Source organism: Sus scrofa, chromosome 4 (assembly GCF_054392235.1).
Source record: "Sus scrofa isolate SSC_HxYL_T2T_F1_AM1 chromosome 4, Sscrofa_HxYL_maternal_Yorkshire_Landrace_v2.0, whole genome shotgun sequence".
Lineage (NCBI taxonomy): Eukaryota > Metazoa > Chordata > Mammalia > Artiodactyla > Suidae > Sus > Sus scrofa.
Window position 1 is genome coordinate 15,007,493 of NC_139386.1, and position 503,024 is coordinate 15,510,516.

General features: G+C 44.4%; 6 protein-coding genes and 7 long non-coding RNA genes across 45 annotated transcripts; 8 read left to right on the forward strand and 5 right to left on the reverse strand.

Moving 5' to 3' along the window:
• The first annotated feature begins 10,668 nt into the window (after positions 1-10,668).
• MTSS1 (MTSS I-BAR domain containing 1) lies at positions 10,669-180,559 on the forward strand. Of its 17 annotated transcripts, none has more exons than XM_021088943.2 (16): positions 10,669-11,234; positions 33,539-33,600; positions 37,555-37,628; positions 142,703-142,787; positions 144,699-144,790; positions 146,575-146,649; positions 151,672-151,683; positions 161,952-162,109; positions 163,554-163,661; positions 165,460-165,557; positions 169,531-169,750; positions 173,025-173,144; positions 174,227-174,421; positions 175,702-175,875; positions 176,216-176,378; positions 177,597-180,559. In XM_021088943.2, exons 1-16 carry the CDS (start codon positions 11,163-11,165, stop codon positions 178,295-178,297), a joined length of 2,409 nt encoding a protein of 802 aa, XP_020944602.1. In that variant the 5' UTR covers positions 10,669-11,162; the 3' UTR covers positions 178,298-180,559. The 17 variants fall into 17 exon arrangements, with proteins under 17 accessions (XP_020944602.1, XP_020944603.1, XP_020944607.1 ...); XM_021088944.2 differs by having other exon boundaries at positions 169,534-169,750; XM_021088948.2 differs by lacking the exon at positions 174,227-174,421.
• LOC146403686 (uncharacterized) lies at positions 50,524-56,045 on the forward strand. Its single transcript, XR_014843383.1, has 2 exons — positions 50,524-54,651; positions 55,701-56,045. It is a non-coding gene; the product is annotated as an uncharacterized LOC146403686 (long non-coding RNA).
• LOC146403687 (uncharacterized) lies at positions 98,715-103,490 on the forward strand. Its single transcript, XR_014843381.1, has 2 exons — positions 98,715-100,060; positions 100,317-103,490. It is a non-coding gene; the product is annotated as an uncharacterized LOC146403687 (long non-coding RNA).
• Positions 101,347-111,592, reverse strand: LOC146403688 (uncharacterized). The gene is made up of 3 exons (XR_014843375.1): positions 111,320-111,592; positions 104,090-104,240; positions 101,347-101,552 (listed from the first exon to the last, which is right to left on the reverse strand). It is a non-coding gene; the product is annotated as an uncharacterized LOC146403688 (long non-coding RNA).
• LOC146403689 (uncharacterized) lies at positions 119,945-127,592 on the reverse strand. The gene is made up of 2 exons (XR_014843384.1): positions 123,345-127,592; positions 119,945-120,185 (listed from the first exon to the last, which is right to left on the reverse strand). It is a non-coding gene; the product is annotated as an uncharacterized LOC146403689 (long non-coding RNA).
• Positions 180,560-182,592: 2,033 nt separating the features above from the next.
• On the reverse strand, positions 182,593-190,575 carry NDUFB9 (NADH:ubiquinone oxidoreductase subunit B9). Of its 2 annotated transcripts, none has more exons than XM_013996497.2 (4): positions 190,413-190,575; positions 187,395-187,587; positions 186,163-186,276; positions 182,593-182,808 (listed from the first exon to the last, which is right to left on the reverse strand). In XM_013996497.2, exons 1-4 carry the CDS (start codon positions 190,511-190,513, stop codon positions 182,677-182,679), a joined length of 540 nt encoding a protein of 179 aa, XP_013851951.1. In that variant the 5' UTR covers positions 190,514-190,575; the 3' UTR covers positions 182,593-182,676. The 2 variants fall into 2 exon arrangements, with proteins under 2 accessions (XP_013851951.1, XP_084877837.1); XM_085021711.1 differs by having other exon boundaries at positions 187,395-188,820; positions 189,053-190,575.
• On the forward strand, positions 190,512-236,830 carry TATDN1 (TatD DNase domain containing 1). Of its 12 annotated transcripts, none has more exons than XR_014842840.1 (13): positions 190,512-190,659; positions 203,491-203,556; positions 204,426-204,475; positions 208,658-208,721; positions 210,771-210,914; positions 211,016-211,058; positions 220,807-220,940; positions 223,943-224,120; positions 224,210-224,250; positions 226,795-226,871; positions 231,086-231,156; positions 232,660-232,786; positions 236,643-236,830. XR_014842840.1 is itself a non-coding variant. In XM_005662855.4 (13 exons), the coding sequence occupies exons 2-13, from the start codon at positions 201,022-201,024 to the stop codon at positions 236,743-236,745; spliced, it is 885 nt and encodes a 294-aa protein (XP_005662912.1). In that variant the 5' UTR covers positions 190,600-190,659; positions 200,988-201,021; the 3' UTR covers positions 236,746-236,830.
• On the forward strand, positions 211,379-214,370 carry LOC146403690 (uncharacterized). The gene is made up of 2 exons (XR_014843377.1): positions 211,379-212,049; positions 214,087-214,370. It is a non-coding gene; the product is annotated as an uncharacterized LOC146403690 (long non-coding RNA).
• A 416-nt stretch (positions 236,831-237,246) lies between the features above and the next one.
• RNF139 (ring finger protein 139) lies at positions 237,247-259,659 on the reverse strand. Its single transcript, NM_001445037.1, is given in 2 exon segments — positions 237,247-239,496; positions 259,262-259,659. Coding segments are annotated over 2 exon segments (1,998 nt in total). The 5' UTR covers positions 259,443-259,659; the 3' UTR covers positions 237,247-237,679.
• Positions 259,660-272,010: 12,351 nt separating this feature from the next.
• Positions 272,011-274,479, reverse strand: TYW2 (tRNA wybutosine-synthesizing protein 2). The gene is given in 1 exon segment (NM_001445038.1): positions 272,011-274,479. A coding segment is annotated over 1 exon segment (1,320 nt). The 5' UTR covers positions 274,162-274,479; the 3' UTR covers positions 272,011-272,841.
• A 65,994-nt stretch (positions 274,480-340,473) lies between these two features.
• TMEM65 (transmembrane protein 65) lies at positions 340,474-387,981 on the forward strand. Of its 4 annotated transcripts, XM_085021710.1 has the most exons (9): positions 340,965-341,303; positions 355,218-355,298; positions 364,039-364,131; positions 365,862-365,906; positions 369,582-369,649; positions 377,374-377,428; positions 378,556-378,598; positions 380,923-381,028; positions 385,314-387,981. In XM_085021710.1, the coding sequence occupies exons 1-9, from the start codon at positions 341,015-341,017 to the stop codon at positions 385,413-385,415; spliced, it is 882 nt and encodes a 293-aa protein (XP_084877836.1). In that variant the 5' UTR covers positions 340,965-341,014; the 3' UTR covers positions 385,416-387,981. The 4 variants fall into 4 exon arrangements, 3 of the variants coding, with proteins under 3 accessions (XP_020944610.1, XP_020944611.1, XP_084877836.1); XM_021088951.2 differs by lacking the exon at positions 364,039-364,131 and having other exon boundaries at positions 340,474-341,303; XM_021088952.2 differs by lacking the exons at positions 355,218-355,298; positions 364,039-364,131 and having other exon boundaries at positions 340,474-341,303.
• A 38,895-nt stretch (positions 387,982-426,876) lies between these two features.
• Positions 426,877-486,997, forward strand: LOC146403691 (uncharacterized). Of its 2 annotated transcripts, XR_014843372.1 has the most exons (8): positions 427,678-429,133; positions 449,417-449,569; positions 452,695-452,804; positions 453,498-453,727; positions 454,779-454,921; positions 460,775-461,068; positions 462,133-462,261; positions 485,873-486,997. It is a non-coding gene; the product is annotated as an uncharacterized LOC146403691 (long non-coding RNA). The 2 variants fall into 2 exon arrangements; XR_014843373.1 differs by lacking the exons at positions 449,417-449,569; positions 452,695-452,804; positions 453,498-453,727; positions 454,779-454,921 and adding exons at positions 434,480-434,811; positions 435,921-436,093 and having other exon boundaries at positions 426,877-429,133; positions 485,873-486,640.
• On the forward strand, positions 473,079-473,955 carry LOC106509974 (uncharacterized). Its single transcript, XR_001308031.3, has 3 exons — positions 473,079-473,215; positions 473,420-473,530; positions 473,743-473,955. It is a non-coding gene; the product is annotated as an uncharacterized LOC106509974 (long non-coding RNA).
• Positions 486,998-503,024: the final 16,027 nt, after the last annotated feature.

Below are 503,024 nucleotides of genomic sequence, written 5' to 3' on the forward strand. Positions count from 1 at the left end.
TTCTTGGGCCGCTCCCCCCACATATGGAGGTCGAATCGGAGCTATAGCCCCTGGCCTACGCCAGAGCCACAGCAACATGGGATCCAAGCTGCGTCTGCAACCCACCCCACAGCTCACAGCAATGCCTGGATTCTTAACCCACTGAGCAAGGCCAGGGATTGAACCCGCAACCCCATGGTTTCTAGTCAAATTCGTTAACCACTGAGCCATGACGGGAGCTCCAATGGACATTTACATATATGTAAAGCAGACATGGAATCCTGAGAGCCAGATTCGGCCCTGGGCTCACATGGAGGATGTATTTAACATCCCCTGGAAAGGACCCAACTCTCTCCTTTTACAAATGCGGGCAGTGAGGCCTAGAGAGAACCTTTCTTCTGCCTCTATCTCCTGATGGAAATCGCTGGGGAGGTTACAACCCAGTGTCACTCCTGCCTTGGGGACAGGCGGCCGTGGGGGGTTGCACTTCCGGTTGGATAATGCTTGCCTCCAGCTTTGAAGTTGCTGGATAGGATCACGGGTAAATAACATTACTCTCTGCAAATGAAATGGTACCCTGCACAACCTGTTTTCACTTGTTGCCTGTGGCCACTGGCCACTTGTGGCTGCAAAGATTACTGCTAACTTCCAGCTCCATTTGCTCACGAACTTCAGCAAATAGGAGGGTTGGGTCTGGTTCTTCTTATTAAAAGCAAACAAACCCATTATTAAAAGTAAACAAGGCAGAACTGCTTTGTAATAATTGATTAAATGTCTCCTGGCTCAGAGGTTGAAATGCACCCCTGTTTTCCCAAGCAAAGCCTCTCTTTGTTTTTGTTTTTGTTTTGTTTTGTTTTTATCTTTTCTATGGCCACACCCGCGGCATAAGGAGGTTCCCAGGCTAGGGGTCCAATCAGAGCTATAGCTGCTGGCCTACGCCAGAGCCACAACAACACAGGAGCCAAGCTGCACCTGCGACCTACACCACAGCTCATGGCAACACCAGATCCTTAACCCACTGAGCAAGACCAAGGATCAAACCCACAACCTCATGGTTCCTAGTTGGATTCGTTAACCACTGAGCCACAACGGGAACTCCAAGCAAAGCCTCTCTTACTGAACATCTCAAGGGGGAATGCCAGCAGGGTCTTGTTAAGGAGAGCCCCCCACCCCACCTCCTTCTGAGTGCCTATTACAGGTTAGGCTCAAGAACCACATTCTCTCTAATCCTTAAGACTTAGAAGTGGGTGTTCGAGTTTGCACTCTGCCAGTTATGGCATAGGCAGGTCAGGCAATTTGTTCATGGACACAGCAGAAATACAAAGCCATGAGGATCTGAACTTGAATCCCTGTGACCCCCAAACCCAGGGAGCTGATCCTATGGATGGTACCAACAAGTTCCCTTATATGAGTGATCAAATCATTAAAAAAAAAAAATAAAAATAAAATAAAAAATAAATAAAATAAATCATTTATTGTCCAAATAGAAACACTTTGGAGAAAGAACAATGGCGATGAAGAACTCTCTTGGGCAAAGCAGGGGGCCTGGTTCTGTTGGGGTTTGGTCCCTGCAGGGCATGTTGACTGCATCACTCTGCTGAGGGCCCCTGCCCCGCAGGGCTCTCCATGCAGCTGCCTCTGTGTTCCAGGCTCCACCCTCTCGTTGCCTTTCAGTCCCAGGATTGGCAATGGCATCTGGCCTTGGCCCCCAGAACCGCAGGATCCCACCGGTTTCCTTAAACCCTGCCCATGTCTCTGTCTTCAACTTCCTCCATTTTCAGTTGCAGCAGGCCATCTGTTTCCTGCCAGTACCCAACTGATAGAAAATGCCAGATAACAGCCTGAGAGTGAACTCTGACAAGACAAAGTCAGCACAGTGACACAGCAAGATCCCTTCCAAAGAGCCCTTGTATCAACGCTCCTTGGTTGCTGCAGATGTTTGTTAATCCTGATAGTAAGTTCTGATAATAAGAGATTTTACTCCATGCTCCAGCATCAAGGATGTTCCAGTAAATACAATTTTATTTTGTATTATTATTGTAAGAGTTCTTTTTTTTTTTTTTTACCACGTTCAAGGAAATGGGTGTATAACACAAATTATAATTTTCAGTATGAGAATTCAGTTGGAACTTGGGTTTATCTTGTTCAAAATGTGCTGTGTTCCCTAAATCTAGGGATGTATTTCATCAGCTCTGGAAAACTCTCAGCCAGTATCTCGTGGAGTATCTGCTCCCCCTCCCCCCTTCCTCTAACAATAAGCTTTATTCTCTTTACGTCCTTCTTGTCACCTAACCTCTTTTTTCTGTTTTCTACTTGGTTATCCTTCGGATCTTTCTGATCAAAAATTCTCTTTTCTGCTCTGGGTCTATTTGGCTCCCTAACCTGTCCATACAAAGTTCAAATATACATGGTAATCTCAGTGACTGTATTTTTCACTTCGAGGTGGTCTATTTAATGCTTTTTTCCACAGTCCTTTCCCTCTTTTCGTTGTGTGTTGTGTTTTTCTTTCCCTCTATTTTTATTTGTATTTGTTTATTTATTTATTTGTCCTTTTAGGGCTGCACTGGTGGCATACGGAGGTTCCCAGTCTAGGGGTGGAATTGGAGCTGCAGCTGCCGGCCTGCACCAGAGCCACAGCAATGCCAGATCCGAGCTACATCTGCGACCTACACCACAGCTCACGGCAATGCCAGATCCTTAACCCACTGAGCAAGGCCAGGGACCGAACCCACAACCTCATGGTTCCTAGTCGGATTCATTTCCGCTGCGCCACGACAGGAACTCCCTCTATTTTTAAATATGCTTATCTCCATCAGACTGTTGGATTATCTTTAACTCCCGTGAGTTAAATCTTGATATTAGTTGTGTCTGCTGATTCCTGATCATGATGGGTAGACTATTTCTTTGCAGAAATGATTATTTTGAACTGTGAACTCATTGCAGGACCTTTAAGTGTGGAAATCCTATGAGAACTTGATTGAAAGTGGGTCCCCTCAGAGTCATTTCTCTTTTGCTTCTGCGGGGTAACCTAGGCCGGTAACAAGTTTTCATGTTAATTCTCATCTTGGGCATTTGGGGTCTATTCAAAGCAAAGCAAATTCAGACTCCAAACACAGCTGTGATGTAGGCCTCTGGTTAGAAATTCTCAGGCAAGCTCTTAACCCGCTTCCCAAAGCCGGGACCAAGGCTCTCCTGCTTTCCAGCAACTACCAGTCCTGGTGGGCAGATTGCTTCCTGGTCCACCTGTTGGTGAATCTGTGTAATCATGATGGAGGGAGGGGCTGACTCTGCAGGGGCTCCGAGAGCCTGTATATCTCCTTACTTGGGCTCAGGGCGTCTTTTTCTGGTCCCCCTTCTTTTTCTGGTCCAGACCCCTGGATTACTGAAACCAAGGACTCCTTCCAGGGCAGTGGAGGCATCAGCTTTCACATTTTCTCTGCCGAATGTCAGCTTCCTCTTTGTTTCTGGCCCCTGAGGATTCCCCTTCTTCCTTGTTAGCTCAGCCATGTATTTAAAAGGATTCCGATTACATTTTACCTAGTGCATCTTCATGGCTGTAGCAGGAGGGATTGCAGGTGATAGAATCTGCCTCTTTATGAAAACTGGAAGTCCCTGTTTCATACTGTGTATATCACAAAATGTTGGGGTTTGTGGGCTGTGTCATATTTTCCATTTCTAAGTCCACTCAGATGCCTCTGATCAATTAGAAATAACTAAATGTTTTTCAGTTGCTTCACAGTGTATGTTAAAGGTGGGCTTTTCTCAAATGATATGCTTTTCACCTTCTTTTATTGCTACTCTAATGAGCACTCATATCTTGCATGCAAAATGTTCCTTTTTCTCATCATACTTGTGTTGAACAGAAAAAGTTGAGCTTCAGAAGAGGAAGAGATCAGGCCCTGGATGGTCTTTTTGTCTTTTTAGGGCCACACACAAGGCTTATGGAGGTTCCCAGGCTAGGGGTCCAGCCACAGGGCAACACCATAGCCACAGCAACGCCAGATCTGAGCCGTGTCTGTGACCTACACCACAGCTCAATGGCAATGCCGGATCCTTAACCTACTGAGTGAGGCCAGGGATTGAACCCACATCCTCATGCATACTAGTTGGGTTCGTTAACCACTGAGCCACGAAAGGAACTCCCAGACCCTGGAAAATCTTGTTTTATACTTGGTGATATGGCTATCTGCACCCCTGGGGGGCCCTATTCTCAATATCAAGGTAACTCAGAAGCCAGGTCACCTTGTCACAGGCAGTTTGGGAGAATATAAGGACAAAGCCGTTGCAGGCTCCTGGAGGGATAAGTGTGGCTTGGCCCAAAGTATATACTTGATTCTCATGATCTGAAGTTGCAAACTTGTCTCCAGAGGAGTTTCTTTTTTTTTTTTTTAATGATTTTAATTTTTTCCATTATAGTTGGCTTACAGTGTTCTTTCAATTTTCTCCTGTACAGCAAAGTGACCCAGTCACACACACACATATACATTCTTTTTCTCATATTATCCTCCATCATGCTCCATCATAAGTGACTAGCAGAGAAGTTTCAAAAAACTGGGACATTTTAAAGTATTTTGAGGAGTTCCCATTGTGGCGCAGTGGAAACGAATCCAACTAGGAACCACGAGGTTGCGGGTTCCATCCCTGGCCTCACTTAGTGGGTTGAGGATCCAGTGTTGCTGTGAGCTGTGGTGGAGGTTGCAGATGTGGCTCGCATCTGGTTTTGCTGTGACTGTGGTGTAGGCTGGCAGCTGTGACTCTGATTGGACCCCTAGCCTGGGAACTTCCATATGCCAAGGGTGTGGCCCTAAAAAAGACCAAAAAATTAAAAAAAAAAAAAAACATTTCGATTTGGGGAGTTTCTGTTGTGGCTCCATAGTAACAAACCCAGCTAGTATCTATGAAGACACAGATTCAATCCCTGGCTCTGCTCAGTGGGTTAAGGATTTGGTGTTACTGCAAGCAAAAAAAAATTTTTTTTTTTATTTGGAAAAACTTTGCATCAAGATCCAAGGTTTCCGCCCCTCTAGAAGGATTTGTACTTGGGGCAGTGAAGGGCCCACATTCCCATTCAGCCTCAGACTGGGGAGCAGCTGGCCCTTGGAGGGAGAACTTGCTTTTCAGAGCTCTGCAATCTCTCTGCCCCTGTGAATGTCCACCTGGCCCGCTTCACACAGGCATGCTGCCTGACCCATGGGCATGGGCTTGCCACCCAGCTGTTCCGGGTTTTCTTTGGCCTGGCAACCAGCCAGCTCCTGACGTGATAACTTCATTAGTTTCCTGCCCCCAGTGACACATTCTGCCCACTGAGGTTATACCCGAGTGTCTCCCAAGCCACCATGGACAAACACATCCAAAACATCTCAAGGTGAGTCATCGAGACAGATATGAGGTGTTGCTTCTTACTAGTTTCATTTTCCAAACAGCTCTGTCTCTAAATTTGAGCCACTTTTTTATGCACTGACACTTCCCCAACTGGGGTTTAGTGGCTCTCGGCTCACAAGGAATTCTGCTTAGAGGTCAGGAGAATGAGCTTAAACCAATTTTATCAGGTAAATGAACCAACGTCATGATCAATACTTATTAATAGCTAACGTTTATTGAGTACTTACTTTGTGCCAAGTGCTAGACTAAATAATCTGCTTCAGGCTTCACTCAGCCTTAAGATTTGTATTTCCAGGATCTAGTTTACAGATGAAGAAACGGAAGTCCAGAAAGCTGGGACGAGCATGCGTCAGGATTCAAACCCGAGCAGCCTAACTCTGAGCTTACCTGTTCAACCACCTCGCTCAGCTGCCTCTAATACAAAGACCCCTCGGGAAGGTCAAGAGTTTCATCAATATTACCTGAAATGTCACAGCAATCTGGTTGTACACTACAATCAGCTGAGAAGCCTTTAAACCACACCTGGGGAGTTCCCTTGTGGCACAGCGGGTTAAGGATTCAGTGTTGTCGCTGTGGCTCTGGTTACAGCTGTGGTGGGGGTTTGATTCCTGGCCAGGGATCTTCTGTCAGCCAAGGTTGCAGGCAGGAAAAAAAAAAAAAAGAAGAAGAAGAAAGAAGAAGAAAAACAAACAAGAAAAACAGCTAAACCACAGCCAGGCATGGAGCAAACACCATCATAAGGGGTTAATATTTGGGGGCTCTAAAGAAGGGTAATGAAAAATCTCTGTACTCATCTGCAGTGTGTCTGTGCATCTGAAATTTCATCACAATTAAAAAAAAAAAGTTAAAGGAAGTAAAGAACGTATTGGGGCAATATTAGTTGACCTGGAGGGATTTCTCCAGGAATTGTTGATAGCAAGAGATATTAATCAAAGTGTTAATAACAAGATCCAGAAATGTGGGTGTGATGTGATCCCAGTTGGGGAAAGCAAATAGTGACCAAACGCTCTCACACACACACGCCTATAAATCCTTATACGAAGATGGAATGAAATATGCATGATACATTAAAAAAAATCCTGGACCCCAGTCCCCAGAGATGCTACTTTAGTGGTTTAAGAAGTAGGGCTTGGGCGTGGTTATCATCTTTTCAATTTCCTGAGATCTTAAACTTGCTGCAATTAGACTCTTCTGGGAGTCTTTAAAAAGTCTTGATGCCCAGGCCACAGACCAATTAAATCAGGCTCTGTGGGAGAGGAGCCCAGGCGTGGGTGTTTTAAAACTCCCCCAGGGCATGTCAATTGCCAGGTTGGAGAAGCAGGCAGGGTCCTCCCATGCAGCCGGGCTGAGAATCTTTTCTGGGAGGGAAGGGAACTCAGGTGAGCAGCTTTACTGCGTGGAAGGCATTTGATGTCCATTTCAGTCCTGGGAACAGCCCACGGGTTAGGAAGCCCTGCGAGGCTGGCTCCAGAGACCAAATAGCCTCCCCGAGGTCACAGAGCCAGGTGGTGGTGGTGGGCATCCTGGCTCACTGTCCCCAAGGAGGGTGATGGACACTGCCCTGGAAGCTTCATTGCCTCCCAAACTCTCCTTCCCAAGATCACAGGAGTTGAAATTCCTCTAGCAGAGATTCATTACTTGGGGTTCCTCCTCCTAAGAGCTATTAAAAAACAAAAAGCAAATAGTCCTGGGAAGAATGGCACGTTAATTGAATCTTGAGGTTTGCCCAGTGAGTGTTCGGTGTTTCGAAGGGAGGAAAAAGTTAGAGGGATGCTCAAACTTGGGGCGAGAATGTCATGGAGGGCGGAATAAATCTGACCTTGTCAAAACCCTTCCATTCGCCAGACTCACCTCATCAAAGGCCAAGTGTCATCATCCCACCTCTGGGCCTTTCCTGCCTCGTGGAACATTCCCAACGCTCCCAGACACCCTCTCCAGGTGGTTTCCAATGCTTGACTTACCCTTGGAAGAGAAGGGCCTGCTTCTTAGGCCAGAGGCCAGTCCAGACCCAGAGAGTAAGGAGGTCAGAGAGGCATGCTTTGGCAAACACTGCTAGAGCGGAGGGTTCAGGCATCTAGATGCAGGTGTGTGGCAGGAAGACAGGACGCAGGGTCCTCGGGCTCAGGCATGGGACCCCATTCCCGGAGGGTTGGAGGCTGGGTAGAAGGGATACCTTAAGCGTGGGAGTCCGAAAACCAGAGTTGGAGTTCTGCCTGCCACTTTTCAACAGTAAAATGAGGGCTAGGCTGACAACCTTCTCAAGGCTGTGGTAAGGATTAGACATAATACATGCAAAATTCCTAGACTGTATACAGTAGGCCCTCAGCAATGCAGTGGAATAGCACGCCAACATTATGGCTTGCAGCATGAACTTTGGGACCAGAGCTAGAATGAACTTTGACCTGGTCCCCACTTCTTTTTTATTTTTTAATTTCATTTATTATTATTATTTTTTTTTAGGGGTACATGTGGCTTATAGAAGTTCCCAGGCTAGGGGTCAATCGGAGCTGCAGCTGCCAGCCTACACCACAGCTTGAGGCAATGCTGGATCCTTAACCCACTGAGCAAGGCCAGGGATCGAACCCCACATCCTTATGGAACCTATGTCAGGTTCTTGTTTTGTTTTGTCTTTTTAGGGCTGATCCTGCGGCTCATGGAGGTTCCCAGGCTAGGGGTCCAAAGAGAGCTGTAGCTGCCGGCCTACATCACAGCCAAAGCAATGTGGGATCCCAGCCACATCTTCGACCTACACCACAGCCCATGGCAATGCCAGATCTTTAACCCACTGAGCAAGGCCAGGGATCAAATCTGAGTCCTCATGGATACTAGTCGGGTTCGTTAACCACTGAGTCACGTTGGGAACTCCTATGTCAGGTTCTTAACCCACTGAGCCACAATGGGAACTCCTCTTTTTAAACTTTCATTGTGGTAAGAACATCTAAGATTTGGTCTACCCTTTGGACAAATTTTAAAGTATACAATATGGTATTGTTAATTACAAGCACAATGTTGTACAGCAGGTCTCTAGAACTTGCTTGTCCTGTGTTATTGAAACTTCACAACCATTGCTTAGAAACTCCTTGCTCCCCACCTCCCCCAATCCCTGGTGGCCACCATTCTACTCTTTGAGCTTGACCATTTTAAATACCTCAGGTATGTGGAATGCAGTATGTGTCCTGTGGCTGGCTCATTTCACTTAGCATAATGTCCTTAAGGTTCATTCATGTTGTTGCATACTGCAGGATTGTTTCTTTTTTCAAGGCTGAGTAATATTTCATTTGTATGCATAGAACACATTTTCTTTATCTAAAAGAACATAGACATTTATATGCCCACATCTTGGCTGTTGTGAATAGTGCTGCGATGGGTCCACTTGTGTGGATGAGATTGAGTGCTTGTTTACTGTAGGCCAGGTACTAGTAGAAGTGTTATATGTTAGTGCAGGTAAAACTCAGAACAGCCCGATGAGGTATATGCTATCTTTATCCCCATTTATAGATGAAGAAACTGAGGCCCACCTACTATGGCCAAAGACCATACCAATAGATTTATTTATTTTTAAATTTTATATTTTTATTTTGTCTTTTTAGGTCTACACCCATGGCATATGAAGGTTCCCAGGCTAGGGGCTGAATAGGAGCTACAGCTGCTGCCCTACGCCACAGGCACAACAACTCAGGATCTGAGCTGAATCTTCAACCTACACCACAGCTCACAGCAATGCTGGATCTTTAACCTACTGAGCAAGGCCAGGAATCAAACCCGCATCCTCATGGATACGAGTAGGGTTTGTTAACCACTGAGCCATGACGGGAACTCCCCAATAGTGGGTATTAAACTGGGGTTTGAACCCAGGAAATCTGGCTCTACAAGCAGCGATCCTGATTAGTATAATACCGTTAGCATTAAAATCATAATAATGAATATGATTAAGAGTCAACTATCTGTCAAGCACTGTTATTGACAAAGTGAAGATGAAACCTTATGCATCCAAATGACCTTGGAGACAGAAGCCAGTAGGTTGCCCAAGAGATCAGAATTCCAGAAGTAACACCCCTCATGATTTGGGGAAGAGGGGTGGAGAGGGGGGTTGTGGTTAAGAGTGGGGCAGAGTGGCCCAGGGGAAAATGATTTTCTGCAGCTGATCTGCAGCTCCATGCATTTCTTTGGCTCAAGCCGTTTTCAAAGCCAGCTTTTTCCTATTTCTGAGTCTGATATAAGTCTCTCCAGCATTTTGCACGTGGTTCCTCATTACCTTCCTTCCCACACACCTATTTTCTTTTTGTCCTGCTTTGTGCTTCAAACCCAGCTCAAAGCTCAAGGGTCAAGGGAACAGCCCAGACTCGGGGGCTTACGCTTGAAGGTCTTTCAAAAGCTTTTTATTTGATTCCCCTCCTCCTTGCCTAGTTGATATTGATCTAAATGAGGGATCTCTGTGCAGTTAGGCGGTGGAATTGGGTAAATGAACCACCAACCCCCAAATCAACCTGGGCCCACTTGTGCTTTTTCCAGGTTAAACCTCTCCACCAGGCTCATTGCAGTGACGCCAACACCCGATGTCTTCAGTGCGCCTGGAAAACAACGGTCCAAGGCACGAGCAGTCAGCAATCTCTATAAAGTAATGAAAATAGCACATGGAAGTTCTAACGCTATTTATTTTGCAATGTCAAATCAATCCACTTTCCCAGCGTCCGGCAACTTGATTGAACTGGGCATCCCGCTGCAGGATACGCCTCCGAACTCTCCTTAATTACATATTCGGCTGTTTGCAATCAAGACTTGGCGTAGCAGTTCTGATAACACAGAACGAACGGGCCTCTTCTCGGAAGCCTGCAGTAGCAGCGGCGGCAGCAGCAACGGCAGTTTTCCCGCCCTATCGAGCGCTCCCTAGATGCGAGGTACTGCGCTAAGCGTGCCAGCGTGCTTGTCCCCGAGGTCGGCGGCTGCACCCTCCGTGCCGGGCGCTTGCAGCCATTGTCGGGTGGGCGCCTAACCGCGTGCCGACACGCCCTCTCGGCTCCGCAACCAGCCGCCTAGGAGAAAGGGGGCTGCTCGGCGCAGGAGGCTCCCACAGGGGCGGAATCCTTCTCGCACCGCTAGCACGCTCACCCGCCAGCCGGCTCCTCTCCGAGGCCGGCGCCCCACGCGCCTCCCGGGCACGCGCTCCCAGCCCCGCCCGCGTGCGGCGGACGCACGGCCCCGAGAGCGCGCCCTCCCCGCGCCGGACGCACGGCCGCGAGCGCGCGTGCGCCCCTGCGAACGTCCCCGGGAGCCCAGCTGGAGCGAGCGCCCGGGCCCGGCGCGCAGGACTGAAAAGGAGGCGGCGGCCGTGGCTGCGAGCAACAGATCCCGGCGTCTCGAGCAGACCCGTTCTTGCAGCTGGGCGATTTTTTTTTTTTTTTTAATTTCAAGAACGTTTGTTAAATTAGAAAATCTTGCATTTTTAAATGGCGCTGGCCCCGGGTCAGCGGGCGGTTTTCTCTTTTTCAAGATGGGCTTTGCTGTTTCTGCCGTGGGCACCAGTGGTGGCCTGATTGTCAGTCTTGTCCGGGCATTTTTAAGGCCAGGAGCAGAGCACTGCCTGTAGGCGCCCTACAGAGCGGTTTGGCTTTTTAAATTATTTTATTATTTTGGGCAGAGAACAGTCGATCTCGGGCATTTCGTCCTCTTTGCACAAGAGGCTGCGAGTTGGAGGTGGGTCGCTCGGAGGGTGAAATTACTCCCGGGGTGAGCGATCCCCAGCTCCGCACACAGTCCAGGCGGCCCCGAGTGTGTGTCCTGTCCCTGCTGGCGCTGGGAAAATGGAGGCTGTGATTGAGAAGGAATGCAGCGCGCTCGGAGGCCTCTTCCAGACTATCATCAGCGACATGAAGGTAGGACGCCGGGGGCGCGGCTGCGGCGGCGGCGGCCGCCGTACAGTGACCTCGCTACCAGGCTTCGCCTCCGCCCCGGGCCAGCCGCCGGGCCCTTGCCTGCGCGGTGGCCGCCGGCCACCTGCGGGAGCGCTCCGGCCCGGATGTCACCTGCTCACCCGGGGCGCCGCTCCGGGCTAAGCTGGGTCACCTGGCGGGCGGCTTCTCTGGGGGTATCTGATGCCCTCTGCCCTGTCCCCCGCTCATTGTCCCAGGGGGCGGCACCATCTCGTTTCCCTGGGGGCCAAGGGCCCCGGCTCCAAGTTTTCTATTGTCTGTCGCTGGACGGAGTGTCTGCGACCCGCAGAGGCTAGATGCCTGGGCGGACACCTGATTCCCTGGGGTTCGGGGTGGAGGCGCCTGGCGTGGTAGTGGGGAGAGCGTGGGAGCTCTGCCCAGCGGTGGGAAGGAGCTCCCCGGCCCATGAGACTGAGAGGGCTCCCACGTTGGCTTTCAGATTCACCTGGAGGTGATCGGAGCAAATTAGGTATTAATTAGGCTCTTCCAAACCTGGTGAAGGTGTGCATACCTCCCCTCAGCCCTCCCCGGGGCGCGGAGCAGAAGTTCCGAAGCAGTCTTGCGGTGGGGGAGCTGAATGGGGGCTCTTCCTCTGGATGAGGATCCCAGCCTGAAGGCAAGACTAGGTCGCCTTAAACAACTGTATCCCCCACCCACCAAGAGACATAGACTCCAGGTTTTCGCTTGGAAGGATTGTGAGCACTGTGTGTGTGTGTGTGTGTGTGTGTGCGCGCGTGTGTGTGCTTGCGCGCACGGGCGCGCGTGTGTGTTGGGGGCGGGGAACAACACCCTGGCTTTTTCCTGCAAAGGGTGGGACTGGGGATGACCAGCTCCTTGGAGGTGGATTTTTCTGTGCATAGAGATGGACCAGGGCCCTGTGTTACTAATCCAAAGGAAATATAACCAGCCGTGAGAGCTGGCTGGAGGTGGGAATTGGGGGCGGTGGGGAGATTTTTTTTTTTTTTTTTAATGTGTATTTAGGGAGCTTCTCTGGCTCCAGCCCAGCCCCAGTTTGCCTCAACAGATCCGGGGAGGTGGTGTTTAATTAAAAGCTCGGCTTCCAAAACGAGTGGGTAGGTTTGGAAAGCTGTGCAGCGAGTGGGTGTGGACAGCCCCTCTCCAGCCGCTGCCTGGGCGCCTGGAGGAGCTTTTGTCTGTTGAAGTGTAAGGTTTGGAGAGGGTTGGGCCTCTGAGATGGACTTCGGGAAGGAATGCTCAGCTGTCATGGCCTGCGTTGCCCTCTTAGAACCAACTGCCACCTCACACAGGGTGAACTTTTCCAAGGTGCCTGCATCCTGTCTTGTCCATTTTGAAATCCTTCTGCAGAGCCTATGCCTTTTGTCAGAAATTGATATTCGTGTTGCGTTATCTTCAGCGAGACCCTGCTTGCCCAGGAATGCCTCTAATCCAGCCCCTTGGAATTAGATGGATTATTCCCTGTTCAAAGACAGCCCCTTTCATTCCTTTGCCCCTGATCCCCATGGAATAATTGGAGTGCTCTTTTGAGACAAAGCTTGGTGTTCCCTCTGTGGACTCTGGGATATTTCTTGTTAACTGAAATTTGGCCGGCCTTAATGATCAAACGAGATTTGGTTTGAGGCACACGTGTGTATTCTCATCACCAGGGGAAGAATTTGAGATGGATTGAGGGGTGGGGAGAGCTGCTGGTGTGTTTTGGAGGAGAGAAATGGATGTTTCCAGTTTCTCTGTAATAACAAGGACCCAGGGACCTAACCCATCTGCCCACTGCAGTCCCAGGGTGTTCACCTCCGGAGTTTTTTCCTCGCTCTTTGTTCCTTAATCTAGAATCCAGGCTCAGTTCTTGCCATTTATGGGTTTGAACCCAAAGCCCTTCAGAAAGTAACCCATCTTGGGGTAGGCCCTTCTGCTTTCCACCTGCCATCCTGGGGCTGCTCTGCTTCTCCCTCTGCAAGATTCCAGTTAAACATAAAGACTTATTTAAGGGCCTTTTAGGGCTGGATCTATAGTTTGTGGTTCCTGTGTTCCCCTCCCTTTGAACTGAGTCAGGTTTGTTCAACATCCTGTGGGAAAGGCCTTTATTTTAAAGTCCTTTTTGTTTGTTTGTTTGTTTTGGCAGTCAAAGATTTTAAAAGTGAATTGGGGGGGTGGGAGGGCAGGCGGGGGGATGAAAACATGCCTTGGAGTCTGCAGAATTTCAGACTTTTGGGGAATAGAGAGATAAGGAGAAGGGGGGGGTGTCTGGTTTACAAGATTGTTTATGCCTAGGACAGTTGCTGAAGGTTTTCCTGGAGTTTTCAAAAGACTTCTTCATAGATCAGATGGCCGTTGCACTTTCAAAGGGATTTTTAAAATTTGGACCTCGTTGCCAGCCACAACATCACTTTTTTAATACCCCAAATCAGCGATCTTGCTGCTGCTTCTCCTTTTCTTTTCTTTGAACTCTCATGACAGGTTTAGGTCACCTTTGGTCCCCTTTCTGCTTGCTTTGAAGGACACATGTAAATATTGGCACCCCATCTGGAATGCCGTCCTGAGAACATTTTTAGGTTATTTTCTCAGAAGTGAGGTTGAGGGGCGGGTGAGGAATGGGTAAGGAAAAAAATTTTTTTTTTTTTTAAGTGGCATTTGATTCTCCAAAATGTACAGCCGTGCAGGAAGGGAGTCAGTTTCCTCTTTAAAGAAAAGAAAGAAAGAAAGAAAGAAAGAAAGAAACAACAAAAAAAAGGAGTAATTGAGAGACCTTGCACCATCCATCTTTCCAAACCAAAGAACCTCCAGACGCAGAAAAGCTGCCGAGGATTCTTTCTGCTTTTTTCTGATGACCCTTCATCTGGCTCGGTCCTGGGCTTTCGGGGTGTGTCTTTTATCCTTTTCAGGGGGAATGGGTGCAGTGAGGAAACCCTCACTTTTCTTCCACTGGGATCCAGCAGCAGCTGTTAAATAACTTATTGATTCCCTGACGAGAGGAAACGTTGTGTTTCTTTTTCCACCCTGCTGTGGTGGTCACTAATGAACGGTGGTGTGCAAAATCGCTTACTGGCTGCCTTTCCGCCGTCCACATAAATCAAGTTGTCTGGTGTGAGCTAGTCCCCAAAAAGAAGGGGAGACGAGATTCATGGGGCTACAGGCGAGGTTTGTCTAGGGGGACAGTAGCTTGGAAGTGACTGTGTGTGGAAGCCCAGATCACTAACTGCTGATGTTTAAACACTTGACGGCATTAAGGAGATCCTGGAATCTTTCTGGAATTTCTCTCCAAGCCCCCGGAAAGACAGCCTAATGCTGCAAACAGCAGATCTGTGCCATTCCTTTTTTTTTTTTTTTTTTCTTTTTAATTGAGCTGTAGGTGACATATATTAGTTTCAGATGTGCACCATCCTGATTCGATACTCATATCTTTTGATTTTTTTTAGTTAGGTCATGGAACCAGCATATAGAATTTGTGATGTTTATTGAGCTTTTAAGACAGGGACACCCTGGTCCAACCTGAGGGCAGCTTACCCTGTAGAGGTCTGCCGTCTTTTAATAATTAACTCAGTTTAAAAAAAGAAAAGAGAGTCGGATGCAAAAATCGAATGTTTTCCTCTGCCTTGTTGCTCAAGAATCAGCATGTCAGGAGCTGTGCGGGGCCTGATGGAGGGAGAACTTTGTACTAGGTTGGAGAGTGTGTGTTCGGGGTTATTATATAGCACGACTGGGGGTGGAGAAAAAAAAAACCACCCAACCACGCCTCAAATTCCCCACCCCACGTCTCACTTTAGACAGGGGTGTCCTGTTACCAGCACCTGTGCCCCGCAGAATAGCGGCCTTGTTCGGTTTTCCTCCACTGCCCCCACTGCACTTTGCCACCGGTATCCTCTCTCCTAAGTTCTGCCTAAAATTAGACCGGCTAAAGGGACGTCTTGAATTCCATGGAAATCTTTTGTGCATCGGAGACACGTCATGATATTTCCCCTGACTTATCACAAGATCAAGAGTGTGGGTGGTGGGTTCAGGGCTGGATCATGACCTCAGGGTTTTTTTGGTTGGTGGGTTGGTTGGTTGTCTTCCCCTTACTGTTTTGCTTTGCCTTTGGGGTTCCTGTTGGACAGAGTTCAGTTCCTCAGTGTTTCTTGAGGACCTGCTGTGTGGAAGGCCTTTTGCTGGGCCATGAGGAGCCAGAGACAAAAAGGCTGCCCTTGGAGAGCTGCTTGAACAGCTGCATTCAATATGGCGGCCCTGCAGGAAGGGCTGCTGTCCAGCCTGGGGAAGGGCCTTGGTCAGCCCCTGCAGGCCTTCGTTTTCCTCGAGGAAGATACTGAAAACCCAGCCCAGGCCTTCACCCGTGGCCAGGTGCTCCGAGGGAGGCGGGCTGCTCTGTAAATGGTGACACACAAAGGCAGACAAGCAAAGCCCTCGTAAAGCACAAATGGGCCCCATGTTGGCTTTTCTCTTGGCAAACGGCTGTGTTTGTCCAGGCTTTTACGGCTTCCTCAGTTCGGGCCTGTGGGAGAAGAAGGAGAAGTGAAGATGCCATAAAACCAGCAGCAGGGAACTGCCCGAATGGGGCCTGTTCGGAGATTGAGGGCCTCTTCTCTGTAGCTCAACATCTGGGGGTTTTCAGGTGCAAATCTGCTTTGTCCGGGTGTGGGAAGAAGTCATTTTTTTGGGTCTTGGCTTGAGTGTTTCTGTGGGGAACATCCCTTATATGTCCTATTTAACCAAATTGTTTAGAACTTGTTGTCGCTTGACACTGGGAACCTTTATGCTCTGAGATTCTAGTGGGTAATGGGCCACATGGAGAGAGAGGGTCATTCCTCGTCCCGTTTTGTCTGGGAGGTAGACTGAGTTTGGATTTTGCCCGGTTCAGCCATCACTTCGTTGTTAGGATAACGTGTGCTTCTTGTCCTACAGTATTGACTGAACATCCGTGATGTTGCAAGCACAGAGCTTGATGCTGTGATTTCAGTAAGTAATGGTACCGCATTCCCAGCGCAAGTGGAATTTCAGAGGAAACGGTGGACAAGTTTTTAGGATACGTATGTCCCATGCATTCCATGTCTTCTCAGCCCCTGACCTCTTGGCCTTTGACCCCCTTTGCATCTTGGAGGTAGGGGAGAGAAAACAGCCAAAATGATGCCTGTCAATTTGGCCAGCTCACTTGAGGTTGTTAAAATGCTTAGAGGGTGAAAAGGTTGAAACTATTGATCCATTAGGCACTTTATCTGTAATTTTCATCCAGGCTTTTTCCATTTTCCCAGGGATGGGCGAGAGCGGGCCAAATTCTTTGTGTAGCAAGACCTTCAAATCGGGGATGGAAAAATGAGATCATTTTGGGTTTGCCATTACTTCTCGGAACTGCCTTCAGGACACTTTCCCCTAAACCCCACACCTTTGCAAAAACAAAGAAATACCTCTCCCTGAACCAGACAAAAGCCAAAGGACAGATTCGGCTGCCTATGACAGCAGACTGGACGCATTCAGGACTCCTTAAAGGGAACTGACTGATGCCCGAAGCAGTTTAACTCAGATTCTCAGATTGCACTGCCGATATGGCCTTATTAAGTAGCAAACTGGAGAAACAAATGCAATAAATTAATTGGATGAGCACTGAGGAAGCCTCATGTATTTGATTGCCAAGGTTATCCCTCGAGTGGGCTGGAGACTGCAGGAGGTTTCATCCGAGCATGGGACAGACACACATACACGCTCAAAAGCAAATGCAAAACCCACCCAGTGTAGATCCAGAGCAGCTTACCCATCATCAGTGTTTCTCACCTCTTGGCCCAGGGAAGACCTTGGCATGGGACTGTGTCATCTGCTGCTTCCCAATTGAAGATCTCGGGGGTGCTGCCTGGTATATAGAGGTCCCCCGTGTTCATTGCATGTAGAGAACAGGGGGCAGAAGGGGGCTTGATGAAAATCTATGCGCCAGGATTTCCTGGCATCTCACACCATGCCCATTTTACAGATGAGAAAACTGAGGCTTGGAAAGAGTTGATACTTTGTTTAATGCCCTGGTGAGGTGGACTGACATTCAGACTTTGGCCTATTTGACCTTCAGGCTGGACCTCTTAGGGGCATGCCTAAGGTAGAGAGCTGGGGGTGTGGATTTATTTCTGGAAGGCAGCATTTCGCTGGCCTGAGAGTCCTACAGGCAAGGAAGTAATTAGGGTCACATCTCTGGGCCAGCCTGGAGGTGTGAGCTTGAGCCAAGGACCCTGGTGGCGTGGCCGGCTCCCATCTGACTGTCAACTTTTTGTGGAAAAGGTTTGTTTATGATATATTGACACACTGTGGCTTTTTCCTTCTCCCACTGAACCCATCTTTTGGCAGACAAGCTGCCATTCCCCTCTCTCCTCCTTCCTCAGGTGTACAGAGGGGAACGTCATTTCCGACCTTGGCTTCTGTCCTTGTCCCCATCCAAGTACTTGCAGTCTTCTCTGTGACTGGCCAGAAGGCCACCTTCATATGTCTGGGATCCCATCAGCCCCTGAGGTTGGGTGACTCTGCCCATCAGTCCCCCTAATTATATGAATTAAATAAGTTCACCCAAAGTTCAATGACATCTGAAGAACTCCTTGCCTTGAACTCATTTAGTGTCCAGCCCTGGAACTCTCCTGTGGAAGGGCTTTCTGTGTTTAATTATTTCCTGGTAGCCCTCTAGTTGGGTTGAGTCAGGCGAGCCACTGCCAGTCTGTGTTTGGGGAAGCTGCTGGAATCGCCTAAACCGCTCCTTTCTGTATCTTGGTGTATCTGACCTTGGTCCTAGTTTCTAAGTGCTTTTTCTTCTCCTGTCTAGTTTAAGTGGGTGAAAAAAAAAAAAAATCAATGGCGTGCTTTTGAGCTGTATGTCTTTTTATTTGCTTTCTTTCCCTCGAAGAATTTGGACAGTCGTGAGACTATTGGCTTGCTCAGCATCAGCCACCTCCTGAGTCCTGGAGATGGATGGTGGATTTGCCTGGGACGCCCTTCCCTGCCACCGCCCACGGCAGGGGTCTCTAGGGGGTGGAGGAAGAAGAGAGAGGCTGAGGAGGTGTGTCCCTTTTGGTAGAATGGGCATGGCTATGAGAACAGGTGCATTGGATTCCCTGGGAGCAATAAGACACTGATGCCTGGACCCTGTTCCCCAGAGGGTCTCATTCATTGCTTTTGGAGTACATTTCAGGCCTTGGGATTTTTTTTTTTTTTTTTTTTTTGGCTTTTCAAGGCTGCACTTGCAGCCTATGGAGGTTCCCAGTCTAGCGGTCTAATTGGAGCCATAGCCACCGGCCACAGCCACAGCCTCGCCAGATCTGAGCTACGTCTGCAACCTGTGCTGCAGCTTGCAGCAACACCGGACCCTTGAAGCCACTGAGCAAGGCCAGGGATCACACCCGCATCCTCATGGATACTAGTTGGGTCCTTAACCTGCTGAGCCACAGTGGGAACTCCAGCATTAGGATTTTTAAAAGCACCCGCAGCTACACACAGATCCAGCAGCCTCGGTGTGTTTTTGCAGCCTTTCCCAAGTCTGAGTAAGGGGCATCTTTACATGGTGGCTCCACAATGTGAATATATTTGCTATTACTGAACCACAGGCTTCAGGACGGTGAATTTTATGTTGTGTGTATTTACTACAGTTAATAAAAGTAATTTTACAGCGAAATAATGTCACAGTGAATAAGTTGAAGGATGAAAATAACAACAGAAGAAACCTTTTTAGACTCCTTGGCTGTTTTTCATTGCTCTGTAATAGTCCTGTCTGGTATGGTTTTCTACAATCATGGAATTTATCAGCTACGTTAGCCACTAGCCGCACGTGAGTTTTGAGCCCTTGCAGTGTGGCGAATGCTACTGAGGAACTGATTTTGATATTTCATTTGCTTGCAACTTGTTTAAATTTCAGTAGCCATCTATGGCCAGCGGCTATCGTCTTGGACAGTGTGGACCTGTAACCTACCATCTAAGTAAAGACACCGCTTGCTTGGCAACCCTCCTTCCTGTCCACATTCCTCTTCTGGCCCCATCACTGCCCCTGTCACAGTTCTGGAGCTGCTGCTGCTCCTGAGCTTGGCGGCAGTGAGATCTGGTTTTCAGTCCTGTAAGCAAATGTCTTCATCTCTCTCTCTCGGAGCTTTCTTTTCCTCTTCTGTAAAATGAGTCTCATAAAGTACCCGTCTCAGAGGGTGGTTGGGATTCTGAAATGAGATTGTATTTGTACAGGGCCTGACCCAGGGCCTCGGGCGCCCTGCGCTCAGAGGGTAGCTGCTGTTACCTCTCGGTCTTGCAGATTTGGGAGCCAAGTATTCTAAAGTCTTGAAATCCGTCATTGTCTCTGCCACTTCTAAGGGCAAACACGACCACACCCTCTACTGAGCTGTATTTATAGCTTGCCGTGAAGCTGCAGGAAATGGAGAAGTTGAGGGGTTTTTTCTTGCTAAGTAAATCACTCTTGAGTTCATTATAACCTCATCAGGCTCCACAGGGCCTGTTGGCCTTTCTCTATTTGCAAACCTTCTGTCTGTTTATAAAAGGAGGGACGGGCTGGGTGCCTGGAGGAGGCCCTCCGGGGCCTTTAATTTAATGCTTTAAAAAAAAAAAAAAAAAAAAAGCCTTTTAGAGATGTTTACACCAGGGTAAGGGGAGACGCGCACGGCATTGTCAGGGCCTGCTTTTTCTCTCTACCTTGTTCAGGTCCTCTTCTTTTTCTGGGGTGACTACTGGGAGAAGTGGCTTCATTTGCCTCTAGGCTGCCTTTTAGCAGCACCTTTGTACTGGCTTCTATTCCTTCCCAAGACTCGGATGTGTCTGGGTTCCTCCTGCCTTCAGGGGCCCCTGTGCTTTGGCCCTGGTGGAGTGACCTGCTCTGCTCCCCGAGTCCACCAACCTGGACTCCATGGCTTCTTTGAACACAGCCGGTGGCCCTCATTCTTGCTCTGTGTCCCACTTGGAGGACCTTCTCTGCCATTTTTGGATTATTGACATCTTTCTGATCCTCCTCCAAAGCCTCACCAGAAAGTTACCTCATTTCTGGACCCTCTGGTTTCCACCAAGTCAGATATCCTTGGGTGTTTTTCCACATTCGGTGTTGACTCTGCCCAGTGCTTGATTCCAGTGGTTGCCCTTGGCTGTGAAGCCTGGCTCTGCCCCTCTCAGCTCTCTTACTCTGGCCAAGTTACTCTGGTCTCCTGAGCCTTGATTTTCTTATCTGTAAAATAGGATTAGAAGAGAAAGCGTATGTAAAGGGCTTAGCGTGAAATGAATGCTAAGTTAAATGCTCTTGTGGGATTCCTGCTGTGGCGCAGTGGGATCCGTGGCCACTTGCAGCATCAGGATGCAGGTTCCTTCCCCGGCCTGGCACCATGGGTTAAAGGATCAGGCATTGCCACAGCTGCAGCGTTAGGTCTCAGCCGTGGCTCGGATCCGATTCCTGGCCAGGAACTCCATGTGCCGTGGGGTGGCCAAAAATGGGGGAGAAAACCCGCTTTTGTGTATCTATCTGAGCCATCCTGATAATTTCCACCCAAGTCCCCCCGCCAACAGCAGCACTCAGAAATTTCAGAAAATATAAGAAACCTGTACCTTCGCCTTGTTAATGCAGTAGAGACAAAAGTGAAATGCTCCAATTTTGAGCCTGTAAATCATTTGAGAGAACGCAGTACACATTTTCAACAAAAGATGACGGTGTCCTCTCCTGCTGGGAGGGTGGAGGTACACCTGTGACCTTGCCCGAAAGTCGTTTAGTCTAGAGGAGGGAACAGACAAGTCACCGGAAAGCAGCATGGTCAGCGCCATGATAGATGTCAGGCCCAGGTTTTGAGGGTGGCCCCTGGGGAAGGCCTCTGATTCTCATTTGGAATAGAAAGGCAGAATTGGGGGAGGCTTTTGGTACAGGTGACCCCCGCAAGCGGAGAGCTGTGTTTTATTTTGCTTATTGAACAAGCACTTATGTGGTACAACCAGGCATTGCTCCAGTGCTTTACAAAAAAAGACTCTTAATCCGCCCAACAACCCAGGAGGTAGTTACTGTGTATGTACCAGGGAGGGAGTTACTGCTCGATTTCCCATGTGACAGATGGGGAAACTGAGGTGCAGAGAGGTGAAGCCATTTGCCCGCATCATGCAACGAAGAGCTAACAGCTGGGATTTGAGCCCAGGCAGCCTGGCTGCAGAGTCTGTGCCCTTAATCCTCGGTGCTGGGCTGTCTCTCCCAGCTTTTGAGAACATCTGTTTCGGATGCCGTAGTGGATGCTGTTTATCCATCACTTTGATGATGGTTCCATCTACGCCTTTAGGATGTGGGATGAACCAGATAAAGCATCCAAATCGAGGCCTCTTCTCTGAGCTGCTTCAAGGAGCCCAGGGGGCCTCCCTCTATTTCAAGAGGACTTGGGCCATGGACACTCCTGGGCAGGAGCTTGCTTACTTGTCAGCAGAGGGAAGTGCAGGGGGTGTGGTTCCCAAGGGTCCGACCGGTTGTCCGAGGTGGCAGCCACACACCATGTGTTTGTTGCGCTGGAGAAACCCCCTCTGTCACGGTCGCCCCAGTAACGAACCCACACCCTCGCCCAGCAGGAAGAGGGGCTGTGTGCAGTAGGAGGCTGGAAATGCTTTGTGATTAGTTCCCAGGGAGACCTCAGTCTCCCTTCTGAGGCCTGGCTTGCTCCAGCCCGTCCCGGCAGCTCCAGCAGCTGAGCACGAGGCCATTAAGGAAGTCTTTGAGTTTGGTTTAATGGTCCCTCTTTGTTTTGAAGTGATTGTTTACTGAACCTTCAAAGCCAGCTCTCCAGCAGGATGTGATCTGGGGCCTGGCTAATTGGATGAAGCACCCCAATAGGAAGCAAGTAGCGGGGAGCGGGGCCAGGAGGAGGTAGCTGACGGCCAAGGCCTTGGCCTCCGGGTCCTGGGAGGCGCTGAGCTGCTGGTGGGGGATGGGGTCATCTTGCAACCAGAAGCCGACCCGGAGCCGGGGGTCCCCTGGAACCTGGCCTCTTTGATGTTGTGCTGGCCTTAATTAGGGACACCCTAATTAAATCAAGGAGGAAGCGTTCGCCTGCATTTAGCAGAAAGCATTAGCAAATGTTCGGAGAGCATTACACGAGGGAGTTCATCTCCAGGATTATGCAAGTCATGGAAAGTTAATGGAAGAAAAACCCAGACATCAAGTACGTAAAAAATAAAAGTCACCCACAACCACTTGACACACATTTGAGATGAAGGCTCTTGCGGCCTGTGCCCTGCCAGAAATTTCTTTTTTCCCTTAGCTTTTCACTTGTGCTTTCTGTGCCTGTAATTAGAAGCCGGGTCAGTTTCATGGGCTGGGTGGTGGCCCATTGTTTTGTTTGTTTGTAGTCAATTCATTTAGGCCACACAGATCTGAGGCCCTGCTGTGTGCCAGGTTGTGTGTTAAGTGCTGGGGAGGCAGCAGTAAATAACAGGGAACCTGATCTCTGCCCTCTTGGAATGTACGTTCTAGCGGAGAAGAGGGTAGGGGTCTCGGGCAGACAAACTGAGTAAGCCACTTGTGTCGTTTATTAGGAGTCCGTGCAATGGGGAAAAAGAAAGCAGGGTTTGTTAGGAGTAGGTGCAACTGGGAAAAAGAAAGCAGGCCTCGTGTGGCTGTTTTTAAATAGGACGGGTAGGTAGAGAAGGCCTCACAGAGAAGGTGACATTTGAACCACAGCTTATGAAGTATGTGGATATCAGGGAATGGATGTTCCAGGCCAGAGAAGAGAATGTGCAAAGGCCCTGAGGTGGGCTGGTTCCTTGCGAATTTGTGATTAGGCTGTGTTCAATTTAAGCGGCAGTGCAATGAATACATCCTTGTAGCTACATGTTGATTTAAACTGATGGCTTCTCCAGAAGGATTTATCCCAGGTCAAAGGTACCTACTTTCAAGGCTTTTGAACCCCATCGAGGAATGCCTTTGTGACAACGTGCGTCAGTTCACATTCCCATGTGCGGGTGCTTATCCCCAGGGATTACTTGTGAAGGAGCAGGGCTTAGACATCAGGACTGAGACGTTGCTGAGGCCGCACATGCAGGGCCTCAGAGCCATGTGGCATCTTATCTAGAGGGATGATTCTCAAATCTGTGTGTGACTCTAGTGAGCAGAGCATGAGCGTTCCCTGGGAAATGTGGTCAGTGCAGATCCCAGGGCCCCATCCCCAGAGATTCTGATTGTGTAGGTCTCTGTAGGTTTAGCCAGCATTCCCCGGTGGTGAGTCTTAGGGAGGTCTTGCTCGGAGGGTACCGTGAGTAGGAGAGGAGTTCGGGTCGTGGCTCAGCGGTAACAAACCCCACCAGGATCCACGAGCACGTGGGTTTGGTCCCTGGCCTCGCTCAGTGGGTTAAGGATCCCAGTTACCATGAGCTGTGGTGTAGGTCGCAGATGCGGCTTGGATCTGTTGTGGCTGTGGCTGGCAGTTGCAACTCCGATTCAGCCCCTAGCCTGGGAACTTCCATATGCTGTGGGTGTGGCCCTAAAAAGACAAGGAAAAAAAAAAAAAAAAAGGAAAAGGAGCGCCTCCTCTGCAGCTCACAAAGTGAGCAGGCAGGATCGCCCTGCTTTTCCCCCCGCTCCCTACCTGCTCCCCCGCCCCCCAAAATCACACCTCCCTGGGCTGTGTTCCAGGTGAACAAAATGACTCTCGTGTCCAGATGTAGCTTGTTCTTCTGTACTCCCTGTCCTCTGCTAATTCTCTTTCTTTTGCAAGGAATGAATGCTTCCTCCCTCGATTCCTTCTTTCCCTCGTCTTTGCCCAGGAAATTCCCTTTTGTCCTTTAAGAGCTCCTCGGAGCATCACCCCCACCCCCCGGAAATTTGCAGCCACCCCACCTTCCTGGACTTAATGTCCATCGAGTGTGGTGCTTCAAAGGCTTTGGCATTCCTCTGCTGTGCCGTCTCTTTTAAGCCCCACCCACTGCCTGTGCATGGGAGGTGCCCATTAAATCTCCCGGTCAGGGTGGCTGGCCTTGTACTTTGAGCTGATGAAAATAGCAGTTGTCGGCATTTCCAGAGTTCTAAGGGCTAGTCACCCTTGTGTGCCCTGTACTCTTTCACTTACTCTCCTTACCATCCTTTGAGGTGGAGACCATCAACCCAAGCATCATTTACAGATGAAGAGAGGGTGGCACCCGGTGACTGAATAACTTGTGTCCCTACTGGGGAGATCTGAAGTTGGGCGGCATATGGAGGTTCCCAGGCTCGGGGTCCAGTCGGAGCTACAGCTGCCAGCCTACACCACAGCCACAGCAACGCCAGATCTGAGCCACGTCTGCCACCCACACCACAGCAACGCCGGATCCTTAACCCACTGAGCAAGGCCAGGGATCAAACCCACGACCTCAAGGTTCCTAGTCGGATTAGTTTCCACTGTGCCACGACGGGAACTTCCTGATCCTTTTTAAAAAAAATTTTTTTTTCTTTTTACAGCCATACCTATGGCATACACATGGACGTTCCCAGGCTAGGGGTCGAGTTAGAGCTGCAGCTGCCAGCCTACACCACAGCCTCAGCAATGCTGGATCTGAGCTGCATCTGCAGTCCATGCCACAGCTTAGGGCAACGCTAGATCCTTAACCCACTGAGCCAGGCCAGGGACCGAACCCACATCCTCACGGACACTATGTCAGGTTCTTCCACAATGATCCTTTTAGGCATAGGGTATGTCTTCCCCTAGGGGCCTCTATCCAGGCAAAGAGGAGGATATTCGGTGGAAAGACTGAAAAAGGGCAGTGAGTGTAGTAGTAACAAACAGCCCCTTTTTGGCAGTGCCCACCTGGGTATCATTCCTAGCAGCCCGGGTGGGACTTGGAGGTTGTGGAGTTTGTTGGAAGGGGAAAGCTGTTTGGTGGAAAGTGGCAATGCACGCCAAGTGTACACAGAGCTGTGAAGTCCTTTTCACAGGCATATTTATTGCTGGTGAGCGTGGGTGAGTGGGTGAGGGTGGGCGTGCAAGGAGGCAACCGTTGATTATCTGCAAGGCTGTCATCCACTTGATGGACAGGTGTAATTAGTGGATCAGGCAAGCCCCAATCGGGAAATAAAAGCCCAGGAATGGTTTTTATGATGGGTAGACTTACACAGCGCCTTTTGTCTGAGGCTAATGGGAGCCCTTCATCTTACAGGATGGGTTGGGAAAGGGCGGTTTTGGGGACAGAGCCGTGACAGGCTCCCAGTTTGAGAAGAGAAGCGGCAGGTTCCTGCCTTGCTCCCTCAAGAAGCTAGGAGTCCATGGAGTTCCCGTCGTGGCTCAGTGGTTAATGAATCCGACTAGGAACCATGAGGTTGCGGGTTCGATCCCTGGCCTCGTTCAGTGGGTTAAGGATCCGGCATTGCTGTGAGCTGTGGTGTAGGTTGCAGATGTGGCTTGGATCCCGAGTTGCTGTGGCTCTGGTGTAGGCTGGCGGCTACAGCTCCGATTAGACCCCTAGCCTGGGAACCTCCATGTGCCGCAGGAGCGGCCCAAGAAAATGGCAAAAAGACAAAAAAAAAAAAAAAAAAAGAAGAAGCAGCAGCAGCTAGGAGTCCAGAGGCGTTCCTGCTGTGGTGAGGAACTTCCTCTTGAAGCCTTTTCATTTCCCTGAAGCCTGATCTCACTGAGGGTGTGCCCCAAAGAAGGGGAGGGATGCTGTGGGGCTGTGCCCCTCACACCCACCCTAAGGAGGGACCTGGTGGCAGAGGTGGTGGCAGCAGCAGCCTGCAGAGGTGCTCCAGACAGGCTCTCTGATCTCCTGATAGAAGCAGATCAGTTCCAACATCCACAGGGAACCTGAAGACATGACAGAATTATCCATAATCACACACTAATGGCAGTGACTGTAGGCATTTCCGGTGTGTTTCTCTTTGACCTTTTCTGCTCAAAGGGCTTTTTTCCTTGTTTTGTGTTTTCTTTTTCACATGGCTGAGGATGCTGACCCTTTCTAGGGCCACGTTACAGCTCCCCCAGGGCATTTGTGGTTATGTCATCGGGGGTTGTGTGTTTGGGGAAATTCCTGCTCCCCACTCTCCTTTGGGCTCCTCCAGAATCCTGAGATAAAGCAGGACCCAGCCTGCCTATTGAGCGGCTTTCTGCAGCCCTGGGGCCGGACCCGGAGGCTGGCTCTGTGCATCTTGCTGCTTGCACTTCCCAGAATCAAGGCAGCACTTGAGCCATGGAGTCAGGCAGATCTGGGATCAAAGGGATCGAATTTCAGCCTAGGCTGCTACGATGGAACCTCTCTGGTCCTTGGTTTCTTCAGCTCTGAGATAATAGCAGCACCTGCCTCATCGGGTTTTTGTGACCATGTAGTAAGAGTGTGTGTTAAGCTGCGCTCCTCCAAGTGTGGTCCATGGACCTGCAGCCTCAGCACCACTCAGATGAAACATGTGTCATCCAGGCCCCACCAAGGGCTAAGGGAATCAGAACCTGCATTTTTGCAAGATCCCCAGGTGATGGATATGTAAGCCACACTCGAGAAATTCCGGTCTGTACATCTGGCACCTAGCACCTGTTTAGACACGGTGATGCTTAATGATGGTGGTGGTGACAGGGATTCTTGTCAAGGTGAAAAGAGGGGCCTGGGAGGTGACCTTAGTTGTGTCCCCAAGACTTAGGTTCTCATCAGCCACGATCACTGGTGAACCAGCCTCTCTCTGGACCCTTTGAGCTGGAACCTGATTCCTTATGGTCTGTTGCCTCTGGTCCCTGTTTCATTCTCAGCTGAGCTGAATTCTTCCTCCTCTTGAGAGTCCCTTCCCATCTCTGGCTCCTCTCAAATTGCCCCTTCTCTGACCACGGCTCCTTGGTGTCTGATTCCCTCAGCTGTCCCCTGAGGTCCCGCTGTCACAGCAGCGGCCGGGGCTGGGAGAGGCAGTTGCGGCATTATTTACGGGGCACCGTTAACCATCCATGCCAATGAGTTACACGCAGTTTATCCTAATGTGCCGTGTGTGGGATGCCAGCCCAGGACTCTGTTGAATACGAAACAAAGCAAAACAGAACCCCAAGCCGGGATGACCCCTGGCTGAGCCCTGCACTTGGGTTAGGCAAGTGGCCTGCCCGGCTGTCTGGCTGTGGGAAAATTGGAGGAAGAGGACAGGAACTTGGGGGTGTCCCCGGGGCTCAACCTTGAGGCAGGCAGGGCAGCCCCTTGTGTATTTGCTTAGTGGCCACCAAACTCTTGGGGTGCTGACGAAGATCAGATGGGCCTTTTTCCTCAGAGGTAAGGAAATGACCTCATTCCCCCCGCTTCCCAAGGCACCAGGCTGCTGTCAGGTGTGTGACCCTGTCGCCAGGTTCTCCTGTCACCTCGCTGCTTGGGGGTTTGTGCCTCTCGCCATCTGAGTGAAGGCTGCCTGGTCTTACTCTGCTGTCCTACTCGTGGTGCAGGACCTTGCCCTGAAAGTCTGCTCACGGTCCATCCTTCCATCTCCTGCTTCCCCTAGCGTGCACGTGCCACTCCAGTGTCCCTTGGAGGAGCCCGCTCGTCCCTCTTCCTGGAAATGCTTTTCTTCCCTGCCTCCCTTCACTCCTCTGTCCCTGAGCCCACAGTGTCGTGGGGGAGACTCAGACTCAGGGATGGTGAACTGCATGATGGGAGAGAAGCAGGTGGGTCCCAGAAGGCTCTGAAAGAGGTGACATTTGAGTTGGATGGTGATGGCTGAGTAGGAGTTTTCCAGATTGTGGAATCCCTCTGGAGGGTAGAAGAAAGAGCATCCCTCAAGGAGGCAGTGTGGTGGGCACCTCGTGGCTGCAGAGTTAGAGCCTGTCTTCAGGGAGGTCCTGCCTCTCTCCCTGTAGAGAGTGGGGACAGTCATGCAGCGTGATGCTTGTAGGCATACCAGCTTTCTGCAGTAGGGGACTCTTCCTTTTCCTTAGAACCCGCTGTGATCCGAGTTCTATTCTCAACAAACACCTAAGGCTTCAAAAACTCCCTGCCCCCCGCCAAGAAAGTCAAGGGGTTCCGGTGGGAGGAGCATCTCCTTTCCTTTTGCCCTTGACTTTGGACTTGGCAGAACTGAGGCACTCGGCTGGAGTCTTATTTTCTTTGATTTTAGTCTGGAAAGCTGTGAAAGCTTTCTGTGTCATCTAGACCCCAAAGTGGGATCTGTGTTGAGACCTCCCCGTAGCTCTGGGGATGCCTTCATTCCTGGAGGTCTCCTGAACCAGGAATAGAGCCCCAGCAGACACATCGCTTTGGGAGACAGCTTTCAGGGGCATCTTGGTGGGTGGTGCAGATTAGAAAATTAAGGACCATATTGGACTTGCTTTCTAAAAAGGTTCTCCATCCATACAGCGTCTTGATTTGCAAATGTCTTTTGAAATTGGAGCCTGTTCTCCTTTACCCAGAGCAACCTAGGGCTTTTTCTCTCAATTACTTTTTCATCTTCCTCCTCCTTCCTTTCCTCAAGCTTTTGAATTTTTGTAGTAAAACTGCTTTTCGGTGGGTAGAAACTTTTTTTTTTTCCTTGAAAGAAACTTAAAAAAAAAAAAAAATCTGGAACAACCCAACATCGTTTGCCTTTAAATTTTAATAACATTTACACACTTAAAAAAAATCCTCAACAAGGAGGTTTTTGTCTTCTGTTCTTAGAAGTTCATTTTTTTTTTTTTTTTTTTTTTTTTAGAATCCATTAAATTATATATTGCCTAAAACGGGTGGGCCTGACACTCTTTGATAGACTGTCAAATACTGTGAAATCGGGAGAGAGCTGCTGCTGGCAGCCTTCTTCTGGCTGAGTGGGTGTTTGTAGGCAGAGAGCTGGGGGCTGTACCCCCTGACTGGAGAGGGGACCCTCCTTTGGTTGCTAATTTAGTATAAGACTGCAGTGAGGCTCCAAGTGGGGGCAGGTAAGTCATTTCTGAAGTGGTTCGAGCAGGTGTTTTCAGGCACATTCACCTGGGTTTGACGACTCCACCTGCCACGTGCAGAGACATTGACTGTCACCGTGAGCCCTGCTGCCCAGCTCCGTGTCTGCTTTAATCACGGTCGACTCATAGATGCACAGTGGGGGCTGTAGTTAGGACTAAGAATGAGGGGTTCCAGCCTGGGTGGACCGTCTGACCGAGCCAGTTTTTTCTTTTTTTAGGGCCACTCGTGCATATGGAAGTTCCCAGGCTAGGGGTCAGATCAGAGCTGCAGCTGAGGTCTACAGCACAGATCTGAGTCGCGTCTGCAACCTACACCACAGCTCAGGGCAATGCCAGATCCTTAACCCACTGAGCAAGGCCAGGGATGGAACCTGTGTCCTCATGGATGCTAGTTGGGTGCTTGACCTGCTGGGCCACAATGGGAACTCTGGGAGTTTTTTCGTGTTTCTTTTTAAATTATAGTTGATCTACAATGCTGTGTGACCTAGAAAATTGTAAACATCTCTCCTGCCATCCCAAGGGAGTTTCCTGGGAGCCTGCAGACGCTTATCAGAACTTTCAAAGGTTCTCGAACACTCAGTGGTGTGCCCAGCACTGCTCGGAGCCCTTTGGATAGCTCAGCACCTTTCTTCCTCGCACCAGCCCCGGGGAGTGGTGACTTACACATGCAGAGGTCAGACAGCTTGCCCAATGTCATATGGCAGACAGGAGAGCTAAGATTCTGTCCCAGAGAGTGGCCTCCCGAGTTTGTGTCCCTTAGTCTGTCCCTGCATTCTTTCAGTGTCCCATGATGTCAGCATATCGAAACACTGACAGTAACGGTGATGGCATTAGGTGTTTTTCTTCTTGATCATTATAAAGAACTGGCCTGAGAGGTCAAGTGACGTTCCCCTGGTCAAGTGACTGCCAGGGCTGTGGCTAGAACTCAGGAGTCGGGGCCTCCTGCCCAGGCCTTTGGCCATTCTAGTGTGTTCTTAGTGAACGTGCTTCAGCTTTTTCTTTAGAAACATTACACATCATCTCAGTGACCTTCTCCAGGGGTTCTGTGGTTGGTGCTGGGCAGAAGAGGACCTAGCTCTCGTGTCCTCGGTGTAGATGAAAGGTGATGGTTCCTTGGGCCAGAAGTTGATGGTCAGTGTCTCTGCCCCTCTTCTGGCTTCTCATACTGTCGCAGGGACCAGATGGGGGGGTCATTGGTTCGTGGAACACGTGTGCTCTTAAGGATGCTAACCCATGTCCCTCTGGATGGAGAGCTCCAGTGACCAGCGCAAAGGCTCTGATCTTGGCCCGAATGTCTAATTAATGGCTTGTAGCTGTAAAAGGGGTGCTCCTCCTGTCTTGCTAAGAAAATGCTAAATATCTGCTTTACTTGGGATTCGCCACAATGTCCTGTGGGGCCTGAAACGGTAGCCTGAGGCCTCACAGGATTTCCTTCAACACAAAGTTATGCTCTTGGTTGAAGGAACCTGCCAGGGCATAAAGATGGGTTGGAGGCTGAGAGGTTTAGCAGATGCTGACAGTACCTGTGCCTGGGTGTTGGTGTCAAGATGGTGTCAGATGGAGCTGCCAGGGACGTCTGCCAGGAGTCAGTGCGACAGGATCTCTGGCCTGATGCAGCTCGGCATCCCCTGCCTGGGAGCACATTGCCGCTCGGAGGAATAAATCCAGAGCCTGCGGTCAGGCCGCCCAGGTCCCAAACGCACAAATGCAGACGTGATGGATGCGATCTAGCATTGCATATGAGACAGACTTTAGGGTTTGGGTGGATTGGAAATTCACGGTGCTCTTGTTGCTGAAACTGCTAATTTGATTTAAATTTTGGTTTTTTGGCCATGCCCGCAGCATGCGGAAGTTCCTGGGACAGGGATCAAACCCTTGCCACAGCAGTAATCAGAGCCACAGCACTGACAACAACAGATTCTTAACCTGTGGCATCCTCAGGAGATTCCTTAATTTTTTTTTAATGTAATGACTTCGCTGTTTGTATAAAAATGGTATGTGACCCTTATTTAAAAAAAACAAAAAAACAAAAAAACAAAAAACTATCACCACAGGGAAAGTACAAGCAAGAAAACAACACATTCACCCAAATCTTATCTCCCAGCAACAGCCCATTTTAATACTTGGTAGACAGTTTCCCAGATGAGTCTATGTACATTTTCAGACAGCCCTGTTACATTGGAGAAATATACAAATGGGCAGTTTTATAACAGATGTTCTATGCACGGTATTTTCTTTTTTGTTTTTTTGGGGCTGCACCTGAGGCATGTGGAAATTCCCAAGCTAGGGGTTGAATCAGAGCTACAGCTGCTGGCCTACACCACAGCCACAGCAACTTGGTTTCTGAGCCATGTCTGTGACCTACATCACAGCTCATGGCAGCACGGATCCTTAACCCACTGAGCGAGGTCAGGGATCGAACCTGCATCCTCATAGATCCTAGTCAGGTTCATTAACCAATGAGCCATGAAGGGAACTCACAGTATTTTCAAAATAAAAAAGGATTTAGTTTTACTTTCATTTAACAGAACAATTGAAACTGAAGTAATCTTGAAGAAATCGCTCAACTTCAGATATCTGTTTCTTCACCGAAAGATACAGCTCCTCAGACCCCCCTTTAAAGCACTGGTTCTCCCTGTAGGTGACATTTGGCCGTGTCTAGAGACATTTTGTCACATCAGTGGCATCTGTGAATGTTGCTGACATCTAGTGAATAGAGGTCAGGGATGCTGCTAAATATCCTGCAATGCACAGCACCGCCCTCCCTTCTCTGCCTCTGGCAGAGAAAAAAAAATTATCTGGCCTTGAATGTCAGTGGCGTGGTTGAGAAACTGTGCTCTTAAGGGTAAGAAGTAAGGATTATTAAAACCATTAGGAAGAAGTTCCCTGGTGGCTTAGCGGTTAAGGATTCAGCCTTATCACTGCCGTGCCTTGGGTTTGATCCCAAGCCGGGAACTTCTGCATGCTGTGGACGTGGCTAGAACAAAACAACAAAGAGAGTGCATTAGGAAGGTGACGTCATTGTGTTTCAGGTCAATTTCAGTTTTGGATTATTTTGATAGGTTTTCTGCGTTGAAAGATGAGAGGATACACTTCATTATCGTTCCTCCATCTTCTCCTTAATGACAGCATTAAGAGATGTCCTGTGTTGTTTTTACCTTGTCAGGATTCCTCACTTTTACATCCTCTCCTGCGACTGTAACCCACCAGGTGTTTACTCTTATTCAATGTTTGAATGATTCAGTGCCCAACACTGCTTCTCTCACCATGGTGTCCTCTTCTCTGGGTTTATTTTTCATTGACTCTGAATTTGTTGACAACGTGATCTTAATATATATTTATTTTTATTAAAGTATTATTGACTTACACTCTTGTGCCAGTTTCTGCTGCACAGCATAGTGACCGAGTCAGACACACACATGCATTTCTTTTACTCATACCATCTTCCGTCATGTTCTGACTCAGGAGACTGGATATAGTTCCCTGTGCTGTACAGTAGGACCTCGCTGCTTATCCATTCTAAATTTAATAGAAATTAATGTATGTGAATTTAATGTGTTACGTCAGATCCCACTCCGGTTTGCGCCAGTCCGAATTGCACCTGCAGTTTTGAGTTTGTGTCTGAGCATCATACTCGGGAGAAGAGGAGAGAGGTGTGATGGAGTGTCCCCAGGAGCCTGTGAGGATGTGGGCCAGGGTCCCGTGCATTGCATTTGGGAGCTGAAGGAAGGCAGGCTGCGGGTGAATGTGCTGGTTACCCTCAGTTCTTTGAAAAGAGTTGCATGTGGAAGCAGGTTTGGTCTTAACTCTGGGGACCCCCGGAAAGTTGGAACTAGGGCCTGGTGGACATCCGGGACAGCGTGGCTGATTTGGTTGCGCTGCCATGGAGGTCGGTGAGTTCCCTGTGAGCTGCAATGCGCCAGGGAACCACCTGTGACCTGTTGTATGTAGATGGTAGGTTCAAGCCATCAGCAGAGCCACCCAACCTTGAGATTCTACTCGTCGAATGATGCTTCCCAATAGCCTCCTGTCTTGGAGAGGAGCCCGGGTCACTCTGGTTCCCTCCTCCCTGTCCTCTGGGCTAAGGGCGAGAACAGCCAGAGCTGGGATCAGAAGGTTCGGGGTAGAGCCTTGAATAGTCTGTGTATCTCAAATTTGGACCCACCACTTGGTGACTCAGAAAGTGACGCATCCAGGTATGGGATGGAGTCTGGAGAACTTGTTCCACTTGGTTTCTGTAGTATTTACAGGATCACTGGGACTGAGCACCTTCTTAGCTCATTTTTGAGCTGATATGCTTACATATAACCTGGGCAACGTATCATAGATTGCGAAGGAAGAGGGCATATACGGATGCTTTCCTGTGTATTTGGCATTGGGTGTGCTGTCAGTGTCTTAATCAGATGTCTGTTACAGCCTGACTTACTGATGGACGGCTTTGTTTTATTGTAGGGGAGCTATCCGGTTTGGGAAGATTTCATAAACAAAGCCGGAAAGCTACAGTCCCAGCTTCGGTAAGTAAAAGCATGTTATCCCCGGCATCCTTGGACAGAGGGTGGAGTAGGATGCACCCCAGAGGCAAATTCGGACTAGTTGTGGGAGTGGTGCGGATAGAGAACCATGTAGTGGCATTGTCACTTATTAGCCGCCTGTCCTGGCCCCTGATTCCCACATGTAAAATTAAACTCTTCTGCCTCCTTCCACTGGAATTTTGAGAGTCAAATGAGGTATTATATATAAGGTAATAACAAGCAGTATTTAGGTAGCATCTAAATCTTGGGCCTTTGCCTGTTGACACCAAGGGTCACTGCCAAGAACTTCAGCCACAGGACTGGACGTTCCACGGCTCTCCTGTAGGAGAGAAGAACCAGGAGAGATGGAACTTCCTTCCCCTTCCATTCCTTTGGCCTCCTGGCATTTCCAGAGCCATGAGTGGGCATCTAAATGGACCATGGGCTCTAGAATGTGACCCATTTGCCACTTGTCAAGTCCTTGACCATTTCTTTGCTGAAGAAGAATGGTCAGGTCAATGGTCTGATCTGACCTTGCACCAGATCAGATCTGACCTCCTCTGCTCAGAAAGTGAGGCCTTCTCCCCAGCTCTGCCGCTGTCATCATTTATTGCAAATAGGTTGGTCTTCATCCTGTAGGAGGTGTCCTCCTGGAAGCCATTGAAGTACAACTCCCCTCCTCCCACCACACACACACACACACACTCACTCACACTCACACACACTCTCTCACACACACACACACTCACACACACACACACACACACACTCACACACACACTTTTTCTTATCTGGCTCCTTTTAATTGTCTGGCAGCCTTTCAGGGTTGACCACGGAAAAGATGTTTTTCCCCTTTATCCAGTGAGGAAGCTAAAGCTTAATATAATTAACTGATGAGTTGTCTTAAACATACAGAGTAAGACAAAGCAATCTTATCCCCCCCGGTACAAAGTACATCATAGAAACCTATGTACATATGTGTGTGTGTACACGTGTATTTATATATATGTATATGTGTACATAATTATAAAAACCAATATGTGGGCTAAGGGAAGGGACCATTTCTTTATTTTGTCAAACTTCTAGTAGCTGGTCGCGAGCACCCTAAGAGCCTCACGCACATGGTTGAACTTTCTGTCTTAGAAAAAGGGTAAGGGCGAGACTGTAGAAGAGACGAATAGCCTTGGAGAGTTCCCGTTGTGGCTCAGTGGAAATGAATCTGACTAGCATTCATGAGGACGCAGGTTCGATCCTTGATTAAGGATCCAGTGTTGCCTTGAGCTGTGGTGTAGGCTGGCAGCTGTAGCTCTGATTGGACCCCTCACCTGGGAACTTCCATAGGTCACGGGTGTGGCCCTAAAAAGCAAAAAAAAAAAAAAAGTCTTAGAGAAGTGATAAGGCTTAAACACTCTCTCCTGCTGGTGGGCGCATGTTTGCTCTGCCCAGTCAGAGAGGGCTAAGGTGCAACAAAAGCAGTTGGCGAAATAGGGCTCATTGGAAGGCGGTATTTAAAATCTCTTAATTCCTCACACTTGACCTTGATCCTCAGGTTCATGGGAACCCTGGGGATTTCGTTATACTCAGGGCACCTCGACAGCTGGCTCGTTGAATTTGGAAGATGGGCTGTGACTTGACTGAACATACATCCAGTTGTGTCAGTTATTAATTGTAAATTAGAATGAACTGTTTGTAAGTCCCAGGGCGTTTGAAAAAGCTAACTTTTCTACGGTTTGCCGTTGATGCTGGCTCTTGAAGAAACAGGCTTCGAAATGGTGTGTGTGTATTTTGTTTTGTGTAGTGCATGTGTCATTATGTCTTTTTTTAAATTTGAGCAGCGTGTTTTCTTGCTCTACTGGAGAACATCAGGCCTCATTTTGAAGTGTGATTCTGAGAGCCTTTTGCCTACATTTCCCAGCACCTTCCAGAAGCCTGTTGTTTCATAGCCACTGTTGCTTATATCCAAAGGTCTTTTTTTTTTTTTTTTTTTTTTTGTCATTGTGAATTCCTTCCTTTCTAGTCCTTCTTCTCATCTTCTTCCTTCACCAACTTTACATTGTTAGGACTGCTCAGTAAGGACTAGATTCCTCTGTGAAATACTTGGGAATTAGCATCAGGCTCTACGTACCATCTTAGAGTTCTTGGGAGCGAGCCTGGGGCTGGCTGGCTTGCCCTGGGGCTTCTCAGCCCTGGCATGCAGTGGTGCTCACTCGTCAATGAATGACAGACTGGGACGCCAGGAACCACAGAGTGCTGAAGGCCTTGTCCTCTGCTCAAGGGGATGCAAAGGATTTAAAATGACCTCTAGGGAGTTCCTGTCGTGGCGCAGTGGTTAACGAATCTGACTAGGAACCATGAGGTTGCGGGTTCGATCCCTGCCCTTGCTCAGTGGGTTAACGATCCGGCGTTGCCGTGAGCTGTGGTGTAGGTTGCAGACGTGGCTCGGATCCCGCGTTGCTGTGGTTCTGGCGTAGGCCGGTGGCTGCAGCTCCGATTGGACCCCTAGCCTGGGAACCTCCATATGCCGCGGGAGCGGCCCAACAAATGGCAAAAGACAAAAAATAAATAAATAAAAAATAAATTTTAAAAAAATGACCTCTAGGACAGCAAATGAGTATAGTAACTCCTCATTCTCTGCTTTTAGGAATTCCAAAGATGCTGTTAAGATGACATTCTAATGTTGAAAAAAATAGTCTCTCAGTTTCACTAGAATTATGATTTAGGGGGAAAAATCAGATAGCCAGGCTCTTATAGTGGCTTCCTAGGCTGCTAGTTTCAGCTCCGGTATGAACTAGGGATCTTGGAAATCACTTGAGAGTTGGGGTGTGTTGTCCCATCTCTAAATTGAATTGTTTGACCCTAGATCATCTTCCTCCAAGATTCCCTCTCCCAATCCATGTAGATAGATTGTTTTCCTGGTCCAAAATTACTTTCACCTGGAGTTCCCGTCGTGGCTCAGTGGTTAACGAATCTGACTAGGAACGATGAGGTTGCGGGTTTGATCCCTGGCCTTGCTCAATGGGTTAAGGATCCAGCGTTGCCGTGAGCTGTGGTGTAGGCTGGCGGCTACAGCTCTGATTCGACTCCTAGCCTGGGAACCTCCATATACAGTGGAAATGGCAAAAAGAAAAAAAATTACTTTCACCTATACCACTTAGATGTATATTATTTATTTATTTTTCAATTATATGGCCATACCCGCAGAGTATGGAAGTTCCCAGGCCAGGGATTGTAACAGTGATTTTTTTTTGGGGGGGGTGCTTTTTAGGGCCACACTTGTGACCTATGGAAGTTCCCAGGCCAGGGGTCGAATCAAAGCTGTAGCTGCCGGCCTATGCCATAGCCGCAGCAACGCCAGATCGTTAACCCATTGAGCAAGGCCAGGGATTGAACCCACATCCTCATGGATCTCATCAGGTTCATTACCGCTAAGGCACTGACAGGAACTCCAGGGCCAGGGATTGAATCTGAGCCGTAGCTGTGACTTGAACTGCAGCTGTAGCAATGCTGGATCCTTTAACCCATTGTGCCAGGCCGGGACTTGAACCTGTAGTCAGGTTCTAAACCCACTGTGCCACAGTGGGAGCTCCTCATTTATATTTTTTAATGTTTTTTTTTTCTTTTTTTTTTTTTTAGTTAGAAACACCTCTCTTTTAACTCCTTTGTGAAGTTTTACCTGGTCGTAATTTTATGCCGTCAGGTAAAACGGGGTAGGAAAAATGGCTAGTGTTTATTGCCTAGCACCGCAGGTGCCAGACATTTTTGGGGAAGAGTGCTAACACGACCAGAAGAAAGTCTTCTTAAGAAAATAGCCGGTGCACAAAGCCCGTGGCTGTCCCACCTCCAGTCGGATTGTCTTTCCCGGAGGGTTGCTTTCTGTCCTCGGCAGAGGCTGCAGCATGTCATGCATCTGCTCGTGGGAGACATTCCTGATGCTTTTGTTATCTGTTTGCATTTTAGGACAACCGTAGTAGCAGCAGCTGCCTTCTTGGATGCCTTTCAGAAAGTGGCGGACATGGCCACCAACACACGTGGTAAGCAGACGGGGGCTGGCTTCCGCAGTGACGCCAGTTGGCGGCGTGTGCGCTCCTGCCCTTGGCTGGCTGCACAAGAAGGTGGCGTTTAAGTTATCAGCACCTAGCTGACTCGTGTTTAAAAGCATTTCTTTCTACTCCGTGGGATTCCACATAGGAGAAGTCGCAGATCATTCTCTAGAGAGTAAACGAAAGGAGCCATTGTCTATGCCTGAGATGGCTGGACATGTTTTTGGGATCCCCTTGAATGATGTGCTGGTTGCAGCCTCTGGAGCTACAGGGATTTTTTTTTTTTTTTTTTTTTGGTTGTAATTTGTTTTTCCCTCCTCAAGTAGGAAAAACGTGCTCTTTGTTCCTTTGTGGAATGAGAAGCAAAGAGAGTGATTGGTTCATCCATTTTTTTTTTCCTGGGTTCCCCTGAAATGAGGAAACCTATTACAAGTGGCGTCCTGTTGTGATGTATCTGTTTACCCGTCTTCCACACTTGACTGTGCTATGACTTGGGCATGTCTGAACCCTTCCCCGACACAGTACTTGGAACATAGTGTTTCAAGTATGTTGATCAAATCGGTGAACAAAGGGGAATCTTTTGAAAGTTTGTAATGGTTTCAGTGACTCTTGAGTTGTAGCAAAGAAAATTCGTAACATGTGAAAGTAGAGAAGAGAGTTACTACCTCTGTACCCAGCTCTGTCGTTAAAAATAGGACATTCCCCAGAACCTAGAGACCCGCATTCAAAGTGGGGGTGCTTCCCTTTTCATTCCCAGCCAAGGAATCTCTCCCGCCTCTTTCTTGCCCTCTTCCTGGGTAGCTAGTGCACAGACGGCTACGTACCTATTGTTGTCACTGTCATGGTGACATTGGACAATGAGGGCGTTGGGGGCCAGTGGGATTGCTCCCAGTCACACAAGAATTAAGTGTCTCTGAAGCCCATGATGGGTACGTACCTCCACTGGGTTTCAGCAGTGACTCAGTCCCCAGAGGTGCTTAATTAACTATTCAGATGAATTTGCAGTGAGGACGTTTCTCATTCAAAAAACTTGAGAACTGCTGATATTTCAGGCACTGTCATGGGACCACAAGAATCAATATATTCCTCTCTGTCCTGGGGGAGCTTGCAGTTGCGGTGGGGAGGATGCTATGTGCAAATAAAGAATTTGAGTGCAGAAATACTGCGCTCGGTAACAGTGGTGGGACAGAGTGCTGGGGCTGGGGGTACAGAAACATGAGCAATTATCTTAGGGAGTGAAGGATGTTCTCCCAGGAGAGTTAATACTTATCCAAGATGCCAGTGGTGTTTCAGAAGGCTCCCCAGGGAGTTCCTTGGTGGTCTGGTGGGTTAGGGATCTGGCATTGTCACTGCCGTGGCCTGGGTTCAATCCCTGGCCCGGAAATTTCTGTGTGATGAGGGTATGGCCAAAAAAAAAAAAAAAAAAAGATCCCTAGGAGAATGCAGTTGGAGACATGAGAGCACTGATTTCTTCATCTGGTTTGTCAGCTTGGCATGGGTCTTAACCAGTATCTTTTTAAAGCCCTTTAAAAAATTTTTTACATAGCTTGTATATGTCTGTTGTGGAATCTTTAGGACGTGCCAGTATAAAGAGGAGTAAGAGCATTCATGCCAGTGTCCACCACTGTTAGTGTTACTGAGTCTGTCTTATCTTATTTTCTTTGGCCGCAGCAGGGTCTGGAACTGGGCTTGTCAGTCATATTGATGTCTTTCTAGAATAGCCATCAGAGTGCGTCTTCCTTGAACGAGTTGCTCTGTTTTAAACAACTCGTGTATCTGGTGTTGCCTTTTTGACACTCTGTGATTCATAAGTTTATATTTTAATGTTTAATTACCGAATGGGAAACAACCTAAATGTCCATGGACAGATGAATGGATTGAGAAGATACGGTATATATATATATATATACACACACACACACAGCAGAATACTCAAAGCCATAAAAAAGAACAAAATCGTGCCATTTGCTGCAACATGGATGGAACTAGAGAGTCTCATAATGAGTGAAGTAAGTCAGAAGGAGAAAGACAAATGCCATATGACATCACTTATATGTGAAATTTAAAATATGGTACAAATGAGCCTATCTACAGAATAGAAAATAAACTCACGAACGTAGAGAACAGACTTGTAGTTGCCGACAGGGAGGGAGTGGGATGGACTGAGAGTTTGGGGTTAGTGCTAAGAGGCAAACTTTTGCATTTGGAGTGGATAAGCAAGGAGGTCCTGCTGTATAGCACAGAGAACTAGATCCAGTCACTTGTGATGGTACGTGATGGGAGATATTATGAGAAAAAGAATGTGTGTATATATGTGTGTAAACTGGGTGACTTTGCTGTACAGCGGAAATTGACACAACATTATACATCAACTATAATAAAAAATTAAAAAACAAAACAAAATTATTGAATGGGCCCTAAAGGATGGATGGAAAGGTATACCCCTGACTGTCCATTTCCTGCAGTGAGAACTTGAGTTTTTGCCGAAGCTGCTCCCCAGAGTAGTTCTTGGTGGGAAACTGGAAGGCCTGCAAGTGCTCATGGTTGAATGGAGGAAAAACAATTATTTGTGGGGAAAGAAACCAGATCGGCCTCTCCGTGGTGCTGATGGAGGTAGAGGTGTCCGAAGGTGCTGTCTTTAACAAAGGACAAACAATGCCACAATGAATAAGATTCCTGTTTCATGTGTTTTTAAGCCATTTGATTACAGGTCCTTTTTAGCAAAATCAGACTCTGAAACGACTCTGAAAGATCCTTACATCTCAAGATGTCTAGAATCCATATGCACTGGGGGGAAATAACTTTTCTTTTCTTTTTTTTTTTTTTGAAATAACTTTCCGTTGAGTGTGCCAGTGTGAAAACTCTCACATGACCTAAAAAATGTATGGGTTGACACAAAGGTATATTTTATGGAGTTGATACAGAACTTGACTGTAGGTTCATTTTAGCACCAGAAATGCTTTTTATTAATTTTTACTTAACAATTAAAATGTAAAACATGCTCTTTAGTTTAAAAACATCACGTCAAAGTATATAAAAGTAAAATCTACCTTCCTAGTACCCCTTGCAGGGATTGGGTTTAGTGTCATTTATAGACTTTTTTTGCATATTTTAACACATCTGGGAGAAAAACGAATCCCAGAACAATATATAAAATGATATATGGAATAAAATACGTTTGTAAGATCTTTGTCAAAAGGTAGCCCATAAGAAACATTATTTCTGGAGTTCCCGTTGTGGCACAGCAGGAACGAATCCAACCAGGAGCCATGAGGTTGTGGGTTCGATCCCTGGCCTCGCTCAGTGGGTTAAAGATCTGGTGTTGCCAGGAGCTGTGGTGTAGGTTGCAGACGTGGCTCAGATCTGGCGTTGCTGTGGCTTCGGTATAGGCCGGAGGCTACAGCTCCTATTAGACTCCTAGCCTGGGAGCCTCCATATGCCGCAGGTACGGCCCTAAAAAAAAAAAAAAGACAAGAAACATTATTCCTGTGCTTTTACTCCACAACGTATTATAGTTATCTTTCCATGTCAGTACCTAGAGATCTGCCTTCTTTCTTGCAGCCAAATGGAAATTCACTGTCTGGATGTAGCACGACTTAATCATTGTTCTTTTGGGGAATATTTAGATCATCTCCATTTCTTTACTCTTACAAGCTATACTGCAGTTAATGCCCATGTGTATAGCCTTTTGGAGATCTATGGTAATCTCTCTCTCTTTCCCTTTTTTTTTTTTAAAACGCCGCACCCACAGCACATGGAAGTTCCTGGGCCAGGTATTGAATCCAAGCTGCAGTTACAGTCTATACAGCGGCTGTGGCAATGCTGTATCTTTTCTGTTTTTTTTTTTTGTCTTTGTCTTTTTAGGGCTTCACCCACTGCATGTGGAGGTTTCCACACTAGGGGTTAAATCGAAGTTAAAGCTGCCAGCCTATGCCACAGCTATAGCAACGCTAGATCCAAGTTGTGTCTGTGACCTACACCACAGCTCATGGTAATGCCAGATCTTTAACCCACTGAGCGAGTCCAGGGATCAAACCTGCAACCTCATGGTTCCTAGTCAGGTTTGTTTCGGCTGCGCCACAATGGGAACTCCAATGCTGTATCCTTTTTACCCACTGTGTTGGGCCAGGAATTGAACCTGTGCCTCTGCAGCAGCCTGAGTGGCTGCAGCCAGATTCTTCACCCACTGTGCCACAGCAGGAACTCCTATGGTAATCTTTCTCTCTTTTTTTTTTTAATTTTATTTTTTCCATTATAGCTGATTTGGTAATCTCTTTTTAATGGTGTATGCATCTCCAAGGAAATGATGAATCTTTAAAAAAAAATGCTTCAAGCTATTTTGGTCAGCAGCAAATATATTTGGGCTATGGTCATTACAGCCTGGAACTCTAATACAGTTTGATATCTACCCTCTGTGGAAAGTCTAGTCTCTTGCTTAGAGACTAGATGTAATGTTTTTTTGAGTCTTTCTTGCTGGAGGTAAGAATAACTGCTATTCCCTTCTCTTAAGTGCATCTCCTTGGGGCAAGCATCCAGAATCTGAAGCTGGAAGATATTAGCATTCCATATTGTTTCCCAAAGGAAATGACTCTGAAGGTTCTTGTCCTTTGTAGCAAATATTTTGCACTAGCTGTTGATAGAATTTATTTAGGAAAATCTTTTAAAGTTAGTCATTGTAAGAGCAAAATATAGTCATATAACTGTTGAGTAGAATGTGAAAATCTGTTTTCATTTTAAAAATTATTATTTTTTTTAATTGTGTTGTATTTTTGGCTGCACCTGCAGCATGCAGAAGTTCCCAGGCCAGGGATCGAACCCATGCCACTGCAGTGTCTTGAGCCTCAGTAGTGACAACATCAGATCCATGACCCGCTAAGCCACCAGGGAACTCCTCGTTCATTTTTTTTTTTTTTTAAATGAAAGAGTCTAACTCACTATTATAATGTGTCTTTTTAAGTTAATAATTAAACTGTAATGGAGTTTGAGTTAGTCAGCTCCATAATACATGCAGTTTCACATTTTATTGATTTTGCACTCCAGAATAAATATACAACTTGTGTTCGATATGAAAGTTCACCCGTTTCTGTGTTACCACAAAAGATTAGTGTCTAAGCATTTGGAGTATGTAGGAAGCCTGACTTTGTGAGGCCGGGTGCCTATTTTCTGTATGTCCGTAATGGACCAGCACTCGGAGTGGTTTGAAAGCGATGGATGTGCAGTTGTCTGGGTTTACTTAAAAAAAGAAAAAAGAAGAGCAAAGGTAGGGAGAGGCTTCTTGGGCTTCAGCGGCCTGTGTTGGGAAGTAGCGTTGCTGCACCTGTAAGCACACAGCCTGGGCCTGGGGCTGATGAAATCCTCCTGCCTGAGTCAGCACTGGCCCTTCGTGGCCACTGCACCATTTGCTTGTGTCAGCAAGGGCCTTTGAAGAGTGCAGTGCTGTGTGTGACTTTCACTTTTGGCCGCCTCTGTGTGCCCCTGTCATGATGTCATGGCTTGGAGGACGCATCCCTGGGATGTTTAGAGGATGATACACCCAAGGCAAAGTGAGGGGTTTCAAGATTCTCGGAAGGAAAGGGATCCCCAGCCGACTAGATCACTTCTGTCACCTTCATTGACTGCGTCAGAGGCTGGGCTCTGTCCTAAGTGCTTTACATAGATTCTTTTTCTTCTCACAGTAGCCCTATGAGGTGGGTGCTCGTGATTGCTTCTTTTTTTTTTTCTTTTTGCTTTTTCAGGGCTACGCATGCGGCATATGGAAGTTCCCCGGCTAGGGGTCGAATCAGATCCATAGCCATGCCAGATCCCAAGTCAGCTCTGCAACCTACACTGCCGCTCACGGCAATGCCAGATCCTTCACCCACTGAGCGGGGCCAGGGATCGAACCCTCATCCTCATGGATCCTAGTCGGGTTTGTTACTGCTGAGCCACAATGGGCGCTCCTGATGCTCGTGGTTTCCATTCTAGATGGTGAGGTCTGGACTGAGCACTAACCTACACCGACCAAGGTCACACGGCTGTGACGGTGGGGAAACTGGAGGCTGGCCTAGAGTTTAACCATGATATTATGATTCCTCACATAAGGACCTCATGGATTTAGTAGAAACTTAAATTTGCTTTTAATTACTTGATCCTGAATTCGTTAAAAAAAAAAAAAAGGACAAAAAAACAATCTATGTAGCATCTTAGAGTAAAGACTAGATTGGAAGCTAGGATGCATGGGTTTGTCTTCTGCTTTGCCAGCTCTGTGACCCGAGTAATTTTGTTTCACTTCTCCAGGCTTTAATTCCCCACTTGTTAAGGGGTTTTCCCAGGACCCAGGGGTCTAGATGGTCACAAGTAATCCTTTGCAGCTCGAATATTCTATGATGTAAAATCTCCTTTGGCCCTACTAAATTGTTCAATACAGATGAAGTCGGGCAGTCTAATTTTTCTTTTCTATATTAGAGCGTTTCCAGTTTTTGCCCTGGGGATAAAGAAGTGGAAGGAAGCAGAGCGCAAGTAGAGGCTAAAGGAAGGAGAAGGTTAGGAGAAAAATACGTTTAGAAGAAACCCTCAGTGTATGTGTGAGAAGGGCAGATAGAGGCTGGAACTTCTAGAACAGCCATCAAGGTCCAGACAGTCAGCGGAGTACTTTAATCATGAGCCTGGATTGCGGAGGTTCTGTGCTCTGGTGAAGAAAATCTCTACGGTTTACGCCGAAGAAGATAGTCTTGGTTCTTAAAAGCAGGTTTTTAGGATAGAGTTTGTGAGATGCTGTGCTCTTCTGATCTGGCTGCATGGATCCTAATCACTCAGGAAGCTTGTCTGAAAGGACAGATTTCAGAGCCCTGCCTCATGCCTTTGGGATCCAAATAATTGGGCAGAGCTTGGGAATCTCAGATTTTTTAAGGCTTCCCGGGGAAGGCAGCCTCTCGCTGTCTTGCCGTCGCCCCCCTGTCTGATGACATCTCCGCCCCTGGCCGGCAGTTCCACCCACAAAAAAATGCTCTCTGCTCCCTGAATCCCTTAAAACCTCTGATCCCTTTCCTCTTGCACAAGTGCATTCCAGACCTGGAGTGCCCTTCCAGCTCACGCCCTCTCCGCCCCCTTTAGATGCTGGAGGATCATCAGCTTGTCTTTCTGGAGTCAGTGTAAAGGTCACAGCACCCGTGGACCTTCTGCTTCCTGCCCCTCACTGTGAAATCGGGTCTCGGGTCTGAAGCCTCAGCACCAACCGCATCCTCCTGCTCGATTGATGGCCTCCCTCCTCCCTCCTCGTCCATCTTCCCCACTAGACTCAAACACGTCCAGGACAGGGCCTGCTGCTGCTCTGCTCCAGGGAACCTAGGTCCCCCAATGCCGAGTAGCGGGCATTTAGTGGGGTGCATCGATGTTTGCACATAGTCCTTGGTGATCTGGGTGAGGACAGCTGTCGTCTTGGGACAGAGGCTGGTGGGAGGGGGTCGGCCAGATTACACTTGGGAGTTCAGAATCTTGTGACCACTCCCCCTACTCGGAGGCCGAGCCTCTGGATAGGGCGTTTTGTTGTAGAGGGCCCAGCCATGACCAGGTCACAGGAAGGCCCACGTGGGTGAAAGGCAGCTACTTGCTCTTGGCTGGGGTTGGGGAAGAGGTGCCAGGACACTGTTTCAAGGAGGCAGTCAGACTGGTTGCATTCGCCCCTCACGTTTTAATTTAACCAGGTTGTTTAATTGACACTTCTGGATTGACTTGGAGTGTTTGAGTCTTGTGCTCTTTTTCATGGAATTAGTCTTATGATTCCTTTTTCTTTTTTTTTCTTTTTTTTTTTTTTTTTGCCTTTCTCTAAGGCCACACCCGCAGCATATGGAGGTTCCCAGGCTCGGGGTCTAATGGGAGCTGTAGCCGCCAGCCTACGCCAGAGCCCAGCAATGCCAGATCCGAGCCGAGTCTGCAACCTACACCACAGCTCACGTCGACGCCGGATCCTTAACCCGCTGAGCGAGGCCAGGGATCGAACCTGCAACCTTATGCTTCCTAGGCGGATTCCTTAACCACTGAGCCATGACGGGAACTCCCATAGAGTCTTATGATTTCTACCTGGGAAACTACTTAACCACAAACCAAGGGGGAAAATTATTTACAAAAGGTCATGAAATACTCTTCTTGGAAGGCCTGGAGCTGCATAGTGTTCTTTGAAAATGACCTTAAAGAACCACGGATACTTTCATTCATTTAATTAAAATAAAAGGCGGGAGTTCCCGTTGTGGCGCAATGGTTAACGAATCTGACTAGGAACCATGAGGTTTCGGGTTCGGTCCCTGCCCTTGCTCAGTGGGTTAACGATCCGGCGTTGCCGTGAGCTGTGGTGTAGGTCGCAGATGCGGCTCGGATTCTGCGTTGCTGTGGCTCTGGCGTAGGCTGGCAGCTACAGCTCTGATTTGACCCCTAGCCTGGGAACCTCCATATGCCGCGGGAGCGGCCCAAGAAAAGGCAAAAAAAAGACAAAAAATAAATAATAAAAATAAAAAGGCATAAAAGTACAATCTATAGATGTGGCTGTAGATCAGTAAACTGGTTTTGTACTCAGGCCAGTTCAGGTTCCTTAGTTATTTTTGGTTATTGTCCTCAGGATTCTTACAGGACAAAAACTTGGAAGTATTTGAGAAACAGCTCTGTTGTAATTTTTCTTATAAGAGCCAAGCATATTGTTTTGATTCAAGGATAGTGTATTTATTTTTCTGATGATCTTATTCTAGCTGAGGCTTTATAGGTAGTAGGGGGCAAGATGAATCTAGCAGAAAGCTTCTGGAGCCTCGAAGTTTTATAGGAAAGTGGCTGTTAATTTTACATAGTGCTTGTGTATGGTTGTCAAAGGAGTACCTTGACTCTGATATCCTGGGGCCTTGGCACGTTATGGATGCCCAGGAAACAGTTGCTAATTCATTAAATGAAAATTGATAAAGTGAAGCACTTGATCGTTTGCAGAGTGGATGGACCCAGCAGCTGGATTCTGTAATATTATTTTTAAACATGAATCTAGGCAGGCTCTATTGGCAGTGACCTAGAAAAACGCTATCGCCTTTCATTTTCGGGGTTTTGAACTTGACCTCTTGATTCTGATTCACATGAATTATTCTGAGGAAGCCCAAAGCACATTTTGCCCTGCTGGTAGTTGAATTTTGCAAATTCTCATTGCTGTATTGTAGGTTGGTGTGGGGAGTAAGTAAGAACAAAGCTATGAAAAATTAGAGTGCTTTGAGCTGATTAACGTGGAAAATTGGCAGGGCCAAGACAAAGCTTCCTTTTCTCCTCTATTTCTTGTTTGCTTGTCCCTGCGTTGCTTTATGCCAGGACTTGACAGGTCCTGGGTGTGCTGTGGTGAGCGACCCCAGTGCCGTCCTGGCTTCATGGAGCTTGTAGGCTGGGCCAGGGCCATCCTGTGTGATGGACGTTTCTGTAATGGAAATGTTGTGTTTTCACTGTCCAGCATGGTAGCCACCCGCGACATGGGATTACGGAGCGCTTGAAACAGGGCTAGTGGAACTGAAGAACTGAATTTCCAATCTTTACATTTTAATGAACTTTAATTAAATATATACCTAGTGGCTGCTGCATGACACAGCATGGATTATCAGGAGTGTAACCATTCCTACAAAGAAAGGTTTGTTCTGCTTTTAACAGTAAATGCAATATTTTATGAGTCATCTGATTTATTCTCTTCTATATCAGAAAGCTTTATTGAGGGTTTTCTCGGTACCTAGGGTGCTGGGAATGCAAAACAGGTGTTGTTTCTCAGGCGTTGGGCGAGTGGGCGCTCCAGGATTTAAGCAGAGGCGTGTGGTTGTGGGGGTGTTAGGTGGAGAGGTACATGTAAACAAAAATAATTCCAGCCATAAATGCTTCCTCCTCCTCTTTATAGCATGTCCGTCTTGTGCATTCTCAGTGGACAAGTTATCGTTCCAAAGGGGATGAGAATTGGTTCCTGGGGAGGAAAGGGGATCTTACTCTTGTATATGGTTGTCATAGGGGTACCCTGGCTAGATCATTGGCTAGAATAAGATCCTCAGAAAAATGAATACACTATCCTTGAATAATAAATAATAAATGAAAGTAATTTAATGATAAAATAATTTATGAATACACTATCCTTGAAAATAAATAGTAAATAAAAATAATGTATTTTTATTTGTTTGGCCGCACCTGTGGCATGTGACAATCCCCAGGCCAGGGATTCGAACCTGCGCCACAACAGTAACCAGAGCCACAGCAGTGACATCAGCTCCTTTACCTGCTGAGCCACCAGGGGACTCCCTTACTCTCTATATCAGGTACAGATATACATACAATACAAATATCTATGGCATTAATATTTTATGAAGGGGGGGTGTGGTCAGGGAAAAAAAAGTGTCTAAAAAGGCTCCTAATGGGAGCAGTAACAGGGACAAGCTTGAGAAGACGGTTTTGCGGTGGAGCCTAGCTCTTGAGACAGGTCAGCTTTTGCTTGCTGTCCCCTTCCAGATGCCTTTAAGGAATTTTCATGAACTTGAGGAGCGTGATTGCTGTCGGTATACCTCCTTTATGTGAGGTGACTGGGCAAAATGAATCTGTATTACCCAGTTGTGTAGACGTGTCAAAAAGTCACCTAGCGTTGAACAATTGGTGGGTTCAGAGGCATCCGAGACGGGCCTGCCTCCTCCCCATCATGGATTCACCATTTGTAAATATTCTTAACTATGACGAATGCGAAGAATGACTTTAATGCTAGGCTGTGTCAAATAGCCCTTTATTGATTGGGCTTTATAGCTATAATCCTTTTAATGAGGATTTTACACACACACACACACTCACATCTCTATAACCAGGGTCTATAACAATCTGGGTGCATATAACATAATATGTGTGTATGCACGTATATGTATTGTTAGCTGGGAAAACTAAAGCATCGGACTTAGCAGATTCTTGCCTAAATGACAGGAGACAGATCCTGCGTCCCAGGATGACTGATTTCTATGCAGAGCTCATCTTTGATTTGCTTACAGCTTTGCCAAGGGCCGTGGTGAGACCAAAACCCAGAATAGATGTAGTGTAGCCTTATTAACTTCCTTCAGCCCCCTCAAACCACTCCAAATTTGAATAAGTGTATGTATGAGTATGTACACCTGTTTTTATGTTGAATACTGATGTAGCCTCAATCTTATATGAAGTGCAAAAAAAAACCTTGTAAATTATTTCTAATAATTAACACATTTCTAATAATACATAACCTAGCTAAAAACTGTATGGCTGTTATGTAAATATTATGTAAATACAGTTTCAAGATATAAAGTCTCCACCTCCTCTGAGATTTCGGAGTTATCATTGACCTACTAAGGGATGATATAAAAAATATAATGCCTTTTTAAATGAGGCTGTAAATGTGTATTCTGCTTTGGGATTCCTTATTTTGATGTTTTTCTGCGCTGATAGACCTTGAGTCATTTGAACTCATTAGCAGAGTACATTTCATCCTACCTATTTGAATGCTTAGGAGAAAACCAGTTTTTAAAAATGGCCCTGTGAATGCAAAGTTTGTCTTACCATTTTCCATTTTTTAAAAAGGTGATTATTGTTTGGTTTGCTTTATAGTGAAACTCAGACCTGGTGTTGAGTCTAGCACAGTAAGGTGGCCTGTGTATTTTAAACTTGAGTTTTTTTGTTTTGTTTTGTTTTGTTTTTGGCAAATCACACTAAGGACTAGAAATAACAAAAGAATTCATGTTTATTGAGTATCTTTAATAAATTTCTAAATCTTCTTTTCTTTTCTTTTTTTCCCGCCTCCTTTTTGGGGTTGAAGGAATTAGGAGGCAGGGGCTTACTTATTCGATTAATTTGATGGGTAAATTTGTTGGTCCCAGGAGTTTTGGAGTCATGAACCGAGCATCCCTGGTGCTGAAATGAACATCCCTCTTTTCCAATCCCATTGACCTTGACGTTAAAGGTGATCCCTGACAGTAACACCATTCCTCACCCGACCAGCAGCTTGCTACTATTGACCTTTGGTTGGTGGCCACAGTTAACCAGACTTGGGCTGTTTTCCTTGTGGCTTTTTGTGTCCTCCATGTGTGGTGGTTGGCTTTTCACTGCCTCTCCCCGAAATGCACTTGAACGGTTACCGTGAGTTACACCCACCCTGCATCCCAGTTTTATGGAGGCGCATCCTGGGTGTCCAGAGCAGGGTCACCAGAATCCTCAAATCCTACAGGAAGAGCTAGGGACATAAGAATCCCACACGCCAGCCTGTGTGTCCCTGGAAGGCTTGTCCCCCCTCCCCTAACCAACAGGAGCATCTGCTCCTGCTCAAGTCAGTAGTGTTTTCCCCTTTTGCCTTATTTTCCCTGGTGGTGATGCTTGAATTATGATGCATGCTGTTCCCTTTAACCCGGGCAGCCTTAATAAATGCCGGTGAATTATGCCGCAGAGGTGGTGGCGGTAGCCGTGGGGTAGAAGGGCCAGGGGAGGAGGGGGAGGCATGTCTTTATGGGTGACCGGGTTGATCTGTGTGCAAGCATGGTTATTGGTGTCGTTAGGCATTTGACAAAATGAAGTGGTTTACTCAGCAGCTCCATCCTTCCAGCTGCTTGCAGGGCTTGTCTGCATGAGGGACAGTGAGCCGTGGGGACTCTTCTCCCCCACCCCCCATCCTGGCTCTTTCCCTTTGCCTTTCACTTTGGCTTAAAATAACTAATACCCTCCACTGCCACACACAGAAGCACACCGCAGTCACGTTTGGTAAAATACAAATTTGCGTTCATGAACAAATGCAGTTATTTGAATTCGTGCAGATGAGTCAATTTTTATTTTATTTTTTACTGTGCTTGCTTGTGGACGATCCTTTGCCATAGAGTTGTGAACTTGGTTTGTTCTGCCCGCCTCGATAAAAATAACTGTTTGGAGGGTATATGTGAACTTGAAGACACTTGAAGTTGTCCAACTAGTATTTTTCTAGGCCGAATCTATTCTGCCTGGTTGCCTAGCTGCCTCCTCTCTGCTCTGATAAAGCCCTGGCCTGAAAACATGCAGGAAAGGTGAAAACTCCGGTGGACTAAAATTTTCACCTTAGCTGTCCGCATGTGCTCTGCTGGAGGAAAACCATGCTATTGGAAAATTGCTCTCAGAAGAAATGCAACGAAGAATATTCCAAAGGTCTTCCATCACCAAGACTCTGGCAGTGAATTCTGGTACATTTTAAGGAAATTTCATTTTTATACACTACTTTTGGAAAGGAATCCATGGCCTTACGTGAAAATTACCTGGAGGTTTGTTGCTTTGTCTTGTTTAACATAATGCATAATGCTCTGATCTTTCTTTTTTTCTTGGTTTTAGGGTCACACCCATGGCATGTGGAGGTTCCCAGGCTAGGGGTCGAATCGAAGCTACAGCTGCTGGCCTCCACCACAGCCACAACAACGTACACCACAGCTCACGGCAACACCAGATCCTTAACCCACAGAGGGACTGAACCCACATCCTCGTGGATACTGGTCAGATTCATTTTCCCTGCGCCACAACAGGAACTCCCGCTCTGATCTTTCAGGATAGAGGGTTTCTTTTATAGACCATCTACTATCTAGTGCAGTTTTACAGAATAAATTGGGTCTCAACGAGGTGAAGTCACTTGCCTCGGGTGGCGAGGCCACTCAGCTCACAGGGGTGACAGTGGGAATCTCATTTTAGGGCAGGGCTCTCTGTCCTGTGCTTTCCCCTGAAAGCCACCTGGCCAGTAGCTTGTTCACATCGCCTTTTGCTTTCATGGTGAGAGACTATTCAAGGAGGAAAGAACATGAGCTGTGGGAAATAAAGCTCTGTTCTGGGCTCAGTTATTGTTAAGATTTTTGTTGGCTTGTTTGTTTATGCAGAAGCCTTGATTGTCTGGTTTTCCAAAGCAGTTTTCCACTTCCGCTGCAGTCCTTTCTTGTTCTATGGAAGATGTTTTCATTTTCTGTTAGCTGTGTGTGTGTGTGTGTGTATGAGTGTGTGTGTATGAAAGAGAGGGAAAGGCTGTTTTGCTTATATTTTAATCATTTGTTCTGTTCGACGTGTAGGAATATCTAGGCTTCTTTCATTTACATTGTCTCAGTTTTGTGAATATATATCTGCATGCATGCGCACACCTACACACGCGCACACACGGAATGTGTTTTTTGATTCCCAAATGCTCAAAATTGCCCTGGGACATCTTATGTCTAGTAAAAAGATAGTGCTGTGGAAATCTGCAGCATCTCCTGCTGTGAGAGCCAGGGCCCAGGGACCCTGGTTACCATGGAAACCAATATGGAGCTGCTGGGTGGTGCCTTTCCTTTAGAGCTGCATTCGAGTGCATTTCACCATCACTACAATGCTGCTGCTTCCCCCCCACCCCCTTTGAAATTAGGAGGCGGGGGGGGGGGTGAGCTGAGTGATTACAACTAAAAAGAAAATCCTCTTTCAATCAAGGCAGAAAGAGATCTTGAAAATGCGCCCTTTAAATGTGATTGTCAGTAGTGGGCAATACAGTTCCCTGAAGACAGCCAGAGGTACCTGACAAAATACAAAGGAATCTGGAGGAGATGGCGAAGATGGAACCTTCTTCCTGTGCCGCTGACCTGCAGGCTTCTGTTCAGGAATGACGTGCGAGGCTGACACGGGCTGTGTTCCCGCTGACTCTGATTGAGCCTGTTTAGTTCCTCCGGAGCGCTTGACGGTAGACAAAAGACCTTCAGCTCCGGGCATGTGCCCCCAGCCCCCGCTTCCTGACCCCTCTCTCTCTCAGAGCCCACCCAGAGAACCAGGTCTGCGAGCCTGGAGAGCTTGCCTGAATTTTAGCCCTCGAATTGCCATTTAAGTGCGTGAGTGCCATCTGTGCTTGTTGACGCGCGATGCTTCATTTGGATAATACGATTTAAAGCCCGGCGCAAGACAGGGCTTGTCCTGGAACTGGAGGAAATAATGAGCCGTGGAACCACACCCCCTGACCTCCCAGGGGTGGTGGTGGTCCCGCTGGTTGGTCCCTGGCCACAGGTGGGAATCGCTGCAGTCCCCAGCACCAGTCAGGCTCCCACTGCCCGGGGACAGACTCCGGTTTCATGGGGTTGAAGGATGATAAAATTGTCTCCAACCTTGTTAGATGGATGCCTTTGTTCTCTAGGTGTTTGTTTTTCCAAATGTGTTTGTGGAAAGCAAATGCCAGGAGTGTGTGTTTTTTGGAAACGGTGAAGTACCTTGGAGCCCTTGGCCTTGAGTATCTGCCGAGGGCCCTCTATCCGCTGAAGCATCTGCTGGCCCTTCAGTTGCTTAGTCTCCTTGAGGAGGGTGGTAGGAACCTCGTTTTGCCAACAAGGGAAACTGGCGGGTGACCTGAACTGCCTTTGTTTAAATGTCACACGACTTTGAAGCAGCAGAGCTTGGGGTGTGTGTATCTGCTCCGAGGGACCCATGAGTGCCACCTCCTTTCCACTGCAGAGATCAGTTGTATACACAGAGTCACCTGGGAATTTAGAATCTCAGTCTTGTCACGGTAGACACCTTGGGCTGGATTCTTATTTGCCGTGAGGGGCTGTGCTGTGTATAGAACACTGTTCAGCAGCATCCCTGGTCTCTGTCCTCCAGTCGTGAGAACCGGACATGTTTCCAGCCGTGGCTGAATATCCCCTGGGGTGGGGGCCGGGGGCAAACTGGCTCCAGTTGAGAATCACTGAGCTGGCCCTTCTAGGTGTTTTTAGTATTTGGCAGTTTATTGGACCTGTGACTCTGCCTTTTCTTGAGGCAGCTGAGGATAGCTTGGTTCATTTAAGCGAAGCTTTCCATTATTCATAACTAAGTCAGGATTTTAAAATTTGATGGTTCCTGCATTGCCTGAGCCGAGAAATGGCCACCGTGCTGGGTTGTGCATAAAAATTTGGGAGGAGTCCATATCTTACCAAAAAGGACGGCTTCCTTTTTGCTGGAAGGTCATTTCCCATGGTGAAAATGCGCAGTTGTTGTTTATTTCCAAAGATTAACTAGAATAAGAATAGTGCTGGAGCTCAGCAGAGAGAGTGTTGGGAGTTTTCATTTGAGCTCAGCTGCCCTCCTCTGAGGGGCTGAGCCTGTGTTGGGAGGCCGGCTGCAGGCCGTGCTGCCCGGTCACACCTGTGTGGCCTTGGAGGGTCAGTCTGAGTAGACACACTTCAGTTTTGTCATCTATGAGCTGACAGTCGGGTCTGCTGTACCTGCTTGTCAGGGTGACCGTGGAGCTCAAATGAGATCGTGACTGAAAACCCCAAATACCTGTGACACAAAATTACCTGTTCCTCTGTCCCTTCTGGGGCCTCTGTGCGGGTCAGATGCGGTGGGTCCCTGGTCACTTCCAGACCTCAGCACTCTCTCCTGATTCCACTTTGATTTGCCTGCCTGTCTCCTCTACCTCTCTGTCCCCAGCTTCTGTCCCTGCTCTTGATCCATTGAGGTTCCTGCTTTTCTTCCCCAAAGACTTCTTTTGACATTTTAGAAATTCCCCTGGCACTGTTTTGTTTATTCCTATTATAGTCTGTTATTTCTAATTATTATAAACATTTACATGGTATACATATTACATATAATCATTACTGCTTATTAGATTTGGGGCATTATCATGGGAACATGAATGAATTTTGATTTTAATAATGTCTTATTTAAAAGTTTTCCCCACTTTATTGAAGTCTGATGGACAAATGAAAGTTACGTAGTTTTGGTTGTACAATGAGATTTTCTTTTTTAAGTTGTAGTGTGACAACTTACTGCAAGTATTATACAATGTGAAATGAGGTCCACAGCCAAGTTTCTTAACAGGATCCATCGGCTGAGACAGTTCCTAGCTTGGGAGATGATTGTGGAGTGTTGTAGTTGTCTCCCCGACGCCTGGGGACACAGAACCTGTCGCCTGCCCTGTGGTGGAACGTTCCTCTCCCTTCTCTGCCCTTATCACTCTGGTTGGTCCCTTACGGTTTCTCTCAGGCCGTCTGTCCTCTGGGAACCCTTTTCTCAGTCCTCAAATGGGTTTGAAGCAGCCTCCCCCTTTGTGTGCGTGTGTTTTAAGGGCCTTGGCATATGGAAGTTCCCAGGCTAGGGGTCTCATCAGCGCTGCATCTGCCGGCCTACACCACAGCCACAGCAACGCGGGACCCGAGTTACATCTGTGACCTACACCACAGCTCATTGCACTGCTGGATCCTTAACCCACTGAGTGAAGCCAGGGATCGAACCTGCATCCTCATGGATCCTAGTCTGGTTTGTTACCCCTGAGCCACAACAGGAACTCCTAGAGCAGCCGCATTTTGCTCCAAGCCTAGAACCTGGGCTCCTCCTATCCCCATCCCCTTACCAACCCGTGAGCTTCCTCAAGGTGAGGACTCGTTCATCTATTAACAAGTGGTGTTCTTTTTTTTTTCCCCCTAAAATTGAGGTGAAATTCACATCACCCCAAATCGACCTCATTTGAAAATGAATGATTCATTGGCATTTGTACATTCATGGGGTTGTGCAACCTCCATCCTTGTCTGCTTGCAAAGCACTTTCATCATGCCAGACTAAACCCTGGACCCAAGGTGATGAAAGAGTTCTGAAGATGGGTAGGGGCGTGGGGCTGGTTGCACAACAGTGCGCATGGAGGTGAATGCCACCGAACTGTACACGTCAAAGTGGTTATAAAGCACAGAGGACTTTTAGGGCCGTGAAAATACTCTGTGATACCAGGTAGTGGACGGGTGTCCCTAAACATTTGTTCAAACCCATAGACTGTACAGCACCGAGAATGAACCTGAATACAAGCCATGGACTTGGGCTGATAATGATGTATCTGTGTAAGAATGCATCCGTTGTAACAAATGAATCCATTTCTTGGTGGATGTTGATAATTAGGGAAACTCTGGGGAGTTCCCGTCGTGTGGCGCAGTGGTTAACGAATCCGACTGGAACCATGAGGTTGTGGGTTTGATCCCTGGCCTTGCACAGTGGGTTAAGGATTTGGCGTTGCTGTGAGTTGTGATGTAGGTCACAGACACGGCTTGGATCCCGAGTTGCTGTGGCCCTGGTGTAGGCTGGCAGCTGTAGCTCCAATGAGACCCCTAGCCTAGGAACCTCCATATGCCGCTGGAGCAGCCCTAGAAAAGGCAAAAAGAAAAAAAAAAAAATTAGGGAAACTCTTCATGTATGGGACAGGGTATATCTGAGAAATCTCTGTACTTTCCTCCTAGTTTTGTCATGGACCTTAAACTGCTCTTAAAAATTTAATTAAAAAATGGTTATAATGGTCAATTTTATATTTGGTATATTTTACCACAAAAAAACCTGAAAACTATGCCCATTAAGTATTTACTCCCCACCCCTCTTCCCCTCCTCTGGCAACCACAGTATTTTGTGCTTTATATTTCCTTAGCCCCTAACCAAATTGTGACTAAATAAACCTTTGTTGAATGAATGAAATGAGCTTTTTCTTTAACCCTGTTTTGTCTTTATGTATCTTTTCAACAGCTCTACAATGGAAGATGTTATCTTTAAGGAAATTTCCTTATTTAAGGGTTGATGACTTTTCTGCTCATATTTCCATAGAAATGCCTCTTAAGCCAAAGCTAGTTTTGTTGTTTATCGCCCCTCTTGGTTATTTTTAGTTGACCTTTTGGCTGATAATGCTGGTGCTCGTTCTGTAGCTGGTGGCGTGTGTCTGGTACACTCAGGAACAAAGAAGTATTGCATCTTTCAAATACACGCGGTGACAGCCCATCTTAGGACATTAAAGTTGTTGATTACTCTTTCTTCTGGAGGAGAAAGAAAATGTAGCCATCCTTTCAGAAATCAACATTTTCACCCCGATTTCGTCCTTGAAACATGGCTGTCTTGTTAATCCTTTTCTTTATGCTGCCAAGTCGCAAAATCTTGTTCTTCTCGTTGCTCTATAATTTATAAAATTATATCGCAGTCGGCTTGGGTAGAATTTACTTAAGCATAGTTGAGCCTCTAGATTTTCTTTCTGGCATAGACAAAAGCATCATTAATTATGGATATGAATTCCTTTTGCAAAATGACAAGATTGAACATTTCCTCCTGCCAGTATCCCAGCTGTCTCATTCTGATGCTCAACAAAGACTTTTTAGAGATTGTTTGTAATGGCCATGGTATCAGATACTTAAAAAAAAAAAATAAACTGCTGAAAAGAATGTCAAGTAGCTTACAGTTCATTTGTCTAGGAAAAGAAAACATAACGAAAGATTTGTGTTTGAATGGGGCTGTTTCTCCTCGTGTGATGCATTTGAGGTCTCAAAGGTTTTGGCCATCGCCACACACCAAAGGATCGTTGCTGTTCCCTGAAGCATCCTGCTGATGACTGAGGCAAAATTCCGTTTGTTCAGATGATCAGTGCTTGCGAAACCCGAGGCTCAGGTCACCTGGTCGCCCTCTGAGGAGCTGAGGCTCAGCCCTGGTTTGGTGATGGAGATGATGGCAGTGGTATCGCTCGCTCGTCCTCGCTGTGTGCCCTTGCTCATTTGTCAGGGCCTCTCCACATCCTCGGGGTGGCTTCTGTTATTCGCACCCCAGGAGGTGACCTGGGATCTGCTTCCAGAGCCTTCAGGCTTTTCAGCACCACGTTTCTATTGCCTCAGTCCTGAGTGCGTCTGCCCAGCCAGTCATTGCCATCTCAGTGAGATGGTTTCCAATGTATTCTGGATTGGCTGCCAGAGACGTTGACCCAGATGCGGTCCTTTGTATTAGAACCTGGGAGGAGGTGGTCTCACCTCTGGCCTCTAGCTGGGGTTTTCTAGACCAGAGATGGGCATGTGTTGTTGCATTCCTTTCCAGGCTGGCAAAGAAGATGGCGCTCTCGAAAATTCCCTCCCAAGTTTTGAGCTCAGGGCTTAGCGATTGTGTGTGTGTGTATGCACGTGTATGTGCTAATATTTGATAAAAGGTCACAGCCTGTTGAAAGACGTGTTTCTGCTCACAGTTCCTTGAATGAGGATGTTCTGAGTCACTGTCCCCTTTCCGTTTTAAAATTCAATTTTCTGTGTTTGAATTTTGAACACTTGCTTTTGAACCAAAGGCATTTGTGTATAAGAAACTGGACTGCTCTCCTTTTTTTTTTTTTTTGGCTTCCTTTAAATGGAGGTGCTGTAACATTAAACATGAATGCGCCAGGCTGAGGTCCCATGGAAATAAAATGGGCCAGAAAGTTCAGCGTACGGTTGATTGACTCCTTTAGGAATTATCAGGAGAGGGTCCCGGGTGGCCTGATGCTGTCAGAAGCTGAGGAGGGAAGGGTCAGGTTTTTTTTGTTTTTTTTTTTTTTTTTGTCTTTTTGCCATTTCTCGGGCCGCTCCCGCGGCATATGGAGGTTCCCAGGCTAGGGGTCTAATCGGAGCTGTAGCCACTGGCCTACACCAGAGCCACAGCAACACAGGATCCGAGCCGAGTCTGCAACCTACACCACAGCTCACGGCAACGCCGGATCGTTAACCCACTGAGCAAGGGCAGGGACCGAACCCGCAACCTCATGGTTCCTAGTCGGATTCGTTAACCACTGCGCCACGACAGGAACTCCCCGGAAGGGTCAGTTTTTAAAAAGTAAGACAAATGGTTAAGCCATATTTCTAAGCTCATCCCTTTCCCCCCATCTTTCTGTATTTTCTCTTTTGAAGAATAATTACAATATTTTTAAGTTACAGGTTTTCCATATAGTGATACACAATTTTTAAAGGTTGCACTCCATTTATAGTTGTTAGAAACTACTGGTTGTAATCCTTGTAGCTTATTTTATCCCTAATAGTCTGTACCTTTTACTCCTCTACCTGTGTATAGCTCCTCCCCCTTCCTTCCCACACCTGTAACTACTAGTTCATTCTGTACATCTGAGAGTCTGCTTCTTGTTTGTTATATTCACTAGTTTGTTGTATTTTTTTTAGATTCCACATATACGTAATATCATACAATATTTACCTTTCTAATTTATTTCACTTAGCATAATGCCCTCCAAGTCCATCCATGTGGCCCCACATGGCAAAATTGTGTTTTTTTATGGATGAATAGTATTCCAGTGTGTGTGTGTGTGTGTGTGTATAATACCACATATTTGTTATCCATCCATGGATGCTTTAGGTTGCTTCTATATCTTGGCTGCTCTAAGTAAAGCTTAAGCCATTTTTGTTTTCTTCAGGATGTGATTTAAGCTTCAGACACTCTCGTTTTGTTTGATTGTGTTCCATATAAATTTGGCATGAAATGCTGTCTGTGTCTAGTCACGGGGGCGGGGGGGTGTTTGTGCACATTCACCGGAGGAAGATGTCCTGGTCCTCGCCCCTCCCCACTCTTGCCCCCTCCTCTGAAACAGAGCTTGGCGGGCAGCTGCTTAGCTGGCCTTGCACTTAGCCCTTGGCCCAGGCAGCCCACTTCACCCTGTGCACTGTGTCTGGCCTCCTCCTTCCTGACTGCAGGCTTCATGCTGCCTCACAGGGGCCAAGACTGGCTGCTCCAGCCTCCTCTCTATGTTCTTACCCCATAAGAATGGAGGCTACAGGGAGAGGCTTGCAGCCAGCAGGGCTGAGCCCAGCACGAGGGAGGGAGGCTGCTGAAGACGGCGGTGGCACACACGGTAATAAGTGGCTTCCCCATCCTGCTTTCGCTCTGCATACACATAACCACAAAAATCAGTGCAGCATGAAATGGAAAAGTTCTTCTGGTGCAAACGTGCCTTTGTTGTTAGAGTTAAGAAATTGCAGAGCTTGCTGGTGAAGAACCTTTGATTTGGATTGAATGACAGCCTGTGCCTTTTGTTTTGTTTTTGTTTTTGTTTTTGTTTTGTGGTGTGACCTTTGGCAAGTTGCTTTCATCTCTGTGTACCTCAGTTTCCTCATCTGTGAAGTGGACTTGATTATGGCACCTATGTAGGGTTGCGGGGAAGAGCCTTTGAGAATAGGTGTGAAGGGCCTGGCCCCTCGTAGCCTGCAAGTGCTAAACTATTAGAGTGAAGAAAAAGCTCTTGTTTATCAGTGTGCACGAATGTGCCAGGCACTGTGCTGCAACATGCTTGATATAGAGTAGATCAATGAATCCTTATACAAGAGTTGTTCTGAGAGAGAGAGAGGGTGTTGATTTAAACTGAACAGTGGTCAGGCTGCCATTATCATTGAGATAATATGAAATATGTGTAGGATGGGTATATTTTCATTGTGGATGTTTTAAATACTTACACACACACACACACACACACACACACACGCCAGCAATAACAACTGGGACTGGTGCAGAAGAGTCCCTTTCACGGGGAAATAGTTTCTCCGATGTGACCACCGCAGGAGTCCCGGGGTTGGCCCTTGTCTCTGCTGAAGAGGGGGGTGATGCCGAGTGGACACTTAGTGACTTGAGTTTATCATTTGCTCTTTCTTTAAAAGAACGCCCCGGCTCCCTGTGTTGTTTGAACACCACCGTTTGTGTAACGATTCCAAAGTCTAGCTTTTCACTTGGGAGGAGGCGGAACACAACGATCCTCTTCTCTAACACTGACCTTGGGCCTTTACCGCAGTGGGGGTGGGGGTGGTGAGGGGGGCCGGGGGTTCCTTTCTGCTCCGGCTCTGCCCCTTCCTCCCCAGGTAGCCTGGAATAAGATCGCTGACTTGTGTCCATGCGATTAGGCAGCTCCCTTCCTGCGGTCTAAAGAAACCACCCCTGTGGCCCAGAGGGTCTCTGTGGGCTGGCTTAGCTTTCCTCTTGGAGGACGGAGCGCTGGGGTTCGAATAGATGCAGAGCAGCCGCTGTCTAAGAGGCGGCTGGAGTGGCTGTGAGAGCACCTGCTTTGCTCGAGGGGCGTGCCCTTCATTCATACAGTAGAAGCCCTGAACCCGGCCCCGGGAACGTTCCCTGACACCTGCAGCGGGTTATTGAGTTTCTCTATTAAGAGCCCCTTGGTGATCAGGTCCCGGGTGATCTTTCAAAGAGATTCTATGATAGAAGTATTGTAATAATATACTATTAGTGTAATAGGTATTTTATAAACGACTAATACAATAGGCATGTTATATAGTGCACCCTGGAAGCCAAGTGCCATGGTCGTGACATACAAATAGCCTTTTTTTTCTGTCTTTTTTTTTTTTTTTTTTTTTTTTGCCGTTTTTAGGGCCGCTTCCCACAGCATATGGAGGTTCCCAGGCTAGGGGTCTAATCGGAGCTGTAGCCACCGGCCTACACCAGAGCCACAGCAACGCAGGATCCGAGTCGCATCTGCAACCTACACCACAGCTCATGGCCACACCGGATCCTTAACCCACTGAGTGAGGCCAGGAATCGAACCTGCAACCTCATCATTCCTAGTCGGATTTGTTAACCTCTGAGCCACGATGGGAACTCCCCTTTTTTTCCCTTACAGCCCTCCTCCTTGCTTTTACCTGGGAGTGACGCTGCTCTGCCTGTGTGCTCTCACCTTGCTAGGGGCTTCCTTCTTTGTCACTTTGAACTGAGATCAGAGGCCACAGCTGGCTGGCCCTGGCCCCTGCAGGCTGGATGTCTGGAGGGATGGGGGCCTTTTGGAGGAGATGCCGTCTCACCCCTGGCCCTGGGCTGCCTGCTGCTGGGCCTTGCCTGGGATTCTGAGCTGGGGATTGAGTTGTTGGAGAAGCCCTGTGCCGTAGGTGTGGTGGTCCCAGCCAGAAAAGAAGTTGCTATTAAGAAAATCTCTCCTGGAGGGACCCGTCTGTCTCTCACGCTTTATATACCGAAACCTGAAACTCCCCATGGAACTCCGTGTTTTCTCTGTGTGTTTCCCAGGGCTTAGGGTATAAATAGCAATCAGGAGAACCTGACTTACTGTTTTGCTAACCCTAAATCCCTAAAAAGAAAGGTTCTGGTGAAGATAATAAAAGACTAAATTTAAAGAATGTCTTGGCAGTGGTTAGAGGAGATCTTAATTAAATCTTAAACTAGTGGATTGTGAGATTCATTCCCTTTTTGAGGGTGACTGTTGAGTTTCGTCCTGGTTAAATCTCGTACAGTGTTGTATGAATTTTCTCCCATTCAAAAGTCACACAGCTTGGAGTTCCCATCATGGCTCAGTGAGAATGAACCTGACTAGTATCCGTGAGGATGTGGGTTTGATCCCTGGCCTTGCTCAGTGGGTTAAGGATCCAGCATTGCCGTGAGCTGTGGTGTAGGTCACAGATGTGGGTCGGATCCCGTGTGGCTGTGGCTATTGCTGTGGTGTAGGCCAGCAGCTGCAGCTCTGATTTGACCCCTAGCCTGGGAACTTGCGTATGCCACAGGTGTGTCCCTAAAAAGACACCCCCCCCCCAAAAAAGGATTGTTACACAGCTTACCAAGCTCTTTCTCCTAAGACCTTGGGTCAGATGTGTGGGTAATTTTGAGATGCTCACAGTCTACAAATCTCCTATTTGTGTTCTCTGAAGCTCATTTTCAGCCCGGATACAGAGGAGTTAGGAGTTGACTGATCTTGTGGGTTTTTCCAGTGCATCCAGGTTTTCCACTGTGACCACACAGCCTTTGGTTCCTTGATTCGGCCAATATTGTCTGAGCTCGTTCCACTATCAGAGAACTGGGCCAGCTTCTGGAAAGAGCTTCTCAAAGGGGAAATGCACTCTTTCTATGGATTCTTGAAGCTTCGTTGCTAGGCAGGGGCTGGTCGGTGAACCTGATGTTTCAAAGCCCAGGGAACCATGCAGGACAAGTACACGTTCATCATGCGGAGATTGACTCCAAAAGCCACAGGTCATTGGTCAGGTGGACTGTGTTGGCCTCTTGGTTAACCCACTGCAGCAACAACAGAGAGGGGGGTGGAGGGAGGGAGGGAGAAAGGAAACCCACAACCATTGCAGTTAGGCTTCAGGGGGTAAAAGAATCTGTCTAATCAAGCCCTCGGGCAAGTTTTACTTTGCGTGTGTAATGTCTGGGCAGGGTTTGCACGTGGCATCTAAGGTCCTGTAAATGAATGAGCAGAGTCGGGCTGCCAATAAGAAAGCACGTGCTATGTCTAGAGCAGGCAGATGACCCTCTGGCTGGTGTTGAATCGTTGGAATGTGGGCCTAGATTCTTGGATTTTTATCAACAACATTGGCCAGGAGAATGTTCCGTGATGGTGCGTGTGTCTCACTGTCTCACATCCACGTTATCCAGTAAGGTGGCCACATGTGGCTCTTGAGCCTGTGAAATGTGGCCAGTATGACCGAGGAATCAGATTCCTAATTTTATTTCAGTCGAATGAATTTAAATGGCCAACATGTGGCTCAGGCTACCATGTTGGGCAGCACACTTGTAGATGCAGCTAGAATCTGGGCATTAGATGGTTAGGATTCGGCACTTTCACTGCTGTGGCTCGGCTTTGGTCCCTGGTCTGGCAGCTGAGATCTCATATCAAGCTGCTGCGTGCCATGGCCAAAAAAAAAAAAAAAAAAAAATAGTTTGCAGGCCAAATTTGGTTCATGAACTGTCACCTTCCAACCTCTACCCAAAGATTCAGAGGTGCCTTTATTTTTAGTTTTTTCTTTTTATAGCTGCACCTGTGGCATGGAGACATTCCTGGGATAAGGGTTGAATTGGAGCTGCAGCTGCTGGCCTATACCACAGCAACTCAGGATCCGAGCTGTGTCTGCAACCTACGCTGAAGCTTGTGGCCAGATCCTTAACCCACTGAGTGAGGTCAGGGATTGAACCCGCATCCTCACAGACACTTTGTCGGGTTCTTAACCTCCTGAGCCACAACGGGAACTCCTGCAGGAGCCGTTAAAAGGTCCTAATGCTTGCACCTTGCTCGAAGGTGGTCTTATCTAACTTGTCTGAAGTTGGGCCTGGGCATCAGTATTTTTTAAAGCTCCCAGATTGATGCCAAGTGCAGCAGGGTCAGGAGCCACTGCCTGGCCCTGAGCATTTGATGGTGGACAACATGAGGTTCTTGTGGATTTTTAATGCTAAAAAGCCTCTATAGGAGTTCCCATTGTGGGTCCGTGGTAACAAACCCAACTAGTATCTGTGAGGTGTGGGTTCGGTCCCTGGCTCAGATCTGGCACGGCTGTGGCCGTGGTGTAGGCTGGCAGCTGTAGCTCCGATTTAACCCCTAGCCTGGGCATCTCCACATGCCGTTCAGCCCTAAAAAACATGGAAAGCCTGTAGCGTGGGCAGTTACTTTCAGATTCTACACGTGGTCAATGGGGATGGTTATACCTGCCTCTTAGAGCTGTCACGAGGATTCAATAAAACCACTTGTTAAGTGAAAAGAACAAACTTGAGTTGAGCTGTGGGGCTAGGCTGGGCTTGCCCACTAGCCAAACTTGCCCTCACAAACCAACCCTGCCTCAGTGGAGGAGGGAAAACCTCTTTTTCTACAACCTTCCTAGGTTCTCCGGGTAGAGCTCTGTAGATTGGACTGAGATGAGTAAGAGAGAGGCTTACTATTTAAGTTTTATGTGACAGGAGAGCCTTCGTAAGGAAATGAAAACCCTGAGAAACAGTTAAACCTGAATGTTTTTTATAGCAAGTTGCATGAAGAGTGGAAAGTCCCGGGAAAATGTGGTGGCATGAAAGGGCGTGAGCTAAGTGTGGTTCCTGGGGAAACGCAGCGAGGCCTGTTCCTTTGGCCTCCTCTCAGCATCTCCTGAGGTCAGAGTCCTTCCTGCACCTGCTATTCCTCAAATCCCCTCAATTTTAAATATTTCTTAAAGCGGCGTCTTTAGGGGCAGCATATCCTGATCCCGAGCTGGAATTCAAAGCCTCCCCGAAACCATAATTTGGCACTTGCCATGGACTATAGAATTTCTTAAGAATTGGAGTGTTTTCTTTCTTTCTTTTTCTTTTTCCTTTATTCTTTTTATGGCCTCACTTGAGGCATATGGAAGTTCCTGGGCTAGGGGTTGAATTGGAGCTGCCACTCCGGCTTACACCGCAGTCACGGCAATGCCAGGTCCAAGCCATGCAGGTTACCGCAACGCCAGATCCTTGACCCAGGGAGCAAGGCCAGGGATCAGACTCATATCCTCATGGACACTATGTCACGTTCTTAACCTGTTGAGCCGCAATGGGACCTCCAGACTAGGCGTGTTGAAATCACGGAATGCAGTCTTCTCCTGACCTCACCCCTGAGAACAAAAATGACAGGTACTTGACTTTATGTGTGGATGTAGGACTGGAAGATTCCAGGGCTGGTGTCAGTCTCAGATTTATAGATCAAAGTGGAATTAAAATTTAGAGAAAGTGAGAAAGATAGGCATTTTAGAGTTTAAGGAGCCTTTTAGGCATGCATGTTTGTTTAATAATTAATAAAAAAAAAATCCAACCATCTCCCATTGGTGTTTAAGTTCCACAGTGGGGGAGACTGGGGCTGCTTTGTTTATTGTGTTCCTGGGGCCTGTGCAAGGTGGGGGCCCATTGAACCTTTGTTGAACGAGAAGATGAATCAGTGCCTACCAGGCATTGTGCTGGGGTGTCGGGGTCATTTGAGTAACTTGTTTTTATGTCTGCTCTTCTAGGATAGAGGATTTGGAGAGTTGAATTAGCTTTCCCAGAGCCAAGGAGCCGAATCAGTATTTTCAAGTCTGGAAGCTACAGGACCATGCTAACTTGATTGCTATAAAGATGTACACTACTAACCCCTAGCTAAAATCACCTCTAAAATGTGTGGCATTCCCGTCGTGGCTCAGTGGTGAGCAAACCCGACTAACATCCATGAGGATGTGGGTTTGATCCCTGGCCTCGCTCAGTGGGTCAAGGATCCGGCATTGCTGTGAGCTGTGGTGTAGGTTGGTGGAATCCAGTGTTGCTGTGGCTGTAGCGTAGGCCAGTAGCTACCGTTTCAATTGGACCCCTAGCCTGGGAACCTCCATGTGCGGCCCCAAAAGACAAAAAGACCCAAAAATAAATAAATAAAAATAAAACGTGTGAAGTGGGTCAAAAGAGGATCAGCCGGGATCATGCTTTGGGAGGTTTCAGCCTCAGTCTGTCACCTCCATACTGAGGCTCTACCCTTGAGAGCTCTTGGGGATCAAAGACCTTTGGGGAAAAAGATGTATTTTGGCGTTGTTTACAGCCAGCAGCGTGACCAGTGCTGGAACGCACAGCGGCATCTAGTTGGTACCTCCCGACCTGATTCAGAAAATATAAATAATGTCTCTTACGTTCCTCTTTCAAAGAGAAGGAGACATTTAACTTTTAACTTTGAGAAGTAAGCAGGCGCATTTTAACACTTACGGTCCTCTGCCAAGAGGTGAGTAAAAGAATTTTCAAGCTGTCTTGGGATTTATGGAACGTAAAGGGATGTGCTTGCTTTCTGAAATACGTGGTTGTTACACTGTCCTTGCCTGGTTCTGTTCTGCTTTCTGCAACTCTCTAATAAAGGAAGGAAAAAGCAAGAGAAAACCCTATATACTGCACCCCTAAAAAGCTAGCATCAGTCATTTAAAGGGTTGGCACATGAGAACCCATGGGCCAAATGCAGCCTGCTGCTGACCCGCCAACTAGGAATGTTTGTTTTCAAGAGTTGGGAAAAAAATGAAAAGAGTAATATTTTCTGACATGTGAAAGTTAATACAAAATTCAAATTTAAAAGTCCATCCAGAAAGGTTTATTGGAACACAGCCAGCCCCCCCCCCTTTTTTTTGCTTTTTAGGACTGCACCCGAAGCATATGGAGGTTCCCAGACTAGGGGTCTTCTAATTGGAGCTACAGCTGCTGCCTGCGCCAGAGCCACAGCATCGCAGGATCCAAGCCACATCTACGACCTACACCACAGCTCGTGGCAGTGCTGGATCCTTAACCCCCTGGTGAGGCCAGGGATCGAACCCGTAACCTCGTGGTTCCTAGTCGGATTCGTTTCCACTGCGCCACAATAGGAACTCCCCATTCTCTTTATTTTTTTTAAATGTATTTATTTATTAAATTTGATTGGAGTATGGTTGGCTTACAGTGTTGTTAGTTTCAGGTGTACAGGAAAGTGAATCAATTAGGCATATACATATATCCGTTCTTTCCCCGTATAAGTTACTACAGGGTATTGAGTAGGTGTCCCTGTGCCGTACAGTAGGTCCTTGTTAGTTGGCTCTTTTATATACAGTAGTATGCATATGCTAATCCCGAACTCATAATTCATCCCTTCCCTCCACGTCTCCCCTTCGGTAACCATAAGTTTGGTTTCAAAATCTTTGAGTCTATTTCTGTTTTGTAAATAAGTTCTTTAGTATCTTTTGTGTTTTCGTTTTTTATTGTTTGATGGACGTGTGCTTGATTTAAAATATTGTGAGCGCCCTCCTCTCTTCGCCAGCGTGCGCTAGTGCCTGCGGCGGACAGGGGAGGTTGCATTTTGCCCTTGCAAGGAGCCTCTTGTGATGAGGTTCACTTAACCCTGCATCGGAAGCCCCAAATGGTGGAGGAACAGAGAATTCAAGGGAACTGAGCCTTGTTTCTCGACACCTTAAGCCTCCTAATACCAAGAAGGGATTGGGTCTCTTTGTCTTAATGAGGACTGGACTCTGAAGCCAAGCAGTGACCACGTTAAGGAGGATAGTAGTGACCTGGTCATTTGCCAGAGTTGAGGTCTGAGCACATCGTTCCTGCATTTGGCCACACGTGGGCCAGTGCTGCGAGGGCCTGGGAGGGTCCCGCACGTCCGCAGTGGCCCACGGGTTGCCTGCTTTGCTTAGCATTTCGAAATGGAAGTCTCTGGACAGTGGTGAAAACGGGAAGGACTGGTCGTTCCGAAGCCCTGAAGTAGATGGCGAGGAAGAGCTGAACCAAGGATGAGCCTTTGTTCCCTCCCGAGTCTCACAGACTTTTTAAAGTATGTAATCTTTACCTTTTACTGTAGAATCTTTGAAGTGTTTAACCTTTTTTACAGCCATTATGTTTCCCACACGTTAAGAATGAGTGTCCAGTTTTGTGAAAGTCCTGTTACACATCCTTGGGTTGAGATGAATTTTGAAAAATCAGATCATCAATAAACACCTTTTCCTTCCTTGCTTCACGAAGTCTTTGTGTGTCTGACCTGGGCTTGGAAATCCTTTGCCATTTTTCCTTAATTGAAGGGTAATTGATTTACAAGGTTGTGTTCATTTTAGGTGTACAGCAAAGTGCTTTAGTGATACATGTATATGTGTATTCTTTTTCAGATTCTTTTCCATTATAAGTTATAAGATTTTTTTTTTCTCTTTTGCTTTTTAGGGCCACACTCGTGGCATATGGAAGTTCCCAAGCTAGGGGTCAAATCAGAGCTACAGTTGCCAGCCTTTGCCACAGCCACATGGGATCTGAGCCTCATCTGTGACCTACACCATAGCTCACGGCAACACTGGATCCTTAACCCACTGAGCGAGGCCAGGGATTGAACCCACATCCTCATGGATCCTAGTTGGGTTCATTAACTGCTGATCCATGAAGGGAACTCTGGTTATAAGATGTTGAGTATAGTTCTCTATGCATTACAGCAGGACCTTGGATCGAACTCACAGCCTCATGATTCCTAGTCGGATTTGTCTTCACTGTGCCACAACAGGAATGCCTGTTGATGGCCATTAAGGTTGCTCCCGAGTCTTGGCTATTGTAAATAGCACTGCCGTGGACATAAGGGTGCATGTGTCTTTTCAAATTAAGAGTTTTCCTCTTTTCCGACTGTATGCCTAGGAGTCATTTTTCTTGATGAAAAAAAGAAAGAGGCAGGGGGAGGGACTTGAGTGTGATAAATTAATGAAGGCCGTGCACCTCAAATATTTATTAACATGACTGAGGTCTGCCTTACAAACTTGTCGGTAGCAAATGTAGAAGCACTTTAGGAGCTAACCTGCTACGTGAGTGTTCGAGCAGCACTATTCACAACACCCAGAAAGTGGAAACAGCCCTGCTGCCCATCACGGATAAACGGATAAACAAGTGTGGTATATCCACACAATGGAATATTACCCAACTACAAAAAAGAATGAATACTGGTATTTACTACAACTTGGATGAACCTTGAAAACATTTATATGCTACCTCATTGTCAGGCTCAAAAGGTCTTATTCTGTGATTCCATTTATGTGACATGTTCAGAGTAGGTAAATCCACAGAGACGAAAGGCAGATGTGTGATGTGGGGTGGAGACTGACTGCCATATGGGCACGGTTGCTTATTTTGCGGTGATGAAAATATTTTGGAAGTAGATAAAGAGGTGGTCATCGCACAGCATTGTTGAATGTGCTAAATGTCACTGAATTGTTCACTTTAAAATGGTTAATTGGGAGTTCCCTGGTGGTGCAGTAGGCTAAGGATCTGGTATTGTCACTGCTGTGGCTTGGGTCACTGCTGTGGCTCAGGTTTGATCCCTGGCCCAGGAACTTCTCCATGCCATGGATATGCCCCCCCCCATAAATAAAATGGTTAATTTTATGTGATGTCCGTCTCACTTCAGTTTCATTGAAAAAGTGTGTGCGCGTATGGACACACACACACAACCTGAGTCAGTGCTGCCACATATGGTGTGCCTGCCCAATTGCCAGGAGCTGTCAGTCCCTGGTGTTTTTGGTCTCTAGTCTGTAATAGAGGGAGAACTAAATACACCTTCACACATGGGGAGCCCAAGGCTCCGTGGTGATGGAACTTGCTCAAGGTCACGTCCTTAGCAGGTGGCAGCTGCAGGACTGGCTCCTGGGTTTTCCTGTGCATCTTCACTATTCCCATATGATAATGGCTGGCAGGGCGACAAAAGCTGACAAACTGGATAGACTCGTGAAAGATCAGGACTCCTCTTGAGGCTTGAGTCTGCCTCCCTCTGTAAAAGAATTTCTTGGCAGTCCCTCCGCAGAGCAGATGGGTTAGTCACCTGCGCCATATGGAGGTGTCCAGGCTAGAGGTTGAATCGGAGCTGTAGCTGCTGGCCTACACCACAGCCACAGCAACACTGTGGGATCTGAGTGGTGTCTGTGACCTACACCACAGCTCACGGCAACTCTGGATCCTTAACTCCCTAGGCAAGGACAGGGATGGAACCTGCATCCTCATGGAAACCAGTCAGGTTCATTGCCACCGAGCCGCAACACGGGACCTCCTTCCCCCACCTCTTTGAGCTGGTTCTCTTTCCTTTAAAATAGGAATAATTTTCTAAGAATTATGACAGGATCATCAGGAGTTCTTAATAAGGTGTACAGCGCCAGGGAGAGGGATGACAGTTGTAACCTATGAATATACCTGCCCTTTCTATAGTCTCGTTCCTTGCGTTTTTTGGCAAGCGTCAAGAAAAAAAATCCTTGTGCCTTGAGAGGTATATTTGGGTAATGAGATATTTCTCGGGAGCCCCGTTCTGCCTTTAAGCCGCAGTTTACCTTGAATCCTTGGCAGTTTCCCTTCTGCCCTCTGATGTGGAGGAGCCTCCGTGTCGAGAGGGGTCGGGGCTGCTCTCACAGTTGGGTGCATCTTCAAAACCAAAAAAGCTGGCTGCTTTACCAGCAGTTCACCTCATGTCATTTTTCAGGTGGATCTGGTTTCTGGTTCCATGAACCATGGCAGTGTTTGTGCAGTGCTATTAAGCTTTCAAAAAAGAGAGAGAAATACAGAAAGAAAGCAAAGCAACAGTGCTTTCAGCTGTCTAACACGTCCTGGTTCCAGCATCATGACGCCCTAACAGGAGGCAGGAGAAAGATGCTGCTTTGAATCTGGGTCTCCTTATCTTCCCGTAGTACCAGGAGTTGATGTGGCCCATCTGCCGCTTCAGAACAAACAAGAGTGAAGTCATGGTGCTTAAAATAGCGCAGGATGGAAGAGCTGGAGGCCAGCCCTTCGCTCTCTAATCTCCCTTGGGGACTTTCATGCAGGAGTTTGGCATCCCGGCCCGTGTTGGGCTCACTCAGCCAGCCACATCTGGGTCATGTATGTGCTCGTGACCTGTGTGGCTTCACGGGCAGCCCCCCTAGGAGTGATTTTCTCCGAGAGGAGGAACACGTGTGGTCCCCTCTCTGGCTTCGTGTTGCATTTTGTGCGGCCTGCCCTGCTTCACCTCTGTGGAACCGTCATTCGATGTTGAGAACCGCTTTAAAAGCACAGCTCGCCTTACTAACACAACACACTGTCCAGTGTGGACCATACAGTGACTTCATTTTTGAGTGGGGAGGAACCTAGAAGGAGACCCTGATGACTTCGTTTCAGAGCCAAGTGCATGGATTGGATTCTTGAGGCTGAACTTGAGAGGAAAGGAAGCAGACGTCGGCTTGACTCCCTTTCCCGGGCAGTGAAGGAAAGGCCATATTTCTCCACCATGCCCTTCTTGCTGCGCTGTCGTTTTCAGTGAACGAAAATACGATGAGTGGTTGAAGACCGCCCTGGGGATCCTTACAGTTCGGGAGAGTCTTGTTGCTCCACACATGCTGAACGGAAAAAAAAAAAGTGCATCTTAATTATCATTCCCCGAGATGATTATGAAGCATGTGTTCCAGTTGACAACCCTAAAGACAGAGTGTGGATTTAGCTGCTCGGTTTCCCTTGAAACATGGGCAGGATGGCATTTACTGGGGTGGAGGCATGTAGTTTGTGTTGCGTTGGTTGGGAATTTTCCTGTAAAATCACTGAGTATAACAGAAATGGAACTTTGGTTTGTCTTATCTTTTTTTTTTTTTTTTTTTGCCACTTCTTGGGCCGCTCCCGCAGCATATGGAGGTTCCCAGGCTAGGGGTCGAATCAGAACTGCAGCCACCCGCCTACGCCAGAGCCACAGCAACGCCAGATCCGAGCTGTGTCTGCAACCTACACCACAGCTCACAGCAACGCCGGATCCTTAACCCACTGAGCAAGGCCAGGGATCAAGCCCGCCGCCTCATGGTTCCTAGTCGGATTCGTTAACCACTGTGCTGCGATGGGAACTCCTGGTTTGTCTTATCTTATACACATAGTCTTGATCCTGATGTGTTTGTGACTGGAGGCTCTCAATTTCTTTTTCCTAAGATATGTTTACCAAGGAAATGGATGTTGATGGTGGCAGGTATTTCTTGGGGAAGAAGTGGCTAAGGAGGGCTGGATGCTGGATGGACCTGGAAAGGAGCCCAGTTTAGAAAGACAGTGGTGGGAGCAACTCGGGCCTGATGAGCTTAGCAGCAGCAGTGATGCAATGGCACTCCAGGACAAAATGACCATACAAAGCCCCCTGAAGGCAAGTGTTCCAGAAGGTCTCAACGGAAGTGATCAACATGGAAAATTAAGGATGCTGGTGCCTTATATTTTAATATGGCATGTGTGTGGTTTGTTCTGTTTATTTATTTTAAAGGGACTTTGTGGATGTAGTTAGGGGGTGGCCTTTTTTATTTTTATTTGTTGTCTTTTCAGGGCCATACCCGCGGCATATGCAAGTTTCCAGGCTAGGGGTCGAACGGGGCACAGCAACACGGGATCCGAGCCCTATTGTGACCTCCACCACAGCTCGCAGCAACGCTGGATCCTTAACTCACTGAGCGAGGCCAGGGATTGAACCCTCGTCCTCATGGATATTAGTCGGGTTTGTTACCCATGAGCCACGACAGGAACTCCTTGTTCTATTGTTTTGATGCCCAGGCCCTATGGACGCATGGGTCTATACCTGATGCCATGTGAAAGAGGTGGTTTGAAGTCTTTAGTGGGAGAAGGGGCTGAAGCCACCAGTTTCTGCCTAAAGTCTCTGGAGTTAGAGATGGGATGAATGGTTTCTAGTAATTAAGAGCTAGGAGTTCTTTTTACTGCTTGTCCTTAACCTCTGATGCTCCCTGCCTCTGATAAACCATCCAGATGAGATGCCGTGAATGCTGTTGATGGGCCCTAGGGTGCTATACAAATGGTGTTTATCATAAGCCCACTTCCTTATTTTTATCCTCTCAACCGATCAATTCTAAGTGTATTGTGTTTGCTGAACACATCCGTACATTTGTATTTAAAGGAATAGCTCCTCCGTGATTTCTGAGATTCCTTTGCAGGTAACACAGAGGTTTCTAACCACAGCTTTGTAGATTAGCTTTGTAGAATTTGCTGCATGGGGAGTCCCCTTCCTGACCTCTAACCCTCCCCCATCAGTTGTCCCCCACCCCCCCCAGTTTGTTCTCCATCATGTGGGCATAATTTTTTTCTTCCCAGGATCATTCTTGCAGGTCCCTCTGCCTGGAACGTTCTTCCCCAGGCTTAATATGGTTTCAGCTCAGATGTAACCTTGGAAGGACCTTCTGACCACCCCAGAGGAAATACCCCACCCTCCTTCCTCTTCTCGCTCCTTCCCCCCCTCACCCTCTCCCTCGGCTGTGCTTTATGGCACTTAGCATCATGTGAGATTTTAATTTGTTTGCATGATCTCTTTTATCTCTTTCCTTGGGCAGAATTTTATGTACCACAGTACCTGGCGCTCAGTAAAGATGTATTGAATGAATGAATGAATAAGAACTTTAAGTGAATGACTTTAAAAATAGCTGTGCTCGCAGACACCTCCTTCTGTGGAGATGATATTTGGATACTATTAGTGGAGCAGGAGTGAGACGCTTGTACCATCTGTGCTTATCTAGTTGAGGGGAGACTCCAGTGCTCTAACTTTCCATTTTCTTTCTTTCTTTTTTTTTTTTTGGCCATACCCACGGCATGTGGAAATTCCTGGGCCAGGGATCGAACCCGAGCCACAGCGTTGACAATGCCAATTCCTTAACCCGCTGTGCCACAAGGGAACTCCACTTCCCATTTTGTTTTCCTGGGACTAAAACAAGAAGAGCAAATATTAACTTTGCTTAGTCAAGTGGAACGAACCGATGTTAGCACATGAGCTATAAAGGTCATCGCCTTGCCTGGTATCCCTGAGTTTGTGTAGACAGACGCTGAACATTAGTTAAAAAAAAAAAAAAACCAATCAAAAAATGTGATTCACTCTCTTGGACGCCTTTCTAGGCGGGAACCTTTGCCAGTACTTAGCGTCCTATAAAACAAACACAAAAAAACCTGCCTTGAATGTTTTCCCTAGCCAGCGCCTCCCCCACTCCCCCTGCCCCCAAGTCCAAGAAACCTAGGCTGTTCCTAAAAGGATCGTTTTCCACTTAGGATGTCTAACATTAAAAGTGTGTATTTCAAGTTCGGAGCCAGCTGTGTTTTAAAAAAACCAGGCTGGATGGGTCATCGCAGCTTGTGCAAACATTAGGAGCCAAACACGTTTTATTCACCCCGGGGCTAGCATCATTTGTCACCCTATCTCGGAGTAAGATGGTGACACCTACGCAGTTTCTCAGGCTGTGCTTTCTACTAATTGTTTGTTTAATTAGAAAATGAGTAAGTATTTGTAGGGAAAATAGGATCTAAAACTGTGGGGACAAAACCTTCTCTAATTGTACCATGTTATCATGATCTCTAAGGATGGCACTTTTGGAGGGTGTGGGCGGTGGGGGTCTTATTTTGTGGCTGAGTCTGCGGAGAGATTCTGCCGAGCATCTCAAGTGGAGCAAAATGAAATCCAGGGGCAGTAAGCCCCACTCTGCAACAAGAGTTTAAAAGCCAGATCCAGGGAGGTCCCATGGTGCCTCAGTGGGTTATAAACCCAACAGTCTCCATGAGGATGCAGGTTTGATCCCTGGCCTGGAGTTAAGGATCTGTTGTTGCCACAGGCTGCAGCGTAGGTTGAGGATGCAGCTTGGATCTGGTGTGGCTGTGGCTGTGGTGTAAGCCTCAGCTGCAGCCCCGATTCCACCCCTATCCTGGGAATGTCCATATGCCGCAGGTGCAGCTGTAAAAAGGAAAAAAAAAAAACGCCCGGTACAGAAAAAAGGTCTGTCTAAACCACCAGCCTTATGTTCCTTCAGCGCGTTGACTGGGAAACCTGATACATTCAAGACGTCCTCAAAAGCCCCCAGCTGTGTGGGAAAGGGCCCAGGTGTACCGAAAGGTGTTTCTTTTATGTCACAGGAACGAAATGGGTCAAACCTGGATGGATTAGCTTTGTAGAATTGGCTGGATAGAAGCTTGGATCAGGTGAGATCTGTAGACATAGCTCAGGATGGAGTTGGGGTTCTGGGTCTAGGGGTTGTTTTCACGGGGGGGGGGGGGCGTCAGTTTTGACTGGTTGACTGAGATCTTGATTTCAATTTAACTGCTTTAGGCATCGTTACCTTTTTTTGGCTTTCTGGTCCCATTCAGAGGTATTGATTTTTTTTTTTTTTTTCCCCTTTTCTCTCCCTTGTCACGGCATCTGGCATGCCGTTGAAGGGTGTCAGGGTGTATGCGAAGTTGACCTTGTGGGTCTTGTTGCCATCCTGAAACGAAAGTGCTGGAGGGAGGTTTTTAGTCGGCCGTGGTCACATGGAGTGAGGAATCCTTTTGCAGACCCCGTCGGGGTAGAAGAGAGAAGGGGGAGGGTGGGGGCTGAGAATGGAGAAGAGGTGGGTTGAATTCCCTCTGCAGTTGGGAATTGAGGTGTGGCAAGCCAGCTTTGGGTCTTTTTGGATCAGGCAGGTCTGGTGACACCTCCTATCTATCGCGTCCTTCTCCATGAAGACACTTGTAGGTTTAGGGCCAGGATGAAACAAGATGTGGCATGTGGAACTGATTGTGCTTGTAAGAAAGCAGAATTGGAGAGAGATACCATCACACAGCCCTCCTCCAGCCCACTGAGTGGCATCGTGGGAACTCAGGTGGCTGGTGCCCTGCGCTGTCTGAGATGCTGCCACCATCTTGATGTAGAGGCAGCCAGTGCAGGTGAAAGCCTGGGAGCCTTTGTGGTTTTGTTTTGGGTTTTTTTTTTTTTTTTTTTTTTTTTTTTTGTCTTTTTGTCTTTTCTAGAGCTGCACCTATGGCATTTGGAGGTTCCTAGGCTAGGAGTTTAATCGGAGCTATAGCTGCTGGCCTACGCCAGAGCCAGAGCAATGCGGGATCCAAGGCACGTCTGCAACCTATACCATAGCTCACGGCAACGCCAGATCCTTAACCCACTGAGCGAGGCCAGGGATCGAACCTGCAACCTCATGGTTCCTAATCGGATTCATTAACCACTGAGAACTCCTACAGAACCTTTTAAAGCCTCAGTTTTCTCACTTGTTTGAAACGAGGGTTCAGGCAGGGTTATTCTTTTTTATTGAAGTAAAATATGTGTAACATAAAATTTACCATTTTTAAGTGTAGAGTTTGGTGGCATCAAGAATGGATGTTGTTGGAGTTCCCATCGTGGGTCAGTGGTAACAAACCTGACTAGTATCCATGAGGACATGGGTTCGATCCCTGGCCTCCTCAGTGGGTTAAGGACCTGGTGTTGCCGTGAGCTGTGGTGTAGGTCTCAGACACGGCTCGAATCTGGCGTTGCTATGGCTGTGTCATAGGCCAGTTGCTGAAGCTCTGATTCGACCCCAAGGCTGGCAACCCCCGTCCTAAAAAGACCCAAAAAAGGGGATATTTTTGTCTATTCATTCCCAGGACTTTTTTATCTTCCCAAATTGACACCCTGTACCCATTAAACAGTAACTCCCCATTCTCCCTGCTAAAAGACCTGAGATTTGAACCCAGGATTTTTGGCTCCATGGGTCTAAGTGTTCTTTTTCTCACGTCACACCTCAAGAGCGTTTGCCGTCTTAAGTGTTTGCCACCTCCTGAGCATCTGTTAGTGTTAATTGGTACCATCTACAAAAATGTGCTTTCTGACGAATCATAGACCCTATTCCCGACCTCTCACTAAGGATGGATTGAGATTCTGGACTAAGGAGGCTTGCTGCTCAATTCACCACGACGGTGACACTCCAGATTCCCCGGAAGACAGGCCCACACCTCGAACTCACAGTCTGCAAATCAGTTTCTAAGAGGGGAGGAAATGGAGGCATTGCTCCCCTCCCTGCACTGGAACCCCAGCTCCTCGCCTTGTCCTGTCCTTCTTATGGAGTCTGCAAGCCTGGACGTATGTCCACGGTTTCCTTGCTCCTGAAATGGGAACCTTGCTCTCTTATTCTCAGCCTCTTTTTGCATCTCTCTGGTTCTCCACTGGCTGTCTCTTCCTCTTCCTCCTTTCCTGGTTGGCCCCCATGCTGCCGATGGGTTTTCTTTCCTGCAGTTCAAATGCCATCACCCCACTTCCCTATTTGAAAACCTTCCGTGGCTCCTCATGGCTGTGTCGTAAAGCCCCCACTGGCATTCTTACCCTCTGCCAGCTGGGCTCTTTCCAGGATGTGTGACCCCTTTTATTCACCCTCTGCTTTCCTCGTCCCCTAATCAGGAAACAGGACCCTATAGGAAGCTTGAAGTAAGGAGAGGAGAGAGAAATAGTCAGGAGGCAATCCCTGAAGGCTTCCGGGAGGAGGGTGCAAGGTAAAGACTAAGCAAAGGCCCAAAGGTGAGGCTGAGTGAGTTGAGTGAACTTTCTGGATGAAGTTTTATGAACGGAGATCTGCAGAGCTAGGCTAGGGGAGGGGAGGCGGTGTTCAGTAATAGATTGAGGGGAAAATAGAATTAGCCACTGAACAGATTGTGGAATTGAGCAAAGGATTCTTTAAAGAATCCCAGAGAGAGAAATGTCTTAGACCCCTGCAGGACTAATTTTGGTTTTCAGTGTTGCAAGGCAGCACTGCTTCTTGGATACACACACGTTCAAATGACTTACATGCTGAAAGGCACCCAGCAGGTCCCCTGGCACAAACCTCTGCATTAGGGCAAATTATTTACCCTCTCCCTGCTCAGTGCCCCGCTCAGGAAGAGCAGGATAAAAATAGATACTTCCTCAAACCCAGGATAACCGTCAGTTTAGCTGCAACTTAAAATTTTCATACTACTGAGGAAAAAATCCTACCATTGAAACTCTGACATCCTCTTCAGAGATGTTACAATGTGGGGTGAAAAAGGATTGGCCACAGAATTGAGTCTAGGGTTGGTCCTAGCATCGGTGCAATCCGGTAGTTACTGTGGACAGTGCTGGATCTGCTGTGATCACTCAGACCGGGGTGGTGACAGTGGTGGCGGTATTTACACAGAGAAGGAGGCAGCCTGCAGGCTGCAGGGATCGATGACTTGATGGGAGCAAAAGCCATCAGGGACGGAGTTCCTGCCGCAGCTCTGTGGTTAACGAATCTGACTAGTATCCATGAGGATGCAGGTTCGATCCCTGGCCTCGCTCAGTGGATTATGGATCCAGTGTTGCCGTGAGCTGTGGTATAGGTCACAGACGCGGCTCAGATCCTGCATTGCTGTGTGCTGTGGTGTAGTCAGCTACAGCTCTGATTCGACCCCTAGCCTGGGAACCTTCATATGCCGTGGGTGCGGCCCTAAAAAGACCAAAAAAAAAAAAAAAAAAAAAAAAAAAAAGTCCATCAGGGAAGTGGTCTTTTTGCAGATTTTGCAGATTCCAGATGGGCCGGGTCTCCGGGTAGGCGAGAGCCCTTGTTGCCGATAATCGCAGGTTACCGCGGGCTGTGAGCCTGTATGCGCTTAGTGGTCATCCGCCTTTTCAAGACCCCAGGGGAGCAAAGGGCTCAATTGCAGGGCATGGCCTGTAATCTCGCCTTAGCCCTGCACTCTGATCTCCACACTCCCAGCCATTAGAGAGACGTTTTGCAACCCTAAATGGCCGGGTGCGGGCTGGCATGCCTGGGTGCCACCAAATTAAAGGCCAACAGGCGGTGGCATGGAGAACGCAGCCTCTGGCCCTGGTGGTCAGGGAGCCTTTATGGAGCGACGGGGCCGTGTTGGGAGGAAGTGGCCACGCCTGTGTCTCGGGCGACTTTAATTAGGGCCATAGACTCCGTTGCCCCACGATGACAGGTTGCACAAAGGTCTGTGGTTCTATGTCATGAAACCACTCCTGGGAAAAGCCTAGCAAACCCGTGGGTGGCACCCTGGGGCCTTGAGAGAGGGTGGCCCCGCAGGGCCGGCCCCTGCCTGCCGCCCTCCACCTGCACTGCTCCTGCTGGTCACTCTGGGGGGGTCTAGTTTTTTCTCACAGACCCGGGCACAGGGCTCCTCCTGTGCTTGGCTCACAACCTCTGTCTGGAAACATCACTCAGACGTTACCAACTGGTCCTTGGTTTTCAGACTCAAGCTGGGCGCTGCCCTCAGAAAGCCTTCCGTGGGCCTCACGTAGCCCTGTGCTCCCTGGATATCCTGGTTTATCGCTTTTGTTGTGTTTTTCTTTGCTTTTTCGGGCCACCCCTGTGGCATATGAAAGTTCCCAGGCTAGGGCTCGAATTGGAGCTGCAGCTGCTGGCCTACACCACAGCCACCACAACACAGGATCCGAGCCACAATGCAACCTACACTGCAACTTGCAGCAATGCTGAATCCTTAAGCCACTGAGTGAGGCTAGGGATCAAACCCGCATCCTCACGGACGCTGTGGGGGTTTCTTAACCCACTGAGTCCCAACGGAATTTCCATTGTCATGATTTTCTGCTCTCTGCCTCTTTGCCCTCCTTAAAAAAGAGGACTGCGTCTTATTTATCTTTGCATCTGCTGTGTCGTATGCACATAGTAGGCCGTTTACAAAAGGGTGCTGGAATGGACAAAGCAAAAATAGCATAGGTGATGCTCTGGGGGTCCTTGGAGGAGGAGGGAGAGGAAGGCAACCTTTGAAGGTGGATGAGTAATGGGCCACATGGACAGGGGAGCCGAGAAAGAAAGAATTCACAAAGTCTGCTTCATTAACATAGGAACAATGGAGGTGGGAACAGCCCTGCTTTTTTTTTTTTTTTTTTTTTTTTTTTTTTGGCGCCACACTTGCTGCATGTGAAAATTCCCAGGCCAGGGATTGAACCTGCACCACAGCAGCAACCCAAGCTGCTACAGTGACAATGCTGGATCCTTAACCCACTGCCACAAGGGAACTCCAAGACAGCCCTACTCTTGACCTTGATGGGAGCGTGGCTCCAGCAGGTGGGTGGTTCAGAGCAAATCATGCCCATGGGACCCCAGGTTTCCTACCAGCATCCTGAGTGCCCATGCTGCTCTCAGAGGCTTCGAGAAGCAGAGGCTGTGGCCCCTCCCATGAGCCCTGGATCCTGGGGATTTTTTACATGCCAGGGCCAGTGTCCTTGGATGCACTGCAGTCCTCTGCCAAGCCCTCTAGAAGCAGAGGGCACCTGAGGTTATGGCTTTCTCAACAAGTGTGCCTTGTTCACATAGCGTGAGGTTTTAGCAGATGGCCTAAGGAGAACTCCACACACAAAGTGCTGCTGATTCCCAGAAGGAAGTTTGGGGTGCAGGTGCTCCCTGCTCCCTGAAGAGACGTGCTCACAGACCTCAGAGTGCAGGTCACCTTTCTGTCCTGGGGCCATGTAGGTGGCTCCTGGCACAACAGCCCTGACATCCAATGTCATCCTCTGGCTAAAGAGGGCAGCTGGCCCTTGGGTCCAAAATGCCTCAGGGTCCCATCTCCATCCCTTGGATCCTTAGGGAGTTGCCCTTGATCTCTGCCAGTGTAGTCTTAGGGCAAAGCAGTGTAGGAGAGCTAAGGGCAGGAAGGGGGTGTTGGTGCTTACAAATAAAAAAAAACCTACCAGCTTCGCTTCTCGCCTCATGCCTGCCCAGCCGGATTGGTGAATGCAGCCATAGTTCGATTTTATTCTTCGGAGCAGCGGTTCTCGACTATGTGTCAGAATCACTTGTGTAGCTCTTTGGAAAGCACACGTGGATTTCCCATTGTCGCTCTGGTCCTTGTGGATTTTTAATGCTAAAAATCCTCTGTAGGAGTTCCCACTGTGGCTCAGGAACCTGACTAGTATCCATGCGGATCTGGGTTCAATCCATGACCTCGCTCAGTGGGTTAAGGATCTGGTGTTGCCGTGAGCTGTGGTGTAGGTCACAGATGCAGCTCAGATCCCACGTTGCTGTGGCTGTTGTGTAGGTCATCAGCTATAGCTCCAATTCGACCCCTAGCCTGGGGACTTCCATATGCTGCAGGTGCAGCCCTAAAAAGACAAAAAGTACACATGCCAGACCCTGCTTCAGAGGTAGTTCCGGAGGTCTGGGCAGAGTGTGGCTCCTGTGGGTTTTGCAAAGGCTCGCCAATCCACGTTATTGTGATGGGTGCCTAGCTCAAGGACCACTGCCTTAGAGGGGAAAGCTTCTTAGTGACAGAGAGTGCGTCCTGTGTTCTTGGAGTCCCCTGCTCTCCCTGGCATGTAGTACCTTTTATCATTCACTCCAAAGAGCCAATTCAACACCTGCCGTGGGCCAGGTTCTGGAATAGAGCTGAGCACCTCTGTTGTTGCTACTCCTGTAGCCCCCGCCGGGGGTGTCCCCAGTTTGTATTAGATGCCAGATGTGAAACCGGCATCTCTTCATTCTTGAGCATCACTGGATCCTGGTCTTTCCAGTTGCCGTTGCAGAGGTACCCAGTGTCAACAGCACTGAGGTCACCCCCTTTCCCGTAGTGAACCTGGAACCAGAAGGGACCTGGAATTTTGTCAGTATTATTAGCAAACAGGATAAATAGATCTGAAATGCCCCCTCCCCCCGACTTCTGCATTGAGCCTGCAGAACAGCGCCTACAAACAGGACTGGGATGGATCCTGCCCGCTTCTGTTTAATATAAAGGGAAACCGAAGTTGGCCACCTCTTTGATTTATAAGGCTTGCCTCTTCCAGTCACTCTTTGTACTCCTGGGTTAGTCCATTTACGTGGCAGACATTTCTTAAACACCGACTAGGCTGAGGACCTGAAGATGCATGAAGAGCAGCGCTAAACCTTAGGGATGGCTTAGTCTAAGCAGGGAGGCAGATGTGCAAACAGCCACGTGCAGAAAAAAACCAAAGTAACAAGTTCGGAATGTGTGCTGGGCAGACGGTGAACAGGCTTGCTGCCGAAGCACCTTTGGTGGTTTCCATGAAGAGGGGAATCCTTTATGGGGCTGTCCTGACCCCCAGCTACCCCCAGCCCCATCTCCAAGGGCGAGGCCCGTCCAGGAGGGAGGGTTTGCACTCCTCACCTGGGCTGGGGAGGCTCTGGTTCCTGTTCTTTCGCCGTGGTGTCTGCCCCTGTGGCTTTGTTGGGGTCGAACTACCTGGCCATTTGGCTGGTTTTCCTGTGGGATGGTCACATGCATATTTCCAACTGCAGGGTTCTTTTTGCATTGGCCTGAGACAATTGCAGCTTCTGTTTCTAAGGGTGAGGGCTTCGGGGGGAACTGGGGATCATGAAGCTGGCTCTTTGTCCAGATACTGTAATAATCAGCTTGTGCCAGGGTGGACTGTTTGCAAAGCTATTTACAGGACCAGAAGAACCCCCAAAACAACAAAAAAAGGGAGGAAATAAAGTGACATATATAATTGTGGAGTTGTTTCTGAGTGGTGGGTTTTAATGGGTGATGGTTTCCCAGCCTTTTTACTCGTTCCTGTTCTGCTTTGGTTTTGGAAAAAGTTACCCACTTTATTTTTAAACAGAGACGTGTTCGTGCATTTTTCTTACTGAGACCCTCTCTTCAGAGGGCAAAGGTTCTGGCTGATAGACTTGCCAAGGACCAAACCTCCTCCTCCCGTCCTCTGGCATCTTGCTTGGTGTCAGGGTCTGGTTTTTCCTGCTCACCAGGTGATTGGTGCCTCCTGGTCTCCATTTGTCTCTGTAGATTGAAAATGGCCTCAGGGCTGAGAGGTGATACCTTTCGGAGCATTGAGTGTGATCCAAATTAATTGTGTGTGTGTACATGTGTGTGCCTGAGTTGAGGGGTACCTTTGGGGTGCTGATCTCCATCCTTTTACCCTGCAGCAGTGGGGCGGGGGGCAGCCCTGAAAGAAGAGGCGTGGAAGAATTGGGGGCTTCTGGTGCTGCACTAGCTCAGAATTTCAGAACAATTGGTATCCCATGCCCTGAGAACACGCTTCATGGAAGTGCTATGACCACTTGGATTCCCCCCGGAAGCCACAGCATCATTTTTGGTGCACACAGGAGGCATCTCAGTCCAGCCCCGTGGGAGGGAGTTAAGCGCTAACCCAGGAAATGCCTTTCTGTTGGAGGAGTGGAATTGTGGTCTGTGCTATTGTGGGGGAGGCCTTGGTGATTTATTGCCTTGATCTTGCCTCTCCTGTTTGAGGGCGTGTGTGTGTGTGTGTGTGTGTGTGTGTACACTGCTTTCTAAATACCAAAATATAACTTCTAATTATAGACTTGTGTCCCTGGTTCCCTCTGCTGTTGACTTTCTTTGGGTTCAAGTGCTGCTCTGTTCTAGGGCTCGTGTTACCGTGGCGCAGCCTGCTCTAAATCGCTCAAATGATTGTGCCCTTTTTTTTTTTTTTAAGGCCACACCCCCAGCATGTGGACGTTCCCAGGCTAGGGGTCGAATCGGAGCTACAGCTGCCAGCCACAGCCATAGCAACGTGGGCTGTCACAGCTCATGGCAATGCTGGATCCTGAGCGGGGGGCCAGGGATTGAACCTGCATCCTCATGGTTACTTGTTGGGTTCGTAAGCACTGAGCCACAACAGAAACTCCCTGTTTGTGCTTTTTTGAAACCTAAGTCGGGACTGCTGGGCACCTTTTCATCTCCCGCAGTTCAGCCCAAGTCCAGAACAGGGCTTTTCACAGTTTGTTTCTGAAATGTCCAGGTGTGGACTGTCCCGAAGTCCAAGGGTGTCGTTGGGACAGTTGCATGTTTTTGAGATCTACCTGGTTCAAATGGCCATCTTGCCTGCCATGGGGTAGGGGACAGAGCCTGTGAATCTGAGAAAATAGAGACTGTTTCTAATTCTCCTTGGCTTTTGTTGTTCAGGTTTCCTTGGGACCGAGATCACAAGGTCTGGTTTTAACAGAGACAGGGCAGGAGGCGGGGTTATTCCTTCCAGTGGTGCTTACCTGGATTGATTTTGGCATATGGTGTGAGTCTGTTGGACTCAGATTTAATTCCATGCCCAAGACAGCTCTTATTGCCTGACGTTGACTTGGTCATTCCTCATATAAATATCCATTCCTTTCTTTAATATCTTCAAAGCATTTTAGTACATTCTGTTTCTTCTGTGTATTTCATTAATTTTTTAAGATATAGCTTCTTGACTCATCCATTCACCCACCCACCTCGCATGTATTCAGCAGGCATTTGCGTGCCAGCTGTGTGCCAGCCACTGTGATTTGAAGATGGGTGAGTCCCAGTCCTTACCTTTAGGGTTTTGATCTAGATGGATGTTTCCCTGGGAAACCAGCCTCAGGGAGAGTGGGACCCAGGGGCTGGGAGGGAGGGGCCTCTGTAAGAGGGCAAGGAGGGCACCCAGGTGGGAGTGGAGTGGCCCAGGTGTTGTCCCATCAGTGTGCTGAGGCGGAAGATCCAGACAAGGACCAGGTACTCCTCTGTGGTCTCCTTTGATGCTACGGCAATTGTACCTTGTCTGTTTCCTCCCAAGGATTTCTGTGGATTTTGTACTTTAACCAATGGGAACAATACGTTTTAAGTGTATTGGCTGTTTGCTTCTGAAGTCAAAGCATAAATCTCAGCCTTAATCTCCTGGGAAATGAGCTGAGTCGCTCCATGTGATTTTTAGGTAGCTTTTCTGGAATAAGCCTAGAGGGGCTCGATCCATGTGTTATGATCCAGTGCTTTGCTTTATTTAAAAGGAAACTTCCCTGATATAGACATGCCATATGTGTGGTCATTCCCGAGATGCAAGTTACTGCAGTGGGTTGAGTGATGGGGAAAATTTAATAAACAGTAAATCTCAGCGACCCAGAATCTGAGCTCTTAAATCCAAGTGGTAATTAATACCATTTGGCTATTGTTTAAAGTTGCCCTCATGTCAGAAGAAACTGTTCTGAACTGTCCGTCTCTGATTGTTCACAATTCTGGTTATATCAGGTCCTTAACCTGTGTTACCTTCTTGTGAAGGACTTAGTTATCCGAGTTAAATTGGTAGGTAATTAGCATCATCTATAACAAAGTCCAAAATCCCTGGACTGTGTTCAGAGTCATTTGAAATAGTGCAAAGATTATGTCTTATTCAGTTCAGGCTCCTGTAGCAAAAGTTATCGTAGACTGGGCGGCTTAACCAACAGAAATGTATTTCTCATATTATGGAGGCTGGGAAGTCCAAGATCAAAGTGCCAGCCAGCTCAGTTCCTTGTGAGGGCTTTCTTCCTGATTTGCAGATGGCCGCCTTCTTGCTAGGTCCTCATGTGGTGGAAAAGGAGCATGTCTCGTGTCTTTTCTCATAAGGGCACTAATCCCATTTGCTTTTTTCCTGTCGGATCCGCTTTTCTGAGTTTCACTCTTCTGCTCACATCTGCCTAGTGCCTGTGACCCATCCAGGCATCCAGATAGAGACACACCCATGTGTCTGGGCATAGACCCGAATGTGTTTTGGTTTTAAACCAGTCACTTCCTTCTGGAACCTGCCCCCAAATGGACACGTAACTTGGAATACAGGTGGTGCAGGTGAGGCAGAGAATTCACCGTAGACAAGCCATGGTGTGAGGGAGATTGCAGAGATTAACCCACTGCAGGTATCTTACATGAGGCCAGAACTTCAGGGTGTTTCGGTGGTTAGTCACTAAAGCAGAACAAATGGGATCAGTATTTGGAAGCACCGGGGTTTTCTTTTGTTGGTTTGTTTTGGTTTTGCTTTTTTAGGGCCGCACCTGCCGCATATGGAGGTTCCCAGGCTGGGGGTCCAATCAGAGCTGCAACCGCCGGCCTACGCCACAGCCACAGCCAGGCAGACCCCGAGCCACATCTTCTGCGACCTACACTACATCTCCTGGCAACGCTGGATCCTTAACCCACTGAGCAAGGCCGGGGATCGAACCTGCATCCTCATGGATTCTAGTTGAGTTGGTTACCACTGAGCCACAATGGGAGTCCCTAGAAGCACTTTTGAGAGCAGTGATTACAGGTTCCTATCCATTTTGGGAAGATGCAGAGGCTGACTGTGTTGGTGTGTCCATTGGAGGCAGAAGAGGCGGTGGATGTGTTGGAAAGGCCTCTGGACTAGAGAAATCCTGCTTATTTTGTATGTGATTATCGCCCCTCATTTTTTTATTTGTGCTTCTCCTCACATCCCCATTAAGGATGGAAAGAGAAACGTTAGACTGAATTGCTGAGACTCTTGAATTTCCCACATCTCAGAAATGTAGGGCTTATTTGGAGGAAGCAGAGTGTTGTTCTGCCTTCTAAAACAGATTTGATCTGAAATCGTGTGAAGTTACAGGCAGTGGTGACCACATAGGTATATGCCTGTGTGATATTTATATGCGTGTGTGATATTTAATATTTGAAGAACCCTTGGCTGGATGTCTAGATTTTAACCTTCCAACAGCTGTTATCTGTGTGACCTCATCTTCTTCCCATACATTTTCTTAGTGTCCTCATGTGTCAAGTCGAACAATGAAACCTCTCAAGTCCCTTCCTGTTGGAGTGAATTAACAGGGAAACGCCGGGCCTCCTGCATATGTCCGGTGTTTCCCAGGCTCGGGAACTGATTTACCAACATGCTGTCTTTGTAGGAAGGAACTGTTGTTCTTATACATTGTTTGAAAGAACAGACTCTTTGCACAGACCGTGGTAGAGACGCACACTGTCACCATGGGCCACGTGTGGCTGTTGAGCACTTGAAATCGGTTGGTTGGTTGGTTTTGTCTTTTTAGGGCTGCACCTGTGGCATATGGAAGTTCCCAGGCTAGGGGTCGAATCGGAGCTATAGCTGCCAGCCTACACCACAGCCACAGCAAGGTTGGATCCGAGCTGCATCTGTGACCTGCACCACAGCTCATGGCAATGCTGGATCCTTAACCCACTGAATGAGGCCAGGGATCAAATCTGTGTCCTCATGGATGCTACTCAGATTCGTTTCTGCTGAGCCAGGACAGCCGCTCCTTGAAAATGGTCTTGACTGAGCTGTAATTTCTGGTGGAAATCACATCTTAGATTCCAAAGACTTAGTGTGTGTGTGGGGGGAAGAGAATTAAAATATCTCTTTAATAATCTGTATCTTGGTTTCACATGGCAACGGCAATGTTGTAGATACATGGGGTTACATAAACTATATTAGTAAAAGGATTTTCTCCTATCTCTTTTTATGTTAATGGGGTCACTGGAAATTTAAAATTACTCGTGCGGCTTGCCTGATGTTTCTCTTGGACTTTGCTAATGTATAGAGACATTCCTGTTCTGGGGAGGAAGTTGGAATGGATGTTCTCTGGGTTTCATCGAATTGTGAAAGAGTTTATGATTCTGAGTGGACAGGGAGAGGGAGCTTGAGGAAAAGGGACCCCCAGTGACCCTAAGGGTTCCACCGCCTTGCTAGGGTGGAACTAGCAAGACAGGGCACCAGAGGCAGGTGGCCTTTGAACTGAGTTTTGAGTTGGGAAGTGAGCATCCTTTAGGGAAAATGAATCTGACAGAATGGGACTCTCTCTGAGCTGTATACAAGGCCTGACCCACTCCCACCCATGCCCCCTTGGAGGAATGGGGGCCTGGGAAGTGACCGCAAAAGGAGCTCGCCCCTGTCCAGTGGCATGTGTGGCAGTTCTGAGACTGGAAAGGGTGAAGCCCAGCAGCAGATGGAAGGCCCTGGGGCTCCTTTTCCTCTTCCTCCGCCCTGTCCATTCAGGCTCAGTGCATTTTCCTGTCACTGAGCCCATGGGGTGATTTAGCAAGTTCTTCCTGGGCGAGGGCTTTTTCTGCTGGGTAACCTGGCGGAGACATGTGCCCCAGAATGGCTAAATAACTGCTTTTTTTGTGAAGGCTTTCACGTTGTTCTTTTTCTTTCTTTTTTTTTTTTTTTTTTGTCTTTTTGCCTTTTCTAGGGTCAAGGTCGCTCCTGCGGCATATGGAGGTTCCCTGGCTAGGGGTCCAATTGGAGCTGTAGCCGGCCTACACCACAGCCACAGCCACACCCGATCCAAGCCACGTCTTTGACCTACACCACAGCTCACGGCAACACCGGATCCATAACCCACTGAGCAGGGCCAGGGATTGAACCCGCAACGTCATGGTTCCTAGTCAGATTTGTTAACCACTGCGCCACGAAGGGTACTCCCTCACGTTGTTCTTTATCTGGCCTGTGGGTTCAGGGATGGCCCTCCTGCAGTCAGAAATCATCGGTGGCCTTTATTTCGGGGCCAGCACTCTAGAAAGATGTTTTTAATGTGACCTGTTCTCAACTGTCGTCATCTCTGGCAAAAAATGGCACAAGGACTGTGCTTGGTAGCTCCAAGCAGGTAGAGCCATTCAGTATGATTTTTTTTGTTGTTGTTGTCTTTTTAGGGCCACACCTGTGGCATAAGGGAGGTCTTAGTCTAGGGGTCAAATCGGAGCTCTAGCTGCCAGCCTATGCCAGAGCCACAGCAACGCAGGATCCAAGCCGCATCTGCAACCTACACCACAGCTCACAGCAACGCAGGATCCAATTCTTAACCTACTGAGCGAGACCAGGGATTGAACCCAAGTCCTCATGGATACTAGTCAGGTTCGTTACCACTGAGCCATGGCGGGAACACCCAGTATGATTTCTGTGCACGTGTTACAGACGTGCTCTTTGAGGGGGGCGTGTCACACTCTAGTTCTCCTGACCGATGGGTGCTCTCAGCCTCCTTTGTGGCCTATTATCAGGTGAAGCCACATATCCTTTGGAAAAAGCCTCTTGTCACCTCGTGCTTTAATACTGACAACATAGGTGGCTTTTCTTAGATCATAATTTACATGATCGCTGTATGCTTGTTTGGGGAATGACTGTGAATGAGAAGACAAAAGTGGTCCAAAGATTTGGGTTTAAGTCAGGTAGTTTTTTTTTTGGTCTTTTTAGGGCCACACTCATGGCACATGGAGGTTTCCAGGCTAGGGGTCCAACTGGAGCTGTAGCCACCAGCCTATGCCACAGCCACAGCAACTCAGGATCCAAGCTGTGTCCGTGACCTACACCACAGCTCACGGCAACACTGGATCCTCAACCCACTGCGGGAGGCCAGGGATCGAACCTGCAACCTCATGGTTCCTAGTCGGATTTTTTATGCTGTGCTATGGCGGGAACTCCTAAGTCAGGTAGATTTGATATTCAGCAGATACCTATGGCCAGCACTTAATAGACACATACTTGGTGGCAAGCACTGTCTGGGGCTTCTTTATGTATTAACTGACTGAGCTGTCGCAAGGACCCTGTGTGCTCGGTGACTGTTAATTCTGTTTCACAGAGGAATGAACTTGGGCAAAAAGAGGTAAACCGACCTCCTCGAGGTCCATGCCTAGTAGATGAAAGAGTTGCAGTTTGAATCTGGGCCTTACATAATGAACTGGGTACCTTACTAACTAATCGGGACTTGCTGGGCCTGGGATGGATGGTGGGTAAGTCTGATAGCTGTGATTTCCCTGCCAGGCCATACCGACTTTCTGAGCCTCAGTTTCCCCAACTCTAAAACTGACACCCAAATCCTGCCCTGCCCAGCTCATGAAGTCTCGTTTTTAGAATCGGTTGTCCCACCGCAAGGCAATGTCATGTTCATGCATGGGGGAAGTCTGGGGTGGTTGAAGGCTGTGCGAGTGCCTGGCTTTGGTTTGCATGTATCGGAGAAGATGGGCTGGAGATGGGAGGGCAGAAGGAGAGACGAGGAGATGTGTCTGCTCCGGCCTGAGATGTCGTCGTGATGTGGTCGCGTTGGGCACCTGCCTGGCACCACATTCTGACGATCTGGTTCCCTGTCATCACCGTGTGCTCTGGCTGGAGTCATGCCTCCTCTCAGCAGGAAGCAACAGGAGTGTGATGTCTTAGCCCTTTAAAACCTCTTGTCACCTCCTAGGTTGTCAGTATTAAAGCACGAGGCGACACTTGTCCTCGCAGCCGGCCCGAGGTATGGTTTGGTCGTGGCGCGGGGACACCCCGTTGCACTCCCTGCCTGTTGATAAGGTTACACACACAGTGTTTGATGCCAGGCTCTGGTGGCTGGCTAAAGCTCTGGATCTTTTTCTGCCTCCAGGAGGTGGTTTTACCTTTAATATTGAAGGATTCTACCCTGAGACAGTTCATAGTGCTTTTTCCCCAGGCATGAGACCCTAAAATCCTGAGCCTTTAACTTTCTATGACTCAGCCAAGCGCATCGCACCCTATCTTCAGAGTCGGTGATCCTTTCAAGATCGTGGCGAGGGGCCTCAATGATGAAAAGTAGTGGGAATCTCAGTGATACGCATTTAGTGCTAAATTCTTATTCAGGGAGCCCTGCGGGCCCTTAGCATGGATGCAGCGCCTTGAAGAACCAGGCCTGGTTCTTGGGGCTTTTTATGTACGCCTGCCCGTCTGATCCTCACGACAGCCTTGTAAAGCCACTGTCAAGCCCCGAATTGTATGGCTAGAGGAGCAGATGCCTGCCGGGGTCGTGGGGTGGTTATGAAAGCTGGTAAGAAGCAGGGCCCCCCTCCCATCTCTGAGCCCCTGGGCCCTCTGTCCACACCAGAGCATTGTTTAGGGAAGGGCTGCTTCCTGCTGATAATGGTATGTACGTCTACAGAGGTTTAATTGCTTTGTACCATTTGGAGGAAACTTTCTGTAAAAGCCACAGAGTAAACGTTTTAGACATGAAGAGCCATAGTGTCTCTGTCCCAACTGCTCAACTCTGCCATTGTGGAGTGGAAAGCCGCTGAAGCAAACAGGTGAATGGATGGCCCACTGTGTTTCAATAAAACTTTATTTTTCACTGTGTTTCAATAAAACTTTATTGACAAAAACAAAGCATGGGCCAGATTTGGTCTGCAGGGTGTGGCTTGCCAACTGCTGATTTAGGGTTTAGTCTGAGCAGAAATGGCTGTTGTTATTAGGACTATTATTTTCTGAAACTTTTGGAGGAAGGATGGCTGGTAGCTCACAAAAGATAGGAAGGGTAACTGTTTTGGAGGAGATGAACTCATAATCCATTCTTGCCTGGGGGGCTTCTCATAGAGGTTGGATATTGCAGAAGCTGAGTGAGGGCTCTCTGTACTTGTGAATGCAGATGCGGACCTCATGGAGGCTGGATAAAGGAGGCCTTTTTCATCATGCTGTGGTCCCAGCCTCGTGACAAGAGCCTGCAGCCTCAGAGTTTCACGTTATCTCACTTACTCTGCATTGAAATATCTCCTAGTCTGGGGAGTGGCTGCAGTTGGAGGGGAAGGTGGCTTTTGCTTCCCGGCCTCCACTGGCGGCTGTGGGGCTTCCTTGAGAAATACCACTGAGCTTCCCAGCAGCTTTGGCGCAAAGGCCCCAAACCCTTCCAAGTTAACGGACTTTGTGTAAATGGGGTGCACACCTACGGGTGAATGCTGGTCTTGTCACTTTGTTGAGGAGCTGCGATGAGCTTTTTTGAGGGCCTGAGGACTTAGGGGAGGAGGGTAAGGGGAGCTTCCAGTGAGACTGTTCATTTCCTGTTGATCTGGTGCTGCCTGGAATCTATCAGGTTTTCTTAAGCCGCTCCTCTTCGTGTGACCCAACTCTTACAGTGGCAGCGAGCCACTGTCAAGGTTGACCTAAAGGGCCCAGGAGTGTGGTGCGTTGAATTACGTAAAGACATACCCTCCCCGTCCCCAACGTAAACAACAGCAACAACAAAACCCTTCACCTGGACCCTCCTCTGCCGGCAAACATCAGCCCACCCTCTCAGAAGCAGCTCTGGAAACTCCTCCGTGTTCTTTTGCCCTCAGTTTCCCCCTTTTTTTGTGAAAGGCTTTGAAATGCTAGGGCGGGGTGAGCCTTGCTCCCTCCTGGTTTCAGACATGGATAAAAAACTTGATGATTCCTGCTCCCACCTTCAGTAGGAATCTAGCCCCCAAAGAGGGAACTCTGCTTCGGTCCTGCGCCCACTTGGCCACCTTCCTGTTCCTGAGACGTGAGGTTGGTTGAAGAGGATGGATTATCTTCAAGATCGAGATCTCTGAAGTCATGTCCCATCATTTGGGACAGATTGGGTCATACCGGAGACCTGTAAGTGACTCTGGAAGCTCTCATTTATCCTCTGGTTTGAGGGAGAGGAGTTCTGGATTTCGATGTATATGACCTTATGCCATGATCCTGTGTTCTCTCATCAAAGATACGTCTATATAGTCTTTCTGTCTTGTCTGTCTTTCCTTCCTTGCTTCCTTTTTTTTTTTAGGGCTGCACCCACGGCATATGGAGGTTCTCAGGCTATGGGTTGAATTGGAGCTGCAACGGCCGGCCTACACCACAGCTCACAGCAACACCAGATCCTTAGCCCACTGAGCAAGGCCAGGGATCGAACCCGTATCCTTATGGGTCCTAGTCGGGTTTGTTACCACAGAGCCACGACGGGAACTCCCTATATAGTCACATTTCAAACTATCCTTTCTACCATTGGCCAGCTAGAACCCCATGAAGAAGTGAGAAGTTACTTATTTCTGAGTACTCTTGAAATTAGCTAAAACATGATAATGGGAGTAGAAGGAATGGTAACATTTCAACAGAAACACACCCGCACCTGTTTTTGTTTATGAGAACTTGCTTTATCAAGGATACAAAACTGGTAAACGTGGAAACGTTGATATCTCATAAAGGCCAAATACTAATTGTTCCACACAAGACCCTAAATCTGGCTGTCTCCAAGCATGAATTGCGTAACACGTACATAAAGCATAAATAGCATGAATTTGTAGTTTGAAGTAATTCTTGAAAATGTAGATGCATTCCTTGTATTTTAAAAAAGGTAGGTGAAATGCAGCAGCTTATGTTTAACCGTGTAGAAAACAGCTATTAGGTATCATCCAGTAGGCTATATAACATGTTTATATAGTGAAAACAGGTGAAATTTTCCTTCAAGGTACTGAGTAATAGCTTTCTAATGGCTCTGCTGAGTATGAAAGGCTTAAATCTCAGGGACATTTAGCTTTTTAAAGCACTTGAGAAACGTTTCTATCATATCTAAATATTGCCTACTGTTTTCTTGGTAGTGGTTTACATTTTGAAGGATCTTGCCATTTGAGTGATTTCTTGGAAATTGTCTAAATCGTGAAGCTATGCATTTAACTTTTTTTTTTTTTTAATTTTTTTGCCTTTTAGGGCCGAACTCGAGGCATATGGAGGTTCCCAGGCTAGGGGTCAAATCGAAGCTACAGCTGCCAGCCTACACCACAGCCACAGCAACACAGGATCTGAGTTGTGTCTGTGACCTACATTGCAGCTCACGGCAATGCTAGATCCTTAACCCACTGAGTGAGGCCAGGGATCAAACCTGCGTCCTCATGAATACCAGTCGGGTTTGTTTCTGCTGTGCCACAGTGGGAACTCCTGGATTTAACTTGCTTTTAAAAATCAGTGGTCATGTCAGAAATACCTTATCTAATTTGAGAAACTCCAGGACTCAGTTATTCTTTGTGATCCAGAAAAATATGTTTAGAAGCTTAAAAAAAAAATTAGCATCTGATTATTTATTCCATTTGTTTACAAAGATATGCTGATTCGATGTCAGCTGTATTTATTAGTACACATTTTCCAGATCATAAATTTTCACATGTACTTAACTAAAGATGAGATGGCCCAGCCATTAGGTTAAAGGGTTTTAAAGCTTATGAGTCCAGCCTTGATACTCTTACCTTTGGAAGAAAACACAAACGGAATTGATTCCTGGTTTCCTGAAGGATCCTAAACAAGCTTTGGTTTCAGCGTGGTCCAGACTACCTTTAAAATATGAACTAAGTACAATCTTTGAAAATCTCTACTGCCTATTATGTGTATTTTAAGTACTTTACCATTTTTCCTAAATGGATATGTTGACAGTGGAGCGAAGGGGAGAGATCTAACCGGAGCAAGTGGAATTCGTTTGCAATAGCAGCTCCACAGCATCTCTGGAATCCGGTTGAGAGTCAGTGACCTTTCTGCCCCGAGAGAGCAAAGGTCATCATGTTACCACCTGGGCTGAAGGTGAAGGAGGCTGGGTTTTGGCTGTTTGGGAACATGGACCACTGTTACCATCAAGAACTTAGAAGTGCTCAGAACAGTTAAATGGGCTTTGTCGTTACTGCTTTCTGGGCACTCACGATAAAGGGTTGAAGTCAAAGGTTTGGGCTTAAAATTAGAACTCATGCTGAGCGCTAACAGAGAAAATGAGATTTGGGGAGGATAGGTGGGACTTTTTTTTGGTAAATGGGTGTGCTTTAAGCTTGTGATTCCATCATGGACTCACTTTGATGTAGCTGCTCTCAGGTCAGTGTTATTGGGGTTCTTGTGGGACCTCCCACAAGAACCTTTCCTCTAGCCTCCCTGCGTGCGTGGGAGCCCCTGTTTTGTTCTGTACAGGGAAAGCTGTATCTTGACCAGTCTTGGGAGGTCTCTGGGTCAGGTGACCTTTTTTTTTTTTTTTTAAACCTTTGGGCCCCGAAGACCTGTAACAACACCAAGCTAACAGTCGGCTCCAGGGAGAGGTTTATGGTTACTTGAGTCTGTGCATGGCATGCCTAACTTGATCCAGTCTATCTACCCAGACACATCCTTGGAATAATGACTTAAGGGGCAGACGCAGCTCCATAAAATGTTTGAAGTCCCCTTACAGTTACCAGATCATAATTGGCTGACTTGAAGTTTCCCCATCCCCTCTCTGAATTTATCTCCTGGTTTCTCCATAATTTTTTGCCTGTAGTGTTCAGATGTCAAAGCCTTACTCATGGCCCCTGGCAGGTTTTTTTTTGTTTTGTTTTTTTTGTTTTTCCCGCCTTTTTGATGTTCCTCTGTTAAAATGAGGTCTGGAAACCCCCCCACCTGCTGCTTAAGGCATCCAAGGTGGAAATAGCAGGTAAATGTTTAGACATTGGCATGGTTAGCAAAGTTGGAGACTTAAACGTAACTTCCTTTTTCCTTCCCCTTAGTGAAAAAGATTAATTATGTTTATGCGATGCTAAAATTAAATTTCGGTCGTGTATGAAAATCAGACAGTTTGGAACTCAACTGGCAAATATAGCAAGATTCTGCTCTTTAAAGTCCATTATGTTATGAACACATGTACCCGTCGTGAACAAATTTGTTAATTAGAACTTCTTTTTTGGCGACTGAGCAGGACTTGGCCACTCTGCCAGGGTCGGCCACTCTGGGGCTGGCAGTGGCTCTCAGGGACATGGAGGACCAAGATGATTCCATCTGTGGGTGAGGTCAAAGACGACAGAGATAAGGTTGCCAAGGAAACCAAAATGCTACAGAATCATGCGCTGCTCAAGCAATTTCAACTTGGTTTGTGGTTTGGGAGTCTCCCCCCGCAATACACACACAGATATATGTGGAAATGGGCAATGCCCATGTGCCCAGGTCTTCAAGAAAATGACCCCAGGCTTAAAGTAGCTCAAACTGTGGGCTTAAGGGTATCATATCCGGTTCCTTCTTTGTGTTCAAGCATCAGCTGCTGATGGTGTGCTTTCAATTGATTTTCATGAAAATACGCTGTGGGACATCTCTGTCGGGTACTTTCCATCCCACTTGCACACACACTTCACAAACCTTTTTTTTTTTTTTTTAAGATTGTACTCCATTTATAGTTATTATAAAATATTGGCTATATCCCCCATGTTGTATAGTATATCTTTGTAGCTTGTTTTATACCTAATAATTTATGCCTCTTAATCCTCTACCCCTGTGTCGCTCCTCTCCTCTTCCGCAAACTTTTAATAACTTTTTCAGATTTTTTAAATAAATGCTTTGTGCAGAGTTTCAAAGACACGGAGCATAAGCAATGAGATCCTGCTGTGTAGCACTGGGAACTATATCTAGTCACTTATGATGGAGCCTGATAATGTGAGAAAAAAGAATCTATACATGTATGTGTAACTAGGTCACCATGCTGTACAGGAGAAAATTGACAGAACACGGTAAACCAGCTATAATGAAAAAAATAAAAATCATTATATGTATTAAAAAAACACGGAACAACTATCCTCTTACGTATGGAAATAACCTGTAATTTCACCATCTGGAAATACCTAATGTAATATTTTGCTGTACTTCTAAAATTTTCCCACAAATATGTATATCCATGATATACATGCATATGTATATAATTTAACTGTGCAAATGCACAATATTTTAATATATATATATATTTACCTATAAAGTCTCCAAGTTTGGCTTTTAGATTTGAATTTTTAAGTTATACTATAACAGTTTTTCACGGCTGCAGAAACATTACCTTAGAGGAACATACAACTGTTTATTTAGCCACTTCTCCTCTGTTGGTTGTGTCTTCGTTTCTAGCCTTTCAGTATGATAAGTTAAGCCATGGCAAGCATTTCCGTGCATCTTTTTGTATCTTATTTCCCTAGGTTAGAGTCCTAAGGTGCAGTTACTGAGTCAAGGCACAAGCATTTGGTTTTTTTTGTTTGTTTTTTGTTTGTTTGTTTGTTTGGCTGTGCCCACAGCATGCAAAAATTCCCAGGCCAGGGATCAAACCTGTGCCACAGCAGCAGCCTAAGCCAGGGATGACAATGCTGGATCCTTAGCCTCTTTAGCCACCAGGGAACTCAAGGCACAAGCATTTTTAAAAGACTTCTGCTCTGTATTGACAGAAGCTTCTTTTGGAAGGATTTGGCCAGTTATGCTTTCACTGGCTGGTGAGTTGTCTCTTGAATCCTAGGTGTTATCATTTTTTTCACTCCGACAATTTTATTCATCAAAGATCCTTACTTTTGGGTTCTTTTTGTTTGTCTGTTTTTTGGTTTTTGGTTTTTTTCGCATTAATAGAGCAGAATGATAGCAGCTGGGAAAGGACTGAGGCGTTATCATACAGGGTGCACTGAGTTTGTCATGTACCTTTATTTCTCACAACAGCTGTCTGAAAGAGGTTCCACTATCCCTATTTCACAGAGGAAGGAACTGAGGCTTAGAGAAACAGAGGCCAATGACTGTTTTCATATTTTCTTTAAGGAAGACAGAAGAAAAGCGAGGCTACCGTAATAAGAGACTCATATTTCCAAATTGGGTGGGTTAGTGCGCATATGAGTAGCTGAGGAAATAGCTGGAGACCTGATAGTTTTAAAACTTCAGGGCCATGCCACATCCCCCACCCCTGGCTGAACACAGGTTGCTGGGAGGAAGATGGGAATTAGCTGAAACTGCCAGAGAAGGGTAAGCTGACTTCGGCTTCCAATGAACATTGAGATATTCTTTTTCCAGAAAACAGTGTCTCCTCCCAAGGTGTTTTGGGTGTGTCCTCTTAGCACTTTGAGCTTTCGTTTATAATTAAAAAAAAAAAAAAATCTGCAGAGTGAGTGAAAGCTTTATCTGCTATGATTTGATTCATTAAAAAAAAAAAAATCTGGAATTCCTATCGTGGTGCAGTGGTTAACGAATCCAACTAGGAACTATGAGGTTGTGGGTTCGGTCCCTGCCTTTGCTCAGTGGGTTAACGATCCGGCGTTGCCGTGAGCTGTGGTGCAGGTAGCAGATACGGCTCGGATCCCGCGTTGCTGTGGCTCTGGCGTAGGCTGGCAGCTACAGCTCCGATTCGACCCCTAGCCTGGGAACCTCCATATGCCGCAGGAGCGGCCCAAGCAATGGCAAAAAAAAAAAAGACACAAAGAAACAAAAAAAAATATCTTAAGTTGCACTGAGCTGAGGGCCTTGCATTCTGCCTGCATTTTCATTCAGATCCCTTCCACCACTGAAAGCGTGGATCCTACACCTGCTTCATTTCAGAGGTTAAACATCTTCCCACTTAACGCTGCGTTTTATGAAATGTTGTACACTAGAAACCAAGCCACATGGTTGTCCTTCTCAAACTCTGTTCCTTTTAATTTTTTTCAGCCTTGCTGTTTATTGAAAACTAAAGGTCCATAATTAAGCTTTTCGCTGGATTTCGTTGTCTGTACATGTCTCTGCCCCTTGGAAAAAAAAAAATCACACTCATTCTAATGTATCTTCGTTCTCAGTTACTATAATTGGAAGGAGGAAGGGGAGGAGGGAGATCTAGCCACCAGCGAGCCAGTTCTTCTTTTAACAACTGGGACTGATCCTTGTTTGTGTGTTTTTTTTTTCCTTTGCTTTTGAGGGCTGAACCTGTGGCACATGGATGTTCCCAGGCTAGGGGTTGAATTGGAGCTGCAGCTGCCGGCATACACGACAGCCACAGCAACGCCAGATCCTTAACTTACTGAGTATGGCCAGGGATTGAACCCGCATCTTCATGGATACTAGTCGGATTCATTTCTGCTGCACCACGACGGGAACTCCGACTCATCTTCTGTAATTCTCTTCTCCTTGCCTCTCTCCCTTTTATCCCTGTGCTGTTCTCTCTGTTGTGATAGAATTAGACTCCTTTCATCTTCCGGTGGGGATAGCTCTGTGTCAGGATACAGCTTCTTGATTCATTTGCTTGAGCCACCTGAGCCAAGGAAATGACTGAACTGAGGGGTTCTTAAACTTCTGCCATCACCGCAGTTATCCACCTGGCTGTCCATATGTCCATCCATCCATCTTCAGGGCTTTTGACTTCGAAGCAAGTTGCTAGGCCCTGGGGGAGAAAGATACACAGGCAGAGAAGAAGCCCGTGTTTATTGAGTAGTTGTGTGTTCCAAGGCTGGGGCTGGGTGCTTTCTGTATATTATTATTTAATATTATTATTTAATTTTTGCCGCCCGCAGCTGCACGAGGAACACTGTTTTAACTACTCATTACTGTGATTGACGCTCAGAGAGACCCTGGGACTTGCTGAGGTCATGGTCATTTGGACTCATGTTTGTTGGGTCTCACTTTTTCTCCTGCTCTAGTGCTGCTTTGCTTTCTGATGGAAGCACCCAGTGTTTGCCCCGAGGTACTTCCAGGCATGTGTGACACAGTCTCTTAACTGGCTGGATGATAAGCCTGCTGGCCCGGGATGCTACCCTCTGTCCCCGTGGTCCACAGTGGGGGTGTGATTGCTTCCTTGTCTGTCCCTGACTGCATCTGCTCCCTCCAGATGAGTGTTCTGCTTGCTGCTTAGTTGTGTTTTTCCCCTGGGGTTGTTTTTACCACTAGTGCTTGCTTTTTGTAATTATGCAATTAAATGAAGTATATAAACAGATGAAATCTGAGTGTGAAGAAAGTTGTTTTTCTGAAGATTACATTGTGGGTTCTGGAAAGACTTGCAAAACAACTTATTAAAAAATTCTGTTGTTTTAAATGTGGTTGAACAGATCGGAATAAATAAAGACGGGGGATGGTTGGTGGTTAAAATCTCTAGACGGATTCTTCTTGGGGTTCCCCTTGTGGCTCAGCAGTAACAAACCCAACTAGTATCCATGAGGCTGCAGGTTCAATCCCTGGCCTCTCTTAGTGGGTTAAGGATCTGGTGTTGCCGTGAGTTGTGGTATAAGTTGTAGACATGGCTCGGATCTGGTGATACTGTGGCTATGGTGTAGGCCGGCAGCTGTAGCTCCAATTCAACCCCTAGCCTGGAAACTTCCATATGCCAAGGGTTCGGCCCTAAAAAAACAAACAAACAAAAACTAGAAAGATTCTTCTCTTCGCAAGTAGTGAAACTCCTTAAAGGAACCTGAAAGGGGACATTGCAGGCTGTGGTTTTTGCCAGAAAGACCACAGATCTGTGTTTAGTAGATCCATACTCAACAGAAATAGGCTTTGGCCCTTTATCACAAGATTGAGAATGAATGTTTTAAGGTAAAGTAAATTGGGAGTTCCCTGGTGGTCTAATGGTTAGGATTTTGTGCTTTTACTGCTGCAGCCTGGGTTCCATCCCTGGTCTGGGAACTGAGATCCTACATCAAGCTGTTGCACATTGTGTCCAAGAAAAAAAAAAATTGTTTAGGGGTTATATATATTATTTTTGGGTCCTTTCCTGCTCCAACTTCTTAAAATAATCAAACAACAATCACATCAGGCAGAATAGTTTTTCTACTGACTCAGAGTGACTATGGCTATATTTCTGAGCATCGCCTCTGGTCGCTTGGTGGGAAATAGGCTCAAGAGGATGAAAGAGCAGTGAGTCGGCCTGGGAGTCCAGAGAACTGGGTTCTTAGCCCAGCCTGACCAGTTGTAAGGCCTGAGGGAAACCGCTCAGTTTCCTCATCTGTAAAATGGAATGAATAGCTCTTGTCCAGCACTGGATTTGAGGAGTGTCCAGCACTGGATTTGAGGAGGGTCCAGCTAGTAAGTACGACATGTGAGAGCACCTTTCACCCAGTAGGTGCTCATTAAACGTCAGCTTAATATGATTGACTTGTTATATTGGTCTGTCTTTATAATGTGTCTCTGATTCACTGTTACAATCTTTCGTTTGGGGGGCAAGAAGCTTAGCAGAAATCTAATTCGGTTCGGCTTCCCAAATCCCAAGTTTCTGAACATTTGGACAACAACGGTCTTAATGCTGCATAGACAAGAAAGCTATGAGGCGAGTTAACACTGTCAGAAGGATTATCTATTCAATAGCATCTGTTCTTACAACCACTTTTAGAGGAGCGGGTTCACACAGTTTTGTTGTGAGAATTTTACGTCTTCATCAAAGCAGGTGTTCTGGGATTTCTTCTTTCCAACACCTTTATTTTAATTTTTTTTTTTTTTTTTTGCTTTTTATGGCTGCACCCATGGCATATAGAGGTTCCCAGGCTAAGGGTAGAATCAGAGCTGAAGCTGCCAGCCTACGCCACAGCCACAACCACGCCAGATCCGAGCAGCATTTGTGACCTCCACCACAGCTCACAGTCGACTCTGGATCCTTAACCCACTCAGCGAAGCCAAGGAACAAACCTGCGTCCTCATGGATGTCAGATTCGTTTCCGCTGAGTCATGATGGGACCTCCAAGCCACTACCTTTAAAACTTAGCTTGGAGTTCCCGTCGTGGCGCAGTGGTTAACGAATCTGACTAGGAACCATGAGGTTGCGGGTTCGGTCCCTGCCCTTGCTCAGTGGGTTAACGATCCGGCGTTGCCATGAGCTGTGGTGTAGGTCTCAGACGCGGCTCGGATCCCACGTTGCTGTGGCTCTGGTGTAGGCCGGTGGCTGCAGCTCCGACTCAACCCCTAGCCTGGGAACCTCCGTATGCCACGGGAGCGGCCCAAGAAATAGCTAAAAAAAAGACCAAAAAAAAAAAAAACTTAGCTCATGCTACACATACATGCATCTGAAAAATAGAAGTCCTTTTTTGTTGTGAAAAGGTATCGTTCATACAGCTGTTGGTCTTGCCAGTTCAGCCTTTTGGTGAATCGAGTGGCCTTCCCAGTTAATTAAAATTCTTTACCAAGTGGGGGCTGCTTCTGTATTTCTGAAATGATATTTATCCTTTGTTTGCTTGTATCGTTAAAGCAATAATTACGAGTGATTAAGAAAAAGTGTCCTCTTCTGCTGCTTGTTCTTTTGTGGCCTTGGGGTCCTTATCACCCTCCTGTGTCCTGATGGACGTGGCAGGAAACATATCTGCAGTGGGTGTTCATCTAAACACTCCTGGGTTATTATAAGGGAAGCATTTGGGGGCGATTTCAGTTCCAGGCTTGAATGGTGGTGACGAGCTCTGTGGCCCTTTCTTGTCTCTTGGCACTCCAGTGAAAAGCGAGCTGCACTGGGAATGTGGGGACAGCAGGTGTCTGCTTAACCCATCACGGACCCTTCAGTTTCCTGACCATGTTCCAGAGGCCACCGATCTCCGCCGGGGAAGGAACTTTGGAAATGGAATGTCCGAGCAGGATCCCTTTTCCTGTTTCTGATGGGATTCTTCTCTTTCCAAGCTTATTTTTGGATGGTTGGGCCTTCCTTGGAAGCGCCATTCGGTAGCATCACTGAATTCTAAGGTGGGGCCCGTTGGAGGTCGTGGATTGGATCACAAACACTTGCGTGTACTTTCTTACCTATGTGTCCCCCACTGATCAAAGGGACACATAGGTAAGAATACAGAATACAGAATTAACGAACTGTATTAGACTTACTGTCAAAATCTACATTCTCAGACGTAAAGGATAATACTGTAAAGAAGGTGGCGTTTTCTGCCCTAAAAAGATAAGAGGAATCAGGAGTTCCCCTTGTGGCTCAGTGGTTAACGAATCTGACTAGAAACCATGAGGATGCGGGTTCGATCCCTGGCCGTGCTACGTGGGTTAAAGATCTGATGTTGCCGTGAGCTGTAGTGTAGATTGCAGATGTGGCTCAGATCTCGAGTTGTGGTGGCTGTGGTGTAGGCCTAAAAAGGACAAAAGAGAAAAAAAAAAGGAATCACAGAATTTCACAAGAAGGAAGAGACCACACAGGGAAGGTTTCTCAGGTGGTTTTTCTCATGTCCAGTTCGGCTTGGGAAGTGCTGTCCTACTCCCAGTGGAAATTACTTTACCTCGTCTCTAAACTCCCAAACCTATTCCCCCTCCTTCATTTATCGCACTGCGCCTGAGTTTTTTCGGAGGGCAGACTTTCTCTGAGGGCAAGTTCAGACCGATTTGGTTTCACGGTCCCAAAGCCACTTTCACACCTGGGTTCGGTCAGAGCTCATGGGACGTGAAGGCGGGAGCGAGTGCAGGCATCCAAAGCGTGGCTGTGGGAACCAGCCCCTCTAACCCTTAGCAGCAAGTCACCCCTTCACTTAAAGGCTCATCCAGACCACGCTGCTTTGGATGATGGATCTGAGGCCCAAATGTGACCCAGAAATTCCATTCCTGCCAGGATGCAAATGGCAATGACCGCCTGTTTCCTGCAGGCCCCCGACATGAAACAGCAGCTGGGCCAAGGCCAAGGGATGCAGATGGTATAACCCCTTTCCCACTGCATTTCTGCAGGTGCTTCATGCTTATCTTGTAGAGCCAAGCCCCCCACCAGCCCATCCACAGCAGAGCCCTGCACTCTACTTCCTGCATGGAAGAAGGGCCTCCTAGGGCTTGCTCCCCCAACCACGGCCCACTCGGGCGTCTCACCCCCATGCATCCCTCATTCGGGCCTGGCCGTGAGTGACAAATCCTTTACTGTCAGCATCCCGAACCTCCCTCGATTCTATTTGCTTCTCTCATAACCACTCCATTTCCCTGTTCTCTTTCACAGAATAGATCTTTGGGAGGGATTAGATTAATTCACTTTAAAATCTAGCCACTTAAACTTTGTTTTGAGGGACAAGAATGGCTCTTTAGAAAAGCAGGAACGGGAATTCTCATTGTGGCTCAGTGGGTTAAGAACCCTACTAGTGTCTGTGAGGATGCGGGGACATCCCTGGCCTTGATCCCTGGCCTCAGTCAGTGGGTTTAGGTTCTGGCATTGCTGTGAGCTGCAGTGTAGATCACAGATGAGGCTCGGATCCCGTGTTGCCGTGGCTGTGGTGTAGGCTGGCAGCTGCAGCTCTGATTCAACCCCTAGCCTGGGAACTTCCATATGGCCCCAGGTATGCCCCTAAAGAAAATGAAAAGCATGAACAAGTGTACTTGCTTTAGCGTGTATAGTCCCGGAGCCTGGTGCTTAATTCTAGCCCATAGCAGGGCCACAGTTTCCTAGTCTTTGGGGTTATGTCTGAGCCTTTGGGTTGTTGTGATATTAGAGCAGGAGGACCGTGTAAGGTACAGGGCACGTCCCGCAGGAGATTGGAAGATCATTCCTTTCTTGGCCATTTCCATGGACGCCAGAGGAGAGTCTCATCTTAGTTCTGAGTTCTAGACCTTTGAATTTTCAGATGGTGTAAACCAGTCTTGAAAGATCAAGTCAGTGGAGTCGTTTGCCATTGGCTCTCTGCCCACTGAACATGCTGAGGGTTGGTTCCTCTAACGAGGCTCCAAGGCCATGGCACAGGGTCCCGGGGCCCTTATGCCAAGACATGAAGCAGCCCCTCTCCAGGGCACCCTCCCCAGTGGTGATGGTGCTCACTGTCCAGGAATTCTCGGAGACTTTCTGCGAGCTCCGAGGCTCTGGGCGACAGGTGGGTGTGCATTTCCTCAGCAGGGATCATGAGGCCTCAGTGATCACAGCTAAGTGAACAGGGAAGGCTCTCGGGCAAATAAAGCTTCACTTGTCACAGCTGTCAACATGATTGTGTCACACTGGCTGCCCTTTGGAAAATTTTTTTGGAGGTAAGCTCCCCGAGTTCATAACCTTTGTTTCATTTTTCCTTGCCTTCAGAGTTTCAAAACGTGTTTAATAAAAAAAGAAAGCAAGAAAGCTGCCAGAACTTTGAATAAGCCCAGGGACCTGTGTCCGAGGCTGCTTTGGACTTTTGTGTCGCAGCCCGAGGAGTCTGGAAAACCAACGCACTTACCTTTGTGTCTTCCGAGAGCTGGTGTTCAGGAGCTTCCTCAGAGACCCGTTTGATCCCTGGTGTATGTACTGGGCATTTAATTTGGCCTCAGTGAGAGGACAGGTGCAATACAGGCGATAACAGCTCGGGACACCCACGCCCCTGTCTCCTGGGTCTCGCGCTTGTGGAGGGTGTCAGGATGAATAAGCCTATTGCCCCAGATGCGAGCAGCCTAGCGTGGCAGAAGGGAGATCACCCACAGTGGGTGACGGTCGTCAGGATTTGCCTGCACCCTGGCTAGAAGGACGAGGGGTGGGGGTGGGGGGATTGTATAGGAACAGAGGTGTTAGGACCTTTGGCTGGGTTATGTCAGGCCTCACACATGTCTCTGTTTACATGTAAATTTTCAGCTGAGCTTTGTAGCAAAGAAATCCCATGTCTTCTGAAACTTTGGGGACCACAGCCATGTTTTAGGACCTGCTAGCTAAGGGAAGGCACGGCCAGCACCCTCTCACCTTACTGAGGTGTGTTCACTTGGATCTTGTTGTCCAGGCAAACCAGAGCAGCTCTGTCCTGTGGCTGGTTCTCCGTGTTTGTCTGTTTCCTCCTCTCAAGGGCTGCTCCTTAGTCTTCTCTTCTCACTTTGTCATCCCCAAGTGAGGTTGACTTATAGAAAGAAAGCGAGAGGAGGGAAGTGAGAGTTGGAGGGTTACGAAGTGGGTGTTTAATGGAACGTCTCTTGTGTTCCAAGGCTCCGAGCTAGAGAGGTGTTCGGCATTAACAAAAAAATCCAGGGAGGTAGTGCCGTGTTGAGAATGGGCGGTGTTTGTTCCCTTTTAGTAAATGAGGAAACAGGGGCCAGTTCCGCTGTTTTGTAAAGAAGCAAACAGTTGAGGGTTTGTTATTTTGTACAAACAGAAGTCATTAGGGCTTTTTAAAATCATTTGCTGTCTTTTAAAGTTGTTGCGTAGAACAGTGTTTGTCAAGCACTAATATATGTCAGGCAACCCTTGGAATCTGGTAAGACGCAGGTTCTGATTCAGCCAGTTTGGGGTGGGGCTGGGAATGCTCCATTCCAGGGACCAGTGTTGAATACCAAGGGCATGGACTGTATACCTTCCAACAGCTGGGGAGAAAAGGGATTTATTTATTTTCTTTTTCAACACATGAAAAAAAAAAACCTTTTGAAATTAAAGTGTAATTGATTTACAGTGTTGTGCCAGTATCTGTTGTCCAGCAAAGTCACCAGTCATACATCTATATACATTCCCTTTCTTACATCATCTTCCATCATGGTCTATCCCACGAGCCTGGACAGAGTTCCCTGTGCTTATCCATTCTAAATGGAATAGTTTGCATCTGCTACCCAGAGTCCCAGTCCATCCCACTCCCTTCCCCGTCTCCCCTGGCAACCACAAGTCCGTGCTCTACGACCATGAGTCTGTCTCTGTTTCGTAGAGTGGTTCATTTGTGCCCCATTTGAGACTCCACATGCAAGGGGGGATCATATGGTTATTTTTCGTCCTCTTTCTGACTGACTTAGTATGAGAATCTCTAATGGCATCTGAGAAGAGGCATTTAGGTCAAGGAAATTTGAAGGCTCTAGTCAGCTGAGCACAAAAGTCAGACTTGGTGCCTTTTATTTTTCCAGGTGTCATAACTCCTTCGGTAAGAGGTATGTCCTCAGTGATGGAGAGCTCTTCACGTTTGTAAATATTTCTGCAGAGTGGTTTGAGAGGATGATGAAGGGAAAGTACAAAGAGACAGAAGGGATTGGGACTTTTTATGTCTCTTATCTAAGGACTGGCGTGTACAGTAACCTTCTTACTGGTCTCAGTGGGAGTGACCTAGAGAAGGTCATGGCCATCTCGTCCTTTTGAGGAAGGTCTGCTTTCATACATAAATTCGGATGGATCACAGCTTCAAGTGTGAGAGTAGTAATTGCATTAATTACTCTTGGAAGTTAATTTCACTTTGCTCCATTATTGTGGCCATGGCTCCGCTCTTCTGGGGAAACCCTTTCTAGAACCACCATCAGAACTCGGCACAGACATCAAATTAGAATCAATAAATTATTTTAAAAACCATTCATTGTGGTCAGTTTTTCCCCACCCTAAGAGTGGGCCTCAGTTTTCCTTTGAAGAAATAGGAGTTGGAGGAGTTCCTGTCGTCGTGCAGTGGTTAACGAATCCGACTAGGAACGATGAGGTTTCAGGTTCGATCCCTGGCCTTACTCAGTGGGTTAAGGATCTGGCGTTGCCGTGAGCTGTGGTGTAGGTCGCAGATTCAGCTTGGACCTGTGTGGCTGTGGCTGTGGTGTAGGCCGGCGGCTACAGCTCCAATTGGACCCCTAGCCTGGGAACCTCCATATGCCGTGGGAGCGGCCCTAGAAAAGGCAAAAAAAAAAAAAAAAGACAGGGTTGGTGACAAAGCTTCTTGGCACTGTGGTCAGAATGTGCAGGTGACTGTGAAGTAGTCCCAGAAAGGGCTTTTCCTCAGTGACTTATAAACCTAATTCTGAACACTGTTCTTAAATATACATTCCCGAAAGGTTTTGACCAACAGCAGGTGTGTTAAAGTGTTGGCTCCTAAAACAACAGGCGTCCTTTGGTTGGAGGAATTTTCCAGTTTGTAGCAAGGTCCAGCTTATTTTCTGCTGACGTTGGTTTGTGGTAAGTGTGTGCCTATGAAAGGCAGGGGGGAGAGTCACGCTTCTTAGCTTTTTGCCCTGTTCCACGTGCTTTCTGTTAAAACCAAACCAGACAGACAACCGCCCCCAGCAGCCAGCTCCCGATCTGTTATCTCGGAGTCTCTGCTGGAAGACGGGGAGCCGGGGGGGATGGGCAGTGTTGGGAGTCTTGGCTTTTGCTGCCTTTGGCTTTTGGAGAACCCTAGGTTTGGTTCTGTAAGCAGTAGGCCTGGCGAGGCAGGGGCCTGTTGTAGGAGGTTGAGCAGGATGGGACGGGCTCTGTGGGGAGACAGAAGCCGGTAGACCCGGGGGCTCTGGGGGTGAAGTGCCCAGTATGGGCCAGAGACACCATAGGACAGAGACAGTGAGCCTTGGGAACAGTGAGGGACAGGCAGGAGCCGAGCGGGATTCGAGGCCGAGTACGTGCTGAGGCTTAGAGGAAAAGCAGGGTTATCCGTGGGGTCGTGGCCGGCCGGCTGGGACAGGCCCTGGCCTGTGCAGAGGTGTCGGGACTCTTGTGTAGACACAGCCTTTGCTTTGTACGTGCCTTTGGTGTCTGGAAGGGCTCACCTATTGTGAAATCAGTGTGTTGTGTTTGCTGGCTCTGGAAGGAAAGGACATTTTGTGTCATTGCGGAGATGCTAAGGTCAAGGTTGGCCTGTGCTGTCCTCAGGGCCTTCAGCTGTGCAACTTCCGAGTCCAGAAAGGCCCGCCTGTCCTATCCCCTGGCTTCTTTGCCTCCGCTAGTCATTATATTTTCCTTTCCTTACACAAGTGGATCTTTGGCTCCAAGTGTGCCTGGCAGCTTTATCTGGGTGGCGGTGCTAAATTAAATTGCGTATTTATGAACCCCCTGGTGGGGAGCAGAATATTGCAACCTACCAGGCAGGTTCTGGAGAGCCATGGCCAGAAGTTTCCAGAAGGATGGAGAGGTGGGATCTGGTGACCTGGGTTCTACTTTTAAATGTCGACAATGGCAGAGCCCACGGCTGTTTTGGGGGGGGTGCAGGGATGGTTTTGTGCTAAGGGCTTTGTGTGCATTATTTTGTCTGCTTCTTACAACTGCCTCATAAATAAGTACTGCTTTGTAGATGAGAGCGTTCAGGCCTTTCGGACTACACAGCTCGCTCCAGGCCACGTGGCAAGTGAATAGTGTTGTTAGTACCGGAACCCAGATTCTTCTGACCCCCAAGTCTGTGCACTGGCCCAGCACGTCTCAAACTCAAAAGTGCCTACAAGTCACAGGGGGTCTTACTGGGATGCAGGCTGTGATGTGAGAGATCTGGAGGGGGGGCTCCCAGGTCTTGCTGCTGGGCCGGGCACCCCACTGTATAGCAAGTGTCTACACCACCTGGTGTGTGGCTGAATTTCTTAGACTCTCGCTTCTCCTATTTTAAACCCGTCAATTCTTATTCACCCCCTCCTTCCTTAGAATTGCAGTGAGAAATTAGATTGTAAAAGTGACATCTTTGAAAATCAAAACGGTGAAAAAAGTCAGTGGCCCCTCCCAGTCCTTCTCCTCCTCTCCTGCCAGGTCTCACACTCCATCCCCGAGCACCCCCCCGCCCCCGGTCCCCCATGATGCCAGCTGTCTGTGTACCCAGGGCCTGCTTGGCTCTCCATGGCTTTGTTGGCGGATGGCATGATGTGTTTTTAAAAAGCTCACAGTTAAAACAAAGATGAAAACTTGCAGAGGGAATTTTAATTGTTCAGATGATTCACTCAGGAAGACTCCCTCATTCTTCTGGGGAGCGGGGGAGGCCTTGCCGTGCGCTATCTGGGAAGCGGGACCCTGTCTTCAGGCAGCTCTCTGTGGTTGGGATGGAAACAATACCCGCCCTGCCCTCCTCCCCGTAACCTGTGCCAGGACAGGAGGCCGCGTACATGAGCTGGTCTGTCTAGCAACTGGGAATGTAGGCGCTTGTGCTTGGGGTCTGTTTTAGGGAGGGGCTTACATGAAACCCAGGTGTAGTGTAGCTCAGGGGTCAGGTCTTGGGTGTCAGAGTCAGGTACCCTTAGAGCTAAGCAAGCAGCTCAGACATCTCTTAGCCAGGTAACTTTAAGTGACCTATTTGCCCTGAGTCTCTGTTTCCTCATCTATGAAATGGGTATGATGATAATACTTACTCACAGGATTGCTGGAAGAACTAACATGAATTAACATGTGTATAAAGCTTAAGACCTGACCGGCTCATGAGTGCTCAGTGTATGTCTGCTGTCACTGCCCTCTCTGCCCTGTGCACCCTCTCAGTGGATAAAAGTTTCCTGTAGATAGTCTCAATTTGCATGAAATATCTGTGCCATCCTTCCAGAGTGGGCCACGGTGTAATGGGATATGGAATACCGACTTTGGATCTAGACACTCTCTGGATTTGAATCCTAGATCGACCCGCCTACAGCAAATTTCTCTTAGCCTCAGTTTCTCCATCTTTAAAATGGGGGTGGGCGGGTGATGTAACACTCGCCCCAGAGAGTTGCTGTGAGGATAAAATGAAAGTACATCAAGTGCTCCTTGCACTTTCTGGCCCATCGTGGGTACCCAGTCGTAGGAGTCTATAAGTAAGCTGACAAGATGTTTGTAACTTGGCTGTTGTGTAAATTGCCTTGGTCAGCAGGGAAAGGATGCTTTTTGGAAGTTGGTTTGCCATCCCGAAAGCCTCTTCATACAGCACAGCGGACATGAAAGTGAGCAAGCCCTGTCTTCTCCAGGCTCTGCCCTCCATTGCTTCTCGCCCTTTTCTGGAGCCCACACGGGGGCCGGGTGCTGCATGGAAGGAGGCAGGGGGTCCCACTGGGCTCACCTGGGGTCCCAAGTTCCCCGGGAGAGCTGTAGGGAGTAGGAGATGTAGGCTTCCTGCTAATCAGGGTCATAAATGCCAGCCCAGGGCTGGGTAAGCATCCTGCTGCTGGTTTGTGTCATTGGAGTTAGTATCCTGTGGCGGTGGTTTAATTGGAAGAGATAATTGGCGCTGAGTGAGAAGGCCAGGGCGGCTGGGCTGACGGAGCTCAGACGTGCTGGCTGATGGGCAGCACCCCTCCCCGCCTGCCAAGCTGGTACCTCTGCTCCTTTCATGACCTGCTCTCCACCTTGCCTTGCAGCTAGTATTCTCTCCATAGGGTGGTTCTCTATGGAGGAAATGGATGTTTCCTCCATTCCTTCTGAAGTGCAGCTTGTTCCCCGGGTCCCGTAGAAGAACAGACACCTCAAGCTGGCACCTTGGGTCTGTCACTTTCCTGCTCGACCTTCAGCAGTCCCTAGGGGACTCTGCTCCCATCCTACCCCCTCCATGACTTCCTCCTGACACCTTCCTATCTTCCTGGTCCCATGTCCCCTCTCCTCCTTGGCTGCATTTCTGTGTTACAGAGGAGGAGTCAAGAATGGGATTTGGGGATCTGACGGCTCCAGTTTGGATCCTTGCCTCAACGCATTCTCATCCTGTGACCTTGGATGGGTGACAACCGCTGTGAGCTTCAGTGTCCTCCTTAATCAGTAGAACTGCCTGCCTGTGGGCTTGTGGAGAAGGGGGGCACGTCGTGTGCCCAGTGCATGCAGTGGTGCTTAGAAGTGTTAGCTAATGCAGTGATTGGGCTCCAGTTTCTCCCTGATCGCCAGCCCTCATCCTTGGAGCACTCACTACAATTACTTCATGGGAGTTGCTGTTGTGGCTCAGCAGGTTAAGAATCTGACTAGTATTCATGAGGATGCAGATTCAATCCCTGGCCTTGCTCAGTGGGTTAAGGATCTGGTGTTGCCTTGAGCTGTGGTGTAGGTTGCAGACCTGGCTCGGATTTGGTCTTGCTGTGGCTGTGCCATAGGCCAGCAGCTGCAGCTCCTATTCGAGCCCTAGCCTGGGAACCTCCATATGCCTCTGTTGCTGCCCTAAAAAAAAAAAGGGAAGGAAAAAACAAGGAAGGCTCTCGGTTTTCAGACAGCTCAAAGGCACTATAAAAACACCATCAGAGGTGCAGGGGAGCAGAATAAGATGAGCACAGTCTTAGTTTCTCGTTGAGAATTGGGTTGGCTACCTCTTAAGGCCGTGGAAGCTTTTCTCTGCGTGAACTTTGACCTGGGCCCTGCAGCTGCTTCCAGGTAAACAGGAATATGGGTAGGTTGCTAGGAGTGGAGCAGTAGCCTGTGACAGGCTCACTTCTGACGCCTGTGTGCAGGCTGGGCAGGGGCTGGGAGCCCATGGCCGGCTTATCTGCTCCAGTGACCAAGAGATGCTTTGGGAGACCTTTCTTAGTGCCAGGGCCGTGTACACCAGCCCCTTCGATGGTCGCCATGGAGATGCCATCCCTGTTTCCTTTCTCAACTGTCTGCTGGAGCAGAGGCTGGGGCCACCCCCAGAGGAGGGAACGGGAAACCAGATATCCCAGACAGAACTTGGAGGACCCTCTGATCTGTCCTCACTAAGCTCGAGTCATTTCTAGCCAGCTTATCCTGTGATCAGGTAGATCTCATCACCTCTTTTCTGACGGCAGGCGGGGTGTCTCCCAGCAAACCCTGCCTTATGGAATAGAACCATACTAGCGGATTGCCACCCCCACCTATGAGCCCCTGCTCTGTGGCTGAGGTTGCTCACTTCTGCATTTCATGCTTCTCAAGATCCTTTTTTAAAAAATACATATTTTTCTTTTTAGGGCCACACCTGCGACATATGGAGGCTCCCAGGCTAGCCATCAAATTGGAGCCACAGCCACCAGCCTACCCCACAGCCACAGCAATGCCCGACCTGAGCTGCATCTACGACCTATGCTGGATTCTTAGCCCACTGAATGAGGCCAGGGATCGAACCCGCATCCTCATGGACATAAGTCACATTCTTAACCTGCTGAGCCACAACAGGAATGCCTCAGGATCCTTTTGACTGGGGCTACCTGGACCATGGGAGCATTATCTAGCTCAAGCATCCTGGCAGCAAAAGGAGCTGAAAAGCTGTCCCTGGGCTGGACCAGCCCAGCACTGTGCATGAAAAATGTTTCTACGAAAAGAACCAATGAAACATGAGCATGGCTCTGTGTAGAGAAAAATTATTCTCCTGGAAGATCTACATACCCCAGCTTCCTCTCCCAGAGCCTTTCGGATGGGCTGTGGTCTCTCTTCTGTCTGGTCCTTTCACTCACCCTCATCCTCTTCATCCTTGTCAGCACGGTGTCATGCTGAAGACGTGTGGCCCCGGAGTCTTGTTTAGGTTTCCCTTCACGTCCTCATCTGGCTCTGCGTAGTGCTCTGCACATAGCAGGTACTCGTTTTGTTTATGGAATATTGACTGCGAAGCCCACTGAGAAGTGCAGGCAGGCAACGGGGACATTGCCTGGATGCCATCCTGTCATCTGGATTTCTTGGATGGACACACTGCTGTGTGTGAGGATTTGTGCATGAAAAGGGATGTGTAGCCTTTCTGTTCTGCAGCAGCGCCTGGGAGTCTGTTCATCAAGAAATTGAAGAAAACTAGATGTGTTTAAAGAAGATAGTGTGGCTGCACTTGCAGCTGGAGCATTGAAGCACCTTTCACAATGGGTCTCAGAGCTGCATTGTTTGTGTGTGTGTGAGTGTGTGTGTGTGTTGGGGGTGGGGAGCTGTTCCTTAACTGGCCTTCTCTCTCAGAGCCAAGATCAGGCAGCCTTTGCGGATAGAATTGCCTCCCAAGCAGATGGTCTGTACCAGCTGAACTTGGCCGTGAAAGCCTCCTGTGTTGGGGAGCTGAAAGTCTGTGTCTAAAAGTGCTGGTCTGTCTCAAGTTTCAGGTTTTGTTAATATCCCTAAGTTCCCCACCACTTGCTCCTTTTGCTGGACTGGACTCGTGCCTATAAGAATGAGTTGGAGGAGTTCCTGTCGTGGCTCAGTGGTTAACGAACCCAACTAGTATCCATGAGGATGCAGGTTTGATCCCTGGCCTCTCTCAGTGGGTTAAGAATATGGTGTTGCCATGAGCTGTGGTGTGGGTTGCTGACACTGCTCGGATCTGGCATTGCTGTGGCTCTGGCGTAGGCAGGCGGCTACAGCTCCAATTGGACCCCTAGCCTGGGAGCCTCCATGTGCCTCAGGTAAGGCCCTGAAAAAACAAAAACAAAAAAACAAAAATAAAAACAAACCAAAAAAAAAATGAGTTGGAATGATTGTGATAGCTTCAGTACAAAGATTAGAAGGATTTTGCCTCTTGCCAAGAACCCCCTTGCCCTAATGGAGCTCTTTGCATTTTGGAGTGTATTCTCCAATGATTTAACTCATATGTTCCTTAACCAGAATCTTGAAAGGCCAGGAGAAAGTCCCACTTTGCAGATGAGCAAACTGAGGCTCAGAAGAACCTTTCCTTTTGCTAGTTAGGGTCAGGTAACTAGCGGGAGGCAGAGCCAGGACATGCATCAGATACTACCCAACAAAGAGGACAACCATTTGTGACTTCTCTTTCTGGCTCCCAAGCCCCAAGTCCTGTCCAGAAAACCATTTCCCTGAAAAGGGATGATTTGCATATTTGGATCTGAAATCCACACACCCAGGCCCGGACAGATTGGGGACCTCATGCTATTCCAGCTGCTGAGGTCTGTGGGCAGGGAAATGCAGCCACGTTGTTTATAGCATTTATCTATGAAACAAATAGAGTGAGCTGAATGTCAGGAAGTTTCCAGGTTTGCCAGACATCTGCCATTTGTCATGTGGAGGGTGACAGCTTTGTGTGGGGGCCTCCTTCATTCTCAGGCCCACACCTCCCTGCTCTGGGCAAATCCATCCCTTTGGGGTCAGCCTCCAGGCTTCTGCCATCTGCTGGTCGGTCTCCTTTCATCTGGACGGACATTTATTTCAGCGCCATCCACACACCTGGCACAGTCCAGGGGTATTTGGTCCAGCCAGTGGCACCTGAGACTCTGCCAAACCAAACGGCCACCTCTTGGTATCCGTGTCTGTTCATGGAGCTCCCAGATGAGGTTGCCTGGACCTCAGATGTCAGACACAGTTTCGGTTCCCAGTCCTGCCTCGCTCATCACTCTCGTGCTCTCCAGGTGGGCAGGTACTGGTCCCTGCAGTCCTCCCATACATACCCCTCCCCTCCTTTTCTCTCCCTCTGTCACATCACAACCCCTTCGCCCCCCTCCCCATGTCTAGACTGCATTTGGTCACCTCCTTTCTGAACTCTAGTCCATGCCTCTCACCAGCCCTCCTCCTCCCGCAAACCTGGGCAGAGAATCCTCCATCACAGCCCTGCCCTGCTCAGAAAGATGGTGCTCCCGTGCCATCTGAACACAGCCTTTGGAGCTCATGTGAGGCTCACGTTAAATAGTGTGGGCTTGCCCCTGTCCTTGGGAGCAGGGCTGTCTTGTTCTTCCTTTGTCCTTACAGGTAGGTCTTTGCAAACCCACGCGCCTTCTCCAATTTGGGCATGCGTGCTGACTAGCACAGGTAAATCTCCCCTTTGTTTTAAGCCAGTTTAACCAGCACGTATCAATTCACTTGGGGAAGCGATGGTTGACGGCTTTGATGAGCTGACAGGAAGAGAGGAGGGAATTTTCCTACCTTCTCAGGGAAGGGCTAGATGGCAGCGTGTTTTAGAAGGGGTTTCCGTATTTTCTTTTATTTATTTATTTGTCTTTTTGCCTTTTTCTAGGGCTGCTCACGCGGCATATGGAGGTTCCCAGGCTAAGGGTCTAATCGGAGCTGTTGCTGCCTGCCCTCGCCAGAACCACAGCAACGCAGGATCCAAACCACATCTGCGACCTACAACACAGCTCGCACAACCCACTGAGGGAGGCCAGGGATCGAACCCGAAACCTCATGGTTCCTAGTCAGATTCGTTAACCACTGAGCCACGACAGGAACTCCGGTTTCTGCATTTTAGATGCTCTTCACTTTTTTTAAATTTATTTCCCTCTAAGCCGAATGCTTAAACTGCATGGTTGATATTATAAATTTCACTCTTTTTGGCTGATTTGTTGATTCAACCGAATTTCACTGTGCAGGTGAGTGGTTTGGGGGCGGGGGTAGGAGGGATCCTCCGAGCACCAAACTATTTTGGACCCTGGATTTATTTATGTTGGATAAAAAGGAAATGTGGTTTTCACAGAGCTTAACCATGTTTTCTAATAATTGTAGCCTTTTAGTATTTATCACCTAGGAAGGTGATGGATCAGTACCTGCATGGAAATTATTTGGGGAAAGATGACAAGCTTGATACACACGTACGGACAAGAACATATGCAGTTTAGTCCCCTGTGTTCTTTGTAAGAAGGATAATATTTGTGTGAGTTCAGATGATGCCAAATGAAGTTAAAGAGATGAAGTTAAACATTTTCAATGGAAAATGACTAATTTAGCCTGGAATGGCTAAACTGAGTAGTTTGGGGAATCTTTTGTTACTGGAGCCCTTTAGGTGAAACGGTTCTTTCTGGATTATTTCCCTTGAATGTTTCCTCTAATCCCCAAGACTTCAGCTCCTGAATGGCCAGGAGCAGATAAAGGCAGGTAGGCTGGGTGGTTCTTATTCATGTCTAGGGATGGGGTTTTATATGGGGGTTGTATATGTATTCTTGTATATGGGGTCAACTCTGATCTCGCCCTAGGCCCCCTCCTATTTTCTTTTGACTCAGTCTGGGAGGGTCTTTTTCTTCTTTTCTCTCTCCCTCTCTTTTTTTTTTTTTTTTTTTTTGCTTTAGGGCTATACCCACAGCATATGGAAGTTTCTGGGCTGGGGGTTGAATCAGAGCTATAGCTAAGGCCGACGCCACAGCAATACCAGATCTGAGCCCTATCTGTGACATATGCTGCAGCTTGCAACAACGCCACCAGATCCTTAACCGCCGAGCAAGGTCAGGGATCAAACCCACATCCTCATGGATTATCAGTCAGATTCATAACCCACTGAGCCACAACGGAACTCCAAGGAGGGTCTTTTTGGCCTGAGAGTAAAAGCAGCTCATAGTAGCATCTGAGAAACAAAACCCAGCTAAATCCTGAACCCCATAGTTAACCCCTTTGATAATCCTTGTGTCTTTCCAAGGGTTCATGAGGCTTTCTGTGCGAAGAGCAATAGGGAATAAATAGTCCCCCCACCCCCACCCCCAGAGGTCACAGTCTCTGCCTCTGTGACCTAAAAGGTGATGCCCCAGGGCTGGCCCTGTCCCCGTCCCTGAGCCTGCTTCCCAGCTCTGGAGGAGGGGAGCTCCTCCGCTGAGCCCCTCCCCGTTCCGGGCCCGCCCCCTCCTTCCCTCCGGAGACCACGCCCAGCCAGTGGCAGTGCCCGGAGCAAAACCTAAGGCCATGAAATATTTAATTGAATTGTTTCACCATGGGGATATTGTGACTCACGTTGAAAACGAATCACCTGCCTGGTTATCGGGCCCATTAAAAAAAAAAAAATAGATCCCTGGTTAAAGATTTAAAGGTCAGAGTCGTGGTGGTGGAGGCTCGTTGTTTTCTTTCCTGTGGGTTTGGGTCGGGAGTAGGAAGATCGGCCTGGGGGAAAGATGCTGGTGTGTCAGAAGCTGCCTAGGTGGGTGAAGGGATTCCAGGTGGTCCGATGGCTGGCTGTGCTTTTCTTTTTTTCCTTTCTCTTGTCTTGCTTCCCCAGAGCAAGGCGGGGAAGGGGCTGGAATGTGGGCGAGGCCGGCCTTTGAACTAGACAGCTATGCTCAATAGAGAAAACCTCACTCCCGTCCAGGCATTCAAGATAGTGTTTCCCCGTGTGCCGTCTCTCTGAGCTTGGCGAAGCATCAAAATCCCGTCGTTCTGCTTTTTAATTTAATTTGCACACAGGCAGAAGAAAAGATGTTTGAAAATCCTTGGCGTGTTATTGCTATTATGCACAAGGCAGCCCCTTCGTGCACAGTGGTCTGGCCCTGGTGTTATTGCTCTACTGAAAAATCAGTTGGCTTAATTAACTTTTTAGGTGACTCCTAAAAAGCCCTATGCCTTGTCCCACCTGCTGGGAATTTCAGGGGAAGGATTTGGGGGCCTCAAAAGGAAAGGCGTGTGGTTGACGTTGGGTTTCTGTTGGTGAAAGACCAGCTCTGACATATTTTGAGCACCTGCTGCAGCCCAAGACCTTGCTAGGCTCCCTGGGGAGTTCAAGTTGGTCCAACGCCCTCCCCGAGTCCCTTGTCTAGAAGGGACGAGTAAGAGCTTTTCCTTTCAGAAGACTGTTCTGAACCATTCTCCTAATCACAGGCGTGCCCAGCTTTGGGGAGGAAGCCCTCACTCCTCAGTTTCTTTGTATCTGTTGGAGATGATGGGCAAGGGAGAAAATTGAAGGCATGGAAAGAAAAGAATTCTGCTGTAATTTGTGTAGCGTTATTCTCTGGCAGAAAAACAGGCCTGCGGTTTATGGTTCTTTGGGGGAAAAACATCCGCCAGGGTAACAGAGCATCAGTGGTGTGTTTGGGAGCGAAGCAGACACGTGTTTCCTGCATTGTGCAGATGCTGGGCCACGCGCCCCAGGGTCCTTTTCAATTCTATGAGTCTAGACTCTGTGGTACTTAATATCTAATCAGCTAAAGGCTTCAAAAAATCCTTTAGGAAAAAAGAAGTCTGAAAAGATAAGCCAAATCTGGGAGTTCCCGTCGTGGCTCAGTGGTTAATGAATCCAACTAGGAACCATGAGGGTTGTGGGTTTGATCCCTGGCCCTGCTCAGTGGGTTAAGGATCCGGCATTGCCGTGAGCTGTCGTGTAGGTTGCAGACGTGGCTCGGATCCCGAATTGCTGTGTCTCTGGCGTAGGCCGGTGGCTACAGCTCCGATTTGACCCCTAGCCTGGGAACCTCCATATGCCGTGGGAGCAGCCCTCGAAAAGGCAAAAAGACAAAAAATAATAATAATAATAAGCCAAATCTATTTTGTATGGATTTGTTTGCATCCCCCTTGGCTTTTTTATAGCTTTTTTTTTTTTTTTTTTTTGTCTTTTTGCTATTTCTTGGGCCGCTCCCGCAGCATATGGAGGTTCCAAGGCTAGGGGTTTAATCGGAGCCATAGCCACAGGCCTACGCCAGAGCCACAGCAACGCGGGATCCGAGCCGCGTCTGCAACCTACACCACAGCTCACGGCAACGCCAGATCGTTAACCCACTGAGCAAGGGCAGGGACCGAACCCACAACCTCGTGGTTCCTAGTCGGATTCCTTAACCACTGCGCCACGACAGGAACTCCCCCCTTGGCTTTAATGACTCCCCCGCCCCATTTCTCTGTGATTTCTTCCTTCCCAGCTGCCCAATTTCCATCATTCAGCAAATATCTTTGGAGCAGCATTGCCTGTGCCGGCTACTGTGCAAGGGATGGAATCCCGCCTGCAGGAGGCTTCGTCTCGATGGAGGAGACAGTGAAGGGGCCGTGGCAGGACAGTGTGTGTGATGGACTGTGATGGGTGCAGAGATCAAGCAGAGAGGGAGCCTCTTACAGGCAGAGTGCCGGGAGTGCTGCTCAGTCTGGGCGACAACCAGGCACAGTCACGCAGGGGCATAGATGACCGCAAGAAGGACAGGGTCCTGGTGGAGGGAACCGTGTGAAATTCGAGAGGCCATCAGAGGCTGAGAGACGGGGGGGGGGGGGGGGGGGGAGAAAAACACTATGGGGTATTTGGGAGCTACGGGGAGGGTGTCTAGAGTGAGTGCATTGATAGTTTGTGCTAATTGTTTTCTGCGAAGCCCCTCAGGTGCCAGTTTAAAAGAACATTCAGGAAGAATTCCTGTTGTGGCTCAGTGGGCTAAGAACTAGACCAGTGTCCATGAGGATGCGGGTTTGATCCCTGGCCTCACTCAGTGGGTTAAGGATCCAGCATTGTCACAGATGCGGCTTGGATCCAGTGTTGCTGTGGTGTAGGCCGGTGGCTGCAGCTCCGATTCAGCCCCTAGCCTGGGAACTTCCCTATGCCTCGGGTGCAGCAGTAAAAAGAAAAATAAATAAAGACCATTCAAGGAAAAAAAAAAAAAGAAAAAGAGAAAGTGTAAAAGAACATTCTCAGCTCCCTTTTGTCTGTTGACTCCACTAGACGTCACCTGTATGAAATCCTCCTCCCGTGAATACTAACTACCTCCCGTTAACCGGGTACAGGGGAATTTGCGAGAAACCAGCTTAGCAAACATCTGTCCAAATCCTTTGGCGCAAAGCCCTTCATCTTTACATTTTCTGGCCATCCCACCTCCAAATGTCATAAATCTGTTGTTGGGAAGTGACTTTTAGGGTATGCAGAGGTCATGGTTAAGCCCCAGCTGCATCGCATCTGTTCCCCTTTCCGTTGCTCCTTAGAACCGTGTGTCAGCACGCCTGCTCCGGGTCGATGTTTTTCCTTTCCTTTCCCCTGTGTCTGGGGAAGGCTCTTCTTGCCCCATGTGCGTGGCAGGGACCTGCTGGATGCCGGTGTTGTCTCAGAGCCCAGTTGGGGAAGGCTGTACAGGAAACCCTGTTTTGGCTGTCCCCTTGGAGTGAAAGGAGTGACCTCGAGCGCCTGCCTCTCTTTGCTGTGCTTCTGCCTGGTCACAACGCGGACGAAACAGGTGTGGTTTCAGCAGGGTCACCACGTCTGCTTTGCCAGTTGCCCACGCGTTTGTTTTGTCAACTGCAGCTCAAATGTGCAAAACTTGGCTCTCGGTCTGCCCCGCTGACATCATCTCAGGAAGCCTGTCTGTGATAATGTGGACCAGCGTTATTTATTCTCTGCGGGAACAAATGCCAGAAACGTCGTAAAGCAGAAGAGTGTGTTTTGGGTTCTTGTCTGTTGGCTTGTGAAAAACAGGGATAGGGAGGGTGGTAGCTGATTCTCTTGAGCTTCCCGGGAGGCCTGGGCACCAGCCTGAGGGATTTCAGTTAGAGAAGCCGTGGGGGTCTGGTGGGAGGTTCACGGGCTCTGAAGGCACAGGACCTGCTCTGCAGGCCAGCTCCCTTTCATGTCCGCTGTGTGACCGGAGGCTGGATACTTACCCTTTCTGTGCACAGGCTGCTTGAGAATGTTTTAGAGGAAGTGTCAAGACAGTGGTCCATCTGGAAGCAGTGCTTTCTCCATAATACTTTATCCAAGACTGAGAAACCACACATATAAGTACGTGCAAAGAACCCTCCTTCCAAAAAATCGAGTTGGGGCGGGGTGAGGGGTAAAGCACCAGGCCACCTCTTGGAATCACTGTCGTCTCCATGCCTTGTTTTCCTCGTCCACGATGGGGCTATTCACGCCCACCACATAGAGGGACATGGGTATTAGAAATACAGTATATACACTGCTTAGCACAAGACTGCTGCCCCAGGCAAGTGTGAACTGGACACTGGCACTTGCCAGCTGCCTCTCCATGGATTGAATCGTGAGCCACTGCAGCTGCCGGCCCTCAACACCCCCTGAAAGGAGCTCGGGGTGGGGATCAGGAGTGAGGCCCTCTGTGTGCTGGGGAAACTGGCAGAACAGGTCTTCAGATAGTTAGGTATTTTCAGGAGATTTTACGAGCCCAATTCTTGCATCTCCTCCTATCTAGAAAAGCAGTCCAATCCTTCCTGGTGACGTCGGCTTCTCATGACTCATAGTAACCTTCATGAGACTAGCAGCAACCTTCTCTAAAATACATGCAAAATTGCACGAACCACCCCCTTAACCAAAATCCCATATATGCTGACTTTCCCCTGCCTCTTTGGAGCGGTATTTCAGAGCCATCTGAAATGCTGCCGCCTGGGCTCTAGTCCTCATTTTGCCTCATGTTGCCCCTAACTCTCAAATTTGTTTTTTTTTTTTTTTTTTTTTTTGGCTTGGTTAGGGCTGCACCTGTGGCACATGGAGGTTCCCAGGCTAGGGGTCTAATTGGAGCTACAACTGCCCATCTATGCCACAGCAACACCAGATCAGAGCCATGTCTGCGACCTACACCACAGTTTACAGAAACATCGGATCCTTAACCCAAGGAGCGAGGCCAGGGATCGAACCCGCAACCTCATGGTTCCTAGTCAGATTCGTTAACCACTGAACCACGACGGGAACTCCAACTCTCATCTTATAAGTTGTGCATATTTTGTAAGTCAACACAAGGATTGTAACATGTGCTGATAAATTTTGCCAGCTTCCCTTTGCTGATCTCGAGGGCTCTGCAGTTCAGGCAGGCTCTGGTTCTGAGTGGCACTGTCAGGAAGGTGAGCTTTCAGAGGGTGCGTGGGGCCTTAACGGTGGGGAGAGCGGTATCTGTAAAGACCCACTTGCGTGTCCCCACCCCCTCCTCCACCCAGAGCCAGGCCTCTTTTCCCTGTCAAACACCTCCAATCAGAATCGCGTTTTGCTGCTTATAAAATTCTTCTTTTGCAAAGCTCAGGTTTAGGCAAAGATCCCTTTTGAAGTACCAGATGATTTTTTGGTTTGGTTTGGTTTTTGCTGCACCCACAGCATGCAGAAGTTTCTGGGCCAGGGATTGAATCTGAGCCACAGCAGTGACAACACCAGATCCTTAACCGCTAGGCCACCAGGGAACTGTGATTTTTCAAGGGCCCTCCCAGTGCCCCTGCTTCTCTTATTCATAAGGAGTAGGTGAACTGAATTTTAGATCTTTCGCCATTGATGGGCCTGGAAAACAAAGTAAATGGCTTAAAGAGGTTAATGGCATTTGGGTTCAAAATCTGCTCCCGCCCGACCTGAATGGGGCCGCCCTGGTGCAAACTTGTTCTCCTACAAATGGAAGAGAGAGGCTTGGGGGCCCGTGCCTCCTGGCAGCCGAGCTAGTCTCCTGATGACTTTGGGCCACGTTGCGGCCACATCACCACTTCTTATAGCAAGGAGGAAGCCCTCACTGGCTGCCCAGGCTGCCTGCAAAGCCTCTTTTTGCCACTAGTGTTCTGGGAAGGACTCCTGGGGAGAACATTAGGCACGGACTTTTAAGTCCAACCCACTCTGTGCAGGAGGGGGCACCAGCGCCGTTCCAGCTGCGGGTCTCCTACTTACATAATCCTGATTGGAAAAACAGTAGGACTTGCTGCAGGCCGAGGGCTGATGAAATGTTAGTCCTTAGGTGTGGATTTCTGGGAGCTAATTTGATTGTTGGCTAATCAATCCCCCCTTTTCCTCAAGGAGCTCGAATTCTGAAATGAAAAAGCAATCAAGATTTCAGCCGCTAAATGCCTTATTGCTCAAGGGGTGAATTGAGAAGAGTTTAATTCTCGCCCGGATATTAGCAGCAGCAGCAATCACTTCAGACTCAGAAAGGGAATGTGTTAGAGGATTGGGGGGGGGGGAGGTGGATGGGGGGGAACGCTCGCCAGATCTGTTATTCTATTGCCTTCCTTTCACACCCCTCTACTCCATCATAATACCTGTGACAAGCAGGTGCCCATTTACTTATGGATGTAACCCTCTCCTGAGACCACAGCCCTTGGCAGCATGGATGGTCTTATCTGTCTTGGTGCTGCCAGTGTCCAGCCCTGGCCTGTGGGGAGTTGAGTCGCATCATCTTGCTATGGGCAGGATGTCAGAACGTACAGAGGCATGTGGGCCAAGCTCACCAAACAAAGCAACACTGATGAGGTTGTAGCCAAGCTGGACCCTCTGGGGCTTTCTTGGGACAAGTCCCTCCCCCATGTCCCCTGCTTTCACTCCCCTCTGGGGCCATTTCCTGAGTTGTTTTAAAAATGTGAAAACCCCTCACCAAAAGAGGATGTTAACTACTTGATGCCCCTGAGCCCATATCTCCCAGGCCTCCTGGAGTCTAAAGACTGATAAAGTGACTCCACCCTATTATCTCACCGTCAGCCCATCAGAGAACTGTGCACCCTCTGATCCCAAACCTTGTCATTCCCCTACCTCACCAGATTTTTAAAAATGCTTTGCTTGTGAGTTCCCTGGTGGCTCATTGAGCTAAGGACCTGGCATTGTCACACTGCTGTGGCTCGAGTCGCTGCTGTGGCTTAGGTTTGACCCCTAGCCTGGGAACTTCTGCATGCCATGGGCATGGCCAAAATTTTTTTAAAAATAAAAAATGAAAATGTTTTGCCGAAAACCCTTAGAAGAGTTTAGGGTTGGCAGGGGGCACAGGAGCCACTTGTCTTCTTGCGTGGCCCTGCAATAAACCTTTCTCTGCTCCAAACTCCAACATTTTGGTTTGTTTGGCCCCACTGTACCTCAGGCACATGAACTTGAACTCACAAAATGTTTTACTGCCTGAAATCCAAGCACATTTGAAAAAGTGGCAGCAGCAACAGCACAGACAGACCGAGAAGGTGCCGGAGCGTGTGTTCTTAACCTCCGCCAGCTTCCCTGTCAACCCCAGTGCACACGAACGTGGCTGTGTGTGCAGTGCATTTTGTACGGGCATCACGTGTGGCAGACGCAAGCCTAGGACAGTGCAGAGCCTTCTGACGTGGTCACACAGAGCGTTTGCATGCTCCTGTGTACACTGAGGGTCTTCATACCTGGTCTGGTTGATCTGTGCTCTGCCTTTGTAAACAGGAAATTGAATTCCTGTTTCAGGTGGAGGCAGATGTGGCCCAGAGCCACGAGGACCTGACGTTATCACCTCTAACAGCGGCAAAGTGGTCCTGAGGAGAGACAGGGGACGTGCAGGTTCAAAGGCCCGGGGGCCTGGGCTGGTTCACCCTGTGATTCTGAATGACTCGTTCAAGGACCACCAGGCTGGTCTGGTCGGAGAAGATGTCACATGCCTGTGCTTATCTCACTTTCTCCTCCAGAACGATCCCCCGAGCAGAAACTGAGGCTGAGATGAGATTGTTGAGATCCTTTGAGATTTTTCATTTTCATTTTTAATAGTGGGGAACATACATATACTATAAAGATTTCCATCTTTATATTTTAAAAGTGCCATTTTCAGTTTATAGTTCCATCATAGTGTTACGTGTATCATATTGTGGTGCAGCATCCAGAACTTCCCTTCTTTTTTTTTTTTTTTTTTTTTGGTGTTTTTGCCTTTTCTAGGGCTGCTCTCGTGGCACATGGAGGTTCCCAGGCTAGGGGTCGAATCGGAGCTCTAGCTGCCGGCCTACACCACAGCTACAGCAATACAGGATCCAAGCCACATTTGTGACCCACACCACAGCTCACTGCCACACCGGATCCTGAACCCACTGAGCGAGGCCAGGGATCAAACCCAGAACCTCATGGTTCCTAGTCGGATTCGTTAACCACTGAGCCACGACGGGAACTCCAGAGCTTCCTATTTTGCAAAACTGAAACCCATTAGACGACAGCTCCCCTCTTTTCCTCTTACTCCAGCCCCTGGCTCTTCCACATTCCTTTGCCATGAATTGGATTGTTCTAGACACCTCCTCTAAGTAGAATCAGACAGCATTTGTCTGTCTGTGACTGGCTTATTTCCTTCGGCAAAACATCCTCAGGGCTCAGCCATGCCATAGCCTGTGTCAGGATTTCTCTCCTCCTTGAGGTCTGATGATATTCTATCATAGAGCTCCTGGCAGTATGTATTTGTTCTGCTGAGAAGTGACCGATGGTTAGGTACCCTTTAGCTCATCCAGACTCTATTGTCCATTTTTTCTGAGGGCCATGTGGGCCACTTCTGCTTTTAAGAAGTGTTATGATTAAGGCGAACCAAGTATGTGACTGTTGCATTTGTTGAAAGGTTTTGCCAGTGCTTCACTTGGGCCTGGCAGCAGCCCCACCCCACCTCTGTCACCACCCAGCTGCCATTCTGTTGAGGTGTTCCGACTGGGCATCACCGTTAAGAAATATTTATTTTTCGAGGTTCCCGTCGTGGCGCAGTGGTTAGTGAATCCAACTAGGAACCATGAGGTTGAGGGTTCGATCCCTGGCCTTGCTCAGTGAGTTAAGGATCCAGCGTTGCCCTGAGCTGTGGTGTAGGTTGCAGATGCAGCTAGGATCCCGAGTTGCTATGGCTCTGGAGTAGGCTGGTGGCTACAGCTCCGATTCGACCCCTAGCCTGGGAACCTACATATGCCGCGGGAGCAGCTCAAGAAAGGCAAAAAGACAAAAAAAAAAAAAAAAAATTTCTATCTTGCACAGAGTACAGTGTAAGAGACCCCCACAGGGAACAGCGGCATTTAGCACTTACTGTGTGCTTGGCCTTGGGTCTCTCAAAGGCACTGTCTCGCTGAATCCTCTCAACAACCTGCTACTGTTACCCCTCATTTTAGAGCTGAGGACACTGAGGCTTAGGAAGGTGAGGCCCAGTAGAGACGGGGGAAGCTGGGATTTGAACCCAGGTCTGCCTCTGGTGCTTGTGCCCTTGTGTTCTTCAGAGGCACTCGACTAGGCCTGGGCTTTCCAATAGGAACACAGGCAAGAGATGAGACAGATTGCAAACTCAGTGCACAGAGGGATTGGGGGCGGGGGGGTGTCAGAGACGACCCTGGAGATAAGTCGTTTGTGGCAGGCCCTTCCTGTAGGAGCATCTCTCTCACTCATCTTTCACCTGCCAATGCCAGCGGACCCCCGTTTCCTGAGAAACGGTCCCTGCTGTTGAAGAGCTTACAGTGGATTTGAGAGACTATTATGTTTCTTTTGAAAAAAGAAAAACCCGTAGCCAAGGACTGGCCATTTCACCTGGGACCTCTGCCACTCACCCCTGATTTTTAAATTAATTGATTAATCAGTCTCCACCTTAGCCGTTTAAAGTATACATTTCAGTAGTGTTAAATATCTCTAAGTTGTTCTGCAGTAGATCTGCAGAACATTTTCATCCTGCAAATTGGAACTCTATACCCATCAAATAATTCTCCATTTCACCCTGCCTCCAGCCCCTGATAACCACCATTCTGCTTTCTTCTCTAGGAACTTGGCTATATTAGATACCGCATATATGTGGAATCATGTAGTAGTTGTCTTTTTGTGTCTGGCTTACTTTACTTGGTGTAACCCATGTTTGTAGCATGCGACAGGATTTCCTTCCTTTTTAGGTTGAATTATAGTCCATTGTCTGTATATACCACATCTTGTTTACCCATCATCCATGGGGGGACATGGGTTGCTTCCGCCTCTTGGCCACGCCTCCTCTTTAAAACCTTTCTGTGGCCCCCCGTTTGCCATGGGTTGAAGTTACCCCCCCCCCAAAGCCTGACCTTATTACTGAGGCCATTTCAAAACCTGGTGTCTTCTTGCCTCTCTCCCAGCCTCATCCTTTGAGCCACCCTCTATGTCTGTCTGTCTGCCTCTCTGTCTGCCTATCTATCTGTCTGTCTTTCAATGTCTATGTCTCTGGCCACTTCGGGACTCTTTAGAGGCCCCCAGACCCACTCTGCTCCCTCTTGCTGACTGGCCATTGCACATACTCTTCTCTCTGTCTGGATTGCTATATCTTCCTAACCTTTGGGACCCTCTAATATCCTGTCTTGGTCTGTCTCAACCTAGACAAACTCCTCTTGACTCCCCAAATCTGTAACCTTATCACACTGTACCATCCATTCCTGTTTAGCTGTCATTTTGTACCATGGACCTGTGAGCTTTTTTTAGAGCAAGGGCAGTTTTATTGATTCATCTTTGCATCTGTGTGTGGCAGGTGTAGAATATTTATTAAGCCCACAAAGAGCATCCTCCTTTCAAATGCAGGAGTCACTTCCTTTCCTCCCTCTGCCCTTTTCTCTTTGTCACTAAAACCCACGTTCCAAATTGAAATCAAATACTTTTTTTTCTATAGAAACACTGTGACAGGACATGGTCAGGTTCAGTAGTACCTGGTTTAGACATGTAATGGGTTCAGCTTGTCGGTGACCCTGAGAACTTAATTACCATTTATGACCTTGCTTCTTTAGGGGGGGCGGGGGAGGAAATCATGTCTGTTTCCGAAACGGTTGAAATATAAACAGATTTCTGGAATGTGCACCTCTTTGGTAAGTTGAGGTCTGCTGGTGGGTCTGCTCTTGGTTCAAAAATCAGAGATGATTTTCCGTCTCCATAGTGGGGGGCAAAGATGGTCCTCTCGACAACGGGGAAAAATCTGCCCATCCACTCAGAAAGGATAGAAAAGGGTGTTACAACTTCATTCTCAGTTGAGTAATGGCTGAGAATTTAATGTCTGACTTTTTGTTTGTTTACATACATGGTGGGCCACCAGTACTAGTCTCTATTTTTTAAAACATTTTTCTTAAAGTAGAAAATCGATAGAACACTGTAAACCAGGTATGATGGAGAAAATAAAAATCATTTTTAAAATTTTATTAAAATATAGTTGATTTATAATGTTCTGTCAACTTCTCTGCTGTACAGGAAAGTGACCTCGTCATTCATGTATATACATACATACATACATACACACACACACACACACACACACACATTCTTTTTCTCTTATTATTTTCCATCATATTCTATCACAAGTGATTGCATGTGGTTCTCTGTGCTATACCGTAGGACCTCATTGCTTACCCATTCTAAAGTTCTAGCCTCTATTTAAACATGGTTTCAGTAGTAGAGAGTTACCCCATTCTGTTCTCCAGCTCTTTGGGGTGGGAGCTATCCCTTTGCTGAGAGTGAATTAGTCTATTTTAAAGTTTGCCAAAAGAAGGAATGAAAGAAGAGGGCAGGGGGTAGCAGGGCTGGCAGTACCAAGACTCAAACTCCATTCAAACATCATTCCATATTTGGGATAAAACCAGATTAGGGTGCCCACAATTCATTGTGGGAATGGTGGCTCTAGAGTTGTGCAGTGCACAACCTGTGCAGCTGTACAGCAGCCCCAAGAAGCTTGAAGGTCCTTACTGTGGCCATTTTTGAAGGCAGTAACCTCCTCTTCTTAATTGGTCATTACACACATTTCAACTGCAGGTGAGGTATTAAACAGAAACCTCAAATTCATCTGGGAATGAGGTGGGATGTCAATCCAAAACCAGACTTAGTTGAGAGAATGAATCTTGTGTGAAGCTGTACACACAAAGGCAGCAAAGAAGTCTGTAATTGGAGAACTATAAATTTTGAATGTCAGTAGCAAGTTATCTGTCGAGTACTCATTCTGCACAGGGCCTGGTGCTTGGCATCCTATTTGGACTGTCTCACTCAGTCCTTCCTCAGTGGGTCTGTAAAGGAGGTACTGAGGAGAAAACTGCAGTTCAGAGTGGATATCACCCAAGGTTACACCCTTGGTTGAAGGGAGAGCTGGAACAGTGAGGAGACATAAACCTAGTTCTAAACATTTGTGGCGGAGTTCCCGTCATGGCGCAGTGGTTAATGAATCCGACTAGGAACCATGAGGTTGTGAGTTTGATCCCTGGCCTTGCTCAGTGGGTTAACAATCCGGCTTTGCCGTGAGCTGTGGTGTGGGTCACAGATGCGGCTCGGATCCCGTGTTGCTGTGGCTTTAGTGTAGGCTGGCGGCTACAGCTCTGATTAGACCCCTAGCCTAGGAACCTCCATATGCTGTGGGAGCAGCCCAAGAAATGGCAAGAAGACCAAAAAAAAAACACAAAACCATTGGTGGCCACCGCTGCTCGGCTGGCTTGCCTGAGCTGAGAGGTACCTGGGGGCCTGGCTCTAGATCCCTCATGAGCTGGGCCTGCTACTGTCCATCACTGATAGGCCATCTTTCCAGGGCTGGCCAAAACATCCCTAAGGCTTCCTTCTCCCTTCTCAGACTGGCACCGAGCCCTGTTTTCTGATGATTGAAAGTAGAGGCGTAGCCTGCTTTTGGAATTTGGTTGCTCCTCTGGTGGGGCACTCATAGCCGAATGATGTGTGTCCTGGGCTTATTCATCAGCTTGATGGGTCTCAGTCTTTTGACCTTAAAAAATGAGAAAATCAGGTTTCTCTAGTCTCATTTTTAACAATTATTAATCTGCTTGGGAATACTTGTTTGTGGGCTGGATACAATTCAGTGTTAATCCAGGGGTGTAGTATTGTCAGGCTAAGACCCGTCCCTACCCTTGGATTCACTTGTGTCTATATATAGTCTCTCTCTCTCTCACACACACACTCAGATGCACACACTCTTTAAACTTGAAGTCATTCACATGTCATTGCTTTTCCCATTTTGTTGCTTGAGATGAGAAGATCCCTATTGCCAAGACTTCTACCTGAGAGGTCGGTTTCAGCTCTGTAATAACTGGGTAATTGTCTTTGAAGGTAGGAGTTCCCGTCGTGGCTCAGTGGTTAACGAATCTGACTAGGAACCGTGAGGTTGCAGGTTCAGTCCCTGACCCTGCTCAGTGGGTTAAGGATCTGGCGTTGCCGTGAGCTGTGGTGTAGGTTGCAGATTCGGCTCGGATCCCACATTGCTGTGGCTGTGGTGTAGGCCAGCGGCTACAGCTCTGATTTGACCCCTAGCCTGGGAACCTCCATATGCCGCAGGTGCGGCCCTAGAAAAAGACAAAAATAAATAAATAAATAAAGCAGCTTCTCCAGGACTGGGAGCTGGTCTTTTCAGCTTTCTGGACACAGAGCCCTTCTTGCCTAGCGGACGCTGTGCCATCTCCTGCGGCCCTACGTGCTGATCCAGAAACAGCCAATAGGCCCTCAGCAGGGGAGGGCCAGCTCTTTTTCTGGAATGGGAAGCAGCCTGCTCCTGACAGTCCCTCCACCTTTGTCCTCTGCCTTCCAGTGGGAGCCGTCCTGTGCCTTGGTCTTACCCCGGTTGTCCCTGCTGGTTTGCAGTGGTGTAATGTCATCTCTGCAGGATGCTCATCAAATCGACACTAAATCTCCTCAGAGCCAATTCCAGCCTCGGACTTTAACGTTTGCTGATGAAGTTCTTTCCCCAATGGAGTTCCAGGGTCCTTATTGGGAACACGGGTGGGAAAGCCTCAGGGGCTGCATGGCAGCCTTTTGGGGAGACCCCTGCTCACTGGTGCTGTCTTGAGATCAGATCTGTGCTTGTTTGGATGTTTGGTGTCAAGGAGAATACTGTAGGTCCTGCCAATCCCTTTCACTTTTTCAGATTCTTCGTTGGGGACGGTATGGATTCTTTATAAGCCCCTGAGTACACTGCAGTTTAAAAACAGATTCTTTCCTTTACACTTTTCTCGCTCTTGCTCACGTGAAGTGAGCCATAACCTTGCTTCAGGATGGTGGTCCCAGGGGTCCCAGGTAGCGCCGCAGTGACCCAGAGTGACTGTAGACAGATGCAGGTGGTGTCTGAAGCATCTAGGAAGTGGAGATGCAGGGCAGGGTGAATTGAAGGAAGCGGGGGTTCTGGGCCATTCCATCCCAGATGGGGTGGAAATAAACACCCCCGAGAACTCCCCAGGCACCTGCTGTCTCGGAGCCTCACAGTGATCGGGTGGTATTATGAGACTGGTGGAGGTCGCCGGCTGGATCGCCCTTCCGCCGGCCATGCTGTCTCTTCTAGCAGCACGCATGGGACAGGTGTGGGGTTCCCCTTCTGCAAGGCTTGCACCCACTATTATGATAGAAACGACTTAGCAGCAATCACCCCAGCTCACCCCGTCCTCTTCTCCCAATCCTGGTCTGCATAAATGTGTCCCCCTGGGAGTTACCTAAGAATCCAGGTACATTCATCTCAAAAAATAACCAGGCCCTTCGGGGAAGCCGTCTTTGGTGATGCGCCACAAGGGGGGACTGAAGAGGCACCTCCCGGTGGGTTTGTGTGTATGTGCGCACACACGCGTGCACCACGTACCCAGCAAGTGGACGCAAGGCATGTGGCTATGTTTTTGCCATGCGCAGCCCCTCAAGTGGCTCATGGAATACCACCAGGGTCCTCGGTGCTCTTTCTCTTTAGATGACAATTATGAATTTCCAGGTAGCATTTAATGGCACGATTAGAAACCAGCTCTGAACTGAAGACCTGGGAGGAGTGACTTTCCACGGATCTTCTTGTTTTGCTCAGCCTCGTTGAGCTCACGGCAGGCATTGCCAAGGAGGCTTGAATGCTTTTTACCCAAGCCTTCTGCTTGGGAAGGGAAAGTTTTTTCAAATAACTCCCTCTCTTCCCAACCCTGTGCTCCACTCACTCCAAGGCTTATGGGGGAAAGCTTCCTGCCCTCTTGCTCTAGGTCAGGTGAGGTCTCTGGCCCCTAGAGATGTTTCAGCTGAGTCTAGGCAAGGATAAGAACGGAGAAGCTGCAATGACATGCTAAAACTGGGTTACTCCTGAGGTCTCATTCAGCTTGTCAATTCTGTTACCCTGAGATGCTGAAGGTCCTTTAGAAAGTGGCTTTAAGAAATCACAGGGCTGATTGGGGAGAATACCATTTGGTAGGTCCCTGGTCCTCTTTTATAGCAGCCAAGTGATGGTTGTCATGGCAACAGAGCTGCTCCTGCAAAGGCTTTTCTAACAGCATATATGAGGATCTGATGCTTCCTGAGATCGTTAGTAATTATCTTCTGAAAAAAAAAATACGTTCTGAAATGTTGTGAACATTTTAATGGGCTCTCTTCCATCCTAATGGGGACTTTTGAGGTCCATTATCAGCCCCAGATCTTTAAAGCAAAAAGACCTGATTCTTTATTTTCCCTTCATTATTTTTCTTTTGTGCATGTTCTTACGTGGAAGAAGAATTGCTATCTTGTTGTTACTTATTGCCTTGCACATTGTAGGTGCTCAAAGATTCCATTGGAGGGGCTGAATAACCAAACATTGATCTAAATATTCTTGATCAGTTCCCCTGTGGCACCGTACGTTAAGGATCTGGCATTGCCGCAGCTGTAGTGCAGGTTGCAACCGAGGGGTGGGTTCGATTCCTGGCCAGGGCATTTCCACATGCTGCAGGTGCAGCCATAACAAAGCCAAATAAGTAAATTAAATATTCTTTATCAAATTAGCATTTAGACATGCTCTTTTCCTGGGTGATATCGAACCTGGAACCAGGCAGGCCTCCCAGAGCTCACAGTTTTTGGGTTGAGAAGTCCTTTTCCCTTTTGTTTTCATATCATGAAGCAGAGTGGATCCACGGGTGAGTCTAAGACCCATAAAGAACCTCTTCTCACTGTCTCCTGGGAGTTCAGACTTAGCTCAGCTCTTCAGAATAGGATATATATCATCCAATTATTAAACTTTTGTTTTCTTCTTTGGTTTCCTTTATCAGCAAAATATCTGTTGAGTCCTTCTTGATCCCTGAATGCCCTACCAGGAAATGTGTCAGAGGTGGGTCAGGCATCTTGCCAGACATTAGGAATTCAGGGGTGGCTCAGACATTGTCACTGACCACCAGGAGGTCACCTGTCCATGAAGGACAGAGGCCCAAGAAGTAATAAGCCCAGGACAGTGCCACAAATGCGGCAACACGTGTTCATGCCTGGGAGCGGGGAGGTGACGGCCTGGTGCCCTCCTTGTCACCTTCTCTCCTTTCCTCGGTGACCCCATCCCTCTGAGCTGCTAGTTCTCCACAAGGCAGAGGGGAAAGACTGCTCCATGCTCACCTTGCTGCACAGAGAGCTTCTTAATGTCCCAGACGTGGGGGGAGGTCGAGGCCAGTGGGAACCAGGAGCCACTTTGTGACCCACCCTCAGCTTCCGTTGAGCCACTTTGCCCTCAAACATCTTCGGAGGCTCCCAAGCCTTCTCTTTCCTCTGGACCGAGAGTTGCCATTTCACTGCTGGCAGGAGGCCATCTGGCCAGGGGTGTGGAAGCGTTATCAGCAGGCACCTGTCCCAGCAGAAGCCTCTCCCCCCATTGTCCTATGGGGGTGCAACAGGAGGAGCAGTTACGTCTCTCCAAGTCCAGGACACCTGGTCGTCTTGGGTTTCACCTGCCAAGACCTGTGTGGAGAAGGGAACGGTTTTTGGATCTACATTATTGCTCTTGACCTTGAGACTCAACGGGGGAACCAGTTGGCACCCTGCATGGAGGGCAGGAGGATAGGGCTGGCCTGGCTGGTAGGGTCCCAAGGACACTTTGGTTGGTCACTGGGCTGCTTTTCTACCTGCTGGAGCCTTAGATCTACTTTCTCTGTAAGAGCCAGCCTGCTGTTGGCTGGGCCAGGGTTGGAGTTTCAATTACCCTTTGATCAGAAACCATCCAGGAGTTATTGCTGTGGCACAAGAAGACCAGTGATGTCTCTGCAGCAGTAAGGACAGGGGTTCGATCCCTGGCCCGGCACAGTGGATTAAGGAGCTGGCATTGCCACATCTATGCTATAGGTCACCACTGCAGCTCAGATTCAATTTCTGGCCTAGGAACTCCACATGCCATGGGGTGGCCAAAAAAGAAAAACAAAAAACACATCCAGACATCGATGCAGAACCCCTTGAGATAGAAATAGAAAGAAATAAGATGGTAAGAAGTCTGTTTACATGACCTGAGATGAGTTTGGCGAGGCAGTTAGCTACCAGATGGAACTCTGGCTGTGTTTCCAAGGCCACTGGTGGGGTCACCATCTACATGTGACCAGTTCCCCCTTAGAATCTTACATCTTAGCTTCTCCTGATCAGTTCCTTATTGCAGTGATAGGTAGGGTGAGGGGTAGGGATGGGAAAAAGAGTGAGGAAGAGGAAGATGTCCTAAGAGAACTGGGAAAAGCCAGTGTTCTAAGCCTAGAACTCGAAGCTTGGCGTGTCTCCCAGGTCCCACTTAGGTTTGTTGAGCACCTACTATGTCCAGAGATGTGCACATGTCCCATGATGTGCTGTTTTAGGAGACGACAGTGTTTGTAGAAAACCAGGGGGTGCCGAGTTAAGCTGAAGAGGGGATGGCCATTTCTGGTAATAGTGGTCCCTCCCAGGTCGGGTCAGTAGCTGGAAGGGTGATTTGGGGAAGGATTCTCCTGGCAACTAGGGAAGTGTCCTCTGCATGAATAAAGAGTATCCTGGTGCCACAGGAAGTTGGCAGGAAGTGACGCATGCAGAGACAGTTCACGTCCCACCTGATCCCAGGCCCTTGCCTGCAGACCAGCCAGGCCACACACAGTCCAGCAAGGAAGTGGCAGCAGTGTGGTTTGAGTCTGGCTGATCACACGGATGTTTGGGTAACCGAATTTTTTTTTTCTGCTTCTATAAAGCAGAAATTGGCACAACATTGTAAATCAAACTATACTTTAATCATAATAAAAAAAAAAAGTCCTAACATTGGGCTCAGCTGTGGATGCAAATCCTGGGTTCTCCTGTGCAACCTTGGACAGATGACGTCTTTGAGCCCCCTTGCCCTCATCTGTAGAATGAAGCTAATAATCCTGCCTTATAATGATGCCTGTATGGGGAGTATAATGAGATTTTTAAAATTGAATACAATGTGCTTGCAAGAGCCTGTTAGCTTACCAGCACTCAGTAAGTGGTGGCTAGTCTTAATAACTTGGAAAGTAGCAAGATTGCTTCCTGGGAGATGGTAAAGTCAGCACATTCTGGCATAGTTCAGGGAGGTACAGAAGCCCCTTATAGAGTCGTTGCTAGGCCAGCAACACACAGGGCAACCGGATTCTAGACCCCGGAGGTTTTAAGGATAAACTGTTGGTCACATGGTTAGTCTGGTCACCAGCAGAGGCAGAGTGAGAGGGCAGCTAAAGAGGCAGCCTCAGGGGCTCACAGTGGGGTCTCATCCCTTTGGGGGAGATGGGGCTTCAGGCCCTTACTCTAATCCCTAAGACAAGCGCCGCCCTCTTCGGTTTCCTGGTCATCAGGCTGCCTTCTGATTTATCTGGCCTGCCCTGAAAGCTGCCTGGGAGATAATGCGCAGACCAGCAGCCGTGAGCATCTTATCTGCCCGACAGTTCAGGTTCACAAGCTAAGAAACTGACATGTGGTTTTGCACATCAGCCCCCCTCTGCTTTGCTGCTGTGACCTGGCGCCCCCAAGTTGCTCCAGCCTGGCTCCAGTGGGAGCACCTTTCTGCGCCCGTGCATGGAACAGAGGCAGACCCTGCACAGCAGGAGTGCACGGTGGCAGGGAGCCAGCAGCATTTCCCCGGTGACCCCCCGCAGCGCCTTTTCAACCAGGCACCATACTCTCGGTAATGAAGGCAGGGAGAGTCCCCCACCAGAATGCCTTTGCTCCTACGACGGATTTTCCTAGAACTGTGTGCATGTCCGTGTTTTTGTGTTTCCATATTACCATTCTCGCTTGGCTTTTAAAACAGCAACAAAGAAAGAGGAATATCAGTCTCTGTGGCTGCCAGTCCGGTGCACACCAGAATCTCGTGCTTGCTGGTCTGAAGCCACCAGATGGTGGTAGGACTGTGTGGGGGGTGTTTTTTTTTGTTTTTTTGGTTTTTTTCTTTCTTTCTTGTTTTTTCTGCTTTGCAAAAAGTCGTGAAGTGGGAGAAGCGGGGGCATGTGAGATTGGCTGGAAGATTGTCGGCCAACAACAGTTTGCAGTACCTTCCACCTTGCGTGGGCATAAGGACATCTTCCCCGAAACGTGTCGCCGACCTTCCCCAGCGTTTGCTGACCGCGCAGGATCAGCCATCCCGTGAACATGAGCTGGACTGTCCCTTACTACAGCTTCTGCACAGGAAACTCTGCATGTTTTTCTCTTCCTTGAGGATGGAAACATGTCAGGCTCGCCATTGTGGCAGAAGGGAAGTTATGCTTCCTTTGTCCTGGGGAGCTTTCAGGGTTTATTTTTGAAAATCTTTTTAAGTTTTTTCCCCTTTTGTACTAAGCTACCTTTAGGGGACAGATCCTTCCAGTGCTGAAACTACTACTCACGTTTCTCATTGGTTCGTTTCCTTGAAATCAGATGATATCTTTGTTGCAAGACTCTTTTGGTGATTTAAAAGAGCACAGATAGAAATGTTTGGATAGTTTTGAAGCTCTGCTCAGGACTAACGTAGGGTATTTGGACATTGGTCAGCGATTTATGGATGATGAGTGTCTCCTGAATGGAGCTCACTTCCCTGGCTGGTATCAATGGCAGGCGGTCTGTATGGCAACTCGTAATGCCAGGTACTGGTTATTTCTCCCTGTCTCATCCTTGCCTGTGGTTAAACAAATGTAGGGCATCAAATAATACCAACTCTCCCAGCTGTCTGCTTCTCCGTGCCCAAGGATAAGAATAGAACGCGGATGAAGCCAGAAGAAGCAGTTTGTTAGTTTGATGTTCTTAATACCCTGAGTGCCTTCTTTGACCCTTAATGAAAACGACGGTGTCCCCGACAGGAATCGGCCGTCTCCCCAATGCGCATTGAAGAACTTGGATGTGTTTTCCTGAGCAACAGAAATGGCAGTGAGTGCAGGACCCCTGAGGGGGCATCAGGCTTCTCAGCTCATTAGGGCAAGTGTGGGATGATGCCGAGCAGCAAGAAACTGCTGGTTTGTTGCTTCATGACCTTTCAGCTCCGTGGTCACTACAAAAATCTATGGCTTCTGAGTTTAGATGAGCCATGCATCCCAAGAGGGCAGGGGCTGCCTCCTCAGCTCACGACACGGGAGTCAGATGCCAGTAGCCTCAGTGTCTGTAGAGCATAGCAACAACCCGTGTCTCTCCTCCAGCATCTTGGCAGCCATAGGAGCATCTCTCTCTCTCTCTCTATTATTTATTTATTTATTTGTCTTTTTAGAGCTGCGCCCTCAGCATATGGAGGTTCCCAGGACAGGGGTCAAATTGGAGCTATAGCCGCTGGCCTGTGCCACAGCCGCAGCAACTCAGGATCCGAGCTGCCTCTGTGGCATACACACAGCTCACAGCAATGCCAGATCCTTAACCCACTAAGCAAGGCCGAGGATTGAACCTGCATCCTCATGGATGCTAGTCTGATTCATTTCTGCTGTGCCACGACGGGAACTCCCATAGGAGCATATCTCTTAAATGGGGGATGGGCTCACCTAGTCCAGCCTGGACCAGGTCACCCAGAAGTTCCGTGTCCTAGAACTCAAGTGGGTTTGCCCATCTCCAGCTGAGGTCCCACTGGTTCCCTGCCTGGGGTTCCCAAGGGCTCCCTGCTGACCTTTTGTGGGTCTCGCCATAGGGGTCCGCCTGATGGCCTTTTGGGCTTGGTCCCTTGACCGAACATCTGGGTAAAGCTTGGTCCTTAGTAGCTGGGACATCAGACTTGAGCTCCCTTCTTAGAATTCAGACTCACACCCAGGTGTCACGTTGAGGCTCACTCTCCCTTTCAAAAGGCCGTGTAACAGCTTAAACTTTTTTTGTTTCTTTTTTTAGGGCCACACCCGTGGCATATGGCATTTCCCCAGGCTAGGGGTTAAATTGGAGCTGTAGTCACTGGTCTACACCACAGCTCACAGCAACACCGGATCCTTAACCCACTGAGTGAGACAAGGGATCGAACCTGCATGCTCACGGGTACTAGTCAGATTCGTTTTCACTGAGCTAGGACAGGAACTCCGTAGCAGCTTAAACTTGAAATAAAAGCATCCCGAACATGGCAACCAGATTGCAGGAGGGTGCCGGCTTTACTGTCAGGCATGATGCTGGTGTGTGCAGAGCTGCGGGTGCCGTGCCAAGCGCCGGGCATCCCCCAGGGCGGCAGATGGTGTGATGCACGGCAGCCCTCCAGCCGGCCATCAAGATGAAAAGACACCTGATGTGGCAGGTTCTGGGCTCTGAGAGCCGGGGCTTGAGAGGAAGGTGAAAGAGAGACGTTCCTCCCTTGCATGCTGAGCCCCCACAGCATTGTGTAAGTGGTCCCGGATTCCGCAGGAACTTTCCATGCTTTGTTAGCAGGAGGCTGGTGACATAACTGTCTTGAGCTTTGTGACATGAAAATAAACAACAAAGAGAGATTGAGGGCTGGGGACACCTTTAGAAGCTGGTTATCCAGGGCAGCTTACCAGAACCACCAAGAGATGGACTCCGTGCAGCCAGTTGACCTTGAACCTCTCACTGCTACAGCTTCAGGTTGCCTCCAATGACCACTTGGTTGGTGCACACCTGTTGATAATGAGGAGTTCCTTCCAGGGCCCCCTCGGGATGCTCCTTCTCAGCTGAGATGTTAGGAAGAAGGGACTATCAGGGCAGAATTGCTCCCCACCCCTCTTACGTGCTCAGAGTTGGACTAATAAGAAAATTGACACAAGACAGATTTGCTGGAGAAAAAGAAACACATTTTAAATTCTTGTGCACGGAGGTCTCATAGAACTGGGACCAATGAAGTGCCCAAAGCAGGCAACTTTTAGACTTTTTAGACAATAAATTTATGAGAAATTGATGGGACAAAGAAACTTAGATTTGGGGTGCCCTATTAGGATAGAACCTAAGCAGAGTTTGGGCTTGGGGAAGTCAATTAAAGAAGTAACTAGGTTTGGGAGGAGTTCCCGTTATGGCTCAGGGGTAACAAACCCAACTAGTATCCCTGAGGATTCGGGTTCAATCTCTGGCCCCACTCAGGGGGTTAAGGATCCAGTATTGCTCTGAGCAGTGGTGTACATTGCAGACATGGCTCAGATCTGCTATGGCTGTGGCTGTAGCTGTGGCATAGGCTAGTGGCTGCAGCTCTGATTCAGCCCTTGGCCTGAGAACTTCCATGTGCTGTAGGTTCTGGCCTTAAAAAAAAAAAAAAAAAGTAACCAGGTTTGTTTGTACAGGCTTCTCAGCCTGGGGTCCCTGTCTCTGGCAATAGGGTGTCCCTCTGCCTCTGGATTCAGGGAGGGCAGCGTTCACAAGAGAGATGTATTTCCTGCTTTCAGGGAGACAGAGGAGGGCCAGTGTGTCTGCTTTGCATTGGTCGTTTCTTAAGTAAGTTTAATTCAAAATAAGCACATTTTGGGGCGGTCCACCGAGCCCCAACAGAGCCATTCTGGCTTTCCAAAGAAAGAAGCCATCTTTTGTACCGTTAATTGCCTTCCACGCACCCATTAGCCAGGAGAAGGGCGATCTTACATGTGGGAGAAGTGAGGGCTGCCATGTGGTGGCTGGTCCATCCATGTGGATGGATGCTCCGGCCAGGCCTGAGTGAGTTACTCCGGCCTCTGCCTTCTTGTGGGACTTGGCTGGTGATGGCTACATCTGATGGCTGCATCAGAACCCACTGATATAACCAGGGCTTTTTTGTTTTCTCTCTAAAATACGCCAACCCTTGCCTGCAGTAAGCTTGAAGCTAAATGGGCTTCTCTCGCTCTCTCTGTGTCTACACATTCCTTCTACCCGAGTCATAGGTTTAACCAAGGGCCGGTCGTGCGTGTTCCCAGCCCTGTGTGTGCCAGGCGTATGTCATTGTGCTATTTAATTATAACGGATATAAATCTTTCGGATATGATTGTTTCTGCAAAATAAGTGTTTAGAAAGATAAGAACAAAGCGAGTGGCTTTCACAAATATGTATGTTGCAATCAAGTAAAATAACACTTTAAAAAAGGAAAAAATAAAAAAGATAAGGAAATGTGTGAATTTGCAGAACAGGAGAACCAGGTCCAAGAGAGCAGGCTCCGAGTGTGTTAATTTGGCTCACCCAGGTCATTGGAGACTCTGGTTTCTTCTGTGTTCTGTCCACAGGCTGGGCTGCATCCTGAGGCAGGGGTTCCCACGCCCATAAAGCTGGCTGACCGCAGCCACTGGGCAGCCTGCTTCCTGTTCACACTCTGTGGGGGTCCCTTTGGTGTGTTGATCTTAAGATCCAGGAACATTTTCACCAAAGGCCTCCCCAACAACCGTCTCACCATTTTTGTCTTCTCCCCAAACCAGCCACTGCCAAAGGGGATGGAGTCAGATCATTGCCCCAGATTAGGTATCTGGGGATGAATGAATGGACTCTGGGGAGGTGACCCCCGTGCTCCATGCACTCTCCAGATTAACAATTCCTACTCCTCTTTGGTCAGCAGAATAATGGCCCCCCGCCACTGCCACCCCGACATCCATGTCCTCATCCCCAGAACCCGTGACTATCTTATTGTACACGACAGAAGGGGCTTTGCAGATAGGATTCGGCTAAGGATCTTGAGAGTATCTTGGATGATTAAAGTGGGTCCCTACAGCTCAAGAGTTCCAAGGAGGGAGTTCCCGGCGTGGCTCAGGGGGTTAAGAACCCGACATAGTGTCTGTGAGGATGTAAGTTCCATCCTTGGCTTCTTTGCTCAGTGGGTTAAGGATCCAGTGTTGCTGCAGCTATGGCGTAGGTCGCAGCTGTGGCTTGGATTCAGTCCTGGGCCCTTTTCCATATGCCACAGGTAGAGCCAAAACAAGAAAAAAAATTAATAAATAAACAAAAGACAAACCCAGCCCCTTATCCTGCCTCCTGGTATAGCCCGAACTGTTACCATTTCTCTCTGCAAAGGGACATTCAGTACGGGTGCTGGATACAGGAAAAACTGAAACAAGGAGAATCTCATCCTCACTCACAAGCTGCTAAGTACGTCTCAGTCATTTGATTCCATAAATATTCTCACGGTCAACTCGGGGCTCTTCCAGCTGTCTGCCCTGGCTTGGTCACTCCAGCTGGCTTCCTCGGAAACTTTTTCAGACCTGCTGTTTTTGTTTTTTTGTTTGTTTGTTTGTTTGCTTTTTAAAGTATTAGCAGGGGTCAGGAAGAGCAGAAGACACAGTGAAGCACACCCACAGATAGAGCTATTTTTAGGGGGGCCCCCAGTGGCCGAGATCAGCAGTAATTCCAGTGGGTTGGGTGGGCCCTGAGGTCTGTGGAGGATGTCGGCTGGCTGTCTCCTGTCCTCGTGCCACTTGGATGCAGACACAGCTGTTGGGAGGTTTTCTCCTCCTGTCGCCGGAAGGCCTGTGCTGCAGCGGCCCCGTGATGGAGCGCACGCAGCATGTGCCCCAACTGCTTGTTATCACTGTTCAGCTGTTTCTGGGAAGCCCTGGGCTTTCCTGGGGATGACAGATGACCAGGGGCAACCTAGGAAAGCATCTGGGAAGCCAGCAGAAATCATGGAGCAGAGAAATGGGGTCAGGGAGCCAGGCTGAGGGGATCTCCAGCGGTAGTTCTGTTTTGGGGAACCTGAGGCGTGGCTCACCATCTAAGCAGCTCTCCATCAGGCAGCTCTCTGTAGCCACCTAGCAAGGATCGGAGCCAATTCGATCATTCGAGGCTTAGGAGCCCAAACTGGTGAGCTGGACTGTGAAGCCCTAACACCTGTAAGGGTGTGTGGCTACGTTAACAGAGTGTCTGGGCTTTTGGCTCTGCCCTGTCCCACCTCGCTTTGTCTGTAGTGTCCCACGCTGAGTGGCTACACGCATGGGCTCTGGAGGTTCAGCCTGGGCTGGATTCCCGTTCACTAGCCGCGTGACCGTAGTCACATTACCGAGGGCGCTTTTCCTGTCGGTAAAATGGGGATGATGATAACACCGACGCGCTTGGGCGTGTCGTGCAGCTCAAATGGGTTCACGTGTGTAAAGCACGCATCCCAGGGCCCAGCACATGCTCCCCTGCACACAAACCACTCACTTCCTGGGACCCAGAACATCACTCTCCAGCGCTTTAGGTGACTGCGTGTGCTCTGCCATGGTGTGGCCGTGTCCTAGGCTTTATCACCCCCCCCCCCGCGCCCCCCCCCCAGAACAGGATGTTGTTTCCAGCTTTTTCCGCCGTAAACAGCATTTCTGTGACTGTCCTCATAGGTGTGAGGATTTGCTCTCACCCTTGATTGTTTCCTCCAGTAAAATTTCTAGGAGTCGAATTGCTGGGTCAAAGAGAGGGCTTGTTTTTAAAGGCATTTCTTAATAGAGGCTGCAAAATTTTCCTCCCGGAAAGTACTAGCTTATAGTCCTCCCACCCGTGAATAGTTTCCTTGCTTGCATGGCCAGGCGATTAACTTTTAATCAAATGAAGGCCCAGGACAAACGGGAGCTATTTCCCTGGGGATAAAGTGTTCCTGGTCCTTGCTTATAAGCAATAAACGCTTCACAACCTGAAGTGAGCCCAGAAGGCACGTTGCTGGTGTGAAAACAGCGCCCTCTACTGGTTTTCCCGGTGGAGCAGCGTGAGCTGCAGTAAAGAGATGGCCAGGTTCAGGTGGTCGCTACCTCCTGGCAGGTGCCAGGAGCCATGGGGCAACATTTTACCCTTCTGGCCATTTAGAAAGTCAGCTTCAGGTGGCTTTTGATTCTTGCTCAGGTTCTTCACAGCAGGCTTCATTGGAGGGCGTTTTGCTCCCCAGGGACCCCCGGGTACTGTGTGGAGACATGGATGTCACAGGCTCTCGGGAGGCTGAGGCCAGGGGTGCTGCCTATAACATGCAGGGCAGCCCCCAACAGAGAGCCATCCGCCTCTATGTGTCAGTAGTGTTTAGATTGAGAAACCCTGTTTAGAGGAATGGAAGGTTTGCTTCAGAAGGCTTCTTTTCAGACTAAAAGAAACGATAGACATATTCAGCATCTATTACTATTATTACTGATTTTTTTTGGTTCTGGAAACCTGATCGTTTTGCAGAATAAAATGGAAAATTGGTGGCACTAAAACAGCACATTGGCATTTCTAGAAGAGAAGGCACAATGGAAAATACAACCCATAATAATGTCACGTGTATGAATAAGGGAGGGAATTTTTTCCTATTAACTTGACTTGGTTAAACCCGCCATAAATTCCTACGGCTTCCCCCTTGAAGGCCTTCTCGGTTAAAAATAGTGCTTTTTTTTTGACACTTGTCCCTCTGGTCTCACGAGCCCTGGTGATTTCATAACGTTTATAATTGCGCTTTCCAGTGGTCAGTGCAGAATTGCCATCTGTAGTTATGCTTTGCGTCCCCCTCCCCCACACCCAAGTTAATGCTGATTTAAGTGTTGCTTCTAACAGGGGGAAGGAAGGGGACTTCAAAAATAATCTTAGAAAAGGGTGTGCCTGAAGGGAAAAGTATGACAAGAATTTTGGGGAAACCAATCTGTATTTCAACTTTCTTCAACATTTGCATGCATTTGAAGATGTCTTTTTACTGGTGTTACCCAAACCCATGGGGGAAAAAAAAGATGCTTTCATTTTACTCTAGCCCTGCTCTTCTCTAAATTCCTTACATTCTAGAATGTGTGCCTTGACACAGCTAGTTGGTGTGGCTTTATTAGTTATGAATAATGTGGAGAGGATCCTTTGGCCAGAAGTGGAAAATAACCAAACAACACTGCAGCTTTTCCCTAAACATTGGATGCTATTTTGATCATCTTCCCCCGGAGAAGTATGTTTCAAAGCCATCCGTGGGTTGTAAAATCAATTTCTGGGTCACACTTGGCATCTTAAAAAAAAAAAAAAAAAAAAACCTAGGTGGACTAGAAACAATTGGAGCGTATCATATGAAGGTAGCTTTCCTTTGGTGATGATATAGAAAGATGTGGCGGAATTCCCGTCGTGGCGCAGTGGTTAATGAATTCAACTAGGAACCATGAGGTTGCGGGTTCGGTGCCTGCCCTTGCTCAGTGGGTTAATGATCCGGCATTGCCGAGAGCTGTGGTGTAGGTTGCAGACGCAGCTCGGATCCTGCGTTGCTGTGGCTCTGGCGTAGGCCGGTAGCTACAGCTCTGATTAGACCCCTAGCCTGGGAACCTCCATATGCCGCAGAAGCGGCCCAAAGAAATAGCAAAAAGACAAAAAAAAAAAAAAAAAAAAAAGAAAGAAAGATGTGGCCGTTTCAATACATTTCCATCTCTGCACATGCCTGGTGAGAAGGCTGAAGGACAGTGGCTTGAGTTTTAGAACGTGGCAACATCTGGCTAGTCTTTAAACCCGTTCATTTTCTCATTAAGGCTCACAGGGATTCCTGCTGGTCTCTGGTCCCTCAAGTTCACCTCTTGTTTTTTCAGGTGGTACCAGGGAGATCGGCTCCGCCCTGACCAGGATGTGTATGAGACACCGGAGCATAGAAGCCAAGCTGAGGCAGTTCTCCAGGTGAGGACCAGGTGACCTCAGGATCTCAGATGCCCTCGCTGATTTCAGCTTAAGGAAGCAGGGACGTGTGGCCCCACTCGCCTCCAGCAGCACCCGTGTCCCTGTAACGCGAAACCCCCACAGCCCATCGCGCTGCTCACTCACTGAACAAGTACTTGGCTGGGCACCTGCTATGTGCTAGGTGCCGGGTCTGGGCACTGGGACCACCGTGGAGAATCGGATGGTATAGGTGGAGCCTGCGCCCCCCTCAGGCTCTTCTCTGTGTGTCTCCCTTCACCCTCCAGTGTGAGGAGCGGGGCGTCACCCCTGAGACCCCCCACAGGAGCCTCTTAGGAAGACAAGCTGGAGTGTGAGGTGTGGGCTGCCATCCTGTTCCCGGGCCACCGAGGAGGGCATTGGTAGCTCCTGGAACCTTCCACATACCAGCCTCTTGTCTGTTTCCCAAGCATCCAGGATGGGGAGGCTGGCTTGGGGATGTGGAATCTCCAGTGTTCCAGGGAGACTAAGATGTTCTTCCACACACATCAGCATAAAGTTGGGCAGTTGGACACTGTTCTGCCTTATGGGTTGCAGGTTGCAGGAGAGGCTCCCCGGGCAGACGCCCTCTGACTCTCTCGTATGGCCGCTGGGAGAGGCTATAGAATGTGGTGGGACGTGTCTGGTCCTATAGAGGCAGCCAGGCCTGGGTTTGCGTCCTGGGCTGGCTGCTGACAGGCCATGATCTCGGGCAGGAATCCCAGACCCTGTCCCATGGGTGTCAGAACCTCCGGAGGGTTCTCAGTGCACTGGTATGCAACGTTCCCACGGCAGAAGCGCCCACTGGAGCGGGTGCTGAAATTCTTCAATAGCACCCACAGCGCTTCCTCCCTTATTCTTGGGCCAGTCCTGCGACAGCTCACCCTGTGTTAGCCATGACGAGATGGCCAATTCAGCAACCATGAGCAGGACCATGTCCTGCCCTCACGGAGCTTATGCTCCGGACACTATATAAACTGGCTGCAATGTCAAGTGGTGATAAGTGACTCGAGGAGAAACACGGGGGATGGGGAGGGGGTCGGGGATGGGTGGCGGCTGTTGCACACAGGCTGATTAGGGAGCGTCTCTGTTCCTAAGGAAGATTTGGACAGAGACCTGGAGGAAGTGGGGGCTGGAGGAGGCTTCTGCAGGGGTAGGGCTTAACTGTTAATAAGAAAAGGAGGAGGTAATACCCAGAATTTGGAGATTTTCAGGAAGGCCCAAAATCAAATAGCAATTTTCAGAACACTTTTTTTTTTTTTTTGGTAGTTCTCACCAGTTCAATTCAGACAATTGATGGGCATTTTCTAGTTTTTCAGGAGCATCTCTATAATGTAGGAACGCACTGATTTTTCCCTTCATTGCACAAAAACCCCTTAGGTCCCCCGAGGTACATGACTGCTCTCTCTGGGGAGCTACCTTTCCACTCCCTGTGGTCTGTTGGGGAGACTGCACGAAATGAAGGGTTGTATCTGGACGCCCCCGTGCCTTCTCCGGGCTGCCCACAAGTAGTCTCCAGGCACGACTGAGTATCCTGGATGCAGATCAGACTCATGGGGGTCTTTAAAAAGGGATGCTGGGGCCCCACCCTCCAAGTTTCTATCAGGTATCAGGTGAGGGCCTTGGCGCCAGAGGGGCAACCCCACTCATCTGCAGCCTTGCGTCTTAATACCAGTATTGGGCTGGAAACGGGCAATGAGAAGTCACGTGGTACAGCTTCTTAACCGTCATTGAAAAGCACACACACAGTTGTGATGAAACTAGGGGGTTTGGATGTGACCTTGGGCTTAGTGTGACCCCTTGTCTTGCTTCAGGTAACTGTGATGTTTGGACCTCAAGTGTAAACTTAGACAACAGATTGTCTGATTTCTCCTTCCCTTTCTCTTTTGGTTCAAGTGCTTTAATCGATTGTCTGATTAACCCACTTCAAGAGCAGATGGAAGAGTGGAAGAAAGTAGCCAACCAGCTGGATAAAGACCACGCGAAAGGTACGGGGAGAGGCATCTGCCGCATGTTAGTCTCCAGTGGTGTGTCACCAGCTGCTGCCTGTGCATGCTGGGTTCCTTGATGTCACCCTAAGGACCCACTCTTTCCCCACTTCTCCCTGGGATGTTTCAGGGTTGGTGGATAAGGGACTCAGTGCTGGCTTTGGGGCATGAAATATCACTCAGTGGCATTGATCGTGATCAGCTGAGTTAAAAGCATTTATGAGTTAGTTCCCTGGTGGTCTAGTGGTTAGGATTCAGAGCTTTTACTACTATGGCCCCATGTCCAATCCCTGGTCTGAAAACTGAGATTCCACGTTAAGCTGCTGCATGCTACGACTCCCCCAAAAAGGTGAATTGTAACAGCAGGCTTCAATCCCAGAGACTTACACTTAAAACATCTCAGCACATTTTGAAAACCAAATTTTTCTTTCCTTTTCTTTCTTTCTTTCTTTCTTTTTTTTTTTTTTTAAACGGCTGCACCTGCAGCATATGGAAGTTCCCAGGCCAGGGGTCGGATTGGAGATGCTGCTGCCGGCCTACACCACTGGCTCCAAGCTGCATCTGCTACCTATATTGCAGCTTATAGCAATGCCGGATCTTTAACCCATTGATCGAAGCCAGGGATCAAACCTGCATCCTCATGGAGACTATGTCAAGTTCTTAACTCACTGAACCACAGTGGGACCTCCACTTTTTTTTTTTTTTTTTTTTAAGCCAGACTTTTAATGATGTAAGCTAACCTGGGTCTCCTGCCCAGAACTGGCCAGCTTCTGTGTATACCTTCAGCCAGTGGTTCTCAGTCCCTCATGTGCCAGCTCTGGGGACAGAGTGGTCCAGGCAGGTACCACCCCCCGTGGGTCTTCCTAGAGCCAAAGGGTGAGGGCGCTGGCAGTGCGAAGGCCAAGGAGGCCTTGCTCCGCCGTCATACGACCTGCAGTAAGTGTGGTGAGGGCCAGCATGTGGGCAGCTCTGAGGGATGCAACTGGAGAGGGTTGACTAAGGGGTGATGCCAAAGAGCATGTAACAGCTCTGTTAGACGTAGGGCCGGTCGGAGGGAAAGGTCAGGGATGGCTTTGTGACAAAGGGCCGAGTTGGCAATTAGTTGAATATGAAGGCAGCACAGGAGAGAAGTGTCAGAGGCAACTGTCATTTCAGATGTCTCTGCCTGGGTGACGAAGATGCCAGCATCAGAAATGGGAAGGGGTGGGGGTGGGGGGAGAGGAGGTGGCTGGTGGGGAACGTGGATCCTGTGGCTGCCCCTCCTCCGTGTCGCAGTGTCCGGCCTGGGCATTAAAGTGCAGTGAGGCAGCGGGGCCTTTCCCAGGTTTTCCCCACGTGGTCTGGTTTCTCCTGCTGTAGCCTGAGGTGCTTGCTCTTTTCTGATTTGTGACATCCGGCCAGCATCTCAGCAACGTGAGTTCTCTTTGGAGTGAAGCACTGTGCATTTGGGCCTTGGGGAAGTAGATAGTAGAGAAAATAGGTCCTGAGACCTGAGCTGAGCAATCGTGAATGTTTCATTTTTATTGAAATATTGCCAAGTGCTGTCTGTCTTCAAAGCTGGTATGAGTAAACACTATATGGAAAGACCCCCGTGCATGTTCCTGGCTTTCGGGTTCCCAGCCCCGGGGTTTTAAATGTCCTCATGAGATTTTTATCCTACTCCAGGAAAGCTATTTTATCACATGTCAGGGTTTATGCTTGCAATGCTGAAAGTGATGGCTGTTCTTAAAATGTTTTCTGTTGAGCAAAGTGGTAAAATTACTCAATATTCTCCTTTCTCTTAGAATATAAAAAAGCTCGCCAAGAGATAAAAAAGAAGTCCTCAGATACACTGAAACTGCAGAAGAAAGCCAAAAAAGGTAACTCTACAAATTCTGCCCTTCATGTGTTGCTTTGGGCAAGTGAGCATGTGGCTTGATTTTTTTGGGGAAGCAGAAAAGTCTTCAGTCAGACTTGTTGCGTGTGATAGCCCTGTGAACGGCAAGGAGCTGATAGACTCTATCTGAATTAAAGTCCCCGAGTGCAGAATAGCTCTTAATTTGCTACCTTTGCAAAGTAGCACTTGACTCGTTCCCTCCCCCTCCCGTCCCCAGAATGTGACAGTTTCCATGCTTATTGTGCGTTGTGATGAAACCTAAATTTCTTGGAAGCCTTGGGAGAAGGCATAAAAGCCTCTGTGCACGTGTTCTGTAGTAATTATTGCAGAAATGATGTCATTTTCTCCTCCATCCTTCACAGCCTATAATCTCCGAAACCCTTTATTAGGTCTTGTGAGCATGTTAGAAATGGCTGCAGTGGGAGCCGGGAATCCTTGCTGTATAAGGGAGATTTTTCATGGTGTTCATGAGAGCTGGAGCTGGATAAGGGAAACGAGGCTGCCGGTGAAGGACCCCCCCACCCTCCCTACCCCCTGCCAGCTGATCATCCTTTACAGACCAGTTCATGACCCGATCCTTGACCCAGCTTTGTTCTTCCAGCTTGGACCAGGAGTTTGAAGAGAACAGTCTTGCTCAAACATCTACTTTGCAAGCATTCATAACATTTTGCCAAGACCTATAAGATGTAGGGACTCTCTCTTGAACTTGAGAAGGTGACAGTCCCTCCAGGCTCATCTCCACAGGATGGTTTTGAATTTGTTGCACCACAACTGTTAAAGTGGGCTTTTTTGGGGGCCACATCAGTATTCTCTGTGGGTGGGTAGTGTTTAGTGTGTGTTTGAGACAACTTTTTAAGGTAGAAACTCCCAAAACCAAATTTCCTCATCTACCTGAGGAATGAAAAGAAAATACATCTAGAGGAGTTCCCTGGTGGTCCAGCAGTTAAGGATCCGGCATTGCCACCCCTGTAGCTCAGGCTCCATCCCTGGCCTGGGAACTTACACAGGTGCAGCGCCCCCCCCCCCCCCCATTTTTTTTTTTTTTTTTTTGAAAATACCTTTGGAGGGAGAGGATAGTTGGGTGGAAGGGGCGAGGACAGGACAAAGTTTGCAAGCTTTGGCATTTCTAAAAAATGTCCCCCCCAGTTCTTATAAAAACCATCAGGCCGTTCAAGTTAAAGGCAGCAGAATTTTCATCCACGGTCAGTTTTTCTGTTAGTATTGGACCCTGTTGTCTCTCGTGGATGTGTTTTCCTGGTCTTGGTGCTTCTGCAATTTACATTCTGTCCAGCTGGAGCACCTGGGAGCTACTATTTGACAAGTAATAGGGTTTGTGGCCAGTAACCTTTGAGTGAGTCTGAGGTCAATGTCAATACAACTGCCACCATATTCCACTGAATCTGAGGTCCCCTGTTAGAACAGGCTGGTAAAAATTTGGAGCTTAACTCAATTGAGAACATGGCAGGTTGAGATAGAAAAGATTGGTGGGTTTGGAGAGAGGGCCTCAGAAAGGTCTATGGCTTGGAAAAGGTTGGAGAGTTTGGTGAAAAGGATGAAGTAGGAAAAAGGAGCTCTTTTTCTTTCCCCTCTTCCAGAGTTTTCTTTTCAGAGGCCTTTAAGGTCTTGGCTGCAGTGACAATCCTTTTATCTGAACTCTGCATGGAGGCTGAAACAGGCTTCGTCTGTCACTCAAAGTGCAGGATTTGGACCTGCAGGGGACACCTGATAGGCTGATTGCAGTGCAACACAAAAGGAAGTTTCTGGCGATTAGACATGCCCAGCCTTGGGAGGGCTGCCTCTTGAGGATAACGAGCTTCCCATCAAGGCGCCAGATAGAAAGGGTTCAGGATACACAGGTGCCAGACACAGAGCCCAAGGAGGTGCTTCTGGTCCAGGACTTGGGAACCATTGTCATTCACTCATGAGGTTTCTGGGGCCATGTGAGCCTGAAGGCTGAGAGCGTGGAGGTTGTGAACAGGGCTTTTCTGAAGTGTCTGTCTTCTCAGCCCCAACCATGTTTCTGATGGTCTTGGGCACCGTATCCTTTCCAGATGAGGGACCAGTGATGCCGTTCTTCCACCTACCAGTCACGTTAGATCAGTAGCTAAGAAGGTTCCAGATGATTTTGTAGTAACTCCCAGGGTACAGCCAGGAAACAGGTTTTCTTTCTTTCCTTTATAAAACACTCTTTTTCTAAAAATATATAAGCACTTTTTTTTTTCCCCGCTTTTTTTAGAACCATACCCATGGTATATGGAAGTTCCCAGGATAGGGGTTGAGTTGGAGCTGCGTCTGCCGGCCTACGCCTCAGCCACAGCAATGCTGGATCGGAGCCGAATCCACGGCCTACACCACAGGTCATGGCAACGCCAGATCCTTAACCCACTGAGTGAGGCCAGGGATGTGAACCCCCATCCTCATGGATACTAGCGGGGTTCATTACCGCTGAGCCACAATGGGAACTCCTATAAGCGCTTTTTAAAAACTCACATTTGTATATTTCTGGGGTGACTGGGACTTTCTGGAAGGTACCAGAGTCATCATTCTGTGTGAATGTTTGTTATAAAGGGCTTTCCTAGAAAGTGTATGGCCTGAGAATGGACTAGAAGTCTGCAAGTTAAGGGCTAGGTGAAATCTGGTTATTTGAGGCTTCCAGTTATTTGGGGGCCTGGTTAGCCGAAGTTTCCCTTTTTGCTCAAACACCTTCCCATCTATTTCATCTCCTTCACCTGGGAGCTTCCTAGACTCTTGGCTTATAAGGTAGTTCCTTCTGAGACTTATACCATGTATTAGGATGGACAAATGCTTTGGATGCATTTTTTTTTTTTGTCCTAATAGAACTGAAATTTTTTCGTCCCGATAGAACTGATTTTATATGGCCCAATAATCACTTCCTTTTAAATATGTTTTCAGGAGATTATCAGGCAGCTTTCTGCCAAAACTGATCTTTGATCTAAAAATTCTTTTGACTCTCCTTTTCAAAAGTAAGATGAGTGGCACTTCCCTTTGATATAGGCTGACACATATGGGATGTAATTTTGGTGCGTGACTAATCTGCCTTGACTTTCACTCTGCATCTATGTCACCTTTTGCCACATTCTGTATTTCACTCTTTTTAACTATCCTATAGGGAGTGGTAATTTGTACTCTAAAAGAATTTAAATATTACTGTCAAGAAACTAATGTTTTGGGGGACTGTGATTCGTTAGAGTTTACCTTAAAGTCATTTTATTTTTTTGCTTTTTAGGGCCGCACCCTCGATGTATGGAAGTGCCCAAGCTAGGGGTCGAACCTGAGCTACAGCTGCCGGCCTACATCACAGCCTCAGCCACAGCCACTCCAGATCTGAGCCTCGTCTGTGACCTACACCACAGCTCACGGCAACACCAGATCCCTGACCCACTGAGCTTGGCCAGGGATCAAACCTGCGTCCTCATGGATCCTAGTTGGGTTCATTTCCATGGAGCCATGATGGGAACTCCTTAAAGTCATTTTTTAAAAAATGTGCTCCAGCTGTGGGTGAACATAGCTATTTTTGCAGAAGGCAGGCTTGCTGAACACCTGCTGGGCGCAAACACGAGGCAGGGATTTGGGGCTGGAAGGGCGGTCTCTGCCCTCTGAGAAGTTCCAGGCTAGTGCCCGGGCTTAGTGCATGGGGCTGAGCCAGCCTTGCCGACAGGAGAGGAAACAATACGCAGGCTGCAGGCAGGTGGGGACGTGGTGTGGAGCTGACCCAGAAGCCCCAGGCTGGTTGGCTTCTCTTTTTTTTTTTTTTTTTTTTTTTTTTTTTTTTTTTTGAGAGGATCATATAATTTGTTTTTTTTGTTTGTTTTTCATTTTTTTTATTACTCAAATGAATTTATCACATCTGTAGTTGTATAATGATCATAACAATCTGATTTCACAGGATTTCCATCCCACAGCCCAGGCACATCCCCCCACCCCCCTGGCTTCTCTTAAACCTTCCTCAAGCCCTGCTGTTTGATGTCAGCTCATGACACTTGTGGTCCTAGAGTTGGTCCTAGAATTCCCCCAGCTGGTGTGGGGGGGTGGGGGGAGTCAGAGAGGATTTCGAGTGGGAAACATCTGATGCTCTCTGCCCACTTTTGTGTACAACCTCAGTAGCCTTATTTCTCACTTAGCTCCCATATAATTATTAATTTTTAATGTAGACGTGAATTATGGTAAAGCCTTCTGTTTCCATCCGTAACTACTAAAAGGTGATCAGAGACTTTGAGGGAGGGAACTGGAGCATTGTACCAGGTGAAGCCTTGAGGCTGACATTATGATTGATAAATGTGTCACTTTTCAGCAGAGGCTATAAAGCTAATATTATAAACCTGATAAAGAGACTCACAGAGTCCCGTGTTAGCATAGTCTTTGCTATTGTATGAAAATTTTAAGTTCTTTAATTTTTTTTTTTCCATTTTCACCCCAGCTTGAACTTTAGATCCCGGTTTCCCTGGTTACCTCTCAAGATACAATAAATTACACCGGGAAGCTTTTCTTGTTCAAGCATCTTAATTGGCTTCTTATGGAAATATAGTCTTCATCGCTCTTTTTAAGAGAGAACCTGACTGCAGTTTCCTGGGGGGTCTAATGGGTGAAGGATCCGATGCCATCCCTGCTGTGGCTCGGATTTGATCCCTGGCCTGGGAGCGAACGCATGCCACAGGCGTGGCTGAACAAAAAGAAAGAAAAAAGGAGAAAAAAAAAACAAAACACTGGCTGCATTCTCTGGGAGCAATGATTACTAACTAGGAAGATTTCTGTTGAGATGGGAAGGAGAGCCTCTTAGCAAGTCAGAGGCGGAAACTTGGATTTGCAGCTCTTAGTGGATACGGGTGTACTCGCCCTGGTGTAAAATTCGGTGGCTAAGCCATGGACTGTTTTAACACATGAAAGGGAGGTAGGACTGCTGCTCGAATACCAGTTTGACTTTATTATTTTCCTTTTTGTGTCAATTGTGTATCCTGCACTTTCTCACCGTGTGCCCCCCTGCCAGTGGACGCCCTCGGTAAGTCTGTCATCCTGAATCTCTGGTGGCTGGTCACGGTGTGGTCCTTGCTGTGGGCTTTCCGTGGTTGTCCAGACCTATGCTAGTTGCCCCAGTTTTCCTTCCAGTTCAGAACAATCAATCGTGCCTTCCTAATCTCCCATCACTTTAAGAAAATCTGTGTGTGCCTGTGTTTCAATTAATCATTTTCTTTCTTCGAAGTCTGTCCCTTTAATGGGTTCGCTCAACATTCTAAGAGCCTTTGCATCCTCGTAATTCAGTGCTAGACTCATGGAAAAAAGAAATACAGAGTGACTCAAACCTTCCTTTCCACAGGAAATAAATGTATGTATACATACATATATATCTCAGTGTATATGTGTGTATTTATATTGCAAACAAAACAATGTAGAGCTACACTAAAAAGCTCCTCAGAAGAAATCCCAGATCAGATTTGGTTGTATTAAGCTTGCCAATTATCTTTACCTTTGTGTCCCCCCCCCCCCAAGGATCCTATAGTTTTTTCAAAACCAATCATTTATTTTTTAAAAAAATCGGAAGTATTTCTTATTTCAGCAGAGTTTGTGAAACGTTTCATTTCAAAGGTATCTGCTCTTCGAATCCAATAATCAAAATGATTCTTCTTGACTGAATGTTGATCCTCGTTCTGTGGGTGGCATCGCTACTAAAACTTCAAGTGGCTTTCGGAGTGTCGTGGCTGTCCCTCTGTCTTGGAAAGGTCTGTCCGTGAGCTGTCTGTGTGGTTTATCTTGCCTTGGTGTGCCTGAGTGTTCGCTGAGCCTTTTCGCTGAACAGCTCCAAGGAGGTTTTTGCATTGGATTCTGTCCTCCGCAATGAACCCAAACCACCCAGGGCCCCTCTGATGGGGCCGGGGAGGGGGGCAGGATGACCGGCGGTCACGGGGGACGCAGCTCTGCCTCCTTCCCGTCACCACGATGACGTTGGGGTGGTGTCCTCACCTTTTGAAAGTGATAATCCTTTCCGATTCTCAGTATTGTGGTCATGAAACAGCTTGAACAGTTGGTAGTGTACCTTTGGAAGGAAGGTAAGACCCAGCCACTCTTTGGCTTATTTTGATAACATTCATGTAACATAAAATGCATACGTTAAAGCATACGTTTCAGTGGCTTTTAGTGTGTGCCCAGTGTTGTGCAGCCGTCTCTGCTAATTTCAGAACGTTTTCATCACTTCAAAGAGACAGACCCTGCCTTTTGAAGCGGTCATGCCTCATCCTCCCTCCCCAGCCCCCAGCAACCATTCATCTGCTTTCTGTCTCTATGGATATGCCCATTCCAGACGTTTCTTATAAAGGGAATCATGCAGGGAATTCCCTGGTGGCCTAGCAGTTATCTGGCATTGTCACTGCTGTGGCGTAGGTCACTGCTGTGGCACAGGTCCGATCCCAGGTCTGGGAGCTTCCAAGGGCTATGGGCGTGGCCAAAAAAGGGGGGAAGGAATCATATAATAGGTAGCTTTTTGAGGACATAGAGTTTTATTAGGATCTTTGCTTGAAGGCCTGGCGTGAGTCAGTGCATGGAAAAAATGGGGCAACTATTTGTTTTAAATGATGGGTATATGAGTAGGAACCACTCAGCCTCTTCGTTTGTGGCTTAGATTCAGCTCCTCTCAGGAGAATCTCTGCAGCCCGTGCTCCCAGTTCTCGCTCGTGCAGAGGTGGATTCCCAGGTCTAAGCCTCAGTGACGTATAGTCACAGTGAACGTGGGCATGAGGATGTGAGAAAGCCGAATGGCTTGAAGTCCTCCCAAGTTTTATTTTACACGTTTGTTTGCTGCACCCACAGCATGCAGAAGTTCCTGGGCCAGGGATCCAACCTGTGCCACTGCAGTGACCGCACCAGATCCTGAGCCACAGGGAACTCCCGCATTTTACAAGTTTTAAATCATTTTTGAACCTGGAAATCTATATTTTAACCAAGTTTCATGGTAGTTAAAATGTTCTGGTTTAACAAAAGAAAAAAATGCATATATATGGAACGTTCCTGTGGCTTAGAAATATTTACCTTGGATCCCAGGTCCCTGCATAAGCAATAACAGGGGGCCTCCAAAGGGATGAAATTTATAACTCAGTAAAATCTATTGAGCCGGGAATACACTGCTCCCTGAGTTGAGACTCCAGTGGAAGAAAACCAGTTATAGTCATGCCTCGGGATCTGAGGGCGCGTGGTTCTGGGATGGGCCGCCGACCACGAGATGCCCGAGGCCCATCATCAGCCCTCCGTATTTGCAGCTCCACATTCGCAGATCCGCCCCAAGGTCGTAAACATAGTTCCAAGATGCAGAATGTGGATTCAGAAGCTGACTCCATATTTTTTGAAAAAAAAATCCATATGTAAGTGGACCTGTGTTCCAACAACCCATGTTATTCAAGGGTCACCTGTAGTTTAATCTGTTGTGCCTGGTGCCATGATGAGTAGAAAGAAGAGAGCCAGCAATGGAGTGAGGCTGGAGGAACCCACTGACGCTGGGCATGGGCAGGGGACGAGGAGGACAAGAAGGGATTGGCTGGTGGAGAATGCAGCAAGGGCTGCGCCAGGTGGAGGGGACAGCGTGTGCCACGGTGTGGCCGTCACCGCTTAGACGGGAGCATCAGGACCTCAGGGAAAGATGACCGTGCTGTGGCGAGGGGCCCAAAGGGAATCTTGTGATACCCCAAGCCAGCTTTTTGGGGGCTGAGAACCACAGTGACCCCCACCCACGGCTCAGCCTCAACAACTTGCTTCCGGATGGTTCTACCACTCGCCCCATTTCTGATCAGACCCCAAACTAGACTAAATTCCCCTCCCCCATCACCCTTCTTTTCTCACAAGCAGAGAAAGCGAAAAGCCTGTGCTTTGCTGAATCCTTTCCTCTGGCTCAGTGGTTTCTGCAGCCCCTGGCTGTATGGGGGATGCTTGCATCTCCCCGCCTGTTTCTGATGAAGCTGGCAGAAACCACTCTCTAGATGCCCCAGAAACCTGCAGCCAATGAGCGGATCAGAATCATTGTCCCTGCCTCAGTGGTAAAAACGGAGTGTGTCTCAGCCCCCTCCAATCCCCCCTCCCCCCCCTTTTTTTTTCTTCGAAGAGAAGTGGCTCTGGGGGCCCTCTTCCCCTGAGGGAACTCCCACCTACAGGTCTGAAGCCCCAGTTACCTGCTGCTGGGACCCCTGGCTTTCTTGCTGGGCACAGTGCAGAGGCTTCTTTGCTCTGTTCCTTGCTTGTGACTCTGGCTGCAAACGACTGGTTGCAGGAGTGGAAACAAAGGCCCTGGCATGTCCCTCGTAAATGATGAGACAGTGTCAAGGTGTGGAGAGCCGCATCTAGAAGCCGGGAAGATGTGTTTAGAGTCGGGGGCGGGAGCAGGGAGAGCGCACCACCGGGAGCCCAGGGCTTTTCTCAGCGTTAATTTCACCCAAAGACAAAAAGGACAGTGTGCTTCCCATATCGATTCCTTGCACAATGTGGTTTTGATTTACTCCTAGAACACTGAGCGGGGCGTGCAGTGCAGGACTGGATGGCAGGGTAGGGGCATCAATTCTCTGGATGGCAGGGTAGGGGCGTCTACAGGTTGCATCAGTTCAGATACTAAGTTCCTGGAGCGAGTGTAGACCCCACAGGCTAAAGACTCAGTCCCACAAGGCCTCTCCACGTCCATCACCATCTGCAAGCATGGGCAACCCATTCTTCTGCCAGCCCGCCTCACATTCAGAGTTCCCCATGAACCCTCTCAGGTTTGATGATGTGTTTGAGTAACTCACAGAACTCAGGCAAGTGCTGTGCTCGTGACCACTGGTTTATTATAAAGGATACAGAGTACACCAAGGCAAAGAGCTCCAGAGGATGGGGGGCTTGGGGGGTGGGTGCAGAGCCCCTCCTCCCTTGCCAGGCATATCCACACGGTCACCAACCAGGAAGTCCCCTGAGGCTCGCTGCTCCAGAGTTTTTATCGCCTGTCATTGCCCCAGAGGCATGCTGTCCCCTGCCGAGGTGCCCAGGGTTAGAAGGAGGACTTCAAAGATGCCGAATGAGTGCCCGTGGCCTCCGACACATTGCGAGAACCCCCCCAGGTGCTGGGTGTTGGGCTGACCACTTTCTGGGAATGAATGCATTTGGTTTCACAGCAATCGTGTGAGCTCAGAGCTGTGTTTTACATCTAACAGATGAGTAGAAACTGAGGCACAGCCTCAGAAAACAGAAAGAATAACAGAAATTGAATTGTTTCAAAATGTTTTAAGTTCCAAAGCGTCAAGTCTTATCTGATGAAACGTCTCTTTCTTTTGATTTCTGTTTGGTTTTGCTTTGGGAATCAATCAAAAACTGCTGCAGGGTGTTAGGGAAGCTGATGTACGAAGGGGTGATAAGGAGAGCCTCCTTTGGTGGAAAAGGGGGATTTTTTAATTCCAAGTTCTAGTCTCCAGCATCAGCTTGCATTTCTATAATTATAGCCCATTTTTCAGTATTCATATCCCATATGTTGTTGACTCAGATGCCATCAGTTGTAAGATGCACTATTGTTTTCTGGACCATGAAAAAAGAAAAATCCCCATTAAACTGATGCCCCACTGACTGTAAGACGTCTTAATTTGTAAGATATAAAAATGTGAAAAAGCAGGCATCTTCAGATGAAGTACGGTATTTGCATGCATGTGTCAGGAGCAGATGGGAGTCGTTTTGTGGGATTCTGATGGCTTCTCCATGCATCTGTCTGGGCAAAAAGAGATGGCTTTGGGTTCTTTTCTGATGGCCCAGCGTGTCTCCAGTTGGTTCTTTCCCGTTTGAAAGCCCTTTGCCTGAGAACCGCATCTGGCTTGGTTTAGCCACAAGGCTCCGCTGTGGGCTGCAGTGTGTGCAAGAAGAGGCTGGGGGCTTCCAGATGATGCTTGTCACACTTGACTGGCTTTTTGATTGGGCTGTTACTACGCAGGGCGTTTCACCCCCTGTGTTCCCAGGGCTTATGTTTGCCCTGCAAGGGAAGCTTCAAAGACTGTGGACTCCTGAATGAGAAAGACGGGAGGGGTGGCGTCTGTGCCCACACCCAGCTCAGGGGTCCTGTGCAAGGCCCCTCCCACCTCCCCCCAGCCTGCCCCCCCCCCATCAAAAGGGGCATTAATTCCCACCCTGAACATTTACGTCAAGATGAAGGAAAATTGAAATGTAAATGTCGGGGAAATACAGGATCTTGATTTCATTCCAAAAAGCTTTGTGAACTCTACCTACTTAAAAAAAAAAAATCAGATCAAATCCTTTCTCCTTTAGGGGTGCTGCTTTGGCCCATAACTTGGTGCCTGTTAATAATGCTTTGCCCCAGGAGTATTTTTTTTGTAAAGAGAAGAATCATATGATTTCCCCTGTGGGGGGGGGAATGAGGGGCTGTTGGCGGCTGTTCAGCAGAATTCTCCAGCATGCATCCAGCTACCGCCTGGAAACTGGCAGGGGGGAAGAAAAATCTCAAGACTGAGATGGCTTAGATTTTACAGAAAAGGTCACAAGCAAGGCTTTGCTCAGGAATTTTGTCTGGAAAGGCCGTTTCAGGCACCACCCGCCACCCCACCCCCCCGCCCCGCTTTTGGCTGATGAGCTGTCCTGGAATTTGCTCATTTTCCAGTGTTAGGCCATTTAAGGGCACAGTGGTTGAGCCAGTGAGCAAACTCAGATCAAATTATTATATCAGGGCCTCAATTATTTGCTTTTTTTTTTTTTGCTTTTTAGGACCGCATTTGTGGCACATGGAAATTCCTTGGCTAGAGGTTGAATCGGAGCTACAGCCACAGACACACGGAATCCAAGCCACGTCTGCGACCTACACTGCAATGCCAGATCCGTAACCCACCAGGCGAGACCAGGGATTGGACCCGTGTCCTCATGGATACTGGTCAGGTTCATTACCACTAAGCCACAAGGGGAACTCCCCATTCGCAAATATTTGAGTACCTGCCTTGCAGGTAGGTGAGCTGAGGGAGAAGACGCAGTACTGTCTTCTTATAGTTTCTGGGGAGTTCCTGTTGTGGCTCAGTGGTTAACAAATCCGCCTAGGAACAATGAGGTTGCTGGTTCGATCCCTGGCCTTGCTCATTGGGTTAAGGATCTGGCATTGCCATGAGCTGTGATGTAGGTTGTAGACATGGCTTGGATCCCGAATTGATGTGGCTTTGGCATAGGCCAGTGGCTAAAGCTCCGATTAGACCCCTAGCCTGGGAACCTTCATGTGCTGTGGGTGCGGCCATGGAAAAGACAAAAAAAAAAAATTTAGTTTCTGTCCTCATGGGTGGTCAGTAGGGGAGACTGCCATCCATCAAAGAACTGAAGAAATACAGATGAATTTAGGGCTGGGAGGAGTGTCATGAAAGATACATATAAGGAACTTCCGAGAAGAGAACCCTAGTCTGGTGAGAGGGTTCAAGGAGGACTTTCGTGAAGGACCATGACCTGCTGGATGAACAGGTGTTGGACTGGTGGGAGGGGCATGAGCGGACGTGCAGGTGTGATGGAGCCAGACCCTGGAGAAGCGCCTGCCTGGAAAGTGGAGGGAGGAGGGCAGGAAGGAGGGCAGAGGGTGGTCCAAGAAGCTGAAGGCGCAAGTGGACAGACTGATCCACGGGTGCCTTGCAGGACAGGCCAGGTTAAGGTCATGGGACGGTGAAAAGTGGCAATTTGTGTTTTGAAAGTCACATGGGGCTGCTCTGGGCACAGCTGGACCACGTGCAGTCGGGGCGACATGTTAGGGGCTGGTGGAGCCGTCCAGGTGAGAGGTCAGGATGGCACGGTGGAGATGGCAGTCGCAGAGGTGAAGCAGGGGACAGAGTCAAGTCCATTTGGGAGCTAGAATCGCCAGGACCTGTGCTGGGGTCATGGGCAGTGGCTGTCCTCCCGACGCTACTGCTGGGAAAGAAGTAAACAGGCTTGTGTACATGAAGTCAGCGCCGAGACAACTCTGCGCTTGTGGACCTGAGAAGATGACTGTGTCTTAAAACCAGTACATCCAGTGGGGACATGGAGTAATTCCTCCCACAGTTATTTTTTTTAATAAATATAATTACATGTTGTGTTAGTGAATTTAAGAAGTAAACATTGTGTTTTTAGGCTATGGTCTATCCCAAAGTGAAATGTACTCACTAGGACTGTAATCATAGCCATCTTTACAGATTATACTTATTTTCAAATACTGCAATTTGAAAGTCCTTTAATTATAATACATATTGAAAATAACTTGACTAATCATAGAATGATTTAAATTTATATTTACCAGATGAGGTAACGCTTGGTTCTAGTCACTTTGCTTTCCTATGCCAGGGTATTTGTAAAAGTCAGTGTTATTAATTACAGATAGACGTGTGCCTTATAACTTGTGAAAGGAAGTAAAGATACCTGTTTTCCCAGTTTCTTAGAATTCTAGGCTGAGATTAAAAGAAACTGCTCTCGTCATCAAAGCTTCCTCCTCTGGAGTGAAGAACACGCCGATTGGTCCCCAGCCCTCCCTGGGTCCCTAGTTGGAGCATCCTAGGAGAGAGGGAGAGGTTGACCAGGAGGCCACTGGACCGGCTGCGACCACGTGACCTCACCCCACAGGCCCTGGGAATTGGGTAGAATAACAGAGAGTTTCGTTATTGGAGGGCTTGTATCATGTACACATTTGGGGTATGTGGATTCGGCCACACAAGCTAGTCCTAGGTCTTTTTAGGGCTGCACATGTGTGTGGCATAGGGAGGTTCCCAGGCTAGGGATCGAATTGGAGCTGCAGCGGCCGGCCTACGCCACAGCAATGCAGGATCCGAACCATGTCTGCAACCTACACAGCTCACAGCAACACTGGATCCTTAAACCTACTGAGTGAGGCCAGGGACCGAACCCGAGTCCTCATGCATACTCATTGGGTTCATGACTGCTGAGCCACAATGGAAACTCTGTAGGCCAGCATGTTTAAATAGAGAAAACTCCCATTCTCATGGGTGGGGGGGTGCCCCCTCCTCCGTGAGGCCTGTGTCCACGGGTGGGGGGTTCCCTCAAGAGGGAACCCTTGCCCCCCTCCCCTCAACAAGTCCCCCTGGGAGACTAGGATGATAATTTGACAAGTTTCCTGTCCACTAAAAACTTGTAAAACGTATGACTCAGGGTCCAGGAACAGCGTGAGGGTGGCTCCCCGGGCATCCTGGTGGGAAATGGGAGCAGTGGTGAGAATTAATCGTGGGGGGTGGGGGGAGATGCTGTCTAAGTGGAGGAATGGGTGGGTGGGTCCCCTTGAAAATGCATCCGGGAGTTCCCATCATGGCTCAGTGCTTAATGAATTGGCTAGGAACCGTGAGGTTGCAGGTTCGATCCCTGGCCTTGCTCAGTGGGTTAAGGATCCGGCGTTGCCGTGATCTGTGGTGTAGGTCGCAGATGTGGCTCGGATCCCACACTGCTGTGGCTGTGGCGTAGGCCAGTGGCTACTGCTCCAATTTGACTCCTAGCCTGGGAACCTCCATATGCTGGGGGTGCAGCCCTAGAAAAAACGAAAAAAAGACAAAAAAAAGAAAATACCTCCCAACTCCTTAGAGCCAATTTGCACATGATGCCATTGTTGGATAAAACCCCTCCGGCATGGAATCCAACACTGCCCGTGTGCATGCAGGGCACAGGTGCACTCACCTGACTCCAGGTACAGGCCATTGACTGTACTCGAATTGCCGTCTAAGGTGTTTTCGAGGGTGACTTTTGATTGCCTGTGATTTTTCTCTTTTGTGCTTACAACGTGATCCCTGCCCCAAATCCAATGACTGTTTCTAGGCAAACATTCTTGAAGCCTCTTGCTCCAAAAGAAGCTTTCTCATCTGCTTGTGAGGAAATACAGACGATATTCCTAGAGGCAAGGCAGTTTCCCTGACCCTTCACTTCCTCAAACGAATAACACATTGCATTTGGTGTTCTGTACATCATTCTAGGAGGGCTGAGTGGTGACTGGTCAGGCCCCTTCCTAGGAGGGGAGGGAATACATGCACCAGGCTTGAGGCAGCGGGTAGAGGTGGCGGAGTCCAGCATTGAGGGCCAGGCGGGGTGGCCTCTGTCCTGATGTGCCTGTCCCTCCCTGCACGGCCTGGGACAAGGCTCTCACCTTCTCTAGGCTTCCTCCTCCACTGAACTGGGGGCAGCTTGGATAACCCCTAGCCCCCGCCATCTCTAACATTCTGTTTAAAACGATTAAGCGTTCATGGAGCACTCGTGGGATACGCAGATGGCAGTTTACTGGGGGCTGGGCTGGGAGAGTCCAAGCCTCCATCCTGAAGGAGTTTAGAAATTCTTCCTCTGGTTCAGGCAGTAGGTGAGCATGGCGAGTCCAGGGTGGACACTCATGAGCTGGCCTCCTGGGAGGTCACCCTCTTGTCCCCACCTGCAGATCAGATTTCTAGTAGCCACACCCTCGGAACCAGCGCGTTTGTTGATATTTATCTGTGTTTTACAGGCTTTTCCCTCTAGCAGGTCAGGTTGTAAATATTCTCAGTCTAGGGGCCAGTCTGTGAGACACAGCTTTAGCTGGCAGGTGTGGTGACGGCAGGCAGAGACAACCTGAAATGAATGGACATGGCTGTGTTCAAATAAAACTTTATTCATAAAGACAGGTTGCTCACCAGGTTCTAGAGTTATTGAAATGTTGCCTTTGCACAGCTGGGGTCTGTGGATGGAGCCAGATGATATCTGAGCGTGAGCCAGGCTCAGCACCCATCCCACCGCCTTAGTCCTGCCCCAGTAAGAGATCTGACTGCAGGTCTTTTTTGCTGCTTGCCTTGTTTTACAGGAAAGGCATTCAGAACTCTCCACTGGGGAATTCAAATAACTGCCAAAGAGTCCCAGGGGTCCCCCAGAGCCAGGCGAGCTGATGTTTGCCAGCGTTGTATTCTGGGACAGAAACTTCTGTCCCAACAGAGGCTCTTTCATTGAGAATGACCCAACAAAGCCAGCTCGTGCCCATTTTTGGAAACGTCCATAGGCACTCACCTCGTTTATCCCTTTAGAACGTTCTAGAAGGCAAGGCATGAGGAGCTAGGCCAGGAAATTTTACCTGTCACAGATAAACTGGGGGAGATGTACCCTGTGGGCCTTGGAAATTGGAAATGTCTAGTCCTAGAAAAGCAGCTTCTTTAAATCCATTCTGGGTATAAATAAATACTTTTTTTTTTTTTTAATGTCCTGGAAAATTGTGGTTTCCACTCCAGCAAGGACAGAGGGACGAGGGTACTGGTTCCAGGAGCTGGTATTTCAGCAAGCCACGCTTGGGGCTTTTTGTTTTGTTTGCAGGGCGAGGCGACATCCAGCCCCAGTTGGACAGCGCGCTCCAAGACGTCAACGATAAGTATCTCCTGTTGGAAGAAACAGAGAAGCAGGCTGTCCGGAAGGCTTTGATCGAAGAACGGGGCCGGTTCTGCACCTTCATCTCTATGCTGCGGCCTGTGATTGTGAGTTGGTGGAAAGTTCCAGAAGGCTGAAACTGCCAGTTTGGAGAAGACCCTCCTTGATTTGTCCACCCACTCTAGAGGCCTTGAGAAGCTGCGATGCGTCAGGCATCATGATGGAGTCATTTCTGGGGACCAGTAGTTATCTCAACTTGCTGATGGCCACGCAGCCCCAGCATCTGTGTTCTTAGCCCCAGGGGTTCCACTTACTTTTTCTCCCCAAGGCCAGAAGGCCCTCAGAGTGGTTCTCAGAGTGTGGGCCCCAGGGCGGCAGCAGCACCTGGGAACGGGTTAGGAATGCACATTGTCAGGCCCAACCCAGAGCTGTTGAATATCCAGCTCTGAGGGTGGGGACCGATGCATCTTGGTTTTAAATAAATCAGTCCTCCAGATGATACTGAGACCCACCGGCCAAGCCGAATGCCAGCAAGCGGCTGTGAAGGTAATAATGGAAAAGCCTCGAGGAATCAGGGCAGAGCTAAGTTTTAAGTAAATCGGCTGCGTGCCTTGAGAACTTCGGTCGTAGGCTTTCTTGACCCCCCAGGCGCCAGCTCCCTCCCCTCGGCCCTGTAGAAAAATGCCCACGTGTGAGCTGTTCCGCTTTTCCATGACTCGTTCTTACCTGGGCCCACAGCCCCGGCTTGGCGCTTTGGGACAGTGCATGACTGTTTCTTCCATGTCCCCCGTTCCTGCCTCACCTGCCACGGATTAAGCTGGTGGAAAAAACAAGAAAGAAGGGGGCACTTAATCTCCAGGAAACACAGTGGGCTGTCGCAGCGCAGCCAGATCCGGACCAAAATATCTCCAAATGATGTCATCCACTGAAGCGGGGGAGGCGGCCCTTGGCCCATGGGGCGGGGGCAGTGCCGAGGCTCCTGTGAGAGTGCACGGCAGACCTTCAGGCAGGCCTGCCAGCCCCCAGACACTAGGGGCAAGGCCCACGTGTTTGCTGTGGCTTGTTCCTCCCTGTGCAGGATCTCTCCATGATTATGGCTGATTACTTTTTCATCTCCGTGACCCCAAAGAAAGGGCTCGTAATGGCTTAAGCAAAGATGAATCTGGGAGTTCCCGTTGTGGCTCAGTGGTAATGAACCCAACTAGTATCCATGAGGATGCGGGTTCGATCCCTGGCCTTATTCAGTGGGTTAAGGGTCCGGCGTTGCCATGGGCTGCGGTGTAGGTCACAGACGCGGCTTGGATCCTGCGTGGCTGTGGCTGTGGTGTAGGCTGGCAGCTGCAGCTCTGATTCGACCCCCCGCCTGGGAACTTCCCTGTGCCGCGCATATGTGCGGCCCTAAAACAAACAAACAAACAAAAAAACCTTACCAGCCCCTGGATGCCTTTTTCTGAAAAGCTGAAAGCGTTACATACTGTCCCTAATAAAAACAGTGGGATCAAGATGATAGATGTGAATCGCTGGTGACGACAGGTTGTGAATTACTTTCAGGAAGAAGAAATCTCGATGCTCGGGGAAATAACGCACCTTCAGACCATATCGGAAGATCTGAAAAGCCTGACCATGGACCCTCACAAGCTGCCCTCCTCAAGTGAACAGGCAGGTTTTGTGGGCTAGGGCCTCGGGAGAGCAAACCACAGAGGTCAAAGTTCAAGGTCCTGAGGGTTCCCTGCGGCAATATCTCACTTAAAATAATACCCGTGTCGGAGTTCCCTTTGTGGTCCAGTGCATTAAGAACCCAACATAGGAGTTCCCGTCATGGCTCAGTGGCTAACGAATCCGACTAGGAACCATGAGGTGGTGGGTTCGATCCCTGGCCTCACTCAGTGGGTTAAGGATCCAGCGTTGCCACAAGCTGCGGCGTAGGTTTGCAGATGCAGCTTGGATCCAGCTTTGCCGTGGCTGTGATGTAGGCCGGCGGCTGCAGCTCTGATTCGATTCAACTCCTAGCCTGGGACCCTCCGTATGCTGCGGCTATGGCCTAAAAAAGAGAAAAATAACACCTGTGTTTTACATTGTCCCTGGTCATTATAGAGCGCTTACTGTCTCTCAGGCACTGCTCTAAGCTCCTCGCATAGACTTGCTCTGCTAGACTTCACTCTTATCCCCACTTTCCAGAGAACCTTGAAGGCACTGAGAGAGAAAATCACTCAACCAGGTTCACCTAGCTAGTTACTGGTAAAACTGGGATTTAAACCAAGCTATCAGTGTCCAGAGCCCATATGCTCTAAGCCACCGTGTTCACTGACCGTCTAGAAATAAAAGCTCATAGGAACATGTCAGTGGTGTGTCTTAGTTATCGTTATAAGTCATTCTCACTGAACTTCTCCCATTCTAAGTTAAGTCATGTACGAGGGTTTCGCTTATGAAAACGGCGATTTTTTTTTTTTTAATGTTGATTCATGTGGTTCAGTTGACATTAGCATAGATCCAGTGGGAAGAGGCCTATTTGGGGAAACAGCTGATAAATCCCTTGCTGGCTTCAGCCCTTTGTAAAATTCTCACCACCTCCCTGGGAGCCAACACAGAAGACGAATTTGAGAGCTTATGTTTTCCATCCTAGGAAATGGCTTTTATTAGACCGCAGTATGCAGGCCTTCACCCAGTGAGTAGACATTAATTGAGCACCTGCCATATAACGGAAGGTGAATCTTACACTCAAACAGCCTGGTGCCAAGTAAGGGAGACACATGTGGAAGCAATTGTAAGAGAATTGGCTTGGTTGTGATTCCACCAGGTTTTAATGGTCAAATGGGACACAAGTGACCATTGACTGTCAAGAGGCTAAGACGTAAGATCATCACAACTTGAAACTGTGATTGTCTGTGTGGTGCCAGAAGACAAAAATCCTATATATTCTAACCTTGGGTGTAAATGGCTCTTATAAAATTGTTAATGTGTAACTAAATCTTCCTTTTTTGTTGTTGTCACGTTGTTAGTGGTCCCCCCTCCCCTGCACCCCAGTAATTATATTTTTGCTTGTCTCAGAATAAGGAATATAGTTTTAATGGATTGGTACTATGATTCTTTAATTTTTTTTTTTTTGGTCTTTTTAGGGCCGCACCTGAGGCATATGGAAATTCTCAGGCTAAGTACCAAATCGGAGCTGTAGCTGCCAACCTACACCACAGCCATAGCAACACCGGATCCTTAACCCACTGAACAAGGCCAGGGATTGAACCCATGGCCTCATGGATACAAGTCGGGTTCGTTAACCTCTGAGCCATGACAGGAACTCCATGATTCTTTAATTTTTAAAACAATTCTTAACATTTTTTTCTTTGATCGCCACTCCTCAATGATGGCAAAATTTCAGTGTTACAATGGGTATAAAGATTTGATGGATAACATTTCCCTTCTCGGCACATTGCTCACCCTCCTGGCTCTGTCCCCATAGGTGATTTTGGACTTGAAAGGTTCTGATTACAGTTGGTCGTACCAGACACCACCCTCCTCCCCCAGCACCACCATGTCCCGCAAATCCAGTGTCTGCAGGTAAGTGAAGGCGGGCTGGGCTGCTGCTTTAGGGACCAGGCATTTTTCTTGACGCACATGTGAGTGCTGAGCTCCAGAATGGCTCATTTTAACAGGAGATGTTGATATGATCGGGTGAGAGGATCTCATCTTGATTTGGGGCTCTCTCTTGAGTCTCCAGTTTAGTCAGAAGGAAGAAATCCCACGAGGCTTTAGACGAGCGGACACAGCTTTCTCAGTGTGCACTGTATGGGTTTTCCCATTTCATGAATTTTCCTATTGGGCCCAGTAAAAACCACATGGGCTGCAAAAGGGCAAAGAGGTTGGTTCTTGTGCGGGCTCATCTCATCATTGCCAGAACAAATGAAGGCAGTAACAGTGGCTCAGGCCCTCATTTCCCCCCAAATTTAGGCTCAGGGCTTCGTAGAGTGAATAGAATTCTCAATCTGTTCACCAGCAGCAGCAGCAGCAGCCTGTTATTAGTGTTACCTACCGACTCACAGTGAGAATCCATTGGAATAGTTTGCCATTTGCAAGGCTGGTTTTTGGCAGTTTTCTGTCCAAGACCATTCTTGGCTTGCTGACTGCCAAGTTTATTCTCTTCTGGAAGGGTAGAAACATCTTCATGCCTCACTTTTCTTGGTCTACCACACCTGCTCATCTTTTTCTTTGACTTTTCAAAGCCAAATGAATTTCCACGTCCTGTAAATTAGCACTAAGAGGAAAGAGCAGGATGGATTTGCAGAATCCATGTATGGCAACATGTGCGTGTGTGTGTGTGTGTGTGTGTGTGTGTGTGTGTGTGTAGTCTTTTCTTTTTGAGCTCGTGTACTGTACACGGAGCGGGAAGTTTCAGATTTAGGATGCTCCATCCTGACTTCTGCAACCTGCAAATGTTGGCTGCCTTCTTCTTGTCGTCTTTTTATTATTTGTTTTTTATTTTTTTTTTGTCTTTTTAGGCATATGGAGGTTCCCAGGCTAGGGGTCAAATCAGAGCTGTAGCTGCCGGCCTACACCATAGCCACAGCAATGCGAGATCCGAGCCGCATCTGCAATCTACACCACAGCTCTCGGCAACGCCAGATCCTTAACCCACTGAGCAAGGCTAGGGATCAAACCCACATCCTCATGGATGCTAGTCAGATTTGTTTCCTCTGAGCCACAGCAGGAACTCCGTGTCATCTTTTGTGGCCTGTGTGAGTGTGACACATGTATTTAGGTTTTTTTATTGAGGGGTTTCTTTTCTTTAGTGGCCAAGAAAACTGTCTTCTCAGTCTAAAAGAAAGCTACAGGAGTATCTTTTCTTTCTTATAGTTTCAGTTTCAATAGAAAATCATGCTGCGTGGACACCATCAGCTCTGAGCTTGCTGCAGCGGACTTGCAATGAGCTTTGCTGTCAGTCTCCAAATGCCCTTTTCTGGCTGACGGGACAGGAAAAGCCACAGTCATGATAACTATCCCCCGTAGCAGTGACTTCCCCCAGAAGAGTCCCCTGTATCTGTAGGAATATTCACACAAGTAATTCTAGTGTGGAACAGTCACACGGCCCTTGACTGCCTTGTTAGCTGTCAGAGTTTGTGAAATTTGACATGTGTCTCTTGCGCAGTTAGCAGCAGAAACCACAAACTTTCTAATCCCAGGCTGGGTTATTTATTTCACACCTTTTTTTCTTTTTTTGGTCTTTTTTTTTTTTTTTTTGCCTTTTCTAGGGCCACTCCCATGGCACATGGAGGTTACCAGGCTAGGAGTCGAATCGGAGCTGTAGCCGCCGGCCTACGCCAGAGCCACAGCAACTAGGGGTCCAAACCACATCTGCAACCTACACCACAGCTCACGGCAACGCCGGATCCTTAACCCACTGAGCAAGGCCAGGGATCGAACCCGTAACCTCATGGTACCTAGTCGGGTTCGTTAACCACTGTGGCATGACCAGAACTCCTATTTCACACCTTCTGATGCTTCTACCAGCTGCCCCATCTGTGTCAGCTCTGCTTGTTTGGACCACGCGGCTTTGTGTAGTTTTCTGGGTTTCATCATGTGAGTGATCAGACAGAGTGTACAACGTATTGCTTAGGATTGGAAGCAGGATGCAGACAGAGCACCAGCGGGCACGTGTCACTTTCCAGCATCCTGTTTACTGTCCCTCCTCGGAAGCAAACAGCGTAGATTGATGGCCTTTAGTCTTGCCAGGTGTTTTCTGATGCCAGGCCTATAGGTATTTTAATAGAGAAACACCTGTGGCCAAGCCATTTAGTAAAGCACCAACTTTGTTAATAAAATCTGAAACACATGAATGCAAACACAGGGTTGCTTTGCTGGTGTTCTGTGCGGGGTTCTTGTGCAAGGCTTCCTTAGGATTAAATCACCTCAAGGAGTCTCTTGGTGCAAAGTGATGGTTGGCTGCGGTGACCTTGGTCTCCTGGGCCCGGGTGGTCCATCTAAGGGAGATACTTGCGTGTTCCAGCTGGGTCATGCTGCAGCCTTTGTGGTTTCGGCTTCAGGGCCGTGGTTTTGGTGAGCAGATGAGATGAGCCCTAATTCTTTTCATGCCACAGACAGTGGGGTCCTCTGGCTTGGCGATAGGTGACACAGCAGAATTGGGCATCACTGAACTCTTTTATTTTTTTTTAAGACATCTGCTTCCTGGAGTTCCCGTCATGGCTCAGTGGTTAACGAATCCAACTAGGAACCATGGGGTTGCTGATTCAATCCCTGGCCTTGCTCAGTGGGTTAAGGATCTGGCATTGCTGTGGTGTGGGTCGCAGACGCGGCTCGGATCCTGCGTTGCTGTGGCTGTGGCGTAGGCCGGCAGCTACAGCTCTGATTTGACCCCTAGCCTAGGAACTTCCATATGCCACCAGAGCAGCCCTAGAAATGGTAAAAAGACCAAAAAAAAAAAAAAAGAGAGAGAGACATCTGCTTCCTATTTTTTATTAGAGTATAGTTGATTTACAGTGTTGTGTCAATTTCTGCTGTACAGCAAAGTGACCCAGACACATACACCCCCACACACACCCCTTTATTATCTTCCACCATGGTCTGTCCCAAGAGACTGGATATAGTTCCCTGTGCTCTACAGTAGAATCTTGTTGTTTATTCATTCTAGAGGTAATAGTTTGCATCTACTAACCCCAAACTCCCAGTCCATCCTACTCTCTCTCGCCACCTCTCCATGTCTGTGAGTCTGGTTCTGTTTTGTAGATAGGTTCCTTTGTGCCATGTTTTAGATTCCACATGTAAGTGATAGCATATGGTTTTCTTCTTTTTCGTTCTGACTTAGTTCGCTTAGTATGCGAATCTCTAATAGCATCCATGTTGCTACAAATGGCACTATTTCATTCTCTTTAATAGCTGAATAATACTGCATGGAATATGTGTACCATATTTTCTTAATGCATTCATCTGTTGGTGGACATTTAGGTTGCTTCCATAGCTTGGCTATTGAGAATCGTGCTGCTATGAACACACCCATGCATGGATCTTTTTGTAGTTTTGTCTGGTTATATGCCCAAGAGTGGGATTGCTGGATCATGTGGTAGTTCTATTTTTAGTTTTTTGAGGACCCTCCATACTGTTCTCCATCGTGTTTGTACCAATTTACATTCCCACAAACAGTGTAGGAGGGTTCTCTTTTCTCCACACCCTCTCCAGCATTTGTCATTTGTAGACTTAATAATCGTAGCCACTCTGACCCGTGTGAGGTGGTCCTTCATTGTAGTTTTGATGTGCATTTCTCTAATAATTATCGATGTTGAACATTTTTCCATAAGCACTGGACTCTTAAGAATCACAGGCCTGCGTCCTAAGGCCGCCTCATTGCACCGTTGACTGGGTCTCCCCCGCTTAACTCACGAGAAAAAACTTTTATTTATCAGCTTGATAGTTGGGTCTTTTAAAAACACCTCTCACCATTTGCGCAGCTCCTTGGGGCTGATGGCATCATGTTGTGCTTCCCCCGTCTGTCCCCTGTGGTCTGTCCCCTTCCCCCCCATAGCAGCCTGAACAGTGTCAACAGCAGCGACTCGAGGTCCAGCGGCTCCCACGGCTCCCACTCGCACTCGCCCAGCTCCCACTACCGCTACCGCGGCTCCAGCCTGGCCCAGCAGGCACCTGTGCGGCTGTCCAGCGTGTCCTCTCACGACTCAGGATTCATCTCCCAGGACGCTTTCCAGTCCAAGTCGCCATCCCCCATGCCGCCAGAGGCCCCCAACCAGGTAAGGGTGCTCTGGGTGCCAGGAGCAGCCATCACAAAACCTGGGTCCTGACCACCCTCAGTGGCTGGAATCAGAGGGGGACCTGGGGAGTTCCCATCGTGGCTCAGTGCTTAACGAATCCGACTAGGAACCATGAAGTTGTGGGTTCGATCTCTGGCCTTGCTCAGTGGGTTAAGGATCTGGCGTTGCCATGAGCTATGATGTAGGTTGCAGATGCGGCTCGGATCCCGCGTTGCTGTGGCTCTGGTGTAGGCCGGCTGCTTCAGCTCTGATTAGACCCCTATCCTGGGAACATCCATATGCCGCGGGAATGGCCCTAGAAAAGGCAAAAAAGACCAAAAAAAAAAAAAAAAAAAAAAAGAAAACAGAGGGGGACCTGGGTTGGGACAGAACCCCCGTCTTCTGACTCAGGAACCCTCTGGTTTAATTTCTCATCTTTAAATGTATTGTCCCCCTAAAGGGAGAGAGACTTCAGTGGGGGTTGAAGCTTATGGTCATCATGCTGCTGATGGCTGAGTTACCACGTTGATCTGGAGGGTTTTCCCAAGTACGTAGACAGACTCAAAGTGGTTAGCCACCCTCCGGCATCCTTGTAAGTGCCCGGCTTAGCACAATTAGTAATTCCTGGGCATTTGCACACGGAGGCAGAGACTCTGTTGTTGAACAGTGCCTCCCTCACAGCCCTTCCTTGGTGCTCTCAGCTTCCTTTTATCAATGTGTGTTGAGAATGAGAATGAGAAAGCATCTTCTGTTAGCACCTTGCTTCTGGGAGAAGGGACGGTGTTGAATCCCTTTGACCCCAGTCAGGTTAGGTGGTGCTAGATGCCCAGCAGGTCCAGCTGAAGCAGAAGGCAGGAGCCGGGCAGGGCATTAAGTTTTGATGTGCTTGTCCTAGCTGGGGTGCTTTGGCTTAGTCTCTAAGGTGTCACCCACGTGTCCCCCGTCTCTGCCCTCATCTGTCCCCAGTACGTATGGCACTAAACCACACCTGCATGTCTTGTGAGCAGAGAGTGAGAATGGTCGGAGGGAGAGCAGGAATTTGCAAGCCCTCAAAGGCCTTTCTAATGAGCAGCGTCATTCTGTGTGGGTTTTTAATCAACTAACAAATTAACACAGTATTGTGTGCTGACACCCTTTTCTGGGGGAAAAAAAAAAAAAAGCCGTGCACTTCAGCCTTGCCATGTGCGTGGATCAGGCTGAATGAAGCAGTGTTTCTGCCTCCGTAAAGTCAAGGGAAGCGGAAGGCGGCTTGTTGGGATTTAAATCTGAAAGCCGATGCCCAGGAAATGCTTGGCTTGCAACTCTAGGATAGTTCAGTAAACTCAGGGATGCTGCAAAATTTAATTGAGAATTCTGGGTTCGTTTTGTTTTTGTTTTTGTTTTTTAAGCCATTACGGCTGCTTATAAGATAGAGGGGAAATTTAAGGAAATTTGACACATGGCACAGTCCAGAAGGTACAGTCTCTTGGAGGGCAGTGGGGGTTACCTTTATTCGTGTGGATGCAGAGAGCACATCCGTAAGGGGGAGGTCCCTTCATTTCCCGACTCAGGTGCACAGGTGGAAATGAATGCCGTGGGGCAGGATGTGTTCAGAATTCTCCCATCATCCTCCACTCTGCTCTTTTCAAATTGTGCCACATTGGCCCAGGAGTGGTGGGGCCATGATTGCAGCTCAGGCCTAGAGCCATTCACTCCATCAAGACAGGGGGTTCTTCAGAAAAAAAATGAGCATAAGTCAAAAGAACTATGGACCTGCAGTCCTAGGGTGATTTACTGGTTCTTTTTTCAAATTGAACATCCTTGAAGTAGAGGAACCAAAATAAATAGTCCTGATAAATTATAATGATAATTGATTTTTATTTACAGTTGATTAAGCACTACACACACACGTACACACACACACCTGTGATCTCTTTTAATCATCATCTTATAGCTATTATTGACCCCTATTTTAAAGATGAAAAACAGAGGTTTAGAGAGATTGAGCCCATGGTTCCTTGACTGGGACGTGGCAGAGAAAAGCCTTCAACCCAGACTTCGAGACTTGAGATCCTGGGCTGCTAACCAGGCACAGAGCTGGGGAAGCAGCCAGGACGTCCACCGTGCTGCCCGGCCCTGCTTTGGCCACGTGCATCATGGAGTGCCTTTTCGGTTCCTTGCTCTTGCAGGCTGGGAGGCTAAAGATCTGCCCTTTTGTAGGAACGTTTCTTTGGCGGGTGAAACGGGTGGACAGAAACACAGATCTGGCCTCCTTGCCAATGAATATAAGAACACTTCCAGGGAAGCGGTAGAGGAGGCTCAGACTTGCTTGAACAAGTGGGAGGAGATGGCAGTTAACAGTACGGAACGCAAAGCAAATGCCTGGGAGGACGCAAAGCACTATCCCAGTGTGTGCTGGGGACTCAGTTACAGGGACGAGATGGTCATGGTCCATCATCCAGTCCACACTGTTAGGCACCTGCCACGTGGCCAGGACAGGACCGGAATATTGCAGTGTGATGGGCAACTGACAGGCAGTCTCTGCCTCACAGCTGAAGTTTAGGAAACTGACTGGGTTGGGAGCAGGTGCCCTGGCCAGCAGCGGGGTGACTGGCAGAGACTGCAGGTTTGAGAAAATCAGCCTGAAGAGGTCTTTTCCCAGCCCGACACCCCTCCTGTAACATCCCAGCTCCTGCCAGGAAGCTTCATCCCTCCCCACGACGGCCACCGGGAACACTGCCCTGACCACTGGGCTTCACTGCCCCAAAGTTCAAAGTCACTCGCCAGGCAGAGACCTAAAATAAATGGTGTCTTATGAGGAGGCAGCTCTGTAGCCAGAAACCACCCCCTAGAGACTCAGAGGCTGCATGTGATGAAGGCGGATATGGAACAAAAGCCCAAGCAATCCGTAATGCCTCGGCCCCTGAGAGGTATCGGAGGCGAGCGTCCCTCGGTCCCTGGGCCTGCGGCACTGGCAGGAACGCCCAGGAGCACACAGGGATCCCTGGTGCCAGGCACAGGAGCTGTGCGCCACGCTCAGATGTGGGGGTCTGGGGAGCTTAGGGTCCATTGGGTCTGGAGCTCGCTGGGTCTCACGCTTCCTGTCCAGGGCCTGGTAGCTTCTACGTGGGCGCAGCTTTGGGAATAATGACCCTAACCCTGTGCTTCTCTCATCCTTCCCTCTTCCGTGTACGTGTCTGTATCTCTCGTGCGTGCCCTTCCCCACCCCTGCCCCCACCTTTTCTTTTTTATGACTCTTCTTTCTTGGTGGCGTGTGGTCCCTCCTTGGCTGCAGAACTCATCCAGCTCGGCCTCCTCCGAAGCCTCGGAAACCTGCCAGTCAGTGAGCGAGTGCAGCTCGCCCACCTCGGTCAGTTCAGGCTCCACCATGGGCGCCTGGGCGTCCACGGAGAAGGTGACCATCTGGGGTCCCAGCCTCCCCCCGCCCCCAGCCCGTTCCCTGGCCAGCTGCTCCTAGGAACTCAAAGTCTCCACCAAGAGCGGCCCCTCTTGGGGACAGAGGGAGGGCCAGAGCCGAGGGCTTTTTCCAGAATGGGTACCTGGCTCCTGAGCAGTGACCTTGTGGTCGTCCAGAGGGAGAGCAAGGGGTATGGGGAACTCGGAGGTGTGAAGGCTTCTCTCCAGAACGTGGATGGACATCCTCTTACCCCCTCCCCTCCCCTCCCCTGTACCCCGCCTGCCATGGCCTCCTGTCACCATGCTGTTGGATGTGACGTTTCACTGCAGCAGAAGCTGTGTGCTTTTCCGCCTTGTGGTTTGCAGCATCCCCCTCCTCACCCCGATTTGGAAGCTGCTCCTGCTTTGTGGGATGATTTTGGAAACCTGGAATGAACAGCTTCAGCGGATGCTTTCCGGTTTTAAAATTTGCATAATGAGTTCCCGTCGTGGCACAGCGGAAATCTGACTAGTAACCATGAGGTTGCGAGTTTGATCCCTGGCCTCGTTCAGTGGGTTAAGGATCTGGCATTGCTGTGAGCTGTGGTGTAGGTCGCAGACGTGGCTTGGATCTGGCATGGCTGTGGCTGTGGCGTAGGCCGACAGCTGTAGCTCCTATTAGACCCCTAGCCTGGGAACCTCCATGTGCTGCAGACATGGCCCTAAAAAAATAAGACAAAAAGAAAATTTGCATAATGAGATGAGCAAATTGCCATCACCCTGAAATTATTAATGATCGAAACCCATCGAGAGCACCGCACTTGAGGGATACTGATGATAATTCCCAGACTCTTCTAAGATGTAGTTAAACTGTTTCCCCGACCGAATGCTCCCTTGATGCCATCCTTTGCAATGTGGCGCTTTTCTCTCACATCATGGATGCTCCACAGGCAGCAGAGCCCCGATGTTTGTTTTATCTGTAAATATGCAAGTCTCGTCCCCTACCCCTTGAATGTCAATGCCATCTTGTATCGCCACAGTCATCCTGTTATATTAATTTTTTTTTTCCTTCTTCCCTCCCCCTTTTTTGTTTGTTTCCAGTTGTCTAACGGGTTTTCTCACTATAGTTTACCAAGTGAGTCCCAGGTGGGGCCCGTGGGGGCAAGCCTTTCCCCTCATTGCCTGCCTGCCTCCCGCCTGCTCCCTCGGGTCACCTCTGTCCACCTTCCAGACTACGCTCATTATCACACCATTGGGCCCGGCATGTTCCCGTCATCTCAGATCCCTAGCTGGAAGGTTTGTGTCTCTCTCCACCCTCCTCTCGCCCCCTCTCCCCCCCTCCATCGCCTCTGTGCTCACCCCTCTTCTCACCCCAGCCCCCTCCCCCTGTTCCTTTCACACTCTGCCTTCTTCCCCATGACTCCTCCTCCCGCAGTCAGTTCCCATGGGGGCGGGGGGGACCCAGAAGCCAGCAGGCAGCTCCGAGATAGCATCTGTTCCCACACAGAGCTGAGACAGGAGGTGGCTCCCTTCAGGAAACACCAGTCAACCCCAGTTAGACCCAGATGTGGCATTGCAGGGACGTTGGTTCCAGGTTGTAAGGCCCAGTTCTGCCCTGCGGGGGGCTTCCTAAGGGTGTCGCTGTTTTCAGGGGCTGGGAGGGACTGTCCTCCTCGGCCACGGTCCCCAGACTGTTCCCCTGAGTCCCTTATTGGGCCACGGTAACAGAACCATACCCCCTAAATGTGTCTTCACTTACGATGGTTTATCTTCAAAGTACACGCAGACATTATTTTTAGTCTCAATTGTTTATATTAAAACATGTGGGCTTAAATATAAAAACCAAAGTTTTTATATTATTTCCTAGCAAGTCCAGTTGATGCCAAAAGGGTATTCTACTTTATTTTGAGAGAAGGTCCCTAATTTGAGTAGTTGACCCCTAGGTGGCCTGCATTTTGAGCAGGTCTTGAGTTCATCCCTCACAAGGGGTACGGACCCCTCAGACTCCTCAAAATCTGGCCCAGGGGGCTTCCGTTCCTATGGGAGGACCTCAGAGGGCCCATCCAGAAGTCCCCTTTGGAGCTGTTTCCCAGAGGGGGAGGTTCGGCCTCAGGGAGAGTGGCTGAGGTTCCTCTAGTGCCCCCTGGTGGCCACTCTACACAAGTGAGGGCATTGGGGCTGTTAGGCCAGTGGGAGTTCCTCAGACGTCAGAAGGGTGGGCCTGGTCCCTGGGGATGTGCTCTCCACTGACTGGTGCCTTCAGACACCTCAGGCCGGGGGTCAGCTCTATCGGTGGCTGTAACTGAGAGTCTTCCATAGGCTACCTGCCCAGTTGCTGAAGGTTTTCAGTCTTGGGCAGAGGAGGAAAGGGGAGGTACCTAGGGGGTCCCCAAAGGACTTTCTGCCCCCTTGTCTAGAGCCGGGTGGGGGCAGAGAAGGGGCTGCTGGCCTGTCCCAGCCTGAACTTCCCCCATGGGGACCAGCTGCCTCCTGTGGGTGGGCAGCTGTCTGGTGGGTTCTGTAGCCTCCCGATGGAGGCAGAGGCCCTGGCGCCTGACCACGCTTGTTCCACTTAGGACTGGGCCAAGCCAGGACCTTACGATCAGCCTCTGGTGAACACTCTTCAGCGCCGCAAAGAGAAGCGGGAGCCAGACTCCAGCGGGGGAGGCCCCACTGCTGCCGGAGGTGCGCCCGCCGCTGCCGAGGAGGCTCAGAGACCACGGAGCATGACTGTGTCGGCCGCCACCAGGGTGACGCTCTTTGTTCTGCATAGCTGGCCGGGCCCCTGGGGACCTGGTGGGGGGCCATCTACTGGCCAGAAACTGGAGGCCACTTTCCCCTACTTCCCACCCTGCAGCATTTAGAAGGCCCCCGGGAAAGGCCTGATATGAGAATCAAACTCTAGAACTTTCTAGAGCCTGCATAGGGCCCAAGCAATTTGACAGCCAGCGGGGCCCACAGAGTGGTGGTCACTGGAGAACAGGAGTCCTGTGGGGGCCCCCCTTTGAAGGGGGGTGTGGAAGGGCTCTGGGGATATCGGACAAGTGGCTCACGGCCCTGGTGGGTCTGTCTCTTCCCTCCCCCCTGCAGCCTGGAGAGGAGATGGAGGCTTGTGAGGAACTGGCACTGGCCCTGTCTCGGGGCCTCCAGCTGGACACCCAGAGGAGCAGCCGGGACTCGCTTCAGTGCTCCAGCGGCTATAGCACCCAGACCACCACCCCCTGCTGCTCTGAGGACACCATCCCCTCCCAAGGTAGGAGGCAGCCTGGGCTGTCCAGCCGGGCTTCCTCGGCGGTGCCAGCTGAGGAGGGGGCCCTCCCTGCTGGAGGAGGCAGACGTCTGGCCACAGCAGAGCAGCTCGGAATGCTCTGGAGGGCCCGTCTGTCACTGTCGGGTAGCTGCCATCCAAGGCAGTGACTGGGCTTTCACAGCTTTGCTTGTGTTTGGCGATCAGGGTACAGGGCAGTTCCCAAGTTGAATCAGACAGATGCTGTTGATGATAATGACATTATGTATGTTGGGCACTTGGTGTGCTAAGCCCTCGATTTTCCTGTTTACCCTTTACAATGGCTTATGTACTATGTGTTTTTGTACCCATTGTACATATGTAGAGACTGAGGCTTAGAAACTTGCCCAAGTGCACTCAACTAATAAGAAGCAGCGTGAGTCATTTGAATCTAAGGTCTGTCAGAGTCTGAAGTCCAGACTCAACCTATCCCAGCCAAATTCTCTGTGAACCTGCCCCTTCACCCCCTGCCCACTGACAAGCCTCTTGGCAGTCCGTTGGTGCGAGTCTCAATCTAGGGGACATTCGGCAATGCTGGCAGACATTTTTGGTTGTGGCACTGGAGGGGGTGCTCCTAGCATCTAGATGTCCAAGGATGCTGCTCAACACCCTCTAATACACAGCACAGCACTGACCTGGCCCAGATGGCAGAGTGCTGCTGTTCAGCAACGTGCTCTGAGATGCCCCCGCCACATGACCCCATATTTGGAGAGGACATGAGCACACCTCACTGGTGGGACCTATCTTTGTGCTTGTTTCCGGAGACTCATTGCCAGTGGCTCCATTGTTTTTCTAGCCTCAAGCGTTGATTTCGAGGCAGGTAGTGAGCTCTGTGATGGTCCGTGTGGAGGTCGCCTCTTGTGTCAAATTCCAGGTTATTTCCTTGTTCCACCCCCTTGACTCCTCCCAGGGAGGCTCAGAGGCGGCCTCACTGCAGCCCGGCAGGTTTGTGTTCTTCACCACCCAGCCCTCAGAGGGCCGGCCTGCTGTGTCCGCTGAACAAAACGACCATCCCTGTCGAGGGTTTTTAGATGCTGGGGACTTCAAAGGATGGCCACGAACCCGGGGAAGCTGGGGATGAGTTTGTGGGTGAAGTTCCTGGCCTCTGGTGCCTCTTGCCCTCCCCGAAAGAATCCAGAAGCCCTGCTGCTGCCTTGGAGACTTCTAATCAGATCCCATGATCAGTTTCAGATTACGATTATTTCTCTGTAAGCGGTGACCAGGAGGCCGATCAGCAGGAGTTTGACAAATCCTCCACCATCCCAAGAAACAGTGACATCAGCCAGTCCTACCGACGGATGTTCCAAGCCAAGCGTCCGGCCTCGACGGCTGGCCTCCCCACCACCCTTGGACCCGCCATGGTCACCCCAGGGGTTGCAACCATCCGACGGACCCCTTCCACCAAGCCTTCTGTCCGCCGGGGGACCATAGGAGCCGGTCCCATCCCCATCAAGACCCCGGTGATCCCTGTCAAGACCCCCACGGTCCCAGATCTCCCTGGGGTGCTGCCGGCCCCTCCCGATGGGCCCGAGGAGCGGGGTGAGCACAGCCCCGAGTCGCCGTCCGCGGGCGAGGGCCCCCAGGGTGTCACCGGCATGCCCTCCTCCACGTGGAGCGGCCAAGCCTCCGTCAACCCTCCTCTTCCAGGCCCCAAGCCAAGCATCCCCGAGGAGCACAGACAGGCGATTCCAGAAAGCGAGGCCGAAGACCAGGAAAGGGATCCCCCAAGTGCCACTGCCTCCCCAGGCCAGACTGCAGAGAGTGACCCTGCAGACCTGAGCCCGAGGGAGGCCCCGCAGGGTGAAGACATGCTCAACGCCATCCGCAGGGGCGTGAAGCTGAAGAAGACCACCACCAACGACCGCTCGGCCCCCCGCTTCTCTTAGGCTCCCGAGCAGTGCTGCCAGTGGGGCCTGAACTGGCTGATTAACAAAACCTAATTGGTCTTGATCCATTCCAGTCTAGAATCAGATGAAAGATTTTGTAGGCAACTAGAACACAGCTCTTTTGAAAATACCCGACACCTTTAGATAAGTATTCAAAGCAACACATGTAACTGACATAACCCTGATCTTTTAATTTGTAAATACTGACCGTTTTCTTTCTGCGCATTTTAATCTTAGTTTCCCTTTTGATTTTTCTGAAGGTGCCAAATTCCATTTAACTTTTTTACAAGTCTTTGTAAAATTTTAAATGCATAAGGGGTCGGGGGGAGGTCGGGCAGGGGAACCACGAAGTAGTTAATTTCAGAAAAAAGGGTAACTATACTTAGCCTTTTCGTTTTTGTTTTGTTTTGTTTTTTTTCTTGCAGGCTTTTGTAGATGCATTGTAGTAGTCTGGCTTAGAAGCAAATTCAAGTTATTTTAATGTACAAACAAAATGGAAAAAGGGGTAAAAGTTCTTATTCAAATGTACCAAGTTCTGGATGAGGAAAGCAGGGGTCACGATTAATGAGCAATATTCGGAGGGAAGTCAGCTGGAGATGGTAGATGGGGTTGGGGTTGGGGGGGAGGGTCGTGGGAGGGGCACACCGTCAGCATAGCCAATCCTGTTACATTTAAGAGTAGCCTTGTAGGTTGAATTTCTAGTAGCTTCACGGTAAATGCATCCAAATAAGCCATACCGGATTGCAGTGTTTGTCTCCGTAGGGCGCGTAAGGACTTCCTTTCTCCCACGATTCCTCTTGACTGCACCCAGCACCCACCTCCCGTCCCGTGCATGCTGCTGCCACTGGGTAGACGTAGAATCCCCCACTTCCGTTACTCGTCTGTTATACCCACTTTCACTGAATCCAAATACATCCAAAAGGGTAAGGCAGTTTTTGAAATGTGAAGACATTTTAAAATGATAGCAGGGAATTCTTAGATATAGCAAATGCCTTCTACTTAACTGTGCCCAGCAGGCTGGGCCGTTGAAAAGCCCAAATATTTTGAAAAAACTCAAACGGATTTAACAAGGGTAACCAGCCTGGAGTCCAGCAACTTGCCAATGTGTTTACCAGTCTGGGGGCTTGTTTTTCTTATCTTCTTTTAAATAAATGGCAGTTAATTGGCTTCATACGGAAACATCGATGAGAGGAGGATTGAGTTCGTGTCACTGGGAATCTGACCACTATACTGTCCCTTTTTTTTTTTTTTTTTTTTTTGGTATTCTAGGTAACGTTTTTTGGAATGGACTTATTATGTCTTTTGTTTTTTAGGTGAAAGTTAAATTTGTTGTAATGCTCATTCCCTAAAGCCAACAGAGGTTTGTAGATTTAAAGGGGTCACATTTAGAGAATGCAGTGGTGTTTAAAAAGGAAAGCCAGCCCTGAGTTGTCAGGTCAGTTGAATGTGCTTGTCTGGGGTCCCGACCTCTCAAGGGAAAGGAGCCTGGTGGGCCCCACAGACCCTGCAGATCTGTTGGCTCTAATCCTCAATTACATAATCTTATGCTTTAATACGTAACTGCATTGGATGTGACAAACGTACCTGTATAGTCACTGTTCTATATATTAACCTTTAACACTGCTGTGATTGCTCAAGAACACTTTATGTTATGGCTTTCAAGCAAAGGCATGATTATTAGAAACTATTTAAGCTTTTTTTCTTTGAAAAACAAGCTCCTTTTACAGAATATAAGCAACAGTAGTGCCTGTGGTTTAGCCCACCAATCTTGATGACTAAAAGTAGCTGATGCATTGTGCATATGATGCTTGAGATGGTTTTTGCAAAAGCAGAAATCACTGCAAGGTAATTACAATAGATAAAAGTGGTATTTTAAACCTTTGAAATAAATGGATGTAACTGTACCGCGGTACAGCTTTTCACTTGTTTAGTTTTTAAACGTTAGTATAATCTGAATAAATTTAATATAAAATGTTGCCAAATTCAATGTAGAAAGAATGTGACAAAACACTTTGGGTAGTTCTGTTTGTGTTTTTGCATATTGTAAAAGCAGTGTCACAGCTAAAAATAAAGAAATCGTTTCTAAAGGTAAATTATTGTGCTTTAGTTGCTAGTTTGTACCGAGAGTTGACCTCTCCCTGTGCAGTTTTTTGTTCTAAACTTGTATAAATAACAATTGTGTAATGTGTCTCCCTTCTACCTTGTAATAGTTGCTTCAGCCTACATTATAAATAAAGAACCACTAGAAAAAAAAAAAAAAAAGCCCTGCATTTCAAGTCTTATTAAAATTCAGGTGGAGGTCTTCCTCAAATGTTAGAAGATGGACCGAGACTCAGATTGAGTTTAGTTACAAAATGACAAAACATAATTTGGGGGATTGTTATGTACCCTAAGGGCACAACTTGCCTGACCTAATAGCTCCAATGAGTTACTAAAAACGATAACTAGCTGGGTTTGGTTGAGTTTTAAAAGTGGCTTTATCTTTGGGGGTGGGGGAGACATTATTAATAGAGTTCTGTTACCTTTTTCTTTCCCCCTCTTTTTAGGGCCACACTTGTGGCATATGGAAGTTCCCAGGCTCTGGGTCGAATCGGAAGTGCAGCTGCCAGCCCATACCATAGCCAACAGCTACATCTGTGAACCTCACCACAGGTCCCAGCGACGCCAGATCCTTAACCTACCGAGTAAGGCCAGGGATCAAACCCACATCCTCATGGATACTAGTCGGGTTGTTACAGCTGAGCCACAACGGGAACTCCTACCTGTACCTTTGTGTCTTAAGACAGTCCAAGCTACGGTAGAGGAAGCAAAGCTGGAAAACTGCCTTCAGAATAAGCAGAGAGTGTCCTCTTGTTTGGATCCTTTAACCCCAGCCATCAAACTCCACTCCTGAGAATCCCAGCGTTCCCTTGTGGCACAGTGGGTTAGGGATCTGGCTGTTGTCACTGCAGCAGCTTGGGTTGCTGCTCTGGTGAGGATTCGGTCCCTGGCCTGGGAACTTCCACATGCCACAGACTCGGCCAAAAAAAAGATTACTGTGAGAGAATCTTATTAAATCCATGTTTATTTGTTGAATGTGTGCTTCTTAGAGTGGTCCTTCGGTCAAAGCTAACATTCCACTAGTGAACTTTTTAGAAAACTGAAGAAATACATCCTCAGTATGGGCAAACTGTCACTCTCAGCTTTTAATGCCTTCCAGTCACTACAGTTAATCTTTCAACTCGAGTTTATTCCAGTAAATCTTTTTTTTTTTTTTTTTTTTGTCTTTTTGCTATTTCTCTGGGCTGCTCCTGCGGCACATGGAGGTTCCCAGGCTAGGGGTCAAATCGGAGCTGTAGCCGCCGGCCTACGCCAGAGCCACAGCAACGTGGGATCCAAGCCGCGTCTGCAACCTACACCACAGCTCACGGCAACACTGGATCGTTAACCCACTGAGCAAGGGCAGGGACCGAACCCACTACCTCATGGTTCCTAGTCGGATTCGTTAACCACTGCGCCACGACGGGAACTCCATGTTCCAGTAAATCTTGCGGTCAAATCGGAGCTGTAGCCGCCGGCCTACGCCAGAGCCACAGCAACGTGGGATCCAAGCCGCGTCTGCAACCTACACCACAGCTCACGGCAACACTGGATCGTTAACCCACTGAGCAAGGGCAGGGACCGAACCCACTACCTCATGGTTCCTAGTCGGATTCGTTAACCACTGCGCCACGACGGGAACTCCATGTTCCAGTAAATCTTGCATCTGGCTCTCCAGCAGTTTTTTTTTTTTTTAAAAACAGCTGCACCTGTGGCTTATGGAAGTTCCCAGGCCGCTGAGCTGGGGGTAGAACTTGCACCTCTGCAGTGACCCCAGCTGCTGTGCCACAGGGGAACTCCTGCAGTTGTCCCCTTAACAGCACATGTTGCCTATAAGACTTAATGGGGAAGAAAAGAACATACTTCAGGAGTTCCCGTCTTGGTGCAGCGGAAACAAATCCAACTAGGAAACATGAGGTTGCGGGGTTTGATCCCTGGCCTTGCTCAGTGGGTTAAGGATCTGGTGTTGTGGTGAGCTGAGATGCAGATTGCAGACGCGACTCGGATCTGGCGTTGCTATGGCTCTGGTGTAGGCCAGCAGCTACGGTTCTGATTGGACCCCAAGCCTGGGAACCTCCATATGCCGCGGGTGCGGCCCTAAAAGGACAAAAGACAAAAGAAAAAAAGAAAACATACTTTACGTGCACAGCTAGTAAGAAAACGACAGTGGCCCAGTCACCCAGCATCCTGTGCCCCTCAGAAGAACACACTGGCCATACCATATTGAGTTACTTTATTAGGGCAAGCGTATGTCCTATAATTTATTTCACTTGCACGTGGGACTGGTGAGGCATCTTCCCCTACATGGGCCGTTCTCGGGGCCTGGTCACAATATGCCACCACAGTGGGGGCAAATCGCCTTCCTTTCGGGCTGGAGGCAAAGCTTCAGTTCTGGGACCGCCAGGTGGGGTTTCCTCCTGCAGCTGCTTAACCTACAGGAGGGTAAGGAACAACAGAAAAGGAGGTGAACTGACGGTCCAGTCTCTGCCCCAGAGAAGTGTCAGCAGTGCTTCTGCGGTGTCACATGACACACTGATCCTCACTACTGAAGCGCATTGTTTTTATGTCCACATTTTAACTCAAACACCAAAGCTGTTCTCCTTTAAGGTGTTCCCAATCTTAAGACAGCAGAGCTGAGAAGAAACCCTCCGGCCCCGCCTCTTACTCATTAAGCAAAACCCCGACAACTGACCATTCCAATTCCCCCTCGTTTGGATCCCCCCACCTGTTGAAATGTTTATTCTTATGTTTCAGCTAAGCAGTCTCCAAAAGCACCCTTAAGAAACCTCAATTTGAATATACTAGGAGTATTGAAAGCCCCACGAATAGCAACCAAAACAGAACATGAGATCACATACGCAAATATGCTCAGTTCTGTCCCCTGCTGCCCAGCCATCTCCAAGACCATCACGTCACAAAAGAGGAGACCCGAGACACCCACTTTCCAGATCCATGATTTTCTGAAGCTTCCTCCAGAAAAACCAATTCCAGATTGTGGCTAACCCAAGCCTCAAGCACATGTGCCATTTAATAATGTTGACAGAATAAGTAAAGGAGAAACTGTTTGTTTTGGTTTTTTGTTTGTTTGTTTGTCTCAGCCACGGCCTCAGCGTTCAGAAATTCCCAGGCCAGGAACTGAACCCACGCCACAGCAGCAACCCAAGCCACTGCAGTGACAATGCTGAATCCTTAACCTGCTGGGCCACACGAGAACTCCGAGGAGGATCGATTTTGCAGAGGAGGTTATCATATTATCACCTGCAGAATGAACCTGCTGCTCTCCATAAATAAATATACCCTAAGTTCCCAAATGCTGAGACCCTTCATAGAAAACACTGCCCTCCTTGATCACAAGTCATGAATTCAAGTAGTGAATCCAACCAGTGTCCCCCTTGCAGCTCATTTGCTTAAATGTCCCCTTGAAAATCTTGAAACTCCCAGCAGCTGCCAGTTCATAGGTCCTCACACCCAAGTCGCCCTTCTCTGCATCAGCCCCCATCTACTTCCCTCCTTAATCCAGCAAGACAACCACTCCCTCTTGAATAACCTCAAGTGCCCCATCGCTCTCAATGGCAGACAACCATGTGTCTACCTTCAAGCCTGCGCGCCTATACAGCTCAGTATTGCTAAAGTCACAATGCAGATGTTCCCAACTTCAGATGGGCCTTCACTACCGCGTGCCAACCTTGCTGCTATTCTCCAGCAAGCTCATCTTCTCCCCACGATTTTCACATCTTTTCCAGTTTCTCCAAACACACAGCACTCCCTTCCGGGCTTTTCCTCTTATTTCACTTGAAATAGAGAAGCTCTGACATTGAAGTCTGTCACTTCCCTATCATCAAAACTTCTGGCCCAAAGATAATTATATACATCACTGTCTGATTAGAATGGAGTTAGAATCTCTCCTCCTTTCAGGACCCCATCTCTCCTCAAAATCTTGCCTTTTGTACCTCTTCCATCTCTCTGCAACACTCTGTTTCTTGATCACTGCAAATCTAGTCAGCATACACAGATTATTATATAGCTTAAAAGAAAATCGTCTCTTAGCCTCCAGTTACTGGCCATTTCTCTGTTCTCCGCACAGGTCCAAGGACTGTCCTCCCTCCCTTCAGTTTTCTCTCCCTCGCCCTCCGACCACCTTTTCTGTGTGATTAGGAAAGGACTGAACCGAGGCCAGCAATGCCCTTAACTGTAGCCCCAATCTGTGGATGTTATTTCCGGCACTCAATCTATTCCACTAAGGCAAGGAAGGCTAAGCCCTGCCCACTCCCGAAACACTTTTTCTTGGGCCTGTCACACCCTCCTGGCTCAGTCTCTGGGGTCCTGACCCCTCCAAGTGGGAGGGCGCAAGACTTGTCTCTCTACTCTCTCAATCGCATCCATTTCTGTTGCTTCCTTCCATCTTTATCCAGTTCCTTTACACAGGGAAGGGCACCCACAAGAGGCCATTCACTCCAAATCCCATGGCTTTTAAAACAACTGGTAATTCAAAAACTTCTATTCTGAGCTAAAATCTCTCGAATTCCAGATTCTTACATCCAAAAAATCACCCACTTCTGACACTTGATGTCTCACAGGGATTCCCAAATTTAACTATTTTTTTCTTTTTTATTGGCTGTACCTATGACACATGGAAGTTCCCGAGCTAGGGGTCAAGTCGGAGCTGCAAATGAAGCCTACATCACAGCCACGGCAACAGTGGATTGGAGCCACATTTGCAACCTACATCTGCAGCTTGTGGCAACGCCAGATCCTAAACCCACTGAGCAAAGCCAGGGATGGAACCTGTCGGTTCAAGGAGACAATGACAGGTTCTTCACCTGCTGAGTCATTGCGTGAACTCCAAATTTAACATCCTTAAACATAAATTTAAAACTGAACACTTGGAGTTTCCATTGTGGCGCAGTGGAAACGAATCTTGACTAGGAACCATGAGGTTGTGGGTTCGATCCCTGGCCTCAATCAGTGGGTTAAGGATCCGGCGCTGCCGTGAGCTGTGGTGTAGGTCACAGACTCGGCTCAGATCTGGTGTTGCTGTGGCATAGGCCCGCAGCTGTAATTCCGATTCAACCCCTAGCCTGGGAACCTCCATAGGCCGAGGTGCAGCCCTAAAAAAAACAAAAAAATAAAAATAAAACTGAACACTTGATTGTCCTTCTGACATCTGTTTTCCCCCCTCTCTTCCCTATCTCAGTAACACCACCACCAAACTCCAGATGTTGAAGCTTAAAACCTGGAACTCATTCTTGATTCTTCCTTGTCCTTCATCCCTAATAACCAATCATGCTTCCTATCTCTCCAAACAACATCCTGAATCTCCTTCCAATTCCACCGCATCCACTCTAGTGCTGGCTGCCATGATCTCTGAACTAAAACTACTGCAATAACCCCTTACCCTCTCCACTATATTCTTCAAACTACAGCAAGATCGAGCTTTTTAAAATATAAATCAGACATCATGAGTTGAAAAAAAAAATGCCCATAGCACTAGTGGCGAAAGTTAAGGGAATGTTGAGTAGAGCAAGGTAAGGAGGCCAAGGACTAGGGAGGGGAAGTGGGGGAGGCAAAATTAGAGAACAGAAAAGCCAAAAGACCAGGGAACACATTTTAATCTATTTTTAAGACAGGTGCAGATGTTCCATTTAACACACTTGAAAGTGAAAGTATATCTGAGAGGCAAGGGGCCAAAGTAACTGTCAGAGCTGGAACCTGGACCTCTGCACATGGGGAACAGAACCTCAGCTCCTTCTGGGTGTTGACCAAAGAAAAACATAGGCAAGACTCACCTCTCGCTCCCAGCTTTCTCTCCGAAGTCTCTTCCACTGCTCTCTCTTGGCAAAGTAATCAGGATACATGGCTTTCTCAGAAGGATGCCAGTCATCTAAGCACCACTCAGGAACCTGTCGGGAGAGGAAATCACAGCGTCATTCTACGGGACATTTACATGGCATGGGAAGGGTCTGCTCGTGAGATAGAAAACAAAAATCAAGGAGATTTTTTTTTTTTTTTTTGTCTTTTTGCCATTTCTTGGGCCACTCCCATGGCATATGGAGGTTCTCAGGCTAGGGGTCCAATCGGAGCTGTAGCCGCCGGCCTGTGCCAGAGCCACAGCAACACCAGATCTGACTGGGTCTGCAATCTACACCACAGCTCACGGCAACGCCGGATCCTTAACCCACTGAGCAAGGCCAGGGACCAAACCCTCAACCTCATGGTTCCTAGTTGGATTCCTTAACCACTGAGCCACGACAGGAACTCCCCCAAGGAGCATTTTTTAATTGGACTCTTTTGAACACTACGCAATGGTTAGCAGAGGACCGAGATAAAGGAGTATGCCTTAGAGTAAAACAGCCTAGGGTTGAAAACATACAGCAAGTCAGTCCAAAGAGAACCGGCACCATTCCCCCATCTGCGTTGTCCAGATATCCAGAGTGCTTTATGTTACTTGGACACCACTTAGAATTTCTTAGAAACACTGAGCACCAAATGAAACTGGTTAACTCTGAAGTCTGAAAAAGAATTATTTTCCAAGTCCTTTAGCCCTCTGCCAAAAAAGTATACTGCAAGACCTTGGAACTAAATTTGGAGAGAAAATTCTTTCTTTCTTTTTTTTTTTTTTTGGTCTTTTGTCTTTTTAGGGCCGCACCTGCGGCATAATGGAGGTTCCCAGGCTAGGGGTCAAATCGGAGCTGTAGCCGCCAGCCTACACCACAGCCACGCCAGATCCGAGTCGCGTCTGTGACCCACACCACAGTTCACGGCAATGCCGGATCCTCAACCCACTGAGTGAAGCCAGGGATTGAACCCGAAACCTCATGGTTCCCAGTCAGATTCGTTTCCGCTGCGCCAGGGCGGGAACTCCTGGAAAGAAAAGTCTTGATAGCACCTGGGAGAGAGCAAACTAACACATGAGAAAAAGGCTAACTGTCAGGAAAGGAATCTCCTAGCTGCCCCTAAAAGGGCAAGTGGTTTCCGCGGCTGAGGTTTGGGGCTCGAGACCCCTGTGGTGCTCACCCACCTTGTAACACTCGTATCTCTCGTAGGAGGTGCCCCCAGGAGACTCGGGGAAGATGTATGGCTGAGGGTGCTGACCGTACCAGAATTCCTCCTCGGCCTGCCTCAGCAGCTGGGTGGCCTTCACCATATCCTTTTCATTCTTGTGTTCATCAAATCGGGCTCTCATCAAACAAGCAAAGTACCGGTATTTGTCCCTTCAACCAGAATGATTGAGAGATTAGAAATGTTTTATCTACTCAATTGGGCAGTATTACCATCTGACAAGGGGCGGTACTTCCGCTAACGCCTTCCAGGTGAGTAGGGGAACTTCCCAGGCCCTGCCTATGGAGCAGCTGCATCATCACGACAGCTTCCTTGGCAGAGTCCCGAACACCAGCAGCAAAAGCTACTGTACTGTTGTCCTCTTAATGAATTTCCTCCTACCTTGTGCTGGGTGCTAAATTCTGGAGATACAAAGATGTCGAAGGCAGGGTAGAAACAATACTGCTGTAACAGACAAACCTGGGTTTGAATTCTGACCGACACCTTAGGCAAGTGTCAGTTTCTAGAAGAAACCACGGGCAGAGATCATTTCTGGGGTTTTGATAGTATTCCAGGCCTCAGATGACAACGGCCTAAAGCAGGCAATAGTGATGGATGGTGACAGGAGAGAAGCACTTAGACTACAAAGCTATTAGAGTGGGCTATCAGGTCAGATTGCTTAGGGCTAAATCTTAGCTCAGCAGTTACTTGCTGTGTAATCTAGGGTAAATTAAAGTAATTAGGCCATGGGTTCCTCCTCCTCCATGACCTTATCGATACCTTAGGGTTGCCCTAAAGACTTGAGAAGGTAAAACATATAAACACACTTCAGACAGTGCTTGGTACACCCCAGGGCCCAGTGTCAGCTACTAATATTATTATATTGGGAAGAGAATTTACAAAAACCACATCCAATTGTACGTGGCAAACAAGTATGTATGTCGTTGGCATAGTGGTTTAGTAGGGAGTTCTTGAAAATAATGCTAAGACTTAAAGCTGAATGATCACTAGGAATACCATTAGCTGAGCCAGGGAATTTGGGAGAAGAACCAAAATGAGGTAGTGAAAAGAGAACAGGTTCCGTTTCAGAGAACTGTAGGTAATTTAACAGCTGGAAATACAGCTCTAGCGACAAATGAGGCTAGGTGTAACAAAGTCCCAGTGTTAGATGGGTTACCCAAACTTTACATAGCAATAACCAAGGGACTAGGACGGACCCATGCAGAACAAACAGCACTTTGAGGGCAAATGGAAGAAAAAAAAAATCAATCAAGTACTGGAGAAAAGATTTTAATGAGACTTAAAGAAATGCTAAATTAGTTTTATCATAGTTACTACTTTATCCTTTCTTCTTAAGACTGAACTTTTTCTAAGATGTAGAAATTTTTTTTTTTTAAGGGCCACACCTGTGGCATGTGGAAGTTCCCAGGCTAGGGGTTGGATGGGAACTGGGACTGTCGGCCTATGCCACAGCCGCAGGAACGCTGAACCCTTTAACCCACTGAGAGAGGCCAGGGATCAAACCTGCATCCTCTTGGATACTAGTCGGGTTGGTAACCCACTGAGCCACAACAGGAACTCCCTCAGATTAAAATTCTTTTTTTTTTTTTTTTGTCTTTTTGCCATTTCTTGGGCCACCCCCGTGGCATATGGAGGTTCTCTGGCTAGGGGTCGAATTGGAGCTGTAGCCACTGGCATACTCCAGAGCCACAGCAAAGCAGGATCCAAGCCGAGTCTGTAACCTACACCACAGCTCACAGCAATGCTGGATCCTTAACCCACTGAGCAAGGCCAGGGATCGAACCCACAACTTCATGGTTCCTAGTCGGATTCGTTAACCACCGAGCCACGATGGGAACTCTATATGTAGAATTCTTGACGGCTCAACTTCCTTCCTTTTTATATAACTGATAATTCTCCATGTTATCTATTTGTTTATAGGTCCATCTTCCCCATTTATCCACTAGTTGCTACAGATGAGAAAGAAGCCTTATAGGCTTATTTATGCATCAGTCAGCATACACCTGGAATGCAAATTCTGTCAGATGAATGAATAAGGAGAAATTAGGGAAGTAATTAATCTTACAACCTTGAACCTGGCCATCTTCCTACTTAGCAAAGAGAAGTAGGTCAATGACTTTACAATAAGCCCATATATGCAATCAAGGATCCTTTCCACAACTCTTCCAGATGTACTCAGTTTCTCATTGTTTAGAGGTTTTTCTCAAAGGCCCTTCTTTGTGGGACAAGGTTTTAGGATTTGGCTAAGGGAGTGGAGGTCTGGCATTCACACATTTTGGGTTGTCACCCCACCATGCATTGCGTGTAGGTCACAAAAATCTGTATGTTTTATGAATATGTTCTATGACTAATCTTAGATGAAGAGAGAGAGATGATGAGAATTCATGCAATGTGAAGATAATAAAAAGGAATGGATGAAGCTAAAACAAGAAAAGCTGATGGGAAGGATAATGATGCTTTGTGGTTAAGACACCTGAGTTTTAATCCTGGCTGGCCACTTACCAGATTCAGGGCCTTGAACAAATTACTCTCTAGCTTCTCTCTCCTCATCTATAAAATAAGGCCAAATAATCCCTAACTCCCAGAGTTGTGAGGACAAGAGAAAATATGCATAGATTATTACTGCTAATATTAGGAACGAGAAGGTCATGAAGAAAACTATTACTTAGTGAACGCCGGAGGCACTTTCTTAATCGACATGCCACCCTCGACACTGGGTCCTGTGTCCATTTTCCTGATCAGAAAAGTGAGGCCTGGGCCAAATAAGCAATTCTTCAAGGTCTCGCGCACCTGCGGGCGACGAAGTCTGCATTCGAACCCGGGTCTACGCGGGGGCTCTGTGGGTCGAGACGTCGCCTTCCACCCCGTTCCCGAAGTCCTTGACACCTCTCTCCCCTCCCCCCGGGTCACTAGGGCCTTTCGGCCTCCGTGGAGGCCTCCGCCTCACCTCCCCGCGCCGTGGGTCCCCCTCTCTCACCTGTGGACGCACCACGACTCCAGGTGGCGCAGCGCCCGCTTATAAAGCCGCAGCACCTTCTGCTGGTGGGTCAGGTAGGCCGCCGGCGCCGAGAAAGCCATGACGGCCCGCTCACCTTCAGCGGCCGCGGGCGCTGCCGGAAAACGAGGGGTGGGGCTTCCCCGGAAGGGCGGGGCGAGCGGCGGCCACTTCCGCTTCCGCCGGGGAGGAGCCAGGGCTGCAGTCATGAGCCGGTTCAAGTTCGTGGGTAAGACTTTTCCTGGATCTTTGGCCTTGCAATCCTCAGGCGTCGCCCACCGCCGCCGGAGGGCCCAGGATGTGAGCTCTCCGGCTCTTTGCGGGTTGAAAGTGCACCCTATGGAAGAGGGCGCGGGGAGGTTTCTGGGTGCTAATAATGTTCAGGATCGCGGTTTGGGTGCTGGCTTCACGGGTGTGCTTATTTGTGGAAATTCACGAGCTGCATTATGATTTATGCTTTTCCCAGCATGCGTTGTATTGAATAAAAAGATAAAAGGAGGCAGAGCTACCAAAAAAACCCCAGAAGGCCAGTCCCTAGCTGACCCTCCATCCCTTCTGCACCTCCCGCCTTTTCCCGTCTCCGCGGTGGAGAGGAGGATAGCTTCGAGGCACCCGTTTATTCGCTAATTCGTGCGTTCATATCGCAGTTACTGAACGACCCTGGTTCGACCCTGGTTTGCCCGGCACCGGCCTAGGAATACAGGCCAGGTCCCTGCTCTGCTGTCATCCCCATCTGGTGGGGAAACTGACGGCATAAATAGCGGGAAGAGAAACAAGTTCTATTACCTGACAAGTACGGTAATCCATTCAGCATGGGTAGAACAAGAGAGGGAAAATGCGACAGAAACTAAAGGAATAAGCATACTTGTATCAGGCATTTACAAGTATGGGACAGTGTGAGAGCTAGGATTGGAAGGGTAACTTGGGACTCGAATGTCTTGATGAGGTTAATTTTACTGTGTATAGAGTAGAGCCTCGCTGAAGACTTTTCACCAGGAGCATTCATTAAGTAAATCATTGAGGGCCAGTACATATTGGGGGCCCTGGGCTATGGGATACAGCAGTGGGTAAAGCTGGGCATGATCCTTGTTTTTGTGAAGTTTCCAGCTACTTGAAGGTGGAAAATGACAGTGATCACATCTCTGCTTTAGTACAGTAATCCTGACAGCTGTTAGGTTTGGTGGGGCGTAGGGAGAGGCAGAGAAGCATTTCAGAGCTTGAACTACGACACCGGAAACGGGAGAGACAAAGAGAAGAGAGATACGTATGCAGCGTTTAGCAGCTGAGTGTTTATGTCAGATAAAGGAGAGAACAGAGATGATTCAGGGTTGGGATAAATAACCTAAATGTGAAATGGAAACGTAATGGGAGTGGCTGGGTGCTACAGCAAGATCCGTTTGGATTCGGTTAAGTTTCAGACTCTTATAGGACCTTTTGGGTAGAGATATTTACTGAGCAATTGGAAATGTCTGGCACTCAGGAGAGTGGTTAAGATTATAAATTTAGATCTGAGAGTTAATTTAAGTGACATTTTTTACAAAGACATTGTACTAAGTATGTGGAATTGTAAAAAGAATCTGGGGAGTTCTGCTGTGCTGCAGTGAGCTAAGAATCCAACTGTAGCAGCTCAGGTCGCTGCTGAGGCCAGGTTAGGCCCCCAGCCAGGTGCAGTGAGTTAAAGGATGCGGTTTTGCCGCAGCTGCAGCGTAGGTTGCAGCTGCAGCTTGAATTCAATCTCTTGCATATGCTGTGGGCGTGGCCACTTAAAAAAACAAAGAATCTCATGGTATAGTTAGTTTTCACACAGGAGGGTCTGTACAGTCAAAAGCAAGGGCAGGGAGAATGTGTTAAGTGCCACAAAAGAGTTTTTTTTTTTTTTTTGGTCTTTTTGCGTTTTCTAAGGCTGCTTCCCACTGCATATGGAGGTTCCCAGGCTAGGGGTCAAATCGGAGCTGTAGCTGCCGGCCTATGCCACAGCCACAGCAACGCAGGATCCGACCCGAGTCTGCAACCTCCACCACAGCTCACGGCAACGCCAGATCCTTAACCCACTGAGCAAGGCCAGGGATCGAACCTGCAACCTCATGGTTCCTAGTCGGATTCATTAACCACTGAGCCACGACGGGAACTCCACAAAAGACATTTTTTTAAAAGGCTGAGGGAGAGCCTTGGGTGGGGTTGAGGGGCAGGTAGATCCTCACAAACTCTAAACTTTCCAGATATCTCAGCCTCTTTACTCCAATCTCTGATAAACTGATGGGGGAGATGGAGTAAGAGCCATGAAACACTTACCAAAGAAAAGACTTTTTTTTTTTCAAGGTTTGTGTTTATAATAAAAAAAATTAACCCCCTGTCTCAAGTTTTGTCTCCTTAAATTCATCCTCTGTGTAGCCTCCACAGTATAAAAAAACATATCAGCTACATTTTTCTTCTCCTTCAAATATTTCAGTCACCATCCTTGGGCCAGCTGAAATGTCTTAACATGGCACACAGAATGCCTTTCTGTGGCCCGGTCCTGCCGCCTTTTCCAGGCTCACTCTTTTTATGCCCTATGAGCCCTTTGGAGGTGCTGTTTCTTGTCTCCGACAAGGTTTTAGAGTGGTAGTTTAGGGCCACTGGGCCCTACCTCTAATATCCTACTGACTACTCTCTTGCCTAGTTGATTTTTCACTTGTTCCTTAAGACTTTATAACTCTACCCTATGTCACATTAGTTTTTAATTAAATATGTATCTGTCTTTCCCACTAGATGCACTCTTTTCAGGCAGATAATCGGTGGTATTTACCTTTGTTTCCTAGGGCTGGTACGGTGACTATTCAGTGGAAGTATGAATGAGTAGGTCAAAGAATGTGTAATTTTAGTACCAAGATGGCAAGAAAATTGATAAAGGAATCTAAACCAGATAAGCTAGAAAAAACTTCTTTAAGAAGATGAATTTCATTGGAATAACTTTTTTTCTGCATAATCCCCTGAGGTAACTGGTGTTTAAATTATATCCATCCCTAATTTTTAAATAAATTTATACAGGATCATAAAAATACACAAATAGATGTTTTGGTCTTATAACAAAAATGGGATCATACTACACATTCTGTCTTTGTTGTTCTGACTTACTGATAGTTAATATTTATTCCATGCTGTTTAAAAAGTTCTGCTTATGACCTGCTGCATGAATGTCTGCCTGAGCAGGAGTTCCCACTGTGGTGCAGTGGGTTAATGATCTGGCTTGTCTCTGTGGCAGCACCAGTTCAGTCTCCAGCCTGGCCCTGTGGGTTAAGGATCCGGCATGGCCACAGCTGAGGCTCAGATTTGATCCCTGGCCTAGGAACTTCCACATACAGTGGGGTGCTGCCAGAAAAGAAAAAAGTCATGAGCCGTACTTTGAAAAACACCATATCAGACCCAGGGACAATTGGTCCATGAACAAGCTGTACATGAAACACGTGCATGAGAAACTAAACCAGAGTTTAAAGACAGCCTTAGCTTTTGATTTAGAACAGCTTCTACATCTTTCCCTTCTCAAATTGCGTGACTACTGGCTGCCCAACACAACTACTTCGGTGTTTCTAACATGGGGGTGGAGGGCAGGAAGCAGAAGTATGTATTTTGTGTTTTATCAGAAACATTGCTGTCTCCTAGAGGACCCTTCAAGATTGTGTCCTAGGTTATGCTTGAGACTAATTTCTGTGACATTGAGTTTCATACCACAGGTGATTATATCCTCAAGCTGCGTAGTAATACGAATCTATGCTTAATTATTGCAAGGTGATAGAACTTGGGACATAGTGGAATGTCCCTTTTCAGTGCTGGCCCATCTGTGCTGGGGAACTTGCCCGCCAAAGTTCACTTAAGGGCATGGAGTGGATTATATATCCCAGGGTGGTAGGGGTGGTAGCAATGATGTGTAAATCTTGATGTATTTACAAAATTTCCTTGGATATTTTGTGTTACCTCTGAAATAACATGGTGTCCTTTTAAAATTAAAAGAATCTGGAGTTCCCTTCATGGCTCAGCGGTTAATGAACCCCACTAGAATCCATGAGGATGCGAGTTCAGTCCCTGGCCTGGCTCAGTGAGTTCAGGATCCGGCATTGTGGTGAGCTGTGGTGTAGGTCGCAGACTCAACTTGGATCCTGCTTTGCTGTGGCTGTGGTGTAGGCTGGCAGCTGTAGCTCCAATTCAACCTCTAGCCTGGGAAACTCCATATGCCGAGAGTGCAGGCCTAAAAAGCACAATAAATGAATAAATAAAATAAAAAGAATCTTCCAAAGTAAAGTTGATACTCCAGGGAATCTCAAGAGTGACAGTGTCCTCTGAAACACCCCTAGTTTATGAAGCACGGGTTAGATGATGCCTATCCTAGTAGCCTCTGCTCCCACTCCCACCAAATGAGCCAGTGAGAAAGGAGCTGGCAGTAATTAGTAACATAACTACATCTTGGGACCAACTAGCTGGGGCCTCTTAGGTATCTAAGGTTTATCTATAGCTGTGTTCTTTTAACAGGGTTCTGATCCTGCCCTTTGTCCCTAGAAGCAGGCCGGTTGGGGTTGCTGGCTGTCTCTTCTGAATCTCATTTCGATAGGGACTGCGCCTTATCGTCTGTTCTTTGTCCTGAATTCCCCTGGGCAACCTGGTCCTCATTCATTCATTAACTCTGCAAATACTTCACTGAATCTCCACTGTGTGCCACACAGTGTGCTGAATGCTGGGACTCCGTGGGTAGGTCAGGGTCTGGTGGTGGAGACAAACAGCCCCTTAAGTGCCACGATGACTTTTTACCACAAGAGGGCACTGAAGAAAAGGAACATGGGTCTCTGGGCATTTGATGAGGAACAAAACTTAAGACTGGAAGGTCTGAAAAGGCTTCCTTGAGGAAGCTCACTTGGGCTGCGTTCCGAATGATTGAGCGTGAGGCAGAAGGAAGGTCCCGAACAGAACAGCCTGTGCAAACATCCTGTGGCAGGAAGGTGCATCGCACTTATGAGCAAGCGAAAGAAGACCAGTGGGTCTGAAGGGGTTGAGGGAGGAGGGAGAATGATATGGAATGCATTGGAGATTTGCAGAGCTGTGATTATTTGTGTTAATGATGTGAGTATCAAGAGTGACAGTGCAGAGTCCCGTGAATGAAAAGAAACCTTCATCAAATGCAGAACAGAATGAATGGGGGCCGAAGTGGATCCAGGCTGGCTTTGGCTGAGAGTGTTGTAGTAGTGGAGGCGGCAGAGTACACAGATTCGAGAGATGAGAGAAAACCCACCTATTTGGTGTATACAGATTGAGAGAGAAGGTGACATACAAGATTGCCTTAGTCTGTTTGGACTGTGGTAACAAAACACCACAGTCTGGGGAGCTTATAAACAATAACTTTGGAGTTTCTGTCGTGGCTCAGCGGTAACAAACCCAACTAGCATCCATGAGGACACAGGTTTGATTCCTGCCCTCGCTCAGTGGGTTAAGGGTCCGGTGTTGCCATGAGCTGTGGTGTAGGTCTCAGATGCAGCTTTGAACTCGAATTGCTGTGGCTGTGGTATAGGCCAGCAGCTGCAGTTCCAGTTCATCCCCTAGCCTGGGAACCTCCATATGCCGCAGGTTTGGCCCTAAAAAGATAAAAGAAATACATTTTTTTTTTTTTTTGTCTTTTTGCTATTTCTTGGGCCACTCCCGAGGCATATGGAGGTTCCCAGGCTAGGGGTTGAGTCGGAGCTGTAGCCACCGGCCTACGCCAGAGCCACAGCAACGCGGGATCTGAGCCACGTCTGCAACCTACACCACAGCTCACGGCAACGCCAGATCGTTAACCCACTGAGCAAGGGCAGGGACCGAACCTGCAACCTCATGGTTCCTAGTCGGATTCGTTAACCACTGCGCCACGACGGGAACTCCAAGAAATACATTTTTAAAAATAGGTTTATTTCTCACAGTTTTGAAGGCTGGGAAATCCTAGATGAGGTGCCAGCATGGTTACGTTCTGGTGGGGACCCTCTTCCTGGCCTGCAGTGGGTGCCTTCTCACTCTGTCCTTACATGGTGGAAGGGGCACGGGATCTCTCTGAAGGAGCCTCTTTTCTAAAGTGGTCTTGTGCAAGACAGCATCCAGTCCAGGGCCCTGCATTTGCGCGTCCTTTAAATTCTTGAATCTAGTGGAGAGATTGGCCAACTTTTCCTCGAAGGGTCATAGATATTTTTTTGTTTGGCAGGCCGTATGCAACTACTCAGCTCTGACTTTGTCACTCAAAAGCAATTGTGGATACTCTGTAAACAAAGGGTTATGTGTTCCAATAAAACTTTTTTGGATACTGAAACTTGAGTTTCTTATAATTTTTACGTCACAAAATATATGCTTCTTCTGACTTTTTTCTTCCAACTGTTTGTAAAACTAGGAAACAAATTCGACTAGGAACCATGAGGTTGTGGGTTCGATCCATGGCCTCACTTGGTGGGTTAAGGATCCGGTGTTGCCATGAGCTGTGGTGAGGTGGCAGATGCAGCTCGGAACTGGTGTTTCTATGGCAGTGGTGTAGGCCGGCAGCTATAGCTCTGATTAGACCCCTAGCCTGGGAACCTCCATATGCTGCTGGTGCAGCCCTTAAAAAGACAAAATAAATAAATGTAAAACTATCTTTAGCTCAGGAACAAACAAAAATAGGCAATGGCACACAGGCCATAGCTTGCCCTCCGCTTGATCGAGCGAATTTCTTCATGGCAGTGTCTTGCACAAGCCATTTGGCTGGTTGTCCCACAAAAGACTTGTCTCCTGGATATGTCTGTTTGCCAGGTGGTGATGTTTATAGCTTGTTCTCCAGTCACCTTTATTTCCTGTTAGCTTGAAGTTATATCTAAAGGCTAAGTCAATCTGAAACCATCTCTATCAAATGCTCTGTTGGCTGACCCTTTGTATCCCTAAGTCATGGCAACAGCAGGATAGACCAGACAGGGAGGCGTCGGCTTGGAGATGTGGTTTTCTTCTGTTTTGAAAAAATAAATCTCCTTTGATACTGGAGACAGCTCTTAGCAGTAATGCAGATACAGCTTTTAAAGGCAGCTAATAAAAGAAGAAAATTAATGGAAAAGAAACATTACTTCTCCTTATAAGGTGACGTGCCACTAAATGATGAATCCCTCAGTATTCCCCCCAGCCAGGGGTAGTGATTGTCCACTTTGCTTCCTTATCTTCCTGTTGGGCTCTCTCGCCCTTATCTCTCGTATACTTAGTTTTTCAAGCTAAAAATTGATGTTTGTACTGGATTTAATTTTTTTAGTTTATTCTCAATAGGCATACTTTTTTTTTTTTTTTGGTCTTTTTTGTCTTTTTAGGGCCACACCTGCAGCATATGGAGGTTCCCAGGCTAGGGGTCTAATCAGAGCTGTAGCCTTCGGCCTATGCCAGAGCCACAGCAACGCAGGATCTGAGCGGTGTCTGCAACCTACACCACAGCTCACGGCAACACCGGATCCTTAACCCACTGAGCGAGGCCAGGGATAGAACCTGCAACCTCATGATTCCTAGTCTGATTCGTTTCTGCTGCGCCACAACAGGAACTCCATCAGGAGGCATACTTCTGATAGGATAGGAATTTTTCAAGTGAGAAGATACTGTTCCATATGTGCCAGAACATTTTGAACAAGTTAAACAGGATTTTGGCTTATTTTCATGGTTGCATCCTGAATCTAAAATATAAACAAACTGACTTACATTTGGCTATTATTTATTTATTTAGTTTTTAGGGCCACACCTGCAGTATATGCAGGTTCCCAGGCTAGGGGGTCGAATCAGATCTGCACCTGTCAGCCTACCCTACAGCTCACAGCAACGCGGGACCCTTAACCCCCTGATTGAACCTGCATCCTCATGGATACTAGTCGGGTTCCTTACCGCTGAGCCACAGCAGGAACATCCACATTTGGCTATTTAGTAATGATGTTGAGGGGGTTCCCATGTGGTACAGAAGGTGAAAGATCTGGTGTTGCCACAGCTGTGGTGCAGGCTGCAGCTGCAACGCAGGTTTGATCCCTGGCCCGGGAACTTGTACATGCCATAGTTTCGGGAAAACAAAAGTGATGTCTTGATTAGGAGCATCAACCACTTAAGGTAGTCTGACACTACAGCTAATGCCGACTAAAATTCCATTTGTTATGGGCATGGTACAGAATTTATACTGTGCTCAATAATAATAGTGGAATAATTACATTTTATAAGGCTTTTAATTTGCAAGATACTTTCACATTCATTTTCCAGTTCGAGCCACAGTTCTTTCCTAGAAGGAGAAATTTTATGCCCACCCGACTAGTGAGGAAACCGAAGCTCGAAGCTCGGAAGGCCTACTGATTGGCCTAGAATCGTTCAGCTAATTAATTGTATTTCTGAGAATTCTGACTCCAAAGCACATTCTGTTTCCATAACTGCTTTAATTGTATTTCTTGGAATTTGCTTACAGATTGAATACCTTCTGGTGATCAGTTTGACCTTTTCATTGACCTCTCCATGTTAATTTGTTAATTATTTTAATCACTCTGCTGTGTTTTCTGGGGAGTGGGTGGGTGGGGAATCGGCAGCCCAGAGGCAGACCAGTGTAGGAGGGAGGAGGACGTCTCATAGGAAACAGAAGCGAATCAGAGTGTCCAGAAAAAGGAGATACTTCTTCACTAGAGGAGGAAAAATTTCCTCCTGCTCTCTTAGTTTCTGTGGCTGGGCCTAAGAATAAAACTGACATAAGGCAGATTGACAAGAGGAAAGCATACAGTTGTTTTTTTTGTTTTTTTGTTTTGTTTTGTTTTCTCTCATGTACATGAGTGTTTTCAAAAGGAAAATGAATATCCAAAGACCCAAAAGCTTACCAAAAGCCCAAGCGGGAAAGTGCTAAGACAAAGGGGCTTAAATTATGTAAATTGTGGGACAGGGACTAGGAAAAAAATGGGGAAACTAATGGGAAATAAGAGCTATTTGGGGTTTGGTTGTACAGATCCGTTTTGACTTTGATTCCCAGTCTCTGGTGATAAGAGTGTTCTTCTCTTCCTGGTACAGAGAGAGCACCTTTCTCATGGGAAATATTATTCTATTTTTAGGTAGAAAGGGGAGATCAGAGAGCCTTTCCTGCATCTGCTGTTTCTAGGCACCTTCAGCTCAGAATAACCAATATGCCAAAGTGGCGTATTTTGGGGTGGCATCCAGAACCCCTTCACCAAACTTGACTAAGGTGAAGCAGCTTTTTTGATTTCAGAGAGAGAGCAGTGAGTGATGGCTTGAAGCGAGATCTTGATTCTTTGCTCAGGAATTGAACCTGGGCAGCCTGGATGAAAACCTGGAATCCTAGCCGCTAGACTAACTAGGGGTTAGAAGTAGAATTGCCCTGATTCTTGCCCCCTGTTGAAGGCAAGACTGTTTCAAGGAGGCAAAGACTGTAAAAACAGGTATACAGTTGTTAGAAACACAGTACAACATGTGGGAGAGCACAGAAATACAGAGAATTCGTCTATTTATCTAAAGCAGACACAAAGCAATAATACACACCCAAAGGAGTTGAGGGTGCTGGTGTCCCCCTCCATGAGAAGCATGCCAGGGAAGTGACTTAAACAACTTATATGGGGCAATTCCTCTGGGTCTTTGTCTTCCTTTGGCCAGTTGTCTTGTTGTGTCTTTTACACCTGACCAGACCCAGGGCCCTCCCCCAGTCTGTGTGTGCGTCTTTTGGCCAAGATGGATTCCAAAGCAAAGCATGGCGGGAAGGTTACCAGACTTATTGTGGCCTGGCACCCCCTCCCTTTCTGACCTAAAGGACGCATGCGTAGTTGAGATCTCCCTGACCCTGAAGATGGGGAGTACGTGACCTCTTTGTCCTTCTGTCCAAGCAAGGCTCAGCCCCTCTTTTGATCCTGTCATTACCACTGTTTAGCAAGTTCACAGAAGACAAGTACCAGTTATTTGCCTTGTGCCTGTGTTATTTCATTCTTGAAGTATAAATACGTGGCTGCTTGTAAATGTTTGTCCTGGAGCCCATTTATCTCCTGCCTCAGGAAGTGTAAATAAGAGGCTGGTTGCAAAGGTCTATCCTGGGGCCCATCTAACTCCTGCCTCATAGTCATCAAAGGACAGAAAGCAGCTTTAATAACTGGCTGAGGAATACTCTTCAGGCAAACTGAATATCAGGAAGAAAAAAAAAAGGGGGGCCAAGAGCCACAAGTCACAAGAGATTCTTACAGAAAGGGGACGAAATTGGTGGCGGGGCCAGTGCAGGATACCGTAAAGCCTAAGGCTTACCTGGGTCCAAAACCGATTACAGATCTTTGAAGTACACTATGACTTGGAGCCTGAAGGACTGACCCACCTCAGGAAGAGGCAGGTTCTAAGAGGAAGTGGCATCACCTGGAATTGGCCTCAGGCTGAGCGTGGAAGAATGATTTATCATCCATTCCCCTTAGGGCTGAGACAAGAACATGCCAAAACGTCATGAATTGAGCCTCCAAGTTAATCTTCAGTTTGCTTCTAAAATTAGTATCGTAAAGATCACTGGTTAAATTTGCTTGATGTTCTACTTCATTTCTTTTTCACTTTGTTTTCCAGTAAAAGACTGCTTTGGAAAAATTCTCATCTGTTGATGGCGGAAAGGGGTAAATGGGCCGGAGGAGATGCGGGCGGTTTCTGTGCTCCTAGCGGTCACCCATGGTGGGTGACTCCAGACCAACCCTGGGGAGGATTATTCCAGGCGGAAAGCCCTCTGCTCTCTTCCCTGCATTTCCTTTCTCAGTCTGCCCCTTCCCTTTCCTTATTTGAGAAGAAAGTAGATGCCGATTTCTTGTGATTTGGGCCATTGCATGGAGCCGCTATATTGTATTTTAGCGTTCGATAACATTTGTGTGTCAACAGCCCTTTAAAAGGTTTCAGTTGTGAACTCCTCTCCTGCCCTCTATTGGCAGACATGCTGCTGCCCAAATATCTTTGACGTTTTCTGCATCCTGCCTTTGCCTTGCTGTCACAAAGGGCTAGAATACTCTTCCCCACCATCTCTTGGATCATCTAAATGCCCATTCGTCCTACAGGGTCTGTCTTAACACTGAAGCAGCACATCTCCTTGAAGCCCAGCTTGGTAGAAATCGGGAGTGCAAATACACCAAGAGGAAGCTGGAACTCAGCAGCAATAATTTCAACATCTATAATGAGGCCACTGCCCTCCCCAGCCATGAACTTGGGAGATTCTCCTAGTGCTAAAAGCTAGAGTGTGTAATTTAAATAAGGAAGGTATTTTTTATTGCCTGTGGTCATCACAAGCTGACACCACATCTTATTTATTCCTCATGTTCCCTTATACTCTACAGCAGGATTTATTAAGAACAGCTCTTGGTTTGGGGGGGTGGATGAGAGGAGTCAGAGAGTTTGTTGGAAGAGGCTATCCTGGGACTTGAAGGATATTTAGCAGTATCCATGGCCTCAAACCTGGATGCGAGGAGCACTCCTCTCAGTGTGACAGCCAGAAGTGAATGCAGACATTGCTGGAGTTCCTGTCATGGCTCAGTGGTTAACGAATCCGACTAGGAACCATGAGGTTGCGGGTTCGATCCCTGGCCTTGCTCAGTGGGTTAAGGATCCAGCGCTGCCATGAGCTGTGGTGTAGGTTGCAGATGCTGCTCGGATCCTGCATTGCTGTGGCTCTGGCATAGGCCGGAGGCTACAGCTCTGATTCGACCCCTAGCCTGGGAACCTCCATATACCATGGAGTTGCCCTAGAAAAGGCAAAAAGACAAAAAAAAAAAGTGAATACAGACATTGCTGAATGTTGGGAGTGGGGACAGAGGGGAAGGGTCAGAAGACGAGGACTGCAAAATTGAGCTCCAGTGAGAACTCTGCTCTCCAGGCACAACGCTTTCTTCCCATCTTCTAGATACAATAGGTATCTATGCACACTGTATGTAGACTGTATGTCAGCTTCTGAGCTTTAGCTTTCTTCAAGATCTAGCTCTTCTGTGAAGTTTTTTCATCATCTTTCCCAAAGGTGTTATTGATGTTTCTTGGTGCTCTCAAACACAAAACTGGAAAATAATGATTTACAGACTTAAAGTGTACAGAGCTTCTACTATATACCAACCATTATGCTAGGTTTGAGGGATACAGCACCGAAGAAGATAGACCCCTCTTGCCTCCTGTGGCTTACAGTGCAGCTTATTATATGACAAATCATATTTGCAGTTTCCACAGAAACTGTAAATTCCTGGAAGGCAGGGACCAAGGGTGGGGTCTTGTTCATTTCTGAATCCCTTAACCCCTTATGTAGTGTTTGCCCAGAATTGGTCTTCATACGTATTTGATGAGTAAAGGAAATAATTTATTTCTCTCTGCATTTCTTGCATGACCCTAATTCAGGGTCTCTTCATTGCAGACGTGAGCTCCTCCCTGTTTACAAATGAGGTATCTCGCCTCCATTTGCCCTCTTGAGATCCCACCTTCCACAAAGGCACCTGAATGAGATAGATGTCCAGAATTCAAACCTTAGAAGCCATCGGTGCTTCTTGTTGCATCTGGTATTTTAAAGACAAGTGTCTGTAACACAGCTGAGTCTGTCCTTTTCAAGCCAATCTTCCCTCCCCTTCTCTCTAGCAGCCAGATTGGCCTATAGCTCTTCATGATCACTGTGCTGTTTCAAACCCCAGATGCTCTACTTCTGCTGCTGCTTCTTACATATGATTTCCAGCCTTCTCCTGGGTAACTGTAACTCATCCTTTATAATTCAGTTCAAGGATCCCTTCTTTCATGAAGCCTCTTCTGGGCTAATTACCAGTCGAAGTTGGGTGGTCCTCCTCTGTGTCCCACACGCCAGTATCGACCTGTAACTTCCATATTGTCTGTTGCTGAGTCTGACTTCCCAATTCTGCAGTGAGTTTCCTGAGAGCAGGACGTACATCTTTCATCTTTGTATCCCAGGTGTCTAACAAGTGACTGACAAGCAGTAGGCACTTAGATTTTGTTTGAGTGAATGAATGTGTGAATGAAAAAGTTAGTAACAGTCTTTTATTTAAAATAAAAATGTGAAACAGAGGTTCTTAATGAAGTGTTTTATTTTTGCTTTCCACAGATATTGGTATCAACTTGACAGATCCTATGTTCAGAGGAATTTATAGGGGAGTTCAGAAGCATCAAGGTAAATATTTCTTTTATTAAGGTAAATAGTCAGTCTGTGAAGACACATTTTCTGCCTCAAGGGAGATCATAAAATGCCTGATCCACTCTTATAATTGGAATATTAAAGGGTTTATTATGCATCTTGGATAAAACTATAAACAAAGTGAAACATATATAAGCCATATTGGTAAACCATGATCATGAGCATTTCTTTTTTTTTGTCTTTTTGTCTTTTTGTCTTTTCTAGGGCTGCTCCCTCAGCATATGGAGGTTCCCAGGCTAGGGGTCCAATCAGAGCTGCAGCCGCCGGCCTATGCCAGAGCCACAGCAACACGGGATCCGAGCTGCGTCTGCAACCTACATCACAGCTCAGGGCGATGCCGGATCCTTAACCCACTGAGCAAGGCCAGGGATTGAACCTGCAACCTCATGGTTCCTCATGGTTCCTCGTGGTTCATTAACCACTGCACCATGACGGGAACTCCAATCATGAGCATTTCTAAAACACCTATTATAACAAAGCATAATCAATCCCTCTTTATCTATAGATGTTTATAACTTTGAATATAGAACTTTAGATAACGACATGCATAAAAACCAAATCATATAGCCAAACAAATTTTTCCCCCTTTTGGTCAGCAGAATAAAAATACAGTTGAATAGATAACTACTCATCTATTTTGCTTTATATGGTTTTCTCTTTTTTTATGTATCACTGGGTCTGTTCTTATTATGTGATAAGCACTCATCAAATAGTACTGACTTGACTTTGATTTAGTAAATTTGATTATTTCTGTGTATTTTTCTCTCAATAAAATTATAATTAAATTATGGGTAAGTGAATTTTTATTTACCGGGTTTTCTTAATATTGGGTTCATCTTTTGCAGATGACCTGCAGGATGTAATAGAGAGAGCTGTTCAGATTGGTGTTAAAAAGGTAACATTTTGCTTTTGTTACACTTGTAATTTTTTTTTTAATTGAATTTTGGTTAAAATACTGCAGAATAGAAGAGAATGAGCCAATGCCACACTTAGCATTTTGGGTTTTGTATTATCAACGTATAATATTATTAGCAAGTTAATGAAATACAGTATCAAAATATTCTGTTTGGAGTTCCTGTCGTGGTGCAGTGGTTAACGAATCCGACTAGGAACCATGAGGTTGCAGGTTCGATCCCTGCCCTTGCTCAGTGGGTTAAGGATCTGGCGTTGCCGTGAGCTGTGGTGTATGTTGCAGACGCTGCTCGGATCCTGCATTGCTGTGGCTCTGGCGTAGGCCGGTGGCTACAGCTCTGATTCAGCTCCTAGCCTGGGAACCTCCATATGCCATGGGTGCGACCCTAGAAAAGACAAAAGAAAAAGAAAAAAAAAATTCTGTTTGCAGCCATTTAAGTAACACAGGCTCTGGGGGTGGTTCTTCCATGTAATCAGAAGTGTAGCAAATGGAAACGTCTCCTTGAAAACATTTTTAAAACCTGTTTGAATTACCAGATTTCTTAAGAGACCCCTTTTAATACATTTTGTAACATAATTTAGCAGTTGTTGGAAGAAAGCAATCATCAAAAAGACCTATCACCAAGTTTAGCTTTTTTTTTTTTTTTTTGGTCTTTTTGCCTTTTCTAGGGCTGCTTCCTGTGGCATATGGAGGTTCCCAGGCCGGGAGTCTAATTGGAGCTGTAGCCACTGGCCTACGCCAGAGCCACAGCAACGTGGGATCCGAGCCGCGTCTGCAACCTACACCACAGCTCACGGAAACGCCGGATCCTTAACCCACTGAGCAAGGGCAGGGACCGAACCTGCAACCTCATGGTTCCTAGCCAGATTCGTTAACCACTGCGCCACAACGGGAACTCCAGCTACTGCTTCTAAGTTAAATAACCTCAATTTTTAAAAGCGGTACTGCTGACTGAATGAGCTCTGTATAATCCTCAAACTCCAAAATTGTGTTAGTTATTATTCACAAGTAATAAGACAGGATACAACAACAACAAAAAGACAAAAGACAAAAAAAAAAAAAAAAAAAAAAAAAAAAGTGTTGCAACTCATATTCAGCAGCGACAACAACAAAAAGACAAAAGACAAAAAAAAAAAGTGTTGCAACTCATATTCAGCAACAACAACAACAAAAAGACAAAAGACAAAAAAAAAAAAAAGACAGGATAAAAATTGCAACATTAATTTCTCATGATGTTGTCATTATTTGCTTAGTAAATCACTTTATAAAATGCTTTTCTGTAAACTCTGAAATACCAAGCTCCTAAATGCTGTCAACTGAAAAAAAGTGCTAAATTCATTAACATCTCACGTTAATGAATTTAGCACTTTTCTCTGTACGGGAAGATGTAAGAGTCTTAGTTCATTGAAATCGTTCTTTTGCTGTGCACCTTACCTATCCAGGGCCAGTATCTCATTTTTCTCCATCATAAATCTCTGCCAGATGCCCAGTCAGGGCAGCATGATGGCTGTGACAAGCTTGGTTTACTGATACAGCAGGAGACAGTTTTTGTCTGCAGTTTTCATGTGTCATCTGTGCATAGTTTAATGTTAACATTTATAAACATACACACAGAGATTTAGGAATGACAGAGCTGAAATTGAAATTTACTTGGACATGGTTCCAAATTGAAATTTAATTCAGTAGCTTGCAGTTTTATGGTAGTTACCGCATCTGCCGTGGGTGCAGCCCTAAAAAGCAAAAAAAAAAAATTGTTCATATCTTATGTTTTATGGGCAGTCGAGGAGTTAATGACTGTGCCGTCCCTGAATACTCAACATTTATCATATTAGAAGTTTAAGTCACTCTATGAAAATGTGTATCAGTTGCACTCTCTCCTGTGTTTTCTGTTTTCTCTTTATGTACCTGGTAGGAATTCTTCATTTTAGCTCAGTGAGCTGCTTGACATATGCTTTGAAAAATATACCTCAGTGTGTAAATCACTTCTTCAGGAGACTGCATTTCAGCAGCACTGTCTCACCATGAGCCCAGAACTCTTGAGTGGCATTTCCCCTTAACCAGGTCAGCAAAGACAGTGTTCTAACTGCGGTGCCCTGACAGCTCCCTCTGTAGACGTGCTTCTTTAGCAAGAGCTATACATTTCCCTACAAAGAATTTATCAAAATACATTGGGAGTTCCCGTCGTGGCGCCGTGGTTAATGAATCCGACTAGGAACCACGAGGTTGCAGGTTCGATCCCTGGCCTTGCTCAGTGGGTTAAGGATCTGGTGTTGCTGTGAGCTGTGGTGTAGGTGGCAGACGCGGCTCGGATTCCGAGTTGCTGTGGCTCTGCTGTAGGCTGGTGGCTACGGCTCCGATTAGACCCCTAACCTGGGAATCTCCATATGCCGCGGAAGTGGCCCAAGAAATAGCAAAAAAAAAAAAAAAAGACCAAAAAAAAAAAAAAATACATTGAATCCAGCAATTGACAACTTTTTGGCTTCAGAATACCTTCATATTCTTTCATCTTATTGAGGAACCCCAAGGAGCTTTTATCTATTGATATACACTGTACTAGAAATTAAAACAGAGAAATTTTAAATGTAGTTGATCTTTGAATAACGCAAGACACAGATTTTTTTCTTAAGTACATACTAGAGTATTATATAATCCAAGGTTGGTTGAATCTATGAATGCAGACCCCCGGATATGGCGGGACCCCAGATACTGAGGGATGACTCTTGAGTTATACATGGATTTTCAGTGGCACCTCCAACCTCCACGTTGTTCAAGGGTCAACTGTATCTATTTATTAATTCATATAAAAATAATAACAGACCGTGATATAATGTAAAGAGCATACTTTCATGATAAGTGTATTTTAAACCCAAAACATGTAGTGACACGACTGTAATTTGTACTTTTTAAAATATCTCTTTAAAGTCTGGCTTAATAGGGAGTTCCTGTCACGGCTCAACAGTAACAAACCTAACTAGGATCTATGAGGATTCGGGTTCAATCCCTGGCCCTGCTCAGTGGGTTAATGATCTGGCGTTGCCATGAGCTGTGGTGTACGTCGCAGATGTGGCTCGGATCTGGCATTGCTGTCACTGTGGCATAGGCTGGCAGCTACAGCTCTGATTTGGCCCGTAGGCTGGGACCGTCCATGTGCCGCAGGTGTGGCCCTAAAAAGCAAATAAGTAAATAAGTAAAGTCTGGCCTAATAGGAAACTGCTGAGTTTTCATACCTGTTTCTGCAGTCAGTCTGTTGTGTTACACATCATGTAACTTCTGGAATACCTCACTGCACACATGTGACAGGTGAGAGTGAAAAAGGCAAATAGCATCTTAGTATTATTATGATACTAGTTTTGACCTTACATATCCCCTGGGGGTTCCAGGACCACATCTGGAGAACTGTGTAATCAACACTATTGAATCTCTAATTTGGATCAACAGAATTCTAAATCAAAGGTCTTTAGTTTTTCATTCTTTCCTAAGGTGATTTCTGTCCTCAAACTTATGGCCTAAGAAGAAAGACAGACATGTGAATACATTTTAAAAGGAAGAGTACCAAATTCTGTGCATGTGTGCTTGTGTACACGTGTATGGAAGCAGGTAGTTGCATGTGTGCTTGTGTACATGTGTATGGAAGCAGGTAGTCAGGATCCACTCTGCATAGGAGGTCATCTTTCAGCTCAGTTTTCTTTTTGCCTTTTTTGGCTACACCAAAGGCATATGGAAATTCCCGGGCCAGGGATCAAATCCAAGCTGCAGCTTCAGCCTACCCCACAGCTGTGACAATGCTGAATCCTTCTTGTTTATTTATTTATTTGGCCACACCCACCACACGTGGAAGTTGCAGGGCCGGGGATCCCACTAGAGCCACTGCAGCGACAGTGCCATGTAGCTATGCTCTAGGCCACAGGGGAAGTCCAGTGCTGGATCCTTCTTAACCTACTGCACTGGACTGGGGATCGAACTGGCACCACCACAGAGACAACACCAGATCATTAACCCACTGTGCCACAGCGGGAACGCCTCAGCTGAATTTTAAAAGCAGAGTTGGTGTGTGACAGCCAAAGAGAGAAAAGCATTTGGAAAAAAGCAGCAGGAAGGCTGGTTTGGGAAACCGTTGTTGACACCCTGTTAAAGTGGGCTTTTTTCCTTTCTTTTCTCTTTCAGTTTATGATTACAGGTGGAAATCTACAAGACAGTAAAGATGCACTGCATTTGGCACAAACAAATGGTATCCTCATATTACTTTTACCCCCCAAAATCTGAATTAAGTTGTTCTGAAGAAGTCTTTCTGAGAACTGCCTCAGGTACACATTCAGTGGATCATGACTGGAGAAACAACAGGAAGATAGACTGAGTCCAGTGGGACCTGATTAAGATGAGAAAGTTCAAAGTATCCATTGTTATATCAGATGCTTGATTAACCCTCTGGTATTGAATAAGGATTCTTTTAAGATTTCAGTTAATGAGAATTAAATTCACTAAGCACGGAATTCAACCTCACATATTCCCGATGTAGAAGTGTTGTGTGTATGTTGTGTTTAAGACGTATGTTTTTTATTTGCTCTTTGTTTTTAACTTAAGCTGTGAATGATTATTACTAAATATTCATCATACAGACCAGAGACACTGTGCAAGGCCATAGGGATGCAAATGATAATATATAATCTTTCGTATGTTCACTTTATGTTCATACATTTGCGCTTATCTAAAATCTATAGAGTTTTATGGTAGATTCCTGCAAGTATCCATGTTACATAAAACACCAGCTTTATCTGGTATCCATTTACGTAACCTTTTGTTTGTTTTTACCGGGGAGAGGTGCGGGGCACGTTTCATGTGCTAGACATGAAGAATTAGGCATTCCACATTATTTTTCCAAATACTGATTTTCTCAGGAAAAGCTGTTTGGTTTTTTTTTTTTTTTTTTTTTAATCTTTCTAAAATGCATACTTCTCTTCAGGATCCCCTGACAATTTTTCTTAGTGATTAAACTCATAATCATCTTTCCAGGAGCTTTTGATGTATATTCCATCCTTGTTTTCCCCAAACAGATATGTTTTTTAAAGTTCCGGGGTCTCCATGGTCAGCCCTCTACCACTCCTTTCCATGCACCTGCTACCTCACTGCTTTAAAAGCTCTGCTTCCTTTTACATATGAATGTCTGTGTGGGAGCCAGAGGAAGGTGCCACACCTCTCCCATGGGATCAGATGCAAGAGCTTTAAGCCTCTCAGAAGCCCTTTTCAACTTCACATGTGTTCCATATAATTAAAAATGTCGGAGTTCCCATCGTGGTGCAGCGGAAGCAATCTAGCATCCGTGAGGATGCAGGTTCTATCTGTCCCTGGCCTCAGTGGGTTAAGGATCTGGCCTTCCCGTGAGCTGTGGTGTAGGTCACAGATGCAGTTCTGATCCTGCATTGCTGTGGCTGTGGTGTAGGCTGGCAGCTGTAGCTCTGATTTGACCCCTAGCCTGGGAACCTCCACATGCCACAGGTGCAGCCTTAAAAAGACAAAAAAAAGAAAAAAAAAAAAAAAAAAGAAAAAGTCAAAATGCAGCCTCCAAATAAGTGAGTTTTATTTTTTACTAGAAAAACCACTCCTCCTTCTACCTCTGTGACCCTTTTTAAGGAAATGTGTTTTAACTCTTTTTTTTTTTTGCCTTTTTAGGGCCGCATTTGCGGCATGTGGAAGTTCCCAAGCTAGGGGTCTAATTGGAGCCATAGCTGCTAACCTACACCACAGCCACAGCAATGCCAGATCGGAGCTTCGTCAGCAATCTACACCATAGCTCATGGCAACACCGGATCCTTAACCCGAAGAGTGAGGCCAGGGATCGAACCTGCAACCTCGTGGTTCCCAGTTGGATTCATTTCCACTGCACCACGACGGGAACTCCTGTTTTAACTCTCAATACATGAAACGTGACAGTCACATTAACAGTGACTATTACAGATAAAACTAGGTAATGATACTTCATTCTATGAGAAATTGCTTCATTTTCCATTCAAAAGGCTCAGTAAATACCAAGCTTTGGAAAGAATTGAATTAATTATTTTTACCAATATGTTAAGGCTATTTTCATATTCATGTCCTATTTGTTAAAGTATTCCAGAAATTCTTATGTGATTAACCCAGTGCAGTTCTAGTAGTTTGAATGGTTCATGCATATTGTTAAAAAGTGACCAGTTGAAATTATTTTCTATTCCGTCATTTTTGTATATTAAATATAGATATGGAAAAATATTTTAAAAATCCTCCTGACGTTATTTTGTGCTAGATATGTTTTTCAGTACAGTTGGCTGTCATCCTACAAGATGTGGGGAATTTGAAAAGAATAACCCCGATCTGTACTTAACGGAGTTGCTAAATCTGGCTGAAAACAACAAGGGGAAAGTTGTAGCAATAGGGGAATGTGGACTTGGTAAGTGCCAGCCTATCCGGTTGGAGTGACTTTGTTTGAAAACAATTGATTTGTTTGCACAAGTCATGAGTACTTACTGATTCTTTTTTTGTCTTTTAAAGATTTTGACCGACTACAGTTTTGTCCCAAAGATACTCAACTCAAGTAAGAAAATGTGTTGTCTTTAAAAATTATTGTCCAATCTTAAGAGCAATTTTTAAATAGCTTCTTTAGCGTGTCGTTAGATTAAGCATCAGGATTTTTGTTCTTCCTCTTGGACATTGAAAGTTAAGTGAAACCAATTCATGAATACTTGTATGGAATTTATCAGGGAGGAAGCATATAGTTCCCTCATTATTTAACCATCTAATTTGATTTTAATGGTAGGAGCAGGGACGCATTTTATTGACATGATAGAATTTTGATCTTTGTTTTCTGGTTTTGTTGTTGTTGTTGTTGTTTTTGTTTTTTTTTTGTCTTTTTAGGGCCGCACCTGTGGCATACGGAGGTTCCCAGCTAGGGGTCTAATTGGAGCTGTTGCCCCAGCCTACACCACAGCCACAGCAATGCCAGATCCAAGCCACGTCTGCAACCTATACTGCACCTTATGGCAACGCTGGATCCTCAACCCACTGAGTGAGGCCAGGGATCGAACCTGCAACCTCTTGATTCCTAGTCGTTTCCACTGCGCCACGACAGGAACTCCTGTTTTCTGTTTGTTTAGTAAGAAGTATATTCATAATACGAATCATTTCAGTAAAATGAATCAAATCCAGTTGTGGAGCATATGATTTAAGAGTAAAAAATATTGTCGTTCTCCTTTGGCACAGCAGAAGTATTCGGCACTGTCACTGCAGTGGCTTGGGTCGCTGCTGTGGCACGGGTCCAGTCCCTGGCCCACGAGCTCCCATGTGCTGCAGACAGCCAAGGGAAAAAGAAAAAAGCGTAAAAGATATTAAAAAGAGATTATAGGATCAATCACCAAAGCTAGAAAAGCCTATTCTATTCTTCCCGGGCACTGCATATTGTCATTTTGAAACCTGAGAATCCTTTCATAGGAGCCATGCTGAGAGTGTTGGCTTCTGAGAAAACCTCAAAGCACACAAGTCTCAGAGACTTCTTCTTCTTCTTTTTTTTTTTTTTTGTCATTTCTAGGGCCAATCCCATGGCATATGGAGGTTCCCAGGCTAGGGGTCAAATCGGAGCTGTAGCCACCAGCCTACGCCAGAGCCACGGCAACTCGGGATCCGAGCCGTGTCTGCAACCTATACGACAGCTCATGGCAATGCCAGATCCTTAACCCACTGAGCAAGGCCAGGGATGGAACCCGCAACCTCATGGTTCCTAGTCAGATTCATTAACCACTGAGCCACCAGGGGAACTCCACAAGCCTCAGAGACTTCTTACAACGCATTGCCTAAAGCTGTTACTTGGAGCTCCTATCATCATTATGGGTGGGTAGTGTTGAAGGCTGAAATGAAAACTTATGTTATAGGCTTAATTTAAGACACAAGGTTTTTTTTGTTTTTGTTTTGTTTTGTTTTGTTTGCTTTATAGGGCCTCACCTGTGGGATATGGAGGTTCCCAGGCTAGGGGTCAAATCGGAGCTGTAGCCACCAACCTACACCACAGCTCACAGCAACGCCAGGTCCTTAAACCCACTGAGCAAGGCCAGGGATCACACCAGTGTCTTCATGGATACTAGTCGGATTCATTTCCACTGCACCATAACAGGAGCTCCAAGACACAGCATTTTGTTAAATTTCAAAAACGATGTGTTAATTATTAAGACGGTAGAGGATTAGAATGAGCTTCTATAGGAGGCTGATTTTGTTATTCATCCATTCAGCACATATTCAGGGAGTAACGTGCGCCAGAAACTGCTGGAAACTCAGTATACAAAACTATGAAGGAGGTATAATATCTACTCCTAGAGCTATTTAAGAATAAACGCCCCTTCACCCTGCTTAGTCTTTCCATGCATAATGGAGGAATCTAGGTCAGATTCTCTCAGGATACCATCTAGCTCCCTCATGATATTTAATTAGCCTTTTTTTTTTTATATGATTTTGACTAAGCCAGTGCTTAATGGCCTGAAGGCATTTTTAAAATGATTTATGCTCAAAGTGTACTGCCTCCTCCCCCTCCCCCCAAACACAGTTCTGCTCTGCTCAGTCCAGTTCTAAGCGCCTACAGTGAGGAGCAGACTGGCCAGTGCATCTGTCATACCCTGGAATCAGGGTCCACAATTCCTAAAGGACCATAATCAGGTGACCCGGGGTGGGGGGGGGCGGTTAGACTATGTTCTATGGCCTCTTCTTTTGGGCCTCTCACTCTGTAGAACTTTTCATAGCTATTCAGCTAGTGGCCGTGATTTGCTGTTGTTTTTCAGGGGCATTCACATGGTGGCTGGCAGGATTACTCAATCTGCTTCTCTCTTGAACATCATGTAGGTCAGCTCACTTTACCTTAAAAGTTCACATGTTCACATTTAAATAGAATAACAGTTGTCTGTGATAGTTTCTTAGGTTAAGCCGACAGATCCTAATTCTATGCTCCACTTTCATGTCTGTTTTTGGCAAGATGAGCCTCCTGGTCTGACCATCAAGGGCGGCAGCAGAGTCCCTCAAGAGTTCTTGCCCACATGACTTTTCATCCTGATTCTGAAGTGTAACCTAAATTCTTTAAACCCGATTTTTTGGTGTGCGTTAAATGAAAACGATAGGATCAGTTCTCTTTTTCGACGAGCCTCATGGTCTGACCATCAAGGGCGGCGGCAGAGTCCCTCAAAAGTTCTTGCCCACATGACTTTTCATCCTGATTCTGAAGTGTAACCTAAATTCTTTAAACCCGATTTTTTGGTGTGCGTTAAATGAAAATGATAGGATCAGTTCTCTTTTTCTGCTGAGTATGTTTCATCATCATCTTAAGATCAAAACTTAAAACAGGAGTTCCCGTCGTGGCGCAGTGGTTAACGAATCCGACTAGGAACCATGAGGTCGCGGGTTCGGTCCCTGCCCTTGCTCAGTGGGTTAACGATCCGGCGTTGCCGTGAGCTGTGGTGTAGGTCGCAGACTCGGCTCGGATCCCGTCGTTGCCGTGAGCTGTGGTGTAGGTCGCAGACTCGGCTCGGATCCCGCGTTGCTGTCGCTCTGGCGTAGGCCGGTGGCTACAGCTCCGATTCAACCCCTAGCCTGGGAACCTCCATATGCCGCGGAAGCGGCCCAAGAGATAGCAACAACAACAACAACAAACAACAACAACAAAAGACAAAAAGACAAAAAAAAAAAAAAAAAAAAAAAAAAAACTTAAAACAATGTGTATAGAGCAGGATGTAGTTTAGGCCTCAACACCTGCCAGTGGTGCACGTGTTGATCTGTAACAGAGCTGAAGCCCATTTGCTAAGTAAATGATTACCACGCGCCTCTGAAGTCTGTCTTAGGCCTCTAGAGACAAGAGAGGACATAAATAATAAAATAAGTTGGAAAGTGCTATCTAAAAGGTGTGTGGGAGTTCCCACTATGGCACAACGGGATTGGCAGTGTCTCTGCAGCACCAGGACGCGGGTTCTATCCCTGGCCTGGCACAGTGGGTGAAAGGATTAGGCTTTACCCCAGCTACGGCATAGGTTACAACTGCGCTCAAATCTGATCCCTGGCCTGGAAACTCCATATGCCACAGCGCAGCCAAAAAAAAAAAAAAATGGTGTGTGACCAGCAGAGGGAATGACTAAATTTCTGGGGGCATCAGGATTTGCTAAGGTGCCAGGATGTGAGCTAGGCGTCTTCCAGAGCAGATAAAACTAAGGACAAACTGAAGTACAGTAGCAATTTTGAGATTTCGTTTTATCATAAAACATCAAATGACTTAGTAAAAACATGACAAACCAGGAATAATTGCATTTGGATTGTTATGGAAACAAGTACCTATGCTTTCTCCCTTTGCTCGCAACCTTCCCCTAGCATGTTGTTCTCTGCCACGGCACTATGCTTGTTTCAGCATTTCTCACACTGTCATGAAAACGTGTTTGTGTTACCCCTTCCGCCCCCACAGCAAACTGGTGTCTCCGTGTTTTTCAAAGGCACAGATCAAGTCTTACTCATGTTGTCGTGGCTATAGCACCTAGCACAGTGCCCTTGGCACATGGTGGATGGTCACTGAATTTTTAACAACGAAGGAAGTGTCTTTGAGTTCTAGAGCATCATGGTGAAAAAAGCCTGTAATTCAGCTTTTACTCTTGGGTCTCTTGGAAGCATTTAGATTTTGGTCTGTGCTAATATGTGCCAATTATCTGGTACAGTTAACTAGTGAGCAATTTGTCATTTTTTTTGTTTTTTAAGTAAAAATGTAGTAGGAAAAAAAAGATGTATGAGAAGAGAAAAATAGAAAATAAATATGTGTAATGGATTAGGAGGCAAGACCAAAAAATAACACTACTGTGCAGGAGACAAAGTGTCTGAGAAATAATGGCAGTAAGGCTGTAGTTAACACAGTGCTAAAGGGAAGATCTTTTGATTCAACAGATCTTTAGGTTGAAATCATAACTAACTTTTGGAGGCTATATGTCCCTTTGTAAATCTCAATTTCCACTTTTAAAATGGGGATATATTGCCTGCCTTTTTTTTTTTTTTTTTTTTTTTTTTTGCTTTTTAGGGCTGCACCCACGGCATATGGAGGTTCCCAAGCTAGAGGTTGAATAGGAGCTACAGCTGCCGACCACAGCCACAGCCACAGCAACTCAGGAAGCCGTGTCTGCGACCTACACCACAGCTCATGGCAACGCCAGATCCTTAACCCACTGAGTGAGGCCAGGGATCGAACCTGCAACATTATGGTTCCTAGTTGGATTCTTTTCTGCTGCACCACGACGGGAAGTCCTTGCCTGCCTTTCTTAACATGGGGTATGTAAAGTCCATTGCATCACGCCCAGCACAGGGTCAGTGCTCAATAAATTGTGGCCACTGTACTATTCTTAGAAATATTGCCATCCTAAAGGAAGATTCTGGCTATAGGATTTGAGGGTTTTAAAGTATTTTTTAAAGAGCATAAAGCAAAGAAAAGCAGAGTTCCCATTGTGGATCAGCAGTAACGAACCCAGCTAGTATCCATGAGGATGCAGGTTTGATCCCTGGCCTTAATCAGTGGATGAAGGATCTGGCATTGCCGTGACCTGTGGTGTAGGTCGCAGATGAAACTCAGATTCAGCGTGGCCATGGCCAGCAGCTGCAGTTCCAATTCAACCTCTAGCCTGGGAACTTCTATGTGCCGAGGGTGCGGCCCTAAAAAGCAAAAAAAAAGGCAGGAAAACAAGGAAAAAGCCTGATTTTGTTAGCCTTTAAGCATACCCTGTGTATTCAGTTTCTCTGCTGGTGTTTTCCATGTTGCAAGTTAGCGCTGTGTTCACTTGAGCAAGAGGAATTTGCTTTGGGCATTTTTCTCAGAGGTTGAGAATGTTAATACTGTGCAGGTTTTTTTTTTTTTTTTTTTTAATCAGACATGAGACAAAATTTCAAAATAATCATTTGGGAATTTTTTTTTTTTTGGTTTTGTCTTTTTGCCATTTTCTTGGGCCGCTCCTGTGGCACATGGAGGTTCCAGGCTAGGGATCGAATCGGAGCTGTAGCCGCCAGCCTACACCACAGCCACAGCAACATGGCATCCTAACCGCATCTGCAACCTACACCACAGCTCACGGCAACACCGGATCCCTAACCCACTGAGCAAGGCCAGAGATCAAACCCGCCACCTCATGGTTCCTAGTCGGATTTGTTAACCACTGAGCCATGACGGGAACTCCTCATTTGGGAATTTAAGGAACCTCAGAGATGCAAGATCGAGGCCACTCCTAGCTTAGAGGAAGGATAACACTCTGTGTTAAGGTAAACTGTGGAACACTTGGGGTTTTTGGATTTGCCTCAATCCAAATTATAGGCATCCCTCTGAGATATTGTAGGTTCAGTGCCAGACACCACAATAAAGCAAGTCACAGAAATGTTTTGGTTACCCAGTGCATATAAAAGTTGTGTTTACATCATACTGTAGTGTGTTAAGTGTGTGATAATATTATGTCTAAAAAAATGTACAGACTTTAATTGAAAAATATTTTATTGGGGAGTTCCCATTGTGGCTCAGTGGTTAACGAATCTGACTAGGAACCATGAGGTTGCGGGTTTGATCCCTGGACTTGCTCAGTGGGTTAAGGATCTGGCGTTGCCGTGAGCTGTGGTGTAGGTCGCAGATGCGGCTCGGATCCCGCATTGCTGTGGCTCTGGCATAGGCCCAAGGCTACAGCTCCAATTAGACCCCTAGCCTGGGAACCTCCATATGCCGCGGGAGTGGCCCAAGAAATGGCAAAAAGAAAAATACTTTATTGCTAAAAAAGAAGCTAACCATCATTTGAGACTTCAGTGAGTCGTATTCTTTTTTTTTTTTTTTTTTTTTTTTCCTTTTTAGGGCCGCATCTGCGGCATATGGAGGTTCCCAGGCTAGGGGTTGAATCAGAGCTACAGCCGCTGGCCTACACCAGAGCCACAGCAACTCAGGATCTGAGCCTTGTCTGCAACTACACCCCAGCTCACGGCAACGCTGGATCCTTAACCCACTGAGCAAGGCCAGGGATCGAACCTGCAACCTCATGATTCCTAGTCAGATTCACTTCTGCTGTGCCACGACGGGAACTCCAGTAAGTCGTATTCTTTTTGCTGGTGGAAGGTCTTCCCTCAGTGTTTTTGGGTGTTGAATGATGAGGGTGATGATTGCTAAAGGCTGGGGTGGCTGCGGCAATTAAAAAAAATTTTTTTTAATTAAAGTATAGTTGATTTACAATATTCTGTCAATTTCTGCTATATAACAAAGTGACCCAGTCACATATATATATATATATGTAATGATACACACACACATTCTTTTTCTCATGTTATCTTCTATCATGCTCTATCACAAGTGGTTGGATATAGTTCCCTGTGCTGTACAGCAAGACCTCATTGCTTATCCATTCTAAATGTAATAGTGTGCATCTACTAATCCCAAACTCCCAGTCCATATGGAAATTCCCTGGCTAGTGTCCAATCAGCTAGTGGTCTGCGACCTATACCACAGCTTGTAGCAACACCAGATCCTTAACTCACTGAGTGAGGCCAGGGATCAGACCTGCATCCTCATGGTTACTTGTTAGGTTCGTAACCCACTGAGCTACAACAGGAATTGCTGTGCCATATTTTAGATTCCACATATAAGTGATATCATATGGTATTTGTCTTTTCTTTCTGACTTACTTCACTTAGAATGAGAATCTCCAATAGCATCCATGTTGCTGCAAATGGCATTATTTCATTCTTTTTCATGGCTGAATAGTATTCCATTGTGTATAAGTACATCTTCTTAATCCATTCAGCTGTTTCCTTGTCTTGGCTATTGTGAATAGTGCTGCTGTGATGTACAGGTGCATATATCTTTTTGAATTGTAGTTTTGTCTGGATATATGCCCAGGAGTGAGATTGCTGGATTGTATAATAGTTCTATATTTAGTTTTCTGAAGAACCTCCATACTGTTTTCCCTAGTGTTGTACCGATATACATTCCCACATACAGTGTAGGAAGATTCCCTTTTCTCCACACCCTCTCCAGCATTTGTTATTTGTAGACTTGTTAATAATGATGACCACAACACAGAGTACGAACCACTGTATGCTTATGTTCTGCAATTTCTTAAAATAAGACAACAATGATATTGGCTGCATCAGTTGACTTCTTTCACCAGCAGTTTCTCTGTAGCATACATGACTGTTTGACAGCATTTTTACGCACAGTAGAACTTCTTTCGAAAAATTGTAGTTAGTCCTCTCAAACCTTGTCACTGCTTTATTGGCTATGTTTATGTCATACTCTAAATCCTTTGCTGTCATTTCAACAATCTTCACAGCATCTTCAAAGGAGTAAATTACATCTCAGGAAACCATTTCTTTTGTTCATCCGTAAGAAGCAACTCCTCATCCATTAAAGTTATATCATGAGATTGCAGCAATTCAGTCACATCTTCAGGCTCCACTTTTTTTTTTTTTTTTTTAATTTCTTTAGGGCTGCACATGAGACATATGGAGGTTTCCAGGCTAGGCGTTGAATTGGAGCTGTAGCTGCTGACCTATGCAGCTTCTAATTCTAGTTCTAATTCCACTTCTAATTCTAGTTCTCCTGATATTTCGACCCATCTGCAGTTTCTTCCTCCACTCCAGAGGTTCCTCCACTCTTGAACCTCGCAGAGTCATCCATGAGGGTTGAAATCTTCCAAACTCCAGTTCATGTTGATATTTTGATCCCTTCCCACAAATCATGAATGTTCTTAATGGCATCTAGAATGGTGAACCCAGAGTTCCTGTTGTGGCTCAGCGGTAACGAACCTGACTGGTATCCATGAGGATGCTTGTTTGATCCTTGGCCCTGCTCTGTGGGTTAAGGATCCAGTGTTGCCATGAGCTATGGTGTAGTTCACAGATGTGGCTTGGATCTGGCATTGCTGTGGCTGTGGTGTAGGCTGGCAGCTGTAGCTCCGATCTAACCCCTAGCCTGGGAACTTCCACATGACACAGGCGCAGCCCTATTAAAAAAAAAAAAAAAGAAGAAGAAGAAGAAGGAAAAAGAAAGAAAATGGTGAATCCTTTCCAAGTTTTCTAGTTTACTTTGCCCAGAACCATCAGAGGAATCACTATCTGTGGCAGCTGTAGCCTTTTGTTAAATAATAAGACTAAGACAAAATTATTCCTTGATCCATGGGCTGCAGAATGGATGTTGTGTTAACAGGCATGAAAACAACATGAATTTCATGGTACAGCTCCATCAAAGCTCTTGGGTGGATGGGTGCATTGTCAGTGAACAGTAGTATTTTATTTTTTATTTATTGCTTTTTAGGGCCGCACCCATGGCATATGGAGGTTCCCAGGCTAGGGGTCGAATCGGAGCTACAGCTGCCGGCCTACACCACAGCCACAGCAGCATTAGATCCGAGCTGTGTCTGTGACCTACACCACAGCTCAATGCAACGCCGGATCCTTAACCCACTGAGGGAGGCCAGGGATCAAACCCGCAACCTCATGGTTCCTAGTCAGATTCGTTTCTGCTGTGCCACAATGGGAACTCATCAACAGTAGTATTTTAAAAGGAATCTTTTTTTTCCTGAGCATTGTCTCAACAATAGGCTTAAGACAGTAAACCGCATGGTAAATAGATGTGCTGTTATCCAAGCTTTGTTGTTCCAATTTACAGAGCATGGTGTAGATTTAGCATAAGTCTTTTTCTTTCTTTCTTTCTTTTTAGGGCCACACCATGGAAGTTCCCAGGCTAGGGGTCCAATCGTAGCTGTAGCTGCTGGTCTACACCACAGCCACAGTCACACAGCATTTGAGCTGTGTCTGCAACGTACACCACAGCTCATGGCAACACTGGATCCGTAACCCACTGAGCAAGGCCAGGGATTGAACTTGCATCCTTGTGAATACTAGTCGGATTCATTTCCACTGAGCCATGATGGGAATGCCCAGATTTAGCATAATTCTTAAGGGCCCTGGGATTTTTACAGTAAGTAAGCATTGGCTTCAGCTTAAAGTCACCGCTGGCAGTAGGTCCCAACGAGGGAGTAAGCCTGTCCTTTGAAGCTTTGAAGCCAGGCATTGATGGCTCCTCTCTAGCAATGAAAGTTCTAGATGGTATCTTTTTTCAGCATAAGGCTGTTTCGTCTACATTGAAAATCCATCGTTTAGTGTAGCCGCCTAGATTCATTATCTTCCCCAGATCTGAGTAACTTGCTGCAGCTTCTTCATCAGCACTTGCTGCTTCATCTTGCACTTTATGTTACGGAGGTGGCTTCTTTCCTTAAACCTCATGGACCAACCCCTGCTAGCTTCAAAATTTTCTTCTACAGCTTCCTCACCTCTCTCAGCCTTCATAGAATTAAAGTGAATTAGAGCCTTTCTGTGGATCAGGCTTTGGCTTAAGGGAAGGTTGTGGCTGGCCTGAACTGATGTCTGGACCACTGAAACATCCTCCATATCAGCAGTAAGTTTGTTTTGCTTTCTTACCATTTTTGTGTTTAGGGGAGTAGCATTTTTAATTTCCTTCAAGAACTTTTTCTTTGCCTTCACAACTTGGCTAACTGGCTCCAGAGGCCTGGCTTGGCTTTAAACATGCCTTTCTCACTAAGCTGAAGCATTTCTGGCTTGTGATTTAAACTGAGACATGAAACTCTTCCTTTGACTTGAACACTTAGAGGCTGTTCATTGAGGGTTATTAGTTGGCCTAATTTCAATGCTGTTGTGTCTCAGGGAACAGGGAAGCCCAAGGAGAGGAAGTGAGATGCAGGAACAGCTGGTAGGTGGAGCGGTCAGAACACACACAATACTTACTTCTTTGTTTGCTTTTTAGGGCCATACCCACGGCACATGGAGGGTCCCAGGCTAGAGGTTGAATCGGAGCTGTAGCTGCCGGCCTACACCACAGCCACACCAGGTCCCAGCCACGTCTGTGACCTACACCACAGCTCACGGCAACGCTGGATCCTTAACCTGAGTGAGGCCAGGGATCGAACCTGTGTCCTGATGGTTACGAGTCAGGTTCGTTTCCATTGAGCCATGACGGGACTCCACACACAATATTTATTGATTAAATTCTCTGTCATGGGCAAGGTTTGTGGTGCCCCCCCCACAACAATTACTATAGTAACATTAAAGACCACTGATCACAGATCATCACAACAAATACAATAATGAAAAAGTCTTTTAAGTAGAGTTTTGTCCGGATAGATGCCCAAGAGTGGGATTGCAGGGTCATATGGAAGTTCTATGTATAGATTTCTAAGGTATCTCCAAACTGTTCTCCATAGTGGCTGTACCAGTTTACATTCCCACCAGCAGTGCAGGAGGGTTCCCTTTTCTCCACAGCCCCTCCAGCACTTGTTATTTGTGGATTTATTAATGATGGCCATTCTGACTGGTGTGAGGTGGTATCTCATGGTAGTTTTGATTTGCATTTCTCTTATAACCAGCTATGTTGAGCATTTTTTCATGTGTTTGTTGGCCATCTGTATATCTTCTTTGGAGAAATGTCTATTCAGGTCTTTTGCCCATTTTTCCATTGATTGATTGGCTTTTTTTCTGTTGAGTTGTATAAGTTGCTTATATATTCTAGAGATTAAGCCCTTGTCAGTTGCATCATTTGAAACTGTTTTCTCCCATTCTGTAAGTTGTCTTTTTGTTTTCTTTTGGGTTTCCTTTGCTGTGCAAAAGCTTTTCAGTTTGATGAGGTCCCATGGGTTTATTTTTGCTCTAATTTCTATTGCTTTGGGAGACTGACCTGAGAAAATATTCATGATGTTGACGTCAGAGAGTGTTTTGCCTGTGTTTTCTTCTAGGAGTTTGATGGTGTCCTGTCGTATATTTAAGTCTTTCAGCCATTTGGAGTTTATTTTTGTGCATGGTGTGAGGGTGTGTTCTAGTTTCATTGCTTTGCATGCAGCTGTCCAGGTTTCCCAGCAATGCTTGCTGAATAGACTTTCCTTTTCCCATTTGATGTTCTTGCCTCCCTTGTCAAAGATTAATTGACCATAGGTGTCAGGGTTTATTTCCGGATTCTCTATTCTGTTCCATTGGTCTGTCTGTCTGTTTTGGTACCAATACCACACTATTTTGATGACTGTGGCTTTGTAGTATTTCTTGAAGTCTGGGAGAGTTATGCCTCCTGCTTGGTTTTTGTTTCTCAGGATTGCTTTGGCGATTCTGGGTCTTTTGTTGTTCCATATAAATGTTTGGATTGTTTGTTCTAGTTCTGTGAAAAATGTCATGGGTAATTTGATAGGGATTGCATTGAATCTGTAGATTGCTTTGGGTAGTATGGCCATTTTTTTCAAAACTCTACTTAAAAGAGATACATGCACCCGCATGTTCATTGCAGCACTATTCACAATAGCCAGGACATGGAAACAATCCAAATGTCCATCGACAGATGATTGGATTCGGAAGATGTGGTATATATACACAATGGAATACTACTCAGCCATAAAAAAGGATGACATAATGCCATTTGCAGCAACATGGATGGAACTAGAGAATCTCATACTGAGTGAAATGAGCCAGAAAGACAAAGACAAATACCATATGATATCACTTATAACTGGAATCTAATATCCAGCACAAATGAACATCTCCTCAGAAAAGAAAATCATGGACTTGGAGAAGAGACTTGTGGTTGCCTGATGGGAGGGGGAGGGAGTAGGAGGGATGGGGAGCTTGGGCTTATCAGACACAACTTAGAATAGATTTACAAAGAGATCCTGCTGAACAGCATTGAGAACTATGTCTAGATACTCATGTTGCAACAGAAGAAAGGGTGGGGAAAAAACTGTAATTGTAATGTATACATGTAAGGATAACCTGACCCCCTTGCTGTACAGTGGGAAAAAAAAAAAAAAGTCTGAAGTATTTTGAGAATGACCAAAATGTGACACAGAGACACAGAGTGAGCAAATGCTGTTAGAAAAATAGCACCAATAGACTTGCTTCACATAGGGTTGCCACAATTTTTTTTTCAATTTGTAAAAAAAAAAACAAAACAAAACCAAAAAACAGTATCTGAGAAGCTCAATAGTTCTTATAATTATGTTACTTTATATAAGTATATATATATATATAATGTATATTTTTTTACATATATTATTGTTGACCCTAAAATATAAGAAGCAGTAGTAATATGATAGAAAACAAATTTCCTCTTGGCTAAAATGAGCAAATCTAACCCAAGTAAAAAACAACCCTCATTTACGAATATTTAAAAACCCTAAATAGGGAGTTCTCGTTGTAGTTCAGGGGGTTAAGAACTCTACTAGTACCCATGAGGATGCAGGTTCAATCCCTGTCCTTGCTTACTGGGTTAAAGATCTGGTGTTGCCGTGAGCTGTGGTGTAGGTCGCACACGTGGCTTGGATCGCGTGTTGCTGTGGCTGTGGTGTAGGCCAGCAGCTGTAGTTCCGATTTGACCCCTAGCCTGGGAACTTCCGTGTGTTGCAGGTGCAGCCCTAAAAAGAAAAAAAAATTGACGTAATTATTCTTCTCATGCTGAAATAAAATTCATTATGGGGAAATTTTTTTGGATCATGCAGATATTTTGAAAAACAGTTTGAACTGTCAGAACAAACAAAATTACCAATGTTTCTTCACTGTCGGAACTCACATGCTGAATTTTTGGGTGAGTTAAGCTAACAATCTCATTTAAAATTTAAGAATTTGCAGGCATCAAGCTATTTGCTAAAAGTTGTTTCTGTTTCTAACTCACAGACATAATGAGAAGAAATAGAGATCGGTGTGTAGGCGGAGTGGTAAGTATAAAATTGCTTTTAATAAATGAGGCACAAAAGCACCTCGGTTATTAAGGTCGCCCTCTATAAAGTAATTCAGATGTCAGCAATAAAGTTATTAAAATTCTGGGAGTTCCCGTTGTGGCTCAGTGGTTAACGAATCCAACTAGGAACCATGAGGTTTCAGGTTCGATCCCTGGCCTTGCTCAGTGGGTTAAGGATCCGGCGTTGCTGTGAGTTATGGTACAAACATAAACCCCACTATTTAGTTACATTTACTTTGTTCAAGTACAAGAATGAGATCAAGATTGTTCCCAAGAAAACCCTGTGAATTTAGTCCTGCACATTGTAAATATCTGCATGATCTTTCTCTGCCTCTTCCATCAGCCATTCTTTAATGTTCTTCAGTTTTAATTCTGAGCAAATATAAACTTCATAATTTAAAATATTTTAGCATTTATTTCAGGTTTGCCTCCTTAATTTCTTGTCAACTGCATTTATTTAGTATTATCACTGATTAGAGACACATTCTCATTTCTATAGTTTTTTTTTTTTTTTTAAAGGGCCACACCCACAGCTTATGGAGGTTCCCAGGCTAGGGGTCTAATCAGAGCTGTAGTTGCCAGTCTACTCCACAGCCACAGCAACACCAGATCCAAGCCGCATCTGCGACCTACACCACAGCTCATGGCAACACTGGATCCTTAACCCACTGAACAAGGCCAGGGATCGAACCCACGTCCTCATGGATACTAGTTGGGCTCAATACCACTGAGCCAAGATGAGTACTCCTGTAGTTTGCTTCTTCTTTGTGGCCATTTCAATCATTAGTCTTAGGACAGTTCCATAAATATTATCTTCCTATCACTTAGCTCAGGTATCCATAGCAGTGATTTTTAATTTCTTTTGTATCATGGACTTTGAAAATCTGCCTCAGAAAAATGCTCAGATGAACACTTCTCATGTGTAATTGTAGCACTCACTGGCCTCTAGCAAAAAGGGTGTTATCCAGGTGTACAAAATCCCATCATTGCGCTGTACCAGCCGAGGAAGAGAGATGGCACGGGGCACTTGCTATGTGCATGCCCATGTTGCATTGTTTTGATAGTTTCGTTTATGTTGTCTCCAGTTTTTAGCCTCCGCTTCCTGGTTTGTACTACTACCCAGAAGCGTGTTTTCCGCGTTGCTGTGATGTTAATATCACTACACATCTTCATCGGTACTTTACCGACCCTGTAATTCCGTCCTCGGGAATTGAGAGGCTTTCAGCAATGCCCTTAGGATTACTGGTGGCACTTACAACCTTTAGGCTCGTCCTCTCAGCCTATTTTCTTTTGGATGATTTCATAATACAGTTGACCTTTGAACAACATGGGGGTTAGGGACACCAGCCCTCTTTGCAGTGAAAGATCTGAGGGTAACTTAGAGTCAGCCCTCCATATGCACGCTTCCTCCACAGTTCTTTATGTGCAGATTTAATAAAGCAAGGACCACGTTGTACTGTACATATACGGTGGAAAAAAATCTGCATGTAAGTGGGCCTTCCCAGTTCAGACCTGTGTTGTTCAAGGGTCAGCTGTAGTTGGGTTTTTTAAGTAACAGCAACAAATCCAACCTAAATGTTTGACTTTTATCAAAAAAAGATTGCCAAATAAAGAGGAGTTCCCGTCGTGGCTCAGTGGTTAACGAGTCCAACTAGGAACCATGAGGTTTCAGGTTTGATCCCTGGCCTTGCTCAGTGGGTTAAAGATCTGGCGTTGCTGTGAACTGTGGTGTAGGTCACAGACACGGCTCAGATCCCATGTTGCTGTGTCTCCAGCGTAGACTGGTAGCTACAGCTCCGATTCGACCCCTAGCCTGGGAACCTCCATATGCTGTAAGAGCAGCCCTAGAAAAGGCAAAAAGACCAAAAAAAAAAAAAATATATATATATATATATATATATATATATGGGAGTTCTCAATGTGGCTCAGAGGGTTAAGAACCTGACTAGTATCCATGAGGATGTGGGTTCAGTCCCTGGCTTTGCACTGTGGGTTGATGACCTGGCATTGCTGCAAGCTGTGGTATAGTTCGCAGACATGGTTCGAAGACATCGAGCCAGACATCCCACATTGCTGTGGCCGTGGGATCTGACCTCTGGCCTTGGAACTTCCATTTGCTGCAGGCGTGGCCCTATAAAGAAAAAATACATATATATTTTACATATATATGTGATATATATATATTTCCTAAATAGTTCTGTAACATATCTAACTTTTCATCATGCTTTTGCCTGAGAATATGGCTTCCCCCCTCCAGCCTCCTTTCCAGGGGGTTCAGCAGTAATGCTGGCACACAGAGAAATTCTAGGCAGCCATCTCCTTCTTGCCTTACTGCATTGAGATGATAATAGGTTATAAAGTTTGATTTAAAAAAAAAAAATTGTTGGAGCTACATTTGAAACCTTTTGTTCCAAAAACCTCTACTGCATCTATATTTTTGCTTAGAAAGTCCTATTAATGTTATTTAGAATTTTAAAGAAAAAACACTTTTTATAATAAAATTATGCCTTCATGTCCTTAGGTGCATTCATTTGATGGTACCAAGGAAGCAGCAGCTGCTCTGATGGACTTGGGTCTCTATATAGGATTTAATGGTTGGTAGGTCCTTGAGGGTTTTTTGTTTGTTTGTTTTAAGTTTTATATTAAGCGGATTCCTTAAATTGTTTTATAGTAAATCGCTGGTAAAGGCTTAAATTTGTTTTTTATTAAAATTTGTGTGTGCTTTGCATTGATCTTGGTCTGTGAATTTTAGTAATAAATGTCAGAAATTACATAGTATATTACAAGTTAAGGCTCAAAAGTTATAAATTGCTATTCTGTATTCCAGTAATAGAAGACAGTTTTGAGATCAGCAGCTAGATTTCTCTAGCAATGCAATTTATTCTCTGGTCATTTTATCCCTCTAAAACATATATGTTCACATCTATATACGCACATATAGAAGTAAGTGTACATACACACACGTGTGATGTCCAACTATGGGGGAAAGGTCATAGTATCATGTAATTGTCTCATATATCTCTGTAGGCCAAGAAACCGAGGCTCAGAGAAGTTAAGAAACAGGTAGAGGAGTTCCTGCCGTAGATTGGCCACGTCTCTGCAGTGCCAGGACGTAGGTTCTATCCCCAGCCTAGTTCAGTAGGTTAAAAGATGCAGCATTGCCTCAGTTGTGGTGTAGGTCTCAACTGCAGCTTGGATCTGACCCCTGGCCCAGGAACTCCTATGCTGCGGGGCAGCCAAAGTAGAAGAGAAGCAGGTGTAAAGTCACTCAAGGTGTAAGAACCTGTGTCCTCTTGCTCACTCAGTGAACGTCCCACTATTTGACACACTAAGCCTCATGCACCCAGGGCAGTCAGCCAGCACATCTGGGTCCCCGGGGCCATTTTCTTCCAAATAATTTTGTGAGCTTCTATCAGTGTCTCTTCCCAGGGTGTCAATGAAGCTCATTAAATAAATTGCCGAATAGTATGACTTGCTGTCCCTCTTCAGTGTTTCATTTCCTTAAAATGACTACTTTCTCAAGTACATTATTTTTTACTAAATTCCCCCTTTGGAAAATAGAATCAAATATTTACCATGGAGTCAGACTTCTTCCATATTCAAGATGCTTCTTCCATATTCTAAATTAATGACTTAATTCATTTGTATTGATATGGAGAGAATACATTCATAAAGTAGTAGTTCTGAAAGACTTACAGCCTCCCAGCATGCCCTCCACCCCGTTAACTTTTCCAGACAACCACTTTGTTGCCTTACAAATATTTATATGCCTAAATATTATGTACATGGCGTTATCTTTTAATTCATTCCCTTTGTCTGCTTCCATTAAGGTTTACAGGTATTTAGTTCTCATATCCAGAACCAACCCCCCCACCTCCATTACTTCCTCTATAGCCCTCTCAGTGTAGTTGAGAAATTTGGTGATATGCATATTTTGTGTTTTCATTATTATGTCTGTTTAAATACTGGTGACTGCTGAACCACGTGATATACCACTTTTATTATCCTGGAGTATCTTTCCTCATACTTTTGCTTGGCTTTCTTCAAAGCTTGGAAACCTTCACACTTTCTAATAGTTCTGTAAAATTTTTTTGTTTTTCCACACGAGGAAACCTGTCTGGCTAATCAGATAATTCCATTCGTTCCTGACACTTCCTTTCAGCTACAGTTTGGATGAGTGCCTTTTCTGTGATAGATTTTTATTTTCTATTTTTAGATCCCACATTTTCCATTTTGCTTTGATGGAACACATTCAAAAATGAATTAATTCTACTCTTCCTCTTTAAAGATTGGGTAGTCAGTGAAAGAAAAAAAACAAACAATGTCTTTTCTAGGTGTAAAATTCTAGATTAGAAATCATTTTCACTGAGAATTTACAACATTCCTGTTCTAGGTTCCAGCTGCTATTGTGTTTGCCAGTATGTTACCTGTGACATACATTTTTCCTGTGTGGAATACTTTAGTTCTTTATCTATGGTATTATCAAAATGTGCAGAGGTGTTTTGCTGGGTTTTTGTCATTCTCTGCTGGCCCCTTCCAGCAAGAGGCTTTGGCAGTCCTGAGAATTTTCTTGTTTTTTTTTTTTTTTTTGGCTTTTTGCTATTTCTTGGGCCGCTCCCGTGGCATTGGAGGTTCCCAGGCTAGGGGTCTAATCGGAGCTGTAGCCACCGGCCTACACCAGAGCCACAGCAATGCGGGATCAGAGCCGTGTCTGCAACCTACACCACAGCTCACGGCAACGCCGGATCTTTAACCCACTGAGCAAGGGCAGGGACCGAACCTGCAACCTCATCGTTCCTAGTCGGATTCGTTAACCACTGCGCTACGACGGGAACTCGATTTTTTTTTTCCCCTTTCTTTGGACCTCCCTAATACTCTGATCTCATTTTTTTATGCTACAATTTGTAACTTTTTTCCTCCTTTCAAAAAAATATTTTTCAACCTTTTTAATACAACTTACTTGAGCTTTTGTCTCTGAAAGTTCTTTTTTTATTTGGCAGATGCAGCATCGTCCCATCTCTTTAAAGAGACAAATTATATATTTTTCAGTTATTTTGCTTGCCATTTAATACTTTTATTTCCTCTGAGTTTCTTTCCCTTTTTGTTTTGGTCTCTATCATGACTGGAGGCTTTCTTCAAATGTCAGGCAGTTATTTGCTGTACATTTTTAAAGTGAAGGGGAAAAAAAGCGGTTTGGAAGTTCTGGAGGAGATAGCCCATCAACTGCAGGTCCAGATGGCCAAGTGACTTTGTCCCTGGGGCCTCCTAAATATCAGCTTGTCAGGCTCTTCCTGTGGGTTGGTCCACTTTCTCCAGAGAGGGCGCCTCTGATCCCTGCTGGGAAATGGCATGGGGGGTTATAATGTACCTGTGTTCTGGAGCGGGGTGACGCTGAAGAGACGGTGCCTCTGTCCAGTAAGCAGTCTCCATTTCCAGTCCTTGCCTCACCCTGCTCTCCTCTGTGCTGCTTGACCTCCAGTCCAGAGACTGTCTGGAAATGAAAATTAATCTAGGAAAAGATGTATGAAAGAAACAAGGCCGCATATGCACACCGAGGTATATGCAATGACTGGCCAACAGGGACCCACTGTATAACACAGAGAACTCTATCCAATATTTTGTGATCATCTATGTGGGAAAAGAACATGGGAGAAAATGGATAGGTGTGGATGTGTGTACTTTGTTGTACAGAAGAAATGATCACAAATGGGCGCTCCCATTGTGGCTGAGCAGGTTACGAACCTGATTAGTATCCATGAGGATGCGGGTTCGCTCCCTGGCTTTGCTCAGTGGGTTAAGGATCCACTGTTGCCTTGAGCTGTGGTGTAGGTTGCAGACATGGCTCAGATCTTGTGTGGCTGAGATGTAGGCCAGTAGCTGCAGCTCTGATTTGACCTCTAGCCTAGGAACCTCCATATGCTTCAGGTGTAGCCCTAAAAAAAGGAAAAAAAGAAATTATCACAACCTTGCAAATTAACACTTCAATAAAACTTTTTTTAAAAAAAAAGAAACAAAGCCTAGCAGACCAATCCTAATGAAAGACCCTGAAAGAAGAGATAAAATGAGAGAAAAACTCATTTTTCCATGTTTTCCTAGAGTTGGGGGTGGGGAAGAGTCTAAACGGGAAGGTGCCAACTGCTTGAATGGATGAAAAAAAGTTTTATGCCCAGACACATTATCAAGTTTCAGAAATGTCAAGAGTAAGGGAAGATCCTAGGTCCTCGTATTTTGGAGGGGGGTGGGAGGGTTGATCTAAATAGGAATGAGAATAAAACTGGTATCTCCTAACCAGCTTTCTAGTTTCATACCATTTCTAACAGTGATTGAGATATTCATCCTTTGTGGAGATTCTTTTTCTGATTAGTGAAATGTGAACTTTGAGTATCTGATTCCTTCATACCAGTGAATCCCTGGGTATATGGTCCATAAAGAAATTGGCCTTACCTTCAAATTCAGAAAAGGTCCCATCAGGACCTTCTGAGTTATGCAAATAATCCAGAGAAGTAAATTCATAAAAAAAAAATTGTTGAACATAGACTGTTAATGGAAAGTTATTGGACAGTCAACTGATAAGCACAAAAAAACTACAACCCCTACAAGGCAGGATCTAGGTGGAATAGATCAATCTGGAGTCTGTAAGGATAGGAATGTGCAAATACTTTCTAAAGCATACAGCCATTGTAGCCAACCAAAGTGTTGTTTCAGAATTTGGGGTTAGTTTTGTAGTTTGTTTAGGCAAATCTATAATATGAAAAAGTTGTTACTCATTAAATGCATCTTTTAATTTCATATGTGAATAACATTTTTTAAAGCTCACTGAAAACTGAGGCTAATCTGGAAGTGCTGAAGTCAATACCTAGTGAAAAATTAATGATTGAGACTGGTAAGTCTTCTTTTAGAACATTTTCATATTAAACCATACCCAAAAAGAGCTAGAAAAAGTGAACAAATATTTTTAAAAGCATGCTCAACCTCAATAATGATACTTTTCAGAAAGTCTTTGGGAGTTGTAATGGAAAAATACTTATGCAAGCAGTTTTTTCAACTTTAGAAGTTTGACTAAGCCTAAGCACTTAAAAATGGAATGTCAGGGAGTTCCTGTCGTGGCGCAGTGGTTAACGAATCCGACTAGGAACCATGAGGTTGCGGGTTCGATCCCTGCCCTTGCTCAGTGGGTTAACGATCCGGCGTTGCCGTGAGCTGTGGTGTAGGTTGCAGACGCGGCTCGGATCCTGCGTTGCTGTGGCTCTGGCGTAGGCCGGTGGCTACAGCTCCGATTCGACCCCTAGCCTGGGAACCTCCATATGCCGCGGAAGCGGCCCAAGAAATAGCAACAATAACAACAAAAAAAGACAAAAGACAAAAAAAAAAAAAAAATGGAATGTCAGAATATGTGGTAACTAAGAAGGTTGTTTTATTAAACAAGGAATCTTAACTAAACGTCAGGGTTTCAAAAACCATTCAAAATTTTTTCTATACAATGTCCTCTTTGTAATGGCTTAATAGTACAATACTTTTTCAGTAAAGTACAAACATTTAAATCAAACTGGGTTTAAGAATTTTAGAAACTAATCTGCTGCCTCTTAAGACAAAGTTGGAAGATAAAAATTTTTTTATCTACACTCTGAACTCAAGGCTCTATACACATGGACTTTTTCAGTAAAGTCAAGACTGAGCCATTCTGGAAAAATCACGTATATTTCCTTGGAGAGTCATGAAAATTAAATCATCTTATTAAAAATACAAAGGTTGTAAAATGTGAATTCTTTATTAAAGAATTAGGTAAGTAAATAATCCCAGTATTCAAAGCCATAAACAGAAGCAAACAGTAGTTTAACTCAGAAGTCTTCATGTTATAATTGTATTTCTTTTAGCTTGAGGTCTTTTCTGTAAAAGAGGAATAAAAGTCATAAAGCATTTAAGAATTTGTACAATTCAAGATTTTATCTTGTACTTTGCTTGGAGATGTTTTCTGTTGCCTTTTACCATTTTTTAACCTGAATTATGGCTTATATTTTAAAGGATATATAAGTTTGGTAATATTCATTAAAAAACAATTTTAAGGAGTTCCCGTCATGGCTCAGTGGTTAACGAATCCGACTAGGAACCATGAGGTTGCGGATTCGATCCCTGACCTTGCTCAGTGGGCTAAGGATCCGGTGTTGCCGTGAGCTGTGGTGTAGGTTGCAGACAAAGCTCAGATCCCACGTTGCTGTGGCTCTGGCGCAGACTGGTGGCTGCAGCTTCGATTAGATCCCTAGCCTGGGAACCTCCATATGCTGCGGGAGCAGCCCTAGAAAAGACAAACAGACAAAAAGACGAAAAGAAAAATAACAATTTTAAAAGGCAACCTCTTTAAGAGACTTGTTTCTCTGCTTAACTTGAGATGCACCATGGTGTGGAGTCAAAAGTACACATGCTGGATCAAAATATATAAAAACTTCATTTCCTACCAAGAAGAAATGGGAAAACGGGCACTGTTTGAAAGACAGAAATGAACCCTGCCATATAATGTAAGTATTTTGCTTTCATGGTCTTCAAAACATTAAAGTCAACCAGCAAAATACATTTACCAAATCAACTCAAGGGACAGAATTAATTTGGGTGAAATCCTTATCAAGTTACCAAAGACCATTTTAGTGCAGTGATTTGGAAGAATGTGTACCAATGTGCTTTATATCAGCTCCTCTTTTCATATCCTCTCAATCTGAAGTGATTTTGGTCATTTGAATTTTGTAGGACGGAAAAAGATCTTAAAGCTGTCCATACAATCAATCACCGTACCTGGCCTAAGTTCTCTTATCTTGCAGGTTTCGTGCTGATCGTTATAAAAGCACAGTCTTAAGCAGGAGAGCTTTTTAATGGTATTTGTATTTTACAGCGATTTGACAGCCTGAATTAACCTAAGAAATAACCTGGGTATTTAAGCCTCTGAACAAAAGAACAAATTATAGAAAGGATTTCCTGCTTCCAACCAAAAAAAGGGGGGGCAGAACTTTATAGAATTGTATTTCCCTAGGAAAAAACCCCAGTAATTCAAAATCACTTTTTAATACTATATAGCACATGTGAAAAGAAGGGCTGTTACCCATCTGTCAAGGAGCTAGCTGTAGGGCATGTTATAATTTACAGGAAATGTTTCTTTTAATGGGCCTGTCATCCAATTTCTTTTGTTGCACAAGCAGATAATTTAGACTGTATCAGTGTAGTGTGGCTTACCAATTCAGGCAACCGGATGTATTTATCACACATTCATAAAAATTAATATTGAATTACTGCTCTTGTGTGTGGGGTGGGGTTATTGCTCTGTTGTGGATATTCTGGGGCCAGGGATGAAACCTCCGCCACAGCAGTGAACCAAGCTGCATCAGTGACAGTGCTGAATCCTTATCCACTAAGCCACCAGGGAAGTCCTGGACTGCTGCTTTTAGATTGTGCTAATTCCTTTAATATGCACCATCATTTTTTAGTAGCTTAACAGGTAAGGGTATTAGGTGAGCCAGCTCTAACATTCAGCAGGCAGAAAATTGAAGGAACCCTTGTGGAGTTCTCACTGTGGCACAGTTGGTTAAGAATCCAACTGCAAACTGCTCCAGTCACCATGGAGGCTCGGGTTTGATCCCCAGCCCTGTGCAGTGGGTTGAAGGGTCCTGTGTTGCCCCAGCTGCAGCTTGGGTTGCAGCTGTGGTCACATTCAATTCCTGCCCTGGAACTTTCATATGCCATGGGTGTGGCCATTAAAAAAAGAAAGAAAAGGAATACTTGTAATTTTCAATGTAATGTTAAATACCTGCAAATTTGGTCAGCAGAGAGCATCTAGGAATAATTCTTTGGAGATTTGACACAAAAGATAAGAAACTGGTGTTTTTCCAGCAGCCAGCTTAATGGAGGCAGTTGCCAACAGTGTATCCCAGTTGGTTTTCTATACTGCCTTAATTTTAAGTATAGCTTTTTATTTTAGCTACACAGATACAAAACAAAATTTTAAGGTGTTTCTAAATGCAGTCTATTAAGAACCAAGAAGGCTCTTTGAGTATCAACTGCAATCATGAATACCAGTAGCTTGGAAAAATCAACATTTGCAAACTAATTTTAAACCACATTTCAGAAATACACAATTTCAGTTACAAAGTCATTTTTATAAACTCCAACAGTTTTAATTATTTGTATAGAGATCTTCCCCCCTTTTAGATTATAATTAGAAATACATTTTAGAATTCTTGCCTTGTATCAGGAAAGGTACAAATTACTGAGGCTACACAGAAGAATCAAGACCATCCCCAGCCTCATCCCTCCACCAGATGAGTAGGTACCCTGTGCCAGGTACTTTGGATAAGGCATGAAATAAGTCAGACAGGGATCCTCCTGGAGCAAACAAGCAGGTAAAAAGTGTAATCCAGGGAGTTCCCGTAGTGGCTCAGTGGTTAATGAATCCGACTAGGAACCATGAGGTTGTGGGTTCGGTCCCTGCCCTTGCTCAGTGGGTTAAGGATCCAGCATTGCCATGAGCTGTGGTGTAGGTTGCAGACGCAGCTTGGACCCCGAGTTGCTGTGGCTCTGGCATAGGCCGGCAGCTACAGCTCCAACTCGACCCCTAGCCTGGGAACCTCCATATGCCACGGGGGTGGCCCTAGAAAAGGCAAAAAGACAAAAAAAAAAAAGTGTAATCCAGGATGGTAGTGCTGTTACAGAGGTACGAACCCATAACTAGGACTACAGGACAGAGCAGCTGCCTCCCCTGAGGGAAAAGAGGACGCTTAACTACTGTGGCATTTCAACTGTATACTGAGTTGAACTGCGAGTTAGGTAAGAGCCAGACAAACACGTGGAGCAATGGCTTTCTGGGGAAGGGCTCGGACAATGACTTCAGTGTGGCAGAAAGTAGGATGCACAATAGGGAAGGTACAGTGAGGCCAGAGGGTGGGGACTCTCAAATGATACCTTTAGGAAGTTTAAATTTTATCAAGACCCAAAGGGTTTTAAGCTGTTAACTGGTATCAGTGTGGAGAAAGGACTGGAAGGGAGGTTGGTAGCGGGAATCATATTGATTTCTCAGTATTATCTATTTCTAATTCCAAGTAATTAATAGAGGAAAAATCTGCAATATACTAAGAAAATTGGGTCTTTAGCCTGTTAACAGATTTGTTTTTAGCATATTTTAACTGTAAGATAAAAATGTTGTATAGTCAGTTAATACATCTATTAAACAAGGCTTCTGTTACTATAAGAGAATTTAAAAGTTCCAGTTAAATCTCTGTCCCTAATTCCTTTAGGTGTTCATATTTAAGAAACCCATAGGAGTTCCCACCATGGCTCAAAAGTAACAAACCCGACTAGGATCCATGAGGATATGGGTTCAATCCCTGGCCTCGATCAGTGCGTTAAAGAACCAGCATTGCTGTGAGCTGTGGTGTAGGCCAGCAGCTGTAGCTCCAATTGGACCCCTAGCCTGGGAGCTTCCCTATGCCGAGGGTGTGGCCCTAAAAAGCAAAAAACAAACAAAAAACCAAAAAACCAGAATGGGAACAAAAAGCTTAAGACAAAGAATATCAGAACATTTAATTTTGATTTTGACCTAATTCAAGTATAACAAATATTCTGTCTACATACAATATAAAACACTACTGATAACTATCGTTATTCTAGGCAAAGAAACCTTGGGGGGGGGGGGAATACAGGAAGAGAAAGTGCCTTTCCTCCTCCCCACTTGCTAATCACCATACATTGTTCCAAGTAAATGTAAACAACGTCTAACTTCCTTTGCTGTCACTGTGCTGGTGATGACGCAGCAATTTCGGTTGTCCTTTATGACCAGTGCTCTTAGCTGTGGCTTTCAAACTTTGTTATCCCCACAATACCACGCTGTGACTCAGTACACACAAGCATATATAAAAATAAAACCCAAACTAAAATGAAACAGCACTTCCCTTACAGTGTGCTTTTCCTTTTATTTTTTTAAAAGCGCATCATGACCCACGAACACGTAATGACCCACAGTTTAAAAGGACTCCTCGTTTCCACTGGTTAATTCCATAATTATGGTACACATATGAGCTGGTTTTAGAATTCATTTCATCCTGGTTCCTGGCTCTAGTTTATATGCAAGACTCTCAAATTTGTCTCTGATTGCTCTGTTTTAAATATCCTAGCAGTTTAAAAAGTTTTCAGCATCATCAATGGATGGGAGTGTAAATTGGTACAGCCACGATGGAAAACAGTATGAGGTTTCTCAAAAAGCATATGATAATACCTGTAAGTAAGTTAAAGGTCTAAGACAGTATCTTCCTCTATGTGGAAAAAGAGAATTAAATGTCTTTAAAACAGAACATGTGCTTAGAAATTTAACCATCCATTTTTGCTTTCTTTTAGTCAAATACTGGAGATAATGTCAGCAGTAAGGGATGAAGATCCGCTGGAACTAGCCAATACCCTATATAACAACACCATTAAAATCTTTTTTCCTGATATATAATTGGCATGTCTCCCCCAGTTTTCCATCACGTATGTAAAATTTCTTGGTAAAACTTAAAATGTTTCAATAAAGGAGTTCTCTGGAAGCTGTCTAAAGAGGTGCTGTATCACTGCATACCACCATGAAGTCTGATCAGAATTTTTTAGTCACTTAATGTCTTAGTTTAAAACAATGAAAACCCCCAAGAATTTCATTTTGTAATCTCTTCAGAAGTTTGAAAGGACAATTAAAATGTCAATGCTGCAAACACAGAATGGCTAACAGATCTATAACGGTTTTTACATCAAAATTAAAACACATTCTGGCTTCTACCAAAGTTTAGTTGATATAAGCCTATTTTTCAATAAGCCTGTTTTTCAACTCTCACACAATCTCTGAATCATGACTTTCAAACCCAGCTCAACTTTCAAACCGACTCTCAAACTTCAAAAAAGTGTCTAAATCACTTCTGGCAGCCTATTTTTTTCCCTTAATTTTGAAATACTCTACATACAGCATTTGTCCTCTGGTCCAAATTATTTTATTTCCTTGATTACCTCCAATTTCCATTTTCATTCTCTTCCACCCATTTTAAAGAAAAACTAGGGTTCAGAATTAGATACATTATATCTTTCATTGAGGAATCTTTGGCACAGTTGACGCACCATATTCATTACATCTATTAAAAAGCTATTTGTTCAAATTTGTCATAAAAACGTGAAAACATTTTATTCTATGTACAATAATGTACACAAATTTAAATAGGTCACCAAAGAGACCAGAAGTAATTAAAGAGGTATATTTACAGTAGCACATCACAGTAAACGGAAAACCATTCACAGATTCAACATTGATACTGTTTTTGTGCTTAGTTACACACTGAAGTGAAGCATATTACTCCATTTTGGATGAACTGAATTTTAAACAAATACCTCAATGATTAGTAAATGCTATTTTAATCAGTATCATCATTAATCAGTTCTTCAGTCGCTGTGCCTGTGTGCTGAATCACGCCATTTCTTTCTCTCTGAGCATCATCGTCACAATCCGTACTGTCATCTTCGTTCAATTCCCTGTCAGGTTCAGCAGCAGCTTCTCCTACAGCTTCCTCTGGATTTTCATTGGGTGCAATAAATCCATTGTTATTAGATATATTTGAATTATCCTTGACATCATCTTCGATGTACACTTTTTGATGGCACATTGGACAAGTATCTTGAATGTACAACCATTTCCGAAGGCAAAGTGCATGGAAGTAATGATTACAGGGTGTGATGCGAGCAGATGTGGTAAACTCATGATAGCAGATTGCACAAACATCATCTATTTCTTGTAGGCGGCTCCCTTTTAGTTCAGGAAGTGAATTGATTTTCTTTACAGCAGTTCTCCGATTCATGAATGTCTTCCAGCCATTTTTTGCTTGTAAGTAGATATTAAAATATGCATGTAAGCACATCATACAAGCCCGAATCTTACTTCCTGATTCAAACATCATAGTATAAGCCCCATTTCCAAACATTACTACTCCGAATATAAATTCAATAATATTGCCTGTTGAACGAACGTAGTAGACATAATCATCCAGCTTTTCCCAGAGGACATTATAGTAGCCATCAATCATGAATAACGTATAAACAGTGAGGGAAACAATTACTTTTAAGCAGAGTTCCACACAAAAGGCTGTAACTGCAAACAACCATGTATTTAGTGCATAGTGATGCCAAAGAACATAACTGAGTAAAACAGGCAGAATAAACAGGCAAGCAGAAACAAAGAGCACAGGAAAATGTCTACGAAAAGATGACACATGAGAGGCACTGAGAGACATTAATACAGGGTCTGTCATTCCATGGATGAAATGCAGGACTGCAGTTAATAAAAGGCACATGTTTCTACTTAAGCGAATAAGTCTCTCTTCCGGTCTTAGCCCACTTAAACCAGTCTGAAGAGCCAAAATAAAAAATAAAACAGGTGCCACAAAGCCAAGCCGCCTGTCATCTTCTTCAGTTGAGCCAATAAAGGCCAATATTCCAAGGCCCAAATAATGGGCTATTGAGGAAATTACAGCACTCATGCCCAGTACAGTGAGTGTAGAATCACATCCACTAATTATAAGATTGCAAATGAGGTCCCAGAAATCATCCCAAGAAATAAAGAAGGACTCAGTTTCATTTGCCATCCTTAAAATGTACATTAATACTGTCGCCTGAGCTGTAATTCTGGTTAGCCAAAAGACTCGCAGGACATCTGGGAAGCGAATCCTCTTCCACGTGTCCTCCATTAGTAACTGTAATCCATAAATTCGGTACATGTGCCTCACTAAGAGATAAACGTATCTTGTGGAATAATAAAACCACTTAAGTTTCACAGCCAAGACAAGCACTGTATTTAATGTGAGAATCAAGGAAGAAGTAAAAACTAAAGTCTCTCGGATATGTAATGGTAGCTCTGTGATTAAGCCTATTACAGGAACCAAGAGATCCAGAATAATTAACTGTGAATAGACGGAATGAATTTGGAGTAGTGTAATGTATCCGATTCCAAATGTTAGCTGTAGAACGATGAGTGCCATCCATAGTGAGGGTCCTTTTCGAGGCAGCAGCTCAATTCCAAAAGCTGACGTGTTGTAGGCACCATAGAAGTCAATGTGCAAAGCAGCATAATAATTTACCAACACTGAAGTCGCAGCTAATAGAAAGGCTGAGCTGTACATGTAAAATTTGAAAAGTGATCGCTGTGACAAGATCAGAACAATACTGGATACAAGTATACCTAAAAAAAGAAAGAAAAGTCATTCAAATAAAACACTGTTAAAGAATGTTTTTCTACTAACATGATATTCCTTTCATTAGGAAATATAAACATTTTCAAACTAATGAACAGAAAGCCTCAAGACAAGCTAGGCCTCGGAGTTCCTGTCGTGGCTCAGTGGTTAACAAATCCGACTAGGAACCATGAGGTTGCGGGTTCGATCCCTGGCCTTGCTCAGTGAGTTAATGATCCGGCGTTGCTGTGAGCTGTGGTGTAGGTCACAGACGTAGCCCGGATCCCGAGTTGCTGTGGCTGTGGTGTAGACCGGCAGCTACAGCTCCCATTAGACCCTTAGCCTGGGAACCTCCATATGCCATGGGAGCGGCTCAAGAAATGGCAAAAAGACCAAAAAAAAAAAAAAAGACAAGTTAGGCCTAAAAGCCAATAAAGGTTTTGTAAAGTCCAAGCTGAACAGGAGAAACCAAACTTACTAGCCTTAAAAATCTTGCCTCTATTTTCTAACTTCCAAAATAATTCAAGCAGTCTGTATATCCATACACACCAAATCACTTAACTATCTTCAAGGTGAGTTTGTCATGATACATACAGTTTAACAAGTTTTTTGTTTGTTTCAATGGTCACACCTACGACATATGGGAGTTCCCAGGCTAGGAGTCGAATCAGAGATATAGCTGCCAGCCTACACCACAGCCACAGCCACATCAGATTCAAGCCATATCTGTGACCTATGCTGATGCTTATGGCAATGCCAGATCCTTAACAAGTTCTAAACTTGAAAGAACAAGAATTCCCATCATGGCACAGTGGTTAATGAATCTGACTAGGAACCATGAGGCTGTGGGTTTGATCCCTGGCCTTGCTCAGTGGGTTGAGGATCCGAGGTTGCCATGAGCTGTGGTGTAGGTCACAGATCCCACATTGCTGTGGCTCTGGCGTAGGCCAGTAGCTACAGCTCCGATTAGACCCCTCACCTGGGAACCTCCGTATGCCTCAGAAACGGCCCTAAAAAAGGCAAAAAGACAAAAAAAAAAAAAAAAAAAAAAAAAAAAAAGAACAAGTACTTTATAATTTCATAATCATTAAAAATATTTAAGGTAATTCCATTTTAAAAAACAAGAGTTGAAAGTAACCAAAATGAGGAGCTCCCATTGTGGCTCAATGGGTTAAGAACCCAACATAGTCTCCATGAGGATGTGGGTTCAATCCCTGGCCTCACTCAGTGGATTAAAGATCCAGCATTGCCGCAAGCTCCAGCAGAGGTCACAGATGCAGCTCGAATCTAGCACTGCTGTGGTTGTGGCATAGGCCTCAGCCACAACTCCTATTCAACTCCTAGCCCAGGAACTTCCTTCCATATGCTGCAGGTATGGGTGTAAAAAGAAAAAAACAAAACAAAACAAAACAAAACCCAAAAAAAACCAGAATGGAAAACATTTGTTCCTATTAAATCTGAGATTGCTGATGGGATTAAGATGGCAGAGTAGAAGTACTAGAGCTTACCTTCTCCAAAACAACAAAATTACAATCAACTGCTGAACAACCTTCAACAAAACAGCGTGCAAACTATCAAAAAAGATATTCTACTCCAAAAGACAAAAGAGGAGGCAACATCAGACAGGAGGGGTGATTACGTGATACAAGCAACCCCACACCGGCTGGGTGGGGAGCCCACAGACTAGAAAGTAATTATCGGAGTTCCCGTCATCATTGCGCAGTGGAAATGAATCCAACTAGGAACCATGAGGCTGTGGGTTCAATCCCTGGCCTCGCTCAGTGGATTAAGGATCCGGTGTTGCTGTGAGCTGTGGTGTAGGTGGCAGATGTGGCTCAGATCTGGCCTGGCTGTGGCGTAGGCCAATGGCTGCAGCTCAGATTAGACCCCTAGCCTGGGAACCTCCATATGCTGTGGATGCAGCCCTAAAAAGAAAAAAAGAAAAAAAAAAGAAAAAAAAAAAAAAGAAAGTAATTATCACAGAGGCTCGCTCACCCATGGAAGTGAGAGTTCTGAGCCCCACATGAGGTTCCCACACCTGAGGCTCTGGCATTGTGAGGAGGAGCCCCAGGACCATCTGGCATTGAGGGCCAGTGGAGCTTGTGCACAGGAGCTCCACAGTACTGGGGGAAACAGAAAATCCACTCTGGAAAGGCCCACACAAGCTTTCATGTGCATTGGGCCCTAGAGCAAAGCAGAGACTTCACAGGAGAGAATTATGACTCAGATAAGGGAACAAGAAAAAAAAAAAAAAAACAGAAAAATAGCTAAGTGATCTGGAGATTACCAACCTCCATGAGAAAGACTTAAGACTAATGACAGTAAAGATGAGTCAAGATCTTGGAAATAAACTGGAGGCAAAGATTGATAAATTTACAAGAAAAACTGAGCAAAGAAATGGAAACGTTAAGAATTAAGCAAGCAGAAATGCAAAATACAATAACCGAAATAAAAAATTCACTAGAAGCAACTAACAGCAGAATATAGGAGGCAAAAGAATGAATAAGTGAGGTGGAAGACAGACTAGTGGAAATCACGACATGGAACAGAAAAGAGAAAAAAGACTGAAAAGAAATGAAGACAGTCTAAGAGAACTCTGGGACAATGTTAAACACACCAACATCCATATTGTAGGGGTGCCAGAATGAGGAGAGAAAGAGAGGGCCAGAGAAAATATTTGCAGAGATAATAGACGAAAACTTCTCTAACATAGGAATCACTCACTCAAATCCAGAAAGCACAATGACTACCATATAAAATAAACCCAAGGAGAAGCACCCCAAGACGCATATTAATCAAAATGACCAAAATTAAAGACAATGAGAAAATACTGAAAGCATCTAGAGAAAAGAAACAAATAACATTCAAGGGAACCCTGATAAGGTTCATTAGCTGATTTTTCAGCAGAAACTCTGCAGGCCAGAAGAGAGTGGCATGATATACTTACAGTGATTAAAGGGAGGAAAAAAAAAAAAAAAAAAAAAAAACAACCACCAAGATTACTCTACCCAGCAAAGCTCTCATTTAGATTTGAAGGAGAAATCAAAAGCTTTACAGACAAGCAAAAGCTAAGAGAATTCAGCACCACTAAACCAGCTTTACAACAAATAATAAAGGAGGCAAGCTTAGGTGGAAAAGAAAAGGCCGCAACTAGAAACAAAAATATTACAAATGACAAGGCTCACCAGTAAAGGCATACATATAGTAAAGGTAGGAAATCATACACACTCAAACATGCTACCAAAACTAGAAATCATAAGAGGAGGGTACAAATTCAGGATACTGGAGATGCACTTAAAACAATCATGTATATATAGATTCCTATAACAAAACTTCATTATAATCACAAACCAAAAGCCTGAAATAGATACATACACAAATAAGAAAAAGCAATCCAAACACACTAAAGATGTCATCAAACCACAAAACAAGCAAACAAGAAAAAAGACCAACAAAAACAAATCCAAAACAGTTAATAAAATGGCACTAAGAACATACATATCAATAATTACCTTAAATGTAAATGGACTAAATGCTCCAACCAAGACATAGACTGGCTGAATGGATACAAAAACAAGACCCATATACATGCTGTCTTCAAGAGACCCACTTCAGTTCTAGGGACACATACAAATTGAAAATGAGAGATGGAAGAAAATATTCCATGCAAGTGAAATCAAAAGGAAACTGGAATAGCAATACTTGTATGAGACAAAAATAGACCTTAAAGGAAAGAATATTATGAGAGACAAGGACATTACATAATGATCAAAGCATCAATCCAAGAAGAAGATATAACAATTATAAATATATATGCACCCAACACAGGATGACCTCAATATATAAGGCAACTGCTAACAACCTTAAAAGGAGAAACTGACAATAACACAATAATACCAGGGTACTTTACCACTTACAGCAATGGACAGATCATCCAAACAGAAAATCAACAAGGAAACACAGGCCTTAAATGATACATTAGGCCTGATGGACTTAACAGATATTTTTCGAAAATTTCATCCCCAAACAGCAGAATACACATTCTTCTCAAGTGAACATGGAACATTCTGTTGGATAGATCACATTCTGGGCCACAAATTAAGTCTCAGTAAACTTAAGAAAAGTGAAATCATACCAAGCATCTTTACTGACCACAACACTATACGACTGGAAATCAACAAGGAAAAAAAAAAAAAAAAAAAAAAAAAAGACCTGCAAAAAAACACAAACATGTGGAGACAAAACAACATGCTCTTAAATAACCAATGGATCACTGAAGAGAAATTTAAAAAAAAAGAGGAAATTAAAAAAATACCTAAACAGAGATGACAACAAAGACACAATAATCCAAAACCTGCTATGGTATGCAGCGTTCTAAGAGGGACATTTACAGCAATACAAACCTTCCTCAGGAAACAAGAAAAATCTCAAATAACTTAACTTTACACCTAAAACAACTAGAGAGAGAAGAGACAAAGCCCAAAGGTAGCAGAAGGAAAGAAATCATAAACATCAGAGCTGAAATAAATGAAATAGAAACAAAGAAAACCACAGCAAAGATCAATGAAACTAAAAACTGGTTCTTTGAAAAGATCAACAAAATTGATAAATTCTTAGCCAGACTCATCAAGAAAAAAAGAGGACTCAAATCAATAAAATTAGAAATAAAAAAGAAGTTAAACAGACATCACAGAAATACAAAGGATCATAAAAGACCACAAGCAACTATATGCCAATAAAATGGACAACCTAGGAAAGTACAATCTTCCAAGACTAAACCAAGACAAAATAGAAAAGACAAGCGGGCCTATCACAAATACTGAAATTGAAACTTGTGATTAAACTTGTGATTAAAAAACTTCCAACAAGCAAAAAAGTCCAGGACCAGATAGCATCACAGGTGAATTCCATCAAAAACTTAGAGAAGAGTTAACACCTATTCTTCTGAAACTATTCCGAAAAACTGCAGAGGAAGGAACACTCCCAAACTTATTCTCTGAGACCACCATCACCCTGATATCAAAACCAGACAAAGACACCACAAAAAGAGAAGAGAAAAGAAAAGAAAAAAACTGGCCAATATCACTGATGAACATACATGCAAAAATCCTCAACAAAATAGTAGCAAACCAAATCCAGCAATATATTAAAAGGGTCTTATACCATGATCAAGTGGGATTTATCCCAGGGATGCAAAGATTATTCAATATGCGCAAATCAATTAGTGTGACACACCACATTAACAAACTGAAGAATAAGAAACAAGTGATCCTCTCAATAGATACAAAAAAGCTTTTTTACAAAATCCAACACCCATTTCTGACTTAAAAAAAAAAAAAAAAAAAAAGAAAAACCAAAAAAACCCTCCAGAAAGTGGGCACAGAGGGAACCTAACTCAACATAATAAAGGCCATATATGACAAACCCACAGCTAACATTCTCAATGGTGAAAAGCTGCAAGAATTCCCACTGACATCAGGAACAAGACAAGGATGTCCACTCTTACCACCACTATTCAACATAGTTTTGGAAGTCCTAGCCACAGCAATCAGAGGAGAAAGGAAATAAAAGGAATTCAAATTGGAAAATAAAAAGTAAAACTATCACTATTTGCAGATGACATGATACTATACCTAGAAAACCCTAAAGATGCTTCCAGAAAACTGTTAGAGCTTATCAATGAATTTGGTAAAGCTGCAGGATACAAAATTAATACACAGAAATTGACTGCACTTCTATATACTAACAATGAGAGATCTGAAAGAGTAAATTAGGGAAACAATCCCATTTGCCACCACATCAAAAAGAATGAAATAACTAGGAATAAACCTACCTAAAGAGACAAAAGATCTGTACTCTGAAAACTATAAGATGCTGATGAAAGAAATAAAAGATAACACAAACAGATGTAAAGATACACCATGCTCTTGGATTGCAAGAATCAACATTGTCAAAATGACTATACTATCCAAGGCAATCTACAGATTCAATGCAATCCCTATAAAATTACCAATGGCATTTTCCACAGGACTAGAACAAAATATTTTAAAGTTAATTTGGAAGCACAAAGACCCAGACTAGCCAAAACCATCCTAAGAAAAATGGAGCTGGAAGAATCAGGCTCCCTGACCTCTGATTATACTACAAAGCTACAGTCATCAAAACAGTATGGTATTGGCACAAAAACAGAAATATACATTAGTGGAACAGCACAGAAAGCCCAGAATTAAACCCACACACCTACAGTCAACTAATCTATGACAAAGGAGGCAAGAATATACAACAGAGAAAAGATAGTCCCTTCAATAAGTGGTTCTTGGAAAACTGGACAGCCACATGGAAAAGAATGAAATTAGAACACTTTCTAACATAACACCATACACAAAAATAAACTCAAAATAGATTAAAGACCTAAATATAAGACCGGACACTATAAAACTCTTAGAGGAAAACATAGACTGAACATTGTCTGAGATAAATCTACAGCAATTATCTTCTCAGATCCACCTCCTAGAGTAATGACAATAAAAATAAAAGTAAACAAAGAGGACCTAATTAAACTTAAAAGTTTCTGCACAGCAAAGGAAACCCTAGAAAAAACAAAAAGACAAGCCACAGAATAGGAGAAAATATTTGCAAATGAAGCAACTGACGAGATTAATTTCCAAAATACCTAAATACCTCCTGCAGCCCAACACACACACACAAACAAAAAACCCAATCCCATCAAAAAATGGCCAAACATCTAAACAGACAATTCTCCAAAGAAGACATATAAATGGCCAAAAAACATATTAAAAATGCTCAATATCACTAATTATTAGAGAAATGCAAATTAAAACTACTATGAGGTATCACTGTACACCAGCCAGAATGGCCATCATCAAAAAGTCTACAAACAACGCTGGAGAGGGTGTGGACAAAAGGGAACCCTATTACACTGTTGGTGGGAATTTAAATTGGTGCAACTACTATGGAAGTTAGTACAGAGATTCCTCAAAAAACTAAAAAGAGAATTACCATATGATCCAGCAATGCCACTCCTGGGCACCTATCCAGAGAAAACCATGATTCAAAAAGATACATGTACCCCAATTCATTACAGCACTATACGCAATAGCCAAGACATGGTAGCAGCCTAAATGTCCATTGACAGAGGAGTGGATAAAGATGTGGTACATATACACAACAGAATATTACTCAGCCATAAAAAGGAATGAAATAATGGCATTTTTAGCAACATGGATGGACCTAGAAATTATCATCTAAGTGAAATAAGACAGTGAGACACAAACATTATATGCTATCACTTATATGTGAAGTCTAAAAAAAAGGATACAATGAATTTCTTTGCAGAACAGAAACTGACTCAGACTTTGAAAAACTTACGGTCTTTGATGGAGGACAGGTTGCAGAGGGATGGGCTGGGGGTTTGGGAGAGAAATGTAAAACTGGGTTGTGATGATGGTTGTATACCTAAAATATAATGAAATCCATTTAGTTAAAAAAAAAATCTGAGATTTAAGTGCTGCACCTGTGGCATATGGAGGTTTCCAGGCTAGGGGTCGAATCAGAGCTGTAGCTGCCAGCCTATACCACAGCAACATAGGATCCAAGCCACATCTGCAACCTACACCACAGCTCGTGGCAATGCAGGATGCCCAACCCTCTGAGCAAGGCCAGGGATTGAACCTGCATCCTTGTGGATACTGATCGGGTTCATTTCTGCTGAGCCACAACGAGAACTTTCTGAGATTTCTTTTTCTTAAAGGTATTCTTTAGGAAATCAAGTTTAAGTTTTACACTTACCCCCTAAATCCTCCTTTTACTCAGTGAACTCCTGCAGGCTCTTATTTTTCCTGCTCCTTAAATTTGAGTATTCTCCCATGGGTCCAAATTCACTTTTTTTCTCTACATACTTTCCTACAGATAGATATCAGACATGTCCTCCTCCAAGTTTCCCTTTTCCTATATGTGTGAATCTTTTTCTTCAAATAGTCAATCCTTTTTCTTGTTCTTCAAATTACAAAAGCAACATTCAGGAAACCAAAACATGTTTTAATAAATCTTCCCCCTCCCCACCCCTTAAGTAACCAGTGTATAGTCTGATGGACATCCAGCACCATCTTTCTGTGTGGTCTGATAAGGTTTCAACTATGGAAACCACATCCAAATATTCACCTATTTTCACTTCTACGTTACAATTTCAACACTCAAAATTTTTAAAACCTAACTTGCCTCAAACCGCTGTTCCTTGGGATTTCCAATTTCAGATGGAGGTATCATTCTTAATTCTCTTAACAGTACCTCTAGGCCAGCATTCTCAAACTCTGATAATTAGTGGCAAGTTCTACTAACACCTATACCTCCCTTTTTTCAGTGACACCAACTTTAATACTCTGTCTCTAAAAACTCATCTTGTTCAAATCCATCTACAAGCCATCACAAACTGTCTTTTTTCATGTCTCTGCTCAAAATACTGCAGCAGCCCTAAAATTACTACCAATTAAAACTACACTTTGTCCTAACATTCAAGAACCCAATTTGCTTTAAAGTAATACTCCTCTTAGCACACACACCAACGCTCCAGGATTTCTTTCCCTAGCATACCCCTTCTTCTCTGCCATAACTGCAGCTGTGTTTACATTTTTTTCTCTTTGCTTGGCAGGACGGCTCCATCAACTTCCCAAATCCCTGAATGTGCAAATCCTGCCCATCTTACAGACCCACTTTTTCTGATAGTGACTGTTCCTTTAGCATATCTACAGAACTTGTGGAAATAACCTAATACTCATATACTACCTGATATTGCAGTTTTTAGTTATCTGAGTAGATATCATCTACCCTATTATTTGTCCTGATACAAGCGAGGATCCTACCTTTTCCATCTATGGATCCAGAAATATTTTATAGAAAATAAATGCAATTAGTATTCATTGGGAAAATAAACATTTCTATAGAATTCTGAGTTATATTTTTTACAGCAAAACTACAACCCCCTTAGAAAATAAAATCTATGAAAAAAGATACAGCTGAGAAATCAGACCTTGGAATATAGAAAAAGTGATAAACTCCAAATTAAACATTCTTCTAGCCACCTGATTTCAGCATATAATCAAAACTAACACTGTGTATTACTATAGAGGCATTTCACAATCCATTGCACTTAAAAGGGCTAAGTTCTTCTAAGTGACGACTTTGCCCATAAAGTTAAATTTTATCCTGTGCCAACGTGTCAGGTCATTTTGAAAAGAAAAGGAAATAATCGCCCAGAAGATACATCAACCTCTGCACAAGAACCACTTGACTACCTGAGCAAGTGGGCCACTAATAATCTCCCTAAGACCTAACAGCTGGGAATGGGTCATTTCAGTAGAAAATGGGTTTTGGAGCAGGATTATAAACACTTCTGTTGAAGGTAACAGGAAATGGAATTAACTCATGCCATGTGCAATATTACTTTCTCTATAAAGGAAAACAAAAGTATTTTTTTCCTGAGGCAAACTTTAAACTGATCTCATAAAATGAGCCAAACAAACCAAAATAACTTTTTACTGCCACTTCTTTTCCCCCCCAGGGCTGCACCTACAGCATATGGAGGTTCCCAGGCTGGGGGTCAAACTGGAGCCACAGCTGCTGGTCTATACCACAGCTACGGCAACCTGGGATCCAAGCTACATCTGTGACCTACACCGCAGCTCTCAGCAAAGCTGAATCCTTAACCCACTGTGTGAAGCCAGGGATCGAACCCATATCCTCATGGATGCTAGTTGGGTTCTTAACTGGCTGAGCCACAATGGGAACTCCTGTGCCACTTTTAATAGGGGAGAAACTCAACCAGTGATTGTAATTTTTTTTTTTTTTGTCTTTTTGTTGTTGTTGTTGCTCTTTCTTGGGCCGCTCCTGCGGCATATGGAGGTTCCCAGGCTAGGGGTCGAATCGGAGCTGTAGCCACCGGCCTATGCCAGAGCCACAGCAACGCGGGATCCGAGCCGCGTCTGCAACCTACACCACAGCTCACGGCAACGCCGGATCGTTAGCCCACTGAGCAAGGGCAGGGACCGAACCCGCAACCTCATGGTTCCTAGTCGGATTCGTTAACCACTGCGCCACGACGGGAACTCCTGTAATTATTTTTAACTTGCTAGTCACAAAGTGGTAAATTAATCATTACCTGTGAATATTCATGAACTTTGCTGTAATTTATAACCAGATATTTTTATTCTAATACTTTTTTCCCCTTGGAGCTTATTATTTTTCTTTTTCTTTTTTTTTTTTAGGGCCGCACCCAAAGCACATGGAGGTTCTTAGGCTGGGGTCTAATCAGAGATACAGCTGCTGGCCTACGCCACAACCACAGCCATGCCAGATCTGAGCTACATCTGCAACCTACACCACAGCTCACCGCAAAGCCAGATCCATAACCCACTGAGCAAGGCCACGGATCAAATCTGCGACCTCATGGTTCCTAGTCAGATTCGTTTTTGCTGCACCACGATGGGAACTTCTGAAGCTTATTTTTAAGATTAAGTAATAATTTGGATTTTAGAAATACTTCTGTGAAAAAAGTGCCACTGTTTGTGTAAATGTAAAATGTACTAAAAGAAAAAAGAATGCGACAAATAATGCAGTGAGACTATAATCTCAAAGTTTGAGATGTCTCCTAAAAAGTAATAATCCAATACTACTCTTCTTTCCTTTTTTTTTTTTGGTTGCATCCACAGCATGTGGATGTTCCCAGGCCAGGGATCGAACCTGCACCACAGCAGCAACAAGAGCTACCATAGTGACAACACCGGATACTTAACCTGCTGAGCCACAAGGGAATTCCATAATACTACTCTTTTTTGATTAAAATTATGCCCCAAGATTCAAAAATGACCAAACATTTCAAGAATAGTATTAAAATATTTTAATTCCTACACAAAGTTTGCACATATATGAGGTTCTTACATTTTTCTTTTATACTCATGTTCCTGTGAGTGGAATGTAGAAATAGCTCTTGTTTCACAGGGAAAAAAGTCAACCTTCCAAGTAACAAGTCTCGAAAAATAATATTATCTCATGGGAGGTGCTATCAATAACATCAACGTTTCATTGCATTTTCACAACTTTTTTTTTTTTTTTTTTTTTTTTTGTCTTTTTGCTATTTCTTTGGGCCGCTCCCGCGGCATATGGAGGTTTCCAGGCTAGGGGTTGAATTGGAGCTGTAGCCACCGGCCTACGCCAGAGCCACAGCAACGCGGGATCCGAGCCGCGTCCGCAACCTACACCACAGCTCACGGCAATGCCGGATCGTTAACCCACTGAGCAGGGTCAGGGATCGAACCCGAAACCTCATGGTTCCTAGTTGGATTTGTTAACCACTGCGCCACGACGGGAACTCCCATTTTCACAACTTTGGACATGAAACTCTTGTTATTAACCTGTAGGCCTAAGAAAATTAAGCCCACGGATAGTGTTTCTCAGGATTTAAGAGTGACCGCCAATCTAAATGCTGCTTTATGTAAGAAAAATCACCTTGGGACACTGGCAAATAGAATTAACTGAAATCACAATTCAGGGATCCAATTCTCCAGTGATTAGAGAGTTTCACTAAAGTTCTCAAGGTAGGAAAAGAAGCAGGTATCAAAATCAATTTAGGAGTTTTGAAGATGTCTATGGACTCATTAAAGAGTTCAGAGCCTCTTTTTTTTTTTTCCTTTGGCTTTTTAGGGCCACACCTGTGACACACGGAGGGTCCCAGACTAGGGGTTGAATTGGAGCTGCAGCTGCCAGCCTATAGCACAGCCACAGCAATGTGGGATCCGAGCCATGTCGGCGACCTATATCACAGCTCACGGCCAATGCCAGATCCTTAACCCACTGAGCGAGGCCGAGAATCGAACCCGAATCTTCAAGGATCCTAGTCAGGTATGTGAACCGCTGAGCCATGAAGGGAACTCCCAGAGAATTCTCAATTTGGATTACCAAAAATGAGCAAGCAAAAACAAAAAACACCATGCATTTTACACAAGTGTTTAATTCTTTCATGTGTAAAGTCCAGTCACACCCTTAGCCTTTTCTGAAAGTTTGGTGCTAAAAATCAGAAGGAAATAAGGCATAACACAACACCCAGTTACCTTAAATACTTTAAAAATATAAACTAAAGCAAGATGTGGAAAAACACTTCAATGTCTGACAAATTAAAGATTTAACAGCACAGAAATAAATGCTCTATCCTACCCCGGAGGGAATCCTATGCAATGAAATGTAGGAAAAGTAAATAAAATATCTTGAAACATTAATTCGTTAAGGGTACTTGACAAACTACAGCATAAAAATTTTTCTATCAAACTCTTACTTTGGGCTAAAAAGGAAAAGGGTATTCTAGGTTTTTTATTAATAAGATAAAACTCAAAGTTTGCTTTTGGAGTTCCCGTCGTGGCGCAGTGGTTAACGAATCCGACTAGGAACCATGAGGTTGCGGGTTCGATCCCTGGCCCCGCTCAGTGAGTTAAGGATCTGGCATTGCCATGAGCTGTGGTGTAGGCTGCAGATGCGGCTTGGATCCCGCGTTGCTGAGGCTGTGGCATAGGCTGGTGGCTACAGCTCAGGTTAGACCCCTAGCCTGGGAACCTCCATATGCTTCAGGAACAGGCCTAGAAAAGGCAAAAGAGAAAGACAAAAACAAGAACAAAAAACTCAAAGTTTGCTTTTAAACTAAACAGCAACAAGTTTGTTTTTATTAGAAAGAAATACACGAACTTTGTTTTTAAGTCTAACTCTATAGGTATTAAATAAAGAACAACCAAGTTCTGCATAAAAAGACACACATTCATAGATATTCTTTTTTTCCTTCTTACTCAAAAGGGAACGCATACAAAACTGGAGGGTTTTAGGGGAGTTCCTGTCGTGGCGCAGTGGTTAACAACTCTGACTAGAAACCATGAGGTTGCAGGTTCAATCCTAGCTTGGGAACCTCCATATGCCATGGGAGCGGCCCTAGAAAAGGCAAAAAGATAAAAAACAAAAACCTGGATGGAGGGTTTTGGTTTTTTGTTTTTTATATATAATGATTTTTTTTCATTATAGTTGGTAAAACTGGAGTTTTGTTAATCTTTTCAAAAATTTTCATTTTTGATTTTTCATCAAAGGCAGCTTCTGATTTATTGATCATTCATCTTTCTTCCTCTGTTGCTCATTTACTTATGGAGTTGTTTTTCTTGTTGCACTGTAGCCATTTAAATAATATTCTGACAACAGAGTCTTTGTAGTTACCTGTAATACTAGTATCTTCTCCAGATATGTGGCTGCTTTTTTTTTTATTTTGTCTTTTGTCTTTTGTTGTTGTTGTTGTTGTTGCTGCTATTTCTTGGACCGCTCCCGCGGCATATGGAGGTTCCCAGGCTAGGGGTTGAATCGGAGCTGTAGCCACCTGCCTACACCAGAGCCACAGCAACGCGGGATCCGAGCCGCGTCTGCAACCTACACCACAGCTCACGGCAACAATGGATCGTTAACCCACTGAGCAAGGGCAGGGACCGAACCCGCAACTTCATGGTTCCTAGTCGGATTCGTTAACCACTGCGCCACGATGGGAACTCCACTTTTTTTTTTTTTTTTTAATGGCCACACCCACAGCATATGGAAGGCCAGGGATTGAACCCGCAACTCTGCAGCAAAACTAAACTGTCACAGTTGGACTTTTAACCCACTGCGCCATGGTGGGGAACTCTTTTCACTTTTTTGATGCTGCCTTTTAACAGAAGTGTTTAATTTTTTTTTTTTTTTTTTTTTTCCCTTTTTAGGACCAGACCCTTGGCACATGGAAGTTCCCAGGCTAGGGGTCAAATTAGAGCTACAGCTGCCGGCCTACACCACAGCCACGTGTGATCTGAGCCGTGTCTGTGACCTATATCACAGTTCACAGCAACATCAGATCCCCAACGCACTGATGGAGGCCAGGGATTGAACTTACATCCTTGTTGATACTAGTCGGATTTGTTTCGGCTGTACCACAACAGGAACTCCCCAGAAGTGTTCAATTTTAATATTGTTGAACTTCAATACTTTATATTTTGCTTTTATATATTTTTAAGGAATTCTTCCTTTAAGGGAAATGCTTTTCATATTTAGATATTAATCCACTTAGAACTATTCGTATATACGATGTCAGGTAGGGATCCAGTATAATTTTTCCCATATGAATAACTAAATAACCACTAATTGAAGTACCCTTACTTCAATTCTATCTGTGAAATACATCGTTTCTCTATATGGGTGGTCTGTTTCTGGGCTTTCCATTCTGTGCTATTTACCGTTCTATTTGTCCATCTCAGTAGTTCTCAATCGGAAGAGGATTTTGCACACCCTATCCCACACCCTAGTCATTTGGCAATATCTAGAGACATTTCTGGTAGTCACAACTAGGGAAAGGGGAGTGCTTCTGTATCTAATGGGTATAAACAGGAATACTACTAAAAGTTGTACAATTCACGTAACAGCCACAATCATCCTCGCTCAAGAATTATCCCATCCAAAGTGTTAAAGGTATCTCTGCTGAGAATCCCTAGGTTATCCCAATGCAGTCTTAGTTAATTACTTCACAGGTTTTTTGAGTTCTTTCTACAGCACCAAAACACTGTCTTATTCAACAACTTCACTGCATGGCTGAAACATACAATAAACAGATTCCCCTATTTATAAACATTTAATTAACAATTTGTTTTTATCACCAACGATGCTGCAATGAATATCCCTGCCTACAGTTTTTGCACAACTATATCTTTAAGCCAAATTCTTAGACCTGGAATTATGAGTCAAAAGGTATAATGATGAATTATATAATGACTTTACATAGAGGAGCCCACCAAAACTGCCGAATTTCATCTATTACCCCATACCTTTGCCAAACTGGTTTTTATTCAAACTTTTAACTCTTCACCAATCACATAAGTGAAATTCTGTTTTACCTGCATTTCTTTAATTATAAACAAGACTAATTTTTGTCTTGGTTACTGACCACATGCATTTTATTTACGGTGAAATTTTTTCCTGCAGTATACATTTTTCTTACTAACAGAGTAAAACATATACTAGGACTTCAACCTCAAATGATGCAAATATTTTCCCTTGTGTGTGTCATTTTTAGGAATCTTTTAAAAACAGTTTTGTCATAAAGGAGTTTTTCATTTTTATGTAAATTTATCAAAATTTCCCTGTAACTTCTAAATTTTCTTTTATGTTTAGAAAGGCCTTTTCACTTCAGTGAATTATTATATGGAGCAATACTATTAAAACAAACTCCTACGCTTGCATTTTCCGCCTTGGATTTAAATTTGCTAATCAGCATTATGCTGCACTGGGTTGCATTTCATTTGACATTTAACACCTCCTAAGAATAACTTAATATTCTTAAATATATATATTGTGATATGGGTGGTTTTTTTTTGGCTTTTTAGGGCTACACCTGAGGCATATGGAGGTTCCCAAGCTAGGGGTCTAATCGGAGCTGTAGTCGCAGGCCTTTGCAAGAGTCACAGCAACACCACATCCAAGCCACGTCTGCAACCTACACCACAGCTGAGGGCAACGCCAGATCCTTCCCGCACTGAAGCGGCCAGGGATCAAACCGGCAACCTCATGGTTCCTAGTCAGATTTGTTAACCACTGTGCCACAAAGGGAACTCCTGTGACGTGGATCTTAATGCGATCTCCAAATTGAGATGCTTTGCATTCTGATCTGCTAAAAATCTCATATTACTCCAATACCAAATAAAAGCATAGTGATAGTTTTTTTGTAGGGACAGAATAAATTCTTCAGACACTATAGAAAATTGGATGAAGAGATTTTCATTTTTACAATTCTGTTTTAATGAAAAAGATGAGACTGACAAATTTTGAGATTTATAGATTTATAAACAGAAGTACAGAGAGGTTTACAATTTTTTTTTTTTTTTTTTTTTTTGCCTTTCTTGAGCCACCCCCATGGCACATGGAGGTTCCCAGGCTAGGGGTGGAATCGGAGCTGTAGCCACCGGCCTACGCCAGAGCCACGGCAACGAGGGATCCGAGCCGCGTCTGCGACCCACACCACAGCTCACGGCAACACCGGATCATTAACCCACTGAGCAAGGGCAGGGACCGAACCCGCAACCTCATGGTTCCTAGTCGGATTCATTAACCACTGTGCCGTTGCCCTGAGCTGTGGTGTGGGTCGCAGACACGGCTCGGATCCCACGTTGCCGTGGCTCTGGCGTAGGCCGGTGGCTACAGCTCCGATTCCACCCCTAGCCTGGGAACCTCCATGTGCCATGGGGGTGGCTCAAGAAAGGCAAAAAAAAAAATAAATAAAAATAAAAAAATTAAAAAAAAAACCACCTATACAGAACAACTGATTTCAACCAAACTTTAGTATCTTTTTTTTTTTTTAATGGCTGCATATGGAAGTTTCTGGGTCAGGGACTGAATGAGACACAGCTGTGACCTATGATGAAGCTGGGGGAACGCCAGACCCTTTAGCCCACTGAGCCATAGCAGGAACTCCCCTTCAGCATCTTTTACACACAAATCCTGTCACTTTCAGTAACAAAAAAAAAATGCTTCACTGAATGGTCCTTAAATATTTAATACATTTGTTTTTATTCAGGGTGAAATTTTTAGCACCAAAACAAGTTTTTAACTATTTTATCATTCTTACAAAATGTGAAAAATTAGCACTGATTACACTGATATAATGTGAAGAGCAGTCAAGTGATAGATTTGGGGAAAGGTTTATTTCACATAAAGTCTAACCCAGAGACTGCTCTGGGATCAAAATTTTCAAATAAATAGCACCAACATTTATTTTGCTGATGACTTCCAAAATCCAAAATATCTATGACACCGCATGGTTTTAACTGAGGTATTAAAAATTTTTTTTTTTTTTTGGTCTTTTTGCCATTTCTTGGGCCACTCCCGTGGCACATGGAGGTTCCCAGGCTAGAGGTCGAATTGGAGCTGTAGCCCCCGGCCTACGCCAGAGCCACGGCAACGTGGGATCCGAGCTGCGTCTGCGACCTACACCACAGCTCACGGCAGCGCCGGATCGTTAACCCACTGAGCAAGGGCAGGGATCGAACCCGCAACCTCATGGTTCTTAGTTGGATTCGTTAACCACTGCGCCACGATGGGAACTCCTAAAATATTTTTTTAAAAGCCACCGTATTTACTAATAGCTAACAATTAAATGACCTTTACTGGATTCAGGTACTGTTTGTACCAAGAGCATACATCCTGTTTATTGCCCTTAACACCCTAAAAGAGAGATACATCGTTATGGTCCATCTTTAAAAAGGTAAAGATAAGAAAAGGGACACAGAGGTGTTTCCACTGTGGTACAGTGGGTTAAGAATCTGACTGCGGTGGATTGGGTCACTGAAGAGGCCTGGGTTCAATCCACTCCCCCATCTTCCATATGCCACAGGTGTGGTCATTTAAAAAAAAAGAAAAAAGGGAGGCACAGAGCAGGTAAGTAACTTGCCTGAGGTCACATTCTTTAACCTATCAAATAAACTTCTATGATTTACTACAAAAATAAGCGTGGATATAGTACAAGGAAAATACCAGATTACTTTATTCACTCTAGAGTAAAAAAGATTTAAATATTCCTTTAAAGCTCCCTAGCCTGAAGCTTAACTCTGAGAGCACTGCATTAAAGCACCTGGGCCCAAGGGGGCTCTCAGAGGTTCTGCAGTTACATGCCATAAGCACATGAAAGGCAGGGCTACACTCCTGGCAAAGTAATAACCCAGCCTCAAACCCCCACTCCCCAACTCTACTACTCCACCATGGCCTCCTCCCTCTTCTCAAAGCAGAAATGGGGGATGCTCCTTCTCCCACCCTTAAGTCCATGTTACTTTTGGCTTTAGTGCCCCCAAACAACACTTGGTTATCCTAAATTTCATAAAGTTTCCTAGAAGTCTTTTAGCTTCCAATGTCTTACTAGCAAGCTTTCTCCTGATGTGGGGTTGAGGAACAGAAACAACCATCTTCTCCACTTTTCTGTCTCCCCATCCCAGAAATCAGCACAGGTCCTGACTGCAATGTCCTCCAATTAATGTGGATAGATGTGGGGGGAGGGGCTGGCAAGGCTATCTGGGCTGGCTCAGCTGGGACCACCTTTCTATAATGAGATAAGTAACTGCCTGTTAATTTATGATCGTGATGAGTGACTTCTGGCGGGAATAAAATGCCTTCCCAACAGGTCCCCATTCTTATTAATTTCATTGTTAACGTTATTTAACTAACCTTACTTTTGCCCAGAATTAAGCAAAATACATAAAACGTGTGAAGTACCAACATTAAAGCTAATGCTTTCTATCTGACGTATAATTGACACACAGCATTAGTCTCAGGTGTACAACACAATGACTCACTATTTGTATACACTGGAAATCACAAAGCTTCATTTCTGCCACACATAATGAGGGCATTACACTTTTTCAGCCTTAAGTAGGAATGGCTGGGATTAAGTACCCGGTAGGGTACCGACAACTCCCGTGCTAAGGAACATCATGTCCATCCACATCTGCTAATATACGATCAGCATATGATCATTACGATACCATTCTGTATCTGGACTGCAGCTGTGCTGAAGAGGAAAATGAATGAGGCCTGATGTCAGAAGACTTAAAGCTAGGCTCTGGCAACCAATTACTTACAGTGTATCAAACGCAAAACACAACCTCTAGGACCCTAAGTTTCCTCATTTGTAAACCACCACCACCCACCCTTCTTTGAGGGATTTTTGTAGTTTGGGTTAGATAACACTAGTGAAAACGCACTGCAAAAGTACCAAACAAAGGCAAAGTGCTGCTATTTACTAAAAGCAAAGCTCACCATTACCACACTTTCTTTTAAAAGGAGGAAAAAACCTGCAACAGATGGCTCCCCATTCAGAAAGGCCTGGTAAGGATCTCACCAGCAGCTCATCCTAGCAACACTTCAAAAGCACTACCCCACTAAAAGCTGACACAAGAATTACCTCATCAACAAAATTCGCCAAGTTTCAATTACTTAAAAAATTCTAAGCATAAACGTTTCTCACTCTGGGAGTGCAAGTGAAGATAGGGAGGGAAGTATAAGATGTTTTTAACATTCCATTCGTACACGACGAAGACAATGATTTTCAGAAGTGTCATCACTTCCTAGCCACGTTTTTATAACCGTTCTCAGTATCTTCCCTATTCGCGGGAAATTTTAGGACTCATTATAAGTACTGCCTGCTTCACGAGGATTTTTGGTAATGGTTTCAAGGTCTGACATTCGAAACCTTGTCTCCTCCGTTTGGATGTCATTTAAATGGCAACATAAGAGTACTCTGCATTTTGGAAACCGGGAAACTGAGGCCCAGGCTTTGGCTCCACGAGCCCAAGGTCACGCACTGCGAGACGGGGCAAAAACAGTTGCTGTTTTTCCAAAGCTGTCGCATAGGACGCGGTAAACCAGTACTCATTTCCCAAGAGAAACAGCAGGCTCAAAGCCGCACGCTCACACATTGATGTTTTCTCCCAGCCCTTAGAGGCAAAAATGAACAGGAGGCTGAGTCGCTGGGAGGACTGCTCCGCTGTCAAGTCTGAGACAAGTGTCATCTCCTCCCCTGGCTTGCAAAGACGCCCCCGGGGGGGGCTGGTGTGTGTACATACACACATACACACACACACACCCTGCGCGCGGCCGCCCGCCCGCTCCCTGCAGCACGTCTCGGCCCAGCGGGCAGTCTCCGGACGCAGGCTACCCAGTCCCCCTTACCAAAGAGCCGGAGGAAGACCTGGAGCCCGAAGCAAAACCGGCTTTGGCTGGAATCGTAGTAGGAGTTGAAGATGGCGTCGATGATGTAAAGGCAGGGCACCCGGAGCGCCACTTCGAGCGCCGCCCAGACCTGCTGATGGGCCATCCGCACCTGCTGCTGCGGGGGCCCCACCGCCGCCATGAGCCGCTGCCACACCGGGGCTGGGCGGGCCCGGCAGGGCCGCGTGGGGCAGGGCCCGGGACGCCGGCTGGGGGCGGAGGCGGGCGACTCCGCCCCCGCCCTCCCTCCTCTCGAGTCTTTCTCACGGCCCGCCCCGCCGCCCGCTCGCGTCTCTCGAGCTGGAGCAGGCGGCGGAGGCGGCGGCTGAGGCTGCGGCGGCGGCTTCCGGGAGGCCTCTGGGTGTCGGTGTTTCCGGCCGGCTATCGCCTGGCTCCTCCCCCCTCCACCGCCTCCCCCGCCCGCGGAGCCACCATCTTGACCTCGCCCGCCTGCCTCTGCCGTTGTTGCTGTTGCCAGGCCGGGAGGCTGCGCTCGCGGTTACGCGAGACCGCGGAGCCCGCGCGCCGACGTCGCGTCATAATCCGGCGCTTGGAACGCTCCCCATTCGGTCATCACGCTCGTCGTACCAGACGTCCCTGAGCGTTGCCGCGGTTCCCGCCCACCTCCGCGGCTGCGCCGTCGTCACGGCTTTGGGCGCCACCTGTTGGCGCAGACGCTCTTCCGCAGCCGCGCCCTCTGGCCTCAGAGTGGCCGCGTCACCCACGGCGGTGAAGGCTCAGTGAGGGATTGGGCCGCGGGAGGGAATTATTAGTCGCTCTACTAGAGACCATTAAACGTCCCGTAAACATGATATAGAGCTGCTAGGAAGGAGGAAAGACAAAGGGCGCCGAACGTCAGACCTACCCCACCCCACCCAAAGGCGGGATCCGAGCTGCTGACTCTTCGGGGAAGATGCTGCAAGGCCGTTTGGGGACCTGTTGGAGGCATCGCCGCATGCGCAGTGCTGAGTGGCTGCTGTTTTGGGTTGGGCTGGGTGCGGTAGGCATTACCAAGGAAAGTAGCCCTCGCATCCCTCTGCGCATCAACTTTCCTGTTTCCTACCCGATTGGTTACAACTGCGGACACTTGCTGGCCACATTTTACTAATATCAAGGGCCACTGTAACTTAAGGGCAAGAATTCTGGCCTCTTCGTTTCTAACCTTTGAGGTATGCACGCCCAGGCAGTCCGTTCTTTCTCAGGGCAGAAGAAGCCATTCTTTTTTGTAGGGAATCAGAACATGCCACCCCAAAGTATGCCACTTTGACATGATTATGTTTGAGTTGAAGACAGTTGAGAAACAGAAACAAAAAACTCTCCACCTCAGCACTTAACCGTCCTCCCATTTGCCTAAAAAGCGAACATAAGTTTCCATTTTGTAAAGGTGACTCCCTCTCCTTTACCAAAAGGAAACTTGTAGACTCAGTCACAAGTCTTACCAATCCTTATCTTTATTAGTTTCCCCCACATACTTACCTTACACAAGTTTGCCACCCCTAAAAGCCTAAACTCCTTTTCCTTTGTCTTATCACTTCTCTACAATGCACTGTTCTTTGTTAAGAAGCTTTATAAGCCCCAAATTGTAGCCACCTGAGTTGTCGATCACTTAGTTTCTCCAAGCCTGTATACACCGGAGAAACTTGTTATTCTCCTGTTAATCTCTTTTGTTGGTTTAGTTTTAGGGTCCCAGCAACAAACCTAGGAAGGAAAAGATCTAAATTTGTTGCCTATACATGTAATTAATATAACCTGGCTATCCTTTCTGTTCCTTAACCAGCAGGAGTGTAAGTTAGGTCAGAGTCTTAATTATAAACCAAGACAGATTAAGGGGGATAGGAGTACCCGTCCTGGCACAGCGGAGAAGAAACTGACTAGGAACCATGAGGTTATGGGTTTGATCCCTGGCCTCGCTCAGTGGGTTAAGGATGAGTGGGTTGCCATGAGCTGTGGTTGTAGGTTGCAGAGGCTGCTTGTATCTGGTGTTGCTGTGGCTGTGGTGTAAGCCAGCAGCTACAGCTCTGATTGGACCCTAACCTGGGAACCTCCATATGCAGCAGGTGTGGCCCTCAAAAACCCAAAAAAAAAAAAAAAAAAAGGGAAAGAAAGAAAGAAAAAAGATTAAGGGGGATAAAATAGTTAAAACCTGGCTCACTTGGGCTCCTAGCCCATACTGCACTGGCAGTCCAGCTTATACCAAGGCTTTATATGGGTGATTATCCTGTCAATTAAGAACCCTCCAGAGGGGAGGATTATAAAACTCCAACAACACCCCTTTTCTCTTGGTAGAGGTATGTGTGATAGAATGGCTGATCTCATACCCCAACTTCTTACTCATTTCCTGTGTTTAACCTTGTGCTGTTATCCCCCACTAATAATGGCTGCCACGTGTAGTGAGTGCTTAATGTGTACTAGGCTACTGTGTACTATGCTAGGGGTTTTACATTTTACTGAAATCTGTCATCAGCCTCATTTTAGTAGGTGGTATTATCTGTTTTAGAGGAGGAAACTGAGGCTTAAATAAGTTATCGGGGTCACGAAGTAAGTGGTGGGTGGCAGCCAGTATGGCCATAGATAGTAAGACTTGAACCCAGGTACCACTTGAAGCTTAAAACTTCACCCACAATCTACAACCAAATCTTATCTATCCTTTCTTAGCCGTCTCTTGTGCCCCCCTCCTATTGTCACTGTCACTATCCCAACCCAAGATCCTACTGTAGCTTGCCTGATTTACTGCGTCATGATCACTTTTTCTATTCTGGCTTAATTCTGTTGGCTTACTTTTCCTAAACAGCACATCTGGGGAATAACCTAAAATTCCCAAAGGAAAGCAAACTTGGTAAAATGAAAAGACTATGAAGACTTACAAAGAGAACCTCAGAGATGTAAATGAGCTTCTCACCCCACCTACTAGCAATTTAAAGCAAAATGAGCAACACTACTATGGAGAAAAGTTTCCACAAAGACTAATCCCAAACAGGAGTGTGGAAGAGGAGACGGAAAGTAAGGACAATTATAATATGATCATGCAAAATGGAGAGTAAAAGAGTTCATGGGCTTTCCTACAATTTTTATTTTAAAAGTTAAATGTAGTAAACAAATAAAAAGCTTTTTACAATGAACAAATGCTCCAGTCCTTACTGTTTTAATGGTTTTTGACCTTAATTTGATGTGCAAATTTTATTAGTACAAGAATTTTTTTTTTTTTTTTTGCCTTTTGCCTTTTGCCATTTCTGGGGCCATTCCCGGCATATGGAGGTTCCCAGGCTAGGGGTCTAATTGGAGCTGTAGCCGACAGCCTGCGCCAAAGCCACAGCAACTCGGGATCCAGCCGTGTGTGCGACCTATACCACAGCTCACGGCAACACCAGATCCTTAACCGGCTGAGCAAGGTCAGGGATCGAACCCACAACCTCATGGTTCCCGGTCAGATTCGTTAACCACTGAGCCACGACAGGAACTCCCCACCCCGCAAGTATAAGAATTTCTAATTAGGAGCTCCCATCGTGGCACAGCGGAAAGGAACCATGAGGTTTTGGGTTCGATCCCTGGTCTTGCTCAGTGGGTTAAAGATCCGGTGTTGCCGTGAGCTAAGGTGCAGGTCTCAGACACGGCTCGGATCTGGTGATGCTGTGGCGTAGGCTGGCAACTGTAGCTCCAATTAGACCCCTAGACTGGGAACCTCCATATACCACAGGTGCAGCCCTAAAATGCAAAAAAAAAAAAAAAAAAAAAAGGAATTTCTAATTAAAACTAAATTCTATATTGGGCCCAGAACTTTCAGTGGTGGCACAGTCATTCTTATCTTCCTCACATACAACTTCAAGCAAGTCTCTTAAACTCACTAGCTCTCACTTCCCCCATCTATAAAATGAAGGTTTGAATAACATCCTAGCAAGTATTTTTAAATGCTACCTTAAAACTATATTAATGAGGTACATTTTAAAATGCTTGTAGGAATTTTTAGATAAAAGATAGCTTTCAAAGAAATAGCTGCAATTCACTGAATCTCATCTCTTTGGCTTCTGCATTGACTTGAATGTTGCACAATTCAGGTATATATTGAACTGAGTCTACCCAGAAGAGTATGTGGGGTATGTGGGTATTCATAAATTACCCATGTTCAAAAATAACAATTGGTTCATTTGGCTTTAATGGTTCAAAAGTCTTTTAGTAGCTAAAAAGCCTTTAGGTGTAGAATGTGTGAAAACTAGCCAAATCTTTGTTACACATCAACTTACAGGAACTGATTCTGGGCCATCTTAAGCAAAAGGGAATTTATTAGAAGATTATTTTAATTATGCATCAAGATTGCAAGTTCCCGGAGTGACCATGTAATTGGTCAAGCTTACTGGACCATGTGTCTGTATCCAAGCTGTATCAGAGGGCAGGTGCAAGCAGCTTCCTTAGTGGGAGGAAGCAGAAGGAAACAAGCTCTTAGAATTACCTTCCCCCTTCTTCCTACCAATGTATTACATATTCCCATCAAATGGAAGATGGGATGCCAGTAGGATGGTAGGGTTTGACAGACCTCAAAAGGATGAATACACACCATAACTTTATCTTGGGAATTACTTAAAAATATCTCTGATCCTAAATTACCTTATAGCTTTAAAGTAAATTTCAGGTATGATCATCAAAATCCAGCTATTTGAATTTTATACTTTCATAAATGCCAAATGAATATAAAGATTCCACTGTTGTTTACTTAACAAAGGAAACATCGAGAATATAACGACAAAAGTCAACGCTGAGAACATTCATTCATTCAACATTTATCGAGCACTTTCTATATGCTTGGCAGTGTGCTTGCCCACTTCTGCATTCTTTGGCTCGTGGTCCCTTCCTTATATCACCCCATCCTCCGGCTTCAGTCATCACATCTCCTACGACCTGCTCCCGCCTCTCAAAGGATCACTGAGATTATATTGGGCCCACCCGGATCATCTAAGTTTTGCTTGCTCCTCATCAGGAGACCCTTAACTTAATCAGAGCTACCAAGTCCCTCCCACCATGTAAGATAACATGTTCACAGGTTCTGGGCATCAGGACATGAATTATGGGGGGGGGGGGAAAGGACATTATTTAGCCCACTGAAAGGGGAATTCTATTTTTTCCCCCTAGGGCCTCACCTGCAGCATATGGAAGTTCTCAGCTAGGGGTGGAATCCGAGCTAGAGCTGCTGACCTACACCACAGCAATATCACATCCAAGCTGCATCTGCCACCTACACCACAGCTCACGATAACACTGGATCCTGAACCCACTGAGCAAGGCAAGGGATCGAACCCGCATCCTCATGGATACGAGGTGGCTTCCTAACCTGTTGAGCCATGACAGAAACTCCAATTCTCCTATTCTTACCCTTTCATTCCTAGACTTGCATTTTCTATCTATACTGGACCTGGCACTATATAATGAGTGATTTAGAGTGTAGACTGAGTTGCGGTGGAGAGCAGCCCATCTTCACAGGTTACTCTCTCCAAGCTTTTCCTTCAGTTTCAAAAGGTTTTTCCACCACTCCATCCAGCCAGCATTTTCTAGGTTCTGTTATTATGTGATAAGACCAGTGAATTCCATGAGCATGTGCCCACTGAAACACCTCCTTTGCTGTAAAGTGGGTCCCTAGGTCAAAGGCAGTGTTACACAGGATACATGTTGATAGATCAAACCCTTGTGAACCCTTGGTTAAATAACTTGGCCAACATCCTGTGGGCAGGAAAGGCAAACTCGTATCTGGAGATGTGAAGATTCTAGTGAAGGTGAATCTCTGTCCTTTCAGGAATGGAGTCCAGTGTAGTCAACTTGCTACTAAGTAGCTGCTTGGTTTCCTTAAGGGATGATGTGTATCAAGGGCTCAGTGTTGAATGTGAGGGAGTGGCCACTTGGTCAGCGGAAGCCACGATGTTGGCCTCTTGCAACCTGCATCCCTGCAAAATGACTGCGAATGTGAGCCCATTATGCCAGCACTGGGATAGCTGATGACTGCAGCTGCGGAAGATAACTGGCCGAGTCTTTTTGTTTATTTGGCTGAGTGCCTCTTCCGTGGTGGACTGCCCCCGGCAGGCATTGTTATATGACCCAAAGTTCTTTACTCACGTGCCCAATCCTACAGATTTCTCCACCGCTCCTTCTCCAGGCTTCCTTGGGCCTGATCATCTCATCTTTCTCATTCCAGGTCCAAGAAGATACAGTCTTACTTCAGGTCACTTCTTCCACAAAAAGTGGATGACTAGGAATACTGCCCTCAATTCTGCCTTTTTTGGAGAATTCCTGTCTCTTAGCACCACTCCTGAGTAGGGCTGTAGGGCAGCAAGTTTTGCACTTCTTTTGTTTTGAACCCATATTCCAAGAAAACCCATCAGCGAACTTACCTGGGGCTTTTTTGTCCTCCATCAGTTAGATGTAAGAGCCTCTCATGCAGCCATAATTGTGAGTTGAAGGAGGGACTTTGGTGCAAGAGTTCTAAGTATGACATGGGAGTCTGGGTCACCTGCCTGTGCACCTACTCACTTCCTCTGGCCCTACCTGCCACTGATCCCAGATGTACCACTTCCACCTTATGATGGAGTAACTTGGTGTCTGACAAAACCTAGCTCACGACGGGCTACAGGGTCACCTGATGTCCCATGAGATGCTCGGTTCTTACCAAGGCATACAAGAAACCATTTCTGAATGACATGTGGTTCTCTACCTTGTGATTCTCCAACTGGAGCTTGCCATAAACCCCCATGGCTGCTTTGTTTATCACAGATACTCTTGACTCATAGAACCTCCAGGACTAAACGGCCCAGGCAATAGGCTAGTTATACTGCAGCCTGTACCTGCTAGATCCTTTATGTGCTCTGGATCCAACTGAAAACTGTTACCCAATACACGAGTCAGAGCAGAATTCCCAAGTTCTAATTCCCACAAAGAAACCTGGAGCTTGATGTGCTTCCTTGGTGGCAGAATAATATTGATAAGGAGTTCCCATCGGGAGGGCAGTGGAAACAAATCCGACTAGGAACCATGAGGTTTCGGGTTCAATTCCTGGCCTTGCTCAGTGGGTTAAGGATCTGGCGTTGCCATGAGCTGTGGTGTAGGTGGCAGCCGTGGCTCGGATCTGATGTTGCTGTGCCTGTTGTGTAGGCAGACAGCTGTAGATTCAGTTCAGCCTCTAGCCTGGGAACTACCATATGCCGCAAGTGCAGCCCTAAAAAGGGGAAAAAAAAAAAAAAAGAAAGAAAAAAAAGGAAAAAAAATACATAAATAAAATAAAAAAAGAAACTAAGACAGTCTATATCTAACTACCTACCTAATATGTGGGTTATACCAGAATTCAGTTTTAGCTTCGTATTTAATATTTTCTACTTTGACCTTTAAAAATCCAAAGAGACAGATACCCACTCTCTGTCTCTTCTGGGCTCTCTAAAATTGTGTGGTCAAGAAATCTTGCAGGTTAGGAGTTCTGTGATTCAGTGGGTTAAGGATCAAGTGTTGTCACTACAGCAGCTTGGGTTGCTGCTGTGGGATGAGTTCGATCTCTGGCCTGGGAACTTCAACATGCCATGGATGCAGCCAAAAAAGAAACAGTCTTTCAGATTATTACCATCTAATCAGAAAGATACCACTGTATTTATTGCTACTATTTTAACATTCACTTTATAATATAGGTAAGCCTTTTTCAAAATAATTATAGCAAGAAATTCTTAGGTGCTTTAGATATTGAAACATTGTGTTAACTGAAGTACAGTATGTGTATTTATAATTGCGAAAGTGAATTTCCCCAATAAAGACTGTGAATGCTACTGTATTTATGTACAATTATTATAAACTTCTAAATAGTTTAAAAAAATAGAAAACATTTATGAAACAATGGCCCACAAAGCATTGGACATAGGCCATGAAGGGCAATGGTCCATGAAAGATGGAAAACAAACACAGTGAGTAATACGATTACTCCAACTTACAGCACAGAGCTTTCCAGGCTGTGGCCTAGCAGATTCCAAGGTGAGGAGATGCCACTGGGAGTCCTGGGAGCCCAAGTAACGAGCTCACAGAGAGATGCCAGAGAGGAGAGAGCCACACACAGAGGGAACTCCAGAGATGCTAACCGTTCCCTTACTCAGGTGAGTAATGATCAGCACTGGTGACAGGAAACTAGCCTAAGGCCAAGAAATGAACCACCTGAAAGGACTACAGGAAACCACACTCAGCGCTCACACAATGAGTGAATAATTCCTGTCCCTACCAGCCAGAGTAGAAAATCACAGAACGCAAACGGCATGGGTTAGAGAATTCAAAAGGAATGATTAGGGAGTTCCCTTCGTGGCTCAGCAGTTAATGATCTATGAGGATGTGGGTTCGATCCCTGGCCTCGCTCAGTAGATTATGGATCCAGAGCTGCTGTGAGCTGTGGTGTAGTCCACAGAGGCGGCTCAGATCTGGCGTGGCTGTGGTATAGGCCGGCAGCTTTAGCTCCAATTAGACCCCCAGCCTGGGAACTTCCATATGCTGCAGGTACAGCCCTAAAAAGGCCCCCCCCCAAAAAAAAGGCATATTTGAAAGGTCTTGCTTCAATAATGGAAAACAATCCTAGACTAAACGCTGCTCTAACAAACGTTTAAAAGCAAGATTCCAGAGTTCCCGCTGTGGCACAGTAGGATAAGGGTACATCATTGCCTCTACTGTGCTCAGGTCACTGCTGAGGCTCAGGTTTGATCCCTGGCCCAGGGAATTCCATATGCCACAGGTGCGGCCAAAAAAAAAAGCAAGACAAAAGGATCAAACTGTTCCCAAGCAACTTAACTATATTCCAGAACAAAGCTCAAAAGTGTTATTAGAGACAAGAAAACAGTTTTAACCACTTAAAATAATAGTTTAGTTTTATGGCTTGCTCAATGCAAAGTGGCTGCACTCTGAGGCTATTCAGAACAACTCATATTGTGTTTTTTCTTGCACGTGTGCCCAGGGTGGGAAAAACTGAATTTAAAATGCTTTTTCTACTTATTTGTTTCTCATTATTTTAAGTTTCCATATTTCTATATTTTAAATGTATACTTGTATTCATGTGTTAATACATGCATATCATTGATTAAAACTATACAGCTAATGAAGACAACACCTCACAGTTGAGGGAGTTTTATAAAATCATTATTCTTGTTTCTTAATCACAACTTCTCCATCAAGTGAGTACATTAATCAGCAACTAATACCGATGCTTGCAAAGGAAACCTTTAGAGCTTTTACCAAGTTCTGGATTGAGGCAACAAGGATTCTGAGCCTCCTGACCCCTTCTGTCTTTTTGCCTTAGCTCCATTAGATGGCTCTTCTGGATCAGGCCAATCCACCAAGTGCTCGGAGAAAACTATAACGTACATGGATATACTCAGTGGAGAAAAAGCCTCCAGGGCCCTCATTTTCTTTCATTCACACACAACTCCTGCTCACGCTAAAACTCCCAGCTGGAGTTCCCGTCGTGGCACAGTGGTTAACGAATCTGACTAGGAACCATGAAGTTGCAGGTTCGGTCCCTGCCCTTGCTCAGTGGGTTAATGATCCGGCGTTGCCGTGAGCTGGGGTGTAGGTTGCAGACGCGGCTCGGATCCCGCGTTGCTGTGGCTCTGGCGTAGGCCGGAGACTACAGCTCCAATTGGACCCCTAGCCTGGGAACCTCCATGTGCCGTGGGAGCGGCCCAAAGAAATAGCAAAAAGCCAAAAAAAAAAAAAAAAACAAAAAAAAAAACCTCCCAGCTTAGGCAAGAAACCCTGCTCCCACCTTCCTAGTCACCCTCCTCACCTCCCACAACACAGAATCCCAAATGTGGGTGGCTGCCCCCCCTATGTGTGCCTGTAAAAGCCCCTGTGCTCCTACATGTGCACCACGTACACAGGATTGCGTTGTTTCCTCTGTGTTCATGTCACCAGACGGTGACTCCACTGTTGGCAGGACTCAGCTTTACTCACCTCTACGTCCCTGGCCTTCGGCAGAGCCTGATGGCGAGAGTGCCCAGAAGATCCTAATTCGCCAGTGAATGGCTTTTCAAAATAAGGACATTCTGCTGTTAGTGAAGCGAATGGACAGCAGTCCCTCACAGGCAAGCTGGGAAATGGTAGTTCATCTCCTCCAAAGGCTGACTGACGGGGAATTCACGATAACCATCACGACATGTCACTGTGATAACAGTTCATGCATGTTAACTCATGTGGACCCAACAACCACCTTTAGGAAAAGCTCAGTTGTTCACTCTAACGAGAGATTCATGACTTGCCTCAGGTTACACTCAAAGTAGAGGAACCAGGAGTTGAATGAGTGGAACCTAAATTCCATGAAGACAGAGCCCATGACAATCTTCCTCCACTACTAACACTCAGGGCCTGTTCAAGCTTTCCTTTCTCTTTCTTTTTCTTTTTCTTTTTTTTTTTTTTTTCTTTTTTTGGCCACCCCACGGCATATGGAGTTCCTGGGCCAGGGATTGAATCTGAATCAGAGTTGCACCCTATGCCACAGCTGTGGCAACATCAGATCCTTAACCCACTGTGCCAGGCCAGGGATCGAACCCGTGTCCCTGCTGTCATAGAGACACTGTGGGTCCTGTTGCGCCAAAGCAAGAACTCCTCAGGGCCTGTTTTATATACTAGGTCAAATGAAGTCATTCAGGTGCACCTCTCCTTGGCTTGTGGCAGGAAGGGAACTCCTCAGCTCCTGGACAGTGGCTCCCTGACTCATCTTCCTCATTGTTTCTCCCCTGCCCTCCTCCCTTTATTGGCTCAAGCCCCAGCTCAGCATCTTTAATTTGCAAGAAAGCCAAAGGCACACATGTGAGAAGAAACTCAATATGTAGAAAAAGAAAAGATGAAGACAAACACAGGAGGGCTGTTCTGTGGGATGGGAATGGAAATGAGCAGGCACCCTCTGCGGGATCGCATAATAGCCAACATTCCCGGGGGGCGGGGGGGGGGGCGCTACAGTGCACAGGACCCTGTTCTTTGATCCCGACAATAAGCCCCACCTTCCACACATCTCTCACCACTTCTTCTGTCCCAAAGTGACCTAATGGCAATGCTCCAAAGTGTTCAAACTTCGGCACCTGTATTCTCTTCAAACCGCACCAGCTTCTGCCCTGACTCCACTTATCAAAACTTTACCTTTTTTTTTTTTTGGCCATACCTGTGGCTTGCAGAAGTTTCTGGGCCAGGGATCAAACTGGAGCCATAGCTGTAACCAGAGTCACAGCAGTGACAACATTAGATCCTTAACACACCAAGTCACTAGGGAACTCCCAAAACCTTAGCCAATTTTTAAGAGCCAATACAAATAATACCTCTCTGAAAACCTTCCCATTCAATTCTCGAAGCTTTTCTTCCCCACCTGTTTACTCCTACAACTCAATGTCACTCCTATGGAACTTACTGTGCTCCGAATCTTTCAGCAATTGTGTTATTTTTGCTGCAAGCTTGGGAGCTCCTCAGAGACAGTATCTAATGTCTCCCCCCATTTCCTTGGCACACGTACAGAGTAGACACTTTTTTTTTTTTTTTTTTTTGGTCTTTTTGCCATTTCTTGGGCCACTCCCCACGGCATATGGAGGTTCTCAGGCTAGGCGTCCAAATCTGAGCTGTAGCCACCGGCCTACACCAGAGCCACAGCAACACGGGATCCGAGCCAAGTCTGCAACCTACACCATAGCTCACGGCAACGCCAGATCCTTAACCCACTGAGCAAGGCCAGGGATGGAACCTGAAACCTCATGGTTCCTAGTTGGATTCACTAACCACTGAGCCACGACGGGAACTCCCCAGAGTAGACACTTAATATTTGCAGAATAACACAAACAGCACCAATCCTGTCCTTATCACTACAGTTGCAAGAGAAAAACAAGCAGCCCAGCCCAACTCCAGCCAGCCAAATGCCAGGTACAATCATAAGGCTGATAGAGCCACATTTTTTTAATGGCCACAACTGCAGCCTATGGAAATCCCCAGGCCAGGGACTGAATCCAAGCTGCAGATCCATATGCCAGATGCTTCAACCCACTGCACAGGGCCCAAGGACTGAACCCATGCCTCCGAAGTGATCCAAGCCTCTGCAGTCAGATTCACAACCCACTGCAGCACAGTGGGAACTCCAAGCCACACTTAGCTACATTTCCTTCATCAGGCAAACAAGCCCAGATGGCTTCCAAGTGTACCAAAACAAAGCTCTGACGAGTGATTCTCAACAATCAGTCATCCCAAAGATAAACTATGATTCCCACAGTAAACAGTGGCACTGGCAGACAGCCATAAATTAAGGTGAGACTTGGAAACCAAGAATATCTTACATTCCTTATAACTCCTCACGTGAGCCCTGATGTTGTCGGCCAGGGAAGGAAGATGAAAAGGCACCTGAGGCTTAAAAATAGAAGACCTTAATTCGAACTTTAAAAATGTGAATTAACAATCGGCAGCTGCTGCACAAGCCTAAGGCTGAAAATCTAGTTTCCCTATCATCTGGCTCAGGGGTAACAAGCCCGACTAGTATCTGTGAGGACTTGGGTTCAATCCCTGACCTTGCTCAGTGGGTTAAGGATCCAGCATTGCCACGAACTGTGGTGTAGGTCACAGACTCGGCTCGGATCTGGTGTTGCTATGGTTGTGTCGTTGGCCAGCAGCTGTAGCTCCCAATTGACCCCTAGCCTGGGAACCTCCATATGTCACCAATGTGGCCCTGAGACAAAAACAAAAACAAAAACAAAAAAAACCCAGAAATTTATTTGAAAAAATAAATACATAAAAGTCGTTCTTAATTTTTTTTCTATGACAATAAACCTAACATAGGACACCCCCCCCCCCAACACACACACAATCAATCAGGAATGCTAAAGTAGGGGATGAAGTTAATTCACTGGAATAATTTTTGTCCTCTTCCCTCCCTAACTTAGTCAAAATAACAAAGCAACACCACTTTAATGTCTTGATTCTGGACTCCGCTGTTTAAGTCCCTCGATTTTATTTCTCAAATCCATCCACCTTCCACTGCCACCACCCCAGTCCAAGCCACCATCATCTCAGGCCTGAACACCCACAGAGGCCTCCTAGCTGCTCTCCCTGCTTTCTTCCTGGTACTGCTCCAGATGATTTTCTGTACTGTAGCTGTAGTGATTTGGAGAATAGCACTGTCTTTCACTCTAAAATAACCAATGTCCTATGTACAACTGCTTATTAGGTAATAGCCATGTGAGACCATGCAAAGATACTCTCATTCTGCAAATGAAAAAATCCATGGTCAAAAGAATACTGGAACCTTGTAGCCCAAGTCAAAAAGAGCTGAGGTCAGAATTCATGACTGTACGGACAGGCCTTATTTCAAGGAGCCATACTGCTTCTCCCAGATAGGTAGCTCCTTCTTAGTGTGTTAATGGAAGACAAACGAAATGACATGTATTAGTTTAGAGCCTGCCTTCTGGGCCACAAACTATTAAAGCAGATTACCAGGAGACAGGAGGGGTGAGACCCCAGCCTGAGCTGATGCTTTAAGGATCACTCACATGTAGATCCTCCTGGCTCAGGATCCAACTTCTCTAGCCAACCAGAGGACAGGGGCGGCATTCCAGATCCAGGACTATGTGATCCACGTGGGGAGCATAGGATTTCACTAGCTGGATGTGCAGGATTTGTGTTTTCCATGGCTTCCCGTGCACCTGCCAAAGAAGTGTGGCAAGGCGAGTTTCTGCAGCTTCCGCCCACCTTTGCCACTCTGGCTTGATGGCCGCTGATTGCATTTCTCTCCTAGAATCACTAGCAGCTCCATTTTTCAACTGGTTGGTGATAATTTGCTGAAGAGAAGGCCGATACTCCTTTTCCGTTTCACTGCTTCCAGTAGGCTGCAGCTTCTTCCCCGGGAAAGACTCCACATTTTGGTGAATATGCAAAATGCCTCCAGCATCCTGTCTTAGCACTTGGCAGGCAATAGGCCAGCCTTCTTCAGAGCTGGGAATCAGCCCCAGGTTCACCCTGTCTGCGATGTTTGAGAGCCTCAGTTTTCTGTTATCCCCAAAGTGTATTTGGCACCGATCTGCTACTCCATTGAGCTCAAGGTTATTTCTCAGCGCAACTACAGCATGGGGGTTCCACTCACAGGCATGGACGAAGGCAGCACCAGCATGAACTAGGAAAGGCAAGGTAAAATAACCAATCCCCGCATAGAGATCCACCAGCACCTCTCCAGCACAGGGCAGCGATGCCACACGAAGCTTCTCGGTGATGTTTCCGAAGGAGAACATGCATTGGGTTACGTCAAACTTATACCGGATCCCATTATCCACATGCTCTACCCAGCCATGGTCGCCCAGCAGCAGACTCACAGCTGGAGTTCTAGTGCCATCGGGTGATATCCGCCCTCGTTTGGCCAAACGCCGGACTCCAAGTGCCGAGGCAATAGTCTCCCAGAGTTCTGGTTCCAGATTTCTCCATTGCTTGGCTTGGAAACAGCCCTCACTCAGCAACAAGAGGTCACCGTGTCGCTGCCAAGATCGGGGCAGATCAGCCTCCAACTCCGCTGACCACGTAACTCCGCGGCTCTCTGCCCAGCGACTCACCTCAAGACACAACCTTTGGGCAGGTGAACAACCCTGGGTTTTCTTTGAAGGAACCGGATGCAGGAGCTGCGTTAGCACACAGGTGCTGCCTGGAGCCACACGATCCCTCAGCTCTCGCAGGTGCTGCTCAGAGAGGGCCTCTCCCAGCACCGGTAGCGCCACGGTACCATCAGGCATCTTTTCCACACGGTGCTGTCTATCCAGGAGTTTTTGCTTCTCGAGATACTCCCTGTACCGCTGGGTAAACCGAGGTTCAGTCACAACTGCGACAACAGACGCGGGCTTCCCTCCTTCCTTTTCCATGCTGCCTGCCCCACATTCTTTCGGATTCCTTCCACCAGACTCTCTAATCAGAGTCCACACACCTACGGCAGTACATTCACACGCCTAGGGGCGCATAGGGCCTGCCGGGGCCGGAAGTGAGGTCAAAAGGGCAGGCCGGAACTAAGTGATACTTCGCGCTCGTTGACGAACGGCGCCGCTTTGGCGGTGTGAAGCCGCTGCCGCCATCTTTGTTGTGGCTGGCCATTAGTAGCCGGTGCCTAAGCGAAAATTAATGACACAAAGGGGTTCGATCCCCGGCCTGGGAACTTTCTCATGCGTGGGCGCTGCCAAACGAAGAAAAGACAAAAAAAAAAAAAAAAAAAAAAAAAAGGAAGGAATTCTGTTTCAAAACTTCAAATTATTTGGTATTCCTCCATAACCTTCATGCACTCTCTTCAGTGCTTCTCACAGACCCAAAGAGAGACATGCCCCGGGAACGATGGGTTCAATTTCGAGAAAGCCTTCTCCTAGTTTCTTGTTTCTCCCAGATCAGCGTCAGGTGCCAATATTGGTTGAGAGTGAAGAACCAGAGGTAGCTTCATCATTCCTTTTCCGAAGCAAGGATGGTCACTACCACCTCCCTATCCCGTGGTTTATGACACAAATGGTTGGAAATCAAAAGGATCTGAGTTCAGGTAAATCATACCACCTCTCAGACATAATCTTTACCTATAAAAAGAGAATTATGTTAATTTCCTCAGAGGATTGCTACAGTGATTAGAGATATTATGTATAAAATGCTTTGAACAGTGACTAATAAAGAGTAGATACTCAGGGGATGCAAGCTGGCCTGGGTCACCCAGGAAATCAGTGGTAGAGGGCACCTCCCAAAAAGGCGACTGCCCCAGCATCACAGAGGTGTAAAGCCTAGAAGTTACATCTTGATACCACAAGAATGTAAGGTCACACTGAGGCCGAGAAGGAGCCTAGTTTAAAGAGGATTTCCCTGAAGAGCTACACCAGCCCTGGACTTCTACATTAAAATAGATATACCTCCCCACCCACCGCAGAGCTGCTGTTTTGGACTTTCCATTACTTGCTGCCAAATACACTTACACATCCGGATTAACTATGTCACTAAGGGATTTCTAATAGAGATTGATGGAAAAAGTCCCAGTGGGAAAGAGTAGGGTCCCCGAGAGCCCTGAAAATCCAAACCATCTGAAACCCAAGAATTCAGAGGCTTCCGCTACTTTGGTGCTGGTTCTTGCTGTCATCTAGTGGCAGTATTTTGGAACTAAAATTCTTTCTAGGAAATGCAAATCAAAACAACAATGGGATACCATCTCCAAGCCTGTCAGAATGGCTGTCATCAAAAAGACAAGAGGAGGAGTTCCTGTCGTGGTTCGGTGGTTAGTGAATCTGACTGGGAACCATGAGGTCACAGGTTCGATCCCTGGCCTTGCTCAGTGGGTTAAGGATCTGGCATTGCCGTGAGCTGTGGTGTGGGTCGAAGATGCGGCTCGGATCCCTCATTGCTGTGGCTCTGGCAGCTACAGCTCCGATTCAACCTCTAGCCTGGGAACCTCCATGTGCTGCAGGTGCGGCCCTAAAAAGACAAAACGACAAGAGGAGGGAGTTCCCACTGTGGCTCAGCACAAACCTGACCAGTATCCATGAGGATGCTCAGTGGGTTGAGGATCCAGCATTGCCACAAGCTGCGGTATAGGTCGCAGATGTGGCTCAGATCTGGCATTGCTGTGGCTGTGGCATGGGCCAGCAGCTGTAGCTCTGATTCAACCTCTAGCCCAGGAACTTCCATAGGCTGAGGATGTGGCCCTAAACAAACAAACAAACAAACAAACAAACAAAACAGGCAAGAAACAAGAGTGTTGGTTGACAAGGATGTGAGGAAAAGGGAACTCTCATTATACACTGTTGGTGGGAATGTAAATTGGTACAGCTACAATGGAAAACAGTATGGAGGGTCCTCAAAAACTTAACAAGAGAACTACCACAGTGAGTCAGGGATTCCACTTCTGCGTATTTATCTGAAGAAAACAAAAACACTAATTTGAAAAGATCTATGCGCCCCTGTATTCACTGCAGCACTACTTATAACAGCCACAACCTAAGTGGCCAGCCATAGATGAATGGATAAAGAAGATATGATAAATATATATACAGCATAGAATATTACTCATCCATAGAAAAAACTGCCATTTACAGCAGAAGGTATGCACCCAAAGGGGATTGTGCTGAGTGAAATAATCAGAAAGAGAAAAACATGGATACCCTATGAGATCACTTAGATGTGGAATCTAAAAAACAAAATAGGAGTTCCCTCCGTGGCTCAGTGGTTAACAAACTGGACTAGGATCCATGAGGACGTGGGTTCGATCCCTGTTCTCGCTCAGTGGGTTAAGGATCCAGCATTGCTGTGAGCTGTGGTGTAGGTCGAAGACAAGGCTCGGATCCCGCATTCCTGTGGCTGTGGCATACATAGCCCAGCGGCCACAGCTCCGATTCGACCCCTAGCCTGGGAACTTCCATATGCTGTAGTTACGGCCCTAAAAAAGCAAAAAAGTAAAGTAAAATAAATAAAAATAAAAAGCACAACAAATGAACAAACACAAAACAGAAACAGATTCAGAGATACAGAGAACAAACTGGCAGTTGCCAGAGTGGGACAGGGACAGACAAAATAGATGAAGGGGCATAAAAGGTACAGACTTCCAGCTGCAAGATAAATAAGTCACGGGGATGTAAGGTACATATACAGAACATAGTCAATAATAGTGTAACAACTTTTTGGCGTTCCCACTGTGGCTCAGTGGATCAAGAACCCAACACAGTGTCTGTGAAGGTGCACGTTTGATCCCTGGTCTCGCTTAGTGGGTTAAGAATCCGGCATTGCCGCAAGCTGTGGAGTAGGTTGCAGATGTGGCTCAGATCTGGCATGGCTGTGGCTGTGGCATAGGTTGGCAGCAGCAGCTCTGATTCCACCCCTAACCTGGGAACTTCCATATGCTGCAGGTGCGGCCCTGAAAAAGAAAGAAAAAGAAAGAAAGAAAGAAAGAAAGAAAGAAAGAAAGAAAGAAAGAAAGAAAGAAAGAAAGAAAGAAAGAAAGAAAGAAAGAGGGAGGGAGGGAGGGAGGAAGAAAGAAAGAAAAAATTAATATTGTAACAACTTTTCTATGGTGATGGGTAACTGGTCCCCCACCACATGCCCCCACCCTCCTGGCCACAACCCTCACTGCTGACCTCTGGGATTAAGATATTAAGGAGACAAGATATTAAGTCCATCCTTCATAGGATGGACTTGCCCTACACAAATTTGGGAAGCAGAAGGTCCCTTAGCTTGGCCCAGACACTGAGGAGATGAAGAAGCCCATGTAGCCTCATTCTTGTCCCCATCCACTGCCAAGCACAACGATACAATCCTCTGAAACACGTGTTAGCCTTATCCCTGCCCCCAGTACATGTCCAGCCACTCCTGGGAGAGAAACTCTCCACCTACAAGAGCCCCAGCTCTGCAGTGTGCCCCTTGGTCCTGTGGGTGAGGCAGGGGGTAACCGACCCCTTCCCTGGCCCCTGCCCTTGCTGCTCTGCTTTTGGAGAGTGCTAAATTATGGAAAACCCTTGGGGCCACCCCTACCATCCTCCAGGACCTCTATTTTAAAATGTCTCTGTTTAAAAAATAAATAAACCAACTAAAATGGAAAAAATAGAAATCATTTTTTAAAAAATAGGGAGTTTCCGTTGTGGCTCAGCCAGTTGAGGACCCAACATTGTCTCTGTGAGGATGTGGGTTCAATTCCTGGCCTGGTTCTTTGGGTTAAGTATCAGTGTTGCCACAAGCTGCAGTGCAGGTAGAAGATGTGGCTCTGATCTGGTGTTGCAGTGGCTGTGGCCTAGGCCACAGCTGCAGCTCCGATGGACCCCTAGCTCTGCAACTTCCATATGCTCCAGGTGCAGCCATAAAAGGAGAGGAGAAGAGAGGCAAATAGAATACTCAGGAGATATTTTATAATGTAATAATTTGAATTGATTACATGGCAGATATTAAATATCTGTGAAAGTATCTTGATATAGTTCATAAGGATAAGGGGGAAATTCCCCTACAGATAAATTCAAATAATTGAAAATAAGATTTGTAAAAAAAGCCCTGTCCTTTCTACTTACCTCCCACTATTCTGTGGATTAAAATATTGAGACTGGAGAAGTTACCATTCATCAGATCCCTCATTCACATAAGGTTATGACTAAAATACTTTGTTTCCTGACACCTATTTGGTATCAATCAGAGTTGTTGTTTTCAGTCTTATCTTAGATTCCATGCAGAAAACACCCAGCAGGGGCAGAGTAGAAGACCCTCTTGGTGCCCCCATATATCCTTGGGACTCACCATTCTTGTTTATGCCAACCGAATGGCTTCCAACTGCAAACACTTAGGAGTCTCGCCTGATGGCTTTCTCTGCTCACCAGAACAGGCTTAGCCCAATTCCAGGGCACTAATGGGAATCAATACCCATCCATCCCTCTCTGGGGAGCATGCTTCAACCAGTGCCTAGTGGAAGATAGTGAATAAATTTTCCAGCTTCCACACGCCTAGCTTGGAATATCTCTGAGAGATGTTCGGTACTATCTCCCAGAATTCTCTCAGGACTTCAGGACTGTTTTTCGGTTTTGCTTTTCAGCAATCCTCTCTATGTCCTGCACTTGCAGTTTTTCTCTTTTCTCTTTTTCCTGTTTTATTCCCATCAGTATTCAAGCACGCCACCCCTTGCCTACTTTAACAACCTCTCTCTTCACTCTTCCATTCCCCAAGCTCATATTTCCTACCATTCTGTATCTGCCACTTCCAACTCCACTACTCTTTGTGTCTTCGATATCTCAACTTGGTGTCTAACAGGCAGCTCATACTTAATATGCCTAAAACAGATTTCTTTTTGCCACTGCCACCACATATATAATGGTACCATATGTTCCAGCACCCACACTTGCTCAAGCACACAATTTAGAAAGTATCTTCAATCACCTCCTCCACTTCCATTTCCTTAACTTCCTATAACCATTTGATAGTTGGCTGCCATGTGCTTATATAGTCCATATACTCCAAAGTACATTCCAAAATAGTTTACCTCTCTTGAGAATCTCCCTAGGAACCTTCTGGCAGGTGGATTTCTGTAGCCACTTTCCCTACCTGTTTGAACTCTTGCCTTCTTTTCTATTCTCCAATACCAACCAGGATGAGAATTTTCAAGACATATTTTCTGATCCTATCCCTCCCTGCTGAAATATAGTTCCTGCCAACCCACTGTTCAAAGGACAAGCTCCTTGCCCTGGCCCACCAGACTATGAATAATCTGGCATTGAAAGCTCAGCCTGAGATGGAACTCTTCCCAAGGCTAGACATACTCTAGGGACACCTCTCTCCATTCACTTTCTAAAATAGGCCAAACCCTTTTTTGTGCTCTTTCCTTTGTATTTGCTGTTCCCTTTGTCTGAAATGCCCTTCCACTAGAAGATGCAATGGCTGGGGATTTGTCTGGGGCCTTCATTAAACACTCTCAAAAGTGTCACTCACTTCCTTCCACATCATGTCTATTTAACAGTGTTGGGAATTCCCGCTGTGGCTCGGCGGGTTAAGAACCCAACTGGTATCCATGAGAATGCAGGTTCAATCCCTGGCCTTGCTCAGTGGGTTAAGGATCCGGTGTTGCTGCAAGCTGTGGTGAAGGTTGCTGATGGGGCTTGAATTTGGTGTTGCTGTGGCTGTGGTGCAGGCTGGCAGATATGGCTCAGATTCTACCCTTAGCCTGGGAACCTCCATATGCCAAAAGTGTGGCCCTAAAAAAAAAAGACAAACCCCCAAACAAACAAAAAAACCTCAACACTGCTGATTTCTTCTTTAGCCCTCTCTTGTTATTTATCTGTTTACACTTATAAGCCTCTCTTCCCCCAAGAGTTCCTATTGTGGCTCATCGGGTTAAGAAGCTGACTAGTATCCATGAGGATGCAGGTTCGGTCTCTGGCCTCACTCACTGGGTTAAAGGATCTGGCATGGCCACAAGCTGCCCTGTAAGTCAGCAGCTATGGCTCAGATTTGACCTGTAGCCTGGGAACCTCCATATGCTTCGAATGCACCCCTTAAAAGATTTAAAAAAAAAAAGGAGTTCCCGTTGTGGTACAGTGGTTAATGAACCCGACTAGGAACCATGAGTTTGTGGGTTCGATCCCTGGCCTTGCTTAGTGGGTTGAGGATCTGGCGTTGCTCTGAGCTGTGGTGTAGGTTGCAGACTCGGCTCAGATCCCACGTTGCTGTGGCTCTGGCGTAGGCCAGTGGCTACAGCTCCAATTAGACCCCTAGCCTGGGAATCTCCATATGCCGCGGGAGCGGCCCTAGAAGAGGCAAAAAGACAAAAAAAAAAAAAAAAAAAAAAAAAAAGGCCTCTCTTCCCCAGTAACAAATAATCTTCTAATGGATAGGGGGTATTCTCTTTCTGTTTACAGCTATGGCCCCAGAATCTTTTACACTTCCTGGCTATGAGTAATGGTTTGGCAAATACTATAATTATTAAGAGAATGACTGTTCTGAGCTCCCAGAGAATTGAACACGTTCATACTTATTTAACTATTAGTTCATTCCACGAATGTAGAAATGATCAAAAATTCAAAAAAAAATTTGATACATTGAATGATCCTTGTATTAAACCTACAGATGAAAGGTTAAATGAGTTATGGAACATCTTTTAGATGGAAATATATAAATATGATGATGATGAGCATAAGAAATTTTAATGACAAGGAATGTTACTCTTAATGCAAGCCACGAAATCTGTAATTATGCCTTACACTATGGCATATCATTTATTTTTGTACATAAGTAAGTTTATTAGGGGATGCTCTAATATGTGAAAATTGACTCACTGAAATTCCTTGTATGCGATGCAGTTATAGATAAGCCTATTTTCTTTTATACACTTTGTCCCATTATAAATTGTATATTATGAACAAATGTTATTTCTATTTATTAGAAAAATCTTTAGGAGTTCCTGTCATGGCTCAGTGGTTAACGAACCCGACTAGCATCCATGAGGATGCGGGTCCGATCCCTGGCCTCGCTCAGTGGGTTAAGGATCCAGCGTTGCCGAGAACTGTGGTGTAGGTCGAAGACACAGCTCAGATTGTGCGTTGCTGTGGCTCTGGCATAGGCCTGTGGCCACAGCTCCAATTCGACCCCTGGCATGGGAACCTCCATATGCCATGTGTGCTGTCCTAAAGAGACAAGAAGACAAAAAAAATAAATAAATACGTAAATAAAATAAAAAGAAAGAAAAATCTTTACAAAATCTATGCTGCAGTAAGGAAAATTTTTTTTCTGGGTCCCATACAAATGGAAACTCCCTTTATTTTATTTTAGTTATTTATTTTTAGGGCTACAAGTGTGGCATATGGAAGTTCCCAGGCTAGGGGTCAAATTGGAGCTTCAGCTGCCAGCCTATACCACAGCCGCAGCAACACCAGATCTGAGTTAGATCTGCAGGCCTACACCACAGCAATGCCAGATCCTTAACCCAATGAGTGAGGCGAGGGATTGAACCTGTGTCCTCATGGATACTAGTTGGGTTCGTTACTGCTGAGCCACAATAGGAACTCCTGGAAACTCCCTTTAGTTTATTATTTATAGCAGGGGATGGGAGAAGTCAAATCTTAACGAAGAAGTGTTCTTTCTCTAGACTTCCTTCTGTTCTAAACTTGGTCTGGCATCTTGCAACAATAATTAAAGTAAGGTCACGCAGACTTTGAGCCAGACTACACCTTACTTTTAACCTGAGATAAACAAAATATTGGGGGATATGAGTTGAAATCTAACTTAATGTTTGGGAGTTGGAAATGGTCTTTTTAAAACTGCAAATTTTGGAGTTCCCGCTGTGGCACAACAGGATTGGCAGCGTCTTGGGAGACCTGGGTCACAGGTTCGATCCTCAGCCGGGTACAGTGGGTTAAGGATCTGGCATTGCTGCAGCTGCAGCTGAGGTCATGACCTCGGCTTGGATCTGATCCCTGGCCGGGTAACTCCATATGCTGCAGGGTAATCAAAAGTGAAAAAAAAAAAAAAAAAAGGTGCAGATTTACAAATAAGCCATGCTTGTAGACAGCCACCTTAATCCCTGTCACTCAAGCACATGACTTAACTTTCCCCACCAGTTCCATCACTTGACCTCATTAAAGTCAGAACAAAGCAAAAGCAAACAACAATGACAATAGAAAACAAGCTTGTAGATAACCCACGAGTTCATGTACAGAAAAGAATAGTTACTTAATAAAAGAGAAGTAGGTTGGGGAGATTAGCTGGAGAGGAGAGGGGGAGGTTGGGCAGCCTTTTCCACAGATTGCCTCTCCTAGAGTGGCCAGAAAGATTTAATTCCACCTTAGTCTCCATCACAGAGACCCCAGCGGCAGATGAGTTTGTGTAACCATCTCTTCTTGATGAGATGCCAGCACAATGAAGTCCAAGAGACCACATACCTCACAAGAGAGGCTGCATTCAATCCTTCAAGGGCTCTCCCTCCTGTAAACTGTCAGCTTTCACATAGGAAGGCGGTTCTGAACTGTGTTGGGCTGGCTATATTCCTCCATGGCTTGAAAGATCCTGGAGCCTGGACATTAAAAGGAATAATTGCTTCCCTTTAATTATTTTTCTCGCCAACACTTCTTCACTCTGCTGGCTATACCTGGAATGCCTTTCCCTTCCACGAGGTCCATCTTCTTTTGTTCATTTATTTTAGCATAACGTCTGCATTTTTTAAAGTTTTTTATTTTTTGCTTTTTAGGGCTGCACTCGTGGCATGTAGAGGTTCCCAGGCCAGGGGTCCAATCAGAGCTACAGCTGCCAGCCTATGCCACAGCCACAGCCACAGCAACGCAGGATCCGAGCTGTGTCTGGGACCTACCCCACAGCTCACAGCAATGCCAGATCCTTAACCCACTGAGTGAGGCCAGGGATCGAACCCGCAACCTCATGGTTCCCAGCTGGATTCGTTTCCAATGCGCCACGATGGGAACACCACTTCTGCATTTTTGAACACTATTTGCTTACCTCACCAGTGCTAAGCTCATGAAAGCACAGAGAATGAATAAGATGCAGTTCTTGCCTTCAGGCAACTCAATTCTGTGTTGCTGGTACACTCACAACTAACGTTAATACCTTGGGTTAAGTGCTACTGGAATTTCAGTTTCAGGTGCTTTGTGAGCACGGAGAAGAGATCAAGCCACCTGTCTCCTGCCTTTTGAAGAACACATTCTGTTGCTTTTCCTCCTACCTCATTGAACGTTGCTTCTTATGGGTAGAACTGTCTACCATTTCCTCCCTGTATGACGTCTCCTGGGCACCTCAATCTCGACACTTCCAAAACGTACTCGGTGTTCTCCCAACTCCATTTTTAGCTCGTGACACTTCATGCCTCTGCCAGTCTCCTGGACACTCACATAAGAAACCTGGGACGTTTCTTTTACTTATGTCTCACTCTTTCCCTCAATGTTCACAGTGAAGCCACCTCCATTTTTGGTGGCCTTGACCTGCTACACAGTTCCAGGAGGAACCTCTGTCTCTCCAACCCCAGTGACATGGCCCTAGACCTCACAGGTTCCTGAGCTGACGCCTGCCTTTGTTTATTTCACTGACAACACATGAAAATTTACTCCCTCTATGTTATGTCACTGTATTTGAATTACCACCAAGAGAGTAAAGAATTTTTTGAGGACTTAAAAAAATTTTAATTGAGTTAAAATTAACATAAAATATTACATTAGATTCAGGTGTACAATATAATGATTTGATATTTTTTATACATTAGGAAATGACTATTGCAATAAGACCAGTTACCACATCGCCATAGAAAAGTTGTTACAATATTAATTTTTTCTTTCTTTTTTTTTTTTTTTTCAGGGCTGCACCTGCAGCATATGGAAGTTCCCAGGTTAGGGGTGGAATCAGAGCTGCTGCTGCCAACCTATGTCACAGCCACGCCAGATCTGAGCCACATCTGCAACCTACTCCACAGCTTACGGCAATGCTGGATTCTTAACCCACTAAGCGAGACCAGGGATCAAACGTGCACCTTCACAGACACTGTGTTGGGCTCTTGATCCACTGAGCCACAGTGGGAACTCCAAAAAGTTGTTACACTATTATTGACTATGTTCTGTATATGTACCTTACATCCCCGTGACTTATTTATCTTGCAGCTGGAAGTCTGTACCTTTTATGCCCTTTCATCTATTTTGTCTGTCCCTGTCCCACTCTGGCAACTGCCAGTTTGCTCTCTGTATCTATGAATCTGTTTCTGTTTTGTGTTTGTTCATTTGTTGTGCTTTTTATTTTTATTTATTTTACTTTACTTTTTTGCTTTTTTAGGGCCGCAACTACAGCATATGGAAGTTCCCAGGCTAGGGGTCGAATCGGAGCTGTGGCCGCTGGGCTATGTATGCCACAGCCACAGGAATGCGGGATCCGAGCCTCGTCTTCGACCTACACCACAGCTCACAGCAACGCCGGATCCTTAACCCACTGAGCGAGAACAGGGATCGAACCCACGTCCTCATGGATCCTAGTCCAGTTTGTTAACCACTGAGCCACGGAGGGAACTCCTGTTTTGTTTTTTAGATTCCACATCTAAGTGATCTCATAGGGTATCCGTGTTTTTCTCTTTCTGATTATTTCACTCAGCACAATCCCCTTTGGGTGCATACCTTCTGCTGTAAATGGCAATTTTTCCTATGGATGAGTAATATTCTATGCTGTATATATATTTATCATATCTTCTTTATCCATTCATCTATGGCTGGCCACTTAGGTTGTGGCTGTTGTAAGTAGTGCTGCAGTGAATACAGGGGCGCATAGATCTTTTCAAATTAGTGTTTTTGTTTTCTTCAGATAAATACGCAGAAGTGGAATCCCTGACTCACTGTGGTAGTTCTCTTTTTAAGTTTTTGAGGACCCTCCATACTGTTTTCCATTGTAGCTGTACCAATTTACATTCCCACCAACAGTGTATAATGAGAGTTCCCTTTTCCTCACATCCTTGTCAACCAACACTCTTGTTTCTTGCCTGTTTTGTTTGTTTGTTTGTTTGTTTGTTTAGGGCCACATCCTCAGCCTATGGAAGTTCCTGGGCTAGAGGTTGAATCAGAGCTACAGCTGCTGGCCCATGCCACAGCCACAGCAATGCCAGATCTGAGCCACATCTGCGACCTATACCGCAGCTTGTGGCAATGCTGGATCCTCAACCCACTGAGCATCCTCATGGATACTGGTCAGGTTTGTGCTGAGCCACAGTGAGAACTCCTTCCTCTTGTTGTGTTTTTTGTTTTTTTTTTTCCTTTTTTTTTTTTGGTCTTTTTGTCTTCTTAGGGCCGCGCCTGCAGCACATGGAGGTTCCCAGGCTAGGGGTCGAATCGGAGCTGTAGCTGCCAGAGCCACAGCAATGAGGGACCCAAGCCGCATCTGCGACCCACACCACAGCTCTCGGCAATTCGGGATCCTTAACCCACCGAGCAAGGCCAGGGATCGAACCTGTGACCTCATGGTTCCCAGTCAGATTCGCTAACCACCGAACCACCACAGGAACTCCTCCTCTTGTCTTTTTGATGACAGCCATTCTGACAGGCTTGGAGATGGTATCCCATTGTTGTTTTGATTTGCATTTCCTAGAAAGAATTTTAGTTCCAAAATACTGCCACTAGATGACAGCAAGAACCAGCACCAAAGTAGCGGAAGCCTCTGAATTCTTGGGTTTCAGATGGTTTGGATTTTCAGGGCTCTCGGGGACCCTACTCTTTCCCACTGGGACTTTTTCCATCAATCTCTATTAGAAATCCCTTAGTGACATAGTTAATCCGGATGTGTCAGTGTATTTGGCAGCAAGTAATGGAAAGTCCAAAACAGCAGCTCCGCGGTGGGTGGGGAGGTATATCTATTTTAATGTAGAAGTCCAGGGCTGGTGTAGCTCTTCAGGGAAATCCTCTTTAAACTAGGCTCCTTCTCGGCCTCAGTGTGACCTTACATTCTTGTGGTTTCAAGATGTAACTTCTAGGCTCTGTGAGTGCCCTGAGGCAGGAGAAACAGGGCAGAAGAAGAAAAAACAAGGCATGTCCGCTCCACAGGCTTCCACCTCCCCTTGGGGACAGAAAGGGGTCCCATGGCCACCCTGACTGCTGGGGAAGCTGGGAAGTGGGTTGGTTTTGCTTTCTGATCGTGGAAATAATGGAGGACACACAGGCAGAACAAGGAAAAGTCAGGCATTAAGTGACATTTCTCTAGGCAGTTGGCAAAAAAGCCCCTGGAAACAACAGGGAGGTTCCAGAGAAGGCTTTAGATGAACAAAAGAAAGGCTACATAAGAGCCAAGAACAGCATCTCTGGGAAAAGTGTTAACAAAATGCATAGTTTACCCAAGAAAAGGCTGAACTGGCGTTCCCGTCATGGTTCAGCAGCAATGAACCCGACCAGTATACATGAGGACATAGGTTTGATCCCTGGCCTTGCTTACTGGTTAAGGATCTGGAGTTGCCATAGCTGTGGCATAGCTTGGATCTCACATTGCTGTGGCTGTGGTGTATTGTAGGCCAGCAGCTGTAGCTCCAATTCAACCCCTAGCCTGGGAACCTCCATATGCTGCAGGTGTGGCTCTAAAAAGCAAAAAAAAAAAAAAAAAAAAAAAAAAAAGAGAGAGAGAGAGAAAGAGAAAATAAACTCACTCCCAGGAATCTTTCCATTGAGGATCAGGCCATGGTTTTGGAGACTCTCCTGATACCTAGAATTTTTGCCGTGCTTTCAGGATTATGATGAAGCCAAACTATGGTATAACATGGGTTCTGGTCATGTTACATGTGGCTACGGTTGTCGGCATCTGCATGGCCTCTGGGGGTTCCCCAACACACTTGGGTAGATGAGGGGACATTAGGGGAGCCTCCCTATCTTGTCATTTGCCCAGACAAACCCATTTTGTGGTGGGGGGCCAGCTCCCCTCATCCAGGACCTATAATATAGAGCCATTCTCCTCTTTCATTTCCCCCATCCCAAATTTTTGCAGAATTTCCCTTTTAAAATTTTGTCCTCAGGCTTCTTGTTGATGGAAGAAAATTTCACATACTGAGGTATGAGGACATCATTCTGGCTTAGACAATATTTAACTTGAACTTGAACATGCTAACTAGAACAGCCTCTTTGTGGCTTACCGGACTTCCATCGTAATCTGCTTTAATCGGTAAAGAAGAGGGTGCATCGGCCAGAAGTAAAGAATGTTGGTTTTAAAGATAAAGGCTAAATGCTTCTTTTCCTGGGAGGTCACTGCTAGTGCTCCTTCAATGATAAGCCTCCCTCCTCCGGTGCTAAGGCCTTAGGGACTCACTGGGTACGTGCTGACTTGTCCTTCTTGAAACTTTGAAGGAATGTACCCCTGTCATGTCTGATGTTCTTTGACCGATAAGATGTAAGAATATGCTGAAAATCATGCTTTTTTGGAACAGTTCCTCAGGGCTGAGAGGCTGGCTCCTGGCCTATAGTCCTTAGTTTAGTTCAAATAAAACTTTTCTATTCCTTTTATAGGTTGATATTGATTATTTCCATTGGCATTGTCAAGTTTGTATCCAGGGTTCCTCTCTGGTCCCGGGGAATTGAGCATTTGGGGAAAATTTCAGGAAGATAGCCAGGCTATTTCTTCTTTCTCCTCTTGCATCCTTTCTGAAAGGAGCAAGAAGTGAGCCTTGCACATGTGAATGGAAACAAAGAAAAAAGGGATGATGGGGGAAAACAAAACCAAGTAAAGGAATACTTTAAAATATAGCCGAACGCATACATTTATTCTGAGTGTTTTCGTCAGGACTGTGGAAATCCTACCCACTATTTCACATAATCTGCATGACAGTCTGTGAGCTGAGCTTTATACCTTCTCTATTGATGATGAAACTGAGGCCTGGAGGGACTTGGTAACTTGGGCAAGATGACAGGGCTCGTGCGTGGGTCTGAACACAGGATGACAGGATGTGTGGGTCTGAACGCAGCCTGAGTGTCCTCGTGTGGCTGTGGCCACTGATGGTGTCAATTGGCAGGGTTGTGGCTATGGTTGTGGATTCGAGGGTGAGTCTGGCGTCAGGGAAAGACCGAGCTGGGCCTGTGGATGTACCAGCTCCACCAGTTAACAACTGTGTTATCCTGGCCGCATCACTTGAAGGATCTGGGCCTCAGCGTCTGCATCAGTCCATTAACAATGCAGAGCTGGATTCTCTGGACCTGTTTCCTCATAAGAAAATGAATAATGCAGAGCCGGGCAGCTTCAAATGCTTTTTCTAGTCCGGGCATTTTCTGGCTCCAAATCATCTTTTAAATTCCAGTCACCACAGTGGTTTCTCTTAAAGTGATCCTTCATGCCCCCTGGGACGGACACCCTCCCCCCGCCCCCCACCGACACACACACCATCAGAATTACCCGGGGGAGCATGTTTAAAAATCAAATTCATACAATTAACACTGAGCACCTACACTACAGCAGGTGCTGTCTGAATCGGTCAGGACACAGGTAAATCAGACAGACATGGATTTAGGGTTTTAAGGAAATTCTTGTGGGGAAGGGTCCATTCCTAGCTCATCACCTTCTACTCTGTTGCCTGAGGCAAGTCACTTAACCTTTCTGTGCTTTAGTTTCCTCTTCACAGGGGTGACAATAATTGCACTTCTTCCAGAGTTGTTGAAGAGTTCAAGAAGATTATATATATGAAGCCCTCAACATAGTGCCTGGCACATAGTGAGTAATTAACATTTCTGGCTGGTACGGCTTCATCACCATCATCACCCAAGTCATGGGAGATGCTCAGATATGTGTTTTCAATAAATGCACAAAGAAATGCATTATTCTTATAAAGTGGGACAACCACTATGGAAAACAGTATGGAGGTTCCTTTAAAAACTAAAAATAGGAGTTCCCATTGTGGCCCAGTGGTTAACGAATCCGACTAGGAACCATGAGGTTGCAGGTTCGGTCCCTGCCCTTGCTCAGTGGGTTAACGATCTGGCGTTGCCATGAGCTGTGGTGTAGGTTGCAGACGTGGCTCGGATCCCGCGTTGCTGTGGCTCTGGCGTAGGCCGATGGCTACAGCTCCGATCAACCCCTAGCCTGGGAACCTCCATATGCCGAGGGAGCGGCCCAAGAAATAGCAACAACAACGACAAAAGACCAAAAAAAAAAAAAAAAAAAAAAAAGACAGAAAAAAAAAAGAAACAAAACAAAACAAAACAAAAAAAACCTAAAAATACAACTGCCATGTGATCCAGCAATCCTGATCCTGGACAGATATCTGGAAAAGACAAAAACTCTAATTTGAAAACATACACGCACCCAATGTTCACAGCAGCACTGTTTACAGTAGCCAAGACATGGAAGCAACCTAAATGTCCATCAACAGATGAATGGATAAAGAAGATGTGGTGTATATATATGTGTGTGTATATATATATATATATATATATATATATATAATGGAATATCACTCAGCCATAAAAAAGAACAAAACAATGCCATTTGCAGCAACACGGATGGACCTAGAGATCATCATAGTAAGTGAAGTAAGTCAGAGAAAGATAAATATTATATTATTCCACTTGCATATGGAATCTAAAAATAATACATGAACTTATTTATAAAACTGAAACAAACAGACATAGAAAACCTACCAGAGGGAAAAGAGAGGGGAAGGAATAAATTAGGAGGATGGGATTAAGCCACTATATATAAAATAGATAAACAATAAGGTTTACTTTATAGCAGTATAGCATAGGGAACTATATTCAATATCTTTTTTTTTTGTTTGTTTTTTTGTCTTTTTAGGGCCACACCTGCAGCATATGAAGGTTCCCAGGCTAGGGGTCTGATCGGAGCTGTTGCTACCAGCCTATGCCAGGGCCACAGCAATGCCAGATCCGAGCCACATCTGTAACCTACGCCATAGCTCACAGCAATGCTGGATCCTTAACCCACTGAGCGAGGCCAGGGATCAAACCCGAAACCTCATGGTTCCTAGTTGGATTCGTTTCTGCTGTGTCACAACGGGAACTCCATTTTTTTTGTCAATATCTTATAATAAAATAATGAAACAAATCTGAAAAAGTATATATATATATATACATATATATATGTATATATATATGTATATATATATATGAATCACTTTGCTGTACACCTGATACTAACACAATGTTGTAAATCAACTACAGTTCAATTATAAAAATAAATAAATACATTATTCTCCATGGTATTAAAAAAAGAATTAAAGAAAAAGAAAATAATGAAATCCATGCTAGTACCTTGTGGGTGTCACTTATTTTCTGACTCTGTTTTCTGACTGGGGAATTAGGTGTAACAGAACCCACTTGATAGAGTTGTTGGGAGAACTGCAGGAGAGGATGAGGCCAAGTTGGCCACAGGTGCTTAATATCCACAAGAGGAGGAAAGCACACCTGCGGAGAGGCAGTCTCAGTCCCACCTCATCAGTTCAGAGGACAATGCCATGGGGAGATCCCGGGGGCAGGCACCCCCACCCCAGTTTTCTCCATCCCAGGAAATGGCACTGCTGCCTGCCCAGCTTTTCAAGACAAGCTGTGGGAGTTGTTTGTACATCTTCCTTTTCTGAATCTTTACTATGGTCTTTCCGTAAATTGTATTTGTTTTAGACCCAAAACATCTCTTGTGTCCTCAACTCTCCACCCCCGCTGTCTTCCGCCTGGTTCAAGGCACCAGTACCTCCTGCCCAGGTTCTTCTGACTTTAAACTGGAATCCCCATTTGTACCTAGAATTTATTCTCTATGCAACAACCACAGCTCTTGCTCTTTCTTTTTCTTTTTCTTTCTTTTCTTTTTACGCCCCACCTGGGGCATATGGAAGTTCCCAGTCTAGGAGTCAAGTTGGAGCTGTAGCTGCCAGCCTACACCACAGCAACAGCAATGTGGGATCCGAGCCACATCTGCAACCTACACCACAGCTCAGAGCAATGCCAGATCCTTAACCCACTGAGCGACGCCAGTATCTTCCTGGATGCTAGTGGGGTTCTTAATCCAGTGAGTCACGACAGAAACTCCCCGCAGCTCTTGCTTTAAAACAAAATCTAATCATGTCTCCTCCCCAACTTAAAGCCCTCCAAAGTCTTCTCACTGCTTTTAAGATAAAACCTAACTTACATGCCCTACAAGGCCCAGCATGATCTGACTCCTGCCCAGCTACACAAATGGTCCAGCCCCTGCTGTCTGTGAGCATTTATGTCAGCTGCTTCTTTGGAGGATGCTGTTCCTCAGGTGTGCACTTGGCTCCCCTCCCTCCTTTTCATCCTTGAGTCTCAGCTCAAATACCACTTCCTCATTCAGAAAATCCTTACTTGCCCACCTTGTGTGCCCTTTTCCAAGCTGCTTTTTCTCAATATCCTGCTAATTTCCTTAGTGTGCTCTCATAACCTGTTATCTTCTTCCTTTGTTCATTACTTTTATATTTGCATTTCCATTTCTTTCCACCAGGTCTGAGGCTTTATCTGTTTTGTTCATCACTGGATGTCCCATCACTTACTGTATGCTTACCACAGGGACCAGCACATAATACATATTCAATAAAGGCTTCCCAAATGCATACACAAATAAATGAATGAATGCTTAGATAAATGATCTTTTTTCATGCTAACTTCCCATTGTCCTAAATCCAGCCCTGGACAGGAATCTCTTGCTCTGTTCTGCTAGCTGGTGTATTTTGGGATAGGATGGCCCACTGGGAGGCTCAGCTCATGAACGGGGACACTCAGAAGGAATCCAAGGACACAAACTGAAAGCACCAGAGACTTACCTTAGAATACTTCCTGAAGGGTCTACTGAGGTCAGGCAGGTGTGCACTCCAGACAATGAGGGGCACTGGCAATGCTGGAGCTCCATACAAATAAATCCACAAGTTGCAGGGTTGGGTGATGGAAGGGTTGCGCTGTCTCATACCTGCATCTGGAGAACATTCAGGTGTTTTGATGGTGCTGGTTTCCTGGGCCAGCCTGGGGAAATCAGTGAAGAGTGGCAAGGGGCAGCCCAGGACAGTGTGGTTGCCCACAGAAACACTCTACTTGGTAGCTCAGTACTTCTAATGGAAAGGCTTTCCAACTCTACTTCTTATGTAAATGAAACCGTAGCCAAGGAGAGACCAGAGAAACTAGCCCAGCACCTTCAGGACAGGAAAAGGTCTACAGGTCCCCTGGTTTACTATCAAATGAGTGTTAAGACAGAATTCTCCTTAATACCTAACCAACACTCCTTCTTTTACAGGGAACACATTAATAAAACCTTAAATACACACATATATGGTCAACAAATTTTCAACAGTGATGCCAAGAATACACAATAGGAAAAAGATACTCTCTTCAATAAATGGTGTTGGGAAATCTGGATAACCACATGCAAAAGAATAAAACTGGATGCTTATCTTACTTCATATACAAAAATCAACCCAACATGGATTAAAGGCTTAAATGTATGACCTGAAACCATACAATTCCTAGAAGAAAACTCCTTGACACTGGTCTTGGTAATGATTTCTTTGGATATGACATTAAAAGCACAAGCAAAAAAAGCAAAATTTAAAAATTGATACTACAGGAGTTCCCATTGTTGCGCGGTGGTTAACGAATCTGACTAGGAACCATGAGGTTGTGGGTTCGATCCCTGGCCTTGCTCAGTGGGTTAAGGATCTAGCATTGCCCTGAGCTGTGGTGTAGGTTGCAGACGTGGCTTGGATCACACGTTGCTGTGGCTCTGGTATAGGCTGGTGGCTACAGCTCCGATACGACCCCTAGCGTGGGAACATTCATATGCTGCGGGAGCAGCCCAAGAAATGGCAAAACAAACAAACAAAAAATGAGAAGGACTAGCTACCCAGAGATTTATGACTCAGATCATGTTCCAATCACAAATGAGACACGACAGCTACTTAGAACCATGTGATGAAGACAATCATCTCTGAAAACAGAAGGTCACCTCTTCCCCAGCATGCACCTCTTCCCTCTTTCCCATATATAATCTCTGAACAAAACTTGGGAGTTGGGAGAATCAGTTATTTGGGACATGAGTCCATCTTCTCCCCGGGATTGCCAGCTTCCTCACTAAAGCCCTCTTTCGTTTTACTCAACATTTGTCTCTTAGTGTTGGATTCTTAAGTAATGAGCAGCTGAATCTGAGGTCTGTAACAAAACTACAAATCTTCTGCACACCAAAGAAAACCATCAACAAAGTGAAAAGGCAATCTGTGGAAAGAGAGAAAGTATTTGTAAACCATCTATCTGATAAGAGGTTAATACCCCAAAATATATAAGAATTCTTATAACTCAATGGAAAAATAAAACAAAACAAAAACCAAACATCCCAATTAAAAAATGGGAAAGGAACTGAAGAAACATTTTACCAAAGAGGACATCCAAATGGCCAATGGGTATAGGCAAAGGTGTTCAACATCGCAAATCATCAGAGAAATGCAAATCGAAAGCACAATGAGATATATCACCTCAGACCTGTTAGGAGGTCTATTATCAAAAAGACAAGGGATAACAACTACTGGCCAAGACGTGGAGAAAAGGGAAAACTTGTACACTGCTGGTGGGACTGTAACTGGTTCAGCCACTATGGACAACAGTATGGAGGTTCCTCAAGAAATTTAAAATAGTCTTTGCAGAACAGATGCTGACTCACAGACATTGAAAAACTTATGGTCTCCGGAGGAGACAGTTTGGAGGGTGGGGGGATGTGCCTGGGCTGTGGGATGGAAATCCTGTGAAATCAGATTGTTATGATCATTATACAACTACAGATGTGATAAATTCATTTGAGCAACAACAAAAAAAAATGGAAAAAAAGAAGACACAAACCAGGCCTTCAAAGAGCTTACAATTCTAATTCAAATATTTGTAAAACTCACTACTACAGATAGAATAGATGGGTAACAGGGACCTACTGCATAGCACAGGGAAATTTACTCAGTATTGTGTGGTAACTTCTATGTGGAAAAAAAAAATCTGAAAAGGAATGGATATATGTATATAAAGTATGGTTTACCTCGCTGTGTGCCTGAAATTAGCACAGCTTTGTTAAGTCAACTATATTCCAAGAAAATTTTTTTAAAAGATGATGGATGTTTACTGAACTTACTGTGATAATCACTTCATGATATATATAAATCAAACCACTATGCTGTACACTTTAAAAAAAAAAAAAGAAATTTAAAATAGAATTACCAAGAGTTCCTGTCATGGCTCAGCAGAAATGAATCTGACTAGTATCCATGAGGATGCAGGTTTGATTCCTGGCCTCACTCAGTGGGTTAAGGATCTGGTGTTGCTGTGAGCTGTAGTGTAGGTTGCAGACCTGGCTGGGATCCTGAGTTGCTATGGCTGTGGTGTAAGCCAGTGGCTATAGCTCTGATTTGACCCCTAGCCTGGAAATCTCCACATGCTGTGAGTGCAGCCCTAAAAAGCCAAAAAAAAAAAAAAAAAAAAAAAAAGAATTACGAATTACCACGTGATCCAGCAATCCCACTTTTAGTATATATTCAAAGGAAATGAAATCACTACCTGGAAGAGATATCTGCACCCCATGTTCACTGCAGCATTATTCACAATAGCCAAGATATGGAGACAACCTCACTGTGCACTAATGAATGAATGAATGAATGAAGTCACACCAACACACACACACACACACACAATATTCAGCCATAAAAAAAGAAGGAAATCTTGCTGTTTTTAAGCTGGAGGGCATTATGCAAAGTGAAATAAGACAGACACAGAAGATCAAACACTGTATGATCTCACATACATGCGGAACATAAACAAAGTTGTTCTCATAGAAACAGAATAGAACAGTGGTTGCCAGGGGCTAGGAGGTGGGGGGAACAGGGAGATGTTGGTCAAGAGGTATAACTTTTGGTTATGAGATGAGTAAGTTCTGAGCATCTAATGTACAGTGTGGGGACTATAGTTTAATAGTACTGTATTGTAGGAGTTCCCTGGTGACCCAGTGGTTAAGGACTCAGTGCTGTGGCTCAGATTACTGTTGTGCTCTGCTTCTGGTTGGATCCCTGGCCCAGGCAGGAACTTTTGCATTTCCCAGGCTCAGCCAAAAAAGAAGGAGACGAAGACGGAGAAGGAGAAGAAGAAGAAAATAGTATTGTTGTACACTTGAAATTAGCTAAAAGAGAAGATATGTGTTCTCCCCCCCAAAAAAAAACTTCATAAAGTGATGTTTTAATTAGCTTGATCTCAGACTCCTTTCATAATGTACACACATAGCAATCATCATATTGTACATTTTAAACACATTACAATTTTATTCATCATTTTTTTATACCTCGATAAACCTGGGTGGGGGGGAGAAATATTTAATATGCTATGCTTATGTAATAGTTTAAACAATTAATGAACAATGGTTCATCAAGGAACTGCCAAATGTCAACAGTTTATTGTAATGAAACCCCTAAGGGGCCCTTCTCAGATCCTTATCTGCTTAATACAGGCAAAGTGATACATTGTTCCCAATCCTTAATAAACAATTTATGTAAACTGCTGAGCCCCAAAGGCTTCTAAACACCTAGATTTTTCCCCTAGTCTCTCCAGGGAGGAGGGGAACTGCATAGGAAACTCTAGCCAGTTAGGTCCCAGCCATTTACATACGTAGACTTGGCAGAAAATTTAGCAGTATCCTAGGGTTTCCTTTTGCTTTCCTTATGAAAAAAGAGACATTTTCTGATTTTTTTTTTTTTTTTTTGCAGATCACATTTGCAGGATGCTTCAACCATAATTAATATTGGTTACATGACCACTTCATTTTTTTTTTTTTTTTAGTTCTCCAGATTATACTTAATGTATATTTGTTATACATGCCTCTACAGTAAGGTGCATGGCTTTATGTATCCTTGGATGTTCCCATGGCAATTAAGTTACAATTCACATGAACTGTGAAACATTTATCAGCAAATAACATTCTTGCCACATTCTGAGGAATGTCCTTTAACAAGTGGAGGGGCTTGAGTAGCGCCCTCCCCTCATTCAGGTGTGGACTGAAGTTTGGCCCTTGCCATCAGCCTCCACATTAAATTAAATTATAAACCACTGCAGTGGATTAAATTATAAACCACTGCAGCTGCTGACCTGCAGCACGCCCTGGGCAGAGCCCAGGGTGGAAATCAGGAGTGGAGCACTCTGTGCTCTGGGAAAGCTGGAAAAACTGGTCTTCTACAGTCGGATACTTTTTGGAGGATATTTTATGTGCCCAATTCTTGCAGCTCCTCGTATTTAGAAAAAATACTGAAATCCTTCTTGGTGATGTCTGCTCCCGGTGACTAGCAGAAACCTTCAGGAGATGAGCAACAAACTTTTGTAAAACGTGTGTATGGCTGCATGCACCTCCCCCTTCACCTTCATCATACCCTGATAGCCCCCTTCCCTCTGAGGGTGGTATTTCAGAGCTATCTGGGATACCACTGCCCCAGCTGTAGTGAAGGATAAAACAAAGAATGTCACAGTAATCTTCTAATGCAGTCACCTCCAAGGGGAAAGCCCCTCATCCTGCAGGCTGTGAAAACTCAGGATACTGGCCCTGATAGTGGAGGTGCATATCAAAGGAATGATTTCAGTGAGCCCAGGCCTCTTTTGTTCCTGCTACCTGCCCTTGGTTGCAAAAACTCCTATATATCCTAGTTTCTCCTTGGCCTCCTTGGAGTGGTTTCTCAGGTACCTGAGCTGCTGTCTCCTGAGCTTAAGTCCTAATTTTGCCCCAAATAAAACTCAACTCTCAACTTTCAGGTTGTGCTTTTTTTTTTTTTTTTTGGTCTTTTTGCCTTTTCTAGGGCACTCCCCTGGCATATGGGGGTTCCCAGGCTAGGGGTCGAATCGGAGCTGTAGCCGCTGGCCTATGCCACAACCACAGCAATGCAGGATCCAAACTGCTGTCTGCAACCTACACCACAGCTCACGGCCACGCCCAATCCTTAACCCACTGAGCAAGGCCAGGGATTGAACCCGCAACCTCATGGTTCCTAGTCAGATTCGTTAACCACTGAGCCACGACAGGAACTCCTGTGCTTTTTTTTTTTTTTTTAAGTTGACAACATCCACTTGGAATTTGGGGATGTAACCTTATTCAGAAGCAGGGTCTTAGCAGATGTAATTAGTTAACATGAGGTCACACGGCATTAGGGTGGGTGCTAAACCCAATGACTGCTGTCCTTGTAAGAAGAGAGGAGGTCGCACAAAGATACCTGCAGAGGAAAGAAGGCCGTGTGATGACAGAGTTAGAGACTGAAGTGAAGCAGCTACAAGCCAAGAAACCCCAAAGATTGCTGGAGCCCCAGAAGCTAGGAGGAGGCAAGACAGGTCCCACCTTGGAGGCTTCAAAGGAAGCAGGCCCTCCTGACCCCTTGTTTTTGGACTTCTAGCCTCCAGCACTATGAGAGAATAAACTTCTGTTGTTTTAAGCCACCATGTTTGTGGTCATTTGTTATGGGAGCCTGGGAATCTCATGTAGACAGTCTTCTGTAAAGTAGAAACTACCTTCAGCATCGCTCATTCATTCCTTTGTGCATCTACTCCACTGTCATTTTTGGGTGCCAGCGTGTAGGGGGCACTGGCCTAGGGGAACATGTGGACTATATAGATGAGTTTCTGTCCTCAGTGTCCTCAGGAGACCTACCCTAGGGTCAAGGGTCAGTCTTATGGATGTGCAGCCTGTGCAGATGCACATGCCAGGGGCTTCTGTTGCTTTCTTGAGATTATTAATAATTTTGCAACAAGGGACCCTTCGTTTTTCATTTTGCACTGAAGCCTGCAAATTATGTAGCCAGTCTTTACTAGAATAGATACAGAGTCACTAATGTTACAAAGAGGCTACAGAGGAGGCTATGGATCCCTCCATAATCTGAAGGGATCTTTCTTTCTTTCTTTCTTTCTCTCTCTTTCCTTCCTTCCTTCCTTTTCTCTCCCTCTCTTCCTTCCTTTCTTTTTTTTCCTCTTTAGGGCCTATATCTGTAGCATATGGAGGTTCCCAGGCTAGGGGTCAAACTGGAGCTGCAGCTGATGGCCTACGCCACAGCCACAGCAATGCCAGATCTGAGCTGCATCTGCAAACTACATGGCAACGTTGGATCCTTAACCCACAAAGCAAGGACAGGGATCGAACCAGATCCTCATGGTTATTCGCCGGCTTCTAAACCCGCTGAGCCACAACAGGAACTCCTGAATAGATGTTTCATTAAGGAAGTGAGGTAGGATGAATTCCTTAGAGGAGGATTTTGTAGACAAAGTTCATATGCCAGAAGGTCTTTAGGGCAGAGGGATTCGTGTGATTTGAGAGGATAACTAAATGAACTTTGCTGTGCTAGCACCCAAAGTACCACTAGGGGGTGCTCAGGGAGAGGATGACAGAGAGATGTGGGTCAGAGCCTGAATGGCCTGGGGGCAGTGCACAAGACCTTGGACTTGGTCCAGAAGGTGATGGGACCATGGAAGATATCGACTCTCTGTCCAGGTCTGCATCTATTGATTCATTTAATCCGTAGAGCAACCCTATAAAGGTAGCCAGTAGTGTAAACTGTATTATTATTTTCACCATTTTAATAGATGAGGAAATGAAGGCTCAGGAAAGTTAAAGGATGGACCCAAGATCACACAGCTTAGGATCTGGAATTCTGTAACTTTTGCTTTTCGCCATTGCACTACCCTGCCTAGCTAGTTAACAGACAAACTAAGATGTATGCTACCGTTTGAATTCTGGGTTCTATTTTAAAGGATGTTCAGTTTTGCAGTTACCATCGTGGCTCAGCAGAAACGAATCTGACTAGGAACCATGAGGACACAGGTTTAACCCCCGGCCTCGCTCAGTGGGTTAAGGATCTGGCGTTGCTGTGAGCTGTGGCATAGGTCACAGATGTGGCTTGGATCTGGCATTGCTGTGAGCTATGGTGAAGGCTGGCGGCTACAGCTCAGATTAGACCCCTGGCCTGGGAACCTCCATATGCCGAGGGTGCAGCTCTAAAAAGACAAAAAATAAATTAATTAATTAAATTAAATAAAGTATGTTCAGTTTAGAGATAATTTCTCTACTTGTGGCCTCACTTTCAGTGAACACACATCTATGTGATAAACAAACATGGATCTGCATGTGCTCTGGGCAGACAGAATAATTACTCAGGATCCCTATCCTTCAAACTTTTTTTTTTTTTTTTTTTTTGGCCATGCCCATGGCATGTGGAAGTTACTAGGCCAGGGATGGGACCCAGGCCACAGCAGTGACCTGAGCTGTGGCAGTGACAACAGCAGATTCTTAATTCACTGCACTGCAAGGTAACTCCCAAACTGTTTTTAATGTTTGTTTTTTATAACTGGTTTTGATTCTAAATTTCCTCTGCATGGACTAATACAATCAGTGTCCTATAACAGACTAGAAATTTGGGCTTATTTTTCATTGTCTTCAACATTAGTTATCGTCTGCATTTAAAGCACACAGTGACGGTCCCTTGTCACATTTTTTTTTCTATATAGAGTCATGTAAAAACTAGCCTTGAGAAATAAATGAATGGAAAGAAGTGGATAGATTATTTATATTCAATTACTTTTATATTGATTTCTTGGATTCAAAAGGAGGCCCCAAGGAGCAGAGTGGCCCAGGGAAGGAAAGTCAGAAAATGCATAGAGTTCCATAGGAAGTCAGCTTTATTTCGGGTGTCAATTTCAGAGGAAATATAAAGAAATTAGAATGGTCCTATTAGGGGGTGAAGTTCCTGACTAAGTTTCCAATGCCAAATACTTTATAGAAATGACCATAAACAACACCAAATTTGATCAAAGTACATTTTCCAACATGCATGTCTAGTCAATGCATTTTTCTGCTTAGTATCCTTTAATGACTGCCCATTTGTTTTAGAATAAAGATAGAATTCCTTGGCATTGCGCTTGAGGCTTTTAAAGCGATGGGCCTTCTCTGCCTCTTACGGGATGTCTGGTCTCTCTCTTGAGGCACACTGTGCTCCGGCCCCGGACATGACCTCACCCGCTTTCCTGCTTCCACACACCGCACACACAGCCATGTTTTACACCGTGTTTTAAAAGGTGGCTGCAGGGCCAGCACCTCCTCTCAGATGTCTGCCTTGGCTGCCTCCCCTTCGCCCCGGCTCAGCTCAGCTCAAGTCAATTTCAGAACATGCTCCTTTAGGGTCCATGCAGCATGTCCATACCCTCATGGTGCTCTCCCCGTGGTCATGAGTTGGTTCCTGGTCTGTCTTTCCAATGAAGCTGAACCCCGTGAGGGCCATGACTTTGTTCATTTCATCTGAGCCCCCTGCCCCTTTGGCAGATGTGGGTACTCTCAACCTGCTGTTTGGTCCAGTTCTTCTCAACTCCTCCTTTTTAACACTGAAAGTACAAAAGAATGGATTCTGCATTTAAACAGGTATTTCATTGAAGACCAGAGACAAGTGCTATTGGTGCTATGCTGCATGGGTGGTTTAAAAGATTTCCGAAGTTAATTTATGTCTATACCTGAGCGTTATGAGCACACTAGTGCCTGACTCCTGCATAAGATAAAACCCCACTATAATTATTTTTCATTTGCTATCTACACCTTACAAAACTTTTCAGTTTAAGAAGTCTTTTATAAAATTTTTATTTTGTTATAGTTAAAAAAATTTTTTTATTTATGTATTTATTTATTTTGTTTTTTAGGGCTGCACTTGTGGCATATGGAAGTTCCCAGACTAGGGGCTGAATTGGAGCTACAGCTGCCAGCCTACACCACAGCAACAGGATCTGAGCCGCATCTGTGACCTACACCACAGCCACAGCCAGATCCAAGCCGCGTCTGTGACCTACAACTCAGCTCACGGCGACGCCGGATCCATAACCCACTAAGTGAGGCCAGGCATTGAACCTGCATCCTCATGGATACTAGTCGGATTTGTTTCCACTGCACTACAATGGGAACTCCTGTTGAAGTATAGTAGACTTACAATGTCGTGTTAGTTTATGGTACACAGCAAGATGATTCACTCACACATATATGTATATATTCTTTTTCATATTCTTTTCCAATATAGTTTATTACAGGATTTTGAATATAGTTCCCTGGCCATACAGTAGGACCTTGTTGTTTATTCATTCTATTCAGCTTAAGGACTCTAATGCTATACCTCAATAAAGTTCAACTTTAAAAATTCATTATAAAGCTTTCTATTTTATAAAGAAAAGGAACAATAACATAAGTATCTTTTTTGGAAGAAGAGACTATTATTTATTGGATTTGTTTAGCAAGGGATTTGTCATGGTTAAAAATTAGAACTGGGGTTAATGGCTGTAAAAGAGGTACCCTCAGGAAGAAATAAATTAGAATGTTTTTTGCACTGACATTGACAATTAAAATCATTTATTTATTTAGACAGAGGTGGCATCCATTTATTATATTTAGTGTTGCCGCTTGGAAAGGAAACTGCTGAGCTGCACTTAGGCAAATCGAATATGTATTATATTTCTTGGGCCAACCAAGTCAGTATTATACAGGGCAACGATTCTCAGGAAGAAAATGCTCTCCTTTAAGCTCCTCAACAGGATTTCACAATCAAGCTAAATGAGGATTAAGGTGACAAATCTGCTAAAAGTGATTTCTAGTTTTTCTGTCATTTCTTTTTTCTCTGTGATGTCTCGTAAGTTAGAAAATATAGGGACGGTATTGGTGGATCAAAACATACAGTCTGAACAATCATTTGGAAGCTTTTATGTGCTGATGGCAATTTATAACATGACTTGCTCTACTCAGGTTTGTGATGCTTCTCTCCCTTCCTCCCCAGCTGTCACTAAATTTCCTATTTTCTGGGGCCAAAGCAAAGTTTCTCCAGGATGATCTTTGCTTATGGCCTGAGAATCACTTGGAGATCATGTTAAAGATACAGGTTCCTGGGCCCTACCCCAAGCCTACTGAATCCAAAACCTTGGTCATAAAGGTACCTCCCCCCATATTGGTCAACCAAATGGGCTTTTATTTTTCTCAGAGCAAGACTTCTGGAGATGTCTGGAGGTAGGTAAACTAGGGTAGTAGGTGTGGTCTCATGGTACCTTGAGAGACCAGAGTCCTTCTGGCTTTTTCACGTATCTTCATCTTCATGCTCTCAAAATGACTGCTCCATCTGCGAGAGTGAGTTGCACTGCAGGAAGGAGGAAAGGGGAAGGCAAGGGAAGTCCAAAGGCCCGTGGCACTGATACGTGTCCTTAGAAGCGCCATCACTGAATGCCTCTTATTTCTCACAGACCCTCTCTTCATGAGCTTCTTAAATCATATTTTCTGATTTAACCTAAATTTATCTACGATCCTATATGGTGCTCAGTGTCTGTAAAGCAAATACTTAGGACAATTATATTAAAATCAGGGGGGAATAAAGAGACCTAAATGTGAGTTCCCCTTGTGGCGCAGCAGAAATGAATCTGACTAGTGTCCATGAGGATGTCGGTTCAATTCCTGGCCTCGATCAGTGGGTTGGGGATCTGGTGTTGCCATGAGCTGTGGTGTAGGTCACAGATGCATCTCAGATCCCACGTTGCTGTGATTGTGGTGTAGGCCGGCAGCTGTAGCTCTGATTTGACCCCTAGCCTGGGAACTTCCATATACTGAGGGTGCAGCCCTAAAAAGAAAAAAAAAAAAAAAAGAGAGAGAGAGAGAGAGAGAGAGACCTACACGGCTTCTGAATTTATTTTATTTTTGTCTTTTTAGGGCCACACTAGAGGCATATGGAGGCTCCCATGCTAGGGGCCAAATCAGAGCTGTAGCCACTGGCCTACACTTCAGCCACAGCAATGCCAGATCCAAGCCACGTCTGCGATCTACACCACAGCTCATGGCAACACCAGATTCTTAACCCACTGAACGAGGCCAGGGATCGAACCTGCGTCCTTGTGGATACTAATGAGATTAGTTTCCACTGAGCCACAATAGGAACTCCTGGACTCTGAATTTAAAAAACATTTTATCATTACAGCAGAAACATAAAATAATTTAAGATACATCTAATGGAACATGTATAAGAGCTTTACACCAAAAACTACAAAATTTTGTCAAGAGAAGTTAAAAAACCTAGACAGGTGGAGAGATGTTCAAGAATTAGAAGGAGCATTAGTGTTGTCAGTTCCCAAATCTTTCCTTAGGTTCTATGCCATCCCAACCAAAATCCCAGCAGGCTTTTTGGTAGAAATGGACAGACTGGTTCTAAAATTTACATGTAAATGCAAGGCACTTAGAATAGCCAAAGAAATTTCGGACATAGTTTGAAGACTGACTATAAAGCTACAGTACTAAAGACAGCTTGCGATTGGTATAAGGATAGAAGAAAGAACTAAGAAATTGAATTATGAGTCCAGAAACATACAGGCACTTATATAGCTAATGCATTTTTTTTTTTATAAAGGAACCAAGGATATTCAGTGGGCAAAGAGAAGACTTTTCAATAAATAATGCAAAAATAACGGTTATTTTACTTTTTCAAATAGAAAAAGTAAAACTTAGCCCCTCCCTCACATATATAGAAAAAAATAATTGAAGATGGATCATCAACCTAAACCTAAAAGCTTAAACTATAAAGTTTCCAGAAGAAAACACAGGAGATTATCTTTGCAACATGGTGTAGACAAAGATGTCTCAGACAACACAAAAAACTACTAACCATAAAAAAAAATTGATAAGTTGCACTTCATGAAAATTAAAAATTTCTGCTTATCAAAAAATAATGAATAGACAAGTCACAGATGGGGAGAAAATATTCACAATGCTATATAAAGTTCTCTAGAAAATCAATAACAAAAAGACAAAACACCCTGCTGGCAAAAAAAATTAGTAAAAGATCTAATTACATATTACACACATGCAAAAGATTTATAAACAGCCAATAAACACATACAAAATTGCTCAATATAATTTTCATCAGAAAATACAAATTTAAACCATAGTGAGACACCAATACACACCTACTAGAATAGCAAAAATGAAAAATACAAACACCACCAAATGTTGGCAAGAATATGTATCAAACAAAATCTTCATACATTATTGGTGCAAATGCAAAATGGTACGACCCTTCTGGAAAACCGTTTTAGCATTTTCTTATCAAGTTAAACATACTGGAGTTCCCGTCGTGACGCAGTGGTTAATGAATCCGACTAGGAACCCTGAGGTTGCGGGTTCGGTCCCTGCCCTTGCTCAGTGGGTTAACAATCCGGCATTGCCGTGAGCTGTGGTGTAGGTTGCAGACGTGGCTCAGATCCAGCGTTGCTGTGGCTCTGGTGTAGGCCGGTGGCTGCAGCTCCGATTAGACCCTGAGCCTGGGAACCTCCATATGCTGCGGGAGCGGCCCAAGGAATAGCTAAAAAGACAAAAAAAAAAAAAAAAAAAAAGTTAAACATACTTCTATCCTATGCTCCACAAAGCTACTTTTATGTATTTCTGCAAGAAAAATGAAAACCTATGTCCACCAAAAAAAAAAAAAATAGTACAAGAGTGTTTATAACTGCTTTATTTATAATTTCCAAAATCTGGAAATAAGACAAATGTCCATCAACAGGAGAATGGATAAAGTGTGATGTATTCATACAATGGCCTACTGCTCAACAATGAAAAGAATGGACTACCTTCACCTACACAACGATATGGACAAATACCAAAGAACAATATGTTAAGTTCTTGTAACTAATAATATGTTAAGAAACAGACAAGAAAATAGTATATATTCACAATTCCACTTATAAGTTCTAAAACTGGCAAACATAAGTTATGGTGGCAGAAATCAGAACACTGATTGACGGGGGTGGGGCAGAAATTGACTATGGGGGGACAGATAATGACTATGCGGGAGGGATGGGGGAACTTCTTTGGGTGGTAGAAATGTTCTGTACTCTACAGGGCATGGGTAACTTGGGTGGTTCGCCTTCATGAAATCTCACGGAACTTACACGGGGGCACAGTGCATTTTATTGCTGGCAAATCATGCTTAAAGACCACCCTGAACCCTAAGGGCTCTGCCTTAAAGCAGAAAAATACATTGATAGCCTAATGATCCCCTGCCTTTTCTAGCAATTGTGTTATGGAAGTCTATGATTCAGTCACTGTGGCCATTATTAAGGCAAAGCTTGCAGCCATTCTAAACATCATCTAGGAATGGTTAAAAATGGCTAAAGTGATGGATTTGCCATCAAATGAATTTTAGATGTGGGAAGCAGGTTGTCTGCAACTATTGAAGACTACATTGTGAAGCCTGTATCTCAGGCAGAAGTCATGTTATAGGACTTGGTGAAAAATCATGAGTCACATGGTCATAAGATAATGCTTGGTTAGACTTTCTTTAATGGGTCATCATTTCCCCACTCACACACCTCGTGTGAGAAACTGCCCTGTGCACCCAAGGACAACCAGTCTACCAGTGCTTTATGCACTGCAGCTGGGACATGTCTTTGATCCTCATGAACTGTGGCTGATAGCCACCCATTAGGTGCAGGTGGCTGCTATCAAGGGTCTGGGCTTTTTTGCCACATGCCCTGGTTATCTTTAGTGTTTGCTTTAAATCCCAGATGCCAAATTTTTCATTATGATGCTGGGTACTTGTCAAACCATCAGATGATGACTGACTGCAGAATGGAACTAATTCTTTCTTCATTGTGTAAACCCATGATTCGCTTTCCTCCATTGGCTGGTGCTTTTTCTATGATGCTCCTTTATTCAGGAACCACACCTTGGATTTTCAATGCCCCAAACCCTCATTCCTGGACATAAAACCCTACTACTTAGGCCCATCTTATCTATCCAGCCTTACTTCCCAACTACTCTCTAACACAGCAACACAGAGGAGCAGAAAACTCCTAAGTCCAGGACCCAAGAGAGCTCAGTCTAGCTCTGAGCTTCCTGTGTGGATGGACATACCCCTGCTCCTGTCACAGGAAGAGTTTGGATTCAAAGGGCCCCCTTCCTGCTTTTACTCCCCGAGTTTTAATCAGATAAATATCACTACTGTCTCCAGTATTTGTCTAAATATTCACTCAACTGCATCTTTGCTTCATGAAAGTATTGCTCATCTCTTTTGGTGCAGCCAAAGCTGTCTTTCCTCTGGCTTTTCCCCAAGTCCATCCTCTTTAACCACGTAGGCAGTGAACAGTACCATACATTGGTCACATATTCTGTTTTCATCCTCATGTGTCTGCCATAAATGTTATATAAAAGGAACATGTTTATGGAGCCCTTACTGCGTACACTGTGATAATTACTGTGATAGGGCCAGATCCATAAAACAGCACTTATAGCATTTTTTTGTTTGTTTGTTTTTTGTTTTTGGCTATTTCTTTGGGCCGCTCCCACGGCATATGGAGGTTCCCAGGCTAGGGGTCGAATTGGAGCTGTAGCCCCTGGCCTACGCCAGAGCCACAGCAACGCAGGATCCGAGCCGCGTCTGCAACCTACACCACAGCTCACGGCAACGCCAGATCGTTAACCCACTGAGCAAGGGCAGGGACCAAACCCGCAACCTCATGGCTCCTAGTCAGATTCGTTAACCACTGTGCCACGATGGGAACTCCCAGCGTTTTTAACTTATCCTAACTTCTACAATCCCTGCGCCCCAGCAAGGGTATGAGCTCCCCGAGGGAGTGACCATGTCTTCTAGGGGCGTTTCTTTGTGTCCCTTAGATAAAAACTGTAGCTTTGCCATTTTCCAGGTCTCCCTCATTCCTTAGATTCCACTTGATCGTCCCCTTCTCTCTCTCCCTCTCTCTCTCTCTCTCACAATATTACCCTGTGGGAATTCCCTCCACCTTATTCCTCTCCCCCAAGTCCTCTGCTCACCAGCCAACTGTCCTGCTCACTGCTCCTGTGCATTTTGACTCTCGATTGCCCCGGCAGCTGGTGGATGGACTTTGGGAGGCCGCTGCTTATTACCCATGGCTTCCGATTGGGGAAGGGTCCTGAGGTACCAATGCTTACCCTATCCCCCTCAGCACGTGGTTACGAGGTGGGGGAATGAGATGGGGCTCTTGGGCTCTTAACTTGAGTCACAGAGCCCTTTGAGAATGGTCCTCTCCAGAAGAATGTACATATAATCTAGCCTCTGCCTACTCCAGAATTCTTTCAGAGATCCAGTAGACACTCCATGGACCTCATGGCATGCATGTCTGATGTGCATGAAAATACATTATAAATGAAAAAGACTCACCTTGGCAGAGGCTGTTACCAATACTATATCCTGAGAGCCAGATAAGTGCAAACTCAAGTCGCTTAGTCCCCTTTCCTGACATCAGAGTGCCGATTATAGGCATTCCCTTTGCCTTTTTCTCTCTCTCCCCCAGCCCCGTTCAGTCTCAGCATCCTGCTTGGGGATTTAAACAGTGGCTGAGAATCAAAGGTTTATTTTGGAGGGAAACCTGGCCAAGTGATAACCCTTAGGAATCTTGTCATATATTAAAATCTATGTAATGATAGTCAAAATCAAGTAGCAGTCTGGTAGCTCTATTTATTATGGGCTCAAATGGAGTTTATGGGCTAGCTTGGAAACTTAATATAGTCTATATTTAATATGACATTTACTTATAAATATTATATATCTATAATAGTTGTGTTTTTAGTGTTAAGGTTATTAATATATGTCTATTATCATTTCTATTTATACAGTTATTTCTAAAGAAATATACATACATATGTCTATGGAAAACAATGTCAAGAAATGGGAAAACTTGGAGGTCCTGTTGTGGCTCAGAGGTAACCTAACCAGTATCCATGAGGACTCAGGTTCAAACCCTGCCTCCACTCAGTGGGTTAAGGATCCGGTGTTGCTGTGAGCTGTGGTGTAGGTGCAGACGTGGCTTGGATCTGGTGTTGCTGTGGCTGTGACGTAGGCTGGCAGCTGCAGCTCTGACTGGACCCCCAGCCTGGGAATTTCCATATACTGTGGGTGCAGCTCTAAAAAGACAAAAAAAGAAATGGGAAACTTTTGTAAGATAACTTGCTTGCAATTTGGGATTTTCTTATCCTGCTTTAAAATTTATGAAGACATGTCACTGAATTTTCATACATTCTAGATAATTTGTCCAAATTATCCAGAAATAGGAGGAATAAAAAATAGGAGGAATAAATTCCCACTTTTCTATCAATTGCCCTCAAGGAATTGATAAAAAAGTGGGAATTTGATAAGTATGTATTGATTTATAGTACACTGACCTTTGAACCTGGATAACCTGGTGACTTAATATATCATACCTTCCTGATATCAAATAAACACCCAAAGGGTAATGATTCCAAAGTGCCTACTTAACAGCAAGGCACTACTTCAAACACTGGCAGAATAGAAGGTTCATTAAGTACAATTTAATCACTAAGACAATAATGTTTCTTGTACATGCTTTCTGGAAAAACACCTAATCACTTCATTCTTATCTTGGTCACTATCTCAAATATAAACTTATTTGAACTTGTGTACCAAAGTTTATTCAAAAGGAGGGAGCAATGTTATAAATAGAAACAATAGATTATTTACCCAGAACTATGAATAAAATACTAATCAAAACTGGAACTAGGTTTCCAAACACACTGTCAGTATTTAAATATTTCAAGGTCAAAGTCAGAGTAAGCAACTGGTCTTAGATATTTTTAGCAATAGCTGCAATTAAGATTTAACACTGTCAGGTCTGGAAAATGTCATAATGTCACACACTGATTATCATCTTGAAATTCATTAAGAAATCCATAATCAGGAGGCTTTGGGGAGACAGGCAAAGAACATCTTGCTGGGTTCCTACTATGAGCCTGGTAATCTATGATCTTTACACAAATTGTCACATTTAATGCTCTCAACACCCTTGGGATGTGGACTTTTTAATCCCCATCTTTTGAGGGGAAATAATTTGCTCTAGGTCTCAACAGCTAGTAAGCAGCAGAACTAAGTTGTTGTTGTTTTTGTTTTTGTTTTTTGTCTTTTTGCTATTTCTTGGGCCGCTCCCGCGGCATATGGAGGTTCCCAGGCTAGAGGTCGAATCGGAGCTGCAGCCACCAGCCTACGTCAGAGCCACAGCAACGCTGGATCCGAGCCGAGTCTGCGACCTACACCGAGGCTCACAGCAACGCCGGATCGTTAACCCACTGAGCAAGGGCAGGGACCGAACCCACAACCTTATGGTTCCTAGTCGGATTTGTTTACCACCGCACCACGACGGGAACTCCAGTTTTTTTTTTTTTTTGTTTGTTTTTTTTAGGCCGCATCTGAGGCATGTGGAGGTTCTCAGGCTAGGGGTTGAATCAGAGCTGTAGCTGCCAGCCTATGTCAGAGCCACAGCAACTCAGGATCCGAGCCTCATCTGTGATTTACACCACAACTCACAGCAACACCAGATCCTTAACCCACTGAGTGAGGCCAGGGATTGAAGCTGTGTCCTCATGGAAGCTAGTCAGATTCGTTTCTGCTGAGCCATGATGGGAACTCCAGAACTACGATTTTTTTAAATGCAAAAAATAAACTACAGAGGAAATAACAGAGGAAGCCCCTGTGATGACTGACAGTAAAATGCTGCATTAATTTCCTTTGCTGTAAAAAAGTACAACAAACCTAATAATGGCTTAAAGCAACACAAATTTATCTGGATATACTCCCAGGAGTGGGATTGCTGGATCGTATGGTAGTTCTATATTTAGTTTTCGGAGGAACCACCACACTGGTTTCCATAGAGGTTGGGCCAATTTGCATTCCCTTTCCCCATACCCAATTTGCATTCCCTTTCCCCATACCCTCTCCAGCATTTGTTACTTGTAGACTTGTTAATCTAAAATACAGCACAAATGAACCTATCTACAAAACAGAAACAGACTCAAAGACAGAGAGAACAGACTGTAATGGTTGCCAAGGCGGAGGGGGAAGAAGTGGGATGGATGGGGAGTTTGGGGTTGGGAGATGCAAACTATATTTAGAATGGATAAGCAATGAGGTCCTACTGTACAGCACGGGGAATTATATCCAGTCTCTTGTGATAGATTAAGATAAGAAGAAGATAATATGAGAATAAGAATGTATATGTGTGACTGGGTCACTATACTGTACAGCAGAAATTGACTCAACACTGTAAATCAACTATACCCTAATAAAAAATAAATTAAAAAAAACCAAATTACAAAAAAAAAAAAAAAAAAACCCAAAACCAAAGAACATAAACTTACTGTCTCACAGGTCTGGAGATGAGAAATCTAGGACGGATCTTGTGACACTAAAATCCAGGTGTCAAGAGCTGCATTCCTTCTGGAGGCTCTAAGGGGAGAATCTGTGTCCTTGCCTTTGGAGGTTCTAGATGCTGCCCATATTCTTTGGGTCATGACATCCAGCCAGCAATTGCATCACTCTGATTCCATGGTCACAGCCCTGACTCTCCTCTCTCCCTTTGTCCCTGTTAAGGACCTTTCTGACTAGATGGGGCCCACCTGGACAATGCAGGATAATCTAAGCATGGAGAGACCCTTCATTCGATCACATTGGTCAAGTTCCCTTGGTCGTATAGGGTGACAGAGTCACACTTTGAGGTTTAGGATGTGGACATCTTTGGGGAACCATTATTATGCCCACGGAAAAGTTAAAAAAACAAATTTGTGATATAGTAATATAGGTTATTCTTTATGAATATGATAATTAAAATGGTCCATGTTGTGTCTAATAGCTACTATAATGTTGAAGAAATGTTGAGTGTAAATAATATTTTGAGATATCTGCAAAAAGTATAATGTGATATGAAACAACTCTGATTACTACTGGATGGTCAGTGTTAATGATACTGTGGTTTGTTGCCTCTATTCATAACTGAAGATATTGCTAAATTTTAGTTAGAGGGTAGTGACAATAAAGAAATAATTTTTTTCCCCCTACTTAAGGGTATTTTATCCAAGGACTCCTGGAGGGGGGCATACAGGAGAACCTCTGCACTGAACCAAGAGGTAAAATTCATCCAGTGTCAGCTTTGAGTCATGATAATATGTGTCTAGCTTAAGGTCAAGGACACAAATACTTTATTTTATGGATCAAAACAAGGCTAGAACTTTAAGGTAAGGGAGTCTCATTTATCCAACAAGTGATACTGAGAACCAAAAAGCAGTTCTTTGGCTCCAGGGTGAGAGTAACATCAAAATGGGTTCTTCTGGCCTCTACTGGTAAGAGCAGTCACTTGGAACCTTGTCTCTACCACAGTGTGACCTTGGGTAAGTTATTTAATCTCCCCTACCAATTTTCTCTTGTGAGACATAAAATGTTATATGATCTTCATCTTCACCACCATCTCTGACAATCCATTCATGTACATAGCATTTAGTGGAAAACAGTGTTCCTTTTACTGTTTCTTGGAAGTTCTCCGGGCTGAGATTCAGGTTACTGCGAAGTTGATGGGGTTCATTGGAATGTTTGGCAAACATGTCAACTCCTTCACTGAAGTTGAATACAGATGAGAAGCTGTAAAGCTAAAGCAGCCCAGCTAAGGAATCCTCTTATCTTCTGCTGAATTTACAGCCGCTTTCTCCAATTTATGTTGGCCTATTTAATGTTGTGGCAAGGAAGAGAAAGCAAGAACCAAAAAATGTTCAAAAACAAAATCCCAAAGCATTGGAGCCTGAGAGAATAGGATAGGGTTTAGGGAAAGGATGCTGTCCAGGAATAATTTTCTGGAAGTCTTAGAGTCGATATTTTTTACAGAAGCAGTGTGAGTCACAGGGACCCGATATATCAGTACAATATTAAGTTCAGGTCTGGGAGGAGTTTTCGAGACTTTTTATTTTTTTATTTATTTTTCTGCCTTGCTTCGCATGTCACCATAGGGAAGAATAATTTTCTCAAGCAAACACACTCCAGCAAATTTACCAAGATAATTTTTTCTTTTTTGCATTTTTCAGGGCCACACCTGTGGCATATGGAAGTTCCAGGCTAGGGGTGGAATCGGAGCTACAGCTGCTGACCTAGGCCTACACCACAGCCACAGCAATGTGGGATCCCAGCAGCACCTGTGATCTACACCACAGCCCACAACAACGCCAGATCCCAACCCACTGATCGAGGCAGCCTCATGGATACTAGCCTGATTTGTTTCTGAAGCGCTACAATGGGAACACCATCCGAGATAATTTTTAAAATTCTAGCCATTAATAAATTATAGATTGCAAAAAAAAAGATGAATATTTACTAGAGAATAATTTCAGCAGTTCAACATGAATTGATAGGACTGATCTAAACCTTTTATTGCTTACTGATAAAGATTGCTATTTTGGATATTCAAGGAATATTATCAGTTTTAAGTGATTTAATCGCAAGCCCCAATCCACTCACTTTAGTGATGTGTTCTTTTTTTTTCTTTTTTTCTTTTTTTGTCTTTTTTGCTATTTCTTTGGGCTGCTCCCGCGGCATATGGAGGTTCCCAGGCTAGGGGTCTAATCGGAGCTGCAGCCACCGGCCTATGCCAGAGCCACAGCAACGCAGGATCCGAGCCGCGTCTGCAACCTACACCACAGCTCACGGCAACGCCGGATCGTTAACCCACTGAGCAAGGGCAGGGACCGAACCCGCAACCTCATGGTTCCTAGTCGGATTCATTAACCACTGCGCCACGACGGGAACTCCTCCTTTTTTTCTTTTTAGGGCTCCACTTGCGGCACATAGAGGTTCTCAGGCTAGGGGTCCAATCGGAGTTACAGCTGCCGGCCCACGCCAGAGCCACAGGAACATCAAATCTGAGCTGCACCTGCGACCTACACCATAGCTCACGGCAACGCCGGATCTTTAACCCACTGAGCGAGGCCAGGGATCAAACCAGAAACCTCATGGTTCCTAGTCGGATTCATTTCCGCCGCACCACAACGGGAACTCCAGCGATGTGATTTTAAAACTAAAGTAATATCTTTTATTTTTTTTTCTTTCCAAGAATATTTTCATATTTGGGAACATATCTTGACTATGCAAAAAAGATCTTGCATATTTTGATTATGCAAAAAACATCAATGGGGCAAGCAAATATTGCCGGTACACAGAGAACAACTGAACTTGATCCTGAGTCTGAAATTAGTAAATATTTATTGAGACTCTAATTTGGTGGCAGGCGCTGTGCTTGGTCCTGGGGATGCAATGGGAGCATTAGACAGACAAGGTTCCTGCTTTCAGATAGCAGTAGGGGCATACCGAGTTTTAGCGAGCTTTGCTTTATTGCACTTCACAGATACTGCATTTTTTTTTACAAACTGAAGGCTGACAAAACCTGCCTCAGGCAAGTCTATCAGTGCCATTTTCCCAAAAGCATTTGCTCACTTGGTTCTCTGTGTCACATTGTGGTAATCCTCACAAATTTCAAACTTTTCAATTATTCTCTTTGTTGTGGCAATCTGTGATCAGTGATCTTTGATGTTACAATGGTGAAAAGATCATGACTTGCTGAAGGCTCAGATAATGGTTAGCGTTTTTTAGCAATAAAATATTTGTTAATTAAGTTATGTACATTTTTTACATGTAATGCTATTGCACACTTAATAGACCACTGTACAGTACAGACATAACTTTTATATGCACTGGGGAAGCCAAAAAAATCTGTGTAGTTTACTTTATTGCAGAAGTCTGGAGCTAAACCTGCAATATTTCCAGGTATGCCTGCACCTTCTAGTGGGTGAATCTCTCAATTAGCAAGGAAGTAAATAGCTATATAAGGTAACTTCAGATTGTTCAGTACAATGGAGAAAATAAGGCAAGGATGAAGTGACCGAGAAGAGCTTGGGGGAGTGGTGACTACTTCACATTGACTATTTAGGAAAGGCCTCTCTCTTAAGGTGCCTTTGAGCTGAATTTGAATGGTCAGGAGGCAGCAACATGGTGGGAGGTGGGGCAGGATATCCTGGCTGGTGGGAAAGTACATGCTCCATTCCAATGCAGCAACAAGCCTGGCAGAGCCCAAAAATAATGAATGGCAGGAGGTGCGATCAGGTGAAGAAGCAGGAAGGAGCCACACCATATGAGGGATTTAGAACCGCTTAAGGAATCTCGTTTTTTTGTTTGTTTTGTTTTTGCCACACCTGAGGCACATGGAAGTTCCTGGGCTAAGGGTCAAGTAAGAGCTGCAACCGGGGCCTGTGCCACAGCCATGGCAACACTGGATCTGAGCTGCATCTGCAACCTATGCTGCAGTTTGTGGCAATGCTGGATTCTTAATCCACTGAGTGAGGCCAGGGATTGAATCCACATCCTCACTGAGCCACAATGGGAACTCCAGGAATCTGTGTTTTAAGTACAATGGGAAGCATCAGGAATTTTAAAGCATAGGAATGACACGTGCACATTTATAAGCTTTTACGGTTTCTTAGAATCATGAGTCTTTGGAACTTGAGGGGACTTTAGAGATTACGTGGTAAAGGTTTACTTACATAGGAAGAAAAATGAATCCTCTCAGGAGGTAGATGGTGTATACAGCTAGTGTAGACAAATCAAGGACTTGTCCCAGTTCTGGCCCCAGAATCAACAGTGTTGGTCTTGCCATCTTAAACTGGTACTGTGAGGAAGAATTTAGAGGCTTCTTTGAGTCTCTTTGAAAAACAGTTTCTAAGCTACATGATGATCTATTAACAAGAATGCTGTGTCATCAAGCTTTAAAAACCAATTAGTGCAAAGTCCTCGCTAATGCTCTGGGAAAAGTCAATACTAAATTGGGGTGTCAATTGCACCATTGTCCCGTGAACCCAATTACTTCTCAGTAAGCTTGTATATCTGCTATTCCAATTGCCTAATATATAATTCTGAAACCAGAATTTTATAATGAAAGAGACCTTTGCATTCAATTAGTCTAACTTTTTTTTTTTTTTTTTTTGGCTGCACCCACAGCATGCAGATGATCCAGGGCCAGTAATCAAACCTGCACCACAGCAATAACCAGAGCCACAGCAGTGGCAAAGCCGGATCCTTAACCCACTGAGCCACGAGGGAACTCCTAGTCTAATCTTTTTAACAAGGAAACTGATTTATCTGTGTTCCTCTCTGAGGACTCTCAGGGTGTCTTTGTCTTTTTAATAAAATACTATCCATTATTACACTGCAAATCTGAGTTTGAGATGCTCAGGATATTTGTTGGTGGTAGTAGGAGTGCTTCTTATGAACTGTCTTTAAACCTGGCTGATTCATCCACTAGGAAACTACGTAATGAGCATGTAGTATGGGCTTACAGTCTAAACCTAGGGGCTACAGCAGTGAATGAGACAGAGAATGTCCCTGCCATCATGGAGACTGCTTTTTCCATTGAGTTTATCAGTAAAAGAAACCCATAGGATAAAGATAAGGGGAATATAAGTGTTAGAAGTTTTTACAACCATTTGGATTGGCATCAACTAGCCAGGAACCCAAATATACCATAGCTGTAGCCAGCACGATGGTTGCTATGAGCCCAAAGCTAGATTCCAAATGTTCAAATTTTGTGACTGCAATACAAAAGTGAAATAAGCTATTTTTATAGTCCATTTATAGTTTACAATATGCTTAGACATACTCTTTTCATTAATTCGACAAGCATTTGTTGTGCACCTATTATGTACTGACAGGCACCACAGACCCAAAGCTGAACAAAACAGGCATGGTTTTTGCCTTCAGGAAGCATAGATATAGCTGGGAATAAGATGCTAATCAAGTAATTGAAAGTGTGATAGAGGCGCTGTGTGTGTGTGTGTGTGTGTGTGTGATGGAGGCACGTGATAGGGGACATACTCTGGTTTGAGGGAAGTGAGAATGAGAGACGTTTTCTTTGAGGAAGTGATCATGTTTCAGTTGAGAACTGGAGGATGGGCAGAAATGAATTGGGTGGAAGGAACAGAAAGGTAGGGAGAGAGAGAGCTGCAGGCAGAATGAAGAGTATGAGGGTGTCTAAGGCAGCATGGAGCTTGGAGGGTTCCAGATGGGACAAAACCCCAGTATGGGGTTTAGCACAAGAGGGTCAAGGTAAAGCTGGAGAGGAAGCTGGGGCCAGGCAATGTGCAGAGCTGTGGCAACCACTGTGTACCTTATCCTGATAGCAAAGGTAAGACTTATTAAGGTTTTTGTTTTTGTTTCTTCTTTTTGTCTTTTTGGGCCACACCCTCAGCATATGGAAGTTCCCAGGCTAGGGGCTGAATTGAAGCTACGGCTGCCAGCCTACACCACAGCCACAGCAGCACTGGATCCTTAACCCACTGAGCGAGGCCAGGGATAGAACATGCATCCTCAGGGATCCCAGTTGGGTTCATTACCACTAAGCCACGACGGGAACTCCCTGAATACTTCTTTTGACTCAAGTCTCATGCTTTTTTCCATTAACACCACATCTTGGTTAATCTTGATATCAATTGCCTGAATTCCTCTGTGGTGGAGAGAGGAAATTTCAGGGGGAAACAAGGGCATCTGGGACACCTGAGCTGGGCAAGAGGATTTCTTTTGTGGGGTTTTTTGTGTTCCTTGTTTTGCTTTTTAGGACCACACCTGCAGCATATGGAAGTTCCCAGGCTAGGGGTTGAATCAGAACTATAGCTGCTGGCCTAAGCCACAGTCATAGCAACATGGTAACTGAGCTGCATCTGAGACCTACACTGCATCTCATGGCAATGCTGGATCCTTAACCCACTGAGTGAGGCCAGGGATCGAACCCATGTCCTCATGGATGCTAATCAGGTTGCTTACTGTTGAGCCACAACGGGAACTCCGGCAAGAGAATTTCTTGCTCCAGGATTCAGAGGACAATTAGGACTTGCAGAGGGCTGGAGCAATTCAGAGGGACATTTCAAAATGCCACAAAGGCCAAGACTCTTGGCCCAGAAGCAGGCACTGAACTTGCAGAGCAGACACTGGAATCTGGAAGCCAAGAAGGAAAAGAACAAGGAGCCCATGTTGTAGAGAAACAGGAACTGGTCCAGAGATACAGCCCAGAGAAGCCACAGCTCTCTGAACTCGCTTTTGCATCCTGGTAGAGGTCATCAAAAGTCATGAACCCCTGGGAGGTCCCGTCGTAGCTCAGTCGTTAATGAATCCAACTAGGAACCATGAGGTGGCAGGTTTGATCCCTGGCCTTGCTCAGTGGGTTAAGGATCTGGTGTTGCCATGAGCTGTGGTGTAGGTCGCAGACGCGGCTTGGATCCCGCGTTGCTGTGGCTCTGGCGTAGGCTGGTGGCTACAGCTCCGATTAGATTCCTAGCCTGGGAACCTCCATATGCTGCTCGGCCCTAGAAAAAGGCAAAAAGACAAAAAAAAAAAAAAAAAAAAAGTCATGAACACCTATACAATTCATGGATGGCACCATCCCCTTCAGTCGCCCCAGCTGCCCAGCCAGTGTAGGCTTGGGAAAGAATGTGTTCTTCAAGGAGCTCCTCACAGATTTGCTCTAGGGGACGACTATTCTATTTACATACTGGCCATTTTCATTCTATTTTACATTGTTGTTGAATCTTTTATGTTGAGATTGTCATAAATTCTGCAAGTATGTCTTGGATCTCCAACCGGCTATAAGCGTCTTAACGACAAAAGGCTGTGCATAATGATTTGTATCCCTCTTTGTTCATGTCTGCAATACTTACTGAGCCTCTCTTTTGGCAGGCACTGTGGTAAAAGTGGTGATTTAGCAAAGAGAAGGACAGAAAAAATCCCTATTCTCATAGAGCTTATCCTGGCCGGGGAAGGGAACTTCTGCATGCTGTGCACACAGCCAAAAAAAAAAAAAAAAAAAAAAAAAATTCCTTATGCTCGCATCTAAATCCATCAGCAGATCTTAGAGCTTATCTTTTATTGGGGGAAATAGACTCAGTAAACAAGGTTATTCCAGATGACAAAAATTGCTAAAATAATAAAATGAAGTGACATGATTGACAGTAAATTGGGGAAAGGCACCTCTTTATAGGGTGGTCAGAAAGACAGCCACGGGGAAGTCGAGAAGCCAAGTGCTACACACAGAGGAGAGAGCAGGTGGAAACACATTATGGAGGGTGCCTTATAGACTGTCCCAGGATCCTAAGGGAGGTTTGTGTTGATGAGGTATGGACCAAAGGCGGCACAGAAGGAGATGAGGTCTCAGATGTGGACAGAGGCCAGATAGGTCATATATGGCTCAGCGGGACTCAGTGAAGAGTTTCGATTCCATTCTAAGTTTGATTCCATTCCAAGTTCAAAGGAAAGCCAGGCAGAGCGAGGTTAAGCAAGAGAGTGACAAGATCTGATTTATGTTCTAAGATAACCATCTTATGTGCTTTAAGGAGTATGGACTTAAATGAGTGGGAACAGTAAAACAGGCTATTGTGTTTAGGCTGACCAGAGATGACAGGACAGGACTGAAATGGTGGATGTGGAGATGAAGGGAAGTGCTCATATTTGAGACATACTTTGGAAGAAAGCCCAAAGATCTGCTGATGGATCTAGATGCGAGCGTAAGGAATTTTTTTTTTTTTTTTGGCTGCGCCTGCAGCATGCAGAAGTTCTCTTCCCCAGCCAGGATGGAACCCATGCCACAGCAGTGACTCAAGACCCGCAATGGTAACACTGGATTCTTAACCCACTGAGCCACCAGGGAACTCCAGGAAATCTTTTTTTTTGTCTTTTGTCTATTTTTTTTTTTTAGGGCCGAATCCATGGCATATGGAGGTTCCCAGGCTAGGGGTCTAATCGGAGCTACAGCTGCCGGCCTATACCACAGCCACAGCAATGCCAGATCCAAGTCACTTCTGCTACCTACACCACAGCTCAGGGCAATGCCAGATCCTTAACCCACTGAGAGAGGCCAGGGATTGAACCTGCAACCTCATGGTTCCTAGTTGGATTCGCTAACCACTGCGCCACGACGGGAACTCCAAGAATCATGAGTTCTTAACCTATGTCACATGTGAGATGTATTGGACAACTAGAGATGTCATGTAAACAGCTAGTTACAAGTGTCTGGACATGTTAGTTTGGAGATAGAGATTTGGGAGTCATTGGAATATAGATGGCATTTACAGCTATGGGACTGAATGAGATCCCCTAAGGTGACCGTGTAGGTAAAAAGAGAAATAGGCTGAGGGGCAATTCCTAGAACACACGAGGGTAATGCAGAGCAGCTTTAAACACAACTTAAAAGAAGAGACAGCCAATGAGATGGTAGCAAATTCAGGAGAATGTTTTCCCACATGTCAAAGGAAGGGTGTTTCTAGAAGAGAGAACAGTTCATAATCTCACATACCTCTGCAATTTGGAGGAAAATTGGAACAGATATGTGAACACTGGTTTTGGTAAGACTGCTCTTATTCGTTGTCAGATAAAAGTAGTTTGGCAGATGGCCAACAAGCACATGAAAAAAAATGCTCAACATCACTGGTTATTAGAGAAATGCAAATCAAAACTACCATGAGGTACCACCTCACACCTGTCAGAATGGCCATCGTTAACAAACAACAAATGCTGGAGAGGAGGTCCCGTGGTGGCGCAGTGGTTAACGAATCTGACTAGGAACCACGAGGTTGCAGGTTCGATCTCTGGCCTTGCTCAGTGGGTTAAGGATCTGGCATTACCGTGAGCTATGGTATAGGTCGAAGATGCAGCTCGGATCCCGCATTGCTGTGGCTCTGACGCAGGCTGGTAGCTACAGCTCCAATTAGACCCCTAGCCTGGGAACCTCCATATGCCACGGGAACAGCCCAAGAAATGGTAAAAAAGACTAAAACAAACAAACAAACAAAAAAAAAAAACAAATGCTGGAGAGAGTGTGGAGAAAAGGGGACCCTCCTTCACTGTTGGTGGGAATGTAAATTGGTACGACCACTATGGAAAAAAGTATGGAGGTACCTCGGAAAACTAAACACAGAACTACCATATGATCTAGCAACCCCACTCTTGGGCATATATCCAGACAAAATTTTCATTGAAAAAGATATTTGCACCCATATGCTCACTGCAGCACTATTCACAATAGCCAAGAAACGGAAAAAACCCAAATGTCCATCGACAGATGAACAGATTAAGATGCGGCATATATACACACAATGGAATACTACTCAGCCATAAAAAGAACAAAATAATGCCATTTGCAGCAATGTGGATGGAACTAGAGACTCTCATACTAAGTGAAGTAGGTCAGAAAGAGAAAGACAAATACCCTATCACTTACATCTAGAATCTAATATACAGCACAAACAAACCTTTCCACAGAAAAGAAACTCATGGACTTGGAGAACAGACTTGTGGTTTCAAAAGGGGAGGGAGAGGGGGTGGGAGAGACTGGGAGATTGGGGTTAATAGTTGTAAACTATTGCATTTGGAGTGGATAAGCAATGAGATCCTGCTGTACAGCTCCTGTGATGGAACATGATGGAGGATAATGTGAGAAAAAGAATATACATATATGTATGGCTGGGTCACTTTGCTGTACAGTAGAAATTGACATAATACTGTAAATCAACGATAAAGGAAAAAATAAAAATCATTTAAAAAAGCAGTTTGGGGAGTTCCCATTGTGGCGCAGTGGTGGACGAATCTGACTAGGCACCATGAGGTTGCGGGTTCGGTCCCTGCCCTTGCTCAGTGGGTTAACGATCAGGCGTTGCCGTGAGCTGTGGTGTAGGTTGCAGATGCGGCTCGGATCCTGTGTTGCTGTGGCTCTGGCACAGGCTGGAAGCTACAGCTCCAATTCAACCCCTAGCCTGGGAACCTCCATATGCCGTGGGAGCGGCCTAAAGAAATAGCAAAAAGACCAAAAAAAAAAAAAAAAAGCAGTTTGGGTGGAGTAGTAGAGGTGGGGTATAACTAAGTGGGTTAAAAGAGTAAATGGGAAGTGGGAAAGGGGAGACCTTGAACTGCTCTGTCAGAAGTTTTGCCCTGAAATGAAACAGAAAAATGGAGCAGTAGCTATAAATAAACATGTTCAAGAGAAGATCTATTTTCTTTTGGCCACAGTGGCAGCATAAGTTCCAGGGCCAGGGATCGAACCCTCACCAAAGCTGTAAACAGAGCCATAGCAGAGACAACCCCAGAACCTTAACCTCCTGATCCATGACAGAACCCGTAGATTTGTTTTGTTTTAAAGATGGATGATAATGGAAGATGCTTTTATATTTTGTCCAGCAGGGAGAACTTAAAGATGAAAGAGACTGGGGGTTAGTTCTAGCAGGCAGGATCCGCAGACCACACCTCTGACGAGAGCAGGAAGCCCTCATCTATTGTGAAGGGAGACCAGGCCTAAAGGTGGGCACAGGTAAAGAAGGTTGTGACGCTCCCCAGCCACATGCTGCTGTTCAGGAGCTGGTATGGATATTTGGCAAATATATGAGTTTAACCAGAGTTGAACCAGAGTTGACAATCTGCCAGATAGGGGAAATGGAGAAAGAGCGAGGCAAGCAATTTAAGAGTGTTTCAAAGGGGGGTCATTATAAGGCCATAGAATGTAATCTGGGTTCAAAGGGAAAGGAGGACATAAGAGGATTGATGGATAATAAAAACTGGTAGAGGAGTTCCCGTCAGTGCAATGGAAATGAATCCGACTAGGAACCATGAGGTTGCGGGTTCGATCCCTGGCCTCGCTCAGTGGGCTCAGGATCTGGCGTTGCCGTGAGCTGAGGTGTAGGTTGCAGACGTGGCTCGGATCCCGAGTTGCTGTGAGCTGTGGTGTAGGCCGGCAGCTGTAGCTCCGATTAGACCCCTCGCCTGGGAACCGCCACAGGCTGAGGATGCGGCCCTAAAAAGCAAAACAAAACAAAACAATGTGGTAGAGTTAGTGGATTAAAGGTCATGGGAGGGTCAAACAACCACAGAGAGGAGTGAGAATACCTAGAAAGGCAGGCAGTGATAGTGAGAGGGAGGAGTGCATTGACTGAATGTTAAGGTATTGACCCTATTTGTGATGACAGGCCAGGTTATGATCATGGACATCAGTGGCTAAAGTGAGGGAGAAAAAAGAATCATTGGAGTGAGAGGAGGTTGTGGGTCTGAGAGGCCAGGATGCCTAAGACAGTGCTAGGCAGAGAGAAGGTTGCCAGTAAATAGTCACAAGTGAAAAGGATTGAAATACATGAATCCTTTCTAACATTTATTGTGTTTTGGTTGGTCTTAACAGACCCTGTATTTAGTGTATTACATCACTTTTTCTCAGATGACAGATTTTCCAGTGCCTTTGGGACAACATTACCTGGAGAAATCATTTGATATAGTTAAAAAGGGTAATGATAAAGGGAAATTCAAACTGGAGTGTAATAAAGTCCTTAAGTGTGAAGCTAGTCAGGCAATAGATAAGTTATTGAGGAAAATTGCTGCTGGAGCTATCAAGAGGAAAAACAGACCTTTCGATTTTGAGAAACCTTGAAACTTATCCAAAGACATGTCTCTGCCTGAACTTGGCTGGGCTTTTTTTTTTTTTTTTTTTTTTTGGTCTTTTTGGGGCCAAACCTGCAGCATATGGAAGTTCCCAAGCTAGGGGTCAAATCGGAGCTATAGCTGCTGGCTTCACCACAGCCACAGCAATGCCAGATCTTAAACCCACTAAGCAGGGCCAGGGATCGAACCCAAGTCCTCATGGATACTACTTGGGTTCAGCCACATCGGGAACTCCCTTGGCTGGACTTTTGAGGGGAAAAAACTTAAACTGTAGAAGCACAGGGACTAGAGGTTTGAATCTTATCTATCATTTATTAGTTGTATGACCTTGGGCAAGTTACTTAATCTGTCTGTACTTCTGGTTTCTCAAAAAATGAGGATTAAAAATAGTTCCTACGGAGTTCCTGTTGTGGCTCAGTGGTAATGACTAGAATCCAAGAGGACCAGGCTTCAATCCCTGGCCTGGCTCAGTGGGTTAAGGATCCGGCATTGCTGTGAGCTGTGGTGCAGGCTGGCAGCTACAGCTCCGATTTGACCCCTAGCCTGGGAACTTCCATACGCCTCGGGTGCAGCCCAAAAAAAAAAAAAAAAAATAGTTCCTACCACATAAGGTTATTAATAAAGAGCGATAATCTATATTAATGGTTTAGCACAGGACCATGACACACTCAAGAATGTTGAGCTAATTGTAATCATCAAAATTATTATGTATAAACTGGAGATAACAAAAGCTACTTTGCAAGGCTAAGAGCATTAAATGAGATAAAGTATGCAAAGTTCTTAGTGCAGGGTCCTCTGTATGGTGAATACTAAATAATGATTGGCTACTGCTATGAATCTGATCAGCAGCCCTAATCATTTAACACTATAACAACTGTGAAGTGTGGAGCAAGAAATAACTTAAGTTTTGCTTACATTCATCAAATAAGCTGGGTTGAGTTTGCTTAAATGGTTTTGTTTAGGAATTTCCATCGTGGCTCAGGGGTTTAACGTGGTTCAGTGGTTAATGAACCCAACTAGTATCCATGAGGACACCGGGTGCAGCCCTAGAAAGACAAAAAAAAAAAAAAAAAAAAAAGTTTTTTTCTACTTGGGGAATTTTCAAGCAGTCTCCATTTTATTTCATTTTAGCTATACACCACCTTTTAAAAATCTTCATCTGTTGGAGTTCCCGTCGTGGCTCACTGGTTAGCAAATCCGACTAGGAACCATAAGGTTGCGGATTCGGTCCCTGGCCTCGCTCAGTGGGTTAAGGATCTGGCGTTGCTATGAGCTGTGGGTTAACCACTGAGCAAGGGCAGGGACCAAATCCTCAACCTCATGGTTCCTAGTCGGATTCGTTAACCACTGCGCCACGACGGGAACTCCATAAGAAGCTTTTTAGTTTGGTGTAATCCCACTTGTTTATTTTTGCTTTTGTTATCTGTGCTTTGGTGTCACATCCAAAAAATCATTACCAGGACAAATGTCAAGGAGCTTACTCCCTGTGTTCTAGGAATTTTATGGTTTCAGGTTTTACACTTAGGTTTTTAATCAATTTTGAGTAGATTTTTGTGTAAGGGTTTAATTTCATTCTTTTGACAGCGAATATAAGGTTTTCCCAAAAACATTTATTGAAAAAGACTGTTCTTTACTTATTGCATGTACTTGACAAATACTACATGTATCTGTATGGGCATATTCTTGGCTCCCTATTCTATTCTCTTGGTTTACATGTCTGTTTTTATGCCACTACCATTTTATTTTGATTACCATAGCTTTGCAACATAGTCGAAATGAGAAAGAGTGATGCCTTCAACTCTATTCTTGTTCAAAACTGCTCTGGCTATTCAAAGTCTTCTGTGGCTCCATACGCATTTTAGGATTTGCATTAAATCTATAGATGGCTTTGGATAGTATGGACATTTTAGCAACATTAATTCTTCCAGCTCATGGAGTTCCTGTTGTGGCTCAGCAGTAACGAACCTGACTAGTGTCCATGAAGATGCAGGTTCAATCCCCTGCTTCACTCAGTGGGTTAAGGATCCAGTGTTGCCATGAGCTGTGGTGTAGACTGCAGATGTGGCTCGGATCCAGAGTTGCTGTGGCTGTGGTGTAGGCTGGCAGCTGCAGCTATGATTCAACCCCTAGCCTGGGAATTTCCATATGCTGTGGGTGTTGCCCTAAAAAACAAAACAAACAAACAAAATTCTCCCAGTTGATGAATGTGGTATATCTTTCCTTTTATCTGTGTCTTCTTCGGTTTCTTTCATCAGTGTCTTACTGTTTTCTCTATATAGATCTTTCACCTCCTTGGTTAAATTTATCCAAATATTTTATTGTTTTTGGTGCTACTGTAAATAAAATTCCTTTCTTATTTTTTTCCAGATAGTGCACTGTTAATGTATAGAAAAGCAACTGATTTTTGTATATTGACATTTGTATCCTGCAATTTTATTGAATTCATTTATTAGTTCTAAAGGTTTTTTGGTTGATTCTAAAGAAAGTCATTTTCTAAATATGAGTCATGTCATCTGCAAAGAGAGACAATTTAACTTCTTCCTTTCCAATTTGGATTTTTCATTTTTTTCTTCTCTAATTGCTCTAAGACTTCCAGTACTATGTTGGACAGAAGTGGTGAGAATGGGCCCTCTTGTCTTGTTCTTGATCCTTTAGGAAAGGCTCTTCACCACTGAGTAGGACACGAGTTATGGGTTTGTCATATATGGCCTTTTTTATGTTAAGCCACAGCCTTCTATACCTAATCTGTAGAGGATTTTTATCACAAAAGATTGTTGGATTTCGCAAAATTCTTTTTTTGCATCTATTTAGACCATCATATGGTTTTTATCCTTCATTCTATTAATATGGCATATTATGTTTACTGATTTGTGTATGCATCCTTGCATCTCAGAGATAAATCCTGTTTGATTATGGTGTGTGATCCTTTTAATATACTGTTAAATTTGGTTTGCTAGTATTTGTTGAGGATTTCTGCACCTAAGTTCATCAAGAAACTGGCCTATAATTTTCTTTTCTTGCAGTATCCTTACTCTGTTTTGGTATTAGTTTAATGCTGGCCTAGTAAAATGAGTTTGAGAGTATCCGCTCATCATTTTTAGTAAGAATTCTCTAGCTCTGATTCGAAAGCTATTGCGTACTCTTGGCAACTGCTTAACACAGCTCTCACCACTGATAATAAAAAAGAAGCTATCATTTATTGAGTACATATGATGTCTTCCAGGCATTCAGCAAAACTCTTCGTGTACATTACAGGCATATTTCAGGGATATTACGGATTCAGTTCCAGAACACCAAATAAAGCAAACAGCACAATAAAGTGAGTCACATGAAAATTTTGGTTTCCCAGTGCACAGAAAAGTTATGTTTACACTATACTATAGTCTATTAAGTGTGCAATAGCATCACACCTAAGAAAACAACATACATACTTTAGTTAAAAAATGCTTTATTGGAGTTCCCATTGTGACTCAGAGGGTTACAAACCCGACTAGTATCTATGAGGATGTAGGTTCGATCCCTGACCTTGCTCAGCGGATTAAGGATCCAGCATTGCTGCAAGCTGCAGTACAGGTTGCAGAGTGGCTTGGATCTGGCGTTGCTGTGGCTGTGGTGTAGGCCGGCAGTTGTGGCTCCGACTTGACCCCTAGCCTGGGAACTTCCATATCCTGCAGGGATGGCTTCAAAAATAAAGAAAAAAAAGTACTTTATTGCTAAAAAATACTAACCATTACCCGAGCCTTCAGTGAGTTGCAGCAGTACCATTAAAGATGAGTGATTACATTGGAGTTCCCTTCGTGGCTCAGCGGAAATGAATCTGACTTGCATCCATGAGGATGCAGGTTTGATTCCTGGCCTTGCTCAGTGGGTTAAGGATCCGGCGTTGCTGTGAGCTGTGGTGTAGGTTGCAGATATGGATGGATCTGGCATTGCTGTGGCTGTGACAGAGGCTGGCTTCTACAGCTCTGATTCAACCCTTAGCCTGGGAACCTCTGTATGCCTCGGGTGTGGCCCTAAAAAGACAAAAAAAAAAAAAAAAAGAGAGAGAGAGAGAGAGAGGCATCAGTGATCACAGAACAGCATAAAAAACATAATAATAATGAAAAAGTTTGAAACATTGCCAGAATTACCAAAATGTAACACAGAGACATGAAGTAAGCAAACGCCATTGGAAAAATGGTGCCAAGAGACTTGCTTGACGCAGGGTTGTCACAAATCTTCAATGGGTAAAAAATGCAGTATCTACAAAGCATAATAAAGTGAAACACAATAAAATGAGGTATGTCTGTATGTCATTTAAGTATATGAATGGCTTTGGGAGGTAGGTTCCATTATCATCTGAATTTTGCTAAGAAGAAAAATGAGGAAGGCAGGCTCAAAGGGGCTAATTGGTCCAAGGATATACAGCCCTCAATGGACAGAGGTCAGATTTCATCTAAGGTTAATCTGACTCCTACTCCTCTGTTCTTCACCCTTATTTACATAGTGGGTACAGTACCAGGCTATGGCTTCTCAATTTTATTTTATTTTTTATTTTTATTTTTTGGTCTTTTTGCCATTTCTTGGGCCGCTCCCGCGGCATATGGAGGTTCCCAGGCTAGGGGTCGAATCGGAGCTGTAGCTGCTGGCCTACACCAGAGCCACAGCAACACAGGATCCGAGCTATGTCTGCAACCTACACCACAGCTCACGGCAACGCTGGATCCTTAACCCACTGAGCAAGGCCAGGGATGGAACCTGAAACCTCATGGTTCCTAGTTGGATTCGTTAACCACTGCACCACGACGGGAACTCCTGGCTTCTCAATTTTAATAGGACTTTTCAGTCCTTCCCCCTCTAACTTTTCCTTAACAATCATATAATATTTTCCTATCTTTCTGGGATCTGGGGTTTGAAGTTAGTTGGTCTAATTTGATCACATCTTCCTAAGATCACTGTTCTTCTTTGCCTTTCAAGTGACAGTAGATTGAATACTGATTGGCTGAACGGTGGTTATCAGGGGATGGTGGGAGAGGAACAGGGGAGTTGTTCAAGGGGTATAAGTAATTCAAGATGAGTAGGTTCCAGAGAGCTCTGTACAGCCTAGTGCCTATAGTGAACAAAAAGCTATTGTGTGCTTAAAATTTGCTAAGAAGATAGATCTCATGTTAAGTGCGTTTAACCCAAAATAAAATCCAAAACAAAGCAAAACCAAAACAAAGAGACGCAAGCAAACTTTTGGAGACGATGGATATGTTTATTACCTTGATTTTGGTGATGGTACCATGAGTGCAGAAATTTGTCTAAATTTACCAACGATGTAAATTAATAATGTGCAATTTTTGTATGCCAGTTATATCACAATAAAGCAGGGGAAATATTGATTGGCTACTTTATTTAAAAATTCAGCAAATGGAGTTTGGGTCGTGGCTCAGCAGAAACAAATCTTGACTAGCATCCATGAGGATGCAGGTTCAATCCCTGGCTTCAATCAGTGGGTTAAGGATCCAGTGTTGCTGTGAGCTGTGGTGTAGGTCACAGATGTGGCTCAGATCTGGTGTTGCTGTGGCTGTGGTGTAGGCCAGAGGCTACAGCTCTGCTTCAGCCCCAGCCTGAGAACCTCCATATGCCGTGGGTGTGGCCCTAAAAAGACAAAAAAAAAAAAAAAAAATCCAGCAAACATATTGAGTATGTATGTGTGCCGGATACTATGCAACTGCTCAGCGTAAACAAAGGCAAATTAGATACAGAAGTTTTCCTTCAAGTTGCTTACAAGTGAGGCACCCCGTGTGCTAGAACAGAAGAAGATTCAGAGAAAGTGATGAAGTGGTTCGAAAAAGAATTATGCCTTCCTGGAGAGCATCTCTAAGAGCCACGTAGGGAATGGGAAGGCCTTAGAGCTGGGCTCTGAAGACTGGGAAAGACTGGATGCATGGAGAAAATGAGCTTGCAGGTGCTGCAAGCAGAGGTGACAGTGTGAACATAGGCTTGGAGGGGGGATCTCCTCGAGAGCACCAAAGAAGTGTTTGGCTCAAGAAAGGGAAAGTAATAAGAGATGTGGCTGGAAAAGCAGTTTTTTCCTTTTTTTTTTTTTTTTTTTTTTTGCTTTTTAGGGGCACACCTGCAGCATACGAAGATTCCCAGCCTAGGGGTTGAATTGGAGCTGCAGCTGCCAGCTGACACCACAGCCACAGCCACACCAGATCCGAGCCGCACTTGTGACCTACACCATAGCTCACGGCTGCGCTGGATCCTCAACCCACTGAGTGAGGCCAGGGATTGAACCTGAGTCCTCATGGATACGAGTCAGTTTCATTACCACTGAGCCACAACAGGAACTCCTGGAAAAGCAGTTTCTAATAAGATCATGAAGTCCATTAGTTAACAAGAGTTATTAGCTAATAACTCCACTGGAGATGGGAGTTTAGAGGCATAGAGAGGTAGTTAGTCCCATAGTGATATCAACAAATCCTATTGGCTTAAACCGTGAGGGCCAGCCAGGGCAGAGAAGAGGAACAAAAAACATTTCATGGGTAGAATGTATAGCATTTGGCAAGGACATGTTAGAAGTGAAAGAGGAGGTCAAAGATGGTCCAAACTTTGAGTTGAGAAAGTATATGAAGAAAATACAGTAAGAGGAATGGGTGTCAAAGGCAAAATTGTATTTTGGGGACAAGTTAAGCAATAATAGCCGGAAACCATTTTAATATTTAAAAGCCCACGAAAAAGTTCTGAATCTTAAAACTGCACATGAATATACTGGACACATGGATTACACGTGTGGGCCCCAGGTATAGTGTGCAGAGAGCACAACACAAATCACAGGCAGCACACCTCTGACCTAGCTAGGCTAGTAGACTAGCTATTAAAGACATTAACAAAATATTTGATTAACAAGATTTGGCTGCCTTTAGAATTCCTCTCTCACCCATCTCAGATTCTCAACGCACTGTAATCTGACCTCGGCTCCCATTGCTGAGCTGAAATTGCCTGGCAAAAGGTTACCCACGATTTTCTCACTGCAAATCCAAAGAGCACTTAAAAATTATTTTTGTGCAAGTTGTACCTAGTTAAAAGAGCCAAAGAGTTCTACAAAGTTTATATTATAAAAGAATGTAATAAAAGCAGTTCCCAACCCTGCGTCTTGCTGTTTTCAATTAATTTCACAAAGGCAACTCTTTTAAAAATTCTCTTCTGGATGCATAATAGAATTATGCCTATTATTTCCCTCTCTCTCTCTTTTTTTTTTTGGCTTTCTGGTTGTGTTGGCTAGCTTTCACTTTTCTTCTGGATCAACTCTCTACCCTTCTTGCTCTCTGTTCAGAGAAACTCACCTCTGGGGACCACATCAACAGGTTTATGAATGGGCAGGCCCTCTGCCTTCCAGATGAGTTTATTGTCCTGTTGGGAGAACCTGGAGAGGAAATCAGAGAGAGAAAAGACTGAAGCCATTCTAATGGGATGCTTTTTGTGCTTCTCTTGACAACCATTGACTTTACTGCTGGGGATTTTTAGAGTATCTTCTTGGTTCCTAGCGATCTGAAATGTCATGACAGGCTTTGGCATGGGTCTTTGTTTCATCTAGTGTTCTGAGCCCTCAGTGAACTCTCGATCTGGGAACAAATGACCTTCACTTTGGGGAAATTTCCTTCAGACATTTCTTTGATAATTTTCAAAACTGTTTTATCTTCTTTAACTCTATGGCACCTTCTGACCTGATGCTATATTTTTATTTAATTTTGTTACCATTTTATTTCATATGCGTTATATTATCTATTGTCTACTTTTAAAGAAGTTTTTCTCAATGTTATCTTTCGATCTTTTTGCTACATTTTCTACTTTGTTGTAGTTTTAATTTTCAAATAATAATTTTTGTTTTCTGGCTGTTCCTACTTTTATTGACTCCTTTTTTTCCCAAAGATGCAGTATCTCTTCTTATTTTGCAAAGATGTTAATATTATGCATTTCCAGAAGTTTTATTTTGCTTCCCATGTCCTTAGAGTTCCTTTTTGTTTGTTTTTTTTAAGGTTATTTTGGTTCTGTCTTTTCATCTTGAAGGCTTTCTTCAACTGACTAGTGAATTTAGTATTTAAATTCATATTTTATATTTAAGAGTAAGACAACAAAAAGCTGTTTAGGTAGTTCCCTTGTGGCACAGTGGATTAAGGATCTGGTGCTGTCACTGCAGAGGATTGGGGCACTGCTGTGGTGCAGGCAAGTTTGATCCCTGGCCAGGGGAATTTCCACCTGCTGCCAGCTCCCCCCCCCCCCCCCCCCCGCAAAAAAGGCAAAAACTCTGTGATTGGCAGGACTGGTTGATTGCTGGCTTCACTGTAGGATGGCCTAGCTGTGCTCTTTTATTGGGTTCTCAGAGAGGACTCCTCCAATAGCACAGCTAAACAGTGTTGCTGGTGCAGAACAGGAGATAGGAATCCCTGAGTTAGCCTCTGGCATTCACTCTATCTCATTGTTTGTGGTAGGCTTCCCTTGCCCTAAGGTGTTCCGGGAGCCCCCAAGTGTCTCTCCACTAGTAAATGAGATGTCTGCTTGAGGTGAGGGAGTGGCAACTTCACAGCTACAAGGGATCTTGGTTTATAACTGTCCCTTTAAGGAGTTCCCATTGCGGCGCAGCGGAAACAAATTCGACCAGGAACCAAGGGGTTGCAGGTTTGATTCCTGGCCTCACTCAGCGGGTTAAGGATCCGGCATTGCCATGAGCGGTGGTGTAGTTCACAGATGTGGCTCGGATCCTGCATTGCTGGGGCTGTGGCACAGGCTGGCAGCTATAACTCCGATTCAACCCCTAGCCTGGGAACCTCCATATGCCTTGGGTGCGGCCCTGAAAAGCAATAAGAATTATCATAATAATAACTGCTCCTTTAAAAACTTTCACTTCAACCTTCCATTTTTAGTTCAAGTATAGCTCTGCCTTTAGAGGCACAGGCACCTCCAATTCTTGTAATTTTTGAGGCTGTTAACGTGAATGAACCTTCTAAGTGGTTCCATTCCAGCTGTTTTTGCCTCCCTCTGATCCAGCAGGTTAGTTATCATCAGGTGGGATCTGCTTCCCACCTTGTATTACCTTGCTGATGTCATCTATTCTCCCAGTAACTCTGGGCTTGGGAAACCTTTTTCACCCATTTACATCCACTCCCATCATTTCTGATCAGTACTATCTTGTCCTTAATTTGCTTGATTTTGCCACTGTATTTGAAACTCTAAACCATCACTCTAGAAACTTTATCATCCTTTGGTTTCTTGTTTTTTTATTTTCCTTTTGCCACATCCTCTTACTTTCTTCCTTCGGTTCTTTCTTTTTTCACTGCTTATCCCCAAACTGCTGTTTCCCAGGTCTCTGTCCTCTTACATTTTCATTTACATATTTTCTATACAACATCATCCAACGCCTGGATTTAACCACTTCCTTAATGCTGTCGATTCCCAAATCTGTATCTGTGGCCCCAGATCCACATAAAGCTCAGAAACCAGACAAAAGATAAGAGGACCCTGTTTCCCTATATCCCAAGGAAAAACCAACACCCTGGAGCCCAAAACAAATGCTCTTTTCAATAAATAGAAGGAGAGAAGGAAGGCATTCAAACATAAGAAACAGAGTCAACTAGGAGCTGTATTAGTCATAGTATGTGAGCTTTTGCCTAAATCACACTGACTCAACACAAAAAAAGTTTATTTATCTGTCACACAAAATCTGCCATGGATTGAGGCAACTCTCCAGGGGAGGTGTCCTCCTCTATTAGCTTACGACTCCCTGCCTCTTCAGTTTCCTGAAACTTCCATTTTAGCACATGTTGTGAACCTCACTGTGCCAGGAAAGGAGAGAGCTAGAGAGCTGAGCACAGGCAACTAAGTGCCTACATCTGGAAGTGAAAAGGGTTAGGTTTCCATTCATTGGCCAAAGCAAGTCACACGGTCACCCCCAACTTCAGGGAGAACAAGAAAAATTCTCTCAGGCCCTGAGAATTGATTCTGCTGAACAGCAGTTAACTGAGAGCAGTGAAAATACTCAGTCTAAAATAGAAACTTGGCTTTAAACAAATTATCTTTTTATCTTTATACTCCCAGTCCTAGCTTGGTGGCTAGTACAGAGCGGGGAGGGGTCAATATTATTTGAATTAGTGTTAGAAGATGATTTAATAAGTCTATTTGAAAAGGTGTTCAGAAAAGTCTGAATCCATGCCATATTTCCCTTCAAATACAAACAGGAACTTTCCTTCCACTGGGCTCAAAGGTGGAGTAATTTTTCAAAAACCGTTCTTGGGGCATGTAACCATTTGGAAGCCTAAAAATTCAAGTTTAAAGTCTGAAGAGAAGGCATTTTACAGCCTTGTTGTTTATTTATTTATTCATTTATTTATTTATTTTGCTTTTTAGGGCCATATGGAAGTTCCCAGGCTAGGAGTCGAATCGGAGCTACAACTGCCGGCCTATACCACAGATACAGCCACTCGGGATCCGAGCTACACCAGAGATCACAGCCATGCCAGATCCTTAACCCACTGAGCGAGGACAGGGATCGAGCCCACATCCCCATGGATACTAGTCGGGTTCATTAGTGCTGAGCCCCAATGGGAACTCCCTTGTTCTGTTGTTTACATTTACCTTGGTCAAAATCCCTGCCCACTCTCAAACACAATGGGCAACCTGGAAGGGGGAAAAGTTACAAAATACTGCCCTGAGTCAGCAGGGGTGTGCACGTGTGTGTGTTATGTGTATATGCACTTCTCATGTTGTTTGTGGGACAGTCACAGTCTCGTTGCCTACAGGTACACCTATGGACAGATAATTATAACCTCTTGGAGTATGACATTGACATAGGAGTTCTGAGATCCAATTGATAGCCCCTCTCTTATATTTTCCAACCTGATTCCATGAGATACTACTCCTTGCCCAGAGATGGACACTTTCTAACATGCAGATTAAATTGTTTAAAAAGAAGTAGCAAAATGAGGTGGTGATGAGAGGAAGTAATGAAATGACTGCTGTAGAAAAATGCAAAGGACCTAAAAAGAGAGTTTATTTAGGATTTATTTAGGATTTTCCAGGTGTTTTTCATACCCAAAGTATCCTGTAGTTCCTCTATAGAGTAAAGCTTTCTTTTTGTTTAAATTACATACACCTTGGAGTTCCTGTTGTGGTGCAGTGGTTAACGAATCCTACTAGGAACCATGAGGTTGTGGGTTCGATCCCTGGCCTTGCTCAGTGGGTTAAGGATCTGGCGTTGCTGTGAGCTGTCGTGTAGGTTGCAGATGGAGCTCTGATCCCACATTGCTGTGGCTGTGGCATAGGCTGGTGGCTGCAGCTCTGATTCAATCCCTAGGCTGGGAACCTCTATATGCCGCAGGAGTGATCCTAGAAAAGAAAGAAAAAAAAAATTACAAATACCTTATCATAAACACACTCAAGTAATCAAAATAAGTGCAAAGAAGAAAGTTAAAAAAAAATCATCCAATATCCCAAGAATAATAAGGACCAGTATGATATCAAGGGAACATTGTTCTGGGTGTTTCTAATGATAGAAACAGCAAGAAGGACAATAAACATGGTTGTCCTCTGGTGTTGCTCCTACTTGGCTGGCTCCTCTGCCTCTTCCAGCCTCTTGATGGTGAAGAGTCAGAGGGTCAACCCCAAACTCTCCTCTTATTTCCATCTTTACCCACAGGAAACCTGGCTGGTTTTAAAGCTTTAAATGAAACCTCGATGCTGACAGCTCTCAAATTTCTAACTCCAAACTTGTCCTTTGGAAACTGAATAGCTAGACTGCAGGAAGTTGAAGAGTGAAGAAACATTGAGAAATCAGGGATCTAGGAGTTCCCTTCGTAGCTAACCAGTTAACAAACCCGAATAGGATCCATGAGGATTCCGGTTTGATCCCTGGCCTTGCTCAGTGGGTTAAGGATCCAGCGTTGCTGTGAGCTGTGGTGTAGGTTGCAGATGGGGCTCTGATCCCACATTGCTGTGGCTGTGGCTGTGGCCGGCAGCTGTAGCTCTGATTTGATTCATAGCCTGGGAACCTCCATATGCCATGGGTGTGGCCATAAAGAGCCAAAAAAAAAGAAAAAAAAAAAAAAAAGAAAAAAGAAAAAAAAAAGAGAGAAAATGGGGTTCTAGTTGGATTCTCTTTCTTTTAGCTCTGAGGTTATATGAGCTTCTGATACTTTTAGATATACTGTTTACTGCTAACACTAACTTTTGAATCACAGTGCCTTTTAAAACCACCTATCATTTTCTTTGACCACCTACTACATGTTAAGTATTGTACCATGTGTTTTACATATATTAACTCATCTTATACTCATGATTCTGTGGGGTCAGTATTTTAAATAACAAGAAACCTCAAACCAAGACTTCGAGTCATAGACAACTTGTCCAAATTGATACAACCAGTAAGCATTAGAGTTAGGGTGTGAACCTGGCAGGGCTGGGGTGGGTGGGTGGGGATGCTTTTTCTGGTATAACTATATTGCCTTCATTTGTGCTGCAATATAAACTTTAGTATCAGTTGGACAACTTCATACACACATATACTGAGACACAAATCATGCTGAGATTTTGACTGGGATTGCACTGAGTTTGTAGATTAATCTGAGGAGAACTGTCATCTTATATCACTGAATTTTCCAAACATGAATTGGTATTTGCCTCCATTTATACGTCTTCTTTGATTTTCCTAATAATTTTTTTTTTGGTTTTCATTGTGAAGCAGCAATTGAGTCACCACAACCCAGATGGGACAGGGGACTTCCAGAGGTCAGAGTACTAAGACTTGATGGATGAGAATAAGAGAACTAGAAAAATGTGGGTGGAAGAAATGATTAAAGGTCCCACCAAGTGAAGTTCCCGCTGTGGCACAATGGGATTGGTGGTGTCTCTGGAGTGCTGGGAGGCAGGTTCGATCCCCAACCTGGCACAGTGGGTAGAAGATCCAGCATTCCTGCAGCAGTGGTGTAAGTCTGCAACTGCGGCTGGAATCTGACCCCTGGCCTGGGAACTCCATATACTGTGGGGAGGCCCCCCCCCCCAAAAAAAAAGGTCCTGTGAAGTAAAGCAGCACTTTCTAGAATTTTACAGTGGACAGCAATAGGTGGGTGTATAACGTATCGTAAGATGTGGACAGCAAATGGCCTTGTGCCCTGCCAGCCACAGGGATGCCAGGAACTTTGGAGAGCATCTGCATGATGTAACCTACTGTGGACTGTTGATTCAGCAGCAAGCTCTCATGAGAAGGAGACTGTGATGGTTAACTAAGGCATGATGTCTGTCATCTTCACAAGTGAGGAGCAGCCTGGGCTAAACCCAGGCCAAGACTGCCTTCTGGGCCCTCCTTCTCTCCCTCTTCCATTTCTGTATCCTTCTCTAACCTGCTGGCACTGCCTTCTCAGCACTCTCCCATTTCTCTACAACCTTTCTCTTGTCATCAGCAGACAGACCTGCCTTACCCTATATTTGTCCATAGCTCCATACATGGACCCCCAAACCCTCGCTCCTTTCCACTTCCCCCATTTGTCCTTACTGAGGGTGTTCAAGTGTTCAGAGAATGGACAGGGGATCCGGTTAGTCCACATTACATGTGTATTAAATGACAGCTAGATAGATACTGCTCAAATTAGAGTCCAGGGACCTAATCCTAGAGGTTTGAGAGGTCCACAGGAATTTGGTTGGTTGGTTGGTTGGTGGTGCCCTCTGCATGTAGAAGTACCCAGGCCAGGGATTGAAACCCCACCACAGCAGCAACACAAGCTGCTGAATGACAGCACCTGATCCTTAAGCAGCTGAGCCACTGGAGAACTCCAGTCCACAGGAATTTGGATAATAATAATTTATTGAGCACTTACATGCTCCGGGTGCTGTCTGAAATGCTTTACAGGTATTTACTTTCACTACAACCCTTGAAAGCAGGTGCCCTTATCTCCATTTAACAGATGAGCAAACTTAGAAACATGGCCTTTTCCCCAACAAAGTGATGAGCAGTCATGGAAAAATTGAGTTATTAGCTCAAGGTGATAAGGGTAGTAAATGGCAGAGTGGGGACTCAAATCTAGGCAGTTTGGCTTCAGAGCTAATGATCTCAGCCACTTTGCAATGCTGTCATCTGGGGCTAGTGGCTGTCACCTCCTCCTCATGTGGCCTTTCCAGCAGGACAGGATACTCTGCCATTTTTATATGGCAGCCAAACTCCAAAAGGGCAAATGCTGTGTGGAAAATGACCTTGATGCAATGGCAGCAGCCTTCAAGTATACCTCCAGACAGGCTGTACCATGGGAATGGAACACATAGGTTTATAAGACAAATTAAGATGCTTGAATCACATTGTTTATGTGGCAGCTTTAAAAGATGTCCCCAAATTCTTTGACATTGCTCCTATTGAGAGGTGGAGGGGTTCATATCCCCTTCTCTTGAATCTAGGCTAGCCTTAGTGGCTTGCTGGCAGCTAGTAGAATACAGTGAAAGTGTTGCTGCATGACTTTTTAGGATAAGTCAGAAAAAGCCATGAACCTGGTTCTTTTCAGACAGTCGCTCTCAGGGAAGCCACCTCCCCAGGAAGCCAGGGGAGAAGTCTGCCAGGCTGGAGGGGGTGTGTGAAGGTGCTCTGGTTGACAGCTCCAGCTGAGCTTCCAGCCAGCCAACAGCCAGCATCAACTGTCGGCTGCATGAGTATGCCATTTTGGATGTCCAGTCCAGATGAGCATTTAAATGACCACACACGAAGTTGACATCTGATAAGGGACTCCAACAAAGAACTGCCCAAGCAAGCCCTTCCTGAATTTCTGACACAAAATCATGAGCAAAATAAACACTATGGTTGGTAAAATGTGTTCACTTGAAGAGTAGCAATAGTAACCCAGTTTATCAATTAATTTAGAACAGAGGGAGAAGCAAGGAGAAAGAGATGGAATATGTAAATAAGCTTAGGATAGGGTATAAGCAGGGTGGAAGGACCATACACCTAAATTTTGCCATACACCTAAATTTTTCCATACACCTAAATATGCCCTAACCCTCTCTGACATGTCAGTTTTCCCCGCAGATGGCACTGTTTTAAGGACCATGGTAAGTGAGAGGTTTTGGCAGATTGAAGGGCCCTGAAACTAACATGCATCTGTTCTGTCATATATCTGAATGACAGAGACGCAAGTTGGCCATTAGCTGGCTGGGTAGCTAGGGATTTATCTGCTTTTCTTGTGTAGCAACTACCTGAGCCCATAATGGGGCTATAATGGGTGTCACTAGTTGGTGGTCAATTTAGGGATGACATAGTTGTCAGTCTAGAGTTTTTAAATGTCACTTGGTCAATCTCCCATCCTTAAGTAGCACTTTCACTTTTTTTTGTTTTGTTTTGTTTTGTTTTTTGTGGGTTTTTTTTTTTGTCTTTTCGCCATTTCTTGGGCTGCTCCCACAGCACATTGAGGTTCCCAGGCTAGGGGTTGAGTTGGAGCTGTAGCCACCGGCCTACGCCAGAGCCACAGCAATGCAGGATCCGAGCTGCGTCTGCAACCTACACCACAGCTCACAGCAACGCCGGATCCTTAATCCACTGAGCAAGGCCAGGGATCGAACCCGAAACCTCATGGTTCCTAGTCGGATTCGTTAACCACTGAGCCACGACGGGAACTCCTGATTTTTTTTTAATCTATGTTCAATGCATGTCCATTTACTCTGTGTAATGTCTCATAAGCAAATTGCATCTACATTTTGGTTTTTCTTATTTTCCATAGCAGAAATGAATATTCATAAAGCATACAGCAAACACATTAGAGCAAGCCCCAAGGAACAAGCACTTACCATAGCAGGGTTTTGATGTCCCACTTATTGTTTAAAGCAACTCGCGTGGCCAAGCGCACAGTCATTTGGGACAAGTCTACACAAGGGAGTGGATACCATAAGGCATGATTCACTGGAATGACTACTCAACAACCTAACACACATAGCTAGGAAGTGTTTGATACAGTTATCAAATTTTGGCAATCTGTTCCTAGAGCCCATACACAAAAACTGGTGTCCTGGTGACTGTTGGGAATTCTTACTGAAGAGCTTCTTTCAAACTTCTCTTCCCAGGCCCCACTTCAAGCCCAATGAGTCAGAATCTCTTGGGAGTAAGGGATGTTGGGGGAGGGCGGTAGAAATCCCAAGAATTTAAGACTTGAATAGCTCTGCCTAAGATTCTAACACACACTGGAGGTTGTAGGGTGTTTCAAAGATAAAGTCTCTACATAAACACCTTGCATTTTCCACAGACAACATCCCTGTTCCCCCCAAACTGAAACTGCACACGTGGAAGTTCCCTGGGCCAGGGATCCAACCCACACCACAGTTGCACCTGAGCCACACGGCAGCAATGCCAGATCCTTCACCTGTTTCCCCACAAGGGAACTTCAGAGAACATTTTTATTTTTATTTTTTTAATTAAAAAAATTTTTTTAGGGCCACACCCATAGCATATGGAAGTTCCCAGGCGAGGGGTTGAATAGGAGCTGTAGCCGCTGGCCTATGGCCTACACCACAGCAACACCAGATCGGAGCTGCATCTGTGACCTATACCACAGCTTACGGCAACGCCGGATCCTTAACCCACAGAGCAAGGTCAGGGATCGAACCTGTGTCCTCATGGATACTAGTCAGACTCATTTCCGCTGAGCCATGACGACGGGCACTCCCAGAGAACATTTTAAATTGTCACTATTACACTACTGCACTGCTATCAAATTAAAAAATGTAAACAATGCTTTCCATGTTTAAGTTAGTGAAGTGGTTCTCAAACTTTTGTGTGCTTCAGTGTTAACTGGAGGGCTTGTTAAAATGCAGATGACTGGGCCCACCCCCCACTTTCAGAGTCCGAAGGTCTTTGGTGGAGTACCGGAATTTGAATTTGCATAACTAACAAACTGCTGCCCAAAGGCCACACTTTGAGAACCATTTTGAAGGCAGGAGGATTTAGCGATAATGTTCCTCCTCTGATTCGCATTTATACATCGCATTTACACTATGATAGCATGTCTACTGCATACACTGCTCTTGGGCTGGGTGTAACAGTGCATGTGATAAGGATAGGATTTAGATCTTGATTACACTTGAGCAGATTTATTCTCTAAGTGGATCTATTCTCTAAGAAGACAGGAAGCCTAAGTGTCATGAGACAGGTTCAGATAAAGCTGAGATCTCCTCCCTCAGGCAGAGATAAATGAAAGCTCAGAACAGGAGACCCTATGAACGTATGGGGCCTTGCAAGATGCCTAGGACATGTGGGAATGGGGGAGGCTCGCAAAATATTTTCTGCCTCAGCTGAGAGAAAGAAACAGCCAAACAAACCTTAACAAACACCTGGGAAAGGTCTGTGACATTCTTGCCTCAGGCTCCGGCATTAACAATCTGCAAGCTGCTTGCATCAGAAAGGGGAAAGGTGTTCTCAGCATCAAGGTTTCAGTCTCAGACTCTTCTTGGGAAAGGGGAGAACTGGCCTCACCCTCTCTTTGGAGCTCTCAGAGTAGGTGCCTCAGAGACCCGAGTGTCTGGCGGAAGCGGTGGTATGCATGGACTTGGCAAAGGGCGCCGCTTGAGCTCTTCAGTCCCTCAAAGCCTGAATAGGGCTCTGTGGTTCGGCCGGGGCCAGGCGAAGGGGGCCGCAAGCCGGAGCATCGTTCAGAATTAACCTCAGATTTAAGACTCAGGCCCGGCGCTACAGCGGGCCGTGTCGTAGCCACATTACCTGGCAGAGCGAGTGGCTCAAAGCTCTTCTTCCCAATTCCCCACAGCCGATAGAAACGTGACGGAGGCCAGCGCAAGGAGTGCTAGCCTTCTCACCCTCCACCTTCACGCACCCGAAGCGCGTGCACACTCCTTTCCCGGGGCGGGGGGGGGGGAAACCGCGGCCTGCGAATCTGCATACTGCGCCTGCGCGGCCCCGCCGCGCCCCGCCCCTTTCCTTCGCCCCGCCCTGTTACCCACTGTATCGCCGCTAGGGGTAGTGATGGCGTCTGAGGCCTGAGAGCGTGGTTGCTGTGAGGGCGCGGGAGTCGTATGGAGTGGGGACTAGGGCAAGTGAGAGGGTGGGAAAACCAGAGACAGAGGAGGGCGGTGCTGGAGAAGGGCGGCGCGTGGCTGACTCATCCCTCTGGAAGATCAGACTGACAGACACTAACCCTTGCCGGACCCGCCCGCCCGCCCGCGCCGCTTCTCCTCAGCTGGGAGGCGCCCGCCCGCACAGCCCGCCCGCCTTCTCCGGGAGCGCTCTCCCGGCCCGGCTGCCTCAGAGAAAGTTTTTGTCGTCGGAAGGGACTGGAGGCGCCACTGGCCTTTGGGAAGGGAAGGAGGACGGAAGAGGAGGCGACAGCCGCGTGGGCCCGGGGAGTGCATGGTGCCCGGCGTCTCGGCTGCCTGTCAGGAGGACATCGGGGCGGGGTCGAGCTGAGCCCAGCTCCTTCTTCGCGCAGCGGCGCCAGAAATCTCCCTCCCGGGCTGCCGCGGGGGTCCTCGCTCCTCAGCCCGCCATGTCCCGGCTGCTGCCGCTGCTGAGGAGCCGGACCGCGCGCAGCCTGAGGCCGGGCCCGGCCGCCGCCGCGCCCCGCCCGCCGTCCTGGTGCGGCTGCGGGCGGGGGCTGCTGGCGCTCGCGGCCCCGGGCGGCCCCCGGGCGCTGGGTACCCACCCGAAGAAGGAACCCATGGAGGCGCTGAACACGGCGCAGGGCGCGCGCGACTTCATCTACAGCCTGCACTCCAGCGAGAGGACCTGCCTGCTCAAGGAGCTGCACCGCTTCGAGTCCATTGCCATCGCCCAAGGTAAGGGAGGCGCGAGGGGGGCGAGCCGGGGGGCGGGGGCCGGGCGCCCTCCCCTCCCCCACCGGCGCCCCGGGAGGCTGCCCACCGCTCGGCCCGGGCTCCTCGCCGCCGCCCCCCTCGCCCGCCTGGCCCGGCGCCTGGGACGTCCGACGGGGGGAACTTTCCGCCTCCTAAGTGTCCCCGGGGCAGGTAGGACGGGGCGGATCGTGCCAGGGCCAGCGCTTGGCTGGTTCCTCCCCAGCCTCAAAATCGGCGCTTCAGCCCCAATTGCCGACGGATGCTGAATTGATTTTGTTTAGATTGGCTGTGTCCTCCCCCCAGCCCCGCTCCCCCCCGCAGCCCTCCTGCCCCCAAGCCCTTGCTGCGTTCCGGTGAACGTGCAGCCACGCGAGTGGCCTGCAGTGCCTCCTTCAAAAGCGCTGCAAAGCCTAGACGCAGGAAGAAACTTTGTTGAATGATCCTAAAACAAGGTGTATGGGTGTCCAAAAGAAGGGCTGTTGCTTCGTAAGGCGGAGTTGCTCTCAGCTGCTTCTTTGCACAAATCTGTAGTTGTATTCTTTTAAGCAGCCGAAGGAAACATTTTCCTGGGGAATGGAAAGAATGGGTCAAACCAGTATCTGCAGATACATACTTGCAAGCCCATCATAGGTTGGGTGTTGCCAAGTTAAACCCCAGTTTTTGTGGTTTCCCTAGAGGAGGGAAGAATGCAGTAGATAAGGAGGTATTTTTTCTGGAAATCTGTGGCTCTACAGTAAAAAGCAAAAGTATTTTGGATTTATGCGCAAAAATAATTCGGAATGGTGAAAGCAAAGCTATTTTTAAGCTAACATGTTAAAAGAGGATATTTTTAAAACCAGTGCACAATGCTGGTAGGTCAGAGTTTGAGTCCAAGTGAAAAAGCTGAAAAAGTCAGAAAATCAAAAGGATGAAGGGAGCAAATAAACAGTCTTAAAATACTTTTGCCATTTAAATGCGGTGACACAGACCGAATACATTATTATTTTATATTACATTCTGGTGTGTTTGAAAGTGTTTTTTTTGTTTATTTTGTTTTTAAGTATTCCTCTTCTCAAGGTTAGTTGGTACATAAACATTCCATAGATTCCTTAAGAATACATTTATTTGGAACAAGGCGTTTGATTTGCCAGGGGCAGTTGAAAGTACTATGGTCTATGTATGTACCTGAGTGGAGGAAACAATTATGCCTTTTCTGTAATCCTTCTTCAGAAACTTTTTTAGTTGTGCCTTTTAACTGCTTTTTTTTTTTTTTTTCTTTGCTCAGGGAATTGTGGCCCAATTTATAGTATTGGATGATTCCAGACATTGTCTACTGACAATGCTTTTACAGGAAAAATGCAACATCGCAATCAATAGGTTACTAAATGTATAATCATGATATTATATGAAGTCATAATCAAATACTCGCATATTTGTAAGCTATGTGTGCATCAGTTTGGTTTTAAAATACTCAATTCTGAAAATGTGCTTCTTGGAAAACTATAAAGACAGTCCTAAAACTGGAGCATCAGTTTTAGGACTCTTTGTTCATGGGCAAGACGACTTGAACACATTTGGTCTTCATTGAGTAGTTTCTTAGAAATTATGCATTAACATTGTTACACGATTGGAGGGCCTTATTAATATGATTTTATGACAGTTCTTGAAAAGCATGTCTTGTGATACAAATGGGTACATTTACCTCATGCCTTTTACGGTTTTAGCACGTTTTGATGAGGATGCTGCATTTCCCAATGGAGACAGTACTTTAAAATTTAACATGGTTTTAAATATTCTGTAAAGTAGCTGTTAACTTCAGTCAATGGAGATCAGTTAGCATCTCTTACACTCAGTAATATGTGAGTTATATGAGAGAGAAATTGCCAATTTGTCTTTTTTTCAAGATAAATGGAAAGGATATAGGAAACAATGTGGTAGTCAGATGCTTATTCTGTATAAACTAAAGAACTTCACAGTTTTAATCAACTGATTTTGGCAGTGTTGATGACTAAATTATTGCCCTTTGACTCAAATGACACTTATTGATGATGATGCTTTAATATTTGGTATAGTCTTAGTGTTTTCAATATCAATATGTATAGTTTCTTTGGAGATAACTGGGATCATCAGTTATCTACTAAATTACCCTATTCATTAACCATTTAAGGTGAAGGGGCTTTATTATGTTGAGAATGCATACCGCTCATTCTATTGCTGAAATCAGTTTTTCTCCCCAGACAAATGAAAAACTCCCATGTTTTTCTTTTATTGTTCCTTTTGAATGTTTTTATTTTATTTTTTTTACCCTCCCCTCCCCTTGAATGTTTATAAAAACTCAACCCATGTGCTAAATGTGTATGTACTAAGTGCACTTTCTAATGAAATAAATTCTGTTAAAAGAGCTGTTTCTCATAATAGGAAGTTTGTGTTCTTGGGATGTGTGCTTGTATCATCTAATGAAGTGTTTTGGATTTGGTATGGAAACATTCATTACAGGAAAAAAAATCTCTACTGCTAAAATTTGGTGCATTTGCCCTTATCTTTCCTCTGTGTTTATCAGTAGGCATTTGATATAATCTGTGACCAAATAAAGCTTTAGAATCAGTTTTTAAAAATTTTTTAGTGAATTTTATTACATTTATAGTTGTACAACAATCATCACAACCCACTTTTATAGCATTTCCATCCCAAATAGAACCAGTTTGTAAATAGATAAAGCAGACTTGGTGGGAAGTCTTGTTATAGTTAAGTAAGATATAGTGATTTTTATATTACAAACTGATTTCCTCCCCAGTTTAAAAAAAAAAAATCAATGTTGTGTTCAACATATCTGTTCAGCCTGCCCTCAATTCTTCCAGAAAATAGTCCAATCTTCTGTTAATGCATTATTGGGTCATTATTTTTATAAGTAGGACTGACAAGTTGATATTACAGTTGCCTTTGAATTTTAGCTGAGATTTTTAAACAAATTTGTTTTTCAATTTTTACAATTACTATTTCTATTTATAATATTTTCAAAACTTTTCCAAATACATCAGTTTGGTTATTGAAGGATAGGCGGTGCTCATTGTTTATACATTGCCATATAACAAATGATCGTAAAAGATAGTGACTTAAACATGTATTGTCTCAGGATTTCTGAGGATCAGAAGTTCTGGAACAGCTTAGGGTGCTTTTTGGCTCAGGGTCTCTCTTGAAGCTGTAATCAAGTCTTCAGCTAGGGCTGCATCATCTGCATCTTGATTGAGGCTGGAGGAACCACTTCTAAGAAGGCTAATTCACATGGCTGTGAGCTAGAAGTCTCACTTCCTTGCTCTGTGGGCCTCTTCCAGGGCTGCCTAAGTGTTTCAAGATATGGCAACTGGCTTCCTCCATAACTAGTCTGGAGAGAGAGACCTAAGCTGGAATCCACAGGTTTTTTTTAACTCAGTCTTAGAAGCAGTAGTCCACCCTCTTTTGCCCTGGTGCACTGTGGGAGGGTACTCTATAGGGGGTGAATACCAAGAAATGGAAATCATCGAGGGCCATCTTGGAGGCTGCCTTCCACACTTATGTAGGGATTGTAATTATTGCTTATTATACACGAAGGCAAGAGCTGGCTTTTAGGGGGGCACAATGAAAGATACAATTTGAGAAAAGGACCTTCTTAGGGAATATTTTTGTTAAATGTATACTTAAGATATTTTAAAAATGAGATTCCTTTTATATATAGCAAATAAGGGATATATTGAGAGGAAAAGAACAGTTTTTTTAAATCAGTGTTAAATCTTAATCAGCTTGAATTTTTTTCTGTGTAAGTGGTAATTGTATATGTTAAAAGAATTTTTTACCATTTATTTTTTATTTTTTTACTTAGTTTTTTAAATTACTTAATGAATTTATAGGTGTACAACAGTCATCACAACCAAATTTTATAGCACTTCCATCCCAAACCTTCAGTGCATCCCCCTACCCCCCAACATGTCTCATTTGTAAAACATAAGTTTTTCAAAGTCTGTGAGTCAGTATCTGTTCTGTAAAGTTCATTGTGTCCTTTTTTTTTGATTCCACATGGTATTATCATTCCAAATGATAGCATTTGATGTTGGTGTCTCATTGTCTGACTTCACTTAGCACGATAATTTCTAGGTCCATCCATGTTGCTAAAAATGCTGGAATTTCATTCCTTTTAATGGCTGAGTAATATTCCATTGTGTATATGTACCACATCTTCTTGATCCACTCCTCCGCTGATGGACATTTAGGTTGTTTCCATGTATTGGCTATTGCAAATAGTGCTGCAGTGAACGTTGGTGTACATGTGTCTTTCTGAGTGATGGTTTTCTCTGGATAGATGCCCAGGAGTGGGATTGCTGGATCAAATGGTAATTCTATGTTTAGTTTTCTGAGGAATCTCCATACTGTTTTCCACAGTGGTTGCAGCAATTTACAATCCCACCAACAGTGTAGTAGGTTCCTTTTTCTCCACACCCTCTCCAGCACTTATTGTTTGTAGACTTTTTGATGATGGATGGCCATTCTGGCCGGTGTAAGGTGGTACCTCATAATGATTTTGATTTGATTTAGATCTTAATCAGCTTGCATTTTTTTCTGCTTCTCTGTATAAGTGGTAATTGTATATGTTGAAATAATTTTTTTTTTTTTACCATTTATTTACATCTGTATAGATACACCATGAAATTCAAAACTTTCATCTTATAGTTCCCCACCTTTTGTGATTATTTACTTTAAGGTAGGATAAGGAACTTCATTTTGAGAATGTCCCATACAGCATACTTGGATGATTTTTCATGGAGTTCCAGTCCACTAAAGATCTTTTTTTTTTTTTTTTTTTTTCTTTTTAGGGCCACACCTGAGGCATATGGAGGTTACCAGGCTATAGGTCATATTGTTCAAATTGGAGCTGTGGTTTCTGGTCTGTGCCACAGCCACAGCAACACAGGATCTGAGCCAAGTCTGTGACCTACACCACTGGATCCTTAACCCACTGAGTGAGGCCAGGGATCTAACCTGCGTCCTCATGGATGCTAGTCAGATTCATTAACTGCTGAGCCAGGGCGGGAACTCCAGGATCTTAAACTCTTAGCAAGAGTATCCCCATTTTTCTCATCCCTTTGTATAGGATTATGTAAGAAAGTGGCAGTGCCATTAAGCTAATAGCCTCTAGGATGAATTGGAGACAGTCTTGGCTTCTGCTTAAAGAGAATAAGAAAGAAGGCAAAAAAAAAAAAAAAAAATTTCACTCAAAAAAAAGATTTGTGAATAAAAATATTTTGATGCCTTAGTTGAAATAGTGAAAGAATAAGAGAAGTGTAGCTCCAACTAGACCTGGTAAGAGGAGAAGACCCAGAATGAGGATATGATCTGTGGATCTCTCGCAACAACATGAGAGCTTCTATATGTTGGGTTTGGATAAGTAAATGAAGCTTTGTTATGATTAATTATTTTATTAGTATGGAAAGAATGTAATTATAGCAGTATATTCCAACAAGCTTAATTTTGAATACTTTAGAGTTACTGGGCATATTGGGGTAGCTCTGTAACTAGGATTACTGGCTAGAAAACTGATCATGTAAATAGAATTTTTCTTTCCCATTACAAAATGGATATATTCTATTTAATAATCTTTAATTATCATTTAACTTATAACTTGAGGTCCAGAGTTATTTGTGACATAAAACAACAGCCATTCCCTTAATATCTCATTATTTTGTGGATTGGGAATACAGGCAGGACTCAGCTGGATGATTCATCTCTTTCATGTGGTATTTTGGGGGTCACTTGGTAAACAGCTGCAGAGAGAGGGGAGGGAGAGAGATGTATAGGATTCTTTCCTCTATATCAGGATTCACATTTTGGGCTGGATAATTCTTTGTTGTGGGGGCTGTCCTCCACATAGGATATTTAGCAGCATCCCTGTCTTCTATCCACTAGATGCCAGTAGCACCCTCCCACCCTCCTCACCCTGAGTTTTGTCAACCAAAAATGTTTCTAGACATGGCCACCTGGTCCCTGGAGGAGACACTGGGTGGGAGGTAGGGGAAGAAGGTAGCAGAACCAGTCTGGTTGAGGGCCATTGCTTTACATGAAATGCTATATTTCATATAAATATATAAACAGAAAAGACTCTTTCTTCTTTAGTCCTTGGCCCCCTCTATCCTATTTTCCTGTCATGCATTGATACTTGCTATTTTCATTTTATTCTCTTTACTTCTAGCTGATTTGCTTTATTTATTTATTTGTATTTTGTATTTATTTGTCTCTGGATAAGGACAGAAGAGTAATTCCTTACCTCTCTGTCAGACTCTTCACCTCATTGTCAAATAAACAAAGCTTTGTAATAACTATTTTTGTTTTATTGTTCTTCACTTCTAAGTTCTTCACTAAATTCTGAATATTAGGTACTTGGGAAATAGGGCTTCCAGATAAGTCGAACACTGCTATAGTTTAATTCACCAGTAATTTGTGGTGTTCATCTCAATAGTTACTCTTTCCTTACTCTTTATAGCAATTGTGACAAATAAATTTTTATAAGCAAATTTATAGGTAGGAAAATTGAAATAACATAAAGCCTGCCACTTCCTAGAATCACCCTGGAAGGCTCAGGTGGAACCGAAGATAATGGAGGATGATCTTGAATGTTGGGGATGATCTAATATTGGTGGCAGTTGCTTTAGTTTTTCTAAAAATAGTGATGAGTTTGCATAACTATACTCGTTTGGTTTTCTTTGGCGTGTGAGAGTACTAACTGGAACAGACAGAGACTAAATTCCTGAGTGCAGATTTTATTAGCATCTTGCTCAAGTCAGCTGGATTAGTATGTAGATTAGTATGTAGATTTAAAAGACTCTAGCCCTGTCTTTGACTCATAGGTTTATGTCTGCCTTAAATTAATGAATACAACCACATAAAAGCAAGTTGTTATTTGTTAAAAATATAATAACGTAGTCACTTTGAACCAACTGGTAAATGAGACTCATCTAGAGAAAGGACTTTGCAGGTAACAAAAACGCCATTCCTCTTAACCTCTAAAACATTTACTTTGCTTTTGATGGCAACATATTTGAACATACTGCATTTTTCTCTGCTTAGTAAAAGTATAATGAGCACAATTTAGCTTCTACCAGATGTCAGAGTCCTTATATATGGTATTTTAATACAATGATTTTCTTTGGGGCCACTTACTTCTATTTGTAGATGTACTAGTCATCACACTAAATGCCTCCGGAACACTGTGCTGTTTCAGTTGGCATGCTTTTCAGACTGTGTCATAGTGCTGATAAAATGTCTTGAGCTTGCTCTTCACCGCCCTGCCCCCCCAGAGCCGGCAGACTGTTCTACTCTGTTCTCATTCATCCCTTGTGGTTGTGGTAAACTTTTCTGCCGTGTAAGGAGGTCTGCTTCTTGGCATCTCTGTTATTGTTTCTAATGTCTGCTCTTTGTCACTCTTTGATAGTGGGTTTTCTTTTTTTTTTTTAGGGTCCCACCCTTGGCATACAGAAGTTCCTGGGCTAGGGGTTGAATCAGAGCTGCAGCTGCCGGCCTACACCACAGCCACAGCAACATGTGATCTGAGCCATTTCTGTGACCTACACCACAGGTCAAGGCAACACGGGATCTTTAACCCACTGAGCCACTGAGTGAGGCTGTGGATCAAACCCACATTCTCATGGATATCTGTCGGGTTTGTTACTGCTGAGCCACAGCGGAACTCTTCTTCTTCTTTTTTTTTTTTTTTCCATTTTTATTTTTTATTCTTTTGGCCACAGCATGCAGTGGCTTAATGTGGGATCTCAGTTCTTGGACCAGTTGGGCCACAGTGGTGAAAGTGCTAAATCCTAACCACCAGACCACCAGGGAACTCCCATAGTGTTTTTTATTTTCTTATTTTTCTTTCATTTTCTCTCTCATTCTGAACCCCTACACTTTTCAGTAGGGTTTAATTATGTTAGTTAGACATTTCAAGGCCACAGACCACTACTCTCTTCTGTCTTTCCAGCTAGTCAGTTGCACCTGTCACATTGTTATTGATCTCTGACTCTTCAGATCTCACACTGAAGATCTTGTATTTTTGCTAACATTAGGATTATGGCTGTTCAAAGGTTGTTATTTTAAACACTTAAAAGGTACTTAAGTGAGGCATTTCTATTTATGGATCTTAAGGTTTCAATGAAATTTAAGTTAGAATGGTGTCCTTTACTTGGTTTAGATTTTCTGTCTTCTTTCTGAGTTTTAGGATAGACTATTTAGGACACTATGTTATTAAAACATTTGTAATTTTCCAAAGAGCCTTGTATTTTGTAATATAACTTCTGAATTTTTATTGTATAATGGTTCTTATATTTTATAGAAGACATCTCACCACTGCCACTCCTGCTGCTTACACCATCTTTATTACCATTACTTTAGCAATTATTGAATGTTTGCTCTGTGCTGGACATACTGAGTTAATTAAGCAAGTTTTCAGGTAATTATGCTGTTTACTTCTCTTGGAGAGAGAGGGAATGATCTCTGTTCTGTGGATAAAGATGCTGAGGCCAAGAGGAGCTTGCCCAAAATCCTAAGACCTGTATGGCAGAGTAGAGTTTTTAACTTAGCTTTGACTTTAAAACCCCTGTTCACATCATTGCACCTTTCTGAATATTCATACCTGTGATTTTTTAACACATGCTGGGAAAAGAAGGTAACAACTCAAATGCTCAATAAATGTCACATGTGCTGGTGACATCTTAGTCTATCTTCCCTATGTTTGTATAATAGTCAACATTAAATATAAAAGCAAATAGGGCACTATTATTTTGATAATGAGGGAAATCAAAGTAAAATCATTGTGCAAAAATGTTTATAAATTGTGGGAAGATTTTGAAAAAATCAGAAAATTAGTATTTGGGACTTCTAACTGTCCTAAATCTCTAAATTTCTAACCTTTACTCTAATTTTCTCTTATATATTTTTTTGTTTTCTTTTTAGGGCCCAAGTTGTGTCATACGGAATTTCCCAGGCTAGGGATGGAATAGGAGCTGCAGCTGCTGGCCTATGCCACAGCCATAGCAAGACAGTATCTGAGCCATGTCTGTGCCTATACCGCAGCTCACAGCAACACAGGATCCTTAACTCAATGAGCAAGGCCAGGGATCAAATCTGTGACCTCACAGATACTAGTCAGGTTCCTAACCAGCTGAGCTGGTTAAGGCAACTCCCTCCCTTAGAGTTTTAAATGGGGGTTTTTTTTTGTTTTTTTTTTTTGCCTTTTTTTTTTTTTTTAACAAAAATCTAACATGCTGTTTCTAGAAAATATTTTTAAACTTTAAAAATTTATTTATGTAACAAATATTTGTTACTCTCCCTAATATATAATGGACATGGTATTGGGTATTGGGGATATGTCAGAGAATTAATTCAGCAAAATACTCTCATGAAACATATTTCTGAGAGAAGAGAGATATGAGCAATAGCGTAAATTAAATAATTAGAGATAGTGTGTGCTGTTAGAAGAATTAAGAGAAGGACATTTATTCCAGGGAAGGCCTTTGTTTAGGTAATATTTAAGCCAAAAATAAAGGATGAAGAAGCAGCTATTCATTCAGACAGGTAGAGGAAGAGCATTTGAAAAGGAAAAGAAGATACTAAGATTCTGAGATAGAAAGGGACTTGGCATAGTGTAGGAATTGACAGAAGGCAAATATGAGTGGAACATAATGACCAGAGTATAGAGTGGAATGGGATAAGGAGGGAGTAACAATAAGGAATGATTCCACTCTGTAAAGGAAACTTTGGACTTGGATGGCAGGAGCTGTCAGGCAGTAACTGAGTAGTACTGAGATGATCTCTTTACTCATTGGTCAGAAGTTGGAGCTTACTTTAAATATATGTTACCAGTTTACTAAAATTTTAACAGAGTCCTGTGTAGAATTCTAGTTTATCAGAGAAAAATGTAATATCACAGGTAAGCAAATTATACTTCTTTAGTAGCATTGTGCAGAAAATATACGAGTAATGTCTTTTCATTTTCTTTGGCAAGAAGCTTGTAGAAAGCAAGATGATTTGAAACTCCATTTTTCAAATTAAAATACTTAAGAAGTAGGAAAAACATTTTTTCCTGGGCTGTGGGACTTTTAATACTAAAACTGAAATAGCCCCAGGCAAACTGGATGGCTGGTCACCCTATCTGTCCTAAAGGTGCCTTCTCACAGATTGAAGCCTTTGACTCATAGGAGAGATTGAGAAAGGGATCCAGGTGGAGTTTCATGTCCCTTCAGTACTGCTTTTCCCCTCTTCTAGGTCCGTATCATAATGGTCACTTGCTTAGGGCTCCCTCTGTTACCTTTTTTGTGTCTGGCGGGATTTCTGGTGAAAGAACCTGCCAGAAGGTGCAGGCTCCCAGAATTTATTCATATCCTAATGCCTTTACACTGTCCCACTGGCCCTCACTCTGCCTTCACCTGTTCCCGTACTATTCTAGCTGTACTCTCCTTATGGTGTCCGGTTGCATCTGTCTCAAGTAAGCAAATGCTAACGTCCCCTCTGTCCTTGCAGGTGCCTACTTCTCTTTTGATTTGAGACTAGCTGTTCACTTTGTGACTTGAGTCCTCTTAAGAGTTTGAAATAAGTCATAAATTTGAATGTAGTTTGACTTCGTGTCACTTTAAGAGTGGGAGCAATGCTCTTTGTTAGCTTTCATATCCCACCGTGAAAACAAACCTGCCTCACAAAGTTTAATGTAAACAATTATCTGGGAATCTACTGAAATACAGATGCCATTTCAGGAGATTGGGGTTTGGCCTGAGAGTCCGTATTTCTTTTTTTTTTTCTTTTCTGTCTTTTTGCCTTTTCTAGGGTCCCTTCCCGAGCCATAGCTGCTGGCTTACGCCAGAGCCACAGCAGCTTGGGATCCAAGCCGTCTGCGATCTACACCACAGCTCACGGCAAAGCTGGATCCTTAACCCACTGAGCAAGACCGGGGATCGAACCCGCAACCTCATGGTTCCTAGTTGGGTTCCTTAACTACTGCGCCACTATGGGAACTCCTGAGAGTCCGTATTTCTAATGAGTTCCCAGTGAGTCAGTGCTATAGGTCCAGGGGGACAGTATTTTGAGTAGCAAGATTATAGCAATTGTTTTTGTTTTTAAGGTGGGAAGGAGTCGAGGTCGTGTAGATAAACTCAGGCATGCTTGAATCGCAAAAGGAAACAGGCAAACAGATGTGAGAGTGATAGTGTAAGATGTGGCATATTTTGTGAGCTGGCAGAATTTTATGTTTGTGTGTGAGAAAGAGCTTGTGGTTTAAAAAACATTATCATAGCATTTTTCTACTCCAAGGGGCTTCTTTAAAACATTACCAAAAATGTGAATTGTTAACACTGATTTTATAGTTTTGCAGTAATTACTTTTGAGTAATAAATACTGTGTAATAGATTTATTCCTTTTTGTTTATCTCTTTTTCTTTCCCACTATTACCTTGAAATACTTTCCATTGGGTAGTCTCATTTCTTCGGTGAAGCATGCCCTCTGTAATACTTTTTTCTTCTTCTTTTCTTCATCCTGTTCTTTGTGCTTTCCCCACTTAATTTTGTATTAAAGTTTTTGAAACAGTCTCCAATTTTAGAAAAAGTTTCAAGTGTGCTTTTTTTCCTTCCCCTGAATCATTTGAGAGTAAGTTGCTGATAGGTTGCACTGTCCCCCCTGGCACAGGTTAGTTTCCTTAGGAAGCAGCCACCGAGGCAGAAGTTAGCATGTAAGTTTACTGGGGAGTGCTGTGCGAATCCTCACCTTAGAACAGGAAGGGAAGGAAGCAGGTTTGGGCAGAGGTAGAAGTAGAGTAATGGAGTCTCAGTGGAAGCCTTAGCTGAACCTGAGCTAGAGTTCTAGAGATAGGATGATCCCTCACTGTTGCCCTGAGTTGGGTGAGAGGTCCAGGCCTCTTCCTCTGTGAAACTGAGCTGTTGAATAAGGACTGCCCTGGGAGTTCCCATCATGGCACAGTGGATAGCAAATCTGACAAGGAACCATGAGGTTGCAGGTTCGATTTCTGGCCTTGCTCAGTGGTTAAGGATCCGGCGTTGCTGTGAGCTGTGATGTAGGTTGCAGACGTGGCTCTGATCCCTCATTGCTCTGGCTCTGGTGTAGGCCAGTGCTACAGCTCGGATTAGTCTAGGAACCTCCATATGCCGTGGGAGCAGCCCTAGAGAAAGGCAAAAAGACAAAAAAAAAAAAAAAAAAAAAAAAAAGAATAAGGACTGCCCTGAGCAAGGGGCAGGCAGAGCCTTGGGTGAGGCAGCATCTTCAGCTGAGGCAGTCTCCCAAGAGGGCAGTCACTGAGGACCATCTCTCAGAAGATGCTAAGGATTGACTGCATCGCAAATGCAACTACAGCTGGAGTATTGGCCTGTATTTCCTGTAAACAAACATTGTCCTGTATAACCACAATATGACATGGATAGATTACTACTGTCCTATACTCTGCTGTCATTCAGGTTTTGCCAGCTGTCCCAATAATACCCCTTTACAGCAAAAAGATCCAGTCCAATATCACATGTTGGATTTAGAATTTCCTTTTTTTTGGAACAGTTTCTCAGTCTTTCCCTTTCATTACCTTGATACTTTTAAGGATGATTGACTAGTTACTTTATAGCATGTACTTATTTCAATTTGGTTTTGTCTCTTTTTTCATGAATAGATTCCAGTTATACATCTTCAGAAGGAATATTGCAGAAGTAATTTTGTGTTCTTTTTTTCATCCTATCAATTGGCTCATGGTTTTTATTTGTTCCTGATGATGTTAACCATTTCTAGGTTTGACCATTTCTTTTGAACATTTGACTAAGTAATATCTGTCTGATTTATTCACTTATAGAGTTACTATTTTCCTTTTGAAAGACTCCAGATATGTAGACAGAGGAGCTAAGAGAAAGCAAACTTGTGGACATAAATAGGAAAAGTGAGGATATTGTAATGAAAAGGAAGATGTTCCAGAGAAAGTGACTCTGGTAAAAATTTCACATTAAAGGAACTCTCAGAGATGTTTTATGATACTAAAAATATGAAAGATCGGAGTTTCTTGGTGACTGAGCAGTTAAGGATTCGTCCTTGTCACTGCTGCAGCACTGGTTCAATCCCTGGCTCAGGAACTTCTGTATGCTGCAAGTGCTGCCTATATATGTATATATATGTGTGTGTATGTGTGTGTGTATGATAAAATGTAAGCTATTTCAGACTTATAAAGGAGTGTGACAGTTCACTAAGGCATTGGAAAAATACTAGCTTTTATTGTAAGTTATATGATGAAAAACAGAGTCCTAGTACTATTGGAGCAGTTTTTTTCATTTGGAGCTTTTTTTTTTTTTTTTAAACAAAGAAATGGATAGTTCCCATTGTGGCTCACTGATAATGAACCCAGCTAGTATTCATGAGGATGCAGGTTTGATCCCTGGCCATGTTCAGGCCATGAGCTGCGGGTTGGGTTGTGGCCACGGCTTGGATTGGGCATTGCTATGGCTGTGGTGTAGGCTGGCAGCTGCAGCTCTGATTTGACCGCTAGCCTGGGAACTTCTGTGTGCCGTAGGTGTTGGCATTGAAAAAAGAAAAAAAAAGAAATAGACACTTTAACATGTTTTTAACATTTTATAGTGTACTAAATGAACATTAGTTTTACTATTAAAATTTTTTTCTCTATATTTATAACTGCCAGTAAGATAATTTTAATGTTTTGAAAAAAAAGTTAAAAGTCACAGAACAATTGTGATTCTCCTCATTGGTTATTAAGATTGCTTTGCATAGTTTCAGCTTGCATTGTCGTTTTTATGTCCCCAAACTAGTGTGTAAAGTGAGGATTGCCCATGTTTTAATTTAGCATGTTTCACTTCAGAATTTCATATACATTTTAAAATTTATACGTATTTGATTTAAAAATATTTTTAGCATGCAGATATCCCAAACCCGAGATTGCCATTGTGAAGCGAGCAAAGGAGTTATCATCAGCAGAGGCCCCTGATAGCTTTGGTATAGTACAGTCTTGCAGAATTGATTGTCTTAATGTTTATTGCAAGTGGAAAAGCATCTCTTTCACGCAACTTCTTGCTTGTTTGAAACAGAATGTTTGGTTACTGTGATAGCCTTTTTTTTTTTTTTTTGCATCAATGTGTTTTAAACTCTACAGAATGTTTTTATTATCTAACCGTAGAGCTTGTGGATATGATGGACTAATAATTGCATGTTTAATTAACTGAAAGATTACATTTATGACCTTAACAAAATACAAAATCACTTATATTTAATTATAATTAAGTAGCATATTTTAAAAGCTGTTGCAGTAACCACTGCAAGTGAGGCATAAGAAGCAACAAAGACTGAAGTTCTTTAAAAGGACGAATGAGTAGGACAAAAAGAACACACACAGGGAAACCTTCAGAATATTGCAGAGAGAAACTGTGTTTAAGTAACTGAACTTTAGGAAAATATGTTTTAGGAATATATTCTTGAATAGTTTGAAAGACTTAAGGCCATTCAAATTATTCACTATAAATTCACTCTAAGGCCGTTCATGAAAATTTTTTAGATTCAGTCGCCATACAGATTGACCTAACTTACGGTCATGCTTTGGTGGTGGTGGTGGAGTAATTGTGTTGAGTTTGTCTGTGTATTGGGTAGGGGAGGGAGAAATAAAAATAATTATCTCTCTATCCATATTTCATTTTTTGATTGCTATTTAATATGGATGCATTGCCTAAGAATGATATGACAGTGTATGGAAAGGAACAAAGCATTTCGTGGCTCAATTGAAATTTTGTAAGGATAAAGGATAAATGTAACTCAGTTTTCTTAGGCTGTTTATGTAGTGTCAAGAGCAAGAACTAAACTGTAAATACCTCTGGGAAATGTAGAGGGATATAGTATGCATGTACACACATGTTCACATATGTATATGGTAACATTAGTCCACTGCAAAAATCCCCAGTTTGCTCTACTTTGACAATTCTAATATAACTCTGAAACTTAAAAAATGTAATCTCAGTGTGTATGCAGTAATTAAACATTTAATGAAAATGCCTTTTGAAGGAAAAAGTTTTAATTTTGGATTATTCTGAAGATTAATTAGCCCTCATTTTTAGGACAATGTAGGGAAAAAGGAATGACACTTATTCTATAGATGTGGCAAATGATATCACTAGGAGGTAAGATGCTGTTGAACAATCAATAAACTAATAGTAGGATTTAACCTGTAAGTGATCACCTTTTGAGACCCACATTTATAATGTGCTTCCTCATAAATGTTTAGGTGATACCCCTGTATTTTTACAATCCTATTAGTTACATAATAAAGAAGAAGTATAGAATCAGAATCTCAGAACTAGAAAGGATGCAGAGACCTAAATTCCTCATTTTACGTAACCTGAAACGAGATCTAGAGGATTTATGATATAATCAAGATGTGGTGACCGTGTGTGCGTGTGTGTGTGTGTGTGTGTGTGTGTGTGTGTGTAAAAGAGTAGGGATTGATGTCAGGACCTTTGGCTTTTTAGTTCAGTGCTCTTTGTTCACTATAATAGATTTCTTCAGGATTAGCAGGGGAGATTGGTGCTAGACTACAGGGTATCTAGTTATTCTAAAACCAACAGAAACATGTAATTTTCCTATTCAGAAAATGTTAACTTGGTAACCATAGTTAATCAGTTGATTTCCTCCTCTTCCTTTTAACTTTGATGGATTTTTGAAAGTGATTTATCTGAAAGGGAATAATTTCTTAGAGAAAAAAAGTAATTTGAAAAGGTATTAATATTTTAGTTAATTGCAGTTTTATTTCAGTTTCAAATATTAATGCATGACCAATGTTTTGACAATGTTTTATATATTCATATATGATTGATTCTTGGTTCTTCTATGTTTTCCTATTGAGAATTTACTCATTGAAAGAGAAATAAAACAAGAAAATGAGAATCTGGGTTCTAGACCCAATTGTGTGTCCTTGAGTAAGTCACTTAACATCTCTGGACCTAAGTGGCTGAATTTCCAAAATGGAGAATTAAGTCAGTATTTCTCAGTGGGCATACCACTGGCATTTGGGCTAGATAATTCTTCATTATGAAGAACTCTCTTGTGCATTGTAAGATGTTTAGAATCCCTAATGCCAGTAGCATTTATTAGTCATTATCCTATCCAAGAACAACCCTGCATTTCCAAGCATCTTCTAGAGTGAGGTACCACCCCATTGAGAACCACTGGCAGATTATTTCTAAGAATCCTTTCAGCTCTAACATTCTATGAAATAATTTTTATTTGGGAAATGATTGAAAGAGAAAACAGTAATGCACTGACTGAAAAATTTCTCTTTCTTCCTAGTATCAGTTTTATTTTAAAATGAATGTTTTCTGGGAATCTAGGTAACTATACCCACAAATATATAAACCACTTATGTTGTTCCAAGATTTCTTTTTTTGTGGCTTACTTTAAACTTTCCATCTATAATATAATGTATCATGTTATATATACTTAGTTATGTGATTTTTTTAAAGTTGTATAGTACCATCTCTATACCTAAGTAAAAGTAATTAGATTGGTCTATTTTAAAAGCTGTACTGTTGTTTTATCATAGCCTTTAAATAAAAAGTACAGTCATTATATATACTAGTAATTTTCCTTGTCTGTTTTCCTTTGACATGAAGAAAGGGAAGGAATATAGTTTGTTTGTTAGATAGTGTCTATAATTGCTCCTAAATACACTAGTTAGGTGTGTAAAAGCAACCAGAAATCACTAGTATATTTGATTATCCTAAAAAAAAAAAAGCAAACCTCATGAAATGACAGATATGAGAAATAAATACTGTAATCTAGTATTTGCTATTTTCTTAAGCCAGAGTTAATTAATAGGTCTCTACATTAATGAGGTTAATAAAGGTGATGATTAATTAGTCACCTTCCTCATCTTTACTGCTGGCCAACTCCTGTCCTCAGCTATTAAACCACTGGACTGCCTCAGCCCAGGAATTGGTTACTTGCCCCTGAGTGAAGCCCCAAGCTGCATGTTATGTTCCCTTGAAGGTTAATAAGGTGACAATATTACATGATAAAAGTAAAAATTTCTTTGCTAAATAATGTGCATGTTGCAGTAATCTTTTAAATGCTGAATAAAATTTAAAAATCATACTCAAATACTTTTTTTTGGGTCTTAGTTAATGCATGTATTTAAAAAAATTAAAAGTCCTTTTACAGTAAATAATCTTTATTTAAAAAAGAGACCTGTTATTTGAAATTTATTAAGTTAAAAAGTTAAGTTCCTTTCAATTTCTTTTTTTTTTTTTTTTTTTTTTTTTTTTGTCTTTTTGTCTTTTGTTGTTGTTGTTGTTGCTATTTCTTGGGCCGCTCCCGCGGCATATGGAGGTTCCCAGGCTAGGTGTTGAATCGGAGCTGTAGCCACCGGCCTACGCCAGCGCCACAGCAACGCGGGATCCGAACCGCGTCTGCAACCTACACCACAGCTCACGGCAACGCCGGATCGTTAACCCACTGAGCAAGGGCAGGGACCGAACCCGCAACCTCATGGTTCCTAGTCGGATTCGTTAACCACTGCGCCACGACGGGAACTCCCTTTTCAATTTCTAAAGTGTTTCATTTTCAATTTTAAATGTCAGTTTTTATGTTACATAGCCATATCAATTTTTTTCTTTTAAATATATTGGTTTGTAGCTTCATAAGCTCCCCCCCCCCCTTTTTTTTAAAGGGCCACATCCAAGGCATAGGGAAGTTCCCAGGCTAGGACTGGAATTGGAGCTGCAGCTGCCAGCCTATGCCACAGCCACAGCAACCGAGGATCTGAGCCAGGTCTGCCACCTACACCACAGCTCACAGCAATACTGGGTCCTTAACCTACTGAGCAAAGCGAGGGATCAAACTGGCCTTGGATACTAGTCCAGTTCGTTACCATTGAGCCACCACGGGAACTCCTCATAAGCCCTTTTTTGGTGCGTGTTTGTTTTTTTGGCATTTAATATGATTTACTTTGCTTAAATTATTTTACATTCAGCATGGTTTGCCTTTTAAGTTTGTATTCTTTGTGTTATATATTTATTGTAAATTTAACCTTACCCATTGGAACTTTTGGTTCTGTTAAAAGTCTAAGCAGTTGTTCATATGTTTAGAAATACAAGTAACTGAAACTTCTGGTCCCTAACTGTTGCTTAAAGATAATAGTTTTCATTTCTGTTGTTTTCATAAATCGCTCTTTAGGCCAAATTGTTATTTATGTTGTCAAGGCTACTTCCTATAGTTTCTTGGGGAAGATGCTGGGGTGGGGCCTGGAACAAAGATTAGAAACTGGGTAATTGGACACTAAAAGAGTATTGAATTATTTGTAATTAAAGGAATAGTGTGTGCTTTAAACTGTTTATGTCATCTCAGGGTGGTGTTGCTTTCGTACTTTTCTTACTATCTATTATAAATTATTCTGAATTTTCTATTTGATTTGTGATCCTATATTTATGTTTATGTGCATGGTAACATGGTGAAATAAGTTATTACATTTTGAATTACCATTGCCATGAAAGTGTGACAGAAAACAAGACTTCTCTTTTTTTTCTTCTTGTTTTTACATTCAATTCTTTAATACTGTTTTCCATCTCTGTCTATCCCAGGAGACTGGATATAGTTCCTTCTGCTATACAGTAGGACCTTTTTGTTTATCCATAAATTTAATAGTTTGCATCTACTAAATCCAGACTCCCAGTCCATTCTTCTCCCTCCCCTCTCTCCCTTGGCAACCACAAGTCTGTTCTCTCTCTGTTAATCTGTTTCTGTTTTGTAGATAGGTTCATGTATGCCATATTTTAGATTCCACATATAGGTGATATCATATGGTATCATATGTCTTTGTCTTTCTCATTTACTTCACTTAATATGTATCTCTCATTGTATCCATATTGCTGCAAGACCTTTCTTTGTGTTCTTCAGGTTTTTGGTTCAAGTTTGGATTTATACCTTATACAATATAGTTGTATTTAATGGAAGTTTTCACAATAAAACTGACAAATTATAGTTTTTATTAAATAATATAATGAAACTTTACATGCCAAGGGATGTAGTTTTGTTTTCCAGCACCACCATTGTAAACACGTTTTGTTTTATAATGGAGACTAAACTATAGAAACTATAGGTGTTCCACTTACTTTCTTATACCAAAGTATTTTGATTTTTAATTTAAGACGTATTTCTTAGTTAACTTATTTAAAAAAGAAATGCAATAGGCATAACTTTTCTTTTCTTTTTTTTTTTTGTCTTTTCTATGGCCACTCCCACAGCATATGGAGGTTCCCAGGCTAGGGGTCTAATTGGAGCTGTGGCCTCCTGCCTATGCCAGAGTCACAGCAACGTGGGATCTGAGCTGTGTCTGCGACCTACACCACAGCTCACGGCAACACCAGATCCTTAACCCACTGAACGAGGGCAGGGATCTAACCCACAACCTCATGGTTCCTAGTCGGATTCATTAACCACTGAGCCATGACGGGAACTCCCTGGCATAACTTTTCTTAAAAGATATTTTAGAAACATGTTAATATGGGACTGAGGTTTTTTGTTTTTTGTTTTTGTTTTTGTTTTTGTTTTTTTTGTGGCTGTTCCCATGGCATATTGAAGTTCCTGATTCAGGGATTGAAGCCGCACCACAGCAGCCACTCAAACCGCTGCAGCGATGCTGCTGCTGCACCACAAGAGACCTTCGGGGACTGAAGATTTTTTTTTTTTTAAGTTATTTTTAAGAGGAAATATAATTAAGGAGGGATATAAAGATTAATTAAATTTTATAGTAAGCTCTTCGGATCTACTGCTTTGTTGTATTGGAATCTATTGCCAGTTAAAATTACTTGGCAAATTGGGCTTGGAAATTTCTTTCAAGAATTTTGTTTTAATGACATTTTACCTGCCTTCTGAAAATGTGAGGATATTTTTAGTAAAGTGTAACATTAAAAAAAAAATGTACCAAGGAGTTCCTGCTGTGGTGCAGTGGGTTAAGTATCCAACTGCAGTGCTTCTGGTCCTTTCAGAGGTGTGGGTTCCTTCTCAGCAAGTGCAGTGGTTAAAGGATCTGGTATTGCTGCAGCTGAGGTGTAGGTTGCAAGGGGTTCACCAAACTTCTTGAAACTTTTGTCTCCCCCCAAATTGGGGTAAGTTTTTACTATTATTTATTTTAAAAAATTTTGGTCCTTTTCTTTTTCCTCACCTTCTGGAACTCCATTTATGTAACATATATTAGCATTTTGATATTTAGCCACAGATCCCTAAGACTCTGGTTTATTATTTTTTTTCAATCCTTTTATTCTCTATTTTTCAGGTTGGGTAGCTTTACTGATTTATCATTATGTTCATTAGCTGTTTCTTCTATCACCCTCATTCTGTTTTTAAGCCTCTCTAGTTAACTTAAAATTTCAGATATTATATTTTTCAGTTCTTGAACTTCACCTTGTTGGTTTTTTTTTTTTTATCGTTTCTATTTGAGCAAAGTCTTTGAATCTAATTTTAATTACTACTTTAAATTCTTTGTCTGCTATTTCTAACATTTGAGTCACTTTACAAAAAAAAAAATTGGAGTATAGTTAATATTACAATGTTGTGTTAGTTTCCGGTCAGTTATACATATATATACATACTTGAGTCATTTTTTAATTGATTTCTGTCTATTGTTTTTTCTCCTGCAGATGGGTCATGCTTTCTTGTCTCTTTATGAAGTAATTTTAGATTACTAGTATCCTAGTCATTGCTGTGATTATGATGTTGCAGAGGCTCTGGATTTGCTTTCATTTTTCTGAAAAATACTGGGTTTTGTTTATTTGTTTTAGAATGGAATTAATGATTAGGCTCAAATTGCAAACTTTATCTCTTAGACTGAAGCTCAAATCTTTCAGTTACTTTACCTTTAGCTGGGCTTTTTGGGGTTTTCCCTGTTTAAGGGTGGCTCACAAGTCAGCCATATATTTGAACTGAATATATACGCAGAATTTAGAGCTCCTCCTTTCTGACTCTTTTCTTTCCAGGATTCCCCTCTCAGTGGCTTTGGTTACCTTGCAGTCTGTCCACCTGCTTTAGGCCAGAAAAACTGAAGGTTTGTTATTAGAGTTTTAGTTGCCCTCCATGTTGTAGATTAGGCCAAAAGCTGCATTAAATGGATAATTCACTTAGCTCTGTTCCTTCTTCTGTTGATTTCTGTCTAGAATTTCTTAGTTTTCCAGTGCTTTCAAATAGTTACTTATTTATAGTTTATAGTTGTTCTGTGCAGGAAGATTGGTCTGATAGAAAGTTATTCAGCCAGTATTGGAAGTGGAACCAGGATTTTTGTAAGCTAAAAATGTTTGGAAAGCTGGTGTGTTGCTGTATAATCTTAATAGTCATCTTATTTTGAAATAGTTAGAAAAAAGAGATAAATTATTATGCATGTAGTACATTCACACAGAGTAATTGAAAGAACTGGATTTTCTAATTCCAAATTCTGCTTAATAAAACATTAGATTAGAATACATTTCCATGTATGTATAGATAATTTACAGTATGTCAGAAGAAAAATTTTAAAGTTTAGATATGTATATGTAGGGAAATACAGCTTTGGAATTTATTATGACTATTTTCAGGGAAGTTTTATTAGCAACCATGACATTTAAAAACTGGTATAATCTGAAACCTTGGGCTTAATTCCAAGATTGAGGGTTTTTTTTAAGATTTTTATTTTTTCTATTATAGTTGATTTACAGTGTTCTGTCAATTTCTGATGTAGAGCAAAGTGACCCAGTCATAAATATATATATATATACACACACACACATGAACACATTCTTTTTCTCACATTATGCTCCATCATGTTCTATCACAAGTGATTAGATATAGTTCCTTGTGCTATACAGCAGGATCTCATTGCTTATCCACTCCAAATGCAATGGTTTGCATCTACTAACCCTAAATTCCCAGTCCATCCTATTCCTTCCCCTTTGGCAACCACACATCTGTTCTCCAAGTCCATGCAAGATTGAGTTTTTATTTTTTTATTATTTTATTTTATTTTTTGGCCTTGTCCATGGCATATGAAAGTTCCCAGGCCAGGGATCGAACCCACGCCACAGCAGTACCCCAGGCCACAGGAGTGAAAATGCTTAGGCATCAGGGAACTCCCCGAGATTAAGTTTTGTTTTATGTTATACATCATATGTTTTTTTGCTTCTGATAATGTAGATTTTTTCTTTCAGTTAATTTAGTAAAGAAGAATTTATAGTGTTAAACTCCTCAAAATGATCAATTTATGGTTTACAATTTTTGATGGATACTTTCCAATAAAATTTCCACTTTCTAGGAAATGTTCCTTTCATATTTCCTCTTGTTACTCTTTACGTTCTTTATGAAGCAGGAGGCAAAAATCTGTGCATTGATTTAACTTTAATCACGGTGTCTGTGGTTTTTCTCCTTGCTTAATCTCCTTCACTCTATATTTCTTTCTTTCTCTCTCTCTCTAAAATGTTATTTTTTCATTACTTTTTTTTAAAAATCATTATATGTAATTGGAAAGATTAGAAATATTGGTTACAGTATTTGATTTTTTTCCTCTTAACTGCTACGCATTTTACACTTAATCTAGCCCTTACCCTTTCATAGTAGGAGCTGTAAAATATTTTAAATATTTTGCTCCATACGTAGGAATTTGAAGAAGTAAAAGCAAGGACTCTCTATATTCTCATTATATTGGGAAGGTCCTGCTTGTTGAATTTTTTAGGTATTTCAAGATGTTCCAGTCAACTGATAAGGACTTCTCACAGTGTCAGAACTGTAGTGATGGTGAGAGTAATGCAACTAGCCAATAGTTCTGGTATGTAACTACGTTTGCATGTTTACTTCACCTGGAAACTCTGTGGAGTACAGTGGTATCTTATATTCCTTGTTAAACATTTGGAAACCTATTTGCATGCTTTCAAAGTAGATTTTGACTAGTGCTAGTCAAAGAATGGAGAATATATTCTAAGCAGATTAAATTTCTGCAAAGTTTTAGAATATCTTCATTTCTTAATTCTTCTGAAAAACCTTAAACTTACATTCTTAGAACTTTCTGAATAATATGATAATTGACTGAATTCTGGGTTTTAGCATATTTCTTATGGCTTTAAGAAATTAGCATATTTCTAATGGCTTTACAATAAGAAATTATATGGTATGCTTTTTTAGTAAAATAATACTTATAAATATGAATCATACTCTTTCTCATATAGCTTATTAATGGTGATTTGCTTTTTATGTATTTGTTTTTTGTCTTTTTAGGGCTGCGCCCATGGCACATGGAAGCTCCCAGACTAGGGGTTGAATCAGAGCTGCAGCTGCTGGCCTAACCACAGCAACACTGGATCCTAGCTGTGTCTGTAACCTACACCCCAGCTCATGGCAATGGCAGATCCTTAACCCACTGAATGAGGCCAGGGCTCGAACCTGTATCCTCATGAATACTAGTCAGATTCATTACCACTGAGCCACAACGGGAGCTCCCTGCTTTTTACTTTTTAAAACTAAATTCTTAAGTTCTTATATTGTCCTGAATTATAAATAAGTATTTTAGAAAATATGTATCTGGTTTGTAATGTGTTTCCTTGTAATGTGATTTTGTCGTATTAGGTCTTTAGAGCAGAACAATCGATGGTATGGGTTCTTCTCTATAGGTTATCAATTAATTCTCTTAGGTTGGATGAGAATAAGAAAGGTAGAATTCTCTGCCATTTTACCATGGCTTACTTTTTTACTTATGCAAATAGTGAGATGGTTGTTGTTATGAGATTAGGTTGGTGGCTTCTTAGGTGTAATAATTGTTAATTTTTGGATTTAATGATAGCACTTAAATATACTTACTTTGATACATACTCACAAACATACCTGGGAAAATATATATATATGTGTGCACATCTGGGAAAACTGTTTATTATGATATATATCATAAATAATGACACCCTACTCTTTGGGTTCATTTTATTGTATAGAATATATTATCCGGTAGTATGGGTTTCAAAACTCAATATTCAGTGTATTATCAGAGAATATTAATTAAGGAATATAATACAATCTGGTGAAGTTACTGCTGTAATACATTGCTTTAAAGTATTATTTTCCTATTTTTAAAGGACAGCTAGGTCTATTTGAATATTCTTTTTGTCTACTATCAATGTTTGTGTATATATTTCTTAAGTTGTCTAGAATTGCCATTTTAAAGAAGGGTAGCTATATTTCTGAACTTTCTTTCTTTTTTTTTTTAACTGTAATTGATATAAACAATCTCACATAGATGCAAGGACTTTAAGCAAGTGATTTACCCAGGACTATAGGATATATGGTCAGCCTATAACTAAAGCTCAGTTTTGTTTTTTTCTAGCCTTGTGATCTATGACAAGAAATAATTCCTGTATGGATAACTTTGGTCCATTAACCTAAAGATAATTAATGAATAAACTCTGATATTCTCTCACTTTGTAAATCTGCTGGTATTTTCTTCATTGTAATAAAAAAGAAATCATGCTATAGTAACTAATTCTTGACCCATACCCTTTCTTTCCCCTTCAGAAAAATTGGAAGCTCTACCACCCACCCCAGGACAGCTGAGATATGGTAATGGTTCTATAATTGTTAAATACCTTTGCATCTGTTTTTCGAGCTTGAAATAACCATGTCATTCATTAATAGTACAGAAGAGTTATTTAGTAAATTAAATTGTTCTAGATAGAGTAGATTATCCTATTACGCTGAAGCAAAAAGTTTATAAATTTGTTTTGAGACATATTACAATATTATGGAACTTCTAAGATTATTAACCATATCTATTATTGTTTAAATATTGTTACCATCTTGAGGTAGAATTATAGTAGGGGTTTTCTTAATTCCTAGGAAAAAGGATATGTTTACTTAGTTTGGCTTTTGATTGGATAATTTCAGAACTAGAATTTCTAGGCTATTTTCTTTGGTGGAGAAAGTACTCTATTTTGCTGTTTGTAATAATGAAGAAAGTAAAGTTTATCTTAAACCACCAGGAAGGAGAACCTTACACTGCTGCTGGTGTGCTTTCTTTATTCTATCATTGGAGTAAATAGTCTATGGCTAACACCAAAGTAATGTGAAACAGTTTGGGAGACAATGGAAGCAGAGAATAGTACAGTGAATTTGAATAGGTTGTAAGTTAAAGGTAAATATTAGATATGATTTATTAATAATTACTGAATTATAGAATAATATTTCCCAAAGAAAACTGAAGAAATCACAAATTGGTAGGATATCATTACATACTTAGGAGCAAATTTATATAATTAAAATTTAATAGCCAGTTCTTTTTAATAGTTCTTTTTCCTCTCAGAGGTAGAATATGATTTATATTAAAAATAGGTAACTTGGAGTTCCCGTTGTGGTGCAGTGAAACAAATCTGACTAGGAACCATGAGGCCAGTTTGATCCCTGGCCTTACTCAGTGGGTTAGGGAGCCGGTGTTGCCCTGAGCTATGGTGTGTAGGTTGCAGACGTATCGCATTGCTGTGGCTCTGGCATAGGCCGGCAGCTACAGCTCCGATTGGACCCCTAGCCTGAGAACCTCCATATGCAGCAAGTGCAGCCCTAAAAAAAAAAAAAAAGTAGCTTTTGGAATTCTCTTGTGGTGTGGTGGTTAAGGATCTAGCGTTGTCACTGCAGCAACTTGTGTCACGGCTGTGGCGTGGCGAGGGTTGGATTCTTGGCCCAGGAACTTCCATGTACTATGGGTGCAGCCAAAAATTTTTTTTTTTAAAGTAACTTTTCCTAGGTAACAAAAGATTTTAAAGAATTCTTTAAGACTTTTCTTCCCCTGGTAATCTTTCTGGATTCTTCTAGCCTGGATTCATACAATCTGTATCCATAGAACTCTGTAATGCTATTGTCATTTCAGGGGGCCGTATTAAAATTAACTCTATGGTTATGTTATCATACCCAAACTTCTTGAGGGCTGATAGCCAAGTGTCTTTGTTTCTCATGTGCCCAGTGGAGTGTTCAGTAAATGTTTGTTTAACTTTTTGAAATTTATATTTCTGCTTCGGGTTGAAAATAAATTTTTATTTATGGGACACATTTATTTAGGTCTGAACATCAAAATGTGATGTATTTTATAGTTCCAGGTTATTATAGCAATCTAGCAGCATGCCTTGGCTTTACCAACCGAGTGGGGTTTTTTTTGTTTGTTTTGTTTGTAAGTTTAAGATAGCAGTTAGCCTAATCTTAAACTTGGTTTAATAACCCAGACACCTAATTTTAAGGTATTTTTAACTAGCCAGTTTTAGAGATGCTATCAAAGAAACCCCAAAATGTTTAGTAATCCCAAAAGTTTCTTAGTTATTTTTCCATAGTTACATTTCAAAAGTGAATGAGAAGACGTTCGGGGAGTCTTCTCTCCAGATATATATTTAGGTACCTTTCTTTTCACTGCCAATGTTTTCATTTAGTGAATTTAAAAAATTTCATTATATTCTTTTGACCTGTCACATTTGCATTATGTTTTTGAAATTCTGTATGTGTTGTTTTAGAAGTGGATTATTATAAAATTTTGAATGGTCATTAAGCAGCTAGATCTAGGCGAAAAGTCAAAGAATTAAGATTAGACTCTTTAAAAAATCCCATTTCATTAATGTGCCCTTTGTTTTTTTTTTGTTTTTTTTCTGCATTTTCTAAGGCCTCACCCACAGCATGTGGAGGTTCCCAGGCTAGGAGTCTAATCAGAGCTGTAGCCGCTGGCCTTTGCCAGAGCCACAGCAACTCGGGATTCGAGCTGTGTCTGTGACCTACACCACAGCTCACGGCAACGCCGGATCCTTAACCCGCTGAGCAAGGCCAGGGATTGAACCAGCAACCTCATGGTTCCTAGTTGGATTCGTTAACCATTGAGCCATGATGGGAACTCCTGACTTTTATCATCTTTAATAGCTTTTAAAACAATATACTTTATAGTTAAAAAGATAATGCTTTTTACCTGGGTCATTCTTATGTGATAACAGGAACTCTGAGATGACCTAGGATATATACTGTTTTCCCTTGATCTTAGTCTTCAGTACTGCTTGAGGGTAGGAAATATTTTTTGTTTTACTGCTTATTAGGTTTCCCTGACTGGTGCAGAATTCAGTGTAGTAATATCAAGTTTTCATAACTTCTAGATTATATTTTAATTATACTTTCTGTCGATTTAATTGCATTAAAGTAAAAAAGACTCTAAAGTCACTGAACACATATATAATCTTTACCTGCTTTAAGGGACCATTTTTTTAATGTGGTATAAAACTCAGAACTTTGGATTATCTAGAAAGTGTCCTCAGTTGAATGGATGTTGACTATACCTTGGCAAATTTATAGATTAATTAGAATAAAGTCTTAACTATCTCTAGCTTTTAGTCTGTTTCACAATCATTCTTCAGTTCTCTTAATCTGGAATTCTCTTCCTTTCTAGGTTAGTGGTCCTCAACTTAATTAGCTAATGTTTATTGAACATTTACTATGTGCTAGGCTTTCTGCTCTGTGCTAAAGATGCAAATATGAAAAATTAAATATATTAAAAATTTAGGTATTAGTTCTTCCTAGTTACTCTTCTGTTTTCTCACAGTGTATGTACTAGATAGGTGAGGTAACATGTGCCTTTGATAGGAAGAAATGAAGTTACATTTTTATCTAAATCAAATATTATTTGTATAGTTTGCAAAAGCAGCCAGGGATACCGATGTGTTGAGGGGAGAAAGAAGACTTTGAACACAGATGTCTAACATAGCTGAGATAGTCATATTTTTCTAACCTTTTGTTTAAAACTGCTTTAGTGAGTAGAAATGATCAGATAGCTTCCCTGAAATTTGATTCAGAACATTTTTTATTGTTTCTAATATGGAGATCAATTTTATGATATCAGTCTTTAGTTCTAAGAGAGAAAGATTGATGTTAGTAGTAATTTAATAAGTAAAACATGGTATTCATAATATGTATTTATTTATTTGTGCTGTCATTAACTGTATGTAATTTCTATGTGCATGTGTGTTGCCACTAAGAAACACAAAACTCTAACACAATTAATTTTACATGTTATATGTTTTTTATTGCGTTTTTTTTCCCCACTATAGCTTCTATCAAGTATATAAATATAGCAGAAGCAGAATCTTTTGCTATGGGGAATAGAAAGCAAATTCCAAAACTTAATCACATTTATGAGACTTTAATCATATGGTCTGTTTTTGTCATTTTAAAAATTACAGAAATCTTAAAATATATTTTTCTGTTTTTGATGTTTTTCAGTATTCATCCACAATGCGATACCTTTCATAGGGTTTGGCTTTTTGGATAATGCAATTATGATTGTTGCAGTAAGTTCTTTCAACCCTTCTATTTTGAATTAATAAAGAGATTAATGTGGTCTAAATTTTCCTAATTTACATATTATAGCTAAAAAGTTTTAATTAAAATCATAATGAATGGGGCTATTTTTAATTATATTTCACGTTAGACTATAACTCAATGTTAAGGCATCATATCTATTAAAAATCAAGATTTTGGTAAAGCATTGACAAGAATAAGCACATATTTATTGGTTCCGTATTATCCTATTCTAGTTTCAACACTTATTAAAGAAAAAAATATGTAACATTTTCTGATGTTCTTTAATTGTATCTATCAGCAGTTCTTATCATGTGTATGTTGTTAATTAGTTTTTTGTCCAGTTTTCCCAAACAAAAATGTTTAGAAGGGCATTTTGATATAGTCTATCCATTTAACCCAAAGATCTTTTAAGTTTCAATTCAGAATACTGTGAATAAGAAACCCTTCAGTCTTTGTTCAATTGTACTGTTAAAAAGTGCTCCCTTGCTAATGTCATTTTAAGGATTTCTTAAAAATATTGTTTAGTCTCGGGGATGGCTGATTTATTTTTCTTACTGTTCTGTGACACCTTTTGTCATTACATACCAATATTGGGTCCAAATTATAAAGTCAGATATTAGTCATGATGAAACTGCCCAGGGCTCTATCCACTTCTTTTCAATGACCCAAACTTTTCTATAAATTCTAGATGTTGTAGAGAATATCAGACTCTAGGTGTTGTATAGGAGAATGCTCAAAAAAGGAATGATCTTAGAATTATTAAATGTGAGGAAAATATAATTGAGAGATGCCAGAGGCTTTTTTTGGTTATTGTTTGTTTTTGTTTTTTTGTTTCAGTGTTTTGGAGGTCACATGTGCTATAGATAGATATAAATAGAATATTTGGCTTCAAAATAGAGATAAAAGAATAATTTATATATAGAGATTATAAAGTTTGCTTGAAGAATATCTAAAATTGGTTTTCATTCAAGAGTGGTTTTCTTTAACTAGAACACACCCTCACACCATGCACAAATATAAACTAGCTTAAAGACTTAAACACGTGACCATAAAACTCATAGAAGAAAACATAGGCAAAACATTCTCTGGCATAAACTGTACAAATGTTTTATTAGGTCAGTCTCCTAAGGCAATAGAAATAAAAAGAAAAATAAACAAATGGGACCTAATCAAACTTAGAAACTTTTGCACAGCAAAGGAAACCATAAAAAATAATTAATTTTTAAAAAAATGAAAAGACAGTCTGTGGAATGGGAGAAAATAGTTGCAAATGATGCAACCAACAAAGGCCTAATCCCTAAAATATACGAACAACTCAACAACAACAACAACAAAAGCAAACAACCCAATTGAAAAATGGGCAAAAGACCTAAATAGACATTTCTCCAAAAAAGACATATGGATGGCCAGTAGGCACGTGAAAAGATGCACAACATCATTTAATTAGAGAAAGGCAAATCAAAACTACAATGAGGTACCACCTCACACCAGTCAGAATGGCCATCATTAAAAAGTCTACAAGTAACAAATGCTGGAGAGGGTGTGGAGAAAAGGGAATCCTCCTTCACTGTTGGTGGGAATGTAAGTTGGTGCAACCACTATGGAAAACAGTACGGAGAGTTCTCAGAAAGCCAAAAATAAAACTACCGTATGATCCAGCAGTCCCACTCCTGGGCATATCTGGACAAAACTATCCATTCAAAAAGATACTTGCACCCTTATGTTCATTGCAGGACTATTCACAATAGCCAAGACAAGGAGTTCCCGTCGTGGCGCAGTGGTTAACAAATCCGACTAGGAACCAGGAGGTTGCGGGTTCGGTCCCTGCGCTTGCTCAGTGGGTTAACGATCTGGCGTTGCCGTGAGCTGTGGTGTAGGTTGCAGACGCGGCTCAGATCCTGCGTTGCTGTGGCTCTGGCGTGGGCCGGTGGCTACAGCTCTGATTAGACCCCTAGCCTGGGAACCTCCATATGCCGCGGAAGCGGCCCAAAGAAATAGCAAAAAAAAAAAAAAAAAGCCAAGACATGGAAACAACCTAAATGTCTATCACAGATGAATGGATTAAGAAGAGGTGGTATATATACACACAATGGAATACTACTCAGCGATGAAAAAGAGCAAAATAATGCCATTTGCAGCAACATGGATGCAACTAGAGAGTCTCATACTAACTGAAGTAAGTCAGAAAGAAAAATACCATATGATACCACTTATATGTGAAATCTAAAATATTGTACAAATTAACTGATCTACAAAACAGAAATGGATTCAGAGACATGGAGAACAGACTTGTGGTTGCCAAAGGGGAGAGGGGAGGAAGTGGGATGGACTGGGAGTTTGGGTTAGTAGATGCAAATTATTACATTTAGACTGGGTAAACAAAAAGGTACTACTATACAGCACTGGAACTATATCCAATCTCCTGGGATAGACCGTGATGGAAAATAATGTTTAAAAGAGAATGTATGTATATGTATGACTGAGTCACTTTGCTGTACAAGAAATTGGCACAATATTATAAATCAACTATACTTTAATAATAAAAAAAGAATAAGCATTCCCAGGAATGTAAAACATTCTAAAGAAGAAGAGGAAAAAAAGAATGGTTTTCTTTGATATATATCCTCACCTTATGTCTAGATTGATGGGGGTCAGATATCCAGAAAGTCTAGCCAGTTACCTGGTTGAGGAAACACAGGGTTCACACAGCAGGAAGGTTATCTTGCTTCATAAACAATCACAGAAGATACTGTAGCGTGCACATAATTTGAAAGTGATAACTCTTTGGCACAGTAGTCTTATAAGAGCCTCTGAAATATAATTTCAAGATGCTAGTTTTTTGGCTGATTATGACATTTTCGTAATATGTATATAAGAATCAAGTTATCTAATTTATACTCTGTAAATATGAGAAACTTATTCAAACATATGATACTACCCTATTTGAAATTATTAAAACTCTGAGATTATTTAAATAGTTAACATAAATAAAATCTAATTATAACAAAAAACCCCCTCTGATGAATTTATAAACTGTAGTTTTAAGACTTGATGTGTTCTTGAATAGATTACCTGAATTAATTCTACTATGTAACAAGTATTTCTTTCAGTTTTTTGTTTTTTGGGTTTTTTTTTTTTTTTTTTTTGCTATTTTATGGCCACACCCACGGCACATGGAAGTTTCTAGGCGAGGGGTCGATTTAGAGCTACATCTGCCGGCCTATGTCACAGCCACAGAAATGCCAGATCCAAGCTGCATCTGTGACCTACACCACAGCTCACGGCAAAGCTAGATCCTTTACCCACTGAGTAAGGCCAGGGGTTGAACCCACATCCTCATGGATCCTAATAGGGTTCATTAACCACTGAGCCACAAAAGGAACTCCATTTCTTTCAGTTTTAAATTCAATGTTTTACATACCATGCACAAAAATAAACTCAAAATGATGTAAAGACTTAAACATAAGACAAGACACCATCAAACTGCTAGAAGAGAACATAGGCAAAACATTCTCTGACATCAACCTTACAAATGTTTTCTTAGGTCACTCTCCCAAGGCAACAGAAATAACAGCAAAAATAAACCAGTGGGACCTAATCAAACTGACAAGTTTTTGCACAGCAAAGGAAACCATAAAAAAATTAAAAAGACAGCCTACAGAATGGGAGAAAATAGTTTCAAACGACACAACCAACAAGAGCTTAATCTCTAAAATATACAAACAACTTATACAACTCAACAGCAAAAAAAAAAAAAACAAAACCTAAAATCCAATTAAAAAATGGGCAAAAGACCTGAATAGACATTTCTCCAAAGAAGATATACAGGTGGCCAACAAGCCCATGAAAAAATGCTCAACATCACTGATTATTACAGAAATGCAAATCAAAACTACTATGAGATACCACCTTACACCAGTCAGAATGGCCGTCATTAATAAGTCAACAAATAACAAATGCTGGAGAGGGTGTGGAGAAAAGGGAACCGTCCTACATTGTTGGTGGGAATGTAAGCTGGTACAACCACTATGGAAAACAGTCTGAAGGTACGACAGAAAACTAAATGTAGAACTACCACATGACCCAGCAATCCCACTCTTGGGCATATATCCTGACAAAACTCTCCCTGAAAAAGACACATGCACCCCCATGTTCATTGCAGCACTGTTCACAATAGCCGAGACATGGAAACAACCTTAATGTCCATTGACAGATGAATGGATTAAGAAGATGTGGTACATATACACAATGGAATACTACTCAACCTTAAAAAAGAACAAAATAATGCTATTTGCAGCAACATGGATGGATCTAGATACTCTCATACTAAGTGAAGTAAGTCAGAAAGAGAAAGACAAATACCACATGATATCACTTATATCTGGAATCTAACATATGGCACAAATTAACCTTTCAACAGAAAAGAAACTCATGGACTTGGAGAACAGACTTATGGTTGCCAAGGTGGAGGGGAGGGAGTGGGATGGACTGGAAATCCAGGGTTAATAGATGCAAACTATTGCCTCTGGAATGTGGAATGAATAAGCAATGAGATCCTGCTTCTGCTGCGTAGCGCAGGGAACTACGTCTAGTTACTTGTGATGGAGCATGATGGAGGATAATGTGAGAAAAACAACATTATGTATATATATATATATATATATATATATATACACACACATGTACACACACGCATGTGTGTGTGACTGGGTCACTTTATTGTACAGTAGAAAATCGACGGAACACTGTAAACCAACTATAATAGAAAAAATCATAAAAAATTTGGTTAACATGAATATCAAAAAAGGAATAAATTTATACTATCTAAAAATAAATAAATTCAGTATTTTAGATTTTCTTTATTGACAGCTAGTACTCCCCATTCTGTCGTCTTAATAATCAACTTGGTTTTTTTTCACCTCATTTGAGCAGACCTTAGATATTAAAATGGCGAAAGAGTGTCCTTGCTACAGGCAAGTATTGAAATCATGTATTTTGTGTAAGGAGGGGTACAGGGAGATTTTGAAGAGATAACAGGGAAACTGGGAACTTCTTAGATCTTGACTAAAATCTTCACAGTATGGTCTTACTATTTCTTTGAAATAGGTATCTAAGGTAATAGATATCTGTGTTTAAATACAGCTACCACTAAAACAAAACAACAAACAGAACACCCACATTCTAGAGTCAAATTATTGTAATACTGTTTCTGTTTTGTGTTACTCAGGCCTGTGTCTCATTATTAGTGTAGCTGAGAAAGGACTGTTTTTCCAGGCCTGAGATGGTTGACTTTAATTCAGTAATATTTGTTTTTCTGGTTTACATTGAAGTCCTGTTTCAGGGACTTATCACCCGTTTTTTATTTATATATTACTGAAGTAAATATTTAAACCACTGGCTTAAACCTGATTAGGAATAATAGATGTGGCAAAAAATATTGTCCTGTTATAATTGCAAAATAATTTAAGAACAGTGAACATTTCCAAAGAGGCCTTTTAATAGACTTCTGAGACTAGAGTCCTTAAATAACTATAGAATCTATGAAAAGGGAAATAAGTAAACACTATTATCTTAAGAAAATTAAGTTTTCATCTTAGGAAAAAAAAAACTGCCTCCTAACATTGTAGAATAGCTATGACTATTTGAAAATAGTAAGTTGAGAAGATATTTGATTCCTTTTTTTGTCATACCATTTGATGTTTCTCCTTCTAGATGAACTCTCTTGGCTGCTACCCTAGTTGTAGTCATAAAAGCAAATTCCTGTATAATTTCTGGTAGTAGAGTTAACCCTTATTGTTGGCTGTTTTTCATTCTAAGTTTTAATTTCATAGTTTTTAAACTATATTTTATATTACTAGTATTGCTTTTTATAACATTTTAGTGGGGTTGGGGGATTTTTTTTTTATAATTTAATTAGGATAGAATTAATTAGAATTCTAGCATAGATTAATTGTATTAAAGTGATGAACCAAGTATAACTTTAAGACAACTGGTATTCAGTTTATTCATAATTTCTGCCTCACCTGTTAACATGAAATTTGATGTAAACATGGGAAAAAAGGAAAAGAGCGGATAGTCCATTGCCTTTGAACCAAATTTGACTTTATATGGGGCTTTTCATGCTAATAGAAGGACATTTAGGTTTCTTAAATTTAACCAAATGGTTAAACACTTAAATGCTTTATAAATACGTATTTTGGCAAACAGGTTCCTTTTGGGTTCTTTCTTTTTTTTTTTTTTTTTTTTTTTTTTCCTTTTGGGTTATTTCTAATGATTTCATTTTGGTTAAAGATGCTGAATTTATTTTTTTATTCACCATAGCTGTCAGGTGCTTCTCTTCTCCAGGGTTTTACATCCATATATAGATACCTCTTTGTGCCTGTTCTTAAGGTTTCTTCTTCAGAAATCTGTTTCTTTGGATACCCCTACAACCGTGTTAACTTTAAGTGCCTAGAGACTTTTATGCATCTGGCTATTTGGTCCATACTCTAGAAGAATTATATTTTAAAGGAGTGGAGCCCAAAGCCCTTGGGGAAAGAAAATTGGGGAAATTAAACTTAGCTTTTCTTTAATTTTATAATTGAGTAAAGCAATTTTTCTACATGCCAAATAGGACATTCTTTTTTTTTTTTTTCGCTCTACAAGTATCTTTGATATTTAAACAATTTTTAGAAATTTTCAAGCATCAGTGTTTAAGAGAGCTTTGAAAATTAAGTCCACTTATGGCAGCATTATGTAAGGATTAGAATTGAATTAGCACAATGGGTTCTAGGATTTCTTCTTTATTATATCTAATAACCCATTGGATAGTTTAATCACTTCAATTCCTTCTCTTTAAAGTAGAAGTAAAAATACGAGCCCCTCTTTTTTTTAAAGAGATGAGGTAGACATAGAAAAGTCTTGAACTCTTTCAGTAAATAAATTCAGTGGAAATACAGTGGAGCTCTTGCTGTAGCTCTGTTGTATTAAATGTTGTCATTGTTTATAAATGAATCATATAGTCTCACTACTTAATCATTAAAGAATTAAGTGTAATAAGGATAATTTTTGAAGTCTGTGACCTTTTGGGTCCCTGGAAACTGGTTTAGTCTGTCTTTTAAATCTTTTATAGAGGAGGAGTTCCCATTGTGGTTCAGCCTTATCCATAAGGGTTCAATCCCTGTCCTTGCTCAGTGGAGTAAGGATTTGGCATTGCCCTGAGCTATGGTGTAGGTCGCAGACACAGCTTGGATCTGGTGTTGCTGTGGCTGTGGCATAGGCCAGCAGCTGTAGCTCTGAATTGACCCCTAGCCCGGGAACTTCCATATGCCATAGTAAGAAATCGTTTATAGGGTAAATATCAATCATATAGTTATATCATTTAGAATTTAAACTTTAGGTGAGTTGATCATCTTTGTATTTAAAGAATGTTAAAGCACCTTTCTGTGGTAGGAAAATATAAATTAAAGATTATTGATGATAAATTGTGTTACTATGTTGCTATTTTTATTTTTATGAAAAGCTAATTTTCTTAAAGTATTGATATTTCTGCATGAATGCACATATTTAATAAAGTGAATTGCTATAGCTTATGTATATATTTATGCATATTGTATGCATATAATTTTGCTTTAACAACTGATTATTTTATCCTTTATTAATGTTTTGCTGTTCTTTTATAGTCACTTTGGTTTTAATCTGTAAGAGTAATTTCTTTGTAATTGTTTTTCAGGGAACCCATATTGAGTTGTCTATTGGAATTATTTTGGGAATTTCAACTATGGCAGGTATTTAATAATAATAATGTTATTACTCCATTGTCTATAATTATTCCCTTGTCTATATATTTACAAAACATATTAGTAGGCTGGGTTTAGAAGAGGATACTTTATTTGACTGAGTTTACTCATTGAGCTCTTGGTTTATATCCTTAATCTAGTCCTCTAATTTTTAATTTTATGTATGTAGCATATATTTTTCTGAGAATGTTTAGGTACTTTATGTTAGTTAATGGGTAACAATAATCTACTATATTCACTGTGTTAAACTTTTTCTCTTAGTTTGGTGTTACCCTGAAACCTTCCTACCCTTTTCCTCTTATTTATTTTCAAGTTGGATAGAAAAGTCAAGGATGGAAATACAAGATTGAAAATCTAGTTTGGTTCTATCTCCTTCTTTCCTCCCAAATACCACCCGGTTCTTCATGATGGTGAAATTTGGTGCTAATTCTGTGTTGTTATTATATGGAACACATAAAGTAGTTGAGTTAACGAAAGAGACATTTCTTCTGCTTGATTTTCTTGAATGTCAGAGCTGTACATGTAGCTTCACTCCTTAACTTTCAAGTATCCTTAAATATTTCCTTAAATATTATCTGAAATTTACAATTACAAAATGTTGTACAGGTGTTTTAAATTTTTGTTTCGTTTTGTTTTTTTGGTCTTTTTGCCTTTTCTAGGGCCGCTCCCGCGGCATATGGAGGTTCCCAGGCTAGGGGTTGAATCAGAGCTGTAGCCTCTGGCCTACACCAGAGCCACGGCAACGCCGGATCCTTAACCCACTGAGCAAGGCAAGGGATCAAACTTGTAACCCCATGGTTCCTAGTCAGATTCATTAACCACTGAGTCACAACGGGAACTCCCAGGTGTTTTAATATTGAAACCAAAACAAAAAACTGACTGCCACATCAGAAAAACCCTACTACTTGATGGAGGTTAGAATACTCAGAAAAATTGTGTTCTGTTTTGAGACCTTGAGATTCAGAGCTTCTCGAATGAGTTACTTTCAATGTAGTTGTTGTAGTTTAGAAATGTGATGACTCTTCCAGAACAGTGCTTTATTGATTACATGCTGATGTATTATAATGATTTTTCAGACTCTATGTAATAATCGTGTCCATGTTTCATTTTTTTAGCTGCAGCTTTGGGAAATCTTGTGTCAGATTTAGCAGGTCTCGGGTAGGTCCATTTATTTATTCATGAAAAAGGCACATCTATTTTTGTGTTTGTGTTTTAGAACTACATTTTAAAATTTAATATTTCTAAATCAGTAGCACTAAATCTTTGGTGTACATCAAATGTAGACAACTAGGTTGCAGAATTAGTCATGCAAAATTAGTGTCTCTGAGGATGGAGCCCTGCATTTGTGTTTAACAATCTTCTCAAGCAATTCTGATACGTGCAGATTTTTTTCTACAAGTACCAGAATGTAAGCAGAGTTGATTTTTCACTTACTGAAGTGTTTTTTTTTTTTTTATGTGTTTTATTTATTTATTTATTTTGTCTTTTAGGGCAGCATTGGTGGCATATGGAGGTTCCCAGGCTAGGGGTTGAATCGGAGCTGTAGCTGCTGGCTTATGCCAGAGCCACGGCAGTGCAGGATCCAAGCCGCTCCTGCAACCTACACCACAGCTCATGGCAACTTCAGATCCTTAACCCACTGAGCGAGGCCAGGGATTGAACCCGTGTCCTCATGGATGCTAGTCGGGTTTGTTAACCACTGAGCCATGACGGGAACTCCATTTTTATGTGTTTTATAAACATTTCTAAGGGTGAGACAGGATTAAAATTAAGAACCCATATTATTATTTAATCCCTACCCTCCTCCCACTAAGCTCATAGATAAGAGATATGGTTCCAATGTAAGGATACCGACTGGGCATATTTTCTAGAGGGAGAAATTTTCAAAGGGAGTAGTGGCCAACTTGTACATGTGCTTGGCTAGTTTTTGCGTTTTTTTATTGCATTTAACAGGAATGACGAAGCAAACTGAGGATGCATACTTAGAAAAGACCAGCTTTCTCCCTTTCTGTTTTTACGTTCTCTCTTCTAAGCACCAGATGGCCTAGGCTGCTTCCTGAGCTTGGGGAAGCCTGGGAAGTATAAATTAGACTAAGCTGGCATTAATTATTGTGATAAACATACTCTCTCTTGCTCAGTCTTTTGTTTTGTTTCTCCTTTCTAATTCTTCTTTTTTTTTATTTGTCTTTTTGCCATTTCTTGGGCTGCTCCCGAGGCATATGGAAGTTCTCATGCTAGGGGTCCAATCAGAGCTGTAGCCGCCGGCCTATGCCAGAGCCACAGCAACGCAGGATCTGAGCTGCACCTACAACCTACACCACAGCTCATGGCAACGCCAGATCCTTTACCCACTGAGCAAGGCCAGGGACCAAACCCGCAACTTCATGGTTCCTAGTCGGATTCGTTAACCCCTGAGCCACGACGGGAATTCCCCGGTTTTGTTTCTTCTTTCTTTGGTTCATTAAAGTTTTGAGATTTGGATTTGTGTCCAGTGGAAGTCTTAGCCCTATAATCTAGGCAAAGCCAGCTTTATACATGATCTAACTCTGTATATTAGACTTCTGCCCTGGAGTTAAAATTGCTTTGCTTCTTGGCTGAGGCAGAAATTTTATATTTCTGGAATTCTTGGCATAAATCTACAGCGATATTACCCCTAAATGTTCCATTCCCCAGTTTCCAACATTAAGGTTAATAATGATAATATAGCTACTGTGAGAGTTTTCTATATTTAATAGCACCAAGTTCTAAGAGATCTTTAAGGCTGTTTAGTTTTAGATTGCATCAGCAAACAGTTATTTTTTATTAGAGACAAAGATTTTGTTAGGAGTCTTATATTTAAGAACTATTTCTCCTCCGCCTTTAAAAAATATCATTAAGTAAGAAATACCACATTTTATCAATCTTAGTTACACAGGTTTTTAGAACTGCAACATATGTGACATTGGGATTCATCTTATAATTGATGATATGCATAGTTTAATTGGCACCTTTTTTCTTTCTTATAGTTCGTGGAGTAAAATTGTATCCAATAAGCAATGATGACTTAGAATTGATAAATATTTGAAATTGCCCAAAAATTGTAGGCTCTTTTCCTAAGTATATCAATCTGATAAATTTTGGAAATTTTTGTTATCTGATTATAGTTACTAACATGTCATATGTTAAAGTGCTTTGCTTTGAATTTGAAATAAGTGCATAAATTGTAATTGTGTAGAAATGTTTTATATACCTTAAATTGTTCTTTTTAAAATAATGGAGAGAATAATTGCTCTAAGTTAAGTTACTTCTGTATTAAATATAGCAATATGAAAAATTTTAAACCATATATATTTATACACAATAAAGATGAGAGTTGTAAAAGAATGTTTATGCATTTCTAGAATGCCAATTACTGGTATAAAATTATGTATTAGTTTTTCCTTATGTGAAGACATTATATGTCTCTTTAAAAACTTAAATCCTGTCTTCTTGTATCTTTGAAGACTTGCAGGCTACGTTGAAGCTTTGGCTTCCAGGTTAGGCCTATCAATTCCTGATCTCACACCAAAGCAAGTTGACATGTGGCAAACACGTGTTAGCACACATTTGGTGAGTACTTTATATGGTTTATGATAATGAATTTGGGTAGCCAGAGCAAAACACTGTATATGTCAGACATTTGGGAAATTTGAGATTAAAATTGATTTGGTGGCGCTTTTAACAGAAATTGTTTGAGCCTTAACAGTTTTCAGAAAAACTAATTCTTTATTGAGTCTTTATTTTTTGTAGGTATACTTGATGTTTAAAAAATTCTTTATGGTTCAGTTAATGTTGAAGAGTATCAGTTATGGTCTGAGACTGAAGGACATAAAATGAGTAATAGGAGTTCCCTATTGGCCTAGCAGTTAAGGATCCAGTGTTGTCACTGCTGTGGCTTGGGTTTGATCCCTGGCCCTGGAAACTTCTGCATGCTGCAGGCATGGCCAAAAAAAATGAGTAATAAACTATGATTCTTTTTGAGGATTGTGTAGGAAGAGAACCAAACACATTAAACAAGTTATACCTTAGTATGACATTTACAGTAATAGAATTATGCATTAGATATAGCAGTGGCACCAGTGAAAGAAAGTAACTTTGTGGAGAGAAATTTCTTTTGGAGATTTCTTGGTGAGTATTAGATCGAAGCTATTTTTTTTTTTTTTTTTTTTTTTTTTTTTTTTGGTCTTTTTGTCTTTTCTAGGGCTGCTTCTGTGGCATATGGAGGTTCCCAGGCTAGGGGTCTAATCGGAGCTGTAGCCACCGGCCTAAGCCAGAGCCACAGCAACTTGGGATTGGAGCCATGTCTTCAACCTATACCACAGCTAATGGCAACGTTGGATCCTTAACCCACTGAGCAAGGCCAGGGATCAAACCCGCAACCTCATGGTTCCTAGTCAGATTCGTTAATCACTGAGTCACAACGGGAACTCCAGATTGAAGCTTATTTTAAAATAATTGATGAGACATTTACCAGGTGAACAAGAGGATTCCAAGTATATTGACTAGCTAGTAGAAAGGCATGATAAAAAGAGCATGTATTCAGGGAAATACAAGAAATTAGGTGTTGCTGGAATAGTAGTTGTGGATAAAAGCATAGTAGAAAACAATATTGGCAAGGTTAGACTGGATCAGAGAGGAAGGACGGTCTTTCTGTATATGGATAAGCTATACTGAGGAGGTTGAACCTCATACCTTAGAAATGGAGTGATAGTGAAAGGAAATGGGATGGATCATGATGCCATCAATTAAGGAGAAAAGGAGAAGAACGAGTGTATTGAGGAAGAAAATGAGTTCTGTTTTTTGGACATGTTGAATTTGAGATACTAAAATAGTACATTCAGGTGGTAACACCTAGTTGACATTTGGATTAAAGATCAGTAATTAGGTATGGATTAGAGATGAGTATTATCATTCATTTATTCCACAAGTATATATTGTTTGCTACTGTATGCAAGGTGTAGCTCTAGGAATTTTGCATATTGGTTAATAAAACAAGATCTTTTTTTCGGGTGAAATTTACTTTCTAGTAGGAAGGAGAAAAACATTTTGGCAAATATTTAGTATATTAGAAATTTGCAGGTGTTATGGGAATTCACACACACAAAAAAAAGATAGAAGAAAAGAAAGCCAAGCAAGGTGATGAGGCTTTAAAATACAACCTATATTATTTGGAACCTGTATATGTATTGGCATATATCCTATAATGGGCAATTTCAGAGTTGGCTTGTGTCATGAATAGATCACTAACTTGAACTACTTCAGGCTGTTTGTAACCAAATGTGATAGAAGATGTGATCCTAGCATAAAACCACATAAAACCAGCTGAATCAACAACTAAGGAATAGAATCATTCCATATGCTGCTGGGGGATTTATCAAAACATGCTCCTTCCTTCTTTCTCTTCCTTCTCTTCCTTCCCTTCTTCCCCTCCTTCACTTTCTTTCCTTCCTTCTCCTCCAGCATATCTCCTCCAATGTAAAAGAGACTATATTCTATTTCAGATTCCTAACATACATAAAATGACCATTGTTAACAGGCTCCACTTCCACTTCCCTCCCCTTCTTTTAGAATGTCTATTACCATCATTACTATCGTTTCTAGAAAACAAGGCATTCCTCCCCGCCAGTCAGTAAGTTCCAACCCAGTTATCTCAACAGGACATAAGGTCAACAGGGCTGAGAGAGAAAAAAGACTCTATCCTTTCCTGGCTATAGAATATAAATGAATACAAATATTATCTAAGGTCAAAATAAATATCTAGGAATTCCCATCGTGGCTCAGTGGTTAATGAACCGGACCAGCATCCATGAGGATGGGGGCTCGATCCCTGGCCTTGCTCAGCCGGTTAAGGATCTGGCATTGCTGAGAGCTGCGGTGTAGGTCGAAGACATGGCTCAGATCCCACATTTCTGTGGCTCTGGTGTAGGCTGGTGGCTACAGCTCTGATTGGACCCCTAGACTGGGAACCTCCATATGTCGTGGGTACGGCCCTACAAAGACAAAAAGACAAAAAGAAACAAACAAAATCTAGGATCAACTCTGTCAGCATCTGGAATGCAGAAAATTAGAGTTCCCTTGTGGCACAGTAGGTTAAGGATCCTGTCTTGTCACTGCAGCAGCTCAGATTGCTGCTGTGCCATGGGTTTGATTCCTGACCCAGCAATTTCCACAGGCTGTGGGTGCAGACAGGAAAAAAAAAAAAAAATGTAGAAAATTTCTGCTTATTAAAACTCTGTAGGAGTGATACCTTTTAAATTTGATGTAATGAAATTGACAAATTTCCCTGTCCATATAAAGCATAGGCATACCACCATGATCACTACCACCACCACCAACAAAACCATCAAAATAACAGAACTGAGTATTTTTCATGCAAGCCATTATCAAAACATTAATGCCTACTATTGAAATTTACTGAAAAATCTTTGTGATCTAGATTAATGGACAAGGTATGAAGCACATTTTACTCAAGACTATAGATGATAGTGATAGCTATCATAGCACCTATAACATCTGATAGAACTTTTTTAGTCTTTTTATCTTTCTCTATATAACTAACTGGAACTTCCTGGTGAAGAGAATGAATTCCTGTCAGTCTCCCTGGTACCCAGCACAGAGTTTGGTACATTGTTGTAGGTTCTCAATAAATATTTGTATGAAGACATAAAACCTAATTGAAAAGTATTTAATCTTAATAGTCATCATAAAAGTACAGATTTTAAAGATCATTTAAAATTTAAAAAAATAATGTAGGCAAGGTCATAGGAAAATTTTGTGTATATATACATAAAAATGTATTGCAGTTGGTGTACACATATTTGCAGTTTTGTCTAGAGTAGACATCATGTCCATACCCTATGAATATTCATATTATTTTATTTTCAAATAAATAATTGAGGAAGAATCATATAGAAATGTTTATTGTTCTGGAGTTCCTGTCGTGGCGCAGTGGTTAACAAATCCAACTAGGAACCGTGAGGTTTAGGGTTCAATCCCTGGCCTTTCTCAGTGGGTTAAGGATCCGGTGTTGCTGTGAGCTGTGGTGTAGGTTACAGATGTGGCTAGGATCCTGCGTTGCTTTGGCTCTGGCGTAGGCCAGTGGCTACAGCTCCAATTAGACCCCTAGCCTGGGAACCTCCATATGCCGTGGGAAGCGGCCCTAGAAAAGGACAAAAAAAAAAAAAAAAAAAGATGAAAAGGCAAAATACAAAAAAAAGAAAGAAAGAAAGAAAGAAATGTTTATTGTACTATCACTCACAATGGTGAAAAAGTAGCAATGACTTTTAGTAGTGAGAGCTTTAAGTAGTTTATAAGCCCATCAATTCAGTGGAATTTGGGAGTTTTCATATTAAGTTTGTGAAACAGTTTGTAAAAGAGTTTATTATTAGTATTTGTGCTGTGGGGAAAAGAGCAAGGCAGAAAACAAAGCTTTGTTTACAAAATGATTAGACCTACATTAATTAGGTATACATGGGAATAAATATTGAAAAGGAATATATACAAAGGGTAGCAAATCCAAATATATTGAGAATAGTTGGTGTAAGATTTTCCCTTTTTTCCTCTCTTCTGACATTAAAATATATGTATAACTTTTAAAAAGTGCTTTTCTCCTTGAGTATTTCTTTGATGCTATTTTTATGACAATTTGAAAAAAATTTTCCTGGTTGCTTTGAACTGTACATATTATTTGTTTTAGAACGTTCTGTGGGTTATTTTTATATTTGCTACTATGATCAAAAGAAGTAGTCACAGTTGAATTTTATAGTACATAGTAATTTTTATCATAAAGACCTAAGCAGGGATTCCTCTTACAGGGGTAAAATAACTCTTAAAATGTTTTCTTTTGTTTCCATAGGGCAAAGCTGTTGGGGTAACTATTGGCTGCATTCTAGGAATGTTCCCTTTGATTTTCTTTGGAGGAGGTGAAGAAGATGAGAAACTGGAAAAGCAAAATTAACTCTCTTAGAATACTTATAAAAAGATGTAAACTAATGTACCTCATTAAATATGCTGTCCCAACATATAGGAATTAAGACAGTAACAGTGTATAGATATGGGATCAAATAATTCAGCATGTGTTATGGAAAACACTAACTTATTGTGGCTTGGTTTTCTTAGGACATCTTTTTAAAAAAACTTTTATGTGAATTGTTGAAATGCTTTTTCATCGGTGGCAGTCAACATTTTACCTTTCCTTTTTCTTTCTTTGGATACCAAAATATTGTTGAAGTATCAGTCATTGATGTACTGTACTGACTTGGAGTTCGCCTGTTTGTTATTTACCATGTGTTTATGCATGAAAGTGTTTTCTGTTGTTGTTCCCTGTAGTTACATTTGAAACCTGGAGATTTTTTCCAAATTACTAGGATGTTTAATATTAGTTAAAGGTTTATTTTTTTTACTCTCTTTTTGGCAACTTCAGTTTTGTAGTGTTTCATAGTAAACATTTACAATCATATAATTTCAGTTATTTTTAAAGGAAAATCATCTATTCAGAATGGACAGAGACTTTAAATATTTTAAATATCTACCACTCATTTTAATTTTCTGACCTTATTGTCTCAAGAGCCAGGGATGAATCAGAATGAACAGTTATGTAGTCTCTCTACTACATAAAACCATATATGTTAACAAGTGTATTATTTCAAGTAGTTTTTTTTTTTTTAACCTTTTCTCAGTTTTGAATAATTGCAGAGAGATTTCTGACTCCTAAGGGAAAGTCATTATTCTAGAGTATTTTTAATGGGGATTGTGGAATTAAGGTAAACCTAAGGGATTTGATGTGACACTTGAAAATTAAGATACTAAAAAAATTTTTGTCGCAGAAGTGTAAAATAGGAACTGTTTAGAAGGTTTATGTTGTAGGTGGTGAAGTTGAGGTGATATTCGTAAGGTTAATGAGAAACAAATAATATTGTTTGGGAAGGATTCCCCCCTCCCCAAATGTCTACTTCTTATCAGAATTGAATGAGTTTGAGTACTCATAATCCTGAGGTTGTTTATAGTAAGTTTTATTTCTGGAAACTTCTTTGGAGGTGAAAAAAAAATTTCATATTTTGCTTTTTGCTGTATGTATCTTAGTAGTGAAAAGTTATATGAGGAGAAATTCTTTCTCCCTTTTTTGGTCCCTTTTCTTTTTTTGTGTGTGGTGTTTAAATCATATTCTAGATAGAAGTTATTTAGTCCCAGTTTGTGTATCTGATTTACGCATAGATATGATTCATATCTGTACTTTTAAATCATAAATTTTAATTTTATTAACCTTTAAAATTTGTTAGCATGTGGTCTGTTACACATGCTAAAAAATCTTGTTAGTGTAAACACATCATGGAGGAGAAAAATAGAAATTAAAATTACTAATTGGGCCACGGAAATTATTTATTTTGTTAAATGCAAAAGAAGGGAAACTTATAAGATGGCTCTATTTACAACTACTTTATTTTAAAGTTTTATTTGCACATACTTACTTTGAGCTCTTGTTTTCAGAGGAGGTATTTTTTCTCATAAGGTAATTTGTCATAAATTCTCTTCTGTGCACTTCAAAATGGTTTAGTGCTATCCTTTTAATCAGATTTTTGAAGGAAAAAAATCATTCCATATAACAAAATATATGTACAAATAAGATGACAGTCTCATTTGATCAAATTAGAATTATAAAACTTGACATCTTAATGAATTGTGGTTTATATCTTCCACATAACACCACAGACACACCAAAAGTTTTTTTTATTATTTCAGATGATAGGATTAGAGTGGTTAAAAAAATTGGGTGTCGGGGGGTAAATGTTTAATTATCTTTGTCTCTAACTTGTATTGCAAGTCTTTTCTGTTTTCCAAAAATGTGTTTTATTATGGTGGTTAAATTTTTTTCTTATTATTAAATCCCACATCCAGAAACTTTGCCTGTGAGTTTAGAAAGGGCTTTTGATTATTGCTTTCCTTTTTTTTTTTTTTGGTCTTGAAAATAATCCAATCCTACAGAATCTTTCAGTTTAGCTGAGTGTCTGTAGAATTATTTAAGATGTCAAACATGGAATATATCACCTTCATACTGAAAAGTATTTTAATTTATAAAAATTTGCTTCACTTAGCTATTAGTTTTTAAAAAACTGAACCCTTTCCATAACCTAAGGCATATATTTTTTTTCCATGATCTTATTCTACACTAGTATGGTGCTTTGCACAAAGTGACTTCTGAAAAATGGTTCCCTTTAAGATAATGACTTCGTATAATCATCATTTCATATTACTTGTCATGAAGACTCTTATTTCAGATTGAAACTGGAATTCTTACTTCTCATACTAGGTATTTCTTTATCGAGAGCACTCTAACAATGGTTAAATGCTACGTGAACTGCGTCAGTACTGTTTGTTTGAAATTCATGTTGTGTTGTCTGTGTGTTATGATTTATTGACTTATTGATGCATGTAAATTGGGTGCATTTTGTTGCCACTGTATGTTAAATGGTGACCAATGTTTTTACAAAGGAATTGAACCAAAAAAAAAAAATATCTTTTAAGAAGTTTTGGAATGTGGTTTTGATTTTGAAATTGGATTCTCTTTCTAATCTCAGAAAACCCTGGTTATTCTGTAGCTTGAAGGAAATAGGATTAATAAATGCAGATTTGTTACAGGGGTGTAGCAGTGTCACTGCAACAGTAAAAGAAGGAACTATTCACCACTTCCCTGAAGTCCACATCTAAGATACAGCATTACAGATTATGAGAGGATGATCCCATATTGAGATAATTGGATCTTTAATAGGATGTCAGCAAAGCTTTAGATAGGGGATTGGTGTCAGTTACATTGATGGGTAGTTAGAGCAGAGATCTCCAAGCCTTCCACATGCTAACTCCTTTGTTTACTCCTTTTCTCTAGAAGATGAATTTTGAAGGTAATGAAGTTTACCTTTTACACCAAAATTTCATGTAAACCATTTTGAAGTAAATCTTCCTAATTTTAGAATTATATTTTCTGGCCATCTTAAGAATGTATTAAATGTAATATAATGTGATCTTTTTCTTGGTGGCTAAGCGTCATCTTTATGGACATTATTATTGTGCTGCAGCACAGTACCTTAGGAATCTGGTTTTTATAGTTTTTCACTTCCCTTTTTTCCTTTTCTTTTTTGCTGCTCTCACTTCTGACAATTGCTCTCTCTCTTTAATTTGCTGCTTTATGGCTTTATAAACTTAGAATCTAGGTAGTCCTGCCATAAATGATTTGGGAAATACAAAAAAAAAAAAATGCAGGACTTCTTAATCACGGAACTGTTGACATTTTCTGCTAGATACTTTATTACGGGGGCTGTCCTGTGCATCGTAGATATTTAGCAGTATCCTTGGCATCAAATCCACTAAATGCCAGTAGCACCCTCTATCCACCCCTCAGTTATGACAGCCAAAAATGTCTTCAGACATTACCAAACATCCCAGGCGCAGGAAGGAGCAAAAATCATTCCTAGAATGAGAGCTATTGGGCCAGTCAACAACAGATCAGTGCTCACGTAGAGAGCAATTAGGAGAGCCATCTTCAACACTCTGTTTGAAGACACTGGGGAGCCTCTAAGCAACTAGGATATGATGGGTTTCCACTGCATTCAAATAAATAAGCTGGGAAATGGTGGTGGTGGATTTAATAAATATAGCGACCAGTGATAGATAACTGTGTTGCTCAGTCTTTCCCTTTATGAAATTGTTATTGCATACTGGGTGTGTAAAGGCAGATTTCATTTATAGGTTATTTGTCAGTTTAAGGTCAGTCTATAGAAAACAGTACATTCCCAGAGCTGAGTGCAGTCACTGCATGGAAACTTGAGCCCAATCCCATGTGAATGGGTGTCTTCAGCATATGGACATTCTCAGGCTAAGGGTTGAATCAGAGTTGCAGCTGCCAGCCTACAGCAACCCAGGATCCCAACCGCATCTGTGACCTATACCTCAGCTCACGGCAACACTGGATACTTAAGCCACTGAGCAAGGCCAGGGATCAAACCCGTATCCTCATGGATACTAGTTGGGTTTGTAACTTCTGAGCCACAGTGGGAGCTCCTATTAAGCACTTATTTATTGCTCTGTACTGTAGTATTTTATACACATTATCACTCTTAATCTTTAATCACAACGTTAAGTTGGTGGTGTTATTATCCCTATTTCATATTGGGCGAATAGAGACATGAAGAGGTTGTTTGCCCAGAATGTCACCACCAAGTGGTTTAGAGTCCAGCTTTGCCCAAATGTGAAGTCTGTGTTCTTAACTCTTTACTATGCAATTAGGACAACATTTTCACGGACTCCATGATATCTCTTCTCTGCTCAGGTTCCTTTTTGCCTCTGTATTTATGTAGTTATTTTCTCACTTGTAATCTAAGGGAATTGTGCTGAAAATCTCCAAGTGCATTTAACAAATCCTAAGTTTATGTGCTAGGAACTGAATGAATAGCCAAAACATCCCCATCCTCATGCGTCTTATTCTTTGCGGGGCATGGGTAGAAGGAATACAGGAAAGCAAATTACACTTAAAAAAGTAGTGATTGGTCCTATAGAGATAAATGAAACAAGGGGGAGAGAAACCCATAGTCACATGTAAGGGGTTATTTTTATACAGGGTGGTTAGGGAGGAGCTGAAAGAAGTGAGAGCCTAAACACACATGATACCTGGGAAGAGCAGGTATGCTAGGTTTGGAAAGTTGATGTTAAGAAAAATCTCTGCCATATGAAATATATTTCATTTTGGAATGTGTTATATGTTTTTTTTAATTGAAATATATTTAATTTACAATGTCGTATTAGTTTCAGGAGTACCTCAGACTAACTCAGTTTTACGTATCTTTTTTTCAGATTCTTTTCCCTTATAGGCTATTATAAAATATTGATTATAGTTCCTTGGGCTATGCAATAAGTCCTTGTTGGTTATCTATTTTATATATAGTATTGTGTTTATGTTTATGTTGATCCTAAACTCCTAATTTATCCTCCCCCCCATTTCCTTTTTGGTAATCATAAGTTTTATATGTTTGTAGGTCTATTTCTGTTCCTTTGTATCATTTTTTTAGATTGCACATATAAGCAGTATCATAGGGTTTTTGTCTTTCTCTATCTGGCTCATTTTGCTTGGTATGATAATTTCTAGGTCCATCCATGTTGTTGCACATGGAAGTATTTCATTATTTTCTATGACTGAGTAATACTCCATTGTGTGTGTGGTGTATGTGTGTGTGTGTGCGCGCGCACACGCATGCTCCACGTCTTTTTTATCCATTCGTCTTTTGATGGACATTTAGGTTGCTTCCATGTCTTGGCTATTGTAAATAGTGTTGCAGTGAACATTGGGGTACATGTATCTTTTCAAATTATGGTTTTCTCTGGATGTATGCCCAGGATTGGGATTACATAAAGTGTTTCTTATTTGTTTTGCACTATTATTGTTTTCTGATTTAAGCCTAAATATTAATATTTAAATAGTAAGATTAGTACTCTTTGCATATTTACTGACAGCAATAAGGGGAAATGACTCAGAAACATGGAAATGCTACCCTGGGATTCATAAAGTCAGTGGATAACCAGCCTATCAGCAAGTAATTGAGGGTTTGTTGTGTGCTCATAATGAAACCTTACTAACAGACCACTTGTTTCTCCTAAATTAATGAATGCTATTGGTATACACTGATGTTAGTTTTTCTCCTCTAACTTTTAGAAATGAAGTAGTAATTAAAGAGAGAACCCTAAGGGCGACTGGGAGTGGGAATAAGTAGAACAATCGTTAGTATTTAAGGACCTAATTCCTCCATTTGACCATTTCAAAAATAAATAAATAAATAAATAAATAAATAGACAAAATCTAATAGAATAGTCAGACATCCATAATTGATTAAAAAGTCTCAGCACGACTAGAAATCAAAGGGAACTTCCTCAACCCAATAAAAGGAATCTGTGAAAAACTTAACATCGAGCATCATATTTAAAGGGAAAGACTGAAATGCTTTTCCTCTAAGATCAAGAACAAAGCAAGGATGCATATACTTACCAGTTCTATTCAAATTGTACTGGATATTTTAACCTGTGCAATAAAGCTGAATGAATGAATGATTGACATTCACATTAGGAAGAAAGGAAACCGTCTTTATTTATAGATGACTCAATCATCTATGTAGGAATTCTTAATCTGCTGGAAAGCAGCTAGTAATGTATTTCTCAAGGTGGCAGGGTATAAGGGAAATATACAAGAATCAATTATATTGGGTTTTCCTCCATCAATGATTGATTGATTGGGGTATAGTTGATTTATGATATTATGTAAGTTTCAGGCATTCAACATAGTGATTCATGATTTTTTATTACTCTTTGAATTTTATTACATTTGTAGGTGTATAACGATCATCACAACCCAATTTTGTAGCATTTCCATCCCAAACCCCCAGCCCTTCTCCCCATCCCCCAACCTGTCTCATTTGATGGTTTTTCAAAGTCTGTGAGTCAGCATCTGTTCTGCAAAGACGTTCATTGTGTCCTTTTTTAATATTCCACATGTAAGTGATAGCATATGATGTCTCATTGTCTGCCTAACCTCACTTAGCATGATAATTTCTAGGTCCATCCATGTTGCTACAAATGCTGTTATTTCTTTCCTTTTAATGGCTGAGTAATATTCCATTGTGATTCACGATTTTTTAAGATTATACTCTTGTCATGGCTTACGAATCTGACTAGTATCCATGAGGACATGGTCCAATCCCTGGTCTTGCTCAGTGGGTTAAGGATGTGGCATTGTCATGAGCTGTGGTGTAGGCTGCATATGCAGTTCAGATCTGGTGTTGCTGTGGCTGTGGCATAGGCTAGAGGCTACAGCTCTGATTCAACCCCTGGCCTGGGAACCTCTGTATACCATGGGTATAGCCCTAAAAAGAAACACATGCCAAAAAAAGATTATACTCTATTTAAAATTATCATAAAATGCTGACTATATTTCCTGTGCCGGGCAGTATATCCTTGTAACTTATTTATTTTATACACAGTAGTTTGTACCTCTTAATCCTCTGCACCTGTCTTGCCCCCCCACCTCTGGTAACCACTAGCTTTTCTTTATGTCTGTGAGTCTGTTTCTTTTTTGTTTTATTCACTGGTTTTATCTTTTAGAGTCTACGTATAAGTGAAAACATAGAATATTTGTCTTTGTCTGCTTGTTTCACTAGCATAATACTCTCCAGGTCCATCCATGTCGTTGCAAACGGAAAATTTCATTTTTTTATTGGCTGAGTAGGTTTCTGTTGTATGTGTACACCTCTTCTTTATCCATTCATCTGTTGATGGACATTTAGGTTGCTTACATATCTTAGCTATCGTAAATAATGCTGCTATGAACACAGGGGTGCTACATGTATCTTTTTGAATTAGTATTATCATTTTCATATTTATTTATTTTTATTATAGTTGATTTACAGTGTTCTGCCAATTTCTGCTGTGTTTATCATTTTCTTTGGGTATATAACCAGGAGTGGAATTGCTGGATCATATGGTAGTTATATTTTTAGTGTTTGAGGAACCTCCACACTGTTTCCCATAGTGACTGCACCAATCTGCATTCCCACTAACAGTGTATAAGGGGTCCCTTTTCTCCACATCCCCACCAGCATTTGTTATCTGTGGTCTTTTTGATGATAGCCATTCTGACAGGTGTGCATGATGTTTTGTGGTTTTGATTTGCATTTCTCTGATAATTAGTGATGTTGAGCATCTTTTCATGTGCCAATATGGCCATCTAAATGTCTTCTCTGGAAAAAGTGTTTCTTTGGGTCTTCTGTCTATTTTTAAATTATGTTATTTATTTTTCTGATATTGTGTTGTGTGAGCTTATTTACATATTTTGGCTATTAACCCCTGTTTATATATATTGGAGTTAACCTCTTATCAGTCATATCATTTGCAAATATTTCCTCCCATTCAGTAGGTGGTCTTTTTGTTTTATCAGTAGTTTACTTTGCATTTTTATTGTCATATAGAAGCAATGAGCAGTCAGAAATTGAAATTAAACAGTAGCATCAAAAATAAATATTTAAAGATAATCTGACAAAGATATGTGAGTCCTGTTTATTGCAAACCAGAAAACATTGCAGGGTTAAACAAATGTGCTAAGTAAATAGACAGTTTTACTAGTATATTGGACGTTTCAATATTGTTTGGATGTCATTTATTCTCAAATTGAACTATATTATTCAATATAATCCCAAGCAAAATCCCAGCAGATTTTTAAACTCATTCTAAAATGTGTATGAAAATGTAAAGAACCTAGAAGAGCCAAAATAATGTTGAAAAAGAACTAAGTGGAAGATTTACACTATGTGACTTCAGGATTGTTATAAAACAACAATAACCAAGAGAGAATATAGACTTATGAAATAAGATAGACATGGATCAATGGAATTTGTCCAGAAATAGACCCATGCATATATAATCAATCGATTTCCAACCAAAGTGCCAAGCAAATTCAGTGGGAATATGGTAGGTTTTTTTGTTTTGTTTTTGTTTTAAATGGTGCTGGAACAAATTGATACACACACATGCGCGCGCGCACACACACACACACACACACACACACACACACACATACACACACACACCCAAAAAACCCTCAAAGCAAAAGATTCAAATTTACCTCAACCCTCATCTTAAGCCAGTATTCAAAAAGGTATTAAAAGCGAATCATAGACTTAAATGTAAAAGTATAAAACTTTCTGAAGGAAACATAGGAGAAAATTTTAGAAACATTGGTTGGCAGATTTTTCTCAAATTGGATAAAAAATCAATAAGAAAAAAAATTGACTTCCTAAAAATTAAAAAAAAAACTTTCTAAAGATACCATAATGAAAATGAAAAGGCAAACTACAAAATGGGAGAAAATATTTAGAAAATGTATATCCAAGAAAGGACTTTTGTCTAGAATACATAAAATCTCATATCTCAATAATATATTAAAAGTGTGCTGGAGTTTTCTTGTGGTGTAGTGGGTTAAGAATCTGGTATTGGGAGTTCCCATCGTGGCTCAGTGGTATCAAATGACTGGTATCAATGAAGACACAGGTTCTATCCCTGGCCTCACTCAGTGGGTTAAAGATCTGGCATTGCGGTGAGCTATGGCATAGATTGCAATTGTGGCTCAGATCTGGTGTTGCTGTGGCTGTAGTGTAGGCCGGCAGCTACAGCTTGAATTTAACCCCTAGCCTAGGATCTTCCATATGACTCCAGTGCAGCCCTAAAAAGACAAAAAAAGAAAAAAAATTCTGGAGTTACCATTGCAGTGGCTTCACTCATTGGTGTGGCGCAAGTTTCATCCGTGGCCTCAGAATTTCCATGTGCTGAAGGCACAGCCAAGAGGAAAAAAATGTGCAAAGCTTTGAATCATCACATTACCAAAGAAAATACATAGGTGGCATATAAGTACATGAAAAAATGCTCAAATCATCAGTCATAAAAATACAAATTAAAGCCACACTCATGGGAATAGCTAAAATTGAAGGAAAAAAAAAAAAAAAAAAACTCGCCATACCAAGAGTTGATGAGGATGTGGAACAACTGGAACATAACACTTCTTGTAGGGATGTAAAATGGTACAATCACTGTAGAAGACAATTTAGCAGTTTATTAAAATGTTAAACATGCACTTATCATGCTATCTAGCCATTCCAACCTGAGGTATTCATGCAAGGTAAATGCATGTATATGTCCACGTATATGCATTAAAGTACACAGCAACTTTATTTTTAATAGCCCCCAAGTAGAAGCAACCCAATGTCCATCAACAGAAAAAAATGGATAAACCAGTTGTGGTCTATCCATACAATGTAATTCACATCAGCAATGAAAAAGAACTAATACATTGCAGCAACTTGGGTGGTCTCAAAAAAAATCATGCCAACAGAAAGAAGACCGAGTACACATGCTATGATTCCATTTATATAAAACCCTGGAAAATGCAAACTCATTTATAGTGATGGCAAACATCTGGTTTTCTGAGGATGAGAGGGAGCAACAAGGGGAGGAAGGATTCTAAATACAGAGATCACAAAACTTGTGTGGGTGATAAATGCATTCATTATCTTGATTATGGTGGTGGTTTTAGAGATACATACATATGCCAAGATTCATCAGATTTTACCCTTTAAATATCTGCAATAAAGCTCTATAAAATAATGCTTCCCCAGAGAATAAAAGGAAAAGCAATAAAATCCATTACTGCTGTCAATGTTTCTTTACCACCATCATGCCCCGTCCCTTTTCCATCCTCTGAGTAGGAAATAATTTCGAACTCTTCTTTATTCCCAAATCACTTTTTACTTCCATTATAGTACTTATCAGATGTCTCATTTATTATTCTAAACTTAGTGGCTGAAACCAATTTTATTACATTTCTGTGGGTTGGCTGTCAATTGCTCTGCTGGTTTTGCCTGGATTCAGTTATATGGCTACAGTCAGCTGTTGAGTTGGCAGAAGCTGCAGGTTTTAAGATTGGGCGTAGATAGATGGAAGACTCTGATCTGTCCCACCACATGGTTTCTTATCATTCTGTAGTCTGGCCAAAACTTCTTTGTGTAGCAGTTGGGTCCCAAGCAAGTAAAAGTAGAAATCATGAGGTTTCATAACGCCTACACTCCGGACGGACCTTACACCACATGACTCCTGCCATCTTCCCTTGGTCAAGACAAGTTACAAAACCATCCCGGATTCAAAGGGATGGAGAAATTGACTCCAGCCTTCTGATGTGAGGAGTGGCAATGTCAAATTGCAAAGGGGCATGGACACAGGGAGGCATCATTCATTGGAGGCCAGTATTATAATAATCTATCCTTCCAGGTTATGTTTTCTCATGGGCATTTCTTGGTACCTTTATCCCTTCTGTTGTACCATAAGTTCCTTGAAGGTAGGATCTTATTCATCTTTGTGTCCCCCTTTGCAACAATCACAGACTTGCCCACTGTGTAATAAGTGTAGATTTCTTCTCTGGATGATGAGAGAAGTAAAAGCAAAGTGGGAAAAAGCAAAAATTGAAAATGTATCATTGTAGTTGTTGGGCGGAAGAGATAAATCCCAAAATGTTTAAAATCATAATTCCCATAGCAAGCAAAGCAAACAGTAACTATTGATAAGCCATCAGAATATCTTGATAATCCCAGTATTTTTATAGAAAAATAGGTAAGGGCAGTATACAAGCCTCAATTTTATAGATGAAAAGAGTTGCAAAGCTATTAAGGTAGCTAGACCTTATTTAGATACAACTCTTCTGATTCCAAATTCTAGGCTCTTCAAATTTTACAGGATTGTATTATGTTAGGCAATTGGAAAGAAGGGTGAATAACTTTGGGGTTTTAAATTTACAGAAAAAACATTCTGGTGGTTGGTACCATGCTTTTTGTATTTTTATTTTCCTGTGCAGAAAATGAAAGATTTCTTAAGCATTAAGAACAATGCTTAAGCTGCTTAAAATAAACTTTCCTCCTTTATTTCAACTCCTTTCTATTTCTAAGTGGTTAGATTTCAAGAGACAAAGTATGTCGTAGAGCAGCTCTGCCAAAAGCTTAGTCCAAAATCTTCCATCTTTCCTAGAAATTGCAGCCGGTGTTTTGCCTGTGTGCTATTAACACATTACCCTTTGCATGCAATCTGATATTTGGCATGTTTTATAAACAGGCTGAAAACTCTAGGCCAGATCCCGGCTACATTTAGGTTTTGTAATTACATCTTCCCGCAATATTCTTCCCACTCAGACAGCTAATAAATAGTTTAACTAATTATGATTCAGCTTTCTCCTTGTCTCTGTAAAACTTAGAAATTGAAAATGCAATTCAGAAAGAAGTATTTTCTGTACTCCTCTTAGTATATGTTTGGAGTCCAGTAAGGAACCAGCTCATGGGGGAGGTGGGTAAACGGACTCAAGAGATCCAACCCCCTCCCTTGAGGATCTTCTGGTATCAGTCTGTGGGTATCTGCAAGCTTCAGAATTCTGTGGCTCTAAGCAAGTCACCCACATGCTTCACAATGTTGCTGTTAAGTTGTTGCAATGCATTATATTATAGTTTGTCTTTTTTTTTTTTTTAGTAGAATTCAACATATTGGGCAATAGAGTCATTTTGACATTCATATATTAGTTAATCTTTACTCTGCAGTAAGATTGAATATAACCTTTTAAATAAACATGTTGAATTATTCCAATTCAGGAAAAATATAAATGAAATATAGCAGTCTTGGTGGGCAGGAATCCATTCAGTTTAAATTATTGAGTTAAATTCTCACGATCCCATGGCTCCTGGTGGATACCATTATTTCACATCCATTGTGTGATGCCTCAGTACCAAGGCCAAGGCTTTAGCTAATTCATTGTTGTGCCTGTGGTATTTATCGCAATACTATATAGGTTAGTATATAATAGGTTATTCCTCTTTCTGTATGTTTTTGTTTTGTTTTTGTTTTTTTTGGCCATGCCAGCCACGTGTGAAAGTCCCCAGGCCAGGGAATCGAACCCATGCCATAGCAGAGAACCAAGCCACTGCAGTGAAAACACTGGATCCTTAACCTGAAACACCACAAGGAAACTCCTGTATGTTTTTTAAATTAGCATCAGTTTCAATTTTGAACTTCTGAAGCCTTGATCAGAGAGTTGCAAGTTCATTAAAAATACACGAATAGGAGCTCCTGTGTGGCTCAGCGGGTTAAGGATCCAGTTTTGTCAATGCAGTGGCTTAGTTTAGATCCCTGGTCCGGGAACTTATGCATGCCATGAGTGCGCCACCCACAAAATAGGAGTCCTAACTACCCTGCTACAGGGTATATGAAGTTGTGAAGTGGCCTGAGAGAAATCCTGCCATCCCAGCTTATCAACTGAGCCCAGTCCCCAGCCAACCACAGCTGAATTCAGCCAATCAGTGGCCAACATCAAAATCAGTAGGTAACCTCATCCAGCTAAGCCCAGTCTGGATTCTAGAATAGTGAGCAAATACAAAAGTTGTTATTTTAAGCCTCTAAATTTTGGAGAGGGTTTTTCACATAGCAATAGACATATGAAATAGGGTCAACTTGAAAAGTCTATCCATGAACATATAACTAAATTATAACAATACCTCCTGAAAATAAGAACGGAGATTTTCCTGGAAAGGAAATCTTTGGTTTGACTAAAGTTAAGTTGACTCAATTGCAGTCTGAGCATAAATTGCAATTGAAAAGACTGACGCTGCAGAGTGAACCGAGCAGGGTCAAAATGCTGACTATTTAGCATCTTGGGATTTGGTGTAGGATGTATGTGCATTTTCAAATCAGGAAAAGGAAAAAAAAAGTCATAGTAGAGCCGAGAGATTTGTTTATGCTTTTTAATGCCGGGAACTTGAGATGACTCCTTCTCTAAGGAAGGAAGGTATAATTGGTAATTTTGCACAGCTGAGAAGACATGTTTCTGCTCTCCCTCCAAATCTCACTCCTCTCCTTCCAGCCACATGAAGAATCATTGCAGCCCATCCAGCATGTCAGGGGCTCTCACTTCTCTCTTCCTTGTTCAAGTTATTCCTCCTGCCTCTGCGTCCTGACCCCATCCATCTATTAACCTCTGCACTTAAAAAATATATATAAACATATGTATATATGTGTATACATCTATGTATATATATTTGGTGCTTATTACATGTACAAGCACGTAAGTAAATGAGAGAAATAAAGGCTCATATTTAAAGGGAATCTTCATCTTTCTTTTAAGTGAAGAGGATTTCATGGTATAGAATCCTCAACTATTTAGTCTTCCTGCTATGTGCTGACTCCTTGCAATTCTTGTTTTTCCTTCTAGACACAAACCATCTGCTTCACAACCTGCCCCTGCCTCTTCAACATGATCTCGTGCCACACTCCTCCTTTCTCTCTCTCCTTTTTTTGGCTCTGACCAAGGCATGTGGAAATTCCTGGGCCAGGATCAAACCTGCAGCACAGCAGTGACCTGAGCCACAGCAGTGACAATGCCGGATCCTTTAACTGCTGGGCCACCAGGAAACTCCTCTCCCCCTTTCTCCTGATGCTCCAAACGCACTGGCCTTCTTTCTGTGCCTCACACTCAGCAGACTTTTCTGCCTCAAGGTCTTTGTCTTGCTGCTTCCTCTTTGTGGAAAATGCCTCTTCGAGTTGCTTGCAGGACTGGCCCCTTCTCTGTATTCAGACCTCAATCCCAGATTCTCAGAGAGGCCTTTTCTGAATTCTCAACCTCTAATTCCCTTTTGTTCTGCCACAAATCCATCTATCATAGAAGGTTTTATTTTGTTTTGTTTTGTTTTGTTACCTTAATTAAAAATACTTCATTGCTAAAAAATGCTAACCATCATCTGGGCCCTCAGTGAGTCATCATCTTTTGCCAGTGGTACACTCCATCCACTTTGTTCCCCTGGAAAATATTTAGGTGAAGCTTCCACTTGGGGAAGAGCTAAGTTCCTAACACTTTCTGTGTCCCCAAACAGCTGACACCCCGCCCCTGCCTTGGAACACCATTATACTTTGTTTTTAACTTTTATTATTTGGCTACACAACCCTAGGATGGTTTGGTTTGCTTATCTTTTGCTCCTTCTAGACCAGGCCTTTCTACTGGAGACAGGGAGAAATCCTACTGAGATGACACATGAATAATATTATTGATTGCAGGACTACAACTTGACCTAAGATCAGTGGTTTTCAAATTTCTGGTTGCATCAAAGCTGCTTGTTAGAGACGCGTATTTTCAATCCCCAATCCTAGATTCTCTCATTCACTGGGAGCTGGGGGATCTGCATTCCAGCACCACCTGGGTGGCCCTGATGCTGTTGGTCAGGTGACTTCATTTTACAAAATACAGCCTGGGTTCCTCACGTCTCCTCTGGCCTCTTTTTTTTTTTTTTTTTTTTTTGTCTTTTTAGGGCTGTACATGCAGCATATAGAGGTTCCCAGGCTAGGGGTCGAATTGGAGCTGTAGCTGCTGGCCTACACCACAGCCACAGCAACGCCAGATTCTTAACCCACTGAGGAGGCCAAGGATCAAACCTGGGTGCTCATGGATACTAGTCGGGTTTGTTAACCGCTGAGCCACGATGGGAACTCCTCCTCTGGCCTCTTACTACTTACCTCTGAGCTGTTTCCCTCCAGCAAAGGAGAAGTCTGGGATGGCATTTGGTGAAATTCAAATCAAGGGGCACACTTGGGTAAAATGTTCTGTCCTAAAAGTCAAAGGCACAGACTAAAATAATATTTATTTGTTGATATTATTTATATTATTTATTCTCATTTACCCTGACTTCCTTTCCTACTAATAGTCCAGAAGTGGCTGTGTTTAAAAGCTCTGCTGGTTGACTTTTTTTTTTTTTTTTCCCAAGGCATCCTGTGAATAGCTCTCAAAGCTAGAAAAATTCATACATTTGAAAATTGAATTGTGATGAGCTTATCTGTCAGCTGCATGTTGTTTGCTCATTCATTCTGTTTTGTCAATAAATCCATGATTATTGAAGGCAAGAACTATTCATTATATGTATTCACATAGCCCAGTTTGAAGGCCCAGATTATCTAAATTGACAGTAACTACGACGGCTATAGCCGTTTACCTGTTACTTTGTACCAGAGCTGTGCTCAATATTTTACATCCATTTTGTTCTTAGTTCTCATTAGTGCCTTTGAGGCAGGTTTTGCGGATGAGGGAAGTAGGGCTCAGAGAAATTTAAATAACTAGTCAAAGAGGCAGAGCTAGGATTAAAACAGTCTGCTTGAACCAGCACCTAGGTTTCCGTACTACATAGCACGCTGGCTCCTTAAAAGAATGCCTCCATAGTGACAGATGGGAGACCAATGCCTGAGGCACATGGCCATTTAGTATCAGGGCAGAACTCAGGACCTCGGCCCCCTGACTCCCAGTGTAATTTCCTTTCATGACCTTACACATGGAGGAAAAAAAATGAGGCCACTAGTGATCAACTCTGGTAAAAAGAAAGAGAGAGAAAGAAAGAGATTTTCCTTCACTTGCTTATTGCTTAGAAAATTTGGGAAATTATTTATTTTCATTTTTGGCCAAACTCCTGGGCCAGGGATCAGATCCCAGTCACAGTCGAGACTTAAGCTGCAGCTGCAGCAACGCTGGATCCTTTAACTTACTGTGCCGGGCTGGGGATTGAACCCGCATCCTAGTGCTCCCAAGACACCACCGATCCTGTTGCGCCACAGTGGGAACTCCTAATCTGGGGAATTATTGATTTCTCTCTATTTTGGTTTTACAAAAATACTTACCGAAAGACTAAATTATCCTGTTACACGTGGACTTGAAACAGGTGATCTGTGCTATTTTCACAAAATTCTATCCCCCTAACTTTGTGGAAATGCTAAAACCGTCACATCATCTCGGTCTATTCTGAAGATTCTCCAAACCTCCAAAGGCCTTGTTAGACCCGTTCAACCATCGCAGAGCCTTTTCACGGAAAACTGGCAAAACAATAGCTGAACCACGAGGGGGTATTTGAGACTGAGAGCAGGCTGGGTTTATGGAAACCCAGCAGCTTTTGTGAATATTAATATATAAAGCAGAAGCAGAAAGGCTCTACCATGAGCAGGCTGTGGCTTGATGTGCCCAAGACCCCACAAGTGGCAGAAGAGACCCCAGGTCAACAGCAGGCACCTGCATTTACCCTTAACCCTGCCTGTGACTTGAGACTTAGGCAAAGCCCTCAACCGTATGGATCTGGGGTTTTTGCTTTAAGCTAGTAGTACCTATGCTATTGGTGGAGGTGAGAATTGGACAAGAATGTCAAACAATTTATCACAACTCTACTCTCTGTATCTGTGTGTTTGTTTTTGTTTGGTTCATTTATTTTGTTTTTTTTGTTGTTGTTGTTAGTTTTTTACATTCCATGTATGAGTGAAATCATACAGTATTTGTCTTTCTCTGACTTATTTCACTAACCCTTATAACCTCAAGGCCCATGTTATTGCAAATGGCAAAATTTCATCTTTTTATGGCTGCGTACTATTCCATTGTGTGTGTACATCACATCTTATTTATCTGTTTATCTGTTGATAGATGTGTAGACTTTTCCAGGAGGGAGAGGGATGGGGGGATGGGCAAAATGGGTAAAGGGGATCGATTGTATGGTGATGGATGGAAACTAAATTTTTGGTGGTAATCACATTGTAGGTATACAGAAGTAGAAATATAATGTGCACATGAAACGTGATGTTATAAATCATTGTTACCTCAGTAGAACAAGTTAAACAACAATTTTTAATTAAAAAATGTAATCAGGAGTTCCCGCTGTGGCTCAGCAGAAATGAATCCAGCTAGCATCCATGAGGACGCAGGTTCAGTCCCTAGCTTTGCTCAGTGGGTTAAGGATCTGGCATTGCCGTGAGCTGTGGTTTAGGTCACAGATGAGGCTCAGATCTGGCGTTGCTGTGGCTATGGTGTAGGCCAGAGGCTACAGCTCTGATTCTACCCCTAGCCTGGGAATTTCCATGTGCAGATCCTTTTTAGGTGCAGCCCTAAAAAGATCAAAGAAAAAAAAAAAAAGAAAGAAAAGAAAAAAGAAAAAGAAAAGAAATCAACCAAAAAAAGAGAATTTAGAACATGTAAGCTATTAAGAACATGAGATTTATCTGCCATCTTTGCTGATTGTCTCATGGTTTTTCAACAGAACTTCACAGCTGATGTGATCAAAAATATTGCTCATAGCAGGAGTGCAGCCAGCTCTTGGTGGAATTGAACCCCTCAATATTTATGATCATTGAGAACTTCACAGATGAGTTTGAATCCCACAGATGTCACCCTTATCCCTTGTCTGCTGTTAATTTAGGAGCTAATATGTTGTGCTGGTTGGCGAGCACTGTTGCCCAAAGTGTGAGGTGTGTTTGCTCACTGTGACATTCAGGATGGACGATTAGATATTAAATTTACTGTATACTTTTAAAAGATTCATTTGAAAAAAAAAGTTAAAATTGAACCATTCTAAAATATATAAAGCAAATAATAAGGATGTAACAAAAACCATGAAAGTGTTGCACAAATGAGTATAATTTAAGACCTACTCCTAGAATATAATTATATAATTCCTTAAGTCAAACTCTTGGAGCCAGATATGTTCCAGAACTCAGACTTCATGAGTTACTTGACACCCCCAGAGGTGACTGGAACAGCACTCTCAAATCAAACACATTATTATTTCTGCAGTAAAACATATGAATATTCATTATGAGTGGGATAAATAAAGTCTATACATAGGCTTAACTTCAATTCAGGTCAAGTATTGCAGCCAAATGAATTATAAAAAAAAATATCGTTTTTCAGATGTTTTTGCATTTTGGAATTGTAGATAAGAAATTTTTAACCTACAGTAAAACAGGACAAGGTGGAAAAGAAGTAAATCGAAGAACCTTATACCCTAACTATACTTTGTAGTTTATAAAACACTTACCCTCGGAGTTCCCGTCGTGGCGCAGTGGTTTACGAATCCGACTAGGAACCATGAGGTTGCGGGTTCGATCCTTGGCCTCACTCAGTGGGTTAAGGATTCGGAGTTGCCGTGAGCTGTGGTGTTAGTCACAGATGCAGCTCGGATCCCACATTGCTCTGGCTCTGGCGTAGGCCAGCAGCAACAGCTCTGATTAGACCCCTAGCCTGGGAACTCCATATGCCGCAGGTGCGGCCCTAGAAAAGGCAAAACAAAACAAAACAAAAAACCATACTTACTCGCTCATTGTCTTATTTGTGAGACACCTTCATATTATAGGCGAGGAATCTGAGGCCCAGAGAGGCTAAGTGACTTAGTTATGGTTATACAGCTCAGCTGGTAACCAGCCAGGTCAGGACTAGAACCCAAGTCCCCTGCCTCCAGGTTTTTAGATCTTTCCATACCATAACCTACACATCAGAAAAGTCTGAGGAGTCAGAGTTGCAGAGGCTAAATTCTTGAACAGGTTCCCTGGAGCACAGAGATGCTTCTCTCCAGGGAAGAGTGTTATCAGACTGTAATTCCCATAGGGAGGCTTCCGGAGGGAAAGGAAGAGAGGGGAGGACAAAACCTTGAGCTTTTAATGTTGAACCACAGATGTATCCAGGGTGGTTGGTTCAGTCTCTTCAGGCAATGCATAAAACTCAGCCCAAATTCTTGTTATGATCCAGTGGCGTTTCAGAGGAGCCACTGTTTGCTACTTCCAAAAATTCTAAAAATAGTAAAAATATGCCAAGCACTCCTCCCCATAACATTTTGAGGTGTTATTACCATTCCGCTCCTCCAGATGAAGAAATGGGGGTTCAGAGATACGGTTCAAAGTCCTATGGCTGGTAAGTGACAAGTCAGGGTTGGGCCAGGCCTGGGGGCCACACCCTTACCCAGTATCCTGCGCCGAGCAATGGCAGTGCTCTGGATTTCCCATCCACCCCTGCGAGGGATGCCTTCTCCCCTGACCCCAGGCTGCTGATGAGCATACGGGCAGGATGGGATGGTCTGGGTTGTGGGGACCACAGGCACATCTTCCGTGGTCATCCTGAGGGGGGCTTCAGATGCAGAGACCCTCAAAGACCCAGGGCACGATTATGGGTGTGCTCCAGCTGGGCCCTGTGTTTTGCACACCTCGTGTCTCAGAAGTCCAAGCGCAAATTAATTCATCTTCCTGATGTTGATGATACAGCCTCCAGCAGTAGGGAAGCTTGAGGGAGCTTGTTCTTGCTATGCTCAGGAAACCCACAGTAGATGCACATGGTCTGAATGTGAAAGGAAGCTGGAGTTTGAGAAAGGATTGGGAACAAAGGTTAAATCATGAAGGGCCTTGTTGTTTGTCACTAAAGAGACTAGGTCTTGTTCTCTGGGCAAATGGACTGGTTTGGAGTAGAGAAACGACGTGGTCATATTTCCACATGCGATGGCTCCTTTGACTTGGAAATCAGGGACTGCTTCCTGGAAGACGTATCAGTTAGCCTATGGCTGACAGGATGGATAGGATGTCAACCAGCAGAGGTGACCGTTCATCCAGGACAGAAGCAGCTGTGACAGCCAGATTTGTTCAGGGTTTGCCATGATACGAATCAGAACAAACCACTTCCAGGTACTAAGCACCTACCATGTGCACAGGCATACAGGCCTGTATTATCTCTTGAATCATGGCAGAAGCCCTGCAAGGAAAGCCACAGCTCCTACACGCAGAGGTGGGATTCAGAACCATTTCTGTCCAAAGCCTATTCTCTTCCCGTCCGACAGGCTGCCTCCCCTATGGAGTTCAGTCTCAGCCAGGGCACAGAAGGAGGTGGAAGAATAGAGGCTCAGGCGGAAATGGAAGGTGAAATCATATATTTCAAAGAGCCTTAGAGCCTTGACAGCTTAGTGACTGTTCCAAACTTGGTCTCTCCGGATGCCATACTGCTTTTAAATACACCTGTGCCCTAATGGGGCTGTGTTCATCAAAGTGAGATTATTGCTTGAGGACGAGGCGTGGTTCCAAGGAACCAGTTTTAATACAGGATTGATTTCCCTGGCTTGGCTACTGTTCCTTTGTCTCTGTACTTTCCCCTCTTGATTTTTCCGGGACTATAGACTCTAGGTGAAAAGTCACGAGGAAGAATTCCGGGAGCAGGTCAGATTGCAGCTGGAACTGTTGACAAGGCAGTTTCGAGGATCTGGAGAAATTCTAGAGTCGACTAAGATGTGGCGAATGTGAGCCTATAGGGGATATAATCATCCTTAAGGCCGCCTTCCTGCTCCCCTCTACCCAATATAGCGTGAGGAATTTACCATAGGAGGCAAGCAGTCAGAAACAACTGTATGCTTATGGCTAATGACAGAGAGAGAGTGATGGGGTCATTGCAGGTGGTGACAGGCAGGGAAGCTCCCAGAGCTCCCAGGAAAGGCCCTGTGTCTTGAAAACTGTGCCTTCCTGGAGCCCATATGCTGGCTATGCCTGACTGGGGGCCCACCTGGGGGGGCAGTATGAAGATGGGCTCTTCCCTGGTGTGAACACCTTCCTGTAAAGCTGACCCATCGAGAGCATCAGATCCTGCACACACACCAGTAGTGCCAGAGATGAACCTGGGGGATGGGGTGGTTACTGCTAATATCCCAAGGGATAGATAATTAGCGGCCATACCTGCCTCCTGAAACCCTCTGAGGTCGTATGAATTAAAGCAAAACTGAGTGAGGAGGAGAGATGAGCTCCCAAGGGACCAGAGGTAACCTGAGCATGGTTTCCCTTGGCTCAGCCTCAGACCAGGCATTTCTAGAATGAAAACAACTAGAGGGACTATACAAAAATGATATTGTTGACATCCAAGGAATACCATTTTTTTCTGAAAAAGGACAGCGACTCTTTGCATATGTGTCATGCTAAAGTCCATGAAATGGCCAAGGCCCTTGTTATCAGTGTACCTTTGACTCTCTTTTCTTTACTTAAAGATTTCTTTATTTATGTCTTTGGGAACATGGTGTGAGCCAGCCTGAGTCTTTATTACCCTTGAGCCCTGGGGGCACAGCTTCTCCTGGCCTGCACTCCCACCCCTGGCTGAGAATCTCACCCCTTAGGTGTTACCTTTCTCCACGATGGCCCCACTGATCACCAGAGAGTTCTCTTCCTGTTGCCTCTAAGGACAAGCAGGTGGGCTCTTTTTTTTTTTTTTTCCTTTTTATATAGAGTTTCCCAGGCTAGGGGTCCAATTGGAGCCACAGCTGCTGGTCTACACCACAGCCACAGCAACGCAGGATCCGAGCTGTGTCTGTGACCCACACCACAGCTCACGGCAACGACGGATCCTTAACGCACTGAGCGAGGCCAGGGATCGAACCTGCAACCTCATGGTTCCTAGTCGGATTTGCTAACCACTGAGCCACAATGGGAACTCCCCGAAGGGTTTTTTTTTTACTTCACCACTAATCACAGTAGAGACATAGATTGCAGAGAGACCAAGATAGCAAGCCTAGAAACTCTTACACAATTCATACTGTCACAGACTTTTCCTGGAGGTGCTAACAGCATGGCCAAGTGAGAAGTGGGCCCAATTGTGATCTAGCCACTTACCAGCTCTTGACCTTGGGCATCGACTTCTTAGCCTCACTGAGCCTCGGTCTTCCCTCTGGAAAATGGGGACAGTAGCATCTGCTTCCTGGTGTTGATGTAGAGGTAGGTGAGATCACACCCAGAGCTACACCTGATGCCCAGCATGTAATAGGCACTCTACAAAGAGCTGTTTTTGCTGAGCTAGTCGTTGGAAAGACCCTGGGATTCCAGCTCTCTGTCTTCAGTCCTAAAGGAGAGGGGTATCCCTTCTTCCATGGGGACCACTTTTCAAGCTTATAGGCTGCAGATGGACCATCCAGAATCATAGGCGTCAACCAGTCTCTCCAGCTGCCCCAGCTGTCTATGGGGAGTGACTTGAGGATCTGAGGATGATCCTCAGAATGTGGCTGGCACCCTCCTTATTGGGCCCATATGGGTAAAATGCCCCCTTAGAGGGACTGCTTGCAATTCTTCCTTCTCATCGAAAAGGAAAAGCCACCTATTCTCTTTCCCTTTATAATATCTCCTCCATTCCAAAATAATGAATATCAGGCCATGTCGTTGTTCCTGAAGTCAGAAGGCTAAGCTGTCCTAAGCTGTCCAGTCACGTTCAATGTACTGGACATGCTTCACATCAAAGTTGAATTTCTATCCTTGACCATCCCTGCAATCTGTGTTAGAGGTTTTCTTAGAAGTCAGTCTGGCCAGAGCTTCATTGTCCGCTGGAAGAATCAATCACTCTTCCCATCAGGTTGGGCATCAGTCAGGCCAGTAAGGTGCCAGCACTGCCCTCCTCTGAAGACCCACATACATGGCAGGCCTGCCATTCCAACAGTCTCCCTCAAGGTGTTACCACACTTTGAATCTTGTTTAAGGTTTGAGTTGGGCTAGGTTTGCATCCTCACCACCATCACCAAACAGATGTTCTCCGGGCATCCACATCTGCTACCTTGCCCTAGGACAGTGTGGTTGGATATGCAGAGCTATGAAGCACACCTCGCCACTCATGGGAAAGGAAACAGTGCTTCTCTGGTGCCCAGTGCCAGTATCACAATGTCACATGCATCATCTGGTTCTCTCTCAACAGCTCTTTCAAAGCAGGAAAGAGGCTGGAAGGGGGCAGTTTCCCTGGGAACGCAGATGAAAAGTTACTGTTTGGGAGTTAAATTAGGAAAACCCCCTCCTGGAGATTGGGGGTAAACCAAGCAAATATCTGTTGGTGAGAAACCAAGGACCCTGGGAAACTCATCAAGATGATCTGATCCCTAGGAGACCAAGAGGGGTCTTTGGAATCCACTTAGCAGGAACTATTCACTTGTTGTGTATGGTCTGGTGAAAGACTCTGGGAAGTAAAGCTGAGAATGAGGCTGGAGAGCAGAACAAAGAAAACCCTCAACAGGTCCGGGCTGAGTTTTAGAAACACTTCCAGCACAGTGTCTACTGCCCCCTGGGGGGGGCGGGTGTCACCATTCCTATTTTGGAGGTTGATGTATCCTATCATGTATCAATCAACACACATCCCAACTTAGCAACCCTACTCATCAAGCAAGCTTCTGATTACAATTTTGATGTCCAGGCATTTGGTCTATAGGGAAAGGCAGTTGAGAGATGCTGAAGTGGGCAGCTGGTCTTGACTGACAGTGGTATTTCTCATCTTAAACTAACAGGCATTCTGACTCGTGCCTCTAAGAAGTGGTGCGAGCGCCCCCTAAGCCCCAAGTGGATACTTCCCTCTGAGACCCCACCTGGTGATGACTCTGTGCAGCATGTTCTCACACTGGCTCATCCACACAAGCTCTGGGAACAAGACACTCATTGTTCTAAATCAACAAATGAATACGGATGCATTTAGTGGTTCCTAATGAAAATAACAATCCGAGGAGAACAAAGTCATTATCAAGTGTGAGAACATGAAAGGGTTAAGGTGGTTCCAAGGGGATGCTCCAACAGGTGAACTGCAGGAGGAACAGCAGAACCTCACATTAGCACCAAATCTCTTCCCTTCCCAGAGATAACTATGTAAATTGGGTCATTTTCTCTCTACGGGGTGATTCCCAATGTCCCCAGTATATATGGCAAGATCCATGGAACTATAGCATTTATCTCATAGTCACCAGAGCCTTTTTCTTTACTTGCTAACTTTTATTATTTTTCTTTTTGGAGGAAAATACTTCACTTAGAAATGTCAGCAAATCAGGAGTTCCCATCATGGCGCAGTGGAAATGAATCCCACTAGAAACCATGAGGTTGCGGGTTTGATCCCTGGCCTGACTCGGTGGGTTCAGGATCCAGCGTTGCCGTGAGCTGTGGTGTAGGTTGCAGACTCAGCTCAGATCTGGCGTTGCTGTGTCTGTAGTGTAGGCCTGTGGCTATAGTTCCAATTAGACACCCAGCCTGGGAATCTCCATATGCTGCAGGTGCGGCCCTAAAAGGACAAAAGAAAAAAAAAAAAAGAAAAAAAAAAGAAATGCCAGCAAATCAATGTTATAAAGAGTATTTTAATCGCACAGCATGAGGCTGGGAGATGGAGCTCATGTGGCATGGTTTCTGCCAGGACCATCTTGTACAGCTGTGCAGATGTGCCAGAGTGTGTTCTTAGCACTGTAGTCTATGCAGTTGCCCCGCCCTCCCCAGCTTGTTCAGTGCAATATGTGGTTTAGGGGGCCCTGCCCATCTGGGGAGCTTATGATATAGTTGGGGTTTGAAAGTTATGCTGCGGTGTGGAGCTCCCTGCAGAACCTCGGATGTGAAACATTTTGCCAGGTGTAGGAACTGAGACTGAAAACTGTGACTTCCTTTTGTGAGTGGTTTGGTGCAACCCAGTGAAGTGACTGCACACGAATGTGTAGAAGGATCCCGGACGAAGCTGGAATCGGACAGAAGCGAGCATCTGCTCCAGCCTCACCTTTGGTAGCTGTGGTGTCTCTTCAGGAGGAGTGACAGATCCAACAGAAAAGTATCCTCTCGAGGGCTGTGGCTCTTCCCTCTGCCACTGCCGAGGGACGCCTTACATGTGACTGGCCCTGGAAACAGAATTCCCCAAAGCCCTCATGGAGATGAGTCGGCATGGTTTATCTGATCCCGTGGGTTGATGTCATGGAAGCATCTGGATGCTGGGGGATGCAAATGGACCGTGCTATCAGCTCAGGCTGCCGTGATGAAGTACCGCAGACTGGCTCAAACAACGGAAGTAAATTTTCTCACCGTTCTAGAGGCTGAAAGTCTGAGCTCAAGGTGTCTGTAAGGTTGACGTCTGTGGAAGTCCCTCTCCTTGGCCTGTAGATGTCCATTTTCCCCTTGAATCCTCCCACAGCCTTTTCTCTGTGTACAGGCATCCCAGGGGTCTTTCTGTGTCCAAGTTTCCCCGTCTGATGTGGACTCCAGTGAGACTGGATTAGGGCTCACCCTTTTGGTCTCATTTTAATTTAGTTGCCTCTTTCAAGACCCTCCTTCCAGGGAGTTCCCATCGTGGTTCAATGGTTAATGAATCTGACTAGGAGCCATGACGCTGCGGGTTCCATCCCTGGCCTTGCTCAGTGGGTTAAGGATCCGGCGTTGCCGTGAGCTGTGGTATAGGTTGCAGATGCAGCTCAGATCCCGTGTTGCTGTGGCTCTGGTGTAGGCCGGCAGCTATAGCTCCGATTAGACCCCTAAACTGGGAACCTCCGTATGCTGCAGGAGCAGCCCAAGAAATGGCAAAAAGACTCACCTCCAAAAAAAAAGACCCTCCTTCCAAGTACAGTCACATTTTGAGGGTTCCGAGGCTTTCAACATAGGAATTTAGGGTGAGGAACACAGCTCAGCCCTGAAATAAGCCCACCTTGAGCGGTGTGGGGAAAAGGAGACTGTTCTCTAAGGGAGGCATGAACAAACTGCCCGAAGGTGGACTGCAACATACCAGACAGAAGTCTAACCAGAGATGCATCGGAGGCCCACCAAGAAAGACAACACCCAGTCCTCCTGTCTGGGCCCTTGGATCTAAGTAAAGTTATCTGGAGGAATGTGATGGGACAGGATTCTGAGGAATTTGTAAATATCACAGCAAAGCAGATTACCTCCACCTTGACACCAGCAAGCCAAGGCGAATGGATGGAAAAGGGAACAGGCTGTTTCCCTGAATATAGAATTTGAAGGGTCTCTGGCCCCAGAGGGCTGCCCTTCTCAGACAGCACCATCACAGAGGACACACACACGGCAATGTCTGAACATAAATACACACGATCTCTGGCAGTGTAGAGAGTTAGGTCGGGGTGACCTATGTTCAACCAGCGATATATGTTTAAACTGAATTTGTTGTGTTAATCCTCCTTCTCTATGGTCCTTCTCATCTGTGTAAAAGCAATGATAATGATGAAGGATTATTAACACCATTTATTGAGTGGTGGGTGTATGCTAAGGGGTAATATACCATACATTACTTCGAATCTGTAAACCCTTTGAGATGGGTTTTAATTGAGAGCCAGGACCCAAAGTTAAACTGAAAGTAGATGTCAGCTCTGGGACTTGGACGCTAGCCTAACCTGCCCCAGAGTCCACACATAGAACCCTGGGCGATGATGGTCTATGCAGATGGTTCTGGAAAGCAGGGCCCGGGGCTGGAACCTCAGCTTTGCCAGCATCCAGGCAGGCCGTCATTGTTTCTGCATGTCCCCTTCCATATCAGAGAAGGAATCCTGGTGGAGATGGGGCCTATGGAAGTTAGGAAGCTCCCTAGGATCTGTAAGCAAGGACTGCCATGGAAACATTTTGAGTGTATCTCTGCCCGCAGAAAACATCATGGTGGCAGTATTGGTGGGTGGGAGGATTAATTGGTACTTCTTCTCTGATCCTACATTCAATTTCCTTGATCAGGGAAATTGGATTACTCCAGAATTTGAGGAAGGAACATTGGTAATAAAGTTCAAAGAGATGAATTACACTCAGATATTCAACCTTTTCAATGCTAGGCAACTGATTAAATCCTGCCTGTTTGACAGTGATGGATGGCTGAGGAACTACAAATTTCATCCCCATTTGCAAAAGATGGCTTTTCTCCTGTCTAAACAAACTCAAGAATGATCACTGGAGTTGTGGCTCAAAGGAAACTAATCCAACTAGTATCCCTGAGGATGTGGGTTGGATCCCCAGCCTTGCTCAGTGGGTTGGGGATCTGGCATTGCCTAGAGCTGTGGTGCAGGTCACAGATGTGGCTCGGATCCTGAGTTGCTGTGGCTGTGGTGTAGACTGACAGCTGTAGCTCCAATTCAACCCCTAGCCTGGGAACTTCCATATGCCATGGATGCGGCCCTAAAAAGCAAAAAATAAATAAATAAAAATAAAGGCTATTTGCATAGCATTAAAAAAAAAAAAGATCACTAATTAACCTCTTTCTTTGGAGTCTTTGCCAAGAGTCCATGTTTTGACATGTTCGTAGGTCCTGAAAAGCATAGTATGGAGTGAGACCAGGTATCGAACCTGCAACCTCATGGTTCCTAGTTGGATTTGTTTCCACTGCGTCACGATGGGAACTCTTGGAGTTTCACATTTTCTATAGCTAATAAAAAATTTTTAACTTTCCTGGCAAGTCTTATTGTCATCACTTTCAAGCTATGTCTGTCAGGGGTCCAGTTGTTCTTTTTGATGAGAAGAAGATGGCCTCAGAGGATACTGTCCAAGGGCAACAGAGGCATCGGAATAATCCAATTCAAGCTCAGGGTGAAGTGGGTTACTTTTGAGCTTTCTTCTGTTAACCTAAACAACAACAACAACAACAACAACAAAACAGCCAGTTATTTAACCAGTAAAGCAAATTTATTTGGGGGCAGCAAAGAATTGTAAGTTGGACATGAAACTATGGAGAACTACATGCAAGTCCAGTTATGCAAAGGAGAGAAAACTCTTTTATAGAGGAGAAGGGGAAGTTGGGAGGGGTTAGTACAAACAAAAATTCCATAGGGCAAAACTAGGAGTTCGAAGTATAGTGGCTTTTTATTGGCTGAGTTGTGACAGTCTCTCATTGGCTGAGTTGTTGCTGGACAAGGAGAAAATATTTTTTCTTCCTGCTGGCACTAGTAAAGCAGTGTTGCTTCCTGCTGGAGATACAAAGTAGGTCTCTTCCTGTTGGGATCTGTATTGACCTAGAGTAATATGTGCACAAGAGTTCCCCCTTCCTATATCCCAACTCCATTTTACTGAGGTTTCCCGTCATTAATTTTCACACTTTACAGGTATTCTTAGACCTGCTTTTGAATATATGGTACCATTTATTGGGCCTCTACTATGTGCCCAGTACCAACTGTTCATTTTTATATATGACATTCTACACTCACAAAAGTCTATGAAGTAATAAGTACTATTTATTGACCACTTACTATGTGCCAAAAGCTTGACATTTACTATTAACAGTTCTCACAAATGCCCCCCCTTCCTCATGACCCTCTCAGGGCCAGAGACCCAAGTCAGTGTGAGTAAACCAAGGCATGAAGGGACCCAGGGATGTGTCCCAAAACACACAGCAGCTGTGGGTTGACCCCAGATCAGCCCAACCTGTTCACTCACTACTCCACTAATTGCTAGAGCCTTGTTAAATTCTTCCACTCAAGTCAGATTGGGAGCATGCAGCTCTCCCAGTTATATAGAGGAGTTCACATCAGAAACTCACAATCAGATTGTTTGAGATCATTCCATGCACTTCTGAGAAGAGGCCATTGCACTTTGAAGGCTAACCTAGGCTATTGGTCAAGCTTGGGAAGCTGGGAACACATCGCTTTTCCTTGGAGTCCACCTCCAGTTCATTCCTTCCCAGGAAATCACTTTCTGGATGTGGGAAAATCATTGCTCTAAGTACAGAAAACCTTTTGAAAGCCCCACAAGAGACTGTAAAAGCTCTGAATGTTGTTTATAAGTAAACCTTATGGAAAGAAAATTGAAGTTGGCCTCGGGCCAGAGAAGAAAGGTTTAATTAACAAGAACAACAAATACAGGGAATCGAGAACAGAGCTGATTTTTAATTTTTGTGATTTTCTTTGGTTCCGTTGAACTAAATGACTCTATTGTGTCAATCCATTGCTGTAAATATGGGCTAATCTTCCTTTCCTCCTCCAAGTACTGGACAGATTTTTGCCCATGGCTTTTTGTATGGGAGACAGGAAGAGTATGTATTATGGACTATGTGAAATAGTCAGCTAGGGGTGTTGGATTCATCTGTTCGGGTCATCTTCACACAGTCCAGTGAGGTTAGCTTCGTTTTCAGACTCTTCTCTTGTCATCTGAGCTCCTGCTGGTTCTGTCCACTAGCTGAACTGAATTAGAAGCCAGAAGGGCCTAGCTGACACAACACTTAAAAGTCAGCTTCCCTGGGCTTTGAGGAGAAGTAGAGGTTGGAGGGTGAATCTGCAGGGGCAAGTAGAGACGAACCATCATGGTGCCCATGTTCATTACCTGGAGGTGGGAGTGGTGATCAAGGTGATCTGACAAGGAACTTAACGTGGCTTTGAATTTGACTCATTGATCCTGCAGATGACTGGGCTCATTGGCAAGCCCAGGTCCTCTTGTAGAATGTCCTCAGGAACTTTCCAACACTGAAAAGCAACACTTGGTGGCAAGAAGCCATTTGATAGAGTGGACAGAGGACTCACCAGGAGCCAGGAGACCTGGGGCCAGTGCAGTTTCTGCCATGTGGAGTGTGTAACCGCAAGCAAGTCTCCTTTTTCTTATTTTTTTAACTGCATTTTTAAATTATGAGAAATAATTGACATATATCACTGTATAAGTTTAAGGCATACAGCACGATGGTTTGATTTTTTAATTTTTTTTACTTTTTTTTTTTTTTTTTTTTTTTGTCTTTTCTGGGGCCACACCTGTGGCACATGGAGGTTCCCAGGCTAGGGGTCCATTCAGAGCTGTAGCTGCTGGCCTACACCACAGCCACAGCAATGCGGGATCTGAGCCCTGTCTGCGACCTACACCACAGCTCACAGCAACGCCGGATTGTTAACCCACTGAGCAAGGCCAGGGATCAAACCCGCGACCTCATGGTTCCTAGTTGGATTCGTTAACCACTGAGCCACGACAGGACCTCCAGGTGACAACTATAGAAGCAAGTGTTATTGAGATGAATGCAGTAACCCAGACTAGAGATAGTGGTGGTTTGCTTGTGATGGTAGCAATGGAGATGAGAAGGGTGGCCATATTTAGAACATCTTTTCGTGGTGGAGACAAGAGGTCTTGCTGATTGTTTGGATGTGGGAATTAGGCGATATCCAAGGTCACTCTGCTGATAAGTGGCAGAGCTGGGACTTGAACGCAGGCCTATCTCCAAAGCCCACACTCTCATTTTGTTTCCAAACATCACACCTTCCAACATCATCTAATGGGCTGGAAATCTCACTGGGATAGCATGTCTTGCCATTTTGGTCCAGGTCATGCTACTGGGTAGGTGGCAATTACTTCACAATATTGTCTTTTGAAAAATGCTATGATGTCTATGTCTCAAAGTCTTAAGCTTTAATATACTGTTTTTTGTTTTTTTTCAGCTCATTGCACACGAGCTGGTCTTTCTGCCGGCAGCTCCCAGACAGGCTGCATTGTTTGCAGTTGCGCTTTTGTGTGGCTTTAGTTGTGAGGGGGAACTGCAGGCATCAGCCTGTGGTTTTCTGTTTAGCCTGTGTATTGAGATCACAGACCTTATTCACCTTGGCAGCCAAAACTCTTCTAATTCTACAGATGTCACTTCCGACACCTGGTGGGGGCAGCCAGCAGGGGATGATCTCTTTGAACCTTTTGTTTTCACTTCTTTTCCTTAATGTTTAGGTTGCTAGGAAACCAGAAAAAACGTCAGAGAAAGGGCTTTCTGAGGTCACCTGAGGCCCAACTTGTGTTAATGGCCACAAATGGCAGTCAAGCTTCAGTGGTTGCCAAGGTCTCCTCAAGAGATTGATTAAACGTGCTGTGGCTGCATTGCAGGGCTGGATTATTCTCCTTCTCCTGGACTTTTCCTTACCTGGCCCAAGAAAGGCCCACGAGGAACCAAGTCACCAACTCTGGGAGGCCAGTGAAGACTTGGTTCTTCATTTTCAGTTGCCATGGAAGCTCTGCTTGAATCTGGACCAAGTAGAAACCTTCTGCCATCTCTGAAGAATATACCTGCTTGACAAATAATAGTGTGGCACATATATGGGTGGGTAGGGAAACCCAATAACATCTTTCAGAGTTATTTTGTTCTTTAATACACAGTATTCTATTTTAATTTTTTTGGCTGTGCCTGTGGCATGTGGAAGTTCCCAGGCTAGGGATCCAATCTATGCCGCAGCAGTGACCCCAGCCATTGCAGTGATAATTCTTAACCCTCTGCACCACAAGAAAATGCTTATTTTTTCTTTCTTTATTTTTTTAGGGGCTACACCTGCGGCCTATGGAGGTTCTCAGGCTAGGGGTTGAATCGGAGCTGCAGCTGCTGGCCTATGCCACAGCCACAGCAATGCTGGATCCTAGCCGAGTCTGTGACCTACACACAACACCGGATCCTTAACACCGGATCCTTAACCCACTGATCAAGGCCAGGGATCAAAACTGAGTCCCCATGGTTGCTAGTCAGATTCGTTAACCACTGAGCCATGACGGGAACTCCATTTTTTTTTTTTTTTAAGTTTTATTAGTTGATTTACAATGTTGTGATAATTTCTGCTGTACAACAAAGTGACTCAGCCATATGTGTATACACATCCATTCTTCCTCAATTCTCTTCCCATATAGATCAGAATTATCCTTAAGGACTTCTCTTCCCCTATGCTTCATGGCCGAGGTTTAGGTAGTCGATGCTATGGTCATAAAACAGGCTGTCTTAAACTCTCGTACCTGAACCAGCAGCATCAGCAATACCTGGGAACTTGTTAGAAATACAAACTTTTGGGCCCCATCCCAGATCTCCTGAATTAGAAACTCGGGGGCTGAGGCCCCACAATCTTGTTTTTTTTTTTTTTAATTATTATTATAGCTGGTTTACAGTGTTCTGTCAATTTTATACTGTACAGCATGGTGACCCAGTTATACATACAAGTATATATTCCTTTTCTCACATTATCCTCCATCGTGGTCCATCATAAATGATTAGACATAGTTCCCAGTGCTACACAGCAGGATCTCATTGCTTATCCATTCCTAAGAAAATAGTTTGCATCTATTAACCCCAAGCTCCCAATCCATCCCACTGCCTCCCCCTTGGCAACCACAAGTCTATTCTCCAAGTCCATGATTTTATTTTCTGTGGAAAGGTTCCTTTGTACCATATATTAGATTCCAGATATAAGTGATATCACATGGTATTTGTCTTTCTGACTTACCTCACTCAGTATGAGAGTCTCTAGTTCCATCCATGTTGCTGCAAATGACATTATTTTATTATTTTTTTACGGCTGAGTAGTATTCCATTTTGTATATATACCACATCTTCTTCATTCAGTCATCTGTCATGGACATTTAGGTTGTTTCCATGTCTTGGCTATTGTGAATAGTGCTGCAATGAACGAGACTTTCTGAGTGATTCTGACGTGTGCCGAAGCTTGAGAGCCCCAGGAAACTCCAGTCTCTGAAATTCAGCACTTGCCAGCCCTGTTGCTTTTCCACGAGCTTCAATCCAACAGGATGAGATAACACATACCAAGCATCTGCCATGTTTCATGGATGCCGAATTCATCTTCTTCCAATAAAGCTTGCTTTTCAGTGATTTGTTGGCTGGTAGCTGGAGTTAAAATATGTGTTCAGAAAGAAGTGACTTCTGTTACAACTTAAAAATGACATTTTCTTTTTTCTTTTTTTATGTCAAGATTGTATTAAAAAACTTTTACAAATCAATAGCAAAAACCAAGCCAACTCATTAAAGATAAGAAAAATATTAAAATAGTCCCTTTAAAAAAAGATGTGCAAATGGTCAATGAACACATAAAACAAATTCAGTATCTTTAGTCATTATGGAAATGTAAATGAAAACCACAGCAATCGCCAGTACATACCCATTAGAATTTCTAAATTTAAAATTGACTATTCATTTCAATTGTTGAAGAGGGTGAAAAGCAGCTAGGGCTCTCATACCTGTGAATAGGAATATAAAATAGTACAACCACTCGAGAAAGTTATTAAAGCATTTGCTTTTATAGAATTAAACATACATCTAAAAGATGACTGTTTTAGTGTGACCTGTCTAATCTCAATACAACATCAGAATTACAGAGCTTTTACTGTGATTCAGAATCTGGACTTCTCAGAAAAGAGGAAGTCGAGGTCATGAGTATCTGTCCTTCCTGGCATTCGAATTCTGCTTGTGGTGACTTCTGCACACATAAGGGCAGGGAGAGAGAGGCCCTCTTCTTCCTCATAGCCCCTCACATCCAAAAATCCTCCGGGTCCAGTGTCTCATGCCCTCCCCGCTGGGAGGAGCTTCAAAGCTCCTAAGAAGTTCAGGACCCAGGGCACATCTCCCAGGACAGCTGCCCATCACTCAGAGGCACTGCCCTCGGCCCTCTGGGGCTGTCTCTATAAAGGCCAGTTTCAGGAGTTCCCGTTGTGGCTCAGCGGGTTATGAACCCGACTAGTATCCATGAGGACTCAGGTTGGATCTCTGGCCCTGCTCAGTGGGTTAAGGATCCGGCGTTGCCATGAGCTGTGGTGTAGGCCGCAGACGCGGCTTGGATCTGGCATGGCTGTGGCTGTGGTATATGCCAGCAGCTGTAGCTCCAATTCAACCCCTAGCCTGGGAACTTCCATATGCCACAGGAGCTGCCCTAAAAAGAAAAAATAAATTAATAAATAAATAATAAAAGTAGAGGTGAGTTTGCAGCTAAGGAAAGTTATATAAGCTTTTTGTACTCCACCCTCAAGGCCGAGCGGAAGACTCTTGGAGGGAAGAGAGAAGAAAGATGCACAATCGCAAATTCCTCCCTGACCACCAAGCATTACTCCCTTGTGTCCCCTTCTCTTCTTAACTCAGGGTGGAATGCTGAGATTTCAGAAGTCACGACTGTGTGAGGGCTCACGGCGTGCCAGATGGTACACTAAGCGCCTTACATGCATTGCCTCGTTTCATTCTCACAGTGACCCCCGAAGATGGTTTAATCTCCATTTTACAGATGAAGAAATAGAGGCACAGAAATAGTCATCATTCTGCCCAGGCCTTCGGGCCATAAGTAGAATTGTAATGGAGGCAGGATCCTCATGCTGGGGATGCACTGCAGAGTCTCTGTGATGCTGGCTGCTGCCAACTTCGATGGCCCATCATCCTGGTACAGCCTGGGCTGCAGGGGCACAGCTGACACTGCAGTGATTGACCTGGGCTGCATGTGGGAATTGCCTAGGGAGCTTTAAACAAATGCTAATGCCTGAGTCCCTCCCTAGAGATGCTGGTCTAACTCCACTGAGGTGTTTGTTGGGCACTGGGAGTTTGGAAAACTCTCAAGATGATCCCAATAGCAGCCCCAGTTAAGAGATTCAAACAGAGCTTTGGATGCAGTTAAGTACCTGGGCATATGCAGATTTGGCCTTGATTTCTAGATCCTACAGAATGCAATCTCCTGGACTTCCTTTGTGGCTCAGAGGGCTAAGGATCCAGCATTGTCACTGCTGTGGCTTGGGTGGCTGCTATGGTGTGGGTTTGATTCTGGGCCTGGGAACTTTAGCATGCTGTGGGCGCAGACAAAAAAAAAAAAAGAAAGAAAAGAATGAATTAATACACTCCAGACACATCAAGTCTATTTTCTACATATCGTCTTATGTATTAAAGTTAAAAATAACCCTGATTCAGTACTAAAGCTGCAAGATTTTAAAAACAAACACCCCAGAGTTTATAAATCCAAGTGAGTATATCCCTCTTCAAATAAATCTACTTGAAAATGAAGTTCCCTATTTTAGTGATGTTTCCTCAGTAGGAATTCTTTCAGAATTGCCTCAGAACTAAATTAATTAAAAAAACCTTCATGATTATTTAATCATCGCCTTGCTCTTTGATCAAAATTGGATATACTCCATTTCTTTAATGTCTTTAGTTCCCCAATTTGGCTCTGAATAATGTCTAGTGATTTTTTTATATTCTAATCTACAGTCAATATGTGTTTTGTCAGCAATGAGAACGTGCAAATGCTTGTGGCCTAAGTACTGAAGGCATCACAGGATTTGTGATATGGCAAATAATGAAATTCTTTCTTTTTGTTTTCTTTCTTCTTGGTCTTTTTAGGACCGTACCTGTGGCATATGGAAGTTCCCAAGCTAGGGGTTGAGTCAGCACTGCAGCTGCTGGCCGACACCACAGCAATGCAAGATCCGAACCAAATCTGTGCCTTACACCACGGCTCACAGCAACGCCAGAAACTTAACCTGCTGAGCAGAGCCAGGGATAGAACCCAAGTTCTCATGGATACTAGTTGGGTTTGTTACCACTGAGCCATGACGGGAAACACCTGAAATGCTCTCTTTTTATTATGGCAGTTTGTTCTTACGTGTATAATTTTTGTCTAACTCAGCCGTTTTATATAATAACGAAGGTCTAAAGTGTCTTGGAAGTATCTCCTACAGTTCCTGTGCTTGGCACGTAGTAAAATTTAACTAGTATTTGTTGGTTGATTACATAGTGGTCACGGGTTTTTGCCCTCATGTGAATGATCTTTCTAAACAGAGGAGTCTAGACAGAGAAAGATTCCTGGGCCCAACTGCTCATCCAGTTGCCTCAAATACTTTTTTAGGACCAGTGCCAACAGGTGGAGCAGAATAGGTAGGCAGAAGGACAGTTAACGACACTAAAAGGCAAGCAATTGGTTTGACGGCAGGGGATGATCTTTGGAATCAAGCTAGAGGTAAAGTTGCAGCCTCAGGAATCAGTAACTCAAAAGGTGTGGAAATGCATAACTTCCTGCGTTTCCATTTTATCATCTGTGAAATGGGGATATGAACATCTGCCTTTCATGATTGCCTCCAGAGGTCATGTCTGTAGGGCACGTGGTACACAGTAATATTTTTAAGTGGCAACTGTTATGATTTAATGAAAACATTGCTTGATTAACTCTTTCCCGAGTGCCTGTTAAATACATAAGAGGTACCAACCAAGTAAAATCTGAGTCCCTGACGTTTTAGACTCATGTTCATTCATTCAAAGAGCCAACAAGGGTTTACTGAGCTCTCCCACTCTATTTGGGACCCCCTTCTAGGTCCAGTGGAGGAGAGTCCTCATTGCAGAGACTTACACACTTGAATTTGGAGTTGATAAAGGCAGGTGGGGGATGGCTCCAGGAGGCATGCGCCTGGAGAGGGGACAAGACCCTTTTAGGTGAACCATTTGGAGGTCCTTGAAAGACCTCCTCAGCCAGGCCACCCTCTGCCAGACTTCATACCCCCTCGTTAGTGGGAGGGAGGCTGGAGGCCGCCATCTGTTGCTGGCAGGTAAACCTGACAAGTGGATGTGGGCTGCTTCTTTTCTGTTTTTTTTTTTTTTTTTTTTTTTTCTTTTTTATGGCTGAATCCGAAGCATATGGACGTTCCCAGGCTAGGGGTTGAATTGGAGCTGCAGCTGCCAGCCACACCCACAGCCACAGCAATGCCAGATCTGAGCAGCATCTGTAACCTACACTGCAGCTTACAGCCACATCTGATCCTTAACCCACTGAACGAGGCCAGAGATTGAACCCGCATCCTTGTGAATACTAGTTGAGTTCTTAACCTACTAAGCCACAATGGGAACTCTGGCTTCTTTTCTAAATCAAGGTTTGAAGTGCATTAAATGGTTCACCTTGGCTGGAGGGGTACATGTGCAGTAGAAGGAAGTCTTGGTCCCGCGTCAGCCTCTCCTTAAACCATCATTAAGTTCTCCCTCTTTTAGAAGGTGTCCTCAAGGTTAGAATGTAGAAATTACAATAATAAATTAAAATTACAATAATAAAAGTGAATAATAGAAAAAATAGAATTCTATTTCTATAAAATAGAATAATATAAAATAAATAGAATTGTAGGCGTTCCTGTTGTAGCCCAAAGGAAGCAAATCTGACTAGTAACTTTGAAGATGCGGGTTTGATCCCTGCCCTCACTCAGTGAGTTGGGGGATCCGGTGTTGCTATGAGCTGTGGTGTAGATCGCAGACACTGCTTGGATCCCGTGTTGCTGTGGCTGTAGCCAGCAGCTGTAGCTCTGACTCGACCCCTAGCCTGGGAACTTCCATATGCCAAGGGTTCAGCCCTAAGAAACTCAAAAAAAAAAAAAAAAAAAAAAAAGAAAAAAGAAAAAAAAAATAGAATTGCAAGAATGTCTGGCCATCTCAGCTCTGCTTTTGGAAATTGCTTTTCCTCAGCGTTTTAAGGGAAAGAGGATGATTCTGACATCTAATGTTGGTGCAGCTGCAAGAGCTGAGCAGGAGAAAGATGAGACCCAGGGGGCATCGAAGGGAAACTCTTATCCACCAGATGTAAGAAGGGCCCCCTTGCACCTCTTCTCAGCTGAGATTGTGTGTGATTTCAGGGCTTCTGTTGCTGTGCTCGGGGATGCCGTCAGGTGGAAGTCCCCCTGGTCTTCAGAAGGACCCACCAGCTTTGCAACATCTGTTTCTCAGTGTCTGGGAAGATTTCCAAACTAGGGAAGCAGACAACCTAGGTCTGAGTCCCTGATCTGCCCTCACCACCAGGATACATGTAGGAAAGGCACTATGCTTTTCTGTGCTGCAGGGTCCTGGCTCTTAAATGGGCGTCATAACCCTGTCCTATCTTCCAGTCATGAGAACCCAAAAACACGGTGGAGGATGAGCAGCTACAGTGTGAATGAAGACACTTGAAAATCAAGGCTCTCTCAGACATCCTGGGTTTCATTCTATGAACAAACAGGATAGAAGCTGGGCTTTTTCATCTCTTGGTGACAGTGCCAGAATTGAAAATATTTTCTCCTGGAATCGAAACTAATGTATCTTGGAGTTCCCATTGTGGCTTAGCGGGTTAAGAACTTGTCATAGTGTCCATGAGGATGCAGGTTCAATCCCTGGCCTCGCTCACTGGGTTAAGGATCTGGAATTGCTGCAGGCTGCGGTGTAGGTCACAGATGAGGCTCAGATCCCACGTTGCTGTGGCTGTGGCATAGACTGCAGCTTCAGCTTCCATTCGACCCCTAGCACAGCCTGGGAACTTCCATATGCCTCGGGTAAGGCCTTAAAAAGATGGAAAAAAAAAGAAAAAAGGAAGGAAGGGAAAGAAAGAAAGAGAGAAGAAGGAAAGAAAGAAAGAGAAAGACAGAAAGAAAGAAAGACAAAGAAAGACAAAGAAAGAAAGAAAAGAAAGAAAGAAAGAAAAAGAAAGGAAGGAAGGAAGGAAGAAAATGAATGCATCTTAGCATCCAAGACTGGTCTGGACCTTCACATGTGACTTTGGATGTATTTGCTGCAGTAACGAGCCTGTTCTCCCCGTGTCTCCCCTGTGTTCTCTCCCACCCAGAGTGTCTGTTACTGGTTTTAACCTTTCAAAACAGTCACCCAGTGCTTCCAGGTGGTTAGCCCTCCTTTCTCCCTGATTCCTTGCCTGCTGTGTTCTTCTAGGATGGACACTCATGAACTCTCCCTTCCTATCCCTCTTGCAAAGGAAGAAGTTTTAAGGTGCTTGTGATTCAGTTTGACAATGAGCTTGTGTATGTGACTCATCTCAGGAGTGACAAGTGGTTTCCTTTCCTCTTTTCTTAAAATAACTTATTTGGACAAGAAGAAAAAAAGTCCAAGTCCGTAAGAGTTGGAAGAGCACTTGCTCGGTCTTCTCCCTGGAGGAGCGAAGGGAGAGGAGGACATGCCACCCAGGTCCTGGGTTTGATGAGAACTAGGGCACGCTGCCATCCTGAATGTGCCCTGGGATCCACTGACTGAGCCTTGTCAATTTCAAGGGTAGGAGAGACTTACACTTGTATCTAGGCAACAGTCCTAACTGGAGGGTGACGAAGTTGAAACCATACAATCTTATCTGTAAAATGGGGACACCAAACTGGACGATTTCTGAGGTCCTTTTGGTTTGACTACTTGGTTTAGTTCAATGGTTTGGCTTTAAGAGGAGAACAGAAATTTACATTTTACCAAAGAAATTCCCATTTCTTTGATTTATTTATTTATTTTTTTAGGGCTGCACCTGTGGCATATGGGAGTTCCCAGGTTAGGGGTCGAATCGGAGCTGTAGCTGCCAGCCCACCTACACCACAGCACAGCCACAGCAACTCGGGATCTGAGCCTTGTCTTCGACCCACAGCATAGCTCGCAGCAATGCTGGGTCCTTAACCCAATGAGTGGGGTCTGGGATCGAACCCACAACCTCATGGACACTAGTCGGGTTCGCTTCCACCGAGTCACAAGGGGGACTTCTTACCAAGCTATTTCTGATCCACATGGCCTTGTATCTTACATTCATAAAATGGATATATGAACCTTGAACTTCAAGGCACAGCTATATTTTCTACTTGTTAATGGTAATGTAATGCAGCCTCAAAGCCTACTGTTTTGACGATCAAAACCTCAATTATTACAGAAATACTTGCTGAGAAACTATGTAGCCAGCACTGTGTAGAGGCGATCCTCCTCTTCCTATTTGCAATAAAGTTGGAAAGGAGAGGGAGAGAGCATGTACATGAGAAAATAACACATGGAAAAGGTATTGAATGCCAAGAATGAGGGAAAAATCGAGTGTGGTAGGACCCATGGAGCAATGGATAGCAGCTCGTGGCCTGTAAGAATGGAGAAGCTGACTCAGGAAGTGAGCCCTAGAGAATGAAAAGTGTCTGAAATAGTCTAACTCATTGAAACAGGGTAGAATGGTGGTGGCCAGGGCCTGGGGGAGGGGAAATGGGAAGTTATTCAATGGGTATAAAGTTTCAGTTAGGCAAGGTGAATCCAGTTCTAGAGTCCATGGTGCTACATAGCAAACAATACTGTGTAATTCCTGTAACAATTTGTTAGAAGGGTAGATCTCAGGTTAACCCTTTTTACAACAGCAACAGCACAGCAACAACAAAACACAGAGGCACCTGGAAACTTTCAGAGGTGCTGGGTATGTCTGTTACCTTGATTGTGATGATAGTTTCACCAGTATGTGCCTATGTCCAAACTCATCAAATTGCATACATTAAATATGTGCAGTTTTGTATATTAATTATTTCTCAATAAAGCTGTTTTTGTTTTTTTTTAAAGAAATGAAGAGAGTGAGAGAGAGAATGGAGGAAGTAATCCCAGGTGGAGAGATCCTATGAGCAATGGCTGGAGGGTGAAAACATGGGGCTTATTTAGGAAGCTGCAGCTATCCCAGTGCAGCAAAACCAGAATAAGGGCAGTAGGTGGTAGAAATATTGGTAAGAAATTAAATGTAGGGCAGATTAAGGAGGACCTTGCAAATCAAGTAGATTCAGATACATAAAAAAATAAGAAAATGACTTGATTAGATTTGTATTTAATAATAATCTACTGACTATTAACAAGGGAAGTGATTTGGGTGAGACTGGAGGCAGGGAGACCAGTTTTTTATAACCACAGCATCCCTACGAGGCAGGTTTTCCAAGGAAGCTCTGATTCCAAATAGACCTTTTATTTGTTTCCTTGTGTGCTTGTCACATGCCCTGATTTTGGCTTCAAAATATAAAATCCTGAATCACAGATGGTGTGATTGCTAATCTTGTAGGTAGGTACTGATTGATGTGTTTCCCAGGCAATTTGTGCCTTTAACAGGGGCCACCTGGGAGGAGATGCCCTTGTGCAAAGAGGGTGTGCATGTGAAGCATGGTACAGGCTGCTGGGGGAGGTGGATACCGGCTTTTCCTGCCCCTCAAATTCACCATGCCAACTGCCACACATTTCAAAAACAGGGCCCCTTTTCTCCATGTGGATCAGGCCATTTTACCTTCAACCAGCTCCACCTTTCACCCTGCTGCTCACACCTGCCTCAGGCTCTTTTTATTTTCTACCTCCTGTTGTAGTTGTATGTGTCTTCACTGGATGAGTGCTCTTTTAGGGTTTGCTGAGACTGTGGTTCATTTGGTATATGTCATTCAGTTTTTGTGGAGTCACAGAATCTCAGACTGTAAAGGACCGTAAAGATAATCCATTCTAATGGTGCCCTTAGACATCATAGACCATGTCTGGATGATTTGCATGGATAGATGAGTGGGTAGATAGAGGGATGGTTAAATGGAAAGGTAGGTAAACGAATGGATGGTTCGAGTTCCCATTGTGGCTCAGTGGTAATGAACCCAACTAGTGTCCATGAGGACATGGCTTTGCCCTCAGTGGGTTAAGGATCTGGTGTTGCCATGAGCTGTGGTATAGGTTGGTGTAGGTCATAGCTTCAATTCAACCTCTAGTCTGGGAACTTTCATATGTGGGTGTGGCCTTAAAAAAAGCAAAAAAAAAAAAAATGAATGGATGGTTAAATGGAAAGGTAGGTAAATGGATGGCTGGGTGGGTGGGTAGTTGGACAGGTGTGGAGATGGATGGATTGATGGATTGGAAGATGAATGAATGGGTAGAGCATAATCAGGTGGGGAAAGCAGGGTTCATAATGGCTTAATGCCTGGCCCACGGTTAATCAGTTGCTGCGTTCTAGAGCTGGAACACAAAGGAATAGATTTTCAAGACCATGCTCTTGGCGATTATTCTAAATTATTCCTCATGATGGCCTCTCTCTAGGTAGAAGTCTTGTCCAGCTAATAGCTAATCTTTCATTCCAGCACTTCATTCAGTAGCTGGTACCTGCTCATGATGGGAGAAGGTTCTTCCTTGTTCCTTCTCCCCACTGTCCTGACTGAAGAAAGAGGAATATAAGAGATGAAAAGTCTTTTTTCTTCCTAGACCCAGTTATTCTAGGAGCTAACCATGAGCAGTATGGGTGGTGAGAGTCTTTACCAGCCTCCATTTCTAGGCCAGGATGGTCTGGGATTCTGAGGGTGCCATCCTGGTCAGTTCTTCTGCCATCATGATGATCAGATTCATCTGGGGAGCCTTAAAGCTGTACTCAGACATTTCCAAGACTCCATCTTTAGATTTCACTGAAATATGCCCGAGAACGTTTGTTTGAAAAGTTCTCCAAGGAGTCCACACTGTGGCTCAGCAGGTTAAGAACCCAGTTAGTATCCATGAGGATGAAGTTTTGATCCCTGGCTTCGTTCAGTGAGTTATGGTTCCCAGTGTTGTCACAAGCTGTGGCGTAGGTCACAGATGTGGCTCAGATCTGGAGTTGCTGTGGCTGTGGTGTAGGCTGGCAGCTGCAGCTCTGATTCGACCCCTAACCTGGGAACTTCCATATGCTGCAGGTGTGGCCCTAAAAAGATTTTTTTAAAAAAGTTTTCCAGATAATTTTAGTCATCAGATAGGTTTTGAATCTCTCATCTGATCATAATGGTATATAGATATGTGAAGAGGATAGTTTATTAAAGTCTACTAATCGATTTATTTTGCAAGCAATTATTAATCATATTCTCTGTAAATCAGGATCCTAGAAGGGGACTAATGGCAAGTTCCTATTGGGTGTTTTGAGAAGCATTTACAGATTAGTTGTTTTTGAAATTGAGGGTAGGGTTTAAGAAAACCAATGAAGGGATTGTGTAGTGGCTCAGCCAAGGACCCCCACAGAGCTCTTACCACTCTGAGGTCTGAGGTACAAGAGAAGGGAGAAGTCACTGGAACCCAGAGAGATAGGGGTGTGTGTGGAGAAGGTACCCAGATAGGAGATTCGGCCTCCACTGGGACACCATCAACCCACAGCCACCCAGCAAGGGGAGAGTTAGGGGTTAATACTCTGATATCACTATTGATCAAGCCCAACCAGAAGCCAGAGGACAAAGGAGCCTTGATGCAGAACACAAAGGTCAGCCTTGCAGGGCACAGAGCTGGGTGGAGTGGGGGTAGGAAGGACCAAGAGGGGTAAATGCATGATCACCTGTACGTCTACAACACATTTGACCCTCTGCTGGGCTTTAAGGCTCCAAAGAATAATAAGAAATGATCTCAGCCAGAGGGAACTCAGAGATTTGTTGCATAATTACCCAAAGGGACCCCACCCACTCCCTGACTCCCCATTTTTCTAATTGGGAGTGTGTGTGGGGTAACATATGCACTTCTTCATGCTTTTTATCTTACTATTTGATAGAGCTCATGATGGAGCTCCTTATTTCCCTGAATGAGGCTTTTTCACCTGAAGATGTTTATACCAACTCTAAGCAGCTCTTTGCTTTTTCAGATGCAGAATTAAAGTCAGTCACCATATTCCAGGGTAGATGTTCTGGTTGTCGTCAGCTGCCTTGAGTGTTTACAACACTGAGCTCTGACTCGTTGACGGGGACCAGCACTCAAGTTGATTCATTTCTTTCGACATCAAGAAGCAAAGGGCCACAGAATTTATACATTTTTGCCAACATACTTTCATTTTTCGTATGAGAAGTCTTCCGGGGGGGGGGGGTGTTTGGATCACTGACTCAAATGAAAAAGTGAATTAGATAAGGGTGGCTGAGTGTGAAAATTGTTTCCATTGTTGTCCCCAAGTCTGCAGGAAAATCTCTGCGGGCTTTGCTGTAGCACAGATATCTCCAGGGATGACCTTCTTCCCTTCTGCAAATGGATGGCATGCTGTTAAGTGATTGTAGGAACTGAGATCTTCGTATACTTCTAACCCAGAATAATGCCTTTGAGCCTGACCTTGAAGAAGCTGACTCTTTTTGGTAAATTACTCTTGGTGCTAATCATTATCTCCATCACCATAAATACTGAATATTCATCACTAATCATGCCTTATGCTAAATGCTTTGCATGTGTTTCACCATCTAACATACTATATACTTTGTACACATATATGTTACCTTTCCTGGACAACTAGAAAGATGGGAATTTTTGAAAAATCTGTTTTGTTTATGGCTTTAACCCCAGCAGCTAGAACTGTGCTGGTACATCACAGGCATTCAGTAAACATTTATTGAAGACTTATATGAGTTATCTATTTCTCCCAAGGGCTCTAGGAAGTGGATATTATCCTTTCCACTTCAGAGATGGGAAATTTATGACTCAGATCTAAGATACTTTTGAAGATATTTTAATTTTTTGCAGGAAGGCGCACTACCTGAGGCTCATCAGAAGGGCAAGAATGCATTTCACCAGGAAAATATAAAGAATAAAATTTATTTAGCTCAGTTTTGCTTACAGAAGGCAGTTATGTGAATTCTTCACCATGGACTTGTTTTCCTGAACTGTATATTTTGATCTATTTGCCTTTAGCATCTGTGTTGGTGAGCACTGCATATGTGCCAAATACCAAATTAAGCAGTGACAATACAAAAATCCGTGGTCCATGGTCCCAGCTGAGTAGGGAACATTGACATGAAAATAAACACAAAACATGGTAAAAGAAGTTTGCACAGGTTTCTAACTTTAAGACATTAGCAAAATAGCTCAAGGTAAAGTACCTAGTGCTACCTGGTGACAACATATATAGGCATCTGTTTTTTACATGCACAGCCTTTACATGACTAAATCAATCAGTTTGACTTGTGACTAAATCAATAGTTGAATTAAGGCAAGGAAAGCAATAGAACTGTAAACCTGATAGAGCAAGATATCCTGGAGTTTTGTTATGTTCTAAGCAACTACAGTTCAGTTCTAGAAATTGTGGAGACGCCTGAGATACCATGGGTGGACAGGTTGACAAGCAATTGAATGCTCAACATGTGTACACTTAGACATAACAGTTCACTTAGGAAGGAGAGAGGGAGACATGTGGCCATTGTCTTCTTTGCTTCCTCTGAGCTTGACACAGTATACGTGCAGCATTTCATGTGGTCCTCTCTTTTGACACTTGGCAATAAACCTGTGGAGTGAAAGTATGATTCCCCATTTTATAGACAAGGTAGAAAAATCAGAGGAGCTAAACAACTTTCCCAAGGTCACAGAGCTGGTAAATGGTGGAGCAGGTATGTCAAATTCTAGGGCCCTTTCTGCATTTGCATTCCCAGACTCTTGAATGTCTTGTTAAGTTGACAAGGAACAATTTTTAATCAGCCTAACGCAGATGTATTGCGTCCTTATAAAGAAACGTTCCCTTTGCAATGAGTCATTGATCATCCACTCTGCACGGAGCGGGAAGGTGGAGGTGGCAGTTGCTTCCCTCTGTCAGAGAGTCTGTCTCCATCCCCCCTATCCACCCCGTTTCTGACTGCCTGGCACCACAACCAGGGCCCTTCTCTAAGCCTGGCTGCTTCTGGGGCAGCTTTGTTCCAAGTGGCTCTGAGACTCGAAGGCTTTATTTCCCTGGCAGGGCTGGTCCTCACCCCAGGGCCAGCGATCACCTTCCATGCTGTGTGGGGGCCGTCTAACCCAGCACAGTAAGAATGCTGACTCTCTCGGTGCTCAACCGTCCAGCAGTGCCGGCTCCTGAAATCACGCAAGCGAGGACTGACTAAAAACCAGATGTGTCAGCAAGAGGGGTGAAGGTAGTCGCAGTGCACATTTACACTGTGTTTTATGGCTTACGATGAGCTTTCTCAATTTCTCAGGCCTTCCTAAGGGTGGCCAGGTACCGTATTGTCATCACAACAGCACTACAAGGGGAGTATTCTTATCATCCCTATGTTACCTAAGAGAGAACTGAAACACAGAGACTACGGTTTACTCAGGATCACAAAGGTAGGAAGTGGCAAAGCTAGGATTTGAACTCAGTGCAGCTCCAGTGGCCAACACACTTAACCACTAAACTACACTACCCTTTGTTGTGTCAGGTGGTCCTGGGTGGACGTTTCTAGCTCCACTTGCCTGTGACTTTGTTGGTCCATGTAATCTCTGTTGGGTTAGACTATTGTGTAGACTTATCTGTACACGCTGGATACTGGATACTCACAGGAAAGGGGAGGGCGTGGGGGAATGGGCATGGTTCTTTCTGGAGTGGGGGTGAGGTGAGGTGAGTCAGAGAGGGGGAGATCTTTCCTCTCTGGTTGAGAAGCCAAGAGGACGGGAGCCTGCAACCCTTGGAATGTCCAGCTGTCAAACTGGTCAGTGTGGACACAGTGATTTCCTTTCTACAAATGCAAGGGGAAAATGTTTTGACAGATGAAATAGAGGAAATTATTTTATAGTTTTTAGACTGGGCTTAAAGTCTGGTCCCTTGGGTTCTCTGCTCACAGGTGTCTAACTTTTAAAAAATTTCTTTCTATTCAAGTATGGTTGATTTATAATAGCCTGTCAATTTCGACTGAGCAGCAAAGTGTACATTCTTTTTCTTATATTATCCTCCATCATGTTCTATCACAAGTGACTGGATATAGTTCCCTGTGCTGTGCAGCAGGACCTCATTGCTTATCCATTCTAAATGTAAGTCTATTTAACTTTAAGGCTGTTCTTTTTGTGAGTATCAAGAGGGTGAGAGGAAAAGTACAAGCCAGACTCCAAATGTGAGTTGGGATCTTTGGAAATTGAATTCATTTTCTGTCTTCCTGAGTCATGAACTGAATGCCATGCTCCTGGCACATTTGCTGGTGGGTATAAATAGCCTGGCATGGGGCGGGGGAGCTTTGCTAAATCAGTGTCTCTCAAGCCCTTAGCTAAGGACACTCCAAACCGGACTCTGTATCAGCCTCTCCCAAACACAAACCTTTCAAATCTTTGAAACTTTGCCTTATTGTATAACTTATGAATAACTCTATGCTGAATGCTTAAACCTGTTCTGTGAAGATACACACAGCTGTAAAATTTGTTGTCCACCCCCAAATGCTTATTGTTTGGTGAAGATAAACACATGCAACAATCAGTAAATGCTACCTACGCTCATGACCTTGTGCTCCTCATCAGGGATAATGTCCTTACCTTAGCCTTCCTTTTATGCTTATGTTTTTCTTTTTGATAATACCAACTCCATGGCACTTTTCTCTTTTGTTCTTCTTAAGACTGCATATTCAAAATTTCCTTTTCTCTCTCATTTTCTATCTCCGATTGCTCCCCATCTGCCCCCAAAATAGGTTGCCAAGTGCTAGTTCCTATTTCTATTTTCTTAATGACAGTTTCTGGTTTGGGTGGACTAACATGTGATATTAACATACTCACTAAAAACAGTTATGAGATCTGCAGGGCAGAATATTTAAAATGCATTTGCAAGCTTCGCAGAGCAATGATGAGCTGAAAATGGAAGCACTATGACCCTTGGGAGAAGGGCAGCAAATCAGATGAGCTCCCCATCCACCTCAGATTATCACCTGAGACTACTTCTCATTCCCAGCAAGGAGAATGGAGCCTGAGTGGAAAGCATCACCTCACTGTGCTGAGTAGACATTTGGGGATGCCAGAGAGGAGGGACCCACAGATAAGTGAGCCCCCAAATATGCAAACACATTCTCTGGAGTCATTGGATGGCTCGCGTATGAAGTGAGATTCCAGGAGACCCTGAGAATCCAGCAGCAGGGATGCTAGAACTCTGAGAAGAGATTTCAGCAGCCGAAGAGTGCTGGGGAAATAGAGGATGGAGAAAAGTCTTGCCAAAGCAGAGGGGCCTTGGAATACACTCTGGGATTTCAGTGAAGACCCCAGGAAGCCCACATCATATGAATACCAGCTATATCCTAAAGTAATTCCCTCAGGTTAATGACTATGCCCTAGAAGTAAGGGGACAATCAAAAGAGAGCAACAGTAATAAAACCTAAAAGAAAACCCAGACGGGCTCAAAATGATCTTTGAAGAAAAAAAAAACCTTAATCCTATTCAGAGAAAGACAGTGTTATCCAGAGCTTCCACAGGTTTTGATCTGCAGTGTTTGACATCCAGTCAAAAATTACAGGCATGCCAAAAAGGAAGATCAAATGTCTAAATCCCAAGAGGAAAAACAGACAGTTATAAATAGACATACAGGAGATTTAGATATTGGAGTGATTAGGCAGGGCTTGAAAATATTGTATTTTTTAAATCATCCTTCTTTGCAAATTTCACACCAACAAATATTTTCCCCAAGAATATACAAAATATAATTGTAGTCACTAGTTCTATCTAAAGTCCATCTGCTTCTCACATAGAATATTTGACATAGAAAAGCCATATTTGCAATTTCATATGGAATGTATAGTAAGCTCCTTAATCTATAAGTTGTGATGAACAATGGATGTCTCGTGAAAAATGGGATGGGTTGCCCAGAATCAGATACGACTACACACAGAGAATTCATAGATTGACAAGGACTATAAACCACCAATTTAGAGAAGACTTGGGATATTGCAGGTATAAACTCTCTGGCTTTTTTCTTTTTCTTCTTTTTTGAATCTTGAGGACGCCTACCCAATCTCTAGTCTTTAACCGTGACTTTTATGTAGATAGTTCCCAAGTTCTCACCATTCCCAGTAATTCAGGCCCGATTTTCTAGCTTCCCAATACACATGTGTCCTACTGAAATCCCAAACACAGTGTATGCTACACTGAGTTGATCTTTGTCTCTCTGAGACTTGCTTGCCCTTCTTTCGTTAATGTCACCACCATCCTCCTTCATTCCCAGACCTAAAATTGTAATCGTATTTGGCTTCTTCCTCTTCCTTAGACTCTCCTACAATGAATCTCTCTCCTCCATGTTACCTCTGCTACCATCTTAGTGGGTCTTTGTGCCTCTTACTAGGACTAACATTTGCCTCTTTTCATTTAAAACAATGAGATATCATCCATATGTTATATTTAAAAGTTAAACAGGGGTTTTAGTATATTCATACAGTTTTCATCAACACTATCTAATTCTAGATCTGAATTCTAAAGGGAGGGTCAGATATGGGAAAAAAGCAAAGTCACAGGATAAGATGGAAATATAAGATGGGGTAGGGGAAGTTGGCACCCCGTCTTGATCAGATCTCCAAGCAGGGAGGCCAAGATACAAGAGGCCTGTCATCCTGTAATGTTGAGCTTATGTCTCTGTGGCACTTTTCATATCTTTTTGTTTTGTTTTGTTTTTTATTTTTTAAAGTTTTATTGAAGTACGGTTGATTTACAGTGATCATTTCTGCTGTACAACAAAGTGATTCATTTATACATGTACACACATCTATTCTTTTTTTCAGATTTTTTCCCCATGTAGATTATCATAGACTATTGGCTAGAGTTCCCTGTGCTATACAGAAGGTCTGTATATGTATATTTTTATTGGAGAATCATGGCACACTGTGAAGCAGACAGTCAAGTATTATTACATCCACTTGAGAGAAGAAACGGAGGCCTGATGAGAGATGCCGAGACTTGTCCAAGATTATATAACTGGTTCCTGCAGCTCCAGTCTGGACTTCAGCCCAAGCTCTTTCCATTGAGCCACATTTCTTCCCCCAGAGTAAAGAGCTTACACTGGACCCTACCTTAGAGGATGTAGATCCATAAATCAGGAAAGATCTAGATAAAAGTAAGCACCTTACTTTTAAGTATTCCTCAAGCATAGAATCAACACTAAACTTGAACTTGGCCGTTTAGTTCTAGTTCTGCTTTTTATCAGTTGTATGACCTTGAGGATCTCATTGAACATTTATGAGGCTCTGTTTTCTCACCCATAAAACTGAAATAATAGTTATCTCACAGATTTGCACAAACCATAGAACGCATACTTAGTGTTATGGAAACTGTAAAGTATTAGACTAATGAGATGGTTAAGTTTTTGTTTGTTTGTTTTTGACTTGTAATGGACTCTATGAATGGGGTCTCAGGGCTGTTTCCATGCACAGGCTGAAAAAGTTTTCATTAAATCAGAAATAAATTTCTGTTGTTTACAAGCCGTGTTGTTCTAACAGCCCGAAAGAATTTAGACCCCTGCCGGTGTAATAGTGACGACAGGGGATAACTCCTTTAAGTAGAATGATCAGGGCAATGAAACTTGCTAAGAACCTGACCTTTTTTCCTGCAGTTTCTCATCTGAACTAACTTCTGAAAAATTCTGAATGAATTGCCTACAGAGCTGGTGCCTCACACAGAGTAGTGGAATAATCATAAAGATTGCTCTTCTTTTCTCGTCTTTCCTGTCCCTCCATCCAGAGATGGCACAGAATACTTTGTTCTGATGACCCTGTAAAATGTGGGGAGAGTGAAGTAGTGGAGCAGGGGCAGAGTGAGGTGATTCAGTCAATGGCAAATTGATTTTTCTCTCACTCTGCACTCCCATCATCTCCTTTTGCATCCCAAGGCACACTGAATCTAATAAACTGGGCCTGGTCCCTGAATCATCATTTTTTTGGCCCCTCTGAGGTTCCGTGAGCAGGCCTAGAGTTAGAACCCTGGCTCCCCTTCTAGAAGTGTCATGCTTGTACAAGACCAAGATGTAGTCTCCATAATTTTGCTAATAATGGAAAAGCATCTTTCCTCATGGTTTTTCTTTGCATCCCTGCTTAGTGACATTGGTCAGGCCGTGGCTTATGATGAAACTAGCCCTTGGCTAGTTATCAGAACAGACTGCTCAGCTTCTCTAGAACTCCCTTCCTTGAGGGTAAGATGGGGGCCTACTATTTGTGTTTCCTGTTTTAGTGACCCATTGCCAAGGTTGAATGATATTATGTTCATGAAAGGGATTTGAAGACCATAAAAGTCTGGAAAAGAAACACAGAACACCAAGACGCTTGAAGAACAAGCCCTGGGGGACCAAGGACGAAAACCTGGCAGAGCCTGCGCTGTGGCAGGTTTGAGCGATTTCTCTGTAGGTATGTCCTTGACCTAACTTCTGTTTCAAAATCATAATTTTCAGGTCCATTTCTTTCCCATTGGCCCTTCTGTTCTGGAGATGCTTAGCAAAGCAAAAATCACCATCCATCATCCATCCATTTAGCCACTTATTTATTGTATAATAAACATCTCGGTTACTAGAGATAAGACACAGTGATCAAACAAATGGAACTCTCCCAGGCCTGTTGGTGAGATAGATGTTTGTATGGGTGTGTGTACACACACCTATTTAGTATATTATTGAGCACTTAAAAACCACTAAAGTAAGTACTTTACACACATTTTATTTATTTATTTAAATTTTTAAAATTATAATTGATTTATAATGTTCTGTCAACTTCTGCTGTATAGCACAATGACCCAGCTATACATTTATATAAATTCTTCTTCTTTTTTTTTTTTAATGGCCGCACCGGTGGCATATGGGAGTTCCCAGGCTAGGGGACACAGCAAAGAAGGATCCGAACCACGTCTGCGACCTACACCACAGCTCACGGCAACACCAGATCCTTTATCTACTGAGGGAGGCCAGGGATCGGATCCTAGTTGGGATTGATAACTGCTGAGCCATGAAAGGAATGCCTACTTTTATATACATACTTTTTTTCACATTATCCTCCATCGACACACATTTTTAAATTTTATTTTCACAGAAACCTAATAATGAAGATGTTATCCTCCTATTTTACAGACAAGGAAAATTTAAGCAACTTGGCTAAAGCCCAGTGATTAGAAAGTGTAGAGCCAGGATTCCAAAGCCCAAATCACTAGTTTAGTGATTGCACTAAACTGGATGAATATAATTGCTTTAAACTCTCCCCCCTTTACTTCTGGTGAGTTTTATAGCCTTTGCTGGCGTTTAGCAATCATAAAGCTATGGGTATCGGGCAGATTGTAAAAAATATTACCTGGGACTGGCTCTGGAGTGTATCTTAGGGATTGGTATGAACTAAGATGGAAATAACATTGGCCTGTGATGGAACAAAGTCCACTCCACAGGCATGGATGAGTGTTGTTTGGACAAGAACACTGGAAAGCAGTTAGCATGTTGATGACTTAAAAATCTAAGCTTTCGAGGCTGAGCTCACATGGAAACTTCTTTTGCCTGACTGTACTGTTCCATGCTCTGTCAGTTATGGTCCCATCAGGGCAGCAGAACCACCATAAGTGAGGGAACAAGGGGTGCAACACAGGTGTTAGACCTTACACACCTGCAGGGGGTGGTGATAAAGTCTGTGTAAGACTTGCTCCTACTTCTGGTGCTGGCCTTGAAGTTGCTCTAGGTCAGCAAGGCCCGCAGTTGGGAAGAAAAGCTGGATGTGGAGTGGAGTCGAGTGAGGACAATTTGGTACCTACAAAGACAGACTGGAATCCATGAAGGCAAACTGGAATCCATGAGGACAAGTTGGAACTTGCATCTTTTCTCTTGCTGCCTCTAACTTTGATGAGGCGGGTGACCTCCAGAAGAAGCGGGTGCTCTCTCTTTTTTTATTTTATTTTATTATTTTTATTTTTATTTTTTTGTCTTTTTGCTATTTCTTTGGGCCACTCCCGCGGCATATGGAGGTTCCCAGGCTAGGGGTCAAATCGGAGCTGTAACCACTGGCCTACGCCAGAGCCACAGCAATGTGGGATCCGATCCGCATCTGCAATCTACACCACAGCTCAGCTGCAACCTACACCACAGCTCACGGCAATGCCGGATCATTAACCCACTGAGCAAGGGCAGGGACCGAACCCGCAACCTCATGGTTCCTAGTCGGATTCGTTAACCACTGCGCCATGACGGGAACTCCCTCTCTTTTTAAAAAAAAAAACCCAAAAAACCAAAAAAACCCTATTCTTTAGGAATTCCCGTCGTGGCTCAGCAGTTAATGAACCCAACTGGTATCCATGAGAACACGGCTTTGATCCCTGGCCTTGCTCAGTGGGCTAAGGATCCAGAATTGTTGTGAGCTGCAGTGTAGGTCACAGACACAACGTGGATTCCAAGTCCAACGTGGATTCCAAGTTGCTGAGGCTGTGGTGCAGGCTGGCAGCTGCAGCTGCAATTCGAGCCCTAGTCTGGGAACTTCCATATGCTGTGGCCCTAAACAGACACACAATAAAATGAAATAAAATGAAATGAAATAAAATAAAATAAAATAAAATAAGATATAACTATACTTTAATAAAAAGGAGTCATAATTCCCCCCAAAAAAGAATAAATACCAATTCTTTACTTAGATGTTGTGTATCATGTTGAAGAAGTTTCTTTTTAATTCTAGTTTAATATTTTTTTTTATCATGAAAGAGAGTTGAGTTTTTGTTCGATTTTTTTCTGTTTCTATTGAGATGATAATATGGTTTTTGCCTGTATTTTATTTATATGGTATATTGCTTTAATTGATTTTCATTTATTTAACCAGCCTTGTATTCTTGTGATGGATTAAACTTGGTCATGATGCTTATTAATTCTTTTACATATTGTTAAGTCTGGCTTGTTGGTATTTGTTGATGATTTTTGCATCTATATTTAGAAGAGGGTGCTCTTTGTCCCAGAGCTGCACATGTCCTGGAACTAAGGGATGGTGGAGGAGGAGATGCAGTGGGACCTGGAGGAGCTGCTACCCCCTCCGACAACGAGAGCCAGTAGATCAGTGACAACATGAGTTAAATGTACCAGCATATGCTGCTGGTCCACCAAGACCTTCAGATCATAATGGCTGCTTCCAAATGTTGCAGATTTCACTTATGACCAATGCTAACTTGGAACCACCCAGGAAAGAGGATTCTGGGAAACACATTTCTAGTCTAGCCAAGTTGACATAATATAAACCCCCACATATCCTAATCTCTTATGAAATTTATAATAAGTCCACACAACTTGGCAATGAATTGGATCCTGATTATATTAAATCATCATGTCTTCTGACCTGAGGGTAGCTCCTTCGGTCCAGAACTCTACCTTATAGTTTTGTTTCCCAATAATGCCCATGTCAGTACAAGGCACACAGAGGCCTTCAATGAATGGCCAGTTGAAGCTGACCCCTCCTTATCTGCCTTCTCTATTTAGCAACCTGAAGTTTTCATATCAGTACTCCCTTAGAAGACCCTCCATTTATAGTATCCTCAGCAACTGATTATCCGGTTTCTCTTCCAGCCCCCAGTGACAGGTGTAGAACTTTCTGGAGTTCACCCCAGACCTATGGATCTTAGCATTACAGAGAAATAAAAGGCTTGGAGAATCTTAGAATTTATTGATCTCTGAGCATCCACCAGGCTGACTCATCCACGATCCATTCCAAGTCTGTCTTAGAAGAAGAAACTCAGAAATGTTTTATGTTTTATTCCTGTTGTACTGTCTTGGTCTCATCCAAATTTCATATACTCTCTCTTTTAAAAAATTCTCAATTCTGGAATTTACCATCTCAACTACCTTTTAGTAGCCAGTTCAGTGGCGCAAAGTACATCCCCATTGTTGTGCTACCATCATCCCAACCATCCACAGAACTTTTTTCATCTTGCAAAACTAAAAATGTGTGCCTATTAAACACTAATTTTCCATTCCCTCCTCCCCCAACCCCTGGCAACCGCCATTCTGTCTTCTATCTCAATGAATTTGACTAAGTCCCTCAAATACATGAAATCATTCAGTATGTGTCTCTTTGTGACTGGCTTATTTCACTTAACATTATGTCTTCACAGTTCATCCAGGTTGTAGCTTGTGTCAGAATTTCCTTCCTTTTTAAGACTGAAAAATATTCCATGGTACTGTGTATACCACACTTTGTCAGTTGACCTGTTCATTGATGTCTTTATCTCTTTGACAACCGATATTACAGAGAGAGCTGAAAGAGACGTTTATAATCCTTTCTTGTTCAGGAGTCTTGTTTTGCTTTGATATTCTTAAAGTTACAGAGCCAGTGCAATATAGATTCTACTCCGAAGACTCTTAGTTACTCAGTTTAACATAATGGAATGAGATGACATCAGAGGGGGGGTCTCAATCACCTGGGACTTGCGAAAAAAAGAGAGAACCTAAGAAAGCCATTCAGCAAACATCTGCTCATCCATGGCTCTTCTGCCTTGAGATCATGGCAGGTGGGGGAGGCCTCTCTGAGTTGTCTCTAGCTCTGTTTAACTTATGTTATTTAAACTTGTTAATATGTCACAACAACAGTTTTCATGGACACAAACAGTATTTCTTTGGAAAGAGTGCAACGTTGGAGTCAGACTCTTTCTGTGGGGTTTGGGTAAATAATAATGGCTTAATAATGACGGCTCCTATTCATTAAGGGCTCACTCTAGCCCAGGGACATTGTCAAGTGTCTTACATACACTCATTTATTAAAGCAAGTACTGTTCTTAGCCCATCTTGTAGAAGAGATGACCAAGGTGCCTGTGGTTACAAGTATTCTGAGAACCAAACCCCAGTCATTTGACTCTAGAGATGATATCCTGACCACTACCCTGTACTTGGCCTTGATTTTTCCATTTGCAAGATGGGACAGTAAAATCTGCATTTTAATTTTGTTTGAGCTAAAGTTAAAGAATGATAAAAGATATTAAAAGTATCTGGCATTTGGAGTTCCTGTTGTGGCCCAGTAGGTGAAGAGCCTGACTAGCATCTGTAAGGATGCACGTTCGATCCCCGGCCTCACTCAGTGGGTTAAGGATCTGTCGTTGCCTCAAAGTGCAGTGTTCAGATTCGGTGTTGCTGTGTCTGTGGTGTAGACTGGCTGCTGCAGCTCAAATTAGACCCCTAGTCTGGGGACTTACATATGCTGCAGGTAAGTGCCTAAGGGAAAAAAAAAAAAAAAGGATCTGGCATTTAGTAGAGCCTTGATAGGTGGTATTTTTCAAAAAACATTCCTACTTTTCTCAGGGCTTTTGTGCTCCGTTTGTTTTGGCCTCCTAGAAACTCACTAAGGGAATTTATCATCCCTGCTTCATTTAACTTGTCAAGTAATTTGGCAGCTGTGATCACTTTGCTGGGAAAATGGTTCTCAGTCCCTTTGCCTGGCTCTTCCTCACCACGGGTGTGGGTGTGGGTGTGGGTGTACTGCATGTGTCTGGTGAGTGTGTCGGTGCCGAGGCATGGGGGGTATGGAGAGCTGGGATGTGTTTAAAGCTGTGCACATTAATCAGCGAACAAGAAGGGCAGGAGGTATTCAGAACCTTTGCTGATTTGGCAGCTGTGAGGTCTGTCAAAGCCACTGTCTGTCCCTGAGTGTCTGGGCCGCCCCATCTCAGTTGCCTTCCTGTTCCATTCAGGTGTGGCTGTCTGAAGGGCACACTCACTGTCACCGTCGTGGTCTCTGCAGCAGGGAGCTGGCAGCCACAGCCAGATAGAAGAGACAGGGGCCAGAGTGCAGGCTCCTTCCCAGGGTCACAGAGCCTGGTCACAGGTGGTCTGCTTCTCAGTCCAGACCCTTTAAAATTATAAAATAGTTTGAGTCCACCAGATGGAGACTAACAGAAGAGTGGATCCCCCCACCCCTGCTGCCTGCGTCTGTGGAGGCTCTGCTGACCATGCTTTGCTCTGTGAGACAGATCGTGCGTCCCATCACTGCTTGGAGGAGCTCACTGCCCTTTGGAATTAAGTTAACCTACTTACCTTGTGATGTTAGCTCTCTGATGGGCTCCACAAAAGTTAGGATTGTTTAGGGCATCTTGTTACTTTTTTTTGTGTGTGTGGCTGAACCTGCAGCATGCGGAAGTTCCCAGGCTAGGGATCAAACCTGCACCACAGCAGTGACCTGAGCCACAGCAGTGACAACCCTGGAGCCTTAACCCACTGAGCCACCAGAGAGCTCCTAGTTACTTCTCACTGTTAGATTGAGAGATTCCCTTGCATCTTCCTACTTTCTAAATGCAAGGGGGCCCCCTCCACAAGGCAGTTCTCATTTGGATTTCTTAAAAGCAGTTGCACTCAGATGGTGGCTGGGCTATAGTCATCTTGAGGCTTGATCTGGATACAAGCCCAGGGTGGCGCACACACAAGGCCACTGGGTGCTTGTTGTTGGCTGGGAGCTCGGCTGGGGCAGGGACTTGGGCTTCTCACAGCATAGTGGCTGAGCTCCAAGATGGAGCATCTGAAGAGCAAGCATCCCAAAGAACCCAAGTGGAAGCTGCTAGGCATCTTTAGCCTGCCTCTGTCGTCATGTAGCCTCATTTCTGCCATTACAGGGCCAGCCCAGTCACTGTGTGAGAGGACTACACAGGGCACAAGTACTGCATTTCACTGGGCACCATCTTGGAGACAGGCTACCACAATTATTAGTGGGCCCCATATCTTTTCAATTCCTGTCCTTTTCTCTGCTCTTTTGCAATAATTCTCATCTGAGAGGCATCATGGTCCAGTGAGTTATTGCATTTTTCTGAGACTTGAGCTCCACGATTAAAATTAGGAATAATGCTCCCTGGTTATCACTAAGAGGGAAAGTCATTATTTAGGCCCTCAAAAATACTCGTTACTATAATTGACTCAGATGACTTGAATGCTAAGTACAGGCTCTTTACAAGGCTCTCCACACGTGTTATTTCATTTAATGAGCAAAATAGCCCTGTGAGGGATGTATGAGGCTTATCCCCACTTTACAGATGAGGAAGCTGGTGTTCAGAAGGTTTTAAAAAAACCTTGTCCAACATGGCACAGTTAAAAGTGAAAGATCCATGCTTTTAATCACTGCACGTGCCGCCTTTATAGTTGTGCATGATTGTCAGATCCTTCAGAAAATTGGAAACTTCTTGAGATAAATGGTTTTATACTAATAAGTTTTATATTGTTTCCAGCTCAGAGTTAGGCACAGGGTAGGTGCTAAAACAATGATATTTGTTAAATAGATCAGAGACAGGAAGTGTGGAGATGAGAAATTCTCAGCCAGCTGCATGGTTCTTTTTGGGAAAACTTTTTTAACCTCCTTTGTGCCCATTTGACTAAATCCTCAAGGTCACAGTGAATGCCCCCTGATGGCTCCAGAGGAAGACAGAGATTAATTTGTATTTAGCTTTTTTTTTTTTTTTTTTTTTACTGTGCTGAAATCTTATCACTTTCAACCTGATACCAAACCTCCACCCTGACATTTATTTCAGAGGCTCTTTACAGACTTCGAAATATCACCCAGTGCTCTGTAGCAGCATTGCCTGTCCTCAGAGGATGCATTTAGATTTATTAATACTCTAAAAACCGTGCGCTCTGATGCAAATCTCATCCCCATCCTGCTTCCCTGATTCTGCGAATCCCAGCTATTCTTAAAAGCTGCTAATCAGAAAGATGGTGATAAAGGCGTCTGCGTGGTTAGAGAGCTAGGTACCAGAGAAAATAGTGACTTACTGGGTCACTCTGTCCCCACCCCGCCCTTTGAAGTTTCTATGAACTACCATAATTAGTGGTTTTTGTTTTTTGTTTTTTTTTTTAAATCAGTCATCTTGAAATGAAGAGCAATGACTTCCTGCAGGATTATAAATAGTTGTGGAGTGGCTGACCTAGACCAGAAATCACTGCTTAAGTGGCTAGTGTTAGATGTCAGGAGGAATTAATTGGAGAAGGAGATAAACAGCCCCGCAGAAAGGATGAGCTTCCTGAAAACCGCCTGGGAAAGACTTGGAGGGCCTGGACACTCTCTGGGGTCCCTGAAAGGGGTCCCTTTCTCTTTATTCTGTTACCCAGTGTTAATTCAGGATGCTGTTTGGTAAACTCAACTGGGTGCTCATATTTGAATAACACCCCGCCCCCTGCCCCCTCTCAGCCATACCTTACATCCCTTGGTTCAGAATCTAAATGGAATGGGGGGAGTAGTAGGAATGTTGGGGCTACTCTTATTTCTTCTATGGCACCAGTTATGACGGTAGGTCTAGATAAAGTCATCTAAAGATCTGTTGTCAGGGAGGGTCACGATTTCTTAGAATGAGAAAGTATGTGAACACAGAGGTTCTCACAGGGTGGTCTGTGGACCCGAGGGGCGTCTGAAACATTTTCAGGAGGTACGTGATGCCAAACCTATTTTCACGATCACACTGAGATGTTACTTGCCCTTTCGACATTTTTTATTTATTTATTTTCGCGGGGTTGACGTTTGCACTGATGAGGCGAAGGCAATGTAGATAAAATTGCTGGCACCTTGGTGCAAATCCAGGCAGTGGGCCCAACTGCTCTGATAATCGGTGTTTTCCTTACTGTTGTACTCACTGTAAAAATAAGACCTCTTTCACATTAGGATGTCCTTGATGAAGCAGAAAAAGTATTAATTTTTATTAAGCTTTGACCTTTGAGTACACCTCTTTTTAAATTCTGTGCGATGAAAGGAAAGTACACTGTGCATAAAACATTCTGCTGCACACTAAAGCACAGTGGTTGTTTAGGGAGAAAGCAACTGTGCAGTTGTTTGAGATGGACTAGCCAGTTTTTTTCAGGGAACACCATTTTGCTTTAAAAAAGTGGCTGACAAACGATGGTTACTCAGATTTGAGTATTTGGCGAATAGTTTCTCAAAAATGAATGAGGTGAATCTGTTACTTCAAGGAAACTTTACTGGCAGAATTTGTTGCAGTGATAAAATTCACATTTTCAATGCAGATTAGAATTTTGAAACTCATATCTGGCACTGTGAGCCTGGACAGCTTCCCAGTAGTTACATTTTTCTTATATGAAGTTCATGGTGATATTAACCAATGTGATTCTTTTTTGTTATTGTCTAACAAGCTGTGTTAACATTGGGATATCTTTGGAGGTCTTACTTAGTCTCCTACATCCTCTGATTTTACAATGAGAACACTGAGTTCTGTGGGCGATAAGGATATTTACAGAGAAGGTCAGAGTGCTGAACTGGGCTAAAGAAAGCTGAGGCTCTCTGTCTCCATTCTTAACAACTTATAGTTTGGAAACTCTGCTTGAGACCTCTGATCTTACAGGCAGGGCCATTTCTCATACCCCTGTTTCCTGCTCACAGAGCTGCCACTGTACACACGAATCCAAGGCACTGATGGCACCACAAGCTACAAATCCATAGAATACAATAGGCATGATGCCATCTTGAATTGTGCAGTTTGGTGTTTCTCCCTCCTCAGTAATCAGGGATTGGGAGTAATTCTCTATTCAACAGTTTTGAAGGCATGAAATCCACTTAATGTCAAGAGTGAGAATTAATCATCACTTAGTTCATGTTCAGGTACATAAAAAGACCAGATGACCCACAGTTGGGACTGCAGCATCCCCATTGTTATGTATAATGTGTGCTAAAATCTGATATTCTTTCTCTTTTGAGTTCCTTTGTCCCAGATCCACGTCTCTGGTCACTATAGCCTATTCTTTCTCATCCCACCATTCTCCAAACTCACCCCCAGGCTGTGCGTACCATGATTTGGAGGACGTAGTGACCATGAAGGCTCTGTCTGTTAGGGTCTGGCAGGATGGACCATGAATGGGTCTCTGGAAAGACAACAAAGAGGGTTTTGCAGCTGATAATCAAACGTTGTCAGGAATTAAGACGCTTAAGTAGGGAGTTCCTGTCGTGGTTCAGTGGTTAATGAATCTGACTAGGAACCATGAGGTGACGGGTTTGATCCCTGACCTTTCTCAGTGGGTTAAGGATCCGGCATTGCTATGAGCTGTGGTGTAGATCACAGATTGTGGCTCGGATCTGGTGTTGCTGTGACTCTGGCATAGGCCAGCAGCTACAGCTCTGATTAGACCCCTAGCCTGGGAACCTCCATATGCCATGGGTGCAGCCCTAGAAAAAGACAAAAAACAAAAACAAACCAAAAAACCTCTGAAGTAGAAGAAGCAAACAAAATCCCTGCTTCCCAAACCCATTCCTCCAGGAAGTGACTTTTGTAGTGGGTTTCGTAGTAACTTCCAAAAAGGTATGACCAAGTCCTAGTCCCCAGAACCTGTGAATATTACCTTAAATAGCAAAAGAGTAGCTACTACCTTATATTGTCATGGATGTAATTTAGTTAAGGATCTTATCTGGATCTGGGATAAATCCCAGGGGAAGTTATCTGGGATTATCTAGGCAGGTCTTAAATACCTTCAGTATATAAGAGGCAAAGGAAGATAAGACAGGCAGAAAAGGACAGAGGCGCAGAGGGAAGACAATGTGAAGACAGAGATTGGAGTGATGTGGCATGAAGCCAAGGAATGCCAGTAGGCACCAGAAGTTGGAAGAGACAAGGAAGAGATTCTTTCCTGGTGTCTTCAGAGGCAATGAGGCCGTGCTGACTTCTTGGTTTCAGATTTCTGACCTCCAGAACTGTGAGAGGATACATGTCTATAGCATTAAGCCATCTGATTTACGGTAATTTTTTAGAGCAGCCCTATAGTTTAAAAAATTCAAATAATTTTTAAAAATATAAATATAGTTGATTTACAGTGGTGTGCCAATTTCTGCTATATGGTAAAGTGTCCCAGCTATACATATATATATTTTTTTCTATCTTTCTTTTTTTTCATCTTTCTTCCATCATGGTCTATTCCAAGAGACTGGATATAGTTCCCTCTGCTGTACAGAATGGCTTATCCATTCTAAATGTAATAGTTTGCATCTAATAACCCCAAACTCCCAGTCCATCTAACTCCCTCTCCCTTGGCAACCACAAGTCTATTCTCTATGTCTGTGAGTCTGTTTCTGCTTTGTAGATAGGTTCATTTGTGCCATATTTTAGATTCTACATGTAAGTGATAGCATATTGTATTCATCTTCCTCTTTCTGACTTACTTCATGTGGTATGAGAATTTCTAGTTGCATCTATGTTGCTGTAAATGGCATTATTTTATTCTTTTTTGTGGCCAAGTAGTATTCCATTGTGTATATGTACCACATCTTCTTAAGGGAACTAATATTCCTTTGATGGTGTGGGAACAGACACATCAGCTGCTTGTTAATAATAAAAATAACAACAATGGTAAAAGCTAGTATTTACTGAATACCCACTCTTTGTCAAACATTCCACTAAGTACTTAAAACATTATCTCAGTGAATTGCATGGCAACTTCATTAGACAGGCATCACTGTCATCCATAATTTGCAGGTGAGGAAGACAAAACATGGGGAACTGGATTACAGAGCTAGTAAGTAGAAGGGCCGAGATTATACCTATGGTCAGTCTGACCCTTCTGTTTTGTTTTTTTAAATTTAATTTTATTGGAGTATAGTCGATATACAATGTTGTATTATTTTCAGGTGTAAAGTGAAGTAGTGTCCATTCTTTTTTCCCATAGAGGTTATTACAAACTATTGAGTAGATTTCCCTGTGTTGTACAGTAGGTTCTTGTTACTCATCTATTTTATACAGTAGTGGGTATATGTTGTCTCTCAAAATTCTTCCCTCCCCGCAACAGTTTCACCTATGGTAACCGTAAGATTGGTCTGACCCTTTCTGTTGGGTGTCATCAGTAACTTCCAGAATTACTCCAGGAACAGCTCATTTCATTGGGAGGGAGCTGAGGGCACCAGCAGCTGAGCAGAGAGGGGGCCAGTGTTCCCAGGGGCTCTTTAGCCACTGCCCAGGGAATACACGAGCCACCCTTAAGCCCCCTCCCTTTTCTTTGCCTGTGAACCCTTTGTTCAGTCTTTCAGGCTCAGCTCAAGCATCATTTCCTTCCCCCAACCCTCTGCTCTGCTCTGGTCATTTCCTATTCAATGCTTTCGTAGCACTTTGCACAGGCCTGGCTCATAAGGCCCAGTAGTATACAATGACACATCTGCCGTCTCATCCACCTCCTCTCTCCCCTGTGCACTTGGACTGAAACGTTTCAGAATCAAGAATCAGACCGGAGTTCCCATCATGGCACAGTGGTTGACGAATCTGACTAGGAACTATGAGGTTGCAGGTTCGATCCCTGGCCTTGCTTGGGGATCCAGATTTGCTGTTAGTGTTGCTGTGAGCTGTGGTGTGGGTCGCAGACGCGGCTTGGATCCCGCATTGCTGTGGCTCTGGGGTAGGCCGGCGCTACAGCTCCGCTTAGACCCCTAGCCTGGGAACCTCCATATGCCACGGGAGCGGCCTTAGCAAAGGCAAAAAGACAAAAAAAAAAAAAAAGAGTCAGACAGAAATCACCTCCTCCAGGAAGCCCTTCCATGCCACACATAGATTGAGCAGCTGTTTATTATACACTGTGTTCTTAGTACACATGGTACACAGTCCATTTATTCACTCGACAGAAGTTTATTGATCACTTAACTATGTGCGAGATCTTATGTTACATTCTGGAGAAACTTCTATCGCCCGAAAGGACAAAGACCCCCACATTCTAGAGGAAAGAGATTTTAAAAAAGAAATAAGCAATAAACACCATCATTTCAGGTGGTGGTAAATACTGTGAAGGAAATGAACCAGGACGATATGATGGAGTAGCATGGAGATGGGGAGGGCTGCTCAAGATGAAGGGAAGTCACAGGGGGGATGACATGTAGGCTTGAAGGGTGAGGAGTAGCCAGCTATTGTAAGAGCAGGGACAAGTGTGTTCCATCGGGGGGAACAGCGAAGGCAAAGCCTCTTGGGTGGGAATACATTTGCACATTTCAGGGACAGAGGCCTGTGAGTCTGGGACAGAGTAACCAACGAGGAAAGGTAAGGAGACCAGGTCAGCAAGGGAGGCAGGGGTCAGACTTCCAGGGCCTTTAGGCCACAGACAGATGAGAGTTTATTTTCAATGCAGTGAGAATTGGCTAGAAGGTTCAAGCAAAGGAGTGATACAATCTGGTTTACCTCTTTCAAAGATCATTCTGGTGTATTGGGGCGGAGGGTTGGGGTGGAGCGATGCTGAGAAAACACCAGTCAGCACCAGTCCAGGTAAGAGATGATGTTTTGGAAGCTGGGCTGACTGGAACGGGAGATGGTTTGGAAGTTCTCCTGTATGTAATTTTACAGTGCTTAATTGTAGGAATGCTGGACTTCTCTTTAGCTTTGAATCTGGGATTAGCTGAATAGTCCAAACAGAAAATATCCCAATTACAAAAATTTCCACCAGGGTAATGATGCAAATTTGATTATGTGCTTAGCAGGAATGTAGGTGTTGGCATTTGAGTTTACAGGCATTTTTTCTGATCCAGCACTTCCCCTATGTCAGAGGAAAAAAACATTGGCCCATCTTGACAGAAAAGTATCCTAGTTCCAAGATAAAACCTGGCATGTCACCCCAGAGCCTGCCCCCTTGGCTGACAATGAGTCACTAAGATGCCTTGTTGTAGCTCCGTAGTTTTATCCTAATGTTAACCAAGCAAAAGTGTCCGGAAGACAAAGCGACAGATCTCTGGACAGGGAAGGGATGACAGCCAAAGATTCACTTTGCTTTTTGGTCCTTTTGTCTTTGCTAGTGTTCCAGAACTCCTTAGAAACCTGGGGGAATCAAAATTGGAAAGCGTCTAACTTCAGAGCCTGTGCAAAGAACCGCAGAAACCACATTAGTGGTGGCTGCACTCATTAACGTGGTGGATTCAGACACTAACAAGCAGGTGGATGGATGGCAGGTGAATCTGGGTACCAATCACATTTCACCTTCCTGTGCTTGAGTCTATGCCCAGGGAGGAATATGATCACAACTCTAGCAATAATGAAAGCTTCAAAAATGTGGGCCATCCCCATAGATCAGAATTAACTTCTAAAATTGAGGCAGGAAAAAAAAAAAGATGTAGCCGATGATGCTCATTATGGGCAGTATGACAAATGCCGACCTTTCTATCTTAAAATGATGTTTTTAAAAAGGCTCCTTTCATCAAAATTCATTAGCATGGTGTTCATAGCAGAGGATGTGTTTGGAACACTGATGTATGCTAGCTAAGCAGCGTACATTATACACCTGCTGGGAGCTAGATCTGGGGGAGAAGGAGGAAATAAAAAGATGTAGTAACTGCCCTGGAAAAGGTCGGTGATTCAATTGATGGACCATTGGGTGAGAGAGGTCTGGAGAAATGGACATAATACAGGGGCGGGTGTGGTTAAGCCTTGAATAATTGGTGTAAACAAAGGGCTCTGGAAACAGAGAAGGAAGCCGACGTTTGTATGATATATGGTGCTGTGTAAAGAACATTAACTTTGGGGCCAAATAGTTGATGTTAGGAATCCTAGGGATACCCCCCCAACGTCTTCACCAAGGGCTAGTCAGCCTAATCTCCCCAAGACTCAGTTTGCCCACCCCTGAAATGGAGAATAATACTTATCTTCAGAGTCTCAGTGAGAAATCAATGAAATAAAGTATATAGTGTCTAGGAGTTCCCGTCATGGCACAGTGATTAATGAATCTGACTAGGAACCATGAGGTTGCGGGTTTGATCCCTGCCCTTGCTCAGTGGGTTGACAATCCGGCGTTGCCGTGAGCTGTGGTGTAGGTCGCAGACGCGGCTTGGATCTTGCGTTGCTGTGGCTCTGGCGTAGGCTGGCAGCTACAGCTCCGATTAGACCCCCAGCCTGGGAACCTCCATGTGCCGTGGGAGTGGCCCAAGAAATGGCAAAAAGACAAATATAAAGTGTCTAATGACCTAAGACATGGTTGATGCTCAACAAATGTTAGACAATGTTAAAATAGATTCTTAGGGAGGGTATTGCTCTCTTGTAATTTCCTTTCTCTTTTCGATGAAAAGTCACCATTTTCTGGGGTATCTTAGACTCTCCAGGGGAAAAAAAGTTCTGATGAGTATTTGTGGCAAAATATAGATGGACAACTATACACCAATGCAACGTGATGGGTGATGGTTCATGAGCTGGGCATAGGAAAGAATCATTCACTTCCAAATAAACAGTGGATAGAAGTAAGCAGATTGGGTTTCTGGGCTTCATGCTCAGGAGAATTAGGGTAGAGACCCATACACAAGGGCTGCAGAGGATCTCAGAGACCATCTCATTCCACCTCCTCGTGGTAGAGTAGAGGATCCTGAAAGATAAAGAGATTGAGTAATGATTCTGAGACTCTTAGAGGCAGAGCTGAAACTGCAGCCCAAATCCATGTCGTTTTTATCTTTTCTGTCCCTTGTTTCCTGGAAGCTCTGAAGGCAGATGGCAATAGATGACTCAGAAAGACTGAGCTTAGAAAGCTAGAAAAGAATTTAATTTCTGAGCTCAACATCTTTGCTTAACTATGGGCAACCTCTACTTATATTCCATCTGGGAAGGATTCTGTAGCTAAAGAGCCCACTTGGTCAGACCCAAGGCAGAAAGAAAGAAGCATGGGCAACAATCCCTGATTCACTGTGCTGGCTGGACCATCTTGAATGGACTCTAATTGGTTGGTTCGTTGATTGACTAAACTCTCTTTCAAAGGTGGCCTGTAAGAAATGATGTTTAGATGCCAGAACTCGCAAGAAATTAAAATCACAGACGTGGGAAAATGTTGGAGTACAATTATTACCTGAAAACGACCCAACTAAACCTATTGTCTGAGAAAACCACAAAGAAACTTCTTCCACCAAGCCTTGGGTAACATGTTGGTGAGGAGAGAACCAGTATCTTTGAAAAATGCTTGAGGTGGTATTTGTGAAGGCCAGAGATGGAAGGCACCACAGTTGAAGGCCCTCCTGGACTTCCTTGAGGATTTGGGGGACAGTGGTCACATAGCTGCCCTCAGCCACTGGAAGCAGTGGCTGTGCAGAGTGTGCAGAGTGAGCCTTGCAAGGGTGCTGGCCCCCATGGTGTGAACTTTAATTAGTGGTGTCTGACCCCATGGTGCCTCAGTTTCTTCTTTTGTAAAATAAAGCCATAGGCCTCTAATTTGCCAAAAGATGGTATATTTAAATTGCTCACCATAGCGCCTGGCTTATAACACCTTCTAGATAAATGATAGCTATCATTAGCTGTAATTATGGGATCCTAGTGGCTGAACATTAAGGAGAGAAGGGGGAATCTATTTTTCTTTCCCTTTCAGGCCCTTCCATCCCCCTTTCTGCTTCTCTCTCTTTCTCTTTTTTCTTTTAGGGCTGCTGGGGTGACATATATAAGTTCCCAGGCTAGGGGTGCTGGCCTACACCACAGCCACAGCAATGCCAGATCCGAGACACATCTGTGATCTACACCACAGCTCACAGCAATGCCAGATCCTTAACCCACTGAGCAGGGCCAGGGATCAAACCCTCATCCTCATTGATACCAGTCGGGTTCATTTCTGCTGAGCCACAGGGGGAACTCCTCTACTTCTCTTCTGAAAGGGGAGAACGTCTCAGGTTCTCTTAGGGCCCCTCGTGATTATACTGGGCCTACCCACCCAGATTACTTAGGATAATCTCCTGATGTTAAAGTCAGCTGATTAGAATCTTTAATTCCGTCAGGCAGTCCTAATTCCCTTTTGTCCTGGAACCCATGGAATCCATAGTCAGAGACTCTGGGGATTAGGACATGGACATACATTGGAGGGGGGCATTATTTTATCACACCCACCCATGACGGGTATTACCTCAGGCAAGTTACTTAACTCTTTAATCCTCATTTCCTCCTTTGTAAAGTAGGAATAATTATCCACCTGTTGCTGAGGTACTGTAAGGATTAAATGAGACAAAAACAGGTCAGGTATCTGCAGATACAGTATCTGGTGCAAAATAAATGCTCAGTCTTTGTCATCAATAACAATAAACAAATTGTTTCCTTTCTCAACAATAAATGAATACAGTCTAGAACTCCAAAGCCTGAACTGCAGTGCCCTTAAATGACGCTGACAGCTACGTCCTGGCATTCCTGAAGGAGGAGACAGCAGAGGCTCAGAGCCTGCCTTGCTCCCAGGTGACGTGTTCCTTCCCTGCACCCTGGGACATGCACACACACCACCCTAAAGGTCTGGGGCCCTTGGCAATGATTGTCCTAGGAAGGAAGTGTTCATCTGGTGTCCCCAAGGGGACAAATGAATCAGAGTGTGGGCCTGGCAAACGGTTCATTCTTCTAAGAATGAGGACAGATGTCCAAAAGGAAACAGCATTCAGAGCCCAGAGACCTGCTCAGGACACAAATGAAAATAGCAGTGATTGGGAGTTCCAGTTGTGACTCAGCGGTAACAACCCGTCTAGGATCCATGAGGATGCGGGTTCAATTCCTGGCCTTCCTCAGTGGGTTAAGGATCCAGCGTTGTGTGAGCTGTAGTGGAGGTTGCAGACATGGCTCAGATCCTATGTTGCTGTGGCTGTGGTGTAGGCCAGCAGCTGCAGCTCTGATTCCACCCCTAGCCTGGGAACCTCCATATGCTGCAGGTGCGGCCCTTAAAAGACAAAGGAAAAAAAAAAAAAGGGAAAAACGAAAAAAAAGAAAAGAGCAGTGATGTTTCCTATTGCAGGGGACCTCCCATTCGTGATGTCACTGGCACCTCCTAATTTGGAGAAGTGGGGAGGGGAGCACCACCACGAGGACCCTGGGGAGACTGAGGGATGGAGGCCAAACGACTTGGCCTCTCTGAGTCTGGATCCCACCTTCTCTCATGGGCAGGCTGGCGGAAGAGGACAGAGTGGCCTCGTTCAGTCTCATCTCCTTCCTGGTTCACCTCCTCCTCTGCTCCAGCAGCCGACTGAGCAGTTCCCGACCACACCCCCGCGGAGCGTGGCTTCTCCAGGGCTCCGAAGCCGGGGCATCTGCTCCTCTGCAGGACTTGGTGCTTTATCACACACTGTATCTCACTGTTAGCTGTCCCTTGTTTGATGCTGATTTCTCCTAACTCAGTGAGTGTGACTGAATTAATAAAAAGAAAAAAGAGGAGTAGGTAATCCTTTATTCACCGATTCTCACCTGGGGCAGAATCTCCCCCCCCCCCCCCGCAGCACCCAGAGAACATGTGAACGTCGTGGGGGGCGTTTTGGTGGATGGTAGTGGTTTGGGGGAGCCCCTGGGGAGGCTGCTCCTTCTGCAACATGTGGGGGGAAGCTCACGCACCATGTGACAGCAGAGAACTGTCTCCTCCAAAACGCCAATCGTGCCCCCACCGAGAGACACAGCTCTAAGTGGATAATCAGCCCTCGTGAAATTAGAACTGCTTCTATTTGATGATCATTGTGGCTTATTTTGTAATTCCTCCTTGGGTGAAAAAAAACCTGTTAGAGATAAAGCATTGCTAGTTTTTTCATGAAATGATCAGTTCTACGGCTCATTAGCATGTGGCATGGGGTGGTGAACAGAGCAAGGGCAGGGGATTCGGGGCAGAAACTGCAGTGGGTAGCACAGCTTCTGAAGCCGTGCCACCAGGTGGATACTGTAGCTCTGCCATAAGTGGCTCTGTAATCTTGGCAGATTAATTTAGTCTCTTTATGCCTCAGCTTTCACTGTTTGTAAAGTGGGGTCAACTGTAGCTAGCTCCCCTTTGGGTTGTGCCTGGCACATCTTAAGAGTCTCCTACATGTTAACCATTGTTATTAAAATCACTACCATCTGTGGGGACAACACTTCTTGGCTCTGTGCCTCTGTTTCTTCATAAGCAAGTGGTGATAATACTGACATCAAAGTGTTTTTGTAAAACAAATGGGAAAACATGTAAAGGGCCGTGTATGACACATATGGTGCTCGTAACAACCCCCATTTTACAGGTGAGGATGCTGAGGCACAAAGATACTCACTCGTAAGTAGGAGAGCTGAAATTTGAGCCAAGGCTGTCTGGCTCTAGAGTCAGCCTCTCCAGCCATCACAACCATTAGGAAGCAGCTAGAACAATGCTCGGCAGCTGGTGAGCATCCCTGGCTGGCAGAGACAGTTCTGACCGTTAGCTGTGCCCTCCTGCAGGCAATGGCAGGATTCCCAGGCTCTCTTCCCAGAGAGACTGTGCTGTATGAAGGTGGCTGGAAATCAGGAAACCTGGAATCTGGTCCTTGCTCTGTTGTTGCCCTGGCAACCCGGGAGGTCTGGCAATAGCAAGAAGGAAGGAGGTAAGAGTGCAGAAATGTTACAGCGGTAATGGGAGGCTGGTGAAGGGACATGCCTCTGTGTCCCACGGTCTCTGTTAGTTGGAGCATCCTCCTGGGATGTTGTCATAATGGGACTTGTTACAGAGCCAGTGTGGTGTCCCTTGGACTAGGCACAAATAGTGAGTTTCCACAATAACAAAGAGAAACAGTGGAATACAGGGGGCGCCCTCTTGGGGATGAGGCAGCAGAGGATAAGTGTATGCAAAGGCTAGGGAGAATGTTACCTTCCATTAAGCACCTACTGTGTGCAATGAAGTTCACGTTCCTGGTCTTGGTCATTGACCATGATGAAGAGCGTGATGACCCCCCATGCTGGAAAGTAGTGAGGGACAGTGCTTATTGGATTAATGCAATTTATGACCAAGACTTGGTCAGACAGACGTGGGGATGGGTCCCAGCTCTGACCCTTACAAAGTGCTGAATACCCTCCCACAAGATGTCTAGTCTCCCTGAGCCTCAGAGTCTTCTTTTGTGAGATACAGCCACATTCCCTCACCATTCGCTGAGAGATGATACATGTAAATTGCTCACCACAGTGCCTGGCTCATAACAACAGCTAGGTAAATTGTAGCTATCATTTGTTGTAATTATGGGGTTCTAGAAGCAGAACACTAAGGAGATGAAAGGGAGGCTTAGATTTCCTTTCCTTTCAGTCCTTGCTGTCCCTCCTCCCAAATACCAGTTTTATGTATCACTTTAAGCCCAGGAGTTTGCCTGAGGCTGCAGTGACCTGTCCTCACAATACTGGGAATGACAAAGCCCTGAGGCCAGACCCTTTCCTGCCTTCGGCAGGGCTCCGGACCAGAAGGGAGGTTTCCTGAGCAAAGTGGAACTGGGCAAAGGGGAGGGCAGCTTGTTCAACTGCAGGCTTGGTTCTCAAACTTGAACAGCCACCAGAACCACCTGGAAGGCTAGTTAGGACACAGGGCTGGGCCCCACTCCAGGAGATCTGGGGCGGGGTCAGAGTATTTGCATTTCTGCTAAGTTCCTGAGCTTCTGCTCCTTTCACTAAGCTATGCTGATATGCTGACTATTACAAATTTGAAAGCATATTAAATGCACATTAATTTTTTTAAGTTTCTTTTTTAAAAAAATTTTTCTCTCTCTCTTTTTTACAGCCGCACCTGTGGCATATGGAAGTTCCCAGGCTAGGGGCTGAATCAGAGCTACAACTGCCAGCCTGTGCCACAGCCACAACATGAACTGCATCTTCGACCTATGCCTCAGCTTGCAGCAACACTGGATCCTTAACCCCCTGAGCAAGGCCAGGGATTGAACCCACATCCTCAGACACTATGTAGGGTTCTTAACCCGCTGAGCCACAGTGGGAACTCCTTAAATGCATATTGTTAAAGTGGTGTGATGGTCAAAAGATATTGATGCTCCAGGTTTGAGGCGCACATTTGGAGAATCTCTGAGCTAGAGAAATGGGATAGACAGACCTGGATGCTTCTGATAAATTTCTCTTTCTTGGAGAGAGAGGTTTTTTGTTTGTTTAGGGCTGCACCCCCAGCATATGAACGTTCCCAGGCTAGGGGTGGAATCGGAGCTGTAGCTACTGGCCTACCCCACAGCCACAGCAACACGGGATCTGAGCCTCAGAGAGAGTGTTTTCATTTGTTTGTCTTCTCTGAGTCACCTAATGAATCTTCATGGGCTCTGCTACTAAATATCACTGTTGAGCAGCCTGACTTGAAAGTGGAGAATGAGACAGCCTCTGAAACAGCACCCTGTCTGGAGTCAGGCCTGGCGAGGGACAGGGGCTCCTCGGGAAGGGGTTTTTTATTCCCACAGTGTGAGGGCTATCCCTGCTGCCTGTCTCACCAAGGGGTGGGCAGGCCTTTCCTTGGAGTTGGGCTGACTCATCTCCCAGAACGGAGCCAGGGCCAGTGGCAATCAGGGACAATCTGGGGTAATTGGACACTGACCTCGAATAGACCCTTAAAGAATGGACCCCATTTTTTCCCATGCTGGCTATTGGCAGGACAGGATGACCTGTGCCTGCTATATGAAGGGACACTGATGAGGTCTGGATGGGGTCTCCCAGTGATTTTGCCAGGTGCTCAATTCCCCTGGATCTGCCAGCTTCCCCTGTGAATGGCATTTGATGGCACTTGTCAGCTCAGTGTCAGATGTCAACATTGTTCTGATTTTCCATTCCTCTGTCACCTCCTGTCCCAGGCTCAACCGCCTGACGTAGCTTGGCATCTCTGGGTATCTTCCACAGAGATGACTAACTGCCCCCCATGACCCCTCGCCCCATCTCTCTGGCCTGTACGTCAGTCAGCATTTGAGGACCGTGGTGTTTTTCCATATACCACTTTGGCTGCCTTATTGTTGATATTAAGCCATTTCAGCCATAGCGATTCATTTTACTAGAGAACTGTGTAATGTCTCAGGAAATGTCGGGCACAAAGAAAGAGTTCCATTGTGTGAGGCAGAGTTGTGGCCCCTCACGTTTGTGGCAGACCCCCCCTTCGAGTCCCGGGCACAGCTCTGCCATCAGCCGGGAGGATAGCAGGGCTCTTCATCTGGCAGAATTCTCTTCTGCAGAATCACAGATAAGCTATTCCCATTTTTCTTCCATTGCAGCGGAGAAATGACAAAATCCAGGACCAGGATTTGCACAAACGAAGTAAAATTGGAAGCGAGCTCTGAGGGCCAAACTGAGCTTTATTCTGTGCCGGTTGCAGCTTACTGGGAGCGGCTGCGTCGTGCTCTGCATTAGAAGCCAAATTTGAGCCCAGGAAATGGTGCCCCGATCTGCAGTCACGTCTGTCTCGGGCAGAGGATTTTTGAGGGTGGCCATTTGTGGATCATATATTGCCATCACTGACCCATCTCAGTTCTCGCCATTTACTGGATAGGAAACTAAGTCCCAGTGAAATGGAAGGACCTTTCCCAGCTCACAAAACTTGTTAGGGGTGGATTTAAGAAGAGAACCAGCTTTTTAACATTAATTCTACACTTTTCCATTCTCATAGGAAGAGCGGCTTTGGAAATAGATAAGCCTGAGTTCAAGTCCCTAACCCATCATTTACTAGCTGTGTGACCTTGGGCTTGTCACTTAATGTCTCTGTGCTTTGTTTTCTTCCTTTGTAAATGGAATAAAAGCACCCATGTTATTACTGGGAGAATTAAATGTGGCAATGGTATATGTAGCTTAGGGTCTCACTCACTGATGTTCAGTTTCTTTCTTTTTTCCAACAGAAAATGATATGCATTACTAAGATGGCCTCCTTGGGAGCAGTTTGCACACTATGGCAATGATGTAACCATATAATTGTGAATCTGATTGGTTCCCTTGTGAACTAAGGGTTTGAGACTGGATTACCATCCAGATTCCTCCAGCTTTAAAATTCCTATGACTGTAAATAACCTTAAAGGATTTCTCTTTTGTTGTTTCTGTGAGCTGGTACTTGGTAAATGAGCCCTGGTGGATTTTCTGGCATCAAACCAAGGTCTTTCCAGGTGCAAAAGCTGTTTACAGCATTCTAAGCTCTTCCACGTTGTGCAACTCGTGGCTGGAGAACTTGGTACGTCACCTTCCATTGTAGTAAGGGGTTTTTCTCTCCAGTGCCTGCGTGGGCCTCGCGAGGGCCGGAATTGGCCTGGGTCATCCCAGTATCCCAGCACCCCACACTGGGCCTGGGTGCCCAGCCCATGGTGGCTGGCTTCATCTCCAGGGGTTGAGGACAGGCATGCAAGACTTCGCCATGGCTGGGGCTTGGAGCTTGCCAAGCCCAGAGCTGGGTTCATCTGGAACTTTGGGACTCTGGCCCTGTCACTTCCTCTCACAGCCTCTTGACTTTTCCATGCATGAAATGCAGAAGCTTCTAAGTGACCTTGAGGCCTGGGCTAAACAGGCAATCAAGAAAAGGCCAGCCATTGTCACCACCCACCTCATCTACCATCGCAGCCTCCTCCTAACTGCTCTCTCTGCTCCCAGCCTTCACTCCTCCGTGTCCCTGTCCTGTCCACCTCTTTGACAGGGAGCTGGATGGAGCCCCACACATTGGTACGAATAGCTGTAGCACCTCTGAAAGCCGTTTCAGGTTAACCAAAGCTTTCTGCCCCTGGGAGGCAGGGAGAGAGGGGGCAGAAATCAGGCCCAAAGGACTGGGCTCAAGTGAGATTTATAAATAGGAACATGGAAACTCATGGAAGAAGCCAAGCAAGGCAAAGCAGAATGGGTGAGTCTCAGTGCCCATTCTAAGATGTAAATAACTAATGAGAGGGGAGCCAGGTTTCTTGGAGACGCTTGGAGGGCCCTTATGTAACTGTTTCCTCAGACTAGGGTCACAGAAGCAGTTTGCAGCTGAGAAACACTGGCAGAGATGAAAGAAAGCTTGGTGTTGAAGTGCTCATTCATTTATTCAAGCACCAAACATGTCTTCATGGCCTTGTGTACACCTGACTGAATTAAGGCACCATCTCCGTTTCTAGGATGCCTGGAACTCTTCCGTGCCTCCTTGGCAGTGCATCCCCCTGCTTTCCCAGGCCTTGTCTCTGAGTCTAACATAGTCTGAATAAGGGTGTATGTTCCCATCTGTCTCACCCTAGTCATAATCCGGGGAATGGGCACGTGACTTAAGTAAGGGCAATCAGAGTATTTCCCGGGCATTTCTCTAACTGGAATTCAGAGAAAGAAGGAGCATTTGTCTCTGCAAGTGGAGCTGTGATGGGGGGCGGGGGCTCTTGTGCTGCAGAAACGTGTTTCCTGCTTCAGAAAAGCAGGCAACTGAGGGAATAAAAGTCACAGATGGGGAGAAGCAAAGATAAGACACACACACACACAGTGAGAGAATGAGATGGAGAAAGAGGTGGACAGCTGAGGGCATCTGAGTCCCTGGGTTCAGCTTTCACCCTATTTCTCCATTGGTTTAGAAACACCAGGTCATCACTTCCCTTTTGTGTTTCAGCTAGCTCCCATTAGGTTTCTGTCACTTACAATCAAGGGTCCTGACTAACCACTCCTCCTACCCTCACCCCCTGGAAACAAGGAAAGGGAACTGGCACTAACTACTCTGGGCCAAGCATTATTCTAGACACTTTGCAATCGATCTCACTTAATTCTCAGGAGAAACTTCTAAGGCACAGATCAGAAACCCTATTTTATCGTTAAAGAGAGAGGCTAAATAAGTTGCTCAAAGTCACAGAACGTATAAGGAAACCAAAGCAAGGAAGGGCTTTGGAGGCAATCGAGGTAAATGCTCTTGCTGATTCAAGTAGGTACAGGATTAAATACACAATCGCAAATAACTGCTTAAACATCATAGTGGGATTTTTGAAAATAAAGGGGACGAGGGTAGAGAAAAGTACTGGCTTAAGTCCCGAAGGCTGAAAGATGAGACGGGAGGAGGGACGTTGGCAACAGGTGGAAAGAATAGAGACTCAGAGGTGTGTTGGCGGGAGCAGGGAAACCAGTTAGGAGGAGGCTGCCCGGGAGACAAGGTCAGTGATGGCGGCAGCTGACACTGACCTTGGCCATGAGCAGTAGAAGGCATTGAGGGAAGTGCCAGAACTGGACACAGCAGGACTTGTGCATGGATTAGAGGTGATGGGAAGGAGAAATCAGGGCTGGCCTCCCTGTTCGGGGAAGCAAAGAGAGGCCTCTCCACGCCTGACACAGGGGGACGAAGAAGGGGACCTGTGCCAGGGGTGCTGCAGCCACTTTGCCTCAGGGAAGGGTGAGATGGGAGAAGTAAAGAAAATATGAACATGCACTTGTGTTGTGACTGCTGTTTGCAGGTGTGGCCAAGTTGGTGGAGCAGGGAAGACAAAAATAAATGTTTTTTTTTTTTTTTTTTCCAGATATAGGCCCAGGAGTAGGACTGCTGGATCATATGGTAGTTCTATATTTAGTTTTCTGAGGAACATAGACACAATGGAATGCTGTCAGCCATACGAAAGAACAAAATAAAGCCATGTGCAGCAGCATGGATGGAACTAGAGTTTTTCATACCAAATGGAGCTAAGTCCGAAAAGAGAAAGATAAATACCATATGATATCACTTATATGTGGAAGCTAATGTAAGGCACAAAGGAACCTTTCCACAGAACAGAAACAGACTCACAGACATGGAAAACAGACTCGTGGTTGGCAAGGTGGGTGGGGAGGGATTTGGATGGACTGGGAGTTTGGGGTTAGCAGATGCAAACTATGACATTTAGAATGGATATGCAATGTGATCCTACTGTACAGCACAGGGAACTATATCCAATCTCGTGGGACAGACTGGGATGAAAAATAGTATGAGGAAAAGAATGTATATATGTGTGACTGGGTCACTTTGCTGTATGTACAGCAGAAATTGGCACAACACGGTAAATCAACTATACTTCAATTTTTTTTTAAGTTAAAAAAAGTAAATGCTGTGAAATTTGTCTTAAAAATGGATTCCTTAGCAGGACCCTGTCCCAAGAGCAAATGGCTGTAATAATAGCTCCCATGAAGCCTGTCTCAGAGCACAATGCTTCACACACATCTTTAGCATTTGGTGTCTATTTTAAGGAGGAAGGAAAAGGAGGGAGTGGAAGAGAGGGAGAAAGGGAAATATTCTGATTCGCAAAACTGTGCCTCAGTCATTTGGCCAGCATTCTACCAGAAAACCCCACGTTTGTAGAACAAACTGCTAGTTCTCCTTTCTCGGGACCTTCTGAAAACGACGTTAGTTTAACCCACTAGCTCTGAGTTTATTTCACTGCCTTCAACTAGTAGCAGAAAATGCCTTACTTGTCTGTTCAATCCAGAGCCTTCTCTATCATGGTCTCAGCCAAATGGTAAAAGGCCTTGCACATGGAGGCGGCCTTTTATCCGGGTTACGTGAATTTCCAAGTGGTGGACACGAGAAGGTAGGCAGGGGAGACACCACGGTCTCCCTCTGTGTCCCAGCGACACCGCAGTGCTCGGTGTCACTACTTCAGTGGTGAGGAAAACGTATTCAGAGACCGTAAAAGCGTGCATCTGGAAGACCCAGACCAGGGCTGTCGGAATCTCATCACCCTAGGCCTCTCTAGGGAAGAGCCCTCTCCCAGAAGGAACCCCCTCCCTCTTGTTACAGCAGCAGTGTGGATGGAGAGGACCCCCAACAGACTGGCTCCCCGATGGGGAACATGTGTGTGTACAGAAGTGGGGTCATACCATTTGACAGTGATCATCTTTTTCTCAGGTCATTCAACTTGATGATGGCGGAATAAGCACTGTTGGCTTGAGGCCTCTTAGAACTGCTCCCTTCAAGAATCTCAGAGACCTCAAAGTTGGCAACAGTCCCCCACATGCTGATCAAAGGGTGGGAATGGTAAGTTGGCAGGGGAGAGATGGACAGGGATGGGGGCTGGTCTCCGAGGGCCCGTCAGCCCTTGTGGCCAATCTCTTTGAAGAATAGAAGGACTCCGATCCCTTACATTAGCGTTTCCAAGGCATAAGGTGTGCACTCCTGGTTTTACTCATGATTTTAGATCGTCCACAGGCAAGGCATGAAATAGCATCAGCTCAGAACGAGGGAACAATTCCCTTTTCAATTTTCTTTCAGCCTTTCCAGTTTTAGCAAGAGAAATGGGCTTCAACACAGGTCTTCAGCAAGCAACACTCTCTAGTTAGAATCTGATTGTATTTCTCAGTTTTCATAATCATCGTTTGGGGCTGCCCTCTGTTGTTGCAAGAATTACAGTAACAGGGAAAGATCGTTCTGATACTAGTTTTCCATTTATTTGTTTATTTATTTATTTTTTTTATTTTTTCTATAGCCACGCTCACGGCACATGCCGGCCTACGCCAGAGCCACAGCAACGTGGGATCCAAGCCACATCTGCATCCCACACCATAGCTCACGGCAACGCTGGATCCTTAACCCACTGAGCAAGACCAGGGATCAAACCCACAACCTCATGGTTCCTAGTCGGATTCGTTAACCACTGCGCCACAGCGGGAACTCCTAGTTTTCCATTTATGATGGTCATATACATTTTCCTTTTGAAATGAACTTAAGCTAAAAAGTGACTACATTCAGGGAGTTCCCACTGTGGCTCAGCAGGTTAAGAAACTGACTAGTAACCACGAGGATTCGTATTCTATCCCTGGCCTCCCTCAGTGGGTTAAGGATCCTGCGGCTCGGATTGGCATTGCTGTGGCTGTGTGTAGGCCGGCAGCTGCAGCTCCATTTCCACCCCTAGCTTGGGAACTTCCATGTGCTACAGGTGTGACCCTAGGGGGAAAAAATTGACTACATTTAAAGAAAACTGTTGGAGTTCCCGTCGTGGCTCAGTGGTTAACGAATCTGACCAGCATCCATGAGGATGCAGGTTCGATCCCTGACCTTGCTCAGTGGGTTAAGGATCCAGCGTTGCCATGAGCTGCAGTGTGGGATCACAAACACAGCTCCGATCTGGCGTTGTTGTGGCTGTGGTGTGGGCCGGCAGCTGTAGCTCCACTTAGACCCCTAGCCTGGGAACCTCCATATGCCGCGGGTGCAGTCCTAAAAAAAGAAAGAAAAAAGAAAACTATTGAGTAAATAAAAATATGGCTGGCATACAAATATGACAAAAACATGAGGTGGAAAGAAATAATTGAAGGAGAGGAGAGACTGTGGAGGGGAAGAATTTGCCTGAGGTAAGGATGTGCAAGCTGGGGATGCTCTAATCAGAAAAACTGCTTTTGCCTGCCTCCCGCATTGGTTTTTCCAGAAAGATAATGATGCCCACTAGGGCAGGATTTCACGTCCAGGGAGTGGAAGAGCCACTTCTCGGTGTTTCTCTGGTACTGTGAGGCAGCTGGAAAAGGCCGGTCTGGGGGTTGGAATGAGAAAAGGGAGCCGGAGTGGCTGGCGGAGCAGGAGTGGAGGTATTTGGGATGCATCCCTGGGGAGAATCAGGACACTGAAGCAGTGCATCCTGGGACTTGGGTCCCTTTGATTGTTCTCAGGAAGGGAGCAAAACCACCTACAGGACTGGTGGTGGATACTGCTGTATTTTGCCCTGAGATCATCACAGGCAAAATTTCACGTCTGTAAGCTCAAGCACTGAGGAGGGGGTGGGCCACTGTAGTGCTTTTTTTTTTTTTTTTTTTTTTTTTGGTCTTTTTAGGGTTGTACCTGTGGCATATGAAAGTTCCCAGGTTAGGAGTCAAATTGGAGCTGTAGCTGCCATCCGACACGACAGCCATGCCAGATCTGAGCCATGTCTGTGACCTACACTACAGTTCATGGCAACGAGGGATCCTTAACCCACTGAGCGAGTCCAGGGATCGAACCCGAGTCCTCATGGATATCAGTCGGGTTCATTACCACTGAGCCACAGCGGGAACTCCCTGTGATGCCTTATTGAGCAGAGGAATAAACACCCTGAGCTTCTACTTACACTGTTCCTCATCTTCTCTCTCTGGGATCCTTACTGCCACTTGGAGAGGTGAAAGCCGAGAGAGGCCATCACTGGGCGGAACCTGAGTTTTCACTTAAAGATTTGTCTTCGGTGCATACAGCCCCTGGAAAAGCACAGAGCAGCCCAGCAAGACCTGTGACATTTCAGTTTGACTAGAAAAATTTGAGGTTTAAAAAACAAAAAACTCTTCCTCGTTCTAAAATTATGTTCACGTCCATTAGCTCACATTTCTGAAAAAAACTTCCAACAGTGCCTGAGGCATATGAAGCAACATCGAAATGTTGGTTTTGTTGCTGCTGCTGCTGCTATTGTTGTTACGGCTATTTTCACTCTCACCCTGAGAGGTAGACAGGGCAGTGGTTAACACAGGTTATTGTATAGACAAAGAAAGAAACTCAGAGAGATTAAGTAACTTGTCTAAATTCATATAGTAAATGAATGGCAGAGCCAAACCTCAAAGCCAAGTTTGTAGGCTATAAATCTCAGCTTTCAAAAGATGATGAAACGCTTCCACTTATAAAGTGCTCTCACCTGTGACTTCATTTGTCACCTAACAATCCTCTTAGGCAGGTAGCACTGAGGCAGTGGAAGAGCCAATCACAGATGTAAATCCAAGTTCTATCACCTGCCAGCCCTGTGACCTTGAGCTGGTTTCTTAGCCTCTCTGGTGCTCAAGATTTTCATTGGTGGATGGGATTGTGAGTGAGAATGGAGAGAGACACTTTGATGTAGATCAATCCTAGGCACACAATGGCAGCTATTAAAATCACAGCATGGTCCTTTGCAGAAGAGAAAGCAGGATCGGAGAACACATGTGACTTGCTCAAGTACTTGAGTTTCCCAATTCCAAGTTCAGGTTCACTGCACCATTGGGCCTAACTCTGTGTAGTCTTGCCTTTAAGGAATATTGTTAGGACTGGGGGTTGGAGGAAAAGAGAAGTAGTGTGAGCCTGTTCACAACTGAAAGCCCCTGACAAGAAGCGTGAGGATGAGCAGTAGTGAACTGATCAGAAAGATCTGACTGTGCAAGAATGTTTTTTCTTTTTTTTTTTTTTTTTTTTGTTTGTTTGTTTGTTTTTTAGGACCGAACCTGTGGTATAAGGAAGTTCCCAGGCTAGGGGTTGAATGGGAGCTTTAACTGGTGGCCACAGCAATGCCAAATCCGAGCTGCATCTGCAACCTACACCACAGTTCATGGCAACACCGGAACCTTAACCCACTGAGTGGGGCCAGGGATTGAACCCATATCCACATGGATACTAGTTGGGTTCGTTACCACTGAGCCACAATGGGAACTCTGTGCAAGAATGTTTTAAATTCCCATTTTTCTAAGTATCTTCCCCTTAAACAAGATCATGCCCGTGAATCAATAATAGTGAGTTCTCTTTCTTTAGACCACGTCCCAGAAGTAAATAAGCTGACCAGACGAAAGCCTTTCTTTCTGATGTTACAACCTTGAGGCAAATAGACCAATGAGAATCAGGCACCAATTTTGATGGACAGAAGGGATAGGAGACAAGGCAGTCTAAGACTTTGCTACCCAGATTCTGATCCTCAGACCAGCAGTGTGGGCATCACCTGGGAGTTCATTAGAAATGCAGAATCTCAGACTTCGCCCCAGACCTACTGAATCTGAATCAGCCTTGCCATATTACTGACACCTGGGTACTACTCCTGGCAGGCTTAAAGTAATTGGTCTGGAGAGTGGCCTGGACATGAAGATTTTTTAAATCTTCCCAGGAGATTCTAAGGAGACGAGAAAGGAGAAGAGGCCAAGCAGCTGTAGTTGGCCTACTGTTATCCTGTTGAGATAATAACTTCAGGGAACCTGGGGGCTCTGATTTTAATTGGAGACACTCAGTCCAGTCTAACACTAGTCCAGCTGGAGCCTCTAAAATGCCTTCTGCCGCCAGCCACAGTGCTGCCTGGACCGCAAAGCCATGTTGCCGTGAAGTAGAGATGAGGAGTGGAGGTCTGAGTGTCAGGACTTCCTTCTACTCCTGCCATTGTCCACTATACCCCCTCGATAGGTCTGATTTCTTATTTTTAAAATAAAATAAATAAATAAAATAAATAAATAAATAAAATAAAATAAAATAAAACTGAGGTCTCGTTTTGGTTGACCCATGGGGTATGTTAGGCAGGATTTAAGTCTTAAGCTCACAGCTTATGAAACCACAAATCCCTTGAGAAGAGGTCAGAGGAAAGCCTAGTTTCTGTCAACCACACTCTACTGGGGATAAGTTTTCTCTTTCTGGAGGAGGTTTGCTTATAAATGGAAGGAAACACTGGACCTAGGAAGGAGATAGACCTCCGTGACGGGAGTTAAAGGGTGAATAAGACTAAAAAGCAGAGAGGGGTCGTGTCCCAGCCAAGTATTTGCTCTTGGAGACATTAAAGAACAGCCAACCCAGATGTTTATTTAGGAACGACCACTGTTTTAAAGGCTTTGCAACATAAACTTAATCCTCACAATAGCCCTATGATGTAGGGACTTGACAGAGATTATCACTGAGGCTCAGAGCAGTGCTAGTAAGGGCTGGAGCTGACCTTCTAGTCCAGGTGTCCTACTGACCCTCAGGCTCCTTCTCTTCCCTACATGCACTTTCTACCAAGAAGTAGCACACTAGGATTCTGAGATGGGATCATCTTAATTCTGGAAAAATGGAGGGATCATTTTTCCCAGAGGTTGTATTGGAAGAAAAGAGTTAAATAAGGAATAATATGGAAGTGCTCTTCCGTCTGAGCAGTATCTAGACGAGAACGAGGAGTTCCCTGGTGGCCTAGCAGTTAAGGATCTGGCATTGTCACTGTTATGGCTTGGGTCACTGTTGTGGCACCAATTTGATTCCTGGCCTGGGAACTTCTGCATGCTGCAGGTGTGGCAAACAAACAAATAAACACAAACTATATCTTATTTCTATATCTTATTTGTTTTCTATCGAAGTATAGTTCATCTACAATATTATATTAGTTTCAGATGAAAACATAGTGATTCAATAGTTTTATAGATTATACTCTATTTAAAGTTATTCATAAAATAAGGGCTATATTTCCCTCTGCTGTAACTGCTTAATGGAGAGGAGTCTTCCTACGGGGACAAGGAAATGTCCTTGTGGTCGTCGATTCGGCATAATTTCATTTGAACAGAGCCATGGCGTCCTAAGTTCCTGAGAATAAACGCTCCATTGCTTTTTGCCATTAGCAAGTAACTGCTGTTAATGTCAAGTGGACCTTCAGTGACTATGAAGTAGCAAGAAGAATTTTCAGGGGCTTGCCTGTTGCATGCATCTTTTGCAAGGTCCTTGTGCCCAATCAGCCCGAGATCACCGGGGACAACTCTATTGTCTGACAATGCAGGGTTGCTGACTCATTGGGATGAGGTCTGTTATGATTATATCTATGTCTTATCTTTTATCTATAGCAATTATATGTCTTGTCTATCTTATTTGTGTCTAGTCTCATGAACAGCCAGGCAGATTCTTACTCTCTATCCTGGACTAATTTTTATTTTCCCACGGTTTGTGAGTTTATTAGCTTCTTATGGCTGCTGTACCAAGCGCCAGAAATTGGGTGCCTTAAAACAATAGAGTTTTTCTCTCTCACAGTTCTAGAGACCAGAAGGCCAAGATCAGGATGATGGCAGGGCTGGTTCCTTCTGCAGGTTCTGAGGGAGACTCTGTTCTCTGCCTCTCTCCTGGCTTCTGGTGATTGCTGGCAATCCTTGGCCTTCCTTGGCCTGTAGGTGTGTTACTCCAATCTGCGTCCCTTTTAAAAAAAATTTTATGGCCATATCCTCAGCATATGGAAGTTCCCAGGCCAGGGATTGAGTCTGAGCCACACCTGCAACGCTAGATCATTTATCCCACTGTGCCAGGCCAGGGATCAAACCCGAACCTCCAAGTGACCAGAGCCACTGCAGTCGCCTTCTTAACCCTTTGAGCCATGGTGGGAACTCCTCTGCCTCCATCTTTATATAGCTTTCTCCTGTGTCTCTCTGTCTTCATAGGCTGTCTTCTGTGAAGGACACCAGTCATATGAAGTTAGGGTCCATCCTATTCCAGTGTTAGCTCATCTCAATTTAGTTAATTACATTTGTAAAGACCCTGTTTCCAAATAAGGTCACATTCTGAGGACCTGGAGGTTAGGACTTTTTTTTTTTTTTTTTAAGAGGACACAATTCAACTCATAACAAGGAACAGAACAAACCTGTTCCTGAGTCAGAGCTTAACTTGCCATGACTCAGTGTGGCAGGAAGATTAGCAGTTTCAGCATCACCGGCGGCTTATTTGGAAATGCAGAATCTGGGATGCCACTCCAGACCAGTGCATCAGAATCTATTTTTCAACACTATCCCCAGTGATTGGTCTGCACATTAAAGTGTGAGAAATAGAGTTAACATGATAGTTGACAGCACATGAGCAGTCCTGGGGACATGCAAAATCATGTTTACACAGCCAGATCTGAATTGGCTTATTATTAGGAATTAAGATCCCAAACAGCAGCTATCAAAGAAACCGCTCCAAACCAGCAACTCCAACAGTGGCAAAGACAAGGCATGGGTTTGGGTGGAAGGCTTGATGAGATCTTAGGGTGGGCTTGGGGAGAAAGAAGACGAGGGCAGTACGGGAACTGCTAGAACTACCCTAGCTGCGTCCAAGCTGTGTGACCACTACTTAAATCCGCTAAGCCTCACTGTCCACAAGTGTTAAGAGGAGCGAATACCTCTGACCTCAGTGACTGGTGTGAGCATTAAGGGTGAAAACACACCTAAAGGGCCCAGTACAGCATCTGCAGGGAAAAACGCAGAAGGAAGGGTGAACTGGGTCCACCCTGGGAGAAGAGGAATCCTGACAGAGCAAGCAACTCATTCAACCAATTCTTCATTCTTTCAGTATTTGGCCCCTACAATGTGCTAAACCCTATGTGAGGCACTGGGAACACAAATTACATGTGAGTCTTCCAGTGGTTCACGGTCAAAAGGAGGAGCAAGTGAGGCAGGTGTGAAGGCACCAACAATGCAGGCTGAGTCAGGAACTTCTCACGGGTGGCCCGGGGTACCAGATGGGGCTTCCCCAACGCCCCGCTTGCAGCGAGCAGGCTACTCCAGCCCCTCTGTGTGATTTCACGCTTCCCCACCTCATTCCTTCTCATTAGTTTGGTTCCAAGAGAAGGTGGCTGTGAGCCTGTAGCTGCCAGATCTTTGAGAGTCTAACTGATTGATGACAATAGCAAGGACAAGAAGGCAGCTTTCATAGAATGAAATACAATTGAACCATTTACCAGATGTTTCCATAAACGCAGTGCATGGATTATCTCATCCAAACTTTGTGGCAAACCTTTGAGGCACATACCAAGCAAACATAGATCTGAATTCTGGGTGACTTGGGTAAATTACTTAACCTCTCTGAGCCTGAATTTCCTTTTATTTATTTATTTATTTATTTATTTTGGTCTTTTTAGGGCCACTCTTGTGGCATATGGAGGTTCTCAGGCTAGGGGTTGAGTTGGAGCTATAGTCGCTGGCCTATGCCACAGCCACAGCAACACCCGATTTGAGCCATGTCTGTGGCCTACACCACAGCTCACAGCGATGCTGGATCCTTAACCCACTGAACAATGCCAGGGATCGAACTTGCGTCCTCATAGATACTAGTCAGATTAGCTTCCACTGAGCCACGACAGGAACTTCCCTCCTCGTTTTAAATGGGATAAAAATGGTACCAGCCATAGTGTCTGGAACATGTCGATAATGGCATTTTGTTGAACTGAACTGAATATTGTGAAGGTCAGGGGCAAGGGGACCCACAGCCTTTCTCTTTGAGAGGTGCTGGTGTTACCCCCAGTTGTCAGCTGTCAGCTGAGCATACAGGAGCCCCTGCAGTGCTTTAGTATAGGTCTTACTGGATTGCAGGAGAGAAAGAAGGAATCAGACCTCGATTTCAGAGTGACAAGCAAATTGCCATTTCTCAGAATTGCTTCTAATCCATTATGAAGAACCCAACCATCTGTGCTAATGAAGAGAAATGAACCTCACCTGGGCATGACTTTGGGCTTGAGCTTCAAACTCAACCTGAATTTGGACTCTGGGAGTAATCCGATTGCTTGACAAACTCTGCCTCCTTTTTCTCTCTCTCCTCCACCTGCCTTTCAGTGGAGGGCAAAAAAAATTCTAGAAGGGGAGGAAGAGGGGGCTCAAGTTGAGATAAAGGCCCTTGGAAGACTTATGGTCATCCTGCTCTAGTTCTGCCCTGGAACTTATCACTTTCTGTCCTCTACACCTGCTCCCCAACTGCTATCTAAGCTCCATGAGAGTAATGACTCTGGATCACTGCTGTCTCCCGTGTACCAAACACAGTGTCTGGCACATAAAAGCACAAGCTCAATAAAGGTATGTTGAGTGAATGAATGAGTGACATATTAAAGTGGTCGTTTTTATCCCTGACTATAATTCAACAATATTGTGGGCTTTAAAAAAAATCCGGGAGTTCCCATTGTGGCTCAGTGGGTTAAGAACCCAAATAGTGTCTGTGAGGATACAGGTTCGATCCCTGGCCTCTCTCAGTGGGTTAAGGATCTGGCGTTGCCCCAAGCTGCAGCATAGGTCGCAGATGCGGCTCGGATCTGGTGTCGTTGTGGCTGTGGTGTAGGCCAGTGGCTACAGCTTCAATTCAACCCCTAGCCTGGGAACGTCCATGTGTTGCAGGTGTGGCCCTAAAATATAAAATAAAATAAAATAAATAAAATAAAATAAAATAAAATATTAAAATAAAAAACGCAGGTTTTCAAATTCTCTATCCTGGAAGTTCTGACACAGGAAGTCTGGCCAGGGAGCACCTCTTAAAAATCCACTCATATCTTTGGAAAGATCCAAGAGAAACTAGTAACATCATTTGTTTCCAGGGAGATGAATTGACTGGTCAGGGGCCATGGAGGGAGATTTTTTAACTGAATGGCCCTTTGCATTTTTGGCATGCTTTTTGTTTTTTGTTTTTTGTTTTTTTGCTTGTGAGTTATATATTACTTACTCATAGAAGAAAATAAAATTTAAGTTAAAGACTAAAAAACTGCCTAGGTGATTCTGATGTGCAGCCAGGGTTGAAAATAGCCAACGGAAGACAAGTTGTTATGTCTAAACAGGAGCTGGGATTGGGCATACAGCTGAAATGTGGGCTACCTGTGCTGCTTGAGTAATGGGCTGTCACTGAAGCAGGCGAGGAGGAGAATTTACTCCACTGACATATTAGGTCGATTAATCAGCTGGGGAGAAGGAGTGGAGGCTGTTGCCTGTCATTCCAGGGGCTCAGGGACCTCACAAGCCTGTGTTTGAGTAAAATAGGAAAGACGTTTCCTGTGCTCTGAGAAAGCCAAGCATTTGATAAGAAGCCACTGTGTCCACTTTAATTCAGTCATCAAAAGTGCACCAAAAAAATCAAATAAGTTTTCTTCTTTGGCTTATCAGATTGGCAAAGATTAAAAGAATAATACCTAGCATCAGAAGGCCAGAGAAACAGAGTTTTATGCACTGCCTGTGGGAAAAGGACGGTGCAGCTGGCTTCCTTGAGAGCGATTTTGCAATTAAAACCAAAATGCTTAAAGTACCACATCATACCTTTGGATTCCATAATTCTGAATAATTTATCCTATGATGTATTCAGCCAAATGAGCAAATAATGATGTTCATCCTGGTATTTATCATTGTAATTATATTGGTTAAAATATAATAAAATATAATTGGATGGAAAGTCCAGCCATATAAGATCATTTCATTTATGGTACAGGAGTTTTTGGTGTAGCTCAGCAGGTTGAGGACCTGACAGTGTCTCTGTGAGGCTGTGGGTTTGGCCCTGGCCTCGATCAGTGGATTAGGATCTGGTGTTGCCGCAGGCTGTGGCATAGGTCGCAGATGTGGCTTGTGTCCTGTGTTGCTGTGGCTGTGGTGTAGGCCGGAGCTGCAGCTCCTATTCAACCTCTGGCCCAGGGATTTCCATATGCCACAGGTGTGGCTGTAAAATGGTAAAAAAAAAAAAAATTATGGTACATACACACAATGGAATGCCTATGCCACCATCAATAGTGTAAAAAGAACATCATGATAGGATATTAGACATGCATACTCACAGACATAGTTTAGAAAACTAGGGGCAGGTGCCACTTTTGTAAAATAAATATATGCCTGGAAAAAAGGGTGTAAACTAGAATCTTAAAAATAATTATGTGAACTGGTAATCTTTTAATTATTATTATTATTTTTTGCTTTTTAGGGCTGCACCTGCAGTATATGGAAGTTCCCAGGCCTAGGGATCAAATCAGAGCTACGGCTGCCAGCCATTTCCAGCCATTTCCACAGCCACAGCAACACAGGATCCGAACTGTGTCTGGGACCCTTACCATAGCTCTTGGCAACACCAGATCCTTAATCCACTGAGCAAGGCCAGGGATTGAACCTACTTCCTCATGGATACTAGTTGGGTTCATTAGTGCTGAGCCACAACGGGAACTCTATCTTTTTTTGTTTTGGTTTGGTTTGGTTTTGGCTGTGCCCGAGGCATGTGGAAGTCCGTGGGCCAGAGATCAAACCCATCACAGCAATGACAATGCCAGATCCTTAACCTGCTGAGCCATCAGGGAACTCCTGGGTCAGCTTTTTACAGGCATTCCTTCTCCCCAAGGGCACAGGATGGTGGCCATAGTAGCAAGCATCACATCTAAAAATAATCATGTCCTGGGCAGGCAGGCAGGCAGGGGTTTCTGTTTTAGCCAGAGGAAGATTCTTTTCCAAACCTACTAGAAGATTTCCCCTCAGTACCTCTTGACCAGAATTGAGCCACATGCTTGTGCTCCAGATACTTGAGACCTCTCGCCTTCGTCGTCCAGGTAACTCAGAAAGGGAGAAGTGGAAGCTCACCAGGGTATATACGACATAGTGCCTGCTCTGCAGGTTATTCCAAATTGCACCTGACTCTCCCTCCACCCATACCTTCTAGTAGTGGAGGCTGCTTTTGCTGCTCTGTTTTACCCAGCGTGGGGATGGGGGGGGGTGGAAAAATCTCTCTCTTCATGGCTGCCTCTGGAACTCAGGTTGGTGCTGTGGCACTTTCACTGTCCCTGCTGTGGCTCTGAACCAGTGGCATGATGGAAGCAACAAGGTTTCACCTTGCACGTGGCTCACTTCTCTGGCGTTTCTCGCAGGTGAGGCTTTGCTGTGCTTCTAAAGACCCTCAGAAAAGAGGATTTTACACTCTCTCTCCATTACCACTTTCTGTACCTATTAAGGTGTGGTGGGAAGAATTGTCTTGCTCCCAAATATTCCCGGTACCTCAGAATGTGACCTTGCTTGGAGATAGGGGCTTTAAAGAAGTGATGACATTAAAATGAGGCCTTTCGGTTGGGTCCTCATCCAGTCTGCCTGGTGTCCTTCTAAGAAGAGGAAATTTGGGCACAGAGCACCGGGAGGCACCTTCACAGAGAACAGGCTGTGGAGAAATTCAAGGGGAAGGTGGCCGTCTCCAAGCCAGAGAGAGAGGCCTCGGAAGGAAGCCAACTTGCCAACACCTTGATTTGGACGTCCGGCCCCCAGAACTATGAGAAAATAAACCTCTCGTTTAAGCCCCCCAGTGTGTGGTACCTTGTAGCCACCTCAACTGAGGGGCATATAAGCTAACATAGTGTAGAAGTGTCTCTCTTAAAACCTGGCCCTCCGGCCAAAACAAGATCACCTGGGGATGTTTGTTCACATGAAGACCCCAGGGCCCACTCCACACTCACTGAATAAGGGTCTCCGTGGTCAGGCCCTGCTCCATGGCCGTCTGCCCTCTGTAGGCTCAACAGCCCAGTGGCCATAGGCTCTGGAAGCAGTCTCCCCTGGGTTCACCTCAGCATTGTCAGGGATGACTAGGGTGACCCCACAAATTCTTGTCAAAAGGTAGAAAATATTTGAATGAACGGGAGGCACTCAGTAATGACCTTGAGGGGAGTTCCCCTGTGGCTCAGTGGGTTAAGGACCTGATATTGTCTCTGTGAGGATGCAGGTTTGATCCCTGGCCTCACTCAATGGATTAAGGATGCAGCATTGTCTGGATTTCCCATCGTGGCACAGTGGTTAACAAATCCGACTAGGAACCATGAGGTTGCAGGTTCGATCCCTGGCCTTGCTCAGTGGGTTAAGGATCCGGCGTTGCCTTGAGCTGTGGTGTAGGTTGCAAACGTGGCTCAGATCTGGCATTGCTGTGGCTCTGGCGGAGGCCTGTGACTACAGCTCCTATTGGACCCCTAGCCTGGGAACCTCCATATGCCACAGGAAGCAGCCCTAGAAAAGGTAAAAAGACCAAAAAAAAGAAAAGAAAAGAAAAAAAAAGGATGCAGCATTGTCATAAACTGGTAGGTCGAAGATGCAGCTTGGATCCCATGTTGCTGTGGCTGTGGTGTAGACCTCAGCTGCAATTCCAGTTCGACCCCTGGCCTGGGAACTTTCATAGGCCACAGGTGCAGCCATAAAAAGGAAAAAAATTACCCTGAGGTAACAGGTATAAACTGAGACCATCCTAGAGGTGCCAGGACTTATGGTTTCCTAATTAAAACCAGAAACTGTGCCTGAGCAGATCGCTTAACCTTTGGAAGCTCCATTGAATCATTTATAAGACGTGACTAATAGCATCAACCTCTCGGGGTGTGGCGAGGATAAAAGGTAGCATCTGTAATGCTCTTACACAGCAGAGTGCAATTAATTTCTCCCAGGCCCAACACTAGCACGACCTTAGGCTAAAATGATTACACAAGAGCGACTTCTCTCCCATGTCGTCATTGCTGGTCTGCATGGATATAAACCACCATGAGGTAATTGCATTTAAACTTTTAAAAAGTGCATATAAACTTAATTGCTTTCAGAAATGAGCTGTGTTACTAGCAGACCAAGATGTGTATTGCACAGCTGTTTTCTCTTTTCAGTTTAATTAATTCTTATTTTCTGAAGAATTCATCCAGGTTACCTCCTTTTTTTTTTCCTTTTTCTTTTTAGAGCCACACCTGCAGCATATGGAGGTTCCCAGGCTAGGGGTCTAATCGGAGCTGTAGCCACTGGCCTACGCCACAGCCACAGAAACGTCAGATCCGAGCCGAATCCGCGAACTATACCACAGCTCACAGCAACGCTGGATCCTTAACCCACTGAGCAAGGCCATGGATCGATCCCGCAACCTCATGTTTCCTAGTCGGATTCGTTTCCACTGCGTCATGACAGGAACTCCCATTTATTTGTTTATTTATTTTCAGTTTACCTCTTGATTATAGTTTTGGAGAGCTCTGTCTGGTTATAGGAGCATGCCTTCCTGTGCCTGGAACTGGGCGGGGAGGTGAGTGGTGGGGGAGAAATGAGGTTTGAAACAGAGCCAGAAGCTACTAGAAGCTACCCCGTGTACAATTATTTAAGTCATCAAACATATAAAATTGTACATGACATACAGTGTCTATGAATGTTGCATCAGAATGGAAAGACTCTCCTATCAGGAATAAATTTTATAGTGCAATGCATATAATTACAAATATACCCTTTCATTTTATTGGTGGGAATTGAGCAAAATGGAATTTATAAACTATTACATTTAGGAGTTCCTGTCGCAACGCAGCAGAAATGAATCTGACTAGGAACCATGAGGTTGTGGGTTCAACCCCTGGCCTTGCTCAGTGGGTTAAGGATCCACTGTTGCTATGAGCTGTGGTGTAGGTTGCCATCACGGCTCGGATCTGGTGTTGCTGTGGCTCTGGTGTAGCCTGGCAGGTGTAGCTCTGATTCCACCTCTAGCCCGGGAACCTCTATATGTCACGGGAGCGGCCCTCAAAAGACAAAAGACGAAAACAAAACAAAAGAAAACAAAACAAAACCAAAAAACTATTACATTTAGAATGGATAAGCAATGAAGTCCTGCTGTAGAGCACAGGGAACTATATCCAATCTTTTGGGATAGAACATGATGGAAGATAATATGAGAAAAAGAATGTGTGTGTGTGTGTGTGTGTGTGTGTGTGTATTTACATTTAGACACGTTACATACACATATGTGTGTGTACATATTTTTGTACACATATAGAATGTATATATATATATAAATATATATATATCTTTGCTGTATAGCAGAAAATGGCACAACATTGTAAATCAACTATACTTTAATAAAAATATGCAAAAAAACCTTTCTGTGTTTGTAGGACCCAAATCCTACAAACTGGTCACCAGTTCAGATTTGGGGAGTGAGGCAACCGGAGAGTCCCTGACTTCCTGTACTTGGGGGGAGTTAAAAATTATTTGAAAACAAATGTAAGTCATTATTGCTATTGTTCATTTTTGAGCAGCAGGATGGTCAGTGGTGAAATCTAAGAGGGAGCTGAGAAGTGCCGGGAAGGAATCCCTTTCTCTCTCTCTCTTTCTTTTGACCCTATCGTCTTGCACTACGTGACTGTCCCTGCAGGGGCCTGTAACATAAGCTAATTATAGTCTGATAATGAGTGGCAATGGCATGAAAATAGAAGACCAGAATTAAAACAGGATAAACAGGCCCAGGCTGTGTGTGTGTGTGTGTGTGTGTGTGTGTGTGTCTGCATGTGTGTGTGTGTGTGTCTGCATGTGTGTGTGTGTGTGTCTGCATGTGTGTGTGCACACACTCGTATTCATGTGTATATAAGGCCTGTAGTAACAGAACAACAATTAAATCATGCTTTCAACCCATTCACTGTGATGACAACTACCCATGTCTGATGGATGGCAGCTGCTTCTTTAGGAAATATTCCAGAGGTTCAGTGACATCTTGAATGACAGAGGAAACCTGGCATCACATGAGATGTGCCCTCTCACTTCCCCATCTGTGCCCCTCTCAGTCTGGTCTGCTGCCCCAGGTCCTGCCCACTGGCTGAGCCACAGCCTGCCAGGTAGCTGGTCTACCTGGGACCTGTCAAGCTTCCCATCTTGGTTTTCCTATCTTGCCTCTTACTGCCTAGAAATGTAATAGCAATTGATACCCATAGTTGCTTTCTCAATGATGAGTCTCACAAGTAACTAAATAATCTTTGAAAAGTAATTGTCAATTAAAAAAAATACTCAGTAGTGATATTGAAGGTACAGAGTGTGGATTATAGTTGCATAATTTGCTACAATTTTTCTGGTTTCTGGAGAGCAGCTGTTTGCATGTTTTAGAAGCCTTAACATGTATGTATCCTTTAAGTTAGCAGTGCTGTGTCCAGCCTAAGAAAATGACTTAAAAAAACGACAATATTTAGCAACTTGGATGTTCACTCCTGTGTTATTCATAGCAGAAGAAATTTGTTGGGGGAGAAAAAGCCCTGTCCGTTCAACCAGATAATTGATTTAATCAAAGAAATGTGTATCAGTGTAGTAGAATAATATGTAGCCATTAAAATGTTAATGTGGGACAGATTCATTTGCACGAAAAGATGTTCCATCGAAAGTACATTATAAACCCATAGGGCAGAGCTTTGCTTTTGGGAAGATGGAATAGACACACTTTTCTTATTTCTCTGAGTACAGTTAAAACCCCCTGAATGTGATGTATAGAACAAGCATATGAAGACTCTGAAAGTTGGAGAGAAGAAGGCAGACTGGCAGGGACCTCAGGACCCTCTGGGATTTTGAGTCCTCTAGAATTTTGTTTTGCCTATTGTATCTCAAGCTTGAATTGATGAAACCAGCAACCTGGAAAGGCCATGGAGAACAGACATCAAAAGCCCTAAGAAAGGGAGTTCCCATTGTGGCTCAGTGGTTAAGAACCCAACATAATGTCCATGAGGATATGGGTTTGATCCCTGCCCTCACTCAGTGGGTTAAGGATCCAGCATTGCTGTGGCTATAGTGTAGGCTGGCAGCTGCAGCTCCAGTTCGATCCATAGCCTGGGAACTTCCATATGCTGCAGGTGCAGCCCTAAAAAGAAAAAAAAAAAAAAAAAGCCCTAAGAACCCACATTCTCTAGTCACCAGAACAGGGGCAGCCTAGCAAAACAGAAAACTTTTAAACAATAACTTCTCTACTCCAGTTAAACAGCTGACCCACCTTGTCGGCAAGGCCCAGTGGGAGCTGAGACTGCCCTACTCACCCAGCTGTATTGAGGGACCCCCATACTCCCAGCCCCACCACAAGGACCCTAACTCAGAAGCATCGAGGAGTTTGCTGAGCTGTTACAACCTTGTGCTACTAAACCACCCCTCTCTGTGTACTGTAGTAAAACCCACACTCTTTTACTGGCCTTGGCTGGGTTTAGCTCAGGGAGAGAGAGGTGGAATCCTCAGAGCTGGCAGCGGGGTGGGGCTGGGGGAAGACCCTGCATGTTTCTTCAGCTTTCTCTCACCATGTGAATAAGTCACTTTCCTTATTGCCCTCTGTGCTCCCATAGCTCTTCTGTCTTAGAAGAGACTGCTTTTAGAAAGATATCTGCTATCAATCATTTACACCTCAGTGCAGATTTGTCACTGAGTTCCCTCTTCAGTTGGTCTCTGGAAATAAATGGAGCTATCCTTATGTTAGAGATATAAAGTGATTGGGGTTTACGGGGAGAAGAAGGCCAGACTGGGGAGGCATTTCTTGAATTGCTAGAATCTCTTGCTTCCCGGTTGTCCTGGGTCCAAGAAACCAGTTTCCAATCAGATGCAAGAAGCTATTGTCTAAAGCAAGGGAAAAGCAGCCCTGGAGCTTAGCAAGGAGGTTAATCATGACCCTCTTGGGAGATGAAGATTCTACTGGTAATTCCTATGAGGATTTAAAAGGTTTTCAGGTGTAACTCCTTGCTAAAGTAAGAAGAGAATTTCTCACCCTTGAGCCCCCTCCACCTAAGGGCCAAAGACTCCTATGAAGAATGTCTTATTTTTCAAAAGTTTTTCTTTTAACTAAAATAGTGATACTCTTTGTTTAAAAATTAAATAATTGATTTCTGTTTTCAGCCGCAATATGTGAAGAACTTGCAACTTGTCACTCCCATCCTGACCATAAGTTAAAAGCTAAACAAACAGCTAATCAGTCTTGGACCCTCCAGAAAATTGGGGTCATAATGCAGACAACCACCCTGAAATGTAGAGAGATGGTGAATTCCAAGCCATGTCCTCTTCTTACCCCAAACAGAAACCATCTAGAGCCATAAGCTGATGTGAACACTTGAATGGTAATTTTGATGACTTTATGAAGGCTGAATGTGGACTGGTTTGAGAATAAGAAACTCCTGGTGGCCACAGTCTTAGGGTAGGGGGCATCATATTTTCATAGGTTTAATGTCTAGTAACCCCCCAGCTATTCCCAGTGAAAATCCAAGAACTATCCTCTATGGCTATGGCAAAGGAAGGGGAAAAGTAACTATTTAGAAATATGCCAGAGCATTCTCCATTTAAAAAGGCCTACCCAACAAAGAAAAAGATTTTACAAGACCCTTATTTCACCTGGGGGGTGGTTTTTTATTATACTCCATCCCCCTGTACCACCCTGTTTCACTCAAGATGGTTGGGGGATGAGGGAAGATAGACACACTTGTGAAGGTCACAGCCCAGGGGCCTTCACTACTGCATCACTAGGGATCCACTGTAACAACAGGGCAGTGCAGATGAAAGAGCTGCAAGTGCAGACTCTACTTAAGGAGGAGTCCTTAGGGCAGCCTAAAGACAAACATGGGAACTCTAGAGGTGTTTGAAGTTTCTGACACCTAAAGCTACAGCAAATATTAAACACAGGCCAATTCCCAGACAGATTAACATAAAACATCACACTGATGCCTTATTCACTTCTGTTCCTGTGCCTCAATATGTCATGTCCAGCTTTCAACAGAAAATTATGAAGCATGACGAAAGTGGGGAAAAAATACATATTCTGAAGATACAAAGTAAGAATAAAAACCGGACTCAGATATGTAACAGATGTTGAAATTATCAGACCACCACTTAAAATAACTATGATTTAAAATAATTATGGCTAATATGTTAAGGACTGTAATGAAAAAAGTAGATAAGAACAGATGTGTAATTTAAGCAGAGAAATGGAAATCTTAAGAAAGAATCAAATGGAATACAAAGGAGAAAAGCTACAACACTGTAACAGAAATGAAGAATGCCTTTGATGGACTCATCTGCAGACTAGACCACTGAGAAACGTAGGTCAATAAAAATTTCCCAAACTGAAATACAAAGATAAAAATGAGGTGAGGGGGGAATAGAATAGAACATTTTAAAAGATAAAACAATTTGGATATATGAGATCACAAATAATTGAAATACCTGGAGAAGGAATAAAGAATGTAGCAGGAAAAATAATTAACTAATGAAGAACTTTCCAAAATTAATAATGGACCACAGACCTAAGAACCTCAGAGGACCCAAACAGGATAATACCCCAAAATATGCACATAGGCTATCTTATTCAAACTTCAAAAACCAAAGACAAAGAGAAGTTACTGAAACAAACCAGGAGAGGAACACGTCCTACTTATAAAGGGACAAGGATGAAAATTATAGCAGACTTCTCATCAGAAACCATGCATGCAAGAGGAGAATGTTGACGGGAAAAAACCCTGCTAACCTGGAATTCTATATCCGAAAAGAATATCCTTCAAAAGTAAAAGAAATAAAGACTTTCTCTAACAAATAAAAACTGAAGGAATTAATCACATACAGAAATGCCCTGTAAGAAATGTTAAAATAAATCCTTCAGGGAGAAAGAAAAAAAACATAGGTCAAAAATTTGTGTCTACATAGAGAAAGGAAGAGCATCAGAGAAAGAGTAAATGGTTAAAATTAAATCTTTTATTTTTTCTTATTCTTAATTGATCTAGAGATAACTGCTTGTTTAAAGTAATAATAGCAACGATGTCCTGCTTGATGATAGCATATGGATAAGTGAAATGAATAACAGTAATGTCAAAGGGATGAAAGGGAGGTATTGGAAATATTTGGTTATAGGGCTTGTATACTACAGGGGGAGCAGTAGAGTGTTATTTGAAAGTAGAATTAGATTAGTTATAAATGTGTATTGCAAACTCTAGGATAACCACAAAATATTAAAAAAAAATGAAATAATGGAACTGCACAAAGTAAGAGCTAAACGATCCCTTCTCTACATTTTATAACACTACTTCTGAAAGGTAGCCACTGTTATTAATCTGGTGTGCATTCTTCAGGATACACATGAGAGATATTTTTCTGCACCTTCATTTGTATTCACCCAACATACTAGGACATCCTTCCATGCAGGTCTACTTCTGAGTGGGTGCTGATGGAAGGACTTGGAGGTACCTAGTCTAGTCTAGGAGATACCCTTGAGATCAGTTAGTGATGGATGTGATGGATGCATGTAGCTAGAGAAAACTGCTTGAGGGACACACAAACAACCAGTGGGGACTGGGGTGGGGAGCTCTCTGGACTCTTAAATTTGGGAGGTGCAGAATGAAGAGCACTGTGCCCAGGGCAAGAAAGCTGGGTCCAAAGGGCTGTGTCCAGGGAATATGGGGCAAACTAACTCACCTCTCTGAAACTCATAGAGCAGGCATTCACCACTTGAGGCACAGATTCTCTGTGATGCTTAAGTAACATCCTCTCTATGTGATATCCCCTTTAAGTGGTCACCCAGCCTCTACCTGAACTCTGCAGTGATGGGCAGTGGGGAAAAGAGAGGGCTTCAGTTGGAGTTCAGTAAGTTGACCCTAGTGTTGGTGGTGGAGTGTGGGGTGGTGCTGGACAGAGCCGTGAGAACAAGCAGAGACCAAGAAGGCAGCCAGCTGTGAGCCCCTAGGGGTGGTGGTGGAGGTGGAAGGAGGGGGATGGGAGATTGAAGTTGAACTAACAAAAGAGGGTGGATTTCAGAACCAAAGAGCTTAAGCGGATTATCCAAGTCCTCAGTGGGTGTGCGAAAGGGTCCTGCTCAGATGAGAAAAGAAGCCTTTTCACCCCAGTTCCCTCTGGCTACCAGAGCCACAGGCAGTTTTGGAAGAGATGCTGTTCTCCGTGGGAGTCAGCCAAATTACAGTGGGCTGAGAGCAGTTTTTGACTTCAGAACGTTGCCGGGAGAAAAACAAAACCTTCAGCTTTCTCAGCAGGGGAACTTCAATGCCCACAGCATCACAAAGGGGCAGGATGCAAACATACCATACGTGTGCATGGTGGATGCACAAGCACAGGGTCTGGATAATTAGTAGTCTTGGGTTTCCTGGTAGGGTCATGCTTTTTCATTGAATTGGTTGGCTGGAAAATACTCCAACCCTTTCTTTGCCAAGCTCAGAAGTGGTAGAGCCAGAGTTACCATGCTTCCTGTATTTTCCAAAGAGCTGATGGCAGCCGATTTTCAGTGAGACTTCTGAACCATTGTTTACATTTGCATTTTAGACTTTCACGTGGACCTGCAGAATAAATACATGCACTCTTGAGAAAGTGATACTTTTTTAAAAAGGAACTTCAAACCCACAGTAGAGTCTTTTGTTTTACTTCTGATTCTGGAACATCACCAACCACTACTGGATTTGTTAACCGCAGGATGTTTTTTGAATAGTTTTTAACTCTAAAACATGTGGTTTTACTGGCAGCATGTCTTAAAATGTTGAATAATTAATAAGAAATCGGCTTTGGGAAATCTAAATTTTTTGACTGCAGAGCAATTTTTAGAAAAACTGCTTTTAAACAGCTCCTGTGGGGATTTTCCCATAAAGTCGTCTCTCATCTGCCAGATGGAAGAAACGATTGAGCAATAAGGATTATACATGTCGATAATTTATTGAGCACTTACTATGAGCCAACCACCTGAGATGTGTTATTTCTGGTCTTTATGGGACAGGATGTTAAAAAGGAGACTCTTTTGTCTCAATGTGCACAGAGGTATTAGGATGCTAGTTCTGAGGATAATCAGTGTGAGAGAGACCTGCCGTGTCTACCTGGCTTGAAATTAGGAAAGATTGAGAGAAGATTAATCAAGAGAGTGGAGGCGCCACCTTCCAGCCTTGAAATGTGTTCTTTGACACAGCCACACCTCCAGGGTCCCAGGCGGCAAAGTCACTTGCTTGGTGAAAACTGTCCTTTTCTCTGACCTCGTCCCCGCTCCCCTCCCTGTTCCTGGCCCTGCTGATCCCAAAGAGCAGGAGCAGATGAACACGAGAGAACAGAAAGACAGCCTCTCCTTCCCCACTGTTCACGGAAGCTGGTCTGAGCTGGGAAGGGGGAGATTTTTTTCATTGCTGTATAGTTTGCTTACAATATGATATGAGTTTCAAGTGCACAGTGATTTGACATTTTTATAGATTATATTCAGTGTAAAGTTGTTATAAAATATTGACTGTGTTCCCTGTGCTGTACATTACATCCTTGTATCTTATTTTATACTGAGTAGTTGTTTGTACCTCTTAATCCCTTTTTCTTACCTTGCCCCTCTCCTCACTGGTAACCATCAGTTTGTTCTGTGAGTCTGTTTCTGTTTTGTTATATTCATTGCTTTAGTTTTTAGATTCCACATATAAGTGAAACCATGCAGTATTTGTCTTTCTCTGTCTGACTTATTTCACTTAGCATAATACCTTCTAGGTTCATCGGCATTGTTGCAAATGGAAAAATTTCATTTCCTTTTATGGGCTGAGTCATAACATTCCATTATATGCATGCTACATCTTCCTGAAGCTAAATCACATTCAGAGTTTTGGATCATTTCAAACAGCTGGACTTTGCAATCCCTGAGTTGCGGCTGTATTGGCAGCCTTTAGACTGTCACCTGACTGAGTGTGAGCAGAATACAGAGAGGCTTGCAGGATTTGTCACTCACAGGCAGGCAGAGGCCGCCCCTCCCCCCATCCTCTCTCCTCCCCCATCCTCTCTTCTCTGCGCCCCCCAACAGTTAAAGTGCTTTTTAGTCACAGTGGGTCCTCATGCTTGTTTAGCACAGCAGTCACACTCACAGCACCACCAATGGTGTGGGACTATGTTTCCCATTTTGTAGATGGGAAATAAAGGTCAGAGAGGTTAAATAACAACTAGGAATCATATTCAGATTTCCCTGTCTCAGTTCTGTGTTATTCCTTACTATTTTGGTTATTATGCCAAAAGGTGAAATGCTAAAGGAAGGAGGGAGATACAGATTTTTAAGGAAGAAAAGTAAAGTTTCCCCTAACAATTGATTTTAGATATTGTCTATGATGCTGGAAAGATGGTATCAGAATCCAGGTTCTTGTTCACGGCAGTCGAAGAATGAACTCTGTGAACACACAGGCAGCAAGCAAGCAAAGTCTTTACTAAAGGAAAGCAGATAACTCCCAGGGTTACTGGGAGGGGGGAGAAGAGCCCCCCCTTTCTCTATTGTCCTATAGGGGGTTTTATTCCTTAAAGTTGGGGGGAGGGTACCAATGTGGGGTCCAGAGAGATGTGGTCTTCTCCCACTGGCCGTATTCAGTTACCCATATCAGTCCTTGTTCAGTAGGGTCTTAGGGGTGGAAATGTCCCATAAGTCTCATGGTTTCTTTGTCCTTTTCTTCTCATAAACTGAGTCACAGGGGATTAGGGATTAAGGCCCATCTGGTGTAGGTACACTCTCTATAGCAGACAAGGCCTGTGGGGGTGTTACTCCCTGGAGCCCTTAAGCCACAAATGTTCATCAATGGCCATATCAAAGAATGCATTGTACTTGAGTTAATACTCTGCCTCATCTATACTTTTTTGTTTATTGGTTTTGTTTTGTTTGTCCTGTGGCATATGGAAGTTCCCATGCTAGGGGTCACAGCAACACCAGATCCGAGCTGTATCTGTGACCTACACTGTAGCTTTCTACGGCAACCCTGGGCCCTTAACCCACTGATCAAGGCCAGGGATCAAACCCGAATCCTCATGGATACTAGTCGGCTTTGTAACTGCTGAGCCACAACGGGAACTCCTTAGGTATTGTCTATGCTTTTAAAACACCTTGACAAAGTTTTTAAAGCTAGGGGTATTTGGTTTCATTTCAGTCTGCAACCTCCTCCTCAGATTCAATAATTAATTGGCTACTGTAGCTCACAGAATTCTGGGTTGCATAGGTTTACCAGCTTATTAGAGGGTATGATAAAGGATACAGCTGAACGGCCCCATGAAGAGATAAATAGGACGAGGTCTGGGAGGGTCCCAAGGTTCTCTCTGTTGAACTGAGGGTTGCCTCACCCTCTTGGTATGTGGATGTGTTCACCAACCTGGAAGTTCTCCGACCTTTTGTGATTTTTATGGACCTTCCTCACGTAGGCATGATCATCCTTAACTCCATATTCAATCCTACTCCCTTTTCCAGAGAATGGGAGGCAGGGCTGAAATCCCAGGCTTGCAATCTAGTCTTTCTGGTGACCAGCCCTCATCCAGGAGCTATAGGAGCCCACCCAGGGTCACCTCATTGGAACAAGGGATACTCTTATCACCCAGGAAATCACAAGGATTTCAGGACCAACTAGAGCAAACTATGCTCCCGGTACTCTTATCACTTATGGAATCCCAAGGGTTTCAGGGGCTTTGTTCCAACTACTGGGGACAAGGACCAATATCTATTTCCTATTGTCTCCTAGGACCCTTCTTGAAAGGCACATGTGTCAGGTGCTTTATATGTATGATCACCTGGAATCCTTACAGGGACCATGAAGAGTTCCTGTTTCACAGAAGAAAATAAATCAGGAAGAAAGAGGCTGTGACTTGTCCAAGGCAAGGAAGTTACCCCCACCCTGTCGATGGAATTATGCTGCTTCTTGTGAGTCCTCCTGTGCAGTCAGGTCAAAGGTTGGCTGGCCCAGGGGAGAGGGGGATGAAGGAGGGGGAGTATCGTCGGGGGAGGAAGGTCTTCTGCCTGCAAGCTGTGTGACCTAACACACCCTATCATATTGAGGCAGAATATTAACTCAGGTAGTCAGTGTAGGAGCATGGGCTTCAATGCCTTCTTTGACATGGTCATTGATGAACATTTGTGGCTTAAGGGCTCCAGGGAGTAACATCCCCACAGGCCTTGTCTGCTATAGAGAGTGTACCTATGCCCAGGTGTACATCAATCTCTAACCCCCTGTGACTCAGTTTATGGGAAGAAAAGGACAAAGAAACCATGAGACTTATGGGACATTTCCACCCCTAAGACCCTACTGAACAAGGACTGATATGGGTAACTGAATACGGCCAGTGGGAGAAGACCACATCTCTCTGGACCCCACATTGGTACCCTCCCCCCAACTTTAAGGAATAAAACCCCCTATAGGACAATAGAGAAAGGGGGGGCTCTTCTCCCCCCTCCCAGTAACCCTGGGAGTTTTCTGCTTTCCTTTAGTAAAGACTTTGCTTGCTTGCTGCCTGTGTGTTCTCAGAGTTCATTCTTCGACTGCTGTGGTATCAATATGATGTCAGCATTCGCAGGCCCAGCTCTGTCCTGCCCCTTTTTAAGGTGTGTAATTGGGGAGTTCCTATTGTGGCTCAGCAGGTTAAGAACAACAACTAGTGTCTATGAGGATGAGTTCGATCCCTGGTCTTGCTCAGTGGGTTAAGGATCTGGTGTTGACCTGAGCCGTGGCGTAGATCACAGATACTGCTCTGAATCATTGTTGCCGTGGCTGTGCTGTCGGCTGGCAGCTGCAGCTCCCATTCAACCCCTAGCCTGGGAACTTCCATTTGTGGTGGGTGTGGCCTTAAAAAGACAGGAAAAAAAAAAAAAAGATGTGTAATCGGGTCAGCCACTCTCCTCCCCCTCCACACTCCAAATTGAAATTGCTAATATACTAGAAATGCAGTTGAGCTAAAATTAGTTTAGCTTCAGTTCCCAAAGCCATTTTACCCCCCTCCTTGTAGAGAATGGATTTACATAATTGTATCCTGAGAGGAAATCATCATTCAGCCTTTTAAAAAAATGAGCCTCTTTAAATACGTATTTTCGCCCTCTTCAAGTCACCTTTTGCCAGCTGGGAAGCAGTTCTGCTTTAGGATTTTTGTTCTCATTTCAACCTTGGTGATCATCTCAAGACAATGGGGAGGCAGGCCAAGCAGGGAAGGTTGGGGAGGCGGGAGAGTGAGCGCCAAAGAATGGCCTTGCCTAGTGCTTCCTCCTTCAACTGAGATCCAAAGGGGGCCCTCATGTCTTTTGAAAGTGACAAAACTATGCAGGCAGGACTCACTGCATATCTCAGATCTCTTGTCAGATGGGGCAGGCCCCTTTGCTGCCCCCACCCCTTTTTATAGCCACACCTGGAATTTCCCAGGCCAGGGGTCAAGTCAGAGCTGCAGCTGAGACCTGTGCCACAGCCATGGCAATACCAGATCCGAGCTGCATCGATGACCTGACCCATTGTGCGAGGCCAGGGATCGAACCCACATCCTCAGGGACACTGTGAGGATGTTCTTAACCCTCTGAGCCACAACAGGAACTCCTGCTCCTCTCTGTGAATTTTCCCATCTGGAAAATGGGGGTTAGAAAATATAGAACCTGTCACAACCATCTCAAAGGGTCATTGTTTGTGTTTTTGTTGGGGGGAGATTGTACTAGGACTGCATGAGCTTGGGGACTGGTTAAGAAAACACGATGGTGGGCGTTCCCGTCCTGGCGAAGTGGAAATGAATCCGACTAGGAACCAGGAGGTTGCGGGTTCAATCCCTGGCCTTGGTCAATGGGTTCAGGATCCGGCGTTGCCGTGAGCTGTGGTGTAGGTCACAGACGCGGCTCGGATCTGGCGTCCCTGTGGCTGTGGCGTAGGCTGGCGGCTACAGCTCTGATTAGACCCCTAGCCTGGGAACCTCCATATGCTGTGGGTGTGGCCCTAAAAAGACAAAAAAAAAATCATCTCGGATCATACTCCCTGGCTGGTTCACTGGTTGACCTTCTCAGTGTGTTACTAGGTCAACATGCCTCTTTTGTTGTACCGTAAGCCTCATGATGACTGGAACTGTGGATTTCTGTGTGAGCCAGATGACATGTGCACATAGGGAGTCCAAATTCTAGTTTTTCTTTCCCTGACTCTGTATGTGCAGATACAGGAGCTGAATGTTTCTCGGGCTTAGCAGGTGCAGCAGGTGGGTGCTCTGGGGGTGACTGCCTGGGGTGAACCCCTCTAGTCCAGGAGCACGCCTGTCCTCAGGCTCCAGCCCTTGTGTTGGGTCAGTCCATGCTCCCCACCCCTCCTGGCCATGGGTGGCTTGACTTTTCTGAAGGTGAATCCCTGACCCACGCTGGGCTAATTAATTTTCTTCCTTGAAATTTGGGAGGAAGGGGCAGAGACTGGGGTTCGGGTGCCTGGAGGCAATGACAGTGAAGGCCAGTGCTGCTGCCGTGTCCCTTCAGCCATCTGACACATGCTACTTACTGTTGCTCCTTCCTTAAATATTTGATGGACTTTACCACTGACACCGTTTGCCTTTGTGGGGACATTTTGTACTCTGAGTTCAATTTCTCTGATAGACAGAGCAGCATTTTTTTTTTCAGGGTTGCACCCGCAGCATATGGAGGTTCCCAAGCTAGGGTTCAAATCAGAGCTGTAGCTGCTGGCCTACACCACAGCCACAGCAACGCCGGATCCAACCTACACCACAGCTCATGGCAGTGCCGGATCCTTAACCCACTGAGCTAGGCCAGGGATGAAACCTGCAGCTTCATGGATACTAGTCAGAATTCGTTTCTGCTGAGCCACAATGGAAACTCTGACATAGCAGTATTTGAGTCATTCATTTTTCTCTTATTAGTTTTGGTAAATTGTGTTTTTCAAAGAATTGGTCTGGGTGCTGAAGTTATTGACCTAAAGTTTTTTTTATAATGTTGCCTTATTATCCTCCTAATGGCTATGGGAGGATAATATTAGCAATTTTGTTTTTGCCTTTTTCTTTATAATTGTGGGCTTTGTTAACATTTCTTTTGTTTGTTTTCTGTTGTCATTAACTATTTCATTGATTTCTGATCTTTATTGTTTTCCTTCCTTATACATTGAGTTTAATTGCTTTTTTTTCCCCTAACTTTTTAAAACAATTTAGATCATTAAGAAATTAGGAGTTCCCATCATGGCCTAGCGGTTAATGAACCCTACTAGTATCCATGAGGATGTGGGTTCCATCCCTGGTTTCGTTCAGTGGGTTAAGGATCTGGTGTTGCCATGAGCTGTGGTGTAGGTCACAGACACGGCTCAGATCCTGCGTTGCTGTGGCTGTGCTGTAGGCTGGCAGCTGAAGCTCCGATTCGACCCCTAACCTGGGAACCTCCAGGCCACAGATGTGGCTCTAAAAAGACAAAAGAAAAAAAAATAGATAATTTGTTTTAAACTCTTTGACTGATTGAGATATACTTATATAGCAATATGGAAGTTTAATGGGTACAGCATGTGTTTGTGATACACTTATATATTGCCAAGCCATTACCACCGTAGCGTTAGCTAACACTTCTATCACATTCCATAATTATTATTTCTTTTTTTGGTGTGAACAATTAAGGTCTAGTCTCTTAGCAACTTTGAAGTTGATAGTACAGTATTGTTGACAATAATAACTAGGCTGTGGATTTGCTCTCTGGGACTTATTTTTTCAGGAGTTGTGCCCTTAAACATCTCCCCAATTGTCACCCCTCCCCTAGCCCCTGGTAACCACCATTCTACTGTGTTTACTCAAGTTCAGCCTTTCATGTTTCACCTATAAGTGATATCAGACAGTATTCGTCTTTCTCTGACTTAATCTCACTTAGCATAATCCTCAGGGTTCATCCACATGGTAGAATGTCCTTCTTTCACATGGTTGCATAATACCCCATTGTACAAATACCACATCTTCTTTATCCACTCATCTCTTGACAGAATTTAGGTTGCTTCCGTAGCTTGGCTATTATATATATAATATATATATATATAATTACACATAATGTAATAGTATGTTGCAGATATCTTTCCAAAATCCTGTTTTCATTTCCTTTAGATGTTACCAGAAGTGGGATTGCTTGATCATAGGGTAGTTCTATTTTTTATTTATTTTATTATTATTATTATTAGGCTGTGTCTCAGGCAAACTGGAACCCATGCCGTAGCAGTGCCCCGAGCCACAGCAGTGACAATGCTAGATCCTTAACTACTATATCACCAGGGAACTTTTTTTTTTTAATCCTTTGTTTTCAGGGCCGCACTCCCAGCATATGGTGGTTCCCAGGCTAGGGGTCCAATCGGAGCTACAGCTGCTGGCCTATACCACAGCCACAGCAGCATCAGATCTGAGCCATGCCTGCAACCTACACCACAGCTCATGGCAATGCCAGATCCTTAACCCACTGAGCGAGGCCAGGGATCGAATCCACAACCTTATGGTTCTTAATCTGATTCGTTTCCACTGTGCCACAATGGGAACTCCAGTTATTTTTAATTTTTTGAGGAACTGCCCCCATGCTATTTTCTGTAGTGAATAAACCAATATACATTCCCATCAACATTTGGGGTTCCCTTTTCTCCACAACTTTGCCAAGACTTGCTGTCTCTTGTCTTTTTTTTTTTTTGTCTTTTTAGGGCTACACCTGCTGCATATGGAAGTTCCCAGGCTATGGGTGGAATTGAAGCTGTAGCTGCTGGCCTGTGCCACAGCCATAGCAATGCCAGATCTAAGCTGTGTATGTGACCTACACCACAGCTCACCCCTTATCTGATGTATGGTTTTCAAATATTTTCTCCCATTCTGTAGATTGCCTTTTCATTTTGTCAATTGCTTCTTCTTTTTTTTTTTTTTTTGCTGTGAAGAAGCTTTTCAGTTTGATGTAGTCCCACTTGTCGATTTTTTTATTTTGTTGCTTGTGCTTTTGTGTCACATCCAAAAAATCATCACTAAGACCAATGTCAAGAAGCTTCTTCTCTAGTTTTCTGCTAGGAGTTTTATGGTATCAGGTCTTATACTTAAGCCTTTGATTCATTTTAAGTCAATTTTCTTCTTCTTTTTTCTAATGTAAGTATTTAATGCCATATATATCTCCTCTAAATACTGTTTTAGCTGTATCTCACACATTTTGATATATTTTGTGTATAACATATATTTATATTGTTTAGTAGTGGTTTCTTTTTGCCAAATACTTGGGTGATTTTCTAGGAGACCTGTTAATAATTTTAATTTTGATTCCACTTTGGCCAAGAGTATACTCTGTATTCCTTAATCGTTTTTTTTTTCTTAATCTTTTAATATATATCAAGACTTATATCATGGACATGGATATGATCTATCTTAGTAAATGTTCCTTGTACATTTGAAAAGAGTATGTATTCTGTTATTATTAATTGGGTTTAAAGACCATAAATGTCAATTAGTTCAAGTTGGTTGATAGCGCTGATGGTAGTTGATAATTCTATCAAATACTGAGAGTTAAAAAACATTAAAATTGTGCTAAAATCTCCATCTATGATCCTGGATTTCTCTCTTTTTTAGTCGTGATCAGTTTTTGCTTCACGTATTTTAAACCTTTGTGATTAGGTACACAGTCTTTTAGGATTAAGTCTTAATGAATTGATACTTTCATTCTTTAGAAGTCCCTTTTTATCTCTGGCAGTAATGCTTCATCTTGACATCTACTTTGTTATTAGTATAATATACCAGCTCTCTTATGCTTAGTTTTCTCATGGTGTATTTTGTTTCATTCTTTTGCTGTCAAGTTTTCCATGCCTCTGTATTTCAAATACATCTTTTGTAGACAGCATATAGTTGGATCTTGTTTTTAAATCCAATTTACACTACTTGCCTTTTAATTGACATGTTCAATCCATTTCCATTTAATTTAATTATTTAAATGGCTGAATTTAAGTCTGACATTTTGCAATTTGTATTCTATTTGTTACATTGGGTTTTTTGTTCCTCCATCGGAACTTTCCTAAACTAAGCTGAACCAAAGGCAGATCACCTTATCAAATCAGGGACTGAAATTATTGAAAACCTCAGTCCTTGGGAGGGATGTTCTATTTCCCATTTACTGTTACTCCGAGATTGCCTTCCTGGGGTGCAGTTAAAAGCCTTGTATATTTTGAAATCCCCTTCTTTTTGGAGGACTGTGAACCCATTTTATTTCCCTCCAGGTCTATGAGAATCCCCAAAGCTCTACTCAGCCTCAGGCTCAGCTTTGGTTGTGGAATCAACAGTTGAACTGAGTAGTAAAGGAGCTCAATTTTTTTGGTGTCAATTACGCTGGCTTTGCCAGACCTTCTCCCTGTAAATTCTCTTTGCTTTGGTAGCTTTCTGATGCCTTCAAATAGGCATTATTTTGTGTAGGTTTTCTTGTGGTCCCCAGTGGGAGGGTTGCTTCAACACAACCTAGTCAGTCATTGATGAAAGCAAAACCCATCATGAATATTTATACAAAAATCAACTCAGGAATCTCAACGCCTTATCTGGAAAGCTAGCCTATATAACTTACTGTTGTATAATTGTCTCAGTCCTTGCCCCGCCCTGAGATCTGGCTTCCACTACTGGCCAAACTCAGAAATGTCTGTCCTTCAGATGGCTTGAGGGAGCCTTCTAAGAGTTCAGCTTGAAAAGGGGTTGTTGTTGTTTGATATAGTTTTTTTTTTTTTTCCATTCTGTGGGATGAAACTGCATTATCATTCTTTTTTAAAAAAATTTTTTTTGGGGGGATTGTCTTTTTTAAATATATTTTTATCATTTATTTATGTATATATTTTTTCTATTGTACAGCAAGGTGACCCAGTTACACATACATGTATACATTCTTTTTTCTCACGTTACGTTTTCCATCATAAGTGACTAGACAGAGTTCCCAGTGCTACACAGCAGGATCCCATTGCTAATCCACCCCAAAAGCAACATTCTGCATCTATTTACCCCAAGCTCCCAGTCCTAGTCATTTTGTAATTAAGTTTCTGAGTCAGTTAACAACTTTTATTATCCAGAAGGATCAATTCATTTGATTTTTCTTTTTCTTTTCTTTCTTTTTTTTTTTTTTTTCTGTCTTTTGTCATTTTTAGGGCTGCACCCATGGCATACGGAGGTTCCCAGGCGAGGGGTCTGATCAGAGCTACAGCTGACAGCCTACGCCACAGCCACAGCAAGGCCAGATCCAAGCCACGTCTGCAACCTATACCACAGCTCACGGCAAGGCCGGATCCTTAACCCACTGAGCAAGGCAGCGAGGCCAGGGATCAAACCCACAACAACCTCATTATTCCTAGTTGGATTTGTTTCCACTGTGCCAGGATGGGAACTCCGATTCATTTTATTTAATCAGTGTGAGGAACAGCAAAACTTAATTCTGCTCTGTGCCCATTTCTCTCCACAAATATTAGTCATTTTGATTTTAATTTATGTTTGCATGCAAAAGATTTACCCAAGTGTCTGGTGACATTTCAGGACATAATTTTAAATGTCATCTCATCAACTTGTTCTATTTTTTTTTTTTTTGTCTTTTTGTTGTTATTGTTGTTGTTGTTGTTGTTGCTATTTCTTGGGCCGCTCCCGCGGCATATGGAGGTTCCCAGGCTAGGGGTCTAATCGGAGCTGTAGCCACTGGCCTACGCCAGAGCCACAGCAACTCGGGATCCGAGCCGTGTCTGCAACCTACACCACAGCTCACGGCAACGCCGGATCGCTAACCCACTGAGCAAGGGCAGGGACCGAACCCGCAACCTCATGGTTCCTAGTCGGATTCGTTAACCACTGCGCCACAACGGGAACTCCAACTTGTTCTATTTTATGTTATTATATTTGCAGAGTTAGAAGGAGTCACATGTCATCATTGATTAATTGATTGATTGATTTATAAGAGTTTGGTTTGAGGAGAGTTACACTGGAAAGAGACAAGTATTTAAGTAGCTTTTCGTTTTAGTCATCCTAGTCTAACTATTTATTACCTTATGGACTAAAATTTTTTGTTCTTTTTTAATTAAAAAGAGGAGGGAATGATTCTATAACAAAGCAGTCAATGAAAATGGAGCCCAGGAGTTCCTGTTGTGGCTCAGAGGAAACGAAATCTGTTTAGTATCCATGAGGACGCAGGATCAATCCCTGGCCTCGTTCAGTAGGTTAAGGATCCAGCATTATCATGAGCTGTGGTGTGGGTCAGAGACTTGGCTTGGATCTGTATGGCTGTGGCTGTGGCGTAGGCTGGCAGCTACAGCTCCAGTTCAACCCCTAGCCTGGGAATCTCCATATGCTGCAGGTTAAAAAGACAAAAAAATTAAAAAAAATTTTTTCTTTTAAAAAGGAAAATGGAACAAAGGAGCATAATGGGAGCCACCCAGTGCCTGGCTGGGTGTGGAGAGGAAAATGTTTGAAGATATTTTGAGATTGCCAAGAGAATAAATCCTGATAATCTCATCATAAGAAAAAAAATTCTGTTCCTCTGTGAGGTGATGGATGTTAACTAGACTTGTTATGGGGATCATTTTGTAATGTGTACAAATATCATATCATCACGTCATATACCTGAAACGAATACATCTCAATTTGAAACAACAACAACAACAACAACAAAGCAAAGCAGAGTCTTTGGGGGCAAAACTTGTCATGGAAAAGGCAATGGATTGGGGATCAATAGACATAAATTGTGGTCTCTGAATGTCTAAACATCCGTAAAGCTTTGGGTAGGACATTTCTGCCAATAGAAGTCTTAGGAGGGCGAGTGTAGGGAGGACAACGGTTCTGAACAAGACTGATGTCCAAGGGAGGGCGTGTGCATTTCTTTTGGCAACTAACTCTGAGGGGGGTTCCCACAGTAGGTATCCCTGCTTCCTGCGTGTGCACCTCAACCAGCCGTTGCTACTCTTCCTACTGTTACTCTTCAGTTTTATGTTTATAGGAATAAGGGAACTGAAACCACTCTTCTTTAAGACCCTAAAATTTCAAGATTTTAAAAGTTATTTAAGGCTTAATTCAGCTTTAGGAGCTCTGGGAACTTTATGAAATGGATGAAAATTTCATGTGTTTGTTTGCATTTGTACAGATCTGCATTTTTCTGGGGAGATGCTCTTATTCAGTTCTGGGATGTCCCATGAGTGAGAAATATCAAGAAATAAATGGGTAGTTAATGTAATCATACTGATTCATTTAATTATAATAATCTAACAAGCAATTTGTTGAATATCTTTTATGGGTTCCTATGAACACGTAGATGAATAAGACAATTTAGTCACTAAATCATTAACAACGTTGTGTTATTTTGCTTGGAATGTGCTAAACTGGGTCAATATTAGAAATTCTGGCTTCTCATCCTACCTGTGGTGTGTGGCTGTGACTCTAATCTTCAATTTCCTCAAATGGGAGTAGATTTAATCAAATACATCTTGCTTACTCTTCCTGAGGGGTGCCCATTTAGTTAATAAACAGATTATACATGGCCCATACATTAGGCACCTTGCCAGGTACAAGGGATATGAATGATACTGACAACCAGCTCCTGTGGAACATACAGACCAGTCATTAAGCTATGGATTTGACTCTCCTAAGATACATATGCTACGGTGTGGCACTGAGAAGTGGGAAATATATAAGGTTATTCACCTCAAATCAGAACCTGAACAAACGTCTTCATTTCCCCTCCTTTCCTTCTTTATACATTAAATTGAACGAGGGGAATAAAGAAACATCTAAGGAGTTCCCTGGTGGCTCAGTAGGTTAAAGATCCAGATTGTTACTGCTGTGGCTCTCAGGTCACTGTTGTGGCTTGGGTTTAATCCACTGTCTGGAAACTTCTGCATGTTGTGAATGTGACCAAAACACACAAACAAACAACAACAACAAAAAACATCTAGACAAACCTTGGACACAGTATGCTTCCTGAATAAAGAGAGATAATAGAAACGCTAACTGTGGGATTTCTTTAAAAGACAGCCATGGGAGCCTTGCAAACTGATCTCTGGGCTTTTGGAGAGGCTCTGAGATGGGCTTCCTGGAGTCTGCAGGGAAGAGGGTTGCAAGCACATACATGGTACTTCTCACTCAAGATGATAGATTGTGCATGGGGAAAATGCCCTTATTTCAAAAGCACATAGAAATGATAAAAATATTTTAAAATATTCACATAGAATTAATTAAAAGTAAAATTAAAAAGTAAAATTATACACCAGCATACTAGAAGAAGATAGAGAAATCTTTGCCACATCAGATACCAGGAGACAATACCAGGATCAGCCTCTATACACCTTTAGGTTTTTTGAGGTGACGCAATGATGTTATGACTTATTTTATACAAATATGAAAATCATCAGGCCATTCCTTACATCGGATAATTGTGCAATGAGGATAATAAATCAGAAGGTGTTAAAGTACATGACTTCTGAATATTCTCGGGAAAATTTTCAAAATATATTGGCTATCTGACATAAAACCAGGCTCTTTATTGAAGAAATCTGTTCATATACTTGATCAGCAATTGCAAGGAACTCAGTGTATATTAAAAATAAAAAGAGGAGTTCCCGTCGTGGCGCAGTGGTTAACGAATCCGACTAGGAACCATGAGGTTGCGGGTTCGGTCCCTGCCCTTGCTCAGTGGGTTAGCGATCCGGCGTTGCCGTGAGCTGTGGTGTAGGTTGCAGACGCGGCTCGGATCCCGCGTTGCTGTGGCTCTGGCGTAGGCTGGTGGCTACAGCTCCGATTCAACCCCTAGCCTGGGAACCTCCATATGCCGCGGGAGCGGCCCAGGAAATAGCAACAATAACAGCAACAACAACAGCAAAAAAGACAAAAATAAATAAATAAATAAATAAATAAAAAATAAAAAGAAAGCTCTTAGGGCATATGACCCTGAAATTCCTTACCTAGTCAAGTGTAAGTGGGGTGAAGGAGCACTCTATTTCGACAAGCCTTCCTGGTGATTCTCAGACACACTGAAGCTTGGGAAACGCCAGGCTTGAGCATTCTCTGGATGGACATCCTGGAGAGGGCTTCTCCATTTGTTTTTTGTTTTTTTGTCTTTTTGCCATTTCTTGGGCCACTCTCGAGGCATGTGGAGGTTGCCAGGCTAGCGGTCGAATTGGAGCTGTAGCCGCCGGCCTACGCCGGAGCCACAGCAATGCGGGATCCAAGCCACATCTGCAACCTACACCACAGCTCATGGCAACGCTGGATCCTTAACCCACTGAGCAAGGCCAGGGATTGAACCCGCAACCTCATGGTTTCTAGTCGGATTCGTTAACCACTGAGCCATGACGGGAACTCTGAGGGCTTCTCCATTCTGAATGATCCATTGTTAACTCCTTCCTTCCTGCAAATACCTGGAACTTGACTTGCCTAATTTCACCACTTTTACCACCACCTGGAGTGGGCTATATACCAGGGACAATGTCTTAACCTGAAAGAATGAAATTACAATGGGGCTGAGTTTCAGCTACTCATAAGGCAGGTTGGAGTGGGACAGGAGCTAAGACATGGTATTTGGGGAGCTGGGTGGCTTCCAGCAGCCACTGCGTTCCATGGCATGCTGCTTCCTAGCGAAGCAGATCTGGTCCATGGGAAAGTGTGTCATCTTTGTCTTCCCTCAGCCCTCAAGAAGTGGGGGTTCCTCTGTCTGAGTGTGTCTGCCTATATGTGTTAAATTATTTCTTTGCTCCACGAAAAAGCTTGAAATGGAATTTGTCATAAACTTATAAGAAGGGGATGAGACCCATCTGCTCTGTTTTTCAAAGGGTTTATTTTCAGCCTCTCCAGTGGATGCCCCACAGAAGCTCTTTAGAGAAGATAATTTCTCCCTGCTAATTCAAGTGTTTACTGTCTGGTGTTTCTAGGTCTGAGTCCAGCTTCCTGACTGGAGGACTTTTTTCAATTTTTCAAGTGTTTATTTTTCCATTTGGGTAAAAGGAAAAAAAAGTACAAGTTTCTATCGGGCACCAGTGGAGAAGTAGTTGGAAGCCTTGTTTTTCAATCCTAGCAGACTTGTCTCATTATGATCCCATTATGGTCTCATTATAGTCCCAGAGCCCAGGACTAAGAGAGGTGGGTATAGTATATATACTATTATCTCACAGATTCAGTCCCAGATTAGAAACTGCCTTATTCATCTTGGGGTCTCCAGCTCCAAGCACAGGGATGATGGTGGTGACCAGGAAATGCCTTTTGGATACATGAATGGATGAATCAATTAATGCTTTTTGTAGCTGAATTTGTTTATAGGTTTCCTGGCCCCCAAGGGAAAAAAGTCAATTCCGTGATTCCTAGTTACAAATATGCAGACTGTATCCTATAGTATACAGAGCACTTTCACACTCACTGTTGGTGATTGAGCTCCCCAGGGTTACTCCAAAGCTTGGGGAAAAAGCCCCTCCCAGCTCCACTCTTTGGATGGAGAGCCTGAGTCTTGGGGACTTTTAAGGACATACATTCAGGAATTAGCTGAATCAAGACCAAAAATCCATATCTTTAGATTTTCTCCTCAATTAGGTGGGTAATAGAGCAAATTGTAGCTTCAGCCACGCTTGCTCAAAAGGTGGGAAATGCTCCTTAAATGGAGAGCATAACATGAAGTCACAATTTCAAGTCAGGGAATGTATTTGGGAGTAGGATATGGAAGGAATGAGATAACATAGTCTGTGTTTTTAGAGAATCCATATAAGTACTTACGTTGATTATGATTGAGAAGAGAGAGATCCTTCCTAAAATTTGCACTATTACCACTGGGTAATCCAAATTTCACCCAGGGTAAATTTGGAACCTATATTTCATCTTCCTTACTCATTGTTCTGCACCAGTTGATACATATAACTTTGCCTCCCAGAGTATACACCCCATCTAGAGTACAGAAGAAAATGATCACATTTTTTAAAAATGGGGTTTATTATTTAAATTACCAGTCTTTTCTTATTCCTTTTGTTTAACTATAATTTAGGTGTTTTTTTTTTCCTGATTACCATACTACAGACGTTTATTGTAGAAAGTTTGGGGGGAATGTAGAAAAAGATAAAGAACATAAAAATCACCGGGGGTCCCACTGCGGAGCAGTACTGTTGAAACCAAGGGTGATTATCAGTTAGATGCATTAAAAGCAGCTGTGGTTCCCAGGGGTTTGGAGGGAGTGAGGGATGAATGGCTGAAGCACAGAGGATTTTTAGGGCAGTGAAACTGTTCTGGATGATACTATAATGATGGCTGCGTGTCCTTGTATATTTGTGCAAACCCGTAGAATGTTCAATGCCAAGAATGAACCCTAATGTGAACTATGGACTCTGAGTGATAATGACTCAAATGACTCATGCTGAGGTAGCTTCATCGGTTGTGACAAATGTGGTGGGAGATGATGGCTGTACATGAGTGGAGTCAGGAGGTATATGGGAACTCTCTGTGCTTTCTGCCCAGTTGTACTGGAAGCCTAACACTGCTCTAAAAAGTAAAGTTTATAAAAACAAACACAACCGACCCATCCTGTGGTCCCTTACCTTGAGATGTGGGACAAAAGGCAGGGATGGATTGAACCTGCCTGTGTGAGTAGTTTCGGCATCTTGACAGCTCCTTCTGCCTGTACCCAAGGGTCCCACCCTCTTCTAAGATGCTTGACTCTGACACTTTCTGAGTAGGAAGTTTCTCTAGATTCTGACTCCCACCCTACCCTTTGGCCTTTGGCCTTTTTCTGGTCTCCCCATATTCCATCCTCCTGTCTCCTTTTCTGTCTAGGATCCCTGCAGATTCAGGGTCCAGGTGGATGGTCTTCCTAACTTTGCTTTTGGTCTCTACCCAAATTTCTATGAATCTTTTTTATCCTACTCCACACCTCTTGGTTTGTCCCTAAGCAGCAAGAGTCCTAGACCATCAAAACCAACAGCCCCAGCACCAGAGAATCCAGTGAAGCCTGCTTGTCCTCAGAGCAGACAGCAGGGAATCTGCTTAGTTCCCAAGGCAACCAGCCCCAGGTCCAGAGGAGGAAGCTGCTGAGGGACAGAGCAGTAGGTTTGCCAGTTCTGTCCTCCCACAGAGGATGTTGTGGATTGAGAGATGGGTCCCAAAGGGAGGCAGATGTGGAGCCAGCATTGAGACATCAAAGAACAGCTGACGTTTTCTTTGCCTTCCTGCAGTGCACAGTCTCCATGGTCATACACCAACGTCCTGTGGGAGGGACTGTATGGTCAGCCGTGTCGGGAAGAGAGTGATGCAGATGAGAGAGCATCAATTTAGAAGCCCAGCAGCTCAGGACTCAAATTCTGGCCAAAGCTATACTAGCTGAGTAGCCTTAGCCAGTTACTAAGCCTCTCAACTCTAAATTGGGGAAAATGCCTTTCTCATAGGATTAAGAAGATTAAATTATATACTGTCTTAATACCCTCTAGCAGAGTGTGTGGCTTATTCATTATTAACTGTTGTTATTATTTTCCAGATAAAGAAACTGAATCTTTAAGAAGTGAAGTCACTTCTCCAAGGTCACACCACTGACTGGTCATTAGATTGGGACTTAAACCTTTGTCTACTGATATCTTATGTTCTTAAAAAAAAGAAGAAAGGGAAGAAAGGAGGGTAGGAAGGAAATATGGAAGGAAGGAAAGAAAGAAGGAAATGAGGGAGGGAGGGAATAATAACTAATGAAGACACCTGAGTTGTGAACTCCTGAAAATAGCTCTCACTGTGCAGAAGATTGTCGTGCAAGATCCAAGTCACAGGTCTGGGTTTTAATATACTTTTTTGAGCCCTTATCCTGTGCCAAGAATTTGACTTTCTTATCACATTTATCTTCATGGCTGACTTGCAAGTTTGGGACTATTAACTAACAGGTTAAGCAACATTGGGTTTTTTCCCAATGTAAGGGTAAGCCTGAAGGGTGCTGGTACAGAGCTAAGGCTCCTTCAAACTTCTTGATGCGCTCTCATTGTCTTGGCTTCAGCCCTCATGTGGAGAGATGGAGGCTGCACCTCCAAACATCACATCTACATTCCAGAAAGGAATCAGAGAATTGGACAAAAGAAAAAAGCTGTGCCCTCCTTTGTAGGTAAACCAGAGCATTTCAAAAGCCACAGCCAGCAGATTTCTTAATGTCTGTCATTGGCCAACATTTGTCCCAAGGCTTCCCCAGTTTCTGCCTCTGTCCACATAGCTGTTCCTTTTCCTATAGCTGGAGGTGGAACGATGGTGGGTGAAGTGTCCTGGGCTTGGTTTAAGATTTCATTTAAAAGCTTCTGGGGGAGTTCCCGTCATGGTGCAGTGGAAACAAATCTGACTAGGAGCCATGAGGTTGCAGGTTCAATCCCTGGCCTCGATCAGTGGGTTAAGGAGCTGGCGTTGCCATGGGCTATGATGTAGGTCGCAGACGTGGCTCGGATCCTGTGTTGCTGTGGCTGTAGGCCAGCAGTTATAGCTCTGATTAGACCCCTAGCCTGGGAACCTCCATATGCCAGGGGTGTGGCCCTAAAAAGCAAAAATAAATAAATAAAAGCTTTTGGGGCTAAGGGAATAAGACTTTTTTAGGAGGCTGAGTTCCTGTAGATCAAATTGGGTCAAGGGAGTCCTGACTTTGGGGTTATTACTGTTACACTGTCATTCCTTTTCTACCCATCAGTCCATAGGACCTGAGGAAACTCAGCATGCAGAGGTGAATAAGGCATGATGACAAGTATATAGTGATCCAGAGCCATATAAATGTGTCTGGACTGGAGTTCCCATTGTGGTGCAGCAGGAACAAATCCGACTAGTGTCCATAAGGATGCGGGTTCAATCCCTAGCCTTGCTCAGTGAATTAAGGATCCAGCGTTGCTGTGAGCTGTGGTGTAGGTCGCAGATGCTCAGATCTGGTGTTGCAGTGGCTGTGGAGTAGGCTGGCAGCTATAGCTTTGATGTGACCCCTAGCCTAGGAACTTCCATATGCCTCAGGTGTGGCCCTCAAAAGGAAAAAACATGTCTGGATCCTAGGAGAGGTACAAGGTCCATCAGGGCCTGGTAGGAGGAAAAGTGGGAGGACCAAAATGAGCAGAGCAGCATGTACTTCTGAGGCTGCCTGTTTTAAACGTGGACATCAATGTATTGTGCATAGACACCAGTGCATTGACTTCTGCGTAGCGGCCACTGTCGCTGCCTCTACACGCCTAGATCCTAACTGCTAAGACACCAGCTGTGCTTCCTAAATGCCGAAGGAAGTAAAGCAAATGCCCTTGGGTATTTCCTAAGAGCCCCAGGTGGACTCTTAGGAGCTGTAAGAGGGTTGGTGAAGGAGCTGAAGAAAGCCATAAAAATGATTCACCACAATCTGAATTATGTTGCTGTATTGAAAAGCACTCGGCTTACAGTTAGCAAGCAGTTTCATTAAATCATGATAAACATCACAAAGAAAGGTACAGGCAGAAAATTAGACAACTCTTTAGGGAGAACATAGTCTGTATCCAGTGTATTATAATGTAATAACCATTGTGTTGGGAATAAGGAGAGAAGATGGTTTAAGACCAAACAGAACTTCCTTGTAATTAGCTATGGAGCCCTAATTTTTTTTTAATCTGTTAATTTCAAATAGTCATACCCACATGCAGGAAGTGTTACTATTTTTCACCAATATCTGGTTCTCCTCTACTCTGAGCACAGGATGGGGGGTGGGGTGGGGGTGGGGAATGATAGTTCCCTGCCCCTTTGAAGTTGGGTGTGTCCATGTGACTTCTTTTGGCCAGTGACAGTGTCCTGTGTTACTTCTAAGCAGAAGGCAGTGTTGGAGTCTCACTGCTTTATTTTTCATGGCCCACATTGTGGAACTAGTGTTGATATGGAGGGTCCACATGACCAAGGCAGCCTAGGACCCAAGGCAACGTGTGGAGAGTTGCTCAGACCCAAAGCCAAATCTGCGAG

Excerpts from the sequence above, each read along its gene's own strand:
- MTSS1 (XM_021088943.2), top strand. The coding sequence starts at position 11,163 with ATGGAGGCTGTGATTGAGAAGGAATGCAGCGCGCTCGGAGGCCTCTTC. Across the intron at positions 165,558-169,530 it reads CGCAAATCCAGTGTCTGCAG|CAGCCTGAACAGTGTCAACA; the intron begins GTAAGTGAAGGC and ends TCCCCCCCATAG. Across the intron at positions 176,379-177,596 it reads GGACACCATCCCCTCCCAAG|TTTCAGATTACGATTATTTC; the intron begins GTAGGAGGCAGC and ends TCCCATGATCAG.
- NDUFB9 (XM_013996497.2), bottom strand. The coding sequence starts at position 190,513 with ATGGCTTTCTCGGCGCCGGCGGCCTACCTGACCCACCAGCAGAAGGTG. Across the intron at positions 187,588-190,412 it reads GAGTCGTGGTGCGTCCACAG|GGACAAATACCGGTACTTTG; the intron begins GTGAGAGAGGGG and ends TTCTGGTTGAAG. Across the intron at positions 186,277-187,394 it reads AGAGATACGAGTGTTACAAG|GTTCCTGAGTGGTGCTTAGA; the intron begins GTGGGTGAGCAC and ends CTCTCCCGACAG.
- TATDN1 (XM_005662855.4), top strand. Across the intron at positions 204,476-208,657 it reads TTCAGATTGGTGTTAAAAAG|TTTATGATTACAGGTGGAAA; the intron begins GTAACATTTTGC and ends TTTCTCTTTCAG. Across the intron at positions 211,059-224,034 it reads CCCAAAGATACTCAACTCAA|ATATTTTGAAAAACAGTTTG; the intron begins GTAAGAAAATGT and ends TGGATCATGCAG.
- TMEM65 (XM_085021710.1), top strand. The coding sequence starts at position 341,015 with ATGTCCCGGCTGCTGCCGCTGCTGAGGAGCCGGACCGCGCGCAGCCTG. Across the intron at positions 341,304-355,217 it reads GTCCATTGCCATCGCCCAAG|CATGCAGATATCCCAAACCC; the intron begins GTAAGGGAGGCG and ends AAATATTTTTAG. Across the intron at positions 365,907-369,581 it reads CCCAGGACAGCTGAGATATG|TATTCATCCACAATGCGATA; the intron begins GTAATGGTTCTA and ends GATGTTTTTCAG.